General features: G+C 39.5%; 8 protein-coding genes, 3 long non-coding RNA genes and 1 other non-coding gene across 40 annotated transcripts in view; 4 read left to right on the top strand and 8 right to left on the bottom strand.

The window, feature by feature from the left end:
- Positions 1-13853: 13853 nt before the first annotated feature.
- C13H2orf74 (chromosome 13 C2orf74 homolog) lies at positions 13854-17581 on the bottom strand. Its single transcript, XM_004280673.3, is given in 6 exon segments — positions 13854-14252; positions 14476-14561; positions 15377-15539; positions 15944-16057; positions 16290-16297; positions 16300-17581. Coding segments are annotated over 6 exon segments (567 nt in total). The 5' UTR covers positions 16408-17581; the 3' UTR covers positions 13854-14164.
- A 6550-nt stretch (positions 17582-24131) lies between these two features.
- On the bottom strand, positions 24132-30711 carry LOC101271387 (cytochrome c oxidase assembly protein COX14-like). The gene has a single exon (XM_033407296.2). It carries the CDS (start codon positions 25429-25431, stop codon positions 25195-25197), a length of 237 nt encoding a protein of 78 aa, XP_033263187.1. The 5' UTR covers positions 25432-30711; the 3' UTR covers positions 24132-25194.
- A 17624-nt stretch (positions 30712-48335) lies between these two features.
- LOC117196943 (U6 spliceosomal RNA) lies at positions 48336-48440 on the bottom strand. Its single transcript, XR_004477383.1, has one exon. It is a non-coding gene; the product is annotated as a U6 spliceosomal RNA (small nuclear RNA).
- A 9259-nt stretch (positions 48441-57699) lies between these two features.
- Positions 57700-129811, bottom strand: SANBR (SANT and BTB domain regulator of CSR). 7 transcript variants are annotated; one of them, XR_007470807.1, is made up of 23 exons: positions 129677-129811; positions 124810-124968; positions 117560-117746; positions 116645-116738; positions 114154-114392; positions 111145-111203; positions 109540-109700; positions 106376-106462; positions 104954-105064; positions 101664-101787; positions 98685-98837; positions 86922-87067; positions 85949-86045; positions 84947-84979; positions 83578-83677; positions 69508-69599; positions 68718-68735; positions 68233-68261; positions 68081-68154; positions 67507-67595; positions 65500-65591; positions 64406-64607; positions 57700-62213 (listed from the first exon to the last, which is right to left on the bottom strand). XR_007470807.1 is itself a non-coding variant. In XM_049695853.1 (22 exons), exons 2-22 carry the CDS (start codon positions 124957-124959, stop codon positions 64571-64573), a joined length of 2172 nt encoding a protein of 723 aa, XP_049551810.1. In that variant the 5' UTR covers positions 124960-124968; positions 127508-127638; the 3' UTR covers positions 64017-64570. The 7 variants fall into 7 exon arrangements, 3 of the variants coding, with proteins under 3 accessions (XP_049551810.1, XP_049551811.1, XP_033263131.2); XR_007470808.1 differs by having other exon boundaries at positions 57700-62040; positions 64231-64607; XM_049695853.1 differs by lacking the exons at positions 57700-62213; positions 129677-129811 and adding an exon at positions 127508-127638 and having other exon boundaries at positions 64017-64607.
- Positions 129812-142250: 12439 nt separating this feature from the next.
- Positions 142251-181047, bottom strand: PEX13 (peroxisomal biogenesis factor 13). Its single transcript, XM_004280657.3, has 4 exons — positions 180887-181047; positions 163781-164475; positions 150743-150868; positions 142251-148399 (listed from the first exon to the last, which is right to left on the bottom strand). Exons 1-4 carry the CDS (start codon positions 180976-180978, stop codon positions 148101-148103), a joined length of 1212 nt encoding a protein of 403 aa, XP_004280705.1. The 5' UTR covers positions 180979-181047; the 3' UTR covers positions 142251-148100.
- Positions 181048-181385: 338 nt separating this feature from the next.
- PUS10 (pseudouridine synthase 10) lies at positions 181386-247890 on the top strand. Of its 9 annotated transcripts, none has more exons than XR_007470780.1 (19): positions 181479-181582; positions 184403-184543; positions 187057-187320; positions 188067-188153; positions 218995-219029; positions 222269-222380; positions 224569-224630; positions 224927-224972; positions 227017-227081; positions 228600-228685; positions 229742-229867; positions 234877-234933; positions 235806-235882; positions 235976-236031; positions 237073-237190; positions 240686-240828; positions 243576-243675; positions 245783-245885; positions 247606-247890. XR_007470780.1 is itself a non-coding variant. In XM_033407242.2 (19 exons), exons 3-19 carry the CDS (start codon positions 184418-184420, stop codon positions 245819-245821), a joined length of 1599 nt encoding a protein of 532 aa, XP_033263133.1. In that variant the 5' UTR covers positions 181674-181690; positions 183601-183681; positions 184403-184417; the 3' UTR covers positions 245822-247523. The 9 variants fall into 9 exon arrangements, 8 of the variants coding, with proteins under 8 accessions (XP_033263132.1, XP_049551737.1, XP_033263136.1 ...); XM_033407242.2 differs by lacking the exons at positions 181479-181582; positions 247606-247890 and adding exons at positions 181674-181690; positions 183601-183681 and having other exon boundaries at positions 245783-247523; XM_033407241.2 differs by lacking the exon at positions 247606-247890 and having other exon boundaries at positions 181386-181503; positions 245783-247523.
- A 1945-nt stretch (positions 247891-249835) lies between these two features.
- REL (REL proto-oncogene, NF-kB subunit) lies at positions 249836-292766 on the bottom strand. 2 transcript variants are annotated; one of them, XM_049695777.1, is made up of 11 exons: positions 292641-292766; positions 292135-292193; positions 282012-282154; positions 279483-279631; positions 274989-275080; positions 262906-263046; positions 261697-261801; positions 261374-261586; positions 260725-260793; positions 260144-260215; positions 249836-259042 (listed from the first exon to the last, which is right to left on the bottom strand). In XM_049695777.1, exons 2-11 carry the CDS (start codon positions 292142-292144, stop codon positions 258252-258254), a joined length of 1785 nt encoding a protein of 594 aa, XP_049551734.1. In that variant the 5' UTR covers positions 292145-292193; positions 292641-292766; the 3' UTR covers positions 249836-258251. The 2 variants fall into 2 exon arrangements, with proteins under 2 accessions (XP_049551734.1, XP_004280707.1); XM_004280659.4 differs by lacking the exon at positions 292641-292766 and having other exon boundaries at positions 292135-292501.
- LOC125960771 (uncharacterized) lies at positions 292754-374062 on the top strand. 2 transcript variants are annotated; one of them, XR_007470781.1, is made up of 6 exons: positions 292754-293036; positions 294785-295015; positions 312282-317358; positions 333155-333255; positions 333842-333959; positions 370750-374062. It is a non-coding gene; the product is annotated as an uncharacterized LOC125960771 (long non-coding RNA). The 2 variants fall into 2 exon arrangements; XR_007470782.1 differs by having other exon boundaries at positions 294869-295015.
- Positions 341562-346805, top strand: LOC125960775 (uncharacterized). Its single transcript, XR_007470787.1, has 2 exons — positions 341562-343364; positions 343400-346805. It is a non-coding gene; the product is annotated as an uncharacterized LOC125960775 (long non-coding RNA).
- PAPOLG (poly(A) polymerase gamma) lies at positions 364909-397779 on the bottom strand. 3 transcript variants are annotated; one of them, XM_033407251.2, is made up of 23 exons: positions 397521-397777; positions 395381-395542; positions 393820-393886; positions 389102-389183; positions 388765-388874; positions 387506-387559; positions 385268-385379; positions 382460-382549; positions 379179-379317; positions 378483-378555; positions 377575-377695; positions 377147-377231; positions 376679-376732; positions 373467-373586; positions 372927-373036; positions 370837-370958; positions 370412-370587; positions 369909-369997; positions 369607-369827; positions 368360-368425; positions 368119-368175; positions 366224-366318; positions 364909-366052 (listed from the first exon to the last, which is right to left on the bottom strand). In XM_033407251.2, exons 1-23 carry the CDS (start codon positions 397535-397537, stop codon positions 365833-365835), a joined length of 2442 nt encoding a protein of 813 aa, XP_033263142.1. In that variant the 5' UTR covers positions 397538-397777; the 3' UTR covers positions 364909-365832. The 3 variants fall into 3 exon arrangements, with proteins under 3 accessions (XP_033263142.1, XP_033263144.1, XP_049551733.1); XM_033407253.2 differs by lacking the exons at positions 364909-366052; positions 366224-366318; positions 368119-368175; ... (3 more) ...; positions 370412-370587; positions 372927-373036 and having other exon boundaries at positions 370594-370958; positions 397521-397778; XM_049695776.1 differs by lacking the exons at positions 364909-366052; positions 366224-366318; positions 368119-368175; ... (7 more) ...; positions 376679-376732; positions 377575-377695 and adding an exon at positions 377696-377765 and having other exon boundaries at positions 397521-397779.
- A 7582-nt stretch (positions 397780-405361) lies between these two features.
- Positions 405362-428079, bottom strand: LOC125960774 (uncharacterized). Its single transcript, XR_007470786.1, has 3 exons — positions 428023-428079; positions 427002-427126; positions 405362-406999 (listed from the first exon to the last, which is right to left on the bottom strand). It is a non-coding gene; the product is annotated as an uncharacterized LOC125960774 (long non-coding RNA).
- Positions 428080-558687: 130608 nt separating this feature from the next.
- The window catches only part of BCL11A (BCL11 transcription factor A), a 99154-nt gene continuing 81125 nt past the window's right edge, over positions 558688-576716 (top strand). For 2 of the 11 annotated variants that reach the window (XM_049695774.1, XM_049695770.1), the window contains exons 1-2: positions 559699-560331; positions 567281-567610. In XM_049695774.1, coding sequence (XP_049551731.1) covers positions 560277-560331; positions 567281-567610 — 385 coding nt within the window. In that variant the 5' untranslated portion in view covers positions 559699-560276. The other 9 variants (XM_033407255.2, XM_049695768.1, XM_049695766.1 and 6 more) reach the window with 9 other exon arrangements.

The following is a 576716-nucleotide window of genomic DNA, read 5'->3' on the forward strand; positions in this document are numbered from 1 at the left end:
TTTCAGTGAACGACTGGGGCAGAAGCCGGGTCACAGTGGACAGAGGAAGTGAGAAAGTTGAGACCATCCTTTCAAAATGTTTGACAGGGGCTTCCCTGGTGGCGCAGTGGTTGAGAGTCCGCCTGCCTATGCAGGGGACACGGGTTCGTGCCCCAGTCCGGGAAGATCCCACATGCCACGGAGCAGCTGGGCCCGTGAGCCATGGCCGCTGAGCCTGCGCGTCCGGAGCCTGTGCTCCTCAATGGGAGAGGCCACAACGGTGAGAGGCCCGCGTACCGCAAAAAAAAAAAAAATGTTTGACAGGATGGGTAAGAGAAATGGACAGTAGCTGGATACGGATATGGAGTGAAAGGAGATTTTGCCTTTTCCTTTTAAATGTTTTCACATGCTGATGGGGACTAGCTGGTGAAAAGAGGGCCAGGTGGTAAAGCAAACCCCCAGAAGCAATGGGAAAAGATGAGTCCAAAAGCAGGTGGGGCTCATCCTGGGATAGGAAGACCCAAGGAGAAAGGATAAGGATGGATGTTTCTATAGCAAGCTTGGTTTTGATCAGTTTGATTTGGGGAGAGGGAGAAGAGGTGAATGAGGTGGCAAGTTGGACAACTTCAGGTGGCATCTCACCTGCAGCAAAGTGAGGGTGATGACACTGACAGGCTTTGGGGGAAGAAATGCAAAATGCTGTAAGAATGTCTTTTTTCCCATAACCCATCTATACCAGGGTAAGACCAAATCATTGTCACCTTTTCTAAACACGCCTGCACCACACTTTCTCTGTCTAGTGACAGAAGAAAAGATTGTATCCAGGATTGACTTTCGTTAGCAATGCACTAGAATCAGGACTTTGATTCAAGTTTCACACCACAACAGGTCTATAAGAGGCTAAGATTCTGCTTTTATGGAAGTCACCACTCTAATTTATTTCTAAAATTCTGATGCCTATCTCTCAGTTTAGTTTAATTGCATTAATATTTATTCACCAGTATGCACGCCTGCCCCCCACCCCGCCAAAGCTCGAAGTGCGCCTGTGTTGTTCTCGGGCTCTGAGCTGTGTCCAGCACACAGTAGGCACCAGGAAATGTTTGTTTGGATAACTGAATGGAAAAGGGAACGAATATTTCTCAAACCTGTCTTTTCAACCTATTAGTAGGCTGTAAAAACAGTTCAACAGGCATCCACCATCAGCGTTATCTCAATGAAAGAGAATAGTTTAAATACTAGAGTGATTACATGTGGTAAAGGCAAACATTGCTTCTTAAATCATCACATGTGTGGGGTATGTTATGATTATATTGAGTGAGTTTGTTGTTGTTGTTTTGGTTTGGGTTTTTTTTTAGTGTTTGAAAGCCACTGTTGCAGCAAACACAAAGGTAGGTAAGATAGCTTACAACTAACTGTTGATCTGTTTTTGCGCATTGTAGAATCCCCAGTGCCTAGCACACAGCAGATCTCAATAAATGCTGGTTGCATGAATGGGGGCAGGGGTAAGAAGGGGAGAAATTAAAAGGATTTATTTTATCATGGTTCCCATAGATGAGTTTATATAATAACACTAGGGACTATTTAGCACAGGAATTTCCCGTCTTTAGCTTTTCCATATGCTGTAGATTGAACAAGTCTTTTATACTCTCTAACTTCAGTTTGCATGTCTATTATTAGCCTTTTTCAACTAGGGCTCCTCATATGAACTGCAGAACACAAAATGACTTGAGTGACTATTTTCTTGATTCTTCCCAGGATGGTATATAAGTAGTATCATTCTTAATACATAGGGGGAAACAATATTGGTTGAATGAATCATTTCATAGGAGTAAAAGAAGACGTTGGTTGAAGAGATATGACAGGAGAGAACTGGGCTTTGAAGGTAGAAATGGGAGAGGTCGGTCCAGACCAAAGAAGAAAAGCATTAGCAAAGATGTGAAAGTCAGGAAAGTAACTAGGGGGAAGTAGGCTGGACACAAATGGAATGGGCACTAAGACTGAAATGAGGACATTCTGAGGAAGGTGTGAAAGCCAGTGTGAAGAGTCTTTTTACGCCAATGTGAAGGAAATGTGTTCTGAGTTGTATCTCCCATAGCAGTATCAGACCACGCTGGCAGGCTCTGCAGCCCTGTGCTTGGATCCAGGTCTTGACTCTGCCACTTACCAGCTGAGTGACCTTGGGCAAATTCCATAACCTCTTTGTACTTCATCACCTCTTTGTACTTTGTAAAATGGGGATGGTATTACTACCTATCTGTATTACCATTAGATTCAACTGCTAGTAACAAAGTAGCAATAACAGAATAATACAAGATAGCCTTTTCCTTTCATGTAAAAATAGGCAGTCCATGGTGAATATGGAAGATATACAATCATCAGGGACCTGAGCTTACATTAGCAATCCTCACCACATGGCTTCCATATCAGGGTCCAGTTCCAGTCAACACAACCACATTCTAACCAGAAGGAAAAAGAAAAACCAAGAGTACATCCTCAACTTGTAAGACATAGCCCAGCACTTCTGCTTAGATCCTATTGGCCAGAACACGTCACATGGCAACACCTAGCGAAGAAGGCTGGGAAGTATTATCCTTATTCTAGCCAGCCATGTGACCAGCCAACATTTGGAAGTTCTGTTCCCAAAGAAGGGAAGAAGAGATATTGGGGGAAAACTAGCAGTGTTTGCCACCCAACCTCATAGGTAAAGGAATTAATACAACTAAAGCTCTTAGAACAGTTCCAGGCATGAAGGAAGCAGTTAAAAATGTTTTTGTCTTATCCTCACCCTCCCTAGCTGGTCTCCTTTACTCCCAAACACAAGCTACCACCAAACTCCAAACACTCCTCAATTGACACTTCTAGATTTACCAGCCAAGCCAGGAGACTCCTAGAGGCAATATTCCTGTCAAGGGAGTCCTGCATCTTGCAGTAATGGTATCCTTGCCAATTCAGACATTAGTTAGGAGCACCCTGAGGGCAGCCTTGGCACAAATGCAGCAGTGACTCAGAGAACAGCAGCAGGGCTGACCCTCAATTATGCATCCTGCCCAGGAGATCTGAGAGGTACATTTTCCTCTGTCACTTTACACCCCACTTTTACATAGCTTCTCTAATAGGATACAAACCAGGCTTCTGTAGCAAGAGACTCTCCCCACCCCCATCCCCCATCCCCCATCCCCCAAAGTGGCTTAAACCAGTTGGAAGTTTATTTCTTTCTCACTAGTGGTTTAGGACCAGTGGAAGCTGGGTGTGTGGGGCTTTCAAATTGTATGTTGTTGCTCTGCCATTTCTGAGATGCTACCCTCATCTGCTTTGTCAAAGATGGCTCACAACCACTTCCCTATTCTTACTTGCAGGAAGAGGGAAAGACAAAAGGCAGGTGTGCTTCTCTTCTTTCAAGGGCATGACTCAGAAATTGAGACATCACTGCTAGGCTCACCTCAGTGGCCATAACTTAGTCACACACTCCCAGATAAAATATAGAGGAGGGAGTTGTTAATAAAGGAAGACGAGTAGAATGGACATTTGGAGAATAACTTACAAGCCCTGGCTCACTGCCACGTCCCTGAGCCTGCTTCTCCTCTTGTTCCCCTCCTGGCTTCCCTCTGTAGGCCTGTGGGCAACATCACCTATCATCCAAGGGCTGGATGTTCTATTCATCTGTGCTCCACCCTGCCCTTGTCTCCAGAGCTCCACCCCACATAGCTCAAGGGGGCACCGTCCATGGTGCTGTCTACACTTCACAACAAGTTGTACAATAAGGCAACCTTGCTTATCCCTCACAGTTGACAGCCTATCAAGTCTACCTTCAGTGTTTTTCTTGAATCATTTTTTCCTTATTCCATCCCACCCTATTTTGCTCTGGGTCTTCACTTTTTACTGCATGGCTCTTTACAATGTCTTTGCTAATGGTCTCCCTGCCCCCACTAGTTCCTTTCCTCTCCAATCTATGTGACTCCCTGCCTGCATCCTGTGCAGCAGCCACATTCTGGGGCTCTCCAACACATCTGTACCTCTGCACTTTCAAGACCCTCTGCCTTTCCTCTCTCGCCTCCTTCACCAAGACTTTGCTCTAATATTTTCCTCTGCAAAACTTTCTTTGATGTCTCCTTCACCTCTCAGACAGTCACACTTCCCTCTACCAGTACATTATATCATAGCATTATAATCATATCACACATTTTAATAGCTCTGAAATCAGAGGGCATCTTCAATTGGCAGTGCCCTTGACCTCTATTGAAGTCAAGTTCTCCCAGAGAGGACTGCCCAGTCAACCAAGGCAGTACCGACCAGAGACTCTGGTAGACAGCCTCTAGGATGACCATCAACAACCTCTGCTTCTTGGCCTTCATGTCCTTGTGTATCTCCTTCCCTTGAGTGTGGGCTGGACCTAGCGACTTGTCTCCAATGAACAGAGTACAGCCGAAGTCATGGCATGTCCTTTCCAGGATAAGGTTGCCAAAACCCTGCTCATCTTCTTGTTCATTCTGGCTGCCTGTCTCTGAGAACTTGCTAGAGAAAGCCAGCAAGTTTATACATTAGTAAAGTTTTTCAAGTGTATCATAGAGTAAATTCCAGGCAGTGGGATTGCTAGCTCAAAAGGTGCTTAATATTGACAGAAACTGCCCAGTTATCTTCCAGAGAGACTTACCAACTTATACACCTATTTATGCTTTTCCCCATCCCTTTATCAGTGTTATCCATCTTTCTAATATTTGACAGCTTGATAGATTAAAAAATTCACACCTTATTGTTTTGATTTGAATTTAATTATGAAATCAGGATGAGCATTTAAAATTTTGGGCCATTTATTTTTCTGCCTATACATGTTATCTTTGCCTATTTAATTTTATTTTTTTTTGGCCATGCAATGCAGCTTGCAGGATCTTAATTCCCTGACCAGGGATTGAAACTGGGCCCTGGCAGTGAAAGCACCGAGTCCTAACCACTGGAATGCCAGGGAACTCCCCTCTTTGCCCATTTTAAAATTAAGTAATTTATATTTTTCTTATTCCTTTGGGTGAAATAATTCTTATGCCCCTGAGTGCTCTTAATAATTTCTTTATAAATATGGAAATCATCCTTTTGTCATAAGTGTTTTTAAAAATAGGCTTTCCCAGAGAACTAGAACAAAAAATTTAAAAATGTGTATGGAAACACAAAAGACCCCAAATGGCCAAAGCAATTCTGAGAAAGAAAAACAGAGCTGGAGGAATCAGGCTCCCTGACTTCAGACTATACTACGAAGCTACAGTAAACAAAACAGTATGGTACTGGCACAAAAACAAAAATATAGATCAATGCAACAGGATAGAAAGCCCAGAAATAAACCCATGCATCTATGGTCAATTAATCTATAGCAAAGGAGACAACAACATACAATGGAGAAAATGCAGTCTCTTCAATAAGTGGTGCTGGGAAAACTGGACAGCTAGATGTAAAAGAATGAAAGTAGAACACTCTCTAACACCATACACAAAAATAAACTCAAAATGGATTAAAAACCTACATGTAAGATCGGATACTATAAAACTATTAGTGGAAAACAAAGGCAAGACACTCTTTCCCATAAATCACAACAATATCTGTTCAGATCCACCTCCTAGAGTAATGAAAATAAAAACAAAACTAAACAAATGGGACCTAATTAAACTTAAAAGCTTTTGAATAGCAAAGGAAACCATAAGCAAAACAAAAAGACAACCCACAGAATGGGAGAAAATATTAGCAAACGAAGCAACAGGAATTAATCTCTACAATATACCAACAGCCCATACAGCTCAATATCAAAAAAAAAAAATCCAATCAAAAAATGGGCAGAAAAAAAAAAATGGGCAGAAGATCCAAATAGACATTTCTCCAAAGACATACAGATGGCCACAAAGCACATGAAAAGATGCTCAACATCACTAATTATTAGAGAAATGCAAATCAAAACTACAGTAAGGTATCACCTCACATTGGTCAGAATGGCCATCATAAAAAGTCTACAAACAATAAATGCTGGAGAGGGTGTGGAGAAAAGGGAACCCTCCTACACTGCTGGTGGGAATGCAAATTGGTACAACCACTATGCAGGACTGTATGGAGGTTCCTTAAAAAACTAAAACTAGAACTACTATATGATCCAGCAATCCCACTCCTGAACACATATCTGGAAAAAAACATAATTCGAGAAAATACATGCACCCCTATGTTAATTGCAGCACTATTTACAATAGCCAAGACATGGAAGCCACCTAAATGTCCATCAACAGATGAATGGATAAAGAAGATGTGGTACATATATACAATGCAGTATTACTCAGGCTTAAAAAAGAGTGAAATAATGCCATTTGCAGCAACATGGATGAACCTAGAGATTATCATGCTAAGTGAAGTCACACAAACATAAATATCATATGACATCACATATATGGAATCATAAAAGATTATACAGGGACTTCCCTGGTGGTCCAGTGGTTAAGACTCCACACTCCCAACGCAGGGGGCCCGGGTTCGATCCCTGATTGGGGAACTAGATCCCACATGCTGCAACTAAAATATCCTGCATGCCGCAACAAAAGATCCTGCATGCCACAACTAAAGATCCCGCACATGGCAACAAAGATCCCGCGTGCCGCAACTAAGACCTGGCGCCGCCAAATAAATAAATATTAAAAAAAATAAAAAGATGATACAAATGAATTTACTTACAAAACAGAAACAGACTCAAGACTTTGAAAACGAACTTATGGTTACCAAAGGGGAAAGGTGGAGGGGAGGGATAAATTAGGAGTTTGGGATTAACATATACACACCACTATATATAAAATAGATAATCAACAAGAGCCTACTGTATGGCACAGGAAACTCTACTCGATATTCTGTAAAACCTACATGGGAAAAAATCTGAAAAAGAATGGATATATGTATATGTATAGCTGAATCACTTTGTTCTACACCTGAAACTAACACAACATTGTAAATCAACTATACCCCAATATAAAATAAAATTTTTTAAATTTTATTAAAAAATAGGCTTTTCCAGCATAATAATCACCAAAATCAATGGTGCTGGAGCCAAGGATATGTGGCCCTGTGTTTGGTGGAATAGTGACATACAGTGGGATTGATAAAATGCATAAATGAATGGAGCATAATGGGAACCAGGTTTCTCACTACTGGAGAAGGAAATTATGGAGCAGGTGTAGCTAGAGTAGACCTTGCTGGATCGGAATTGGAAGTATTGGTATAAGCTCATGATCTTTCGTAAGGATAAATAGCTATAGATATTGATATTTTGGTGGTTTTAAAGTAGGTCCAGGGCTTCCCTGGTGGCTCAGTGGTTAAGAATCCGCCTGCCAATGGAGGGGGCACAGGTTCAAGCCCTGGTCCAGCAAGAGCTCACATGCTGGGTAGCAACTAAGCCCATGCACCACAACGACTGAGCCTGCACTCTAGAGCCCGCGAGCCACAACTACTGAAGACTGCGCACCTAGAGCCCGTGCTCTGAAACAAGAGAAGCCACCGCAGTGAGAAGCCCGCTCACCTCAACAAAGAGTAGCCCCCGCTCGCTGCAACTAGAGAAAGCCCTTGCACAGCAACAAAGACCCAACACAGTCAAAAATAAATAAATATAAATAAATAAAGTAGGGCCACATTTTGGTGGGTTTTTCTTTTATTCTCTTCCGTTCAAAGGTAGAGTATAATCTCCTTGCCCTTGAATGTGGGCTGAACTTAATGCCTAGGTGACCTCCAATACTAGGTCATGAAAAGGATACAGCATTCACCTTCTCTCTCTCTCTCTCTCTGCTTGACTGTGGAACCCAGTCACCAACTTGTGAGGAAGCCAGGGTCCCATGGACAGGCCATAGATAGGTGTTCCAGTGACAGCTCCTGAGCTGACAGCCAGGAGCAACTGCCACATATGTGAATGAACAACCTTTGGATGATTGCAGCCCCAAGGACCCAAACATCATGGCGCAGAGAAAGTCATTCCCCACTGTACCCACTTTGAATTCCTGGCCTCATAAACCATGAGAGACAATACAGAATTATTAATTACTTAAGTCACTGAGGGTAATTTGTTACATAGCAATAGATAATTAATACATATTATATGTCTGCATATATGTGTACTATGTGTTTGTACATACATATATTTCCTACCTCTGTCCACTGAGAGAGTCTAGAAACAATGATAACTCAGGGGTAATGAGCATAACTAGTGTGCAGATCTTGTTTTCGGAATACCAGTCTCCCCTAAAGAAATAGCGGATTCAGGGTCTGGGGCAGAGAAAGTACAAGATGACCTTGGAACATCCTGTATAGCAAAGTGCTTAAGTATGTCTAAAGGACCAAGAGCCAACTTGAAGGGGTCCCCACTGGCCATATCTGGGAACATATGAGCATCCAAATAAATAATGATTGTAAAGGATTATAACCCACTGAATAAAACAGGAATCTAAAAGTTCATACCGATATATTGAAAGAATGAATGAATGAATAGGAGAGAAGGGAGAGCCTTCCTTTCAGTAGACTTCCAACTAATATTGTTTATTAATAAGTGAAAACTACTTATTAACCTGACAGGGGAGAAATCTGACAAACACCATCTCAACCTTGTGGTAAAAATTAAACTACATCAATACATATGACAGCACATGCCTCCTGATATGATGCACTGAGATCACAGGATCACCTATGGAATATTCCTGCCAAAGATACATGACCTGAACCTAATCATGAAGAAACATCAGGCAGACTTCCCTGGTGGCACAGTGGTTAGGAATCTGCCTGCCAATGCAGAGGACATGGGTTCAAGCCCTGGTCCGGGAAGATCCCACATGCCGCGGAACAACTAAGCCTGTGCTGAGCCTGCGCTCTGAGCCCGCGAGCCACAGCTACTGAGCCCGCATGCCACAACTACTGATGCCCACGCCTAGAGCCCGAGCTCCGCAACAAGAGAAGCCACTGCAACGAGAAGTCCGCGCACCACAACGAAGAGTAGCCCCCACTCGCCGCAACTAGAGAAAGCCTGTGCGCAGCAATGAACCCTACACAGCCAAAAATAAATAAATACATACATACATACATTAAAAAAAAAAAAGAATCCGCCTGCCAATGCAGGGGACATGGGTTCGATCCCTGGTCCGGGAAGATCCCAAATGCCGTGGAGCAACTAAGCCCCTGCGCCACGACTACTGAGCCTGCACTCTAGAGCCCGCGCTGAGCAGCGAGAGAAGCCACTGCAATGAGAAGCCTGCGCACCACACGAAGAGTAACCCCCGCTCACCGCAACTAGAGAAAGCCCACGCACGCAGCAATGAAGACCCAATGCAGCCAAAAACAAATACATTTATTTTAAAAAATAAAGTCTTTATAAAAAAGAAAGAAAGAAAGAAACATCGGGCAAACCCAACAATGAGGGACATGCTACAAAGTAACTGATCTCTAATCTTCAAAAGTGTCAAGGTCAGGGGCTTCCCCGGTGGCGCAGTGGTTGAGAGTCCGCCTGCCGATGCAGGGAACATGGGTTCGTGCCCCGGTCCGGAAGGATCCCACATGCCGCGGAGCGGCTAGGCCCGTGAGCCATGGCCGCTGAGCCTGCGCGTCCGGAGCCTGTGCTCTGCACGGGAGAGGCCACAACAGTGAGAGGCCCGCGTACCGCAAAAAAAAAAAAAAAAAAAGTGTCAAGGTCAGAAAAGTCAAGGAAAGTCTGAGGAACTGGTCCAAATTGAAGAGACTAAAGAGACATGACAGCTAAACAGAAAGCGTTATCCTGAACTGGATCCTTGACCTATAAATAATGTAACTGGGACAACCAGCAAAGTTTGAATGAGGCCTGTCAATTAGATGGCAATAGTGTATCAGCGTTAATTGATGGATGGCCTTGGTTATGTGCACGTCCCAGTTTGTAGGAAATATGTGCTGAAGTGCTAAGGCTGACTGATATAGTGTATTTGCATCTTACTCTCAAATGCTTTAAGCATGAATTTTATGGAGAGAGAGAATGATAAACTGTTAACTGGGGAATCTGAGTGAAAGCATACAGTTCTTTGTACTACTCTTGCAACTTTTCTGTAAATTTGAAATGATTTAAATATAAAACTTTTTTTTAAAATAGGCTTTCCCAGTTTGTTGTTTGTCTTTTTTTTTTTTTTTTTTTTTTGCATTACGCGGGCCTCTCACTGTTGTGGCCTCTCCCATTGAGGAGCACAGGCTCCGGATGCGCAGGCTCAGCGGCCATGGCCCACGGGCCCAGCCGCTCCGCGGCATGCGGGATCCTCCCTGGCCGGGGCACGAACCCGCGTCCCCTGCATCGGCAGGCGGACTCCCAACCACTGCACCACCAGGGAAGCCCTGTTGTTTGTCTTTTGACTTTATTTTTTCCTAAACAGAAGTTTTTGTAAAAATACTCTAATTTACCAAGCTTTTCCCTTTTGGCTTTTGGGTGATATGTCTTGCTTGGGTAATCATTTGAAGAAGGTCCCTGAGTCCACAGCTAATTAAAGAGGAAAGGTGGTGAGTTTGATCCCACTTCTACAAGAGAAACGCCAATGGGCATTGAGAAGGAAAGCTCAGCTTTTAACTGGAGCCATAGCTTAGCAGATGGAAACAGGGAGTCCTACCACTTTGCTGCCCCCTGGGTATCTTCAGTTGAATTTCTGGTGGACACCTCAAATTCGGCAGAGCTATCCCTTCAACTAGTCACCTCTCTGGACATTCCTATCTCTGACAGTCAGATATCCAAACTCAGGAGTCACTTCTGGACATTCCTATCTCTGACAGTCAGATATCCAAACTCAGGAGTCACTTCTGGACATTCCTATCTCTGACAGTCAGATATCCAAACTCAGGAGTCACTTTTGTGTCCTCTCATTTTTCCCATATCTAGCCAGAAATTGACGTTCTTTACTCCTGGTGTTCTGCCACCTCCCTATTCCAGACCCTCATCCTTCAACCCTGAATTGTCACTAGAGTAACATGCATTCATCTCCAAATTGCTACTCATCAATAACCTAATCCTGTAGAAGAGTTCTCAGGGACACCCCCTATCTTAACTTCCTTAAATTGTTTATTATACACAGTGTTACTTTAAACCATGTAGAAACATAAAACTGGACATCAACTCATTCTTAGAGCTCTCATCCAATTCTAAACTCAAAACAAATTTACAAATAAAATACAAACAAAAGTATAAAACTAATAAAATTCAAATTAACATTTAGTTAATTTGATTCACCCCGTAGTTGTGGCACCATGGATTGGCTCTTCTGGAATTCCATGTGCCTGTACTATCACGGGCACTGACGGCCAATTTTCCCACTATTTTCTTCTACTGGAAGTTTTACAAAACCTCAGCTAGTACAGTCAGTCACCAGGAAATTGGCCTTCACTTTGACATAGATGCATCATTTATGGATTCATTCCTTCTCTACTCTTTTCTTGTTAATGACAAAGTAACTTGGTTTTATAAATATGGACTCATATACAGGCAATGAAACCATGACATCATATGGGAATACTCAGCTATAAATGGTCATCTAGCTATGTCTGAAATTTCTTAGAATTTTAAATATTCAGAGCAACATTATTCAAATAGACAAAAGGTGAAGCAATACAAGTGTCCATCAAAAGATAAATGAATAAACAAATGAATAAACAAAATGTGGGATATGCATACACATGGAATATTATTCAGGCAATAAAAGGAAGGAAACTCTGACACATGGATAAACCTTGAGGACATTATGCTGGGTGAAAGAAACTGGTCACAAAAGGACAAATACTGTGATTCCACTTGTATGAGGTGCTTAGTCAAATTCGTAGAGATAGAAAGTACATTGGTGGTTACCAGGGGCTGGGGTGGTGGGGAATGAGGAGTTCATGTTTAATGGGTACAGAGTTAGAGTTCTGCAAAATGAAGAGTTCTGTGGATGGATGTGATAGCTATACAATGTGAGTGTACTTAATATTACTTAACTGTGCACTTAAGATGGTTAAGATGGTAAATTTTCTGTGTATTATGGACAAAGAATTAATCTCCAAAATATATAAACAGCTCATGCAGCTCAATATTGAAAAAACAAACAACCCAATTAAAAAAAGGGCAGAAGACCGAAATAGACATTTCTCCAAAGAAGACATACAGATGGCCAAAAAGCACATGAAAAGCTGCTCAACATCACTAATTATTAGAGAAATGCAAATCAAAACTCCAATGAGGTATCACCTCACACCAGTCAGAACGGGCATCATCAGAAAATCCACAAACAACAAATGCTGGAGAGGGTGTGGAGAAAAGGGAACCCTCTTGCACTGTTGGTGGGAATGTAAATTGATACAGCCACTATGGAGAACAGTATGCAGGTTCCTTAAAAATCTAAAAATAGAATTACCATATGACCCAGCAATCCCACTACTGGGCATATACCCAGAGAAAACCATAACTCAAAAAGATACATGTACCTCAATGTTCATTGCAGCACTATTTACAATAGCCAGGTCATGGAAGCAACCTAAATGCCCATCGACAGATGAATGGATATAGAAGATGTGGCACATATATACAATGGAATATTACTCAGCCATAAAACGGAACAAAATTGGGTCATTTGTAGAGACGAGGATGGATCTAGAAACTGTCATACAGAGTGAAGTCAGAAAGAGAAAAACAAATATCGTATATTAACGCATATATGTGGAACCTAGAAAAATGGTACAGATGAACCGGTTTGCAGGGCAGAAATGGAGACACAGATGTAGAGAACAAACGTATGGACACAAAGTGGGGAAAGCGGGGGGTGGGGGTGGGGGTGGGATGAATTGGGAGGTTGGGATTGACATGTATACACTTGTATAAAATAGATAACTAATAAGAACCTGCTGTATAAAAAATAAATAAAATTCAAAAAAAATTTCTGTGTAGTTTACAATTAAAAATTTAAAAAAATTTAATGTTACCATCAAGTGAAAGATCAATATTTTTAAGTGCCTGTAGACAACTCACAGGCTCTGAATGAATATTTCTGTAGACCCCTCCCAGTGAACACTGCTCTACTCCATTCTCCACCCTACACCTCTAGTCTGGGATCCTCAGGGTTACCTTCCTCTGACCCCTCACTACACTTTGTTGTTACCTTTCAACTCTCCTCAATGCCAGCCTGGCTCCAGCTAACTGGTGCCCACCAAACTCAATACACCTTCTCACCTCTTTGCCTTGGCTTGTGCCTGTCGCCATTGGAAATACACTCTTCCCTCTGCTTGTATGAGACAATCTTTCCATTCCGTTAAGTCCCTTCTCCTCCCCACAGTGGAATGGTCCCAGACCACAGGGACTTCTCCCCATCAAAGGGTGTCAATACTCCCCATTTAGCATTAATCACACATTCTAAATTATTTTATCACTTATTCGCCCAATCACTCAATAAATATTTATTAAGTGTACACAGTATACATGACAATGCGCTAGGCCCCTGAATCAAATGCTATGTTTTCTGCTTTTTACCTCTCTCATAGCCCCTTACGTATCTTACAGATGTTTACTGCAATGGTTTGGATGATGTTGTACTGGTCTGTACTGTCATATTCCACATATGAAAAGGAAATTTTAAACTACTGAAATCAAGAATAGTATCATCTCAGGATTTGCCTAAGTAACAGGATATTCTGTCGGTTGATGGTAGTTGTTTTGGTATCGATCTTAAAAAGCAGTTGTCAGGACAAAAAGGGTTTCAGGACTGAATTCAAAGGGAATTATATAGTAGGAGACGCTACATGAAAGTTTCCATGATGATAGCAGTAATGTTATTTGGTCATAAATGTCTGTGATCAAAGCATCAAGAGCCTGTGCTGTTTCCAAAGTCCCCCTTGAATATTATTTACCTAAAAGACATCTGCACAAACACAAATAACTTTATTCACATGTTAGAATAGTGTTTGAGTAGACAAAGTTTTAAGGACACAATACAATCAATTTCTTGAGCTCAGATTTGAGTTTTTAAAAAAATCTGTATTCAAGCTCTGGGTATTCTACTTATAGAATTTTGCACATACTCCACCTCTTTTGCACAAAAGTGAAATACTATCTGTATTTACTTAATTCCCCATTATTTTGCTGTTTCAACATGATTTTGTACCCCCAGCCATTTCATTGTTAGTCTAAGGTTGCATCTCTTTCACTCTCAGCCTTTTTTGTGCTTCATTTTCTCTCTTTATGTAATCGAGTATAGCTTCGAGCTATAGGATTGTCCTTTCCAAGGTCCACAACAATTACCTCCCTAGAAAATGTCACTCCTTTCTTTTTTTTTTTTTTTTGCGGTACGCGGGCCTCTCACTGTTGTGGCCTCTCCTGCTGCGGACCACAGGCTCCGGACGCGCAGGCTCAGCGGCCATGGCTCACGGGCCCAGCCGCTCCGCGGCATGTGGGATCTTCCCGGACCGGGGCACGAACCCGTGTCCCCTGCATTGGCAGGCAGACTCTCAACCACTGCGCCACCAGGGAAGCCCAATGTCACTCCTTTTAAAGGTCTTTTATGGTTATCAACAACTGAAGGACTTCCAGTGACAGGTATGGGTGGTTTTTGCAAATAGTCATTCTGTAAGAGAATGGAACAAATAGTACAAATGATCAATTTATGAATGCAAGAGCCCTGCTTTTAAAAATATGTTATATGTACCTTGCTAGTGAGAAACAGAAAAAGGATTTCTAAATGATATAGGAAAGCAGTAGTAATCCATCATGATCTAATTTTCATATTTCTATGGTTATAAAAGCACACATTGCTATATTCAAATAGCCGTTGGTGACATGTGTTATTCTCTCTACAAAGCAGTCAAACCCAAGAGCCACCTGGACCATCATTCTGTCTCCAACTGGCCATGGGTCTTATGTTGGGAGGGCACATGAGTTGTTCTTATTAGGGAGCCCCAAACATGGAGCTCAAGAAGGTCCTGGCAATGTTTACAGGCTGTTGTAGAAGGAGCCTGGAAGTAGAACAGGCATTTGGGGTCTGGTCCTGAGCTCAGCCATGGCGGAGGAGTGACTTTGAACAATGCATCTTATTTTCTCATTTGTAACATGAGAGCGTTGGATCCCCAAATGATCTCCAAGGCCTCTTCCAGCTCTAACATCTTAGGATTCTGAGTAAAGCAAAATGAAGGGGAATTATTAAGAAAACCACAAATGTAAGAATGAAGATGGAACAAGTGTCCAGGCATGGCATGTGTAACTCACTTAACAAAATGAAGCAATAAGCTAAGAAGAATGTTTTAGATGACTGTGAACATTGCACTCCTTCCAGATACAAACCTAAGTTACAGACAAGACCATCCTTCATTATACCTAGCCAAGGAATTTACCTCTTCTTCAATCAAACTCTAAATGCCCCGTAAGAGTAGAAAAGCCCATCACCTCTTGACCATTTTCTCCAGCATTCTCAGCCCTTTGCTTCTCTTTTATTTTGTCCTCCTCTTCATCTTTCACATCCTCTCCATTTCCTAAGGGTGTGGCCACCACTGCTTTACTCTGTCTCTGGACAAGAATGCCAGGCCTCGTGGGTACAAGAGTCGTAGAAAATCAATCAGCAAGGTTCTTGTTTTTGTTTTTTTTTAAATTTATTTATTTTTATTTTTGGCTGTGTTGGGTCTTCGTTTCTGTGCGAGGGCTTTCTCTAGCTGTGGCAAGTGGGGGCCACTCTTCATCGCGGTGCGCGGGCCTCTCCCTGTCGTGGCCTCTCCCGTTGCGGAGCACAGGCTCCAGACGCGCAGGCTCAGTAGTTGTGGCTCACGGACCTAGCTGCTCCGCGGCATGTGGGATCTTCCCAGACCAGGGCTCGAACCCATGTCCCCTGCATTAGCAGGCAGATTCTCAACCACTGAGCCACCAGGGAAGCCCGAAGGTTTTTAAAATTCATACATCTTAGCCACCATTATCACACACAAAAATGGCGTTCTACCACAGTCTAAGATGCAGACCTACTTTTCTTTGTCTCCTGAATTGTTCATCTCTGTATTAGCAGCTGTACAATCTTCACCTCCATTAGCATCTATACAAGGACCTTTTTCTGTCTCTTCATCTGTCCTGCTTTGGGAACTGAAATCAAAAATGAAAAAATTTGGAAAAGAAAGAATGGTCTTGATGTTAAGGCTTGGAAAGGAACTTCACTTTTAAACAGGAAATTAGCATTTCTAAAACCCTGAAATAGGAAAAACAGATAGCTACAGCCTTATTATTTGCTGCATTTTAAATTGTTTTATATTATTTCTAGATACATTTACTAGTGTGACTTTAAATCTGATCCCAATTTATCAGCATGGATTTATACCATTTATATTAAAAAAAACCACCAATAAAAAGAAGATGCAACTGAGGCAAATTAGAAGGATGACGAAGAAAGTGAATGCTGTGGTTTCAAAGCTCATAGGGTTAGCTAGAAGACTCATCCACTCTCACAGTCATAGATCATCCAGATATACTTTTCCAGCTCAGTTTGAATGTAGTTCTCTTGTTCTTTAAATTTTCTGGAAACAGAAGAATAAAAGGGTGCTTTCATTGTTGTTCTTTGGATCCGCTTCATCAGATATGCTCTGCTTGCTTTGGTGGCGTGGACTCACACGGGTTAATTTCTCTCCACAAACGTGGTAGGGGCTGAGGTGGCTAGAGGGGAGACTGAGCTGGGGCACGTGGGACTCAGCCCACCTCCCCTCACCCCAAAACTGTCAGAATTCAGACGACAGAGGAATCGGAGCAGCTGGAGCCGAGCCCAGCTCCCCATTCTTCCTTCTGCAGTGACATCATAGAATCATGGAACCGTTGAGTTAGAGGGATCAGAGCACCAGGCCAACCCCACCCATCACCTGAAGTCAGAAGAACCACGAAACTCCCCCCTGGGCGGCAGTCTATCTGTCCTCCCCTCTGAGAAGTCCGGAGTGGCTTTGGATAAGGATTTTCTTCCTACACTTGAAATACCATCTCTCCTCTCTTAACCTGAGTCTATGTTACTGTTTCTTTCACAGACCATGAACAATCAGTCCACTTCCTTCTTATATAATTCCTCTCCACAGCCCTGTGGTCAGTAATTGACTTACTTCACAATGGTGTTCTCTCCAGGCTAACTAGCCCACATCCTTCAGATCCCACATCATCGGACGTAATTCCTGGACATACAAAAAAGGTGGCAGCTCTGGAGGCCAGAGCTGAAGAAGCAGGAGTAGAATAAGATGATCAGAGTAAAGATGACCCCCCGCCTGACCTAACTTCAGGTGAGTAAGTGATGCCCATGACAAGGACGGGGAGAGTAGTGCTAGGATTTTCTGAGAACAGGAGGATATAAGGAGCATGGCAGCTGCTGCCAACCATGTCTGAAAAAGTCCGAAGGTGAGCCCTGGGGGTTTTTGGGCTGCAGTGACACTGGCTCTTCTCTAGAGGGGCAGGGACATTGATTTCTTTATCTTTGAATTCTCCACCAAGTCAGAACCTGCAAATTCCATAAATGTTGAATGAATGCGTGTGTGTGTGTGTGTGTGTGTGTGTGTGTGTGTGTGTGTGTGTAGAGTTTGTTGGAGGGCTCAGGCCAAAGCTGATTTTGCAGAATATGTGAACATATGAATGTGAATTTTTGCAGAATTTTTGGAGGCTTCCTCCAGCTAAAGCTCCCAGATGAAGACTCAGAGCCTGTCTCACCCTCCTTACACTACGCTGCTGCCAGACTGAGATTTTAAGAGCCCAAATCTTCTCATGTCTCATGTATTCTAGTAACGCACAATGGTAATATTTTATATCTACCTACTGGTGGTTACACAGGTCCAGATATACATAAAAACCCATCAAACTGTGTGCTTAAGATTAGTGCACTTCATGTGCACTATGGTGTGGATAGTATACCTGAATAAAAATGTATAGTTTTTCATCCCTGTGCCTACGTTTGAGTGTGTGTGGTGCAAAGAGTCATGAGGGACTAGAGTGCACTCTTGCTGGTTGGCTCTGTCTCCAAGATTGTTTGCTGCACATAACACATATTCTGAGACCAGGGACCTTTGGCAAGAATACAGTAGTAGCAAAAAGTAAGGGCTGGTAAGACTGCATCATTAGGGCTTTCTTTCTCTGAATGCGGCTTGCGCACAGATATCCTAAATTGTTAGTTAACATAATTCTGAATATGTATAGTTAATATAATTAGAGTATAGTTAATACAAATTCTGAAAACTGGAAGGTTATCAAACTTTGGTCTCTAAATCACATTTTAAATGCATTGGACTGTAAACTTTGTGATGCCATGGAATCTTACTCAGAGATAGGTCTGCAGAACCTAACACAGTGTGCCTTACACACAGAAGGCATGTGCTCAAAGGTTATTTGTAGTAGAACATCACTACCAATTCTACAGAAATAAAAAATATTCTAAGAGAGTATTATGAACAATTGTATGCTAACAAACTGAATAACCTAGATGAAATGGAAGACTTCCTAGAAACAAAAAACCTACCAAGGCTGAGTCACGAAGAAATAGAAAATCTGAATAGAACTATAATAAGCAGCCTGAATCAACAAACAAACAACCTCCCAACAAAGAAAAGTCCTGGACCAGATGGTTTCACTGAGGAATACTATCAAACAATTAAAGAAGAACAAACATCAATGTTTCTCAAACTAATCCAAAAAACTTGAAGAAAAAGGAATACTTCCTAACTCATTCTATAAGGCCAGCATTACCTTGATACCAAAGCCAGGCAAAGATACCACCAAAAAAAAAAAAAAAAGCCTAAAGATCAATATCTCTCATGAATATTGAAGCAAAAATCCCCAACAAAGTAATAGCAAACTGAATTTAGCAGCAGAATATTAAAAGGATTATACACCATGACAAGTGGGACTTATTCTTAGAATGCAAAGATAGTTCAACATACAAAAATCAACATAATACACCACATTAATATACTTCATTAATGGAATGAAGGGGAGGAAATGATCATCTCGATGAAGGAAAGGCATTCACCAAAATTTACCATCCTTTCATGATAAAACACTCAACAAAGTAGGAATAGAAGGAAACGACCCCAACATAGTAAAGGCCATATATAGAAACCCCACAGCTAATATCATACCCAGTGGTGAGAAAATATTTGCAAATCATATATTTGATAACAGATTAATATCTAGAATATATACAGAACTCCTATAACTCAACAACAACAATAACAAAATCCAATTCATATATGGGCAAAGAACTTGATTAGATGTTTCTTCAAAGAAGATATACTAATGGTCAACAAGTACATGAAAAGATGCAACATCACTAATCATTAAGGAGCTAATCAAAATCACAATGAGATATCACCTCACACCCCATTAAAAGGCTATTATTAAAAAACAAAGAAAAAACAAAACCAAGTGTTGGTAAGGATGTGGAGAAATTGGAACTCTTGTGCATTGCTGTTGCAAATGTAAAATGGTGCAGTCACCATGGAAAACAGTATGTCAGTTCTTCAAAAAATTAAACACAGAATTCCATATGATCCAGCAATTCTACTTCTGAGTATATACACAAATGAAGTAAAAGCAGGGACTCCAATGGTACACCCATGTTCATAGCAGGATTATTCACTATACCCAAAAGGTAGAAACAACTAAAGTATGCATCGACAGGTAAGTGGATAAACAAAATGTGGCATACACATACAATGGAACGCTGTACAGCCTTAAAAAGGAATGAAATTTTGGTACGCTACACGTGGATGAACAGGTGAAGGCATTATGCTAAGTGAAGTAAGCCAGATACAAAAGGACACATATTGCATGAGTCCACTTATATCACATTCCTAGAATAGTCAAATTCATAGATACAGAAAATACAGTAGTGGTTACCAGGTGCTGGGGCGAGGGGGAAATGGTGAGTTATTGTTTAATGGATACAGAGTTTCAGTTTGGGATGGTGAAAGAGTTCTGGAGATGGATGGTGGTGATGGTTACACAGCAATGTGAATGTACTTAATGCCACTGAACTGTACACTGAAAAATGGTTAAAATGGTAAATTTTGTGTTGCATATATTTTATCACAATTTTTAAAAATTATTTGTGCAAAAAAGGAAGGGTAACTCATCTGTAAAGTGGCCTGGTATAAGGCAGGCACAGGAGAAACAAGACACCCAGCACATAGAGATCTTGTTTCAACCTCCATCCATTTGCTCAGTTTGTTTCCCCACTGTAATTGTCCTCCCCCTACCTCGGCCCTTTACGTGTCCCCACCTCTAAATCCTCCAAGACTTGGTTCTTGGGCCCCTCTTCCACGATGTCATCACCACCCACTGGCCTTCCTTCCTTCTTGCTTTCGCTCAGTGACACACCATGTCACCTGCCTGCATCCCAAACCCTTGTCCCGTTCACCTCCAGCCACAGACATGCCTCCCCCTCCTGCCTTCAGTCTCCTTTGGGGCGGTGGCCAGAGGATATGGACTCCTGGCAACAGGGTCCACAGCAATTTGTGCTCCAGATGGGTCCAGGGTGCATGTAAATCCCCAGCCACCTCCCTAAGGCCTTGATCCATGTGATCTGGTGAGCTCCTCTGACAAAGTATGATCCCTGAATTGCAGGATCAAGATGAGGACATTCAGAGCACCCACAAGTTACAGCTGCCTGAACTTGGAAATCAGGAATGAGCACAGGACTCAGGCCTGGCTGATCAGAACAGTCTACAGTTCAAGGGTCAACATGTGACCTAACCAGCTCGGTTAGTCTCAATGTCAAGACATTTGCAGAAACTATCAGCACAGAAGAGAATAGGGCTGAGAGAGGTGTATGGAGAGAGACAAATTGTACATGACTCTGCTTGATCTAATCATGCTTGAAGCCTTGATTTTCAGTGTGGACTGGAAGTGGGGCTTTCAGTTATATGAGCCAATGCTAATATAACATTTTGGCTTAAGCTGGTTTGAGTGGGGTTTATGTCTCTTGCAATCCAAGATTCATGACCAAAATACAATGTAACCAGCATCATACTGCCTCCCTTTCTGAGCCCTCGATTCCTAACCTGAGATTCCTTGATTCCTCACACAAGAGCAACTGAGCCCATCAACCATGTCCTGACTTTGCTGAACATCAGATATGTTCCCTCTAGCCTCCAAGGACAAGTGGAATAAAATGAGTACCTTTTCTCTTTCATCAGATTAGTGCAGCCTTCTTCCCTACCACAGCTAGTGGGGCTGCTTGGAGGTCTTATTTTAGATTTTGGAAAGCTAAGTGGAAGTTACTGAAACTCATCAACATCGAGCTATGACATTTGACAGGGCACTTGGATTGACACAGTTTTTTCCTTCTACCTTAATGGCCAAAACCTGTCACTTCTTACTAGAGGAAGGAAGAAAAAAATGATATTAAACATCAAGGTAAATGGCTAGTATGTCAGTACATATAATGTCCACACAAGAGAAATGTTCTGTTGAGAAACCTTCATTATTTATGATTCACAGTTAACCTTTTCACACAGAAACTGTTGAAAACTTCAGAAAGTCACTGCAGCTTGATAAGGTTTTTAGGCAATCCATTCATCACCCCGTTGTTTCTCACGGAACAAGTAACACTGAGCTAGACAACAGGAAACGCTGCCCTTGGCAGAGGTGATGACACCAAGACAACACTTCTCTCATTAAGGAGACAGGCACCAATTCCAAAATGCCAGTTAAGCAGAAGAGCCTACAAATTCACTGTAAAGATTTAGCAACACTTTATAGCTAATATCTATCCATCCGGAATTGAAATGTCTTTGAGGGAGAGTATGTCAGAAGCAGTGTACTATTAATATTACATTATAACCACCAACATCGCGTAAATACATTCCCGGCTTCAACCACGATAGCCACAACACCCGTGCATACACCCATCCTAGGCCACATTTTACAAGTCCCTCTGTCTTGCAGGCTTCGTGAGGATGGAAGAATATAGAGTTGAGGATTCAGCCACCACTGAGCCATCATCCCTGTGGGTCCTATTCTACCCTTCTGGTTTGTGAAGGGTATAGCTCGGCTGCAGGCAGAGGAGAATGTTCTTGCCTCATATTTGAGCATCTTCTGCCTTGCCCCGTGCTACACGGTCAGTGAGGATCAAATTCCACCGACTTTGAAAACCAGATCGGTTTTGATTCTACACTCCTGAGATGTCTGAGAAGAGTGTTAAAGCTGACCTGATTCATCAGTTCCTGGGAGCCTTCCTGACCTCAGGAATCCAACCCAGGGAAGAGGCAATACGACATTCTTTCCTACCCCAGGGTTTGGAATAGGCTGCTTTTGCACTTAAATTGTTCTCAGGCCCCTTTCCCATTTCCCATCCCTGCAAAAACCCAGCACCTGTAACAAATAGTGAGAGCCATAACCAAGGGGCACATGGGAGACTTCATTTGGTGTTTTAGTTTGGGACCTCGAGGCTTAGAGGTTGATGGCAGTGGTTTTGTTTTGTTTTCTACTTTTCTATTCATTTTGTTCAATCTGTAAGCTTTTTGCTTTTATTTCCTTCTAAACATAATTTTCTCTAATTCATTTGTACTGTTATGATTTTTTATATCTTATTTTAATGTCTTAGTTTTTAGTTTTGATCAACCCTTTGATCTCAACATTTCTGAAAAGGCTATTAAGGAATTATCTAGGGCAGAGCTTCACTAACTCGCTATGGTGAAGGAGCAGGTTTTTTTGTTTGTTTGTTTGTTTGTTTGTTTGCAGTACGCGGGCCTCTCACTATTGTGGCCTCTCCCGTTGCGGAGCACAGGCTCCGGACGCGCAGGCTCAGTGGCCATGGCTCGCGGGCCTAGCCGCTCCGCGGCAGGTGGGATCCTCCCGGACCGGGGCAAGAATCCACGTCTCCTGCATCGGTAGGCAGACTCTCAACCACTGCGCCACCAGGGAAGCCCCCAGATTTTTATTTTTAATCTCAGTCCACAGAGGACCAATATTTTAGTAAAACAAAACTAAAGCAATGATACACTTGGATATCACAGCAATGTAAAATAGTTATTTAAAGTTTCTAGGTATTCACTCTCAATTTCTGCATTTAGTTGCAGACCAGTGACAATTGGGACCAGCACCAGTTCACAGGTCACATTCAGAGTAGCACTGGTTACCAATTCCCTCGTTTATTTGTTTTAAGTGGCATTTTTCATTGTAGAAAATTTGGAAAATGAAGGAAAAAGAAAACAAAATCTCTCATGATTCCACCACCTAGAGAGAAAAACTGTTGAAATATACTGATATTTTATACTATATATACTGATATATGTACATACGTATGTATGTGTGTGTGTATATATATATATAGACATATATACAGTGGTTGCACAGCCATCATCACAATCTAAATTTAAAGCATTTTTATCACCTCTACAAGAAACCCTCTACCATTAGCAGTCACTCCCTACTCCCCACTCCCTAGTCCCTGGGAACCACTAATCTAATTTCTGCCTCTATAGATGTGCCTTTTCTTGACATTTCGTATAAATGGAATCATACAATATGTGTTTTTTTGTGTTTAGCTACTCTCAACTTAGCATAATGTTTTTTTGTTTTCTTGTTTTTTTTAACATCTTTATTGGAGTATAATTGCTTTACAATGGTGTGTTAGTTTCTGCTTTATAACAAAGTGAATCAGTTATACATATACATATATCCCCATATCTCTTCCCTCTTGCATCTCCCTCCCTCCCACCCTCCCTATCCCACCCCTCTAGGTGGTCACAAAGCACCAAGCTGATCTCTCTGTGTTATGCGGCTGCTTCCCACTAGCTATCTATTTTATATTTGGTAGTGTATATATGTCCATGCCACTCTCTCACTTTCTCCCAGCTTACCCTTCCCCCTCCCTGTATCCTCAAGTCCATGCTCTAGTAGGTCTGTGTCTTTATTCCTGTCTTGCCCCTACGTTCTTCATGACCACTTTTTTTTTTTTTAGATTCCATATATATAGCATAATGTTTTTAAGATTCATCCATGTTGTGGCATGTAACAGTATTTCATTCCTTTTTATTGCTGAATAACATTATATTCTATGAATATATCAAATTTTGTTTATCCATTCATCAGTTGATGGACATTTGCATTGTTTCCACTCTGGCTATTATGAATAATGCTGCTATGAACATTCATGTATAAGTTTTTGCATAGACATATGTTTTCATTTCTCTTGGGTAAATACCTAGGTGTGAAATTGCTGAGTCATATGGTAACTCTGTGTTTAGCATTTTGAGAAAACACATATCTATTTTATAATTTAAAAAATTGGAACCAGTGTATATACACTTTGTTAAACTTAATATCATTTGTATTATGAACATTTTGCAATGCTTTCAATAATCTTCAAAAAGATGACTTTTAATACTTATACATTTTTCCTTTTTATATAAGCATTGCAATTATTTTCTTATTGTTGGACAACCTACTGCTTTTATACATAGCATTGATGGGCATATTTGTACATAAATATGTGAGCACAACTCTGATACTATTAAATTTTTACTTTTATTAAATATTAATCTTTTCATTTATTTTCAAAAGCTTATTGGCTTCTGGCTCTTTTATTTTAAATCTCATCCATTTTGTGTCATTGCTTTTTGGCTCCAAATATCTCACATATTGATTCATTATTTTTAACTTCTATTTATTCCTCCCCCCCCTTTTTTTTTTAACCTTATTTCTACTTTCTTAGATTTAGTCTCCTCTCAACCTTTGTTAAGGCAAAAGTAATATTCTGCTTTAGGTTTAGAAACTGTTAAAAAACACTTTGATTTCATTATAATTTGTCTCATTAACTTATACAAAGGGGGATAACAAAAGGGGATAATAAATCACAATCATCTGAAGAACCCAACACTTATTCTTGCTTTTTTTTTGCTTTGGGGAAGAAAAAAATTAGAAAAAAAAAATGCATTGATGATGTGACTTGAATTTTAAGAAACATATTTCATAAATAAGCACTATTTCCCATAAATGCACTCTTTCTGATTCGAAGCAATTTTCTTTTTTTCTTTTTGGCAAAATATTTAATGTCTGTAAGTGTGCCTTACCCTCCTATTTCTGTTATGATTCGATAGCCTCTCCAAACTGGCTGTACCAGAAAAAACATGGGCACATTTTCCCAGCAGGATTCGAAAACCATTAAAGCCCTGGTCCTCTTGACTCAGAAATGACTACAGGTGAGGTCCTTCCACAGCATGCCTCAGGCGTCTCTGCTCAAGGAAAAAAGCCCCCCATTTCTACAAGACTCCCGAGGTGTTCTGTTCTTCTGCAGCTTGGCACTGGGAGCTGGGCGGCTGGAAATAGTGGTAGGCTCGGGCACTGCAGAGGTAGTCCCCATACACAGTGAGAAGCATCATGGAGGAGGAGAAGGTCTTGTAGCCAATGTTAGCTAGTTTCTTGGCAGTTGGCATGTTGTCCCCCTCTAGGATTCGGCTCCCAATGCGAGCTAGGGCCCCGTGGGCCAGACGTAGCATAACCCCCCGCAGCAAGGCTGGAGCCTGCAGTGGTTGCCCAGAGCAATTTTATTAAGTCTAGAAGTTAGTCTCTCTTGTAGATGTCAAAGTCTTTCTTGATCACGAGCCTTTATTACACTATTTGAATTAAAAGAAACCCCAGATTCACAAATCTGCCATTTGAGCAATTTAGTTTTTTAGAAACTTGCTTAAACTTCATTAATCAAACACTTTCAACTTTTCTGTTACCTTTTCAATCTCAAGGTAAAAATGATCATAGTACATCACTGATTACCTAATACTTCCTCTCTGTATAAGATTTTGGTTACTGCTCGGTAAAAAAGGAGAAAGAAAACAACTTTTAGTCGACTTTATTTTTTAGAACATTTTAAAATTTACAGAAAAATTGAGAAGATAGTACAGAGAGTTCTCATGTACCTCATACCCAGTTTCCCCTATTATTAACATATTACATTAGTGCGGTACATTTGTTATAATTAATGAACCAACATCAACACATTATTAATAACTATAGTCCATAGTTGTTTCATTTCCTTAGTTTTGTCTAATGTCTTTTTCTGGTCCAGGATGCTACATTATAATTAGTTGTCATGTCTCCTTAGACTCCTCTCTGCTATTAAAGTTTCTCAGACCTTCCTTGTTTCTGACGACCTTGACTGTTTTGAGGACAACAGGTCAGATACATTGTAGGATGACCCACTACTCGAATTTGAACATATATTTTTTTAATTCCAAATTTTCTCTGAAGAAGAGAAAATTTTAAATTCTTTTTAATTTTATTTTTGGATGCATTGGGTCTTCGTTGCTGTGCGCAGGCTTTCTCTAGTTGCAGCGAGTGGGGGCTACTCTTCGTTGCGGTGCGCGGGCTTCTCATTGCGGTGGCTTATCTTGTTGCTGGGCATGGGCTCTAGGTGCTCAGGCTTCAGTAGTTGTGGTTCGCAGGCTCTGGAGCACAGGCTCAGTGGTTGTGGCGCACGGGCTTAGTTGCTCCTCAGCATGTGGGATTTTCCTGGACTAGGGATCAAACCCGTGTCCCCTGCATTGGCAGGTGGATTCTTAACTACTGCACCACCAGGGAATCCCAACACATTCCTTTTTTAAAAATTTATTTATTTTATTTATTTACTTTCGGCTGTATTGGGTCTGTTGCTGCGTGCGGGCTTTCTCTAGTTGTGGCGAGCGGGGCCTACTCTTCATTGCGGTGTGTGGGCTTCTCATTGCGGTGGCTTCTCTTGTTGCAGAGCACGGGCTCTAGGCACGTGGGCTTCAGTAGTTGTGGCTCGCGGGCTCTAGAGCGCAGGCTCAGTAGTTGTGGCACACAGGCTTAGTTGCTCCGCAGCATCTGGGATCTTCCCGGGCCAGGGATCAAACCCGTGTCTCCTGCATTGGTAGGTGGATTCTTAACCACTGTGCCACCAGGGAAGCCCCCAAGACACTTATTCTTAATCCAACATCTTCTATCCTTCTATTGTTGATTTACTCAAACATTTTAAATTGTCTTCTTCCTCTTTGTCTACATTTATATTTTTCCTTTATTTACATAGAAGTTTTAAGAAAGTTTTAAGAAAACAGCCCACTCTATGGCAGGGGGTTAGTGGCACCCCCATCCTGCACATCCTAATGCATTCTCTACACCCGATCACTCTACTTCTAGCCTTAGCACCTAATCACCCAAAGGCCTCACTTCCTAATAACCTTGGGGGTTAGAATTTCAACATGAATTCCGGTGGGACACAAACATTCAGACCATAGCATCGGCCAACACCAAGTGGAACAGATCCCAACCACCCAGTTGATCTAAGCCAACCCATGGAATTATAAGAGGTAAAAAAATCCCAAACCCCATTTCCTAACACATCAAAATGACAGGCTTTATTCTACATCTGAGTAGACCTCAAACCCCTTTCAAGATTTGTCTTGGGAGCAAGGGCAGAGGGGTCTCTTGACACTCAGGGAAGATAAAACGTCTGATGTTCAGCAGGGGTGGGGAAGGTGGACCTTATTAAAAGTAATCAAAATTCAAAGAGACTATTTGAAAAGAGGATTCTGATCAAATACATTTGAAAAGAGGTCTAATAAATATTTGAAAAGAAGGGGAGTCATGGCGTTTCTCAAGAAAAACAAAAGGAAAGTGTGCCATTGAAGATCTGTAAAGGGATCATGATGTTTGTTCGAGGGGGTAATACACTAAGACTAATTTTTGTTCAAGCTTTAATTAACTATGTGACAAGAGAAGTTGCTGGGAGTTTTGGTTTTTTTGTTTGTTTTTGGCAAATAGATTAGGCTAATTTCCCCATCTTTATAATTTATCACTTTCACACTGGTTATTTCTACTTGGTGGAACCAACTGTGAAACTATCTTGTACTTTTTTCTCACTCTATCTGGCTCCGTCCTCAGTGTCCCTTTTGCTATGGGCCCCTTCAAGTTCATTGTATCACTGTCAGTAGGGGAGAGGGTTGTTTAGGAGACTGAGACCTGTTTGCTCTCTAGGGCACACATGCTCTGAAGATGTCTACAGTTGGGTATTGGCACTTTGACCAAGACAAGTCCTGTCTTGGGAGGAATCATTTATCACAAAGAATGAAAAGATTTTGTAGTCAGTATTGTTCTACTCCAGCTAATTTTATTTATTATCAAGGACAAATGGGGCAAATTCAATCAGTACTTGCAGGGTATCAAAAGCGAGTGGGTGAGACATATAATATTTCCTATAATTAACATATCTATAACAATTTGACATTTGAATATGCTGCTTTTGTAGAATATTTGAGCTTTCAATGTTTAGGACTTTTAGTAAACATTCAAAGCAAAAATGTCAGTTTTCCCAATAATTGTTCCATATGTCAGATTTCATGATTGTTGGAAAAAGAGCAAAAGGCTGGGAAACAAATAGATGCCTGCATGACAAAAATGAGATGGATCCATTTGGAAACAGGATTCTACTACATAACCAACTTTTAAAAAAATTTTTTTTATAATTATTACTTTTTAAATTATTTATTTATTTATTTGGCTGCACTGGGTCCTAGTTGCGGCACATGGGATCTTCGTTGCCGTGTGCAGGATCTTCCTTGCAGTATGTGGATCCTTAGTTGCGGCACGCAGGATCTTTTAGTTGAGGCGTGCGTGTAGGATCTAGTTCCCTGACCAGGGATCGAACCTGGGGCCCCTGCATTGGGAGCGTGGAGTCTTAGCCACTGGACCACCAGGGAAGTCCCAAGATACCCAACTTTTAGATAATAATATATTCATACAACTCAAAACATTTTAAATATAGAAAGGTTATTTCCCATCATAAGAAAAAAATTTGTAACTATATGTGGTGATGGATGTTAACTAGAATTATTGTGATGATCATTTCTCAATATATACAAATATTGAATCATTATGTTGTACACCTGAACCTAATATAATGTTATGTCAACTATATCAATTTAAAAAAAGAGAGAGGTTACATGGGAAGAAAGTCTCCCACACAGCCCTGACTCATTCTGTCCAGTTTCCACACCAGCATCCATCCCATCCCCACGAAACCACTGTTATTAGTTTCTGGTGTTTTCTTCCAGAATGTCTTTAGGCATATAAGCAATACAGATATATATTCTTATTTTGTCTTAAAAAATCTTTTTGTTGAAGCATAACATTGATACATATAGTAAGTTCTAGTAGCTACAAGAACATTTCCCCAACATCTTCCCCAAAACCCTCACACTCCCTTCTAGACAGTAGCCCCCAAAGATAACCACTATTCTGACCTTTATCACTATAAATTAGTTTTGTCTATTCTTGAGTTCCATATACATGAAATCCTACAGTATATACTTTTCTGTGTATGGCTTCTTTCACTCAACATTACATCTGTGAGGTCCATCCATGTTTCTGTGTATGGCAATCTCTTGTTCTTTTCTTCTTTGGTATGTATTATTCCACTTTCTGATTATACCTCCATTTGTCTACCCATTCTACTGTTGATAAACAGGTTAGTTGTTTCCAGTCTGAGGCTGTTATGAAAAGTGCTGCTATGAACATTTTTATACATATCTTTTGGTGGATATAGCACTCATTTCGGTTGCCTATATAGAATGGTTTAGATGGGTCATATATAGGCCTTAGAAGATACCATAAGACAGATTTCCAAAGTAGTTATAACAATTTATATCCCCCCTAGCAGTGTATAAGCTCTAGTTGCTCCATCCCCACAACAACCCTTTGGTATTGTCAGTCCTTTTAAACAATATGAAACAAAGTATCATTATTCACCTTGGGAGGATGCTAGGGAGCCAACTTATTATTTAAACCAGTAAATAAAGGGGGGGAAAATCAAGCCTTTTTCTGTTTTTCTTATATGATCTCTATTTCAGGATAACCAAATAATGAGAAATTTCTTTTTTTGGATAAGAGTTTCAGATAAGAAACAGAGGAGGACTATATTAGAACTCAGATATTATCATTTTTCAGTCCATCAGGTACCAATGGATATAAGCATTTCTATTAACATCACAAAAAAAGAGACAATCAGACACCAATTAGACTCCTAATGGGATTACACATCAACACCTATAATGTAGTCTTACCACACTTCCTTGAAAAAATTTGAATCTCTATCTGAACAAGCCTCTAGATCTAATTACCAGTTTACAGGAAACATAAGGGCCAGAGGAACATGTCAAACAACATCACAGGGGCAATCATCTAAACGCAGACTACAGGGAAATTGTATAGGAAGATAACCTGGTTTTGTCAACAACAAGAAATAAAGGAGAGTTTTTAAATGATAGAGAGGAAAACCGTAGGTTAAAAGAGATTTAAGATACCTATGAAACAACTACAACACGTAAACTTCATTCAAACCCTGATTCAAACAAATTGTACTAAAAAAGAAATAAGACATTCAGAGAAGTGTGAACACTGATTGGGTAGTTAATAATATCAAGGAAGTGTTAAAATGCTTTTAGGTGTGATAAGGTATTGTGGTTATGTTTTTTAAAACATTCTTCTCTTTTAGAGGAATATACATAAATATTTACAGATTAAATTACATGATGCCTGGGATTGTTTTAAAAATAATCTGGGGGATTCCCTGGTGGCGCAGTGGTTGAGAGTCCGCCTGCCGATGCAGGGGACACAGGTTTGTGCCCCGGTCCGGGAGGACCCCACATGCCGCGGAGCGGCTGGGCCCGTGAGCCATGGCCGCTGAGCCTGCGCGTCTGGAGCCTGTGCTCCGCAACGGGAGAGGCCACAACAGTGAGAGGACCGCGTATCGCAAAAAAAAAAAAAAAAAAAATCTGGGACTTCCCTGGTGGCACAGTGGTTAAGAATCCACCTACCAATGCAGGGTACACGGGTTTGAGCCCTGGTCCGGGAAGATCCCACATGCCATGGAGCAACTAAGCCCGTGCGTCACAACTACTGAGCCTGCACACTAGAGCCTGGTAGCCACGAGCCACAACTACTGAGCCCTCGCACCACAACTACTGAAGCCAGCACGCCTAGAGCCCATGCTCCACAACAAGACAAGTCACCTCAGTGAGAAGACTGCACACCACAATGAAGAGTAGCCCCCACACACCACAACTAGAGAAAGCCTGTGTGCAGCAACGAAGACCCAACGCAGCCAAAATTAAATAAATAAATAAAATTTAAAAAAAAATCTGGATGGGGAAAATGGAGGGTCTGGATGATATATGATTATCCATATGTTGATAGTTGTTGAATCTGGGTGATGGAAACATTGGGTTCATTATATTATTCTCTCTGCTTTTGTATATGTTTGAAACTTTCCATAACAAAGCTTTTAAAAATACTTTTAAAAACTGTCCCTATGGTATTTGCTATAATAGCAAATATTTGGAAACAAACTAGATGTTCACAGTATGAGAACAGCCAAAATAAATGTAGTATATTTGTATAATGAAATAATATATACAGTAGTTCTCAAACTTTTTGGGCTTAGAAACTTTACACAATTAAAAATTATTAAAGACCCCAAAAGTTTTGTTTATGTAGGTTGTAACTATTAATATTTCCTATATTACAAATTAAAACTGACAAATTAAAAAATCTGTATTGATATATTAATCATTTTAAAATACTGATAATAAACCCATAATAATTTATTAAACAGAATATGGGACATGTAACTTTTTACATTTTCAGGATGCTTTCAACTGTAAGTAATAGAAAATGTGACTAGGGAATTCCCTGGCAGTGCAGTGGTTAGGACTCCACGCTTTCACTGCATGGGGCACGGGTTCAATCCCTGGTCTGGGAACTAAGATCCCACAAGCCATGTGGTATGGCCAAAGAAAAAAAGAAAGAAAGGAAAGAAAATGTGACTAAAAATAGCTTAAATAACAAGAGATTTATCATCTCACATGACAAGAAGCCTGAAGGTAACAAGGCTCCAGGGTTGATTAATTTCAGGGTCAGTGACATCATCAAGGGTCAAGATTCTTTCTATCTTTTCCTTTGCCACCTCTGTTTATGAACAGGCTCCCTCGTAGTTATGAGATGACTATCACAGCTCTAGGTACCACACAAATGTCAAAGGCAGAAAAATGGGACCTAGAGAAAGCCTGTGTGCAGCAATGAAGACCCAACGCAGCTTAAAAAAAAAAAAAAAGAAAAAAAAGAACTGGTCTTGTACAGTGCATCCCTAACTCAGCTATTGAAAAGAAAAATGGGACCATCTGGGGTTCAACATAAACATCAAAGACTGGTTCTTGTTCATCTAAAACACCATAACAACGTTGTAAATCAACTATACTCCAATATAAAATAAAAATTAAATTAAAAAAAATAATAAAACACTATAGGCCAAGTTATAGTGTTAACAGTGAGAATGACCTCTCTCCCCTGAGGTTTCCCCTGAGCACACTGGAAAGGATGCCAGCAATCCAACTGGATGTCCCAAGCTAGTAAATATAATCCAAATGCAATATTAGGATAATAAGCAAGAAAAGTCCTCAGATTTAAAGAATAAACTATTTTATTTTATTTACTGCATGCTTTTGCATTTATGCCAACATTTTCATCTATAGCATCTATTTTCTCAAAGGTTATAGTTTAAAGTAACAACTTGGAAAGTCAATCTATCACTTGTCAGGTGTTCTGTATGTATTTGGCTCATTTAATCCTCACAACAACAACCCTGTGAGTTAGGCATTATTATCATCTCCACTTTCCAGATGAAGAAACTAAAGCATCAAGAGATTTTGTGACTTTCCCAACTCACACACCACTCTGTGTGGAGCTAGGATTCAAATCCTAGCAGTCTGGCTCCATTGCTTTCAACTAAATGCTTACCTCTCTATGGTTTTAGAAAAATATGCTCAAGCACATGAGTTGAAAATTTAAGGCTAATTGGTAGAAGCATATAGAGTATAATTTTCAAAACGATGAGAAAATAATCAAATAAAACTTGATCGATTCAGCAGAAGGCCAAAAAAGGTGGGGGAGGGGAATCTTCCTCTCTGGCTGATAATTTACCACCGTCATAAATGGCAGAGCAACTACCTACACCAGGAAGTTGGTGACAAACCTACTGCTTCAAAGGGTCATAGCTGTCCTTCACCCTAGAAAGGCAACAGTACCTAAGACATTAATTCTGCAAAAACACATGTGTGTGCAAAATCACAGATGTCATCTGTGTCTTCAGATTCAGACCCATTTTGTCATGGCTTTGGCATGAACTATTATTTCTAGGATTACACAAAGAAAAATAAACTCATGGCCTATATTGAAAGAGAAAGACCTCAAGAAAACAGCAAAAGGATTACAATAGATGAAGAAAGTCAGGGGGTGGAGAAACCAATGTTGGAGCTAGCAACAAAGAAGGATTAAATGCCTTGATTTGTTTCACTAGAGAATAAACTGTATAAAAACGAAAAGGGGATGGATGGGATGGTAACAAAGAGAAAGGACAGTAAATTTTAAAATGCATCCAACGAGTCCAAAAAAATTGAACTTTGTCTTACCTAACAAACATGTCCTGCCCTTGAGCTCAAAGCTTCACCAGCTTCTCGGTCCCAAGCCAGAAGTTTGGAAGTCAGCGCAGACGCCTTGCTCTTTCTCCATGTGTATCCAATAATGACCAAATCCAGCTGATTGACATCCTACTTATTTTCCAAACCATTCCACCTTTCCATCTGTACCACCTGTGACCCGGGTCAGTCAACATGTCATTAATAAGAGCTGCCTAACTGGTCTCCTTGCTTCTGAATTTGTTCCTCTTCGATTCACCACTTACCAACTCATCAAAGTTATTGTGGTCAAATACAATTCTGGTAACGCCACTCTTGGCCTAAACCCTTCGGCAGCTCCCCATCACCTACCAAATAAGCTTTCGGTTCAAGTCTCCGCCTCTTTTCTCCAGCCTCATTTCCCATTGCGATTCTTAGCATTCTCTAAAACTGTGGTGCTGTGCTCTTGCTGCACACCTGTCCGTACCTTGTCACCCCAGCCTGAACTCCTAATCTTTCCTCATGGTTCATCTCATGTTGTCCAAGAAGCCTTCTCTGCTGCCCAGCCACCCTCAGTGCTCTGCAGTGCTTACTGTGATGCACTGAAATCATTTCTTTTCCTGTCTGCAGTACCCACTAGACTGAGTTCTTTGAGGAAAGGGGTTGAAGCTTATTTATATTTGTATACTCCGAGGCTGGCATCCATTTGAAAAATATTTATTGAGGACCTGCTATGTGGCAGGCACTATTCCATGGGCTGGGGATACGGTGGTGAACAGGGCAGACAAGGCACCTGCATTTCATGGTGCAGTCTGATTCTAAGAGACACAGAAGGCACATCTGTGGAATGAGCTGGATTCTATAGGTGCAAATAGAAAGTATTTTTTCTTTCCCATCTCTCCTAGATAAGCTCCCTTTGCTGAATAACGTTTTCCCTGCCCCCACCTCTTAGATAATAAGTGGATAAATAAATGAATGCTCTCTTTGTTATGACTTTTAAAATCCTAGCCCAGTGAAATGATCAGATCTTCAAACTAATTTAGAGCATCTCCCCTTCTCTAGGAGGGGTCTGACAAAGCCTTGACCAGTGAATCACTGCTGTTTCTTTCCACTCCAGACTTCCTCTCTAACACTCTGGGTGATACTGGGTGGAGTTAGAATGCTCTCAGCCATTCTGAAATCTGGGGAAGTTGAACTGGGGATATATTCAGTTTGGGTTCAATGGGATACATTTATATGATTTCCAGTTACTTCCATGTATAGTGAAATTATTGCTAGCTGTCCTGGTATAGGAATAGCTTCCTGGTAGGGAATACTCCTCCCTACCACTCACAGGGCTCACTGGCCCTGCAACATGAAACAAAGGTGCCAGGCCAGGGCTGGATAACAATATGAAAGTGTCCTACAGGAAATATTTTAACAATGGAGGAGAAACAAGTTTCAAATATAAAGAGCTAGAAGCTAGTGTGTGGAGAGTTGTCTAGTTATTTGACTTGTATCATTGTAAGCAGAGGACTCATTGGAAAGCTCATCGGTCAGAAAGAAGTTCTCTCTTGGGCAGGAATGTACACAGTCAATGTCATATGAAGAGGTGATTGAAGAGCATGCAGCCAAAACACAGAAGAAAAAGTATTATTGAGATGTGTCAGGCAGTTCATTTTAAGAAAATATTATCTTGGGACTTCCCTGGTGATGCAGTGGTTAAGACTCCGCACTCCCAATGCAGGGGGCCTGGGTTCAATCCCTGGTCAGGGAACTAGAATCCCACATGCATGCTGCAACTAAGTGTTCACATGCCACAAATAAGGAGCCCGCCTTCTGCAACTAAGTTCCGGTGTAACCAAATAAAAATAAATAAATATTTTTTAAAAAAATATTATCTTATTTTTCTGGATGTGTGACATCTGTGATATCTGTTTGTGGTATATTTTTAAATTATATAAATTGTTTATTTTCTCTTAAGTAAATATTTACTTTAATATCTCATTTTATTTGTAACTTTATGTTCTTCTTTTTAAAGAAGTCCCAAATGTAGTAGAGCTTCAGCATCCACAGAACTGCATCCAACCCTGAGCAGGGTATGTACGTCAGAAGCCCTCCAAGAAGTCTCTTTCAAAGAGGGGTTAGCCCCTCCCTCCCCACAACCATGGGAAGGGCACACATGCAGAGCATACTGACAATGATCCCTCCTGGGAAATCCTCCCTTGAGATCCCCCAAACGGGTTATGGGTGGGTGATTGCTGTTGTAGGAGGAACCAACTTCTCCATCCCTTACTGTGCGTGGGGCTCTAGGAGTACTTGCTACCTCCTATACCATGCTTGGCCTTTGGAGTCTCTGATAAAATTCTAAGTCAGAGCCCCTTTCTAACATCCTACAACATGAGTAAACAAACATGAATTTCAGATCTTGGGTAATGCTATTAGGAAACTTAAATGATAGAGATTAAGAACGGAGACTACTTTCCATGACCAGAACCTAAATGAGGAAAAGGAGCCACTATGAGAAGATCTGGGAGCAGAGAGAAGAGCAAGTGCAAAGACCCTGAGGAGGAAATCAAGAGTCCAAAAGAAGGCCAGTACATCTAGTGTGTAATAATCAAGGGGATGAGTAGTCTGAGTTGGAGTCAAAGTCTGGCAGGAGCTAGATCATACGGGACTTCGTGAATTCTACAGAAATTTATTTTATTCTAAATAATGGGAAGTCATTGGACAGCTTTAGTAGGGATGTGATGTGCACAGCTTTTTAATTTTATTTTTTATTATCATTATGGTTGCTATGGGAAAGTAGATTGTAGTCAGGAAGGAGAAAAAGCAAGGAGGCTGGAAACTGTTCAGATGAATTGGATTAAGTGATCCAATCGAACCATTGAGGTTAAAAAGAAAAGAAAAGAAAAGAAAAATCACTGTGGTGATACAGAACTAGCCTGGGACATGTGGGTGCCCTAAGCAGGTAAAGAATTCAGCACTCCTTCGGTCAGTCCCCAAACTGGCTGTTTTCAGGGTTGGTGGCAGTCAAGCCTTCAGACAACATTGCAGACCTTGGGATGCCACCCTGATTGCAGCCTTATGGGAGACTGTGAAGCAGAGGACATAGTTGAGCTGTGCCCAGAATGCTGACCTACAGAAACAACACATGTGTGTTGTTTTAAGCTGATAAATATTGGGATAAATTGTTACACAACGGCAGGTAACTAATGCAGCTCTCAAGTGAAGCTGATGCTCTTCATCTGAGGACCACACCCTGAGTAGCCAGGAAGGAGAAGAATGAGTTCACTGAAGAAGGGCTAAAGTAGTCAACAGAAGGCACTGGGTCTGTGGTTTGAGAGTGTCTTGGCTACTGCACATGTTGCTGTTTGTCCCCCTGGCGCAATTACAACCAGCATAAAGAAACCAAATGTTTGCATGCACGTGTTTCTTCACCTGTCCCAGAAGTTGCTAATGATTTGTAGGTTCTCTGAAGAAAGAAAATCATTGGGATAGGGAGTCAATAAAATTGGCAAATTCTCTTGAAAATTTACTTAGAATTAGAAAATTATAATTTTCTTCAAAGTTCATTACTGATGATTTCACTTATCTTCACAGATTTGATTTTAAAAACCAATACCTTCATTTTAGGTATTGATTTTTTTAAAAACTTCTACTGAATTTAAGAACTTGAAAGAAAAAGTCAAGGTCATTGTTTCTCTCTTAGAATGTTGTATTACTAAAAGCCAGCCAATCAGATCTTCCAAGCGTGTGGTGGGATGAAGAGAAATACGTGCATTATATTTTTAAGAATGTACAAAATTGTTCATAACATAGCAGCTCTATTCATGATAGTAAAAAAAAAAACTAGGGGGGAAAAGCAACATCTAACAACTGGAAAATGAAGAAACAAATTGTGGAATATTCATACAATGGAATACTATGCAGCAATAAAAATGCACTACTGATATATAGAGCAACACAAATACATTTTAAAAATATTTTGTTGAGTGAAAGGAGCCAGACACAAGAAGATAAGACACTGTATGATTCCATTTATATGAAGTACAAGAACAGGCAAAATTGTAGTCATATTAGAGACCTCTGAGAAGGGGGTATTGAATGGAAAGGCCACAATGGAACCTTCAGGCATGACAGAAATGTCTCATGTATATATCTGGGTGGTGGCTACATGGATGTATATACATGTAAAATTCATTGAGCTGTATGCTTAAGATTTGTGCACTTTACTGTATGTAAGTTATACCTCAATTTTTTTAATGGAAAAAAAAGGAGGTAATGGGATAGAAGATCTGGTAAGATATCTGAACTAGAAATGTAAATTTGAGATTTTTCTGCACAGAAAATATTTAATGTCATATGTCTGCACGAGATCAATTGGGAAGAGAGTTTAGATAGAGGAGAGACCCCCAGATTAAGCTCTAGGGAACCAGAGGTTGGGAAAAGGAAAATAGGTCAGCAAAATAGAGATCATGAATGAGAGAGAGAAGGAGAAGAATGAGGTCTCAGAGAAAATGAAGAATGGAGTGGTCACCTGCATGAAACACTACTGAGAGCTAGAGATGAAGACCGAGAAGTTTCAGTACAAAAGAGACATCCAGCTGTCAAAATAGGCTCTGTCTAAGGTCATCCAATTACCCTCCACTTCCAACTCTGACTCCACCACCCATGATCTCAACACACAGCCCTTCAGTCCTGAGAGCTTCTGATTTAAAGAACAATCATAGCTCTTAAAAGGTCTGTCTGAAAATCAGCTGTAAAATATTTTAAATTATTTTTAAACTCACCATATCGATAAAGCTCCAAGATATAATCTTACTCTAAAAATGTAAAAAAAAAAAGAAAAGAACATAAAACTAAAGACTTTTTTTCTCTTTAAAGAAGTCTTGAAACTTTTTTTTAAGTTATAAAAAAAGTTCTGCAGAATAGGCAATTTAGATCAATTTTCCTAGAGGACAACTGGAAAAGCCAGATAAAATATTTTAAAATATCTGTTTTAAAGCATATGAGAGCAAATAAGGCCCTGAAGAATTACACGCCAAGATTCAGAAGAAAACAGAAAGATGGAAATCTAGGTAGCTGAGTTCAGTCTTTGGGACTCTGCCAATCTTCCAATTTCAGAAGATGAGCTGAGAAGCTGGACAGAGCTTTGTACAGACTCATGGGGTTGGGGAACATGATTTAGGGCAAATCCTCAGGCTTTGGGTTGGGACGCAAAGGGTCAAACTAGAGGAGTAGGTTGAACAGGCCCTCATAAGCACTAAAGCCCAATTCTGAATTATCTCAATTTTGGAACAGATTAAATTGTTCTGAGATTGATAGTGTTCCTAGCCATCTGTCAGAAGCAAACATGAATTCTCTCTTGAGGGAAAGGGCACTATTTTAGGCTTCGAATTATCTCTATAATTTTTCATAGACAATGACCACATTTCAAAAAAAATAGCCTGGCATACACGGAGACAAGTTGATATATTTGAAAATCAAGCGGGGAAAAAAAAAAGACCCAAAGGGGAACCAGCAAGTGGAATTATCAGATAGATTTTAAAATAGCAATTCTTAATATGTTCAAAGAAAAAAGACAACTTTGGTGCAGAGCACTGAAAACTAAAAGAAATAAATGAAATTATAGAACTAAAACAAACAAAAAACCCCAGAAATTAAGAACTCAGTAAACATGTTTAACAGCAGATTGTTTAAACAGGACCAAAGAAAAAGTACCACCTATCTAAAAAAATTGATAATTGAACCATGTTAAAATTAAAACCTTCTGTTCATCAAAATATATTAAAGTGAAAAGACAAGCCAAAAAATGTTCATGTACAAAGGAAATATATTCAGAATGTATAAAGAACTACTCCAAATAAGAAAAAGACAACCTAATAGAAAATGGGCAAAAGACTTGAATGAGCACTTCACACAACAGGATATCCAAATGACTAACAAACATAAATGGTGCATAAATTTAAACATATAACAGACCAAGAGCTTTTGGTTTTAAAAACTCTTTCCTGCATATTTCTGAAGGATGTAAATAGCATACATCATAATTAAATTTTTAAAAATACTTTTAAGATTAAAGCAAGTAAGATGTTGGAAGAACATACACCTATCTATTAAAAGTAGTTACCTTTAGGGCTTCCCTGGAGGCGCAGTGGTTGAAAGTCCGCCTGCTTATGCAGGGGACACGGGTTTGTGCCCCGGTCTGGGAGGATCCCACATGCTGCGGAGCGGCTGAGCCTGCGCGTCCGGAGCCTGTGCTCCACAACGGGAGAGGCCACAACAGTGAGAGGCCCGTTTACCGCAAAAAAAAAAAAAAAAAAAAAAAAAGTAGTTACCTTTAGAAGGGGAGGATTTTTCATTTTTTTATGTTAGATATTTCTGTACCGCAAAAAAAAAAAAAAAGTTGTTACCTTTAGAAGGGGAGGATTTTTCATTTTTTATGTTAGATATTTCTGCATTAAAAAAAGTTACTATAATTTCATTTTTGTTTCTAATGGATAACATTCACATGGTTCAAAATGCAATACATTATAATGCATACACTGAGAAGTCCCTCACCCTGTCTCTGTCTTCCCCTCCACCCCACAGGAAATCATGATTATTCGTTTCTTATGTATCTTTCCAGAATTTATGTGGAAACAAGAAAGGGTCATAGAATCTTATTCTCCTTTCCTACACAAAAGGCATATCTTACTTACTTGTGAAGTAAAAAGCCCAGATATGTACCTGGGCTTTTTACTTAGCAAGATATCCTAAAGATCTTTCCTTATCAGTATGTAGGGAACTTCCTCATCCTTTCTCACAGCTGCATAATGCTCCACTGTGTACTATCTATTTATTTGTTTATGGCTGCATTGGGTCTTTGCTGCTGCCCGCGGGCTTTCTCTAGTTGTGGCGAGCGGGGGTTACTATTTGTTGAGGTGCACAGGCTTCTAATTGCGGTGGCTTCTCTTGCTGCGGAGCACGGGCTCTAGGATCACAGGCTCAGTAGTTGTGGCGCATGGGCTCAGTTGCTCCGCGGCTTGTGGGATCTTCCCGGACCAAGGTTCGAACCCCTGTCCCCTGCATTGGCAGGCAGATTCTTAACCACTGAGCCACCAGGGAAGTCCTTGTACTACTGTTTTCAAAACCAGTCCTCTGATGGATATTTGAGTAGTTTCCAACCTTTTGCTAATTACAATAAACAACTTCGTATGTCATTTCATATGGAAGCAAGTGTATCTATAGGAACAATTCTCCAAAGTGGGATTGTTGGATCAAAGTGTAAACGCATCTGTGGTTTGATAACCACGAAGGGTTGCGACATTCTGCTCTCCCATCTGCAGTGTGAGGCAGCGCTCGTTTCCCCATATACCCCTACAGAGTACAGTATATCGCCAAACGTTTCAATGTTTGCCAATCCAATGAGTGAAAAATAGTATCTCAGTGTAATTTGCCTTCTCTTATCACAACTGATGCTAAGCATCTTTTTGTATGTTTAAAGCGTATTTGTAATTATTTTTCTTTGAAGTCTTTGTTCTCCAGTCCTTTGCCTATTTTTCTAGTGGGTGGTTGAACATAAATTGTTAGATATTTTACAAGGCGTACTAAGTATATATTTGTACTTGGGAAAAAATGATTTAAGAAGGAAAAAAAGATGTTAAAACTTCAGTCATAAAAACGAATATACCACCAGCCTTTCTGCCACGAGCCTGGAATCCGGCCACGGTAGCGGTGGGGACGGGAATCCGCAAGGAGTCTCTGACCACTGCGACAGGCGCCAGACCCGACGACGCATGCTCGGAAGAGTCTCGCCTGAATCCTTACATCTGTTGCGCATGCTCCCCTGATTCCGCCACAAAATCTGTGTGCGCATGCTCCTAAACCTGCCTTCCTGGGAGATTTCTCACAAAGAACTGAAGGCGTTTGCTGCTACGGATTGCTGGCGCTGAGAGCCTCGCGTGGTCCCCTGCTGTCGGAAAATGTCCCGAAACACCATCCCTGGTTTGAAGAAGGAATTCCACTACAAAACCAGGCTTCTTCCTGTGGCTCTTAAACAAACAAAAACCCCACTGCATTACATCAGCGGGTATTCATCACCGCCCCTCTCTAAACAGTGTCTACAGCGAGTCTTTCAAATTGATGCTTTATATTGAGGAGGAAGTAGATGATAAATGACTTTCAAGCGTGTCACGACTCTAATAGTAAGCCAAATACTTTTAATGTTCCATAGGCTGCGACAGAGAGAGAGAGAGAGAGAGAGAGAGAGAGAGAGAGACTCCTAGACAGAAAAGGCTGGGGGTGGGGGGGGAAGAATCTATTATTCACGGAGAAAAAGATGCTCTGACTTTCCCCGTTTGGTTGACGCGATGGAGAATTAAACCTTATCGAAGGATACCATCGACTCCAAGAAGAATGCTGCACCAGTCACGTTTCTGCATTTTGTGAGGCTTTTTGAAAGCTCTAGAGGTAATGCCCAAGGTTTTTAAACTGAATTCTGGAGAGGCGGTTCTGGATGCCTGAGGACTGTTTTCCCCAATAAGAAGCTGTAATGTTGGCTCCACTCTCCCCTCCCCGCAAAACATCTTGTGTTCAATACCTGGTTATATGTGGCCTAAAGAGAGAAGTTTGTTTAGGGACCAGTGAATTTTTTGTTAGTGAGTCCTGCCAAACATTACCTTAATATTTTAAATTTCCCTTTCTAAATAATAATTTGAAATGTCAGATAGTACCTGCTAAGAAGAGGGTGAGAGAGCGGTGGCTGAAACAAATGTTTCTTCCAAACACGCAGTTTTCCCTACCATTTCAGAAGCTGCCAATGCCTGGTGAGATACTTCATCAAAGCTCTAATGGGCCAGCTTATTTCAGAAAATGGACCAGAGCCATGGCTGCATAAATGCAGCTTTGCACAACTATGGCGCTCCTGCTTGGAGCCAGCTGGATCAGGAGACCTGTCCCTAAACTAATGTATCCCATGCCCTGGTCTTTATTTATAAAGTTAGTTATAAAATAGGTGCACTGTGTAAGACCACTGTGAGAGTAAGTTCTTTAATAGCAACTTTGGGTCAGATTTCTGCATTAGAATTTCTTTTTATCTTTTCCTGAAGCTTATAACTACTTCTTACTCTTGATGTTTATTTGGACTTAGCAATGTGGATATTGTTGATGGCCTTTGTAAAAGTATTTTCAATGGCATTGCAGGGTCAGAGGTGCAATTAGGGTGGATTTTAAGAGACAATGGGAGTCAGTAGAAAAAGCATGTGTATACCAGTGGTCTTTAAACTAGGGCACACAAAGACTTTCCAAGGGACTAATTTTCAGGTCCTCAATTTCATATAAACTCTTTTCTAAAATTGCATTTTCCTAAAAACACTCTTCTTAAGAGCAGGCCTGTGTTGTGGGCACAGGTTCCCCTTTCCCACTTCAGCTTCCACAGTCACTCTTTTCCCTTTTTCCAAAAGAAAGGCATACATCTCCTCCCTGTATAACAATGGCATGTTGCCCCAGGCTGCAAAATGTCCAGGGATGACAAGCAGAGGGACAATTCACAACATTGACATTGAGTTGAGAAAGCAGTAACTCCAATAAATTATTTTGAATGTTGGGTGTTTTCATATTCTTTCAACAAAATTGAAGAAGATGACAGATGATAATGTGATAATAGTACACAGAGTCCTTTGGGGCATTAATTTAGGAGTCCAAAGAAATGACTGCTATTGCTGCAACAGATTTTCTTCTATTTCTGTCTACTTAGTAATGTGAACAAGTTTCTTATCACATAAAAATGAAAAATTGGAATTTAATTGATGCTGAGCCCCATCATTCTGAGCAGTAAGCTATCCTCAAAAATATAAGCCAATCAGGGAATTCTCTGGCAGTCCAGTGTTTAGGACTCCGCGCTTTCGCTTTCACTGCCAAGGGCTTGGGTTTGATCCCTGGTTGGGGAACTAAAATCCTGCAGGCCATGCAACTAAAAAAAAATTTTAAAAAAGAGAGAGAGAGAAATATAAGCCAATCAAAAAAATCTACTCATTTCACTTAAGATAGCATTTCCAATAAAATTTTACTTCAATGTGATTTTGATCCGTTATGTTTTAATAATTACAACAAATCCACAAGACACTTTAACTTTTAGAGACTTCTGGTCACAGGAAAAATGTAAACATTTTAATTTCATATACTTTTTTCCAAAAAAGTATGTTAGGTAATCAATAGAAGACTTTGAAGCATAAGATATGTTACATTAGGATAAAATTCTGTGAAGAAAGTGAATTAGAACTAGGAGTTAAATTTTAAAAAAAGGAATGATGTAAAATTTGTGTGCTAAAGACGAGTTTTTTAAATTGTTTTTGGTTTTTTAGTGAATGATGATATCATATTTAGATTTACTGATATATTTTAAAGACTGATGTGGCAGTGTTAAAACACCAATATTTACAATACTCTGGAAATTACAGCCTTTGCAACTATCTAAACAATGTGAAAAAATTTAAACGTTAAACTAATAACGTGCCAAGTGGGTACATAGCTTTACAAAATTCTTCTAGGGTGCTGTAAGCAAAAAAATTTGAAGACCACTTCTGAGGAAAAATTCTTTCAGGTTCTGCTGTGAGGGAGAATGGAGAAATGGGATGGTGGCTGAAGGGTAAATATTGGGTCAACAGGGATGATATGAAGTATGAGATGAGGCATGTTTTGAAGCTGATGGGAGTGGAGGGGGGGAAAGATTCTTCTCTACCCTCTTAGGGTCTCCAGGTGGGCTTCAGAATTAAGCTAACATTAGGACAGATGAGCAGGAGAAAGGCATACAAGTTTTATTAAATTTTTACATGTACATGGGGCCTTTACAAGAGACTGAAGGCCCGAAGAATTGACTAGATTAGAAAGCTTTTATACCTTTTAGACTAAGACACCATAAACTTGTGAAGAAATAACAAGATAAAGGGGTTTGGGCTGGTGCAGTAAATTAAAGGAAAGTGGCTTTGAGATATATTGGGGCAGGGCAAGACAGATGAGTTATTTTAGTAAGTTTGTTTGTAGAGATGTATTTCAGCATTGATTCCCAGTCTATGTCCTCCCTGGTACAGGGAGGACACCTTTCTCATGTGAAATTTTATGGTGTGTTTTTTAGGTAGAAAAAAGGAGGCCAGAGAGCCCTTCCTGCATCTGCTGTTTCTTAAGTGCCCTTGGCTCAAAATAATCAATATGCCAAAGTGACATATTTTGGGGTGGTATGTCCTGATAGAGCTGATGTAGGAGAGGGGAGTGAAGTTCTAGGCCAGTGAGAGCCAAAGGGATCCAGGGCAGAAGCAGAGTGATTGGTCAGTTTTGATACAGGAGGCAAGGAGAAGGAGGCTGGAAGTATAGGTAAATTGATAGATACGGTGGAAGGAGATGAGATAGTCTCCCTTTTTTTTTTTCAATAAAAAATGGAATGAGATGGGGCATCAGCTGAGAGGGGTGGGTGTTGTGAGAAGTGAGTGTTTAGGAGATGTTGAGAAGTAGGAGACAGACCACATTGTATGTAAGTATAATCTTATCTGAAATCTACATTTACAACCTAGATGTCCAAATGTGTTTGGTAGTCTGTGGAAAAACGTATGCTTTTGCTTTATGGAAGGGAACTTGTGATCTATCACTCAAGGAATTCTTATCAAGAGAGAAAACATTAAAATTAAAAAATTTTTCCTATTATCCAACCCCATATAAATACTATTACAGTTTTCACTCATATTTTCAACATTTTGAAATCCCCTTACAAATCTCAAAAAGTCCTTAACGTTTGATATATATTGTCACCTCTGACTCTGAAGGACTATGCTGGAATACTAGAGGATCGTCACTGCCTTTTTTTGTATATTTTCACACGTTTTATGTCAACTTGAGAAAAAATACGGCAGTCATATAAGTCAAATAATGATAAAAGTCCTTGTTATACCAGAAGTGAATACAGAAGAAATTTTTATTTTAAAACTCTGCTAAAAGTGCTTTGTTCCTAAAATCAAATTTGTTTTGTTTTCTTCATTGAAATCTTAGAATGGTGCTGAATATTTTAAAAATTGTATTGGTTTGTGTAAAGATAATAGATTTTTGTCAAATTGATCACTTGATAGCAAATATATTTCCTTAGTTCTTAACAAGCCTACTATGTAAAACTAAAATACTAAAAAATAGGGCTTCCCTGGCGGCACAGTGGTTAAGAATCCCCCCGCCAATGCAGGGGACATGGGTTTGAGCCCTGGTCTGGGAAGTTCCCACATGCCGCGGAGCAACTAAGCCCGTGTGCCACAGCTACTGAGCCTGTGCTTTAGAGCCCGCAAGCCACAACTACTGAGCCCGCGTGCCTAGAGCCCGTGCTCTGCAGCAAGAGAAGCCACTGAAATGAGAAGCCCAAGCACCACAACAGAGAGTAGCCCCCACTCTCTGCAACTAGAGAAAGCCCAGGCACAGTAATGAAGACCCAATGCAGCCAAAAATAAAATAACTAAAAAAATAAATAAATTTTAAAAAATAAAAAATAAAATACTAAAAAATAGAGCTACTCATATTTAAAACTTTAATTTTGTCATACGTATACATTTAATACCATATGTCTTGGGAGCTCTCTCCTAAATACCAACTTATTAAAATATAAACTTCATATCTCATGATATAGAATTCTTTTCATCTAAAATATTGAACCTATATGGCAAGGAACAGAGCAAAACAAAACTTTCTTTAAAAACAAAACCAAAAAACAAATATACTTCAAATACGCTACTATCTAAATCCTGAGTTTCAGTTCCTGGCTTTAGGTAGGGAAACCAAAGAAATCTTGTTATCCAAATCTATTTGTTCCTGGCTATACTAGCCAATAGCAGGAGTTTAGATAGCCAAGAAATTATCCAGAAGATTACTTGAATCTCAAGTTCCCGAGTTTGGATAGCAAGGGTTGCCTTGGGCATTTTTCTCCACATATATGCACAAAGATGTTATGACTACTCAGATGTATCATCTATCAGAAACAGTTCATCATTCTGTACTTTTCTTTCTCTTCCCTCATCCCTAAAACCCAATCAAGTCCTGAAAACTTGTATCTCCTTACTCAAATCTATTTCCCTCCATAATTCTCACTTACTCCAACAAGTCTCTTAATGGTCACCATGTAAATCATGCCTCTCTTTGGTCCATTGTTTACACTGTAACCGGAGAAAATATTCTAGACATTTTAATCATGCCACTGCCCTGTTTAACACCCTTCAGTGGTTCATCATTGCCCTTAGGATCAAAGCCTATGTCTCCAGAGCTTCATCCCACATCTTTTCCTGCTACCCTGACTCTAGTCCAGGCACATCAAACTATTACACTTGCCTTTTATCCTGAAAGATTCACATCCTCTTATCTCCAGGGCCTTGTTTATGCTGTCTCCACCTTCCTGGAACAATGTCATCCCCTTCATGTGGATAGCCTCTACTTCAGCTCTACGCCTAAAATGTTACTTTCTTTGGAGAGGCACCTCCTGATCTCCTTTCTCCTCATCTGAAGAGTAGATTAGGGGTCTATTCTCTGAATCCCATCAGAACCCATGCTCCCCACTGCATAGCAGTCTATTTTGTGAAGCACCTTATCTATACCCCCTAAACTCTAGGAGTATAGCCAGTATCCCTAGTTCTTAGCACAGTGTAGACACACAGTAAGTGTATGCTCAATAAATATTGCTGCCTGGATGAATTAACATTTCCAATAAAATTAGTATAACCTGCTCTATAAACTCAAATACACATATATTTGCAATGCTTTTATTTTTTCCTAACAATTGCTTAATTACCTAAAAGCCCTTTTAGCAGGAAGCCCATTATGTCCCACTTGTAGAACACTCCCCCATAAATTGCCCAGATACCCCAAGAGATAACTTATTCAGTCTATAGCAGGTTCTGTTCTCTTCTTAATTGGAGTCTGATCAATTGGCTAATGCCATAGTTTCTCATTATCTCACATTGTCACTTTTGGAAACTGGTCCCCCTCGATCCAAAAGGCACTGCTTGTCCACTGCTTGTGGATGACGCCCTTGCCTGTCTATATTCCTGCTATGAGGTCGAACTCTCTGAAGGAAGATAAGTTAAGTTTGCCAAGGATGTTCCACATTTGGCCCCCCAAGGGCCCACTCTTAACAATCAGCCACAGGAGGGCTGGGTCAGGACGACTCAAGGTATCAAGGTTCCAGAACCACATTTCTCCCTTTCCCTCCAGCAAGCACCACTTCCCAAAAAAATGAGGCAGTTTCTTGTTTATTATGTTTATATCAAGACACAGAAAGTCTTGCTATGCCCTTCTCCCAGGACATTCAGAGCTCCCTACTGTTTGTCTATCCTTCTAAGTAAGGCTTCGCTTGTCATTCTCTACCCTAGCCTGTGATCTGAAAGAAAGGAAAAGCACAAATTTGATCTTTTGCAGAGTACTTTTCTGGTCAGGCACCATGGCATGTCAAGAAAGAAGAGACAGGTATGGAAAGATACTGAACTAGTTGAAGTTTGGAAACTTAAGTCTATCCTAATTTTGCAATCAACTGGTTGGCCTAATGACTTTAGCCTCTTTAGAGCTCAGTTTTTATCATCTGAAAAAGCAGAAGACACTTTGATCCTTTCCAGCTCTTTAGAATTCTATAATTTCAATATTTTTCTTAAAAATCAATTTTGTTGAAATATGATTTACATATAATGAAATGCATTTCAAGTATGCAGTTTCAAGTGTTTTGACAAATTTATACTATTATCAAGTTATAAACCATTTCCATCACCCCAAAATGGAATTTCCATTTCCATCATAGTTCCCCCTCATGCCTCTCTGCAATGAATTCCCCTGCCCTAGGCAACCACTGATCTGCTATTTGTTACTATAGATACAGTTTTTCCTATTCTAGAATTTCATGTAAACGGAATGATACAGTATATACTCTTTCTAGTTTACTATTTTTTATCATGGTGACATATGTATAACAAAAAAATATGGAATGCTTCATAAATTTGTGTCATCTTTGTGCAGAGGTCATGCTAATCTTTCCTGTATAGTTCCAGTTTTAGTATACATGGTGCCAAAGTGAACACAGTATGTAAAACACAGTATGTAAAGACCTCTTTCGTACCTGGGTTTGTTTTTTGTTTTTGCATGGCATAATATTTTTGTGATTCACTCCTGTTATTGCACGTTCAAGATATTTTAAATATATTTTTTAAGCAAATAGTGCTTTTAGACTGGATACTTTTTTGAATACCACCATTCAAATATTAAAAAGTTAAAAAGGGACTTCCCTGGTGGCACAGTGGTTAAGAATCCATCTGCCGATGCAGGGAACATGGGTTCAACCCCTGGTCCAGGAAGATCCCACATGCCGCAGAGCAACTGAGCCCGTGGGCCACAACTACTGAGCCTGCACTCTAGAGCGCATGCACCACAACTACTGAGACTGCGCGCCTAGAGCCCGTGCTCCACAACAAGAGACGCCACTGCAATGAGAAGCCCACATACTGCAACGAAGAGTAGCCTCCCGTCGCCGCAACTAGAGAAAGCCCGCGTACAGCAACGAAGACCCAACGCAGCCAAAAATAAATAAAATAAATTTAAAAAGTTAAATAAACTTGAGTAATTTCTTGATTTCACATTGTATTTGTTTATTAGCAAAGAAAAGGATCCTCTGCTATTTATTTTCAGAATTGATTGATTTCACAGGTGAGAATGTAATGGTGGCCCATATAAGGATGATATCAGAGGAGGGCAACAGGGATAACTCTAAGGTAGCAGGTAATGGCAACCCATTGTGAGGAGAGCATTGGAGAGAGTAGCAGCAGCAGGGGCAGGAGATTGGCTCATACAGAGGATTCAACACATAATAAAAAGTATTTCAGGGACTTCCCTGGTGGTCCAGTAGGTAAGACTCCACACTCCCAATGCAGGGGACCCAGGTTCAATCCCTGGTGGGGGACCTAGATCCCGCAGGCATTTTGCAACTAAGAGTCTGCATGCCTCAACTAAGAAGTCCACATGCCGCAACTAAGAAGCCCACGTGCCACAACTAAGAAGCCCACGTGCCACAACTAAGGAGCCCACATGCCACAATTAAGAGTCTGCATGACACAACTAAGAGTCTGCATGCTGCAACTAAGAGTCCGCATGCTGCAACTAAAAGATCCTGCATGCCACAGCGAAGATCTGGCGTGCCACAACTAAGACCCAGCACAGCCAAAATAAGTGAATAAAATAAAATATTTAAAAAAATATATATATTTCAGATAATGGTAGCCAGATTTCTCACTGACTGACAAGGAAGAAACAAAAACAAAAAGGGAGAAAATTAGATGAATCCCGTGTTATTGAACTGGGTTTGGAATTATCAATGTGAAATAATATAGAAGGAAGGTATATACTTATACTTCCTAGGTCTGACCACAGAGTGGGACTGGAAGCAGAAATATCCTAGTAGAGTATATCTAGGACCTAGATGTTGGTTTCTAAATAACATCGTCACTAAAAGGAACCAGTGTTCCTTGAATAAATAGCTGATTCCAGAGAGGAACAGGGAAAATACCAGTTGAGCTTGGAACATCTTATTGTGCTGAGAAGTATGGAAGTGATAAAAAGTAAGTGATGGAGAGATGCCAAGAGGACTCAGGATCTGGCTTGAAGGGGCTCCCACTGGCCAAGTCTGGGATAATTTGAGCATCGAACCAATGATATATATATATTTTTTTAAACCCCATTTCTGGTACATTGTAGCAGAGTCACCACAGGCATTTAATCACCTTGAGCCTCATTATATTTCTTTTTTAAAAAAAATTAATTAATTAATTTTATTTATTTATTTTTGGCTCTGTTGGGTCTTCGTCGCTGCGCACGGGCTTTCTCTAATTGCGGGGAGCGGGGGCTACTCTTCTGTATGGTGCACGGGCTTCTCATTGTGGTGTCTTCTCTTATGGCTGAGCACGGGCTCTAGGCGCATGGGGTCAGTAGTTGTGGCACATGGGCTCAGTAGTGGTGGCTCGCGGGCTCTAGAGCGCAGGCTCAGTAGCTGTGGTGCACGGGCTTAGTTGCTCTGCGGCATGTGGGATCTTCCCAGACCAGGGCATGAACCTGTGTCCCCTGCACTGGCAGGCAGATTCTTAACCACTGCGCCACCAGGGAAGCCAGAAATCACTTTTAAAAAATATATTTACTGGGCTTCCCTGGTGGCGCAGTGGTTGAGAGTCCGCCTGCCGATGCAGGGGACATGGGTTCGTGCCCCGGTCCGGGAGGATCCCACATGCCGCGGAGCGGCTGGGCCCGTGAGCCATGGCCGCTGGGCCTGCGCGTCCAGAGCCTGTGCTCCGCAGCAGGAGAGGCTACAACAGTGAGAGGCCCGCGTACCGCAAAAAAAAAAAAAAGTATATATATATATTTACTATCTTGGCCAGAATTCCTTAGAACTCTTTTTTTTTCCCCCCTAGAATTCTTTAGGCTCTGTTAGGATGCATTTGCTTGCAAGTAACAGGAAATCTAACTCAACTCTCTGAAACAATAAAAAAAAAAAGCATGTTCTCACAAAATGTTCTGAGGTAGTTTAGCCAAAGTGTTAATCGCCAGCCCCAGATTTTCATTAAATTGTTCCCCTCTTTCGTCTCTCAGCATAGCAGCTTTGTCCTCCTCTCTTGGCTCTCCTCATGACTGCAATACGGTTTCAGCAACTCCAAGCTTAATGTTCTGACAATACAACATCCAACGGCCTGAAAGGGAAGAAGAGTACATCCCTTACTCGTGCCTATTTTTAAACATCAGGGAAACTTTCCCAGAAGCGCTACAACAGACTTTCCCTCACCTCCCATTATCCATAATCACATGCTTCTCCTTAAATGAACCACTGGCAAGGGAATTTGAATCACCATTACTAGGCTGGACTAATCAAAATTCATCTTCTGGGGCTAGTAAAGGGTCAGCTTCCTTTACAAGCATTTTACCACTTAATACCTGAACAAAATTGGAATTCTATTAGCAAAGAAAGAATGGAAGGGCTGCTGGGTAAGCAACCAACATTATCTTCCACATAACACTCCTTAATTTGATTGAATAATATTTAAAGATTTCTTTAGATAGCTCTGTTTTCCAGTGTATAGGAAAGTTAAAAGAATATATGTTATATTTAGTGGATTAATGAATTTATTTCACCACATTCAGGGATTTGATTTTTATAAATCCAATTATAACCAGTTCAAACCTCCACTCACAGTCCCCTCACTCCTTTGAATCACATCCATCCCACTGCTGGCTTCCCTGGACACATAATTCACTTATCTAGTCACTGGCTTCCTCTCACCCTCAGCAGTCACTGAGATGGATTCACATCTTCATCTGATCACCGTCTGTGTGGCCCAGTAGAGACCAAGGTATAGCTTGAATGGAGTAGGAAAGAAGGGTGAGAGATGAACAAAGGGATTGTAGGGACGACCCTGCCCCCTTCTCACATATGTTGATTCTAAAAGTGGAAAACCAAAAAACAATGTTTACATTACTATGACTGTGTAAATACCGTTCACTGAAGAGCCAAAGACTTTTCTCTGATTGTACTTTCTTCTCTGGTTCCAGTGCATGACTGAAACAAGGTCCTCTTCATGTCTCTCCTCTGTTGGGTCCCTTGTTTTTTGGGTAACCACACCTTCTTTTCCTTTTGCTGGTGTATTACATACACAAATAACCTCCTGAGAAAGTACGTATGGAAGGTAAACTTCCTGAGTCATTGATTAACTAAAAGTCTCTCCACTCTGCTCTCATACCTGATAGTTTAGGCACAGAATTGAAGATTCAAAGCATTTTCTATTGTCTTCTTTGCCTTGCTCCATTGTCCTCTACCTTCCCATGTTGCTCTTGAGAATACAACGTCATCTCAATTCCCTGTAATTTGACTATGGCTTGTTTTTTCCCTCTGTGGAAGGTTTTAGAGTCTTCTCTTTATCTGTGGCATTGTGAATTTCACTACGCTATAGATACACCTTGTTTTTTCATTCTTGATTTTTTTTTTTGGCATCACTTACTTTTACTTTTTATTGTAAAAAGCACATACAAGAATTTTAAGAAATTATTAATATATGACAAATCAAAACCACGGTTGAGTTATTAAACCCATTTTTGTATACATACACTAAAATTCCAAAAGTAGAATATCATTAAATATGAGAAATATGGTAGCATTATCATATATACACAGCTCACACAGAGATCTGTCTGGGTCATCTCTGAAGCTTTTATGTACATGTCATTGATACAAAAAGCCTGCAATTGAACTTCTACTCTCCAATTGTCCTTTTCCTGATATATATGGTTAAATATTTAAGGAACTTTAGAGATATAAAGAAAATGCATTGAATGCTAAGAGCTCTATGTGCTTTACTCTGAACAATTGTACACTGTACCTTGAGAAAAAACTTTTGTAGTCCATTCTTAGCTAAGGTAGTGGAAGACTCTTCTAGTTCCTTTTTAGTCAGTTTAAGTTTTTCCTAGTCAGTTATTTGAGGGCAAAGTACAAAAATAGCTTGGGAACCAAATCCCATTTTTACATTGTTAAGTTCATTATAAAATGCCACTCAATTTTTTTATTTTTTTTTTTTTGCGGTACGCGGGCCTCTCACTGTTGTGGCCTCTCCCGTTGCAGAGCACAGGTTCCGGACGCGCAGGCTCAGCGGCCATGGCTCACGGGCCTAGCCGCTCCGCGGCATGTGGGATCTTCCCGGACTGAGGCACGAACCTGTGTCCCCTGCATCGGCAGGCGGACTCTGAACCACTGAGCCACCAGGGAAGCCCGCCACTCAATTTTTAAAAGTCACTAAAAGGACACTTTCTGCAGCAAAAAAGGGCTAAGTTCAAGTTTTTGTTGTTTGACAAAGACACAATAATGCAATACATAGGTCATATAATCATTACAGCCTAAAGTGAAGTGTATGCAGTTCAGGGAAAAACAACTTTGCTATTATTTGTTCCTCGTCTCCTTCCCAAACAATGAGGAGAATCTCTTGTCATTTTATATATGTACTTCTTTTTTAAACCTTAGTTTATATGCTGAAAGTTTATTAATCTATTTATATTCAAAATGTATAATGGCACTTTTCTAGACACAGTGGCTTCTCAGTGGTTTAGCTGAGTTCTTCCGTATACAATGAATTGACTTCTAGGTAGTTGACAACTCCTGTGTGGGGCTCTCTCCTAGAATGTTTGTTTCAGTGTGGATGACAAGAAGCTGGGCACAATTCTCCCAGATGCCCCAATCCAAGTCTGCTCTTCTATTTTAATTTCTCATTTCAGCCAGTGGCTCTTCCAAGAAAAAAATCTTGAGATTATCCTCAATTTTCCACCCCTGTCCTACCATTTCATAACTCAATTTCCAAGTTTTGTTGATTTTATTTCCTAAACAGCTCTTGACTCTCATGCTTCCTATTTCATCCCCACTTAATCATTTTATGTGTCAATTTGGCTACATTATAGTACAATTTGGCTGTGTTGGGTCTTCATTGCTGCGTGCGGGCTTTCTCTAGTTGCGGTGAGCGGGGGCTACTCTTCATTGCGGTGCACGGGCTTCTCATTGCAGTGGCTTCTCTTGTTGCAGAGCACGGGCTCTAGGTGCGCGGGCTTCAGTAGTTGTGGCATGTAGGCTCAGTAGTTGTGGCTCGCAGGCTCTAGAGCGCAGGTTCAGTAGTTGTGGTGCACGGGCATACTTGCTCCACGGCATGTGGGATCTTCCCAGACCAGGGCTTGAACCTGTGTCCCCTGCACTGGCAGGCGGATTCCTAACCACTGCGCCAACTGGGAAGTCCCAAAACTTTAAAACTTTTGAAAGTAAATACTGGTGTAAATATCTGAATAAGAAAGGATTTCTTAAATGAGACTCAGAAAGTACTAACCATAAGGGAAAAAACTGTCATATATGCCTACATTAAAGTTAAACTCCACGAACAAAGGCACCTTTAACAAAGTGGAAAGCAAATGCCACAGTCTGGAAGAAGATATTTATAGTGCATAGAATCAATAAAGGATTAGTAGCCAGATTATAAACATATCCTACAAAATTAGATTTTTAAAACCCAATAGAAAAATGGGCAAAGGATATCAACAGGCAATTTTTAAAGGACTAAACACACTTGGGCAATAAACACCTGAATATATGCTCAACCTCAGTAATAATCAGGAGCATATAAATAAAAATAACAAGTCACCATTTCATACTCATTAGACTAATAAAAATTGAAGTCTATCAGTACCTTGGTAACCATTCACAAACATTCAGACCCTAAAGGTAGGAATGGGGATGCTTTGAGGTGATCACGTCTTGTTTTGGCCAATTAAATGTGAGCAGAAGTGATGTCCGTCACTTCTGTGCAGAAACTTTCACAGCCAGAGTGTGAGCCCTTTAGTTCTTTCTCCCTGCCTCTCAGAAGCATGTGTCAGGATGGATCCTCTCAGCCCAGGTCCCTGAGTGACTGTGACAAACGGCCCTTCACTGTTTACCTGCACTGCACTTGCAGCAAGAAACAAACCTTTGAATTAAGTCACTGGTCGTTCTTGGTTATTGTGGCTTAATTTAGTCATCCTGATGATACAACCTTCATTGTTGGTGAGGAAGCTGAACAACAGGGACTCTCACATACTGCTAGCAGGAGGCCAAGCTGGTACAGCAACTCTGGAGAAAAGTTTGGAAACTTTTAGTCAATTTGTGCAACTCATATATGCACAAGGACAATGATGGAAAGTTTTTATTGTAGCATTATTTTAAGAGAAAAACTGAAAATAAACTCAATGCCCACTGACAGGAAACAGATATATACATTTTTGTAGATTCACAGAATAGATGACTATAGAGTAGCTAAAATAAATAAACAGAAGCTATCTGTCTCAAAATGTATAAATCTCAAAACCATAATTTAGAGTATAAAAAATCATATAAGGAGATAAGTTCACTATATAAAGTTTAAATAGTATATTATGTTATGGATACATAGTATATGTAGTAAAAGTATCATAACATGCATGGGCATAATAAACATCAAATTTCAGAGAAGTGTTTACTTCTGGGAAAGGAAAAGCTAGAAGCAGTGTCATCTATATAGGGTGAGGGTATTTGAAATGCTTCATTTCTTAAAAAAAAATATATATATATATCATATTATTATGTTAAAATGCTGGGTGGTAGGTACCTGAATGTTTGTTGTATTATCCTCTGTACTTTTCTGTCTAGTTGAAATATTTAATAATTAAAAAGAAAACATAGGCAAACAACAATGAAAAGAAAGAGCATCTATAATTCTGCCTTACCTGCTCCATCCCTGAAATGACCTCTATTAACATATTGGTGTAAACCTGTCTAATGCTTCTCTGTGTCTTTGTGTCTCTGCCCAGCTGGCTAGGAGGAACAGGGTGGCAAGTCTTCAGATAACTGCAGCGAGGACAGTGCAGAGTTTCGCAGGCTAGATATTTTGGACCTCAACTTACTCATTTAGAAGACATAATTATGCTAAGTTAATATATTTATTAAAAGGAGAAACAGTTCATTATTCTATATTTAAGAATTTGCATTAATTCATTTCCCATCACTTATTTTGATTCTTTAAACATTTTTCCTCTCAATTTTTCAGAACTATTAGAGACTTCTAAATGCATATAAAACCTTTAGAATAAACATACAGAAGCATGTCTATGAGAACAGAAAATTCTGGCATTGAAGAAGGGCGTCATATTTAAGTTTGATCTTTTAAGTGGTGTTTCTCGTTTTGTTTTTCTGCTTTTCTACCTTTTTCTCATTTGCCTTCTAGGATTCCTTATTAGCTAAAATTCCTCTTATCAGCTCTCTCCCCAATATTCTGTTTCCTTCTACAAACAATATACATATGCACACTTGGTAAGGAAGACTAAGCAAGCATGAAGCTTAATGTGATTTAATTTAAACTATGGTTTCCTTGAGCTTTTAGCGCCACCTTGTGGCAGCACTCTGATGTCAGAATCTATGCTTTCCTGATTTCTTTTTATGCTCCTGAACACAACTCTGACTGAGGTTTACAGTATTAGTCATTTAAAGATATCATGTCACATAGCAGTATGGTTCTCAACGTGTCTGCAATAGAGTCACCTGGTGACCTTTAAAAAAATACTAACCTAGGCCCACTCCAGAACCACTGTCAGAGAGACTTACACTGATTTGTTGGACAAAGCTAGATGTCATTTAACAAATATTCAGCTATTGCACATCACTTACTGGGAAAAAGTCATGTTTCTTCCCTGAGTATACAACTACGTAACATTAGAAATGAAAAATGCACTTTAGAAATCCCCCCTCAAGTATTTGTTCTTGATGTAAAATAATTCTGACAGTTGCCTACGTTTCTTGCTGAAGTTTCACTTTTTCTTAATTTTTTTTTAAATTCTCACCGGCATGTGGGATCTTAGTTCCCCGACCAGGAATCAAACCCGTGCCCGCTGCAGTGGAAGCGTGGAGTCTTAAACCACTGGACCGCTAGGGAAGTCTCTGAGAGTCTCATAATTTCAATGGTCAATAGCTTCTGGTTGGCTCAAATTTTTTTTTTTTTTAAGATTTTTTGATGTGGACCATTTTTAAAGTCTTTCTTGAATTTGTTACAATATTGCTTCTGTTTTATGTTTTGGTTTTTGGCCGTGAGGCATGTGGGATCTTACCTCCCTGACCAGAGATCGAACCCTACCCCCTGCATTGGAAGGCGAAGTCTTAACCACTGGACCACCAGGGAAGTCCTCAATTTTTTTCTTTAATTTGGGAAAATATATTAACTACAGACAAGCATAGTCTAAACAACCTACCACTCAAAATTAACAAATGTGAACACTGTTGTTTGTTTTGTATATAATTTTACTAATACAGCATAAGAGTTGGTTGGGGAGTCAAGGTCAATAACAACAACAAAAGCAGTGAGAACATCTGACTGCTAAACTGTGGAAACGTTGTGAATGCAACACGATTCAGAGAAGAGAGAGGTCAGCAGATTCATGGAGAAGGTGAGATTTGAGCAGGGACCTGGAGCAAGGGGAAAACTTCAATAGGTAGCAAAGCAAGAGAGCAATCTAGATGGGAGAACAGCATGAGGCAAGGCCAAAAGTGGGAATGAGCACAACATAGTTACTTCTAAATAATAATGGTCTAATAATATTTTACATTTTTTGAGCACTTACATATGTCAGGCACTGTTCTAATTGCTTTACATGCATGTGTTAACTTGTTTAACATAGCAATACCGTCATCAAGGGCCCACTGCTCAGGTCATTCTTTTCTGTTTCTCTTAGACAAGTTGCCATGTCTGGGACTCAGTTTCTCCATCTGGAAAAAAAAAAAGCAGATAATACTGTTCTGTGCATGGATATGTGCATATAGGTAAACACAAGAAGACACTAAATAGAAAATGATATACCTGTTAGGGTAGACTGGTAGGTAAATGGTAACTCTATGTTTAATTTCTTTTGAGGAACTTCCAGACTGCTTTGCAAAGTGCAAAATAGCTGCTCCATTTTACATTCTCACCAGGAGTTCATGAGGATTCCAATTTTGCCACATTCCTGGCCACATTATTAGGTGGCTTTTTGGTGATAGCTATTCTACTGGGTATGAAGTGGTAACTCATGGTTTTCATTTGCATTTCCCTCATGGCTAATGATGTTGAGCATCTTTTCAAGTGGTTTTGGCCAAATGGCCATCTTCTTTGGAGAAATGTCTATTCAAATCCTTTACCATTTAAAAAACTGGGTTGTCTTTTTTAAATTTTGAGTTGTAAGAGTTCTTTATAAATTCTGGATATAAGTCCCTTATCAGATATGTGATTTGTAAATATTTTCTCCCATTCTATAGGCTGTCTTTTCACTTTCTTGATTGTGCCCACTGAAACACAAATGTTTTTAATCTTGGTAAAGTCCAATTTATCTATCTTTCCTTTTGTTGCTTGTGCTTTTAGTGTCTTATCTAAGTATCCACTGCTAAATCCAAGGTTGTAAAGATTTACCCCTGTGTTTTCCTCGAAGAGTTTTACAGTTTGCTTTTACAATTAGGTCTTAGAACCATTTTGAATCAATTTTTGTGTATATAGTGTGAGATGGGGTCTAACTTCACTCCTTTGCAGGAAGCTATCATTTTCCCAGCACCATTTGTAGAAAAGACTATTCTTTCCCCATTGAATGGTCTTGGCACTATTGTTGAAAATCAGTTGGCCATAAATAGCTGGGTTTGTTTCTGGACTCTCAATTCTGCTTCATTGATCTGTGTGTCTGTCCATATGCTAGTACTACACTGCCTTGATTACTGCACCTTTGTAGGAAGAGTTGAAATCAGAAAGAGTGAACCCTTTGTTCTTTTTCAAAATTGTTTTGGCAGTTCTGGGTCCCTTGAGTTTCCATATGAATTTTAGGATTGGTTTGTCAGTTTCTACAATGAAGCCAGCTGGAAATCTGACAGGAACTGTGGTGAATCTGTAGATCAAGTTGAGGGGTATTACCATCTTAACAATATTAAGTGTTCTGATCCATGAACATGGGATAATCTTCCCATTTATTTAGATCTTCTTTAATTTCTTTCAATGATATCTTGTAGTTTTCAGAGTACACATTTTACACTTCTTTTGTGAAATTTATTCTTAAGTATTTTATTCTTTTTGATGCTATTGTAAAGGGAATTTTAAAAAATTTCATATTCATATTTTTCATTGCTAGTATATAGAAATAAATTGATTTTTGTATATTGATTGTATATCCTGAAATCTTGAACTTAATTATATGTTCTAATAGCTTTTAGTGGATTTCTTGGGATTTTCTATATACAAGATCATGTCGTCTGTGAATAGATATGGTTTTACTTTTTTTTTTTAATTTAATTTATTTATTTATTTTTGGCTGCGTTGGGTCTTCGTTGCTGCGCGCGGCCTTTCTCTAGTTGTGGTGAGTGGGGCTACTCTTTGTTGCAGTGCGTGGGCTTCTCATTGCAGTGGCTTCTCTTGTTGCGGAGCATAGGCTCTAGGTGCACAGGCTTCAGTAGTTGTGGCTCGCGGGCTCTAGAGCGCAGGCTCAGTCGTTGGGACACACAGGCTTAGTTACTCCGCGGCATGTGGGATCTTCCCGGACCAGGGCTTGAACCCGTGTGCCCTGAATTGGCAGGTGGATTCTTAACCACTGTGCCACCAGGGAAGCCCTACTTCTTTTCCTATTTGGATGCATTTTATTTTCTGGCATGGAAGACAAATTGCAAACCAATAGACAAAAAAGAAAGAAAGAAGGGGTTTCCCTGGTGGTCCAGCGGTTAAGACTTTGCCTTCCAGTGCAGGGGGTGCGGGTTCAATCCCTGGTCGGGATCCCACATGCCTAGGGGCCAAAAAACCAAAACATAAAACAGAAGCAATATTGTACCAAATTCAATAAAGACTTAAAGAAAAAAAAGAAAAGAAAAAAATAATGATGTAATAATGTCAGATTTGTGATTTGTACAGAAATAAACTATGATGATGTAATGAGAGTGACTTGGGTAGCTACCTTAGATTGGGGACATGGAAATGCCTCCTGTGAGGAAATGACATCTAACCTAAAACCTGAATTATAATAAGGAGGCTTCTAGACAGTGGGAACAGTAATGTGAAGGAACTAAATGGTGGGAATGAGCTTACTTATTGGAGGAGCAGGTAGGCCACGTGACTGGAATGTAGTAGCAAGAGGGGAAAGGAGACTGAGAGGCAGCCAGGGGCTAGTCTGTGTGGGACTTCGTAAACCCGGGCAATGGAAGTTGGATTTTATTCTAGGTTTGATGAGGTGCTACTGGAGTGTGATGTGATCTGATTCACATTTCAAAAGTACTGTAGTTGCTTTGTGAATCACAGAGGTTAGAGTGGGAGCTGGAATCACTTAGGAGGCTTGGAGATGTTAATAACTTGGAGTGATGGATTATGGCGATGGAGAGAAGCAAATGGATGTAGGTTTTATATCAGACTTGCCGATGAATTGGATGTGGGGAGTGAAGGAAAAAGAGGAATAATGAGGAATTTCTAAACATTCAGCTTGTGCACTTGAGTGGGCAGTAGTGCCATTTACTGAACGAGCAGGGAGTTGGTGGTGGGTTGGGGAGACATAACACAAGTCCTGCTTTTATTATGTTAAGTTGGAGACACCTACTGATACTCCAAATACAAATCTCAAGTAGGCACTTGGATAAACAAGGCTAGAACCACAGGGAGTGAGCTGGGATCACTTGTTTTCAGTTTGAAGGAGCTGCCAGTGAGCCAGGAGGCACTCTAAGAGAAAATGTTTCAGGTAATCCAAGGTAAAATTGTTTCAAGGTGTTGGAATGTGCTGATAGACCTAGACTTCAATCCCAGTGTGCGGATTACTTTAGCTCCCTGAACTTTCTTCTCCACCTATAAAATGGGGATAATACCCGATTTGGGGGTTTATGGTGAGACTGAAGGAGATAAGGCACCTTAAGAGAGCTAGCAGCAGTCTCAGCAGCTACTAATTTAGCAACCACTCTTCTACAGTTTGATAACTACTCTTGTCATAGACAAGTAGTAAAAGCGCAACTAGCTACGTTTTCTCAAGGAAAGATAATCTTGGAAGGAGAGCTGCTATAAAACCATGCTGCAGCCTCACTCTCTCCTTCAGTACCTCTTTGAAGACAGCACAGGTCACTCACCACCACACAGCAGGAAACAGTTTTCCTACCTCTTCCTACAAATCCTGTTTACACTGCTTAAATGAGGCAAGAGGTTTAGTATAACAAAGTAACAAATGATGCCACAGCAACCACTGAATTATTATGTGCCTCTTTTCTTTCTTGCATTAAACAAACACACATCAGTCTTAGCAACTCAAGTTATAGGAAGAGGGATATCAATCTCCCATCTTAAAGACTTTTAAGGGCACTTCCCAAATATTAAAATAACAGCAAATTCCCTGGTGGTCTAGTGGTTAGGACTCCACACTCTCACTGCGAAGGGCCCGGGTTTAATCACTGGTCAGGGAACTAAGATCCCACAGTGCAACAATAATAATAGTTAACATTTCTGGAGGCCTTACGATTAGCCAGAAAATACTGTGCTAACTGTTTTAGATCTCTAAATCATTTACCCCGCCCCTGCAACAGTCCTATAAAAGTGGAAATAATATTATCCCCATATCATCCTCCCCAATAGATCAGCTTTAAATGAGAGAGTTAGCCAATTAGAATTGGACTGGCTAGGGACTTCCCTGGTGGTGCAGTGGTTAAGAATCCACCTGACAATGTACAGGACACAGGTTCGAGCCCTGGTCAGGGAAGATCCCACATGCTGTGGAGCAACTAAGCCCGTGTGCCACAAATACTGAGCCTGCGCTCTAGAGTCCGCACGTCACAACTACTGAGCCTGTGAGCCACAACTACTGAGCCTGCGCGCCTAGAACTTGTGCTCCACAACAAAGAGAAGCCACTGCACCGCAACGAAGAGTAACCCCCACTTGCCACAAATAGAGAAAGCCCGCGTGCAGCAACAAAGACCCAACGCAGCCAAAAATAAATAAATAAATAAAATTTAAAAAAGAACTGGACTGGCTATAGTTCTCAGTGCTATCCCAAGATTTACAGCCCAAAAGACATACTATAATTAGTGCACATGTACCATACCACTACCAGCTGTGTTCCCCTAATTTTTAAGGTCTTAAAAAACTCTTAGCTACTTGAGAGTTTAGACCTCTTCTCTTTCAAATAAATAAAGGATAACAAATACTAGGAGCCTTAACTATGCAAATTTGTAAATACTAATTTTCTACATAGCCTAGCATCACACCAAAGGAAAATTAGATTTAAAAAGTTTCATATTTACAATTAGATTTCATAAGACCTAACTATGTATTTCTCTTAGCACTAAAATTTATGGCTAGGTATCCCCAGTGCCTTTTAACTGAGCCATGTGAAAAGGTGAGGTTCATAATAGTTCTTTAAGGAACAGTTGAGGGTTGAAGAATTAATTCGAGGTACTGGAGATAAAAGGGTTTTTGCTTGTTTGTTTGTTTTTATACTAAGATTTGCCTTTGGCAGATTAGCATGATAGGGCTTCAGCCTCTGCTTCCAAAGCACTTAGCATATCTCACAATACCTGGCTGAGTGTTCTGAAGAAGGACAATAGCAAAATGGTCCAACAGTATGGAATCAGCACTGTTACCAAATTATCTTTTCTGAAGTATTTTACCCTTAAACATTTTGCTGAATCTTTACCAGGATAATCTCATTTAAAACAACCTTAAAATTTACAAAGTTCACCTCTTCCATGAAAATGTGTGATCTAGAGCCCATCCGAACATTTTTGAGAAGATGGAATGATTCAGATCGGGGACTTTGCAAACAACTTTTGTCATTAATGTTTATTTCAATTAAATAAATGTGAATTCAGAATTAATGGAAGATAAAACCTCAAAGTATTTGGCAAAACAAATGCTATTACGAGTTTGATTAAAATGTTTGTGGTACCTGTGCTATGAATTACAGACATCCACAAAATTAAAAGCACATTCTGAAGAAAATCAAATTCTGATAAATACTGTTTGTAAAAATTCAGCGGTACAGTCCCCCCAGGGGAGAAGTAATCTGCCTTGCTACCATCAGTTAAAAATCAAATGAGCATATTTTCCTCTTTTAATTGTGACCGTCACAGCACTGTAGAACATGTACAAACCTAAATCCTTTTGATCAGAGTAAACTAAACAAGACACTGGTATTTAACAGGGCGTACAGATCATGTAGTATAAAACATTTTCTTCTGAAAATAAAAATTTTATAATCTGTTTCAAAAATATCAAACAATTGAAAAATATATCGACTGCAACAAAATTTCCAAAGAGAAGTTCAAAAATCTTGGCAAAGCCATACGTATAACATCAAATAAAATCTAGCTTCATTTACCAACTAAAACACTCATTAAAAATAATGATTTCTGTACGTCTAAACTGAGTGTAACACTTGGACATTTCAACAGAAATTGCTGTTCTGTCATACACTATTAAAGTCTGTTCTCTAATCTGAAGAAATTTCAATTATAAGGCAAAGGAAGACTAAAAATAGAAACAGTGCATCTTAAAGTTTTTCAGAGACCTACATACAAGTAATTTCCAAACGCATAATTTTTTTATGCTTATGGTTTGGAACAAATTTTCCCTGAGCACTCTTTCTGCTTGGTTAGAAAATTAAAACATGATCTATAGAATAGAATTTGATTTTTATTTTTCTTAAATATATGCAATTTTTCATCCATCAAATGTATTTGGGAATCTTTCCTTCTAGACATCTCTAAAGTAATAACTAATTATAACTGTTTTAAGGGGCTATTCGAATGGCTATAGAAATATGGTTGAGTTTTAGTGCCCTGAGAACTGTACAGTGGGTGTCTCATACAACTGAAATGATTTGCTAGCCTTAAAATTATCAATGGTTATTTTAACAAATTCAGAATGGCACTAGCTTCACAGAAGAAAGAGGTAATAATCAGTAATTCTAGCTCAGATGACCAATAAGTACTAAAAACTAAAAAAAAACCAAACCAACAACAAAAAAACACAACTAAAAAAAAAAAAAAGAGTTGGATTAACATTGTGCTTTCTATGGAATAATGCTGAAAAAAATTAAGGCTTCTGCCCAACACAAGAACTACTTCATCTTGAAAATTTATTTAATGCAGTCTTGAGATCTGTAACTCCTTAATAATCATGCAAACTTAAAATTAGCATCACTGGAAATTTCATCACACAAATTGCAGTTCTCAGTGCTATCCCAAGATTTACAGCCCAAAAGACATACTATAATTAGTGCACATGTACCATACCACTACCAGCTGTGTTCCCCTAATTTTTAAGGTCTTAAAAAACTCTTAGCTACTTGAGAGTTTAGACCTCTTCTCTTTCAAATAAATAAAGGATAACAAATACTAGGAGCCTTAACTATGCAAATTTGTAAATACTAATTTTCTACATAAGCCTAGCATCACACCAAAGGAAAATTAGATTTAAAAAGTTTCATATTTACAATTAGATTTCATAAGACCTAACTATATATTTCTCTTAGCACTACGATTTATGTGGCTTGCAAGAATAATTAATAAATAACTTAAAACATTTAGAAGTCATCGTTCTGAAGACCTTCAAGAAGTGATGAGCAATTTCAGATGTCCAGAGGTGAGTCTTCTGTCTTCTTATAGTTTAAGGTGCTTTACGCAAGCCGACCTTGACCAAAACGACTTTTAGACCTAGATTTTTTAAACAGAAAAGAAGGTCAGAGGTGCTTCTAAAACAATAAGTTGCCACTGCTTGAGGTCATGTTTGCTTGACAGTGTCAAAGTTTAATGAAACTTCATGTAGCTCCATGATCCATTTTCAAAAATTCTTGGAGATGTATTTTGGAATTCAGATATTTTTTTAATTTCGGGGAAATAATATGTACATATATTGTATATTATGAATCTGGAGCAGTGCCCCACAACCAAACACATTAATACTTCTTCAGTGAAACAAATGAGCATTTACATTAAGTGGGATAAATAAAAACTATAAATAGTACCACAGTAGCTCAGGTCAGGCTTGAGTTGCCACAAATGTATGCAAAAAGCTTTTGGCTTTCTGAGCTTTCTGGATTTCAGAATTGCAGATAAGGCATTTGGATCTGTAGTATTAATAATCAAATCTCAGTAACTGTTAATCTTTCAAAGAAAATCTGTGCTGTAAAATGACACAGAACATACAAATTAGACTTTATTAAGAGAGAGAGAACAAGAAACAAGAAAGGTTTCAATGATTTATATAAAGTAGTAATATATTATCTACAAATAGTATAAAAATCCTGCTAATTCACACTATAGCTTACATTTTTATCAGCAGTTGGCTCAGAACGGAGCTGACTCAATAAACAGAAAACTTTTAAAAAAGTATACTTTCATTAAATTTTGTGATCATGACCTCTTCAAGTCTTAACTTTTAAGTTAAAATCTGGTTCTAATTAATGTCTGGATGATCAAATCCCCGAAACAAAATAAAACCAAACTCAAATTATGTGCTTCTAGTGTTCATATGATTTTTCCAAAAAAAAAAAAAAAAAATCACTTCGAAGCTAGTGGCATTCTGGATTCATTTATGCGGATTCACCTTGTGTTTTTCTCCGAGCTGCTTTGCCGTGCACTGACTGGCACTGAGGCCTTGATTTGTGCTTCGAGCCTGGAATAAATACCTCCTGCAAACTGCACAGTAAAGGAGAAAAATTAAGTTATTATCTTTAAGGAACCAATAGAAGCTCTGCTTTTATTGAAATGGCATTACTTTTTAACTTAGAAGTAATTTTATTTTGATTTTTTTTTGATTTTTTAAATTCAGGCTCTGAGTTACAATTTTATATAAGTAAAATTCACCCATTTTAGTGTACTGTTCTGAGTTTTGACAAATGCATACAGTTGTGTAACCACTCATAATGGAGACATAAAACAGTTCAAATACCCCAAGAAAATCCCCTTGTGCCCCTTTTAAGTCCAACGATTTGACACTACCAATTCCTGGCAACCACTGACTTGTTTTATGTCCCTATACTTTTGCATTTACCAGAACATTATATAAATAGAATCATACAGTCTGTAGCCTTCTGAATCTGGCTCCTTTTGCTTAGCATAACGTGTAGGATATTCATCTATGTTGCAGCATGTATCAATAGCTCATTCTTTTTATCTATTCTACAGTCTTACTCATTTATCATGTAAAGGACATTTGGGTTGTTTTTAGCTCTTGGCAATTCTAAATAAAGCCACTGTAAAGATATGTGTGAAATGATCTGTATGGTGAGTAAACACTTAATGCTATAAGAAACAGCTAAACTGTTTTCCCAAGTAGGCATTCCCTTTTGCATCCTTACTAGCTATATACGAGAGTTCCAGTTGCTCTATATTCTTGCCAGCATATTTAAAAAACTTTTTTAGCCGCAGAGCAACTAAGCCCGTGTGCCACAACTACTGAGCTTGCCTGTGCTCTAGAGCCCTCAAGCCACAACTACTGAAGCCCGCACACCTACAGCCTGTGCTCCAGACAAGAGAAGCCACTGCAATCAGAAGCCCGCACACCACAACGAAGAAGAGCCCCCGCTCGACACAAATAGAGAAAGCCTGCGCGCAGCAACGAAGACCCAATGCAGCCAAAAAAAAAAAAACAAAAAAAAAAGCCCAAACTTTTTTTTTTTTTTTTTACAACCCCAAACTTTTTTAGACATTCTAGTGGGTGTATAGTGTTATCTTGCTGAGGTGTTAATTTACATTTCCCTAATGACTAATGATGTTGCATCTTTTCCTGTGCTTATTTGCCACCTGTATCCCTTCTTTCTGAAGTGTATGATTAATCTTTTGCCCACTTATTGTCATTGGGTTGTTTATTTTATTATTGAGTTTTGAGAATTCTTTATATATTGTGGATATAAATCCTTTACCAGATAAATATTTTACACATATATTCTCATAGTTTATGGCTTGTCTTTTCATTCTCTTAATAATGCCTTTCAAAAAGAAGTTTTAAATTTTGATGAAGTCCAATGTGCCAATTTTTTTCTTTTATGGATAATGCTTTTGGTGTGGTAGCTAAGAAATATTTGCCTAACCCATGGTGATAAAGATTTTTTTTCCTGTGTTTTGTTCTTGTAGGGAAGTAAATTTTTAAATAAAAGAATTAGGGGCAAGTGTTACTGTGAATACATAATACTGGTACTAATGATGATACATAATGTTATGACTAACATGTAATTCAGTAAGAGTAAGGTATTTCTTGTGATCATTTTCATCAAGATAACATCTTATTTTAAAGATAATGTCTAAGCACTGCATGCAGAGTTGATGAAAATTAGCAACTTCCAGGGGTCACCCTCCGGACAGTTAATCTGCTCTTGGTTGGACATTACACTTTCAGTAACAATGTACTTTACTATGTGTGTTACAGAGAGGACCTATGGACTGTAAGAGGTGGTGAAAAACTTATGTGAACAAACTGGCTAACCGCTACAGAATATAAAAATACATAAAAAATTTACTCTTTTAAAATTATAAAGCATCTTTATACTTATGATGAAAATAAAGTAGGAAGGCATATCCAAGCAAGCACAGTACACGAGTACATAATTCTTACTTCTTTTGCTTCCTTTGACTTGACTCGGTCCAGATCACCCAATCTCATCTTTATTAGGTGCCCTGTAATTTCAGACATCCGCCGTTGATCTGAAGGTAAAAATTAATAAACCTTACTTTTTATGAGGATGTTTTATTACTTTTATTTCTTAAAGAAGATTGCAATCATCAAGAGTTTATGAAAATATCATTGGATATTATTTATAGACACATACACCTATTTACCTTTGAAGGATTTTAGGCTGCAAGTGGCAAAATGGCTCACATACAGATAACTGTGCTGCTTTTAATATTACTGTAAATCAGCCTAAGACATATTCAGCCTTCTTGAGAGTGGAGGTAGTGGGTGAAAGTCAGGCTGAGAGGCCTCAAAATGACAGATACATAAAACAACATATTATCTACTGGGATTGTCTAGTAATGAAAACTCTGGTTGATGCCTAAGGGAATGTGCTAATTCTGGGCCTTATTCCAGTTGGAATCCTTAAAGCTATTCAGCATACTTCATAAAATAAAAGATTCCTATCATTGTTATTTAGACCTAATTTGTACACTACACAAATAATAAAACTTACCATCTTCTCTTTGTGCATCTTGGTTGAATCTCAAGGATCTTGTGGCATCCCACTTATTCTTCTGCATACTCACACTATTGAAAAAATTAAACAAAAATCAGCACTGATGCTTTTACAGTGAACATCTGACTGGATTAAGGAGCAATACTCACATGAAAGGAGACACATCTCTAGAAGTTGACTAAAAAAAAGCAGACAACATTAAGGCCCAATTAGAACATATTTATTGATTAGCGTTATAGGTAATATAAAAAGAGTTTACATTTATTGGATGCAAGATACTGTACCAAGAGCGTTACAAGCATTCTTTCACTGAAGCCTTGCAACTACCATGTGAGATAGGTGCTACTATTACCTCCATAATAAACAGCTTCAGAGAAGTTAAGAGACTTTCCACAGAGAAACAGACCTAGAATTTGAACCCAGTTTTATTTGTCTGACCTGGAAGCCCCCCACCTTTATGCAATCTTTTAGAATTCACTCATTCTGTGCCTGTGGTCCTTAATATGGAGATGAACGTACAACCCATCCAACATATATTGTGTGGAACTTGTTTGAACCCCAGCTTTTCACACATTTTTAGAATCTATAATTTCTCTTTTAGCCAACTGTAGTTATACTGTTCTCTTATTCCTACCTGGCTTTTTACTCCTTCCTTTGAAGGCACGGGGAAATAAGAATAATTTTAAAAGGTCATAAAATATTTATTTTAAAAATTTAAAGGCTACTTATTTTTTGAACAAGTAATACTGGTTCAAAATTCAAGAAGTACAAACAGCACATATATTAAAAAGCCTCTGTCCCCCAGACATTCAGTTCCCTTCCTTAGGGGCGACTACTTTTATCAATTTCTTGTATAGCTTTCCACAGATATTTTATGGATATACAAGAAAATTCATATATATTCCTTCATCTAGTCTACAAAAATGGTAGCATAATATGCCACTATACATACTGCTCTGCACTTTTCCTTTTTTCTTTTTTTCTTTTTATTGAAGTATAGTTACTTTACAATGTTGTATTAGTTTCTGGTATAAAGTGATTCAGTTATATATATGTGTATATATATATATATATATATTCTTTTTCACATTCTTTTCCATTATAGTTTATTATAAGACATTAAATATAGTTCCCTGTGATATACAGTAGGACCTTGTTGTTTATCTATTTTATATATAGTAGTAGTTTGTATATGCTAATCCCAAACCCCTAATTTCTCTCCCCCAAACTCACTTTCCTTTTTTCATGTGTCAATATACCTTAGAGATCTTTAATCTCAGTCTTTATAGTGATTCTTCACTCATGTTTACACTGCTAGCATTCCACTGTGGCATTCATTACTCTTCTTTTTCGAATTTTTCCTGGCTGTACCTGCTTATTTCTCAATATGAACTTTAGAATAGTAATAGATAATTTAGTGTTACCTTCTCCAATGCCTTTTCTTTCTTCTGACCACAGGGTGAAGACATCTGCTTTTTTGGTTGTTTAGTGAATTTCTTTGGCTTCTCCTTTTTCCCTGATAACAGAAGGTCAATGTTATGAGCATAAGTCCCATATACTTTTCCCATGCACTTGTCACATTCAAACAATAAAACCACTGAAAAATAAAACATTGTTTTTAAAAACTAACAAATTACCTTGGGATAAAAAGTAACTATATGGAGAAATCAAACTAAAACTGCTTTACAGAGGTTCATTTTAATTACTTTTCTTCTTTCTACTTGGTGAAAATCTTTGCGGAAAAAAATGAGGGCAATGAATTCCAAGTGCCAGTGAAATTAAATACAGAAAAATGTTGGGGAAATTATTCATATTTCTTTCTCTGAATCTAATTTGCCAGTGGAGTCACACCTCCTAATTCCAAATTTTTTATATAAAAAATAACTATAACCCAGAAAAACACAATTTGAGAATGGGAGGAAAGAAGAGCTCACAAAAAATCTTTAAAATGTCTTTTGTTCATGCAGGAGGTGGGCTATGAAGGTAGAACATAAATGATCTTGTGAAGAACCAGATCTGGGACAAAGTATATTTGAAACTAAGGCATTCCTGCAGTCAGTATTCTGCTTTACTCTGGCTGACAGTTTAGTGCAGAAAGGAGAGAGGCAAAAAGGAGGGGAAAGAAGTATTTCTCTAAAAACAATGTTTAAAGGTTAAGAATAGCACATTAGAACACTGTTTCCCAAATATCAATTATTTGTACACCACCTTCACACTTTTTGCTCTATCTTAAAAGGGAAACTTTATCACTACCATAAATGAAAAACCTGTAAAATGTGCTACATAGAAGTTAATTTTGAAGATAACAGAAAAAGACAAAACAACATCAATAATCTGGATAGATTTATTTGCCTGCTGGCAAGCCCTGAGCCCGACGTGTCTCTTTGTTAAAGTGGGAGATTTAAGCGTTATAAAATTTCTAAAAGCCATGATAGGGTGGGACATATGATAATGGCAGTGTGAAAAGGTTGGATAATTCCTTCCCTAAAAACAGAACAAAAATATTATAAACAACCATCTGCAGGTACTGGGGAATAGTCAAAGGAAGACAGAAAGTTCAGTGTTTATGTTTGAAAGATGCAAGAGCTAAGAGCTGTGAGTTTGTGGCTTTCTTGTCTGAGGGCACTTCCCCACTTCCCCAGTTCAAGGAGGAAAATTACAGCCTTGAGTTCTAGGGAGAAGATGATAAAGTTCGAAGCAACAGAGAAGCTGGAATTTTTTTTTGGCCGTGCCACGTGGCTTGTGGGACCTTAGTTCCCTAACCAGGGATTGAACCCATGCTCCCTACAGTGGAAGCACAGAGTCCTAACCATTGGACTACCGGGGAATCCCCAAGAAGCTGGAAATTTAAAGGGGAAAATACGGAAGCAAGAAAGAGACTTGAGGTCTAAAATGTGAGTATAAACTATGCCCAAATTCCTAGCTGAGTGTTAAACTCTGCAGGTATATGGGAGACCCTAGGAAGCCCCGCTAAAAAGGCAAGCAGAAACTAGGGTGGGGTGTTGATCCTTGCAAGACGGAACAGTTCTTTGCGAGATGTGGGAGTTTCTTGTGCCTTTTGACTGAATGATTTCCCCAAACTGCCTTTAGCTTGAGCTTCTGAGAGTCTTATAGTCTTGAGGTATCAGAGGTCAGACTTGGGAACTGGAAAAACAAGTAGGAATCTAGGAGGGAACCCAAAAAGCAAGGAAACCACTAAGCAGGTAAGCCCCCAAATCTGAATATAAATTCTGTCCAAATCCTTGGCTGACCACTAAACTACACAGGCTGGTGTGGCCCCTGGGGGTGGGGTGGGGGCAGGCTAACGCAGTAGCAGTCAGCAGCCAAAAAACCTATGAAAAACACCATCCACTGCATACCAGCCAGGAGACAGATTTTGCAGTTTGGGTCCGGCAGGTTAATTGCTTACTAGAACAAAAATCCCAACAATCCTCAGAAGAACAAAAGAGATTTCAGAGTTGCACAAAGATAATCTACGATGTCCAGTTTTCACCGAAAAGTTATGAGATAAAGAAAGTGAAAAGAAAAGAAACAGAAAACACCCAGAAAAGAAACAGTCAATAGCAACTGATCCTGAGAGGGCCAGCATGTTGGACTTAGGAGACAATAACTTCAAAGCAACTATTATACATATGTTCAAAAGAAAAATGGTAGTATTGAGTAAGCACATAGAGAATCTCAACAGAGAAACGTAAAGTATAAAAGAACCAGGGGGAAATTCTAGAGCTGAAAGGCACAATAATTGAAATGAAAAAATGTACCAGATGGGTTCAAGAGAAAATGTGAAATGGCAGAAAAATGAATCAGTGAATGTGAAGTTATCAAAAGGTCATAGGTGTACTGGAGCTCCAGAAAACGAGTGAGAGAAAGGGGCAAAAAAATTACTTAAAGAATAAAGATTGTAAGACAACATTAATTTACAGATCCAAGAAGGTCAACAAATCCCAAGTAAGATAAACTCAAAGAAAGTCACATCTAGGCATATCATAGTTAAGCTTCTAAAAGTTAAAGAAAAAAAGAAATCTGGAAAGCAGCATGATTAAAAGTGCACATTACATACAGAGGGGAACAATTTTTTTTTTTTTTTTTTTTTTGCGGTACGCGGGCCTCTCACTGCTGTGGCCTCTCCCGTCGCGGAGCACAGGCTCCGGACGCGCAGGCCCAGCGGCCACGGCCCACGGACCCAGCCGCTCCGCGGCACGCGGGATCTTCCCGGACCGGGGCACGAACCCGCGTGCCCTGCATCGGCAGGCGGACTCTCAACCACTGCGCCACCAGGGAAGCCCCACAGGGGAACAATTTTATCACAATGACTGACTTCTCATCAGAAACAATGGAGGCCAGAAGACACTGAAATGACATATTTATTTATTTATTTTTTAACTCTGGCCAATATTATGTTTAATGGTTAAACACTAAAGGCATTATCATTGAATAAAGAACAAGACAAGAATGAAAACTACCACCACTGGAAATTTTAGCCTCTATAAAAAACAAGGAAAAATATTGAGATATATGAGACCAATTTTATCACAATGACTGACTTCTCATCAGAAACAATCAAGGCCAGAAGACATTGAAACAACATATTTAAAGTGCAAAAAGAAAAAACCGTTATTAACGAAGAATTATATATCAAGAAAACTGTACTTCAAAAACAAAAGCAGGGACTTCCCTGGTGGCGCAGTGGTTAAGAATCTGCCTGCCAGTGCAGGGGACACGGGTTCAAGCCCTGCTCCGAGAAGATCCCACATGCCGCGGAGCAACTAAGCCTGTGTGCCACAACTACTGAGCCTGCACTATAGAGCCCATGAGCCACAACTACTGAGCCCGCGTGCCACAACTACTGAAGCCCGCGTGCCTAGAGCCCGTGCTCTGCAACAAGAGAAGCCACCACAATGAGAAGCCCGCACACCACAATAAAGAGCAGTCCCCACTCGCCACAACTAGAGAAAGCCCGTGTGCAGCAATGAAGACCCAAAGCAGCCAAAAATAAATAAATAAATAAATAAATAAAATTTTTTTAAAAAGCAAGGGGCTTCCCTGGTGGCGCAGTGGTTGAGGATCCACCTGCCAATGCAGGGGACACGTGTTCGAGTCCTGGTCCGGGAAGATCCCACATGCCGTGGAGCAACTAAGCCCATGCGCCACAACTACTGAGCCTGTGCTCTAGAGCCCAGGAGCCACAACTACTGAGCCCACGTGCTGCAACTACTGAAGCCTGCGCGCCTAGAGCCCGTGCTCTGCAACAAGAGAAGCCACCACAAGGAGAAGCCCGTGAACCACAAAGAGTAGCCCCTGCTCACTGCAATTACAGAAAGCCCGTGAGCAGCGACGAAGACCCAACACAGCCAAAAATAAATTAATAAATTTTTTTTAGATGATGATATGGATTTTCTCCTTTATTTTGTTAATATGGTGAAATGTATTTCCAAATGTAAAACCAAACTTGCATACCTGATATAAACATTACTTGGTCAATTACTTGATATATTAACCTTTTTTTTTTTTTACTGGATTTTATTTGTTAATATTTAAAAGTTTTTTATTTTGATGATCATATGTTTTTTATTCTTCAATTGTTAATATGGTGTATCACACTGATTGATTTGCATATATTGAAGAATCCTTGCATCCCTGGGATAAATCCCACTTGATCACGGTGTATGATCCTTTTAATGTGTTGTTCATTTCTGCTTGCTAGTATTTTGTTGAGGATTTTTGCATCTATATTCATCAGTAATATTGGTCTGTAATTTTCTTTTTTTGTAGTATCTTTGTCTGGTTTTGGTATCAGGGTAATGGTGGCCTCGTAGACGAGTTTGGGAGTGTTCCTTCCTCTGCAATTGTTTGGAAGAGTTTGAGAAGGATGGGTGTTAGCTCTTCTCTAAATGTTTGATAGAATTCACCTGTGAAGCCATCTGGTCCTGGACTTTTGTCTGTTGGAAGATTTTTAATCACAGTTTCAATTTCATTACTTGTGATTGGTCTGTTCATATTTTCTATTTCTTCCTGATTCAGTCTTGGAAGGTTATACCTTTCTAAGAATTTGTCCATTTCTTCCAGGTTGTCCATTTTATTGGCATAGAGTTGCTTGTAGTAGTCTCTTAGGATGCTTTGTATTTCTGCGGTGTCTGTTGTAACTTCTCCTTTTACATTTCTAATTTTATTGATTTGAGCCGTCTCCCTCTTCTTTTTTTAATTTTTTATTTAATTATTCATTTATTTAATTTTTGGCTGCTTTGGGTCTTCACTGCATGCGGGTTTTCTCTGGTTGCTGAGAGTAGGGGCTACTCTTCGTTGTGCACAGGCTTCTCATTGCAGTGGCTTCTCTTGTTGCGGAGCACAGGCTCTAGGCGCGTGGGCTTCAGTAGTTGTGGCACACAGGCTTCAGTAGTTGTGGCACACAGGCTTCAGTAGTTGTGGCTCGCGGGCTCTAGAGCGCAGGCTCAGTAGTTTTGGCGCACGGGCTTAGTTGCTCCGAGGCATGTGGGATCTTCCCTGACCAGGGCTCGAACCCGTGTCCCCTGCATTGGCAGGCGGATTCTTAACCACTGCGCCACCAGGGAAGCCCCTCCATCTTTTTCTTGATGAGTTTGGCTAAGGGTTTATCAATTTTGTTTATCTTCTCAAAGAACCAGCTTTGAGAAGTTTTATTGATCTTTGCTATTGTTTTCTTTGTTTCTATTTCATTTATTTCTCCTCTGATCTTTATGATTTCCTTCCTTCTACTAACTTTGGGTTTTGTTTGTTCTTCTTTCTCTAGTTCCTTTAGGTGTAAGGTTAGATTGTTTATTTGAGATTGTTCTTCTTTCTTGAGGTAGGCTTGTATTGCTATAAACTTCTCTCTTAGAACTGCATCCCATAGGTTTTGGATCGTCGTGTTTTCACTGTCATTTGTCACTAGGTATTTTTGATTTCCTCTTGGATTTCTTCAGTGATCTCTTGGTTATTTAGTAACGTATTGTTAAGCCTCCATGTGTTTGTATTTTTTACGTTTCTGTGTAATTGATTTCTGATCTCATAGCGTTGTGGTCAGAAAAGATGCTTGATATAATTACAATTTTCTTAAATTTACTGAGGCTTGATTTGTGACCCAAGATGTGATCTATCCTGGAGAATGTTCCATGTGCACTTGAGAAGAAAGTGTAATCTGCTGTTTTTGGATGGAATGTCCTATAAATATCAATTAAATCTATCTGGCCTATTGTGTCATTTAAAGCTTGTGTTTCCTTAGTAATTTTTTGTTTGGATGATCTGTCCGTTGGTGTAAGTGAGGTGTTAAAGTCCCTAACTATTGTTGTGTTACTGTCGATTTCCTCTTTTATAGCTGTTAGCAGTTGCCTTATGTATTGAGGTGCTCCTATGTTGGGACCATATATATTTATAATTGTTATGTCTTCTTCTTGGATTGATCCCTTGATCATTATGTAGTGTCCTTCCTTGTCTCTTGTAACATTCTTTACTTTAAAGTCTATTTTATCTGATATGAGTATTGCTACTCCAGCTTTTTTGATTTCCATTTGCATGGAATAACTTTTTCCATCCTCTCACTTTCAGTCTGTATGTGTCCCTCGGTCTGAAGTGGGTCTCTTGTAGACAGCATATATACGGGTCTTGTTTTTGTATCCATTCAGTGGGCCTGTATCTTTTGGCTGGAGCATTTAATCCATTCAGGGTTAAGGTAATTATTGATATGTATATTCCTATTACCATTTTCTTAATTGTTTTGGGTCTGTTTTTGTAGGTCTTTTTTTTTCTCTTGTGTTTCCCACTTAGAGAAGTTCCTTTAGCATTTGTTGTAAAGCTGGTTTGGTGGTGCTGAATTCTCTTAGCTTTTGCTTGTCTGTAAAGCTTTTGATTTCTCCATCGAATCTGAGTGAGATCCTTGCTGGGTAGAGTAATCTTGGTTGTAGGTTCTTCCCTTTCATCACTTTAAATATGTCATGCCTCTCCCTTCTGGCTTGTAGAGTTTCTGCTGAGAAATCAGCTGTTAACCTTATGGGAGTTCCCTTGTATGCTATTTGTCGTATTTCCCTTGTTGTTTTCAATAATTTTTCTTTGTCTTTAATTTTTGTCAATTTGATTACTATGTGTCTTGGCGTGTTTCTCCTTGGGTTTATCCTGTATGGTACTCTCTGCACTTCCTGGACTTGGGTGGCTATTTCCTTTCCCATGTTAGGGAAGTTTTCAACCATAATCTCTTCAAATATTTTCTCAGGTCCTTTCTCTCTCTCTTCTCCTTCTGGGACCCCTATAATGAGAATGTTGTTGCGTTTAATGTTGTCCCAGAGGTCTCTTAGGCTGTTTTCATTTCTTTTCATTCTTTTTTCTTTATTCTGTTCCACAGCAGTGAATTCCACCATTCTGTCTTTCAGGTCACTTATCCATTCTTCTGCCTCAGTTATTCTGCTATTGATTCCTTCTAGTGTATTTTTCATTTCAGTTATTGTATTGTTCATCTCTGTTTGTTTGTTCTTTAATTCTTCTAGGTCTTTGTTAAACATTTCTTGCATCTTCTCGATCTTTGCCTCTACTCTTTTTCCAAGGTCCTGGATCATCTTCACTATCATTATTCTGAATTCTTTTTCTGTAAGGTTGCCTATCTCCACTTCATTTAGTTGTTTTTCTGGGGTTTTATCTTGTTCCTTCATCTGGTACATAGGCTTCTGCCTTTTCATCTTGTCTATCTTTCTGTGAATGTGATTTTTGTTCCACAGGCTGCAGGACTGTAGTTCTTCTTGCTTCTGCTGTCTGCCCTCTCTAAATAAATTTATATTAAAAAAAAGGAACAAAAGCAAGGGACCTCCCTGGTGACGCCGTGGTTAACACTCCATGCTCCCAATGCAGAGGGCCCCAGTTCGATCCCTGATCAGGGAACTAGATCCCACATACATGCCTCAACTTAGAGTTCACATGCCACAACTAAGGAGCCCATGTGCTGCAATTAAGGAGCCAGTGAGCTGCAATTAAGGAGCCCTCGAGACGCAACTAAGTAGCCCACCTGCTGCAACTAAGAGCCAGTACAACCAAATAAATGTTAAAAAAAAACACCACAAAAGTAAAATAAAGACATTTTCAGATGAATAAAAATAAGAGAATTCACTAGTATACCTCACTACAGGAAATAATGAAAGAAGTTCTTCAGAATGAAAGAAAATAACATCAGATGGTAACAAAGATACAGAGACAAATGATAAATATAAAAGACTAATTGTATATATTTTCTTTTATTCTTCTCTAAATGACATATAACTGTGTAAAGCAAAAATATACATTTATATACATATAAATGTATGATATGTATATCATATGATATATGATATTTATATACACATATATATATGACAACAATAGCACAAAGAAGGGGAAGAAAATGGAACTATATATTATTTTAAGGTTCTTCTATTTTACCTGGAATAATCCATATTACCTTTAAGTAGATTGTGATAGGTTAAAGAGGCATGTTGTAATCTTTAGAACAAATGCAAAGAATATAACTGAAAAGCAAATTAAATAATTTAAATAATACCCTAAAATTATTTTCTTAGCACAAAAAAAGCAGGAAAGGCAAAACAGAGAAGCAAAACATCAGAGAAAATTAGAAAATGAATAGCAAAATGGCAGACCTGATACAACCATATCAATAAACACATTAAATATAAATAGAATAAATGTTCCAGTCAAAATGCAGAGATTGGGCTTCCCTGGTGGCACAGTGGTTAAGAATCTGCCTGCCAATGCAGGGGACACAGGTTCGAGCCCTGGTCCGGGAAGACCCCACATGCTGCAGAGCAAATAAGCCCATGTTCCACAACTACTGAGCCTGTGCTCTAGAGCCCGCAAGCCACAACTATTGAAGTCCACATACCTAGATCCTGTGCTCCGCAACAAGAGAAGCCACCGCAATGAGAAGCCTGCGCACCACAACAAAGAGTAGCCCCCACTCACTACAACTAGAGAAAGCCCGCACGCAGCAACGAAAACCCAACACAGCCAAAAATTAAAAAAAAAAAAGCAGAGATTGTCAAACTAGATAAACAAGCAATTACCAACAATATGCTATCTACAAGATACACAATTTAAATTAAATTTTATTTATTCATTTATTTTTGGCTGTGTTGGGTCTTTGTTGCTGTGTGCGGGCTTTCTCTAGTTGCGGCGGGCAGGGGCTACTCTTTGTTGTGGTGCGTGGTCTTCTCATGGCAGTGGCTTCTCTTGTTGCGGAGCATGGGCTCTAGGTGCACGGGCTTCAGTAGTTGTGGCACACAGGCTTCAGTAGTTGTGGCATGTGGGCTTCAGTAGTTGTGGCTCGCAGGCTCAGTAGTTGTGGCTCGCGGGCTCTAGAGAGCAGGCTCAGTAGTTGTGGCACATGGGCTTAGTTGCTCTGCAGCATGTGGGATATTCCCAGACCAGGGCTTGAACCTGTGTCCCCTGCATTGGTAGGCAGATTCTTAACCACTGCGCCACCAGGGAAGTCCCCACACTTTAAATTTTAAAACACGAAGAAGTTGAAAATAAAAGGATAGAAAAAAGATATGTCATCCAATTGGTAAACAAAAAAAATCTAGAGTGATTATGTTAATATTAAACAAAACAGACTTTCACACAAGCAGTTTTACTATAGACAAGGAGGGGTAGATCATGAGAAAAGAGTCAATACACTATAAATGTATATGTGCCTAATTACAAAGCTCTAACACATACACAAAGCAAAAACTGACAGACTTGAAAGGAAAAATACATAAATTAACAAGCATAGCTTGAGATTTCAATACTACTCTCTTAGTAATTGATAGAACAAGTAGTCAGAATATGATTAGAGAAGACTTGTACCAGAAAATCAAACCAACTTGACCCTACCTTTAAAGACTACTCCACCTATAACAGCAGAATTCACATTCTTTTCATGCACATCTGGAACACATGTCAATAAAATTTAGAAGATGAAACCACAGAGTACATTTTCTGACCATGATGGAATTAAATTAGAAACCTACAACTGAGAAGTATCCAGAAAAATCTGAAAATATTTGGAAATTAAACACATTACTGAACAACACATGGGTCAAAGACAAAATCATAAGGGAAATTAGAAAATATTTTGTATTGAATATAAATGAAAAAAAGATATATCAAGTCTATGAATACTTAAAAGCAGTGCTTAGAGTGAATCTTATAGCTTTAAATGCTTATACTAGAAAAGAAGTAAAATAACAATGATTTTGGGCTTCCCTGGTGGCGCAGTGGTTGAGAGTCCGCCTGTCGATGCAGGGGACACAGGTTTGTGCCCCGGTCTGGGAAGATCCCACATGCCGCGGAGCGGCTAGGCCCGTGAGCCATGGCCACTGAGCCTGCACGTCTGGAGCCTGTGCTCCGCAATGGGAGAGGCCACAACAGTGAGAGGCCTGTGTACCGCAAAAAAAAACCCAACAAAAACCAATGATTTAAGTTTCCACTTTAAGAACCTAAAAAAAAGAGTAAATTAAGTCCAAAGTAATTACAAGGAAGGAAATAGTAAATATAAGAGGGAAAATCAATGAAATATAAAATAGGCAAACTATAGAGAAAGTCAATGAAATCAAAAGCTGGTTCCTTGAAAAGATCAATAAAACTAATAAACCTCTAGCTAAACTGACCAAGAAAAAAAGAGATAAGACACAAATTATCAATATCAGGAATGAAAGAGGGACATCACTAGAGATCCTTCAGACAAAAAAGGATAATAAGGAAATACCATGAGCAACTTTATGCCAATAAATGTGACAACTTGGATAAAATGGACACATTCCTTGAAAGAAATTATCAAAACATTCAAGAAGAAATAGAAAACCTGAATAGCACTATATTAATTAAAGACCTTAACTGATAATTAAAAAGCTTCCTATAAAGAAAACTCCAGGCCCAAATGACTTTACTACTGAATTTCACCATACTTTTAAGGGACAAAGAATACAAATACTACACAAATTCTTTCAGAAAAGAGAAGTGAACATTTTCCAACTCATTTTATGAGGTATTAACCTGATAACAAACTTGAAGAAGACATCACAAAAAAACTACAGACAAATATCCCTCATGAACACAAACAAAAAATCTTTAACAAAACACAAGCAAGTCCAATACACTAACATATAAAGAGAAAAACACCTCACGACCAAGTGAAGCTTACCTTGGAAGACTGATGTAACACTTGAAAAATCAATGTAATTCATCATATTGATATAATGATGGAGAAAGACTATATTATCATCTCAGTAGATGGAGAAAAAGCATTTGACAAAATTCAACACCCATTCATGTGGCAAACTAGAAATAGAAAGGAACCTCCTCAACCTAAGAAAGGGCGTTTATGAGAAGCCAACAACTAACGTTACATACTTAATGGTTAAAGATAGAGGGGACCTCCCTGGAGTCCCAGTGGTTAAGACTTTGCCTTCCAGTGCAGGGGGTGTGGGTTTGATCCCTGGTCGAGGAGCTAAGATCCCACAAGCCTCGCAGCCAAAAAAACCAAAACATAAAACAGAAGCAATACTGTAACAAATTCAATAAAGACTTTAAAAATGGTCCACATCAAAAAAAAATCTTTAGTAATATAAAGATTGAATGCTTTCCCCCTAAGATAAGGAACAAGGCAAGGATGTCTGTTCTCACCACTTCTATTCAACATCAGGTCCTAACCAACACAAAAAGGCAAGACAAGAGATAAAAGGCATAGATACTGAAAGCAATCTAATAAGCAAAGAAAAATTAAGTCAATTTAGCAAGGTCATAGGATACAAAGTCAATACACAAAGACCAGCTGTATTTCAATATTACCATTAATGAACAATTGGAAAATTTAAAAAACCTACTTCCATTTATAAAAGCATAAGAAAATACTTAGGAACAAATTTAACAAAAGATGTTACAATGTTTGCATAATGAAACTACAAAACATGATTGAGAGACATTAAAGAAGACTTAAATAAATGGAGAGACAGTCCGTGTTCATGGATTGGAAGACTTGCCATTGGGAAAAAAAAGAGCAACATACAGCTTCAACACAATTCCAATACCAAAATAAACTAAGACAAGAGAACAGTTTTGGAGGACTCACACTACTGATTTCAAGAGTCACTAAAAACTACAAAAATTAAGACAGTGTGACATTGATATACTGATGTAAAGACAGAAGAATCAATGGAAGAGAACAAAGTTCAGAAGTAGATCCATATGTAATGGTCAACTGATTCTTTAACAAAGTTGCTAAAGTAATCCAATGGGGAAAGAACAGTCTTTTCAACAAATAGTACTAGCACAACTGGCTATGCCTATGGAAAAAAGAAAGGAATCTTGACTCTTACCTCATACCACACACAAAAATTAACCTGGAAGGTATTGTATACTTAAATATAAGAGCTAAAGTCATAGAACCTCTAAAAGAAAACATAGAAAATCTTTGTGACTTTGGGGTAGCCAAAGATTTCTTAGCTAGTAAAGCTTGAAACATAAAAGGAAAGCTAAAAAATTATAGTTCACAAATTAAAAACTTTTGTTTTCAAAAGACAATGTTAATAAAAGTAAAAGGCAAGTCATAGACTAGGGAAAAATATATGCAAAACATATGGACTTGTATCCACAAATATATAAAGAACTCTTACAATTCAATAAGGCAAACAATTCAATTAAAAAAGATTTAAGGCAAAAGATTTAAACAGACATTTCACAAAAAAGACATATAAATGACCAAGAAGCACATGAAAAGATGCGAAGAATTACACACACACTAGAATGCCTAATATTAAAAAAAACCACAATAATACCAAGTATTGGTACAAATGTGTAGCGACTAGAACTCTCATACATTGCTGGTGGGATGCAAAATGGTACAGTCACTTTGCAAAACAGTTTGGCAGTTCCTTATAAAGTTAAACATACACTGAGCATGTGACCCAGCAATTCCACTTGTAGGTGTCTACCCAAGAGAAATGAAAACATATGTCCACACAAACTTTTACGCAAATGTTCACAGCAGCATTATTCATAACAGCCAAGAACTGAAAAGAACCCAAATGTCCATGAAATGGTGGATGGATGAACAGATTATGGTGTATTTCTACAATGGAACACTACTCTGCAATACAAAGGAACAAACTACTGATACACACAACAAATGGATGAATCTCAAAAACATCATACTAAGTGAAAGAAGCCAGACACAAAAGGCTATTCATGATTCCATTTATATGAGATCTTAGAAAAGGTAAACCACAGTGACAAAAAGCAGATTATTGGTTGCCTGGGATTGGGAGTGGGGAAAGGGAACTGAGTGTAAAGGGTTAGAAGGAAACTTTCTGGAGTGATATTCTAGGTCTTGATTTTGCTGGTGGTTATACAACTGTGCTTAAACTCGTCAGTGTGTACACTTAAAAATGAATGAATTTTATTACATGTAAACTATACCTCAATCAACTGTGAAACACACACAACATAGTAGCATTTTCTCCTTCACTAATTAGTATTGAAAAATAATTGATAAATGACTAGTTTTTTCATTAGGGGAATTCAACATGTAAAGAAAAATTATATAAAACTTAGAAATAAGACAAAGGGAAGACTGTATGTCCTTTAAGTGATATACTGGAGGACTGCTTACTTAATCCTCTAAGAGAACGTCCTTATGTTTGACTTTCCTGTCTACTATTGATTGAAGGCCCAGATACTGTGAATTTTCATGTTACCTTACAAATTTTTCTAACAGAAATGCAAATGATTTCTGTCCAATAGAAAAGATAACCCCAGGACTTCCCCGTTGGTCCAGTGGTTAAGACTCCATGCTTCCACTGCAGGGGGCACGGGTTTGATCCCTGGTTGGGGAACCGAGATCCCGCATGCCGCGTGTCGGGGCCAAAAAAAGGAAAAAAGGAAAACAAAGATAACCCCGGTGGTTATGGGTTTATTGCCTTGTATGACATTAATCAGTGTTGTATCTAATTTGCAGTCTTTTTTTAACATTCTTTTTTCAAATGCCTACAAATACCTGAGCCTTCAAATGCTTAACCCTAACCCTAACTTTCCCTGCTATTTCTCTCACTAATGGGTTGAAAAATTTTGACACAAGTTCATTCTATAGTTGTATAAAGTTACGGTTTTAACTTAAAAAATCATACTTTGATGACTATTATTTAATGCTTCATTTGAGTGTCACTTCAAATCATCTCAGGTACAATGAGATAGTCACACATTTTGAGAAACCCATTAGGTTACACCTGAAATGAAAACTTGGAGGGTTATTTCTTAGTATACAGCACTTTAAAAAAAATAACTTTATGAGTATTCTGTGTTAGTGTCAGGGTTAGGGAATCTTGATGAAGCCTCTATTATTTATTTTTTCCATGTTGTAACCTACCATGTAGACTTATAAAGCCAATTCTTCATCCCTTGCATTAAATCCTTTGGAATATACCCTCCTCATAAAAGTGAGACTTGATTTTTAACTTAGAAATCCATACTTTGTTTCTTGGATACTTCTTCTTCATCTCCAACTTCATCTTCAGTGACCTCGGACCCAGTGGTATATTCTTCTTCTTCTGAAAATAATGACTGCTGTTTCTGAATTGAAAAAACAAATACATTGTATTAAAACTGTATATTATCACATCACCAATGAATTCTTTCAAACACACTCATCTAAATTTATTTTGGATGAATGAGCCAAACAAGAACTGATAAAATGACCACTGTCTAGCACAACTTTCAGGAAATGGATGTAAGAATTTCTACATTTAGGACAAGATAGCATTACATTAAATATTTAAAAAATTTATTTCCTTCACAGATTCTAGCAGAGTGATGGGCACATTATAAGTACTCAGTATTTGTTGAACTGCACTTCTATCACTCAATTGAAAGTATTTTCCTTGATATTAAGATTAAATTAGGGACTTCCCAGGTGGTCCAGTGGTAAAGAATACGCCTTCCAATGCAGGGGATGCGGGTTCGATCCCTGGTCAGGGAACTAAGATCCCACATGCCGTGGGGCAACTAAGCCCGCATGACACAACTACTGAACTCATGTGCCTTAACTAGAGAGCCTGCGTGCCGCAAGCCAGAGACCACACTCTCTGGAACCCACGCGCCACAACTACAGAGCCCACGCACCCTGGAGCCTGCGTGCCACAACTAGAAAAGAGAAAAAAAAAAAAACCCACATGCCACAACTAGAGAAGCGTGAGCAGCACAACGAAAAATCCCCTCATGACTCAACGAAGATCCCTCCGCGTGCTGCAACTAAGACCTGATGCAGCCAAAAATAAATAAATAAACCTAAAAAAAAAGATTAAACTAAAATACAATAATTGCCAATATGAATGTAGTCTTATAAACAAGTAAATGTGCACATTCTCTGGGTGAATGTGGTGCTGGATCATCTGAACGTATCGTCATCAGTTTCCTCCATCTATCTACCCTACTGTCTGTTATCACTGATACAAATTTCTATTCCATTCTTGTGAATACTGGTGGCAGATGGCACAGTAATGGCAAATAGGTAAAAAACAACAAAAAAATCAATCAATCAATCAAACAACCAAATAACTGGAACTTAATTGATATGTTGTTTTGTTCAATGTTCTAAATGTGACTTAAAAGTGACTTTAAAAAAGTCATTTAAGAAAACTTATGGATTATGCAGCTAGATAATGGAGTATGTGTCTGTTTTAAACAATGACTTTTTAATAAGTGCGAAATTACAGAAGCTGAAAAGGATGATATACATTTAACTAAAATCTATAAAATTAGATACTCATGAGATTTTATTAAACTGAACTTTGATTTAGGAAGAAAGAGATTCATGAAAGTGAAATATAGTTGCTCACTTACCAGCTGCAGTGTCCAGTTTTTCAGTGATAAGAACTATAAAAAAGACAAAGGAATAAGAGATTAATATATCTGCATCTACCCAGATTGCAGCTCCTTATTTTCATATGGATATTGTAGAAGAGTTGGAAAAAGTTAAAAAAGTTCATTCCCTTCTAGGTTGAAACATAATTTTAAACTCATCTAAAAATGATATAGTACAATCTTTTGTATTCCCTGCCCAGAAAAAATGTGTATGTCTACAAAAAAGAAAAAAAAAAAATCAACATTTCCTAGGGTCATTTCCAAAGGACAAGTAAATCACATATAGAGATAATATAATTTTATATTGTGAATTATTTCAATCACTTTTTAATGTTTATATTCTATTATAAATTAAGGAACCAGATTATATATGGATATTCAAGAAATCTGATTTGCTATTTTGTATATAATTTATAAATAAATGTTAGTAATTAAACACAGCCATCTAAAGTTTATAATGCATTTTACATGGAATATTTCATTTTCTCAAGTAAATGCTACTTCAACTAACACAGACAGGAAGTTCACAGGCAAACAGAGACTCCCTGGCTGTTAGTAACAGGAATCAAAGGAATCAATGCTTTCCAGTCACCTTGAAAATATCTGTTTTGAAACCCTGGAAAAACTAAATGCATTACTGAATACAATTAACAAAAAGAATTTCATACCAAAAAATGTTTACAGGACTAGGAGGGGATAAAATATCCCATTCATACTGTCTTCATTTCTCAAATCATTATTTGTCCATAATAAACCCTGAAGACTATATTTTCCCCCAAATTTAAGTTGATTAATTATTAATTCTTTGAGTGCAAGGAATGCATCATCCTTATAGTCCTGTTAACTCAGCATAATACCTTGTTATGAGAGTTAATGCATATTAATGGAAAATTTCAGTATTAAACAGATCAAATTTCTGTCAAAAATTAAATATTATCAATTGTTTTTATAAATAAAGAATAAATGAAGCAAGCTACTTACAGCATTGAGCTCCCCACTCTTGGGGCCCCATGGTGTATTTGGCTCCAGTAAAACATCACAGTCTAGACCCTTTTCATCACAGGGACCACCAGAATCACTTGAAAGGAAAAGACATTTTATGGAGAAGTGTTCAATTTAAGATTTTTTTTTTGGCCTTGCTGCACAGCTTGCAGGATCTTAGTTGCCCAACCAGGGATCAAACCTGGGCCCTGCCAGTGAAAGTTGCCGAGTCCTAACCACTGGACCGCCAGGGAATTCCCCAATTTCTTAAGAATTTAAATGTAAACAATATCTTTTCTTATTGCAAATGTTTTATAAATTGCTCTTTAGAAATACAGTTCTTGAGTATAAAGGTATGCCACTTCAACATTTACATTTCTTAATGCATCTAGTGACTCCCCCAGCATAAGTCACTCCATATGGGGGGAGCACCACTATACTCCAAACACTGTACCTGCCAGGTGGTGAAACAGGCTGCTATGGTGGATACTGCTTTGAGGACAGTTTTTATCAGAGAGTCCTCCTACCCCCAACCTGACAGCCTGTTGCAACTGTAAAATGATGGAAGTGACTTCATTAATTACTGAATCAAAGATAACCTCAACCATCAATTTATTTTTCTAGTTCCATCAATTTTTTTTTCTAGTTCCATCAATTAGCTAAGATGGGCTTAAGTAACTTGGAAAACATTTTTTAAATCCTCTAAAATTGGAGTGTGGGCCCCACCCTTTGAATCACCAGGAACTCCTATTATTAGTTTTTCTTCCCCTTGGACTTCCAATATTTAGAGGTTTTTTTCCTACCAAATAAACATCTGCTTGCTCTTATTGTAAGCTAACATATAATTTCAGCTAGGCTTTCTGAAATAACGAAAACGACTGCCATTACTGATTTGGGGAGGTACTGGGGGGTAGAGGATTCCAGGATGCGAACCATTGAATAAAGTCGCAGTACACCATTTCCCCCACCTCACCTGACTGTATCTTTAGCAAAAGGCACAAGAATGACATCTTTGTGTTTATGCAGATCATCCAGTATTCTGGCAGTTGGGCAGGACAGCAAATCTTCACCTTCACCTTGATCACGAAGAACCACCATGTGGTCCTTCACTTTACAACCCTGTCACGTAAAAGACTAAATTTGAGAGGTTCGTTCATTATAGAAACATTCCTTTAAAGACGACTGTATGTTTCTGTTCTTCTTTGCCCCGTCATACCATCCTACTAACACTTTTACACCTTTCTCAGTATCTCAAAAAATAATACTCATACAGAAAAGAGCATGAAACATAAATGTATACCTTAACAAATATCCATGTAACACTATCCACACTAAAAAACAGAATATTGCCAATACTCCAGGATTCCTCTTGGGCCCATTCCCAACCATAATTGCCTCCATCCTTCCCAAAGGATAACCTCTACCTCGACTTTTATGGTTCTCACTTTCTTGCTTATACCTTTTACCACTTAAGGATGTATTCCTAAACACTACAGTTTAGTTTGTCTCATTTGTATTGTTTTTTTTTTGAAATAAATTTATTTATTTATTGGCTGCATTGGGTCTTTGCTGCTGCACACGGGCTTTCTCTAGTTGTGGCGAATGGGGGCTACTCTTCGTTGTGGTGCGCCGGCTTCTCATTGCAGTGGCTTCTCTTGTTGCGGAGCACAGGCTCTATGTGCACGGGCTTCAATAGTTGTGGCACATGGGCTCAGTAGTTGTGGCTCGTGGGCTTTAGTGCTCAGGCTCAGTAGTTGTGGCCCACAGGCTTAGTTGCTCTGCGGCATGTGGGATCTTCCCGGATCAAGGCTCGAACCCATGTCCCCTGAATTGGCAGGCGGATTCTTAACCACTGCGCCACCAGGGAAGTCCCATCTCATTTGTTTTAATACTATGTTTTTGTGATTCAACCATGTTACTACATGTAACTAACATTTGCTTTAATGGACAGTATGCCATTGTATGAATAATCACAATTTGCTTATCTATTCTACAGCTGGTGGATGGGTTATTTCCAGTTTGGAACTAGTCCAAGTAGTAGTATTATGAACATTCCTTAACATGTTTCCTGATGCACAAGTGCTCATGTATACCAAATTAAATTACTATCAGCAGTGTATGAGAGTTCTCATTACTCTATGTTCTTGATAACACTTGGTGAGACATTTTAATTGTAGTCATTCTGGTGAGCATGTAGTGGTATCTGTGGTTTTAATTTGCATTTCCCCAATTACAAATGAGGTTGAGCTCCTTTTCATGTTTACTGAACAACAAGGAACTTTCTGGTGTGAAGTTCCTATTGTCATTTTCTTATTAATTTGTACAAGTCAAAAAAATCTTAATATGAACCTTTTATGGATATGTGTTGCTAATATCTGGTCCCACCTGTGAGTTTGTCTCCTCAGTTTCAGTTTATTTAATGTAGTTAATGTACTTGAATTTAAAATCTCTCCCTTTATGGTATTATCTTTTAATAGCTTTATAAGTTTTTTATTCTTTTCTGGCCACCCTGCACGGCTTGCGGGATCTTAGCTCCCTGACTAGGGATTGAACCCGCTCCCCCGGCAGTGAGAGCACAAAATCCTAACCACTGGACTGCCAGGGAATTCCCAGCTTTATTAGCTTTTGTTTCACACATAGGCTTTTTGGGGGGAATAGTTTGGGCTATTTTTTCCCCATTTTGATATCCCGATGTCCTGGTACCTCTTATTGGAAAGTCTATCCTTTGCCTACTGCTCTGTAACGTCACCTCTGTCACAGTAGCTAAGTAGCTTTGAGTACAAAGTACTCAAAGTATCTAAGTAGCTTTGAGTACAGACATTCCTTGGTGTCTGTGGGGGATCGGTTCTAGGAGTCCCCATACATACCAAAATCCACAGATTCAACTAACCGCAAATTACGTAGTACTGTACATCTTTATTTTTTTAAATTCATGTATAAGTGGACCTACACAGTTCAAACCAGTGTTGTTCAAGGGTTAAATGTACTTCATTCTCTGCTACTGATCCACCTGTTTAATCTTTATCAGTATCACTCTGTCTTAATTACCTAAGACTTAAAATAAATTTTGATACTGAGCAGAGAAAGTACTTCTACCTTTGTGTTCTCTGAGAGTATCTTAGCTATTCTTGGCCCTTTGTATTTCCATAAATATTTCAGGATCAGCTTAGAAAAGTTCCTGATAAAAACCTGTTAGGATTTTTACTGAGATCGCATGGATCTATATAGGTCAGTTTGGTGAACATTTATATCTTTACAATATTGAGTCTGAATCCATGAACATGGTATAAAAATCCATTTTTTAGTTTCATTTTCTCTGAATAATGTTTTATGTTTTCTATATAGAGTTCTTATGTTTTATTTTATTAGATTTATTCCTAGATACTTATTTTTAGGTTACTGTAAGTGGTTTCTTTTTATAAATTTCATTTTCTAATCTCATTGGTTTATAGAAATACAATTGATTTTTGTAAATGATTTTTAATAGATCAATCTTAAATTCTTACTAATTCTAATGATTTGTCTGTAGATTCTTCAGGGTTTTCTACATTCACAATTATCATCTGCAAATTATGAGAGCTCCATTCAATCTCTATAACCTTTTAATATTTCTTTTTCTTGTGTTAATATACTGTTCAGGACCTCCAGATCAATTTGAATAGAAGTATGCTGACAATGAGCATCCTTATCATGCTCCCAATTTCAAAGGAAAATTTTTCTACATTTCACTATCAAGTGTAATATTTGCTGTAAGTCTTATATTATCTATCCTTTATTAGATTACATCATGTCCCTTTTATTTCCATTAGTAAGAATTTTAAATTTTTGTTTCTGCTTTTTTATCATTCCACTCATTCCCTTCACACACATTAATTCAGAAGTTATACACCCTTCTAGGCTTTTAGTGGTTACCCTAGAACTTATTACATGTATCCTCGACTTATCAAAGTCTAATTTGTTAATACACTCCCTAATGCAAGACCTTTTAAACTCCATTTCATCACTCTCCCAACTTATAGGCTATTATTATGGATTTTATTATTATACACTAAAACGTATAGTATATATCAATTATTTTAAAATTGTCTATATGATTAATGTAATTATACATTTATTAAAAACACACACATAAAGCATTACCACTATTGTTTTACCATTATTGCTTCATACAGCCAATGTTCATTTAGATTTACCAATATATTAATTTCTTTCTTTGGTCTTCATTCCTTCCTGTATCTTGAGAACATCCATTAGTATTTCCTTTTTTTAAAAAAAATTTTTATTTATTTATTTTTATTTATTTGGCTGCACCAGGTCTTAGCTGCATCACGTGGGATCTTTGTTGCAGCATGTGGGATATCTTTAGTTGTGACACGTGGGCTCTTAGTTGCGGTATGTGGGATCTAGTTCCCTGACCAAGGATCGAATCCGGGCCCCCTGCATTGGGAGCGTGTAGTCTTAACCACTGGACCTCCAGGGAAGTCCCAGTATTTCCTTTTTAAAGCAGTTTGCTAGCTGCAAATTCTTTCAATTTTTCTTTGCCTAAAAAATCTTTATTTTGCTTTCATTCTCAAAGGATATTTAAGGAAGGCACAGATTTTCTAGATTATTAACTATTTCTTTTGTCATACTGCAGACCTAGTAGAGGGACTTCCCTGGTGGTGCAGTGGTTAAGAATCTGCCTGCCAATGCAGGGGACACGGGTTTGAGTCCTGGTCCGGGAAGATTCCACATGCCATGGAGCAACTATCGAACCTGCACTCTAGAGTCCGCAAGCCACAACTACTGAGCCCACGCGCCTAGAGCCTGTGCTCAGCAACAGGAGAAGCCACCACAATGGGAAGACTGTGCACCACAACAGAGTAGCCCCCGCCCGCCACAACTAGAGGAAGCCCATGCGTAGCAACGAAGACCCAACACAGCCAAAAACAAACGAATAAATAAATTTATAAAAACAAAACAAAACAAACAAAAAAGACCTAGTGGACTATACCTTGGCTTCCATTGCTATTGCTGAGATGTGAACTCTAATTATTGATTTTTTGAAGAGATTCTATACTTCTTCCCTCTGGTTGCTTTAAAAATGCTCTTTTTGTTTTCTGCAGTTTCATTATGATAGGTATGGGTATGATTTTTTTTTCCTGAAAGACATTCTTTTTTTAAACTAAAAAAATTTTTTTCTTCCAGTTTATTGAGATATAATTGACCTACAGCACTGTAGAAGTTTAAGGAATACAGCATAATGATTTGATTTACATACATTATTAAGTTATTATCGCAATAAGCTTAATGAACATCCATCATCTCATATAGGTACAGAATTAAAGAAATAGAAGATTTTTTTCTCTTGGGACAAGAACTCTTAGGATTCACTCTCTTAACATTTATATATAACAGTTACATTTATCATGTTGTATATTACAGGATTTCTTATCTTATTGGGAATCAATGAAATTCTTGAATCTATAAATTAATATCTCTCAATAATTCTGAAATATCTTAGCCATTATCTCTTCAAATTTTGCCTCTGATCCATTCTTTTTCTCTTCTAAGGGGAAACCCCACTAAAAACTTAGACTTTCTCACACAAAAACACAAATACTGTATGATTCCACAATAGAGGTAGTCAAATTCATAGAGACAAAGTAGAGTGGTGGTTGCCAGGAGGCAATGGGAATTGTTCATTAGGTAGAGAGTTTCAGCTTTGCAAGAGGAAAGAGTTCTGGAGATGGGCTGCACAACAGGAATATATTTAACATTACTGAACTGTATGCTTAAAAAATGATGATGGGGACTTCCCTGGTGGTGCAGTGGTTAAGAATCCACCTGCCAGTGCAGGGGACATGGGTTCGAGCCCTGCTCCGGGAAGATCCCACATGCCACGGAGCAACTAAGCGTGTGTGCCACAACTCCTGAGCCTGTGCTCTAGAGCCCGTGAGCCACAACTACTGAGCCCACATGCCACAACTACTGAAGCCTGCGAGCCTAGAGCCCATGCTCTGCAACAAGAGAAGCCACCGCATTGAGAAACCCATGTACCACAACAAAGAGTAGCCCCCACTCACTGCAACTAGAGAAAGCCCGTGCACAGCAACGGAGGCCCAATGCAACCAAAAAAAAAAAAAAAAAAAGATGGCAAATTTATGTTATGCTTACTTTACAGTTAAAAAATATTAGACATGTACTCTCTAGGTCTCTTACTTTCTTTTATATTTCTCATAATTTTGTCTGTCTGTGCTTCATTCTGGATAGTTTCTTCTGACTTTTATCTTTCATTTTACTAATTTTTCAGCTAAGTTGCTGTTAAATTTGCCACTGATCTTAAATTTGTTATTACGTTTTTCAGTAGTAGCATTTCTATTTGTTTTTATTTAAACTCTCTGTCACTTTAAAAATATATATATTTATTTATTTATTTGGCTGCGCTGGGTCTTAGTTGTGGCATGTGGAATCTTTTCAGTTGCTGCATGCGGGATCTTTAGTTGCATGCATGTGAACTCTTAGTTGTGGCATGTGGGATCTAGTTCCCTGACCAGGGATCAAACCCAGGCCCCCTGCATTGGGAGCATGGAGTCTTAGCTACTGGACCACCAGGGAAGTCCCTCTTTGTCACCTTTTATAGTTTATAATTCCCTATCAAAAATTTCTGAACTTGGCTTCTATCAACTTAAACTAGTAATCTTATTATGTGTCAATAATTCCAATATGTGAGTTCTCTGTCATTTATTTTTGTTGTCTAAGTTCTGCTGTTCCCATTCTTGGTAACTTATTTTCATCTATGTCAGGTTATCTTTGTATGCTGAATATTTTGTTTAAAAATTTTTTTGTATAAATAATTTGAGGTATAGAATAATGTTCTCTTTCTTCAAAGAGGATGTTTATTGCTTTTGCCAGATGTCTGGGGACCATGGCAATCCAGGATTACCTTAACCCAAGTTCAGGGCCTGAATTTCTTAGGCTACCCAAATAAATCAAAACCAGGTTGCTATTCAATCAAGGGAAGGTTTGCTTCTCATTTCCTCTTATTTTCTTTGGGATACCAATACAAAGTGTAGGGCTGGGGATGTTATTCATTAATGTCCCCATTCTTGGCATCCTAACTACTGGACCTGATAGGCACCAAAAGCTCAGCCCAGACTCTCAGCTGTCTCTTTCAGTTTGGTCATCACCTCCAGGACAAAAATGGCCCTAAGTGCTGGCTCACTTCTTTGGGTTCCCATCATCTCTTATATCTTAACACTAATTCCCCATTAGCTCTTTGATGTTTTTAATATAATCTTTACAGTTATATTTCATACTTCTTTTTTTAGTTACCTTTTGATGGGAGCATTAGTCTGAATTACTTAGTCTGCCATTACTGGAAATATAACTCACCAAAAGAGCTATTCATATTTCACTTAGTCTAAGAAATCACTTTAATCAATTTCCATGATGTTGCACACCAGACTTAAAATACAATTTAGCTGCTATTTATTCCTGAATCCTCTCACAATGAATGGAATAGCAGTAGTCAATACAACCAGTAAATAGACAACAAAAAGCCAAAGAGATACAACTCTTAGAAATATTGTTCAAAGTGATATAAATGTGACAGTTAAAAGAGAAGCTTGACCATAAAGAAATGCAATGACTAAATCATGTTACTGCAAAAACATAACAATAATCATGAGTTAATGCAATTATCTTGGGCCTATCAAAGCGAACCCCATTTTGCTTAAAGTCTCATGCCCCATTTAAATAGCTTTATGTGAAAAGCATTATCTAAAACTTTAAACATGAACATGAACATTATAAGGGTAACCTATTTATTACTTCACCAATAAAATTTCTGACTAATCAAAACTGCTAATTGGATCGTAAATAAAACAAATTTCTTAATCCAGCTTAAATTTCATGATCCATCATTTTAATAACATCTATGGCTAATACTCCAAATTCCTTGCCCCTAAATTTCATTATACTCATCGGGATGAACTCAAATACCTACTTTCTCTATGCCTGCACTCAAGCAGCTAAGGACTGCTGGAGAGAGTGATATAAAAAGGCATGTTGGATTTCACTGTAAATTCATGATCACCAATCTCCAAAGGGCTTCCAAACTACCTCATAACCTACAAGATTTCTTTGGAAAATTCACTCTCCTGGTTTCCAAAAAGACTATTTCAAACCTTTGGTACTTCTTTCAAACCTTGGACCCTTCTCTCTTCCCCCTCATTCTTTTTTTTTTTTAATAAAGAATTCTTTTATTTTTTTAGATTTATTTATTATTTATTTATTTATTTGTATTTTTTGGCTGCCTTGGGTCTTAGTTGCTGCACTTGGGATCTTCACTGTGGTGCGCAGGCTTCTCTCTAGTTATGGCGTGTGAGTTTTCTCTCTCTAGTTGTGGTGCGCGGGCTCCAGGGCACGTGGGCTCTGTAGGTTGCGGCACGCAGGCTCTAGTTGAGGTGCGTGAGCTCAGTAGTTGTGGCACGTGGGCTTAGCTGCCCTGCAGCATGTGGGTTCTTAGTTCCCTGACCAGGGATCGAACCCGCCTCCCCTGCATTGTAAGGTGGATTCTTTACCACTGGACCACCAGGGAAGTCCCTTCCCCCTCATTCTTAGCAGATGACTTTACCTTCTACTTTACAGAGAACAGAAAAGATAATAGGTTAGAACAACTTATCATCCAAATGACAAAAACACAATTTTACTATTATCTGCAACCATCCTACTCTTCTCTCCTGTTATAATAGAGGGGCTGCCCTTCCTCCTCTCTAAACAAATACTGCCATATGTGCTTAAAATTGCACCTTATCCTGCCTCCTCATAAACCTTGTACTATCAATCTCTCCTCCTCAACTGGATCCTTCTTACTGACTTTTAAAAATGTCTCTCCTACAGTCTCTTCAATAAGTGGTGCTGGGAAAACTGGACAGCTACATGTGAAAGAATGAATTTAGGACATTCTCTAACACCATACACAAAAATACACTCAAAATGGATTAAAAACCTACATGTAAGGCCGGATACTATAAAACTCTTAGAGGAAAACATAAGCAGAACACTCCCTAACATAAATAGCAGCAATATCTTTTTTGATCTACCTCCTAGAGTAATGAAAATAAAAACAAAAATAAACAAATGGGACCTAATTAAACTTAAAAGCTTTTGCACAGCAAAGGAAGCTATAAACAAAACGAAAAGACAACCCACAGAATGGGAGAAAATATTTGCAAATGACGAGACCGACAAGGGACTAATCTCCCAAATATACAAACAGCTCATGCAGCTCAATATCAAAAAAAGCAAACAACCCAACCAAAAAATGGGCAGAAATGTACACACTGCTGTATTTAAAATAGATAACCAACAACAAGGTCCTAATGTATAGCACAGGGAACTATATTCAATATCCTGTGACAAACCATAATGGAAAAGAATATAAAAAAAGTATGTATATATGTGTATAACTGAGTCACTTTGCTGTAGAGCAGAGATTGGTACAACATTGTAAATCAACTATACTTCAATTAAAAAAAAACGAAAGAAAGTAAAAATAAAATAGACAACCAACAAGAACCTACTGTATAGCACAGGGAACTGTGCTCAATATTCTGTAATAACCTAAATGGGAAAATAATTTGAAAAAGAATGGAAAAAATAAAAATATTTTTTAAAAAAAGAAAAAAATGGGTGGAAGATCTAAATAGACCTTTCTCCAAAAAAGACATACAGATGGCCAAAAAGCACATGAAAAGATGCTCAACATCACTAATTATTAGAGAAACACAAATCAAAACTACAGTGAGGTATTACCTCACATGGGTCAGAATGCCCATCCTCAAAAAATCTACACACAATAAATGCTGGAGAGGGTGTGGAGAAAAGAGAACCCTCCTACACTGTTGGTGGCAATGTAAATTGGTACAACCATTATGGAGAGCAGTATGGAGGTTCCTTAAAAAACTAAATATAGAACTACCATATGACCCAGCAATCCCACTTGTGGGCATATACCCAGAGAAAAGCATAATTCGAAAAGATTACATGCACCCCAATGTTCATTGCAGCACTATTTACAATAGCCAAGACATGGAAGCAACCTAAATGTCCATCAAAAGACAAATGGATAAAGAAGATGTGGAATATTACTCAGCCATAAAAAAGAAGATAATGCCATTTGCAGCAACATAGATGGACCTAGAGATTGTCACACTGAGTGAAGTAAGTCAGACAGAGAAAGACAAATATCATATGATATTGCTTATAAGTTGAATCTAAAAAAATGGTATAAATGAACTTATTTACAAAACAGAAATAGAGTCACAGATGTAGAAAACGGATATTGGGACTGACATATACACACTACTATATATAAAATAGATAACTAATAAGGACCTACTGTATAGCACAGGGAACCCTACTCAATACTCTGTAATGGGACTTTCCTGGTGGTCCAGTGGTTAAGATCCTGTGCTCCCAATGCAGGGGGCCTGTGTTCTACCCCTGGTCAGGGAGCTAGACCTCGCATGCTGCAACAAAGATCCTGCATGACACAACTAAAAGATCCCACATGCGGCAACGAAGATCCTGTGTGCTAAGACCCAGCACAGCCAAATAAATAAATATTAAAAAAACAAAACTCTGTAATGACCTACATGAGAAAAGAATCTAAAAAAGAGCAGATACATGTATATGCATAACTGATTCACTTTGCTATACACCTGAAACTAACACAACATTGTAAATCAACTATACTCCAATAAAAAATTTTTTTAAAAGACAGAAACAATAAATATCCATAACCTAATTATTGATCCATCTTCTCCCTTTCTCAAATTTCCCAAAAGAGTTGTTAATCACACTGTTTCCATTTGTTTTTCTTCTACTCACTCCTCAACCCATACTAATCTGGCTTCTGAATCTAGCACTCCATCAAAACAGTTCTTCGCACTTAAGAATTCCAGGTCACCAAAGCCAAAAGACACATTTCTTTCATTATTTTATTTGACCTCTTAGCAATAATTGGCATCGTGGACACTCTCTCCATCTTCAAATACTGCTCCCTTGACTTTCATGACAACATTCTTGGTTTACTCTGTCCCCTCCTGATCATTCTCCTTTGCAGGATCATGCTTCTCTATCCAACCAATAAATGTTGGAGTTTCTCTAGGCTCTGTTGTAGACCCTCTGCTCTTATGCTCACCTATACCTGCTGGCTTCAATTATCACTTATTTGCAAGACTTAGAAATTATTATCTATAGCCTAGCCACTCTCTAAGCACCAAAACCCACGTATCTAACACTCTTTGCCTGGTTATCTCATAAAGTACCTCAAACTCAAAATGTCCAAAACAGAACTCATGAGCTCCTCTCCAGACCTGATTCCTCTGTTGTTTTCCTCCTCAGTGAATAGCACCACCATCTATCCAGTAGCAGAAGCAAGAAACTGAGTCATCCTTGACTCCTCCACTCCCCTCTGTGAAATAATCCAATAGGTCAATTCAGTTTTACTTCCTAAATACTGAATTCATCCATTTCTCTTTGTCTCCACTGCCCTAGTCCAAGTCACCGTCATCTCCCTAAGACTACTCTGATAGTTCTCCTTGTACCTGACTCCACTGACTATTCCCTAAGCCGTTCTCCACACACAATTGATATTTTCAAAATCTGAAATAAAGAAGAAACTAAAGCACAGCCTAGGAGGTCCCGCCCCTGCATGGCTGACACCTGCTGACCTCTCCAGCCCCGTCTTCAGCCATGCATGTTTTTTACAACAGGCACAGTTTCTTTCAGTCTCATTTACCCACTGTGTTCCTTTTGGCCTTGCTGTTCTGACCAAAGGGCTCTTTCCCTTCCTCTTTGCCTCACATACTCCTACCCACCCTTCAGATCTCTGTGCCAACTCCTTACGGAGGGAGGCTTTCCCTGATTTCAAGGTCCAGATCAAACCAGCCTATTACAGAAATTCTTCAAACATTCCTTTGCCTGCTTTTCCCCCCCTTTTGACATTATTGCCTGAACTGTAAGCTCCATGGAGGCAGAAACTACCCAGTTTTACACACTACTCTCTGCCTTGCACAGTCTGTGACACAACTTTGGCACTTCATAAATATTTACTGTATGGATGATTATGATGAAGACCTGAAGGTTCCTTTCGTCCATTCACGAAACTTAATTACATAACATTTCCAAGAATGTGAGTGATCAAGGACTCTAACCTACAGCAATACTCATATATTCCACCAAGATATATGTGCAAGGATGTTCACTGCAACACTGTAATATTATTAATCTGGAAACAACCTAAATGTTCATCAATAGGAGACTGGTTAAATAAATTGTGAAATACGCACAGCTTGGAGTATTACACAGCAGTTAATATTACACAGCAGTTAATATTACACAGAATGATCACCTAATTATATTATTGAGTGAAAAAGGCAAACTAAAGAATAACATGAATAGTCTGATCCTATTTCCAGAATGAAAAACAACATATAGTTTGTGCCTGAAACGTATAAAACAAGATCTGAAAGGAACTGTGAACAGTGGTTACCTCTAAGAAGAGATGTAGAATGAGGGAGTGGTGTGAAGAGAGATTTCTATTTTTTACTATACTTACCTATGCGTTGCTTTAAGTCTCTTCTACATGAATGTATATTTACATTTTAAAACAATAAAAGAGGAAAAGACTTAAATCCAAAGTGTTAGTGAGTGCTGTAATTACAAAAGGGCAACATTCAAAATTTACCTTTGTAAGCTGAGTGGGGTCAAACCGAAGAACCTTTTGGTTACAGCAGGGATAGATTCCAGTGCCAGCAGAACTTAGCGAACTTCCTGCAGTAGGATAAATCACTGTTTCTGAGTGATATTGACAATGTGAAAACTCTATACACAGAAAAGCCTGAATAAAAGAAATACGTAAAATCAAGTATTATTCCCACAATGAAATTATACATCTCAAAAATACTTCACTCAAGACCACATACTGTATGTTCCATCACATAAAATGCACAGAAAAGGCAAATCTCTAGAGACACAAGGCAGATTTGTGGTTGCCTGGTGTTAAAAGTGAGACAGGGTTGGGGAATGGCAGCAAATGGACATGAGGGATCTTTCTGGGGTGATGGAAATGTACTAAAGTTAGATGGTGGTGATGGTTGCACAACTCTGTAGATTTATTAAAAATCAGTAAATTGTACACTTAAAGTGAGTGATTTTTATGGCACATAATTATACCTCAATACAGCTATTAAAAAACAAAATCAAAAACACTAAGTTCAGATGAGTTAAATTGATCTTGATGTACATCTAATTTTATAATTGGCCAATCACATAAGAGGTTTTCCAATGGAAAAAATTAAATAAAAATTTGCCTCACTTATTCTTTGACATATTTTTTTAAGGTAAATACTTAGCATCAGTATTAGTGACAACTATGGAGTAACCTTGAATCACTGGTGAAAATCTTATCGAAGTTTAATTGTAAAATTAATAGTCATGTTTCAGATACATTTATAAGTTGGTAAGATAATTTAAAGAAAATAAAAAGATCCTGAACACAAAAGCAAGAAAGGATAGTCTATAATTCAGAATTCTTAGTTGTTAGTTCCAATTATGATTTTCAAATAATAGATTTTAATTAAAATTTTCTGCATCTGATAAAAGCTATAAGGTGTACACTCATACAAAGTATTTTGCATACAAACTATTTTATGAGTTTATGAACTCTCCATAGTAAAATATTAAATATTATAAATCAAGACTTAATTTCCTATGAAGAAGAGAAAAAAATCCTTCGAATTTTCTGCATTCTGACATGCTAAACAAATCAGGTTTTAGAAGCCTGATATTCTTTTTTTTTTTTTTTTTTTTTTTTTTTTGTGGTACGCGGGCCTCTCACTGCTGGGGCCTCTCCCGTTGCAAAGCACAGGCTCCAGACGCGCAGGCTCAGCGGCCATGGCTCACGGGCCCAGCCGCTCTGCGGCATGTGGGATCTTCCCAGACCGGGGCACGAACCCGTGTCCCCTGCATTGGCAGGCGGACTCGAAGCCTGATATTCTTGATTATAAGCGACACTCCATTGTGGGGAGGACCACTACACAGCTATTAAGTTAAAAAAAAACAACAACACACCAAAAAACCAACCTGACAATATCAAGTGTTAGTGAAGATGTGGGGTAACTGGAACTCCCATACGTAGCTGGAAGGAATGCAAAGTGGTTCAGGGACTTTGGGAAACTGTTAGGCATGGTAAATGTTAAGCTTACATTTACCATCAATCCAGCGATCCTACTTCTAGGTAACTACCCGAGAGAAACATATTCACATAAAAGCCTGTAAGGGAATGTTTATAGATGCTTCTTCATAATGGCCCCAAACTAGAAACACCTACAGTCCTTTGCTGGTAAGTGAATAAACATACTGGGATATATTCATATGATGGACTACTACCTAAGGCTAAAAAGGAACAAATTGATAGATACAAAAATGTGAATAAATTTCAAATCCATTTTCCTAAGTAAAAGAAGCTAGACTCAAAAAGTTAAAACTGGGCTTCCCTGGTGGCGCAGTGGTTGAGAGTCCGCCTGCCGATGCAGGGGACACGGGTTCGTGCCCCGGTCTGGGAAGATCCCACATGCTGCGGAGCGGCTGGGCCCGTGAGCTATGGCCGCTGAGCCTGCGCATCCGGAGCCCGGGCTCCGCAACAGGAGACGCCACAACAGTGAGAGGCCCGCGTACCGCAAAAAAAAAAAAAAAGGCTAAAACTGTATGATTCTATTTATATGACATTCTGGAAAAGTCAAAACTATAGAGACAGTAAACAGAACAGTGGTTGTCAGAGCCTGGGGTGGAAGAAGGAATTGACTAAAAACGGGCACGAGGGAATTTTTTAGACTGACAGAAGTGGTCTATGCTTTGATTGTGATGGTAGTTACATGACTGTATGAGTTTGTCAAACCTCACAAAAGGATAAATTTTACTGTATGTAAATTATACTTTAATAAATCAAGGTTTTAAAAATTGTGGGGACATAGGGAGTCCACTGCTCTTCCTTCCTTCTACTGAAAATAATTACCCAAGTGAGAGAGGAACAGAACTGGGGGCTGGGAGACCTGAGGGATTGAAAAAAATTTTATGTAGAACACTCTGGATTTATACATAAGACTAATTTGGAATGACTGCAACCAATAAAGATCTATTTATTCTAGAAAAGGATTTATTATAGGTATCTTCAAATAGCAAGCTTTCTTGTGCTTTTATGATAGACTTCATTTAGAAGAAAATGAACAAAACCTTTCTGGTAACACAATTATTTTAACAAGAAGGGCATATCTCATTAGTATCCTATCTGCAAGGGTGTTTCTGAATTTCTAAAGAAATTTATGGACTAACAGAGAAACAGTTTGGCTGGAAATAATGAAAGGCAGTGAGAATTCTGTTATCTTTTTTCCATTAAAAAATGGATTTGATCACTTAAAACCTGTTGGTTTTATAAAAATTCATCAAGTCATTGATTGTTTCAGCAATGGAAATAAAATAGAGGAAGAACCATAGTATGAGAAATGAAGTCAGATGCAAGCAATGTTTAATAGCACCATCGTTTTGACACTAGTTTCTTAAAAAGATGTCAGATATTGTACAAACACACCCTAATTAAACAGCATATATCAAAAGAGCCTGCTCTCAATGTTTGCAGAGCAGGATATTAAAAAAAGACAAAACTCACCTGATAACATCTTGAACAAGTTAGCCAGTTGACTGTTCCCCACAAGCGCCAATATACATCTCTCCAAGATTTTAATTCTTCAGAAAGACTATTCAAATACTCATGAACATCCCAAGTCTTATCTCTGGGGAAAAGAGCTTCAGTTGTTATATTATTTTACACACAAGCAATATAAACAATTTAGTTCAAACAAATATTTTAAAATTTGTGACATATTTCCAAGAACGTTTCCCAAAAGATGGCTGTGGAATGGACTACACTGAATGGTAGGTAAAATTTCATTTGGGAGTTTGTTTATTCTTTTTTTTTCCTGTGGACAACAGAAAAAGTTGTGACAGACTGAATGCCAAATTATTTTACTATGTTAGATAAAGCGTTATAAATTAAATATAGTTTGAGCAGGCTAACAGTTGGAACTTAGGCTTATGTTGCTAAATGGAATCTTTTATTCTAATTGTACATACTATAAAATAATTATTAAATATTGGTGATTCTAAACATTCCATTAATGTATTAGTTCTTTATATTATTTTCACAAGGCATTTTCTAGTAGTTGAGTAATAAATTAATGAAAAATCAGGTCTCGGTAATAACACATTTGTAAGTTATGTGATATAAACTTATAAAAAAACAGACAAGGCTTATAACTCCATTTGCTATGGTCATATGTAACAGGTTCCTATTTTTGTTTAAGTCTCCAATCTTTTTGAACTTTTGTTAGTTTTGTCCTTAGTTCAATAAATAACAAAATGCCATCATGTTATTAGAAATTACATCTGTTTTAGGTTAAAGACATTTTTGAAAAATGTCATCCACAACTGATTTGCAGGAAAATACTTTGAATAAAACAACAAAACTGGATGTCGAAGTTAATATCCATTTATTCACATAGTAATATTAATAGTTATTGCTGTCAAAATGGAAGGAATTTTCAAAAGGTAAATCAAGTCTCAAGATAAAAAAGTATAAAATTTGATAAAGGTGGCAAGGATATACAATGGAGAAAAGACAGTCTCTTCAATAAGTGGTGCTGGGAAAACTGGACAGCTACATGTAAAAGAATGAAATTAGAACACTCCCTAACACCATACACAAAAATAAACTCAAAATGGATTAAAGACCTAAATGTAAGACCAGACACTATAAAATTCTTAGAGGAAAGCATAGGAAGAACACTCTTTGACATAAATCACAGCAAGATCTTTTTTGATCCACCTCCTAGAGTAATGGAAATAAAAACAAAAATAAACAAATGGGACCTAATGAAACCTCAAAGCTTTTGCACAGCAAAGGAAACCATAAACAAGACGAAAAGACAACCCTCAGAATGGGAGGAAATATTTGCAAACGAATCAACGGACAAAGGATTAATCTCCAAAATATATAAACAGCTCATGCAGCTCAATATTAAAAAAGCAAACAACCCAATCCAAAAATGGGCAAAGACCTAAATAGACATTTCTCCAAAGGAGACATACAGATTGCCAAAAAGCACATGAAAAGCTGCTCAACATCACTAATTATTAGAGAAATGCAAATCAAAACTACAATGAGGTATCATCTCACACCTGTTAGAATGGGAATCATCAGAAAATCTACAAACAACAAATGCTGGAGAGGGTGTGGAGAAAAGGGAACCCTCTTGCACTGTTGGTGGGAATGTAAATTGATACAGCCACTATGGAGAACAGTATGCAGGTTCCTTTAAAAACTAAAAATAGAATTACCATATGATCCAGCAATCCCACTACTGGGCATATACCCAGAGAAAACCATAATTCAAAAAGATACATGCACCCCAATGTTCATTGCAGCACTACTGACAATAGCCAGGTCATGGAAGCAACCTAAATGCCCATCGACAGACGAATGGATAAAGAAGATGTGGTACATATATACAATGGAATATTACTCAGCCATAAAAAGGAACGAAATTGGGTCATTTGTTGAGACATGGATGGATCTAGAAACTGTCACACAGAGTGAAGTCAGTCAGGAAGAGAAAAACAAATATCGTATATTAACGCATGTATGTGGAACCTAGAAAAATGGTACAGATGAACCGGTTTGCAGGGCAGAAGTTGAGACACAGATGTAGAGAACAAACGTATGCACACCAAGGGGAGAAAGCCGCGGGGAGGGTGGGGATGGTGGTGTGATGAATTGGGCGATTGGGATTAACATGTACACTGATGTGTATAAAACTGATGACGAATAAGAACCTGCTGTATTAAAAGAAAATCCCAAGTGCTTATAGTAACTAATGTATATTCCCTTTATTATATGGAGAGAAAAATGAAATATTTTAATGTTGACTGTGCTATTATTAACACTAGGGTCAAATGTCATGTGTTTCTCTGGGTTTCTGTTTTAATGTTTAAAATATGAAATCTAACATTTGTAGGGTTTTTTCTTTAGTAAAAGTACTGTACATTTTTAATACAGGAAAAAAAGCAAACGAATATCATCCATAATACTATCACTCAAAGGTAAAACCACAGTTAACATTTTAGTGAACATGTTTCTAGTTCTGTTTTATAACCTGTTGTTTTCTTATTTAATTTACCACTAACAATTTTCTGTGAGTATATATTCTTTTACATTCTCAAAGGCTGCACATTAAGGATTAGATGTTTTATATAGATGTACTATTTTACGGATATATCTTAGTTCACTTAATCATTTGAGTGTTTTTTTTACTTTTTCTTATTTATATAGAGCAATAAATGTCCTTATTAAGTACTTTCACAAATCAACATTACCTCTCTGAATAAATTCCTAGCAATAGGATACTGTCAGAGAATATACATATATATTTTAAAGTTTTTGTTATCCTGAGACATTATACCGATTTATAACACTCTCTCCCTACTCCCCAACTCAGGATGAGAACCAGTTTTGAACTTAAAGGGGAATTAAAAAGGATGATGCATTAATGGAATACTGACAAAGTATGAAGAATAAATTACAAAAAATCCAATTTTAAAGACAATTTGCGTCACTCACTAAAATTTATCTGAAAGTAAATTTGGTTGTCTTCTCAAAAACACTTATATAATAGATAACTAAAATCTGTTAGTGAAAAGAAATCATTTTAATGGCACTGATCAGAATATCTTTCAAGATAAAATAAAGCTTTTACAACAATTTTGTTTTGAAAGTAGCATCTTTCTAAATCAAAGTTGGATCATTGCAGAAAAGATATTATCCTATTCCTTATGAGTAGTTTTGCTTTTAATAAATACACTATTAATTCACATTTAAAAAGCTGTATTTTATTTTCACTACACCTTATATGAATGTAGATAATATTTCCATGTTGATCCACATTGATTTTTCCAGGAATGCAAGGAATTCTTCTTTCTGTTTCTTTTGTTAAAAGTTTCTTACACAAACAGCATCTATAACACAAAGATACAATCAAAAAAAACAAACAACCCGATTAAAAAATGGGCAGAGGAACTGAATTGACATTTTTCCAAAGAGGAAATACAGATGGTCAAAAGGCACATGAAAAGATGTTCAACATCTAATCATCAGGGAAATGAAAATCATGACCACGATGAGATATCACCTCACATCCAACAGAATGGATATCATCAAAAAGAACATAAATAACAAATGTTGGCAAGGATGTGGAGAAAAGGGAACCCCTGTACATTGTTAGTGGGAATGTAAATTGGTGCTGCCACTGTGGAAACAGTATGGAGGTTTCTCAAAAAACTAAAAATAGAACTACCATATGACCCAGCAATTCCACTCCTGGGTATATATTAAAAAAAAAAAAAAGCTAATTTAAAAAGATACATGCACCCCCCAATGTTCATAGCAGCATTATTTGTAATAGCCAAGATACGTAAGCAACCTAAGTTCCATCAACAGATGAACGGATAAAGAAGATGTGGTATACACACACACACACACACACACACACACACACACACAATGGAATATTACTCAGCCATAAAAAATGAAATTTTGTCATTTGCAGCAACATACATAGACTTGGAGGGCATCATGCTAAACGAAATAAGTCAGACAGAGAAAGAAAAATGCTATATGTTATCACTCATATGTGGAATCTAAAAAATACAACAAACTAGTGAATATAACAAAAAGGAAGCAGACTCACAGATACAGAGAACAGACTAGTGGTTACCAGTGGGGAAAGGGTAGGGAGGGGCAAAATAGAGGTGGGGGAGTGGGAGATACAAACTATTGGGTATAAGATAGGCTCAAGGATGTATTGTACAACACAAGGAATATAGCCAATATTGTGTAATAACTGTAAATGGAAAGTAAACTTTAAAAATTGTATAAAAAATTTGGGACTTCCCTGGTGGTCCAGTGGGTAAGACTTCACACTCCCAATGCAGGGGGCCCAGGTTCGATCCCTGGTCAGAGAACTAGATCCCACATGCATGCCACAACTAAGAGTTCACATGCCGCAACTGAAGAAGTCTGCATGCCACAACTATAGGATCCCTCATGCTGCAACTAAAGATCCTGTGTGCCACAACTAAGACTGGGTGCAGCCAAAATAAATAAATAAATATTTAAAAAATAAAATAAAAATTGTATTAAAATTTTAAAAATTAAAAAACAACAAAAAAGAAGATACAAAAACATCCAAGAAGAAAATTTCAAATGTAGTAAAATTAAAGAATTTCGCTGCATTATATAGCATACCAAAGAAAAACATATCACTGTACCTGTATAATGTTGCTGCATTATTCTGAGAATCTGGATTCAAGTATTCTGGATCAAACAGTCTCTCAATCTTCTTACAAAAAAGTTTACTATTAAGAACAAATGACCAACAAATTAATTTTTTATATCTACTTTATTAAAGTTACTTGATAGTGATGAAAATAAATACTGACCTATCTGCACATGTAGAAAATAAGACTAATAAATCCTTAGAGAGCCCTTCCTTGGGAATTTATAATAAATATTTAGTGTTCTAAGTAAATAAACCTACTAATGAGAACTGCCTGATCAAGAATCCATTTTCACAAGAAAAATGAGACAGATGGATATCTACCCCTCTTTCAGTCCTTTGTTAAGGAATATTCAAGACCGAGGATTTTGGAAATTTAACAATCCTGGGTCTATCAATACTTTGGTATGTGCTCTTTGGCAACTTAACATCTTTGAACCTTATTTTCTCCCTCTATGAAATGGGGCTAGTAATTTCAAATGCATAAGATTTTATGAGGGTTAAATGAGATAGTCTTTTAAAGAGTGCCAAACAGTATTAAACATTCAATAAATGTTAATACTTTATTACTATGCATAATATAATAATGTTCTGCATGAACTTTAAGTCTTCTAAGTATGTCATTAATTCCAAGTGTACACCCTGACTGTCTCCATTTTCTCTCAAGTAATGACTGCTATTAAAGGCCAATCTGGATTTAGGATCCTGATTCCATTTTCAAGTATTTAGCTCTTGGATAATTCCCCTGTGTCTCATTCCCCTTAAGGACTAAACTCTTAGATAATTCCCTGCACTATCAATTTCTCCCACTATAAGGAATCATCCTGATCAGCATATATAAATATAATCTAGTATCTCCCTTCTTAAAAAAAAATCATTTCTTGAGCCTACCTATCTATAATAGCTACTGCTGAATTTTTCTGCAATCATTCAGAGCAAAATATCTGGAAAAAAGTTGTTTAAATCCAACTGGCCACATTTCTGTTCTCATCTTACCCTACAGGGTAGCAGCATTCCACACATTTGACCACTTAATCACTTCCTCCTTTTTGAAACCCTCTTTCCTTTTGCCTTCCCTTTGACCCCCTAGCTCCTCCTTCTCAGGCTCCTCACTGGCTCCTCCCTTGTTGAACCTCCAAATGTTGGACAGTCTTTATCAATACTCTCTTGCTAACAATTAGAAAATAAAATAAATAAAAATAGCTTTTACAATAGCACCAAAAAATTCAAATGCCTAGGAATAAATTTAGTTAAAAAAGGAAAAGTATCTCTCACTAAAAACTATAAAACATTCCTAAAATAAGTGGAGGGTTATACCGTGTTCATGAACTGAAAGACTCAATATTATTAAGATGTCTCTTTCCAAATCTACAGGTTGAATATTAACCCTCAAATCTGCAGGGTTGTGTGTGTGTATGAGAGGGAAAGAAGAGAAAATGGGCAGGCTGATTATAAAATTCATATGGAAATGCAAAGTATACAAAATGACCAAGACAGGGCTTCTCTGGTGGTGCAGTGGATGAGAGTCCGCCTGCCGATGTGGGGTACACGGGTTCGTGCCCTGGTCTGGGAAGATCCCACATCCCGCGGAGCGGCTAGGCCCCTGAGCCATGGCCGCTGAGCCTGTGCGTCCAGAGCCTGTGCTCCGCAAGGGGAGAGGCCACAACAGTGACAAGCCCGTGTACCGCAAAAAAAAAAAAAAAAAATGACCAAGACATTAATCTTGAAGGAAGGCAAAGCTAGAGAATTCAGATTACTAGATACCAAAAAACATTAGAAACCTATTGTACTTAAGACAGTGTGCTACTGATAAAAAAGTACAGACAAAGAAATGAACAGAACAAAATGGAGAATTCAGAAAGAGACCTCACACGTATAGTCTCCTGATTTACAGTAAAGGCGCCACTGCAATTCAGGGGAGAGTATTGCTAGGAAATCTCATTCACTTCCATGGTTTCAAACCTCACCTACTCTTATATTTCTATTTTAAGCCCTGACCTCTGACCTAAACTTCAGACTTACATATCCAACTATCTCCTTGCCATCCTACTTGTGTGTCCAAGAAGTATATTAAATATATTAAATAATCTTAACAAGACCCAAACCTATCTCCTGATTCCCCTCACCCCAGTCATTGCCCTCTCAATTAATGAAACTAGCACACTTAGTTGCTCAACCTTAAAACCTAGTAATTATCCTAAAATACTTTCTCTCTTCCCACATCATTCCATTTGAAAATCTGTCACATCTTTCTATTAACATATTCTGAATCCATCTACTTCCTTCAAGCTCCCCTGCCTCCACTCTAGTCCAAAGCCTTTCATCTCTCACTAGACTGCTGCACTAGACTTCTAATAGGTCTTGCTTCTTATATTCTTATAGTCTATTCTCCACACAGAATAGACTGAGCTCTTAAAAACAAATCAGATCATGCCGCTCCTCTGCTTCCATTCCACCTAAAGTATACACTCCTTGCTATGACTTAAACAGCCCCTAAGTGCTGCTGACCTCATCTCATATCACTCTTCCCCTTTATACTAAGGCCTGTCTTAATAATTTTTAACATAATTCACCACCACAATCTGCTTATATGTGTCTTATTCAGAGTAACCAATTTAATTACTAATTTTTACCTGAGCCACTGGCTCAGGATATATTTTACTTCATTTAAAATAAAATGGAGGGCTTCCCTGGTGGCGCAGTGGTTGAGAGTCCACCTGCCGATGCAGGGGACGTGGGTTCATGCCCCGGTGCGGGAAGATCCCACATGCCACGGAGCGGCTAGGCCCGTGAGCCATGGCTGCTGAGCCTGCGCGTCCGAAGCCTGTACTCCACAACGGGAGAGGCCACAACAGTGAGAGGCCCGCGTACCGCAAAAAAAATAAAATAAAATAAAATGGAAATAGATTTCTAAATATATTCTAAATATACAATTTTTACTAAAATGAAATAGAAATAATACATTTCTTCTAATAGGAACATTACTTTTAAAATTAAATTTAGGGACTTCCCTGGTGATCCAATGTTAAGACTCTGTGCTTCCATTGCAGGGGGTGCAGGTTCAATCCATGGTCAGGGGACTAAGACCCACATGCCGTGCAGTGCCACCAAAAGTTTTAAAAAAATAAATAAATTAAATTAAAATTTAAAAATTACCTCCTAAACTTATCTTTCTTGTCCTTTAAATCATCAATTTCACTGTGTGTGAATAGATCAGCTATACGTGTAAGAAGATTTGCATTAATACAATTCATGTTGCATGGGGTAGCTACTATGGCATTCATATTTTTGTGGCAATACTGAATACATTGTTCAACCTAAACAAAAAACACAATAGAAAATGAATATTGAAGACAGTAGCATAAAGGATAATGTCATATCAATACTTTTCAAAGATAAGATTCATTAAAAGCCTAATCCATGTATTGCTACACAATAACTTAGTTCTGCCTATTTGGGTTAATCTACACTGTTCCAAAGTGGTCTAGCAGGTCAAATTTGTACAAACATAGCTAGAAAAATAATTTTCACACTTCTTAGAATATTTCAAACGATAATGTAATGAACATCTTTCATGACTGTGGCAGATATAAATTTTAGTCCACAAACTCAAGGGTACAAGATATGTGACCTCCTATAACTAAACTTAGTGATAATTTTAAGCCTCCGTTTCTCTGAGTGGCAGAAACACAGTTTCAGTCACTTCAGGGTTTTCTCAGTTGTGTTGTGCTTGCTCTCTGACTTTCTTCCCCTTTCTTCACTGTGAGGTGTATTTATTTACTTTTTGAGGTAGATTTGGGTTTTGGGGAAAAACAGCAATGGTTAATTATGCATTCTTCTAAATATTTTGCTATGGCATAAAAATCATCCTTTAGGGCTTAGATTTCAAAAATCAAAACTCAGAGACTCTTTTAGTCTCTGCTTTTTTTCTATAACCCTCCCCTGAAGCAATAAATACCAACAACTGAAAGGAGAGGGACTAAGGAGTACAAAGAATACAGGGAACTAATAAAACTTCAAACAAATAAACTTCACATCTGTTAACACAGCAAAGGGGTATTTTGCTCTGCTTAGTTTTACCAGAGGTTAAAAGCAAATATTCATTTAAATGTTAATTTAAACCACAAAAAACACATAAAAAACATTTGAACAATAAAGAAATTTATTAAATAAAAGGTAAAAGAAGAAAAACAAATATACTTAATGTTACAGCTTGATATGTATATGTATATATTATGCTTTTCTGTTTTATCAACTATTCTTAAACAACAGACATGAGCATGTGGTTTACACATACAAAATTACATTTTTTAGTAGTTGGGTATTTGTTCTTAATTCGCTGAACTATAAATGAAAGACACAAATAAGTAAAACATGCTTAAACCAATTACTTTAATAGTAAAACAAATGTATTCCAATTAATTTTCATTTAATTTGGTTTCAGGGCAAAATCCCTTTTGGGGTAAAATTAATTCTGTTTAGTTTCACCTAATGCAACAGCTAACTCCTCCCTTGAGGATAAACTGTTTGTTTTATAGGCATCATATACTAATGATACACAGTAGCCTTAACAATAGCCTTCCCAATAGAACAAAGTACCTCCAAACACCAGCAGTTTATTCTAATGAATCACACTCTTGAATTAACAACTACTTCAGGAAGATGTCTTAGAATTTTCTAGATACTTGAAGGAAACATCAAGTTATATGTTAAATCAAGTATGGGTGAATAGAAGAGCTTGAATCTCTTATTAATACTTACTAATGAATCCATTTTCAAAAATTCTGAAGAAATAAGAATTGAAATGACATTTCCTGGCTCTAAAAAAAAAAAGAGAGAAAAATTAAATTCTCCTTTGGATTTGTACCTCAATCTCCTTAGAACAGGCCCTTCTCACCTTAAAAGAGGATGTTACTTTAATAAGAACAATTTAATAAAACCTTACTATGGCTTATATACATGAAAGAAAGAAAATGCAATGTTAAAACTTACAGTATAGAGAAAATGCATAGTAAATTTGCCTTGGAATTAGACTCATATCAAGTAAAAAGACTTCAGCTAAAGATATGATATATGCAAACTCCTCCTTAACTAAACCAGGGAAAAAGATAATTAAAGTTGTGAATATAACTCATCACACAAAAATGACAGTGAAGCTACTTCAAATGATTTTTATGAACAAATACTTAATTTAAAAGATTCTGAAAGATAATATAAAATTTACTATTGCAGAAATGCAAAATTACTTCCTAAAGGCAGACTTCGGAGGCACAACCAGGGAAAGGGGGATGCTGGCTGATGCTATCTATCTATCATTTTAGTAAAACATCTTCAGTCATCTCCCATGAGGTATATTTTTAAGAAAAAGAAAAAAACTGTGATTTTTACCATTATAGTACTAAGACAATCCTCCTAAATAAAGGACTATGCAGGCAATGATTAAAATAAGTAATCCCAATCTTTCCTTAAGTAACAATTCTAGATTAAAGGTTCTCAAAGAGCAATGGTAAAGGGAGGAAGGAGCTGGTGAAAAAGTTCCTCAGGAAAATATAATATAACCCATTCCAATTAAGACACAAGGTCTGGATTATCAGCAATTTAATTAAGAATTTTGGTAGTTTTCCTAGTTAGAATAAAGATTGCTTTTATAAAAGCTTACATTTGTAGCCACTGATTTAATGTCCAAGATTACAGAGACACTAGTTTTGCACCACTTTTTTAACCTGTACTATGTTCTTAAACATACTAGATCAAACAGTAATTTTTTTCTCTCTACGTATTTTGATTTTTATTTCACACATACATATCTGCATGGTCTGGAATCTCTGGGCTCTGACTGGTTGAAAATTTTGAGTTAGCAATTTTGTAATTTTAAGGACCATTAGAAACCTTTTTTATTAATTTGGTCACAAAAATGTATTAAATTATGAACTTCCTCAGAAGACTTCTTATATACTGTCAGTATAGGTTTATTTACTAACAAGGGTCTAGAAATATTTTGCTACTACTGTAAATTGCAATTCTCGTGCACAGAAAGACTTCATTAAACCACCAGTGTGATTTCCTATACAAGTCAATGCCCCAAAAAGATTACTTAGTAATTAGTCTTCTGATCCTCTAGAACACTGGTTCTCAAAATTTTGCTCTCAAGACTCCTTTAAAAAAATCTTAAAAACTGAAATTCCTGGAGAGCTTTTGTTTATGTGGGTTATATCTATCAGAATTTACCATATTGGAAATTAAAACAGAAATTTAAAAAAAATATTCATTTAAAAATAATGAACTAATTACATATTAACATATTTTATGAAAAATAACTATATTTTCCAATAGAAACAAAAAATAGGTGAAAATAACACTGACATTTTTTTATAAATCTCTTCAATGTATGACTTAAGGGAAGACAGCTAGATTCTCTTGTATCTGTTTCCACATTGAATTTGTGAGTAGTCTTTCTTAAAGGTTAGTTGCAATGGGAATTGAAATCATATCAATGAACTTTTCCTATTCTGCTATCTCAAATCCACTGATTTATCTTGTACTTTGAGTGGACCTTCAACCCATGCATGATTTTTTTTAACATCATGCATTGGTCATTAGGAAGATATTGGTTCACTGAGTTATGCAAATCTTCCAAATGTTGAAACATTTCATCGCACAATACACACACACACACAAAATCTCACCAGTCTCATCAGAAACATCTTTAAATATTGAGGAACTGTCAAGCACATGCAAGCAGATACAAGTTTTCCAATACTCTTAGGTCTCACTTGAAAGCTTGAATTTTATCATTGGCAACAAATATTGTTAGTTGTTTCCCTTTAATTGACTGGCTCATTGAATTCATTTTCAAGAAAATATTTGTCTGGGGAGTTCCCTGGTGGCCTACTGGTTAGGATTCTGGGCTTTCACTGTCATGGCCTGGGTTCAATCCCTGGTCAGGGAACTGAGATCCTGCAAGCTGCATGGTGTGGCCAAAAAAAAAAAAAAAAAAAAAAAAAAAGAGAGAGAGAGAGAGAAAGAAAATATCTGCCAAATGCCTAAGTCTGAATAACAATAACTTGTCAGCCATTCTTCCAAGTAAAAATGGTTTCGTAAAAAAGCAGCTAGTTTGCAACTCAAGCAACTGTACAAATAAATGCTTTTCCTTCAGACAGCCATCATACTTTGGTGTGCAGCAGGAATGCACTTCCTGTGTCATTACACAGAATATCAAAACGATGTATACTCAAGAGTCAAGAGTGAATAAAATTAGTAATTTTTACTGCCTCATCAAGGATATTCTTAAGTGAAAATGTTTTTTTGTTTTCTTTTTTCCTATGAGCACATGGTGTTGAAGAACACAGTGACCACTAAGACAGTGTGACGCTCCTTCCTTGATGTGTGCTAAAGCTCCAACAGTTTTATCCTCCATTACTTCTGCACCATCTGAACAAATGTCAACACAGAGAGAAAGACAAGCAACATACTGGCATTATTAAGCAGATTCTCTTGACCTTGTGGATCCTCTAAAAGGATCTTTAGGACTCCAGTGGTCGGTCACTGTACCATACAGTGAAAATAGCTGATCTAGAGACCTGTCCATTTGCCATAAATTCACTATAATTGGCTTACAAAGGGTGAGGTATCAGTTTCCTAAAAGGTGATTACTAATCTGAGCATAAATACTAATGTTTGAACAATTTTCCACATTTCATGTTTGGCCTGAAGCAACTCCCAGCTGACACAAAAATTGCACTACAAAATAAGCAATAGATTGTCTTTTACCTAAAGTGGGCATCTCACAATCTTTATTCTCCTTAGTGTTCCTTTTAACATATTTTATCAACCAGTTGAAAATGTGAACGTCACAATGAACTGAAATGTCCACCTCTTCCCAGCGCTGGGCGTCCACAGATAAATATTCAGCAAAGTACTTCATTTCTGATATCAAAAGATCTCGTGGGCAAATAAAATCTTCTTTCAAGTTTTTTGCTTCATCACATACATGGATCACCATGTTTGGCCTTCATAAAAAATGTTACACAGAAATGAAATTATTAGAATTTTAGAAGAGGAGCCAATAATATTGACATTTATTGGAAGTATGAGAACAAGATATTTTTCAAGGTTTTAACCACACATCAGTTTTACAGGGTTTGACATTCAGAAGTTTTCATAAGTGTCTTGCTAACCTGATCTGTATCTGAAAATTGACTAATTTTAGTTAAGCTATTGATTTAATAAAACAAAAATATTTTTACCACAGAACTTATAATTTACAGGGTTTTAAATTTATTTTCAAATTATAAGTTAATTATAATGTTTTTAAAAATACCAATTCACAAAGAAAAATTAAATTATACATTCTAATTCTTGTGAGGAACATAAAACAGCACTTTTACATGGTAATGGGTATGGGATGGAAATATAGATTAAATACTAAAATTTTCTTACTATTAATAAATAGGAAAAACAGTTAAAATTATTCATTGAAGTATCAAAAAATTAGCATAGCTACTTTATTATTTTTAACAGCAAGAAAGCTTGTTTCTAGGCATTCAATAAATATAAATTAGTAAATGTGGTTAAAAAATTCTTAAGACTACAACACGCTTATTTACATATTTAAAAAACAATTTAAGAATAAGTTTAGATGATGCATCAGAAAGATTGCTTCAAAAATTCTATACTCCTTGAATTTATATGCCCTTGAAAATTACATCACCACAAAAAGAAACACTAGTGTGATCCATAACTGCCTTCATGTCATTACAAAAGGAAGAGATTAGATAGGAAGTGACAGACTACCCTATAATATGAATTTAATGTGTGTTTAATTGAACTTCAAAAAATTTTAATACAGAGAAATTACATTTGAAACAAAACTGGCTACAGAAAAAGGATTAATAATCAATGCTCTGTCAAAGTCAAAGGAATTTAAGTAACTTTGCAAGTTGTTCTTTCAAAGAAATTGTGGTCAAAATATAAACAGGTAATGGCTGGTATAATGAAGTATGAAATTTCTGTGGCTTTTTGGGGCACAACATGAAATTAGATAATCCTAATTAATTTATCAGATAAATTTTTGTGCCATACCCAAAACCTATCAGTTAAAAATCTATGTGAGGGGGGCTTCCCTGCAGTCCAGTGGTTAAGACTCTGTGCTTCCAATGCAGGGGACGTGGGTTCAATCCCTGGTCAGGGAACTAAGCCACGTGGTACGGCCGAAAAAAAAAATCTATGTGAATAAACTAAAATTCACTAAACTATAAAAAGGTGAATTTTTTTACTGTGGTAAATACACATAACATAAAATTTGCCTTTTTTTTTTTTTTCGGTACGCGGGCCTCCCACCGATACGGCTCCCCTCACCGCGGAGCACAGGCTCCAGACACGCAGGCCCAGCGACCACAGCCCACGGGCCCATCCGCTCCGCGGCATACGGGACCCTCCCGGACCAGGGCACGAACCTGCGTCCCCCGCATGGGCAGGTGGACTCCCAATCACTGTGCCACCAGGGAAGCCCCAAAATTTGCCATTTTTAAATGTACAGTTAACTGGCAGTAAGTGCACTCATATTGATGTGCAATTATCACCACCATCCATCTCCAGAACTTTTCAAAAGGATAAATGTTATGGTATGTGAATTATATATCAATAAAGCTGTTATAAAAAACTATCAGAACAGAAAATATACAAAGGAGCTTTTAGAGATGATGAAAATGTTCTTTATCTTCATTGGTTATATGGCTAAAACTCATCAAAGTGAATACTTAAATATGTGCAGTTTATTGTATGTAAAGTACACAAAACAATACAAAATTATCAAAACTTGCATTATATTGAAAGATGTATTTTAATTTTTAAATATTTCTACAATGAGCAATTATATTCAAATAGTTCTAAAACACACATCCAGTTTCTTTAATAAAGTTGGAGAACTAATGGCAGAGACTTTTCTTTGGGTTTTAAAATTCACTTTTCAAAATTTTATGTTAATAGATGTTATTTCTAATACTTACAAGATGAAAATGAATTTTTAAAGTGGAAAACTGTTGTCCAATTTATAAGTTATATGAATAAGCCATACGTTTACCTATCAGGCAATTGTTTATAGTTCAACACATCAACTACCCTCATTTCAATTATTTCAGCAATTGCATAATGTGAAATTCCTAAATTATGGTAACTGATATATAAAATTAGCAATCATATTTTTATAATTTAAAGTTGATATTCATATTAAAGCTTATCTAGCAAAGAACCAGCCTCCTACCCTTCAGATTCTTCAGTCTTTTCTCCACCATTATGAGTAGTACAATTTTCACTTTCTGAAGAACAATTCCTTGTGGAAGCTATACTATGTCTTCCTTAAATACAGAAACAAACACATACAAAAACAAAGGGGGGAGGTTAGCATTTCTAACTGAGAATGGGTTTTTACTTATTGAATGGTTATACTATAAATTCATGGTTTCCAAGAGTACTTAAAGATGGTACTTTGTCAGGTGCCTTAATATTTCTAAAGGTATATGGAAAAAAACAGTATGAAAAAAGGATCACAAATTGCTAACATTACACTGAAGATTTAAAAAATACTAACATGGTGTGTAGGGATGGGGTCAAATTTTCAAAAGCCTACAATATAGTTTTCTCTTCCTGAAGAAAATTTTTATATCAATACTCTGCTGCTGCTGAAATTAAAATAATTCACTACACTGAAGATTTCTAAAACCAGTTATTATTTCCAATGAAGTTGTGGAAAACATCACTTCTACACTGCTGCTATGTCATCTGAAGCTATTGCTGACTCCAATAGAGGGGAGCTGTAGCAAAGATAACATGAGAGGCAAGCAAGATTCTCCCAGTAAAAAAAAAAAATTAGGTAAAAGGTACAGGTCAAATCCCTTTAAAATTTACAACATAACATAAATAGGCTAATGGACTGGAGTAGTAAATTTTGATAAAGTAAAAAGCTTTTTTTTGGTAATAGTGTTTGACCTGTATGTTAACATCTACACTTTTTTTTTAAATACAGCAAAGACAAATTTCTAAAGCTCAGGAAAATACTAATAGATTTTTCTATTAATGTTTCTATTAGCCTTTAAATAAAGAAAAGTTGATGGGAATGCATAATATTTTGTAGAACTGTCATAAGGACAAGCACTGCATTTTGTTTTTAAAACCTTACCTGTTTTAGAAACTGCATCCTGACCAACTGGAGTCTCCTGAAATTCTCTTTGTGTGCCAAGAAGCGAGGATTTGATATACGTGGCTAAAGTTTCAACAGGACTCTCTCCAGCAGCCATGAGGGGACTACAGTGGTTGTCCACAGGTGAGCTTCCACTGTTCTTCAGTTCATCAAACCTCTTTGCACACTGTAATGACATAAAGGAAGGAAATGCATGTCTGGGGGGTTTTAAATCATTTTTTGTAAGTGAATATTAATCTCTTGGGTAACATCTAGAAAATTAGCGCACATTTCAATACATGAAAGCCTCTGACTTACTTTTTTTTTAAAATTCAGGGTAGTTCTTAAAAAAAATATGCTTTAACTCAAAGGCATAATGTACTTATGCTTTTGTAGAAAAATGAAGAATGCCTTTATCAACCATATTTCCCCACAGTCTACGTCTATCATCAGTTGATAATTTTAATAATTTAGTTAAAAACTTGGCTTTTATTTTCACACTGAATTTCCACCAGGAACAAGACCAAATTCTAACCTTCAAAGAAAAAAAAAAAAGTATCTGATTTGTGACACTAGATCTTCTTTATTAAAATAATGAGTCTTTGTTCTTACTAACAGTGAGGTTCACCATGCACAAAATACTGTAGTAACACTTCACGGCCACATATTTGGGCAGTTTGTTCTAGAACAGTGTTTTCCCTTAACCCATTGTTAGTCACGGAATCAATTTAGAAAAGCCCAGATTAGCAACTAAAAAAAAAGAAATAAAATACAATAGATTAGAAAATATCAAGAGTGCATTAAGCATAATAAGGCTAAGTAGTCCTTCACGAAAATGTCATTTCTAAGTGTGTACTACGTCACAACATAAAATGCCTTCCTTAATGTGGGTCTTGGTCAAACAACACTTCTATAGCATTCATGTTTAAATCTCCATCAGTAGCAACGTGGGTGGCAAATTGCATAGAAGACCAAGTAATCTGGGAGGTGCAAAAGGAGAAAAATATATATCACGTATACACGTATATGTTAAGTGAATAATGCATTGGGTATGTCATCATTCATTTATTACACAAAAATTTATCAAGTACCCACTAGATATTAAGCACCGTTTTCAGAAAAGATTGTTTACTAATAGTACTATAGTACTATTACTACAAAGAAATCCCTATTCAAGGCTTAGTCCTTTAAAAATGCATTTAAAAGACACGTAAGTGTAGGACTTCCCTGGCGGTCCAGTGGTTAAGACTCCATGCTTCCACTGCAGGAGGCATGGGTTTGATCCCTGGTCAGGGAACTAAGATCCCACATGCTCCATGGTGCAGCCAAAAGAATAAACAAAAACAAAACAAAAAGATACATAAGTTTAGACTAAAAGATTATACTCAGTATGTATGCCCACCTCTTTAAGCAAAGTCTTAAAATTAAATAAAAATAATTAATATGATAAATGAGAAACAGAAAATATTTTTTGTATGAGGACTGAAAAAAGCAGTGATGAAGGCCTGGCAAAGAAAAAAAATGCTGTAATGATTAGAAGAATGTACAGGTTCACAGGTACATCTATAGGATAAAGAATATAAGTGATTTAACTGAATCCATTTTTCCTACAAAATGAGTTTATGTTTTGTAACAGTGAAAGTGGTTAGGTAGGCTTTTTTTTTAATATAAATTTATTTTATTTATTTTTTATTTTTGGCTGCATTGGGTCTTTGTTGCTGCCAGCGGGTTTTTCTCTAGTTGAAGCAAGCAGGGGCTACTCTTCATTGCATCACGCAGGTTTCTCATTGTGGTGGCTTCTCTCATTGCGGAGCACAGGCTCTAGGTGTGCAGGCTCAGAAGTTGTGGCGCACGGGCTTAGTTGCTCCGCGGCACGTGGGATCTTCCGAGACCAGGGCTCAAACCCATGTCCCTTGCATTGACAGGCGGATTCTTAACCACTGTGCCACCAGGGAAGCCCTAGGTAGGCTTTTAAACTGTAGATTCTTCTGATATCTTTTAGGTAATGCTTATAGCTATGCTGGAAACTGAATGTAGGTTTATCTTATTTAACAAAGCTTACAACAATTTCTAATACTTATGAAATAATAAAATTATGAAACCTGAATATTTGAAATGAACACGATTGCTTAAACAAAAAGCAAGTGAACTGTGAATAATTTAAAGTACACTGTTAAATCTTCTTTTGTGTTTAAGCAAAAATTACATGATATCTATATGCAAAAGAAAGGTTGGACCCCCTACCTCACACTATATAAGAAAATTAGCTCAAAAGAGATCAAAGACTAAGTATAAGAGCTAAAACTATAAAATTATTAGAAGGCAATATAGGTAAAAATCTTCATGACCTTGATTAGGTGATAGTTTCTTAAACACTAAAAACACAAGCAATGAAGAAAAATTAGATATACTAGGCTTCAATAAAATTTAAAACTTTGTACTTCAAAGGACACCATCAGGGAAATGAAAAGACAGTCCACAAAATAGGAGAAAATATTTGCCAATCACATATCTGACAAGGGACTTGTATCTAGAATACATAAAGAACTCTTACCACTCAATGATAAAAAGACAACGCAATTGAAAAATGGGCAAAGGATATGAATAGACATTTCTCCAAAGAAGCTCTATAAATGGCCTATAAGCACATTAAAAGATGGTCAACATCATTAGCCATTAGGAAAATGCAAATCAAAATCATAATGAGTTAACACTTCACACACACTAGGATGGCCATAATAAAAAAGACATAATAAAAGTGTTGGCAAGGATGTGGAGAAATTGGAACCCTCATACATTGCTGGTGAAAATGTAAAATGGTATAGTCACTTTGGAAAAATTAGATACATTATTTTAGCTAAGGTAAATGCTTATCTAGAAAATTTTAATTCATCCTTTCTCCACTTCCAAAATACCAACAGGTCAACTTCAAAATGAAAAAAAAAAAAAAATCCAGAGATTAAGAGAACATTCAAGAAACTTTAAAAATATATAATTTTTGGGACTTCCCTGGTGGTCCAGTGGTAAAGAATCCGCCTTCCGATGCAGGGGACACGGGTTTGATCCCTGGTCAGGGAACTAAGATCTCACATGCCATGGGGCAACTAAGCTTGCACGTCACAACTACTGAGCTCGCACACCTCAACTAGAGAGCCTGCGTGCCACAAACCACAGAGCCCACGCACCCTGGAGTCTGCATGTCACAACTAGAGAAGGGAAAACCCACACGCCGCAACGAAAAGATCCCATATGCCTCAACAAAGACCACGCGTGCCGCAACTAAGACCTGACACAGCCAAAAATAAATTAAATAAATAATAAATAAACCTTAAAAAAATATATATATAGTTTCTTTTTGTCCACCAGATAGTAAAATAATATTGAAAATAAGTCAGTACGGAACAGTCAATAGGATTAGATAGAGAGATCAATGGATTAGAATGGTAAGTCGAGAAATAGATCTGAAGGTAAAATTTCAAACCAGTAATAAAGAATGGACTATTCAATAAATGTTGAGACAACTAACTAGTCATTAGGAAAAAAGTTAAAACTAAAAAAATTCCAGGGACTTCCCTGGTTCCACAGTGGTTAAGAATCTGTCTGCCAAATGCAGGGGACACAGGTTCGAGCCCTGGTCTGGAAAGATCCCACATGTCGCAGAGCAACTAAGCCCGTGCGCCACAACTACTGAGCCTGCGCGCCACAACTACTGAGCCTGCACTCTAGAGCCCATGTGCCACAACTACTGAAGCCTGCGTGCCTAGAGCCCATGCTCCGCAACAGGAGAGGCCACGGCAATGAGAAGCCCGTGCACCACAACAAAGAGTAGCACCCACTAGCCACAACTAGAGAAAGCCAGCGCACAGCAATGAAGACCCAATGCAGCCAAAAAAATAATTAAAAAAAAAAAATTCCAAGTGGAGTCAACATTTAAATGTAAAATAAAAAGTAGTCAGCAAAATGTAGGTGATTTTATATTATTCACAGTCTTTAGGTTGAGAAGGTTTCTAAACATGACAAAAAAGGAGAACATCAAAGTAAAAGATTCACAGATTTTTAACATAAACTTTTAAACATGTGTATACAAGAGACTATCATTAACAACTTATAGGCTGAAAAAAAACTGAGAAAATAAGCTAGATTAAGGGTTTATATATTCAATACATAGAAAACTGTTACTAAACTAGTAAAACAACAAATTTACAAATAGTAAAAGGATATGGAACAATAAAATATAAAACATTCATCTTTTAGGATTTAAAGAAAGGGAAATGAAAACTGTGATGAGATAACATTAAAATCATATAAATATTTATTTACATATAAATAAGAATTTTGAAAAGACACACAGAGAAATAACACTTGATATATAAAGTGCAAGGATCAGGCACTCAGCTATTTTGACTGGAGTACAACATGGATGACCCTTCCAGTGGACAATATGTATCAAAAGCCTTAAAAATGCACATGCCCTCTAATGAAGCAATTCTGCTTCTGAGATTATCCCCTAAGAAAAGAATAAGATATTTGTTACAGTAGTCAAAAGTTGGAAACAATAGCTTAAATATCCAATAAAAGGTTCAATAAATTATGATTTAGCTCAAATAACAGTATACTGTCATCAAATGTAGAACTCTAGCAACTGACACATAAAGATGTTTACAATATGCTAAGTGAAAAACAAAGCAGCAAAGTAGTACATTTGTTACATGTCCACTTTTAAGAATTCATATATGAATAGAAAAGAATCTGGAAGGATATATACAAGGTTTCAACAGCTTACTTTAGGTAGGGTCATATTTATAATTCTGATTTTTCACTTGTTTCCTTGTGTGTGTGTGTTATGTTTGTGTGTGTATTCTTTGAGGATATGTCTTGTTTAGTAATAAGAAATTAATTAAAAATTAACATTGCTGGGCTTCCCTGGTGGCGCAGCGGTTGAGAGTCCGCCTGCCAATGCAGGGGACACGGGTTCGTGCCCCGGTCCGGGAAGATCCCACATGCCGCGGAGCGGCTAGGCCCGTGAGCCATGGCCACTGAGCCTGTGCGTCTGGAGCCTGTGCTCCGCAACGGGAGAGGCCACAACAGTGAGAGGCCCGCGTACCGCGAAAAAAAAAAATTAACATTACTTAAAAACAGTCTGATTCACATTTAGTTGCATTTTAGTTAAAAAAATAATTTCTTGGGAATTCCCTGGTGGTCCAGTGGTTAGGGGTCCATGCTTCACTACAGGGGGCACGGGTTCGATCCCTGGTCAGGGAACTGCAAGCCGCACAGTGCAGCCAAAAAAACCCAAAGTTCTCAACTGAGTGAATTTGAATATACAGTGGATATTAGATGATAAGATGGAGTTATTGTTAATTTTCTTAGGTTTGATCATGACTGTAGTTATGCAATAATATCCTTATTTTAAGATGTATGCTACAGTCTATGAAGTATCGTGATGTCTGAAACTTACTTCTAAATGTCAAAAAAAAAAAAGTTACATAAAGAGATCAAGCAAACACCTAGAATTGCTGACTCCAAATAAAGGATATAGGGATGCTATACTATTCTGTTAACTTTTCTGTATGTTTGAAAATATTCACAATAAAAAGTTGGAAAAATAGTCAAATTCACAGGTTTGCCTTGTTTTAAAACCTAACACGTAAAATTCCAAAAGATGAAAAAGTATAGATTAGGGAATGATAACATACACTTAATAATAAATTCCCTCATCATTTCACAAAGACCTATAACATAACCGAGGGCAAGTAATCCCTGTGGGTACTGGTTTTCTCAGCTGTAAAAGAAGAGGGTAGAATTTGGTTCATTCACTGATCCTATAGGTATTTATTGAGTGTGTATTATGGGCCAGGCAGTGGTGCATATGCTTAAAACCTACTGGGTAAAATCACTAATGTCCTTTCTACTTCTAGAAATCTGAGATGACTCATCCACTTCAGGGTTCCTTTTAACAGCAAAAAATTCTGAGGTCAGTGTTTCTCCAACTAGGGTGCATAGATGAATTACCAGAAACCTAAGAGTTCCCTAGAAGAGTTTTTAGATTGTGAGTTTTGATTCTGAGGATAACATTAATAAAATCATCCAGGTCATTAGGATGACAGAATATTTCCGTGCCTATTCGCTTTTCTGTTGTAAATTAATTGTAAATTAAGTTGGTACCAAGAAATAGTTTAATTGTCCACGGCTAATTTTATTTTTCTATTATTTATTTATTTATTTATGGCTGCTTTTGGGTCTTTATTGCTGCGTGCGGGCTTTCTCTAGTTGCAGTGAGCAGGGGCTACTTTTCGTTGCGGTGTGCGGGCTTCTCACTGCGGTGGCTTCTCTTGTTGTGGAGCACGGGCTCTAGGTGCGAGGGCTCAGTAGCTGTGGCGCACGGGCTTAGTTGCTCCGCGGCATGTTGGATCTTCCCGGATCAGGGCTCGAACCCGTGTCCCCTGAATCGGCAGGCAGATTCTCAACCACCGCGCTACCAGGGAAGCCCCCACGGCTAATTTTAATAAAGGACAATGTGGAGAAGAAACCTGGTATAGAGAAGAGATAGTGCCAAGGAAAGGCAAGTAATGTCCTGGCACAACACACAGCTTCATGGTAGAGGGTTAACGAGAGAAAAGTGGGGAAAGAGTAAAGGCTTTGAAGGGCACATGGCAGTACAGGCTAAATGCAAAAAAATTTGTGCCACAAGAGGCTACACAAATATTTGCATTATAATCAGCAATTTAATTTCAGCAAAACACTATTACTTATCACATTAAGTAAGCTTATTAGTTTGAATTGTGTTGGTTTGAGTTTTCACTTGTCTATAAAATGTAAATTTGGTTTATGATCATATAGGTGTGTTTATACCCAGTATTGTTAGTGCACATTTAATTTCCACTATAATAATTTAAGTCATCATTGGCAGTTTTCAAGGTTTTTTCCTTTAAAAAGGTCTGCACATTACTCAAGTTTGAAAAGCATAGCATTAGCAATTTAATAAAACTGGATTTACAAAAATGTTACCCATTCAGTTGTAAACATTTAAGATAAGGTTGAATTTAAACATACCAGGTGGATTAATATATCATATAATTTACATAGATTATATTTAGCCAAATTGCATCGTATGTATGCATATTCAGTATTTATATGTGCATATGAATATGTAAAACTCAAATATTTCTTCTTAGTATAACAGTTATTCCTTTAAATTGATCACTTTTTCTGATCTCTTTTCAGTAGATACCTGGAAAACTGTTACTTACCTCTTTGGGTGTTAATCCAGGCACAAGCCTTGCCACTGATTCCCAGTTGATGGTCTGGTGGATTCCAATTAATGGGTAAAGGATCATGTCCAACACCATTTGGTTGTTATTGTTTAGGAAATTGTTGTTTTCTGAATATCCATGACTCATCTTTTGGAACTAGAGACAGAGAAGACAAATAGATTTATTTGCGTCTGAAATCCAAATGTTTTCAGAACATTATAAATCAGTTATAATTCATTCCTAAGAATTATCTCCTAAGAATTATCTACTACTACATAAAGGAAAGATAAAACTGACCTAAAATCAAAACAGAATATATAGCTCAAATCTCTTCAAATATAACAGCATTTGAATATTATGGATGGGTGGATAGATAGATAGAAGGATGGACAGATGGGTAAATATGTGACTAAAAAAGTATGATAAAATGTTAAGGGCAGAATATAAGTGACGGGTATACAAGTGTTCACTATAAAATTCTTTTGATTTTGCTGTATGTTTAAAATTTTTCATAATAATATGTTAAGAGAAAAAGTTGAATACAATATATCTTCCTTAAAAAAAAATCCTTATGTATGCCTGATCTGTATTTTGATTAGCAGTTCATGGATGGTAGAACTAAACTGTGAAAAAAAAAGCTAGTTAAAAAGAATGATAATTTCATTGCAGTCCTAAGCCATATTTCCTTTATTTCTCTGTGAGTGAATGTCCATGCTATAAACAATGGAGGCCGAGTATACTTAATTTTGACTGATGTAATCAAACGAAACTTAGAATTAAGTTAATCTGACATTTTAGGGTAAGCATAATCATTGTTACTACGCATGTGATTATGAGTTATATATGGTGGGGAGAGTATATCAACAAATGTAATTAGCATTGTTTTTATATGTTTGAAACATTTTTTGGAAAGTCCTTATTCCTTATCTTCAGAAGCAATGTGACAACTGGCCTGATAAGGTTTAACCCTTACACACACCCAAACAAACACCCTGACTCTCATATATAAAAAGTCAAGGCACCTCCACACACATACACACATGCACTCACACCTGCAGAATGGAGGCTTCGCCTGCTTCTTCATCTGGCTCCCCACCCTCTCTCCTACCATCACACATCCTCTGGTTCAATCCAGGAGACCTTGAATCAAGTGACTAAGGGTGTGTCCAAAATCTTCAGGCAACAGGATGACCAAGAAAAAAGTCTCTAGAAGGCTTTCCAAATGGATGTCGCTCAATAAACATTTAGTGAGTCCCAACTATAAGCCAAGCATTGGGGATACCATAATAAATATGGCATGGTCCCTGTCCTCAAGGAGTTTACTAGTAGAGAGTTGAGGATACAAACAGGCAAACATCATTTTAATATCACTTGCTGACAGCCAAAGCAGAGGGGAGCCATCAAGGGCAGAGGAGGGACACATAATAGCTGTTGGTATTGTGGAGGAGGGTAAGGCCGCAGTACCAAAGAGAAAAAGAAGCTACCTCCTTCAACCTTAGAGAATTTTAAGAACTTATTTACTGAATATTTACTAGGAGCCTGGAGCTGGGCTAAGCCTTTTATGTAAGTTATTTCAATTCTCACCACAACCCTATAAGATAGATGCTTTCCCCAATTTTACAAGATGAAGAAACACATTCAGAAAAGTTAAATAATTTGTACAAGGCCACAGAACTAGTAAGAGGGAGATCAAAGACTCAAATCCAGGTAAAACTGACTCTCAAATCCATGCTCTTTCCATTATATTCTAGAAGGAGAGTATAGGGAAGACAGCAGTTGGGAATGATGGCTTAGGGTAGAGAGAGAGTCTAAACATTTTGAAGTTAGTTATGATTCAATGAAACAATTTTGAAAGCTGTTTGTGAGGCAAGGGAGGGAGAAGGCTGTGGTATCGAAGAGAAAAAGAAGCTACTCCCTTCAAATTTAGAAAATTTTGAGAATTTATGTCGATTATATCTCAATAAAGCTGAAATTAAAAAAAAAAAGAATTTTAACATTTACTGAGGCCTCACCATGTGCCAGGCATTATATATGAAGTCAGAACATAAATTTACAGATGAAAATAATGACAAAGATTTACAGCTAGTCATATCTATGACTTAACTGATGTTGAATCTGGGTTGGGAATATAATCTCCAAATATAAGCTGTTCCTATGGAAAAATATTATCTATTTTAGGACAAGAAGTATAAAGCAAAGATCCACTGAGAAACCAGCATAGTGGAAAAAGCAATGAACATAGGAGTCTGAAGCTCTGGTTTGAGTTTTAACTCCACACAAGTTAGTCAAGGCAAGTCATTTGAAATTCTGCAATAAAAATTAAGTGCTGGTAATACCTCTACTTGACATCATACAAATAATCAAAGGGATTATTTTTGTGAAGGCACTTTGAAGACAAAAAAGCACCTTACAAATGTGATGCAACATAAAATAACAGTATCTACCTCCTAGGATCCTGCTAAGGATTATGTGAGATGTTTAAATGTTGGAATGGGGAGTTGGAATGCAGAAGCTCTCAGTTAAGTGTTAACTATGATTAGTACTATGTAATTGTTTACATAAAATACTGATGTAGGACATCAGGTGGTAGACATCATAAAGTTATCCTACATGTTTCTGCATGAACATTAAAAAGAAACAAAGAAAAACACTAAGCACTCTAAAAGTCACAGCTTCCTAGCAACCAGAGAGGTACCTTGTTGATGGGCCAGAATCGTGTTGGGTATGGACCCTGGAGCCAGACTACCCAAATTTTTGTCCTGGTTCTACCACTGAAGGTATTATCTGGTTCTGATTACATACCTCTATGCCTCAGTTTCCTCATCTGTAAAACAAAGAAAAATAGTAGCTAGCCCACATACTTTTGAGGACATATGGACAGTACTACCTGGCACTTAGTACTACATAATGTTTGTAGTGGTAACGTTACCATTCCAAAAATCCTCAGATTAAACGGATTCAAAAAGATAAATGTGACAGATGAAAGGAGAGACAGCAACTTTCCAAGAAGTATGCTCTCAACAAAATGAGTAGAAAGTCAGATCTAGATTCTTATCTAGTTTACCATTTCCAGCAGTACAACCTATGATTTCAGTGGTCTCGGCTACAACATAAGGAAAATAATACCTACCTTTGAGGTTATTGTAAGGATTTGATAATATATATAACACACTACCTGGCATACAAAAGGTGTTCAATAAATAATTTATTATTGCTATTATTATTTTCCTATTTTGGCCATTATTGGCATAAAAATTGCCAAAAATTAGTTTAAGAATGTAAAACAATGCCTTGAGACCAGTTGAAAATAGATTTTACAGAACTTCACTGTTCTCTACTTGTGTGCCTAGCACATCATCACTTTTCATACCACGCAATTTGAGAAGTATGTTAGAGCATGGGGTATTTTATTACAATTTGTTTGGGTCTCAATAAAAATTAGTCTGAAACAGAATTCAGGGAAAGGACGTGGGTGTTTTTTTACTTCGCTTCGAAAAAGATTCATTTAAAATTTCTAAAATATTTATTGTGGCCTACAATGTGCAGGCACTTGTTATCTAATCAAATATACTGTTCATATAAAATAATTAAAACTTGTATGTGTATTTCCAATATAATACTACTCATTTATAATATATACGTTTAAGAATAATTTAAATCATCTAAATATGAAAAAAAAATTTTCTGTTAACATTTTCTTTACACAACTGAATCATATCAAGAAAGGGAAAACTACCCAGTATTAATTCCAGTTAAACGAATGTTCAAGAAAGCATCCCTTAAAGTCAGAATGTAAGTATGAAAGGTATAGCATTGATGGATAACCCTTAATAAATTCTCTGAATAGCTGTCACAGTGCCTCCCATTCTGGTAAAGAAGTATAGACTTATTGAAAACTGCCAATAAGAAAAAGTCTGAAGCTCAAACTATACACTATTACTAGATCTACGCCCATTCATGATAAAACATGAAGAAGATGTTAAAGTTTAATGTGAAACGTGTTATTTACCAAAAATAAAAATTCTATTTGTTTAATACTCTACACTTTTAAAGAACACACCTCATTTCGTCTCCCCCATTCCCACAATCGTAGTTTATTTAAATGTATTAATAAAACCAATGTAATTAAGACCAGAGGTCCACGACTGGCATCTGTATTTTCGTTTTCTTTTTTCAAACAGAAAAAGGGTCTTGTAGACAGAGACTTCTTCCCCTGGGCAGAGGAAGGTGGGAAGCGACGGCGGCCAGTAGTGCAGGTCAAAGGCCTCTGGCATAACAGAGGGTGGGGGATAACAGAGTTATTCCGCACTAGGGTAGAAGCCTTGTGCCCAGGCTTTCTGACCACGAATGAGAACGGAAGCAGCTGGCTTTCATCGTGAAGGGGAAAATAAAATCACAGCTGAAACCTAGGAAGAATAGATCAAAGCCCTGCAAACCGTCGGCCCAGAGGCTCGCTGCGCAGCACGTCCTTGGGGCAGCCCAGACCTTCGCGGTCTCCCCGCCTCCCCCGGAGGGGCAGAAGCTCCGAGAGCTGAGCGGGTGAGGGGCGGACAAAGGCGCGGGGCGGACAGCTTAGGCGACGGAGGGGAAGATGCGGGGCAGGGACCCAGGGCGAGGCCGGGAGGCAGACGCCGGGGGTCCCTCAGCTGGTTCGCGGGCTGGACGGGCTTCGGGGACCTGGAGTAGGCACGACTGGCGGGCTGCGGGTTGCGCGTGGGGGCGTTCGGAGGCACTCTGGGCGAGCTGGACCCCGACCGCCAGGGGAGGAGGCCGCAGAGGGAACCCGCTAGCTGCCAGCGGTACCGCCTCTCGCCACACTTCCCGCCCCCAACCGGCACGCGAGCCCCCTCGGCGTCTCGCTCACCTCTACGCCGGGGCGGCCCTCGCTGTGCCTCCGTCACCTGCAGAGGCCGGTACCGCCCGCGCCATGAACCGGCCACGGCGCCCTCACAAGCCACCCCCGCCCGCTAGCAGGAGACTGCAGGGTACCAGCTCCGCGGGGCGGGGAGCGCGGGGATCAAAGCCGCCAGCCAATCGTAGGCCAGCGCCTCTGCGGCGCAGCCAATGAACGACAAGCTCCTGCCGGGAGGGAGGGAGCCGAGGAGCTGCGGCGGCGACTGGCCGCTGCGCCTAGCCTTTGCCTTCCTCCTCCCCGGCCCCACCTCGCATTCACTCTAGTCGCAGTGCAGCGTGCCACCCTACCAGCGTCTTGTCTCTTAGCAACCAGAGGCCCCGAGCCAGAACTTACATGATCAACTCTGAGTCCAGAAGAAAGGGGAACGTAGGGGAGACAGAAGAACTCAGATAAAAATTGGGTGAAATTGTTGGAGTCTTTGGTATACCTGATTAGGTAGAATGGGAAAATTGCATGATCTGAGCGACATCAAAAGAATCTAGGGTGAACCATTGTCTTCATCAGGAGGCAGCTCTTGAAAAATGTAAATAGCTCTGGGTTACAGGTTGAGTTTTCATACATTAATAGGTTCAGCCAAGTGTGTTATTGTGGTGACTACTGCTGGGAACCTAGTCAGATGTACAAAGTTCAGTCTTGTAGGGTAAATGCTACATGTCAGTGTTCCTTTTTTAAAAAAATTTATTTTATTGAAGTATAGCTTATTTACAGTGTTGTGTTTCTGCTGTACAGCAAAGTGATTCAGTTACACACATATTCTTTTTCATTATGGCAGGATATTGAATATAATTCCCTGTGCTATACAGTGGAACCTTATTGTTTATCCATTCTATATATAATAGTTTGCATCTGCTATCCCAAACTCCCAATCCACCCCACTCTCTTTTCCCCTTGGCAACCACAAGTCTGTTCTCTATGTCTCTGAGTCTGTTTCTGTTTCGTGGATAAGTTCATTTATATCATATTTTAGATTCCACACATGAGTAGTACAATATGGTTTTTGTCTTTCTCTTTCTGACTTACTTCACTTAGTATGATAATCTCTAGGCCCATCCATGTTTCTGAAAATAGCATTATTTCATTCTTTTTGATGATTGAGTAGTATTCCATTGTGGAATATATATATATATATATATATATATATATATATATATATACACCACATCTTCTTTATCTGTTCATCTGTCGATGAACATTTAGGGTGTTTCCATGTCCTGGCTATTGTGAATAGTGCTGCTATGAACATAAGAGAAGCCAATTGGGCCTGAACCATTTTGTGATCTAAGCGTGCTGTGATGCTTGCCCTTGAACATGACTCAGTAATTAATGATCTTAAGGGAACAAAAGGACGCAGGAACAAAGAAAGTGCAGTGATAAAGCAGAGTCCTAGTTCCTCCTCAAGGGATATACATAATAATTATACCTTTGAGTTCTGCAGGAACTAAGGCCCCCATCCAGGTGAAGGATGGAATGATGACATTGACCCTCCTGACTTCAATCAAGTAAGACTTGGACTCTGTTGGCCTTTGCTCCAATTTTATGCTGAATCCTCCTCTGCTCAAGCTCCTTCATGAATATGCATGTACCCTTAGCTTAAAACTTCCCCATTTTTGCTGTTCGAGAGACACTGCTTTGGGAGATTCTTAAATTGATATACCACATGCTCAGCCTGCAAGTCCTCCATCTGTGTACGTGTGTATGTATACATACATAGTCCACACATATGTGCTATGTGTGTGGCAGTTCTACGCTCAACATTGTAGAATCTTGACTGCTTACTCCTGAACAATAACTTTTCCCCTTGTCCCTCAGTACCCGTGCTAGTAACAGGTAGAGGTAATTTCCCACTCTTCTAATAGGATGCTACTAGAGAACATCTCTGTTCCAACCGCACTGTTCCACCTGATCCCCTGAGCAGGTCCTTAGTCTTTAAAGACAGCTCCTGATTCAAAACTGCATCTTGATAACATGGTTATTAAGAAGTACTTATCACCTTTAACAAGAGCCCTAATTATATGCTACCTACTTTGCTTAACACAGAGTATCCTTTAGACCTCTCAACAACTCAATAAAGTAGATATTATTTTGAACTTAATAAATATTACCAAGTTTCAGTTTGAAAATGTGTTAACCATTCATATCAAGAAATTAATTTTTGCTGGCTTTAAAAATTTTCTTCTTTCACATACAAATGGAAAAAGAGTAAAGCATTAAATGTTTAATCATTGATACAATGGTTAAGAAGCGGGGTTTTCCAATCAGTTTATTAGTTTAGTTGCCTTATCATATATGGTTGAACATACATGGATGAACAGTTTTCAAAGAATTTCAAAGAATATTGCCATCGACTATAAAAAATACATAAAACTACACTATTATAAATGTATCTGACTTTCCTTTGATGAGCCAGAAGGCACTTAGAAATCTTCCTAAATCTTAAAGCAAAAGTTTCCAAATATCTGTCTTAATTTAAGGACCTGTGAAGATCTGTGGCAAATGAGAAAAATAAGGTGAAATATACATGCTTGCTGGTTTATTAAGTTTACTAATAGAAATTATGCTTTGTTTACTTTCTGGTATTAATATCGTTTCTTCATTCCTGGTTTCTCCTCATGTTCCATTGGGGATATTGAGATTCCCAGTTAATTTCAATGTAAGGATTAGTTTTTATAAAGTAAACATTAGTTTTACAAAAAAATCTCAAAGAAACAAAAACACAGATATATTGGATGTTCCACAATGTAAAATTTGAAATAACTGTTTATGAGAGTCTGGAAATTGGAGGGAACTTCTACTTTTGGCATTGTGATTGGCTACATGTGAGACTCTCCTGATGAACAAGTAAGACTCTGGCTGGGAAACGCACATTAACACACTACTGATCTCATATGAAGTAGGGGGAGAGGCAAAATCCATCAAAACTGGTGGAAACTGCAGGCAGAAGAGAGGGGTATGAGTGTCCCGAGAAGTGGATGCCCATGGCAACTTAGCTGTGAGGATTCTGAGCTTTGGCTCAGAAGTAGAGTGAGGGTGAGAGGAAATTAACTATCCCCTACAGTTACTCAAGACCTTCAAGGAAGGACCGAAATGGTCCCAAAATAATGATGCCTCTATTATACCAGCAGAGGCAAAAGTGAATCCTCTGCAGTCAAGCCTTACCCAGTTTTGGCCTGTGGAATTTACAGATTAACAAGCAGTGAATTCATAAAGGGCACCATAAATGTAAAGAGGCCAGATACTATGTGTGAGAGTCAGCACAAGCAATAAGCATTTTAACTTCCAAGGACTGCAGATATTTGAGTTCTTGTAGACATTAACGTAGCATACTTAAATAAAGGGCATAATAAATGATCAATAATAAATAGGCAGCTTGAAAAAACACTTCCAGATACAATTATTGAAATATAATTAATTATAATTATTTAAATTTAAATATATAATTATGGAAATTTAAAGAAACCTCAGTGAATCAGTTAAATGGTAAATTAGAAATAGCTGAAGAGTGAACATGCAGATGCTGTATACATGAAAAATTAACCAGATTGCAGCACAGGGACAAAGAGATGAAAAATATGAAAGACAAAGATATGGAGGGTAGAATGAGGGCTAAACATATGTCTAATATGAATTCTACAGAGAACAGAAAGGAGATAATTGTAAAATTTCCAGAATTGATTAAAAGATGAATCCAAAGATCCACAGATCCTGAAATCAAATGTATGTTGAATAGAATAAATAAAATGAAGTTGCTGGGGGCAATTACAGTATCAATTCTAATTATGTCATCTAAAAAGTATGCTATCTAAATGACTTGTAGTCTTTTCTCTGGGGCTTAATTTCTAACTGAAGCTTACTAAAGCTGGCTTTAAACTAAAACTTTAAGTATGCTAGGTTATGAACATATTATTGGAGTTGAAAATCAACCAAATTTAAACTACACAAAATGTAAATGATAAAGGGCAAACAGTTTGATATTTCTATGGATTTTAATCTTAACTTATTATTGTCTATTAATAGTATAAGCCAGCAGTCCCCAACCTTTTTGGCACCAGGGACCAGTTTCATAGAAGACAATTTTTCCATGGACCGGGGGTTTGGGGGTAGGGGAGAGAGATGGTTTTGGGATGATTCAAGCGCATTACATTTATTGTGCACTTTATTTTTGTTATTATTACACTGTAATATATGATGAAATAATTATACAACTCACCATAATGCAGAATCAGTGGGAGCCCTGAGCTTGTTTTCCTGCAACTTGATGGTCCCATCTGGGGGTGGTGGGAGACAGTGACACACGAAGTGTGTCGCTTATGTCCAGTCTACTCTGTAATCTCGTTTCGGTTGCTGTCACTGCAGAAAACCCTGCTTCACAAAGACAGGATGTTAGAAATGGAAGCAGGCTTTTCAGTGCTTTTGTGGCAATCTCAGGCTATTCCGCCTTGACTTTAATCCAGAACGTATGGAAATTTGGACTTGTCTCAGACATAATTTTAAGGCCATCGTCAATTGCGATCTCAAGCAGTTGATCCTCTTCTAGCACAGACAAGGTCGATTCACCTGGCTTATTCACAAATGGGTCACAGATCCATTCCTTCCCAGTTTGGGGGTCTTTTGTGGTTGGGAAGTAATGCTCAAACTCTTTTGAAAGCTGAGATAGGTGATCATGCACCAGCTGGGAGAAAGAAGGCCCTGGCACAGTCTTTCAAAATCTCTGCTAATGTTTGAAACATGTGAAAAATCCCAGTGTTCACTCGTTGCCCCCATAAATCCAGTTTGGCTTTGAATGCAGCCACATTATCTGCAGACTTGAATACAGTTGTCGTTCTCCCCTGAAGTGACAGATTGAGTTCATTGAACAGGTTGAATATGTCACACAAGTAAGCAAGTTTTGTGACCCATTCTGTGTCACTGAAATGTGCTGCCAGTGGTGACTGTTTTTCTAAAAGAAATCTCTGGAGCGGCTCTTGTAACTCAAAAACCCTGGCCAGTGATCTATCTTTAGAAAGCCATCTCACTTCTGTGTATGAGAGAAGACGTGTGTGCTCTGGGTGCATCTCCTCACAGAGCTGCACGAACAGACGTGAGTTAAGGGCATGTACTTTAATGTGGTTGATAATTTTAATCACATCCTGCAAAATGTTGTTAAGTTCAGGTGACATTTTTCGGCTAGCCAGCATTTCTCTATGGATGACACAGTGTGTAGACTCACATTCAGAAGCGACCTCTTTGACCTGAGTAGTGAAACCAGAAAGTTGTCTAGTTATGGCAGCTGCTCCATCCGTGCATATACCAACACAAAATGACCAGTTTTCCTGTTACGTAATCATTCAAAGACTTGAATAGTTCTGCAGCTGTGGTGTTGGTTGACAACAAAAGTGCACATAACATATCCTCATGCACATCCTCCTGAAAAATATATCGCACAAAAACAAGCACTGTTGGCTTGTCAACATTGGTAGACTTGTCAACCTGGATTGTGTACCACGGTGACTCACTAGCCCTCTCTAACAATTGTGTCTCAATATCCTCTGCTATTTCATCAATTCATGTAGTTATGGTGCTAGCCAAAAGAGGAACACGTGCCACCTTTTGAACTGCAGCCTCTCCTAAAAGTTCACAACAAATGTCCTTAGCAGCAGGCAGAATCAACTCTTCACCAATGGTAAAGGGCTTCTTAGATTTAGCAAGGTGGTTAGCCACTAAGAATGATGCCCTCGGGACTTCCCTGGTGGCACAGTGGTTAAGAATTCACCTGCCAATGCAGGGAACACGGGTTCAATCCCTGGTCTGGGAAGATCCCTCATGCCGCAGAGCAACTAAGCTCGTGCACCACAACTCTTGAGCCCACGTGCCACAACTACTGAAGCCCGCACGCCTAGAGCCCATGCTCCACAACGAGAAGCCACTGCAATGAGAAGCCCACGCACCACAATGAAGACCCAACGCAGCCAAAAATTTAAAACTTAATTAAAAAAAAAAAAGAATGATGCTCTTAGTGCAGACACATTTGATGAAGTGGTGGCCTTCAATAATTGCTTCTGTTCTTTGTGTTCACTTTTTTTTCTTTTGAAAAACTCCAAAAGCTTGTCTCTTAATGCAGGGTGCTTGGTTTCCACGTGGCGAAGCAGTTCTGAAGGTTTCATGGTTTCGTTGATAGCCAGTTGCCACATATTATACAAAGTGGGCTTGGAGAATGTGAATCACCTGTTGCAATGAACCCGTAATTTAAGTACGACTCTTGGTATTTTCTTTTAAATGCAGATTTCTTTTTGTTGGCAGTCTTAGAGTCTTCTGCTGTCTTCATCACTGGGTCTTTCTCCCTTTTCAAAGAAGCTCTCCAGCGACGTTTGTTTTTTACTCATTTTGGCTAGGGTTAGCTTGTGGGCTTACCAAAACTGACTGAGACAAGTGCACAGCGTGGGAAAGAGGTGTGAATGGAAGTGGTAAATAAAAGAATGGGCAGGGTTCTTCCCTGGTGGCGCAGTGGTTAAGAACCTGCCTGCCAATGCAGGGGACACAGGTTCGATCTCTGGGAAGATTCCACATGCCGTGGAGCAACTAAGCCCATGTGCCACAACTACTGAGCCTGCGTGCTGCAACTACTGAGGCCCACCTGCCTAGAGCCCGTACTCCACAACGAGAAGCCACTGCAATGAGAAGCCCGTGGACATTGTAAAGCAATTATACTCTAATGAAGATGTTTAAAAAAAAAAAGCCCGTGCACTGCAACAAAGAGTAGCCCCTGCTCGCCACAACTAGAGAAAGCCCGTGTGTGCAGCAACAAAGACCCAACGCAGCCAAAAAAAAAAAAAAAAAGAGGCAAAAAACCCCACAAAAGGCAGGCCATGTGCGGACTAAAATTAGTGTCAGATTCTGATTTAAAGCCTGCCACCAGATGCAGCTTGTCACTTGCCACTCACGGATAGGGTTTTGATATGAGTCTGCAAGCAATTGATTGATTATGGTCTCTATGCAGTCAAAACTCTCTGCTAATGATAATCTGCATTTGCAGCTGCTCCCCAGCGCTAGCATCACTGACTGCCTCAGCTCCACCTCAGATCATCAGGCATTATTCTAATAAGGAGCGTGCAGCCTAGATCCCTCATATGCACAGTTCGCAGTAGGGTTTGCGCTCCTATGAGAATCTAATGCCACAGCTGATCTGACAGGAGGCGGAGCTCGGGTGGTAACGTGAGCTATGGGGAGCGGCTGTAAATACAGATGAAGCTTCGCTTGCTTGCTTGCTGCTGCTCACCTCCGGCTGTGCAGCCTAGTTCCTAACCCTTGGTAGAAGCAACAAAACATTGATGAATTATACATATCTAGGGAAATATTGCATACTGTAGCTAGTAGTTATGAATTTAAGCCATTAACTTACCTTGCACTGATTTTGTCATTTACCATTAACATTAGTGTTAATTTCATAACACTCGTATATGCTCTTTTTATAGTGAAACGTTTTGACATTGAGAGTATTAGGAACAGGTAACTACTATGATTTATCCACTCATTCTTTCAATATAAATGAATGCCTAAATTTGCCAGGTACTTTCAAGTATGGGGATGCAGGAGGACACAAAGCAATATATGCTGCAAAGAAAAAAGGCAGAAGGATAAGGGAATGCAGAGGGAGAAGGAAAGGGTTGCAGTTTAAAATAGAGTGACATGGATGGGCTCACTGAGAAGATGACTTTTGGGCAATGACCAGAAAGATGCAGAAGAGGGCCGTGAGGATATCTGGGAGAAAAGGGCTCCAGACACAAGAAAAGCTATGTGCAAAGCTCCTATGGAAGCATGCCTAGAATATTCAAATAACTACAAGGGGGGCAATGTGACTCCTGGGAGGAAAGTAGAAGGCAAAGAGTAGAAAGGGTCAGATAGCTTAACACCGTGTAGACCACTATAAGGACTTTGAGTTTTTACTGAGTCAAATGTGAAGCCACTGGAGAGTTTTTAGCAGAGGAGTGTTGTATTATGACTTAGATTTTTTAAAAAAAGGATCACTCTGTTCCTGTCTTGACAACAGACTATAGGTCTGGTGAGGTAAAGGCAGAAGCAGAGCCACAAGTCGTAAGGCTAGCAATGATGTGGCTTAGACCAGAGAGGGGGCAGTGGAGATGCTAAGTGGCTAAATGCTGAATATATTCTAAAGTTACTACGAACAGGATTCCCTGATACATGTGGGGTATGAATGAAAAAGAGAAAGGATTCCAAAATTTTTGGCCTAAACAAAAGATGGAGTTGCCATTTAGTGACACATGGAAGAGAATGAAGGAGAAACAGGTTTTGAAGGAAACATCAGGATTTTTAAGCATACTAAACCTAAGATGCCTAGTAGATACCAAGTGGAGATAGTGAAATGGCAGGTGGATATGATTTTGGAATTCAAATAAAAGATGAGGCCTGAAGACAAAAATTTTGTAATCAAAACATATGGTATTGTAAGTCACCAGACTGGGTGAGATCATCAGGGAAGTGAGTATACAGTAGTGGTCCAAGGTCTAAACTCTGAGGTCCTCCAACATTTAGAGGTAGGGAGTACGAGGAGAAACCAGCAATGAAGACTGAAAAGAAGGGTTCAGTGATATTGCAGGGAAACCAGGAGAGTATGGTGTCCTGGAAGCCAAGGGAAAAAAGATTTTCAACAGGAGGAAGTAATCAACCGTGCCACCTTATGTCAAGTAGAATGAAGACTGAGAATTGGTCACTGGAAAGCAGTGTAATGGTCACTAGTGACCTCAACAAGAGTTGTTTTGATTGGGGGGTGTGGTGGTAGGAAAAACCTGTTGAATTGAGTTCAACACAGAATAGTGGGAGGTATGGAGGAATGAATGGGCAGCACTATGGATAACTCTCTCGAAGGTATATAACACATGGTTGCAGAAAACCACTTTTCTAGTTAAATACAAGAGATTATTCACCTTGTTCGCCTTTCCCCTCAAAATCTCCCCCAAAATGACAAAAAAAAAAAAAAAAAAAAAGAATGAGAGGTATTAAACAACCAGGACAAAGCATAAAGAGAAGACAACAATGGTTTTTTTTTGTTTTTTGGCCACACTGCGCAGCATGTGGGATCTTAGCTCCTCAACCAGGGATCAAACCTGCACCCCCTACATTGGAACCATGGAGTCTTAACCACTGGACCACCAGGGAAGTCCCAAGAGAAGACAACAATGAGTGAGACTTTCAGAAGCAGTAAGAAAGCAAATAACTGACTTAGCATAAGGGATGAAATTATACCAAAGACTGGGATTCTGACAACTAAGACTGTTTACACTGCAGAACTCCTGAAAGTCTCAGCACTTTGAAAGCATTAGGCACCACTCCTTTTAGCCAGGTACAGTACATAGAAACCAGACAAATAAAAAAGCAAGGCAATGTCAACACCAGGAAAACCAGAGAGTTACATAAGAAATAGAGAAGAAACAATACTTACATGGTCACAATAATGCAAACATTTTCACTGACTTGACTAAAAGTTAAAATAATATTAGGAAGATGGGTAAGAAGAAGTGTGGGATGGTAGTGTAAGGTAGCCAAATCCTCCATGGCAGGGGGTGGGAAGGAGAGGGTAACAGATAACCTCTAAAGTTGGTAAGTCAAAATAGTGAGATGAGGGCTTCCCTGGTGGCACAGTGGTTGAGAGTCCGCCTGCCGATGCTAGGGGACACGGGTTCGTGCCCCGGTCCGGGAAGATCCCACATGCCGCGGAGCGGCTGGGCCCGTGAGCCATGGCCGCTGACCCTGTGCGTCTGGAGCCTGTGCTCTGCAACGGGAGAGGCCACAACAGTAAGAGGCCCGCGTACAGCAAAAAAAAAAAAAAAAAAAAAAAAGTTAGATGACCACATTATTTTGAAATAAGAAGATAAAAACAGATTAGCAAGGAGTTAAATGTGGTTGATTCTGGGATCAGGACTCTGGAGTAAGGCAGGTGACTACTTCATTTCCTTATGTGTTTTTAATCACAATTTGATTTTTTAAAACCATGTGATTATTAGTTTGATGGTTAAACATGTAACTGAATGGATAAAACACATATAGGAAGTAAGGATAAATAGTAACCTCAGACAAGTTATTTGTTCTACTAGGCAAATATTCAAAATAAAAAATTAACTGGAATAAAAAATTCCAAGTGATACCAACAAGTGAAAGAATAAGGGCAGAGAGACAATAGGAAAAGTGTCTGCAGAAAGCAGGGAGGATGATAGTGTGCCAACATTCTTGTGTTATCGTAAGACTCCAACATTGATAACTTTAAACGCTGGTAGAGAAAAATAATCATAATTATGGGTTAGAAGTAACCACAACGAGAATAAAAATAGAATGTACAGCTTCCAAACCTGCAGAAACATCTGATCTATAAAAAAAAGAAACAGAAAGCATGCTAAGTACAAAACTTATAGTAAGGTAGCAAAAATATACAAAGTAACAACTGATAAAACCATGAGAATATATCAACAACTGGAGATTTTTGAATATATTTCTCTTAGAAACAGCAAAGAGACCACCCCAAAAGCAAATATGAAGACAAATCTAAAATATACATTCAGTTTAACATACTGTTCAATCTAACATAATTCTCTACTCCATTTTTTCACATGGAAGTATTTCTCTAGAATAACACTGGTGCCTTTTTCTCCCTCCTTCTCTCCCTATTTTACTAACAGCTTCTTAGGGAAGGAGTGATTTAGCTGATTGGTGAGTTTGGAAGGAGAAACTATACACAAGCTGTTTTCCATTCTCTCTCTACTCTCATTGGAGCTGCCTGCCTACCTACAGTTAAAGTGCTTTCTGTTCTGTTTTCCTGACCATTCTGTAAGTTTGGTGGGTCACTCCACCTGAGACTGGATAGAAAGTTTAATTTAGGGAAATATTAGCAAATCGTATGTCATGCGTTCCAAACTACCTTTAACACAAAGTTCACCGACAACAAGCCCTCCCTATCTGCTCAAAGTCTTCAATCAGCTGTTCAGACTCTTATTCTTAAATATAAGCAGGCAGCCAAAGTTCAGCAGAAACCCAAGGAAAATCTTTATTGTGATAGAGGTAAAACATAAACACACACACACACACACAGTAACATAGGGGAAAGAAAAGACTATGTAGGAAAATGGAAACTTCAAAACAAAGTAATTTAGGGATTTCCCTAGTGATCCAGTGGGTAAGACTCCAAGCTACCAATGCAGGGGGCCCGGGTTCGATCCCTGGTCCGGGAACTAGATCCCGCATGCATGCTGCAAGTAATAAGTCCACATGCCGCAACTAAAAGATCCTGCATGCTGCAACTAAGACTTGGCACAGCCGAAATAAACAAATAAATAAAAAACAAAGTAATTTACAATCATTAATGTCCTCGGATGGATCCTACAAGCTTCTAGAGAGGAAAACAAAAACAAAACAGGGCACATATAAAGGATCAAGAATCAAAACAGCTTCAGCTTTCGCAGTGGCCACAATGGAAGCTAGAGACAACAGAGAAATCCCTTCAGATTTTCAAAGAAAAACAACTGCAAACTTGGAATTCTATATCCATACTATTATTCAAATTGAGATTAGAATTAAAGACATTTTCAGACATTCAAGGACCCACACTTTACCTCCCATGCAGCCTTTCTCAGGAAGCTACTAGATGTGCTTTACCTCTCCAAGAGAGTAAACCAAGAAAGAGGCAAATGTAGGGTACAGAAATAAGAAAGATCATAGGACTCCTCAGGAAAATACAGAACCCAGGGTAATTATGCACCAGGCAAAGAGAGCAGCCAGTTCAGATTTGTGCAGAATGACTCAAGAGACTTCAACTGATGTTTTCTTATGGTATACCTTATTTTTAAGAAATCTGACAGTGTCTGGGTGAGTCTGGCCTAGGTTATTTGCTGTACTTGGCTTGTGAGACCATGTGCTGATGGTTTAGCTCTTTTCTTCTGCTCCCTGGATCTTCTGAGAACACACAAGTGTTCTGCTTTGACCTACTCCTGAGTGCTGAAGGATAGCCATAGGGAACTTAAAAGCGGAAAAGTCTAAGCAGCCCACTCCTCCTGTGTCACAGGAAGTATCCAGCTCTAGAAGCTGGCACACATTTCAAAATACATAAACTGTAGATAACTCTAGGTTTCCCAATATTTGCTCAGGGCCTTGCCCAATTACTTTCTCCAGAAAAGGCTCTTGTAAAATTTCAGAGACAACGAAGCCAGACTATGACCCAGTGCCTCTTTTCAGCTTATCTTCTGGGACACCTCATCAAACAGTGGCAATTCTGCCTTCTGAATATAGTTACATTTCTGCATGATACCCCACTTTTATATTAATCATCTTCCATGCTCATTTATATGTATTTTTGATAAAACAATTTCATTGAAAAAAATAACATCAAGTAGGAATGCAAGAATGGTTCAATACCAGAAGATCAATGTTATACTCTATATTACTATTACGAAAGGTCAAAAATCAAAAGACCATCTAAACAAAGGCACATTTAAATTATCAATAAAAGGGAACTTCTTTCGATAAAGACTAACTAGCATAAAACTCCAGCAAACATCACATTTAATAAAGCAACTTTAGATTCTGAAGTAGAAATAAGATAAAAATGCCAGCTACCACAACTACTGTCAAATACAGACTGGCAACCTGGCTGAAACAATAAAGAGGAAAGAAAGGTATAAGGACTGAAAACGAAGAAATACAACTCATTATTTGCATTTGCATTTAGATAGACAACCAAAGAGAATCAATAACTTTAGAATTAAAAAGCATTCATCAAAGCTGGAAATACAAGATCAACATCAAGTTCAACATGATCAGAAATAACAGGATACCATTTTCAATGGCAACGAAAAGTATGAAGTACCTAGGAATTAGCCAAAAAAACAAATAAAAAACCCATAAACACATGATGTCCAGAATAAATGAAGAAAAAAATTATGTTCACAAATGTGATGATTTGACCTTGTAAAAATGTTAATTCTAAATTAATATGCAAATTCAATTCAATTCCAATAAAAATCTCAGCAGCTTGTTTTGGGGAACTTCATAAACTGATACTAAAATGTATACATAGATACTAAAATGTATACATACATAGAATAAAAATCCACAAACAGCTAAGGTAATTTTAACAAAGTAGGACAAATAGATTCACCTATTAAGACATATTACAAACTTATATTAAAAGTGTTGTACTGGGAAAGGAATTGACATTTATCAATAAACAGAACAGAGAGCCCCAGTTTCATGCTTATGGAAACCTGGTATGTAATGAAATGGGAAAATATGGATTTAACAGATGGTGTTAGAAAAACTTACAACTCTACTCTGCATACCCGGCAGACATTCACACTCACAAGACCCAAAAGGCACCAAGGTCACTTAGCTTGCCAGAAAGGTATAGCACTGTAAACACAGCAATATAGAGGAGAGCATCCACCTTAGGTAAGCCTCACATGCCACAGGAACCACTATGGTGTAAAAATCCCTAAAGGTGGGTTCCACATCTCCCCAAGGAGGAACAAGCTTGGTTATCAGTTGTACCTTACTCAGAGAAATCTCAAAGCCTGTGCTTTTTACAATTAAAAAATGTTGCTGGGTAAACAGCTGGCATTCCTTATTTATCTTAACCCACTGTTTCAAGGAAATAGTGCTAAGGAAAAAGTAAATCCAAGATAATTTTCCTCTAGAGAGAGAGAAGTGGTTTTCTTAATAACACTTTTCCCTTAATGATTAGCTGGAGAAAAAGTTGGATTCATACCTTATACTATATCCAAAAATAAACTCCAATTATATTAAATGTAAATGGTAAAACTATAACACTGATAGAACAAGACCTAAAAAATACAAACAACTGGGGGCAAAATTTTAAATTTCTATTCCATAAAGGACACCAAAGACAAGAATTAATAAATGAAAAGCCTAAGTTATTTCCAACATCTGAACCTGACAAGGAAACATTATTTAGACTATATAAAGAATTTCTTGTACTATAATCAGCAAGAAAGAGAAAAGTCTAATAGAAAAATGGGCAAATTATAAGTATAGGCAATCCATAGACTGGAAAACCAGAATGACTAAAAAGCATATGCTTAGACTTATTAGTAATGAGATAATGCAGATTAAACAAAATACAATTTCATACATTATCAGATTAACAACAATCAGAAAATATCAAGTACTGCTGAAGATGTAGAGAAAATGAAATCATCATGTCTTGCTGGTGTAAGTGCAAATTGGTACAACCATCTCCAAGAACAATCCAGCATTACTAACTGAAATTAAATATGCATATACTCAAAACCCCAGCCATTCTACTCTAGGCCATATATACCAAAGAAACTACAGGGCAGGGTCATAGGAAGAAATGTACAAGTTTGTAGAAGTGGGAACAGCTGGAAATAACCTAAATATCTATGACTAGAGGAAAAGATAATCTATGGTATGTGAATACAATAGAATAATATGCAGCAATCAGAAGTATGCTATATACAGTAACATGAATAGTTCTTAAAAACCTAATATTTTATAAAAGTTAGAAGCAAAATGAAATTTATACCATAATATCATTTATATAAAATTTAAAATTTATACAAAATAAATGTTATTGTATAGTTTTTCAAAGAAATATATCAAAAATTTGGAAGATGGCTTGGAAGGATAAACATTAAAGATAGTAGAGAGTGGGGAGTATGGAATTGCAGGCAGGAGATGAAGAAAAACTATTAAGGTAAAATGAAGCAGAACAAAAGTGTAGGTTTTCTAGACCAATGATACTGCTGTCATTAATAAAGAGTATAATTAATGATTGAGTCAATGCTGAGCACATGAAATCCTTAAAAAAAGAAACGATTTATATGAGGAGAGAAACATAGTTAAGTTAGACTAAAACATTTCTTCATTAAATGTGAAAAACTATCCATAGGGCATAATATAGTAAGTACCCCACAGGATTTGTGAGTTAGCTGTCTTTAAAAGAAACAGTTCATTCTCCCAAATAAGATAAGCTAAATAAAAACAACATACAATATGAAAGGACACTTAAAGGCAATGCTTAAAAAACAAAATTTCTTTGTGTTGAACAAATATTCCACTGCATTTTTCTAGGCTGTTCTGGTATTCAGCAAAATAATTTAAAATTACATTTTGGGCAAAGTTATAAGTACAAGTGAACTAATTTTAATTTTTAATTATGTGTGAATCTGAAATTTTACAGTGATATAAATACCTTGTGACATTTTAACAGGATGTAAGAAGTTTAAATATACATGAAAAAAATTACAAATAAGTAGTTGTCATAATCTCTTACTTTTGACTGTGCTTCATATTTTTAAAAAAGCACTCTCATGTGAGGCAGATGTAGTAGCTATCTCCAATGTTATCAATGAGGAAACTGAAAAATAATCTTACAGTAAGTAAGTAGTGGTGTCCAGACTAGAATCTAGGTCTCCCAAAACCTAGACTTGAGGCCTTATTTTTATTTAACTCACCTTCTAGATAATTTTTATATAAATGTAAATTTAATATTTTCTTCAAATCACAAGGAAATAGAGCAGACACACTGGTTTGCAGTAGTTAATATACACAATGATATGAAGAAAAATACAGAGACTTTTACATTAATTGCAATCCTGAAAAGAGTTGTTTGTCTTCAAAAAACCTCAATCAAGTTTAATATATTTTTATTTGTCCAGTAAAAGCAACTTAACAATCTATTAAAAATAAAATTTTAACTGCATTTAATATCATTCTTTTTTCTATTAAAGAAAGCACAAGATAAAGGACAGCAGTATTCAAGTAAATATATAATTATGACACACTGATAGACTAAATCAAGTACCTAAATGAAATGTTAAAACATGAAAATTTATAGTCCTCCTACCTTTTCCTTTCTACACTGATAAACTACAATCAGAAAAAAATTTTAAATGAAACCTGTTTTCTTGTTGTAACTTGTGATTTATTATTTTATTTAATTGAAAGTGTTTTAGTTTCAGTTAGTAATTTCTGTAAAGTAGCAGTCCTTAAATAAGTTCCTAAAAATAACAATATTGGAGCCTTAAACATTACATTTAGTCATCTAAAAAAGGTTACAAATGTCTCTGCTTATTCTAGTCCTAAATTCCTTTTCTAGATTCTTAATAGAAAAGGAATTTTCAAACACAAATAGTTACCAGTCAGATAATATACATTGCAATTTAGCATTCTTAACCAAAAACAAACAAACAAAACAAAACCAAAAACACCCTAAGAAAAGTCAATTTTTTTCTTTTTTTGGTCATGCCATGCAGGCACGTGGGATCTTAGTTCCCCGACCACCAGGGATGGAAGCCACGCCCGCTGCATTGGAAGCTCGGAGTCTTAACCACTGGACCACCAGGGATGTCCCAAGTCAAATTATTTTTGTCATTCATTCTGTACTATACTCTTCTCCCTATACATCTTTTTTTTTTTTTTTTTGCAGTATGCGGGCCTCTCACTGTTGTGGCCTCTCCCGTTGTGGAACACAGGCTCTGGACGCGCAGGCTCAGCGGCCATGGCTCACAGGCCTAGTTGCTCCGCGGCATGCGGGATCCTCCCAGACTGGGGCACGAACCCGTGTCCCCTGCATTGGCAGGCGGACTCTCAACCACTGTGCCACCAGGGAGGCCCTCCCTATACATCTTTAATAGCAATCACAAGTACTATCTTAAAGACCCACCTTTTCTAATCCAAATAGCGCCGACTCAACATCTCACCTCTACTTCACTTCTAGTATTCAATTTAGATGTCTCAATGCTAAATTTAATAATTTATCAAAAGTTGTTTCAATAACAAAATTTCCATAAATTACTTTCTAACAAACAAAGCAGAACCTCTAATTGTAGAACACAAATGGAAAATAATATATAAGTAACTTAATCCCCTTAACTTGAAGGTTTGAAGAACCAGGTGTTAGAAAAATATGCCTAAGATAAACAGATTTTACTATCTTATTACTTTTTCTGCACGGGGTCAACATTTGTATTTTAAATGATATATTAGTTATTATATTGTCTCAAAAGAGAGATTCCCAAGAAGACTTTAGTAAAATTCTATGTTGATTATACACATACTTGGTTCCTAATGTTTTAGTTTGAACTGTTCTAGAATTACTTACTTGTTGAACATAAAGTCTGTAAGAAGAAAGATAAAAATACTAAATCAAAATCTTTATCAAATAATTCCAAGTTTTCAACAATATATGTAAATGTATTCTTGTACCCTGTATTTCTGATAGTATTATTTTTGTAGTATGATCACAGCAAGTACATGAATTTTCCAGTTTTGTGGGGAAATATTCAGTGTTCTGAAATTTAATTAGATTTAAAATCATTATTAAACAAAAAACAAGTCAAATAGCACTATCATATTCTAAATGGCAATTCAGCATTGTATTTATAGTCTCAGTGGTAAAAACCACACCTAAAAGAAATGTGTACCCAATGTGACACACTCTCAATGTTTAAAGAACAGCCTGAATATGGAATTTTAAAAAGTTAATTATATTAGGTAGAAGCAGAGAATCTATGAAAAGATTTAAAATCGTTGCTGCTGGAACTGAGTTGGAAACTCAAAGGACTTGAGTCTTGGCTGCAGGAAAACAAAGTAAATCTTTCATATATGTATTCTGATTCACCCAGGATGAAAACTAATCATACTGTAAAGGGATATGATCCTCTGAAGAAATGGAAATAATCTGTAAGAAAGATAAATTATAGCCTCTTTATTAGCAGGGAAAACTAAATTAGGGCTATATGTCACCCTGGAACCATTTCCTTCACAATGCTTCTAGTGACTTTTCCAAGATAAATTTTTAAAAAATACAATGAAAGATAAAAGTATCAATTGTCGGTGGGTGAAAACATATTACTACTGCCTAAAAAACCCAATACTGGATGTAATACACATCAGAAAATTTTTATTATTCTGTTTAAAGTTGTAGAAAAATTAGCCTTTTTGCCTGTTCTGATATTTATATGTTGTCACTCAACTTCTGAGGATTCCAAGTCAATTAATCTAGAATTTTAAAATGCATTAGTGATCCCTACTGTAGCAAACTGTGTATTCTATAGTTCATGAATCCTATTCTTTCAATAAACACAGGGTTTTAAATAAGATGGTAATGATAGTCTCCATAATCTTAAAATCTAGGTAAAACAAATATCCTCATGGTCCAATAACAACTCGTAAAATGTAACCAGGTCACTAGACCAACATACTAGTGTACAACTTTAATAATTTCTAGCAACAAAACATCTGGAATAGCCATTAACAAATGTTTTCATTGGATTGAAGATGAATTTCTTTGTAAGAAGAAACTTTTTAAAAGTACTCTGAAGTATAGTTCAGCTGCAGGTAAACATGAAAGTTATCAAAGATCTTGTTTATCGACATTTTTCCCAGTGGAATCAAGTGCAACTGGAACCTTATTAGTTTCAACAAAAACAGATTCAAAGGCAGCTTCCTGTTCATCCAAAGAATCAGCAGCTGTTGCTCCTTTAATTAGTGTTGTGTTGGTAAAAGACTGTTGCTGCTTGGAAATTTTACTGGATTCCACTGTTTTTCTACCTCTTCTTTTACCAAGAATTTTGACATAATTAGCAGGTATAAGTCCTGTTGTTTGACCATCAAGACTGGCCAGAAGCCAACCACGCACTCTGGGTTGCTGTTCTGATGGAAGAAAAGACAGCCTTGTAATTATCACATACTTTGAGGGTCCAACAGAATATTGATAATAAAATGTTAAGTAAAATCTCTGTTACACTTATATAATAAAATACATAAACAAATAGTGTACATGAATATTCAAAAAATCAAGATGAGTAGGTTTAAGTCTAGGATCCCTTCTTACAACTTACACTTTTAATTTTATATTTACTAAATATTTTTTCAGCCTTGAAGAACATGAAGTTTACATCAGTTGGTGCATTCATAGAGTAAAACGATTCAGTTCTATCAAAAGATGAAAATTAACATCAATGTCTTTCATATTTTAAATTGAAATTTAAGGAATGAATATCTCATTACTTCTCAATAGGATAAGTTAGGGGTTAGTATAGAAAATAAATATATACATTTACATAAGGCAGCTTTCTTTATATATTTTTAGCTGAAATATAAAATTCATTCTATATGATTGTGATGTATAATCCTGAAGGACAGTGAATGTTAATTTTAATCCAAGGTGGGCAAAAATTGAAGACCTCAGTTACCTATAGCCACATAAGAAAAAGTTAAAGGCAATACTCTAAGCTTAAAGTAGGAAAGATTATTTAAATATTCAGTTTTGTATTTTGATATTCTCCCACCTATTTTATCCATGTCTTTAAAAACCTGTATAACTGTTAAGTTTTAGTTCAACACTATAATTTAGGCACAATATGACATTTTCATGTTTAATACTACTCTATAATAATAATTTAAAAAAGTTAAATTAACCATGTCTGTGACTGATTTTGTTCTAAATGCCCACACATATTTTAATTGAGCAATGGAGGAAAGCAACAAAGCAAAGCCAAAGTGTTAAAAGGCACTATTAGTTGAAGAATAATCTGATATAAAATTTTTCTGGAATATTATAATTTAGTTGAAAGAAACCACATTTGATCTTTATTCTTTAATTAGATTTATTAAAACTAATTATCTGTATTTTCCTCTAACAATAAATCTTAAAAAGAAATAATTCTTTTGAAATCTAAAATAGTAAGTTACTATTTTCACTAGAAGAGAAACATGAGTATAATACCTAAAAGCCAGGATTTTTGAAAAGTTACATTTTATTTTATTATTTAAAAATTTTTCTTGGAAGCCTAGGTTTTGTGTGTGAAGAGATGAGGCAGAGATTTAGCAAATTTGATCCAAATTTTTCAATTATTTACACATTAAAGTAATGATTTGAACATTGAAGGTATTTTTCCCTTATGTAAAGAGTGACTAACACCAATAAAAGGCTAAAGTTTCCATTAATAGATCACATGGAAATCAGCCAAAGTGGTTAAAAATACAAGTTCTGAAGTTAGATAAACCTAGGTTCATAGTCCAGCTCCAACACACAGGACAATTTACTCATTCTGAATCTCGCTTTCCTCATGTGTAAAACAGGAACAGGATAATAACAGTACTCACTTTACAGCATTATTATAAGGTTTGAACGAAATATGTAAAGTACAGTGTCTAGTACATTTTCTTTTCTTCTTTTTTGGCCGCCCCATGGCTTGCGGGATCTTAATTCCCCAACCAGGGATTGAACCTGGGCCCTTGGCAGTGAGAGCGTGGAGTCCTAACCACTGGACCGCCAGGGAATTCCCCCTAGTACATAATAAGCAGTCTATAAATGACAGCTGTTATTATTGTTATTAGTATCTTTACCAACAAGATGTGACTTTTTGTGGCAAACCTGAATCCCAACAAATACACAAAAAATCTTTTTTTTGTAAATCCACAAAAATTCTGATCATTACTGGGGAAAGGTGGAGGAAAAGGCCATTTTGTCTGGAGCCATTAAAAACTATTAGTGATCTCGTCTGAAAATTAACCTGAATGCCTATAAATTTCTTGCTGAGGTTCTTTAATAAGTCATGACAGTAATTCCTAAATATTCATGTTGAAGTTTCTAAAGTAAACATTATTCAAGTAAAAAAGAAAGCAATACTAGTCCCAGCAATAAAAGACCAATAGGGATGCTTAGATGATGCTAGACAATTACTTTGGTTTATTAGATTTGTTACACTTAGCGCTAACCTCATGTTTTGGGGTGGTGATTAAAAGTGTTTTGAGTTTGGAAGAGATTATATAAACAAAATCTTTCCTTATCTCAGTGAAATATTATTGGAACAACTCTGTTGGGACATTTTTCTCCCACTCCCCCAGATTTAGAAGGTCTACACTGACAAAGAGAAATAACTACTTCTGAGTTAACTAATGGTGACCAAGATCCTTTAATGCAGTTTTTAATATTACATTTACAAATTCTAAAAATGCACAGATAATTCCAATTTATTCATGTTTTGTTACCTTTGAGAGCTAAGTTTAGCATATCACCAGCACGGAAAGAAATTTCTTCTTCGGATACAGCAACAAAATCATATTCTGCTCTAGCAACTACATGGTCATCCTCACCACTTGCCCAGTTGGTATTGTCTATAAACCAAATTAAGAATTAAGGTTAGGTTAGTAAAACTTACAAAAAAAAGAAAAAAGATATTTCAGTGGCTATGTTTTGCAAACTGTATAAACTTATTTGCCAAGAGAAAAGTTCCCCTCAAAGTAAATTCCACAATTAACACTACGTAAAATCAACAATATGTTCATTACGATACCTATTATAAACTTTTTCCTATTCTTTAAGCTCCAAATCCTAGTTCCCTTACTTTAAGCCAGGGGTCAGCAATTTTTTTGTAGAGTAAAAAGATTTTTGATAGTAAATATTTTAGGCTTTGTAGGCCATGAGGCAAAATTGAACATGTTGTGTAGTTTCTTATATAAAGAGAGAAAAAAATTTTCCATAAATTTTATGAAAAATTCAAAATATAACAATTGAATTCTTTTTTTGTAATATAGGTCTACTACAAAGAACGGAATCTTTTTGGGATAGGATAATATTTCACTTAATTTGGGGTTCAAATGTAGTGTTTTCTATCATCAATATCAATTGCAAATATTCATCTGTTAATGCTAATTTGTAATGAGATTTGAGGTATTTCATTTTGAAATGTTTTTTCACATAGATATGTATTGCCAAATTCTGATATCAATACATTGAACATGTGGTTTTAATTGAGCATATTCATCCTAAGAAGATGAATAGAGTAGAATTCTGTTAAATTCCTTCAATGTTAACCTTTTAACATGTCCTTACATTAGATACTAATCACTTCCAAATAAAGACTAAATGGAAACTCCTCAACGGCAGTTAAATGGATTTTGAAATATGGACATTTCCTTTGCACTTGCATGGAGGTCCAAAAACACTTCTGAATTGTAGTTTGAGCTTGAAAGGTCTATCTGCTGCAAATTTATGTGGGAAGGGAAATCTTGTTTCTTTAACTTTTGACAACCTGGGTGGCGGGTGTATAAAGCAGTGTGACATTATTTGTGATTCAAACAATATTAGTTGTTGTCAAAATAACTTCACTCCAATGTAAGTTTCAAAATATAATTGCTATTCTGCCTTACAGTTTTAGGTTGAATTCATTAAGATTACCAAATCTGCAGCAAAAGCTGATTTCCAAAGCCATTAAACGTTTTCTAAGAGTGGCTGATGGTGGTTCTTGTTTTTCAGAAAAATATCAGTCTTGGCCTTGATCCCTCAAAAAGAGTAATAAAACTTAACCACTGACTGCTTAGCCATCTAACTGCTGTGTGGTAGGGCAAGTCAGGATCTTCAGCTTCTACTTCTGACAAAAATTCATAGAACTTACAATAGTTATGTCCACAAGGGTGACTGAAATTCACCTTTGACATTACTAATTCAGTAACACATGACAAATTCAAATATTTTCTGCAATGTACCTGCTGATGAAGAATACAATGAATAACTATAGGCTTTAAAAACCTTATATTTTCAAAACTGTAAATTTTGTCCAACTAAGCATTTTTCTGTTCCACACAAATTTTTACCACCATCAGTCACAACATATCTTTGCAGATTCGTGTTTTTTCCAAATTCTTTGAAGATATTCTTGTCTGTAGTTGTTCCATGCAGACTATTCACAGAGGCTACATCTTCAGCCACTTCAAATTCAACACTGACTCTTCCAATAAACCACTGAGCAGTAACAGTATCTACTGGGTCATCATGAGCCAAGTAAATCCATTTGAATTCATCTGCCTTGTTTTAAAATGACTATTAAAATGATGTTTCAAATACTCTTTAAGAAACTGTTCTCCCTGAAAGGTTAACAGTCTTAAACAAATTTACTTTCTCTGACACATTTCCTTGGCTGTTGCAATAACCACTGGTAAACAGATTTCCTTGCTAATCTGACAAATGAGCCTCTCAGAAACTTATTTTCGTTGCAGGCTTATTTTTTCTTCTTTTGCTTATTTATTTGTTTATGGCTGTGTTGAGTCTTCGTTGCTGCGTGCCTGCTTTCTCTATTTGCAGCGAGCAGGGGCTACTCTTTGTTGCAGTACACAGGCTTCTCATTGCGGTGGCTGCTCTTGTGGAGCACAGGCTCTGGGCGCGCGGGCTTCAGTAGTTGTGGCACACGGGCTCAGTCGTTGTGGCTCGCGGGCTCTAGAGCACAGGCTCAGTAGTTGGGGCACGTGGGCTTAGTTGCTCTGTGGCATGTGGGATCTTCGCGGACCAGGGCTTGAACCCATGTCCCCTGCATTGGCAGGCGGATTCTTAACCACTGTGCCACCAGGGAAGCCCCTTCTTTTGCTCCTTCCCCTGACCCCTTTTGGGTGAGGAAATTCTGCTATGATGAGCTATTCCATTTTAAATTTTCTAATTTTTCTGACTGTTGACTTCCTGTGAGTTGGGAATATTGTGATGAGTGCTCAGTCTGCTAATGTTGATGTACTGGGTTGGCCAAAGAGTTTGTTTTTTTTCTGTAAGATAGCTCTAGTAGTGCTTAGTTGTCTTTAACTTCATTTGAAACAATTTTGTTAGACTGTTTTGTGACAGCTGTTATATTAGCAAAAAAAAAAAAACATCAAATTTGGTGAATTTTTGTGTAGCCATTTTAATATTGAGGATGGAAGGAAAAAAGCAACGTTTTCGGCATATTATGCTTTATTATTTCAAGAAAGGTAAAAACACAACTGAAGTGCAAAAAAAGATTTGTGCAGTGTATGGAGAAGGTGCTGTGACTGATCGAATATATGTCAAAAGTGGTTTGCGAAGTTTCGTGCTGGCGATTTCTCGCTGGATGATGCTCCACGGTCGGGTAGACCAGTTGAAGTTGATACCCATCAAATTGAGACATTAAGTGAGAACAATCAATGTTACACCACGCGGGAGAGAGCTGACATACTCAAAATACCCAAATCAAACGTTGAAAATCATTTGCACCAGCTTGGTTATGTTAATCGCTTTGATGTTTGGGTTCCACGTAAGTTAAGAGAAAAAAACCTTCTTGACCATATTTCCACATGTGATTCTCTACTTAAACGTAATGAAAATGTTCCGTTTTTAAAACAAATTATGATGGGCGATGAAAAGTGGATACTGTACAATAATCTGGAACGGAAGAGATCGTGGGGCATGTGAAATAAACCACCACCAACCACACCAAAGGCCGGTCTTCATCCAAAGAAGGTGATGTTGGGACCTCTCTGGTGGCGCGGTGGTTAAGACTCCACACTCCCAATGCAGGGGGCCTGGGTTTGATCTCTGGTCAGGGAACTAGATCCCACATGCATGCCATAACTAAGAATTCACATGCCACAACTAAGGACCCCATGTGCTGCAACCAAGGGGTGGGTGAGCCGCAACTAAGGAGCCCGTGAGCTGTAACTAAGAGCTGGTGCAACCAAATAAAAATAAATAAATATTAAAAAAAGAAAAAAAAACCAAAGAAAGTGATGTTGTGCATAAGGTGGGATTGGAAGGGAGTCCTCTATTATGAGCTCCTTCCAGAAAACCAAACGATTAATTCCAACAAGTACTGCTCCCAATTAGACCAACTGAAAGCAGCACTCTATGAAAATCGTCTGGAATTAGTCAACAGAAAACACATAATCATCCATCAGGATAACGCAAGACCACATGTTTCTTTGATGGCCAGGCAAAAGCTGTTAGAGCTTGGCTGGGAAGTTCTGATTTATCCATGGTATTCACCAGACATGGCACCTTCATTCAGATTTCCATTTATTTCAGTCTTTACAAAATTCTCTTAATGGAAGAAGTTTCAATTCCCTGGCAGACTGTAAAAGGCACCTGGAACAGTTCTTTGCTCAAAAAGATAAAAAGTTTTGGGAAGATGGAATTATGAAGTTGCCTGAAAAATGGCAGAAGGTAGTGGAACAAAACGGTGAATATGTTGTTCAATAAAGTTCTTGGTGGAAATGAAAAATGTGTCTTTTATTTTTACTTAAAAACCAAAGGAGGACTTCCATGGTGGCGCAATGGTTGAGAATCCGCCTGCCAATGCAGGGGACACAGGCTCAAGCCCTGGTCCGGGAAGATCCCACATGCCGCGGAGCAACTAAGCCCATGTGCCACAACTACTAAGCCTGTGCTCTAGAGCCCACAAGCCACAACTACTGAGCCCATGTGCCACAACTATTGAAGCCCATGTGCCTAGAGCCTGTGCTCCTCAATGAGAAGCTACCGCAGTGAGAAAGACGTGCACCACAACGAAGAGTAGCCTCCGCTCACTGCAACTAGAGAAAGCCTGCATGCAGCAACAAAGACCCAATGCAGCCAAAATAAATAAATAAAATAAAAAAAAAACACAACAAAAACCAAAGGAACTTTTTGGCCAACGCAATATATTGTAATCCTTTAACATAGCTATGTTGTCACTGCATAATAAATGTAATAATGGTTTACCACCTAATTCAGTAACAAAATAATCCAGACTATACTGTGCCTTAAAAGTGTGACTTTCAAAGTCCACTTCACTCTTCTTTTCTTTGTGGCATGTACGTACTCATAACAAAAATATATATTGCAGTATAACAGTACATGTGGCACTCAACACATTGCCAAGTTATGTCACTGAGATCTGCAGTGTGCAGAACAAGTGCAAAGCAATGAGAGTGCCAACATAGATAGGATCTCTATGTTACAAACTACTCAACTCTGGTCTTTCAGTACAAAAGTAGCCATAACAATACATACATGAATGAATGTGGTTGTGTTCTAATAAAACTTTACTAATGGACACAGATACTTGAATTACATATAATTTTAACATGTCACAAACAGTACTCTTTTGGATTTTACTGTAAAAACCATTCTTAGTTTGTGGGCTGTACAAAGACAGGAGCAAGGCAGATCTTGCTGACAGGTTATCGTTTGCTGACCCCTGTCCTAAGCAGCTAAGAAGTCATAGGGCCTAAGCTTCCTCAGTTCCGCTTTTCCTCAAAAATCTCTTAGTATCATTACCCATTGCTCCCTCTTTGGCCTCAGATAAAAAAATTGCCCCTCCTTTTCACCTGCCTTGGATCGTATCTTCTCCCACCTCTTACAGGAGGCTTCATCTTTTGACTCCTGTTTCTCCCTCCTCGACAATCAATCCTTCTCTACAGACTCCTTTCTTTCAGCCTAAAAACATTCCCAGATTTTACTTCATAAAACACAAAGCACAACCAAAAAACGGAAAACTACCACATCAACTTGCTTTTACCCAAGCAGCCTGTTGATTTTTCTTCCTCCATTCATTGTTCATCTTTTCTTTTTTCACACCTTCTGATTTTATATACCCTTTATACTCTTCCATGGTTTCTGTCTCCTCTACTTTACTAAAATTGCTTGCTGGAGCTGATGACCTCCAATTGCCAAATCTGATGACCTTTTTTCAATTCTCGATCTTATCTTACTACAGCATCTGACACCAGGCATCATCCTTCTCCCCCTTCTTGAAATTTCCTCCTTTCCCCTTCACTTCTATAACACAGGATTAACATAGTTCTACTTCTGCTCTTCCTGGTTTCCATCTTAGTTCCTCTTTCTCTCTACCACTGTAATATCATCCACTAACACTATTTCAACTCTCACTTTTATGTGGATGACGCTTAAATATTTCATTTTTCACCTCTTTCCTAAGATCCTTTCCTGCCTTTTAAACTGCTTTCTGAAACTTTCTCAAGTTCCATTTGAATGTCCCACTGGCACAACCAAACTCAATATAGCTCTAATGGAATGAATGATAATCATTCACAAACCAGTTGTTCCATGTGATTTCTCTGTATTTATTTTATTGACTTTACCTTCAAATAAATATCCAGAATGTGACCCACCTCAGAACCTGCATCACTGTGACCCAGAGCCAAGCCACCACCATTTCCCACTTGAATTATTATAACGGCCTCTTGATTCTCCAGACTGGTCTCTTTGGCCCTAGCTCTACCTAAAATTCATTCTCAGGAAAAAGATTTTTTTTTAAACCTAAGTCAAATCATATCACTCCTTTGCTCAAAATTCTGCCATGGCTTCGCATTTCAGAATAAAAGCCAAAGTTCTTTAAAATGTCTACAAGGCTTATACCATCTACACTCTGTACTCTTCCCTACTTCATCTCCTGGTACTCTGACTTTGCTCCATTCGTACTGGCCTCTTGTCATTCATGTGACATGCCAGGCACACTGCCACTTATGCAGTTCTGCTGTTCCCTATGCCTCCAGCAGTTCCCTCATTCAGCTTACCCCCTTTATCTCCTTCAGAGAGGCCTTCCGTGTGTGTAGCTCTGTAACCCCATTTCCTACCACTGGCACTCTGCAACGCTCTTCCCTGCTTTATTTTCTTCCTATGGCACTTATTACCTTGTGACTTACTATATATTTGACTTAGTTGTTTATTGCTGTCTCTACCCACTAGTCACAAGGGCAGGAATTTTTAAAATCTGTTTTACTCACTGCTATATCCCTAGATCCTAGAACTGTGTCTGGTATGTAGTAGGCACTCAACAAATATTTGTTAACAAATAAAACATTATCCCGCTCATAACTCAATTTAAAAGGTCTAGGGCATTTCAATTACTCCCTTCCCTTTACGAACTCCATTTAGCTAGTAACTAAATCTGTTACGTCTATTATATTTTTGCTGCTTTTCACATACCCTAGTTCAGGTCTTCATTATTTCTCATCCATTCAAATGCAAAAGCATCATAAGTGATGTCCCTAAATTAATAAATATTTATTAAGCACCTTGGATATGCTGGTCAGGTTGTTAGCTTTCGGTAATACAATGGTAAGTATAACCCAAAATTGTTTATTAATCTTACCATCCAATTTCAACCTGTGTTAACCTGCACTGACCTATTTTAAACACTTAAGACAGACTGACCTCTTTACAGCACTGTTTATATGTACGTCACAAGCCTGCTTTAAAAAACAAAAACAAAAGCAGACAACCAAAAAACCATCTTTTCCTTACTAAATGAAGATTAAGTATTGTCATGGAAATTAAGATCTTCCATTACTAGGCTCCAATCTAATTTCTCATCCTTACTTCTTAATATCCTTCTATTCAATACTATAGGACAGCTGATGAACAAATCTCATATTTCCTACCTATATACTTTTGTTCAAGCTACTCCATCTGCTTCAGTCTTTTTTTTTTTTCCTATGTAACTGATGGAATGTTACCGTTCTTTCAAAAATCTAACTTAGATGCTACTTCTTTCTGAATACGAAGAGTCAAAAAATGTCAGCTTCACTTCTGAGCTGAGATAATACTCTGTACCAGCTGACAGAGTAGAGGCTTAACAGTCAAATATGCCTGGTTTTGTTTCTGGTCTGGCTTATTAAAGATGTGACCTTGAGCAAGAGACTTCTCTGAACCTCAGTTTTATCACTTGTAAAATGAGGATAATTTCTCTTAGAATTGTTGTAAGAATTAAATGAGTAAAATACACAAAATACTTAGCACAGTGTCTTGCATATAAAAAAGGCTCAATAAGAAGGAAGAAGAACTACAGTCCTGCAGCCTGTGAAACAAAAACCACATTCACAAGATGAAAAGGCAGAGGGCTATATACCAGATGAAGGAACAAGATAAAACCTAGAAAAACAACTAAATGAAGTGGAGATAGGCAACTTTCCAGAAAAGAATTCGGAATAACAATAGTGAAGATGATCCACGACCTCGGAAAAAGAATGGAGGCAAAGATAGAGAAGATGTAAGAAATGTTTAACAAAGACCTAGAAGAATTAAAGAACAAACAAACAGAGATGAACAATACAATAACTGAAATGAAAACTATACTAGAAGGAATCAATAGCAGAATAACTGAGGCAGAAGAACGAATAAGTGATCTGGAAGACAGAATGGTGGAATTCACTGCTGCGGAACAGAATACAGAAAAAAGAATGAAAAGAAATGAAGACAGCTTAAGAGACCTCTGGGACAACATTAAACGCAGTAACATTCCCAGTATAGGGGTCCCAGAAGGAGAAGAGAGAGAGAAAGGACCCAAGAAAATATCTGAAGAGATTATAGTCGAAAACTTCCCTAACATGGGAAAGGAAATAGCCACCCAAGTCCAGGAAGCACAGAGAGTCCCATACAGGATAAACCCAAGGAGAAAAACACGGAGACACATAGTAATCAAACTGGCAAAAATTAAAGACATAGAAAAATTATTGAAAGCAGCAAGGGAAAAACAACAAATAACATACAAGGGAACTCCCATAAGGTTAACACCTGATTTCTCAGCAGAAACTCTACAAGCCAGAAAGGAGTGGCATGATATACTTAAAGTGATGAAAGGGAAGAACCTAAAACCAAGATTACTCTACCCAGCAAGGATCTCATTCAGATTTGATGGAGAAATCAAAAGCTTTACAGACAAGCAAAAGCTAAAAGAATTCAGCACCACCAAACCAGCTACACAACAAATGCTAAAGGAACTTCTCTAAGTGGGAAACACAAGAGAAGAAAAGGACCTACAAAAACAAAAACAAAACAATTAAGAAAATGGTAATAAGAACATACATATCGATAATTACCTTAAACATGAATGGATTAAATGCTCCAACCAAAAGACACAGGCTTGCTGAATGGATACAAAAACAATACCCATATATATATATATATATATATATATATATATATATATATATACTGTCTACAAGAGACCCACTTCAGACCTAGGGACACATACAGACTGAAAGTGAGGGGATGGAAAAAGATATTCCATGCAAATGGAAATCAAAAGAAAGCTGGAGTAGCAACACTCATATCAGATAAAATAGACTTTAAAAAAAAGAATGTTACAAGAGGCAAGGAAGGACACTACATAATGATCAAGGGATCATACAAAAAGAAGATAAAACAATTATAAATATATATGCACCCAATGTAGGAGCACCTCAATATATAAGGCAACTGCTAACAGCTATAAAAGAGGAAATCAACAGTAACACAATAATAGTGGGGGACTTTAACACCTCACTTATACCAATGGACAGATCATCCAAACAGAAAATTAATAAGGAAACCCAAGCTTTAAACGACACAATAGACCAGATATATTTAATTGATATTTATAGGACATTCCATCCAAAAACAGCAGATTACACTTTCTTCTCAAGTGTGCACAGAACATTCTCCAGGATAGATCACATCTTGGGTCACAAATCAAGCCTCAGTAAATTTAAGAAAATTGAAATCATATCAAACATCTTTTCTGACCACAACGCTATGAGATTAGAAATCAATTACAGGGAAAAAAACGTAAAAAGCACAAACACATGGAGGCTAAACAATACGTTACTAAATAACCAAGAGATCACTGAAGAAATCAAAGAGGAAATAAAAAAATACCTAGAGACAAATGACAGTGAAAACACGACGATCCAAAACCTATGGGATGCAGCAAAAGCAGTTCTAAGAGGGAAGTTTATAGCTATACAAGCCTACCTCAAGAAACAAGAAAAATATCAAATAAACAATCTAACATTACACCTAAAGGAACTAGAGAAAAAAGAACAAACAAAACCCAAAGTTAGCAGAAGGGAAGAAATCATAAAGATCAGAGCAGAAGTAAATGAAATAGAAACAAAACAATAGCAAACATCAACAAAACTAAAAGCTGGTTCTTTGAGAAGATAAACAAAATTGATAAACCATTAGCCAGACTCATCAAGAAAAAGAGGGAGAGGACTCAAATCAATAAAATTAGAAATGAAAGAGGAGAAATCACAACTGACACTGCAGAAATACCAAGGATTATAAGAGATTACTACAAGCAACTCTATGCCAATAAAATGGACAACCTGGAAGAAATGGACAAATTCTTAGAAAGGTATAACCTTCCAAGACTGAATCAGGAAGAAATAGAAAATATGAACAGACCAAACACAAGTAATGAAATTGAAACTGTGATTAAAAATCTTCCAACAAACAAAAGTCCAGGACAGATGGCTTCACAGGTGTATTCTATCAAATATTTAGAGAAGAGCTAACACCCATCCTTCTCAAACTCTTCCAAAAAACTGCACAGGAAGGAACACTCCCAAACTCGTTCTATGAGGCCACCATCACCCTGATACCAAAACCAGACAAAGATACTACAAAAAAAGAAAATTATACACCAATAACACTGATGAATATAGATGCAAAAATCCTCAACAAAATAGAATGCAACAATACATTAAAAGGATCATACACCATGATCAAGTGGGATTTATCCCAGGAATGCAAGGATTCTTCAATATATGCAAATCAATCAATGTGATACACCATATTAACAAATTGAAGAAGAAAAACCATATGATCATCTCAATAGATGCAGAAAAAGCTTTTGACAAAATTCAATACCATTTATGATAAAAACTCTCCAGAAAGTGGGCATAGAGGGAACCTACCTCAACATAATAAAGGCCATTTATGACAAACCCACAGCAAACATCATTCTCAATGGTGAAAAACTGAAAGCATTTCCTCTAAGATCAGGAACAAGACAAGGATGTCCACTCTCACTACTAGTAGTCAACATAGTTTTGGAAGTCCTAGCCACGGCAATCAGAGAAGAAAAAGAAAGAAAAGGAATACAAATTGGAAAAGAAGAAGTAAAACTGTCACTGTTTGCAGATGACACGATACTATACATAGAGAATCCTAAAGATGCCACCAGAAAACTACTAGAGATAATCAATGATTCTGGTAAAGTTGCAGGATACAAAATTAATGCACAGAAATCTCTTGCATTCCTATACACTAATGATGAAAAATCTGAAAGAGAAATTAAGGAAACACTCCCATTTACCATTGCAACAAAAAGAATAAAATACCTAGGAATAAACCTACCTAGGGAGACAAAAGACCTGTATGTAGAAAACTATAAGACACTGTTGAAAGAAATTAAAGATGATACCAACAGATGGACAGATATTCAATGTTCTTGGATTGGAAGAATCAATATTGTGAAAATGACTATACTACCCAAAGCAATCTACAGATTCAATGCAATCCCTACCAAATTACCAATGGCATTTTTTACAGAACTAGAACAAAAAATCTTAAAATTTGTGTGGAGACACAAAAGCCCCGAATAGCCAAAGCAGTCTTGAGGGAAAAAAACGGAGCTCGAGGAATCAGACTCCCTGACTTGAGACTATACTACAAAGCTACAGTAATCAAGACAATATGGTACTGGCACAAAAACAGAAATATAGATCAATGGAACACGATAGAGAGCCCAGAGATAAACCCATACACCTATGGTCAACTAATCTATGACAAAGGAGGCAAGGATATACAATGGAGAAAAGACAGTCTCTTCAATAAGTGGTGCTGGGAAAAGTGGACAGCTACATGTAAAAGAATGAAATTAGAATACTACCGAACACCATACACAAAAATAAACTCAAAATGGATTAGAGACCTAAATGTAAGACCAGACACTATAAAACTCTTAGAGGAAAACATAGGAAGAACACTCTTTGACATAAATCATGGCTAGATCTTTTTTAATACACTTCCTAGAGTAATGGAAATAAAAACAAAAATAAACAAATGGGACGTAATGAAACTTAAAAGCTTTTGCAAAGCAAAGGAAACTACAAACAAGACGAAAAGACTACCCTCAGAATGGGAGAAAATATTTGCAAATGAATCAATGGACAAAGGATTAATCTCCAAAATATATAAACAGCTCATGCAACTCAATATTAAAATAAAAACAACCCAATTCAAAAATGGGCAGAAGACCTAAATAGACATTTCTCCAAAGAGGACATACAGATGGCCAAGAGGCACATGAAAAGGTGCTCAATAACACTAATTATTAGAGAAATGCAAATCAAAACTACAATGAGGTATCACCTCACACCAGTTAGAATGGGCATCATCAGAAAATCTACAAACAACAAATGCTGGAGAGGGTGTGGAGAAAAGGGAACCCTCTTGCACTGTTGGTGGGAATGTAAATTGATACAGCCACTATGGAGAACAGTATGGAGGTCCCTTTAAAAAAGTAAAAATAGAATTACCATATGACCCAGCAATCTCACTAATGGGTCTATACCCAGAGAAAACCATAATTCAAAAAGAAATATGTACCCTAATGTTCATTGCTGTGCTATTTACAATAGCCAGGTCATGGAAGCAACCTAAATGCCCATCAACGATAAAGAAGATGTGGTACATATATGCAATGGAATATTACTCAGCCATAAAAAGGAACGAAATTAGGCCATTTGTAGAGACGTGGATGAATCTAGAGACTGTCATTCAGAGTGAAGTATGTCCAAAAGAGAAAAACAAATATCGTATATTAACACATATATGTGGAACCTAGAAAAATGGTACAGATGAACCAGTTTGCAGGACAGAAATTGAGACACAGATGTAGAGAACAGACGTATGGACACCAAGGGGGTAAAGCAGTGGAGGGTGGTGGTGGTGGTGGTGGTATGATGGATTGGGAGATTGGGATTGACATGTATACACTGATGTGTATAAAATGGATGAGTAATAAGAACCTGCTGTATAAAAAATAATTAAAATAAAATTCAAGAAAATAATAATAATAAAAAAAGGCTCAATAAGTCTTATGTTTCTCCCCAACTGTTGTACTACTTACACTCTTTATGCCTCATTACAATTACCTATTTATGTGTCTCACCCACCTCTCTTCCAGTAAGTTTTAGAAAGATAAAGGGAATATGCCCTACGTTATCTTTGTATCTTCCACAGCATCAAGTTCAGTGACTTGTGAACAGTAGTTAAGTAATGTGTGCTGTTAAACTGAAGTAACAAAGAATAAATCAAGAAGCCTGTTTTTGCTACATGTTTCTCTTCCAGTTTTGAAGTTGTTAACTGAAAATATAACTGGATCAAAATATTAAATACAAATGCATAAAGAAAGCTAATTTAACCTATTCTTGAAATTTGAGATTGTTATATGGTTTTTGAACCCATTTTATTACTCTTACCTGTTACTTCGTCACTGTGAGTAGACAGCAGTTTCCAGATGAGGTAAGGACCACCAAGGATAACAGCAAAGAACAAGAATATTGGCCAAGATTTTGCTGAGTTAGTTGCTCTGTCCTCAGCACCAAGGCAAGCCACAGTTCCTTCACTTTCTGCCCACAGGTCCTCATTCTCAGAGTCTCTTCTTAAACCTATCATCCACTGTAACCGTCTGTAAAGATACCTTATAGTCCTAACTAATGCAAAAGCTGAAAATACTTTTGTGAAGTGTATTTTTAATCGGGAAAAGTGGTTTGCTACATCCAATACAGCCCTGAAACTGTTATAGACAGCTGAAAAGGTAGCATCCATCATCATGCTGACAGAGGCAAATGCATGCACAATACTTTCAATGGACTGAAATGCACCTCTGCTGCTTTCTTCAGCTTGCTGAACAAATCTACTAGGTGGAAGATCATCTATACGAAGGCGGTTATAGCCCAACCCATTATACCCATAACTATAAGGGCTATAGCTTCCATAAAATGAATTTCCATAGGCACCATATCCAGAAGAAAATGAACTGTAAGCAGGTCTGAAAGTGTTCACATTACTGCTTCCTGTCTGCTGGGATGGCCTTGGAAGAATAGGCGGTGGCACTCTGGTAAGTGTTGGTTGTCCAGGTCTTGTCAATAAAGTAGGACCCAAATCAGCAGATCTAAAACCAAAAAGGATTCAAAGTTGTAACTTAAGCACACAATAAATTCATTCAAAGTAACTATTAAACACTTTGTATATACCTAGTGTTATGACAGATCCTACTAAAGATGTCTTAAAGTAAGGAATAGTCTCTAATATCCAGATGCTTAGAATCTGTGTTAAGACAAAATGGATAAGATAAAATAGCTGACTGAACTCTATATTCTTGTTTACTTATGCTGCATTATTAGTAGTATCTTCAACCTTTGGTTTCTTTTTAAGACACATGTCCATTTCCTCAGGGTTAGTTATAACTCGTTATCTGTCCATCCTTACACCTAAATGACACTATCTTAATTACTATAGTTTTATAATAGGCCTTAATATCCAATAAGACAAATCTTCCTACACTATTCTTCATCTTCAAGAGTGTCTTGGCTATTTGACCCTTTGAATATCCATATATATTTTAGAATCAGAGTTTGAAGTTCTACACTGTTCTCCCCACAAAAGCCCTATTGAGATTCTGGTTTGGGATTACATTAAATTCGTAGATTAATTTGAGGTAGTCGACATCTCCATTATATTGAGAGTTTCAACTCAATATAACATATCCTTCATTTACTTATGTCTTTTAAAGATTTTTCTTAATAATGTTTTTTTAAAATAACCACTGAGGGACTTCCCTGGTGGTGAAGTGGTTAAGAATCCACCTGCCAATGCAGGGGACAGGGGTTCGTGCCCTGGTTCGGGAAGATCCTGCATGCCACAGAGCAACTAAGCCTGTGAGCCACAACTACTGAGCCTGCGCTCTAGAGGCCGCAAGCCACAACTACTGAGCCCATGCACCACAACTACTGAAGCCCGCGTACCTAGAGTTTATGCTCTGTAATGAGAAGCCACATCAGTGAGAAGCCTGCGTGCACAATGCAACAAAGAATAGCCCCTGCTCACGCAACTAGAGAAAGCCTATGTGCAGCAATCAACCTAACACAGCCAAAAATAAATTAATTAATTAAAAAAATAAAATAATCACTGAGTCTCAATGTTTTACAGTTTACTGTGGGGTCTTTCTTTAGATTTATTTCTATATATTTGATTTTTTTCATGCTATTGTAAACGGTGTCTTTCTAATATTTCACTTTTTTGCTGTTATATAGAAATAATTGATTAAAAAAATATGGTCCTTATATCTAACAACCTTATTTTGGATTCTTCTTTTGTACTTTCTAGAATCTTAAGGATCTGCAGTCATATTGTATGCGAATAACGATAGGTTATTTCTTCCTTTTTTCAATTCTTACAGCTTTGATTATTAAGGTATTGCATCTAGGACCTGCAGTACAATCTTGAATGGAAGGGATGATAGAAGGTATCCTAGTCTCATTTCTAATCTCAAAGGGAAAATTTTCAAGATGTCACCAATAATTATCATGTTTGTTGTAGGTTTGTTGTAGATTTAGTAGTTCCTTTTCTATTTCTTTTCGATAAAATTTTTTTTACCATTCAGAATGAATGCTGAATTTTATCAAACGATTCCTTAGCACCTATCAAGATGATTATATGAATTTTTTCATTTACTGTCTATGATGAATTACATTAATTTTCAAATGTTAAAGCCAACCTGCATTCCTGAAGTAGAATTAAGTAGGCCACAATATATTTCTGAATTTGGTTTGCCAATATTTTATTGAAGATTTTTTTATATCTATGTTCATGAATGAGACTGTCCTAATATGCTTTCATTGTAAATGTCTTTGTCAGGTTTGGACATCAAGGTTGAACTGGCCTCTTAAAAAGAGTTGGGGGAGCCTTTCACTCTTTTCTATATTCTAGAAAAGTTAATTATTTCTTCCTTAAAGGTTTCTAGAGTTTACCAGTGAATCATATGGGCTTGGAATTCTACTGGGAAGAATGAATTTAATTTCTTTAGTATCATGCTACTTAAAATGTGGTCTGTGGACCAGTGCTATTTTATGAACCATTTTATACCAATCTCTAGTAAGTACAGAAAACGAGATTGTGTTTAAGTAATTTGACACTGCTATATTTTTACTGCATTTTATAAAAAGTATTGGCCACCATCACAAATATTTTGAGAAGCACTGCTTCAAGTGTTAAAGGACTATTTATCTTTTCTATCTGTAAAATATACCTTGCTTCATCCTCTAAATCTCTTCCCTTCCTTTCTGTATTTTCCTGTCCTTTTGTCTCTTTGTACTTCCTTCTAGATATTTTCTTCCCAACTATTCTTTTCTTTTTTATTTTAATTTTATTTATTTTTGTCTGCGTTGGGTCTTCATTGCTGCACGCGGCTTTCTCTAGTTGCTGAGAGCGGGGGCTACTCTTCATTGCAGTGCACGGGCTCCTCATTGAGGTGGCTTCTCTTGTTGTGGAGCACAGGCTCTAGGCACGCAGGCTTCAGTAGTTGTGGCACGTGGGTTCAGCAGTTGTGGATCGCGGGCTCTAGAGCGCAGGCTCAGTAGTTGTGGCACACGGGCTGTTGCTCTGTGGCATGTGGGATCTTCCCGGACCAGGGTTCGAACCTGTGTCCCCTGCATTGGCAGGCGGATTCTTAACCACTGTGCCACCAGGGAAGCGCTCCAACTATTCTTTAGGTCACTGCTACTCAAGGGGCCAATCTCCAAGATAAGGAACTTGCACTATAATGTAAATCAACAAATTCTTTCTTCACTGAGAAAGTTTTGCTATCAAGAAAATGCCACTTGAGGGCTTCCCTGGTGGCGCAGTGGTTGAGAGTCTGCCTGCCGATGCAGGGGACATGGGTTCGTGCCCCGGTCCGGGAAGATCCCACATGCCGCGGAGCGGCTAGGCCCGTGAGCCACGGCCACTGAGCCTGCGCGTCCGGAGCCTGTGCTCCGCAACGGGAGAGGCCACAACGGTGAGAGGCCCACGTACCGCAAAAAAAAAAAAACAACAAAAAAAACAAAAAGGAAAATGCCACTTGAGTGGTGGAGAGATAAACTGGAAGATTGGGATTGACATATACACACTACTATATATAAAATAGATAACTAATAAGGACCCTACTGTACAGCACAGGGAACTCTATTCAGTACTCTGTAATAGCCTATATGGGAAAAGAATCTAAAAAAGAGTGGATATATTTATATGTATAACTGATTCACTTTGCTGTACACCTGAAACTAATACAACATTGTAAACAACTATACTCCAATAAAAATTTAAAAGAAAAGAAAAGAAAAGAAAATGCCAGTTGAACTAAATGGTATGCTCAGGGTCAATTTGTTCTACATTCTGACACAAATTTCCTATCTTGTTGTGGACTGTTACTACATAGTTCAAAAAATAGCAGCCAGCCCATAGACTCTCAGCAGCTACAGAACACACTTCGAGCAGTACTGCTCTAAGTCACTAATTCTCTATGTAATGGTGTCTAATCTGTTTCTAAATCCAACGAGCTCTCAATTTTGGTTACTGTATTTTTTGTTCTAGAAATTCCTTTCCTCTTTTAATAGTTTCCAATTCTCTGCCAAAATTCTTCATCTTCTCTTTTATTGCCCTCAACATATTAAAGATAATTTAAAGTTTCTGCTAACTCCAATATCTAGAGTCCCTATGAATTTGTTTATCCAGATGTTAACTTAGCTGCCATTTATGTTACATAATGTCCTCCTGGGTCTGGCTATTTGATTTTGCTGTGCGTCAGCAATTATTATTGTAGCAGTAATTTGAGATTCTGGATGATGTTCTCCTTCTCCAGATGTGTTTCATTCTGGATATTGTTTCTTTTCATTTTTTTAAAAAATTGAAATGTAGTTGATTTACAATGTTGTGTTAGTTGCAGGGGTACAGCATAGTGATTCAGATATATTTATTTATATATATATACACACACACACACACACACACATATAAAAGTGAATATGTATATTCTTTTTCAGATTCTTTTCTATTTTAGGTTATTACAAGATATTGAATATAGTTCCCTGTGCTATACATTAGTTCCCTGTGCTATACAATAGGTCCTTGTTGTTTATCTATTTTATATATAGTAATATGCATCTGGATATTGTTTTCTGAACTATTCTCTAATTTGGTTCAGGCAGGTTGCTAAGGCTACTATCAATTCATGATGTCCCTAATTTCAGGAATTGATGATTTGACGCTGGACTTCTGTTCCTATAAGGGCCTGTCTACTTCTTTTATACCCTTATATCTAGATGTATCTTTTATACCCTTATATCTAGATGTACCTAACATCAGGTATGGGTAATTTATCAGTATCTCGTCTTGGAGGACGTCTGAACTCCAACCATGATTCAAGAGTCTGTCAAGTGTTCTACTCAACTAGCTTCATTATCTAAGCTGCTTCTTCTGAAATCAGCAGAAGCTTCTATGGGAAAAGTGCTTTCAAAGGCAATGCTCACCTTTGTGAATTTTTAACTTTCCTGAATCTGGGCTCCATAAATCTTTATCCTCTTTTTTGCCCTATAATGCCTTCCAGATGTTTTATATTCTGCTTAGCTTTCTACTTGTCCTCAATGGTTTTTTTTTTCCTAAAGTACTTATTCTGCCATCATCAAAAGTCCTTCCTATAATTCTTTGTCCATATTTTGTACAGTATCTTACATTTATTTATACATCTGACTCTTCCTGTAAACGGCAAGCTTCTAAAAGGCACGGGAGCTTTCCTTGTTTCTCCATCACCTAACTATAGTGCTTAGCATATAAATAGGTACTGATACAAACACTATACTGGAGTCTTTCATTAGTAAATATTTAATACACATATATCACACACTATTAATACAGATTTTTCTTTATATATCTTTGTATTATTTCATAAATTGTGATGAATATGTAACTTAAAAAATTATAGGGAATTAAATTTAAACATTTGGTAATAAAAAAATAAAGAGCTTTCCTCTTACTCTTGTGTTTTTTTTTTTTTTTAATTTTGGCCGCCCTGCTCAGCTTGTTGAATTTCAGTTCCCTATCAGGGACCGAACCCAGGCCTTCGGCAGTGAACATGAGGAGTCCTAACCAGTGGACCACCAAGGAATTCACTCTTCTTTGGTTTTAATGCGGTCTGTTTCCGGCATACACAAGTGCATTCAGTGTGCATGTACAGTCTTGCTTTCTGTTACAACAAGCATAATGAGAGCTAAAGAAGCCTATGACTTAGAAGAACAATGATTTATTCTCATTGCTGAGTGTGCAAAATCTCCCCCACCCAATTTTTTATCTTGAAAAGTTTCAAACAGGAAAAAAAAAACTGAAAGAAAAGTACAATGAATATCCACATACCTTATATCTAGATTCAACAACTGTTATCATTTTGCCACATTTGCTTTCTCTTTACCACTCTCTAGTCTTTTAAAACTTCTTGAACTATTTGAAATTAACTTGTAGACCTAATAAATTACTCCTAAATACCTCACAGGCATTTCCTAAGAATAAAGATATTTTATACAAAAACATAATACTGTTTTCCCATCTTTAAAAATTAATAATTCCATATCTATTACCCAATTGATATTCAAAACATATCCATTACTCTCAAATATCTTTGTCTAAACAGCTTTATTGAGTTAAAATTCACATACCATAAAATTCACCCATTTAAAGTGTAAAAAGCAACAGTTTTCCATATAGTCACAGAGCTGTACAACTATCACCATATGCAACTTCAGCACACTTTCATCATCCCAAATAGAAATCCCATATTTATTAGCAGTCACTCCCCATTTCTTACCCTCCTCCAATCCTGGGCAATCACACTAATCTACTGTCTGTCTCTATAGGTTTGCCTACTTTGGACATTTCCTATATAATCGATTCTTGTTATTTGAGATAGTTATGCTCTATAAACCTGCAAACAATGAATCAGCAAATACTGAATCACTGCTCCTGGAGGAAACAAAGAGTTAGGTTCCTTCAAGCCTCTGGTCACAACATTTTCATCTATCTACTGATCAATACATATACTTTTATGTATGTTTCTGTTTAAAGATACTTTATCTAATTACATTGTTGACTCATTAACAATGAATTCATGGCCAAAAGCACCACAACTCATGTCTGAACAAAGTTTATCTAATGCTAATATTTTCTCCATAAGGCCTTCTAGGAACACTTCAGTACTATGCTTAGGGGCCATTTAAAGACAGTGAAATCATCAACAAAAATGTGAAAAACGTGGCTGGCACTTAACTGATTTTGAAAAGGACACCTGTTTACAGTATGAGAGCTGAAACAAGCCAGAATGTTGCTTTTTCTTCACCCTTAAGCTGAGAGATGACTCACATCTTTCACTGCTCTATGTGTGTCTGAAAAGATCATGAAAATGCTTCAAGTACTGATTTTAGGGTTACAAATAAATTTCATCGAGTAGGAGAGTTTGCAAATACTGAATCCGCAAATAATGAGGATCTACAGTAAATGAAACTTACAATATGTAGTATTTTGTGACTGGCTTCTTTCACTTAATGTTTTAAAGGTTCATCTATGTTGTAGCATGTATCAGTACCTCATTCTTTTTTATTACTATATTATATTTATCCATACATCAGCTGATAAACATTTGGGTTGTTTCCACTTTTGGGGTATTATGACTAATGCTTCTATGAACATTTATGTACAAATTTTTGTGTGAACATGTGTTTTCATGTTTCTTGGGGATGATACTGCTGGGTCATATCATAACTCTGTGTTTACCCTTTTGAAGAACTGCCAAATTGTTTTCCAAAGCAACTGTATAATTTTACGTTCCCACCAGCAGTGCATGAGGGTTTCAATTTCTCTACATTTTGTCAACACTTGTTATTATCTGTCTTTTTTACTATAGCCACCCTAGTGGGTGTGAAATGGTACATCACTGTGGGTTTGATTTACATTTCCCTAATGGTTAATGATATTGAGTATCTTTTCATGTGCTTATTGGCCAGTTTTAGATCTTCCTTGGAGAAATGTCTATTCACATACATTGCCCATTTAAAAAATTAGGTTATTTATCTTTTTATCATTGAGTTGTAAAAGTCAAAATGTCTTTTTAGGTTTTTTTGAAACAAAAATTCAATTAAGTCTCACATATTGCATTTGGTTGGTTGTGTCCCTATTCTCATCAAACAGAACAATAATGTCCTGGACTTTTTGAAGAGTCCAGTCAATTTCTTCTAGAGTGTCCCACATTCTGGATTTGTGTTACCCCCAAATGTTGTTTAACTATCCCCTATCCTCTATACTTCCAGTTAAACTGGAAGTATAAACTGGAAGTATGAACTGGAAGTATAAACTCTAAGTATGCATCTAAAGGTTTGATCTAAAGGTTTTGGCAAGCATAAATCATGAGCGAAGTTGTTTACCTCAGATTGTATTACATCATAAAAAAAGGAATAAAACTTTAAAAAGGGTCAGTAGACTACCAAATAGTGTAGTATATTCAGGTTTGGATGAAGCAGCTCTGAGGGTAAGTGCTCCACTCAAATGAAACTAGTTCATTGCTTGAGGCTGGGGACTGGGAAGTGCCACCTTGCCTCATAAAAATTTGCTGACAGTGGTAAAAGAGATTATAAAATTTGCTGACAACACTTTAGGATTTTTAGAAAGTTACAAAACTAAGAATGGGGGAAGACTCTGATAAAGCCTCAAACTCAGAAAATGAAACAAGTTAACAACTGACGCAATGACTTAAACTGTGATATCCTTAATCTAAGCCACTTTATACCAGATTCTTACATGGAGAGTGGATGCTGAGAGGGAGGTACAAGCAACAGGAAGCCTACTAGATAGAAAGAGCTGAATGTAGAAGGAAAAGTGAGACAACAGAACCCCAAAATTCCCGCTCAAAATGGACATATCAAAAATACTACACACAAGAAGAAAAAAAAAACACAAAGAGACCAAAATAACAAAAATTAACAATAAGAATGAAAAGTCATTCAAGGAAAAACTAATTTTATATAATAGCTCATCAAAGATTCTAAATATGTTTAAAATGGTCAAAGAGATAAGCAGAACAAGAATAATATGAGATTGAATGAATGGATTTAAAAAAGTCAAAGAGAGAAATGTAGCAATAACATCTGTGAAATAAAAATAGAAAAAAACCATGTAAATATGAAAAAAATTTCATTAGAAATCTTATACACAATGCCCACAGCCACAAGGCATCTTGTAACTATGAGGCAAAAAGAAAATTAGTTGTTGTACACTAAGGAACAGAGTAGAAATATGGAACTTGTGGAATTCTACTTCAAGTGATGGTATTCTAGGTAATCAGACCAACTCTTTCACAGAAAACAATTAGAAAAGCTAGAAAAAATATAAAATTATCTGTTTAAAGCATGAGAAGACAAGACACTGAGGAATTAGAGTCAAGATCCAGGAGTAGGAGAAAATCTAGAGAGCCCATTTTAGATGTTTCTCAAGGGAAGAGGGCCAATTCCAGAAGCGATGGCTGACAGGATGAGAAGTTGAGTAGAGCTTTTAATAGACTCTCTGGGCTAAGGAGACAAAAACTAGAATTCAGAAGTCCCAAAAGAGGGACAAGATAAATGCCCACACTTCAGACTGGGACTTTAAACAGCCACATGCTAGGAGTAAGGGGAAAAAGGTTAACAAGAAATAGACTAGCCCTGGGAGAAACTGAAAACCACAATTTCAAGTTAGCTCAAATTTGAAATTATTAAAATGATCTTAGATTGCTAGTGGCCCAAGGTGCCTATCAAAAGTAAAACTCTCTGGAGGAAGAGACCATCCTAGGCCTCAAATCGCCTTAAATTATCTATATACAATGCCCAGCTCTCACTGAAAAATAATTGAGCCTCTATGATGACAAAACTACATGTTAAAAAAAAATGAGTGACATTAGCCAATATAAAATGATCCATATGGATCCAGATAATGGAGTTATCAGGTGGAGACTTTAAACAACTATGCTATACATATTCAAGGAAAAAAAGGCAAGATTGAGATTTTCAGCAGAGAATAGAAACTACAAAGCAGGACCAAATGGAAATTCTAAAACTAAAAGAATAAAATACCTGAAACTACGAACTCAATGACTGATTCGTTTACTATCAGATTAGACACACTGAAAGAAAAATACTGGTGAACTAGAAGAGTTCAGAAGAAAATACCCAGAATGAAGCATGAGTAACAAAAGGATACATACAGAAATGAGTGTAAGATGGAGTGTATAGTGAAATATAGAGCATATATGTAATTGGGGTCAGAGAAATGAAAAGAGGATGGGCAGAAGAGATATTTAAAGAAATAATGGTTGAAACTTTTCTGAAATCAATGAAAGACATCAAGTCAGATTCAAGTATCTCTATGAATCCCACCAAAAATAATATAATGAAAAATACATTGAAGCCCAACAAAGTATAACTGCTGGAAAAAAAAAAAAAAAAAAGAGATTCCTTTCGAAGGAGCAAGAGTAAGACAGAGATGACTGAAAATGCCAGAAAGCTGACAGACAAAAAGGAAGCCAAGAAAAATGTAGGTCCCCTGATGACAATGGTGAGTTAGCAGATCTCTAGACTTCTTGTCAACTAAACAATAAATGCCTCTATAGTTGAAAGCACAGAAAGTCAGATATTGTTACTTGGAGCAGAACTATTCCTGATATGTTTAATAGTAGTTCCAGAAGAAGAGATGGGAAAGAATAGTGCTCAAACAATATTTAAAGATAGGATTCGTGAGAGTTTTCCTGAATTAAAGACAGATGTGAATCCTCGGATTCAACACTGTGGGTACTGAGCATGAACATTGTAGCTGCTGAGCAGGAGGAAAATATATACATGTACATATGTAAATCTGAATATTTGAACCTAGACAGAGCCTAATAAAGCTGTAGAGGACCAAGGTAAGGGAAAATCTTAAAGGCTGCTAAGGAGAACATAGTCTGTAAAGGAATAAAAATTAAACTCAACAGAAAAATTTCTGTAGCTACAAAACTCTGATACCAAACCAGATACCAAATCATATGTTCCAATTAGGAACATATATGCAAAGATCTTAAAATATTAGATTTCTACATTGTATTTTTTTAAAAAAATCAAAATTTAGCAGAGTTCATCCAGAAACGCAAGGATGATTCAACATTGGACAATTAATTGATGCAATAAACCACATTTTCATATTAAAATAAAAACACATAATTATCCCAACAGATGCAGAAAAGTTATTCATAAAATTTAATACCCCTTCATAATAAAAATCTGAGCAAGGTAGAGAGATAGAAGTTTGATAGGATATCTATCAAAAACAAAAAGCAAACATCATAATTTATAGTGAGACTTGAGAAGCATTCCAATGAAAGTCTGGAACAATACAAGGATGTTGGCAATTTATGCTGGCTTATTTGTAAATGACAGGATTGTCAACACAGGACTCAAAAGAATTTCAACCAAACCATCAGAACAAATTAAGAGTCTGACATTATGCTGGATATAATATTTATATCTTATAAACGATGGGAAAGGACTTCATGGAAACAATTATAAAACATTACTTAAAGCAAAAAAGAATGTCAAAATCTCACCAATTGCACCTTACACAATATTCATGGATGAAAAGGCTTACTTGATCTTTACATAAAAGTTCCAATAAAATATAAAGTTCTAATAAAAATCCCAATAAGTCTTTTTATAAAGGCTAAGTGCAACAAAGGCAATTATGAAGAACAGCAATGTGTGGAGGATCTTGACATACCAAATATCAAAACTTATTATAAAGACAGTGTGGTGTTAGCATAAGAATAGATAAATACAGCAACAGAACATATTATAAAGTCCCCCAAACAGAACCACACATTTAGGAAAACTTGGTGTGATATAGATGGCATTATAAAGTAGTATGGAATAAACTACTTAATAAATGGTGCTGGGATAATAAGTTATCCACATGGAAAAGAATTGAATTCTCTATTTCACACTGATTTTTGTACAACAAAGTCAGTTCCAGGTGGATTAAAGATATGAATGGGGGGCTTCCTTGGTGGCGCAGTGGTTGAGAGTCCGCCTGCCGATGCAGGGGACAAAGGTTCGTGTCCCGGTCCAGGAAGATCCCACATGCCGTGGAGCGGCTGGGCCCGTGAGCCATGGCCACTGAGCCTGCGCGTCCGGAGCCTGTTGCTCCGCAACGGGAGAGGCCACAACAGTGAGAGGACGGCGTACCGCAAAAAAAAAAAAAGATATGAATGGGAAATGAACAGTTAAAAGAAGATATAGAGAAAAATTTTCCTGATCTGAGGTAGAAAGGGTTTCTTAACCAAGATAGAAAAAGCACAAGTAAAAGATGAAAAATTTGGCTATATTAAAATTAAAATATCTGTACAACAAAAATGAACATGAATGTAAATAAAGCAATAAGACAAGCCAAAGATTGAAAGATAAAAACAAAATAGGATCAGTACAAACAATAAAGTACTCCTACAAATTGATAAGCAAAGATAAAGCCAACATAAAAGTGGGCAAAAGATTACCAACAGAAAAAATTTCAAATCAACATTCAAAAAGATCCTCAATTTTATTACTGATCAGAGAAGTGCAAATTAAATACCATTTCACATCTATTAGATTGGTAAATACAGTACTACAAAATAACAACAAGTGTTGGAAAAAATGTAGAGAAACAGAATACCTTGCTAGTGAAAATGTAAAAATTGGTATACGACCACTTCGAGGAGCACCTTGGTGATAGTCAGTACTTGAAGATAAGCATACCCTTCCAGCAAGCAACTCTCCTCCCAGAAAACCTCTTGGAAATGCGCACAAGGAGAAAGACACATGAATTTTGACTGCAGTAGCTTTAAATATTTAACAACTAATACTCTAATATCTATAACAGAACAAATAGTTTGCTTTTATATAACAGAATATTCTATGGCAGTTAAAACGAACTACAGGCATACCTCATTTTATGATGCTTTGCAGATCGTGTTTTTTACAAATTGAAGGCTTGTTGCAACCCTGGGTCAAGCCCATCTATCTGCACCATTGTTTGAACAGCATTTGCTCACTTCGTGTCTGTGTCGCATTCTGGTAATTCTCACAATATTTCAAACTTTTTCATTACTATTATATTTGTTATGGTGATCAGTGATCTCTTATGTTACTATTCTAGTTGTTTTAGGACACCATGAACTGTGCCCCTATAAGACAGCAAACTCTCAAAATAAATGTGTGTGTTCTGACTGCTCCAGCGACCAGCCTTTCCTCCCATGTCTCTCTCTCTTCTCGAGATTCCCTTATTCCCTAAGACATAAGAATGTTGAAATTAGGCCAGTTAATAACCCTACAACGGCCTCTAAGTGTTCAAGTGAAAGGAAGAGTCACACGCCTCTAAATCAAAAGCTAGAAATGATTAAGCTTAGAGAGGAAGGCATGTCAAAAGTCAGGATAGGCCAAAGGCTAGGCCTCTTGCACCAAACTGTTAGCCAAGCTGTGAATGCAAAGGAAAAGTTCTTGAAGGATATTAAAAGTGCTACTCCAGCGAACACGCTATTGATAAAGTGAAACAGCCTTATTGCTGACATGACGAAAGTTTTAGTGGTCTAGCTAAATCAAAGCAGCCATTAACATTCCCTTAACCAAAACCTAATCCAGAGCAAGGCCCTAACGCTTTTCAATTCTGTGAAGGCTGAGAGATGAGGAAGCTGCAGAAGAAAAGTCTGAAGCTAGCAGAGGTTGTTTCAGGAGGTTTAAGGAAAGAAGCCATCTACATAACATAAGAGTGCAAGGTAAAGCTGCAAGTGCTGGTGTAGAAGCTCCAGCAAGTTATCTAGAAGATCTAGCTAAGATAATTAATGAAGGTGGCTATGCTAAACAACAGATTTCAATGCGGACAAAATAGCCTTCTATGGGAAGAAGAGGCCATCTAGGGCTTTCATGGCTAGAGGGAAGGCAATGCCAGGCTTCAAAGCCTCAAAGGACCAGCTGACTCTCTTGTTAGGGGCTAATGCAGCTGGAACCTGAAGATGAAGCCAATGCTCATTTACCATTCTGAAAATCCTAAGGCCCTTAAGAATTATGCTAAATCTACTCTGCCTGTGCTCTATCAGTGGAACAACAAAGCCTGCATGACAGCACATCTGTTTACAATATGGTTTACTAAATATTTTAAGCCCACTGTTGAGACCTAGTGCTCAGAAGAAAAGATTCCTTTCAAAATATTACTGCTCACTGATAATGCAACTGGTCACCCAAGAGCTGATGGAGGTGTACAATGAGATTAATGTTGTTTTCATGTCTGCTAGCACAATATCCATTCTGTAGCCCATGGATCAAGCAGTCATTTCGACTTTTAAGTCTTATTATCTAAGAAATAAATTTCATAAGGCTATAGCTGCCATAGATGGTGATTTCGCTGATGGACTTGGGCAAAGTAAATTGAAACCCTTTCTAAAAGGATTCACCATTTTAGATGCCATTAAGAACATCTGTGATACATGGGATGAGTTCAATATATCAACTTTAACAGGAGTTTGGAAGAAGTTGATTCCAACCCTCATGGATGACTTTAAAGGGGTTCAAGACTTCCGTGAAGCAAGTAACTACAGATGTGGTGGAAATAGCAAGAGAACTAAAAATAAAAGTGAAGCCTAAAGATGTAACTGAATTGCTGTAATCTCATGATAAGACTTTAACAGATGAGGAGCTGCTTCTTATGGGTAAGCAAAGAAAGTGGTTTCTTGAGATGGCATCCACTCCTGGTGAAGAAGATATGAAGATTGTTGAAATGACAACAAGGGATTTAGACTACTATGTAAATTTAGCTGATAAAGCAGCATCAGGGTTTGAGAAAATTTACTCCAATTTTGAAAGAAGTTCTACTGTGGGTAAAATGCTATCAAACAGTACTGCACGCTACAGAGAAATGTTCGAGAAAGGAAGACTCAACCAATGTGGCAAACTTCATTGTGGTCTTATTTAAAGAAACTGCCACAACCACCCCAGCCTTCAGCAACCACCTCCAATGAGTCAACATCGAGGCAAGACTCTCCACCAACAAAAAGATTAGAACTGGCTGAAGGCTCAGGTGATGGTCAGCATTTTTTTAGCAATGAAGTATCTTTAAGGTTATATACATTGTTTCTTTATACATAATGCTATTGCACACTTAATAGACTACAGTAGAGTATAAACATAACTTTTATATGCACTGGGAAACCAAAAAAACTCATGTGACTCGCTTTATTGCAATATTCATTCGCTTTATTGCGATATTTGATTTACTGCGGTGGTCTGAATCCAACCTGCAATACCTCCCAAGTATGCCTGTACAGTTACAAGAATGAACAAGATAAATCTCAAAATAAATAATACTTACTGGAAAAACACTTTGCAAATGATACATACAGTTCGAATATATTTAAAGTCAAAAATATACTGAATAATAATACATACATATATACATATGTAATGTACATACAAAGCTCAATAATGAAGTATAAAAACATTGTGTACAATAAAAACCAAATAGGGACAGTAGTTACCATAGGAAAGAAGAATGGGAGGGTTTAACTGTTGCTCTAATTTTTATTTTTTTAAAAATCTGAGGCGAATCTGGTAAAATGTTAATATTTCTTAAAGCTGGGAGCTAATACACAAGTATTCATCATCTTACTCTCTACCAGTCTCTAGGTGTTTAAAATACTTCACATTTTCTTAAAAAATGGGAAAATGGTTAATCTTACAAACAGAACTTTAACAGATGCAAAAATAAAACATCTCTCTTCTAAAGAGCAGTCCAAATTTTTAAAGAAGGTCAAACCACTCATAAAAAAAGGTAGCAGATGCTACTTTTATATTAACAAAAAATGCTAATCTGCCTGCTAATGCAGGGGCCACGGGTTTGAGCCCTGGTCTGGGAAGATCCCACATGCTGAGGATCAACTAAGCCCGTGCGCCACAACTACTGAGCCTGTGCTCTAGAGCCCGCGAGCCACAACTACTGAAGCCCATGTGCCTCGAGCCCATGCTCCGCAACAAGAGAAGCCACTGCCATGAGAAGCCCACCCACCGCAACGAAGAGTAACCCCTGCTCGCTGCCAACTAGAGAAAGCCTGTGCGCAGCAACGAAGACCCAACGCAGCCAAAAATAAATAAAACAAATTTATTTTTTAAAAAGTAGCATAAAGTGTCATCCCAACTTAATAGCATAATTAAAGCTTACTACTGATATACCTTCATTATTAAATAAAGTAGCAATTGTGTTCAAACACCTTAAAAAAACATTACAAGATTTTAGAGCATAGCAGAAATACATTCCAGTATGTTGGGGATTTCTATGTAAGTAAACCTACCACAGTAGGCAATGTGACATTCGAGTCTCACCATCTGAATTAAGATGCCCAGATCCACAGACTTAGAGAACAGAACTTATGATTACAAGGGCGGAAGGGATAGATTGGGAGTTTGGGATTGACAATGTACACAGTTATATTTAAAATAGATAACCAACAAGGACCTACTGTATAGTACAGGGAACACTGCTTACTATTCTGTAATAACCTAAATGGGAAAAGAATTTGAAAAAGAATAGATACATGTATGTGTATAACTGAATCACTTTGCTGTACACCTGAAACTAACACATTAACCAACTCTGCTCCAATATAAAAAATTAAAAAATAAGATGTCCAGATCCACCCAACACAAAACACGTTCTTCCTGGCAACAAGAACCCATTCTCTATGTGAAATTCTTCTTTTTTATTCTATTTTAGCCTTTTTTGAGTTGTAGATCCATTTAACACTGATTAAAACCAAACAAAAAACCACAGGCCTTAGAAAAAAATCACACACTATCTAGCACACAAAGGCCACTCGTAGGCCTCAGTTTTTTAACTCCCGCTTGTTGCTTTTCCAAATCTTTATCCGAAACATTGCTGAGTTATGCTGGAAAAGAACGCAAACAGTACAGGCTTGAGTTCCAGTTGTGTAAAAGTGACCTTTTGGGCTTTCACCAACTTGTCGAGAGATGGTTAAAAGCTTTCGAGAGACTTTGCTCCCTGACGAGCCGGGGCCGGGCAAATGCCTCTCTCACCTGCTACGGACCGAAAATCTTAACTCTTTAAGGTAGGGGTGGCGGGGGGAAGAGAGTCGTGCAGTTCAGTCAGGGTGTCCCCCAAACAGAAGGGACAGGTGGTACCTGACCCTTTCTTCCAAGCACCGGCACTCAGGAGCCCAGGACTATCGCTACCCCTCCCGGAAACGTCGCTGCCGAGAGCCGCCGAGTCAGAAGCAGCTGTCTGACACCGAATTCCCCTTGCAGGCGCCCCGAAGGCACTTCGACCTCCCTTACGACTAGGGGTGTGGGTGGGGGCTGGTTGAGAAGGGGAGGGGACACTTCACACCCAACAACGGCCTCAACCGCCTCCTGCCAAGTCCCCGCTATGGCCCACAAAACTCGCGGCCTGAAAAATCGCACACTCACTGGAAAGTGGTGCCGGGTCCTGACCCCGGCCCGGCCCCCGGAATCCGGCGGGTCTCCCACGGTTTCGGCGGAGGCGGCGGCTGGGACGCCATCTCCGCCTCCTCTCAGATCCCGCTCTGAGCTGGGACTCTCCAGGCCCGAGGACACCACCCGCTTGAGCGCCAGGCACAACATGCAGAGTGCAGAGCCCTCCACCCGGCCCTCCCCTGCAGTCAGGATGTGGTTTGTGGTGCTTTGCTGGCTGGTATTACAGCCTAGGAGGATGCCACTAACCTATGGGAAGAAACGCTTTCTTTTTATTTGCCTTGGAAAGAACTTCCATTCTAAACAGCGGGTAAGAGCTCATCGATATTTCTGGTGGCGGCTATAATGTCCTAGACGTCAGAGTCCCAAGGAGGCTTCCCTGGGACAGGTCCTGCACCCGGCCGGAGTAATGCCCCACACACCACTCCTCCACCCGCGGGGCAGGCAAGGTGCGTGGCGGCCGGCCATGTATCTTGACTGGTTTCCCTGCAAACAAGCAGGGGAGAATTCACTCAGTCCTCGCGTGAGGGAGCTGGTACTTTTTGTTCTATAGCTCTCGTTTCCTCGGGGAACAGAATTGCTAGACGCAATAGGTGCGTTGTCTTTAGTCTTCCCCGTTCCCTCTGAGGGCTGGAAGGGGTTAAATCTCTAGCTCCGGCGCCGTGGGAGAAGGTGAGGCAAGGGAGGTCTGAGGAGAGGGGGTGAGGACTGCATGCCGGAGAGGTGTGGATGGAGGGGATCGTTTCCTTCCTGTGGGAGAGGCTTTGTTAGCAAGGAGGGGTGAGTGGGAAGTGTTTGGGGACCCGACTGAAGGTGAGAAGGGCTTCCTTGGTTGGCCAAAGGAAAGACTGGAGGTTAGACCTGGGGTTGAACTTTCCAGAAATCTAGAGTAGATTCCACTGCTGAGTGTATCGGTAGCGCGATGAAGTTACGAGCGCCTTTCTTTAAAAATCCACACCCCACCCCCACCCCACAAGACGAATGACACCCTTCTGTATGAAAATGAGTTTTAAAAGATCCCGGGATGTGAGACTCAGCCTGGTTTTTTTGCCTGCTCCTGGCCTGTTTGTAATAAATAGTTTCTGTAATCGTCCGAGAAGTGAAAAGAAAAACCATCTTCTCTAGTAAACCAGAGACGGGGCTAGTTACCATTGATTTGTGGAGCAGGGACTGGATCGCCGTAGGATCCTGACACCTGGGAAGAGATTCTGTTGCAATGATATGTTCCAGTTCTTTGGGTAAAGTAAACACGTAAACGAAAAACAAACATCTTAAAGGCAACCGACAATGAAAACCTTACAGTACGGGATGCATTTCTCAGGGCTTGGTTTCAAAGATAATAAATCTAATATGGAACAACTGATTTCTGATGTCTTATGAAATCCTGGCATTTCAGCGCTGTACATCAAGATGAAACAACCAAATTTAAGAACGTATTTTTTCCTAATGTTAACGCGCTTGGGAAGTCGCTAGATTGTTGCTAGGTGAAAGTGATCTTGAGAAATTTGTAATGCCATTCGATTACTAACATAATTACGGAAGAGGGTTTTGTTTTGCTCTTTTAAGACCTCTTCAAATTACTCAAGACAGGAGATTTCCTAATTCTGAACGGGTTTGGAAACTTTAGAGCCAAGAGAGTATAATGTGTCATTTATTGACTAGTGTGATACCTTTGTTCTAGTGAACCTAATGGAGAAACAAACATTGTCTTTAAGCCAACTGGGGGAAAAAGCATACATTTTAATACAACTATTTAACTTAAGTCTCCTGGGAAATCTTTGATACAAAGTGCCCATCTTAAGCACTCAGTCCTGGATTTATTTATTGGACAGGAGGGTTTATTGGTTTCTCTTTCTGAGTTAAAGGTTAATTCTCAATTAAATGAAATCCTTGGCTTTAGCTAATGGAAAGGAGGAGAAAAAAAGGACGAAATAGAAACAGTTTCTCTGTGAGGGGAATGCAGTTGGGATACACTTTAAATGATGATAATCAGCTCCTCAAAGAATCCCAACCCCTTATCAGCATCAAACTATTAGATTAAATGAGCTGGGGGAAGGGATTCAGATCGTTTGTAAATAACAATGATCACACAGAGCTTCATTATGCAGAGGTTGTTCTTTACATATTCTGTACTTTCTGGAGCTCAAATTTACTTAGGCAATCCTAATCAGTGTTTCCCAATCTGGGTGTCTGAAAGTTCTCACTGGTGTGTCCAGAGAAGCTTGGTTTTCTTCCCTTCCCCTCCTTGACAACTCACATATTTTGGTACCTTGCATTAGAACCCAGCCACAGGCAATCTGGTTTTTGTAGTCCTGCTTGCTGACCTTATTTTTATGGTGAAGAGTTCCATAGTACTATCTGTTTTCTGTCAAGGATCTATTCTTGATAAGTGGCCACAAACATTTAGAAACTTGAAAGTAAGTAGTGGGTTTTAAAGGGTTAGAAAACACAAACTAATTCTAAGAGTCACATCTTTATAGTAAGCAGTTGGTAAGAGCTTCACCCTCCACAAAAACTAAGTTCATTTGAATTATGAAAATGAACAAATTAAAGGTGCCACAATCTTTTATCTCTATGACCTCAGTACCATAACCATGCAATCACAGTTTTATAAAATATCACTAGTTCCTCATTTTAAAGTAATGTGAGCTGATTCATTAATCAGAAGACCTTTTTTTCCCTCCAAACAGAATGACTACGAGATTTAATTTTCATTACCCCACTCCTTCCTGGCAACAAGAACCCATTCTCTATGTCGTATTTACTTCCAAGTGAGTTTGTTCAAATTGCAAAAAAGTGGCAACTTGTTTTAGATAATAATTACTCAAATATTTTGCACTTTATTTGTTTTTGTTGGAGTTTTTACTTGTGTATGAAAGGAAGATTTTTCTCATTTTGCTAATAGTTGGTTTTTATTTAGTTATTATTTCATCAAAGTAAAATTGATGTTTTTGAATCTGATCAGTTTGCTTTGAATACTTGACTGCTTAACTATCATTAAGGGCAGTCAAGTATTACATAACATAGACTGATCTGATTATTTTTTCTAGCAAACTCATTTCTTATTTCTAACAGGAAAGTTTATTGAATTTACAACTCTGTGTTCTCAAACAATACTGAATGGTACAAAATAAAAAGCAAAATTACACTCTGTATTCTTGTTTTCATTACCCTCCTTAGAGACAGCCATTTTTTATTAGTTTTTATTTCTTTTGATTGATTTAGTTATGTTGATGCACTTTATCATAATCCAGAATGTTAAAGTCCTTGACAATTAGAAACTTTTACCTGATCCATCTAATAAATTGCCTTCAAGTTTTTGTTTCAATGTGGATTTAATGAAAGGGACATTATTGGAGAATACCAAATAGTGATTTTCAAATATAAATGTTTTATCTTTAAAGATTTTTATCCTTAAAGGTGACCATATATTTGTCTGTGAAAGTAAAACACAAAAGGTGCTCAGTAGTTTTACTTTTTCTTTTTTTCTAGTTGTAGCTATTTAATATGTTTCCACTGACTGTGGAAAACAAGCATGTGGCCCAGTTGTTGCTCAGTACTGGTACCTGTCCAAGATGTATCTTCAGATTCTGTGGTGTGGATTTTCATGCACCATACAAACTTCCCTACAAGGTAAGGGTATTTTCTTTCTTTCTTTCTCTCTTTCTCTCTTTCTTTCCCTCTTCCTTCCTTCCTTTTTTTTTTAAGTTAAGAAAGGGTCTTAAATCAATACCTGTGTATTTGAGGGCAAGTATCTGTTGATAACTCTTCATTAAATTTTTTTAAAAACTATAATAGTTACCGATAATGGTAATTTGGGAATTGCCATTACCATATAAAATGTAAGTTCCTTCTTAAGTGATTATATTTAACATTTAATGTAGTGAGATCTTTGTGAAGCAATTCACTGGTGCATTTAATGTTTGCATAGATCTTTCCTAAAGAATATCTAGACAGAATATCACAAAATAGTGCATCTCACCAGATATTAGTAAAATGTAATGGGGGGGTGGAAGCATGGTGGGTTTGGTTGCCTTTTTTCTTTTTCTGTTTTCTGTATTACCACTTGTATTTACAAATAGGTGTTTGCAACTCTCTAGAAGTAAATGCTTATTATCACTTACCACTATTAATAGCAAAAGTAATATACTGAGGTCTTTGACATTTATGGTAATATACAGAGAGCTTTGACATTTAATAGAGTATTTCATATAAAATATATAACATTTTGTGAAATATATTTTATTCTAACAGTGATGTTCTTTTCAGAGGCAGATAGTAATTATATACATATGTGTAAATATGTACTTATAAACAGTACGAATACACCACACACACACACGCACACACACATGCACACACACACACACACATACACACACACATTCAGCTTCCTATAATTAAAAAAAATTGCCCAGGAGTTAGCAATGGCAGTCATTTCTCCTATGTATTAGTTTCTATTATTTTGGAAATAATTATATCCAATATTCATATAGCATTATTATATGTCAAGCTCTCATATAATCCTCACAATAACCTATTAGGTAAGTACATACTATGATTGTCTCTATTTTCAGATGAAGAAACTGAGGCACAGAGAGGTTAAGCAACCTGCCCAAAGTTACACAGCTATTAAGTGAGCAAGCTAGGATATGAACTGTCTGTCTGAATCCAAAGCCTAGAATTTGGAGCTAGAAGACATGGATTTGAATCCCAGTTTCACCACTTTCCAGCTTCAGTTTTCTTCTCTGTAAATGGGCATGATGATAACATCCACCTCACAGGATTTTAAGGGACAATATCTAATAAAGTATGTGAAAACACTTTGAAAACTGGAAATGGTACATATGCTATGATGATTAATATATACATCTATATTTCTTTATATGCATAATGACTATGAAGTGATAAGATTGAGTTTGTGTAACTTGCCTTACAATTTTTTTCAGACACATTTATAATCTATTATTTTATACATATGTTGTAAGTTTTAAAATATATATTATAGAAAGACACTTAGTGTTGCCAACTTTTGTATCATTTTATATAAATATGAAAATATCTGAGGACTTTTCTGGGTAAATATATTTTGATATTTTCTATTCATGTGATATATGTACACATGCATGTATCTGTACGATGTTATATTGACATTATAGGTCTTAGGTAATAATAAACATATTTGTGTGGGCCATAATATGCCTGTATGTGTATATGTGTATGTATTTCTCTGTTAAAGATTTAATAGGAGAGCTCATGTCTTAACAAAATGAATTAAATTTGTTTGAGTGAAAGATTTTTCCCTTTAGAGTCAGTAAATTGTAATATGAGTGAATTTCAAAAGGATATTTATTCAACAACTGAATAATAAAACCTGCCCAATTTAGATAAAACAGAAGAAAAGTCCTCTGAGTATTTAGATGAGTGGAATGTCTGAAATATGATAGTGGTTTGAAAGGAATGCCACTTTTTACATTCCAATACAAAGAGCGACAGAAATTAGGCAAACCAGAATGTAGTAGAGGGCTTTTTTCAATTAATGCCTGTAAATGGTTTGTAATTATGATGCCAAATTTCAGCATTGCCAGCATCTGTTTGCCTTTGTTTAGTAAATTGACTAGAAATTATTTTTACTTAATAGACTTCTAATCTATGTAATTTTTCATATTTCATATTAAATATTGTACATATGAAGTTTTAGTGGTTGTGAGATTATTAAATAACCTAGCATAGATGGAAATTCAGTTTGCATTTCTATTTGCTAATAATTAGAATTGAAGTTGGGTTTTTTTGTTTTTGTTTGTTTGTTTTGCTGAAATTAGCAAGTGAATGACCCTCACAACAGAACTACAGGCCAAATTAATAAATTTGTTAATGGAGCCTTTCCATCTCAGATTTAGGATTTTAGCTTCACTTATGTATGAAACTCTTTTGAAAAAATATTCACACATATATTATAGGAATTAGGTATTCTCTTTTAAATTCTCCTGAAAGCCAGTGCTGGCTAATAAAACTAACTGCTCCAGAACTGATATAAGTCAGCATTGTATAAGTCTGTGATATATCATAATTTTCACACTTCATCTTACCCTTAAGGACATTGTTAAAGGGTCATTACTTTTTTTTTTTTTTAATTAACTTTCCAGGAGTTGCTCAATGAACTGCAAAAATTTCTGGAAACTGAAAAAGATGAATTAATTTCAGAAGTTCCAAACCCACCTCCCAAGAAAATTCGACTACAAGAACTAGAAGATGGGATTGATGGGATGGATAATCTGAGTCAAAATGGAGAGGGAAAGATCTCGATTATTGAAGATGGAAGCATTGCTTCCAAGAACTCAAATTTAAATGTATGCAATGTATGCCTAGGAATTCTTCAAGACTTCTGTGAAAAAGAGTTCATTAAAAAGGTAAACTGTTTTTTTATTAATGTGCGATTCATAAAGATTTTCAGTTCTAAGGCCTAGAATTCTTGTATCCAAAGGAACAATGCCATTCGTTTCAACTTGTTTCACACAAATGAATCATTAGAACGTTTTCTTAATTTTTTTTTAAAAAAGTCTACTATTCTCAAATTACCTTTTTATCAACATGTCTGAAAATTAATGAAATATGTATCCATGTATTTCAGTTATGAGTGCTGTTCAACTGAACAAAAATGTAGCAATTTTCCCTTTGCTGTTTAACATAGCTAAGGAGTTAGAGAAAAGTTCTTCTTTAGTCATACCTTTTAGTGTCTAGAAAAGACTAGTGTTACAGCCTTGAGGAAGGTACATGATTGAAGGTGGGATTGCTTTTTGTTTCCAGGTATCAGGAGTGCCTATTTAGCTTTATTTTGTTTAAGATCTTTTCTGAATTACCAGGTGACTTAATAGAAAAGTATTTTGACATTCAACAGGTTGTTCTGCAGGTGAGTCCTGGCTCTTTTGGCACCTTGTGATATCAGTCCTCAGGGTCATAGTTGGCAAATATTTGATTTCAGGATGTTTGTGAGAGTTTCCTACTCAAAGGTAAAAGTTTAGAAGTTTTGCAGTGTCATCTCCTGGACCAAAAATTCATGTTGTGAAGATTAGTGTAAAAATTTGAGCAATTCCTTGGAATTTATATAATACTTTTTTATGTAATAAAAAATACTTTTTATGTAATACTTTTTTAGGTGTGCCAAAAGGTTGAGGCCTCTGGGTTTGAATTCACCAACTTGGTATTGTCAATCTCCTTCCCACCACAGCTATCTGTAAGAGAGGTAAGGTCATTTACATACGTAAAACTATATGTGAAGTACACAATAGAAATTTCTAAAAAAATAGGAAAGTATAAATATTCCTTCCCATATTATATTTTCACATTTTATGAATTTATTGAATGACTGAAAGCATTACATTATTATAGTTGCTTAATGATGTTGAGTGAATGGATGAGAAAAGGAATTATTGGTTCAAGTTAGTTTATTCATCACAGTACTGCCATCTAATTCAGTAGCAACATTCATTGAGTGGCATGTTGGTCAGAGAAAGATATTTGACCAGGACTTCAGAGATCTTTTGGGGCAGATGTATGTGTTTTATAATGGTCCTAGGATAAGATCATTTTAATTTTGATGAGCCTTCTCTTTTCCAGAGTAAAATATAAAAAGACGGCACCTCTTTTAGTCAATGGAAAAAGGGAGAGAAATAGCCTCATATTTATTTTAACTTTTTTCTTTTGGTAAGTGAAAAAAATAATAGTAGTCATTATTGTAATGTTCCTGTGTGTAGAAACTGATGTGAAAACACAAAACTATCTTTGTTAATACTGTTAAATGTAGTATAGAGAGAATGGCCTCTGTAACCTCAAATTATAATGAGCTGTAAACACATCTATTTATATGTATGAGGTATATTTTCCCTAAGAATCCCAAAGCATCACCTTACATCTTATACCATCATTTTCTTGGGGTGAATATGTTTATTAGTCCCTAAAAGGCTAAAGATTGACTTAAGACTTGTTGAGGCTGGATAAATGATAGAGAAGAGCTGGGAAGTGAAAAAGAGTAGAGTGATTTTAAGTAGTATCTCTGTTGATGACAAGATAATGGAGCAAATGGAAGAGTAAAGGCAGTGATAATGATAATACTGAGGTTTATAAACACTTAAAGTCATTTTCTAGTCAATCATCAGTGCATTTCTCACAGATAGGTCATCTCCAGGGTCCAATTTTGGTGGAGAAAAACAGACTTCCAAAAGCTAAGTGACTCACAAAAGCTTTCAGTGTTTGAGTAACAAAAATAGGAAAAGAAATATATTTTCTAAGTGTGGTTATATATCTTACTACCAATCTTCATCTCAAAGTTTATATTTTTACGTTAAAATTTGTATTGTCCATTTTTACCACATGTGATGATTTTAACAATATTAACTTTTGAATACTTATGAAGTATTTATATTCCATATTAGAAATAGAAGATGCTGTTTTAAAAAATAGAATTATTCTGCATAAACTCTTCTTGTTTTTATTTATTTATTTTTGGCTGCGTTGGGTCTTCATGGCTGCATGAGGGCTTTCTCTAGTTGCGGCGAGCGGGGGCTACTCTTCGTTGCAGTGCGTGGGCTTCTCATTGCGGTGGCTTCTTTTGTTGTGGAGCACGGCTTTAGGCACGCAGGCTTCAGTAGTTGTGGCTCGCAGGCTCTAGAGCGTGGGCTCAGTAGTTGTGGCTCACGGGCTTAGTTGTTCCACGGCATGTGAGATCTTCCTGGACCAGGGCTCAAACCCATGTACCCTGCATTGGCAGGCAGATTCTTAACCACTGCGTCACTAAGGAAGTCCTTAAACCTACGTTCTTATACTTGGGTTTAGAAAAACAACTGCCAAGTAAAGGATGAGGCAGGAGTGGCTTGAGCTATGTTTAATTGGAAGATTGGGATTGACATATACACACTACTATATATAAAATAGATAATTAATAAGGACCTACTGTATAGCATAGGAAACTCTACTCAATACTCTGTAATGGCCTATATGGGAAAAGAATCTAAAAAAGAGTGTATGTATGTATATGTATAACTGATTCACTTTGCTGTACACCTGAAACTAACACAACATTGTAAATTAACTATACTCCAATAAAAAAAAAAAGAGCTGTGTTTATAGCAATGGCTTAGGAGTTTTAGTTAGTAGCCCAATGAGAATTATGGGTGTGATTAGATAAGTTCTCTGGATTTTCATCCAGATATTAGAAGTATAGTATCTGAAAAGATGAAGGTGACAATCCTTTTTTACTCAGTGCTGACCATTCCTAGCGTACCATAGTCAGATGGAATGTTCTACTTTAGGAGGAGCAAATACAAATGGGAAGGCATTTTGTAGTAGTCCCCCAAACTTGTGAATATGTTATTTTGCATTTTTAAAAAAGGGACTTGGTGGAAGTAATTAAGGTTAAGGATGATGAGATACAGAGATTATCCTTAATTATCTAGGTGGGCTCAACCTAATCATGTGAGTCCTTAAAAGTACCCTTCCTGGCTGAGGTGATGGTAAGAGAAAAAGGTGATTGTTTAAGAATGGTCAGAGTGATGCAGTGTTGCTCACTTTGAAGATAGTGGGAGGGAGCCTTGAGCCCAGGAAAATGAGTGGAATCTGAAAGCTAGAAAAAGCAAGGAAACAGGTCCTCCTAGCCTAGAGCCTCCAGAGAAGAATATGGCCCTATTGACCCAGTGAGACCAGTGTCAGGCTTCTGACCTAAAGAACTGTAAGATAATAAATTTGTGTTTTAAACCACTAAATTTGTGGGAATTTTTTATAGCAACAATAGAAACAAACACATTTAGATGAGTGCATTTAGAATGTGGGAGACATCTGAACCCTGGTCACAGGAGCTGCTGCCAAAGGAACTTGGGTTATTTAATTTGGAGAATAGATGATTTAGTGGGACAAATTTGCCCTGCTTAAATATTTGAGGGGTTTTCTCCTGGAGAGATAGAGTAATTTTCAGCTGTAAGGAGGATTATCCAAAACAGGATAGACTGTTTTCAGGAATGGTGAGTTTTCTGTCACCAGAATGTTTAAGCCAAGGCTGGGCAACTACTTGGCAGATGTGTGTATATATATATATATATATATATATATATATATATATATATATATATATATATATATATATATATATATATATATATATGTAAGGAAGTTGTGAACCTATAGTTGGTTAGACTAGAGACTTTGTTCAGCCTTTACAAACTTCAAGATCCTATATAGTTTTAAGAAAAATATTTATTATAGTAATTTTTAAATGTTACCTTATATTCATGATTGATTCCTCTAAACTCCTACACCACATTACATTACTGCCACACTAAAATTACCATAGAGTGAATAACCCAGACTTATGCTAATATTAGGCTAACCTGGTATTGATGGGAAAAGAGCATTCCAAGTAGGTCCTTTTAAAAGTAAGCACTTTAAAGTCCTGTTCTTCTAGGTTTATCTTTACTAGTACAGTTCAGTAGGGGGCAATATTGTACTATCAGTTTGGCCTACTGGCCCCACCTCAGGAGCAGCGTGCGGGAAAGTTGTTTACTACTGGCTTTTTTGGGTTTTGTTTTTAATTTTTATTGGAGTATAGTTGATTTACAATGTTGTGTTAGTTTCTGCTGTGCAGCAAAGTGAATCAGTTATACATATATCCACTCTTTTTTAGATTCTTTTCCCACATAGGTCATTACAGAGTATTGAGCAGGGTTCCCTGTGCTCTACAGTAGGTCCTTAATTACTATTGACTTTGAATGTTAATTATCCCTTAAATGTTACTTTGGTCGTATGAAACACCTACTTCTCTATATGCAACTTGGTATAGTTTGAGTTTTATTTGTCAAATCAAAACCTTTTTTCTCTCATTTGTTAAACTTTGTGATATTTCCATGCTTTGCACTAAGTACTATAAGTTATACACAGCCCTGGAAAAGTAGCCAAAAATAAAAGCAGTACCATTTCTGTGGTAGCAGTTTATATTTACAAAGTTGTTCTTTTCTTAAATTCTGACAAATGGGTATTCAAAAGACTTTGGATTTTTACTTAAATCGGTGCGGTCTTAGCCAGTTTGGGACCATCATCTCATTAAGAATCTAAAGAAAGCAATGACTCCCTTGTCCTAAAAATGCATGTATTCAGAATTTTGCATGTATTTATATAGGCCTCTTAAACTCCCAGCCATTAACCTAGGATCTTTCTTAATTGGACGCTCCAGTAATTTTCCCCCTCTGTAATTGATTGATGTGCTTACTTTTTCTAAAGGGCAATGTTTTTTCTAATTATGATTAGCTCATAGTACAGAATTTGATGAAATCTCTGACTTCAAGTACAGAGAGCTACACTTTCAATTTCATATTGTATGTGTAGGCCTGAGCTGGCTATCTTCATTCATTAACCCAACTCTCTAATTTAGCATGCATATCTTCTACGTTTTATTCATTTTCCGTGACTTCTCAATTTTTATTTTGTATGACAACACCTTGCTTAAATCAGTTTTTGTTCTCTCTTACCCACCATTTAGTACCAACTTAAGGTTCACTTCAATCGATAAACTTTCTGAGCTTACTAAGGAGTTTTCAGACTTTGTAACCCTATTTTTTGGTTAGGTTAGTTAGTTAAGACTTGCTTCAATCTTTATGTGGTGCATTTATCCATGCAAAGCATTTTTACAAGGTTGCTGAATGAGGCACTGAAAAACATGCAAAATTATAGCAATCACTGTCTCGGCCTCTTAGGGATTTTTCAGTAGATTCTTTATGGATGGGTTGGGGAATGTAACCTTGCTAATGTTTTGCATATACAGGCTGCAACATTTTAAGCCATTCAGAGGACATGCAGCAAACCCATCTTCCTTATGAGAGGTGACCCCAATAGCATACCTCTGTGAGCACAACATCAGTATATGGAAGTCTGCATGATCAGAATCACAGAATCATAGATCTGTAGGAGACCTTGGTGACCATCTAGCCTCATTGAAAAATGACATGTATATGGTTGTGATTTGTCAGAGCTCTGGCCATGCCACCATCTCAGGTATAAATCCCTTAAAACCTACTGAGAATCTCTGATGGAGTCCAGGAGTTCCCAACCTTTAAATCTCTGAAAATTTAACGGATCCCCAGTGTCTGTGAATTGGAAAGAAGGTATGTTTGGATGATTTTTTTTCAGCCTCACAGATTGGGATTACTTCACTAATCATCTCACTCATCTCATGTGAAGGGGGGAAGACCAAAGCTTGCCCAATGTGTCACATTTATTGGAATTTGGGTTTGTCTCCCTCATTCACGCTCTTTTTTTTTTTTTTTAAATCCACACCATCTCTCCATCTTTTATACTTAGGCATGTTTTATTTACTTAACTACCTTGGGTCTATGGGCATTGCCTTTTCTTAACTACTGCACTTGGTAAGCCATACACTCGAGAAGGATCAGGGAACAAAAGAATGATAAAATCTAGGCAGAGCTGTTGCATCAGGGGGAACATGGGACTAGACATGGGAACAGGTTCAGGATTCTGTTATTTCATCTACAATTGGGACGTGTGTTCCAAGGAAGAAAGGATGAGTGACCTGTGATTAGTCAAGGTCTTTGTAGAACCCAAGTCCTGGTTAGTTTAGGGTGGGCAGTCAGCAGTCCAGCTGTCAGGGAGTCAGAGCAGGTATTGAATAGGTTTAATAACTCACTATTAGAGGGTACAGTTGCAGGGAGACCAACAAATAAAGCAAGAACCCTTTCCTGAAGTCACTGAGCCTTGTAGCAAGGAAGCACAAATCATATTCCCACGAATGAGATGCCATGGTGAAGTAGGACAAGGAGCAAGGCTAATTCTAAAAACCATCACAATAATGTATACTGGATTCAGGAATGCAGTTGGCGGAGTATTCAGACATATGTTTAAATACTTGAAGGTGCGTATGTTTACTTCCTAGCTTTGCTTTTTTCTTGGCCTGAACCAGCTAAGTATAGGCAGAGGAGGCAGCAAGAAAGAAAAGGTTGCTATGGCTAATCCACCAGTGTGGGTGGTTGAGAGGTAGCAGGGTGTGTTAAGAGCATGAGGCAGCCTTAAAATTTTGAAGTTTATGTTTTAATTTGTATGGTCTTATTCCATGAATTGTCACATTTTGCATCTTTAAAATTTTTAGTGAGAAATGGTTATATAACAGAGTTAATAGAAATACAAGATGAAGCAAATCCTTTTTCTATTTCCCCATCAAATGCAACATATTATCACATTGCTACTTACCAACTGTTGAGTTCCTTACCAAACTTTCCTTTTTTTCATTCAGTTTTAGGACTGCATGGCCTAGTGGACTAAGTTTCAGAAAAAGGGAGCTTCTAAATTAGACTCTATTTCAGATTTCTTTTGTTACATAGAGAAGTCATCTCAATTACCCTTTTTGCTGAGATCACCACCATGTTTTAGACTTACTAATTCTCAACTACTAAGTTATTATTTTTGAAAAATCATTCATAATAATTTATATATACAATATATGTATATAAAGTGATAGTTTATATGTGAAACAGCCACACCACCACAATGTGTGCTTATGTTTTAGGAGCAGTGAGATACAACCCCTTTCTTGGAAAAAACAAGGGGCAGTAGCTGCCACCATTTATTATTTGTAGGACAGTGTGCTGCCTGTGCTGTCTCATTTAATCATAACAACCCCTTGAAGTAGGCAGTGTTATTATTTCTATTTTACAGATGATGAAATTGAAACTCAAGGTTACACTGCTAATAAATAACAGAGCTAGGATTTAAACGCTCATGTATCCAGCTCCAAAGTATATGCTTTTGATTATTGCTGTGCCCTACTTACTACCTACACTGTGATTTGGTCAGATAGATATCAGAAGTGGGTTATTGTGTATCTGTGTTTACAGGAGAGGCTTAGTCTAGGTTTTGACCTTTACACTCAAATGGTATAGTATCTTCAAAGTTAGGGAAAGGATTCTTGGTAAAAGTGTATATATGTGTATATATATATATATATATATATATATATATTAAAAAAATATATATGTAGAACCAGAGCTCTTGTAATATTTTAACAAGAGTAATAATTTAACAAACATGATGATAAACCACCAATTTATTTGGTGATTCTCTAAAATTACAACTTTGAAAGTAAAATTAAAATTACATTTTTTAGCACTTTCCCACCACACTTGAGGTCAAGTTTTGTTACCAGATGATTGGAATAGGTACAGAAGAGGTTTTAAATCAAATATCTTTTTACAGCAGATGTTTTAAAATAGAGGAATTTCCATTCACTTTTGTGAGGAGCTACTTCTGTTTTTCCTTTAATCTTAGAACGATTGATAGGTGTGTGTGATGATGAATTATTATGTTATTCCCTTAATAATTAGAAGTGGGCATGTCAGGATTTCAGCCATGTCCTTTTGTCATGTGTACTTCCAAATATCCAAAAAGAGGGAGCTGGTGCCACCCTGAAGTCAGACAAATCCAACTTCATTATTGACTTCTCAGAAATCTCTTCCTTTAGAAGTAGTACTGCTACTTTCTTACCTTTAAAAGAAAAAGAAGAATTAGTAGTATTGATTAATGGTAGTGCTACAGCTGCTCATGCTTCTTTTTTTAAAAAAAATTAGGTTGTACTGCTTAAAATATTGGATGTTATCTTTACAAATCTTTCCTTTTATTTTTTAAAATATTTATTTATTATTTTGGGTGCACTGGGTCTTAGTTGCAGCACGTGGGATCTTCGTTGCGGCACATGGGCTTCTTAGTTGTGGCATGCGAACTCTTAGTTGCAGCATGCATGCGGGATCTAGTTCCGCGACCAGGGATCGAACGCAGTCCCCCTGCATTGGGAGCACAGAGTCTTACCCACTGGACCATCAAGGAAGTCCCACAAATCTTTCCTTTTAAACGAAACTTTGTTTTTCCTTACCAGTATTAATACAGGATCAGTTTTAGTGGAATCTATTTTCTAGAGTAAATACCTTTCAAGGAAATGGTATCTGAGAATTTTTTTTCCTAAGAAAAACTGGGTATCTTTTTCCTTGCCATTATTTTTATTATGCAGAGTTATCTGATTTTTTTTAATATGATAAATATTTTTCAACCAATTTGGACACTCATCGTTTATAAAACTCTCATGTGAAAGGCCTTAGTTTAGCATTGGATTGTCATTTCACAGTGTTACTTCCTTTTTATTGCTTGTAGCTTTGGGTTTAACAGTTAGTGGGTCGGAGATCAGATGGGTGTATGGCTGTCTCTACAACCTTGACAAGAGTGCTCAGAGCAGGTACTGGCAGAAGGAAGAGGGCAAGCTTTTTATTTAAGGGGTATATAATTATATAAATTTTTATTTAAAAATTTATATGTATGGCAAATTAAAGAGTCATATATTATTTTTATTATCATTTAAAAGCTATTCAGAGAATTCCCTGGTGGTCCAGTGGTTATGACTAGGTGGTTTCACTGCCGTGACCCGGGTTCAATCCCTGGTCAGGAAACTAAGATTCCACAGGCCACGCAGTGCAGCCAGAAAAAAAAAAAGACAAAAAGTTATTCATATAAGTAACTATTGAAGTATTGATGTGATTGAAACTCTTGATTCTTTTCTCTGGTGGAATCTCAGTTTATCTCTGAGGTGGTTGTTAAAATGTTATTGTGAGTATCTGGGCAGGTATAATGTGAGGGGAACTAATTTGTGGGGAAAAATAAAATGGATTTTATTTAGATGCGGTCATGAAGTATAAAAAAGGAAATGAAATAATGAAATAGCTGCGTTGGTATCAACACAGGTAGCCCTTTTATTCTTATATAAAGAATCATTGGCTTCCCTGGTGGCGCAGTGGTTGAGAGTCCGCCTGCCAATGCAGGGGACACGGGTTTGTGCCCCGGTCCGGGAGGATCCCACATGCTGCGGAGCGGCTGAGCCATGGCCACTGAGCCTGCGCGTCCAGAGCCTGTGCTCTGCAACGGGAGAGGCCACAACAGTAAGAGGCCCACGTACCGCAAAAAAAAAAAAAAAAAAAAAAAAAAATCACACCTATTAGAATGGTTATTATAAAAGAGACAAGAAATTGCAGGTGTTGGAGAGAATGTAGAAAAAGGGGAACTCTTGTACACCGTTAGTGAGAATATAAATTGGTGCAGCCACTATTGGAACACAGTATGGGGATTCCTCAAAAAATTAAGACTAGAACTATGATATGATCCAGCTATTCCACTTCTGGGTATTTATCCAAAGAATACAAAATTACTAATTTGAAAAGATATATGTACCCCTATGTTCATTCAGCATTATTTACAGTAGCCAAGATATGGAAACAACCTAGATGTTCATTGAAGGATGAATGGATAAAGAAGATGTGGTATATGTACACAGTGGAATATTACTCAGCCATGAAAATAAGGAAATCTTGCCACTTGCAACACTGTGAATGAAACTTGAGGATATTATGCTAAGTGAAATAAGTCAGAGAAAGACAAAACTGTATGATTTCATTCATATGTGGAACTTAAAAAAACAAATGAACAAATAAAGCAAAACAAAAACAAACTCACAGGGGACTTCCCTCATGGTCCAGCTGTTGAGAATCTGCCTTCAAATGCAGGGGACATGGGTTCGATCCCTGGTCAGGGAACTAAGATCCCACATACTGCGGGGCAACTAAGCCTGCACGCCACAACTAGAGAACCCACGTGCCACAACTACTGAGCCCACGTGCTCTGAAGCCCATGCGTCACAACTAGAGAGAAGCTGGCACACCACAATGAAAGATCCTGTGTGCCACAATGAAAGATCCTGCATGCTGCAACAAAAAGACCCAACACAGCTAAAAATAATAAATAAATATTTTTTAAAAACCCCTCCAAACTCACAGATACAGAGAACAGATTGGTTGTTATCAGAGGGAAAGGGGGTTGCAAGATGGATGAAATGGCTGAGGGGGGTCAATTGTATGGTGAAGGATGGTAACTAGACTATTGGTGCTGATCATTTTGTAGTATATACAGATGTCAAATTATAATGTTGTACACCTGAAACTTATATAATGTTATATACCAATTTTATCTCAATTTAAAAAATCAGGGCTTCCCTGATGACACAGTGGATAAGAATCTGCCTGCCAATGCAGGAGACACAGGTTTGATCCCTGGTCCAGTAAGATCCCACATGCTGTGGAGCAACTAAGCCCACACACCACAACTACTGAGCCTGCGCTCTAGAGCCCGTGAGCCACAACTACTGAAGCCTGTGTGCCTAGAGCCCGTGCTCTGCAACAAAAGAAGCCACCGCAATGAGAAGCCCGTGCACCACAACGAAGAGTAGCCCCCACTCACTGCAGCTAGAGAAAAGCCCGTGTGCAGCAACGAAGACCCAACACAGCCAAAAATAAATAATTAAAATAAAAATAAATTTAAAAAAACTTAACTCATTAAAAAAAATAGAATCATAATATAAAATAGTTTCTATTTAGAATTCAGTTCACATCTAGGATTTAAATTTTTTGTGAAGCTGGGGTGTTATGTGTATTGATAATATTTGTTCATTTGGTATCACTATAAATTCATATTAGAAACTGTGAGAGAATGATTTTAGTGAGACTTTGGATCGTATTTCTGAAAGCATTACCTGGTAGAATCTCTCCTTATGAAGAAAGTGGGCATGTACACTCAAGCCCTATTGAATAAATCAGTAACCAGGAACGAATGCTAAATTGGTATTCCAAAAGATTTTTTTAAATGCAGACATGTATTCAGGGCACTTCTTCTGGATACATTTTTATTCATGATGCAACCTGAGTTATTTTGTAAATAAGATTAAGATGCACCACATGTGTCTTTTGAAGGGCTTTTAATCATACTCACTACAGTTATAGTGTAATGAATCAGAGTGAGTGTTCAGATAAACAATATTCAATTAGCATAGAGACTTTTTTCCTGAGCTTGTGATATAGTACATCTATTGGATAGCTTGTTGGACATCTTAGGTAGTCTTTTTCCAGTTTGTTTTGTCTTTCATGTTTCTTACATTTTAAGTAATTGCCTCATAGGAAACACAGAGATTACATGATGTGAGTCCTTGAAGTTGAAATCTATCCTGGAATAGAAATATTTTCATTTTCTTTTTAGCAATTTATGTTATTATATTCATCAGCATTTAACCCCTTCCTTCTCACAGATAACCATTGTCTTTACTCCGAAAGCTAGAGTTGAAATGGGCCTGATTTTGAACTTCATATAAAATGGAATCATAACATGATAAATCTTTTGTGTCTGGCTTCTATCATTTGATGTTATTTTTAAGAGATTCATTCATATTGCTATGTGGAGCTGTAGGTTGTCATTGCTGTACGGTATTCAGTTGCATGAATATACTGCAGTTTATTCATACTACTATTAACGGATATTGAGGACATTTCTAGTTTTTAGCTACTTTCAGCAGTGAAACCATCAACATTCTTGAAGCTTATCCTAGTGCAAATATGCAGGAGTTTATCTATGGTATATGCCTATGAGTGGAATTGCTGAGTCATAAGGAATACATTTCTTTGAGTTTATCAGATAATGCCAAACTATTTTCAAAGTGGTTGTACTAGTCTACATTCCCACTTTCATTTATTTTGATCTTTAATTTCTTTCAATAATGGTTTACAGTTTTCAGTGTACAGATTTCACACATATTTAAAATAATTTGTCCCTAAGAATTTCATTGTTTTGGGTGCTCTTGTAAGTGGAATTGGAGTTTTATTGCATTTTCCAATTTTTCATTGCTGATCTGTAGAAATGTAGTTGGTTTTTGAAGACTTGTAACCTGCAATCTTGCTAAACTTTTAAAAATAGTTCTAATAGTTTTGTTGTAGATTCCTTAGAATATTTGACCATGTTTTTTTTATTACAAATTCAGATTCTTCAGTTGATAGTGGGTTATTCAAGTTTCCTATTACTTCTTCTGTCAGTTTAGGTAATTTGTATCTTTTGAGGAATTTGTTTCATCTAAGTTGTCAGATTTATTTTCATAAAGTTTTTCATAATGTTCCCCCTTCTTATGGTTTAATGTTTTATTCCATGACAATGGTAATGTGTGTCTTCTCTTCTTTTCCTGTGATCTGTGCAGCTAGAGATTTACCAATGTTATTGATCTTTTCAAAGAACCAGTATTTGGTTTCATTGATTAATTCTGTATATGTTTATTTTATATTTCATTGATTTCTGTTCTTTATTATTTTCTTCCTTCTACTTATTATGGCTTTAATTGTTCTTTTTCTGTCTTCCTAAAGTTGGGAGCTTAGATAGTTTATTTTGGGTTTTTCTTCTTTTGCGCTACAATAGCAGAGTTGATTAGGTGTGCTAGATGCATATGTCCAGCAAAGCCTAAGATATGTACTATCTAGTCTTTAACAGAAAAATGTTGCCAAGCTTTGCTCTAGGGGCTATAATAACCATCTTTATCTTAACTCAATCAGGAATATTATAATCTTACAACATTATATTTCTGTTTTACTGTTCTTAGTGCAATTGTATATCTGTTATGTCTGTATACGTTTTAACCCTACAATACTGTGTTATAATTTTTGCCCTGAAATACATATCTTTTAAAGAAGAGTTGAAAACAATATGCCTACCTATTATATTTACCACAAATTTACCATTTCTAGTGCTCTTCATTTCCTCTAGATCCAAGTTGCCATCTGGTGTCATTTCCCTTCATGTGACTCATGACCCCCACTGAAAAGACCCTCATTTTACCTTCTCCAAAAAAAATAAGTAGTCTTTTAGAGGAGTTAGGGCAGGTCATTCACCTGGCTAAATGAAGTGATGTGGGGGATTTGAAGAGCTACCTCTTTTTTCAAACAGATTTTCAGTCAAACTTCCTTATTTTGCTCCTTCTATCCCCACTTCCAGAATTCCATGGTGGTGTGTTTACTCCTCAGACTTTCATTGATTGTGGCGTATCAGTGCCAGTTTAGGTTTCAGCTTTTTGTGTGTGTCTCTGTCCTTTACGATTCCTCTATCTGCTTTCCAACTTCCAGATTTCTAACTACACTCCCACTGTCCCCATCCTGGTGGATTTTATGCTCTTTTAACAAATCTCGTTATTTGTTGTTTTAGAGGATTAGCAAAAGTACATACCTGAATTTGATATTCTCTCTTTACCCAGAAGTCCAAATACATTTGCTTACTTTTAAAATATAATTTTTGCATTTGTCTCATTTTAATTTTTATTATAGTTACATTATTTTTATTTACTACATTAAACAAATTACCAAAATCAAAGTATACTGTCTAGTTTCTTTCATCTGTGAGGTTAGAAATACTTTTTTATGCTATAAACAACCCTAATGGAAATCTGTCAATTTAGTTTTTATTTTACAAATTAATTATATGGAAAAATATGAGAAAAGATATTCTTGAAGAAATTTTATATTCTTTTTTGGCAGTTAATAGTAGCGTTCATACCCAATAATGACATTTACAATGTTTGCATATTTTAAGGTTATATAATGGAGGAGTGGTAGGTGGAAGAAAGGGTAGAAAAAATTCGTTACCAGTTAGACTCATGAGTATATTTACTAATCATTTTTGACATCTCATGAAGTTAGGCCTTTTTTATTTGTTTAGTTATTTTAACTTCTATTTTTATATCATATTGTACAAATTAGTGGTAGTATATGAATAACTCATCACACTGCCATTTTCTAGAAATGCACTTGAAATATCCCAGCCACCAAAGCCTTGTCATTAGATCTTGCCATTAGATAGTCTTCACCAAATTATTCGTAGGAATCTGTGGTTCCTTCTTCCTTCTTTTTCTCTCACTGTCTCCATCTCTTTCTCCCCCTTTCCCTCTCCCTTACCTTCCTGCCTTCCCTTGCTCCCTCCCTTCCTTCCAAATACTATATCAAGGTGTCCTAATAAAGATATTGGCAGGATTCAAACTGGACAAAATTTAAGGTCCAAGGGCCCCTGCCTTTCTCCTTTCCCCAGCGTCATACTGCATTTTGTTGTTGGGTATATGGTTTGATCTGCCTTGATCATTTGCCTTTATGTTTTGCACACCCGTTAACTAGCATTCATGGCTAGAAACTGGCCCAGTGCAGGTGATGTTCCATTCTCAAATTCACAACAAATCACCTTCCTTAAACTTTTAGACTAAAACTAGAACTGAAAGTTTGGAAGGGGCAAGGCTTGAGGAAATCCCCTTTTTTGTTTAATGTGCATTACTAAACAGAGTTAGGAGACCTGCATTATAAAAAACAATTAACATTTTGGTATAATATCTCATTTAAACTTCCAATTATGCAAGAAACAGCATTCTCCCTGTTTTACAGACGAGGAAACAAACACCAAAAGGGCATTTAATTGCCCCAAATTACTTGCTGCTAAGTAGGAAGAGAACTTGAACCCAGTTCTTTCTATTTCAGACTCCCATGCTTTTTCCAGGATTCTTTTTGACCTTCTTCCCATCCCGCCTCTGACACTACTTAGGCAAGTTCCTGGAAAGAAAAAGTGGTAGGCACACTAAACCTTACCAGATCAGAGGAGTTTGTCATTTATTTGGAAAGATTTTGTTTGAAGTTTTCAGGACATTGTTTTAATAAATTTAGAAAGCCTCCAATATTAATACCTTGACACATAAGCTATTTCTCAAATTATAATAAAATTCATTAACTTGGAGAAAGATTTTTCTCTAAAAATAAGATCGTGTTATATGGGGTGGGGGAGGGTGTTGTGTGTACATTTTATAGTTTACAAAACATTCATTCTGTCATCACAGCACTTCTAAAGATAGCTATTGTATTTATGGGGAATGAGGTTTACATTTAAAATGGGCAACTCTTCTCTTTGAATTGATTAAAATTTTGATAAGTATTTCCAAATTGACCTCCTAAAAGATGTTACCAGTTTACAACAGTGTATTACAACCTTGTACCCTTGCCCAAACTGGGCATATCATACTCTTTCGTATTCTAAACCACGCAAAAATTATCTTGTTTAATTTACACTTGTTTGATTTTCAAGTGAGGTTTCACATCTCTTTTGCATGTTTATTAACCATTGGGGTTCCTTTTTATTTGGTTATTTGGCTCTTTAAAATTGATTTGTAAGAGCTCTTTGGACATATGGTTATTGATCCTTTGTCTATTTTATTTCTTTCAGCCTGTCATTTATCTTTGTTTATGGTCATTCAACAAACTTAAATTTCTAATTTTTGTGGAACTTTTCAACTAGGAACAAATTTCTCTACATTTTTTCAATTCTTTGTTTGGGCTTACAATTATTTTACAGTTTTCATCTCACATTTCATAAATTTATTCGTATGTGGGTTTTTTTAACGTGTTTTCATTTTTTATTTTAATTGTAATCTGAGTAGGTTTTTTTTTTAATAACATTTTCTATTTGGTTACTAGGAAAGTAATGTGTGTATGTTTGTGTGTCTTGATATTTATCTTGTAACTGCCCAACTTTCTAGCCTCTATTATTAATTCTAGTGATATTCCCCTAATAATAATTCTATTATTAATTAATTCTGAATTAATTCTAATTCAGTTGGTTATCTAAATATGCTGTTACCTTATTTGCAAATAATGATCATTATTCTAGTCTTTTTTTCCTACTATTTATGTGTATATTTATTGTATATGTGTGTATGTATGTATGTATGTGTGTGTATTTATCTTATAGACTTGACTAGGACCTCCAAAACATGTTACCTAATGGTAATACAAGTGACTCTTGTCTTAACCCTCAATAATAGGAATGTTTCTAGAGTTTAAATATTAATTATGTTGTTAACTCTTTTCTGATACATACTCTTTATCTATTTAAGGAAGTTTGCTTCCATTCCAAGTATAGGAAGTTTTTTGAATCAGGAACAGATATTTTGCAGACATATTTTTCTCTTTTTAGCTATTATTATAGTCAAGTAAATGAATTGATTTTCTTATGTTGAACTTTTGTTGTTTTCCTGAGATAACATTTTTCAGTCATTTTATTTACATAAAAATTTGACTTATTAATATTTTATATAGGATTTTTACATATATACATAAATATGTATATATATATGTAAATAAGAATAGCCTATTATCTACCATTTTTATGCTACCTTTGGTTTGGGTATTAAATTATGCGATTAGATTACATATTGGATTATGGTTTGAATATTAGATTATGTAAGCTATGTGGATTTAATTATCAGGCTTTCTATCATTTAAAAAAATTTTTAAAATTTATTTATTTTTTATATAGCATGTTCTTACTAGTCATCAATTTTATATACATCAGTGTATACATGTCAATCCCAATCGCCCAATTCATCACACCACCATCCCCACCCCACCCCCCGCGGCTTTCCCCCCTTGGTGTCCATATGTTTGTTCTCTACATCTGTGTCTCAACTTCTGCCCTGCAAACTGGTTCATCTGTAGCATTTTTCTAGGTTCCACATACATGCGTTAATATGCGATATTTGTTTTGCTCTTCCTGACTGACTTCACTCTGTATGACAGTTTCTAGAGCCATCCACGTCTCAACAAATGACCCAATTTCGTTCCTTTTATGGCTGAGTAATATTCCATTGTATATATGTACCACATTTTCTTTATCCATTTGTCTGTCGATGGGCATTTAGGTTGCTTCCATGACCTGGCTATTGTAAATAGTGCTGCAATGAACATTAGGGTGCATGTGTCTTTTTGAATTATGGTTTTCTCTGGGTATGTGCCCAGTAGTGGGATTGCTGGATCATATGGTAATTCTATTTTTAGTTTTTAAAGGAACCTGCATACTGTTCTCCATAGTGGCTGTATCAATTTACATTCCCACCAACAGTGCAAGAGGGTTCCCTTTTCTCCACACCCTCTCCAGCATTTGTTGTTTGTAGATTTTCTGATGATGCCCATTCTAACTGGTCTGAGATGATACCTCATTGTAGTTTTGATTTGCATTTCTCTGATAATAGGTGATGTTGAGAGCTATCATGTGCTTCTTGGCCATCTGTATGTCCTCTTTGGAGAAATGTCTATTTAGGTCTTCTGCCCATTTTTTGGTTGAGTTGTTTGTTTTTTTAATATTGAGTGCATGAGCTGTTTATATATTTTGGAGATTAATCCTTTGTCTGTTGATTCGTTTGCAAATATTTTCTCCCATTCTGAGGGTTGTCTTTTTGTCTTGTTTATGGTTTCCTTTGCTGTGCAAAAGCTTTGAAGTTTCATTAGGTCCCATTTGTTTATTTTTGTTTTTATTTCCATTACTCTAGGAGATGGATCAAAAGAGATCTCGCTGTGATTTATGTCAAAGAGTGTTCTTCCTATGTTTTCCTCTAAGAGTTTTATAGTGTCCGGTCTTACATTTACATTAAACTCCATTTTGAGTTTATTTTTGTGTATGGTGTTAGGGAGTGTTCTAATTTCATTCTTTTACATGTAGCTGTCCAGTTTTCTCAGCACCACTTATTGAAGAGACTGTCTTTTCTCCATTGTATATCCTTGCCTCCTTTGTCATAGATTAGTTGACCATAGGTGCGTGGGTTTATCTCTGGGCTTTCTATCTTGTTCCATTGATCTATATTTCTGTTTTTGTGCCAGTACCATATTGTCTTGATTACTATAGCTTTGTAGTATAGTCTCAAGTCAGGGAGTCTGATTACCCCAGCTCCGTTTTTCTTCCCTCAAGACTGCTTTGGCTATTCGGGGTCTTTTGTGTCTCCATACAAATTTTAAGATTTTTTGTTCTAGTTCTGTAAAAAATACCATTGGTAATTTGGTAGGGATTGCATTGAATCTGTAGGTTGCTTTGGGTAGTATAGTCATTTTCACAGTATTGATTCTTTTAATCCAATAACATGGTATATCTGTCCATCTGTTGGTATCATCTTTAATTTCTTTCATCAGTGTCTTACAGTTTTCTGCATACAGGTCTTTTGTCTCCCTAAGTAGGTTTATTCCTAGGTATTTTATTCTTTTTGTTGCAATGGTAAATGGGAGTGTTTCCTTAATTTCTCTTTCAGATTTTTCATCATTAGTGTATAGGAATGCCAGAGATTTCTGTGCATTAATTTTGTATCCTGCAACGTTACCAGATTCATTGATTATCTCTAGTAGTTTTCTCGTGGCATCTTTAGGATTCTCTATGTATAGTATCAGGTCATCTGCAAACAGTGATGGTTTTACTTCTTCTTTCCCAATTTGTATTCCTTTTCTTTCTTTTTCTTCTCTGATTGCTGTGGCTAGGACTTCCAAAACTATGTTGAATAATAGTGGTGAGAGTGGACATCCTTGTCTTGTTCCTGATCTTAGAGGAAATGCTTTCAGTTTTTCACTATTGAGAATGATGTTTGCTGTGGGTTTGTCATAAATGGCCTTTATTATGTTGAGGTAGGTTCCCTCTATGTCCACTTTCTGGAGAGTTTTTATCATAAATGGGTGTTGAATTTTGTCAAAAGCTTTTTCTGCACCTATTGAGATAATCATATGGTTTTTCTTCTTCAATTTGTTAATATGGTGTATCACATTGATTGATTTGCATATATTGAAGAATCCTTGCATCCCTGGGATAAATCCCACTTGATCATGGTGTATGATCCTTTTAATGTGTTGTTGGATTCTGTTTGCTAGTATTTTGTTGAGGATTTTTGCATCTATATGTATCAGTGTTATTGGTGTATAATTTTCTTTTTTTGTAGTATCTTTGTCTGGTTTTGGTATCAGGGTGATGGTGGCTTCGTAGAATGGGTTTGGGAATGTTCCTTCCTCTGCAATTTTTTGGAAGAGTTTGAGAAGGATGGGTGTTAGCTCTTCTCTAAATGTTTGATAGAATTCACCTGTGAAGCCTTCTGCTCCTGGACTTCTGTTTGTTGGAAGATTTTTAATCACAGTTTCAATTTCATTACTTGTGATTGGTCTGTTCGTATTTTCTATTTCTTCCTGATTCAGTCTTGGAGGGTTATACCTTTGTAAGTATTTGTCCATTTCTTCCAGGTTGTCCATTTTATTGGCATAGAGTTGCTTGTAGTAGTCTCTTAGGATGCTTTGTATTTCTGCAGTGTCTGTTGTAGCTTCTCCTTTTTTCATTTCTAATTTTATTGATTTGAGTCCTCTCCCTCTTTTTCTTGATGAGTCTGGCTAAAGGTTTATCAATTTTGTGTATCTTCTCAAAGAACCAGGTTTTAGTTTTATTGATCTTTGCTATTTTCTTTGTTTCTATTTCATTTATTTCTGCTCTGATCTTTATGATTTCTTTTCTTCTGCTAACTTTGGATTTTGTTTGTTCTTTTTTCTCTAGTTCCTTTAGATGTAAGTTTAGATTGTTTATTTGAGATTGTTCTTGTTTCTTGAGGTAGCCTTGTATAGCTATAAACTTCCCCCTTAGAACTGCTTTTGCTGCATCCCATAGGTTTTGGATCGTCGTGTTTTCACTGTCATTTGTCTCTAGGTATTTTTTGATTTCCTCTTTGATTTCTTCAGTGATCTCTTGGTTATTTAGTAATATATTGTTTAACCTCCATGTGTTTGTGTTTTTTTCATTTTTTTCCCTGTAATTCATTTCTAATCTCATAGTGTTGTGGTCAGAAAAGATGCTTGATATGATTTTAATTTTCTTAAATTTACTGAGGCTTGATTTGTGACCCAAGATGTGATCTATCCTGGAGAATGTTCCGTGTGCACTAGAGAAGAAAGTGTAATCTGATGTTTTTAGATGGAATGTCCTATAAATATCAATTAAATATATCTGGTCTATTGTGTCGTTTAAAGCTTCTGTTTCCTTATTTATATTCATTGTGGATGATCTGTCCATTGGTATAAGTGAGGTGTTAAAGTCCCCACTATTATTGTGTTACTGTTGATTTCCTCTTTTATAGCTGTTAGCAGTTGCCTTATGTACTGAGCTGCTGCTACGTTGGGTGTATATATATTAATTGTTATATCTTCTTATTGGACTGATTCCTTGATCATTATGTAGTGTCCTTCCTTGTCTCTTGTAACATTCTTTATTTTAAGGTCTATTTTATCTGATATGAGTGTTGCTACTCCAGCTTTCTTTTGATTTCCATTTTCATGGAATATCTTTTTCCATCCCCTCACTTTCAGTCTGTATGTGTTCCTAGGTCTGAAGTGGGTCTCTTGTAGACAGCATATAGATGGGTCTTGTTTTTGTATCCATTCCGCAAGCCTGTGTCTTTTGGTTGGAGCATTCAATCCATTCATGTTTAAGGTAATTATCGATATGTATGTTCCTATGACCATTTTCTAAATTGTTTTGGTTTTGTTTTTGTAGGTCCTTTTCTTCTCTTGTGTTTCCCACTTAGAGAAGTTCCTTTAGCATTTGTTGTAGAGCTGGTTTGGTGGTGCTGAATTCTCTTAGCTTTTGCTTGTCTGTAAAGCTTTTGATTTCTCCATCAAATCTGAATGAGATCCTTGCTGGGTAGAGTAATCTTGGTTTTAGGTTCTTCCCTTTCATAACTTTAAGTATATCATGCCACTCCCTTCTGGCTTGTAGAGTTTCTGCTGAGAAATCAGCTGTTAACCTTATGGGAGTTCCCTTGTATGTTGTCATTTTTCCCTTGCTGCTTTCAATAATTTTTCTTTGTCTTTAATTTTTGCCAATTTGATTACTATGTGTCTTGGCATGTTTCTCCTTGTGTTTATCCTGTATGGGACTCTCTCTGCTTCCTGGACTTGGGTGACTATTTCCTTTCCCATGTTAGGGAAGTTTTCGACTATAATCTCTTCAGATATTTTCTCGGGTCCTTTCTCTCTCTCTTCTCCTTCTGGGACCCCTATAATGTGAATGTTGTTGCATTTAATGTTGTCCCAGAGGTCTCTTAAGCTGTCTTCATTTCTTTTCATTCTTTTTTTTTTTTTATTCTGTTCCGCAGCAGTGAATTCCACCATTCTGTCTTTCAGGTCACTTATCCGTTCTTCTGCCTCAGTTATTGTGCTATTGATTCCTTCTAGTATAGTTTTCATTTCAGTTATTGTATTGTTCATCTCTGTTTGTTTGTTCTTTAATTCTTCTAGGTCTTTGTTAAACATTTCTTGCATCTTCTCGATCTTTGCCTCCATTCTTTTTCCGAGGTCCTGGATCATCTTCACTATTGTTATTCTGAATCTTTTTCTGTAAGGTTGCCTATCTCCACTTCATTTAGTTGTTTTTCTAGGTTTTATCTTGTTCCTTCATCTGGTACATAGCCCTCTGCCTTTTCATCTTGTCTACCTTCTGTGAATGTGGATTTTGTTCCACAGGCTGCAGGATTGTAGTTCTTCTGGCTTCTGCTGTCTGCCCTCTGGTGGATGAGGCTATCTAAGAGGCTTGTGCAAATTTAGGCTTTCTATCTTTTGTCTTTGGAAAATTTTAGCAACAAAGGAGTAATCTGTTTCTGTTTCTTGAAGTTCTGGTAGACTACACTTAAGAAAACATTTTAGGGAGTACTAAGGGGAGATCTTTATTACTTTTTCTGTTTATTCTGTTGAAGGTTATTGGTCTATATGGGTTTGTTCATTCATCTTGAGTCAAATTTTAATTATTTGTATGTTTCTTCAAAATTGTTCATTTCAGTCACATCAGTAGTTCTCAGAGTGTTGTGTAGGGACTACTAGGTGTCCTTGCACGAGATTCATAAGGCCAAAAGTATTTTCATAATATATATAATTATTTGCCTTTTTCATTCTCATCCTCTCAAGAGTATACAGTGGAGTTTTCCAGAGGCTACATGATATGTACTATTGCAGCAAATTGAATGTAGAAGCAGATATGAAAAAACAGCTATCTTTTATTAAGATATATACTGAGGAAATTGCAAAAATGTACTGCATTGCCATTCTTCTAAATTATTTTGTTTGAAAAATATAATATTTTAAAAATGTTAGCATGTAGTAGATTTATTACTTTGTTATCAATTTTAGATGAATTAATATTTTTAAATTTTTTAGTTTTAATTACTAATATTATAAATATTGATAGATATAACCAACATAAACAAAAGCTATATTGGGTTCTCAAAAATGTTTAATACTGTAAAAAGTCGTGAAACCAAACTGTTTGAGAACCACTGATCTAGATTTAATAATTTAATTTTTTTGAAAATGCATGTACTTATCAGCTATGTTTCTTGAAATCTTCTTTGAATAGAATATTCTGCCTTCTGCCTTATGGGTATGTTTTTATCTATCTATCTATATATATATATGTATATATACGCACACACACACATACACACACATATATACATACATATATATATCTGCATCTGTACGTACACATACGTATTTGCTGCATCTTTGTTTTTTACATATTTATTGTGTGTCTCTTCATGTGTGCTTGTGAGCAGAACCCCAATGTAGATGGAAGAACTGGCCCACTTGGTATTTTGGATCTTCTTTGTGGCTGATTTTGTCCACAGGCCAAGTTTACAGAAGTGACTTAGGTATGTGAACTGGCAGACTTCTGATGGTCGGCCTGGTTGAAAGGCATGGAGTTCCTGATCTGTAGCAGAAAGAGTGGGAGGCTCTCCCAGGGAAGTTGCTGTCATAGGCCAGCCCTATGCTCTGATGGTTACATTGGATTTCTTTTTTTGTGGTACACGGGCCTCTCACTGCTGCGGCCCCTCCCATTGTGGAGCACAGGCTCTGGATGCGCAGGCCCAGCGGCCATGGCTCACGGGCCCAGCTGCTCCGCAGCATGCAGTATCCCCCCAGACCGCGGCACGAACCCGTGTCCCCTGCATCGGCAGGCGGACTCTCAACCACTGCGCCACCAGGGAAGCCCTACATTGGATTTCTTGAAACCCATATTGTGTCCAAGGTAGGAATCCAGAAAACTCCCTAGACTGAGTCTGCTATATACAGGATCCTGGCCACTATGAATCCCATGGTCAGTACTTTTCTGGGGCCTGCAGTCTATGCATGCCAGCTGTCTGTCCTCAGTGTACCCTCTTCCCCAATCCCATCAAGATGGACTATTTGATCTTCTTATCCATGATGACTATCTAGAAGCCTCTGGCTCTGAAGGCCAGTGCCTGTGGAGATGTACTGCAGGGCACAGATGAGATGCCTGGGCCTGGTACCTCCTGCCTGCTACCTGTGCACTGGGAGCTCCTTCTTGGAAGAGAATAATCCAGCACAGTGAGGCATAGGGTTACAAGCCAAGACCTAGGACAGGGTTTTAGCTGTTAAAGCCTCAACTTATTCTTTCAGCAAAAGGGCTGAGGACTGTTGAACAAGGGTTAGTTTGAAGGCATTGAGATCCAATACTGGAAAAGACCCTAATCCTTCTCCTTGCTGTACCTGTCAAAATCATTTCCTTTATCCAGAGGCAGGTTGAGCAATTGCTTGGATTTTTTCAGTAGCCTCCTAAAAGCTGTCCCTGCTTCCATGCTTGTCCCCTACCACTTTAAAAAGTAAATCAATTCATGTCCTTCCTTTGCTTACCCTCCTGTGTCTCCCCATCTCCCTCAGAGTAAAAGCAAAGTCCTTTAATTGCCTACAAGGTCCTGTACTGGCCCTGCCCTACCACTGCACCTTAGTTCTTTGACTTCATCACTTGATACTTGTTCTCTTTCCTGACTGTTCCAGCCACATTGGACACAACAGGCACACTTCTGCCTCAGGGCCTTTGCATTGCTATTCTCTCTGCCTAAAATATTTCTCCCTCAGATATATGTATGGCTTATTCCCTCACCTCCTTCATATCTTTTTTCCTTCTCAGTGAGGCTTTCCCTTACTACCCTGTTTAAAATTGCAAATTGCTCTTCTTCCATTCCTCTTTCCTGTCTGTTACTTTTCTCCACTGTATTTATCATTTCTCATTGCATTTATCACATAAAACAGCATGTGATTTGTTTACTTATTTTGCTTGTTTTCTGTTTGACTATAAATTTTGTAAGGACAGGGATTTGTGTCTGTTTTGTCTACTAATATATGCCTACCACACATGGACACAATGTTATTTGTCATTGACTATAGTCACTCTGGACCATATCCAGCATGTCTTACCCAGGTTCCCAGCAGCAGCAGCAGTGGCAATTTATATCTATCCAATGATCAGAGTAAGAGGAAGAAAGGGGGAATGGGAGGAAGGAGGTTTTTCCTTCTCCTCTGCTCCCCAGGGACCCTCATACTTTTTTTTTTTTTTTTTTTTTTTTTTTTTTTTTTTTTTTGCTGAAAAACACAAAACCTTTGAGGTTGAGATAATATCCTTAGAGAAAGAGAGAGAAAATTACGTTCCGCAGTAAATAACAGTTCTATACTTTTTAACATGTTATATAAAAAGAACAGAAAATTAGAAAATGTCTGGCTTCATTTTTGTTTTTCTCAACCCTGTGGAGAAAGAAAATGTAGAGGATTGGGGTGGGTTTTTAAATATGGCTAACAGAACATTTATTTATCAAAAGAGACATCCAGACTCAGTGTGTTAGTTTTACATCACAGGTCTGACATCCGAGATTCTGGGGAAAAGAAGAGTGGCAGGGAGGTGACGGTGGTGAGGAGACATGGGGGTAGCTAAGTGGAAGAGTCTAGAGGGGTTCTAGGAGGATATTCTCCCTACCTCTCTTTCTGCTACCATTCCTGACACCAAACCTGACCCAAGGTGAGGAGCGGGCAGATGTTCAAAGTGTTGCAGACTGCAGGGTGGGGAGGAGGAGGAGGAAAGCTCAGGCAGTTTTGCTGGGTGGGAAGAGGGAATAAGAGTTTCTATTGTTACTAACATCATTATTGAGCCTAGTTCCCAACTGGCTATTTGTATGCAAGAAAAATACATAAAAGAGTGTGTGTGTGTGTGTGTGTGTGTGTGTGTGTGTGTGTTGGGAGAAGAAGAAAGAGCAGGGCGTAGTACTTATAGCTGCCCACACAACTATTGTCATTTCCCTGTTGGTGCATGTCTATATTTGCTTTACCCTTGTAATTATAAATGAGTCCAAGAGATGTGTAGGATTCAAAAGACTTGAGAGTTTTAAGGGCATTAGTGGTAATTTAGAAACCCCAACACCACTGTCGATCACCAAGTCCTGCTGGTCTGTGTCTTTATTGTCTCTTACAGCTGCCCCCTCCTCTCCATTCCTACCGCCACTGCCATATGTGTTATTTCTTACTTGAATTACTGCTTTCGTTTACGAAACGTCTTCATTTCCCTTAGTTCCATCTTCTTCCTCTAGTTCCCACTGCAACCAGAGTGAGCATTCCTGATGACAAATGTGACCATGCTACTCCACTGCTTAAAATCCTTCTGTGGCACCATATTGCCTTAAGTGTAAAATCTAAACCTCTTAGCATGGGTACACTAGTTCTATGACCTTAGTCCTGCTTCCTCCTTTGCACTTCGCAGCCACACGTCCTCAGCTCTTTAGGGACCACTAACCTTTAGTTCCCAGAACCTTCCTCATGCTCCGTGACCTTTGCACAACAGTTTCCTCTATTTGGAATGTACTTTCCCCACTCTTCACCCAGTTAATTCTCAATCCCTGATTCTTCAGAGCTCAGATTAGGTGTCACTTCTTGATAACTCTAATGCCAAGGCTGAGCTGAGGATGCCCTAAGTGTCCACTCAGAATATGTCCTTGTCACAGCCCGCACCATTCTGTATTTTTATTGTATTAATATTATTAATCATTATTATGGTTTTATTATCATTTTACTTACCTTTATTCTCTCCTAGTTCACGAGTTCCCTTATGGGCAGAAACTAGTCTTTCAGGTCTGTTTTCTCAGTAAAGATATCACCACATAGGAGGTACCCCCCAAATAATGAAGTGTTGAGCCCCTTTATCTTATAGTTGAGAAACCAAGACTCAGAGAGGTAAGCCACCTTGCAAAGTGCTCACACAATGTTTAGAGTCTAGTGTTTGTTTCCCTCTGTCAGGAATTACAGATTCAGGTGTCTGTAAGGGCCAGATAGGCAACAAATATGAGAGAAGTGGATTGTCTTTTTTACAGTCATTCTGACATTTTTCTGAACATATGCCTGTTTCACACTGTATTTTCCCATGTATAATAAAGAAATATTTTTGTACAAGAAATACTTTATTTTTCTCTTAAGCTACCGCATAAGAAAAACGATAGTGTGAATATGATGGTTATATTGTGACTTGATCAATTATAGAAGATCAAATGTGCTGCCATGGGAATTTGTATACACATAATGTGGCACTTCATGTTATGGTTTCAATCTTTGGATTCATGCCCTAGCTTGGCACTCAAAATCTGCTGACCTTTCCAGTTTCATCTCTAGTCTCTGAACCCCTACTCACATTTATGTACACACATACATACCCCAAGCTCCAACTTTACTGAATTGTAGTTCCCCAACATGCCTTGTTTTCTTTTTATTGAAGTGTAGTTGATTCACAATGCTGTGCCAATCTCTGCTGTGCACCACAGTGACTCAGTTTTATACACATAGACATGATTTTCTATATTCTTTTCCATGATGGTTTATCCCAGGAGATTGGATATAGTTGCCTGTGCTATACAGTAGGACCTTGCTGTTTATCCATTCTAAATGTAATAGTTTGCATCTACCAACCGCAGACTCCCAGTCCATCCCTCTCGGCAACCACAAGTCTGATCTCTATGTCAGTGAGTCTGTTTCTGTTCTGTAGATAGGTTCATTTGTGCCATATTTTAGTTTCCACATGTAAGTGATATCATATGGCATTTGTCTTTCTCTTTCTGACTTCACTTAATGTGATAATACTTGCATCCATGTTGCTGCAAATGGCATTATTTCATTCTTTTTTTACGACTGAGTAGTATTCCATTGTATATATGTACCACAGCTTCTTTATCCATTCATCTGTCAATGGACATTTAGGTTGTTTCCATGTTTTGGCTATTGTGAACAGTGCTGCTAATGAACATAGGGGTGCATGTACCTTTTTGAATTATAGTTTTTTCTGGGTATGTGCCAAGGAGGGGGTTACTGAATCATATGGTAATTCTAATTTTAGTTTTCTGAAGAACCTCCATACTGTTCTCCAGCAGTACAACTTACATTCCCACCAACACTGTAGGAGGGTTCCCTTTTCTCCACACCCTCTACAGCATTTGTTATTTGTAGACTTTTTAAGATGGCCATTCTGACCGGTGTGAGATAGTACCTCATTGTAGTTTTGATTTGCATTTCTCTAATAATTAGTGATGTTGAGCATCTTTTCATGTGCCTATTGGCCATCCATATGTCTTCTTTGGAGAAATGTCTATTAAGGACTTCTGCCCATTTTTCAATTGGGTTGTTTGCTTTTTTGTTGTTGAGTTGTATGAGCTGTTTGCCCTTGTCGGTTGCATCATTTGCAAATAATTTCTCCCATTCTGTAGGTGGTCTTTTCATTCTTTTTATGGTTTCCTTTGCTGTGCAAAAGCTTGTAAGTTTGATTAGGTCCCATTTGTTTATTTTTGTTTTTGTTTCTATTGCCTTGGGAGACTGACCTAAGAAAATATTGGTACGATTAGAGAATGTTTTGCCTATGCTCTCTTCTAGGAGTTCTGTGGTGTCATGTCTTATGTTTAAGTCTTTAAGCCATTTTGAGTTTATTTTTGTGCATGGTGTGAGGGTGTGTTCTAACTTCATTTATTTACATGCAGCTGTCCAACTTTCCCAGTACCACTTGCTGAAGAGACTGTCTTTTTCCCGTTTTATATTCTTGTCTCCTTTGTTGAAGATTAATTGATGATAGGTGTGTGGGTTTATTTCTGGGCTCTCTATTCTGTTCCATTGATCCATATGTGACAACATGCCATTTTTAATTCCTCCCCTTCTCTCTCTGTTCTTCCTTCCTTCTACCTCTGCTTGAATCAGCCTCAATCCCTGGCCTTACTGTAACCCACTCTCATAGTTTGGTGCTGGATGCACCCCCAGCTCAGAACTCTAAGCTTAAAAGCCATTCCCTGGACTTCCCTGGTGGCGCAGTGGTTAAGAATACGCCTGCCAATGCAGGGGTCACAGGTTCGGTCCCTGGTCCAGGAAGATCCCACATGCTGCGGAGCAACTAAGCCCCTGCGCTGCAACTACTGAGCCTGCACTCTAGAGCCCGGAGCCACAACTACTGAGCCCATGCACCACAACTGGTGAAGCCCACATGCTCTAGGGCCCGCGGGCCACAACTACCGAACCTGCTTGCTGCAGTTACTGAAGCCCACACGCCTAGAGCCTATGCTCCGCAACAAGAGAAGCCACCGCAACAAGAAACCCGTGCACTGCAACATAGAGTAGCCCCTGCTCGCCACAACTAGAGAAAGCCCGCACACAGCAACAAAGACCCAACGCAGCCAAAAAATAAAAAGGAAAAAAAAAAAAATTCCCAGGCATAGAGTTTCCATGATGTGTGTATACAGGTATATGCTTATGTGTGTGTGTCTGTATGTCTGTGTATGGCCAGAGTGCACAAGCACTTTTAGCAAGCACATTATTCAACTGCCCCATTTAACAAAGCTGAGCCCAGGATTAAATTCTGTGGTTTCTGAATTTTCAGGAGGTGACATGCTGCCTTTGGTATCAAATTTGATTAAACTTGATAACTTTAATGCCATTTGGTTCTGTTGGGGAGGAAGAATTAAATTGCTTACTCTAGAGAATGAATTTTTTCCACTAAGGAAAAGAACATTTATTAAAATTATCTTGGTGACTGAAAGGGGGAAATGTACTTCTTTTTCCTCAGCAGAAGCAGGTCCAAGGCATTATTAGCACGTGATAAAAATTGAATAATTGAGCAACACTGACTACTTTGGGATTCAGGTTTCCAGCCCCTGCTGTGTGATTAGTTCAGTTCAACCTGCTGGCATGCTTAAGCAGGGAGCCTGCAAAGGATTAGGAAGGAAAAACCCTTTAACAAATCTCAGGTACTGAAGACATTTGATTTAATTTTACATGTTACAAAGGTAATCTGGTTTCCCTTGGCAACCTCCAGTTCTACCCTACTTTATAATCAGAGGATGGCAGGTAGATTACAGACTTGATGGCATCATCTGGAAGTGACCATAGGGAACAGAGTTTGCCTCAAAAGAGGAGAGAAAAAGGTCAACATAAAAGGACAGAAGAGTCTGAGTTCCCTTAAAAAAAGGACAGATAGTTCTCTATAGCTCAGATACCCATGAGGGTTTCATTGATGAGGGAGGTTCCAGAACTACTTATAGCAGAGCAGTTTGGGACATGAGGGAAAGGGATCAAGCCTTTTAAGTCTTTAAAGGGATAATAATTTTATTACTTGTGAAATACAGATAAGGTTTTAATTCAAAAATGACAGTAATAGTTACCATTTATTAAGTACATGCCAGGAATCTTACTTGATTCTTTACATACATAATTTCATTAAATCCTTATAATATCTCTGCAAGGGGAGTATTAATATCCCTTTACAGATGAGGAAACAAGTATTTATTGATCTGTTAAATAAAGTATGGAGGCTGAAGGAAGGTGGGGTAACATTGAATACAAGGTTTCAACTTTAGTCGATTTATTTATTTTTTTATTATTTATTTTTTCTATGATCTCAAAGTCCTATAAGTCTTAATAGCCCCTGTTACAAAACAGTATACTAAGTAATGTCCATTAATGATGACCTTTAGCCATCCAGAAAATTTTAAATTACAATCATCTTAGTCTAACTCTCTTATTTTATACATTAGGAAACAGAGTGCCAGAAATCTGGTAAAGCCTAAAGCCAGGTCTTCTGACAACTCATAATTTGTGTATTACACCATGCCCATGCACTTTCAGAGAGAGCTTGAGTAAATGGAAGGCAAGAAGGAAGGGGTCTTGCAGCGCTATAAATGGTATTAGTTTGAGCTAGCAAAGTAAACAAACTAACAGATCGGAAGGTACTGATGAGACATTTAGGCATTGGGAACAGTTCTAGTTCTTACCTAGCTAGTGATTAATTTATTCTGCTTGGCTCATGTCTGAACAAAGTAATGCACATAATGTTTCCAAATGATCCTAAGTCTTTAGCAGTCTCTGGTGCCCCACCAGCCACTTGAAGTTTAAAAGGACAGGGTTCTACATACGAACAACAAAAGCTGTCTCTCTCTCTCTCTGTCTCTCTGTCTCTTTCTCTTTGTCTTTGTCTCCCTGTCTCTCTCTCTCTGTGTCTTGCTCTCTCTGTCCCTCTCTTTCTCCAGGTCTTGAAGTGGATGTGACTGGCCATTTTTGTGACATGTAGAAGCAGAGACTACTTATGGCATTTTATTGACTTACACACGTATGCTTCTGTCATGTTCACAGAATGCTGTATATACAAGGCAGGCCATGTATTACCTTTCCTTAAGGTGAAAGCTATGGGAGTCTAATGGCAAACTGAGAAATCTTAGTGTCACACACTTACCATGCAAAGCATTTTATATGAATTTCACTTAATCCTCATAACGACCATGATTGTGAATGTTATTGTTTTCATTTTAGCAACTTTTTCAGTTTTTTATTAATCCTTCCCAGAACATTCTCCCTAGCATTTAATTATGAGAATTTTCAAAACTATATTAAAGTTGAAAGAATTGTACAGTGAACACCCATATACCCACCTAGATTCTATACTTGTTGCTATTTTTCTTTATTTGCTTTATTATATACCTATCAATTTATCCAGCCACCCATCTTAGTTTTTGTTGTATTTCAAAGTGAGTTATAGACATTAGCACATTTTACTCCTAAACACTTACATGTGGATATCATTAATTAGAGTTAAAAATGTTAGCTCTATTAAAAAAACAAAAAAAACTGAGTCCTTCTTTGGAGACATAGTATGTACTCCTCAATTACTTTGAACTTTCCCCTATGAAATAGTAAGATATTTAAATATATATATATAAGCTACCCATATTAAAAAACACTTGTAACTCATTAATGAGAAATAGAAATCTGTGGGGAGGAGGGGGATACCACTGTTGAATTCATAGGCCACAGCAAGCCAGCACTACAAAGTGGCATCTTACCTCACTTCTGATTTTAAATGAGATTGAGGTCATTGCTGCATTTCTGAACACTAACTCCTCTCCTGAAAAGGAGAGTTTGATTAGCCAATTACTTAAGCAGTTTACTAATGATATTGGAACCAAATTTCAATGAACATTTTTTCCCTTTTCTTTCTGGGTGTGACTAAATTGCCTACAGCATGCTGCATGGTTGCTGGTAAAACAGGAAATGGGGTAAGTAATTTAGGTAGGGAATTTTTACTACCCTTTAAATATAAGCTACCTGATTCTTAAAGTACTTTTACTACTACTATCTCTTTTTTTAGAGGGAGTTCACTAGCTGCTAGAGAAATTGGCACAAAGAGGAAATTTTTATTGTGTATATTTAAGGTGTTAACCTTGTTTAATTGGTTTATTTGCACAGCATATTAGTAGTCTATTAAAGCAGACTCATTTTTTTTTGGTAGATTTATCATGAATGTAAATGCATGTAGTTTGGCAACTTATTTTAAAGGAACACATTTTATACTGGTTTTAGAAACTAAATTATAAAATTAATTATGCTATAAAAGATACATAGTAAAGTCCTAGTTAAGGCAGAACAACAGTGAGTTTATACATAGATAAGACATAGAAAACATAGGTCCACAATCCTTTATCTGAAACCCTTGGTGCCAAATGTGTTTTGAAATTTAGAATTTTTTAGACTTTAGAAATATAATGCAGTATAAATACCATATATAATATACCCATCTCCTCCAGAGTCTGGGATAGTACTATATAATCAAACATTACTATTTCTGCAGTGAAATATATGAATAGTCACAATAAATTTGATAAACAAAGTCTAAATAAATAGCCTCACATGTTCAAGTCAGAGTTTGGTTGCCAACTGAGTTAAGGAAAAAATCTTTAATTTCCCAGAGCTTTCTGGATTTTGAAATTAAAAATTTTATACCAGTATGAAAAGGACCATGTGACTACTGGAGTTTCCTGTGTACTCTGGAAAGAAAACCACAGAGAGAAGTATAAATTTCTGTATCAGAATCTCATACTTGGTGTTTTATAGAAAATTAGTTGATTTGGCTTTTTTGTGTGTGTTGTATTTCACATCTGCATTTTTAAAAGGGTAATAACCACATATTTATTAAAGGTTTGGGGGTTCTGTTAGGTTATGTTAAATTAGTCTCAAATGCTTGTGATTCTGGCATAATAAAATTTGAACCTATGAGAAATTTGTTAGCATAGTCAAGTCAGAGCATGCTATTTTTTAAATGTTTCCAGTTTGCGTCTATCTTGCTTGCTCTTGTTATTTCTTATTGAAGGATTTTAAACTAAGCTTAGTTCTTCCAAAAGATCCTGATCAATATAGGGATACTAGAACAGAAAAAAATATAGAATAGTAGTCTTTTCTCTCAGTGTCCCTAGTTCATTCTAATATCAAAAGGTTGTGGAGGAATTGCCGTTAAAGAATTGATTCAAGGAATTTAGGAAAAAATGTATTGGATATTTTGGTTCATATTTGCTTTAGAATGGTTATCCTGTTGTATCTATAGCAAAAGTGATCCTAATTAATATCCTCATCATTAGTTATCTAGCAGAGGAAAGAGGGAAATGCAGTTACTAAGTATTAAATTGGTACTGAATTTACCTTAATGACTACTGATTCCCCTAAAGGACCATCAGCCATAAGCTAAGGACCTTTGTGAAAACATTCACCCTAAATTATATTAGAAAAGCTATTAGCCACATTCAACTTGCAGGATTGAAAATATGGAGTTTTAAGTATTACATTTTTGCCTTAAATGTGAGGTTAAGGTTTCCAAAATGTCTCTTAACGCTTTCTTATAGCTCTTTAATCTGGAAGGAAAAAATTACTGTTGAAGTTTTTAAACTGGATTAACGTGCTTTAAATGTTTTTCAGAGACATGAGGGACTTAAAGTATCAGTTTTCTTAAATATATAATGAGTAATGTTTTAATCCATTTTTAGGATTGGCTTTGGCTACAATCCTTTGTACTCTCTAGAGTCTAAACAATTTTTAAACGGTTTTCCATTCTTGTGTTTTCTGTTTCACCTTTTTATTCTTTAAAATGTGTGCTCATACCTTAATTATTTACTTTTCAACTGCGATGCTATTTTATGCAAACATCATTAGTTAAACTGTTGATACAATATCAAGATAGTCTGAAAATTTCTAAAATGTTTCTGATAGAGAACTAGGAACAGTTTATGAAGCTAAAACGCTCAGTGTTTGAATAAGTTCTTAAGTGTAAGGAAGTAACTTAATTTTTTTGTCAGATGTAGGGCTTATCAGTATTTCATTGTTAAACCACAATCCCAAAGCATATGAAAGCACTCTGTTTAACCAGTTATTCTCAGCTGGATAAGAATGGGTAGATCAACTATTTCTTAATTTGCATTTTTTAGAGGGACAGTGGTCTGTGTGTGTGTGTGTGTGTGTGTGTGTGTGTGTGTGTGTGTGTGTGTGTATTTAGATCAATTAAGTTTAGCCATTAGCTAAATTATTTTTTGTTTTCTACCTGTAATTCTTAGTGTCTTTTGGTCTTGAGGAATTAAATTACAATGGATATTGACTATATTGTCCTTTCTAATAGTGAAAATAGGACATTGAAAGAAATGATTCGCAAGTTGGCCTAAACACCTCTCTTGTTAAAAGCAGTCCTGTAAATAGCTATAGGACTGATTTGAAGTTTTAATTATTTGAATGATACAGCCTGTTTAATAGTGATACTGCAGAGTAGGACTGTTTAAATATTACCATACCATGTTTTTCTTTCCTTTTTCTTCAGTTCCTTTCTATCTCATTTTAGGTTACAAACTAAAAGCTAGAACTCATAATTGGGACTTCCCCAAACCTATTTATTGGCTCATGAGTAGATTTTGGGGGAATGTAAAATATTTATTGAGATATTTATATGTTGTTAAATTGATGAGCATTCTAGAACACTGATACTTTAGGATTTGATACTTCTTCTTTACCAGTAAAGAGAAGTACAGCTTTTACATTGATTTCCCAAAAGTAAGCCCCCATTATCAGGAAGAGAGTAGATACAAACATTTTTGGTCTGAGATTATTGTAATACACAGTTTGTAGTTTCTAAGCAATAAATAATCCTCTCTATTCCACCTTTCCATCTTCTGATGTATAAATCCTGGAATCTGGCAATTCTATCTCAGAAAAACCTCATTTGTATGCTTTTGTCTTTGAAGCTTCAAAAACTGTCTTATATGCCATTAAAAAAAAGCAGTTTCTTGATTCTACTAGAATATAGGTCCATGAACTGAGGAATTTTTGTCTGCTTTGGTCTCTGCTTTCTATCTAATGTGTACAATAGTGCCTGGGACATAGTAGGCACTCAATAATATATACTTTTTAATAATCACATAAATTCTTACTTTCATAAAAATGAAGCTTTTCATGTCAGTGAATTAATTTTTATGTTATTCAGAAAGCAGAGTCTGTCGCTGGAAAGAAATGATACAGTTCAGCTAAAAGAAGCCTACAAATGGATAACTCACCCCCTGTTTTCAGAGGAACTGGGTGTTCCCATTGATGGAAAGGTATTGGGTCATCAGCATTTTTAATTTTATTCTGTGGTTTTACTAGTTTTATTTCGTTAAATGGCAGAGTTTTGGTTATCCAAAAGAATCTTCTCTTTCAATAATCCAATGAAGGATTTTTAAGATTTTAAAATGTTAATTTCTAACAGTCTTAAATTGAGGTTAAAGTTTTTCTTTGTTTCTTTTTTTTTTTTTTAAAGATTTCTTTGTGATCCAAGACACTTATAACAGGTGCAGTGTATCCTAATTGACCTTAAAAGGTTAGAAGTGAATCTTTGCCTTTAGTATATTTATAGTTTAATTAGATAGATTTACTGATACAAAGCTAAACATAAATAACTAGGAACAAGTGTGGAGTCAGCTCTAGACTATTTAATTTTGGTTATCTGTGGCTAGTTTTGTTTTCAAATATGCAGACAGACCCTATTCAACTACAGTGAGCATGGGCTCAACCTATCCCACCTTGTTGGTATCTCAGGTCCCTCTGTTTAATTTTAAGCAGACTGCCTTTGAAACCAGAACACTTACCATCTCCCCTATTCCAAGGCAGACCTTGCCTCAGCCTTTGAAATGGATTGAATTTTAGGGAAGAGTTCAATAGGTTTCCAGAGATGGAAACAGGACATATTCCCAGCTCCTCTTAAATTAGACTTTAATAGTATGGCCTCATTGCTTCATCATTTTGCATGAAGGAAATTCCCTGAATATCAGACACACCCCTATTCAAGTAAAGTCACAAAACCATCTTTCAAAGCTAAGTAATTAAAAAATTTTCCTCGTTCTGAATTACATAGCTCTGTTTCCCTCTGTTAGTAAGAGTAAGCTCTGTCCTTTAAACTGACTAACAGAATAGAGAATAAAACCACTTCACCGATAGTATGAAGAGGAAATGAGGTGATGAAAGTACTTTGGAAATTAGAGAAGTCATTGATGCAAAATATTTTAACCTCAAATTTCAGTTTGAAGCACAGATAATTTTACATGTTGAATCAGTGAGAACAGAAAATAAAAAACAAAAGATGCGGTAATGTTCTAATGGATTCAGGATGAATGAAGTTTTCTTGAGTAAAAAGAATGTGTTGCAATTTTAATTTTATTTTGTAGATTAGAGCAAAAATCTAGCTATTCACTATTGTGATTATAGAGTCGCTAATAGGCCTGCTGACGATCCAATGCAATCAGTAAATATAGAACACAATAAAAAAGGAAAAATTGTTATATGGTATGATATTTATATATTTTTCTCAGTGTGGAATTTTGTATAATCTCCATGGAGGTAAATGTGTATAGAGTATGAACTTGTGCTTTTTTGTGTACAAGGATGTTCATTGTGGCATTTTTTAAAAACAGAAAAAACTTAACTACAACTTAAACGTCCAACAGTCCCTAGAGTGGAAAAGATGTTCGTGATGCAATATTAATTGAATTAAGCAATTTTCCAAGTCTGTTTAATATACAAAGAAGTATATACATTTATGTTTATATTCATAAAAATGGCTAGAAGGAAACATGCCAAACTGTTACTGGTTCTACCTCAGTGGAATGGGATTGAAAACCCATCCTGTTTGATTATTTTATAATTTATTATGATCACTTTTTTAATAAAACAAAAAATTAAGATCTTGCTTTTAAAAGTCAAATCCGTTAAGAAGTTTGAGCACTTAAAACAAGCCTCATACAGAGTTTTTAAGCATGTGCATAAAGTGCTATTTGCTTTGCTAATAATTCTAATCATAGTACTGACAGGAGTAATTCTTCATTTCTTTCAGTTATCCCTTTCCAATTCCCTGAATTCTCATTCATCTTCATACCTAATTGTACATATATATATTTTTCTCAGTGTGGAATTTTGTATAATCTTATACAAAATTTATACATGTAGAAAAAATATACTTGTACAAAAATGTATACATGTACAAAAAATCATACAAATTTATTTTAAAATTTGTTTTAAACTTGTTTTTTGTAGGATCACTGATGATTGAGTTTTAGAAGTTAAAAAAAAAAAAAGATGATTTCCTTTACAGCTGCCCTGTGAACAAGCTGATTTGAAAACAGTAGTATTTCCAGTTTTTCTTGTCACTCTTTTTCTGAGCCAGTCTTTGAGAGTTAATTTCTGTTTCCATTCATAAGTTGTTAGATGTTAGTTTCCTTTTGCTCATCTTTAAACTGTCTTTATAATTTTTAGAGCTTGTTTGAAGTGAGTGTGGTCTTTGCTCACCCAGAAACAGTTGAGGATTGCCACTTCCTGTAAGTTACAATGTAAACAACAATGCCAATTGTGCAACATTGTTAATAGTTTTTGATTTTCATGAAAATAGTATTGCTCTTCTTTCTAATGAGCCTGTCAGAACTTGTCATGTCTTAGTAGGTTGTGAGCTGTCTGACATAAGGGTCTAGGCAAACCAATGCAGCTCATAGAGGGATTCATTTTGTCTGCTTCTGATATCCTAAATTTAGCAGCCATGTTGTATAAAATATATTTGAATTTTATCCTCCCCAAAATAAACTCATTAATCTTTTATATTACCTTGAATTTTACTTAGACGTGCGATATGCCCAGATTGTTTCAAGCCAGCCAAAAACAAACAGGTAAGGATTCCTGCTTCTTACTCTTTAGTGAGTTTTGTCTGAGCTGAATATTCAAATTAACAACAAAAAGGATATGCATTAGAAATGTTGGCAATCTATTATACTAAGAATCAGTCTTTAAATATTTCCATTTGCTACATTTATTTCCATTTTTTCAATTCTCAACACCTTTGCCTTTGGCTGGGAAGTCATAACACACAAATGTTCTCATGCTTGTGTCAGTGTCTGGATTGTTTCCCCAAGATTATGTCATCTGGGAAAATACCTGTTCAGTATCATCACCATTCCAAACTTTTGTCTAATATTTATTTTCTAGAAATTGGTATTTTGAAAATATAATAGAAAGTAAATTATTTTATTTAGAACAGTCCTGAATTAATAGAGCCTATTTCAGGCTACATTTGCCAAAAGGTATTTTATTTAAACTCTCCTTTACTGTCTGATGTGAGCTGGTCTTCATGTTAATGAGAAAAATTAGTTAGCATGTACTTTTAGTTTCTATTATGCCAGGATAGAATAGCATGGCACGATATTGGCAAGCTTTCACACCCCCATTACTTAGCTGGTTTTGTGTAGACTCAGGCATTCCTAGTTTTACCGACGTCCATTTTGCTGTTGTGGTTGTTAAAAAGAATATAAGTTTATTGCCAAAGATACATCTTTTGGTCTTTCCTCTTGCCTGGGGTGGGAGGGGAGGGTTGGGGAGTTTGTAACATTTGCCAAATACCCTGTGTGGAAATAATCAGAAATGCAGGAAGCCTAAAACATTTCTTGCCTCCCTTTCTCACATCGTGGTATACCTAGAACATTACCATGTTTGGCCAGCACCCTGAGGTTAACAGATGAAGTTGCTCTAAGTTGTAAGCAATAGGCCTGGGGGTTCTCATTGTTCCAGGCCCTGCCCCTCAGCCCTTGTGAACTAGAGGGATCTGGGCACAACTGTAGCCCAGTGGTATGCTTTGCCATACCAATTGGGAAGCTCTGCCCAAATGAGCTGTAAGCCATATTTATATTAAAGATCTAGTTTTATTTTTTGTTATCTTTGAGGAAGTATATAAGTACCAGCATCAAATAATAGAGTAAGGAAGTTTTTGTCAAACGATCATGGACACCACGCCATTTGGCCAGTAGGTGTTGTATAGTCTTAAATGTAGTTTTCCTGCCTTATGGCTGGGAATAATTTGAATGACCTTTTGAGATTCTTTCAGGCCTAAGATTTCATATCTTAACAAACAGGCACTTAATTTTTAATTCTAACCCTAGGACACCTTAGGGTTCCCCAGAATATGGTTTAGAAAATCAGTTTTTTGATGATAAACTATTTAGATACCTACATTATTCTTCTTTTCAGTCAAGTATAATTTCTCATAACAGAAGAAATAATTGTGATTTATCATAGTGACCACAAATATATGCACTAATTAGTTCTAGTATGTCTACCGTGAGGTTTGGCTTTTCTTATTTTAAAAAACCCAGAGTGGGACATTTGTAGATGCCCTTTTATTCAGTATAGTGGATTAATTTACTTTCTCAGAGGTTGGTGAGTGATATTGAATTGCTAGATGCCAAGTCAGGCTGGTTGGCTCTGTTTTACCCCTTACCCTGGCAGCCAACTCCTAAACTATATACCGTGGCCCCTGAAGGGATGTAGGGAAGAAAAGATAGATGGGTCAGTCTAAATTTCTTTTGAGGTCTAGGAAAAAATATTCAAAGCACATTTCCTGCAATGTCATCATTTTTGTATTTGAAGAATACCACATTTTGAGGGGAATGGGAGAGTGCAGTGAAGAAGACATTCTGCTAGATCCACCTGGTATTATAGACATAGACTAGATTGAAGAGAAGGGTTATAGGGTCTACCAATCACAGAACTGACAGTATGAACACTTGTGCTTCATTTATTTTCTTGAAGTTATTAAGTATTTCTCTCTTTTAAGTATGGTTTAAAATGATATAATTTCTCCAACCATGTTCTTTGTTTCAACTCTGATGTTTTCTTATATGGGTGATAAAATGTCTTTTCTTTTCATTTTACCCTATATAGTCAGTATTCACTAGAATGGCAGTTATGAAAGCTTTGAATAAGATTAAAGAAGAGGATTTCCACAAGTAAGTAGAATTATAGAAACAAGAAATAATCATGGAATTTTAGAATAAAGGGAATGTTAGAAATAATCTAGATTATCTCTAAAACAAGACTGGATATATTTTAGGGAACAGGATTATTGTGTCTTAATCTTTATTATATCCCCAATCCCTGGCTCAGTATCTGGCATGTAGTGGTGTTCAGTAAATGTCAAATTAATATTTGAATTTATGAATCATGTCCAACTTCTTTATCTTTTAGAGGAGGATATTGAGGTCCAAAGAGGGAGTTGACTTGCCTAAGATTTCAACTGGGCAATAGAGAGTGGACATAGAGCCAGGTTTCCTGATTCTCCAGCCTACTACTGGCCCCATTACATCCCTTGTCCTGGATTTCCTGTTATTGTACATCTCCAGAAGAGGGAGAAAAGGGCTCCTGAGTTTCCTTTCTTGTTAAAATATACTGAACTACAGTAAATCTTAGATTTAATTCTCAGTGTGTTCATTTTATTTAATAAAATATTATCATAGTTATCCTTCCAGAAGAAGTTATGACGAAGGTTTCATTTATTTTTCTGACTAAACATGAGTCTCAGAATGGAAATATTTTTATTAAAAAAAAAATTTTTTTTTTGGCCACGCTGCATGGCTTGTGGGATCTTAGTTCCCCGAACAGGGATTGAACCTGTGCCCCTTGCAGTTGAAGCACAGAGTCCTAACCACTGGACTGCCAGGGAATTCCCTATTAAACTTTAGGAAGTAAAGACAGTTACTCTCTACAAGCAATAGTTCCTGAGTTTCTAAGTGCTTTCTTTGTTAAGACATCTTGGGAAACGGAATGAAAACTTTAAGACAAGCATTTTGGATTAAGTCCACACCTAGTCATTTACAGGTAGATTCCATTCCATGGCTTTGGAATTTCTCAGATGTTGGACAGAGAATAAAGCCATACATTGCTCTTTCTGGTCTGTCCTCAGCTGGATTGAAGTTTCTTAGCTAAAGGACAGAGTCTGCCATATTCCACTTTTTCTGGCTCTGTGGTCTGATTCCCAAGGTCATAGTTGAAATGAAGAGGAAAAAGAGAGAAAAATGTTGGAGTACCCTCACCATAGGTGGGACATGCTCATGTGGCCAGTCTGACTGCACACCAGCTTTACCCAAATGACTGAGGACCTTGTCAGCCAGCAGCAAGTGTTCATGGATAGCAAAATGAACCTGGAGAGGTTGCCACTACATATAGATGCATTTTTTTCCCCCAAATCTCCAGGTTGATTTTGGAAACTGTCATTTGGGAACATGAGGCCTCCTGAGCATGAATGTTATTAGCGAGCCCTTATTTACTTAGTGCCACTCTCATGTATTAAAAGTGGTACTCCAGAGGCCTAAGAGACCCTTATGGTTCCAAAACTTAAAATTAGGGAGAGGCTTAGTCCTTGAGAGACTCAGGCTCTGTGTAACTCAGACAGTGCTGATTCATCTTAGTTATGTGTTTCAATATCATGTCTGGAAAATAGTAGCTGTAAAATTTATTTTGTTTTGCAGGCAGTTTCCTTGTCCTCCAAACTCACCAAAGGCTGTATGCAGTGTTGTTGAAATTGAATGTGCTCATGGTGCTGTTTTTGTGGCTGGTAAAATATTCAGTCCAGGATATACTTACATTGTCAATTTTCTCTGCTTTCTGAAAAACTCAACTAACTCCTCCTCTGTTTCCTTCTTACTGTTGTTATTAATTTCTGATTAGTTAACTCTTTTGAGAACTAGAGCTGATAACCAAGTTTATTGTAGGTTCTGTAGGCATTCTTAAGGGTCACTCAGGAGATTTGTTATTTAAAATGCCATGTTGAAGGGAAATGATACTTCCCAGGTTTAATGGTTTTCATCAGAGATGGCCAGGTAAAAATATGGGTACATGTACAGACCTCAAACTGGTCAGGAGAAGGGAGAGGATGTTTTATAACATGAAATCAATCCTGAAAAAAGTTATTTTATTATCTGCAAAATGACTAAACATTTGGCTTCTGCCTGGAAAAAGAAATTGTTGCATTGACTTTCCCAAGAGGTAAATCGGGTAGACAGTTTTTGTTTTGAAAGCTACAGCTGTTTCATAGTAATAGCTGAAATGAAATTGCTCTTTAGTCTTGAGTATAATACCCTGCCCTGGCGTAATAAAAGCTACCTGCCTTGGAGTAGCTTTTTTCATAAAACAGTGAGTCATATTCTGTTAGGGTTTTTTTTTTTTGCTTACAAAAACTTCAAAATTTCCTGTATTTGAATTCTTTGGAATACATTATCACCAATGACTATTACACTGAGAGTGTTATTAACCAGGCATAAAAACAGTAGTTGCTCTTTTTTTAAGTGATTCATAGTGTGTTCCATAATATTGTAACTTGTTCAGTCAGCCAAAAAGATTAGTAAGTATATTGAGCATTCCTTTAGAACTCATTTGATGATTCATACCGTGTCTTTAGCCATCTCTTCTATTGCTACCTTAAATTTTTTCATTTAATTATGTGTATGTGTTGACTCTCCAAATTAGATTGTAAGTTAGTTGAAGGCTAAACCTTGTTTTATATCATAGCACCTAGGATACTGGCACTCAATAAATAGCTGTTGCTTTCCTTTTTATCCTATTGTGTTAAGCACACCATTCCATCCAGGTGACCTTTATATTTCTTTGGCAGGGAGATATAATAAATACTCCAGGAATCTACCACAAACTCCTTGGATAATTGACGGAGAAAGGAAGCTGGACTCTTCAGTGGAAGAATTAATTTCAGACCACCTTTTGACAGTGTTCAAAGCAGAGAGTAAGTGTTATAATATCCATATTTTAGTTACATTGTCATTCATGAATAGACTTCTTGGAGGTGGCAGGAAAGATTTCTATATTTTGTAAGCCACCATCAAGTCTGGGCCCCTTGGCTGGCAGCTTCCTGTGAACAGGGACCGCTGTGTCCTGAGCTCCTCTGCCCTGGGCTGGATTTGAGCCAAGGTGCCCTAGGATTTCTCTCCTCTCTCAAGATTACGCTTTTTCCTGGGCAAATTCAAAACAATTGAAACTACTTTAAATGAATGCACTTAAGCTCTGACCTTGGGACACCTTGAGCCTCTGCCTCTTTTTGGGAATATGAGGTAATTAAAATACAGCTTCCACATCAAGTGCTGTTCAAGAATAATCACTGGCAAATGCCCAGCTTCCATCTTAACGGCTAAAGTGGCCTAGAATAAAGTTCAGGCCTAGAGAAAATAGATCAATAGCTACCATTTTACAGAGACTTAATAGTAGTTGTGTTGTTTTAATTTCCTAAGTATTAAGGAGCCCAGGTTTGTGGGGTGAGTCAGATCCTGTCAGGCATATGCTTTCTTTGCTCAATAGGGCTATCAGGTCAAAGGAGTAAAAAACCTTGTGATTTCACCTAGGATTAGACTAGAGGAAAGGGACTAAGATTTCAATCACAAGAAACCATGTTGTACATCAGGAGAAACTGTAGACAATGAGTAAGTATATCATACTCTTTGGAGTGGGTCTCCTAGCATAATTAGAACACCTTTTAAAAAAATATTTATTTATTTGGTTATGCCAGGTCTTAGTTGCGGCAGGCAGGCTCCTTAGTTGCGGCATGTGGGCTCCTTAGTTGCGTCAGGCAGTCTCCTTAGTTGTGGCATGTGAACTATTAGTTGCGGCAGGCATGTGGGATCTAATTCCCTGACCAGGTATTGAACCCGAGGCCCTGCATTGGGAGCATGGAGTCTTAACCACTGCTCCACCAGGGAAGTCCCAGAACACCTTTTTTGAAGGATCAGATAGACCAAGACATCCATCTTTTTCTCTCACAAACCTTAAGACAAGCCTGCTTTAGGAATGGCGAGCAGGTGACCAAAATGAGACATGGCTATCCCTTCCAGCTCTCTGCTTGTTAAGAGGAAAGAGAAGCACTTCAAAAACCATATCCCTCTTATAATTTGTTGCCTATTAGGTAGGTGGGCCCTTTTAAAAAGGGCCTTTAAGAATTGTTTACTGAATGGAGAAGAAAGTAACCTAGCAACGTAATATTTTTCAAAATCTTAGCTGTAAAGGGCTATTGCCACGAGCTTTTACCTACTTGATTTAATATTTACACGCTGATTATCTCCTAAGACTTACCCAAGTTACGAAGAAGTGAAAATAAAGCGTTAGCATGAAAAGTGTCCTTCAAACTCTTTTGGGGGGGCTACCTTATTCCCTTTCTGTAAGAAAATTCAAGATTTTGTTCTGATTATTTGGGTCCCAAGGAAGCCTCCATTACCAAGAGGGCTGTTGGGGGGGCTCTAAAATAGCTATATGTTTCCCCCTTGAAATCTTTCACGAAGGTGATTTGTTGTCATTTTCTATTTGAGGAGGGAAAAAAAATTTCTCCAAACTGAAAATAAAGCAAACTGTGTGTTTAGCATCTGTAATTGTGTGCTGAGGAAATTTATTAAGAGCCGCTTGAGAAAAAGCAGACCTCTGGGCCTCTGTGCTAACTGGCTCCTTGTCGTGAAATAAAACCTTGTTGTTTGAAATGCCTGATTAATAGCATCGATTTGCTAAACTTGTGCTTCTCAGATACATTACTCGTTACCTCTGTGATTCACATCTGACAACTCTGGGAAAATGGTTCTGACTGTTGTACCTCTGTGCTTTACAGCTCTATGAAAATAAACCAGTATTGCATGAAGCAGCCTAGCTACTTCTATAAAGCAGAAGTAACTAGTACTCCTTCCCCTCAGTGGGAGATACAAACTTGTTTCTCAGCCACTTCAGACTGACACATCATATTCTCTACTTGCCAGTTCTCTAGTTAATAAGTAAAACTTTGACACACTCTCAAAATCAATATGTCTAAGAAATGTTTCCCTAATACATTTATTACTTCACTTATGGAATAAATATTTGTCATGTCAGTTCCCTGCTGAAAACTGGTCAGTGACTAGCTACAGGGTAAAGTCCAAACTATATAACTTGATATTCTGAGACCGTCATCATCTGGCCTCTGCCCATCCTTCAGTCCCATTGTCTATCTGCCCCCAGGTATGAGAGCCACTACAGACTATTGAACCCCTTACAGTTCCTGATCATTCTTGCCCTTGGTTTTGTCCTTGTTGTTTGTTTGTTTGTATGTTTATCTGTTCCATTGAGCAGAAGTCTGTAGAACTCACAGGATTAGGGGGATAAGGCAAGGCGTAATGTGAGTTTAGAAAAATCAACTAAATTTTTTTTTTTTTTTTTTGCGGTACGTGGTCCTCTCAGTGTTGTGGCCTCTCCCGTTGCGGAGCACAGGCTCCAGACGCGCAGGCTCAGCGGCCATGGCCCACGGGCCCAGCCGCTCCGCGGCATGCGGGATCCTCCCGGATCGGGGCACGAACCCATGTGCCCCGCATCGGCAGGCGGACTCTCAACCACTGCGCCACCAGGGAAGCCCCAACTAAATTTTAAGCATATATTTCCTCATACTTAAGGCAGTGACTCCTTTTCCTTTTTTTGTCATTTATTATTCATGATTGCAAATTATTTTTTAAAGTTTGCCCCCTGAAGTATTTCTCAATGTAGGGTCCAAATTTGCAACATTTTTCTAAAAGATATAATAAATACCCCTTCTCCCTTAATCTGGATTTAATGTTTCTTTGGACTTCTCAAGAGCCTAGTTTTCTGTACTTTTTTCTTATTGATGGGCTAGAATTTGTGGGAAGTTTTATGGGCTAATTTATGAATTTGAGATTTCTGGTCTGATTGAGTAGTCACTAGTAGATCTACCTCTTTGTGTCCTGTTCATTCCCTCCACCCCTATCAGTCACAGGTTATGGCTTAGTCACTGTAGGGCCCTGGTTCCCCAGTATTATGCCTGGATTAGAGATGGAGGTGGGCAGGTATAAGACAAACTAGAGCCCCCCACCCCCACCCCAGGGAGTATCTTTCAGCTTTCCAGATGCCATTTTGAACTCTCCATGTAGCTATCCATCCCTAGTTAGCACTACTCTTGAGTCTGTTGACTCTGACTAGAAGCTGCTGATGTTGCTATAGGTTTATTAGCTGCTTGACAATGGAGTATAGACATGGAATGGAGGGTTCTTTGGGACTTAATGGTTCACAGAATCCTACTAACTGCCTGGTGTAGATTCTCCCCCTGGAGAAGAGCCTGACATTGTGCCCCTCATGGCTGCCCTCTTGGCTAGTCCCCAGGTGTTAACACTGCACAAGTTACCCAGACCTCTGAGCAGCTTGAATTCTAGGCCGACCTTAGATACCTAGGCCTTACCTAACCAGTCCTGGCTTGGTCCTCTCTGGGAGACCCACAGGTTTGGGCCATGTGGGGCAGAGAAGAGCCCACTTCACCTTGGCAGTGGGTGACAGGCAACAGCTTGGAGCCCATGTTTCCAACAAGCGTTGGCCTTGACTTGCTAAAGGGATGTCTTAAAGGTGAAGGAAGGGTGAAACCTTACTTTCTTCACAGCTAAACATCCTAGAAAGGAGAGCTAATCTTCAGTGTAGTTTTTATAGCACTTTTCAAGCCTTTTAGCCTTCCTTTTTCTAAAATCTACATGGGACCTTTGCATATTGAACCTTTCCTAGGAGAAAAATGTCTGTCAAAATGGTACAGACCCTCCTTCCCTTCTACCTTTCCTGTCTGTCCTTCCCAGCAATCTTGTCCTTCCTCATCTTGTGCTCTCCAAAGTGGCTGAACTATGGATTGACCAGGGTTTCCAAAACATCCTAGTCTTTCCCAGTCCCTGGTACAAGAGGACTGATTGGTCTTGCTTGTCCCAGTTGGCACGAGTCTGAGCTCTTCCAGCTGTCTTTGTGGTGGTGCAGTGTAGACAGTGATTAAGAGACTCTGGAGCCAGACTGCCAGGCTGGTTCAAATCCTGACCCTACCAATTACCAGTGATGTGATCCTAGGCACGTTACTTATGCTGTCTCTGTCTCACCTTCCTTATAAGTAAAATGGGGATAATGATAGTATCTACCTCATAGTGTTAACATATATGAAGTACTTAGAATAATGCCTGCTCATGGTAATCTTTCCTGTGGTGAAATCATCAGTTATTTCTGTATCTAAGAAAGTTGTCATGGAACCACTTCCCCTGCCCACCCACACTGTATTGACCACTTTCCCATTCCAATATTTGCAGCTTTTAGTCTGTGATGATCCATCTATCTTAAAATGTATACTAGTTATATTGTGGTTCCAGCTTACATAATGAATTTCCTTTTAGAATCAAACCTTTTTTTCCCCCCTCCTCTTCCTTTCATAGAGTTTAATTCTCAAATAATGTTTTTATTTTGTTTTCTTTTGTTTTAAGGAAAAGACGAAAGATAGATTTTTCACCATAAGTTTGTAGCCAGGGTGGTAGTGGGGCCTTCCTCCAAACAGTGCTCTGCCTTTGGCTTTCCCATGGGATGGTGGGCTGGGATGATAAGTAAGGTCTGGCTTTGACATCAGAAACATCTACCTCTGCCATTTAATCATGTTCCCTTGGGAAAAGTACTTAACCTTTTAGAAGCTTGGTGTTCTTTTATTTAATACCTACCTCATAAGGTTATAATAAGGATTGAATGAAATAATGTATGCAGAATTTTAGCTCAGTACCTGGTATGTAATAAGTGCTCAATAAGTGGTATTTATTATTATCATTGCTATTTTTAGTAGAGATTGGGATTAGAGGTGTGATGATGACTATTCCTTGGGATTCTCTTGTAGATTGTTTAAGACAAATTGGGTTTCTACCAAAGGATGGGAATGAAAGTCTTAGCACTGTTATGTCTCTGATTTTTTTTTTCTTTATCTGCTTTCCAAAGGCTTTAATTTTTCATCCTCTGGGAGAGAAGATGTAGATGTGAGAACATTAGGAAATGGTAAGATTGTGACAATATCACTTGACTGGAACTAACTTTCAGATTATCACCCTTTTCAGACAGCAGCTTTTTTGTAGTCACTTAGTCATAATCAAAGTTGGCAGAGTCCAGAGCTTCTCCATGTGAGGAAGCCTTGTGGATTATGGAGCTACCCTTGTAAATTATATGACTATGTTTTAACAGGGATCATTTCTTCAGAGGCCATCTTTATTGAATACCTGTAGGTTATAAGGGACTTCTATGTGCATTAACAAAGAGGTGCCTGATTTTTTCCAAAACTTTGATAATTAATTGTTCCTTTTAATAACATTTCAGTACCAGTACAATTTTCAAAATGCACCTCATTTAAATTGCAAAATGTCTTCATTTAAAAAGTGCTTCTGCTCTCTTAGCCTTCATTTCTCTCATTTTACATTGTTGCATTACAAGAAGGATGATGAGAGTAATCCTGAGGTATTCGAGATTTATAGTCCCTTCTTCTCATGGAATCTCAGCTTTTCATTTCACTAGGCTAGGAGAATGTATTTCAATTTGGTATACCTGGGCATTGCTGCATGTGACAACATTACGTTAGTGTAACCAGGTCAATTAGTGGCTGTTTGGATTTGATTTTGTAATTAACACAGGCTTGTTCATGGACTTTTGGGAAAGCAGTCGTTTTTACATATTGCCTGTCCTGGGGTTTAGCAGCCCCCAAACAGCCCCTTGATTCTTTTCACACATTCTTCTCTCCCCCAGATGTAGTCATGTCACTAAACTTTCAGTCCTCTAGAGCTCAACTCGTTTTTTCACACCTCCTAACCCTCTTGCATTAGCCCAAATGTTAACTCCATCAACACGTTTCTGTTTCATGACGGGGTGTGTGCTGCCAGGAAGGCCCTTTGCAATTGAGCTGGTGAATCCTCATAGAGTACATTTCACTTCACAAGAAATTAAGGAACTTCAGCAGGTAAACCACTTCATGACATGGAAATTGTCATGTTTCTGCAACTCTGTAACTGAACTAGAGTTGCTAATTGTTTTTCTTTCTCTAATACTACAGAAAATTAATAACTCATCTAACAAAATCCAAGTCCGTGACTTGCAGCTTGTCACAAGGTAAGGGTAGGATCACTGGAGATGTTTTCAAGAGGGGAGTTTTGGTTGTAGATCATTTATCTGATAAGGGATTTGTATCCAGAATATGTAAAGAACTCCTACAACTCAATAATAAGAAAATAACTCAATTAAAAATGGAGAGATGATTAAGTGAACATTTCTCCAAAAAGGATACACAAAATAACCAGTGAATACATGAAAAAATGCTCAACATCATTAGTCATTAGAGAAATGCAAATCAAAACCACAGTGAGATCCCACTTCACAAAAAGACAGAAAATAACAAGTGTTGGCAAGGATATGGAGAATTGGATCCCTCATACATTGCTGTGGGATTATAAGTGGTGCCACTTTGCAAAACAGTTTAGCAGTTTCTCAAAAAGTTAAATATAGAGTAACCATATGGCCCAGCAGTTCTACTTCTAGATATATACCCACGAGAAATGGAAATGTACATCCACACAGAGACTTCTGCATGAATGTTTATAGTAGCATTACTCATAATAGCAAAAAAGTAGAAACAACCCAAATATCTATGGATGAACAAAATGTGAATGTGGTATATCCATACAGTGGAATATCATTTAGTAATAAAAAGGGATGAAGTACAGATACATGCTACAACATGGATGAACCTTGAAAACATTATAAGGTGAAAGAAGCCAGACATCAAATACCACTTATTGTGTATTTTACAATATTCACATTTTAATATATGAAATGTTCAGAGTAGGAAAATCTATAGAGACAGAAAGTCAACAAGTGGTTGCCAAGGGCTGGGGGAAATGAGGAATGAGAAGTGATTGCAAATAGGTGCGGAGTTTCTCTTCTGGGGTGATGAAAGTGTTCTAAAGTTAGATTGTGGTAATAGCTGCACAACTCTGTAAACGTACTAAAAATCACTGAATCATTCAGTTACACAGGGGAATTGTATGTAAATTATATCTCAATAAATCTATTTTTAAAGAAAGGGAAGTTTGGGGCAAGTCTTGTCTGTATTTTATATATTCAGACAAACTTTCTTTTATTGTTTTTGTTTAGAGAGGCAATAGGTCATATGAAAGAAGGTGAAGAAGAAAAGACCAAGACCTATAGTGCCTTAATATGGACAAATAAAGCAATACAGAGGAAGGACATTGAATTCCTAGATGACATAAAGGTAGCTCAGTGCTCTAATTCTTTTATTTTTCTACTGCCTATAAAAGAGTCCTTTGTCTTCTCGTTTATTACCAACAAGTCATAGCGCATAGGCTTTGGGGACTGTGAGACCTGGTTCCAAATCTTGCCTTTGCCATTTACTAGCTAAATGACTGGGCAATTCATCTAACCTGTGTGAGAAGCAGTGTTGCTAGTGATTAAGAGTCTGACTCCAAGGACAGATTGTCTGGGTGCAAATCCTGCATTTCTTAGTTGTGTGACTTTGGACAAGTTGCTTAGCCTCTTTATGCTTCAGTTTTCTTCATCTGTAAAATTAGTTAGAAGAATTAAACGGGGTTAGCCATATAAACCTCTTAGAATAGAATCTGACACATAGAAAACACTCAGCAATGCTATTATTATATTTGGCCATTTGCAAAAAGGAAATAGAAAATAGAACTTATCTAATAGAATTGATGCTCAGATTAAGTGCATAAATAAAACATGTTGTAAATAGGGCTTCCCTGGTGGCACAGTGGTTGAGAGTCCGCCTGCCGATGCAGGGGACACTGGTTCGTGCCCTGGTCTGGGAAGATCCCACATGCCACGGAGCAGCTGGGCCCGTGAGCCATGGCTGCGAGCCTGTGCGTCCGGAGCCTGTGCTCCGCAACGGGAGAGGCCACAACAGTGAGAGGCCCGTGTACCGCAAAAAAAAAAAAAAAAAAAAAAGAGCAACTCCAAATGGCCAAGAATCATTTGAAAAGATGTTCCACCTCCAGATTGAAGTAACAATAAGACATCACTTTATTCTTCTGAGACTAAGAATACCTGTTGGTTGGAGGGAGGAGAAGGCTAGTTATATACATTTTCAGTAGAAATGTAAGTGTTTCAGCCTTTTTGGAAAACAATGTGGCAGTGACTGTAAAAATAAAAAATAGACTGGTCTTCTACCCAGTACTTCCACTACTGGCAGGACAAGAAATAAAACTCCAGTGCATAAGGATATGTGCACAAGGATGTTTGTTGACTTTGTTCAGAGTGACAAAATCAACAACAAAACTGGAAACAAAAGTGAATTTCCTTCAATAAGGAAATGGTAGAACACGTTGGAATATTATACAGCTGTTTAAAAAAACTAAAACTGCATGTGATCCCATTTAATTTACGTTATTGTGTGTATATATGCCTAAAACTGTTGGAAGAAAAGATAGAGGTAGGTCTACATCTAGGACTTGTAGGAACACCCATGATGTTACCGGAAAAAAGCAAGGTGCAAAATAACGTTTATAGTATGAGTGTTTTGGTGAAAACATACATGTCATTAACCTGCTTAGAGAAGTTTACCTATAAAATGAGGGGTGGACTAGATGATCCCCAGTGGGATCATCACTTCTCAGGTTCTGTGATTCCAAATCTAAGGCCTTCTGGCCTTTGGCCCTATTATCTAGGGTCTTTAGGATGATAGTTATGCTATAGACAGATATCCTTAAGATTGTAAAACAAATTTGTAAACCTCTATTCTGTCACATGTGTACATGTATACAGCTCATTTAGAATGCTGTGGGGAAAATAAAAACTCATTTTAAAAATAGATTTACAGTTTGGGAGTAGCCATAGAGCTGATTCAGAAATGATGCTGAAAGATGATTGTTATAGGTACACACTAAGTAGTGAAAGGGTCTGATTTAATGGCCCACTGCCCAATTGGACTGATGAGACTAGGTGACGTCTAATAATTTTTTTAAAGTGTTAGGGTTAAAACATTTTTCAGATACTCCTATTGGCATCAAAAATAAAAAAACTGAGTTACTGCCCCATTCTGAGAAAAGGTCACTTCAAATTTACCACTTGCCTCCTTTTTTTTAAGGGCAACCTACTTCTAAGGAAAAAAGTCACCTACGTGTGTTTCTGAAAATTCAGTATGGGGACATGAAAGCGGTTTCCTTTCATTTGCTAGACACAAGCAACCAAAAACGACACGCAAGTGTGTTGATCTGAGTGTTATGTTGGAAGCAGTGGTGCATCTACTAGCTCAGTTGTACCTCCATTGACTGCTCCTGGGTCAGAGTCCAGGGAGTGACTCTAGGTAAAGGAAACAGAGGGGAAGGGAACACCTTAGCGAGTCACTCCGTTAAAGGCCAGCTGGTTCCGTGCTCTTAAGTGGAGGCCATATCTTTATCGATTCTATAATAATTCAGCCTTGTCCTTTTTTTGGTCTTTTTGGCCAGAGTAATGTTAAACGTTGTGGAAACAACTTATCTCATCAGAACAAAGTGCTTCTAAAAATCAAAGAATTATAGAATCATAAGGAGGAGTCACTGACTCACTGCTCTGATAAAAGCAGTCATACCATTTCAAGTGTAGTCTTTGTCAGAACCTGTTCTTCTTTCTTGGTACAGAATTTGGTAGGGGGAGACCAGACAGAAATTTTTCTTTTCTCAGCATGGCTTTAGGCACTCACTAATCATGTAAATCAGGCAGGAGTTGTTCCTACAAGAAAGTTCAGAGGATTCAAAGTTCTTATGAACCTGAGTTGCTGGTTATGCCCAATATCTTTTTTTTTTTTTTCCCGATACGTGGGCCTCTCACTGTTGCGGCCTCTCCCGTTGCAGAGCACAGGCTCTGGACACTCAGGCTCAGCGGCCATGGCTCACGGGCCCAGCCGCTCCGCGGCATGTGGGATCTTCCTGGACTGGGGCACGAACCCGCGTCGGCCGCATAGGCAGGCGGACTCCCAACCACTGCGCCACCAGGGAAGCCCAACCTCTATTTCTTAATTTATATCTTGTGACATAAAAGGACATCTCTAATTGTGAGAAAAACAAGTCTTTGTCCCTAAAAACCTGAGTTGTAAAGAAACATGCAGTATTATTCTCAAGTAACCTGAACTGGGCTAACAAATATTGAGAGGTCCTGGCTTATTGTACACACTTATTTGTAATTATTATTTGGAAATACCACCCTAGACAGAGATGCAGCTGTTAATTTTCCAGATAAATCCTTTTGTATAACCAAAAAAAAAAAAATCCTGTGAGTAGGTATATGGCTCTCGCTAAAACATGGACACTGCCCAGGCACACAGGTGATGCTCATGTCCCACCTTCTACACCATTTCTCACCTCAGTCTGAAATCCCCACTATTAGGTCACTCTGTTGGGTTAGGGAAAAAAAGGTAAGAACATTATCTTTTAGAAGAGCTCTATTTAAAGGGCAGGATAAGACTCCAGGGTCCAATCAATTTGTTAATATTAGAGCAAAAGAGACCTTGGGTATCATTTACTTCAAAGCCTTTTTTTAATGGCATACTGGGGCCCAGAAAATGAGTAATTGTGGCCTAGGTTATAGGAAGTCTCACAGAGTCTGAACCTTAGAGGATACAATTTATGATAGTATTAGTTTCTATCCTGACACTGATAGATGGGGGTGCCTGTAGTGAGCCATGGATGAACAAAGGAGATGCTAAAATGGGCTTCACTGGGCGGCAAAGCTGACGCATGGTTATCATATCCTCCTCTAGGACTTAAAGATTGACCAGAAAACACCTTTACGGGTCCTTCACCGGAGGCCCCTGGCTGTGAGAACTCGCATCATTCACTCCATGGAGACACACTATGTGGATGAGCACCATTTCCGCCTCTACCTGAAGACTCAGGCAGGAACGTATCCTTTCACTGTCTGTGTAGCACTAATCTAACCAGAATCCTATTGGGAAAGTTCATGCTGCCCTAGAAAAGAGGTTCAACCTTATCTCGGAACAGTTCGGGAAAGGATTGGGCTGGAGAAGAATCCTTTTTTTGTTTGTCGTTTTTTTTTTTTTTGGTCTGGAGTGTTTTTACCCATTAAATTTGTGTTTTTCAAGATGACATATTAAACCATGAGGCAGCAGCGAATTCAATGTGAACCTTAAAATTTTTAGTGTCTCACATCATTCTGAGGTGCTGAGGGCATAGTAAGTGCTCAGGGAACACTTTTAATTGATTCATTCATCGATTCATGTCTTTACACATTTTGCAAGTCACATATGCATGACCACATTTGAGTCCTTTCAGCATTTCGAGCATTTGCCCCAAATGATTAAACAGGGATGGTAGATGGGAATGGCCCTACTTTACATGTAGACCATCACATTATTTGGCCACTGGCCCAGAACAAGAGAATAGTCCCAGTTTGATCACTTGTTCATAACTTACCCTGCTTTGTGTGGTTTTGTATCATATCTTAGTTGCTGGTTAAAATATATCAGGGAGCTGCCATAGTCTTAGCTTTAGTTTAGTTTTCAAAGGTGCTCCTAGTTTTTGTTTGTTTCTTGGCTTTATATTATTTTGTGATCCAATAGCATGAAGCATGAAACCTTCTAATTAGTATAAAACTAATGACATACTTATTGGATACAATAGAGGGAAAAATGTCATTTTAATCACCAAATAGCATTCTCACTATATTGCTATAATTAATCTGCCTCTCCTTTCCCATCAACCTTCTCTCCCCTCTTCTTTCCCTACTCCACCCCAGGACTGACTAAGCTGAAACAGGTACAGGTTATTTACTCCTAAAATCTTCTAAATTTTTGCAGTTTGGATCTATTTAGACCAGTGGGCATGGAGCACATTTGCCTATTGTAGATGGAATGTGGATGGAATTTCAAAGAAATCACAGATTTTAAAAACATATTTTTACCTAATTTCAGCTTTGGTTTTGGTGTGCTAGGAAGAAATGCGATGGTCTTATGGAGAAGCTAATGTCTTTTCAATCTCATTAACATATTTTTAGAACCAGCCATGTACATGTACTTAAGGCATTAGCCAAGAAAGGCTATTTGATAAAACTTTATTTTTTTATAAATTTATTTATTTTATTTATTTATTTTTGGCTGCGTTGGGTCTTCGTTGCTGCACGCGGGCTTTCTCTAGTCGCGGCTAGTGGGGGCTACTCTTTGTTGTGGTATGCGGGCTTCTCATTGCGGTGGCTTCTCTTGTTGCAGAGCACGGGCTCTAGGCACGCAGACTCAGTAGTTGTGGCTCACGGGCTCTAGAGCGCAAACTCAGTAGTTGCGGTACATGGGCTTAGTTGCTCCATGGCATGTGGGATCTTCCCGGACCGTGGCTCAAACCCATTTCCCCTGCATTGGCAGGCAGATTCTTAACCACTGCACCACCAGGGAAGCCCCTATTTGGTAAAACTTTAGATACCACGTGGTTATACACAGAAGTATGTGAATTTTTTTCGTATATTGCTCAGTATAATGAAGTAGTTCATTTGACTTATACCTCATAAAAAACATTCTGGACCTTTTAACTGGTTATTCTGGGGCTTTTTGGTCATCTCCCCTCATCATTGCTACTTAGAAGTAGCACTCTCTAAAGAAGTGAGAGAAAAAGGACAATTGTTGAGTAATTATGAGTTTAGCAAAGAAGACAGTTAATAGATAATTATATGCCTTATGCTTGAGTCAAAACATTTGGTGAAAGTATAGTAAACAAACTATCAGAAAGTGAGGAGGACATAATGTCAGCATATTATGGTGTTAACTTTTTATTTATCATCTGAGAATAAACTTTTTTATATTCAAATTATATTAATTTTTATACTAAGTGCTGCTTTATAGACACAACAATGCTAAATGAGTGTTTACTGAATGCTGGCAAAAACACATCTTTCAGATAAAATACTGTTAAGATTATAGTAGAGTTCTGTGTAAGGAGTGTTAAGGTAATCTGAATAATTCTAGGATCAGTCACTGACTTTGAAATTTTGAAGATCTATGAGGAAAACACACACAAAAAGAATTAGGTCTATTGCTAACCATGCAAGAATTGCAAACAACTAAAATTTACGTCCTTTGATGATCCTTCTGAAGGGCCTTCATCAAGTCTAAATTAATAAGTTCATTTTCTCTCCCATCCTGTTGCTGTTGTCACTGGGTCATGTTATAAGGAAAGCCATCATTGAGGTCGCTCTATGAGTGACCCTGTGAAAACCTACCATTTGGCAGCCGCCTACTGTCATTATCGAAAAATGATGAGACCAAAAAGATGACCCAATAGAATCTGTGGCAAAAAAGAAAATAGCTGAGGTTTTTTTTACTATAGTTAATTTAAAAAATCCATATTCAAACCTTGGCACTTGGAGATGAGCCGAAAGAAAAGTCATGACTCTTGGGAAGTTTGACATGGGCCCTAGGTCCCAGTGTTAGCTGCCAGGCTGGTAGGAACCAGTTTGCCATCCTTAGTTTATTTATTGCCATAGCTGTAATTTCTAAGACATACATCCCAAGTCATGGCTCAGAAATAAACTCCCTTTTATAACCTTTCTGCTTTTGTTTTGTCATTTCCCCTTCAACCTGTCAAATCTCATCAAACAGTTGGTGTTGCATGGTTATCTTCATTTTTTCCTTAAACAAAACCCAGCTACATTAAAGAGTTTGTACATGGAGACTTTGGAAGAACGAAGCCGAACATTTGCTCTCTGATGGATGTGACTGCAGACATTCTTGAGCTGGATGTTGAGGTAAACCATTTTATTGTGGAAATGCCTGTTTGCACACTGAATCAGCCAAGGTTATGCTTTTTTAGCATTAAACCAAATAGTACTATTCACTTTAATAGGTATTTGAAAACAGTCTAAATCTCACAGTAGCATTGAATTGCAGGGAGGGACTATCTTCAGAATTTTTATTTTTTAAAAAACACAAGGTCTCATTTATAATCCTTGCAAATATATAGCTAATTTACTAACTGTGCTTTACGTATGACATGAGATCTAAACCCTTAAACCAAGCAAGGAAATGAAGTTGTAAGTGCCCTTCATATATCCTTTGGACTCTCTTATAAAGAATTTAAGGCAGCCTCCTCAGAAACATATATTCAGGACAGGGATAGAAAATGGGATGAGCTAATTGTTATAAATAAAAGCAGTTCTATAAGGGTTCTGTGATGTGGTATAAGAGAAATTCTCTGCTCTTATAGTCTGAATTGAAATCAGATTACATTCTTAAGTAATTAGAAGAATGGAATGAATGGATCTTTCAGACAATTCTCCATAAACATTTTTCTCATTTGAGCATCAATAGGTATTGAGTCACGAGTTGTGCACTTTGGTAAATATCTGGTTAAGAACAGCAGCTTCCCCACACCCCACACAAAAAAAGGAATTTTTGCACTTGGGAATAATCTCAGTATAAATAAAAAGAAGTGGGTATAATTGCCTAGTATGAAAACAGCCATGGTAATCAAATGATCACTGGAATGTCATTGCTTTACCAGCACTTCTCTTGAGTGCGTTCAGATTAGATTTTATACACCTGTGGTACAACCAGTGCTAGCATCTTCAAGGTTGCAGGGAGTCTTCTTCGTAAGACTATCATTTTGAGGAAGACAACCTTCTCTTAAAGAAAATCCCAAATGCATTCATCTTCTTTGACCTTAATTCTTAGGACAGCTTAGGAGTGTCAAAGAGCCAAAGGCCGGGGTTTCTCAGCCCTGATTGTCCATTGCAATCACCTGTAGAATTTTTAAAACCCTACAAACATGCCTACCTTCCCCTGACCTCAACACATACAAGATTGTGATCAGTAATGTTTGGTTTTCAGGCTTGAGAAACCACCCACTAATTTATATATGGGTGTTTGTTTTATGGCTATATTCTGAAACAAAACCAAAGTATTTCTTGGCATCTGTAAAAGATACACACACACACACACACACACACACACACACACACTTATTTGGGCTTTTCTAATAAAAATTTCCAAATCTGGTAGTGACTCAGATTAATTTTAAAAATAATTTGTAGTAAATTATTTCAGGTTTTACACTTTAATTCTCGAAAAACTACATGGGTATGGTAGTTATTTTGTTTTTCTTTGTTCGTTTTTTGTATTTTTTGGTTTTAACTTCTAAATTAGGCCCTCTAGGGTAGTTAAGGCAAAGTGCAATTTCATACTTCTAATGCCTGGGACATGATTATTTATGTGGAGGCAAATAGTCTGCTACTGTAATTCCATTATGACTTAAAGATCAAGGTTTCGTTCTAGAAGTGCCAAACCAGGATGAGTAGAGATAGATAAATTCAATTTTAAGAGAAACAAAAATTCTGCTGAAGTGACATGCAAAGATCTCTAATCCTTTTCTAGTTACAGGTGATCTTTCATAACCATTTATTTCACATTTAGTTGCTAAGTTACAAACAAGATTATAAGTATATAGACTACTTGAGTACTGTTAAATGCAAGATGGGAAAATGAAAACAGTCAGAAGACTAAAAGTTCCTGAGACTTCTGAGGGAAAGTTGGTGTTGGCCCTGCATTATTTGCTACTTTTCCCATAAATAACATTTGAAAAATTTAAACATACTCTAGTCTTGTATTGACCAAAAGGTACAATTAATAACTGGCTGAGTAACCAAATACTCAGTGAATTCAGGAACAGACCTCAGGCCCAAGAATCCCAGGTCCTAGAATGGATTTTAGAGTGTGAAATCGTGGTGTTCAATGGCTCTTTTCTTCCAATGCAGTTTCTTCTGTTGCATTATATTAAAACTACTAGATTTATACAGCATTACCGGCAAATGCTTACTAGAACAATAATGCTTTAATGACTTGTTTTCTTCTTTCTAGTCTGTAGATGTCGATTGGCCCCCTGCTCTGGATGACTAGCTTTCAATGGGAAACAAAGAGTAGGGTTTTCCAGCAAAATGTGGACGTCCATTCAGCATACACTGTAAGATGGCTGTTTTTACCCACCATAACGGTGTCTTGGAAACCATTTGGATCATGTTGATCTATTTTTAAATTTGTTGTAACATCTCAGGATCTATGTACATGTATATTTTGTGTTGAATTGTCCTAAGGATGTCTTATGATTTTTCTCGTTCCTTCTCCAACCCCCCACAAGCCAAACTATGAATAATGAAATCATTCATTCAGAGAGGTACACAAACAGGATACATTCTCTGAAAATCTGAGAAGCTGTAATTTCTTTCAGCAAAATTGCCCTCCACAGGATAGATACCACTTTTTTTTGTTTTATTTTTGCGGTACGCGGGCCTCTCACTGTTGTGGCCTCTCCCGTTGCGGAGCACAGGCTCTGGACGCACAGGCTCAGCAGCCATGGCTCACGGGCCCAGCCACTCCGCAGCATGTGGGATCTTCCCGGACCGGGGCACAAACCCGCGTCCCCAGCATCGGCAGGCGGACTCTCAACCACTGCGCCACCAGGGAAGCCCAGATACCACTTTTTAAATCAGGTTTAAAATTTTTTAAATGATCTTGATAAAAGTTACATCTAGATTTATGCAGCACAGTATCCTTGTAATATTCTAAGATACCAAATGCAAATCTGACATCATTAATATTTTTCCCAGTAAGCTTCAAGCAAGCTATTACCAATAGAAGTGTGTTTTGGTACAATTTGTCACAAACTTTAATGACTCCAAGCTACTCTTTTGACAATCTAAAATTGTCAGTACATTTCCTGGGGGAGAGAATGTGAGACCTTAGGAATTGAGGCATACCATAAGAGACTTTCATAAATCTTTTAAATAAGGAGTCACAAGTGCCTTCAATGACTTCAATCCCAGGGATAAGATTTTGAAAAATTGACATTGCTAAACAAAGGTAAGCTGATATTATTCCAGAGTGCTTCAATGTATTATCCAATTTCAAACATCTTCATCAGGTAGATAGGGTATTATCTCCACTTTATAAATATGAAAACCAAAGAATAGAAGTGAACTGACTTATCTAAAATTGTTAGTTACTTCCATATCTAGGACTAGGACTGAAGTTTCCCGGTCTCTAGGGTCTTTTCTAATAAATCTTATTATTGAGCATCTGCTACATGAAAGGAGGCAACCAAGAATGTCATTTTAATGGACATAACCATGAGAATTGACTTTTGGAATTTAGATACCAAATCAAGCTTACAAAAAAATTGCCCAAGTAAATTTCACGTGAGCTCATATGATTACCATTTGTTAATTAATCATTAGTTGGTACTACGAAGAGGAAAAACATTAAAGAAGCAAAGAAAATGGATAGATCATTAAGAGAAAAGTTTCAGAAAAGAGTCTCATTCAAATTTCAGATTTAAGTGCAGTTTCCATCACCCTGATTCAACTTTCTGAGCTTATTTTGGAACACATGACTTGGATAGTATTGGATTATTCAACTTCCCATCTCTACATTAAACATGATTCAGAGATACTAAGTTGTATCATTCACCTTAAGAATCAGGAAAACAGTTTAACTGACATGAAGAAATTTCATATGTGAATAATAGCAAATAACTTTTTCATTATTTTCAATGCCGGTAAATGAGAAAGGGATAATAGAAATAAACTTGATAAAAAGGTAAGAACGTTTGTGTGAATGTTTCTCAGTTTGGGGGGAAACTTTGCTACAAAAGAGATTTAAATAATTTGGGAAATCGTCTTTTGCAGGTTTCTTTTTGGCTCAGCTTTGAATTTAGTGGATCTGCAAATGGAAGAATTAAGAATCTCCTTAGCAAACTTAAATTAGAAGACTTGTTTCTTAAATTTCTATTCCTGGGATTATACAAAATTTCAAGAGTAAGCATTAACTGCAAATACTTATTCCAAATATCCATATGAGACATAGGTTGTTAAAAATTAATGTAGGTCTTTATTTAAGCAGAACAGAAGACATTAAGTCATGAGAGTACTACACAGTTTAACTTTTGCCTATATAAAAATATTTTTAAATTACTTTTGTGATCTTCTATAGCTTATTTAAAAAAAAACCAAAAAACAAAAAACACTTAAGAGAAAGGGCCCTTTGTACTTTTAGTATCTCTTTGTCCCAAATATAGTCCGTGGTTTAGTTTAGGAAAAACACCGAGTACCTGGAAAAATGGGGAAAAAATTTTTTGGTAAAATGAAAAATTTCCCAAGTAAGGTAACTGATTTCATTTACAAGTTATATGAAATCAATTTAGAAGTTAAATTTCTATTTCCAAAGAGAAAAAGGCATCTTACTTAGATAGATCTTTTGGGGCTTTATTCTTTGATTTTTAAGGCCATATGAGAATGAACTTTGATGTAAGCTTTCCTGAGTTGATGTTTTTAAATGCTGCCCTTTATTATTATAGGGAAAATAAATTTTTCAATTCAATTTTTTCATTTTGAAATAATTTCAGACTTGCAAGAAAAGTACAAAGAATGTTTTTCCCAGAAATGTATCACCCTGAATGCATTAGTAATTCCTACAAACAAGGACAAATTCCGACAAACAAGGACATTCTTCTACTTCCTCACAATGTAACTATCAAAATCAGATTAACACTAACATTACTATTATGTAATCCACAGGACCCCCCCCCCCACCCCTACCCTGCTCAAATTTCACCAGTTGTCAAAAAATGTCCTTCATAGCCAAGGGATGATACTTTGTATTTAATTATGTCTCTTTAATCTTCACCAATCTGAAACAGTTTGTCTTTCCTTGACTTTCGTTACTTCAACATTTTTTGAGGATTTCAGGCCAGTTATTTTGCAGACTGTTCCTCATTTGGGCTTGCCTGATGTTTCCTTATAATTCGGTTCAGTTTGTACCTTTCTAGCAAGAATACCACAGAAGGGAGATTATCTTCTTGCATCTTCTCAGATGTCACAATTTTGATCACTGCAGTTACTGATGACTCGGCTTTGATCAGTTAACGAAGGTGGTGTGTGCCAATCTCCTTCACTTTTATAGTTACCCTTTTTTCCCTTTAATAAGTATCTTGTAGGGAGACCCTCAAACTTTCATTCACTAGTTTTAGCATTTATTGAAGATTTTCACCTGAATCTATTACCACAATGATTATCAAATGATCTTCTAATTCCACCATTCCTTTTGGCATTACACTGAAAGGTAGAGCTTTCCCTTCTTGTGGATTCATGGCATCCTATTTTATTTGATGGTTTATAATCTGTTACTGACATTTATTTTGATTTCTAAGTGTTGATGTGGCCAGTGGGTGCCCCTTCAAGATGGCTTTGTCCTTGTGGCATGTCCCCATCATTCCTAGAGCATGTTCTTACTTTCTAATACAAAGACATTCCAGGCTCATCTTGTATTTCATCTGCACCAGCCCTGGAATGGGCTATTTCTCTAAGAAAAACTGGTTCCTTTTCATGAGAAATGATAGAAAAAAGATCTGGGCACTAGGTGTGCTCACTGCTGTTGTGGCATTGCTGCTACCAAGCCCTCTCATGGCATGCATGCATGCACACACCCCTATATACTTATCTACATATATTGAAAATTATGAGTTTATACCAGTACTTCCGATTCCAACCTTCTTCTAGTTTTCCCCCTTTCCGCATTTGTAAGTCCTTTCTGACAGTGAGAAATCTAGGTCCATTAGCCTTAACATTTTCCTTAATAGATCATTCCCCCTCATAAGTAACCAATCTCCTGTTGCTGCATCCTTATTTCAGATCACTGAGACTCCCCTCCCTACTACCCTCAAATGTTCCCAGGCTCCACACTGTAATCCCACAACGGGCCACCATCTTTGCCCCCTGTGGCAATAGGTAACTGTACCTTGCTCAGAATAAGCAAATGACTTTTGTCCTGAATTGTTCAGGAAGGGAGAGAGACAGGCAGGAAATAAGTCAGGAAGGCAGAAAATGAAAATCTCTTTAAAAGGCATTTCAGTACTCTACAAAAATTTATTTTATTTATTTGATTTTTTGTGGTACGCGGGCCTCTCACTGTTGTGGCCTCTCCTGTTGCGGAGCACAGGCTCCGGACGCGCAGGCTCAGCGGCCATGGCTCACGGGCCCAGCCACTCCGCGGCATGTGGGATCTACCCGGACTGGGGCACGAACCCGCATCCCCTGCATCGGCAGGTGGACTCTCAACCACTGCGCCACCAGGGAAGCCCAAAAATTATCACTTTAAAGGACAGTTACATATGTAAGTATATTCAGATACAGCATTCCATAAAAATGTCTAATGTTTCTAAGCAACCAAAACTGCCTTTCTCTTTAAGGAGGATGCTATAAATACAAGAAAATCTTGATAATTTTAAAGTCAAACAGCAACAAATTTTTGTAAGGGTTTTAGAATTTTTTCCATTTATTATATTATCAAGAAAAAAATCACTGTATACAAGATATTACAAAAGTAATAAAATATTCTGTACAAAAGACATTTTGACATTTAAAAAATGATTTCAACTTTTAAGTATCACACTTAACATTAAATAATTGAACACTGAGAACTTTTAAAAATCATTTTTTTCAGTGCTTCCAAATTCATTACAGTCATTAAGAAGCATATACAAATAGAACAGTTAAAAAATAAAAATAGCAGTGCCATTCTTCAGGGATCTGGATTCATCATAGTCAACAGTATTTTTAAGTACATTCTTTTAAAATGGAAGTCATCTCCAAAAGTGTTCATCTGGTCTGAACCATGCATTTAAGAATGCCCATTACCCAAAAACTTTGTGTTTTCCTTTCCATCTCATCTTAAAGCTATCTGAACTGTGCGCCAGCAACCAATATTTTTAGCTGATTACCCAATAAAATCAAGTGTGTCACTAACGAAGTCTCCTGAGACTGAATTCCACAAATGGGGTCCCCAAACACTCCAACTTATTTTTCACTACATTTTATGCAGAGCTGTAATGTTCTGATTAAGGTTTAATTAGAAAAATAAGCAAGATGAATGATACCTTTAACAAAGTTTGTATTTTACTTATCTGCTGATATTCCTGAAAACTTGATTTACTGAAGCACCAACATTTTGTACTAATTACTGTGTATTACTGTTCACACATAGGTATTTAATAAATTTTTGGTGATTCTTTAAATTTTTGAAGTCCAATAGTAAACTGAAATTGTAGAAATAAGAGATTAAGAAAAAAGAGTATGATAAATGCTACTCCCTTTAAGTAGATAATTACTAGCAGGTACTTTTTTCTAAAGCCACAGACATTTAGAATAGAAAAAATATTTAGAAGAAATAATTCTTTAAAAATTGTATCTGTGTTTTATTAGTGAAAGTAGTGGTGACATGATTACTTTTGAGACTTTACTGATGTTAAGTTTGTACTTTAAACTCTGCTGAGATGTATTAGTTAAGATATTAATTTGACCAAGTCTTAGACAAACAAAGGCATAAAACTGGGTACAGACAACTCATACATTTATCTCTGATTCGCTACCCACTCCTGGGCTTATAATGTTAAATAGCATGAAATTTTGTATTATTTGTGATGCAAAAAGCACCCTAATTTTCCCCCTCTCAATCTCCAGAAACAAAACAGATCAGAAATCTTCACGTGGCCACTTCATTAGCTATGATGAGACTCCTTCTTAGGAAGATAGTCATAAAACTCCCAATTCATAGTCAATTTTGGCAAAGAAATTAAGAGTCATAGAATTTCAGAACCCGAAGTCATTAATTGACCTTGTCTTCACTATACCATAGGAAATGTTCTGGAAAGAATATGGCCAAATGAAAGTCCTCCATATTTGGGCAATAGCTAGCCACTCTAAAGAGGAAGTCATTCCAGGGTTCTTACTAAAGAATCTAATCCATAGTGATCTGTCACTCTGTGAACTGGAAGGAGTGTTTGGATTAGAGATTATCAGGGCCATAGGATATATGCATATGTTGATTTACTAACAATATTTGATTTGCATTATACAATTTACAGTGTTTCTTCTTATGCATTATTTTATTTAATACAACACACCTTGTGAGTTAAGTATGCTGGGAATTATCTGCATTTTATATCTGAAGAGACAGGCCCATAGAAAGTGTGATCTACTAAATATTAAATGACTTCTAAGTGGCAGAGCTGAAGATTCAAACCCAGATGTTCTGACTAAAAATTACTCTTTCCATTTCTCCATGCTATTTAACATCATACAGTAAGTTTTTAAATCCCTCAATAAATCAATTAATGATAGAAGAAATTATTTGGAGCTACTAGGCAGACTGGACCACCAATTCTAAGTCTCTCTTAACATGGACAGTATAATTAGTTTTTCTGAAGCATTAGGTTAGAAATTGACAACCCAGCTGTTTTTGTTCACTAAGGTTTTGAGTAGGGAAGCCCAGTTACCAATGTAAAAGGCCATTAAGATAGTAGGTTCTGATGACAGAAATCAGAATAGTGGTTTTGAGGAGTAGGTAGATTGGCAAGGGGCATGAAGGAAACTTCTGGGGAGCTGGAAATGATTATTTACATAAGTAAAAATTCATCAAGCTGCAAATTTAAAATTAGTCCACTTTATGCACTTTACTATATGTTATCCCTCCAAAGAAAAAGACTGACATCTTTGAGAGCAAGACTTTGTCTCATTCACCTCTGTGTCATTTCTAGCTCCTAACATGGTGCTTTGCACATTAGACATTCAAAAATGTGACTGATCACATGAATACTGGAGTTTCTGTGCAAGGGTAAGGTGCTGAGGGAATGCACCAGAGGGGAACTGAGATTAAACCTGCCACACAGAGAGAGGAGGAGTAAGGTCAGAGATATGAAACAGTCCTAGTAACTGTAAAATTTCTACGCAATACAGTTGACACTACAGGAGGCACAGGGTAAAGTACGTCACAAGCCTGGTAATCTTGGCATCGCGGCTTTTCCTGCCAGGTTAAATACCTTTCCCTTTAAAAACCATATCCTTGTCCACATTTTTTATAATCACACCTATGTCAATTTCACCCTTCCCTCTCTATCAGCACTACCATTTATTCAGCACCAACTGTGCCAGGCATTGCGCTAAGTGATGGAGTTCCAAAGGTGAACGAGAGAAATTTCATATAACTGTATAGTTCAGTGAGGAGTTCTGCAGTAGGGTGGGTATGTGTAAAGCTGTGCCTCAGCTAGGACCAAACTTCACAGAGAAGCCCCATCGTGAAGGCTGCTTGCTGTGGAGGTCAAGAGCAGAGGCAAAGTGGACAACATGCGAAAGGCATGGAGGCCTAGTGGCCTGAGAGAGTCTTCAAGGAATGCTAACTATGCAATACAGTGTACGGAAGAAGGGGTATTATTTTTAACTGGGGCAATACGGAAAAGAGTCTTGTTAGGGAAAAAGAATGAAGGCCTAAACTAAGAAAGCAGCAGGAATGAAGAAAGGACAAATACAAGAGATTTTCAGGAGGCAGACCCAAAAGGACTTGATAACTCTTTGAGTGTGAGGACGAAAGAGAATAAAATACCATTTTGAGGCTCCTATTAAATATCTTGGATGGTAGGGTAAATGGTAATGCCATTAATGAAAGTAGAGAATGCAACAGGAGCAGCCAGTTTATAAAGACATTCAGGTATCGTAAGAGAAAGCTGAAGCTTTCTTCTGAGCACTGATGAGGTAACCCAGGGGAAAAAAGTAGCACCAACTGAGCGCTGGGGATGAGACTCTGGAAAGAAAGTCAACCTCAGAGAGAGTATCTGAAGAGGGAGTGGTCGAGAGGATAGGTTATGGATAGGTCAAGCAGAGTGAGGACTGATAAAAAGACACTAGATTTGACAAGGGTGGGTGTCTCTGGTCACTTTTCCCAGAAAATCATAAGAAAATAGTAGGAGATAAAAGAGATAGGCTAAAGAATGACTGGGAAGTGAGGAAATGGAGGCTGAAAGCATTTTGTAAGTCTGGATGTGAAGGGAAGGAGCACGATAGTGGTAGGAAAGGTGTTTATCCTTTCTCTTTTAGGCTAGAGAAAACAGTTACCGTGTTTATACGAGAAAAGCACTAAATGGTAATATGAGGATACAGAAACAAGATGGGAGAGAAGGAAGAGGGATCCAGTATACAAGTAGAGTTTAGGAAGCAAGAGGTAATCTCCTCAAAACTAAAAGTAGGGTGATAAAAGAACAGATGAAAGTATAAATACATTTAGAGAAAAAGAAGCAGGTTACCAATTTTTTAAAATTATAAAATAAAATCTGTGATCAGTAAATAGCACCTGAAAAATGAAAAATCCTTTGGAAATACTCTGAACACAAACGTAGCCGGACCTTGATTCAACTTACATAGAAAAATAACCCCGCAAAAACAAGTCAGTTGTTTAATTTAAAGTATCCATTTAGATAGCCTAACAGTCAGTGTTTAAGCTAAGTGCTAGTTACTACAAAATTATACGATTCTGTATTAAAAAAAAAAAAAAGTTCACCATCTATAAGCTACTATCTGGAGATATCTTGGGTACATTTTTTTTTTTTTTGCTATGAATTTTTTTTTTTTTTACATCTTTATTGGGGTATAATTGCTTTACAATGGTGTGTTAGTTTCTGCTTTATAACAAAGTGAATCAGTTATACATATACATATGTTCCCATATCTCTTCCCTCTTGCATCTCCCTCCCTCCCACCCTCCCTATCCCACCCCTCCAGGCGGTCACAAAGCACCAAGCTCATATCCCTGTGCCATGCGGCTGCTTCCCACTAGCTATCTACCTTACGTTTGTTAGTGTGTATATGTCCATGACTCTCTCTCGCCCTGTCACAGCTCACCCTTCCCCCTCCCCATATCCTCAAGTCTGTTCTCCAGTAGGTCTGTGTCTTTATTCCTGTCTTACCCCTAGGTTCTTCATGACATTTTTTTTTTCTTCTTAAATTCCATATATATGTGTTAGCATACGGTATTTGTCTTTTTCTTTCTGACTTACTTCACTCTGTATGACCGACTCTAGGTCTATCCACCTCATTACAAATAGCTCAATTTCGTTTCTTTTTATGGCTGAGTATTGGGTACATATTTTGAACAGGGAAGAAATGCCTTCATGTTTTTTCTCCCTGGTAAGTTCTACTAAAGTATGTTATATGCTTATGATTTTTAAAGTTATACAACAGAAGTATTTCTTTTTGAAATCATAATTTCTAAGAACTATTAATGATAGTTAGGTGTCTTTAATCTTTTTCTTTCCAGACTATTCTGACCCCAAGTCTTATCATGCTCTCCTTCTCATTTCCCAGAATCATTCAACTCAGAATTTTAATTTTTATGACATTCACACATTCCCCATTTTGACAAAATTGACTAGCTTTAATCGTTCCAGTAAATTTATGGTTTGGTTGGATACTACACATAAGTGAAAAGACACATTGTTTCTAGCTAGAAATATGCTCAACATTTACGTACATTCTAGCTGTAAAATAAACTAGGTCTTTATCTTTAGCAAGTTACTTAGCATCATGATGATTCCATCACAATTAAGATTACTGTCCAAATTCTACAGTCATTTTGCCACTGGGATTACTTTGCTTTCAAACAATTTGGGTCACCATTATTAGTCATCAACCTGAATGTACATGATTCTGATATAATAAACTCAATGTCACATGAAGCAGAACTATAAAAATCATAAACATCTAATAATTAAAGCTATTCTTTCTTTCAAAAACCGAAGTTCTATTAGTAGTACTTTGAATGTTCAGTAAATATTTACTGAGTGCGTAACAGGAAGCAGACACTGTTCTACAAATGTGGGATTCAACAAAAACACAAAACTTTGCCCTCACGGAGCTTATATTCCAGTATGGGAAAACAAATATAAACAAACAAACAGTAAAGTCAGATCATGATAAGTGCTATGGACAAATGTAAAGGAGGGGAGACATGGAGTGTCAATGTATATATAGTTATGGAAGGCCTTGATCAAATAACAGTTGAGTGAGACTGAAGGATGTAAGGCATGAGGTAAACATACAACTGAGTTTATTTTACAACTAGTTCCCTTGTTGTGGAGCACGGGCTCTAGGCATGCAGGCTTAGTAGTTGTGGCTCACGGGGTTATCTGCTCTGTGGCATGTGGGATCTTCCCGGACCAGGGCTCAAACCCATGTCCCCTGCATTGGCAGGCAGATTCCTAACCACTGCACCACCAGGGAGGTACAAAGGGTCTGAGGCAGGAGTGTCCTCGGTGTTTTTGAAGAGGAGCATTGAGGCTAGAGTGCCTGGAGCTGAATGAGAAGGGGAAAATGGTAGTGAATGAGGGTAAGAGAGGGAGTGTGGGCCCGCTAATTTTAAGGATTTTGGTCTTTAAGTGACATGGCGAGCCACTGGATGGTTTTGAGCAAGTGAATATGATTTTATTTCTTTTAAAAATAATCACTGTGGCTACTTCAGGGAGAACAGACGGCAGGAGCACAAGTATGAAGAGAGTTTTTGGAGGCTATAATTCAATCTATGCAAGAGATGATGGTGGTCTGGAATAGGATGTTAATATCAGAGGTCAAAAGAGGTGGGCAGCTTAAGATATATTTTGAAGGTAGGGCCTACCAGATTTGCTGATGGATTGGATATGAGAGATAAAAGAAAAAAAAGAAGCAAAGATGACTCCATTGTTTGGGACCTGAGCAACTGGAAACATGGCATTGCCATTTATTGAGTTGAGGAAGACTGAAGGATAAGCAAGTTTGGGAGGGAAGATCAAGAACTCAGCTCTGGATGTGTTGAGTTTGAGCTTTAATTACATCTCTATGTAGAGATGTCAAATAAGCAGTTTTACACACACACATAAGCTCCAAGACTGGAGTTCAAGGGGTGGGTCTAAGCTAGGGGTAACATTTGGGAGTTGACAGCATGAAATTGGATGAGATCACAGTGATTTCGGACACATAACAAAGAGGACAGGTCCAAGAAAACTTCTTCCTCTTAAAAACATGGATGTAAAGTTAAAATCATAAGCAATTTTACAGGTATGGATCTAAATACTTCAAAATGTAGGGAACTCCCATACCTTGAAAGCTTACTTCAACTGCCTGCTGCCCAACTTAACATTTTAAAGAAATTTTGATTTACATGTAAATCTAAGAAACTCCAGAAAGCCTCAGAGAACCCCTTAGGGGTCACCTTGGCCCATTGGCCTCAAAAATAATAAGGAATTAATTTTTCCAATGACATAGCCATTACAGGTTTTACCTTAAATTTGCTTAAAAGCAAATATCAGTTAATTCATTTAACTAAGAATACATTAATACATTATAAAAGAAGTATAAAACGATGTAGCTGGAAAAACTGAAGGCTTGCTCTATTGTTCTCCTCAGTCTGTCCTGGGAAAATGTGGCAGGATTCTCATGCTAGAATTCCCACCACACACAGTATCAGATCACATGTTTCAAAAGAAGAAACAGTAAAGCTCTTTTAAATTTCTATTTTGGAATTTTCCTTTTATGACTTTCCAACTTTGTATTCTACATACCCAAAGTTGGATTTTTTTAATGGAAAAATTGATTTTATTCAGTATTTAACATGTCACAGATTCATCATACACTGGTTTACATAAATTTTCTTTGTATGTAGGATTCCACAATGCATCATAGCCTAGGAGTTCAGTCTGTGTGGATTAATCTACTTTTGAAGCAAAAGTCTTCTGTAAATGCTGGACTTTTTCTAACTCTTCCTGAAGTTGGGAAACGAGTTCATCCTTCTCTTTTAGCTGCAGCTTCAAGCACTGAGCATTCATCTTTTATATCCCAACAAATTCTCTGCCAGCAAAACAAGAAGCTCCCAAGACAAGACTGCCTGTTAGAGGAATCCCCTACATACCTGAAGTTATACTTACAGTTGACCCTTGAACAACACGGGGGTTGGGGTGCAGACGCTCCGTGCAGTGAAAACTCTGTGTTTAAAACTGTACACTCGGGCTTCCCTGGTGGCGCAGTGGTTGAGAGTCTGCCTGCCGATGCAGGGGACACGGGTTCGTGCCCCGGTCCGGGAAGATCCCACATGCCGCGGAGCGGCTGGGCCCATGAGCCACGGCCGCTGACCCTGCGCGTCCGGAGCCTGTGCTCCGCAACGGGAGAGGCCACAAGAGTGAGAGGCCCGCGTACCACCAAAAAAAAAAAAAAAAACCGTACAGTCGGCCCTCTGTCTCCATGGATGTCTTCTGCATCCATGAATTCAACCAACCTCAAATCGTGTAGTACTGCACTACATATTTAGTGAAGAAAATGTGAGTATTAACTGGACCTGCCCGCACAGTTCAAACCCGTGTTGTTCAAGGGTCCACGATATACTGTAGTATAGTCTTAGAGAAATATATAATGTTGTATTTATAAAGGTAATATCAAAAGGGTTACCTTTAAAGGGATTTAATTCTTCAATCACCATTTATATCTTACAAGTTAACCTGAAAAAATTCGAATGCAAATGAGTCACTCAATTGTTCATTCTGCATACTGCCAATACCTGAATACTGACTATTTTGAACAAAACTATGACTGTTTGGATTAGTACCGTTTGATGGTCCTGACTCATTTATCATACTGTTATCTGCACAATTAAAGTCAGATCCCTCAAATGCCTCTGACTGTGAAACAAAAGCAGTAGTACTAGAACTGGCGACTGCTGACATCCTGGAAGAGGACATCTGATGGAGCTGTCTTAAGTCTCTTGGGTCTAACACTGAAGTACAGGCAGGATTTTCAAGATTCATGCTCACAAGTCTTGGATTATCAGTCTCCCTCATGCTGTCATTACTGGGCGTTATCATGTTCACAGGGCAATTAGGCAGCATGCTGGCATCAGAAATACCATATAAGTCAGCTGGTGACACGGATGATGCTTCCATTCTGCCTATGTCATTAGTATTGTTATAAATGCAAGCATTAGACACATTCAAATCACTCACAACAGACATTTCCAGGAATGGTGGGATAACTTGTGAATTAGAGGAAAGCGTCCCTGTCGAAAAACTACTCAGTGAATTTGTATTGACTGAACGTGAGGTGGCGTGGGCCACTGATGACCAGCTTGAAGAAGGCTGAGGTACCATTGTGGGTATGGCCGAAGCATGATGTGGCAATGCACTGGAGATGGGCGCAGATGAGGAATAGTAGGATTCTGCTTGACTTGAAACTGGCCCGGACGTTTCTGTCAAAACTGCACCATGCGAAAACAAGACTGGTTCTGTGGGGGAGGAAATGTATTTGTACAAAACGGAAATGAACAAAATTATAAAAAGCATTACTTCTAAATTAAAATTACATAAACACATAAAAAATTTTAAAGGAAACCAATGTAACACTTCAAATAGAAATGTTAAATAGCACTAAAAATTATTACGAGTCCAAAATTGAATTCTTTAATACTAATTGTTTTACAAATACCTATAAAATAATTTTGGTAAGTTACTTTGGCATTGAAAATTTCACTCCAGTTAAATGTGGAAATCTAGCTTCTGAGGCCCTATAAAGGTATTTTTGAAATGTGAAAGATAAATATCAGAATTTCAGTTAATGGGCCTCTAAATATTCAAAATCATTTCATATTCTCCTCTTTAGGAGAATATGGAGGGATGGAGGAAACATTCATTAGGGATGACTTAAAAATCTACATAAATTTCCAAGCTATATTAAGATACTACTCACTCCAAGGTACTACAAAATTCCCAGTCAGAAAAAAAATGAACGAGTCTGTATTTATTTACATGTTATATGACTGCTGTACATATTAAACCAAGAAAAAGCTCTGATTTAAGAATGTAAAAAGAAAAAAAGACTTCTAATTAACCCTGGTTGAATGATCTAAACCAGAATTTGGCAACTTTTTTTTCCATAAAGGGCCAGAGAGTAAATATTTTAGACTTTGTGGGCCATATAACCTCTGTTGGAACTACTCAACTCTGCTGCTATAGTACAAGAAAAGCAGTCATAGACAATATGCAATCAAATGAGCTGTGTTCCAGTAAAACTTTACAAATAAATAAATAAAGATAGGCAACTGGCCAGATCGAAATCATTTCTTCCACGACACACTGTAATTAGTAAAATTACCACCATATGAATGAAATGTAATTTCTCAAACAATAAATCCCCAAAACATAATCATAGTTGCCAACAGGTCTTTCGGAAGCTGAGATCAATTCATTCAATATTCATAGCATAAAAAATATGTAGGAGTGGAATAAATCAAAGAGGCAGTTTTCATTCCTAAGAATGCAATTCCAATATACTGTGCAAAGCACTGGTCTCTCTAATCACAAGGAATACTCTATAGGGAATAAAATACCTTTTTTGATGAATCTTCCTTCTCCAGTTGATCCTAGGGGACTAGGTCTAGGTCTTTCAGGAAAATTAACTCCTATGATAAATTTTTTCCATTATTAAATGTAATTTGAAAAACAACAGTATATCAGTTAAAATTTGAAAAACTGAATAAAGCAAAACAAAACAAAACAAAACAAATTTACTTAAATACAAATCAATCCAAAATGTTCAGGGACCTCCCTAGTGGAGCGGTGGTGAAGAATCCACCTGCCAAGGCAGGGGACACAGGTTCAAGCCCTGGTCTGGGAAGATCCCACATGCCGTGGAGGAAATAAGCCCATGCACCACGACTACGGAGCCTGCGCTCTAGAGCCCACGAGCCACAACTACTGAGCCTGCGTGCCACAACTACTGAAGCCCGTGCACCTAGAGGCTGTGCTCTGCAACAAGAGAAGCCATTGCAATGAGAAGCCCGCGCATTGCAACGAAGAGTAGCCCCCACTCACCGCAACTAGAGAAAGCCTGCGGGCAGCAACGAAGACAAATGCAGCCAAAAATAAATAAATAAATTTATTAAAAACAACAATGACAAAATATTCTTACCACAATCCTGCCACAGTTTCTGGAAAAGGAGAGTTGTTTTTTGTTTCTTTGCTTTATTGCCATATGTATCTGGTTAGAAAGAAACCGAGAAAACGTGATTCATCATGGGATTATGCTTCCTCTCCTTTAATAAATATACAGATGTTTTACTCCTACATAGAAAATGCTTTAAATAAATGTACATAAGATGGATTTATAAGTGTCACAAACTACATCCCAAGTCAGTAATAAAGGATATTTTTCTTAGTAAAAAATAGTTTATAATATTCATCTTGTTTTCTTATAACACCCGCAAGTCACCAATGTCAATTAATGCAATAATGGCAGATAAGGACCAAAATGGAGACCACTTTCTGAGTGGCAAGTATGCCATCTATCAAGAGGGCACAATAAGGACCAAAATAGAATCTCAAATGTAAAACAAATTTTGATAAACAGTTTAGAATACTTTGAAATTATTCCAGATACCTTTCCTAAGGAAGAGATTCAAAGATCACAAAGATCAGTCAAAAATCAACCAAAAACTTTCAGGAAAAGAAACATAAATTATGAATAAACACAACTGTATTCAAGTGTATCTTACAAGAAAATGTTCTTAGCAGGACTAACTTCAAGAAATATATAAAACATTACCATGAAAAAGTCATACCTTTTTCGTCTGGCAGATATCTAAAATCCATAGATTCACTAACTTCCTGGTCAGAAGGTCTTCGCAACTGCATTTTTACTGTTACCGGTTCCGTTATAGCTTTGCAATATGGTGGAGTCTTGAAAACAATGGCTACTTGACGGTGTACATCAGCTTGTGAAAAGATACCTTTTGCTTCCCAATCGTTCAACACAAACCGAACTTCTATGTCATCTAGTGAATACGAAAGCAAGTAACAATGGGAAAAGAAAGTAAAATGTATCTATCAATCTAAAATATATTCTGAATTCAATGAAACAAACAAAACAACAACAACAAAATACCTTTCTGAACTTTGTCACAGAGTAGAAATATTTCATCTCCTCCTCTGACACTTCCACAGTTCTTGTTTACACGACAGATCCTTAGTTCTGCAGTATTAGGAGCACCTAAATATAAAGGATATTTTTAATGGGTTGCTACCTTAGTAATATGTCTTATTCCTTTCTGATGGAGAATTTTAGGAAAACAACTTACAGGATAGATAAAAGCTTTAGAGTATAAATAAATTAAGGGCACTCAATACCTTAATTATCCACATCTGTCCCCTGGTTTAGAGTGTTATGACTTCATTTCTAGGCAATGACATGTCCTCTAATTAAATCTCCTTGCTTCTAAATTCTGATTCGTCCTATCCATCCTATACACTGTCATCAGATTAGTCTTTTTAAATCATGACCATAACCCTGTGGCAATGCAGTTTTCATGCTTCCTATTATCTGGCCAACATTATTCCAATAATTCCCTGGCATTCAAAGCTCTCCATGATGAGGATATTCTGATTTACCTTTATAGTTCTATGTCCCACTATCCTTCTACATGTAAAACTGGTATAGTCATACACCACTGGTGGGTGCATATATAAGAGCATACAAACACACATATATTTGAGGGCAATTTCATAATCTTTTAACACTATAAATATCCATATCCTTTGATCTAGCATTTGCCAACATTTCTACAAATTTATGCTAGAGACATTTGCACAAGATATGCACATGTGGGATATTTACTGCAAAACAATTTGCTAAAGCAAAAAGAAAAGAACTGAGAAGGAAACAAACCAAATGTCTTGTAATAGGGTAATGATTTAGTAAAATTATGATATACGGAAATATGCAGCTACCGAAAAGAATAAGGTACCTGAAAGGTAAAGAGGTTCAAGATATGTTGCTAAGAGGAGAAAAAAAAAAGTTAAAAAAAAAAATCAATGACGATTTTTCAAAAAGTTGCCAAAAATATATTGTGTGAATGATGGTGATGATGATGAAACGAGGTATTTGTATATATATGAAGAAGAAGCCGGTGAAATATCTTTGGAGGATGAGATGTATAGGAGGTTTACTCTCCTCATTATCTACTTCAGATAAATAACGTCTACCCCGTAATGTTTGAATTTTTCCTATAATGAACACTTTTTCTAATTACAAAAAAACTTTAAAAAATCATTTTAAAGAGCTAAGCCTACAAATACAAGAAAATAAATTACTTACGGTTGTCATAAATTGGGTTAGAGACAATAGGACGTAGAGCAGTTGTCAAATTACCACGTTCGTCAGGGAGGAAAACTTGAAAACATAATCTCACGACATTGAGGTCACAGTCTTCAATATCAAGCAGCTCTTGCTCAGAGACTGAAAAGTATATATATTTTTAAGAATACAGAATAGTCACATAGAACTAAAATCCTGCTAAGGCCTCCTCCCTGCCCAATATAGCCTATAACCTTTAGTAGCATCCAAATCTGTCCTAACAAAAATAGAATGGTACATAATCTCAAGACTGCTTTTTAACCTTTTCATCATATAGTCACTATCCAACATAATTTGTTAAGTTATGACCATGGTCAGGAAGTAACTACCCCAGTCATGTGAAATTTAGAGCAGAATCCAAACTTGACATAAATCAAATTTTTACAAAAATGGTTGCAGGTTATACACAATAGAGAATAGGCATTCATTCATTAATTCAACAAATATGTATTTAGTCCAGTCATGTATTAAGGACTCTGTAAATTATCTCCAAAATCTATATAAGAATTACTCCATTTTACAGATGAGGAACTGATTTTAAAGAAATGAAATTGGGACTTCCCAGGTGGCGCAGTGGTTAAGAATCTGCCTGCCAATGCAAGAAACACAGGTTCGATCCCTGGTCTGGGGAGATCCCACATGCTGCGGAGCAACTAAGCCCATGAGCCAAACTACTGAGCCTGCGCTCTAGAGCCTGCGAGCCACTACTACTGAAGCCCGTGAGCCTAGAGCCTGTGCTCCACAACAAGAGAAGCCATTGCAATGAGAAGCCCGTGCACCACAACGAAGAGTAGCCCCCGCTCGCCGCAACTAGAGAAAGCCCTCATGCAGCAACGCAGCCAAAATAAATCAATTTACTAAAAAAAAAAAAAATTAAATTAAATTACTTGTCCAACATTTCACAGCTAAGAAGTGGCACAGAAGAATTCAAACTCAGGCCACTGAATCCAGAGCCTATGCTCTTAAAAACTGAACTCTATTAGAAAATTTTACATATGTTTTGCATAAAAATGACATACACAGGAATATCTACAAAAACTCAGATCAATATTTTAGGGATTAAATACCAAGAGGATACTAGAGGAGGTAAGTCAGCTAGTTTCCATAAGAAATTTTATGTGCAAACTAGGTTTGCTTAAAAAAAAAACAAAAAAACTCTACAGCAGGAAAATTTTACAGTTCTGAAAAAAAAGTTTTTAAACATTCTTTATTACAGAATATAATGACAGTTTGTTAAATTGCTATTTAAAAGAAATCCAGTTCCAAAGGAGAATATTACTGCCTTTTCAAAGATACTATAAGGTGCAGCAATCAACCATAACTAACATAGCCGTATTTTTAAAAAGCATGAAATACACATATTAAATTATATGAACATTTTTAGTTTTCAGAAAGTATTGAAATTCGAAACACTAAGTTTGAAAACAGTTAAAACCCCAATTCTTTTTTTTTTAATATTAATTAATTTATTTATTTTTGGCTGTGTTGGGTTTTCATTGCTGCACACAGGCTTTCTCTAGTTGCGGCGAGTGGGGGCCACTCTTCGTTGCGGTGTGCGGGCTTCTCATTTCAGTGGCTTCTCGTTGTGGAGCATGGGCTCTAGGCACGCGGGCTTCAGTAGTTGTGGCACGCGGGCTCAGTAGTGGTTCGTGGGCTCTAGAGCACAGGCTCAGTAGTTGTGGCACACAGGCTTAGCTGCTCTGCGGCATGTGGGATCTTCCCAGACCAGGGCTCGAACCCGTGTCCCCTGCATGGGCAGGCGGATTCTTAACCACTGTGCCAACACGGAAGGCCAAAACCCCAATTCTTTACAATTAGCAATAACTAATAAAAATGACAATGTACCTTTTTTTTTTTAAATCTAGTCTGATAATATTGATCTTTTACTTGCAGTATTTAGTCCTATTACATACATACATACATACATACATACATACATTTATTTATCTTCTTTTAACATCTTTTTTTATATCTTTATTGGAGTATAATTGCTTTACAATGGTGTGTTAGTTTCTGCTTTATAACAAAGTGAATCAGTTACACATACACATATGTTCCCATATCTCCTCCCTCTCGCGTCTCCCTCGTTCCCACCCTCCCTTATCCCACCCCTCTAGGCGGTCACAAAGCACCAAGCCGATCTCCCTGTGCTATGCGGCTGCTTCCCACTACCTATCCATTTTACATTTGGTAGTGTATATATGTCCATGCCTCTCTCTCGCTTTGTCACAGCTCACCCTTCCCCCTCCCCATATCCTCAAGTCCGTTCTCCAGTAGGTCTGTGTCTTTATTCCTGTCTTACCCCTAGGTTCTTCATGACATTTTTTTTCTTAAATTCCATATATATGTGTTAGCATACAGTATTTGTCTTTATCTTTCTGACTTACTTCACTCTGTATGACAGACTCTAGGTCCATCCACCTCACTACAAATAACTCAGCTTCGTTTCTTTTTATGGCTGAGTAATATTCCATTGTATATATGTGCCACATCTTTATCCATTCATCCGATGATGGACACTTAGGTTGTTTCCATCTCCTGGCTATTGTAAATAGAGCTGCAATGAACATTTTGGTACATGACTATTTTTGAATTATGGTTTTCTCAGGGTATATGCCCAGTAGTGGGATTGCTGGGTCATATGGTAGTTCTATTTGTAGTTTTTTAAGGAACCTCCATACTGTTCTCCTTACTGGCTGTACCAATTGACATTTCCACCAGCAGTGCAAGAGTGTTTCCTTTTCTCCACACCCTCTCCAGCATTTATTGTTTCTAGATTTTTTGATGATGGCCATTCTGACTGGTGTGAGATGATATCTCATTGTAGTTTTGATTTGCATTTCTCTAATGATTAATGATGTTGAGCATTCTTTCATGTGTTTGTTGGCAATCTGTATATCTTCTTTGGAGAAATGTCTATTTAGGTCTTCTGCCCATTTTTGGATTGGGTTGTTTGGTTTTTTGTTATTGAGCTGCATGAGCTGCTTGTAAATTTTGGGGATTAATCCTTTGTCAGTTGCTTCATTTGCAAATATTTTCTCCCATTCTGAGGGTTGTCTTTTGGTCTTGTTTATGGTTTCCTTTCTGTGCAAAAGCTTTGAAGTTTCATTAGGTCCCATTTTTCTATTTTTTTAAAATTTTTTTGTGGTACGTGGGCCTCTCACTACCACGGCCCCTCCCGCTGCAGAGCACAGGCTCCGGATGCGCAGGCCCAGTGGCCATGGCCCACAGACCCAGCCACTCCGCGGCACGTGGGATCCTCCCGGACCGGGGCACGAACCTGCGTCCTCTGCATCAGCAGGCGGACTCTCAACCACTGCGCCACCAGGGAAGCCCCCATTTGTTTATTTTTGTTTTTATTTCCATTTCTCTAGGAAGCGGGTCAAAAAGGATCTTGCTGTGATTTATGTCATACAGTGTCCTGCCTATGTTTTCCTCTAAGAGTTTGATAGTTTCTGGCCTTACATTTAGGTCTTTAATCCATTTTGAGCTTATTTTTGTGTATGGTGTTAGGGAGTGTTCTAATCTCATACTTTTACATGTACCTGTCCAGTTTTCCCAGCACCACTTATTGAAGAGTCTGTCCTTTCTCTGCTGTACATTCCTGCCTCCTTTATCAAAGATTAGGTGACCATATGTGTGTGGGTTTATCTCTGGGCTTTCTACTCTGTTCCATTGATCTATATTTCTGTTTTTGTGCCAGTACCATACTGTCTTGATTACTGTAGCTTTGTAGTATAGTCTGAAGTCAGGAAGCCTGATTCCTCCAGCTCCGTTTTTCGTTCTCAAGATTGCTTTGGCTATTCGGGGTCTTTTGTGTTTCCATACTTAACATTTTGGTACATGACTCGTTTTGAATTATGGTTTTCTCAGGGTATATGCCCAGCAGTGGGATTGCTGGGTCATATGGTAGTTCTATTTTTAGTTTTTTAAGGAACCTCCATATGTACTTTTGACTGTTTTTTTTTTAAACTACACTCAGTAGCTATCACAACATTAAAAATTATTCCATTGTCAGCAATCTTAAGCCTAGCATTTCAAAGAGCCTACAAAAACATATTTGTACAACTAAAAGGTCAAATGTTATGATACAAACACCTGTACCACAGCAGCATACTCTCCTGGCACAATTAGGTATGCAATGAGAGATCTACCTCTTCAAAATAATTTTTTATAGCATTATAAATTTAGAGGTGAAGACATTAGTGTTTCCCAATTCCAAAGATGAGTAATCAATAAACACAAAAATAAACTGACAAGTTTGAAAACAAACCTATGTGAATGGATAAACTGTGACAGCTATACAATAAAAAAGAACTATGGATATATATGCAAAAATGTACGCATCTCGAAAACATTATGTGAGCAAAAGGAACTAGATGTAAAATATATACCACATGATCCATTTATATGAAAATTCTAGAAAAGATTAATTGATGGCAACAGAAAGCAAATTAATAGCTGACTGGAGCCAGAGATGGGAGAGGGAATTGACCGGGAAGTGGACAACGAAATTTTGTAGTTAATAGTGGCAGTAGTAGAAATATTCCTTATCTTGATTGTGGTGGTGTTACATATATCTGGGTGGATCCTACTGTATGTAAATGAGACCTCAAGAAAAGTTTATTTAAAATCTTTTAAAATAGCACATAAAAGAAAAATAAACTCGTTAATAAACCAGGAATGGGAATGAAGATATATTTATTATAAATCACAATATCACAGAAACCCAGAGAGGTAAGTTCAGAATAAGAGGACTCTTTTTTCCAGATATAGCTTGCCAATTTTGTAAGAGGTAGCTAAGACGATGAGAAACCAAGTTGAACTCTCAATAGACTACAGGCAAAAAATAAAGGAGTTCAGGGTCTGCTAAGGATGGAGAATCTGATAAATGCCCAGTGCTTTGGTTGGGGCTCTGGAGGAGCTATACCCTAGGAGTAAGGGTGAACTGGATGCAGAGATACCAGACCTCACCTAAATCATTCACTAATTTTAGATGATCTGGGACTGCTAGTGTGACAAGCCACCCACCACAAGAAAGTCTTCTGAAGGGAGAAAACACCCTGGACCTAAACAACTTTGCATATAGGATGACTGGTATTCTATTTTAAATAAGCAGGCATAAGAAGAGACAAAGTAATTTTGTTTTAAAGAAAAGAAAAACAACAGACTATAGAAACAGACCACAAAGGTTCCAAATAATGAAGTTTTCAGATACATGATTTAAAATAACTACACTTAATAAATGTAAGGAGTTAAAGACAATATTGAGAGTTTAGTAGAGTACTTGAAACTATTGGAAAAGGAACCAAACAAAATTCTAGAACTGAAAAATACAGTAAACTGAAATTTTAAACGTCATCAAATTTATCAACTGTTTTATAGAAAACACTTTGTGTCTTGTCTTTCTATATAAGCCAAGGACTAAAATCTATTTACCAATATTTTATACTAAGAGTTTTCTAAGTGTTGATTTACATTAAAGTCTTTAATCCATTTGAAAGCTGATTTTTATATATGGCGAGAGGTGGGAATCCAACTTAATCATTTTTTCCAGCTTTGCTTATCAAATATTTCCTCCCTTTCTCTTGATCTGACATGCCACCACTGTCATTTACTAAAGTTTCATATTTTCTTAAGTCTGTTTCTGGGCTCTCAATTTTACTCCACTGGTCAATTTGCCTATTGTTACCCCAATATTACTTAATTAGTACTTATTCATAATAAACCCTAATATCTCATAAGTATTTCTTCAGAATAAACCCTAATATCTGATAAGGTCAGTTTTTCATCACTATTCCTCCTCTATAAATTATCCTCCTTTTCCTGTTCAGAATCATCTTATCACTTTAGTGAAAAATCTTGTTGGGAGTTGTTTGGAATTTCACTGAACCATATATCAATTTGGGAAAAAATGCAATGTTTATAATATTGATATTAAAGAATATGATATACCTCTCCATCTATTTAGGTGTTCTCTATTATCTCATAATAAAATTTTATAATTTTCTCTAAAGAAATCTTGATCATCATTTCTTAGAGTTGTTGCTAGGTATTTTATATTTTCTGACAATATTTTCTTTAATTATTTGCTGCTGATGTATAGAAATGTAACTGAATTTTGTATGTTAATTGTACAATGCATTCACCCTTTTAAACATTATATTAATAATCTGTATATCCTTTCGAGTTTTCACTGTAAATAATAGCTTCCAATAATTACAGTTTTATTTCTTCATTTTTGATCAGCTCTGTGCACTGGTTACAATCTCCAGTACAATGTGGAATAGAAGTGGCAAGAGTGCACATCCTTTTCTCATTCCTAACTTTAAAGTGAATGCTCTGGATGTTTCCTCCACTTAGATAATGCTTGCAGTAGGCTTTTAAATATATAGCATGATACAGAATGTCTTATTTTAAAAATTCTGCAATGTGAAAAATGATAGTTGAAAAATCTAGCAAAAGAAAGCATGAGACCAATCAAATTCTCTTAAATTTCTCTTAAACTAGTTTAAAATTTCCCTTTATATGTGATCAGAAAGATACATACAAGGTAACAATTATTCTCCTTAATCTATCTTTAGCAATAAATGTCACTCCTTAGTCCTAAGAGCAGTGTATATGCAATAAGAATTTCATTTTTATCAAAAAGATATGATCATGATTTATTTGTTTTCAAAGTAGGGATTAAATTTTTTAAATCAATTATAACACCTACTAGCTCTAGAGATGTGACTTTTCTAAAATTTTAATTATTGCTAAATATTACTAAAATTTAAAAAGTAATTAACAGAGCAAAAATGTACAGTATATAGATTAACAATTTTAAGAGCTATGTCTTATTTAAGGGGAAAAAACCAAAGTTTAGTTATAATTCTTTTAATTTCTGTTACTTAAAATGTATAGTTATAATAAAAGCTAACATTTAAGCGCTTGTGTGCCAGGCAAAAGGTAAATGGTCATAGCAGTCTATCATTAATTACTCATTCTTTCAATGTATTTATTGGGCTTCTATTATGTGCTAAAACAAATGCTAGACAGAGATATGAAAAGACAGCCTGCCCTTAGTGAGATTAGTGTCTGGATGAGAAACAGATGCATAAACTAAAATTACATAATGTAACGTGAAAAGTGTTATAATGGGAGTATGTTCAAGGAGTACTGAAGGCATAAAAGTGCCCCAAGTTCTGCACAGCGTAATAAAGAAGGCTTTCTAAAATGACTGCAATGAAGGATAATGAAGTACACAAGAGCTTTTTTTTCTTCTTGCTGTTTAGGCTTTAAGTTTTAAGTGGTGAGGAAAGGCTCTTATTTTCTTGTATTAAACCAGACTTTTAGAGACAAGAATCTGTTAAGAGACTACCTGTCTTTTTAAACTGTATTCTCTTTCAGACTACCAAAATAAAATAATCCCCCCAAACCCAACTGCAAAACAGCCTTTGTGCTCTCACAACAACTCAATGTCCTCTGTACATGGAAAAAAAGTAAAGTGACTAATAAAACAGAATTGCAAATACTTTATTGTAAAAATCTTATGGATTTTAATCACTGAATATTAGAATTCCTTATATGTCATTAAATACATAGTTAGAAAGTGACAATTAAAAATTTTTTCCCTGCTTTTGCAGTAAGAGTCCCCTATGAAGTCTAACTGACATTTTTTTGGTGCCAGCTAAATGGACACTGTTAAAATTTGATAATGGAGCCCTTAAATAAATTCCTCACACAATTTAGACTTCAGCACGTTATTAGATAATTTGAACAGGTATTTTACATGAAGCCTCAAGTTTAATACTACTTGACTGTTATATGTCCCTATCTGCAAGAGACAGTTCCTGTTTTAAAGAACTAATGGCAAGAAAGATAAGGACTCGCCTTAAAACATCCTAGATACATGCAAAGTAAAAATAATTTTTAATAGTCTTTGCATTTTCACATATTTGATCTTTAGGGAACAGACTGTCATAATGAGATAGTCTATAGACCAGAATTTGTAGACCCTATTCTGCTAAACATTTCCAATTCCATTGTTTCTATATATCATAAAGATATAACACAAAGTCGGCTAGTATCTTGTTATCTTTACCAGTATAATTTTCCTGTGTTAAGTGATACATCTATAAAAAAGTGTCAGTTCAGCTCTGACAAATTCCTACATAAGTGGTAGAATTTACCAGTATATCCTGAAAATAGCATAGAATAAACAACCAAGAAAGGTCTATAGCTGAGTTCAGATTATTTTAATTAGTTTTTAGGGTTTTGAGTTTTTTCAGGGGATTAACCATATTAGAATATGTACAGCACTTTGGGAAAACAGAATACTTTGCTCTGAGAAGGTCACAGATAGCTTGAAAGAAGTGTCCCTTAAACTTGAGGGATGAGCAGAAAGAATTCACCATGTAGATTAAGGTATTTCATGCTAGGAACTGCACGTATAAGAACACAGTAGCAAGAAAAAATATGGCTCTTCCAACATGACAAGTAATTCAGAATGGCCAAAAGTTCAGATGGCATGTGTACACTCAGTGCTAGGGGAAGGACGGACAGGAAGTTGAGGCAGAGGATGACAGCTAGAAATGACGCTGGAATGGAAAACAAGGATCAGATTAGGAAGGGCTTTAAATGCCATGCTTGAGAAACTGAATCTAGCAAGTATATCAGGGTTTCTCAAAGTGTGGTCCATGGATCACTTGCATTAGAATCATCTAGGGCAGAGATTTTCAAATTGTAGTTTGAGACCCAATGGTCATAAAATTAATTTAGTGGCTTCATTAAGCATTGTCTTAAAAAAAAAGAAAAAGAAATGGAATTGAATAGAATAGAAAGCATACTGCATGTACTAAGAGTTTAGGACCCATTGGTCATAAAATTAATTTACTGGGTTGGACATGCATTTACTTTAAAAAAAAAATCAAATGGAAAGGAATGGATTAGAGAGTATACTGCATGTAGTAAGAATATTGTTTTTTATCTATGTGTGTACGTGTGCATGTGTATGTATTGAGTAGACAAATAAAATCTATTTCCTACTGTGAGCTGCAGTTAAGAAACACGGATCTAGAGGCTTCTTAAAATGCAGAGCCCAAGGCCCCACATCAGACCTATCAAATTAGGGGAAATGTGGCCTGGATTCTACATTTTTAGCAAGTACTAAGGGATTCCTATGCACATTCAAATTGAGAGTCACTGGTGAAGATGATGTGGAGTCACTGAAGGATAATAAGCAGAGTTCTGAACTGATTCATATTGGTTTCAGAAGAATCTTTTTGGATGTAGAGTGTATAAACTGCTTGGAGGGTGATCTAGAATAGAGGCAGGAACACAAGTTTAGAGGCTATCAATAACAGTCCAGGCTAAAAACTGATGTAAGCTTACATTCCTACAATGGTAGTGAGAAGACTGAGAGATGGTCAGGGTAGATGAACAAAACAGTTTTTCTGGAATAGAGAATGGTTCATGAAGAGGAGCAGTGGACAAGAAGGTAGGAAAGATATGTTGGAGCTACATGTGGAAGATTTCCAATTTAGGGCCATTTCGTTTTTAAACTATTTAAGGAGCCATTGCAACTTTTTAATCACAATAATATAGTGATTATATTAATATAATCAATAATAATATAATATAATAATCAATAATAATATATAATCACAATAATAAAGCACTGTTCTAAGATTATTCTAATGGGTGGGGGCGGGGAGTTAATACAACAGTTAATACAACAAGCATAGTTGAGATAAAGCAATGTGCCTGAGAGCCAGGCTACCTGTTTTCAAATCCTAGCTCCACCAGGTATTATTTCCTTAGGATAATTTTCAAAAGTGGAAAATTTCTGGGTCAAGAGTATGCTCATTTAAAATTTTGATTTATTGCTAAAGTAAAAGGCCAACTTTTAAATTAAAGTGGCCATCAAGTCTAGGCATAGTATGAAACAGGGATAATGCAGTATAAAACAAGGAGATTATAAATAATAGCTACCATTTATTAAGTATTATTTGTATGTCAAGGAGTAAATGTTAAGTACTTTATGTACACTATTTTATTTAATCTCTGCTTTACAGAAGAGAAAACCAAAGCTTTGGTTACTTAACTTTCCCAAGTCACGTAGCATGTACAAGTGGCAATGCTGGAATTCAAATCCAGATCTCCTGACTCCAGTGGAAAGGGCATTAAAACGGAAAATGCAGGAGTCAAAAGGCAGATGGGCCATCTGTGGAAGTTTGGGGGGTTTTCTGATTTTTGTTTTTACCAATCCAGAACAAGGCATGATATTAATAACATATACTCATATAGCACTTAGAATAGTTCCTAGTACATAATTAGTGTTTTACATATTTTAGTTCATTTAATTCTTATAACAACATATGAAGTAGGTACTATTATTATCTCTACTTTATAAATAAGGAAATGAAGGCATAGAAAATATTTAAGAAAAAAAAAAATCACACAAGTGGGACTTCCCTGGTGGCCCAGTGGTTAAGAATCCGCCTGCCAATGCAGGGGACACAGGTTTGAGCCCTGGTCCGGGAAGATCCCACATGCCACAGAGCAACTAAGTAACTAAGACCATGCACCACAACTACTGAGCCTGCATGCCACTACTACTGAAGCCCACGCGCCTAGAGCCCATGCTCTACAACGAGAGAAGCCACCACAATGAGAAGCCCACACACCACAACGAAGAGTAGCCCCTGCTCACTGCAACTAGAGAAAGCCCGTGCGCAGCAACGAAGACCCAACACAGCCAAAAATAAATAAATAAATAAATTTATTTTTTTTAAAAAAATCACACAAGAGTTCAAAGTCTATATTCAATGGAGTTTTTTTAGTAAATTGAAAATAACTTAAATGTTTATTAATAGATGACTAGATAAACAAATTAAAGCCTACCCAAACCACAGAATACTGTTAAAAAGTAAACTAGATTTATAAGTACTAATATGGAAAGATGTTTAAGATATATTCCTGAGTGAAAAGTACGAAGTAGTAGATTAGGAAGTGTAACATGACTCCATTTGTATAAAAAATACATGTGTGTGTATATATATACATGACACATGTAAAAAGAAAATTCTAGAAAACTTTACATCAAATTTAACAGTAGTCTCTTACAGTGAGTAATACTGAAGAGAAAGAAGGGAACTTTTGCGTTATACTAAATAGTATGAAAAATAAAGACCTAGAGAAAAGAGATGCAGACCTTATAATTCATAAAAACACTACTTGTCTATGAGGATATTCTTTAAATTATCATCATATCCCTGAAATTATTTTTAAACTACCACAAAAAACACAAACTAACAATATAAGGATATCTTAAATATGACAAAGAAATCTATTCTTTGAAAATTTTATAGTTGTTCAATACCTGAATCATGCAGATTTAAGTGGCTGCAGATGACTTTACAATGGAGACCACTGTAGTGTAGGGTGTCAGCTTGGTAGTCATTTTTCTATTCAAGAAATATAGCCCTCACCTATTCTGTAGCAATTGTGGCATCATTACCAGGTGCTACACCAGACAGTGCCATCCCCAACAAAATCCACTGAACAGTAAATATCTAGCCGTACACACAAATATACTATGAAAATATTTTGTATAGCCTCTACTATTTCTATACTACTTCCACATTGGGATTAGTTTAAGTTTCACTGTTGAATATGCCCTTGAGTTAAATGCACTCCAATACCTTATAACCACAGTGCCTATTCAATATTCAGAGGGGGGAGTATATATTGTCTGCTGGAGTGGCAAAAGGAAGGCCACATTCCAAAAGAATCAGAATATTTTTGAGAGGGTTTTCTTATAGAAAACAATGAAACTCTTCACTGATAGTAGAAAGCCTTGTGTGAATAAGATTTTTTTTTTCAATACTGAAGCATTTTAAATATACTTTAATCCTCATTTACAGGTATAAGACAAGTATATAAGTTAACACAGAACTTAAGACAGCTTTTAAAGCACAGGTTGAAGATACAAATAGAAATCATTTATCACAATAAGTCAATATCCAAATAATAGAATTAATTAAATCAAACATACTTACCATTGAAAGGATTGATTCCTGCCCTTATTCTTGAAATAATAGCTTCTTTTACTTCTTTTTTTTTTACACATCGAATACCCAAATTTTGAAAACTAGAAGGAAAACACAGAACTTTCAAATTTCCTTATAGCTGAATACAAGGACACATAAATGAGGTTTTATTAAAGGGTACTGCAAAAATCAAGCATATAAGCAGCACTGAAAGGTCATCATAATGTCAGATGGAGATATTAAAAACATGAAGTACATTTCCAATTGCTATGATAAAGATGTGAGGATAAAAAAATGGGGCTATATTTCTAAAAGAACTGTTAAAAGAAAAGCAGTGTATACTTTATCACTTTTACATACAGTATTTTATGGTTAGATCTTACTAATATTCCTGCATCAAATATACCAAAGTGGACAAAGATTAAGAGGAAAGCAACACCAAAAAGCTAAAATTCACCTCCCAAACGAATTCATAATCAAATCAATAAAATCTGTACATTTGATAATGTAAAGCAAAAGTTGTAAAAAGATGCCCACAGGCTGACACCTACAGGTATAGTTTTGCTGAGCTCATAAAAGTGTTGACTACATTTTTAAAAAATGTGCGTAGACTACCAACATTTAAAAACCAGGTAACTGCATATAAACATTCTGGATTTCTGGCTTCTCTTGAACATTTTAAAGGTCTGGCAACAGCAGATTGGCACAGAAACACCTGGCTGGAGCTAAGCACCTGCAGCCCCATTTATACAGGGCTCTGCAGTTCGCTACAGTGCCTGCTAATCCTCTTACACCTCAACCTCTCCACTCCATGGACATCTGGTTTTTGACTTCAAATGACTTCACGGCCAGCAGCAGTGGAATATGTTTTGTGCCTTATCATATGAAGTTATAATAATCATTCATCATAAGAAAGCATCAAACTACATATTTTTTTCATTAGAAAGATATTTAATACCAACAATAATATTTAACAAAAGTTTCAAAATGTCATTTATGGAAAATTTCTCAACTGCTACAAATATTACTAATTTGCATATGTGTAGTACAGATGATGGTGGGGGGAACTCCCCTACCACCACCAGTCATACTTGTTCCCACATGGAAAAACCATGACATCATTAAAGTTGGGTGGGTGTGAATAAGGAAGCAAAACTTGGTTATACTAACATTACTATTTGTTCAAACTTGACATGGCCCTTTGCACCAGGAGGTCGCTTGCCTTGTTTGCCCCCTCCATGCACTGTTGTCTTATTGTTCATGCTCTTCACATTCACCACACCTGTGATTTTGTTAGCACCTAAAATATCTTTAACATTTCCTTCTTCTGCCTCCAATAATTAAAAAGTCAATCTTGAACTTGTAATCCTTTCTCGAAACCCTGAAATCATGATTGTCTTCCTCAAAAGTATTCCACTTCTTTGAAAGATTCTTAGGTTGGTTCTCACTTTTTCTTTGACAAAAGATTTTAAAGAACTCTTTGTTTTTATATATTTATACACTACTTGACAGTTTCATCTGAATAATCATATTTGACTCCTATTCACACACTGAAATTCTGACATGAGGAAACCAAGGATCACAGAGATTATCTGAATCAATTACTCATTCATTCATAGTCATTCAACAAGTTCTGGGGTTCCTACTACGTACCAAAAACTCTGGTAAGTAATGGGAGTATACAATCCCTCCTCTCGTGGAGCTTACAGTCTAGAGCAGGGGTTGGCAAACTATAGCCCATGGACTAAATCTGGCCCACCACCTACCTGTTCTTGTAAATAAAGTTTTACTCGAACAAACTTATTTGTTGGCATATTATCTACAGGTACTTTCATGCCACAACAGCAGAGTTGAGCAGGTACAGTAGAGACCACAGGGCCTGCAAAGCCTAAAATATTTACTGTCTGGTCCTTTACAGAAAAAGTTTGCTGAAACTTTTTTTCTAGTGAAACAGACATGAAGTAATCACACACCAAGATGCTAAACTGAAATCATGACAAGTTTTATAAAGGAGATACACATTATGTCACAGGAACCTATGATGGGAGAGAGTTGATCAATTAGTATGTTGGTGATGGAGTCATGGAGAGAAGTGGATAGATTCAAGACCTATTTAGGAGGTACCTGTTAGTGAATTCAACGTGTGCACCTCTGTGAGGAGGTGTCAATGATGACACCTATGTTTGGGGCTTTTACAGCAACTAGTAAAACAAGGTACACTGGAAGACCAATTTTGAGAGGAAAGAGGTATATATGATCAGGGTAAGATCATAGTTTGGGGCATATTCTATTTGAGGTGCTTTTGAGCTATTTAAGAGAATATGTCAAAAAGGCAATCACCCTTATTACCATTCCCTACTGAAAGAAACCAGGGATCCTTAGAAACAACTGAAGATTTCAAGGCTTGGGCAAGAAAAGTACGAGTAATTCTTGAACACTTCGCTGTGTCAGAAAGTAAAGAAGTGCTCGAAGAAAGATGGGGACATGTCAAAAGGACACAGGAAACAGTTTGAAGGGGCTTGCCTTGGTCAAGTTTGGGTCAATTTGAAAACCAAAATAATAATACTAGTAATGGACTAGCATTCAATTATAATACACTGAATAAAAGAATCCATGAGTCTATAGTGTTATTTTTTTCAACTGAGGTAGGGGAAGATGGAAAAGTTCTTTACAATAGAATGCCAATTAATATCACCAATGGGAAAAAACTAATATAGCGTCTCCTAAAACATTATTTTGAGAATAATACAGCATCACCTCTGTAGATTTCTCATCCAAAATATTTCATGTTAACATGAAATTATTATTCATGGTAACATGGACATAATCATGAGCAACCATTCAGACTAATCCACATTGAACAACATTCTTCAAAACAACCTAAACTCTTCAAAAATGTTAATGTCATGAAAGACCAACAAAGGCCAAGAAACTGTTCTAAATCAAAGGAGACTAAATAAGCATGACACCTAAAAATAATGTATGATCCTTAACAGGATCTTGGATTGAGGGGAAGGGTAGGACAGCCCTAACAGGCATTATTGGGCATCACTGGACATAATTAAGGTAGTCCAAAAATTTAACTGCCTGTAACTAGGATTGAGAAAGAACAGCCAGAGAAGTAAGAAGTAAAACAGGAAAGTTTGTTCTCACTAAATCAGAAATCAAGGAATAATAATGTTCCAATAAAGGAGTAATCTACAATGTAAAATGCTATTGGGAGGTCAAATAATATAAGCAGGAAATACTTCTTGCCAAGTTTGTATAACTAGATAGTTTATGTTTTGTGTTGTTACTGAAAGAGGAATATTTTTAAAGTATACTTTCTAAATGGTTACTGCTAGTATTTAAGGAGGCTACTAATCTTTTCCTGTTGCAATTGGTTTCATTTTTCCTCAAAGGCAACACATGTTCGTTACAAAAAATGAATTATAAAATAAACACCAGTTAAAAGAACATAAAACCCCACAATTCTTCCCACCCGGAGACAACTACTATCAATACCTTAGTGTTTATACTACTATGTGTATGTACACATTTACTTTTGAAAAAATTATTTATCACGTACACCTGAAACTAAAACAACATTGTTAATCAACGATGCTCCAATATAAAATGAAAATTAAAAAAATTATTTATCACACATTGTTTTAAAGCCCTATTTTATTTATCTAAGTATTGGGAATATCATTCTATACAAAGACATATTTGCAAGGTTATTTTTAAGGCTACATAGGAGTACACTGCATGGATATACCAGTTTATTTAACTAATCCCCCTTTGTTTATTATCTGGATTGCTTCTAACTTTTTGCCATCACAAACAAAGCTTCAATGAACATCGTTATAGCTAAATTTCTGAACATGCTTAATTAGAAATTATTTCCTCAGGATAAATTCCTAGAAATAGAATTGCTAGTTCAAGAGACATTCATATTTTTCAGGCTTTTGCTATGTAGTTGTTAAAATGCCTACCAGAAAGATTATATTTATTTACACTCTCACCAATAGGATGAATGGATCCATCCAGCAGCCTCAAACACAAAGTATTACATACTTTTTTAAAATCTTAGAACTATTGCTGTATGTTAATTTTATAACTGCCCTTTTCAAATAATAATTCCAGTTTTCCAGTTGATTTTCTCACATCTGGCAATTTTTAAGTTAACTATCAATGAAAAGAGAGTAAAAATTTATGAAAGAAAATATTTCATAAGTTGTTAAAACTAAGAAAAAAAATCGCAGCATAAAATAAGTTTGTTTACTTTTAGTTACAATAAAGAAGTATTCCTGCTACCATCATGGACTGTGTCTACTAATAAAGAATGAAAGGGTAGTTCCAATGCAAATGATAAGAAAATGTAAATGTATACTATAGTAAGTAGAAGTACAGTGAGGAATTAGTTTATTCTGCTAAAAAATAACAGATGTACATGGATAGGAATCAAGAGCATTCATTCTATGCTTATCCTATTCCTAAAAATGTCTGTGACTGTGTACTTACAACAAAGGTCTGCGTTCTTGTCCAAATTCTGCTTCATAGTAGCCATCTCTGCAGTCTTTTCCTACTAAATCATGAGGATGAGGTTTATGTGGGATATTCTTTGTTACTAATGTAATTCTCACTTTTCCTTTTCCATAGTAGTTCATAATCTGAAAAGGGGGGAAATTAAATATATGATCCATAAATACATCTCATTAAGAACTGATCTACAAAATGAGAGTTCAATTTATATAATACAGTTAGCACTGGATAAATAAAGTCCAATTGACTGGCAACTGCAGTTTGGATGAAACTTTACAGAGAATACCAGTAGAGGAGAATTTTACCTCTCAGTTCCTTGGCATATTATTTTGTGCCCTAATTCAATTGGTCATATCATCTGATTTCTGCTTATTTTCCTTTGAAAACAAGTAAAATTACACCAAAATATTATCACAGAGCATGAGGAAATTCTAAGATGTTGCGTCACTGAATGCCATGCTCTTATATTCATTGTCATACCATAAACATCCCTTCAAAGTATATATTTAGGGCTTCCCTGGTGGCACAGTGGCTAAGAATCCACCTGCCAATGCAGGGGACACAGGTTGGAGCCCTGGTCTGGGAAGATCCCACATGCCACGGAGCAACTAAGCCCGTGCACCACAACTACTGAGGCTATGCTCTAGAGCCCGCAAGATACAACTACTGAGCCCGCGTGCTGCAACTACTGAAGCCGGTGCGCCTAGAGCCTGTGCTCCACAAGAGAAGCCACGGCAATAAGACGCCCACGCACCGCAACGAAGAGTAGCCCTCACTCGCCACAACTAGAGAAAGCCCACACGCAGCAATGAAGACCCAATGCAGCCAAAAAACAAAAAAGTATATATTTAAGCCATAATGGAAATGATAACACACAAATATGATCATTTTACTTAATACATTACATTCCATTTAAAAAAATATTTGTTAATCAGTAAGCATACTGCAAGTGTTCACTGTATAACAGGCAATAAATCTAGTTGAGTTTTGCAAAATTAAGTTTTCACACAGAACACTGAGAAAGAAGAGAAGAGTTAAACATGGGAGAGGACGGAAGCATGTGGGGATGAGCTAATGTTTAGGTTGGAAGCTGGCAAATTTGCAAGCACAAATGACAAGGCAGTTAAGTAAGAATAGGTGGTTTCACAGGTAAAAGGGCATTAAAATTCATAATTTTGAATTTAAACTTAATTTGAACAGTAACCAGAAAGTATTTATTGCTTTTCTGAATAAAAGAGAAGGTAACAACTTAAATGTGTAAGGCTGGGAATTCCCTGGCGGTCCAGTGGTTAGGATTCTGTGCTTCCATTGCAGGGGCACAGGTTCGATCCCTGGTTGGGGAACTAAGATCCTGTAAGTCGTGTGGTACAGCCAAAAAAAAAAGAAAAAAGAAAAAAGCATAAGGTAGGCTAATGTAGAACTCAAGCTGCAAAGTTGTTTAGGACATACTGGAATGGTAAGGATATAGACCTTAGAAATATTAAAGAGAATGTATAGAATAAGCTGAATTATGGAGAAGAGCTAAAATTCGCTCTTAAAGGAATAGAAGATTACTGTTTTCTTATTTACCTTTTATTAGCACCTCTCCCATTTTAACATTATATAAAAAGACTTAGATCTAACTCAAATCCATATTGCTAACAAAAAAGTGTGATAGAAGATTGGAATTTGTAATTCAATATGTAATTTTGCCATTGGCTTGTTATGTAACTTAGCATTTCCTTTAAGTTCAATAGAGTAAACTCTGTAAATAATCTAGTTATAAAATAGTGAATTCAGATCTGCTGATGAAACATTGAATAAAACTTTTCAAAAATCCACTCTGCCATTAAGGTTTTAAATTGGCATTTAAAGAATAAAAAAAATCATTAAAAACTGAAGGAAATGTATATAAATATAAAATACAAATATGGTATAGTTTATAATTATAGTATATTACCAAAGTCAAACTGCTTTCGAAATTTATGCTAATATGAAAAAACTATATTTAAAAGGTGACAATATTTCAAATCAGTCAAGGCAACCCAGAGTATCAGGGATAGGCAATAAAGGTAAGGGGGAAAAAAGACAAAAAATGTTCTCTTTTTACATAGACCCTAGATTAACCAAGTGACTGCAGGAAGAATTCTAATTGAATTCCCAAATCCATGTTTTCAATCTACAGAACAATTCTGATCACCTCTGCAAGGAGAGAATGCTTTTTCCTCATTTGCTTTTTGTTCCGTGAAAGGGATCATCATCCAAAAGCTGCCAATGTATACTAAGCACTGGGAATCACTCTACTTAGATTAACACACAATGTATAACTATCCACAGGGATGAAGAATCCATGCTGTACTTAATAAATGTCCCTAGAATTCTATGCAGTATATAGATCAATTAAAAAGAAAAAAAAGGAAGAAAAGCTGCTGGAGATCACTGTGAAGAAGCTGGGTCTTTAACATAGTTGCTGTAGCTAAAATATGAAGCAACTAAGAGACAGACACACACAGGAGAATGGTCTGTTACCTGGATAGATGGGTATGTTCGGTTGTTGTCTGTGCTGTGCTCCCCTGGAATGCTGCCTGCTGATCGCCCTTCACATTTGTATCTAAAACGCATTCCCCTCTGCCTGGGTTGTTCAATTATCTCTATACGTGGTTCATTACCACCTGAAAATTTTAAAAGGGGGGAGGGTGAGATTAAAATAGGAATGATAATGGATATTGACCATTTTGTTTTTTATAAAACAGTAGACTAAAAAATTTTCCCTCTCAATATTAAATAACAAGGTTGAAATGTAATTATCAAAGATTGGGTGGCAAAGACACTCTTCTCTCTCATTCAAATTGAGCTCCCGTACAGTGTAAACACAAGTCATTCAAATCATATTTACTGGTTAGCACTTTATTGTTTAATATCTATAACTAATGCCAGAGTGAAGTTCTGTGATAACCACTTCAGAGATACCCACTTGCATGAGACCAAGTAGAAGGGTTTTTCCCCAAAATTCTCCCAAATGGGTCAAGAAGATAGTCTTCAGAAGTACAATATTATATTCCAAAAGTGACTTTGCTTGATTTTACATTAGACTTAACAGTGGACTAAAAGACTGTTCATTGAAAATGAAAATGTATTTAAATCCTCGCAGAAGGAAATGTTAAGTTTTTTATATCTCCATTGGAATCTGAAAGGACTTATACATAGTACAGCAAAACAAGTTCCAGAAGGGACTTTACGCTCAAAAGAATTTTCAGTCAGTCCCACCTAAAGTATAAGACACAACAGAGGAAAAGAAAATAACTATTTACTTTCTATAGCAAATGTAATTCAAAATATATACCTTTAGAATGATACGGATACACAGAACAACATGGATGAATCTCAAAATAAATACGCTGAGTGAAAGAAGCCAGATCAAAAGTGCACATACTGTTATGATTCCATTTATATAAAACTCTAGAATATGTAAACTAATCTATAATGATAGAAAGCAGATCACTGGTTGCCTAAGCATAGGGGTGTGGAGTGGATGGGGAACTTTGGGGAATGACAGACATGTTAATTACTTGATTGTGGTGATGATCTCAAAATTGTATAAATACGTCAAAAGTTATAAAATTGCATACTTTAAACATGTGTAATTTATTGTGCATTAGTTATATGTCAATAAAGCTGTCTAAAACATATGCACTTTTGCCCCCTCTTATTATCCAAATCATGGAAATGATCCAAATCGTGGAAATGACAGTTTAATAAAGACACTCAAGTGTGCTTACAAGTAGGGTACTTAGCAATGTATCTTTATTTCAGGGGTATAAAGATGCCTTCCACTAAAAAAAAACCCCAAATCAAAACCCAAAACCCCCCAAAAAACCCTCCCTCAATCAGTTTAGTGATTTCTAAATTCCCACAATTAAGATATCCATTTATCTGACTAAAGGCTTATCCTCTGTTATGATGCAAGCAAATCTTCAGAAAGGGTAACACAGTGGGTATTATCAGTGCAGTATGGGGAAGAGGACTTTTGAGTACTCCTCAGCCACATCTTAACATTGAAGACCCTGGAAATATCATATCTCTTAAGTTTCCTACTCTATAAAATGGAGATAATAACAATAGCACCTACCACATAGGGTTGTTGTGAGTATTAGAGATAACATGTGTTAGGTTCTTACCAAGTATCAGACATATAACAAATATTCAGTAAATGGTCTATTATTATTTTGAATGCTTTCTTGAAAACAATGATTTATAGTGATACCATGACAGTATATACACAACTGCTTCTTTCAAGGATCTTACAGAATAGTGAGGCAAACAACACAAATTATTAGACTATAGAGGAAGGAACAAAATTTTGTTTATGCTAACAAAATTCTGCATAAAATTGTAATAAGAACAAAAGAGTCAGGAAAGCCTATGTCAAAGGAAAAAAAGAGGTACTGAAGCAAAAGGGTGGGGAGGGGGAAGGGAGAAACGCAGGCATTCTAGAGAAAGGGAAGAGCGTGTCCAAAGGTGGAGGCACAGTAAAAAAGAGCCAAAGAATCACAATACAGCCCCAATGGAAATGAAGTACACTTCCACCCTTAGAAAGAGAACCAAAGCCAGAGTACATTTGGAGATTTGGATTTCATTCTATGAGCGACAGAGAATCAATGTAAGGTTTTATGCAGGGGAATCACATGATCTGATTGACATTTTAGAGTAAGAATTCTGGTGGCAGTGAACAGATTAAAAGGAAAAGAGAAAGTAAGGTGATCAATTTAGAGGCTGTTACAGTAATGTGGGCAATGATGAGAGTATTTCTGAAATTTGGTAGTGATAATAGGAATGAAGGATTATTTAAAAGATAAAATTGACAGTACTTGGTGACTGAACGAACATTAGGGTTAAGAGAAAGTAAAGAATCATTGATGGCTCCATATTTTCTACTTTGTGTTACTAAGTAAAGTATTACTGGTATCTTTAATTTGATTCTGTTTGGTTTAGACTCCTTGTGCTTGAATTTACTACCTATTTGTTTATTCAAAAGGCAAAGAGCCAGGGAAAACTGACTTTAACCTAATCAAGTTAATAATATTTATTTCAATTTTACTGAAAAATGTAACGCACGCAGATGAGTATTTCAATTTTGCATCCTTGGGAAGGATAAACTGGGAGATTGGGATTGACATATACACACTACTATATATGAAATAGATAACAAATAAGAACCTACTCTATAGGACTTCTCTGGTGGTCCAGTGGTTAAGAATCCGCCTGCCAATGCAGGGGACACAGGTTCGATCCCTGGTCTGGGAAGATCCCACATGCTGCGGGGCAACTACTGAGCCTGTGCTCTAGAGCCTGTGCGCTGCAACTACTGAGCCCATGCGCCACAACTACTGAAGCCCATGCCCTCTGGGGCCCATGTGTCGCAACTACTGAGCCTGCATGCTGCAACTACTGAAGCCCTCACGCCTACAGCCCATGCTCTGCAACAAGAGAAGCCACTGCAATGAGAAGCCCGTGCACTGCAAGAAGAGTAGCCCCTGCTCGCCGCAACTAGAGAAAGCCCGTGCACAGCAACAAAGACCCAGCGCAGCCACAAAAATAGAACCTACTGTATAGCACAGGGAACTCTACTCAATACTGTGTAATGACTTATATGAGAAAAGAATCTAAAAAAGAGTGGATATATATTTGTATATATATGTGTGTGTATATATATATATATATGATTCACTTTGCTGTACAAGAGAAACTAACACAACATTGTAAGTGAACTATACTCTAATAAAAAAAGACAAAAAATTTCACAACCTTATATATCCTTGTAGGAGTATTTAAAAGAAAGTACATTTTCCTCTGAAAACGAAGTTCAAAATACTCAACAGTATTTTTTAAGTAATATCTTAAATCATCTTTGTGGTTGAACTAAAGGTCAAATAAATCCCTGCCCACTGCTTATTTAAAGGTGTCTTAGTGGGAAGTTGATATAGAATGACATCACTAATGGTAAGTGGCTAACTTTTGAGGGAGGAGTGTGAATAAAAGTGCTAGGCTTAAAGTGAGCACTCAAATATTTCATTGGTTATACAACACTTCCTTAAACTAGAAAGTGTGTTTAAGAAAAAAGCCTGTAGACAAGAGAACAGAAAAGCAGTTGCTGAAAGATTAAATAAAACATTTTCTAAAGATTTTTAAATTCTAAAAATGACAAATATTAGTTATCATATAACATCAAGTACTTAAAAAAACCCTTGAACTCTATTCTTTCTATTGTAGAAGCTCTTTATTGGTAAAAAGTCTAACAACCAGAGTTTACTGTAATATTCTCCATTCCCCCCAGCTGGAAATAATCTTCCCCTCCTCTAAACTATCACAGCGTTTTGTTTATGGCAATTATTGCAAATAACTGAAGTTAGGGAAGACTCACTGTTTTATTTCTTCTTGAAAAAAAGCTACTTGTTTTATTTCTTCAAACAACTTGTTTTATTTCTTCAAGCTACCTAAAGACAGGAATTGTGTCCTACTCATCAGTGCCTTGCACAGATATTCAGTAAATATCTGTGGAATGAATGACTGAAAATCTAAAGATCTTTTTGTCTACATTATGCAAACATTGAAAGACTATATTAATAATTATTCACATTTTCCTTATTAGGTTGTACTACTAAGGAAAAAAACAGTGCTTTGTAAGTACTAAAATCACTACACCTTCATACTCCTCATACCTATTCATATTCTAATTTCTTTACCTCTATTTATAATTTTAAAAAAATTCCCAGCTATAAATCGTTTATAATATCATGCATCAGTACAGTGTATCAGTTACTTCCTTCCTCAGTACACTGTTCTGAAGTGCCATCCTTCCTGAAAATAAAAAGTGGTGAAATGCAATCATCTATGGAGTGGAAGTTGGTAAAACATAAATCAGGGAACTGTAGAGAAAATGAGTACTCTTAACTAAGATTATCTCAAATCACTACAGTTTTGAAAATCATAGAAACGTCTTCAAAAGTTGGTTCTAAACAAGCTGATTACTGTACTTTTCGTTAACCAATATTATGCACAGCTGGGATTGACCCCTAAATTTTTAACAGTATTGTAAAATGCTCATACAGACCAGAATAACATTTGAAATATAGCCAAAATGTCTGCAAGATATATTTATGTTTTTATTTGCACTTAGGCAAGAAAGAGTGCTATTTGAGTTTTTAAGATTAAAAAAAGAAAGTACATTGGAAAAAAAAGAAAAAAAAAGAACGTACATTGAAATAAAAGATAAAAGTGGATGATCAACTGTCAGACAGCTAGCACTGGGAACCAGCATTAATTGCACAGTGAAAAGATGTTAATTATAGTAATTAAAACACTGTTTTAAGGCACTTTAATATACATTTCTCATTCGATCCTTTTAACTTTAGTCTCATAAAAACAGGACAGGAATTATTATCCCATTTTACAGTTGCTAAAACTAAAGTTCAAAATTATATAAAGTTATAAGAAAAAGAAATTATGAATGACATTAGCAAATATGACAGCTGGGATCCCAGGGGGGTCAAATTCAGAGAACAAGCAGCATAAAAGCAGCTGTGGATAAAGTCACAATAACTGATATAGCAAATAAGCTAAAATAAATGCAAATTAGTTTAAGAAGATAATGCATCTTGGCACAGGCAAGTAAGTATTTAGATGCAATGAAATTCCTGGAACAAAGTTCATATTGGGGCTATATATCAGAATCACCTAGGTAGCTTTTTCAAAAAACATACATGTCCTGACCCCACCTGAGATCTGCTGAATAGAGATAGAAATCCATCTAAAGCCCAGACTTGTTTCTGAAAAAAACTTCCCAAGCAATTTGAACACACTCCTGATTAAGAACCATTGCCCTAAAACACAAAGAAGTGGAAACAACAACGCACATATCTGGAGAAGCAACCCCAAAATTCATGTACAAGGATGAGCCGGGTGATGGACAGACTAGGTGGAGGAATTCTGACTACTTGTAACTCTCTCCCACTCTAAAAAGCTTACCCAAATGCAAGCAAGAGAAAAAAAGCACTATTACAGAGATAGCCTTCAACTGCACTGATATTTAAAATAAATCTTTTACAAAATTAATATTTTAACTATCATCAGTAACACTTCTTACAAGACAGCATGCCAATGTGTGAACACCACAGTTTTGAATAACTGACTAGAGACTGAATCTCATTCACTGAAGTACAGGATAACAGATTGCCTGAGACCCAAAGGAGCAAATGGAGTTACCAATATATTCTTTTCTAAATATCACCTCTACTCACTTTGGAGAAAAAGAAAAGACCTGTTCTTCTTTCCTCAAACCCAACTGAATTATGTTGATGACCTTCTTTACCTTAAGACACAGGTGAGTTTTTCCATTTCTTCCCAATTATGATAAAAATTTAGAGTTACCACTTCCTACACAGAATTGTATCCAATTAACAAAAGGGCAAGGAAAACTCAAGCCTATTCCCATAAAGACAGAAAAAGACTAACACAGAAGGTGCAAAAGAAATCAAAGGAAGGATAAGTTATATCAATCAAATTAGCAAAAGGACACGTGGTTTATTTACTAAGCAATTTTTTATTTACTTTCTTCTTCAGAATGCTTACTATCATTTAAGTGGACAAAGGAGACTGCCTCCAAACATCACTGTCAACTTCTACTCCCCTAGTTTAAATATACACAAAACTACTTCAAATTATTTAAAAGTAAATGGGCATGCTTACATATTCTTGAAAGATATATTTTCTATCTAGCATCTGGTCTAGTCTATTTTTATGAAACCTTAAGGTTTCGTAAAATTCTAGAATCATCAGGATACTTAAACAGTATTAAGTGCCAAGTGTTTCTAGGAGCTCCTGTTTCCTAGAGGTCTGAGTCCCAAAAGAGCTCCAGTACAGAAGAAAACTAACATTTATGGGCATGCATTACCTCATTTGCTCCTATTAAGACTCTGCAGTTGTTATACCCATTTTCAAATCATAGAGTGGCAGAACTGGAATAAAAACCAACCCAGGTCCATCATGGACTAAAATCCAGGTTTACTCTAATGTATCAGGCTGACTCTCTCATCTGGGCTTTAAGAATCCAAGTAAGGGAATTTGCAGATGAGTATTTGACTGATGTATGCACCACAAGGTAAATAAAATATGTAAAAAATTTTGGCAAAGAGATTTTACTGCTAGAGATTCCACTGCCATTGGGGTGTGGGGTGGAAGAATAAGTCCTGAAAAAAAATTTTAACTTCCAGGGTGAAAAAAGTAGAGAAACGAAATTAAAAACAGATGGCAGGGCCAAATCATCTGTCTGGATTAAGACCGTCAGATTTAAAAATAAAAATTATAGGATGCCCATTTAAATATGAATTAAACAAATAATTTTTTACTGTAAGTATATCCCATGCAATTATTTGGGTCATGTGCCTACAAACACAATCATTTGCAGAAAACACAGATGAAAGAAAGATGGAACAAAAGGAAATTCTGAGTCCCTCAAATTATATTTGAGAAAGATACTACACACACCCCAATGTTCCCAATTATGAGTCATCATGATTCCTCCCTAGTCATTTCACTTGCTCATTCCCTTCACTCTATGTCTATCATATATCATCTTAATTCTTTTATACTACTGTTATCTCTACATTTTCATGTGTTGCACTTCTGAAGCAGCCTTCATGTTTATGTGTTCAGTCTTCTACTAAAAACAATAAATCACTGTCTTTACCTATCAATTCCAGCTCGTTTTTCATTAAAGATTAAATTGTGTCGTACTACACTGAGTTTTTCCCCTTTACTCAAGACAAACAGTTCTCTTGCAATTTACACTACAAAGTTGGTAAGTAGTGCAAAGTTGGTAAGTAGTACACGATATCTTCATGTACTTCCTATTATGTGACGTAGCAGAACTATACTAAAGAAAACTGTGAATATGCTATACATAAAATAGATAAGCAACAAGGATTTACTGTATAGCACAGGGAATTATACCCAATATTTTGTAATAACCCATAATGGAATATACCCGAATATGCAAAAAAAACCCAAATCACTATGCTGTACATGTGAAACTAAACAATACTGTAAATCAATTATACTCCAATTTAAAAAATAATAATTTTTAAAACTGTAAATAAAAATAAATTACCTAAATTTTAAAACATATTTTACCAAATACAGTACTATTTATTAGTAAACAGAGCTATGCGCACACAGGAACATTTGCACTTTCTACTGGAACAATGAGAAGCTTTAAATTTAGACAAAAAAAGAGCTAATTTTATTTATACTAAACAGGATAGAATCATAAATATACAAGAGTAATGACTGTCTATGCATACCTTGGATAGGACTGAGAACATTTTTCTTAATGCCTGTCCTCATTAATTGTGTCAAAAGACTGGAACCAAGGTGTAATTTTTTTTAAAAAAGCAATAAAGACAGCTTAATAGAACTTGAGCTGTGAAATCCTAAATAACATAATTTAATTGAACAAAATTCAGAATCATACATAAAGTCCCAGTTATTCATGGTACTTATATAATTTTATTTATGAAATAATGATCTGTTACTTTCACGTTATACAGATCATATATTCAACTACAGACACCTATTTACATATTACATCCGGTAAGAAATGGTCTTAAATGCTTGGTAATCAATAAAAAATACTTTTTGAGGTTTTATACAACTTTACTACAAACAGACTCTAAACTAGACAATGGTAAACTAATTAAGCAAAAGTTTTTTTGTCGTTGTTGTTACTCTTTCGGTTAAATTACTGTTTCAAAACAGGATGGGAGTTTATAATTTTGTGAATGTTTTTGTCTAAGGTCTTTACTGAGTGATTAAGGACACCCAGACTTTTCCTCAGCAGTTTTCAGACAACTGAATTACAACTTAAATAACTTGTTATATTTTAAACAGTCCCATTTTAATGCAACTCCAGAAAACAGGAAAAACAAGAAAAGAAAATTACCCTACAACTTTCCACTCCTTTAAATTTTTTCCCCTTCAATTTAGGAAATCAGTCCTCACAACAGAACAAAATATAGTGTCATTAAACAAGTTTAAATTGTATCACATTTTTAAATGATGTGGGTCTTAGGATACTCTATATAAATGGCTAATTATTTTCTTTCTCTTTTGAAAGAATTAGGAGTATTACATTCATGCCATATATCAACAAAGTTTGGTTAAATTACCAGAAGGCTGATTTTTTTTTTCTTATAATGCTGGCTCTTCTTTAACTTTCATACAAAATCTTTCTGATAATCAATAAATTTACCAAGTGTTTCAAGTCACTTTGCACTTTTAATTTATACACGGTTTGAATTTATGAATTTACAAGATTATCTGAAAGTTCAGGGTCACTTAGGTGGCTAAAGAGAAAGTTGAAATATGTTAAACTACATTTGTATTCTCACATGAAAACCACAGACAAACTGAAATCAAATGTCATGTGAACCACCCCAATTTCCTTCTCAGCCTACAGCACTAGCTATGGATTTGTTCTGCTCAACCCTTTAAAAAAAAAAGTCCTTTATGCTTTCTACTTCCTCTTCTCCGCTAGTCATCAGCCTTCTACTGAGGGTCACTGAACCAGGGAGTTGGGAGGATGCGGGTCAAGCATAAACAAGCCTCCCTCTGTAGCCTCCTAGCACAGGGTTAATCCACACTTTTAGGCCCCCCAGACTCTGCTCACGCTGCTCCCTCTGCCGGAAAAGTGCCCCCATAAACCTTGCCAGACTTCTGTAAAGATCCCACTCGAATGCAGTCTACCTGATTTACTTCCCTTAGATTACAGGCAGACCTAAACCATGGCTGGATGTGAGGCTCCCTCCTTCACCCTTTAAGCAGTTTCTTGGTAAACTGGTTTCCCCCAAAGCAAGAGATCCACGCATTTATTGACTAAAAGTAAGTATTCACATAAGTGATAGAAAGTTGTTTTCATTCTTACTCATATTTTAAAGCACGGGGATTCTAAAAATCCTCTTTTCCCCTTCTTTCCAACAAAGGAAAACAAAACAAAACTCGACTTCTGTTCCATAAATTAGAAAGTACGCACTTTACAGTAAAAATGATTCACTTTGTTGAAGCAACATTTCCACGTAAGACCTGTTAAAATACCACTGGTGATTTTTAAAGCCGCACCGCATTTTGTCCAACTGTCAGCACGACAGCGATCACCTCTTGGCAACTGATGAAATTAAACTAAAAAAGATAGACCTCTCCTGAGGTCGGAAGGCTCCTCGTTCCTGTTCTAAAACGTAAAACCACCGTTTCAATTTAAATCAATTTTTAAATACGGGAAATCTTCGTTCTCCTTTATTTAGATTCTTATTACTTCCCTAATCCAAAAACCAAGTCTTTGGGAAACTCTAAGGCTCCGGCTATTATAATGGCATCAAATTACAGAGCGTGACTTTGATTTCGCACGCAAACCCTGAACCAGCTTACTTTTTAAAAGGCTGACAGTTTGCCAGAGGCGATTTTAAAGACAGAATGAGTCACAACCAAAATTGAGCGCCCGAAACCCTGAGCGGCAAGACCCTCGGACGCTCTCCTCCTCCGCCCCCGCCGTCGGGGCCAGGCTCGCGCCCGGCCCTCGGTAGCCCGCGCCGAGAACACTCACCTGAGGCCATGGCTCAGCTCACCGCGCCGCCCCGCTCCGAGCGTCCGGACCCGAAGCCGCTGCAGTCAATCAGCCCGTTAGTCAGGCGGCCAAGGGACCTCTGCCGGCGGGATCCCCAGTCCCCCTGACCACCCCCGGGTCCTCCTCTTCCTCCTTCCCGCCCTCCTCTGGGTTTGCGGCTCACACCTTCCCACCCGCTTAATTCTCGCGCTCCGGTCACCCGGCGTTGCCCGTCCCGGCTGCAGGAGCCAGGAGGCGGAGCGCTGCTACAGCTGAGGGCAGGTCGGCCCGAGAGGCGAACAGCCCGGCGGGGGGGGACTTCCCGCGGCTGACGTAAACTCCTCACCGCCGCTTCCCCCGGGCTGGGGCGGGGGCGGAGCGTCTTGCGACCGGCGCGCGTGCTTCCGCCCTCAGCGGCCCGCGCCCCGCCCCGCCCGTGCCCGTGCCCCGCCCGTGCCCCGCCCCCGCCCCCGCCCGCTCTCCCGGAGCCCCGGTGGGCTTGGGACCTCGTCGCGGAAGCGCGAGCGCGGGACCTTCGGGAGCGCAGGGAACGCTGGGAGCCGGGAGGTGACGGCCCCGAGCGTGCGAAAGCCGCCGGCTCCTGAGAAATCCCCCTCCTCCAGGGTGTTCTTGGACGCGTGGCTTAAAGTTCAGGAGCGGGTGGGAGGGTGCGGTGACGTCTAGAGGGCCGGCCGCCCGCGAGCACTTGGGGGCGGGCCGGGCGGCGAAGTGGGGCCCGTCCTCCCAGCCTGGGGTAAGGACAGCTGGGGTTTTCGTTGGGTGGTTCCCCCTCTTCCTGATTTCGCACATGCAAATCCCCGCCCCCGCGCTGGCGGGCGTCCCGGAGCGCACTCGAGGGGAAGTGAGGAAGCTGCAGCGGCCTCTGCGCGCCTGTAATTAAGGTATTTGCATACGGGGACCCCAGCAGTCTGATCTTATCCCTTTGCATCATCTCAATTGTTCTGTTAACGTACTTTACAAACTAAAACTTTTTAAACTCTTGAGGTCCGCAGTGTGAGTTCGTTGCCTCATCACTCAGTGTGCTCGAGATTAATGACGTGGACACTGCCTTGGGGTTTGACAGAGTTACCCACGTGGAAAGGAGGACGAAAGTTTAGTATGCTAAAGGAATCTAAGTTAACTTTGTTTCTTTCATGTGTAAATAACCTTCTATGTGTCAGTTTAGTTACCTTATAATGTATTATCCTCATTTTATAGATGAGGCAGTCAGGGTTCAGAGAAGTTAAGTAACTTGTCCATACCTCAGAATGCTACTAAAAAAAAAAAGAACAGTTTAAACTCAGGGTTTTCTGACTCCAAAAGCTCCATGCTCTTTCCACTATCCTTTACTGCCTAAAGTAAGTATGGAGGGGCAATGGGAAATATCAGCCATACTAGTGCCAAAACTGGAGGACCCAGTTGGGGAAATAATTAAAAATAAACTCTCCTGCCACGCCCAAAACATCCTCTCCACAAAATATAGAAAAGTAGAAAAGAATGAAATAGTTTTATTATAGAATAAGCATTAAACCATACTGTGATGCACTAAAGAGATTGCAAAGAGAAGAAATCTCACTCGTTTATATAATCAGACAGATGCAATCAATTACATACCTGTTGTCCTTCTCCCAAGGAAAAAAAATAGGAAGTTACATCTTGGAGCCAAAAGCCAAGGTTTAAACTCCCACAGAGACAGAGAGATGGGGCACCATCCTCCTTGATATTCACATTTCAAAGAGATAGCTCAAAGGCCCCCAAGAAAGATCTTAAGGGGGTACAAAACTGGCAAGAAACTTGTTTAGCTTTTTAAAAGGTGTACATACATCTCAGAGAAATCATTTATAGCTTCCGTTTTTCTAAAAGAATTGCTAAATGAAAAGTAAGGGGGTAATGTTCTTTGTTCTTTTTGGCACCAGGCAGATTTTTAAATTTAATTATTTTAGACTTATATTCACCCTTACAACCCCAAATGTGAGAACTATATGAATGAACTAAGCATAAATGTTTAAGAATCCAACAGGAGGATGAGAGACGAATAGGAATGGAAAATAGTTTGCGTGTATTTGTTTATATTTCACCTCCAGAAATTGATTGGTTTTAGGTGCTTCTTTTTTTTAAGATGTTGGGGGTAGGAGTTTATTAATTTATTTATTTATTTTTGCTGTGTTGGGTCTTAGTTTCTGTGCGAGGGCTATCTCCAGTTGTGGCAAGCGGGGGCCACTCTAAATCGCGGTGCGCGGGCCTCTCACTAGCGCGGCCTCTCTTGTTGAGTAGCACAGGCTCCAGACGCGCAGGCTCAGTAGTTGTGGCTCACGGGCATGTGGGATCCTCCCAGACCAGGGCTCAAACCCGTGTCCCCTGCATTACCAGGCAGATTCTCAACCACTGCGCCACCAGGGAAGCCCATAGGTGCTTCTTAATAGGACACAATAATGTTTGCTTACTGAAGAGTTCTGGGCCAAACAGAATCTGTCCCAGTTTCAGGACCCCAAACTAGTCCTAAAACCACTCCGACTATGAAATCACAAGCTGGATCTTATGAGATTTAGTAACACTACAGAATTTTGAATTTATTTTATTTTTATTTTTCAAAGACTCACTTATTTAAACCTCCTCACTAATAGGATGGCATGTTTGTATTTATTTCCAGGGCTATTTGTCACATGAAGAAGCTATAGATTTATATTATCTCACCTTTTTAAAGGCTTTTTTGAAAATCCTTTCACTATTTTAGAAACTTGCTGAACCCTTTTTTCAAAGATCCAGTCCACATCTGAAAAGTGAAAATGTTTCACTTGTGCAGGATAAACTTAATTAGAAAAAAAAGGAAGATTACAAGACAAGGTGATGGATGGACTAAAAACAACAAATGTGAGTAGTGGTTTTTATTTTTTTTCAGACTTATGTGGGGGGAAAATAGTTTATTACTGTAAAGATGATTGGCAGCTAATTGGTGGGGATTATAATGTAACACATGGTATTATTCCTCAAGGGCTTACAGTTTTTGATACTATTTATTCAGTCCAACAAATATATATTCTGTGCCAGTTGCTCTTTAGATTGTGGCACGAACACTAATAACAAGATAATCAACTACTCCTCAATTAAAAAAAAAAGACAAAATCTCTGCCTTCATGCAGCTCTGTCTCGCATGAAAGACATCAAGCGTGTTAGCAAGTAAGATCATCTACAATACTATTATTAAACCATTTTGTTTCTTTATTGCTGTCAAGAAAATGAGGTAATGGGATAGAAAGTGACTGAGGGAGAGGGATACTCTGAGGAGGTGACATTTGAGTGGAGTCCTGAGGAATAAGAAAGAGACATCCACAGAAAGATTCAGGGAAAGAGCATTCCAGTGCGAGGAACACCAAGTACGAAGTCCTTGAGACAGGAAAGAGCTTACGTGAGGGGCTGAAATACCACTGGGACCAAACCAAACTGAATGAGGTTGAAGAGATAAGCAGGGGCCAGATCATGTAGGGCTTTGTAGGCCATGGTAATGAGGATGGATTTTATTCCAGGTGCACACAGGAACCTACTGGAAAGTTTTAAGCATGTGATTGATTTATGATTACATTTCCAGATGTTTACTTTGGCTGATGTGTTAAACTGCTAGGGGCACTGTATGCTAACCAGGGGCAGGAGTGAAGGCAGAGTGGCAGAGAGGCTGTTGCAGTCGTCTAAGGGAGAAGTAAAAGTCGTTTGGACTTATGTTTTAGCAGAGGAGATGGTGAAAAAGGGTCATATTCAGTAAGATTCAGGTGTCAGAGCCTGAAGGACTTGCTGATGGATTGGATGCAGATGGAAGGGGAAAAAAAGGAATCAGGGATAACTCACATTTTTGGTCCGAGCAACAAGGTAAAAAGGAAGGCTGGTGAGAGAAAGGTTTGAGAGGGAAAACCAGGAGTTGTTTTAGACTTGTTAAGTTACAGGTGCCTATTAGATATCTGAGTAGGTAGTTGAATATATAGAACTAAGCTAAGGGGAGAGGTCAAAGGTAGAAATAAAGATGTGTGAGTCAGCAGCATTTCATTTAAAAAAAAAGGAGCACAGAGGAAAAAAATTAAAAAGAACCCAAGAAGGCTGGTAGAAAAGAAGGAGCTGCCAGTGAAAGAAGAGGAAAACCAAGAGACTGTTTCAAAAAGAATGGAAGTGGTCAGCTGTGTTAAATGATGCTGAGAGACTGCAAAAGATGAGAATAAAGAAATGACCTTGGATTCAGCAAGATGAAGGTCATCAGTAACCTTGATGAGAGCCATGTCAGTGGAATGGTGGGAATGAAAGCTGAATTGGAGGAGGTTGAGAAGAGAATGATGGAAAGGATGAGTATACACAACTCTTTGAAGACTGTTGAAGGAAACAAATGGGGCAATAGCTGGAGGGGGATGTGGGGTTGTCTTAGGCTAAGGGCTGTGCTACAACCTCCATCTCACCAGGTTAACACAAAGGTTATTTATCACTTGCGTCACAGTCCAATGTGAGTTGAGTGGCTTTCTTCCAGAAGTTATCCAGGAACCTAGATGCCTTCTATCTTGTAGCACCAACATGTGGATTTTAAAGTCATCTTGGAAAAGGAAAGAGGGTAGAGAATCACGAATGGGAGATTTTTATGTGCCAGACCTGAAAGTGGAATACATTCCTCTGGTAACAGTCTGTTTTCCATATGGTCTCCACAAGGGGGCTGAGAAATATAATTTGAGAAATGGAATTTAAATATGTGCCGTGGAAGTAGAGAAGAAATTGGATATGAGTAATCACTAGCAGTCTCTGGTACTGCAGTTTTGTTTTGTTTATAGAGGGTCAGATTAAGGCATGTTTGTAAAAGATAAGACTGACTCACTAGTGAAGGAGAAATTGGTGATGATTGAGAGGAAGGGAGTAATGAGTAAGGGAGAAAGAATGAAATCTAAAGCACAGGTTATAGGATTGGCCATAGATTGGAATGGGGACACTTCCTCTGTGGTAACAAGAAGGAAAGTAGAACCTAGTAGACCTGATGGTATAGAGATGAAGTAGTCAGTCAAATTGCATTTTTTTTTTTTTAGTGAAGTATGAGGTATGAGGTTATGTTCAGCTGAGAGTGGAGGGCAACAAGCAAGAGGAGAAGCTGAAAATGCAGTCTGTGAGAGTGGAACATTAGATGTGTCTGGCTGTACTGAATAATCATTTGAAATTTGTGGTCATAAATATAATGTCAGACCAGTACACAGTATTTCTTGTATGGTTTTTAACCCAGGGGATATCAGTGGGTTTATTTTTGAAGAAGAAGACAAAGAACTAGGAAAATTTAAGTCTAAATGGGAATATGAGGGAGGGATGTTAAGTACTTCTCAGCTCACACACACTCCCTGGGTGATGTCACCCATTCCCATTATTTTACCTATAGTCCCAGGACCATATATCCAGCCTGGATCTTTGCATGGGTTTCAGACCTGTATATCCAGTTGTCTATTAGGAGACTCATAGACATCCCAGACTCAATCAACACAGCATCTCCTCTTCCAGGTTTACTCTTATTCCCATATTCCTTGTACCACCATCTACCCAGACACAAGTTAGAAAGTTGGGAGCCATCTTTGACTCTCTCTCTAATCATCCTCTAAACCCACAATGTCTAATCATCAAGTCCTGCTGATTTTACCAGTCCAGTGTGAATCCATTGCTTCTCCATCTTAACTGCCATTGTCCTTGTTCAAATCTTCATCATATCTCACCTGAACTACTGGAATGGACTTCTAACTATTATGCCTGTCTATACTTTTGTCCCATTTGAAAGCCACTCAATCATATTCAAACCCATTGCCGCTTGAATCCTCTGGACAAATTCACATCAGACCTACCACTCTTGTGCTTTAAGGCCACCCGTTAGCCTTAGATCCAAACTTGGACATGGCTGACAAGTTCCCCCATAATCTGGCCTCTGTCCATTTCTTTAGCCTCATCCTCTGCACTCCACACCTTGCACTTCACACCTCACTGAACTGCTTCATAGCTTCTCATATTCCATGAGCCATGCCGTTTCTTGTCTTTCTGCCCTGTTCATGCTTTCCTTTCTGCCTAGAATGCTCCTTCCCACAGACATGCCATGTTTGTGGTTTGAAAGACTCAATATTGTTTAAATGTCAGTTCTCTCCAATTTATAGATTTAATGGACTCCAATCAAAAACCCAGCATATGTGGTGTTATGAGTTCTGATTTCTGCAATTAAAATCCTTCTGTGGAAGGTGTGATCATTTAAAAATACAAATGTATCTTGTCATTCTGTAGCGTTTCCTATTACCCAACATTTAGTGAACATAGTAAACAGCCAAGCATTCTATTTATTAGAGGCTAGTGATAAGGGCAGGTGATACAAAGATGAATCACATAATCTCTCAAGGAGTTTCTAGTCTAAAAGAATTGTATTATTAGACAGTTTGAAGCATGTAATCCCAGGCAATCAGATTGAGGCACGGTGCCATCGCTTCAGGAGTTAATAGGCTCCATATCTGTCTTCTCTTTTTGGTCTAACAAAGTCTTTTTCTGGTGTATGTGGTGATCCTTAGTCTCTTAAAATCATTAAGTTGCTTGACAAGATTCTTGGATCTGGAGAGACTGAGTATAGGGCCATATAAGATAAATGCATTCATTTGATATATTTAGGGGTGTAAGGTCAGGTAGGAATTTTTATTTAGAAAAAAATGTAAGGCAGATTCCTAATTTGTCATAAAATGGATCCCTTCTTCGCCTAGAGTTTTGGAAAGCTGTGATTTTAGGCAGCATGGACCAATAGGATTTTCTTGCTCCTTTGAGCACAAGTTTTGTAGCTTTTGTTATTTTGTCAGAACATTCTTTGGCCTGTGTGTAGTAGAGAAGTTCCCAAATTTTGGTGAGAACAAATCTTCCTGATAAAATTGAGATCTGTACCTTTAAGAAGAAATTTGATTATTTATGCTTGGTTCTGTGTCTCTCCCCTTTTCTGTCACTCTTCATTCCATCCATTGATAAAGCTAAATATACAGAAACAAATGTTGACAGCCACACAAATACTTAGGTTAAGTGCTTTTAAACCAATGGTACAGTATGAAAGAAACTTCTTGGCAATTTTCTGTTGTACAGAATTAATTAGAACTGACCTGTGGGGGATTTATATCCAACCACCTTTCAGAATCCCTTTTCCTCCTCTTGCCCACACTCCTAGCACAAAGTGCGGAACACAGTAGATTCTTAATAAATGTTTGTTGAATGTTGCATTCTGCATCTTCCTGAAATAACAGAACTGTCAATAGTTATTTAACAGTAAAATGTTTTAAAAACTTATTTGGAAATTAAGAAGTAAGAGATTAATGCACCAAAAGCAAATCTCATCTCTTAATTGCTTAAAATTGATTTTTTTTAAATATTTATTTATTTATTTATGGCTGTGTTGGCTCTTCGTTTCTGTGCGAGGCTTTCTCCAGTTGCGGCAAGTGGGGGCCACTCCTCATCGCGGTGCGCAGGCCTCTCACTATCGCGGCCTCTCTTGTTGCAGAGCACAGGCTCCAGACACGCAGGCTCAGTAATTATGGCTCACAGGGCTAGTTGCTCCACGGTATGTGGGATCTTCCCAGACCAGGGCTCGAACCCGTGTCCCCTGCATTGGCAGGCAGATTCTCAACCACTGCGCCACCAGGGAAGCCCAAAATTGATTATTTTAAATCTTCTTTAATTGAAACTCTTCTGAAGGCTGGAATTTTTAAATTATACCCTTTGTTCACACCAGCCTCTGAACAAATTAAGGCAATTAAGATAGCATTAAATTTTTGACGAAAAGTTGGCATTTTCTATATATTAAGATTAGATATTAGCTACTGAAGTTTCTGTGGGTAAAACTTAACTAAAGCTTCCAACATTAATAATACAAAACTGTTATGAATTTGCAATAAAATTTTCTTGGACATTTTTTTCATTGAGGTAAAAAAGTCCATGTAGCCATGCCTCAAAGCCAGTTTACTCACCTAGTACTTCCTTAATAGTCCATTGGTAGTTAGCTGTGAAGCAGTTTAACATTTAAGTTTAATTTTTTTTTTACTGGTTTTCTGATTTATAAATACTGATTTCTTGGAAAATTTGAAAATTTTCAAAAAGTAAAAAATTCAGTATCTTGTTTTCCCACTATACAGAGGTAACTACAGTTAAATGTTTGTGCATTTTCTTCCAGTCTTTTTTTTCAATGTATAAATATTAAAATTATTTCATAGTTGAGCTCATGCTGCATATATGGTACTGTATCTTGCTTTTTCCATTTTAACGTCGTGAGCATTTTCCCCATGGCATTAAAACTGTCTTTGAAAAATTGGAAAAAGAAACAGCATATTTTTTGTTGGAATTGACAAAGTAATTTTTAAATATATCTAGGAATACCAAAGTCCTAGAATAGCCAAGCCAATATTGAAAAATAAAGATGGAAAATGTACCTTACCAGATAGACAAATTTATTATAAAACTACAGAAATTAAGATAGAGTGATATTGGCATAATTTTAGACAAATAGAACAATGGGCTGGATTAGAAAATCCAGAAATAGACCCATACATATACAGTCACTTGTTACAACAGTCTCCACTGCAGTTCTGTGGGGGAAAAGGAGGTCTTTTCATTAACTGGTGCTGGGACAAATTTGTCATCTATATGGAAAATAATGAAACCTGACCCCAAACTTATACCATACCTAAAATATTATTTTAAATGGATCATAGACCTCCATGTGAAAAGTAAAATAATTAACCTTCTAGAAGAAAACATAGAATACCTTCATAACCTTGGAATAAGCAAAGACTTGTTGAACATTACACAAAAAGTGCTAACTAGCAAAGAAAAGATAGATAACTTGGACTTAATTAAAATTAACTAAAAAATGCCACTAAGGGGCTTCCCTGATGGCACAGTGGTTGAGAGTCCGCCTGCCGATGCAGGGGACACGGGTTCGTGCCCCGGTCCGGGAAGATCCCACATGCCGCGGAGCGGCTGGACCCGTGAGCCATGGCCACTGAGCCTGCGCTTCACAACGGGAGAGGGCACAACAGTGAGAGGCCCGCGTACTGCAAAAAAAAAAAAAAGCCACTAAGATAATGAAAAGGCAAGCCACATACTGGGAGAAGATACTTGCAATACATACATCTGATAAAGAACTCTATGGCATCCATGAAGATACTCTGCTCAGATCTCCCTTCTCAAGAGGGTCTACCTCAGCTTTCAAGCCAAGGCCGTGTGTTTCATTGGAAGCACGTAGCCAGTTATAAGCACAGTGGTGGTACAAAGGCTTGCTGTCTCTGGCCAGCACAGGACTTCTCTGTGGGCAATCTTTGTGTTAGAGCTCCCCATGGGGCTGGCTGAGACTTTATCATAGATGCACCCCAATCTAATTCTATTCCTGTCCACTTCCTCCTTCCTTCCCCCTTTCTTTTCACAAGTGTCAGACCTGCATCTGAACTTTCCCTATCTACTCCTTCTTTCTCTCCCCTTTGTCTTTCGTAGGTGTTACCCCAATAAATCTCTTGCATTGCTCATTACATATTGGCATCTGCTTCCCAGAGTACCCAACTGGTACACTCATATCCACTTTACAAATCAATAAAAAAAAAAGATAGCTCAATTTTTTTAAGTGGGCAAAAGACTCAAATAGGCACTTTACAAAGGAGGATAGCCAAATGACTAATAAGCATATAAAAAGATGCTCAGAATCACTAGTCAGCAGGAAAATATGTATTAAAAAAACAATAAAATAATGCTACACCTCATCAGAATGACTAAAAATAAAAGGATAATACCAAGTGTTGGTGGGGATATGGAATTCTCTTAAAATTTTTTGTGGGAATATAAATTGGTAAAACAACCTTGGAAAATTGGCAGTGTCTACTAAACCTAAACTATAAATACCCAATGATCCAGCAGCACTATTATTGGGTATATTCCAAACAGAAATAAGTGCTTGTATCTACCAAAAGACAGATAAGAATATTTAAGGGAACCTTTATTTGTATTATCCAGCAATAGGAAAGCAACTCAAATGTTCATCAGCAGCAGAATGGATAAATAAACTGCACTATATTCGTAACATAGATTTCTCCCCAGTTATGAAAAAGAATGTACTATTGCCACATAACAATGTGGGTGGGTCTTATAAGTTGAAAAGTCATATACAATAGAGTATATACTATATGAATCCATCAATATCAAGTTCAAAAACAGATAAAACTAATTATTGTGATGGACAGCAAAATATTAGGTATCTTTAAGGATGGAAATTGACAAGAAGTGGCCCTGAGGGAGCCTTCTGAGTTGCTAGAAATTTTCCATATCTTGATCTGGGTGGTGAGTGAGAAAGGCTCTCTCCTTGACCAAACTCTTGGCAGGCTCCTCTGAGCCCGCTTCTCAACTAAGCCTCAACCTTGGCCTATAACAACTGAAGACTCTCAGCACAAATGATTTTGCCAATCCTCTCTTGCTAAGAGACTTGAATAACACCAGCAAATTTTCTAATAGCTCAAGGCCACATCCCTAAGATGACAAGTTCAGCCCCCATAGTTTCCTGCTTGAGAAAACTCAAGGTTGCCAAAAGAATTTACTGTTTATTCCAACCAACACCTAAAGTCAGGGCCTCTATCTCCCAGTCTCTGTGGGAGAGTGGGAGCCTCACTTCCATAAGTGCCAGTTAACAAACCTGCATGGCCTAATATACTGACCAGCTCCCCTTCCCACTTTTTTATAAATTTCCACTTCCCTCATGCTGCTCATTTCCTTCCCTATTCCCTCATTCTCCCTTGAAAATGCCCAGTTACCTCTGCACAAATGAAAGTTGAAGTCAGTTTACACTGGGCTGTCTTCCCTACTGAACTGAATAGAATCTGTCTTTATCACTGTAACTAGTGTCTGGCTTTGTTTACCTTTGCCATGGGTTACGTATATTTACAAGTTAATTGAGCTATACTGGTGTATAAAGACTTGTTTATTTTATGTACGTTATATCTCAATTTTTTAAAATACTTGAAAAGATTTTTGAATACCTTTCCCCACCAGGGCCACACAACCAGCAGAGCCCTACCTTGAGACCTTCCTCACCACCTTCCTCCTCTCCGTGTCCTAACACACACTTCTTTTTTTTTTTGTACTCTTTTTTCATTTTATTTTTTTCACAATGTAATACATTAAAAAAAATTTTATACAATTTTGAAAGGTTACTTTCCATTTACATTTATTACAAAATACTGGCTATATTCCCCGTGTTGTACAATATATCCTTGAGCCTATCTTACACCTAATAGTTTGTACCTCCCTCTCCCCAACCCCTGTATTGCCCCCCCCACACACTTCTTCACTTGGTTCATTCCTCCTCATCCTTTAAGACTCAGTTTACAGGAAGCCTTTACAGATTCCCCTGGCCAGATAGGCTATTTCTTCTCTGGACAACATAATAGCCAGCATATTATCTATCAGCTGGTTTACCACACTGAATTACAGTTATCTGGTCATGTGCCTGGCTCCCTTACTAAACTATAAAATCCTTGAAAGCAGGAAAACTTATTCCAGGTGGCTGGCACATAGCCGATGTTCAATATCTGTTGAATGAATTATCCTGTCTAGAGATCAGCACCTTTGTTTCTCAAGCCTGGTTGGGTTATTGAACATCCTACCAGGTCTGGTCTTTAGTGTGTTATATATCATACACCTTGCATTTGGATAGCTCTTCTGAGCCTACAATTGATCTAATTCTAAAACTTTGTTATAACTACATCTATTCAGTTCGATGCCAAGTGTCTTTTTCATTCTTCCAACAAGATTTAAAATGTTTAAGGCATGTTCTTTAGTATCAAGAGCAGTGGTTCTCTGCCTTACCAGATCAGTGTCCACTGTTTTATAACAGATATTTGTAACATCCCCTTTACTCCCCTGAAGTGAAAATCATATGTATAATCTACCTTCCATGTATGTTTTCAAACAAAAATAATGCCATAATAGCAATATCGAGGTGAAATAAAGAAGTCATTTATAAAAAATAATATTGACTTTGATATGTGAATGCTTGGGCATGACTACATTGAAAGACATAATGGGGCTTCCCTGGTGGCACAATGGTTAAGAATCCGCCTGCCAGTATAGGGGACACGGGTTTGAGCCTTGGTCGGGAAGATCCCACATGCCGCGGAGCAACTAAGCCCATGAGCCACAACTACTGAGCCTGTGCTCTAGAGCCCGTGAGCCACAACTACTGAGCTCGCATGCCATAACTACTGGAGCCCATGTGCCTAGAGCCCGTGCTCTGCAACAAGAGAAGCCACCGCAATGAGAAGCCCATATACCACAAGGAAGAGTAGCCCCTGCTCGCCACACTAGAGAAAGCCCGTGCGCAGCAATGAAGACCCAGTGCAGTGAAAAATTAATTAATTAAAAAAAAAGACATAATGAAGTTTTCAAATGTTTGCACCTATACGTAGAATCACAGCCTCCAAATGCAGCCTGACACTGATATGTTGTACTGGTAAGCTGTCACAGTTAACAATTTCTCAACTTCTAAACAGTTTTCTAATAAAACGGTCTACTCTTGATTTACTCAGTACGGTCATCCATGGGTCTACATCTACAGGTTCAACCAACCACAGATTGAAAATGTTTGGGGAAGAAAATTCCAGAAAGTTCCAAAAAGCAAAACGAATTTGCTGTGCACTAGCAACTATTTACATAGCATTTACATTGCATTAGGTATTATAAGTAATTTAGAGATGATTTAAAGTATATAGGGAGGATGTGTTGTAGTTTATATGCAAATACAATGCCGTTTTATGTAAGAGACTTGAGCATCCAAGGATTTTTGGCATCTGTGGGGGTCCTAGAACCAATCCCTTTTGGATACTGAGGGATGACTGTAGTTGTATTACTGGGAAATTCAGTTTCTTTTAAAACCATGCAAAACATATTTTGTGTTTATATGTAAAATGGAGTGGTGATCTAGGCTTGTATTATTATAATAGACTTTTCATCTACATGAACGTGAATTTCTGGTGAAACGTAGGTAAGTCATGAGGATGGTGAACAGTCCTTAGCCATGCTGCACTGTCCTTTGCAGGGCATCTAGCATTCCTGACCACTCCTACAGTAAATGCCAGTGGTGTGGACTGTTTGGTCATAGAGTTCCAAAATATCCCCAGTGGTTTGGAACAGTGGTTCTTGAATTTTGGTTGTCAGAAGAATCACATGGGGAGCTTGTTGGGAATACAGATTCTTTGTCCCCGCTCCCAGAAATTCTGATTCAGTGGATAGGAGAAGGGCCCGGGAATCTGTATTTGGTATTGACTACCCCAAGAGCGAGAGAGTCTTGAATAATATTTAATGGAGGCTGTGAAAAAAGTCTGTTGAATTATCCCTATTCCATACATAACTAAGGGCCCTGGCTTTGCAAACAACACAGACCTTGGATTGTAGACAGTGGTACACTTCTCTCTCAATACTTTAACGTGCCTAAGCAGTTATTTTTATACTTCTCTGATAACCAGAATGATCCTGTTCATCAGATTCGTTGTGTCTCTTAGAGAATTTTAGATGAATATGACCACATTGCTTCTCTTTGATACCACTTTTATCCATAGTTTATGCAGATATTTTATATCAATTTAGGCCACAAGGATACTTGACAAGAAATTAAGCCTTATCAAGACTACACACTAGTCCCAGTTCGAATACTACCAGTCAGGACATACAGTTGTAATGGCCGGACTCAGCTGTTAGAAGTGGATTTTACCAGAACTCTTCACTGCTACTCTCCTGCTACTCTCCTGTTTACTTACTTCCTATGTGGGCATTGTTTGAGACCTCCAAAATCCGCTTCCGTGGATTAAGAGGTTGTAAAAGACAAAATTAAAGTGAAAAACACGTCATAAAAAAATGAGGACTTTTGAACAGTTTTGAACAGTCCTGGAACCATTTCCACTTTCTTCAGCATACTGAAGCATTCTTTGAAAATGGCTGCAATACTGGCAAGAGGAGGTAATGCTTAAGTAGGGTGGATGTCATTTGGCTAAGTGAAGAGAAGGGAAGGAGAGAAAGAAAGAAAAACTGCATGTTGGAGAGACCAGGACAATTGAAGCAGAGGGTGTGCAGCAGACAGTGCTAGCTGACTTTTCTTCTTTTTCTGTATTAATTGTAGCTTGATATATGGTTGACCAACTACACTCTATCTCCCAGCTTCCCTTGGGTAGAAATATATGCCCACCCATTCATAGGCAGAGCCTTTCAGATGTTTAGCCTGCTTCTTTTTCTTTTGCCTTCCCTCAGGCTAATGAGAAGATGTCCTGTCATCCAGATTCAGTTCTAATATTGAGGACATTGTCCTAGAGGTTAGGCTCGAGAAACAAGATGGAAGGAACCTGTGTGATTGCATGGAGCATCCCGGAACTCAGACATTAAATTGAGAAATGAATTTCTCTCTTTTCTCATCCATTGCATTTGGATCTCTTTGTTATAGCAGCTAGCATTACAATAACTAATATGAGTACGTGTTAGGAAACAGAGGGAAATAAGGTTAAAACCTGGTAATGGAGGGGTTAGAGGAGTAGTTTAGTTTTGTCTCATAGGCATTAGAGAAATATTCCAAGTTCTTAAACTAGAGAGTGCTGTGATGGGAGCAGTGTTTCAGGAAAATCACACTGGTAGCATATAAAGCCTCCATTAGGGCTTCCCTAGTGGCGTAGTGGTTAAGAATCCGCCTGTCAATGCAGGGGACACGGGTTCAAGCGCTGGACCAGGAAGATCCCACATGCCGCGGAGCAACTAAGCCTGTGCGCCACAACTACTGAACCTGCTCCATAGAGCCCGCAAGCCACGACTGCTGAAGCCCACGTGCCTAGAGCCCGTGCTATGCAACAAGAGAAGCCACTGCAATGAGAAGCCCACGCACCACAAGGAAGAGTAGCCCCCACTCACCGCAACTAGAGAAAGCCCGCTTGCAGCAACGAAGACCCAATGCAGCCAAAAATTAAATAAATAAGTAAATTTATTTTTTAAAAAAAGGCTCCATTAAGCGGTTATTGCAGTGAAACAAATATGAGTCTGAAACAGACCAGGATGGTGAATGTGGAAATGAAGTAAAAAAAGAAGAGGAAGGAAAATAAGAGGTATTACAAAGAAAAGTAATAAGCCTTGGTGACCAACTGGATATAGGGAATTGAGAAGAACCAGAAGTCAAAGAAAAGTCCCAGATTTCTAATCTGGAAAACTGCAGATACAGCAGGAATTGCTGTCAGGAAAATGGAAATATGTAGATTAACTTCAAAAATGCATAAATCGTTTGGAGTGTGGCAGCAAACCCAGATCCTGCCATCATCAGTGTTGCCTGTTCTCCCTAACACCAGTCCCTAAAGTAAGAACCTATAGCTCTGAGGAAACCCTCCCCACTCACCTATTTTCATTTAAGGAACTGAAACGTGAGATTTGTGAACACCCAGAGAAATGAAATCTTAGTATGTGAAAACTCTAAAAAGCAGTCATAAAACATTCATTTATAAAATACCTCTCTCTTTTTAATCTTTACATTGTGAAGGCCCTATAGCTCTATATATGCTAGTTTTATGTGTATAGCACTGCTTGGAAGTATGACATAGTATACTAACTTGGTTTCTGTAATGGTAGTAATAATAGCTGGTGTTTCACAAGCATGTGATCCAATAATTACTTGCACAGATTTAGAATTAGCATTTTTCAGAACTGGTAATAAAGTCATCATCACCTTAAAGTCATATGATGTTTCTGATATGTCTCAACAGAGGACAGTTAAATTTTAAGGTTAGAAGGAACCCATTTTACACATGGAAAAACTGAGGGACAGAAAATTTTAGTACTATGCCCACATCATACAGCTAGTTAGTTGCTGAGTTGGAACTTGAAACTAGACCTCCAAACTAATAGTTTGGATCTTTGTCCTGTATGTCACATTGCATTTCCAAATCTGATCTAAGATATAAAGCAATATAAAAAAAAATTTTAGCAGCCATAATCTTACTAATAAAAATGTTAACATATGGAGTTCTTAGCATTCACAGGCTCTGTATCTTTTAAGACTCTCATTATGTAATATTGTACATCAACTATACCTCAATTTAAAAAAAAAAGAAGACCCTCATGCTGTTTTCCCAAAAGTCCTCAATTGAACTCCATGGGAAAAGTAAAAATCATATTCATCGTTTATTCCCTACAGTGGTCAGTACAGTGCCCTGAGTATTGAGATGCTCAGTAAATATCTAATGAAATATAAATTGTTATACATTGCATCAGTCCAGTATTGATATGAGTAACAATTTATTACCACTGGGCATGAGATACTATTAAAAAAGAAAGAGAAAGAGACACACACACAAGGCTTCAACTCTCCCTCCCTGAAGAGGTAAGTAACCATGCCCGCAGAGAGGCATAATAGTGATTATATTAAGACAAATACCAAAATCACGGATTAATATCATAGAAGCAAGTTGAGCCAACCAGTTAAATTATTCAATAATATGCAAAGTTCTTAAATTTTTGCTAAAATTTTTATTTTAAAATTCCATCAAAATTATACATATAGGGGACTTCCCTGGCAGTCCAGTGGTTAAGACTCTGCGCTTCCACTGTAGCGGGCGTGGGTTTGATCCCTGGTCGAGGAACTAAGATCCTGCATGCTGCACAGTGCAGCCAAAACAAAAATTATATATATATATATATATATATAAAACATTAAAGAAAGTTATAGAAAAGAAGGAAAATGGCCTATAATTCTATCTTACTAATACAGATATCACCTATGTGCATGTGTGAGTGTGTGTATGTGTTTCCTTCCAGGACTTTTTCATATGCAAACTTTGATTTCTTCTGCTATTACTTGATTATGGTAAAAAATTAAAGCAGAGAAAATGCGAATCAGTTAAAATGACTTTACCTCCAACCCTGGGAAAACATTATCCAAGAGTAATGATTTGGAGTATATCCTCAGATAACTTTTATTACATAATTTATATAGCTACAGCGATGAATACTATGCATACATAAAATTTGGTAGCCTTTTTTTTCCCCACTTGATATTTATACCATCCACTTTGTCTTGTGTTGCTACATAGTTTTTATACTAAGTTCTTTCAGGAAGGAAGCTGGCTGGAAAATGGATGTCCTAGCAAACCGAGAATAATTCCAAGGTTTGTAGGTCTTACTGAGGTTAAAAAACAGATTTTGTGTGACCATGGAGTGGGAAAGTTGGAAAAATAGGAAATTATGAGCAGAAATGTGGGCTTTTTAAATTATTGCATAAGAAAGACTTGTATTTTGTTATCTAACAACTGAAATTGAAGAAAGCATAATTTTCATCTAATAATAATTGTTAATATTTCATCTAATATTTACAGCAAGCTATCAAAATCTCTAATGAGGTTCAAACTATATTAAACCTAATTTTGGATATTCCAGAAGGAACTTTTTCCTTTTCATAGTAAACATATACACATTTATTTTTATTTAGTACTTATTCAATGTTATAGATCAATATTAAAAATCATAAAGTTTTCTTTCATATTACTGGGTATATTTTGAGTATTTTTTTGCCTTAGACTTTTTAAATTTTATTTATTTTTATTGATGAATAGTTGATTTACAATGTTGTGTTAATTTTTGATTACAGCAAAATGACTCAGTTATACACTATATACATTCTTTTCTATATTCTTTTCCATTACGGTTTATCCCAGGATATTGAATATAGTTCCCTGTGCTATACAGTAGGACCTTGTTATCCATCCATTCTATATATAATAGTTTGCATATACTAACTCCTAACTCCCGGTCCATCCCTCCTCCACCCCCCATCCACCTTGGTAACCACAAGTATGTTCTCTATGTCTGTGAGTCTGTTTCTGTTTCACAGATAGGCTCATTTGTGCCATATTTATATTCCACATATAAGTGATATCATATGGTATTTGTCTTTCTCCTTCTGACTTACTTCACTTGGTATGGTAATCTCTAGGTCCATCCATGTTGCCTTAGACTTTTGATATGATCTTGGTATATCACTGAAATAGGAGGGACAGAGTACAATAGATCATGAAATATTCTTTCCTGCTTTGCTGAGCTCAGAAGACCTTCCCTTCTGTCCAACACTGTATCACAGTCACCTGGGACTCACAAAAGACTGCTTGTGCCTAAAGTCTCACAGAATCTACTATGAATACAGTATCTTTATCTTTCGGCTCTAACCCCTTCTGTGACTCCATACCATCATTAGGCTGATGATAGCAACGAATGCCATCCCATCTCCTCTGTTGCTTCCCCACCTGTCTCTTGAACACCCTTGCACCAGAACTGTTTCATACATCTGCAGCCACAAAATACATTTCACCAACTCGTGTGGAGGAAGTGGACGGTGAAAGTCACTCCATTTTTAGCATTTGTGCTCCACTGAGAATACCCTGATAATCCATGAAAGAAAGCTCAGCCTCTCAACAATGTGGAAGATGGATTAAGGGAAGTGGAAGACTAGAGGCAGGTGACCAGTAAGGAAAATAATTGTAACAATGGAGGGGAGAGAATATACGTGCTTGAATTAAGACAGTGGCTTTGGGGAATAGATAATTGGGAGACATAGGTAAAGAGAACTGCCAGCTTTCTGGTTTGAGCAACTGTATTAATTGTGGTCCCATTCAATGATCTAGGAACTCCATGGGAGGGGAATTTCTCCCTTTGTATTACATTAAATCCAAATATTAGAAAGCTCCCCATCTGTCATTCTTTCTTCTCTTCCTCCTTTTTAGCAGAATCTTGATTTTGTTTGGGTAATTCACTGTGCTACAAATGCCAAGTGCATCTTTAAGCCAATCATGGTAATCCCATTCTTGAGCCACAGACTGGTTTAGGAATGGGCAAATGATACATTTCTGAGCAATGTAACAAGATGGGAAATTTGCTAGGGAGATTCTGGAATAATTTTTTTTCATTCATAATAAAAAGAGACATCTAGGAATTTACTGGACTTTGCTGTGTCTGCGAGTGACAAGTGAACTATAGAAGCCATTTTAAGACCGTGAGTTAAAAATAAAGCCGACATACTGAAGATGTTACAGCAGAAAGATTTAGAGGGAATCTGAGTTTTTGATGACATGGTTAGCTGCTTAAACAATTCTCTTATGGTTTAAGCCAGTTGAGTTGAGGTTCCCGTTGTTTGCAGCCCAAAACAATTTAAGAGCTATAGAACTGTCTCTAAAAGAAAGAATTCTAGCTAGCCTTGTAATCCCTTGGAAATAAGATCTTTGGGGCTGGATCGTCGATGGTCCAACCAATGGCTCAAAGCGGTTCACCCCTGAGAAGGTGAGCTGACTCTTTGAGGTCTGATCTCCTGGAAAATGGTCTCCACTAAAATATGTATTTCCTTAAAGTGGGTATTTAATTCTATCTATATTAAGACATAGTATTTTAATTTTCACTTCTGGTATTATACTTGCAGTTACTGTATGCATACTATTGCTCAAGACCACTGGCAGATTCAGAAATAGAACACAGTGCCTAGGCCAAAATGGAAGTTTACAGTTTTGACAAAGCGCTTGACAAAGAGTACAGGAAATAAAAGTCAACCAAACAGGAAGTAGGCAGAGTAGAACAGAACAGCCAGAAATATTTGGGTCTGGCTCAAGAATTAGTCTATCTGCAGAACACAGAAGTACCAAGCAAAGTATGTGGAGCTGAAATCTTTAAATTGGAAACATTTTAAGGGGATTGTGAAAGAAGGAAAAAAAACACAAGGAAGTAAAAGGAAGAGAGAAATAATGTCTCTCACTGGAGTAATTATTGCATAAGCCAAAAAATGTCTTCTGCATAGACAGTGACAGCTTTAAGAACTTTCTGCAAATCCTTTGCCCTCCCATAAAGAGGTGAATTCTGTGGCCCCTCTCTGAATCTGGGCTAAACCTTAGTGACTGGTTGACCAGTAAACTGTGGCAAAAACTGATATTATGTGACTTCGCAGGGTAGGTCATAAAAGGTGGTACAGAGTCTACCTGGTTTGCTGGGCCCTGCATTAGAAACATGAACTACTGTGTAAGAAGCAGTACCACCCTGAGACCACCGTGCTATGAGGAAGCATAAGCTAACCCATGCTTGTGCTTGCAGACAGACCATAGGGAGAGACCTTCTGAAATGGAGAGAGATGCTCAGCCAGCCCAAGCTCTCCCAGTGCTCACTCTTCCAGCTCCTGGCACTGAATGACTTCAACTGCAGAACCTAAGGCAGAACCACCCAGTGGAGCTCTTCCTGAATTCTTGACCCACAGAAACCACGAGAGATAATAAAATGATTGTTGTCATTTTAAGCCAGTGAGCTTTGGGGTGGTTTGTTATGCAGCAATAGATAGCCGGAACAATAGATGAGATGATTTAAATGCTATGGCTCTTTAATAAGTAAGGAAAAAACTCTAGGACCATTAGAAGTCATTATAGCTAATTACTATAACGAGCTAGATGAACTGGTGGTTTCCAGTGAGAGGATCTGTTACCGATAATTAAAGCAAATAATTAATTGGTGAGGCCAAGTAATATTTTTAAAAAATCTTGACTCTGAAAGAACTTCACTTTATGTAAACATGAAATGTTTAAAGATTATGTTGTATTTCTCAAAGGCAATTTGTGTAAGTAATTTTTTTTTTTTACCAATTTTTCTTCCTATTTCAGAGATTCATATTATCAACAAACTATGACAGATATTTGGGGTGATTCCTGACTTGTCACAATTCAGCAGCTCAAGTCCATAGAGTTGGGAGGTTTAGGGAGGTTTAGGAACTCTATGGACTGAGTTCCAGTTTCCTGACCTCAGGACATTCAATCATGTAACGTTTCTGTAGGGTAAAGTCCAGGACATTTTTAGTCTACATGGGACATGCAGCCAGTGGGACCATATGTGTGAGCTAAATATCAGGATGGGAAAGATGGATGTTAGAGAAGTAAAAGCTTTTTATGGCTCACACCTCTGGTCTTAATTCTTCTTGTTCTTGGTTTAAAGGATTGAAAGAAAATGAATAAAAATTAAGATCAACCAAAGAAAATGTAGAAAAGTAACATGGAAAATGTGTATGAAATGTCCAAATCCATAGACACAGAAAGTAGATTAATGCTTGTCTAGGGCTGGAGAGTGTGGGGCTAGTGGGACATGGGGGCTAATTGCTAATGGGTACAATGAGTACGAAATTTCTTTATGGGGTGCTGAAAATGCTCCAAAATTGATTGCGGTGATGATTGCAAAACAGTGAATATACTAAAAACCATCGAACTGTACACTTTAATAAAGTGGGTGAATTGTATGTTGTGTGAATTATATCTCAATAAAGCTGTTATAAAAAAAGTAACAAGGGAAAAAAGTTTATGTCAAATGAAAACAGATAAAAATCATAATTAAATGTTTTTGGGACTTCCCTGGTGGTCCAGTGCTTAAGAATCTGCCTTCCAATGCCGGGGATGCGGGTTTGATCCCTGGTTGGGGAACTAAGATCCCACATGCTGCAGGGCAACTAAGCCCATGCACTCTGGAGCCCACTTGCCTCAACTAGAGATAAGCCCATGTACCGCCACTAAGACCCAACGCAGCCAGCCAAATATATATATATATATTTTTTTTTTTTGTTCGTTTGTTTGTTTTTGTTTTTTTTGTGTGTGCGGTACGCGGGCCTCTCACCGCTGTGACCTCTCCCGTTGCGGAGCACAGGCTCCGGACGCGCAGGCTCAGCGGCCACGGCTCACGGGCCCAGCCGCTCCGTGGCATGTGGGATCTTCCCGGACCGGGGCACGAACCCGTGTCCCCTGCACCGGCAGGCGGACTCTCAACCACTGCGCCACCAGGGAAGCCCCTAAATAAATATTTTAAAAAAATGTTTTCACTGATGCTTAGAAATTTCCTTGGCTAAATGAGAAGACGTTGCTGAGATTCCTCTAGGGCAGAGTTTAGCAAACATTTTCTGTAAAAGGCCAGATAGAAAATATTTTAGGCTTTGCAGGCCAGGAGGCAAAACCATAAATACTATGTAGGAATTCATATAATAAGAGAGAAAACAAATTTCTGCACATTTCAAAATGATATTAAAAATATAATAATAATTGAGTATATATATTTTTTGTAATACAGGTCTGCTAATGAGAAAAACGGAATTCTTTTTTAGGAGACAACATTTCACTTAATTGAGGTTCAAAGTTAATGTTTCCTATCCTCAAATTGATTGCAAATTGTACCTCTGAAAAAAAAAAGTTCTTAGCTCATGGGCCAAATAAAAAGTCAGTGAGCCAGTTTGCCAACCCCTGCTCTAGAGGACTAAGTTCCTAAAGGCTGGCGTATTAGTTTCCTAGGGCTTCTGTAACAAGGTACCACAAACTGGGTGGCTTAAAACAGCGGAACTTTATCTCACAGTTCTAGAGGCCAGAAATCTGAAATCAACCTGTTGTAGAGCCTTGCTCCCTCCAAAGCCTCTGAGGGAAGATACTTCATTGCCTGCTCTAGCTTCTGGTAGCCCTACGTGTTCCTTGGCTTGGGGCAGCATAACTCCAAACCCTGACTTTATCTTCATATGGCTCTCTTCCCTCTGTATCTGTGTTTGTGTTTCTTCTCTTCTTATAAGGACACCAGTCATACCCTAATTCAGTATGATCTCATCTTAACTAAATATATTTGCATCGACCCTATTTCTGAGTAAGATCACACTCATTTGTACTATGGGTTAGGACTTGAATATATCTTTTGGAGGTACACAATTCAACCCACAACAGCAATGGATTTGGGCAGAGAGCCCTGGAGGATCTTTGGGTCAAAGATGTCCTCCTTATCATGTATTTCTTAGAACAGTGATGCTACTGATGAACACCAGATTTGGCTCAGGTCTCATCCTAGGGAGCACTTGCAAACATCGAGCAAATAGAGAGCACCACCCTTCACGGTTCCCGCAGCTCCAAACCCTGGGACACTTATTTTTTTATTGTTTTAAGGCCCTTAGATATTAGTTAGTCACTTTCATTTAAAAATATGTCACTTACTATTAGAAAAAAGGACTAGAATTCATTCTGTATTAGAATGAATGTTTCTTAGCTATTATTTTGGACTTCCTGGAAGCTTCATGATACATCTGAAATTTTATGGACAAATTTTTGTCTCTTTAGTTTGTCTCCCCCTTAAAACTTTAAGAAAAGCTATTACTAAGGTCTGGGCAAGAGTTACCGGTGGCTTGTACCAAGGTTGTAGCAGTGTTGATGGAGAGCGTTGGATGGATTAATGATTTGTTCATAGACAGGATCTGCAGTATTTGAAAATTCGTATATATAAGGTTGAGAAGAAGGTGTCAAGAATGACTTTCAGAATGAAATTAGAACACTCCCTAACACCATACACAAAAATAAACTCAAAATGGATTAAAGACCTAAATGTAAGGCCAGACACTATCAAACTCTAAGAGGAAAACATAGGCAGAACACTCTGTGACATAAATCACAGCAAGATCCTTTTTGACCCACCTCCTAGAGAAATGGAAATAAAAACAAAAATAAACAAATGGGACCTAATCAAACTTAAAAGCTATTGCACAGCAAGGAAACCATAAACAAGACAAAAAGCCCTCAGAATGGGAGAAAATATTTGCCAACGAAGCAACTGACAAAGGATTAATCTCCAAAATATATAAGCAGCTCATGCAGCTCAATGTCAAAAAAACAAACAACCCAATCCAAAAATGGGCAGAAGACCTAAATAGACATTTCTCCAAAGAGGATATACAGATTGCCAACAAACACATGAAAGGAGGCTCAACATCACTAATCATTAGAGAAATGCACATCAGAACTACCATGAGGATCACCTCACACTGGTCAGAATGGCCATCATCAAAAAATCTACAAACAATAAATGCTGGAGAGGGTGTGGAGAAAAGGGAACCCTCTTCCACTGTTGGTGGGAATGTAAATTGATACAGCCACTATGGAGAACAGTATGGAGGTTCCTTCAAAAACTAAAAACAGAACTACCATATGATCCATCAATCCCACTACTGGGCATATACCCTGAGAAGACCATAATTCAAAAAGAGTCATGTACCACAATGTTCATGGCAGCTCCATTTACAATAGCCAGGACATGGAAGCAACCTAAGTTCCATCTACAGATGAGTGGATAAAGAAGATGTGGCACATATATACAATGGAATATTACTCAGCCATAAAGAGAAATGAAATTGAGTTATTTGTAGTGAGGTGGATGGACCTAGAGTCTGTCATACAGAGTGAAGTAAGTCAGAAAGAGAAAAATACTGTATGCTAACACATATATATGGAATCTAAAAAAAAAAAATTGTTCTGATGAACCTAAGGGCAGGACAGGAATAAGACGCAGATGTAGAGAATGGACTTGAGGACACGGGAAGGGGGAAGGGTAAGCTGGGATGAAGTGAGAGAGTGGCATGGACATGTATACACTACCAAATGTAAAATAGATAGCTAGTGGGAAGCAGCTGCACAGCACAGGGAGATCAACTTGGTGCTTTGTGACCACCTAGAGGGGTGGGATAGGGAGGGTGGAGGGAGACGTAAGAGGGAGGGGATATGGGGATACATGTATACATATAGCTGATTCACTTTGTTATACAGCAGCAACTAACACAACAATGTAAAGCAATTATACTGCAATTAAGATGTTAAAAAATAAAATAAACCTGGAAGAGGGCCCTCAGAAAACAAATAAAAAAGAATGACTTTCAGCATGAGCACTTGGGTGGAGAGTGGTTAGATGGAATGAAATAGGGAACTTGGAACAGGTTGGGGTAGAAAGAGGAAGAGCAAAATGACAGGACAGCTGTCTATATGGGTCTGAAACTGGAGATATACATTTGAGAGTGGTTGTTGGGATTTAAGGGGACCAATGAATAATGCCCCCTAACTTCTGAGTTCAGAAGCAACTTGAGAAATAGACCTTAGGGAACAAAACCTTAACTTTTGTTAATTGATTAAGCTAGATTATAGAGTATAGTTTTGATCTGTAGACAAACCTGGACTTTTTAATATCTTCCCCGAGGACTTAACCTATTGCCCTGCACTGCTTATCTCCCTATTTCAGAAATAGAGCCTGCCCCAGTAAGATTGTATCATGTAGGAGAGAGGACTTGGGTGCCTGCTGCAGGGGGCACGGATCCAGAGAGAGAGAGAGAGAGGAGAGGAGAAAGAAGCACCCAAGCTGTCGGTGAGTCACTCCCCCTGGGGGAAGGACTGAGTGTTTCAGCAGGAAATAAATGGTATACTTAAAGAGGTAATTTAAGGGAATGTAGCAAAGGGATTATTTGCAGAGGTGTGGGCAAGGTTAAGGGTACAAAAAAGTGATGTGGAAGCATCCAGGATTTACATGGAAGTTCTAGTTCTAGGGACAAGAGGAGGGAGCTCGTACAGAACTCAGGAGAGTTGTAGCTGAGGCAGAGGCGCTGCCCAACAGGAATGTGGCAGAGGGAAGGAGTCAGTGCCCACAGTGTGCCCTTGACTGCCAGCGGTAGGGATGGGCTGGGGGCGGTGAGGGGGGAAATATCCAGCCTACTCATTCTTCCCACCATCTAAACTCCCTCCCACTGACGAAACGCACAGGAAACCAGAGCACTATAATGACAAGGGAATGTAGTCTGTTAAGCAGTCAGCCTGCCCAGGTACAAAGTAGGGCAGAAAAGGGTGGGAATGGGCAATCAGAAAATAACCAACACAGGGACTTCCCTGGCGGTCCAGTGGTTAAGACTGTGCGCTTCCACTGCAGGGGGTCCAGCCCGATCCCTGGTCGGGGGACTAAGATCCTGCATGCTGGGCGACAGGGCCAAGAAGTTTAAAAAAAAAAAAGGAAAAGAAAAAAGAAAAGAACCAGCACATGGTTCTGTCCTCACCTTTATGAGACTAACTTCCACACCCTGCCCCCTACCATCCACTGCTCCTTGGAGTCCCTCCTTCAACCACTGTTAGGTCATTTAGCTTTTGTTCCAAGAAGGCTCTGAAATGGGAGCAGAACAGTTATTTAATAAAGTTTTCAATGCCCACTGCACCCTAGGGTGAAAACTCATCACTGTCCTCTTTCCTATCCCATATTTGCTCAGCTGTATTGTCCAACTGGTTTACCAGAAGATATGCAATGGGATCAAATGACAGTATAAACTTATGATAATATGATGTTTGACAATGATACAATGCCAATAAAATTGAAATGTCTCAAATAACGTTCTTCCATTACAGAATCTCATTGATTCTAGGATGTGAATTTTTTCCCACATTTTAACCTCTCTAAAATTGGGAGTCATATTACAGTCTCCTCAGCCAGGCAGCTGTTATGTTGGAGGTGTCATTGCCTGCCATGTGCATCAAAACTGGCAGAATGGGTGTCAGCAGCTTGGAAGAAAACCCAGCAGACAGAGCAGAGTGTTGTTATAAAATGCTCCCTCACGAGGTGCTCTTGATGACACAGATGGTGATACCATCTGAGATCATTCAGGCCACTCTGAGTTAAAAAGTGGTTCAGTCATAGAGACAGAAGGTAGATCGGTGGTTGCAGGGGCTGGGAGAGTGGGAGGAATGGATTGGGGAGTGACTGCTAATGGATACAGGGTTTCTCTGGGGAATGATGGAAATGTTCTGAAATAGGTGGTGGTGATGGTTGCACAGCATTGTGCATGTGCTAAAAACCATTGAATTGTACACTTTTAAAGGGTGAATTTTATGGTATATGAATGGTATCTCATTTTTAAAAAGTGATCCAGAACATCGAGAGAAGCTGGGTAATGGATATATGGGAACACTTTTTACTATTTTTGCAAGTTATTGTGAGTCCAAAATTATTTCAAAGTAAAAAGCTTTAAAAAGTACCTTTTGGAATACCATCCAATATGGAGGTCTTATATTTTTAAAAATCTGTATTCAGTTCAATAATATTAAATTTTATCAAAAGCTTTTCACAACAAAGGAAACCATAGGCAAAATGAAAAGACAACCTACAGACTGGGAGAAAATATGTGCAAACAGTGCAACCAACAAGGAATTAATTTCCAAAATGTACAAACAGCCCATACAGCTCAGTATCAAAACAAAACAAAACAAGCAACCCAATCAAAGAATGGGCAGAAGACCTAAATAGACATTTCTCTAAAGAAAACATACAGATGGCCAACAGGCACATGAAAAGATGCTCAATATTGCTAATTATTAGAGAAATGCAAATCAAAACCACAATGAGGTACCACCTCACACTGGTCAGAATGGCCATCATTAAAATGTCTACAAATAACAAATGCTGGAGAGGGTGTGGAGAAAAGGGAACCCTCCTACACTGTTGGTGGGAACGTAAATTGGTGTAGCCACTATGTAGAACAGTATGGAAGTTCCTTAAAAAGCTAAAAATAGAGTTAGCATATGATCCAGCAATCTCACTCCTGGGCATATATCTAGAGAAAACCATACTTCAGAAAGATACATGCACCCCAGTGTTCATAGCAGCACTATTTACAGTAGCCAATACATGGAAGCAACATAAGTGTCCATTGACAGATGAATGGATAAAGAAGATGTGGGGTGTGTGTGTGTATTCATATATATATATATGAATATTACTCAGCCATAAAAAAGAATGAAATGATGCCATTTGCAGCAACATGGATGGACCTGGAGATTATCATATTAAGTGAAGTAAGTCAGACAGAGAAAGACAAATATCATATGATGTCACTTATATGTGGAATCTAAAAAAATGATACAAATGAACTTACTTACAAAACAAATAGACTCACAGATACAGAAAACAAACTTATGGTTACCAAAGGGGATAGTGGGGGGGGGGAGGGGAGATAAATTAGGAGTTTGGGATTAACAGATACACACTACTATATATAAAATAGATAACCAACAAGGACCTACTGTATAGCACAGGGAACTATATTCAATATCTTGTAATAACCTATAATGGAAAAGAATATGAAAAAGAAAAAATATCTGTATTCAGAGTCTGCTTATAGACATGTGAACTATCTTTTAGGGGAAAAAAGTAAAAGGATATTCAACAAAAGCTCTTTTCCAACTTTGAAAATAAGCATGATTCAGAATATTTGAATTCTGAATATAAAGAGCTTCTAAGAATACTTTAAGTTTTTTTGCTCATATTCTTTTTAATATATGCATGAGAACAATGTACGATAAAGATCTATGTCTAAGTCTAAAAGAGCTTATTAAGAAAGTATAAGATAAACGTTTTAAGTGACAAGTGTTGTGCAAACTTTAGTGGGCATTTTCTCCCCCTCTCTTGGTAGTGTGTTAGATGTTATGAAACATAGTATTACATCCCCATAGAGGACTAAAAGCTCCCAAATCAAATCTCCTTGCTCTGGTAAGGTAAAGACCACAGACATTCAGGTCCACAGTTATCTTCTACACAAACTCTCATCCTGTTCAGCCTCAGCCCAGGGGCATCATTCAGTGCCTCGAAAGAGCAGAGTTCCCTCAGCGGTTGCAGGCAAAGTCTCTTATATGCTCTACTTTTAGAGTCCAAAGGGTTAACAGGACATAGATTTCCCAGCACCAGTCCCACACCCAAGAAACTTAGAAAACAGGGTCAAATCTGCTGGCCCTACCTGGCATTTAGACCAGTTGTATCAGTCTTGATTCTAGGTTTTAAGCTGCAGAAATCAACTCTGCCTGATTTAAGCAGAGAAGGAATGTATTAGTAGTTCTTTGGGCAGTTGGCGGAATCACAGGGAAGACTGGAAAACCTGGTGTTACCTATGAACTGGTCCTGAGAAGACCCTGTAGTCAGCAGCTGAGCCCTGGACCCACAGACTTGGGGAATTCTCTGCTGGGGCTGGGTCTGTGTGTCACTGACTCCTGATTCAAAGTCCAAGGTGGGTGGGTCTCACAGAATAAGCCTTGGTCATATGGCCGCACTCTTGTCATATGGCTTCAAGGAAGCTGGAAATGTGAGTAAGTAGCATTTTCTGCTTCTATAAAAGGAGATAGACTCTGCCTCTAACCAAGACTCTTAAGGAGTGGGAAGAGGTGTAGATGATGGGCACCTAAAAATCAAGATGAATGTCTACTTCAGTCAAAATAAAGTTCTTGAAATCCCAGAACACACACATAGTACTGGCACCAACTGAAGACCCAGGCAGAGGTCCAGCAGAATCTGAGGGGAGGAGGGAACGCTGAAAAAACATGAAAGAAAAAAACCTTATTGATATTAGCCTTGTCTGAATGCCTCTCCGTCTATATATCACTTTTCTATAGTTCTTGACCTGTGAACTTTAAAAAAAATTTTTTAATTAATTTATTTTTGGCTGCACTGGGTCTTCGTTGCTGTGCGCGGGCTTTCTCTAATTGTGGCAGGCAGGGGCTACTCTTTGTTTTGGTGCACGGGCTTCTCATCAGGGAGGCTTCTCTTGTGGCACACGGGCTCTAGGCTTCAGTAGCTGTGGCACGTGAGCTCAGTCGTTGTGGCTCGCTGGCTCTAGAGCACATGCTCAGCAGTTGTGGCACATGGGCTTAGTTGCTCTGTGGCATGTGGGATCTTCCCTGACCAGGGCTCGAACCTGTGTCCCCTGCATTGGCAGGCGGATTCTTAACCACTGTGCCACCAGGGAAGTCCCTTGACCTGTTAACTTTACATGGTGTTGGCAGAAGTCTTTCATCAAGATGTTAATTATGGCCTAGATTTACCATATCATATCTGGAAATTGAAACCTTCCCAGCCTCTTGCAAAATTTAGAAATTTTTAATGATTCTCCAGGATTTATTGGAGGCTTATTTCTTCCCCACTTAAAAACCCCTTAATTTCTATTTCCCCTGTGTCCCTGTCAAACTAAGGACACAGCCACATTTCCTCTTGTGAGCAGTCATTGCAATGGTGTGCTGGTAAACCAGCTCTGTGTAAGAAAAAAAAGCCCTGATTGATAGCACTTGCCAATTTCCTTGGTGTAAATACTCCCACTGTGGAAGGTTTCAAGCTACCAAAGTTGCAGGTACATCCCTGAATATTTTATTTTATTTTTATTTATTTATTTATTTTGCGGTACGCGTGCCTTTCACTGCTGTGGCCTCTCCCGTTGCGGAGCACAGGCTCCGGACGCGCAGGCTCAGCAGCCATGGCTCACAGGCCCAGCCGCTCCGCGGCATGTGGGATCTTCCCGGGCCGGGGCACGAACCCGTGTCCCCTGCATCGGCAGGCGGACTCTCAACCACTGTGCCACCAGGGAAGCCCCCTGAACATTTTAGTGTCAGCTTTTACGAGCCCTTACCAGCCACACAGCCTCTTGCCTGGAATTTCTCAGGCCTCCTAAAGAAGTTGTGTCACTTGCTTAGTCTGGAGAATCTCTCATAGTGGATTCCTCAACTAAAGCTGCTATTGAATATGTGTTCCGTGATGGCAGAGGTCTTTGTTCACTGCTGTACTCCTAGGGCCTAAAACAGTCCCTGGCACACAGAAGGTTCTCAGCACATACTTGTTTGTGGTGGTGGTTCTGAGGCTCTTCCCTGGGGCTGGTGAGGACAACCACCTCTGCCGTGTGCTAGTCCACAAAGCACTGCCTTTCTCTTGGGTCAAAGGCAGCAGAGACTTTCCCTATGTCCTCTTTCTCTGTGAAGTGGCTCATGTCTCTGATCATCTGTTTGCCTCTGTTGTTCCACTTCTCTTTTCAGGAAGACTCAGCCACATTTTTAACACTTTAACTTGCTTCTTGAGTTGATCATTTCCTTCTTTATCACATCAGCCAGCACCATTTGCTGTACTGATTAATGTTTTCCTCTTTATTTCCCTATGCTTTTGAGTCCAGACATTTGCTTTTCTGATATACTCCTTGGATTCTGTCTTGTGGGGTCCACCTCAGTGAGCCATCTGTAGTTAGGAAGTCTTGAGTCTGCCAGAAACGTGGCTGTTGACACAGATCTTGTCCTTTATCCGTCTTCCTGGGTGGGTGACCCCTCATGGATGCTGTTGTCCTACTGGACCAATATCTAAGGCCTGGACTCTATCTGCCACTGTCCTACCTAGTTCTCCTGCAGCTCATCTCACCTTCCTGCGCCTTCCCTGAACGTCCCCTTTCAAAAGTTTCCTGGGTTACATTCCCTCAAGGCACACGCCATGCCTGCATTCTCTTCTATTACGATAATTGAGCCACCTCGAAACTCACTGGTAATGCTAGCAGCATGCTATGCTCCTCTTTCCAGATCTCCCAGCTCAAACCTGGCCACAGTTGCGTGACCAGGTGTAACTGTTGCAGTCTTTAAAGGGTGATGCCCCAATTAAACTTACTGTTGACTCCTTATCTGACCTTTAAAGATGGTACTTCTCAAGAGCTTCCTGGAACTGCACTCCTGGTTTTGGCTGGCAGGTGCAGATTATTCCAGTCTGTTCTCTGAAATTTCACCTCCCTCCATTAGAGTTCTTTGGATCCCAGTCACCTTTTCTGGTCTAGTAATAACCAAAACAAACAAACAGAATGGTTTCTAATACCTTCCTTGAGAACATAGGTCCAAGTGTATCTCCTTTCGTCTTTTATGTTGGACTAGGCTGGCCCCCACCATCAAAACCTGTCTCTTAAGGAAATCCTTCTCCCTACATGGCAGTGGTGGTAAGACGCAGTGCTGGCCAGTCAGAATGGACATGGGCTGCAAACATCCAATGTGTGTCTCTGGCTGACACAGCCTGGCTCCTTTATTTATCTTTCTCTCTCCAACTGTTCTCATTCTGATTTCAAGATCAAAGTTTTGTTAGAGAAAAAGTTACTCATGACTCTTACTAAAGGACGGTAAGGCAGACTTTATTCAGCACCACTGTGGTAGTTGTAGGAACCAGTGGGGTTTTGCAGTAGGGGAGAGATATTGGGCTCAACTTTGAATTGGGCTCAACAACAAGGAAAAGTGAGAATTTATAGCCGAGGAGCAGGGAAGGGGGGTCAGTGGATGGAAATTTACTGAAATATCAGGGGTAAGTGGGGGCGGGGATTTTCGGCTAAACCATCCTAACCTTCTTGCTGAAGGCAGGCAAGGGTGATCAGACGTCACCTGGGGGATGGTGGAGGATGAGGGACCTAATCAGATATCGAGGGAGATCAGAAATTGAGGATGGAGTTAAACTGACTTAGCGGGGTTCTTGCTAACGATGGACAAAGTAGAGATGAACACGGAAGCCTAAAAGTCAGGGCCTAGTTGAAAAGAGAGTTCAGGGCTTCTCTGGTGGTGCAGTGGTTGAGAGTCCACCTCCCGATGCAGGGGACACGGATTCATGCCCCAGTCCGGGAAGATCCCACGTGCCGCGGAGCAGCTAGGTCCGTGAGCCATGGCCGCTGAGACTGCGTGTCCGGAGCCTGTGCTCTGCAATGGGAGAGGCCACAACAGTGAGAGGACCGCGTACCGCAAAAAAAAAAAAAAAAAAAAAGAGAGAGAGTTCAGAAGAGCCAGACTGGAGTTTGGTCAAGGAGAGAATCTTTGTTAGTTTCTAAACCAATCCAGCTCCTCCTTGATTCCTAGAGACAGTATGTCCCTGGCATTAGGCCTCTTACTACTCCTTCCTAGTCTTTGGTTTACTAATATTTTTATTAATGTCCAAAAAGATGTCCTGCCACCTATAAAATAAGGGCCTCTTTTCCTTTATCTGTTCAGGGATGAAAAGCCACCACCCTCTGTGGCTGACTCTCCAGATCTGAGCCTTTAACCAAAGCCAGAGCCAGGCTTAAGCAATAAAGCTAGAGAGGACTTTGATCTGCGGTGGGGTTTGAGGGTGATTCCAGGAGTCTGTAGATCAGTCATTAAGGAATCAGGAGGTTAATTCCACCACAGTTTACTCCTTGGCTCTAAAACTGGACTCAGTTCAACATAACATAAGGAGGAAGAGAATTGGAGGCAGATGACTTAATGCACAACTAGTATAGCCTAACCCTGTCCTCAGGTGGTCCTCAGACCAGCAGCATCCCCTGGGAATTTGTTAGAAAATACAAACTCATAGGCCTTACCCAAGACCTACTAAATCGGGTGGTGGGAGCCCAGGAAGCTATTTGAACGAGTTCGCTAGGTGATTCTTATGAATGTTAGCATTTGAGAACCACAGCTCTCACCCAGGTGGAGCTTAGTTCCATTTACAGAAAGTTTCATGTGAAACTTAGCTTCTTTTGGGCTGTTCCTGCCTGAGAGATATGGTAGGAGCAGCAAGAAATTTTCCCAACCACTAATACCTAAATAACTTGTTCACTGAAACTCTGCATGTTTTAAGTGACAGAAAGACCCATCTAATCCCCATGTTGGGCATACCTGCTTAGATCTATAAGTTGCAAAAACCTGCAAAGCCTGTGTACACGGAGGTGGCAAAGGCTTGGGCCTGCCGAGGTCCTGTGACACCAGGCTCATTAAACTGCTGTGTCGTAAAGCAGTTGAGGACCTGGAAGCCCTGTGCTGACTAAAGTATTGACACCCCCATCCCTGTCACCCCTGAATCATCGCCCTCTCTGGATATATCTTAAATCTCCAAAGCCCTATCATTGTGCCTGTTCCTTAAGCTTTCCTGGTTTGTAGGCCATGGTTTGGGGGTGGGGAGGAAACAAATCAAATCCCCCTCCTCTGAGTTCAGAACCAACTGAGAAGTAAGATCAGGACTCTGCCAGGGATCAGTATGTCAACTTTATTGCTGATAAAGTTGGATTGGAAAATGCAGCTGGGAATCTGCAGCTACCGCTGGGTTTCCTCACGCCTCCCCCCTGAACTAGACCTCCCAACCCCAGCTGCCTGCCTCCTGGCTTGCTGGGGAGGTTGCCAGACCCAGAAGTGTGGTCCCTAGATCTAGTGCAGCGTTTCCCCAACCCTCCCGATCAATTCCTATACTCGCTCTTTGGAGGAGCATGGTAAGGGGTGGAGAGACAGGCAGGAGAGGGGCTCCAGTACCATTCCTTCTTGGGGAGGATGTGAGGATTCAGGAACAGGTCTTCCCTGCCTGTGGGAATAGTATTTGAGGTCACTGGCATCAAAGAGAGTCTAGAACGGGAAGAGGGGAAGGTCAGGACTGAGGCTCACATTTAAGCATGGTTTCAAAGAGGAAACCCCAGCCAAAGAAACTGAGAGGAGAGGTCAGAGAGAGGGGCAGAGAGACTAAGAGCATGGGTGCCACAGAGGCCGGGGAAAGAGCATCTTAAGGAGAGAGCGATCAGCACAGTCCACATTCCAGAGGAACCTAGTGAAATGAGGAACAAAAACTGTCCCTCAGATTTAGGCACTTGGAATCTCCTGGTGACCTTACTGAAAGGTGGGAAGGAGAAACAAGCTTTGTGGTAGTCACTGAAGGGTGTCCAGGAGGAGAGTTTCTTAAGGGGGGACAAAGCTTGTTTGAAAACTGATGGAGAAGGACAGTCACCTGCGCTTGTGACGTTGTGGCGGAGGTAAGTAGCCTGTGCCCCACCCTCCAGGCCAGGTGTCTTGGGTGCAGGCTCTGGCTGTCTCTCTGGAGCACATTTTCCTAATTTGGACAAAGTGCAGCGTGAGCTAATAGCAACCCTGGATGGGAGGATGCTGGTACCCAAGATGGGGGAATAAAGGATAGTAGGTCACTTAGTTACCTGCAAAGCAGGGACTAGAAGCTGAAGGCTTCTGTCTCCAAATTCAGAGATAGCTCCAAACACCCTTTAGGGCAGAAACAACAAAGGCTCTTCTTCCCTTCGAGAGCTTGCCTTATTTTTGTCAGTCCCTAATTATTTTAGCACTAAGTATTTAAATCCTGATCTGGTAAGATGACCAGGATTCCATGGTCCTAATCCTCCCTTAGTGACAACCTTTAATTCCCTGGGGACTCACACTTTCGATTAATGGAGGTCTAAAAAGGTAACAGACCACCCTCTGATTCTCGGGATGGGAGAGTGTCTTGCTGGACCAATTGGTGGTCTCTCCCTACTGTCTATCACTAGCATCAGAGACCATATTCTCTGAGAGCTGGTCTTTAGACAGTTTGTCTTAACCCTTGTCATTGACTTAACCCTTACTTATAATATCTTACTTTTTTCAATTAAATCATTTCCAATTCTGATACCATAGAAATACTACCATCAGAGACTTCTTAATGATAAGCTTCTCCCAGCTAGTCCCATACTCTTCCTATTTCCGAAATCATTTGTCATATGCCCACATATCTGGAAAACCAAAAATAAGTGGACTTGAAAGAGAGTGGTTGGCCATTTTGCTAAGGATCTCATAGGTCTCTTGGTGTTTGTTTTCCTTTTTAATGTGTTTGTTTTCCTGTAACAATCAAATTCCAGAAATAAAAACATATTACTAAGGTACATTTAATTTATATTAAGATTTAAATCTGCTATTGAAGGAGAAAAATTAGGATTGATGATAAAAGTTTATTTTAAATTGGCTCTAGATAATTTAGATATGTAAGTTACTTTTTAAACACACACACACATACACACACACACACCCCAATTCTATTAAACAGCCAGATCTTAAAAGTCTAAACTTTGGATACTATAATTAGGAGTCATTTAATCAACAATTTCAAGTTAATGAAAATCTACCCATGTTTTTGGTGTTAAAAGGTAAATGAAATGACAATATAAAGACTTATTAGGAAATGATTAGATAGAGGAGATAATTGGCCTATACAAGACAAAGTATGATGATCAAAAGTGCTATACAGGGCTTCCCTGGTGGTGCAGTGGTTGAGAGTCCGCCTGCCAATGCAGGGGACACGGATTTGTGCCCTGGTCCGGGAAGATCCCACGTGCCGCGGAGCGACTGGGCCCGTGAGCGATGGCCGCTGAGCCTGCGCGTCCGGAGCCTGTGCTCCGCAACGGGAGAGGCCACAACAGAGAGAGGCCCGCGTACCAAAAAAAACAAAAGTGCTATACATGTGGTCACCAGAAACTTGGAACAGACTTTCCTGAGAATAAATTAGTACAGAAACATTACCCATAACATTTATGCCAAACTCTTTTAGCAGATAAAATATTACACTGGGATGTAATAGGCTTTAAAACAACATGATACAAAACAAAACACAGCAGGGACTTATGAAAATAACTTCTAATAAGGTTTTGGCCTTTTCTTTGTGTGGGATCCAAGGTGCAGTGATCTTTGCAAAAGCCCATTCTAGGGTTAACAGTTTGTTGGCTTGACTTACAACTTTTAAATATTTAAACACATATTTCGTAGGCCTCCCTTTGCACTCTTGCCCTGGCAAGTGTAATCCACACTGTGTTGGATTGGACTCTGTCTTCTGCAGCACATCTGGGGCTTTGATCGGCGAGCCCTAGAGACACAACACCCTAACCCAGGGAAGGGCCGGCCTAACCAGAACAGGGCATATGCTGCGGCAGGTGAGGGGCACAACAGTCTTTGGTGAGCCTCAAATCCTGCCTGGGGAGTGGCTGCTTCATCTGCCTGTGCCAGCTGGTCCTGCTGGAGAACTGTGGTTGGCCATTCTGTTGTAACTCAGGTGTGCACTTAAGGAAAGCAAACCAAACAGTCCCTGTCAGGCAGTGGGACAGTGAGCATCCTTTCTACCCTCACTTCCTCTAATGGGAGAAATGGTATTTACGCAGGCTGTAAATGGCTCTTTATTCTTTCCTAACACATACCATTCTATGATGGAAATTTTAAATGGAGGGGCTGTGATACAACCTAAAAGAAACTCCATTAGTGATGCAAGCGGCCAGAAGGATTCTTTGTTTAGGGGAAGTGATGAACATAGGAGGGACCAGAGAGCTGAGACGCAGCCAGGAGACTGGCTTCAGGGCCCTGTTGAGGCAGAAAACACTCAGGGCAAGTCCAGTTCCTGTGGGTCATGCGTTCCTCGGAACCCTCTACCCTTCATTTGCCTTCCGCTCCTCTCCTCCCCCTTTCCTTGCCCGTCCCCCAGGCTCCCACACTCCTTTCTTTTCTGTGTTCTCATGAAGGCATATTAAAAATTAGAGAGGGATTACAGGGGCAGGCATGGCTAGTCTTTGTTAAATAGAACTCAGAAATAAAGGGGAAAACCAAAACTATTTCCCCCTTCAAATGAGTTGTATTTCTCTCGGGCCAAAGAACTCTTGGGGATTTCCCCCAGGATCTCTTTTACCAAGGCTGTTTGTGAGTAGGGACTATTTCATTCACTGAATCAATATTTACTGAGCTTGAATTATAAGCAAGCAGTGCTCCAGGGGCTGGAGAAATTGGAGTAAACTAAAATGACAGAAATCCTGCCCTCATTCCCTGTACATTCTTTTTTTTTTCTTTTTTTTTCATAAATTTATTTTACTTATTTATTTATTGGCTGTGTCAGGTCTTCGTTGCTGCACGTGGGCTTTATCGCGGTGTACAGGCTTCTCATTGCGGTGGCTTCTCTTGTTGCAGAGCATGGGCTCTAGGCGCGTGGGCTTCAGTAGTTGTGGTGCACGGGCTCAGTAGTTGTGGCACGCGGGCTCTAGAGCGCAGGCTCAGTAGCTGTGGCGCACGGGCTTAGCTGCTCTGCGGCTTGTGGGATCTTCCCTCACCAGGGCTTGAACCCATGTCCCCTGCATTGGCAGGCGGATTCTTAACCACTGAGCCACCAGGGAAGCTCTCCCTGTACATTCTATGGGGAGAACACGCAATAAACAAGACAATGACAACAATAATGTGTGTGCGTGTTGTGTTTGGTGGTGAGAAGTGCTAGGGAGAAAATAAAGACGAGTACGGTATAATGCAGGGTGGTCAGGGAAGGCCTCACTGAGGAGGTGGAATTTAAAGAAAGACCTGGAGGAGGTGGAAAGAGGCACGAGGATATCTGAGGCAGAAGCATTCTCAGCATAGACGAGAGCAAATGCAAAGGCCAGAGGCAGGAGCACGCCTGGCAAGTTTAGGGATCAACAGGCAGGCCAGTGTGACTGACTCAAAAACAGGATGAGCACAGAAGAGACTAGAAGATGAGGTCAGAAAGGTGTGGGTGTGTGGGTGGGGGATGGTGGAGGGCCTTTTTAAGCCTCTGATGTACTCTGAGCAAGATGAGAAGCCACCGTTTGGTTTAGCCTAGGAGTGACATGGTCTGATTTGCATTTTAAAAGGATCACTTGCTGCTGTGTTAAGAATAAGCCGTGAAGGACAAGGGTGAAACCAATTAGGAGGCTATTGAAATAATCCCAGGAAGAGAAGAAAGTATCAATATCTTACACCAGGGTAGTAGTAATAGAGATGGTGAGGAGTGGGGAGATTCTGGATATATTTTGAAAATACAGTCAAAAAGATTTGCTAATGGGTTGGTTGTGGGTGTGAGGAAGAGAAAGGAGTCAAACAGAATGTCAAGGTTTTTGACTTGAGCAACTAGAAAAAGGGTTTTGCGATGAATTGAGACAGAAGACTTCACGGGTGCAGGTTGGGAAGAAGATCAGGAATTCAGTTGCAGGAACTTACACCCTAGATCCGTGTTAGACAAGTGAAGGGCCCAAGTAGGCAGGCAGATAGATATATGAGTTTGGAATTCAAGGGTGGGGTTGGGGCAGGAGATTAACTTTGGGGGCCATCAATGAAGAGATGTGATTTAAAGCCAAGAGATGAAGTTTTTGAGGGAATGACAGCAGATGGAGAAGTCCAAGATGTGGGTCCTGGAACGGTCTAGTGTTTATGACTGGGAAGAAGAAGAAAAACAAGCTGAAAGACAGAAGGGCCAGCCAAGAGCTAGAAGGAGAGTAGGAAAAACATGGTGTCTGTCCTGGAAGCCAAGTGAAGAAGACCCATCAAGGAAGAGGGAGCGTTGACTGTTGCTGACAGAGTGAGTAAGATGATGACTGGGAATCCTCCAAAGACAGAGTCACTGGTGACCTTGAGAAGAGTCCTGTCAGTGGAGTCGGGGGTGTGAAAGTCTTGATGGAAAGGTTCAAGAACAAATGAAGAGGAGGGATTGTGGCCAGTGAGTACAAACGATACTTCAAAGGCCATTAGTTGTAAATGGAAGAGAGAATTGGGGCTCAAGCTAGAGGAGGACGTAGGGTTGAGAGAGGTTTTTAAATACAGAAGAAATAACCACATTTGTACATTGATGGAGAAGATCCAGTAGAGAGGGAAAAATGGAAGATTCAGGGCTAAGGGGCTCTACCTTGTAATATTAAGAACATCTACATTGTATTGACTGCTAATATGTGTTAGGTTTTTATATATGCTATTCATTCCTTAAAACATGAGATGTATGTTAAGGTTCCCATCTTATTAACGAGGAAATTGAGACTCAAGAGACATTGAGTTTCTTGTCCAAGGTCACACAGCGAGGACAGAGAAGGGCTAGGTCAGAGCCCAGTCTGTCTGAGGGAAGTTCAGGCCATCTTGCTCCTAGTCTCACCAGCTACCCTTCTGGTTGTGGAGTTTCCCGGGCACTGAAGGGGCATATTTACTGTCTTAAATCCCTGAGTAAAGGAAGAATCTGTGTACTTCTCACAACCATGACCAGAGACTTCAGTCATGAGGAAAGTCTGAGTCATTCTGCTTTCCCTTCTTTCCTAAACCCTGGGACAGTAGACAACAGAGAAGGTGCCTTGGCGTTTGGTTTGCCCCAAACCTCTATACATTAGACATCTAATGAATAACGTTATGCTGTATGTTGGAATATACAAAGGGATGGAAATCAAGAGTCCTGAGTTTTAGTCATGACTGTTACTATATGGTTATCTTACTTCCGTCAAGTCAATGAACTTTGAGTTCAGTGTCCTCATTAGCAAAAGGGGAATAAAAGTGTCTGTCCTGTCTGCTTCTTGGGTGGTTGTGAAAACATCACACTCTATTCCCTCTACCTCCAGTACTCCCACCATATGTGAGATCATATGCCATTTCCAAAGTGTATCACGTACGATGGCACCAGTGGCTCTCAACACTCGATGCACAGCAGAGCCCGGCAAGCTTATACAAATACTGCTGTCCTGATAGGATGTGGGGCAACTAGAATTCACAAGCATTACTCACGGAGTGTAAGTCGGTACACCCACCTTGGAAAGCAGTTTGGCAGCATCTGTTGAAGTTGAACCAATACCTCCCTGTGATCCAGCATTTCCAGTCCTAGGTTTATACCCAAGAGAAATGAGTACCCAGGTGCATCAAGAGACATGTACAAGGATGTTTGCAGCAGTATTATTTGCAATCGCTCAAACTGCAAACAACTCAAATGCCCATCAACAGTAGAATAGACTAATTGTGGTATATCATATATAATGGAATACAGACCAGTATTGAAAGTTTGCAAAATACAGCTGCAATCACATGGGTGAATCTCACAAATATAATGTTCAATAAAAGGAACCTGACATGAAAGATTTTCCTCAAAACATGAGATATCATACAATTAGGAAAATCAGGAAAATCTTAAATCTCAGTGGTGTTAGAAGCCAGGACAGCAGTTACCTTCGGAGAAGAGGGAATGAGTAGATTTTACAGGGAGGGCACATGAAGGGCTTCTGAGTTGCTGGTGATGTGTGTGTGTGTGTGTGTGTGTGTGTGTGTGTGTGTGTGTGTTCCTCAATGATGCTTATACAAATTAAAAATACATACATGTAGGCCTTCCCTGGTGGCGCAGTGGTTGAGAGTCCGCCTGCCGATGCAGGGGACACGGGTTTGTGCCCCGGTCCGGGAAGATCCCACATACCGCGGAGCGGCTGGGCCCGTGAGCCATGGCCGCTGAGCCTGCGCGTCCGGAGCCTGTGCTCCGCAACGGGAGAGGAGGCCACAACAGTGAGAGGCCTGCATACCGCAAAAAAAAAAAAAAAAAGTTTGGATAATTTGCTGAGCTGCACACTTAAGTTTTGTGCACTTTTTTGTCTATTTGTGCACTTTTTTGTTTTTATGTCTATTTTACTTCAACTAAAAAAACTGCTGCCTAGTTCCCATCCTGGGCCAATTAAATAAGAATTCCTGGGGGTGAAGCCCTGGCCTGGGCATTTTCCAGAGTGCACCCTGTTGAGAACACTGCCTCCTGCCTTTGTTGGTGGTGTTCCTTCTAGCGGGGAAGACCCCCAACTCTGTGTCTGGGTGCTGACTGTGTCTCTGTGCCTCAGGGTGGTGGAGAGGACAGGGCTGTCTGGTGGAGAGAAGGCTGGAGGACCTGGTGTGCTGATGGCTGACAGCAAGAGTGGCCTTCGAGGACCTGCCTCTGAGGGTGAGAGAGAGCAACCAAGTTTCTGGAACCTGCAGAATCAGCCTCATGTGGGAATGTGTTAGAAATGCACCCTAGATTTGCTGGATTAGAAACTCTGGGGGTAGGCCCAGTAATCTGCTTTAACAAACCCTCCAGGTGATTCTGATGCGTCCTGAAATTGGAGAACTGCTGCTCCAAAGAGTAGCAAGAAGCCAATTTGGCCAATTTGGCAAAACCCTCAAGAGATCCATTCTTGAGGGAATAGGTGTTTTGCTGGAAAGTTTGTTTTTTTGCCCTCCCCCTCCCGCATTGGTCTTGCCCCAAATCAAACCTATACCATTAGTTCTCAATTCTGGCTGAGGAGCTTTAAAAAAGGTTTCTCCCCTGCTGGGTCTCAGGCATCCAGATGCTTCTGATGTGTGCCAGGGCTGATAAACTCTTTTCTATATTCAGGTACTTTTGCGGTTGAGACAGATGATTGTTAACACCTGCCCCCAAATTCTTTTGGTTGTTTCTGCAAGGCCTGTGAAGCAGAAATCAGGCCTTCAGCAGCTGCTTGTCCAGATATAAAGGTGTTTCCTGAGGGCCAGTTTGGCTTTGCTTGCAGGTACCTCTGCGGACCACAACGCTGAGCTGAGACACCACCTCCCGACACGCACATGGGGCCGGCTCCTCAGCTACACATCAAACACCAAGTCTGCTGCCCATGCTGGTTGCCGAGTGAGGTAATGTGAGTTAAACCCCTTAGTTTGGTGCACAGAGAAAATGTCAACAAATGCTAGCTGTCCTTATCTTCATTATCTAAAGTGTGTGGATCCCTTTTCATTTAAGCTCTGTAAGATACCTGCTTGGAAAGGCCAATCTTGGTTGTTTCATCTTGAATTCTCTATCCCCCCAACTTTCCTGCAAAGCCCAGGAGGGACCATTCACATTCATGAGGGTTGTTCTAAGCCAGTAGTTCTTAAAATGTGGTGGTGATGGTGGTTTGGCTTGTGGGGGGCGGGGGGTGGTAGTCAGTAGCATGAGTATCACCTGGGGAATTTGTTAGGCCTGCAAACTCCCATCACCAAAACAGATTAATAATAATAAAGAAAGAAGGCAGGAGGAAACTTCTGGAGATAATGGATATGTTTATGGCATAGATTGTGGTGGTGGTTCTACGGATGTATATTTATTTCCAAATGCATCAGATATATGTTAAATATCTACAGCTTTTTGTATGTCAGTCATTCTCCATAAAGCGGTTTTAAAAAAAAAAAAAGAAGACATGCAAACTGTTGGGCCCCACCCCAGAACTTCTATATCAGAAACTCAGGAGCTGCGGCCCAGCCATCCATGTGTGGTTCTGATGCTCACATTTGAAAACTACTGTTCTGAGCCCTTGCCTCTCAAAGACTGTCAGAAATGCAGAATCTCACGCCCCAAGACAGCTGACTGAATTAGAAACCCCAGGTCACTGGGATGCACATTAGAGTTTGAAAAGCACTGCTCTAAGCTCCCTCCCTGGATCCGGTTAGACTTAGAACACCAGAGGGGTGCGTTCTTGGATTGCGGCTTCTCACAGAAATGCCATCCCACGACGCTAATTTAAGGGTAAGAAATAAATGCCTGAAAGACCTTTCCGTATCTGTGAAAAACAACTTCTACTACCTTTTATCCCCCTCAGATAAAGATTCATCCTGTTGATTTTCTTAGAGGTTAGAGCAAGCATGTCTATCTGTTTTTGAGAAAGAAGTTGAAGTTATGAAACCCGTTACACCTAAGTTGCCAAGACACTTAGATTTTACCTCAGTTCTAAGCAGTAGTCCTAGTAGATACGGGTTCTCTCGTACAGCTCTCCCTTCTCCTCCATAATGTGATTTTAGTGTTTTAATTCTCGTTTTAACAATTCTATTGTGGCTGCCTTTTTTTATTATGATAAGTAGGCTCAGGTATTGTGTGAGATGATAAGAAATAAGTGTCTGTCTGATACTTTGGAGCGTCTCTGCCTGTATAAAACAGTGATTTCAAGAGTTCAGTTAAAATCCCTTTTGTTCCATGAAGCTTTCCTGGCGCTCTCCACCACAGCTGTCATTCATATGGCCTCAGATAACATTATATATATCACATGTGTGCCCAATATTTTGTGAGTTAATGTTTGTAAAGTGCTTGAACAGTGTAGGAACATAGTAGATACTCAAATTATAATGATTACCATTACCACTGTTATTGTCATTGTTTATATATACTTACCTGTCATTCCTACCAGACCATGAGCCTCTTCGGGGTGAGGAGAGGGCCTTATTTATTGTTGGATTCCCAAATAAGCCTGGTTTATGTTGCACTCACAAGAGCTTCTTACACATAACATTAATGAGAGTAAATATGAGAGTGCTTTGAAAAGGAAAACATGATTTATTGCCATTGTTGGAGCATTGGGTCTCGGAGTATCCTATCCAAAGAGAAAAGCTATTGTGCCAACAAGAGCAGCACATCCCTTAGCCTCAGTCCCAGAGGGCATCAGAAAAAAAAAAAAAAAAAGGGAAGTGAGGGATAAATGTCACCAAAGTTGTCAGTGAAACTCAGTTCAGAAGAAACTGACCAAAACCAAAATGAAATCAACTGAAAATATTAATGGTCATTTTTAGTAAGTCACAAGAATTTGAAGAAAGGCTATTTTAACAAGTAGAATGGGGCTTCCCTGGTGGCACAGTGGTTAAGAATCCGCCTGCCAATGCAGGGGACATGGGTTCAATCCCTGGTCTGGGAAGATCCCACATGCCTCGGAGCAACTAAGCCCGTGCGCCCCAACTACTGAGCCTGCGCTCTAGAGCCCGTGAGCAACAACTACTGAGCCTGTGTGCAGCAGCTACTGAAGCCCACGGGCCTAGAGCCTGTGGTCCGCAGCAAGAGAAGCCACTGCAATGAGAAGCCCGAACGCAGCAACGAAGAGAAAGCCCCCACGCAGCAACGAAGACCCAACGCAGCCAAAAAAAAAAAAGAAAAGAGACTCCACGCTTCTGCAGGGGGCACGGGTTCAATCCTTGGTCGGGGAACTAAGATCCCGCATGCTGTGTGGCATGGCCAAAAACAAAAACAAAACAAACAAAAATAAGTAGAATGATTTCATTTTCCATATAGCCTAGGAAATTAAGATCTAGATAGTTTCTTTTACTTAGTCTCAGGTCTACTTTGCACCTCTTTTGCAGAAAGCAGTATGGTTTCACCTTCAATAACTTGTCAAAAAAAGAAGCAAAATAGATAGTGTCTTACGTATTTGTTTACAAGAGAAAAACACATGTCATTTGTGGGGTTATTCAACATAGTATAGTATTCTAGGGGAAAAAAAAAGTTCAGGCAAGAGAAGAAAATTGAGTAAAGAATCAGGTTTGCATGATGTGCAGAAGCAGGTTCGTGATGAAACTAACAAAACCTGAGGTATGGCCCCTCGCTTAGCTCCAGCCTCTTCCAAAGCCCCGAGAGGGACGCTCACAATTTTGTGTTTTTAATTTGGCATTAGTGTTCATAAAATGGGCTTCCCAAGTTGTATAGGTTTCAGGCTCTATAAAACTGGGACCGCTCCTGAGGAAATGCCTCTCTATTTCTGTAGCTCTTGCTTTTCAGATTTACTTACGATCTTTTAGCTCTGCTTTGCCAGATAGGTGATGCAAAAACGGGGTTTGATAATGAGGAAGAAGGTCCTTGGAGACATGCTGGGAGGAGAGATAGATACAGCTGAGAGCCAAGTGATGAAACGTAGATTCTAGAGTGTTTTCCTTCAAGGATTATCACCGTCCTATGGTAGAGATTTGCAACCGTGGCTAAGTTTCCCCCCAAGAGACATTTGGCAATGTCTGGAGCCATTTTTGGTTGTCATAAAAAGGGCTGGTGTGGGTAGGCTGCTACTGGCATCTAGTCGGCAGAGGCCAGGGGCTCTGCTAAACATCCTACAATCCACTGGACAGCCCCCCGCAGCAAAGAACTGTCTGGTCCCAAATATCAATAGTGCTGATGTTGAGAAATCTTGTTCTAGAGCACTTGTTGCACTGCAGGTCACTGACAACTCAGGTTGTCAAAATGAAGTGCTCAGGACTGCCCTGGCGGTCCAGTGGTTAAGAATCCACGCTTCCACTGTAGGGGGCACGGGTTCAATCCCTGGCTGGGGAACTAAGATCTCACATGCTGTCCACGGTGCGGCCAAAAATAATAAAATAAAAATGAAATGCTCAGCAAACAGCATGAGGTACCTTCTCAAAGGCATTTTGCAGTTTGGTCTCTCCCATAAGCCATTGTTCTGCTCTTCCTTGAGCCACATACTTGGCTCTTCTTTAGTACCTTCCATTCCACCGCCAACGCACAGGCAAAGGCTGTGGGGACAGTAGCTCTAACTAAAACAATGGTGAAAACCTGGTTCCAGCTCTGCTGTGGGAGAAACAGGGAGTCCCTCCTACAGTGGCTTCAACGCTACAGAAGAACCACAGGCCCTGAAGTGGTGCTTTGTCGTGCAAATCCTGATCAAAAGACCAGCTTCCCTAAAACTAAAACAACCAGCTGTTTCCCTCAACACGACAACGTGAATGTCAAGGCAATGCCGTGGAAATGTCCACACCCTGAAAATGTTGATCCCACTCCCAGGCTGCTGAGCCCTACTAGTTCAAATCCCAGCGTTGCCAGTGGACTGCCCCAAATTCCTGCCCTCTGACCTCAGCAAGTCCTCACTGCCTTTTGGCCTGCCTTCTAATCACCTTCTAATTGTGTGTCTTATTCTCATGGCAACTCACTTCCCCCAAGGCCCCAAACTTTTCTCTCCCTGTTTCCCTTCTGCAGATGTCCTTGCCTCATGCTTTCCTGAGATGAGTAACAAAATAATCATAGCTGCTCTCATTTATGCAGCAGCCACAAACACTAGGCTGGTGCAGTATGTACGCTTCATCTGCAAAGTATCGATAACCCTGTTTTGCAGATGATGAAACCAGAGCTTAAAGACTTCTTCCAGCCTCTAACTGCTTCCAGGTCACAGTGCAGGCATTTGATCCCAGGACTGCCCATCTCCAGGATGAACTTCTTGGACTTCTCTCTTCTCCCCTAAAAATATGTCTCTGTCTTGATCCTTGGGTCTTGGAGGAAGAAAAGTTCTTTCAACCCAAAGTTTCCTCCTCCATCTTGATCTTCATTTCCTCCTGTCTCTCACTGAACTTCACTGCTTTGGCTCTCCCCCTTCCCTCTCTCTCTCTTTAGCTCAGCCCCTCCTCCCTACAAATGCGTTCGGTCTGCCCTGCTTCTCGGACACACTCCTGCTTCATCTGCCTCCTTTGCTTCACTGTTAACTTGTCAATATGGCCACCTCTTCTGCTCCCTCGTGCACTCCTTGGCCTGTCCAGTCGCCTATTCCATGAGCAACACCTAGCTCCCTTTCTGGCTCTGTGGCTCTTTCTGGCTCTGTCCTTGGCTCCCCTCTGCTCCATGCTGGATGGGCACCATGTCCATCTCCTACCCTTTTGCTTCTCAGTACCCTCAAGATGGTGCCCTGAATAGAGAGGGTGATGATGATGACCTCACCTTCAGAACTGGGCAAAAATCAGACAAACACTTCCCAGGGGCCAGGGAGATGGCTGAAGCAGGGCTCCCAGGGAAATTCCTTTGGGCTGGAGTTCTGTTCAGCAGAATGGCCACACACTCTTACCATTTTTAGAGCAGTGATTACCAAATGGAAATACCCTATTTCACCAGAGACTGAGACCCGAAGTCACTAGCTTCATATCTAAATGTCATTCACCTCTTCACTGTAACTGAGGCTCTGAGAAACAGAGACACATGACTACATGCTAGGGGATTCAATTCCTGTTTTTCCTTCCTGTTTGTCCTCTGCTAAAATCAAAAAAGAAATACCTAAAAGAAACTTCTTGGTTTTGTTATCCTGATAACATATTATTACTACATCTGTGGAGGTAAAGTTAAATGAAATAATAAATGGTTTTTGAGCTGTTGGCATCAAATGCCATCAGTTTTTAAAAGACAAGTAAATAACATCTAGGCACTAAATCTATTTGATGGCAAAGATCCCTTCTCTGGGTAATTCCATTCTCATACCCTCTCCACTGAAATGTCTATAGGAATTTCCATACGTTGGTATTAGTAAACTTTTGTCTAGCATTCATCCATCTATTGATGGGTTCATTCCTTATCAAAACTGTGTGCTCAGTCCTTGGATAAAATAGACACAGTGCCTGTCCTTGGGGAGTGTAGTCTCATCTGGCACTTATAATTCCATGTGATAGGTGCTGAATAGGAGAAATGTGGGGTGTGGTTGGAATATTTTCACAGATCCTCACCCTAGACTTGGGCGTAGCTGATCAGGGCCATATCAGTAATATCTAAGGTAAAACCTGAGTGTGTTAGGTGAAGGTGGAGGGGTGAAGTTGTGGGGAGGGGTTGTCCCAAGAAGAGAGACTAGCATTCTAGGAGGCTCATGTCAAGGGAGAGAAGGTTTTAGGGAACTGAAAAGAAGTCATTTTCAGTAGATCAGAGAAGAGAAGAAGAATGGAGAAAGATTATCATCCTCCTCCTCCTCCTCATAGTTAATACTTTAGATATATAAATTGGGTACCATTATTATCCCCATTTTGCAGATGTGGAAACCGAGGCACTGAGAGGTTACAGTAGTTTTCCCAGGGTCACCCAGCCAGTATGTAGCAGAACCAAACACAACCCAGGATCTGTGCACTTAACTGGCAAAATATTGCCTGCCATCCTACCTTTGAGATAGTCTCCAAACTTCCTCCCAGCAATGATTTGGGGACCCAAGGAGAAAAAAGTAGATTGAGGCAGTGATTTTATATTTAGTAGGAAGTCTGAGTGGAAATCTTAACCAAAGAAAGCCTGCTCTCCTCTGTCTGCTCCCCTCTGTAAATCAGATTACGGTAGGGAATTCCCTGGCAGTCCTGTGTTTAGGACTCCACGCTTTCACTGCCAAGGGTGTGGGTTCCATCCTTCACTGGGAACTAAGATCCCACAAGCCTCGCAGCCAAAAAAAAAAAAAACAAAAACCAAAAACCAACACAGATTAAGGTAAAGACAATGCTCTCCTGAGGGGAATTTTCATTTAAATGGAGGAGGGACCAAAAAGTTTTGAACACCCTAACAAGTAGGGTGGATAGAGGGAGACGATTTGGGGTGGAGGCCCAGCTCCCCAGGGGCTCAAGCAGGTAGTACATAAGGGACTACCTAGTCATATAATCGGAAGCATCTTTTTGGCCTAGAAGAGTTGCTATGAATCACTAAACTCTTAATTTTCTAGTAGGGAATGACTTAGGCTCTTAAAAGTTACACATTAGAAGTTTTTTCCCTCACTCCAGTTACTAATGACATAAGTGAAAATTACTCAGGGTGACTCAAGGAGTAGGCTTATTCAGAGGTAGCTGAGTTTTGTTTAATTCCGTGACTGATCTAGAACGTACAACAGCTTCATATCCCTTAAGGTGGAAACCAAAAACAGTTTAATGCCATAAACTTTGTGAGCAAAGACTTCAAAGTGGTGAAGTATGTGAACAGTACACCCAAGCTTGGAGCATGGTGATACGACTTCTCAAGGCCAGACAATCTCTTGTGGACAATTACCCACTAGTTCGATTAAACCTTGAGCCTATAAGAAATCTAGCATTTGTTCCTGACTAATTTTTCCTAGAATAAAACCATTTCAGTATGAAATTTACTGTATATCACCTTTCCTGTATAAAATGCTCACTTCTCCTGTTTCATCCCAGTTGCTTCATTCCTTCTCAAGAGAGTAGACAAGGATAGGTGATATTTTAGCTGCTGAGACTGGCTTGAGTCAAAATACCCATCTCCAAGACCTCCTGTGGTGAAAACGTTGAGGACTGAGCACTATTTTCCATGTTTATTTCCCAAACTGGGAAAGTTGATGGTTTGCATGTGTATAATAGGTTGGATTAGAAAAGGAGCTTTGGAGAAGCTTATGGCCCGTGATGGGGCACAGTTACTTGGTTTAGTTAGCCGCCTGAGTAGGGAGGATGTGTGTGTTTCATATCCTTGTTTATACCAGTACCTAGGGAACTCAAAGTCACGTGGAAATAGGATATGGTTTATCAGTTAGTCCTTTCTACTCAAACCATTCCCCACCCCTCATCAAAAAATGAACAATAGTTTTATTGGCCCTTTCCCTACTACTTAAAATTCCTTCTGCCACTTGGCCAGATCTGATTTTGCTGTTTATCTCAGGTACATGGATAGAGAGCTTGGTTAAGAAATTCTGCTTCACAGGGAGATCAGCTCAGTGCTTTGTGACCCCCTAGAGGGGTGGGATAGGGAGGGTGGGAGGCAGACGTAAGAGGGAGGAGATATGGGGATATATGTATATGTATAGCTGAGTCACTTTGTTATAAAGCAGAAACTAACACACCATTGTAAAGCAATTATACTCCAAGAAAGATGTTTAAAAAAAAAAAAAAGAGTTCGCCTGCCAATGCAGGAGACATGGGTTTGGTCCCTGGTCCAGGAGGATCCCACGTGCTGTGGAGCAACTAAGCCCGTGCACCACAACTACTGAGCCTGCACTCTAGAGCCTGCGAGCCGCAACTACTGAAGCCCGCGCGCTGAGAGCCCGTGCTCCGCAACAAGAGAAGCCACCACAATGAGAAGCCCATGCACCACAACGAAGAGTAGCCCCCGCTCGCCGCAACTAGGGAAAGCCCGCGTGTGGCAATGAAGACCCAACACAGCCCAAAAAAAAAAAAAAAAAAAAAAGATGGCTCAACAGCTCAATCACAGAAAGGGTAGGGCATCAGATGTGAGGGAACCAGGGAAAACATCCCTCCCTCATCCTGCCTCCTCCTCCCACAGTCCTTCTCTCTGGCTAACTCTCTACAAGGATGCTTTCTTCTCTCTCCCTGCAGATAGGGGTTGTCCCCAACAGGGTGGTGCCGCAGCCTCACATTTCCCATCTTCTATCTCTCTCATTCTCTGTCTTCTTGACTGGCTTAGCCTCCTACCTGGCCATCAAATGTTGGAGTTCCTCGAGGCTCTATCCTAGGTCCTCTTACTTCCTCCCTCAGAGATCCTCACAGTTTTAATCACCATCTCTACTTAGAGGGTTCCCATATTTATTCTCCAACACAGACCTTTCTCCACGCTCTAGGCCTATGTAGCCAATTGCCTACCTGGTGTCTACTCTTGGGTATCTCAAAGGCATCTGAAATTTTCCCCTTCTTTCCTGGTAACAAAATCCCCATGTTGTTGGAGGCAACGTACCTGGCTGAAAAGATCACATTTTCCCCCTTCCCTTTGCAGTCACGGGTGGACAACAAGATGTATGCAGAAGTAATTAAGTTGAGCTTCTAGGGGAAGTCCTTTATAAAAGGCTGACTCAGCTGGAAGTTTTGCCATTTTTGCCCTTATGCCTTCCTCCTCCTTCTGCCTGGAATGTGGATGTGATAGCTAGTGCTCGAGCAGTCATCTTGAGAGTATGAGGAGAACTTGAAGATGGAAATGAGCACTAAAAATGGCAGCGAGGGCTTCCCTGGTGGTGCAGTGGTTGAGAGTCCGCCTGCCGATGCAGGGGACACGGGTTTGTGCCCTGGTCCGGGAAGATCCCATATGCCGCAGAGCGGCTGGGCCCGTGAGCCATGGCCGCTGAGCCTGCACGTCCGGAGCCTGTGCTCCATAACGGGAGAGGCCACAACAGTGAGAGGCCCGCGTAACGCAAAAAAAAAAAAAAAAAAAAAAAGGCAGAGAAAATGGTAGAAGGAGCTTGGGATAAAGATGCTTACTTTCTATCTACAGACAACTTTTAGGTGAGAAATGGTAAATGTCTATCTTATTGAAGCCACTCCTATTACAGGTCTCTATAACTAGAACAAAACACAATTCCTAACACATAATGGTCTCTTCCTACACCTCTATCCTCATCTGGCATCAGACAGCACTCCATCCTTCTCCCTCTTCTCAAGTCATGCCGTCCTCTCTGCCTATACTCACCATGCTCTCTCCTGCCACTTAGTCTTCTCACGTGCCATTCCCAATGCCTAGATCCCAGCTCAGTCATCACTTCCTCTGAGAAGCCAGCCATGGCCAACTTCACCCATCACAGGTCTCAGAGTACCACCAGGCTCTTCTATGTAGTAACTGTCCCCTTTGTAATTTCACAATCTAGTGGGAGGGACTAGTCTAGTCCCTCCCACTAGACTATAACCTCCATGGAGGCAGGACTGTGTCCTTTCCTGTTATTACCATTGTATCGTTTATACCCAAGCCTAGTTTTGTAATAAGTACTCACCTCCAAAAAAAGAAAATAAGTGCAACAGAAAGGAGTTACTCAGGTCTCTCTGGTCCATATTTTTAAAATCCTAGGGAAGAATTCAGCTGGTTTAGTTAAGGCCAAATTTCCACCTCAGGCCAAGAGCCAGGTCTGTAAGAATATGGCAGCCCTCATTCAAATCACATGTTTGGTTTAGGAAAAGAAACAATTCCAAAAGAGGGGAAAGGGGATAGGTACATGTAACAATAAATGTCCACCCCTTTAAGGCCATCTTCCGTGCTTATTGCAACCTGCTTTTACCTGGAGGGGAAGGTGGAGGAAGGAGGGTTCACAATATAATTTGGCTCAGGTCTTGCATGACCTGGGAGGGGACCTGGTCCCCAAACTATTGTGTATAATAAGGGGGCCACTTTGGTACATTCCCTCAGGGTCTATTCCCATTGTAGTCCATAGGTCATGAGAATAAGAGTGAAAATTCTTGTTTTATCCAATTTTATGTCTTCCATTCAATTCAACAACGCTTGAAATATAAGCTCTTCACGAGTCAAATTCCTTCCCCTCTGGCCCCTGCTGCCCTCTCTGACTTCCTCCTATTTCTCAATGTCTGAGCTCAGCCCTGCCTCGGGGACTTTGCACTGCTGTTTGCTCTGCCCTCAACTCTCTGTCCCTAGATCTTGGTGAGGCTGGCTCCTGGGGAGGCCAAGCCAACAGGGCTGCTGTGCCTACTTCTGCAGTTCATACGATGCACAAAGGTGGTGGACTAAGGGCTGAAACTCAGTCCCAGTGCTGCCCACCAAGCTGTGTGCTCTGAGGAAGAGGAGCGTTTTTCTTCACCAAAGAGCATCGTGTAGCAAATCAAGGGTCCTTGGGGCTGCATCTGGCCAGACAGGAGATCTTTGTCTCATGTGTACACAAGCCATGTAAGCCTAGTGGTAGCCCATGGCTAGAGGGCCTTCTCATCAGAGCTGGACAGTTTTTTCCTCTACTGGATGAGGATGACCCTGGGGCTAAATTGACACTGAAGCTGAAAACCTTGCGACTGACGGAAGGTGGAGAGAGCGCTGTGGGGCGATCCTGAAAGGAAGTTCTGCCTCTGCCCCGTGTCGGTGCTCTTGGTTTAGACTCTTCGTCACATCCTCTACTTCATTGTCCCACAAGTGTATTCTGAGCTCCCATCATGTGCTGGGGGAGGGATCAATGGTGACCAGGCTCTGCCTTTTGGGAATTTAATCTAGACGGGGAAAGATACAAATCAAATAATCACACCAACAACATTTAACATTAAACTGTGATGAGCCCAGCAAGGAGACGTGGGTGGGGCCTTGAGAGCTCATGGTAGGAGGAGCTAAGTGGAGGCTGGAGTGTTGGGAAGGTTTCCTGGAGGAAGTGACTTAAGCTGAAAATGGAAGGATGGATGGGTAGGAGGAGACTGTGCAGAAAAATGATGGGACTTGATATGGAAGGTAGCCTGATCTAGAGAAGAATAGAACCATGAGCCCAGCTCGGAGAGCAGGTCACTCTAGTGCCCGAAGGTGTTTCAGACAATGCTTTTGGCTTTTAAGAATATGCCGTTATTCATCACTGAGGTTACATTTACAAATCATTCTGGTGAGTCATCTTTCAGGGACTGCCAAGAGCATGACTCAGGGGTGTGCTGGAGCAGACTCCTTTCCACTGGCCAGAGCTGATCGTACACATCTCTTCCCGACTCCACACTCAGTGGCGTAGCTTTGGTAGCCTGAAATTGGTCATGGTGGGAGTATTTACACCAGAGGAATTGGTGAACAAGTCAGGGCTTTTTTTCCCTGCAGAGCCGATGTTAAACAGTTACTACTATGCCGCTGAGCATGAACCACTTCTCACAGCCCTGGAGAGGTTGCTCAATTTCACAGAGAGCATAAGTTTTCTTGAAAAGGTAGAATTTATGACAAAGTGACATGGTGGCCTTTGGATTCTGCCTGAGATACCTGGGAAAAGATACTGCCGACATACCAGAGGTATGAGGTGGAGTGTGGTTTCTGCCACTCATGAGTGTTTCCTGGCAATTGACTTCCAAGAAGCAGAACCTCATAAATGCTGTAACTTGAGGGTGATAGAGGTAGTAGGACTGGGCCAGTCAGCATGCTTGCCGACTCCCTCCATGGTCAGAGACTTTTACCAGGTCCAGGGGCCAAATAGTAAGAGCACCCAAGACTGCAGCCCTCCCCTCTGGGGACTAGCAGTTGGTTCACAGCGTAGGTCAGATACAAATTATGTGTGTAATTCGATCCCCTGCTGTCTTTTACCGTAGGGGTTTAGGGAGGGCTTGATTCAGATGAAAGTTTCCTGAGAGCATGGACTGACTTAGCCTCACGTTCCGCACAGCATCCAACCCAGCGCCTGGCACACAGCAATCTCTCCCTAGATGCTGGCTTTCATATCAGTGCACCCCATGAAAGAGAACCCAGAAAGTTTACACAGCTAGATGGCCTGTTTACCCCAGGCCTTTGTTTGTCCTTATGCCAGCCTTTCTGGCAACTTCCCTTTATCTTGCTAAACTCAGCTTGGGGGAACTTGAGACACCGTCCCTGGTCCCCGAGACTGGGGTGGGGCTGCTGCCTGCACTGTGCAGCGTATCCCCAGTTCCTGTCCTCCCAGGTCGTTCTGCCCACCTCATCTGCTGTGCGTGTCTACATCTCATCCATCCTTCCAGCCCTGGCCCCTCAGTATTTGGAACAAAATAGGTGCCCAGTAAATATTTGATGTGTGAATGAGGAGCTGAAGCTAGTGCAAACAACTTACATTTCAGGAAAGCCACACTTAAGAAGCTCCTTCTGCATGCCAAGCATATGACTGGTAGCAGACTATGCCTCCCCCAAATATGCCACTCTGGTATAAAAATGATTCTGAACTGCCAGCAATTGAGAAGAAGCAGATGTAAGAAAAGCTCTCTGTCCTCTCCCCATTTGCCTAAAAGCAGGACAGAAGTTTATAAAGGTGTCCCTTTCCCCTCTCTACCAGAAAGGACAGAAGTTCATCACTGGAAATACCTCTAGACCCTTATCAGCTCAGAGGTGGCACCGGAGGAATCTATATAACAAACTTTACTAACAAGACTTTGTCTTTCATTCGTTCCCCCATGTATTTGTCTTCCCACAACTTGCTGCCCTAGAAATTCAAAGTCCTTTTCCTTTTCTTATCACTTCTCAAAGTGTGTTGTTCTTTTGTTAAGATGCCACCTAGCCCGAGTTGTAACCACCCCTCTGAGTTACACATCACTGGGTACTCCCATAGGTATGTGCAATGCACATGTTAATAAACTTCTGTTTGTTTCTCTCTTGTTAATGTGTCTTTTGTCAGTCTAACTTACAGGGCCCAGGTACAGAACCTAACAGGGTAGAGGGAAAAAAACTTTTTTCCTTCCCTACATATGGTAAAATGTCCTTATATTCTTTCTCTCTTTTAATCCTTACAACAACCCCATGAAGTAAATTCTGTTATTCCCATTTTAGAGAGAAGGAACTGAAGATCAGAGCTGTTAAGGAACCCAAAGTCACACAGCTCAACGGGAGGAGCTAGTACTCAGGTCCAGATAAGATTCTCTGCCTCCCACACACAGTGTTCTAGGGTGGGATGCAACCAGAGTACTCAAGTGCAGCAATTCAAAACTGTTTAGTCTAAAGGGTCCCTTTCTCTGCCTTTTTTCCTTGCTTCCAACATCATAGCGTTCATTCCTAGGGGGCAGTTTGCCTTCACATTGATTCAGTTTAAGCTTATAGGACATAGGGGTCTATTTTTGTTGCATTTCTCACAGCTTTTCAGGGAACATTTTGCTACATTTGTTCCATTCACTCCAAGTTCTTCAGGTTTATGGAATGGGAACATGTACCAAGATGCCACTGAAGCCAGTAAATACCTTCTGCTAAAACTCTTGACCTGGGCACTTCCCTGGCGGTCCAGGGGTTAAGACACTGCCCTTCCAATGCAGGGGGCACTGGTTTGATCCCTGGTCGGGGAACTAAGATCCCACATGCCTTGGTGCTGTTGACCAGTGTGTCTTAGAGGGTAATGCCAGGACAACCTTCATCAGAATAACCGGGGGCGTTGGATAAGGGTCAGTTTCTCAGCCCTGCCCCATAGAGTAGGTCTCTGAATGGGACCCTGAAATCTGCATCTTAACCAGGCACCTCTGGCTGATTTGTTTTTTAGGCGCTTTCAAGGACCTGTTTAAAATTTTAAGGTGTAATTTATAGAGATAAGTGCACAAATCTTAAGTGTATAGCCAGACTTTTTATTTTTATATAAGTACACACATTTTAACCTGAGTACACCTATGTAACAATCAGTCAGATCAAGATAGAGGAGGAAATTTCCCTCTAAGTTGTCCCAGAGGTAACTATCAATACTATTCCGAATATCACCATGGACTAATTTTGCCTGTTCTTGAACTTCATAGATATGGAATCATACCATATATGCTCTTTCGTGTCTGTTTTCTTTCAGTTACATTGTTTTTGCTATTTATCCATGTTGTTATGTGTAGCAGTCGTTTGTTCCTTTTTGTTGCTGGTAATATTCCATTGTATGAATATATCCTACTTTGTCTATTCTCTTATTGGAGGTCACTTAGGTTGTTTCCAGTTTTGGGCTGTTACAATTAAAGCTGCTATGAACATTTTTGTACTGGTCTTCTGGTGGACACAGTCATTCATTTCTCTTGGGTAATTACCTACGAGTGAAATTACTTCAGGCTTAAGGTTTGACTGGAGAGGTAGATGGGAGTTTATTTACAACCAGGAGCAAGAAATGCAGCACTGGGGCAGGATGTCAGCCATCACCACTGAAAGGAAGAAAGTGCCAGGCTGGAAACTCCGTTGCTGATTCCAGCTCATATATTCTTAGCAGGCGATATTGACCCCAAGGAGTTTCTTAGGTGAAGTGGGGCGGGGGGAGAGGGCAGAGGTATGTGAAAAAAATCTTAGATATTACAATGGTTCGTGGCCCTGAGATATGCTGGTAGACAGTAATGTCATGGGAAGAAGGGCGATTAGGAAAAGCATACCTGACAAGGCTCTTTAGGGGGTAATAATGAAAACAGCTTGGGAAACACTGGTCTAGCTAAACCTAGACATTCTTAAAATCTGGAACCTAAGGGGATCATCACTCTTTTTGGTCCAGGAGGGTAACTTGGGAATAAACAACACTACCCAGAGACGCCCAAGGAAAAACGCAGCCAAGTTCTTGTGTGTGTGTGTTGGGAGGGGCTGGGGCTTATAGGTACAAGGAAAATAATACTCGGAAAGGATGAGTAAAGAACCAGAGTCCATAAAGATCTTGCTGTAATCAACACAGCGGCCAAGTGGCCAGTGAGAGGAGAAGTTTATTTTATTAGCACCTTTTGTTGAGGGAGGAAGTGATGAATGTCTGCATCAGCCCTGCTGTGTGTCTTGTCAGATCAGATCTTGCCTGGAGGAAGTTCTGGAACCGCAGTACAGCCACCACACTCGAGGCTTCCTCGGCCGCCAGCACCCATTGTTCTCCTTTCACTCAAGCATGATGTTTCCGCCCCAGCAGGCCTTCCCTTGTGAGCAAACGGAAAGAAAGTAAAAAAATCTGGAAAGAATGAATGCATCAAAGAGAAAGCAGGCGCCGTGAATCTAGGCATGGGGAGATGTTCACAGCCCATACCCTAGGCAGGAAGAAGGGGCGCTTGGAGGGAAGCCCCTGCACTTCTCCTTAACCCATGTTTTCTTTAACCCAGGGGGCCGCTCACCCCTACTTGCCCCTGAGGGGTGTGCGGTTAGCTGTGAGAAGGGCCTCCAGGGCAGTGTACCCCACCAAACCCAAGCACTGCCTTCGGCCCTGAATTATACACACCGGTAGTGTGGTAGGTCCAGTGGCCAAACTCTCTTGTAACCTGTGTGGCCTTAGTAAGTTTCCTACCCTTTCTTAAGCTTTCTGTGCCTTAGTCTCACGTGCAAAATGAGGGTGATAAGATTGGCACCTACCTGAAAGCGTTGTTAAGAGGGTGAAACTAGTTGAATACATGTCAAGTGCCCAGAACAGAGCTTGGCCCAGTCTCTATATGAGAAGCGGCCTTAGGATGACTCATGGTCTTATGAATGGCTGTACTATTACTTATGATAACTGATGCCTGCCCTCAAGCTGCTCCCACACTAGAGAGGAGACCACCTTCTAATTTCTTATTCAACTGAAAGGCTGACAGGCAAGTATGATTTTAATAATTTTGCCTGTTCCTCTCTAGACTTCAGGCAGGGATACTGCTGCCCCCTTGGGGTTGTCATTTCTTGATGACTCCTTTTCCCCTCCCCTCTTCTCTCCCACTCAGCAGCCAGGCTCCAGAAGGGGGAGGTGAAGATAACCACTGTCCTTTGGGGCAGGGTACGTAGCTAATAGGAAATTATGATCGAGCCCGATGACTCATGAGTTGCTGCAGATTTGGCTCAGCAGGGTGAGGTCATGGCACAGACAGGGACCCAAGCTGAGGTCTGCTTGGCTAAGAAATGAAGTTGCTTTCACGTGAGGCATACTCCCGAGCTGTGGCAGTGGTCGTGGGCCACGCACGCCACATTCTCTTCCTTTCCATGTTATTCTGTTAAAAGGGATGTGATGAGCCTGGCTCATCTGGTTGTTGGCATAGCTTTCAGAGGCCCAGCTTATTTGTTCTGTGTCCAGTTTCCCAAAGATCTTTTGACCTTTCTGGAAAGTCATTGGAGGATTTATTCTGAGCATCACAGGTTGAGCTCCCCAGAAAGTAGGCTCTGCAACAGAGATTTGCCTGCACAAAGTTTATTGGGGAGTGAACTCAAGATCAATGCCTGTGGGAGGAGGAAAGGCAGCAGGATTGTTGGAGGGAAAAGTTGAACTTTGATGCTGTCCCAACAAAGTCTTCACCAAATGTCACAAGGAGCTCCGGAGCTAGGATGGCCCTTTACAGTTGGAGCTCGGGGCAGGCTTTATACCCCACATTGACCATTGGATACAGGCTGCTTTGGAAAGGGGCAGAGTGGCCTTGAGGGAGGCGGCTCTCTTTAGGCCAGGGCCAGCCCTGAGGATGCAGCTGTGAGCTGCTGGCTGCCAACGCTCCCCGCAGCTGGGGTAAAGAACACCCCATCCTGAGGGGAGACCTGGGCAACGTACCTCAGCATCCACCACCCTGAGCATGGGCGTTAGACCTTCCTACCTCTTGCCACTGTCCAAATCCTTCCCATTTTCTAAGATCTGCAGAGTACAGTGACTGAAGCTATAGGTTTTGGAGTCCAGTAGACTGATGTTCAAGTCCTGTTTCTGCTGTTCATTTGGCGATATTTATAGAGTATATTTCAGGTGCTGTTCAAGGCACTAAGGGTACAAAAGTGGTAACCCCTTCCCTCTGAAGCTTATATTCCATGGGTGGCAGGGAGACACAGGCAATTAAAAAAGGAAAAAAAAATTCATGCTTGATATCATACATAATTTTATATATATATTGTATAAATTACATATATTATATATCATGATTAGTGACGCAGAGAAAGTAAGTAAGGTGCGGGGTAAGCGAATGATGGGAGTGCTGTTTTGTATGGCGGTCAGGGAAGGCTTCCTTCCCTGAGAAGGTGGCATTTGAGTGGAGACATGAGGTGTGGCCGTGATCTGGGGACCATGGGGTTCAGGTGGAGAGAACCGAAGTGCAAAGGCCCTGAGAAGGGAGTGTTCAGGGAGAATCAGGAGGCCAAGGTGTTGGGTGGGGTAGGAGAGGAGGAGGGAGAAGGTGGGCAGAAGGGGCTTTCAGGAGGCAGAGAGAAACTCAGAGAGATTTCAAGGCAATATCCACAAATGGGAAATCTGTGGAGACAGAAAGCCGGGTGCCTGGGACTGGGAGAGAAGGGAAGATGGGGGAGTGATGGCTAGGGGATTCAGTTTCTTTTTGAAATGATGAAAGCGTTGTAACGTTCATTGAGATGGTGGCTGCACAGCTCTGGGAATGTGCTAAAAGCCACACCGTTGTGCACTGTAAGTAGGCAAGCTGTATGTCATGTGAATTATATCTGGAAAAGCTATTTTAAAAAATCAGAGCAGTGATTGACAGGAGACCGGATCAGGCAGGGCCTGGTAGGCCATCTGAGGATCTGAGATGGGGCGCTAGCGGAAGGTTTTAAACGGGAGAGCGGAAAGATGGGGTTTACATTTGAAAAGAACCTCTCTGCTGCTGTGCCAAGAATTGGCTGAAGGTGGCAGGCGGGAAGCCGGCAGGTGGTAAGGAGTGGCTTGCAATAATCCAGGTGGCAGGTGCTGGAAGCAGGGGAGTGGGTGGTTGAATGTAGACACCCGCGGGTGGTGGAGCTGACAGGAAGTGCCAGTCGGACCACTGACGGAGGTTGTGTGAAAGAGAGGAGTCGATATTTTTTAGACCTACCTTGTAGAGCGGAGTCACCGTTTACTAGGATGAAGACAGCTGTGGGAGCAATACATTTTGCGGCGGAATCAGGAGTCTGTGACCATGTGCGTTTGAGAGGCCTGTTAGAGATGTGGCAGAGGCAGTGGGAGTTGTGTCTAGAGTCCATCCCGGGAACACTCTGGGCTGGAGAGGAATTCTGGGAGTTATCAGCATATTGATGGATTTTAGTCTGGAGACTGGATGAGACCCTAGGGAGGAGTAAAGAGACAAGTGATGGCCAAGTCTGAACCTTTGAGCCTTAGTCTTCCAAACTTGGAAGAGCTCCCTGGCACAGCTGTCGTGAGATGCACAGTGAACGGAAGCGCTCTCTCCCGCTGCCCTTACTGTACTTACTGTATGCTCAGTGCCTTCAGCCTTACTATTTTACTACTTTATGCAGTTCAGTACTGAGCACTGATTGCAAATCAGACACTCTTCTGGGAACACCAGCTACCTAAAGGTCCTGGCTCGCACTGTCTACCCGCCAAGGATGTACCTTCCGATGGAGAAAACAGAAAACCCCATCAACCTAATGATAATGTATGGCAAACTCAAGGCTGTAATAGGTGCAAAACTGGGCTGGGGGTGGGGAGGCATTAATTCAGATAGTAGACATTTGTGAGGAGCTCACTTAGGATGCAGAACATGAGCTGGAGCTTGAGGGTTGAAAAGGAATCTGTTGGGGAAAGACGGGGTTGGAAGGGAGGGCAACCCAGGCCGACATGAGAACAGAACCACAGGAGTCCTTTGTGGCTGAAGCATGGCGTTCATGGTGATGGGATGAAGGGAGCTCAGGTTGGCTTGAATCAGACTGGAGGAGTTGGCAGAAGGCACTTGTTTAAGAAACCTGCACCCGTGGGCACAGCCTGAGTCATCTGGTCACCCAGAACTGCTCCTCTCTGAGCACAGGCCTAGGGCCTTTTGATTCCTCTCACTCTTAAGCCCATTAAGCAGCTCCCAAGCTTCACTGAGGCTACCTACCATTTTCTGTCCATCCAGTTGTGACGTTCTCACCACCTCTTGTTCCTCTCCTGTGGTTCCATCACTGTAGCCCGTCTCTTGCTAGCATCTCCAACTGATTTGCTTCTTTGGCTTTCTACTTCATCATCTTATAAACTCCCAATCCGGGTCATTTCAACAACCTCTTTCTCTTCTATTGCAGGGTGTCAAGGTAGCTGGACAACAAGTCCTTAACTGCTTATTGCAGTAGCTTCAACTTTTTTTTAAATCACCCATCTCAGCTGGGCTCTTACGAGTACTGGCCCATTCTTTCATGCACCCTTAGCCAGCTGAATTTCTCATCTTCCTATGTAGCCATGCCAAACCTTTGTTCTCTTTTTCAACTTGCTCTCAGCACAGAAAGTGGAAGGCTTTCAGGCACATGCTCCCTCAAATGTTTGCCTTCCCTGCATGCAAACATATCTACTTCTTCATAGTTATCTATCGCTGCATTCAAAACTTAGTGGCTGAAAAGAACGAACATTTATTATCTTATAGTTTGTGGATTCTGGCTGTGCTTTAGTTGGGTGCCTCTCCTTCAAGGTCTCTCATAGAGTGCAATCAAGCTATTGGCTGGTGCTGAAGGATCCTCTTCTAGGGTCACTGATATGGGCCTGTACATAGGGCTGCCTTACACATGGCAGCTGATTTCCCCTCAGGGGGGAGTGACTCAAGGGAGAGCAAGACAAGAGTGCCCAAGAGGGAAGGCATAGTCTTTTTATAATGTAATATCAGAAGTGGCTTAGGACTTCCCTGGTGGCACAGTGGTTAAGACTGCGCTCCCAATGCAGGGGGCCCAGGTTTGATCCCTGGTCAAGGAACTAGATCCCACATGCATGCTGCAACTAAGAGTTCGCATGCTGCAACTAAGGAACCCTCAAGCCACAAATAAGGAGACAGCGAGGCGCAACTAAGGAGCCCACCTGCCACAACTAAGACCCAGTGCAACCTAAATAAATAAATTTTTTTTTTAAAAAAAAGTGGCAGCTTACCATCACTTCTACCTTCTGCCTTCCTTTCCATATTCCTATTCCCTGCTTGGGCTCGTTCCTCAACATGTGCAAATGTTCCTCTCCTCTGGATCCAGTGCTATGAAGTATCCGCAATTGTTCCATTGGCTTCTTCTCCTCAAACTTAAGGCACCTTCAGAAATCTCTTAAGTCCAAAATAAACCTTCCCTCCGCTTCGATCTATGACCCCTGATTCTCCCTTCTTCCCCTGCTGCTCTTCTTGAGAATGTGACCTTTATTCCTTGCATTCGAGTCCACCTCCACAGCACTGCTCTGCTAAGGTCATCCTAAGGTCAGCCAGATCACATGGCTACACTTCAATCCTAGTCTTAGTGGACTCATGCAGTATTTAATGCTATTAACTCTTCTCTTTAGCATCTCTTGCCTTGCTGATTTTGCTTTTTCAGCCCCTTATTTCTTCACTTACCCCTAAATCTGAGATTGTCCAGGCTTTTGCCCACACTCCCTGGCTTCACTCTCTCTGAGCCCCGCATTCAGTACTCCCAGCACCCCTGTGTTCTGATAACTACGGTCAGAGCTGTGAATCCTAGTCTTCCAACTCTGAAGTGAAGGAAATACACTTCTTGACTTTGTTTAAATCAACTTCAGTCTGGCAATGAGCCCCGATTCTACTGTGCTGGCAGGAAATTAATCTCGGTAAACGTCCCCCCCTTCCACCCAGGGGTGTGCCAAGTCGGCTCCTCCTGGGAGGCCCCTCCAGGCAAAGCCATTGGTCTTTGGTCTGGCTGATAATTGCTGAGATGTTCCCTGGTCTGGGCCCATGGTTCCTCAGGGCCAGTGGCCTTACTGCTTGGAGCAAAGGAATCCTTGGTAAAGTGAGAGCTCCTGGGCCTGGGGTCCAGCCTTCCCAACTGCACTGCTCAGCTGCCCTCATTGAGGACTTGTCACCTCCCTGGCGAGTTGACACAGAGCAGCATCCAGACCCCAGTCCTCCTCGGGGACCTGCTGGTATTTTCCCTCTTCCCAGTTCAGGGTCGAATCTCTTCTGTCTCCTCTTGCAGCCCTCAAAGCCCTGGCCCCAGGAACACCATGCACAGGCTACCAGTGATTGCTTTCTCACCCTGCAAAAACATCTTAGGAAAGATATTTCCACTAACAGGCCTGACCACCTGCTTGGAATGCAGAGGAGAGAAAAGTACAGCAAACAAAACGTACACTAGTAGTGTTGGGAGTTTGGCAGTGGTTTCAATAAACAACACCTTCTCCCTCATGAGTTTGTAGAAGACAGATGGCGATCAAAACGTTCGCTTTATTACTGAAAATGCTGATTGGAGACCATAGCTTTGGGTCTGCTTCAAGTGGCTCACTCTCTACAGACCACCCACTGCAGTCCCAGGGAACCACTCAGCACACAGCAGGATAGATCCAGAGTGGGTAAGCCCCCAGGGCCTGGCTGCACTTGCTTAGTTCCTTCCCCAAGATGACCAATCAGATAAGCTGTCCCCTCTGTTTCTCCAGTAGGAGAACCCCTCTCATAAGGCTAGTTCCCCACTAACAAGTATCTGTAAAGCCAACCCTGCCAAACTGTGAAACCTGAACCTCCAGCCAAGACCTCTCTCCTGGACTCCAGACCAGTACAGGCACACCTCGGAGGTATTGCGGGTTCAGTTCCAGACCACTGCAATAAAGTGAGTCACACAAATTTTTTTTGGTTTCCCAGTGCATATAAAAGGTATGTTTATACTCTAGTTTGTTAAGTGTACAATAGTATTATGTCTAGAAAGCACATACCTTAATTTTTAAAACACTTTTTGCTAAAACACGCTAACCATCATCTGAGCCTTCAGCGAGTTGTAATCTTTTTGCTGGTGGAGGGTTTGAAATATTGTGAGAATTACTAAAATGTGAGACAGAGACAGGAAGTGAGAAAATGTTGGAGAAATGGTGCTGATAGACTTGCTCAATGCAGGGTTGCCACAAACCTTCAATTTGTAAAAATTACAGTATCTGCAAAGTGCAATAAAATGAGGTATGTCTGTGTTTCCCACTCTCTACTGCACATCTTCATAAGGGTGAGCTTGAGGCAGCTCAAATTTGACGCTAACAAATCTGAATTCATGACCCTCTTACCCCAACACTGCCCCTGTATTCTCGGAATTAACGACAGAAAAGTATCTTCCAACCCAAGGACGTGGGAACTACCCTCTACTCTTTCCCTAATCCAGTTTGTCCGCGGATCCCATCCATTCTACCCCCAGAAACCTCTTGAAATATGTCCCCTCTCTGCTGCTGTGGTTTCTGCTCTCCCCATTTCTTAGCTAGACCATAGCAGGAAACTCACCGTCTCCCTGCCTCTTTCTCTCCCTCTCCCATGCACAGGTATTGGGACTCTGCCGACATTTCTAGCCTCTTCTTACACCTTCTCCCTAAATGCATCCAGTACTCCTTTCACACAGCCCTACTACACCATCTAATTTCCAGACCCTCCATCCTTTGCACATGTGGTTTCCTCTGCATTGCTTTTCACCCTCCCACCTCCCCCAACTGTTTGTCTGCCTGGAAATCTCCTAATTGTTCTACAACTTTCAACCCTAAGGTCGTTCTTCCCTAGCACCATCCCTGACCAAAGCAGAAGTAAGGGGTCCCTCTGCTGTGCTCCCATGGTGTGGCAGAACCAAGATGTCAGTCAGCTTCCTACCAGTCTTAGGGGGTCCTTCAGAGCAGGGACAAGTTTCATTCTTGTCTGTGTCCTGGGTGGCTAAGTCAATGCCTGGTGAATGTTGGGGGCTCCATAAACATTTGTGGAATGAATGGCTTCATGGCTCTTGTCTCCCACTGACCCCATCAACTTAGCCTGTCAAACTGATCTCATCCTTTCTTCCCTCCTTCCCCAACCCCTTCACCTGGTGACCTTGGTGCAGTTAGTGGGCCCCGAGCTCACAGGGAATTTAATGGTGCTTTCCCTCTGGTGTGCTCAGCTTGGGGCAGGAAAAGCAGGTGTCTCTGCAGACGGTGAGTGGGCTTTGCTAGAGGAGTGGCTGCTTTGTACACCCTCAGGGCCTCCTGCAAATCAGGCTCAATTGCCTTCACTTCCTGTGCTCAGGGAGATTAGATACTGCCTAATCAACGCCGATTTGTTTTTCTTTTCTTAATATTTGAAACTACCAAGGACCAGTTGCCATCCTAGTGGGTGGCTTTCAGAAATCCCCTCTTTTCTGATGTTTGACTTCTTGTGAGTTTCAAGAAACCAATCTATTTGGAAAGAACCTGCACTTAGATGTTCTTTGAATTGCCCTGAAGCCCTGGCAGGAAGTGACTTGGAGCTGGGTTAGTCTTGTCTCCCAGGAGAGGCGGGAGTCAAGAGGTATAGGTACGTCTGGGGACAGGTGTGGCTTTGGATCATTCCTGTGGCCATCTCTCCATGCGTGGGCAGGTTTCACAGGTGTAGGCTCACCTGAAATCAGAGGATGCTTGTTTAAGCCAGAGAGCGTCTACTGCACGTTGGTGATGCAGCTGCCCCGCTAGGCGCTCCGTGAGTCCTGGCTGGCACAAACGGCCTTGATAGCCACTCTCATCTCAGCCTAACCCGTTGTAACATTTAAGCAGACCAAAGAACAAGCCAGTGAAACTCTGTAAGAATTAAATGAGTCTTACATACTTTCTCCAAATAAAACAACTCTTCCAGGAAGTACATGTAGGGAGGGGCTTGGTGGCCCGGCAGGGACCACTTATCTTCACATCATTGCATGGAAGGTAGAGATCTAGTACTTCAGTCTGGTTGGGGAGACCAGCGCCGGCTTCTTCCCTGATTCTTTGGGTGTGTGTTTAGAAGTGGATGCCCGTTCAGGGTCAAGCACCATGCCTAGTGCACGATGCACTGTTTCGTGTAACCCTCTAATGCCTCAGTTATTCATTGAACTTCACTATGTGCCAGGAGCTTCTGGATCTCTCTTTCAATCCATTTAGCAACTCTGGGGTAGGTTCTGTGATCGTAACCACCATTTTCAGAAGAGAAAACCAAGGCACAGAGAAATTAAGGAATTTTCACAACTTCTGTCAGTCAGTCGGAGCTGGAGTCTGAGCCTAGGCAGTCTGGCTGCAGAGCTTCTAAACCACTTCTCGATGCTTCACTGGCCAAACAGGTATTGATAGTCTCACTTTTCAGATTAGGAACCTGGAACCCAAGGTCTCACAAGCAGTACGGGTTGGAGCCAAGATCTATCTGTTCCAAAGTCTACAACATTCTCTGACTGCATACTGGTTAGAGATAGTGGATATACTAGTTTAAAAGGCAAAAAGTTCTACAACTCTTCTTAAAAAACAACAAAAAGTTGTCTTCTCCCTTCCTCTTCCTCAGTCCTGATTTCTGCTCCCTAGAGCCATTTATTTTCAAGTCTTTAAGACTTTTCTCCTATTATTTATTCCTAGTTACTATTTATTTTTCTATTATTTCTAAATAACATGCTTACACTATTCTACACTTTTTGGTTTTAGATATTTTCTACTTACTACCACTGAAGGTGAGGATTTCACTCTCTTACACCCTATTCTCCCCCCGACCCTCTGCCACCCCTTCTCAGTATAGGTATAATTTGGGGCTAGTTCAATATTCTCTACTTATATTATTATGACTATATGAATGTTTATAGCTGAGCCATGTGATATACTGTGGATTTATTTCCTCTTTATATAGCTTTATATATAAAAAATATATATAATATAAAGCATATATTTCCTTTTATATAGTTTCACTGAAACTAAGATGTGTCATTTAAAAAATTATTTGGTTGTTCTCAAACTCTGACAGAAGTGTTAATATCCTCTCACTATGATCAAGCATATCAAGTAAAACTTCATTTTTACTTTTCTTTTCTTGGCGATATTCCTCCTGGATCCCTTTTCTTCCTGCTCTTAGACTGATGGCTAAGGAATGCTACACAGCTGTTATTCTGGGAGAGTAACAGTCTGTTTGTCCATCCTGTTTGTAGAACCTGCCAATCTTTTGGAATATTTTCATGTCACAGCTTTCCCATGAGGTTTGAAGGGCAAGTGTTTCAGGTGGGAGAAAGCAAAGCACAGGAGGGTTGAGTGTCTGTTGAAGGTACACAGATGTAAGTGGCAGAGCCTGGGCAGAACTGGGCTTTCCTGAGTCTTAGCCCTGGGCTCCCTGCAGGAGGCCACAGTGCCCCCTGCAGCCTGGCACAAATGACTGTTGCTGCTGCTGGTCAGCCTTCCCTCAAAAGTTCCAGACTCCACAGAAGAATGCAAGGTGGCAGGAATCTGATCCACACCTCCATGTAAGTTCTTTCATAAATGGGAGATATGATTGAGCGCTATACTTTGAATCATAATACTTCCCGAGTCTGCCAGTTAATATTTAGAAGTTTGGAGCTGGTCACATAAACTCTTTGTCTCAATTTCCTCATTTGTAAAATAAGGACAACAGTGCTACCTTATTAGGATCATTGTAAAGATTAAGTGCTATAATGTTTAAAAAGGCACATGCTAACTGCTTAGGAAATGTTAAACATTTATAATTATGGTCTAGAATTCCACAGGAGATAGTAATAATTTTACTATTGGACCCCAATTCTCTGGTACCCTTGAGTTCCTCGACCATGTTGGGATATTATATGAGAGCTGTGTGTGTACAATAGAATTTTCTAAATGAGAAATTTATACATTTCACTCTAGTGACTTTGGTTAATAAGTTAAGCCTGTCATTCTTCAGTCCATCCCCAGTGCACCCTCCAGGGATTGATGACACCCCTTGGTCAGCTGAGGTCAACTAACCAATACTAAAATAAATACCATCCAAACGTCCCAATTCTTGCCGTTTGCTGATTTTTTGGCTTTCATGATTTTTTTTTCTTTATTGTCAGTTGATGCAAAGATGTTAAGTCTTTTGGGTAACATTTTTCCTTGGGAGAAAGGAGTAGCTAGCCTCATCTACTTCTCCACCATGCTTCACCCTACTAGCCTTTCAGTACTATTTGCTGTAACAGTTTGCATTCTAAAACAGGCTGAATAAAGAAAGATGATCCAAGTTTGAGATGAACTTTTGGGAAGAGAACTTCTAGTGTATTTCAAATTGTAGGTGACAACTCAGGAGAGGCTGTGAAATCACCTTAGTGAGATCACAGCTGGCTCTTAAAATATCAACCTGCATCTCGCATAGTAGGAGAGCATTTTGTGAAACTTGTTTTAATTACCTATGTGTGTATATACATATATAAATTATATATACACACACATATTCATGTATGTGCTGGCTTGCAATATAAAATGTTTTTTTTTTAATTTATTTTATTTTTGGCTGTGTTGGGTCTTCGTTGCTGCGAGCAGGCTTTCTCTAGTTGCGGTGAGCGGGGGCTACTCTTCGTTGCGGTGCGCGGGCTTCTCATTGCACTGGCTTCTCGTGTTGCGGAGCACGGGCTCTAGGTGCATGTGCTTCAGTAGCTGAGGTGCATGGGCTCAGTAGTTGTGGCTCACAGGTTTTAGAGTGCAGGCTCAGTAGTTGTGGCGCACCGGCTCAGTTGCTCTGCAGCATGTGGGATCTTCCCAGACCAGGGCTCGAACCCATGTCCCCTGCATTGGCAGGCGGATTCTTAACCACTGCACCACCAGGGAAGCCCTAAAATGTTTTTAACTAAGTGTTACAGTTGAAAAAGTTTGAAAAATGCATCTTAATGATCTTCACAGTGAAAAAGAAACGTGCCTTAATGATTTTCACTAAGTTTTGTTTGCTTCTGTTAGTTCCTTCATCAGGTCTCTCTTCTAGATAACCCTCTTCAGACTAAAAAGAAAAAAATCAAAACCAACCAACGAAACAGAACTCATGCATTTAAAAAAATTTATTTTTGGCCACACTGCACAGCATGTGGGATCTTAGTTCCCTGATCAGGGATGGAACCCATGCCCCCTGCAGTGGAAGCGCAGAGTCTTAACCATTGGACTGCCAGGGAAGTCCCTCACACATTTTCTTCTTCAGGATTTTCTGGGTACCCACTACATATTCTTGGATATAGCTTCCTACTCTCAACTTACAACCTCTCAGGGGAAAGCAAGTATGTAAACGGAACATTATGCAAGTTAGAGTAACTAAAACGTTGAAAAGTCACAAGTAACGTGTTGGGAAGGTAGGATGATTGATTCTGACCAGATTATCATGGAAGGCTTTATGTGGCCATTAGGCTCAAAATGTCAGTAATCAGAGGTTGGCAAGGAAGGGTTTAGAAGTGTGTGTTTTTAAGGACTAGTAATAGTTTGGCTGGATATGGTGTGAAAGATAGTTTTTGGAACATGCGCTTTAAAAGCATCAAATTCTATCTTGCCCTTAATAGCTTAATGCATTCAGAGCCACAAAGAACCTGTTATGATGTTAATTTAACACATTCAGCATAGTGTGATAATTGTGTTAAAGTTACATCCTAGGAGCAGTGAGTTGCCCTAATCAGAAATTCACACTCCAGGGATGGTCAGCTGGCACTCCAATCAGTGTACTTCACAAGTGACTATTAGAAGCCCTTCTGTTATCCACAGCTCACTCAATACAGGAGGCTTTGCTAATTAGCTTAATAAATGTCAAGTGTGTTTCCACTGGTGCCATGAGTGGCTTGCTAATAATCTTGATGTAGACAGCAGGTTCTTATTTGTGAATTCAGTACCTGATTTAAGATAGGTGGATAGGCTAAAAACAAGTCATTAACAAGAATGTAACAAGCTCTGTAGCTTGTACTTCTGTGGACAGTACCCAAGATCTGATTGCTAAATGCACCTCTGTCCAGCCATTAGGAGAGTATTCTGGTTGCCTGATGTTGACCACAGGGTGATAGAATTTTGCCCTCAACACTTGAGGCAGATGCTACTGCTTGCTAAGGTTTAATCAGATATTCCGTGTAAGGCAAACAGTATGAACTTTGCTTTTATGTTAAGCAGGTTGTGGATACCACTACCTGCCAAAGACTCTGAGTGGTGAAGGACCGAATTGGCTGTCAGTTTGATAAATAAGTTAAAGACGTCTGGTACTGTTAAGTTACTCCCGAATAATATCAGTCAATCATCAACACCTATTTATCAAAGCAAGTTTATTTGATTACTTATTCCAGACAGATAATGAGGCTCGTGTGTACAACTAAGAAATTAAGACAATCCAGGTAAAAGGCAGGAAAAATTAATATGAACTACACAAACAGCTAGCTAAAAAGGAACAGGAGCTGCATTCATCTTACATAATACTGTGACGTGATGTAGCACCATTGACCTCAAAGATATCCTAAGCACTTTTTAAGGTAATTACGTGGGTCCTTGCTAAAAATGTAGCAATACATTAAAAATTATAGCAAGCCTGATGATAATCTTATGTTCAACTACTTCAAATATAAAATTATTCCAGAAAAAATGGGAAATTTGGGAAGAGTCTGACCTTGTACAATTCTTTTAAAAAATCCTAAGGAAATAGTCACCATTATTGAGACCAGTTTTCTTCCACCACTTGCACTATATTCATCACTATTATCATGACCTAAATTCTAAGCTTTGGAATTTTTAATAGTTATTTATTTAAATACACACACAATTTTATTTATTAGAAAAAATTTTTTTACACTAAAGTTCTGTTTATTGGTCTGTTCAGTCTGTTCTGATCTGAACCACAAACATGGAGAAATAAGAAACTTAAGCCTACCAAAATCAAAGGATTAGGATCTTTAATGATAAATCCTATTTTTTTACCATTTCTAATCATTATTCTAAGCTATTCTACTCTGATCATTCTTAGGCTGAACTTTGTTGAACTTAAGTTTGACCCTGTTAATGAATCTAAGTTAAGTGAAGACACAAACCTAATCATACACCTTTTTCTAAATACTGATGAAGTTTCATCTGAGATATATAAAGAAACTTGGAGAGAAATTCAGTGTTCCAGAGTCCTTCATTAGCCCACTTTACTAGTTAAGAGCCACAGTACATTTTCAGAAATACACCACAGAAAAATCTTAAGAAGAAAACTGCAAAGAGTTTGGGATTATTCAATCCTGAAAAGCTGTGGTTCCTAACTTTTTTTTAAGGGTCGTGACCACTTTGAGAAGCTGATGAAATTATGAACTTTCCCTCAGAAAAATGTATATGAACAAAAACTTCTTATATACATTTGCAAGGGATTCCCTACAGTCCATGATCCGCAGGTTAGGAATTTCTATTTCAAAGCTGTGGGACACAGTGGAAAATAAGTTCAGCCCATTTCGACGTTGCCCATCTTCACTTCACTTCACTTCACTTCACTGCAACTATATAGGACAGTAAGCATTTTAATGATGTTACTAAATTGCTGCCTTAAGACAAAAACTCTTATTGTAAGCATAGTCTTATAAGATCCTCTTGCCCCAATTTTACAAGGCTTTAAGCCATTTATCCTGTCTCTCAAATTAGTTAAGTCCCTAAGGTTTAAACTAGCAGATAATTGTTTCATTGATATATTATTCTTTAGAGCCAGTCACTGAAAAATGAGATTAAAGTACCCTTGTGAAAATGAACATGTGTCTACATACTGAAGAACAGGTTATTTGACTTTGTAAAATATATTTCTAGTTATATTTCTAGGTATAGTCTCTACACTTGAAATCAAATGCATCTACCTAGTGCCTGTGAACACAGCACATAACTGCAGACCATTCCCTCTTACTTACTTGGAACCCTTACAATGGAGGTCTCCTACCATGGTAACAAAATGTACAGTTGACCCTTGAACAATGCAGGAGTTAGGGGCACCAACCCACTCACCCCAGTTGAAAACACCTGTACTGCTATCTCTGCTTCAAAAACAAAGGAATTGATACATGACTCACCCAAGGGCAGGAAGCTGAAACAGTCTGGATCGAATCAGGACTCAAACCCTAGTTCTTTCGATTCCACATATTGTGATCTCAATCAAACCTTCCCCTATAATTAATTAATTAGTTTAAAGTTCTGTGAAATGAAAATACAAGTACTATATTTATTGAAAAAAATCCACATATAACTGGACCCATGTAGTTCAAATCTGTGTTGTTCAAGGGTCAACTGTACTCAATGTTCTACCTACTGTTCAGGATAGAAAACACTTCATTTCTGACCAAACCCGCTATCTCAAAAGCACCTCATCAACTCCCCAGTTACCAAACAGGTTGAAGAATGCTATCTTTGAGAAGTCTAACATTAAACTCTTGGCTATGTCTTAACCCCATGTCAAATGGACCATTAAAACAAGAGGAATGACTATACTACAGTACAAAGGTTAGGCCTGTTGCTTTCTTATTAAAGATGAACTCTGCTAGTTACTCCAAGGAATCGGTTTATATAATAGGGTAAACATGGATGTACGTATGGGGAATTCTTAAAGCCCTTATTAAAGAAGTTTTCAATCAATCAATGTTTTAAGTCAGGTGACAGTTATTCAGTCCTTGCATAATCATTCTCTTTTGCTCAAATAGAGTATTTATAGAACAAATCTCAAAATACTTGAATAAAGAAAAAGGGTCAACTAAGAGAACAGCTTTGCCAAGGAAGCTACAACTTGGTTATGGGATTTCATTCTCATATTTTGCTATATAAAAAGTGAATAATGGAACAACCATTGTTTTCCCCTTGCTCTTCTTTACTTTTAAGAAGTCTTCCTTTGTAAAAGTTAAACACTAGAATTTCCATTTCAGAGACGTAGGGGTCAGGAACAGGAGTGGGAAAAGAAGGATCCTGCTCTCTGACAATCAGAATTCAAGTATTTCAACTCAATGGTAAAGGGCTTGCAAGAGAAAATGGACTATTACTCCACTGGCTAAATGGCATCCCATGAGTCCTATAAACTACATAACCAAGGATTTTCCCTGCACTATTCAAATGTACCATTTTGTGTTTTTCCTACTGGACCTACTAAATGGTGAGTGAAAGCTGAAGAAGGTAATATATACCAACATTCCTGGCTGTGTAATCTATACATTTTCGTTTAAAGAGTAATTCAAGCATAATCCATATTTAAAAAATTAGACTAAAGAGAGACAGTAAAGGTTTTAAAGTTTTCTCTTTGAAAAGATGGTATCTTACAGTACATACAAAAATACTCTGAAAATACATACGACTTCATTTACAAAACACTGAATCAACATATTACAAGAATTACATGGTTATGGATTTTAATAAATGGAGCATGCGTTCATGAAACTTAAAAAATATTAAGAAATGCACTGAAAAAAGCAGTGTAAAAAAAGACAACTCATATATTTAAATAAAAATTACAAAGGTCCTGAGCCAATTAATGGTTGGTAACAATGTCATTCAAAAATGCCTTTAGGTTTCAATAAAATCCACTGCTCATTTCTGCATGCCTAGTCCACGAAGGAACTGTTTGAAGTTGTGGCGATAAGTAATGGTCAGGAAGTATCATGCCAAGTTAATCGTACACTTCAAAAATACAAGTTTGCCATACTTAAAGGCATCTTACTGTTGATGCCGGAATGAGTTGCTCCTCAGTAAAAAATACCAGTCAACTAACAAGAAATGGCATGAGATAGGATATGTAACAATTTCACCGTTCATATACTGACTTTCAGTATCCTGGTCATATTTTGATTCTTAATAAAGATGCATTTCAAAGGCCTCCATGGGAGGCAAAATATAGAGAATTTATGGTGCCCAACTCTTATGTAATCACTGGACTAATCCTCCCTGGTAACTATGCAACATTTGGATAGAAAGGCACAATAAAAAGTTAAATATTCCGTGTGCCAATCCAAGAAAAAATAACTTAAATCAACAGAACAGACATAAGTACATCTACACAAATGAGGAAAGCAGAGAAGATACCTCACATTCATTTATCTCAGGTGTCACAAAGTGGCTTCAATGATAAAGTAAATGTGTTAACATTTGGAAAATTACATTTTTTGTTTTGTTTTTTTGTTTTCAACTTTTTTAGTTCTATACAATGATTACAACATAAGACTTAAAAAAAAGAGGGGGGCGGTGTTCAGGACTTGTTTTATCAGTGTCCAGAGAGCCAAGAACTGGTTCCCACAACAGAGAAACAAGCATCGAAAGTTAAGGCAGTAAAACCTCCAACGCAAAGCCATAATATTGTAGATGATAATTTGATAGCAGGTCATCCTCAGAGAACTGTATGTAGCAATCAATGAGAGAATGCTACAGCATCTGCAGGTCAAAGTGTGAGAGTTCAAAAAACCACTTCAAGGTTGTTAGGCCGATGACTGTAACTTTCACCTTATTTTATGTATGACAGCCACCTCTATCTTAAAAAGAGTGGCTGCATCTATGCCACTAAATGATTGCATATTCACTTAAGTAAGGAGGCACTGCTTTTACCGATTTAGGGTCAGTCGAATGGAATTTTTGATGACACGGATGTTATTTGCTGGAACTGGAGATGATGAATCTGGTAGTTCTTTACTGGGCAGTCTCTGTTAGAAAGAAATACAAAGTAGGAAAAACAAATACACATTATAAAGGTCCAACGAGTAAATCAGTCACAAAACTCTGAGTTTTTTTCCAAATGCTTTAAGTTCCTAAACACTCAAGTATGTGTTGAATATTTTTTCCCTATGTTCAAGTCCCCTTGTTTTGGGGACTTATTATTATTTTTTTAAACAGGTGAAAAGCAGAGGGATAGGGAAAGGGTAGAAGTGGGAGGACTGTATGAATAGGAAAGAGGACTTTGTTTAATCAATTGCCACTTCTAGACTGAGAAATGCATAAAGAAAAAAGTCCTCCTCAGACTCGGGCAATGTTAAAGAGAAATAGGTGAAGAGCATGGTTACTAAACAGGAAATTCTTGGGGTGCAAGGTGAAAAAATGAGTGTGTGATACAGAGGAAAACTTGATATCCAGTTATAGCCTTCAATTAGTTTCTGTAATACATTCATGCAGAAGAATAACCCAACTTGTGAGATAATTAAGTTTTTAGGAAAACCAACTTTGTAGTCAGGGTAGGTAACTTCAGTGATGGTAAAAGTCAGGGACATCTATATGAGGGCTTTTGAAGACACTAAAGATTATTATATAATGAAGGCAAAGTCTAAGACAGAAACAAAGACAGAAGCCTAAAATACAGATAGTTGTCTGACAGAAACAGCGTATCAGCTTCTTGTCAAGAGATGACTGCAAGAATTAATTCTCCTCGCATGTTACCTAGGCTAAACAAATTATATCATACACACATCCATTCAAAAAAAAAGACATGAAAAATTTCAGATGTGCATAGAAGTAGAGAATAGGAAGGACAATGAAGACTTAAATGCCACAAATGAAGACTTAGATGCCACAAAGAAGACTCAGACATTATTAAAATTTTGCCACATTTGTTTGGTTTATGCCCCTTACCCTTTATACTTGAAATCTTTTAAAGCAAAACCCAGACATGTCATTTCACACTTCAATATCATCTCAATTTTTTTTCCATTACCATACATAATTATACACCTCTACTTTTTGTAACCCACTCTTACGTTAAAAGAAATTTTACAAATTCTACAACTAATAGAAAGTATGAGGACATTTTCTATTTTGCTTTAGAATTGCCAATACATCCTGGGGAACCTGGCAGGGTGACAGCTGACTGTGATGAGAAACACTTTATTTAATGGGGGGTGAAAAATAAGCCATTTTGTTTGCTGTAACCTCTCAAAGAAGGGCTTCTTCTGATTTACACAAGGCCGATTTTTTTGAGCACCTATAATATTATTAGCTTAAATGGTAATCCTTTGAAAATAAATTTTTAAATTGAGATTTAGGGGCTCTTTAGCTCATGTTTTAAAGGTACTTACTCTGTATACCAGTATATTTGGTTCCTCCAAAATATTAGTAACTATGGTCCCCAACTATCAAACCTAAATTTTGTCAGTAAGCAGTGGTGTACAACAAAAGACTATCAAGTGTTGGTAAGAAATTATTGTGCTGAGCACTAAACTGCTTCTTTAAAAATAAATGAAAACAAAGGTTGAACATAACCTGCATAAATCGTAAAGTCTTAAACGACTCCCTCTTTTCTAGACTTTTGAGGTACATACATTTAGGATCATACACTTTGTTTGCTATTTCCAACCCAACTTCCAACTATACTGCTGGTCTTTGAGGACAGGGACAAAATCTTACTACTCTTTTCCTCACCCCATGCTAGGCTCTTCTTAGTAAGCTTTTTGTACCTGCAGATTACCTATGAATTTTTAACTGCGTATTTTATTACAAATAAGACTATCTATTACCTTTTTGCGTGATGTATCAATAGTTGGAATAGGCATACATTCTCCTCCAATGGCATCCTAAAAACAGAATTACATACAAGTGAAAACTTTCTTTCCTATACGCAAATGCTTATTTCTACATGAAATGAAACATAACCAAGAGTTGACAGATATAATCTGATCTACGTTTGAATATAGTACTTTTCCTGATACATGGCTCTTTAAAAGTAAATATTTTGAAGCACACTATTGATATACTTACCACTGATTTTCTTTTTCTGTCCTCAGCAGCACGTGATTCCTTAAACGTTGATTCAAGTCGAATAAACTAAAATATAAACATTAAAATGAGTTGCTATTACCTATAAAAAACACATAAATCTATATAAACTGAGAAACTAATTAGTGACCACGCTAACATCAAAACTATTACGTGGGCTTCCCTGGTGGTGCAGTGGCTGGGAGTCTGCCTGCCAATGCAGGGGACATGGGTTCAAGCCCTGGTCCGGGAAGATCCCACATGCCGCGGAGCAACTGGGCCCGTGAGCCACAACTACTGAGCCTGCGCATCTGGAGCCTGTGCTCCACAGCAAGAGAGGCCGCGACAGTGAGAGGCCCGCGCACCACGATGAAGAGTGGCCCCCGCTCGCCGCAACTAGAGAAAGCCCTCGAACAAAGACCCAACACAGCCAAAAAACAAACAAACAAACAAACAAAAAAACCTATTATGAACATGGTTTGATGAGGGAAGAGAATTTAAATTAGACAATTCCATTGCCACCCTTAATTTCTAAAGTTTTATCTTTTTGTTTAATCTATCCAGATAATGAATAAAACAGTTTTACCACCACCTACTGGAAGCAGAGGAGATCAACATTATAACACAATAAACATGATTATTTAGTTACCAATAATGCCTTTATGTAAGTCAAAGAGAAACGAAGATCATTCAAATTTTTAGACACATTAGTAATTTGAATTTTTAAATAATTAATTTTTATTTTTGGCTGCATTGGGTCTTCATTGCTGCACGCGGGCTTTTCTCTACTTGCGGCGAGTGGGGGCTACTCTTCTTTGTGGTGGGCAGGCTTATTGCTGTGGCTTCTCTTGTTGCACAGCACGTGCTCTACGTGCACGGGCTTCAGTAGTTGTGGCACACGGGCTCAGTAGTTGTGGCTCACAGACTCTGGAGTGCAGGCTTAGTAGTTGTGGCCCATGGGTTTAGATGCTCCGCGGCATGTGGGACCTTCCCGGACCAGGGCTCAAACCCGTGTCCCCTGCATTGGCAGGTGGATTCTTAACCACTGCACCACCAGGGAAGCCCAGTAATTTGAATTTAAGATGAACAATTAGTATTATCCTATTAGGGTTTAGGTAAATACTCTTTTTAAACAGTCAAATCCTAATGGAACACTAAGATAACTGAAGAATTTGAGTTTCTTCAGCACTATTTTAAGTTTACTTTGAAAAAAATCAACTACTGAATCACCACTGAAGTTGTAATTTTACCTTTTCTATGTCTTTCAACCTCTTAGAAGACCCATCTATGGATGGGGAGTGGGATCTTTTGGGGGTAACATTCTTAGTTATATTTGACATTCCATTTAGATGTGGCTGCCCCTGGGCAGGGCTGTGGGGTGTTGTGATTCTAGGAATGACATTTCGTCCTACTACAGTAGGAATGGTACACACAGCTGGAGGTGATACAGCTTTTACTGCAGAGTCAACTTCTGAAAAGGAAAAAAGAAAGATTTCAGTAATTAAATACAAATGTAGTAGTATCGTTACTAAAAAAAAGCGTAGATACCTACTTGCACCAATGACGGGAATAGACAGTCCTTGGGCTGGCGGGACAGTCAGTGGCTTTTCCACAACTACAGCAGCAGGCTCAGCATTATTCCTGTTAAAAGTGTTAAAATATCATCATTAAATGATTTAAATAGTATGCATTTAAAACACTCTTATTTTAACATTAAAGATAATTTCTTTCAAGTACTCCTAACTTTAACATTTCACTGAAGGAAGAGAAAAGGGTAGGGAAAGGAAGAGGACCCAGGGAGAGAATTAACAGAAAAAATTAAAGGAAAACCTGCACATTTCTATGTACTTATCTACTCCCACATACTCATAAACCTATACCATGCCCCAGAGGATTACCACAAATTGTCAAATAATTCTAAATAAGAAACTGACTACTAACTGGCAAAATAAAATCTTTTTACAGTTAAAAAAAAAGTATTTAGCAAAGGTATAGAAAAGTTTACATTATCCTCAAATAAGCTGAAGACTGAGAGGAAAATTTTGAAATACAGACCTTTCTGTCTCTGCTGAAGGAGGACTATCAGGCTTGGAAGGCTTGTTTGTAGACACCGGGGAATTAAAAGGTGTTCCATTATCAGTGTCTCTGGAGCTATCCAAACAATTGCTATCCAGAGATGATCTTTTGGATTGAGGTCCACTTGAACTTCGACTGACATCAGAAAGACTTTGCTGAAAGAGGGGAAAGCTTTTAGGATTTCAAAAAGTAAATGAGAAAAATGACTGATTTCAATTCTGAAGTACATATAAAACAAATTATATTTGGTGATTAATGAAGGTAAGATTTTAGTCCTAGATTGAATTGTCTGTACCTTCCCTCTTTCTTCTCAATAGGTTTGGGCGTTATAAAAATGCAAATTTGGTCCCAGGATCATTCGTCTGAGTTCCACTCAGATTGGAGAGTTACGAGTACAAACTCACCTTTTTCTTCTTCTGAAGAATCTCTGCGGGAAGGTAGTGATGAAGTTGTTTTTTTTTAACATGAGTTGCTTCAATTTTCATTCCCTCCTTTAGCATGTTTATATTGTTTGCCTGTCTGTACACTGTAACAGAGTCAGTATGTTAAAATGGGGAACTTCCTTCTGAACCAAGGGCTGTTTTCTTTTTCTGAAATACATACCTTTAATATCTCCACATCACTACACAAACACACATTCCTCTTACAGAACAAATACTTCCAAAACATTTTCACAATGTCACAACCCTATTCAAGTACTGACTAGTTTTCTCATGTCCAACTTCTAAGACTTCCCCATAATCAAATCTAACAAAATAAATGTATGGAAAAAAGGCTTTTTCCAAATCTTGTTTTCTGCTATTTTCCCCAAAGGCAATGTCTTCTCATAATTATTTGCCCAAGTCTGAGCTAATCCTAATACCAAATATCCAAGATGCCAATTCAAGCTCTCCTCCTCCATGAAGCTTCTTTTTCTACACCAACCACAGAATGTTAGACATGAGAAACCATCTAAAAGTACATCCTTATTATACAGGTGGGTAAATGAGGCTCAACAGCCTTGAATGCCTTGCCAAAATTGGAATACACGTAGGCCTAGGTCCCCAGTCTAGTGCTTTTCACTCCTTATAAGAAAATAATTTTTATTAACTACCATATAAATTATTTAATGTACGTTAATTGTGAATGCCAAATTAGATTATAAGCTTACTCAAGACAGGGATGGGAGGTTTCTTTTGCACAGTAAGTACTGTGAAATGTAAATTATTTAATCTCTTGGGGCCTCAGTATCTCTATCTGAAGAAGAACATTTTATAAATCTATAATAAACAGAGCTTCCCAACCCCCTCATTTTGGAAAAATGAGTCCAAATTAGAATGGAAAAATTTATATCTATGTTTTCATTCCAGATTGCTTATAAAAGAATCACCAGGAGTGCTTGTTCAGTGTGCAGACTCCTGGCTCCACTCCCAGAGCATGTGATTCAGTGGTTCTAGGTGATGCACAGGAACCTGGATTTTCATGATAAATGTGAGTGCTAATTCAAAAGAATTTAGAAAACTCAGATGAGCTAACCAAGAATATTAATAGTATGAATGTACACTATTCCAGATTATTAAGACAACTCCAAATTTATAACAGATATATTAAGATATTCCAGGGAGATATTCTTAGGGAGCTAGATGTGAAAGACCCTTTTCACTGATTCTGAGACATATTCAGCAAGCCTGTACTGAATGATATTTATTTCATGTAAAAAAAGTAAAAAGCAAGTCGTCTTTATGACTGTGATTACGAACACTGGCTGTGCACACTAAGAATCACCTATAGACTTTCTTTAGTCTTCTTTTTGTTTTAAAACAGTTAATACATTTACATGGTACAAAACTCAAAGGGGGGATTTCCCTGGTGGTTGAGCAGTTAAGACTCCACACTCCCAATGCAGGGGGCCTAGGTTCGATCCCTGGTCAGGGAACTAGATCCCACATGCATGCTGCAACTAAGATCCCGCATGCCACAACTAAAGATCCCGCACGCGGCAACAAAGATCCCACATGCTGCAACTAAGACCTGGTGCAGCCAAATAAATTAAATAAGTATTTAAAACAACAATGACAACAACAACAAAATCTCAAAAGGGTTCAAGAGTATACAGTGAAGTTGCCTCACTCCTGTCCACTAGACACACCTGGTTCCTTGACCCAAAAGCAACCAGTTCTGCCAGTTTCTTTTTTAAAAAAACTATATATCCCTCCAGAGATAGTCTATGTATTTTTTTTTTTTTTAGTCTATATATTTTTAAGCAAACATACATATATTCTTTCTTTACACTGGTCTGCAACCCCCCACCCCCCCGCCCACAAACAGGTCTTGGAAGTCGCTTCATCATGCCTTTACTTTTTTAATAGCAGAATTAATTTTCATGATATAGCTGTTCCATCTTCATTTAACCAATTGCAGAACTTTAAAAAATATAGCCAGCCAGATCCTAGGCAGGTGATACTGCGTTACTGCCAAGGTTGAGCACCACAGCTCCATGATGACAAAGTCTTACCTGTATCAGTAAATGACTGTATGTCATATGTCAAGTCTATATTAACACTTTCTGCATTTTCTACTCTCCGAAAAATTATTCCAAGGAACCACATTGATACGTAATTGTTGCTATAAAATAAAAAATTTAAGAATTTCCATTAATTTTTACAATTTTACAGATGCTATTTGGTAATTAAAACTTGGTCTATGGAAGCATAAATACAAATGTCAATGGTTTGGCCAAATTCTTAAAACTGACACCAAGAACACTGTTAAGTTATCCTGTGTTATTATACAAGAGGATTAAATGCTTCGAAAATGACTTACTAAATATATATTTAAAGATGCTCCAAATATTGTGATGGAGTTTTTTGTTGGGGTTTGTGGGCTACCAACAAAGCATGTACTTAGTTTTAATGCATGACAACTCGTGATCAAGTATACAATGTATTATCCTCCATCAATGCCTGTTAAATAGCATCTCACAACTGATCTTAAACCATGCATATTTCGGATACCATTATTTTAAAAATATGATATTAAAAAATAATTAACTTACTCTTTATGATGTTCCTTATTTCCTGGGAATGACTGGGGATTTACATGGGCAAGAGTAATAAATTCATTCCGTTCCAAATTTCCAACAAGTACACGTATTTTAGATTCTACTAATCCAACCCTAAAATAAAATGACAAGATTTTTCCATATTAAATGTGGAAGCTACATCCAAGTAAACCAAACAGCATATTAGCTATGATGCTTTACAGGGTTCATTAAAAAAATTCAGTCCAATATTTTAGGGACTCTGTTTAAAATACCATTCAGGTAAGTAAGAAGTTACTTAGTGAATTTCTGTTTCCTTCCCTTTCTTTTTCAAGAAGAACTGATCTATTTAATGCATTCCTGATCTAAAATACCCTGCCTTTTAAGACCATAAAATAGTCATGATTGGAGCATGAACAAAAACTGTTCGTTAACCTGGTTCTAAATCTTTTTCTACTTTCAAATCTTATGCCTAAACCCTAAGGCTAACATATATTTAAATAATGTTAACAAAAAGAGCTAATAACTAGCACTTAATTCATGAAATAAACATGCTCTAATCTTTACAAAATTGATACTAGATATTAAATTTTAAAAAGAATTCACTAAAATCAGATCAGATACTACTAAAATATAGAAAGTTTCATCAGGGACTTCCCTGGTGGCACAGTGGTTAAGAACATGCCTGCCAATGCAGGGGACATGGGTTCGATCCCTGGTCCGGGAAGATCCCACATGCCGTGGAGCAACTAAGCCCTCACACCACAACTACTGAGCCTGTGCTCCAGAGCCCGCGAGCCACAACTACTGAGCCCGCGTGCTGCAACTACTGAAGCAAGTGCGCCTAGAACCTGTACTCTGCAACAAAAGAAGCCACCACAATGAGAAGCCTGCGCACCGCAACGAAGAGTAGCCCCCACTCGCCGCAACTAGAGAAAGCCCATGCACAGCAATGAAGACCCAACGCAGCCAAAAATAAATAAAAAATAAATTTATTAAAAAAAAAAACTTCATCAGATACCTGCAACTTTACTTTCTACCTCACTTAAATGTGACTACTGTCACTTATTTTATTAACTTATTAATGATTTTATGAATTACAAAGAATAACTACAAGAACATTTTCACATTTTCAAACGCTTGAAAAAGCTTACACATTATAATTATATGTTCTTCAACAGCGGATATACAAAACACTTAGTTACTCCTCTGTGTTATCTAAATGAGATGTTGGCAAACTTTTTCAGTAAAGGGCCAGAGTAAATATTTTAGGCTTTGTGGGCCATATGTTTCTGTCACAACTATTCAACTCTGCCATGCAGCAGGAAAGCAGCCATAGACAATACATAAATGAATGAGTGTGACTGTGTTCCAATAAAACTTTATTTATAAAAATAAGTAGCAGACTGGATTTGCACTATACCATAGTTTTCTGACCCCTAATCTAGACAAATAAAATGTTTTAGTGAAAGGATTCTTTTCAGGGTCTCTTTAAATTTTTTTTTTCTTGTTTGTTTTTTCATTCATTCATTTTGGCCAACCAGGGATTTGAACCTGTGCCCTTGGCAGTGAAAGCATGAAGTCCTAACCACTGGATCACCAGGGAATTCCCAAGGTCTCTTTAATTGTCAATGAAATAAGCATTAAACCCTTGAAGCAAAAACAGGACAGTAATATGTTTTCCCTTCCCAAAAAGCAGACCTGAGGAAAGCACAACCATCTTTGGTGGTCTAACAGTTTCTGCCTGATGGAGCTAGTGAAGTCAATACACTAGAGGCAGAAGGAATCAGTTCAGATGCGCTAAAAAGAATGTACTAGTCCTTGACCAAAAATATCTCCTATCCGTTGACAGAAGCTTAAGATTCTGAAGCCTTTCATGCCACCATCTCCTAAATTAAAAGAATATATGGGCTCATACAACTCAATATCAAAAAAAACAAACAATAATCAAAAAATGGGCAGAAGACCTGAAAAGACGTTTTTCAAAAGAAGACATACAGATGGCTAACAGGCATATGAAAAGATGCTTAAAGTCACTAATCATCAGGGAAATGCAAATCAAAACAACGAGATGTCACCTCATACCTACCAGAATGGCTGTCATCAAAAAGTACACAAATAACAAATGTCGGGGAAGATGTGGAAAAAAGGGAACCCTTGTGCACTGTTGGGGGGAATGTAAATGGGCACAGCCACTATGGAAAATAGTATGGAGGTTCCTTAAAAAACTAAAAACAGAACCATATGATCCAGTAATTCCACCCCTGGGTATATATCCGGAAAAAATGAAAACACTAATTCAAAAAGACATGCGCACCCCAATGTTCATAGCAGCACTGTTTATAATAGCCAAGACATGGAAGCAACTGAAGTGCCCATCAACAGGTGAATGTATAAAGTTGTGGTGTATGTGCAAAATGGAATACTACTTAGCCGTAAAAAGAATGAAATTCTGACATTTGCAGCAATGTGGATGGACCTGGAGAATACTATGCTTAGTGAAATAAGTCAGACAGAGAAAGACAAATACTGTATTATATCACTTATATGTGGAATCTGAAAAATAATACAAATGAATGTATATGCAAAACAGAAACAAACCCACAGATAACAGAAAACAAACAAGTGGTTACCAAAGGGGAGAGGGAAAAGAGGAGGGACAAATTAGTAGTATGGGATTAACAGATTTAACTATGTATAAAATAGATAAGCAACAAGGATATGTTGTGCAGCACAGGGAATTAAAGCCATTATCTTGTAATAACTTTTAATGGGGTACAATTTGCAAAAATAATGAATCATTATGGTATACACTTGAAATTAATATAATACTGTAAATCAACTATACTTCAAAATACATATATGTGTATATATAGTCTGGGGGGTGTGTGTGTGTGTGTGTGTGTGTGTGTGTGTGTGTGTATATATATATATGGTAATAGGCTAGGTATCAGAATCATTCAAACTGCCTCAAAATTTTGCTTAAATCTGACTCTGAGAAGTGACAAAAGGCAAAAATCTGTACATATATTCTTATCTCATGTCACTTCCAATTCTGAAACATTAATTTGATGGCATTTCTTAAACACTGATGCTTCATGGTCAAGTACAACAGTCATCAATAAGATTTAATAATTTTGAAAATAGAGAAAGTGTTTTAGAAATGATAAAGTACCATATAAATATGTTATCATCACACAGTAGATAGAGAACTTGAAATGTCTTACCACTCTAGATGATTTTCTTCTGTTGATGCACTGGCAGTCAATACTATATAATGTCTGTGAAGAATTTTCAGCAATAATCAGGGGGAAAAAAGCCAGAGAAACATTGTTAGGGTCTGACTTTCCATTATTACTTTTTCTTTTTTACTCTTTCTTTATTACTCCTTCTTCCTCCCAATGAACAAAACAGCTAATACAGGCACACATTTATGAAAATTAAAACATGCTCTGATTTTCACAAAATTAATTCTAGACCTTCTAATTAAAAACAATTCACTAAACCCCAAAACCCACAAATACTGGGTTAGACACTACTAGAATACAGAGACTTTCTCATCACCTAGGGTTTCTGCTAACCTATCCTTTACCTCACTTAAAATATAAGTGACGTCACCTATTGTGTATTAACTTTGTAAGTTTAACATTCTTCTTCCTTAAACACACACACACAAAATGCAAAATTTCAAATACCTATACTTTTGGAAAAAATTTGGTGGCTCAAGGAGTTTGGACCAATCTGATTTCCCTTGAAGAATTTCATCTGTGACTGCGAGACCTAAAGAAAGAGAGACAGACAGTGATTTTGAAAACTGACCATCGTATTATCAGCTCCTGTGTGACCCTACGCCCAAAGTTCTAACCCCACCAAATCCCTGAGTAAAAAAAAGTGTAGATTTATTATGCTCTTTCTTAGAACATAAAAGTCAATTTCAACCAGACCGGGGTGGCTCTATTTTTGGCCTTCATATTATCATATATTTTGCAAAACCAAGTACTTAAAAAATACACATTTGAAAGAACTTTTAGAAATAATAGGCATAACTGCAATAGAGAATAACACTGTTGTCAATCAAAAACTCGCGGGAACATGTAAAGGGTAATAGGGCTGACAGGTTTACCTTGTTTAAATTCTTCTACCATTACTGTTCGAGTTGATGTGGACACATTATACGTAGAATTCTGTTGTGGGTAGGCAGGGGTGATTATGGGCATGAGATGATACCTATCTGATGGATTTACCTGTGAAATTAGAAGCAGAATAATTGATCTATTCTCCTATTTCAGTTGTCCTCACTTCATCCCCAAAAGTCTGAAGAATATGAAATATAAATTTAATACTACATCTCCTCAGTTCTAAGAAGTACATTTCCCCTCCCCAACTTCAGTTATTTCTGAAGTCAGATGTGTCTGATAGTCAAAGTTAAAGAAAACTCTGCAGAAGTTTATTTCTCCCCCAAAAAGCTGTTAAATGGATGGTGCAGCTTATAAACAGTGGTCTTTTAGAACCAAGGAAATACAATATCATAAGTGCAAAAAGCATTATCTGGTCCAGTGGTTCTCCATCCTCTTTCTGCACCTATTCAACAGATGACTTCCCCTTGGTTACTCAGAGGAATGAGTATCACTTTAGAAGCACATTAAAATGCAAGGTGAGTGAGAGTTATGCTATCTTGGAACCATGAATCTGCTTTAAACTGTACTGCAAAGTACATCCTTTATATACTTCAGTACTTTATTATTAGTAACTAATTACTTGTAAGACAGTTTTTAACAATAGATTATAACATCTTGGTTGATATACCCACTCAAGTCTTATATGGGTGATTTTTAATGACATAACATTTGGATTGGATTGGAGATACAAATCATCTGCACCGAAAAAACACAGTAGAGGGAGGGAAAGGACTATAGTTACACAGAAGGAAGATGAACAGGAACAAGAGGAATTATCCTTAACTAGACTGCACTTTACAGAATCATCCTATTCCTAAAAGGTTTTAATGAAATGCCGTAATAAGTCACATACCCGAGGATCCCAAACTGGCAAATTCAAATTGCTTTCTTCCGGTTGCTTTAGCAGCACAGGATTTGGCCATTCCCTAACATGAAATAAGCAAATAAACTCACATAAGACCTCATTTCAGGAACTATATGAAATGTTAAAATCATTAGATGCTGCTCCAACTTTCACACAGCAAATGTTTTGGGTATTTGGTATTGAAAAAAAAAAAGAAACTGACGAAGGGAGTATACAAAGGAAAAAGCTGCTTATTTTAAAGCAGTGTTCTCTGAAAGGGCAAATACTACTTTGCCCATTAGCTGCAACTAATTTAAACTTGAATTTTTTCTTTCCTTCTCATTTGCTTTCATGGACTTAACTCTGATAATTTAATAACAGCAACAGCTAACACTTACTGAGAATACTCCTAATAAATTGTGTGAAGCAGCTATAGTTATCATCTTTAGTTTACATATGAGGAGATCTTAACCTCTATATAGCTAGTAATTAGCAAAGACTACTCTCATAAGCTAAAGGCCCACATTCACAGTCCCCCTAGAAGAACATCTGGGGTCCCATCATTGCCTCAATTTTGATGTTTTTAAATTTAACTTAAAGGAATGTAAGACGACAAAAGGTGTAAGCAAAACTCTTAAATTTGCAAACAAATTTACATATAGGCAGAGGTTAGTAAGTAGTGAAAATATGCATATGAATACTTACCACTTGGAAAAAACTAAGAAGAACTTATGAACTAAAGTAGAAGCTGCTGCATTTGGATATAATTGGCAAGTTCTTGCAACTAGCATTGCCCAGGAGACACCACCAAGGAATCCCAACATGTTGGAATAAATACCACGTCCTAGAAAATTAATACAGTTGTTAATTATTGTTAGGACCTACTATCCATGACATTCAAGTGTAAGGAACAGTACAACTTCCCTCCTAAGATTTGCTTAGAACTTTTCTCCCTTATAGAAACATTAAAATCAACAAACAGACCTTCATGTTAGGCTCACATTCTTATCAGTAAACCCTAAGCTGCTCATCTTACCCCCTACTTTGCCCTCCAATACAGACATCTCAGTTCCCTGCCTCAGTTCTGACTGTCCAACTGGGCTCTACTGATATGACATTGGAATTTCCCACCTTTCAATATCTGTGGTTGAGAGAGAAATGAAAGGGAGGAGGAAAGATATTCAGAGGGTCCACAAGTAGGGAAGAAAAACTTTTCAACAGTACACTAGTTCCCCCTTATCTGTGGAGGAAACGTTCCAAGACCTCCAGTGGATGCCTGAAACATGGGATGGTACTGATATTTATGATAAAGTTTAATTTATAAATTAGGCACAGTAAGAAATTAACAACAATTATAAAAATAGAACAATTATAACAATGTACTATAATAAAAGTTATGTGAATATGGCCTCTTTTTGTCTCAAAATATCTTATTGTATACATTTAATGCCCTTTCCATCTTAACTGAGTACTTATCACTGTGGTTATAACGTTTTAAAAATTAATTAATTAATTTATTTATTTTTGGCCGTGTTGGGTCTTTGGGGCTTTCTCTAGTTGCAGTGAGTGGGGGCTACTCTTTGTTGCGGTGCATGCTTCTCATCGCGGTGGCTTCTCTTGTTGCAGAGCATGGGCTCTAGGCGCGCGGGCTTCAGTAGTTGTGGCACGCAGGCTCAGTAGTTGTGGCGCATGGGCTTAGTTGCTCTGTGGCATGTGGGATCTTCCTGGATCAGGGCTTGAACCCGTGTCCCCTGCACTGGCAGGCGGATTCTTGACCACTGCGCCACCAGGGAAGTCCCGTGGCCATAACTTTCACAGTTTCACAGAGGTGAGACAGCAAAACTAGCACGTATTTCTTTTTCTTCCTTTACAATTTCATGATAGGAGATTCGTTCTTATGTAGATCTTAGCAACCTCGACCTACGGTTGTTTTCCTTCCTTAAGTTGATAACTTTCACCTTTTCACTTAAAGGAATCACTTTACAGGCTTCTCTTTGGCAAATCCAAGTTGCCAGCCTCACTACTCTTGCACTTTGGGCCCATTAATAAGTTAAATAAGGGTTACTTGAACACAAGTACTGCAATACCATCTCTGTCCCAGGCAGGACAGTGAGAGATTTCATCACACTACTCAGAACAGCATGCAATTTAAAATTTATGAATTGTTTATTTCTGAAATTTTCCATTTAATATTTTCAGACTGCAGTTAACTGCAAGTAATTGAAACTGCAGAAAGCAAAATGGCAGATAAGGGGGGACTACCCTAATCATGTTCTTGGGCATTTAAAAATTCAACTGTAAAGTTGGGGACTGACTTCAGTATTGTGCAAAAATTTGTATATCTCTCCATAAAGTACAATACACCATTGATATTACTCACTTTCTTGAATGATTGTTTCTTTTTTTGAATGACTGTTTCTTACAGCAATCTATAAAGAAGCATTACCATATTTCATCAAAACTAAGATGTCCTCAGTTATTATATAATATAGATGATTTTATGTCCCATTAAGAGAAGAAAATACAAAATATCATTTCAGTTATGTTAAATGTGAAAAACATGCATCTAATAATTGACAAAACATGGTATTTAATCTATAAGGAAAAACAAATTGTTCATGATACCCCGTTACTGCAGATTACTTTACCCTGACTACACAATATAATTGAGCCCAAGGACAAATTCTACTTGCTTAAGGTCTTTTTAGATGTGTACTGTCCTATATGGTAGCCACAAGTTACATGTGCCTATATATAGTATTTTTTTGGTAACTTTATTGAGCTATCATTCACATACCATAAGATTCATCAATTAAGTATAAAATTCAATGGTTTTTATTCTATTCACAGAGTTGTGCAATCATTACTTTAATCAACTCTGGAACATTTTCATCACCCCAAAAAGAAAACTTTAACAGTCACACACCTCTTATTTCCCCCAAGTCTTCCCAGACCTAGGCAACCACTAAATCCACTTTCTACCTCTATAGATATGCCTACTCTGAACATTTCACATAAATGGAATTATACAATATGCAGACTGGCTTCTTTCACTTAACATAATGGTTTCAATGTTCATCTATGTTGTAACATGTATCAGTATTTCACTCCTTTTAACTGCCATATAATATTCCACATTATGAATATACCACATTTTGTGGTCGTCTCCACTTTGACATTATTAATAATGCTATGAACATCTGTGTAAAAGTTTTTGTGAGGACCTATGTTTTCACTTTAGATATTTTTTAATTTTAAATTTAATTAAAATTAAATAAAATTTAAGTTCAGTTCCTCAGGTGCACATTTCAAGTGCTCAACGGCCATATGGTTACTGTATTGGACAGCACAGATATGAAATACTTCCATCATCACAGAAGGTTTGATTGGAAAGCACTGTTTTAGATTGTAAAACCTGGTGCCAGAAGTGCAGCACAGCTTAAATGTAGTTACAAATAATACAAACTGTGCTGTGCCAGCTCAGGGCTGGGTCTTTTATGAACCACATCCTATATATATATAAACTAGTACAGTTCAAGGCTTTATTAGAAGAGTGTTGGAAGGTAAAAACAAAAGGTTAAAACTATCACAGTAGGTTCTTCACTTAATACATTTACTGAACACCTGCTATACACCAGCCTCTCTGCTGGAATGGGGAGACAGAGATGATGAGATGGTCCTGTCCATAGACAGCTCGAACACAAGTAAGGGTTTTACTCTTCAAGTTCTAACTCATTCTGACTCCCTGGCTGCAATCCAAGATGTAAAGTCAGGGGCTTTTAGTTTTCACCCATGGGAGAAGAAGGTAAAGTCACACATCAGAGCACTGGTAAGCATCACTGGTAAGTAGCTTCTCCAAAGCTTACTGCACCTCAATCCCCCAAGGTATCAACAGGTTCAGGAATTCCCATATGTGCTTCTACCATGAGCAACTGAAAATTATAATTTTATAATGCAAACGTAAATAAAAGACTTGGGATACTTACGTTTTGCCCATAGTTTGACTGCTCTTAGGGTGAGTCTGAAAGTTTCTTTATTTGGCACTAAATGCAAAATTTCATCAGTAACTCTACACCCTGAAAAACATAAAGCATTCATTTTTCATTATGCAACAAATTCCAGTTAATTCAAATGTCCTTCTAACTTTGACTCTCAAATGCTAAAAATATCAAAGATACTAAAATATGAGGCTTAATTTCTTTATGTACTTTAAATGTAGCTCTTATATAAGAGAAATCAGTTTGCTTACAAAGAATTAAAAAGCACATGGGTTATACAATCCAATATTAAAATAAGAGATGAGTCTGAATATCTTTTTAGCTTTTTTCCACCTTTGGCTTTACTGTTAATCAAATGCCTCCAACTTATAAAACTGTTATTGCTTTAATGCAAACCTTATCCACAAATACTGTGATTTACTGTTGCACTCTGGAAATACAGCAAAATGCAATGATTAAGTTAAACAAAATATTGGGTTGGCCAAAAAATTCATTTGGGTTTTTCCATAGCAGCTTATGGAAAAACCTGAATGAACTTTTTGGCCAATCCAATATAAACCAGTGGTTCTCAAAGTGTGGTCAGTGGACTGCTGGGAATCTATTAGGTCAAATCTATTTCTATAATATTAATGCTTTCTTTGCCTGTTTCACTGTGTTAACATTTGCACTCATGGTGCCAAACCAGTGGTGGGTAAAACTGCTGGTATCTTAGCAGTGAATCAAAGCCATGGCAACAAACTGAAATAGTAGACAATATTATCTTCACCACAAATTTGCAGTTAGAAAACAGGAAAGGAACGTGCGTGATGTTTGAACATTTTCAAGGTAAGCTGAACTATCTGTTTTTTTTCAAGGAACACCAGTTTTACTTGAAAGAATGATTGACAAGACAACTACAGTTATTCATACTTGGGTATTTAGCAGACAGTTCCTAAAAAAAGAACAAAGTGAGCTCCTCACTTCTAGGAAAACAAATGACAAAATTTGTTACCAATAATAAAACTTGAAGTTTCAAGTAAAAATTAGAATTTTGGACAACTGGTATCTGCTAGTGTGAGCTTGACAGCTTTCCAAGACTTAGACTTTTCTAATGAGATTGGTGGTGACATTAATGAATGTGATTTTTTAAAAAATTATTTTATAATGAAATGTGTGTTAACATTTAGACGATCCAAATAACTTTGTGAGCCAGTATTTTCTAAATGACTAAGGCATGATAGGACAAAATCATGCATGGGTAAAAGATCCATTCAAAGAATAAGACAGACCAACAGATTTTAATGCAACAGAGTACAAAAAGTTAACTGATACAGTTTTAGGTCTGATATTCTAATTAACACTTTAAAAAGATCACTTTTATTCAGCAAAAAAGGGAACAAACTATTGATATATGCTACAAACATGGATAAACCTCACAAACATTATGCTAAGTGAAAGAAGCCAGACACAAAAGACCACATATTACGTGACCCCATTTGTATGAAATGGCAAATCTATAGAGATAGAAAGTAGATTAGTGGTTGCCTGGGATTGGAGGTTAGAAAAAGGAATGATTGCAAATGGGTATGAGGGATCGTTTGAGAATGACGAAAATGTTCTAAAATCGGATTGTGGTGCACAACTCTGTGAATATACTAAGACTACTGAATTGTACACCTAAAAAGGATGGATTTTATGGTATGCAATTACTCCTCAATAAAGCTGTTGAAAAGAAAAAGGAAATTGGGCCTCCCTGGTGGTCCAGTGGTTAAGAATCCACCTGCCAACGCAGGGGACATGGGTTTGAGCCCTGGTCCAGGAAGATCCCACATGCCGCAGAGCAACTAAGCCTGTGCGCCACAGCTACTGAGCCTGTGCTCTAGAGCCCGTGAGCCACAACTACTGAACCCACGTGCCACAACTACTGAAGCCCATGCGCCTAGAGCCCATGCTCTGCAACAAGAGAAGCCACCACAATAAGAAGCCCGTGCACCACAATGAAGAGTAGCCCCCGCTCGCCGCAACCAGAGAAAAGCCTGCGCGCAGCAATGTAGACCCAACACAGCAAAAAATAAATAAAATTTTAAAAGAAAAATAAATAAATAAATAAAAAGAGGCTTCCACCAGAAAGAAGATTATTTAAAAAAAAAAAAAAAGGAAATTGTCATCAGTCAAGTTTTGGTGTAGTATTAAAGAATATCCACAATTATCAGAAAAGGCTATGAAAATACTTCCTTTTCCAATTACATATCTTTAAGAGGCCAGATTTCTTCCTATACTTCAATCAAAACAAAATTTTACAAGAGATTGACTGCAAAAGCAGATATGAGAATCTAGCTGTGTTCTATTAAGTCAAATATTAAACAGTTGCAAAAATGCAAAAAAATAAAAAAGCCATTCTCACACAAAAATATATTTATATTCACTTATAATGGGTTTACTATTGTTATTTTAAAATGAACTAATAATTAAACACCTTAAAAATTTCTCAGTTTTTATTTCTAATATGATAAATTGATAAATATAACTCACATAAACAGAAGATCTTGGGGGGGGTGGTCCTCAAAAAATGTTTAGAGTATAAAAGGGTCCTGAGACCAGTAAGTTTGAGGACCACTGCTATAAACATAAACATTTCAAGTAAATTTGTGTTTTAAGATGCTTAAATGTGATCAGATTACTTGTATAAAGAAAATTACATCATTTTTAACTGAGTTTGTCTAATTCTTAAAACGTCTATTAATAGTTTTGCAAAAAGATCTCTATTCATCTAATTGTTTTCAAGTAGGTATCTGAGATTTCTCTTTAGAAGCTTACCATTTAGGCTGCGAATACACCTTATATCAAGGCTTCTCAGTCGAGAGTCGTCTCTTAGATCTAAATTATCTGATATGGTTTGTATTGACAGTCTTGCAAAGACTAGATCAATCTTTGGAAAGATGGAAAAAAAAAGAGAGAGAGAGAGAGAGAAATATTACTTTTTCTCCTTTTAGTCCATTCTCCCCCCTTCCCACCTCAAAAATGTAAAAAGTTCTAATTATTAGTTTGGGAAGTTCTACCAAAACTTCCAAAGGCCTATGCACGTAATATCACATTGGAAAATCACTGCAAAGTTTTGGGAGAATAATTTTCAAATTAAGAGTAAGCATTTTAATTTTGCCAATCATTAAAAAAAATCAAAACCTTGTAAGTGAATTTCTAGATAAGATGACAGATCCAACACATTTACATTCACTCCCTCTTGAAACCCCACTAAAATACCAGCAAAATTTTGTTTTGTTTTTTTGTTTTAGTTTTATTTTGTTTTTAAAGGCATAACCCACTAAGTCAAAGAGAACAGAAGGAGACAACGGTAAAAACCATGAAATCTGGAAAGCAGATGGACAAATGGTAACTGACTCAGCAGATCTAAGGAAGCAGAGATAAAACATATTATATCTGGGAAATAAGGACAGGAGGCTGTAAATAAGTTCTTAAATAAAAAGGAACATTTAGAGAATAAAAAAGTATTCTTAGAAATTAAAAATATGATGGCAGGGCTTCCCTGGTGGCGCAGTGGTTGAGAGTCCACCTGCCGATGCAGGGGACATGGGTTCGTGCCCCGGTCCGGGAAGATCCCACATGCCATGGAGCGGCTGGGCCCGTGAGCCATGGCCACTGAGTCTGCGCGTCCGGAGCCTGTGCTCCGCAACGGGAGAGGCCACAACAGTGAGAGGCCCGCGTACCACAAAGATAAATAAATAAATTTAAAAAAATTAATTAAAAAAAATATGATGGCAGAAATGGAAAACAAGAGAACATTTAGAAGATGAGAAAACCCCCAAAAAGCAGAACAAAAATATGAAGATGTAGTTATAAGTGGGAAGGAAGAAGTAAAAAAAAAAAAACACAAAACCAAAAAAACACAGCAGTCCTGGGGGTCCAACATACAAATGTTAGGAGTTCCAGAAAGAGACAGAAAACAAAGGCGGGCAACACAACTGAATTCAATACAATTTCCAAGAACTGAAGGACAGGTATTTCCAAACTGAAAGAACTACTTGAGTGCCTTAGCACATTTGGTTGAAAAGACACATACCAAAACAAAGTGTATTACCATAAATTTTACAACTATGAAGACCAGGGAAAAAAGAAGAAAAGAAAATCACACAAGTGGCCAAAAAGGCAAAATAGGTCACATAAAAACCATGAGTAACCAAATTGGCCTCACACTCCTCAACAGAGTGTGGAAGCTAGAAGACAATGAAGCAAGGCCTTCAAAATTCTGAGAAACATTATTTCCCACCTAGAAGTCTATGCTTAGCCAAACTATCAATTTGGTGTGAGAACAAAATAAAGATATTTGTAAACATTCAAGATCTCAAAAATATGTGCTCTTTTTCAGGAAGCTGGTGGATGAGTGCCACTAAAATGAAAGTAAGTCAAGAAAGAAGAAAACTCAAGAGAGAAGCAAAAGGAAATCCCAGGATGAGAGAAGAAAGATGTCAGAATGACAGCTGTATTATCAGTCATGGAGAACAATCAGTGTGGATTAGAAGAAGTGAGAAGAATCAGTGAGATATTTTTTCAAGACGATAATGACAGGACACCTGAGAAATCCAAATCTATTTAGCGGAGATTTAGACAACTAGGAGAGACTGAATTTGAATTAGTCAAAGTATAAACATCAAGCAAATAAAACACAAAACATTAACTCCCAAGAAAACAAAAGACACACAGCAAAGAATGGTAACCTAGTACGTTTTGTGCTCAGTTTTGAACATTATTTATAAGACCATAATAATATAAACACTGAATACTGCTCCAACTAAAACTATAATAATATAATTATTTTAGGAGATTATGGGAATGAGAAGGATGTGTATAAACATCTTGGGGGTAGGGATGGAGGCTGGTTCCTTTTCCATGGTGAGGAAGGACTCACCATGACTAGAGTATTTGATTCCTTAAAATTTGTGCCTATATAAGTCTGATTTTTAAACTATAAAACAAACAAACAAACCCATATAGGTTAAATAATTCAATTATAAAGTCAGAAAAATATTTAACACTTACTTCAATTCCATCAAATTCAAATTTTATAACAGGCACAAAGGCATCTTCTACAGCCTACAATAAAAGAAAACAATTATAACAAATAAGGTGTAATCCTTTATCCTTCCCAAATGCCAGTAACATGAATACTTTTTCTCCCAATTTTTATTTTAACTCAGTAGGAAAACTGAAAATTTTCTTAGTTTCTCATTCTACCTAAGCAAGCACTTCTACTTTGTGACTGTGTTGTTTAAGATACGCAAAATGTCCATGACAGTAGTTACCTAACATATTATCCTTCTAAAAATATTCATCAGAAACTGGCAGGCAGAACTGCTATCATCTGGGTATTTACTATTTGTTGAACTTAGCTGAAAACTGATTATTTACAAAAAGCACTAGTGTTAGATATTAAAATATCAGATCCCATGACTAATCTATCAAAAAAAATCTATATCATTTGGATTTAGTAGAAACGTTTCTCTGAGCCTTCTTTAATCCCCCAACCTAACAATTTTTTTTTCTTTTTTGTAAATTTTTTGGCCCCACTGCCATGTGTGGATCTTAGTTCTCCGACCAGGGATGAAACCCTCGCCCCCTGCACTGGTAGCTTGGCGTCCTAATCACTGGACCACCAGGGAATTCCCCAACCTAACAAATTCTTAACCTCCTTCTCCATTCCCAGACACCCAAATAACACAAATCCTCTGAGCTTCGCCTTATCCAAGCACTTGAGATTGCATTAAAACTACCTGTTTGCTTAGTACCCCCAGTCCCTCCCTCACATAAACTATCTTGTTCGCTCTTGTATTTGTGGGACTAAGGCCAGTATCTGATGAATCATTGGTGCTGAAATTTTATTTGCTGAATGAATGGCTAGATATACACACATAAAGAGTTACTAGTTGAACCTTATACATAATGAGCTATTTGCTGTGCACCAACCATTTATCAGATATTATAGTAAATGATTTATGTAAATTATCTCATCAATCCTCCAAAAAACTTTATAAGAATGTTATCACTAGATCTTCATTTGATAGCTAAGGAAACTGAGACTCAGAGAGAATAGGTAACTTGACCAAAATCCACAAGCTAATATGTGGTAGATTCTAGATTCAACACAGGTGTGTATAACTAAAAAGCCCATGTTTTTAGTCATTACTGTTATTTTAACAAGATACAGCAACTTCTTAAGAAATACATCAACCATCATAAGCCCTAGCTTTTGCAGTTATCTGTTAACAAATTCAAAATATTAAATACGAGAGGATACTTACTCTTAAGTTTCTAATGCCATCTTGATGTTTCAATTTTTCAAAAAAAGACTGAAAAAAATCAGATCTCTCCACATGTCTTGGAGCAACACAAAGTGCATCAATGTCAGCTCCTGCAAATCAAAGTATTTATTATCAAGAACAGTATATTGAATATGTATTACATTTTTGTATACACAAACATATGTACAGAAGAAACTACGTAAGATGAGTATAGGAAATAATATAGTACTCTAGTAGTGAGATAATGGGAATTTTTTCCTCTGTATTTTCTGATTATGAACAACAAATAAGTTTGTTATTGCAAGTTCTTACCAGTAAAACATAGAAAAGCAATTACCTTTGGTGTGTACTCCAAGCCTATAGGAGCCAAAGGTGAAAATTTTTCCACCAACAGTAGCCACAACAGAAGGTGGGAGATTCTAAAATAAAATAAAAAAATTTTTAAGGCATTCAATTGTTCAAATTATTTAGCATTAAAATTGTCTAAATGCTCTAATACATGTTGACAAGGATGTGAAGAAAAGGGAACCTTTGTAGACTATTGATGGGAATGTATATTGGTGCAACCACTGTAGAAAACAGTAGTAAGGTTCCTAAAAAAACACTAAAAACAGAACTACCAGGGACTTCCCTGGTGGTGCAGTGGTTAAGACTCCACATTCCCAATGCAGGGGGCCTGGGTTTGATCCCTGGTCAGGGAACTAGATTCCACATGCATGCCGCAACTAAGAGTTTGCATGACGCAACTAAGGAGCCCATGTGTCGCAACTAAGGAGCCAGCAAGCCACAATTAAGGAGCCTTTGAGCCGCAGCTAAGGAGCCCACCTGCCGCAACTAAGACCCGGCACAACCAAATAATAAATAATTAAAAAAAAAAAGAACTACCACATGATCCAGCAATTACACTCCTGGGTATATATCCAAAGAAAATGAAAACATTAATTTGAAAAGAGATATGCACCCTAATGTTCATAGCAGCATTATTTACAATAGCCAAGACACGGAAGCAAACTAAGTGTCCATCAACAGATGAATGGATAAAGATGCAGTATATATACAGAATGGAATATTAGCCATAAAAAAGAATAAAATTTTGCCGTTTGCAACAACGTGGATGGACTTCGAGGGTATTATGCTTAGTGAAATAAGTCAGACAGAGAAAGACAAACACTGTATGATCTCACTGACATGTAGAATCTAAAAAATAAAACAAACTAGTGAATATAACAAAAAAGAAACAGACTCACAAATACAGAGAACTAACTAGTGGTCACTAGTGGGGAGAGGGAAAGGGAGAGGGACATGATAGGGGTAGGGAATTAAGAGGTACAAACTACTATGTATAAAATAAATAAGCTACACGGATACACTGTATAGCACAGGGAATATAGCCAATATTTTATAATAACTATAAGTGGAGTATATAACCTTTAAAAATTGAGAATCACTATGTTGTACACCTGAAATTTATATAATATTGTAAATAAACTATACCTCAATTTTAAAAAATTGCCTAAATGCTACTGATATGTACTACATTTGTCAAGTTTGGTGACCTGACATTTGTAAAAGTACTTCAGAGCTTTTTTGATTGCAGCTGAAGTAATGAAGGTATTTCCAGAGGAAAGACAAGACAAATTTGTGTCCAGTATACATGCACACATCTCTATCTTAAGAAAAACATTTTTTATCACTTGACCCTACCTGTCCCCCCAAATTACCTGATTTGGCTCCATCACTTAAAAGTCACCAAGGAACTTGGAACTACCAAATTAATGCACTTTCAGCTCTCTACAGTTATCATACTCTTGACTAATACTATCTCCCCTTTAGTTTTTGTGACAGATATGCTTAACTTATTGATTCTAGCTCTGTAATATTTCTGCCAGAAAGTGGGGTAATTCTTGACATGATCTCCTTATGAGACCTAATCTAACAACTTTAATTAACATATTTTTGGTTGTACCAGAATTACAATGCTACTTTTCACCTCTCTCTAGAGCCAATTCTAACTGCCCATCAGATATTTTCACTCAGACTTTCTGATCCACTTCAGTATACATGCCTGAAACCTAGCAAAAAATTCTTCCTATGATAAACCAGGTATACCTCCTGATTTCTCTATTTTTGTTCCTTATTTTCCTTACTGCCCATATCTATAAGTCATTATTATTCTTCCTGGCTTACCAATTCTTAGGTTATATCCCTCACATGTCACTTCCTCCCCACCCACTCCCATTCTGTGCTATTTGACAGTATCATAAGTTACCCTCTTGCCATTAGTCTTTATTTCTTACTCCATTTTGTTAAAAATTCACTGGCTGGTGTTCTTAAATTAACTCTATTACATAACTCTTCTGCTCAAAACTTGCCAATGCATTCTTCTACGGATTCTGATCCTTGGATCCCAAGGACATCCACAGTATGCTCTTAAGGATCTTTCTTGCCTTGTCTCCTAATATTCCCTTCTGAAGCTCCAACTGCCAACACGTTACATAACCTAGTCTCCTTTCCATTGCATTTGCCATTTTCCTTCTCTCAAATGCTTGCCATCCTCTCTGGGTATCTCAATACCATCTATTTTTCAAAGATCACTTCAAGTTCCACCTCCCTCATGAAGCTTTCTTTGATTATCCATCTTGTAACAAGCTCCTTTTTCCCCCTGTGCTCCTCTACTGTTATTATCTTTAACCACTTTTATACTACATTTATTGACTTTTTTTATTCTGTGTATGTTAGTTCCATCTCTTCAACTATATTTGAATTCCTTGAAGGTGAGAACTCTGTCTACTACTTCTATTTCCCCAAAATGCCCAGTCCAAGTTCCAGAGAGTAATATCTGCTAATGAACTTGACTAAAAGTATCTGCATAACAGGACATTATGTTTGTTATTTTCTGTTTAACGGACATGTTTCAAGAGTACCACAAATAATAGCTAGAAAGAGTTAATAAAATTATTGATGACTAACATGAATCAAAAGGATAGAGAAGCCCCTTTTAGTTTACCTTCCTACTTTGAAAAGCACGATTTCTTCTTGATTTATGAGAAAGTGATAAACTGAATCACAGAGTAAAGTATTTTCCCCACAAACCACAGTATTTAACTAAAATGATTTGACTTGGAGTTCTGGACTGTTTAAACTTTAAATATTCCAACTGTGTGTAGAATACTAAAATGATCTTTGATCTAACTCAGATCCTTCAGATATTTTTCAAACTAAAATATGCATAAATGAAAGGGAATTATAATGATATAAAAAAGACCAATCACCTTATCTATGCAAATAAAGATGTTAAAACCAATTAAAATTTTTAAAATGATTACATATTTTATTTTCTTTGCTTAAAAAATGCCAAACAGTGGCAAAGCCTCAAATTTTTAACAATGGTTTTATGCCTAGAAATTAAATGGAAACCAGCTACTGGTCTTTGCAGATTAAAGCACTGATGTGAATGAAATGAGGGAAAAAGCAATTTAAATAATTAAAAACAAAAAAACCTTTTGACCTTGGAACAGATTCTACTGGATTTTTCTTTTAGGTGCAAAAAACCACACAGTAAGAAAATTAGTTAGGTGTATCTCTCAATAAAGTAATCTAGCCTCTTTTGTGAATAGTTTAACACTTGACTTCCCTTGATGTATCCTAGAATATGGATGGGAGCAAAGACCTCAGCACAACCACATCAGCTGACATAAAGACCACACAAGAAGTCATAAAGCTTGATACTCTGATTTTAAAAGAATTCTAGCAAGTTGTGTATCTGGTTTGCATACCCATAGCAATTATGGGCTGACATTTATTCAATCCCTGAGCTCTGTCCTGAGGTTGCACAGGTGAATAAGGTTTATTTCTTAAGGGGTTGATCAGCTAGTAGCAGAGAAACAAGCATGATTTTTTTTTTTTTTTATTACTCATGACTAGCATTTCACCTGCTCAGAATTCAACCTAACTGAAAACCTCTACTATTGATAACCCTGCTGTGAGCTCAGAAATGAGCCAGATAGTCATTTGGCAGCAAAAGTAAACAGCGTAAAGACCATTTATTTAAACTCAATGATTGTAGATTAGCACAGTCCCTCATAACCTTATTCAGAGCCCATTTTTTAAAAGAACCAATTTTATATATGTATCATAAGTACAGAAGGAAATAATAAAAGTTGTAAAAGAAAGAATTCTAACAGGTGTTTATCTAATTTCTAAACTGATGCAGATTAGTGGGCAGAAAGGGATTTGACAGAGAGAGACACTACTGCTGTGAGCCATTAACTTTCAGCTGAATGCTGTTAAGAGATGGGAAAACTGTAAAAAAAAAAAAAACCCTAAAATTTAAAATACAACAGTTTGAGCCACTTCGTGAAGGGGCAAATAGTATTACCCAGTTGAACATGCCCTACACCTCATTTTACTACAGCCAGTAAAATAATATTCATAGTGATGATTCCCTGACAAATGAGAATTCAATTATACTCAAAATACTCTAAGAAAGCAAGAAAAATGTAATCGATTTTAGAAGAAAAATAGTTAAGCTACCAGAGGGGGGAAAAAGTTGTGTAAGTATAAATTAGGGTTTGCAAACTCCTATGTCTCATGGGCCAGGCAGGAATGCAAATGACGAAAGTATACACATAAGAAACACAGAAACTGATAACTGACAGTTGCTGTGTCAGAGAGAGCAGGGAGTGATGGGGACCATGAAGCACTGAAGGGGAGGAGCCCAATTCCACTCAAGCCTCTTCCTGCCTCGCACAAAGGAAGGCCCAGTGCTGCCAGACCTGGTATTTCACAAGAAGTCTGAAATCTGGCTTTTAAAGTAAAATCTCAGTAGTTAAATTTTGATCTACTACATGTGAGTCAAGCAAGACATTTATGTGAACTCCAGTCAGACACTGGCTACCTCTGGGGTAAATCCTCACTTATTTAGGACTCAATATCTACACCAATTCGTTTCCAAGTATACTAAAAAGTTTTAATGTATTTCTGATTATTCTCAACTCTGCATCTTACTACCAGGACATAATGAAACTATGAATTCAATTTAGTTTAGAGTCTTACCTTACTCTCACTGACCTCAGAAATCCATTCTTTTACTAAATTGTTCAGTTTACCAAGAACAACCAGCCTATAATAAAAAATAACATGCTTTAGATGAAAACAAACACACACCAAAAACAAACTATTTTAAAAAGTAATTAAACATATAGGCAGTACCTTTGTGTTGGTGCTAGAGTAAAAGCATATTATACACGTGCTAATGCTATCACATCTGTTGACACATGGCACATCTCTTTGGCATTCTTAGGTTCCTAAGAGTTCCAAAGAGACGATAAATGTGATTGATAGTATTTTGGTCTTTGAGCTATTTTCAAAATTCAAAAAGCCTAATAAAAAAATCAAAATTACCTTCAATAAAGCTGCAGAGGCCAACTGAACTGTCAACTTTCTTGGCCTTACTATGGAATAAAATCAATTCAGTGTGGTGATAATAGAGGTTAGCATTCTCTCACTGACAGTTATGAGTTTTTGGATAATAAAAACAGGTAAATAATTTATTGGCTAATTTTTATAAAATTTACTTAATAAAAGCAATTTGATATTAAAACAAACTTGCAACCAATGGCATATCCAAATCCAGATTTAAAAAAAAAAAGAAGAAAGATAGAAGAGTTTAGGCATCTCAAAGATAACACATGAAAAACTGAATTCCTGATCTGTCCGAACCTGCTTCTCCTTCAGCCTTCCCCAGGTAATGGAATCCCATCCTTCGAGATGCTGAGACCAAAAATCTTGGCATCGTCCTTGACCCCTCCCCTCCCACCCCCTCACATTCCACAGTCATTAAACCACCCTACTTTTAAAATACATCCAGAATTCTACTACTTCTTATCACTTCCATTGCCATCCCTAGTTCTGGCCACCATCATGTTTTTCCTTGGGTTATTATAATAGCCTCCTAACTAGTTTCCCTGCTTCTGCCTTTGACCCCCCTTCAGACTATGCTCGGTAAAGCAGCCGGAGTGACTATGTTAAACATGAGTAAATCATGTCAATCTTTTGCTCAAAACCCTAACAGCTTCCCATCTCACTCAGAGTAAAAGCCAAAACCGTTATAAATGGCTTTCAAGGTCCTAAGTGACCTTTCCTTCCAAGCTCCTTCCCACCTCATTTACTTTAAGCCCACATTTCCCTTCTTATTCACTCTGCTTCACATACCTAGGCTACCCTGCTGTCTATTTCTTAAATATACCAGGTACACTCCCACCTCAAGCCTTCTGCCTAGAATGCTCTTCCCTCATACCCACATAGCTCCTCTCTCACCTTTAAAATTTCCCTCAAATGTCAATGAGGCCTTCCCTGACAACCTCCTCTCCCAGCTTCATTCTTCTCAGCAGCACTTGTCAAGTGTAACACTGTATTTATTTTACTTACTTGGCTAATTGTTAGTTTCCTCCTCTAACCTTCAACTAAAATATAAACTCCAGGAGGGCCAAGTTTTCTCTTCATTTTGTCATTTTTATATCCCTAGGCAGGGACATAATTGGTACTTGATATATGTTCACAGAATTAATGATTAAAGAATGTACTATAAAATATTTTGCATTGTTAAGTGACATACCTGTGGTTCAATTCTTCCTCATCTTCAAATACTCCAAATGGTTTCATGGCATCAATTAATTTCTGTGTGTAAATATGATCAATTTCTTTTGGACATGCCAAGCTAATTGGAGAGGTGATTCCATAATGCTTTTGTTGACGCTGGCTGTCCAGCACGGTGTTTCTGTTCAAGAAAAATGAAACAGCAGAAAAAATTTAAAGTACCATATACTGATACATTAAATCTCTCAATCCACTCATTACTTTAGCTACCTTAAAAGTTTAGTAAGTACTAATGGTTGGAGCCCCGCTTTTTTTTTTTTAACGAAAAAAGGATATTTTGTGCTTATGTTGATGAAGGACTATTCATACTGCCTCAAGCTTTCATGGTTAGGATGTCTTTTCAAGCCAAAAGCAGCCTGTGTTGGCATCAGGACAGCTGTACCAAAACCACTCAGCTCAAATGCAAAGAGCCTGAATGGGAGCTGGGCCAGGGCCACCTCCACTACACACCCTGCAGACTTAAGTCAAGTACCATCTACAGTCAATCTTTGAAAAGCAGTCAGCCACTTGAAAGAAAGCTCTAAGTAAAAACAATGCCCCCCCCCCAAGAAACAAAAACATCCCATTAGCAGGTCCTAGTGAAATAGTCTAGCTTTTAAAAAGCAATCACAACTAGATTTGTTCCCAAAACATACATTAACATTCCTTGCTTGCATCAGTTTATAGTCCTAACATTCTGTCACTCTAGTTAATTGTTTTCTTCATTGTCTAAGTGAAGTCTATGACACCAGCTACCTTGGGCCCCACTTTCTTATCTATATGCTGAAAAAGTTGACTATCAAGGTCCCTACTAGCACTGAAATTCCAAATCCATTATTCTGAACCTCCCTCATCTAGACAGGAAAACAAGGCAAGCAACAGAATTCCACATTCCCTTCCACTCATCAATTCCACTTATAAGTAAACACCCTTGGAGCAAGTCTAGTACAAGTGTACAAGGAGACATGTACAAAAATGTTCACTGCCACACTGTAACATTAAAAAAAAAAAACTTAGAAATGACCTAAAATAATCACTAACAGGAAAAGGACTAAATTAGGGTGTATCCCTACAATGGAATACAATACAGTAGTACTAATTAATTAGAGCTGAAAATACTATCATGGACAAATCTCAAAGATATTATGTTGTACTAAAGAAGTTGTTGAATGACAAGTGTGATACTAGTTATATAAAGCTTAAAAACAAGTAAAACAATGCCGATTATGGACACATACATGTATAGTAATAGCATAAAAAACATGCAGCAATAAGCATCAAATTTAGAACTGTGGGGAACTCTGGAGAGGGAGGTGGATGGACCACTGAAGAAGGTAACAGAATCCTTCAGATGTATTCGGTATGCTTGTTTTCTTTTAAATAAAGATATGTGTGTACACACACACACACACACACACACACGGAAAGTTATGCTTTGGGAGAGATGGATGGTGGCTACACAAATGATGCTTATGTTATTCTCTGCATTTTTCTTTATGTTTAAATTATTTCCTAATAAACTAAAATGTAAGAAGCTACAACAAAATCTTGCCAAGCACGGACACTGTTTCTGACTTATCAAAGTATGAGCAGGAGGTATAGACCGGCAGATGTACTGTGGATAGGTGGGGAGACCAGGGAGACCATAGTCATTACGAAAGAGAAACCCATGGGCTGGGATAGGTCATTCACTCCAGGAGACGTGGAAACAGCCGGTCAGGAAGGGAGGAGGGGGAGGGAGGGGGATGGTATTTGCGCCAATGCAGACAGGAGCAGAGACCGGCTCAGACAGCGCTGGGGGCAGGAGAGTAACCGACAATTTCTCCCCACGGACACACGCGCCTCTCTTCCGCCGCAACCTTGTCTGGGGGCGTCCTCAGAGGTAGGGCAGCCAGGGGCAGATGGGGACTCCTGCAGTCCCCGAGTCTGTGCAGCGGTGACCAGGTGAGCCGCCGAGTGTAGGGGAGGTGCCCTTGCCAAACGGCCGGGAGAGGGGAAGGAGACCATTGAGAGAGCTCAGGGCACGGCGCGAGGGGCAGGGAACAGAAACGGGTGCCAGGCCGGCCACCCCAGCCCACCCCGTTATGCCTCGCCCCCAACCGCCGGCCCCCACCACTTACGCAGACATCTCTTTCATCGCTTCCTGCGCCTCCCTCACCGGCGAGTCTTTCGCTCTGGAGTCCTGTTCTTGCTCTTCCCTTCTCCTCCTGTCCACTTTCCTCCGCTCGCTTGTAGCTCGCTTGCTCGCTCACTGTCTCACTTACTACGGCCGAGGCATCCAACCGAGTAGTGAAAACACCAGAAAACCGGCTCTATTTATGACAATACAGCGCGGCTGACGCCAATATGGCGCCTCTTCCCAGCCTGCCCCTCGCCCGCTGAGGACCCGCCCCTGAAGGCCTGGACCCGCCTTGACCCCGCCCCCTCTCCCTTTGGGTCCCTGGAGGCTCCGGTGGCCCCGCCCACAGAGGCGCCGGCTGCGGCTGCCGACACCGGTGCGAAGGAGCGTTTGGTCCCCTCCTTTGTCAGTGGGACTGTCAATCCAGACTAACTGCTTGGAAGGTAATTTGGAACATGTTTTCCTTGTTTCTCTTATTCTCTTATGAAAGCCTATATCATATATTTTTAAAAACTCCACAACCTTGCCCAGCGAATACTATTTTAACTCTTCCATTATACCACACTTTTAATTTAATCGGTTATAGTCATGCATAATCTAATTAACTCACTCGTGGAGGAGATTATGTCGTGAAAAGGTCACACCCAGGAACGTGTGACTTTGCAGTTACCCCGGAGAGAAGCAAGCTTGTAAATTGGAAGCTAACTGTTCACCTCTAAGTACCGCCCCTGGTTCATGGCATTCTAGCAGTTAGGTAACGGAGGTTGATAGGAAGGCTGGCAGTTTGCAATAGGAGGATAAATACAAGGCTGAATCAAAATCGCACACTTTCAAATAGTGGAGATCATGTGCCATGTGAGTGTGAGGATGAAAACGGGAAAATGATGACAAATTTTAAAACGTTAAAGGGCAGAAACAATTTAAAACACTAAGTCGTTACAAGGAAAAGAATGTCAAGAAGATGCTTTTTCTTGGAACGTGACACAGTAGATAGAGAAGATAGAATCATAGAGAAGACAGAATTAATCATTCAAAAATATTTATTGATAATCTAATCTGTCCCAAGCACTGTGTGAGGCTCCAGTGATTTAATTGTGCATAAAACCAGATGTATATTCTTTAATTTTATGGAGTTTAGAGTTTAGTGAGGAAACAGTCAAATATAAGTGATATTCTTCTGTTGTAGAACTAAATCGCCTACTATGTGTCAGGCACAGGAGATACTTAATTCCCGCTCTTGAGAATTCACAGTCTAGTGAAGGAGAACAAGCATATACAAAGATTAAAATATGGTATGGTCCGTGATAAGATGGCGTCAGGGCATTTAGGGAGGCCTAAAGCAGGCTGCCTAAACTTGAGGGCTGGGATGGTCAATAGTGGCTTCCTGGAATAGGGTATTCGCTGATGGAGGAGTTAGGGCAAATTGCGTACATCTGGCCCTGGGCCCTGGTAAAAGCACCTTCCTGTTCTCTTGGCACATGGGCCTCGAGGGTCCCTGCTGCCTCTAGGTTTTGTCTAGGGCTCATTGGAAGGGCTTGTGGTCTCAGCCCAGAAGCATCACAGGGCTAATTCTTCTCCCACCTCTCCCCATCTCCCCAACAGTTTAGGGAATCTTGCCAGACTGGGAGACAGAAAGTCTCCTTTCCTCAAGGTTTCTAACCAAGACATTTGTTACTAGTTGCATAGAGTTCTCTTCACGGCTTAGCCTCGTTTCAAACCCCAAAGCCAGAAAGAGTTGCAGGTTGATTCTGTTACCTGCACAGGGCAGAGTCCTTAGCTCAGCGCCAGGAACATAGGATTCAATAAATCTAACTCTTATTTACATTGATTACCATAACTCTTATCTCCTAATTTTTCTCTTTGTTTATGTATTTAATTTTGAAATATTTCTTTTCCTTCTTGCCTTTCTTTCTTTTCTCTTATAGAATGCTTTTGTTTTGCTTTTTTCTCTGTATAGAATGCTTTGTTTGCTCTTACCTGCTGCAGTAATTTGGAAGAAAGGTAAACTCTGCTTTCAATTCTACTAGTTCAAGGAAATCCTAAAGTGTTTCAAAGACAGCTTTAAGCCTTTATTTATGTAATTATCAAAGTCAACATCAGAACAATACTTTTTAATTCTGTTTTACGTTGTTATTTGTAGTTTGCCTCATTTTTATTTGTTTCTTCCCATTTTCCCCATCTTTGTTAATCTACCTGGGATTGAATGCCAGTCCCCAACCCCCATTTCAATAAGGACACTTTCTTTCAAGGAAGAATATGTTTTCCTTTGTGTGTGGGGGGGGGCGGTGGTCTACATTGTAGCTGTACTTTTTAAGCTAAAATTTTCCAATTACAAATGTAACCCATGGGACTTCCCTGGCGGTCCAGTGGTTAAGACTTGCCTTCCAATGCAGGGGGTGTGGGCTCAATCCCTGGTCAGTCGATCCCTGATCCCAATGCAGGAGGTGCTAAGATCCCATATGCCTCTTGGTCAAAAAAACCAAAACATAAAACAGAAGCAATATTGTAACAAGTTCAATAAAGACTTTAAAAATGGTCCACATCAAAAAAAACAAAACAAAACAAAAACACAAATGTAACCCATGTTTGTAAAAAAAAAAAAAAAAAAAAAGAAAAAGAAAAGAAAGAGTGGAAATCTCTCCCTCCTTCCATTCCTAACTCCATTTTTACTCCCCAGGGAACCATTATTAACAGCTGGGTATCTATCCTTCCAGAATGTTTTCGATATAACCCAAACCGCATATAAACATGTACTAGAGGTTTTGATTTTATTGTTTTTTAATTTTGAAAAATAAATAAAGGGGTCATACTGCACATGTTGTCCTGCTCCTTTTTTTTTTTTAACCAAAAAAATCATGAGCATCTTTCTATGTTAGTAAATGTTATGGACTGAATTGTGTCCCCAAAATTTCATATGTTGAAGTTCTATTTTCCAGCACCCAAGAATGTGACTATATTTGGAGAGTTTAAATAAGGTCATTAGTGTGGCCCCTACTCTAGTACGACTGATGTCCTTATAAGAAGAGGAAATTTGGACACAGATGGCACAGAGGAAAGGCCATGTGAAAGCACTGGAGAAGACTGCCATTTACAAGCCAAGGAGAGAGGCCTCAGAAGAAACCAACCCTGCTGACATGTTGTCTCAGATTTCTAGCCTCCAGAACTGTGAGAAAAGAAATCTTTGTTGTTTAAGCCTCCTACCTAGTCTGTGTTACTTTCTTATGGAAGCACTAGCAAACCAATATAGGAAGTATACACCTACTTTTTCACAGTAATATGGTATTCTTTGTCATAAATAATATGTAATATTTGTCAAAATATATTTAACCATTTCACTGGTTCATTTGTCTCAGATTTGTTTATATTATAAATAATGCTATAGTAAACATCCTTATATATATATCCTCTACACTTGTATCACTAGTCATTAATAGATTCTTAATGATGGGATTACTATGTCAAAGGGTATGTATATTTAAAAATAAAATTTATCAGACAGAGAAAGACAAATATGATATCGAAAACATATCACAGAATCTAAAACAATGATACAAATGGGACTTTCCTGGTGGTCCAGTGGCTAAGACTCTGCACTCTCAATACAGGGGGCCGGGGTTCGATCCCTGGTTAGGGAACTAGATCCCCACCTGCCGCAACTAAAAGTTCACATGCCACAACTAAAGATCCCGCGTGCTGTAAGTAAGACTTGGCGCAGCCAAATAAATAAATAAATATTTTTAAAATAATAAAAAATGATAAAAATGAACTTACAAAACAGAAATAGACTCACAAACATAGAAAACAAACTTATGGTTACCAAAGGGGAAAGGGGGGAGGGGTAAATTAGGAGTTTGGGATTAGCAGATACAAATTACTATATATAAAATAGATTAAACAGCAAGGACCTACTGTACAACACAGGGAACTATACTCAATTTAGAAATTTTCTAAATTTATATTTAGAAAATAATCTAAAAAAAGAATCTAATTTATACATATATGTATAACTGAATCACTTTGCTGTACACATGAAACTAACACAACATTGTAAATCAACTATATTTCAATAATAAATAAATAAATAAAATAAAATTTATATATTCCAAATTGTCCCCTAAGAAGGTTATACCAATTTACACTCTAACCAACAATGTGTATGACATGGTCTATTTCCTTAAACCTTCACAAATGCTAGATATTAAAAATGCTTTCTATCCTTATTATGAAAATTATAAATGTGCAGAAAAGTAGAGAGAGTAGTAGAATAAAGCCATATACCTATCACTTAGATTTAATAATTACTTTAACATTTTGTCATATGTTTCACTTCTTTTAAATTGAAGTTTTTTTAAATATAGACATTGTGATTCCTAAATATTTCACTCCTAATATTTTTTTCCTCCAGTTTTGTTGAGATATAATTGACAAATAGCACTCTGTAAGTTTAAGGTGTAGAGCATAATGATTTGATTTATTGGGTTGGCCAAAAATTTCGTCTTCTGTAACGTCTTATGGAAAAACTTGATCTTTTTGGCCAACCCAACACATACATCATGAAGTGATTATCACAGTAGGTTTAGTGACCATCTATCATCTCATATAGATACAAATTTAAAGAAATAGCAAAAATTTTTTTCTTTTGGTGAGAACTCAGTATTTGCTTTCTTATCTTTCATATATAACATACAGCAATGTTAATTGTATTTATCATGTTGTACATTACATCCCTAGTACTTAGTTGTCCTGTAACTGGAAGTTTGTACCTTTTGACTGTCCAATTCCCCCACCCCCACCTCACTCCTAAATGTTCTGATATGCATATCTAAATAAGAACACTTCCCTACAGAACCACAATAATATCAACACACCCAAGTTTCCCCCACTTGTCCCCAAAATGTCTTTGCAGCAAGTTTGTTCATATTAGAATCCAATCAAGAACTATGATTGCATTTGGTTGTTGGGTCTCTGAAGTGTACTTTAATCTAGAACAGACACTCCTTTTCCTATCCCTCCTTATCTCCCTCTTAAACCCTCCAGCTTTTTATTTTTCCTATGACACTGACTTGGAAAGACCAGGATAGTTGTTCCCCTAGAATGTCCTAATTTCTGGATTTTTCTGATTGTCATTTAACAATAACCCCCATATTTTTTATTATTGGAAGTTGACACTGATGTCTTAGTTAGATTCAGGTTAAACACTGCATCACATAATGGTGTAACTAGGAGTCACATAATGAAGCTCTGGTTATTCCATTGTTGGCGATATTAATATTGACCACTGGGTTTATGTGGTGACAATCATCTTGGAACTAGCTAGTGATCTGTGAGGTGATACTTTTGGCACCCAGGTGAATATCCAGCTCTCTATCAAACTTTTACCTAGTAGTTTTAGCATTCACTGATAATTCTTGACTTAATTATGTCCTTAGGGGTTGCAAATTGTGATTTTCAAATTTTGTCTACATTCATAGCTGGCATTTTTCTTGAAAGAAGTGCTTTTCCTCATCAACTAGGACTATTATGTCACCCTGTGATACAATTACTATTGCAAATGAAAAATATTCCTGTCCCTTTCAGAGTAAGAACTTGGTGTAATGGTCACCTACAAAGAAGTTTTTATTTATTTTCTTTGCTTGCCTGATTGTTTTATTATTCTTACTTTTTTTTTTCTTTGAGTATCTTATGGACTCATGGTTTCTTGTATAGTCAGTGTTTTTCAATCAATTACAGTCATTGTCCTTTTGATGCTAAAATTGTCCCAAATTTGGCCAATAGGTTCCTCTGTCAAGCTGATTCCTCTGTTAGTATTCAAAAAGAATTCTTTTAAATTAATATAATAGGTTGGAAAGTGGTATTTCTTTGTGATTTTAACTTGCATATTTCTGATCAGTGGTGAAAGTGATCATCTTTCATATTTTACCAGCCATTTGTATTGTATTTCTTTCTGTGAGGCTTGCCTATTCATATTTTTTTGTCTTTTTTGGGGGGGTTATAAGTGTATTTACACCAATTATCAAGTCTCATCCCTACAAATGAAATGTTTTCAGTACTATTGCCAGTCTCTTCCAGCTGCAACTTCCCTATGCTTGAATTTTTTCTTTTGATCATCTCTTGCTCTAGAATGTGTCTTGAAATAGCTTATTCATAAAGGGGGTATGTGTTCTTAGTTCTGGCATATTTGAAAATGCCCTTCTATTTGATAATAACATTTCCTTGAAAGCTTGGTAAATGTTGCTTTATTGTTACCTGAAGGGTCTTGGACACTTGTAAGATTCTTATTTTTGAACATTAAAAATTCTCCCTAAATAGGCCTTTGTATGACAGTCTTTTCCTAAAATATGTCTGGAATAAAATAAACATTCAAAAACTTTTCTGAATCTTTTTTAAAGATTAGGTAAAATTTATTTCTACTTTAAAATTTATTATTGCTTCTGTTTATCAATCAGCTTTTTTTTTTTTTTGGTTCATTCAGGTAAATAGAGTTTCACCTTGAGAGAGTTTTAAAATGTTAGTACAAGTAATTCAGGAAAAACTCTTTAAAAATTAATATTTTAGCTTTTTAAGATATACTGGGCTGTTTACTTGTCTGTAGGACAAGTAGGGGCCATATCTGTCTTGCTCACCTGCTCATCCTCAGAACTTAGCACAGGTGTTCAATAAATATTTGTCAAATTAATTTATTTCAAGTATTATTCTCTCTTATATCTTTCTTCATCTCATCGTATCTTCATCTTTTTGCCCCAGTTGATAGGCTATCTCCATTTTGCCTTCTCCCTGTAACTTAATATTCTGATGTGTCTGAATGTAATACAAGTACTCAATAAAAGTTTTCCATCTTTGAACAATCTTCCATTAAATCTAAGTACTTCCTTTACCTAGCAGATTGTTGTAGCACGGTACTGTTTACACTGGCCATTAGCAGGTTATTACTAACACTCTTTGAAAAATGAATAGAAGAGTATGATCATCCCAAAATGACCTTGGGAGCTAGTACTGAGGTTGCCCACATATCATGCCAGAAAGGACTAGGGTCTCCCCTTCTGCCAGCAGGATGGGCTATGCCCAAACTTAGCTTCCTAGGATAGATTTCTACCCCTAACAGAAGGGGCTACAACTTCTCTCTTTTTTTTTTAAACCTTAACTATTTTATTTATTTGGCTGTGTTGGGTCTTCACTGCTGCACGTGGGCTTTCTCTAGTTGCAGCGAGCGGGGGCTACTCTTCGTTGTGGTGCGTGGGCTTCTCATTGTGGTGGCTTCTCTTGTTGTGGAGCATGTCCTCTAGGCATGTGGGCTTCAGTAGTTGTGGCATGCGGGCTCAGTAGTTGTGGCTCTTGGGCTCTAGAGCACAGGTTCAGTAGTTGTGGCACTCGGGCTTAGTGGCCCCATGGCATGTGGGCTCTTCCTGGACCAGGGCTCAAACCCATGTCTCCTGCATTGGCAGTCAGATTCTTAACCACTGCGCCACCAGGGAAGTCCCAGGCTGCAACTTCTTAAGGGCCCCTGAGATCCCCAGGTATTGGGCAGCTGGCACCTAAACTCAGTCACGCTGGCTCTAGTCTGTTTCCACATTCTGACAAGGTTGCCCTTTCACAATTTTACTCTAAGAAAGTATCATCTCAAGGGACATGTCCCTCTCCTGGAATACACACAGCACCTAGCCATAGCATCCCTCTCTCTAGGATAATGGGAAGACCTGAGACCATGCCATCTTCTCTTCCTGACCCTTGGCTTGTAAGTTTCCCCATTAAAGAGTGTTCCTTAACTCAAGCTGAATGACCATGTGGAATTCACCTCAAGCTTTGTTGCATGATAGGTGGCAACCATGCACGGACTCCCTCCCTACTTTGAACAACAAAAATAAAATATATGGTTGAATTTGTTCTCCACGGATTCATGTCCAATATTGCTCAGTTGACTTTGAACAAATAGGAGTTGGATACTGTCAGAAATTGATATAGGTTCTGATTGTTTGTGCCCCTCACTCTCCAATTCAAAGGTTAGAACTAGGGTGGAGTCCTCATGATGGGATTAGTACCCTTAGAAAAAGAAACAGGAAGAAGCTTGCCTTCTCTCTTTGCTTTCTGCTTTATGAGGATACAATGAGAAGATTGACATCTGCAAGCTAGTAAGAGTGCCCTCACCAGACACCAAATCTGCTGGTACCCCGATCCTGAACTTCCCAGCCCCCAGGACAGTGAGAAAAAAATTTCTGCGGTTTAAGACACCAAACCTATGGTATCTTGTTATAACAGCCTGAACTAAGACAGGTCCCCAAGCAAAATTTTAATAGTAGGACATCAGATCCAGATGAAATAAAAAGGAAAAGAAGCGGGCAACAATGACATTTCAGATACGTAGTAATATTTTGTTATCGAATTGAATTGTGGGGGAGGACAGAGTGGAATGGGGGAGGTAGTCATAGTGAAGCCACGTTTTTATCAATGTGTGTAGTGTCTCTGGGAAAAGGACCTTACTCTTTAAGGTTTTATGCTTGGATGACTAGTTTGTGCCTCACTGGGGCCTCAGCCTGTCACCAAGGATGTCAACGAGGGAGGGGCACCCAAGTGTTACAATTCCTAACAGGCCTCTCAACCTGCTTTTCTTCAGTTCTCTGTGACAGGGTGGTCTCTACCACTCCATGTTAGGGGTGTCAGAGGACGCCGTCTAGCATCTTTTGCTTACATCCATAATTTGTTGTCTCCTCAAAGAAAAAGGATTGCTTTCTGTTTTATTTTGCTACCCAGTTCATTCAGCACTGAATTTTAGTGCAAGCCCTCAGTGTTTCTACTGTGAAATTTCTATTGCTGATGCAGATATTTTGTTTGTACAATTAATTGCCTAAAAATATGAATTTGGTGCAAAGGAGGGACAAGGCAGGTGCCTATTCATTTTTCTTTATCTAGAATAATATGTAAAGTCCTGGACATGATTTAAGCAATTCAAGAGCCCATTGATTAGATGAGTTTGCCCCTGAGAGCAACTCCAATTCCAAGTATCTGAATTTCCTGGTTTGTGTTTGTGGGCCCCTGCATCTTCAAGTATTTTCTTGCATTAAAATCCTGCTAGCTTCATTGGAAGAGCCGTTGCTCTGGGCGCTTTGATGAGTCACACCAAGCAAGGCAGCAATCAACAGCTTTCCTGGGAGGCATCTTAACTGCCTGAAGTTAGGGATCTCAGCAACCCTTCCCAGCTCTTTCTTCTCTACACATTCGGAAGGGCAGAAAAAGCCTTTACACCAATTTAAAAACTTTTCCCCAGAGCTCGGGGGATTAACATATAAACTTAGTGGACAGGGCAGGTAGGTTCCCTGTTCCCCTCCAAACTGAAGCCAAGATTAATTACGGTATTCACCTGTTCCCGAAACAGGCTGGGTAATGAATCCCGGCTGTGCGCTCCCCGAAGCAGCACTAATCCGGCAGTTCTCCGTGGACTCGCTGGCTTTGATCAGCTCATTCCCTCTCAGCAGGCCAGCACGGTAGCTGCAGGACACAAGTGTTTAGTTTACAATCATGTTAATTTTACTTTTTGTTTGTCTTTAGCAGTTGGAGATTAATGAGTAAAAGGGTGCTTAAATTTTCAACCAGCCTTCTTCTAATAGCTTGGTCGCATTGTTGCTGGCAGTTTTATTACTTTGATTTCCTGAATCAATCAGGTATACGGTTTCCTTGTCCAATCTCGGTTATGGTACAGGAAAAGACAGTCCTACCAGGAATTGTTGCTGCCGCTTTGGATTCCACAAAAGGCGATTATGAAAATAGCACCTTTTGTAATGACTTTTCATAGGATTCCATTGCTGAATGCATCCCTGGCATTTTTAACAAACCCAAGTATTTTACAAAGTATGTTACTATACTCATTTTTTTCATAGCTAAGGGATCAAATGAGCCTTTATCTGATGGGATGGTGAAAATTAACTCTGAACTGAATTTGGAGTAAATTCTTTAGAAGAGGAGGTTGGGGAGTTCCCTGGTGGCCTACTGGTTAGGATTCCAGGCTTGCACTGCTGTGGCCTGGGTTCAGTCCCCGCTTGGGGAACTGAGATCCCGCAAGACACGCAGCGCAGGAAAAAAAAAAAAAAAAATTGAAGAGGAGGTCGTTGCTACTATAGCTCTGAATTCTGTCTTTTGAACTGAGGAAAACAAACTCCATTCCATTGGAGGTTTTCTTCAATGTGTGCTTCCTGGCGTGTATATAAACAAGCAAGGTCTGGATGATTCTCTCTCAAAGAAGCTTCATATCAAAGAAATCTCCCTCGGGTCTAATACATTGTAATGGAGATTTTGTACACACAGTGCCACTGAGTATTGTTCTTGGCAGTAAGGAACAAGGATAACTTTGCTTTAACATAGCGATGATTTTTCTTCTTTTTTTTTCCTATATTCTTTTATTTGAAATTGAAAAATAATGCATTTATGAATTGTCTGTAACAAAAATTAGAAATATTTAAAAATATATACAAAAGAAACTAAGGAAAAAAATCAAACCTATTGATTTTGTTATTAAAATTATTTCTGATCTGGGCTTCCCTGGTGGCGCAGTGGTTGGGAGTCCGCCTGCCGATGCAGGGGACACGGGTTCGTGCCCCGGTCCGGGAAGATCCCACGTGCCGCGGAGCGGCTGGGCCCGTGAGCCATGGCCGCTGAGCCTGCGCATCCGGAGCCTGTGCTCCGCAACGGGAGAGGCCACAACAGTGAGGCCCACGTACTGCAAAAAAAAAAAAAAAAAAATTATTTCTGATCTTATATTTTTTTACTTAATATGACCATTTATGAAAAAGGTGCTTTAAAGTCTAATACAATGTATTTCTAATGTACTTGCTTTAAATAATTTAATGATATTTTGTTTGGATATATGTTTATAACATATTCTCTTGGTATATTACATGCCTAGTGCTTAAAATGGTGTCTGGTATATATTAGGTGTCTATATATTTTTACTGAATATATGAATAAATGGGTGAGATATCCAGAAATTATCTATTTCTAAATCTTAAAATACATTGGGTTTCTTTTGTATTCTCTTTTTTTTTTTTGCGGTACGCGGGCCTCTCTCTGTTGTGGCCTCTCCCGCTGCGGAGCACAGGCTCTGGACGCACAGGCTGTGGACGCACAGGCTCAGCGGCCATGGCTCACGGGCCCAGCCGCTCCGCGGCATGTGGGATCTTCCTGGACCGGGACACGAACCCGCGTCCCCTGCATCGGCAGGCAGACTCTCAACCACTGCGCCACCAGGGAAGCCCTGTAGTCTCTTCTATTTGGAGATTTGTTTAGAAGATTTTGACCTGAGGGAAAAATATGGGGCTAGGTATTCTGAAGGGCGCGTGGGTTCAACTCTTCCACAGTCCCTTAGTTAAAAACTTTGCCAACTCAAAACTTTGTAGGCTAATCTTACTCCTACTTCTTACTGCCACTGATCTTGGCATCTTGGTCTGCTCAGAACACTCATATTTGTTTGTCTTCAGCTTTTCCATCAGTCTTGTTTCATCTGCTTTATATTTTCCAAAAAGTTCCCGATATTCTTGACTGTTGGTGGCATCCTTCTTGAGTGAAATCCACCAATCAGCTTGAATCAGAAATTCTACTGAATCCTTATGATCTGTGCATTTACGTTTTCCTTCACATTAGGTGATGTTTTCTTCTATTATCTTTGAAAAGTTTATTCTATATGTTCTATTCAAGAAGAAAACGAGCTGCATATTTCAACTCCTCTATTTTCCATATAGATTATTTATTCTCACTTTAATCTCTTCCTTTTTTCTGCATTTTGACTTTTTCTCAAGTCTTTGGCACCGAATCTGACACCCATTCACTTTTCTCTTGTATTTTTTCTGCTATTTTCTGAAGGTTTAAAATGTTGCTCTTGCATTACTTATTCACATAGCGATGATTTTTCTAAAGTGCAAACCTGCTCATGATACTTCTTGGCCTAACATCCTTTAATGTCCCCTAGGTCCTCTGGATCACGTCTGACACGTCTACAGACACATCTCTCCACCCTACCAGCTCCTAACACAATCCTGGTCGGGAGGAGGCCCTTACTGAGGAGATGTTTGAGGCACTGAGGAAAGAATTTCATCTTGGGATATTGAAATGAAGAGGCATTCAGGGGTCTGTCCAGTTGTCCCAAGGGCATAATGGCATTTCTCAGGACCTCTAGCCTGGGTGATGCGTGATACCCATTTTGTAAGCCCACTAGGGCCCTTCCTCACCCTCCAAAACTCTAGGGAGTGTATTTGAGAGATGGGCCTTAAGAGCGAGCTTGTGAGACTTCACCATGCGGCTGTGAGTGAAGAACAATGAAGAGAAGATGGGCACTATGCTATTGGGGGTAGAGATAAGATCCCACAAGCTGTGGGATGTGGCTCTGGCAGGTTACATTTTCTAAAGCTGGCCTCACCAATATATATCACATGTTCTCCTTACAATGTGACTTGCCACTCCTCCACTGAGAGATGGGGCCTATGTTCCCAACCCTTGAAACTGAGTGGGCTTTTGTAAACAGTAGTTTGGTGGAATGATGCTGTGTGACTTCTAAGGCTAGATCATAAAAGGCAAAGCAGCTTCCCTCTGCCTGCCTCTTGGGACATATGCCTTAGGAACCCTGAGCTGCTATATATGAAGTCCTACCACACCAAAGCTGCTGTGCTGGAGATATGCTCTAACCACACAGAGTTAGAGGGGATGGTTGAGGAGCCCCAAGTGTTCCAAAATCCAGTTGTTGGAGTCTCCCCAGCCTAGGCACCAGGGATTTGAGTGAAGAAGCTTTTGAGGTAACTCCAATCCCAACCAATCAGACTTAAACCTCATAAGAGACCTTGAGCAGAACTGAGTCTGCTGAGTTGCTCTGAAATTCTTGACACAGACACTATGAGAGATAAAAATGGTTATTACTGTTCTAAGCTGTTAAGTTTTGGTGATTTGTTACATGACCATAGCACATGGGAAAGGGAGCCTAAAACATTTACCAAAATTGACCATAACCTGGGCATAAATTAAACCAAATAATATTTGGGATTTTTTTTTTTTAGCCATTTGGGGGTAACTGCAATTTAGTCTTAAAATAAGAACCTAGCAAATACCTTAACAATTGCGTATAACTAGGTTGAGTTTATTCCAGCAGTGCAAGGTTGGTTAACATTAAAACGTTAATCAGTGTAATTAACTATGTTTACAGAATAAAGGCAAAGTATTGTTAACTTAATAGAGAAAAAAGGGCATTTGGTAAAATTCTACATATATTCATGACTGAAAAAAAAGGTCTAGTGCCAATGGATAGAAAGAATCTTCCCTAATATGTTAAGTGATTCTCCAAATATCTATTGCAAATATTGTATTAAAGAGTAAAATATCAAAACCTTTCCCCCTGAAATTGGGAACAAGAGAAGGATATACACTATCACCATTTCTATTTAATATTGTCCTAGACAGTACAAAAGGCAAGAAACAAAGTAAAAGGTATAAGGCTTTGTAACAGGAGGAAAAAACTGTCATTATATATAACTGACATACTTGTATATGTAGAAAATTCATAAATAATCTACCAATAAATTATTAGAATGAAAACAATTTAAAAAGTTAAAACATTGCAAATTATAGAGAAGTGAGAGTCTAGAGAGGTTGATGGATACAAGTTTAATCTACTATAATCAATTGAATTTCTATATACCATCAACAATCAGAAAATGATAGTTTTAAAATAGCATTAAAATAGCATCAAAAAACTCAAAACACGTGAAGTAGGGAAAATAGGTAACCTTACAGTTGAGAACACTGGCAGATACTACCTCAACCAAGTGGGCAAAATTAACATGACCAGCAAAGGGAAAAATGGACATTATGTACCTCTTGATATGGTGCACAAAGAGAGAGACAAAGTTACTTTCATTGTTTTTTCTTCCCCAAATGCATAACCTGCAGCCAACCATGAGGGAATATCAGACAAAACCAAATCAGGGATGTTGTACAAAAAATAACTGTCCTGTATTCTTAAACATTTCCAAACAAAGAAAGACTCAGGAAATGTTCCAGATTAAGGAAGACTAAAGAGACATAACAAATAAATGTAATATGTGATTCTGGATTGGATGTTGGACCAGAAAAACCAAAACCCAAAAACCAAACACACCACATCACTTATTTTCTCTTTTGCTACAGGGGATGTTATTGAAGGCATTAATGAAATTTAAATAATGCATGCAGATTAGAGAATAGTATTATATCAATGTTCATTTCCTGATTTTGATATGTGTATTGTGGTTATGTAAGAGAATATCATTGCTTTTACAAAATACAGATTGAAATATTTAGAGGTAAAATGAAATCATGGCTACAGTTTACTCTCAAATGTATAAATGGAGGAAAACAACACATTCATGGACTAGAATATAATTCTCCTTAAATTGATCTAAATATTCATGCAGCCTCAATAAAAATCTTAGCAAGCTTTCTGTTTGCTTGTTTTGGTGGGTTTTGACAAGCCAAGTTTGAAATTTATATGGAAATGCAAAGAGCCAAAAATAGTTAAGACAATTTTTAAAAAGAAGAATAAAGTAGAAGGACTTGCTACTGAGTAAAACTTATTACAAGTCTACAGTTATTAAGACAGCTTAGTATTGTGCAAGGACAGATACTAAGGTCTGTAGACCAATTGGACAGAATAGTGTGACCAGCAATAGACACACACAGAAACATTTGATTTATGGCAAAAGTGACACTTCAGAGCAGCGGGGAAAGATGATCTTTTCAATAAATAGTACTGGTACAATTGGATATCCAAACGGAAAAAAAAAATGAAACCTGACCTCTACATCACATCATATAGAAAATTAAACTCCAGGAAATTGCAGATTTGAATGTATGAAGCTTCTAAAAGCAATAGAGGAAATAATCTTCATAATCATGATGAAAAGAATTTCTTAAACAGGACACAAAGTTGCATTAACCATGAAGGAAAAGATTGATAAATTGGACCAAACCAACATTAATAACATCTGTTCATCAAAAGACACCGTTAAGAAAGTGAAAAGGCAAGCCGTAAGATATATATCCAGAATATATAAAGAACTCTTTCAAATCAATAAGACAAACACAGACAAGCTATTTAAAAAATGGGCAAAAGATTGGAACAGATTTCACAAAATGACTACTAATATATGAAAAAGTATTCAAAATCAATGAAATTAAAATGAAAACAACAATACAGTGTACTGTACCCTCCTGCCAGAATGACTAAGATTACAAAGACTGACACATAGCAATTATTGGTTAGGATGTGGAGCTAGTGGGAATCCTTATACATTGATGGTAGAGAGGTAAATTGGAATGACCATGTTGTAAAACTGCCAGTATATCCAGCTGAATATACACATACCCTAAGATCCAGCAATTTCACTTCTAAATATATGCCCTGCAGAAATGTGCACATACATATACCAAAAGACATGTACAGAAATATTATTCATATTAGCCTCAAATTGGATACAGTCAAAAGTAGAATGGATAAATAAACTATGGCATACTCATACAATTTAACACTGCTGGCAATAAGAATGAATGAACTGCAACATATTCAACTACATGGATGAATTTCCCAAACATACTGTTGAGCAAGATACAAAAGAACACATGTGGTACAGTTCCATTTACATGCAGTTCAAAACCAATCCTTAAATTTTTTTATTGAATTATAACTTAAGGAGAGAAAATGTACAGGATAATTTTTACATATGTAAACAGTTATGATAACCATCACCCAGATTGAGATATAGAACATTTTCAAGTTCCAGCGGTGTGTCCCCCTCCCAGATGACAGCTCCCAACATTAACCACTATTCTGACTATTTAGTTTTTTCATAGATTACCATTTCTTGACCAGATTGTTGGTTACATAGATGTGGTCACTTTTTATTATTTATCGATTTGTACATTTAGGATTTGTGCACTTTTCTGTATGTACCTTATACTTCAATAATAATTTTTTTTTGAAATTAATGATTCTGTGACCTATGGCCCCTCAAATCCCTACAGGGACTGTAGAATCTTATTCTGGCGTGTTCTAAGCACTTGTTTCTTCTATTTCTGCTACTGTAGGCATATTTCATGAATTTATGACTATTATCATTTTATGAGTGTATTCAAACTAAAAACTCACATTAAAATAGGAAGGAGGAATAACATTTTAAAAATTACTGTGCTATAAAAATCATTGTTTCTCTGTGAGGAGAGATGATGAATATGTGCACTATTTTTTCTCCCTCAGCTTTCCTGGTCTTCTCAAGAACAACCTGAAAGACACTCTGATGAGGTGAAGGAGGGGGCTTGACAATATGCAAACAAAAGCTTCTTGTTGGGACCCAGTGTCTACCTGAACACTCTATAGCTCCGTCAGTCCCATTGAGATTAAGGTATGGCTCCAAATCTGGCCTTCAGCATTAAAGTCTGACACTAATACCCCAAGGTAGAATCTCTCATTATGTCTACCAGTATTCTTTGTATTGAGTTCATTAGTTTCATGGCTGGGACTATATATAATTCTGTCTGCTGCTTTCTGAGAAAACTTATAGGAGGAGTGGATACCAATAATTATGGAAACATGGAGTTCTTTGTAGAAATTGACTTTTTGCTGTTTTTATCTCTTCCCCCACCTTCCTCGTGTTGCACAATCTTCCTATTAATATAATGTCCAACTGTTATGGCTAGTGTTAAAGGATATTATTTTTATATGAATTAGTTCTAATTTAATCTCCATGGCATAAAATTACCTCAAATTGAATTGATGGTTTAAAAAATAATCACTTTTAGGAAACAGTTTGGGACATTGTGTTTTGAATACTATTAGGTGAACATCAAGTAGAATTTTATGTTTGAAAAATTACAAGCAGTTAATTGCACTCAAATTATGACTCTCTCCTGAGGAAAGTACTTTGCAGACTAGAGTTATTAGTCTCACTTTGTAAATGAAAAAGCAAGCATTGAAGAAATTAAGTGTTCTGTGTTAATTTAGAGCCAGGAATGAGACTCAGGATTTCTGGTACCAAATCATCTGACCACAGGCAACTTTTAGAATTTAGCTGAAAGTACAAGAATTTGTCAAAATAACCTTGATAAATTAAAATGCAATATTAAAAGGGAATCTCTACCTTATATTCTTATTACTGTACCTTATATTCTTGGTCTCACCTGGTAACCCTTACAACCTAAGCTAGAAACTTGGGAGTCATTCTTGACTCCTGCCTCTCTCGTGTACAATTAGACTTTAAGCTCTGCCAGTTACTCTTTTTCTCTTTGAAATAATTTCAGGCTTTCAAGAATACTGCAAAGAATAGTTTTTCTTTGAACCACTTGAGCATAAATTGCTGACATGGTGCTGTAACACCCCACAAAAATCCCTGGAGATGCATCCAAGTTGTGTGTCAATAGTTTATTATCCTTCTTATCCCTTATCAGCTGGTAATCCCTATTCACCTAAGATAGAAACTTGAGAGTCATTCTTTTTTTCTTTTTTAATGAATGAATTAATTTATTTTTTGCTGCGTTGGGTCTTCGTTGCTGCGCGTGGGATTTCTCTAGTTGCAGCAATCAGGGGTTACTCCTAGTTGTGGTGCATGGGCTTCTCATTTTGGTGGCTTCTCTTGTTGCGGAGTGCTGGCTCTAGGTGCATGGGCTCAGTAGTTGTGGCACGCAGGCTCGTAGTTGTGGCACACAGGCTTTAGAGTGCAGGCTCAGTAGTTGTGGTGCACGGGCTTAGCTGCTCCTCGGCATGCGGGACCTTCCCAGACCAGGGCTCCATCCCGGAGCCCACCCAGACTTGTCTCATTAGAACAAAAGACATTCCTATCACCCAGAAAATTATCAATACAAATGTCTTAGGAGCTCTGGGTCAGGAATAGGAATGAAAGACTGACTGTTAGAGCAAACGATTTTCCTAGCACCTTTATTTACAAGGATTTTAGGAGCTCTGTGTCAGGAACCAGGAACCAGGAGCAGAGACCAATATATATTTCTTATTATTTCACAAGGACTACTTACCAAGGTGTCGACTCTGTGTAGGTACCAAGCGTGTTTAATAGCAAGCTTTGTTTCCACTCCTAGACCTGCAGGGGCCATGGGAGGGAGTAGGGGAGTCGCAGGAACCCAGAGACAGAGCTGTATGGACATGGTAGTGTTCAGCTGTATGGACATGGTCACCTGAGAGGAGCAGAGACACCCCAACCTTGCTCTCCTGCCCCTCCATCTCTGCTGGTGTCCCCCACCCCTACCCCCAACCTTTGCCTGAACTCAACTGGAAGCCAGAGGGCAACACAACCTGGTGATGCAGTCCTGGGCACAGAGCACGGTGGGGAAGGTGGAGAGAGGACCAGTAGGGCAAACAGAAGACATCTGCACAGCAGATAACACAAAGTACCCTTGAAAATCCTTTAAATCCACCCTCAGCCCCTCCGCCACTTAGTGTTAAGGTTTTACATGAGAAACTTTAAATAAGTGACTTATCTAAAGTGATGGCAAATGCTAAAATCTTTCCTTTATTCCCTTGCCTCTGAGAGGACTGCTCTGTCTCAGCCGTTCAACCATGGCTGTTTGGCCTAAGTGGTGGGGAATTCTATAATGTAGATTAGCAAAACGTCAGACATCACAAACTCAAATGCCTTAGGGGGCCAGGCAGCTGAAGAAAATCAGACCAAATAAGACATCAATGGATGCAGTTGCAGGCAGCCAGTGAGTGATCTCGGGCTTCGTTTCTTAATGCTATCTCCTTTCATCAGCCTTCAGTTAATGGTGATGAGCAACTACAGTGTTGACTACTCACGTCTGGATACAGAATGAGATTCATAGAAAGCAGTTTCCCCGGTGCCCTTCCAAAAGACCGACTCCCCAATAATGGTGGGCAGAAGGCTAGGAGCACTTCTCCTCAGGAGGCCTACCAGAGGCAAGCACTGTTCTAAATGCTTCACCTGAATTACCTCCTTTAACCCCTTCCACATCCCTACCAGATAAGAATTATTATGATCACGACTGTACAGGTGAGGAAACTGAGGCACAGAAATTTTAAGGAAGGACCAGGTGACCTGCTACATCTCTTCAGCTGTGCATTCTAGGCAGGACTGCCTAGCTGGTAAGAACCAAGGGGATTATATATTAATTTTTGAATCTTATTTGAATCTAACTTGGTTTAAAAAGTGATTTGAGGGGCTTCCCTGGTGGCGCAGTGGTTGAGAATCTGCCTGCTAAGGCAGGGGACACGGGTTCGAGCCCTGGTCTGGGAGGATCCCACATGCCGCGGAACAACTAGGCCCGTGAGCCACAACTACTGAGCCTGTGCGTCTGGAGCCTGTGCTCCGCAACAAGAGAGGCCGTGATAGTGAGAAGCTTGCGTACCGCGATGAAGAGTGGCCCCCGCTCGCCGCAACTAGAGAAAGCTCTCGCACAGAAACAAAGACCCAACACAGCCAAAAATAAATAAATTAATTAATAAACTCCTACCCCCAACATCTTCTTAAAAAAAAATGATTTGAGGTGTCTAGAATATTTCACCTTTCAAATACATTACGAATCATATCATTAAGGAAATAGTAAACCTAGAAAATAATAAAGTTTACTTTGAGAGGGGCCAGATATTTGTGTGGCCACAATCCTGGCTGCAATAACCTCCTGGGGTGGGAAGTCATAGTAGCCTCTCTTCACTTGTTTGGACACCTGCCTGGGCCTCTTGGGACCTGTGGGTTTCCAGGTGTTACATGTACACTTTGCATTCCAGACATGTTCCTTTGGAACAGACAAACGGCGGGGAGAGGTGGGCTTTCCTTGGCCACTTTAACCCACCACCTGCAGCTCCTCTGTATTGGACAACTTATGAGTGTTTGATCTCAACAATAAGTGTTTAATCACTTCCAAGATACATCAACATAAGACAAACCTTTATTTGCAAACATCTAGCACTACGCTGAATATGAGAGGTGGGAAGGGACCTTGTTCCTGATCTTAGGGGGAAAGCACTCATTCCTTTACCATGAACAATAATGTTAGCTCTGGGTTTTTTGCAGATGCTCTTACAAAGTTGAGGCATTTCCCCTCTATTCCTATTTTTATCATAAATGGGTACTGAATTTTGTCAAATGGATTTTTTCTGCATCAATTAATCTGACCATGTAATTTTTTATTCTTTAGCTTGTTGACAGGTGGTTTACATTGATTGTTTTTAAAATGTTGAACTAGTCTTGAATACCTGGAATAAATTCCACTTGGTCATGGTATTTAATTCTTTTTTATATATTGTTGGGTTGGATTTGTTAATATTTTGTTGAGGATTTTTGCATCTAAGGTCATGAGAGACATTGGTCTGTAGTTTCTTTTTTGCACTATCTTTGCCTGGTTTTGGTATCAGGGTAATATTAGGTCCATAAAATGAATTAGGAAATGTCCTCTTCCATTTTCTGGAAGAGATTCTGTAGAGTTGGTGTTAACTCTTACGTAATTGTTTGGGAGAATTCTCCAGTGAAGCCATCTAGGCCTGGAGATTTCTTTTTTGGGAGTTATAGAATTTTGAATTCAATCTCCCTAATAGTTATAGGGCTATTCAAATGAACTAGTTGATATTGGCTAAGTTATGGTAGTTTGTGTTCCTCAAGGAATTAGTTCTTCATCTAAGTTGTCATATTTAGGTGTTCAGAGTTTTTTGTTTTGTTTGTTTTTAGTATTCCCTCATTATCCTTTTGATGTCTTCAGGGTCTGTAGTGATATCACTTGTTTCATTCTGTTATGTTTTTTTAATTAACAGCTTTATTGAGGAGTAATTGATATACAAAAAACTGCACAACTTTAATGTATGTAATTTGGTAAGTTTGGACCTACGCATACACCCATGAAACCATCATCACGATCAAGGTAATAAACATAGCCATCACCTCCAAAAGTTTCCTTGTGCTCCCTGTCTTTTTTGTGGTAAGAACACAATATGAGATCTACACTTTCAACACGTTTTTAAAGTGCACAATACAGTACTGTTAACTGTAGGCACTGTGTTATACAGCAGATCTCTAGAACTTAGGACTCGTCTTTCATAACTGAAACTTTATGCCCATTGAACAACAACTCCCCCCCATTCCCCGCCCTCTGCCCCACTCCACCCTAGCCTCTGGCAACCACTATTCTACTATCTGCTTCTTTGAGTTTGACTATTTTAGATACCTCACAGAAGCAGAATCATGCAGTATTTGTACTTCTGTGACTAGCTCATTTCACTTAAAGCAATGTCCTCCAAGTTCATCCATGTTGTCACATATGTCAAGATTTCCTTCCTTTTTTAAGGTTGAATTATATTCCTTTGTATGGATGTACCATATTTTCTCTACTCATTCATCTGTCAATGGACATTTAGGTTATTTCCATATCTTGGCTATTGTGAATAATGCTGCAATGAACATGGGGGTGCAAACAGCTCTTCAAGATCCTGATTTCCAAAAAATATATTTATCCAAAAGAATTAAAATGAGAAAGAATTGAAATATTTTGTCATTTCACTGACTCTTTGCTCTGTTCTCTCCATTCTGCTATTTGTTTTATTGGTTAATATCTTTAAAATATATTTTTCTTGGGCTTCCCTGGTGGCGCAGTGGTTAGGAATCCGCCTGCCCGTGCAGGGCACACGGGTTTGAGCCCTGGTCCGGGAAGATCCCACAGGCCGTGGGGTAACTAGGCCTGTGCGCCACAACTGCTGAGCCTGTGCTCTAGATCCCGTGAGCCACAGCTACTGAGCCCGCGTGCCTAGAGCCTGTGCTCCACAACAAGAAAGGCCACCGCAATGAGAAGCCCACGTACCGCAACAAAGAGTGGACCCCGCTCTCTGCAACTGGAGAAAGCCACGTACAGCAACGAAGAACCAAAGTAGCCAAAAATAAATAAATAAATTTGAAAAAATATATTTTTTTCTTAAACTGTATTTTTTCCCTTTTATTAAAATTGAAATTTAGTTGATGAACAATTTATGTTAGTTTCAGGTATATTACATAGTGATTTGTCCTTTGCATACATTATGAAATGATGACCACGGTAAGTCTCATAACCATCTGTCTCCATACAAAGTTATTACAATATTATTGACCACATTCCCAATGCTGTATATTACATCCTTGTGGTTTATTTATTCTATAACTGGAGGTTTGTACCTCTTAATCCCCATCACCTATTTCCTCACCCACCCCAACCTCCTCCCTGCTGGCAACCACCTATTTGTTCTCTGTACCTGAGTCTGTTTTCATTTGTTTTGTTTGTGTTTTTGTTATTTAGATTTCACATATAAGTGATATCATACAGTATTTGTCTTTCTTTGACTTATTTCACTTAGCATAATAACCTCTAGATCCATCCATATTGTTCCAAATGGCAAGAGGCAAGGTTTCACTTTTTTATGGCCGAGTAATATTCCAGTGTGTGTGTGTGTGTGTGTGTGTGTGTGTGTGTGTGTGTGTGTGTATACATACATCTTCTTAATCCATTCATCTTTTGATGGACACTAGGTTGCTTCCATATCTTGGCTATTGTAAATAACACTGCAATGAACACTGGGGTGCATATATCTTTTCTAATCAGTGATTTTGTTTAGGTAAATACCCAGAAGTGAAATTGCTGGATCATATGGTAGTTCTATTTTTTAATTGTGATAGGAATCGCCACACTGTTTTCCACAGTGGCTGCACCAATTTACAATCCCACCAACAGAGCATGAGTGTTCCCTTTTTGGAAGTTTGTATCTTTGCAAAGAATCAACTTTTGGGTTTATTGATCCTTCCTATCATTTCTTTCTTCCTTCTATTTCTTTAATTTTTTCTCTTAACCTTATCAGCATCTTCTTTCTAAGTTTTTTGGGCCCATTCTGTTGCTACTTTCAACTTAAGTATTTAGATGATTAATTTTTAGTCTTTCTTCTTTTCTAACATAAGCATTTAAGACTACAAATTTTCCTTAAGTATCACTTTTGCTGCATCTCACAAGTTTTGTCATGTTGTATTTTTGTCATCATTCAGTTCTAAGCATGTTTTTAAAAAAATTCTGTTATGACTTCTCCTTTGACCCATCGATTGTTTAAAAAAATGTTCTGAAATTTCCAAATGTAAGGGGACTTTTTTTTTTGGTAATTGAGTCTTATTTAATTGCATTGTGGGCAGAGTTTGTTCTGTATGATTGATACCTATTCTTTCTATTTGTTGAGACTGCTTTATACTATCAGCAATTCTCAAGTATAGTCTGCAGATCCCTGGGGATTCCCAAGACCGTTTTGGGAGAACTACGAAGTCAAAACTATTTTCATAACAATACTGGGACATTATTTGTTTTTTTTCACTGTGCTGCTATTTGCACATGGTGAGTACAACTGCTGGTGCCCTAGCATGAACCCAGGCGGTGGCATCAAACTGTACTAGCAGTCATTTTATTCTTCACCACCATAAAGCTGGTTTCACTTAAGAATGTCCTTGACGAAGCATTAAAAAATTATACTTTTAGTAAGTCTTGAACCTTGAGAACACATCTTTTTTTTTATTATTCTGTTTGACACAATGGAAAGTACACATAAAGCATTTTTGCTGTATTCCAAAATACGATGGTTTTCCCATGGAAAAGCACTTGTGCAAATACGTTGAAAGCAGAATCAGCTTTTTTTTTTTTTTTATAAAACTGGAGAGAACAACTGACAAACTTTGGTTCTTCAGACTTGGGTATATGGCAGATATTTTCTTGCAAATGGTCATAGTAAGTCTGCCACTTTGAGGAAAAATGATTATAGTCGGTGATAACATTTGAGCTTCAAGGGAAAATTCAAATTTAGGAATTTGAATTTACAGTGGTATCCACCACTGTAAAGTTGACAGCTTCCTCATACATAAGAACTTTTCTAATGAGATTGGTGGTGATATCAAGTGTGATTTTTAACAATACACATTGTATAGTGAAATGTGTCAACCTTTGGAAGGTACCTATACCTCAGTGAACCTTTTTTTTTCTAAATGATCAATGAATGATGTCCACAATTATGCATGAATGAAAGATTGACTCAAAGTGCAAAATAGACTGATGGATTTTCATGTAGCAGGGTGTGTAAAGTTCACTGATAGGGTTTCAGATTCCACAGTCAAGTAACCTTTAAGAAATCATCATTTGTTGAATTCGGGTGTAGTATCAGAGAAGAACATTCACAATGATTTGAAAAGGCTGTTAAAATACTCCTCCCTTTTCTAGCTACATGTCCATGTGTCAATGCCTTCCAGCCAAACACCGCCAAGAACAGAGCAGTAATTGAACAAGGTGGGTTTATTCTTCATTGCAGGGAAGGAGAATATACACCAGCAGGGATTGTCTACCGTCTTGGTAAGACTAGTTTTAGAAAAAACATAGGATTTGGGTTTGGTTAGGTGATGTGGGGGGAGGGTTTAGGAAAGCAGAGCTTTGTTCTGTATTGTATACTGTCAGGATGTGGTGGTAATTCTATGATTAGGGTCCTTAATAAATCTTATCTATAGGAAGGTATAATGGATTGAATGGTGACCCCTCAAAAGATATGTTCACATCCTTACCCCATAACATGTGAATGTTAGTTATCTGGAAAAAAAAAAAAAAAGTCTTTGCAGACAATTGTGATTAAGTTGAAGATCTACAGATGAGATCATCCTGGATTTACCCGGGCGGGTGCTAACTCCATGAGTTAGTGTACTCCATGTAAGTACGCTTACAGAGAAAGGCAGAGGAACATTTGAGGCGGACACAAAGAAAAGGTCATGGGAGAGCAGAAGCAGACACTGGAGTGATGTGACCACAGGCCAAGGAACTCCTGGAGCCCTCCAGAAGCTGGAAGAGATGAGGAAGGATTCTCCCCTAGAGCCTTTAGATGAAGTGTGGCCCTGCCGACACCTTGCCTTCTCACTCTGACTCCAGAACTGGGAGAGAATAAAGTTCTGTTGTTTCAAGTCACCAGGTTTGTGGTATTTCTTTCAGTAGCCACAGGAAACTAACACAGAAGGGTCGACTGGAGCAATGCTGTAGTTGGTAAAGAAGAAGTGGTTACCCAGCCAGAATAGGGAGATGTTTGGCTACTTGCGTGGCTTAGACAAGTTCATGGTCTTGTTTACGTTTTGGTTCATCATGGTCACAGAGTGGCTCTGTCTGAGGGGATGTTCTGTGACCTTGACCACCAAGGCCAGCTGTGACTGCCAGACCAGCTCCCAGCAACACCAACTCCTGCTGGATCTCAGGGGCTGCTTTTCTCATTCTTATGGGTGAGACTGGACTTCATAGACTTCAACCAAAACAACCTATCACAACAGATGCTCCTGGGAAAATCCAGCTGTTTTCTTTTCTTTTTTTTTTTTTTTGCGGTACGCGGGCCTCTCACTGCTGTGGCCTCTCCCATTGTGGAGCACAGGCTCTGGACGCGCAGGCTCAGCGGCCATGGCTCACGGGCCTAGCCGCTCCGTGGCATGTGGGATCCTCCCGGACCGGGGCACGAACCCGTGTCCCCTGCATCGGCAGGCGGACTCTCAACCACTGCGCCACCAGGGAAGCCCCAGCTGTTTTCTATTAAGCCAGGCATTAAAGAAATTTGCCAAAATGAAACAATGCCATTTTTCTCACTAATGAACAAAGCAATTTTTCATAAAAATGTTATTTATGTTAACATACAATGTTATTATTATTGTTAATTTAAATAAATATTTGTATTTATTAAGTTAATAAACACATAAATCATCTTTCAGTTTTAATTTCTAATGTAGTAAATATCAGTAAATATAACTTCCATGAACTAAAGGTTTTTGGAGTCTTCAGTAATTTTTAATAGTATAAAGAGGTCCTGAGACCAAAAATGTTGAGAATCACTGGCCTAGTACATTGGCGATTTTGGTAAATATACCATATATACTGTCTAACTGTTGGGATCAGGGTTTCATGCATGCCCACTAAATCAAACTTGCTAAGTGTTCTCAGCATGTATTTCTTTACTAAGTTTTGGAATGCCTAACTTATCAATAATTTGGAGAGGTAAATTGAAATTTCCCACTTTGATGATTAATTTGTCAATTTCTCCCTGTAGTTCTATCAATTTTTACTTTACATACTTTAAAGACATCTGATTAAGGCAGACTATCTGGCTTACTAGCTGTGTGATCTAGGGCAATTTACTTATTTCTTCTGGGCTTTATTTCTCACTTTTGTAATATGCAGATAATAATGGTACTGCCTCATACAGTTGTTGTCAATAAATACTTGCTAATGATATCTTCACTAGCAGTGATTAGTGTAGGAACAGAAAAGGACAACAGATGGATTTATTCCGTTGTGATTTTGGCTGGGGGAAAAGTTGGGGAAGAAATATAAGTGGATAAGTATAGTAAGGTGGAAAATAATAGTGGGCGTGTAGGCTGGATAGGAAGTGACAAGCCTGAGCTATAGGGAGAAAATGCAGTGGACATCTTAATGAGAATGAAGGATGCATATGGTGAGAAGGGGTACTGAGTGAGCTGGGGAGACAATTACTAGTGTAAATTTGAGGTCCAGGGGAAGGTCCCAGGTGTGGGTGGTATAAAGAGGCTAGTATGATGGACTGGTTATTTACATGGTTGCTGAAGCCACGCAAAATGGGTGGCGCTGGATGGAAATGAGACCCCAAAGTCTTCCATACAGCCTTGACCAGTAGATGAACAGGTGACAGTGGAACAACAGGATGTCACAGATCTCAAAGCAGAAGTGATGCTTTGAGAGTGGCACTGACAGCTGAGTGAATGCCAGCCCTGCCTGTGGTCCTGGGGACTTCAGAAAACCAGACCTTCGCTAGAGGCAGGTGCAGGGTAACCAGTCCTCCGGGAGAGCCAGCTTTCATGGCAAGGGGATGGAGGCACTTCCTGGGATAAGGGGGAGTTGACAATGTTGGGGAGTGCGTTTCCTGTGGAACAGGGTATAGTATAAAGCTTGGTGGAGAAAGCAGTGGGCCAGGGGTCAAACGAGAGAAAACACAAGAACTTTCCATCTTGAGCCATGACCGAGGATGAGAAATGTGTGAGGCATCGTGGGATTGGCCAGGTACAGGTTCCAAAGATTATCTTAGACAATGAGTCCAAGGATAGGGCCCAAGACAGTGTCAGTTTCTTAATGATCTAGACAAGGAGGTGGGCAAGGAGGGGTAGTTATGGACAGATCAGTAAGAAAGAGGACTTTCTTTTTTAAAATTTTTTTAAAATAAATTTATTTATTTATTTTTGGCTGTGTTGGGTTTCTGCTGCTGCTGCGTGGGCTTTTCTCTAGTTGTGGCGAGCGGGGGCTACTCTTCTTCGCGGTGCTCAGGCTTCTCATTGTGGTGGCTTCTCTTGTTGCAGAGCATGGGCTCTAGGTGCACGGGCTTCAGTAGTTGTGGCACGTGGGCTCAGTAGTTGTGGCTCACGGGCTCTAGAGTGCAGGCTCAGTAGTTGTGATGCATGGGCTTAGTTGCTCCGTGGCATGTGGGATCTTCCCAGACCAGGGCTCGAACCCGTGTCTCCTGCATTGGCAGGCAGATTCTTAACCACTGTGCCACCAGGGAAGCCCGTCTTTTTAAAAATTTTTTTATTGGAGTATAGTTGCTTTACCATATTGTGTTAGTTTATACTGTACAGCAAAGTGAATCAGCTATATGTATACATATATCCCCACTTTTTTGGATTTCCTTCTCATTTAGGTCATCACAGAGCATCGAGTAGAGTTCCCTGTACATTCTCATTAGTTATCTATTTTATACATAATACCAATAGTGTATATATGTCAATCCCAATCTCCCAGTTCATCCCACCCCCCGCTTTCCCCCTTGGTATCCATACGTTTGTTCTCTATGTCTGTGTCTCTATTTCTGCTTTGTAAATAAGATCATCTATACCAATTTTTTCAGATTCCACATATATGCATTAATGTACGATATTTGTTTTTCTCAGAAAGAGGACTTTCTAAATGAGTTGGTGCTTAGCTGTAGTGTAGTCTGTCCCACGGGGTAGTGAATTCCTCATTATAACTTTTTTGGGTTGTTTTAAAAGAAGTTGGGTGGATGGACATCTTTCAGGGAAGCTGAAAGGAGGGTTGGGCTGCAGGACTTCCAAAATTCTATGGGAAAAAAAAAACCCTTAGGGCTTCCCTGGTGGCGCAGTGGTTGAGAGTCCGCCTGCCGATGCAGGGGACACGGGTTCGTGCCCCGGTCCGGGAAGATCCCACATGCCGCGGAGCGGCTGGACCCATGAGCCGGAGCCTGTGCTCCGCAAGGGGAGAGGCCACAGCAGTGAGAGGCCCGCGTACCGCAAAAAAAAAAAAAAACCACCTTAGAACTTGAGTGTAGTATTTGGCTATGTCTCCCTCTAGTGGCCATTCTTTAGAATTAACAAAAATGAACTCTAAAAATCTCAAACTGAAAGTTTAGCACTTGTGGCTTTCAGAATACCCTAAATTCCATTTTATGTCAATTCTGCATGAAATCCAGATAGTCATCTGTGCACTTATTGTTTGAATAACAATCGTTATTTTTCTAAATCAAGAAGATGTCATAGGCTAGTAGATTTCTGTGCCAGGCACATAAGATCTAGGGATGGAGCATAAGACAAACTAGATCCCCTGCCTTCATGGGGCTTACATTCTAGTGTGGGTAAACGACCATCAGTAACAAGTAAATAAAAAAGTTGCAGCCTCTGATTAGTGCTGTGCAGGAAGTCAACAGAGTGCTATGAATGGGACTAAGGAGGATGACTTACTTTGGATAGAGTGGTTAGGGAAGACCTCATCATTAAGATGAGAAGAGGGAGAAGCATGTTCTGGGCAGGTAAAAAAAAATAAGCACAAAAGCCCAGAGATGGAAAAGAGTTTGGCATTTCTAGCTGCTAACAGAAGATTGGCACAACTAGAACAAAATTGACAGGTGGCATAAGGCATCGGTTGTGGTTGGAGATGATGGTAGGGACCACATCATGCCAGCCCTTGTCGGCCTGGCATGGGAAACCTCAAAAGCCATGGAAAGTTTGCTAACAACAACTTTCATCCTATCTTAACAGGCTGCACCTATTTAAAAATTAATTTTCTTGAAATTATCTAGATCTATACTTAGCTTCTAAACCAATGGAAGAACTATATATTTTTTTGGCCACGCCACACAGCTTATGGGATTTTAGTTCCCTGACCAGGGATTGAACCCGGGGCCCCAGCAGTGAGAGTGCTGAGTCCTAACCACTGGACTGCTGGGGAATTCCCTGGAAGAACTATTATAAAATGTGAATTTGCTTTCATGTTGACTGATTTGTGCATGAGAGCAAATCTATGGCTCATGAGACCATAGATTTCCTTGGCACTAAACCTTCTTTCTGTGTGGGCATTTGGTAGTGAATTGAAACAGAATGTTGAATTGGAAACAGCAGGTTCTGTGTTGAAAAATATTTCCACTTACATTGGCTACTGGACTATTGAAGGAAGTGAACATCACGTTCAAGGCACTTACCTCCTCCTGAGCAGGAATTGGAGACAGCTTTCTCTTTTCATGAAGATGACTTCTGTATTTGAATTACCTCATTCAAAAAGAAGACTTACTGGAATTAGCCAAGCCCCAAACTGATTGTTCTTCTTCTGCAATGTGAAAAACTTAATGTCATTTATACTTTGTCAAGGAATTTCAGGAGAGAGTTAAAAATCTAAAACTCAATGTAGAATAGTCAGCCTTTTTTGATCTAACTATTTCTTGCTTTAGAGGTGCTGTGAGAAATGAGAATGGTAAATGCTAGATAAAGGCAACACTGTTAAGTGTATAAAAAGGAAAACATTCAGTGTGACGCCATGGTTGGCTGATGGTAAGCACACAGCTAGCGGACACCCTGCACTGTGCTATGTGTAGACAGCTGCGTGGTTGTGCTGAGAAGCTTGCCTTACCTACCTGTGTATCAGCACCCTGAGCTAGAGAGGTGACAGTCTCACAAGAAGATGAGGGGCAAGCTCACTGCATCAGATAATGCAAGAGACGTGAATATGTTAGTTTTCCCATCAAAAGTACAACGTTAGATTGGTTCAAAACAGGCAGCTGCAAGAATGGTACTTGGCCAGAAGGAGGAAGGGAAGACGGAGAGAAGAGACATATGACTGTATCATCAAAGGTGATGTGACACAAACAAAAGAATATCAGGGTTATCTATCTCCACCACCACCCAAAATACCACCCAGAATTTAGGGAGTGGGAGCAATGGGGATATTCAGATTCCAACCAGGATTAAATTTTTTCTTGTTGTTGTAAATTAAATCACATTCTAAATACTATTACTCTAAGCATAGTTTGGAAGATTTGAATCATGTATATGACACCTTTGAAAGTGAATATGGCCACATGCTTTTAATGCCCAAGTTTGTACTTTTATATATAATCAAGATGGTGCTAAGCGATGACATTTAACTGTTTTGTTTATATTTATAGGATTATTTTATTGTTTTCCATAAAGCACATGATTAACTTAAATTTGCATTTTGTTACTTACTCCAACTAAAACCATGCAGTCTGTTGCTCAGTCAGCTCTTGGCCACATTTATTCCTGGGATACAAGATGGCTCAACTGACCTACTGGAAGTAAAGCTTCTGTATGTCAGAGACAGTACACTTACTCAATAAGACCAAGACCCGGTCAGCAACACAGAAGTTGTGTACATCATATTGTCTACACCCCAAACTTAAGTAATAAGTGCATGGTTACAGCACCAAAAGCCACGAGATTTAGTCAACATGCTGAGTTAGCATCAGCTATGCTTATGTGATAGGTCAAGTTGAAAATAAATGCTGCTTAAGGAGCAGACAGAGTTTTGGGGGGAGAAAATCAGGTCCCAAAGCTGTTTTTTTCTGCCTAGAATGTTCTACACCTGCCACTTCATGTGGTTTCTAGTTTCTCAACTTAAATGTCACTTTTTCAAAAGGATAAATAAGGACTAATATCCATAAAAGAATCAAAAGAAGCAGAAATAAAAACAGTTCTTGAAAGCTGGGACAACTCTAGATCAGAAAATATTAGAGAACTAGTAAATTGAAAAAGTGTGCTGAGGAATTCACCCAGCATCCAATATAAAGAAAAATATGAACAAGCAGTTAAAGATGTGAAGGAAATATTTTGGAGGTTTCAGGCATATCTAATAGGAGTTCTAAAAGAAAAGAATGGAGGGAATTATGGAGAAGCAATATTTGATGAGATAATAATAATTTAAAATTTTCTAGAATTGAAGGAAGATGTATATTCTCAAACAAAAGTGCATTCCAAATACCTAGCAGTATATATAGAAATAAATTCACACAGAAGGCACATTGTGGTGACACTGCATCACAGATAAAGAGAAAATTTTTAAAGCAGCCAGAGAAAAAAGACTTATTATCCACAAAGGAACGGTAATTAAATGGACAGTTGTTTTCTAATCAATAATGATAGATGTCAGAAGACAAAGGAGCAAAATTATGAAAGTGTTGAGGAAGAATAACCATCAACGTAGAATTTTATACCCAGTTAAACTATTCCTCAAAAAAAAAGGAGAATAAAATTTGCCATAGATTCTCATTGAAGAGACTATTAAGGATATTTTCCATCCAGAAGAAAACCAAACCCAGAGGAAAAGCATGGCATTCAAAAACAACCAACCAACCAAAAAGCAGTGAGAACAGGAACAGATAAAATATATCTGGAAGTGTGTTTATGTGACCAAAAAATCCCCCACAAAACAAGTTTGTGCATGTTTTTATAAAAAAGATAAAAACTCTCCTTAATAATAAGACTATCTGTGTGTGTGTGTGTGTGTGTGTGTGTGTGTGTGTGTGTGTGTGCGCGCGCGCATGCGCTTAATGGGTAGTTACGTATCTGAGGGCCTTTAAAACAGTTTATCCATCACCCAGCTTTAGCAGCAACCAATACTTTGCCAATTTTGTTTCATATATTGCTAAAGTCCTTAACAGCATACAAATATGGAATAATTTTAGTGTATTAAAAATTTATAGTTAAGTATATATGCTAAATATTTAAAACAGCCTAAACAAATAGATAGATATATAATCTATAGATTCTAAAATTGTAGTGGGTCTCTGAAAATTTATCAATCCACTGAACACAAGAAAGGAGGGGGCAAAAACTGATAAAGAGGATTACAAGCAATGAATAAAAAATAAGATGGTAAAAATAAGTCTATCACTGAAAACAACAAATATAAATAAATTCACATATAGAAAGACAAGAAGCTATCAGATTTGATTATGCTTCTTACAAGGTACACCTATACAAGAATGATATGGAAAGGTTTAAATGAAAGGAAAGTAATAAACTTAAGAAAAGCATAACCAAAAAGGAAAGGGTAAACAAAGTAAATTTATTACAATTAAGAACTTGTTCTCATCTTGTCAGCACAAAGAGAACAAAAAGAGAAGCCATGGTAAAGGGGATTAAGAGGTGCAGATTTCCAGTTATAAAATAATTACGCCACAGGGATGTAATATACAGAATAAGGAATGTGGTCAATATTATTGTAATAACTTTGTATGGGGACAGATTGTTACTAGACTTAATCATGGTCATCATTTCGTAATATATGCAAATGTCAAGTCACTATGTAGCACACCTGAAACTACCATAATATTAAAGGTCAACTATATTTCAATTTTTAAAAAAAGAGTGAGAAGCCACAAACTGGGAGAAACTACTTGCCACATGTATCCAGACTATATAAAGAGAACCTAAGAATTAATAGGAAAGAGACAACCCAATGTAAAGAGGGGCAAAAGCCATGTACAGGTGTTTTAGAGAAGAGGAACCAAAAAAGAACGAAGAGACATATGAAAGGGTGTTCAACTTCATTAGTTACCAGGGAAATGCAAAATAAAAAGCACAGAGATTCTTCTTCACACTTACCATATTGGGAAAAATTTAAAAGTCTGATTATTTCAAGTGGAGCAACAAGGACACGTATATTCTGATGATAGAATAAACATTGGTACAACCTCTATGGTAAACAATTTGGCATAACTGAGAAAAGATTTCTCATATGAAAAATGGGATTAATTATGTTATCCACCTCATAGAGTTGTTCTGAGAATCAAATGACCTAGCATCTTTTGAGGAAGGTATTATTCTCATTTTTTCCTATAAGGAAACTGAGACATCCAAATGCTTAATTAATCTGCCTGTGGACTGGGAGAAGCTATCTGCAATGCATATAAATGACAAAGCATGAATATTCAGAATGTGGAAATATATCTTATTGATAAGAAAAAGCATATTCACATAAGAAACTTAAATAGCCAATAAACACATGAAAAGATACTCAACCTTTTTAATAGTCAGGGAAAGACAAAACGAACAAAAAAATACAGTGCCAATGAAAAATCAAAATGATGTTGAAGTACTATATCAAACCAACTGCTGTGGGATTATAAACTGATTCAACTGCTTTAGAAGCAGTTTGTCAATATCTGGTGAAGCTGAAAATGTGCACAGCTTGGGACTCAGTAATTCCTCTCTTAGTATTGGGTTGGCCAAAAGTTTCATTCGGTTTTTTCCATAAGATGGCTCTAGTAGCACTTAGCTGTCTTTAACTTCATTTGAAACAATTTTGTTAGATTGTATGTGACAGCTGTCATATCAGCGTGCATTTAAAAAAAGACATCAAAATTGGTGAATTTTTGTATAGCCATTTAAATATTGAAGACGGAAGAAAAAAGCAACGCTTTTGGCATATTATGCTTTATTATTTCAAGAAAGGTAAAAACGCAACTAAAACACACAAAAAAAGATTTGTGCAGTGCATGGAGAAGGTGCTGTGACTGATTGAATGTGTCAAAAGTGGTTTGCCAAATTTTGTGCTGGAGATTTCTCGCTGGGTGATGCTCCATGGTCAGGTAGACCAGCTGAAGTTGACTGTGATCAAATTGAGACATTAATTGAGAACAATCAACATTATACCACGTGGGAGACAGCAGACATACTCAAAATATCCAAATCAAGCACTGAAAATCATTTGCCCCAGCTTGGTTATGTTAATCGCTTTGATATTTGGGTTCCACATAAGTGAAGAAAACCTTCTTGACAGTATTTCCACATGCGATTCTCTACTTAAACGTAATGAAAATGTTCCGTTTTTAAAACAAATTGTGACGGGCAATGAAAAGTGGATACTGTACAATAATATGGAACGGAAGAGATCGTGGGGCATGTGAAATGAACCACCACCAACCACACCAAAGGCCGGTCTTCATCCAAAGAAGGTGATGTTGTGTATATGGCGGGATTGGAAGGGAGTCCTCTATTGTGAGCTCCTTCCAGAAAACCAAACAATTAATTCCAACAAGTACTACTCCCAATTAGACCAACTGAAAGCACCATTCTACGAAAAGCGTCCAGAATTAATCAACAGAAAACACATAATCATCCATCAGGATAACGCAAGACCACATGTTTCTTTGATGGCCAGGCAAAAACTGTTAGAGCTTGGCTGGGAAGTTCTGATTCATCCATGGTATTCACCAGACATGGCACCTTCATTCAGATTTCCATTTATTTCAATCTTTACAAAATTCTCTTAATGGAAAAAGTTTCAATTCCCTGGCAGACTGTAAAAGGCACCTGGAACAGTTCTTTGCTCAGAAAGATAAAAAGTTTTGGGAAGATGGAATTATGAAGCTGCCTGAAAAATGGCAGAAGGTAGTGGAACAAAACAGTGAATATGTTCAATAAAATTCTTGGTGAAAATGAAAAATGTGTCTTTTATTTTTACTTAGAAACCGAAGGCACATTTTGATCAACCCAATATATGCCCCAGAGCAATGGTCTTCAAACTGGGGTATGCATATCCTTGTGGTTATATGAAGATTTTGCCAGGGTACTGGGGTACTGATAGTTAAGAGAACCTTCAACTCCCATGTATACTACCCCACCCCCACCCCACACACACACTGCCTGGAAACTCTCTGGCAACTTTCCCACCCTCTCTTTCATAATTGCCCTTCTTCCACTATTCAAAAGGATAAAAAGGCATACTCCTTCTTTACATTTCAATGGCCAGGATCAGTGTCATCCACCTAAACTGCTTTGGTTGCTCAAAGATGCTTTTCTTTTCTATTAAATACAGAGTTGCCTAATAATGTATATGGAATTATTTTGAATTTTATACAAAATTTAAAAATTATTTTCCAAAAGCCAAGCACTAGAGTACAATACATGTACATATTTACTGAAAGAAAATCATGTCATTTACACTATTTCTTGCTTTCAAAACTCATATTTTAACTACATCTTTTAATGCAATAACTGCATTATTATAAACTAAGCATGAGAAACAGCATATAGATTTACTCATGTTTTAAATAATTTATTATAAAATAGACTAATTTTATTAGATATACAAAATTTTGATCTTGATGACTTTCATTAATTTATTGTGAAGATATGTTCAATAATTAATTTTTTATAAGAAGTAATTTATTTTCTGATATTCCTTGAAATATGTATTAATACATTTATTTTATTACCTTTAAAAATTTTTTATTGGAGAATAGTTGATTTACAATGTTGTGTTGGTTTCAGGTATACAGCAAAGTGGATCAGATATACATACACATACATGCACTCTTTTTTTTTTAGATTATTTTCCCATATAGGCCATTACAGAGTATTGAGCAGAGTTCCCTGTGCTATACAGCAGGTTCTTATCAGTTATCTATTTTATATATACTAGTGTGTATATGTCAATCCCAATCTCCCAATTTATCCCTCCCCTCCAGCACATTTACTTTAAATAAAACACTTAAATTCCTTTTAGCTCCTTCTCCCGACTCTTGTGCTGCTGTTGTCATGTATTTGAATTCTCTATATTTTTAATTTTTAAAACTTTAAAAAAATTTTTTAAAATAAATTTATTTATTTAATTTATTTATTTTTGGCTGCGTTGGGTCTTTGTTGCGGTGCGCGGGCTTCTCATGGCAGTGGCTTCTCTGGTTGCGGAGCACGGGATCTAGGGCACGTGGGCTTCAGTAGTTGTGGCTCGTGGGCTCTAGAGTGCAGGCTCAATAGTAGTGGCACATGGGCTTAGTTGCGTCACAGCATGTGGGATCTTCCCTGACCGGGGTTTGAACCCGTGTCCCCTGCATTGGCAGGCGGATTCTTATTTTTTTTTTTTAACATCTTTATTGGAGTATAATTGCTTTACAATGGTGTGTTAGTTTCTGCTTTATAACATAGTGAATCAGCTATACATTTACATATGTCCCCATATCTCTTCCCTCTTGCGTCTCCCTCCCACCCTCCCTATCCCACCCCTCTAGGTGGTCACATAGCACCAAGCTGATCTCCCTGTGCTATGTGGCTGCTTCCCACTAGCTATCTATTTTACGTTTGGTAGTGTATATAAGTCCATGCCACTCTCTCACTTCGTTCCAGCCTACCCTTCCCCCTCCCCATGTCCTCAAGTCCATTCTCTACATCTGCGTCTTTATTCCTGTCCTGGCAGGCAGATTCTTAACCACTGTGCCACCAGGGAAGCCCTCTCTCTATATTTTGAACCACATAAGATATTGCTTGATGCAGATAATATTCATATGTACTTACTCTTTCTAGTGCAGTTCATTCTTTCCTGCATCTTTGTACACCCATCAGGAATTATTTTCCTTTTTTAAAGGCAGGTGTGCTGGTGACAAATCTCTCCCTTCCTGGTTTTCTGGAAAATGGCTTTATTTTGCTTTCACTTTTCAAGAATATTTTCCTGGATATGGATTTCTAGGTTGGCAGGTAATTGTTTTTCAGCACTTATAGAGATATCTTTCTATTGTCATCTGGTTTCTAACATTTCTGTTGAGAAGTCAACTGTCCGTATTGCAGCTTTGAAGGTAATGTTTCTTTTCTCTCTGGTGGCTTTGAGTTAGAAATGATTCTTTTTCACAATATTATCTGATGTGTCTAAGTGTATGCTTTAATATTTGCTGAGTTATATTTATTCTATTCGGACTTTATAATAGTTCTTAAACCTGTAAACTGATGCTTCCATTAGTTTTGAAAAATTCAGGGAGGTGGGCACCCAGGTATTCAGTATGTTATTTTATGTGCTTTACTGTTTGTTATGAAGGTTTCAAAAATATTTTAAGAGCAAAAAGACAGGTCCTGCCTCAGGTGCTCACCTAGGACCCTACTGTCGCTTATTTGCTTAGAGGTTGCTCTTTGCTCTTGAGTTCCTGGCTTGTCATTTTGATTCCTTAGTTTACTTCTTTAAGAATAAGATTTTCAAGTGTTCTGCTCATGAACGTGTATAATCATGTCACCCAAGATGGCTGTTCTCTTGCTCTCTGTACATCCCCTGCTTGACCAGTCCCCTGCCTCACCTACAGCCTACTCGCCTGACTGACCTTCCCTCTTAATCATAGAGCCTAGTCAGTAACTGCCTACATGCTTGCCCCTTGCCCCAGCTAGTGATTATTCTAATCCTTAGGCCAGAATGGCTCCACCTACTAGTTTATCAAAGGGAAACAACTGCCCCATGAAAGTCTAACCTGAGGGGCTATGAGGGGCATGCCCCTCAGCTGGTTTCCCTGGTAACTGATGAGCCAACCTGACATCAATTTTCCCTGTAATCGATAACCTCCCCCCCCATACCGCTTACCCAGGGAAGACTGCTGCTGTGTCCTGCCTGCTGTCTGCTGTACACAGTGGGGTGTCACCCCAGGACCTGGCTTTGAACGTGTAAGCTCCCCCATCCAATAAACCACTGATGTCCCTGTCACCGTCTCAGGCTCTTTCTTCAGTCTTGAGGCTGGGCAATTACAAGGCTTGTAGGCCTGCAGGGTGCCGCCCAAAAGAACAAATCTGAGAATTACCGTCTGAAGTTCAGAAGCTTTCCTAGTGGTTAAGAATCCGCCTGCCAATGCAGGGGACAAGGGTTCGAGCCCTGGTCCGGGAAGATCCCATATGCTGCGAAGCAACTAAGCCTGTGCGCCACAGCTGCTGAAGCCCGTGTGCCACAACTACTGAAGCCTGCACGCCTGGAGCCTGTGCTCCGCAACAAGAGAAGCCACTGCAGTGAGAAGCCCTTGGCAACTAGAGAAAGCCCGTGCACATCCACGGAAGACCCAATGCAGCCAATAAATAAATAAATAAAATAAATCTATTAAAAAAAATAAATAAAGTTCAGAAACTTGAAATACATCTTAAAAGCTAACATGAATGTAGAAGTAGCATGAAGAGGGACACTTGAAAGAAAGCAAGCCTTGCCAAGGATGATAAGGTCTACACGTAGGGAGAAGGGGAGAAGGCACTGTTACAAGGATTGAGTCTATAGAAGCAGCTAGAGGAGCAGGGAACTGTCACAGTAATCAGACTCAAGGAAATTGCAGAAGTCTGAGAAATTCTGTGCTGACCTTAAGGCCTATTGAGATGCCCAAGAAACAGACAACATATGTCTAGGATCCTTCCCAAAAAAAGAAGAAAAGGAGTTATCCAGGATTATGACAGCTAACAGACTATGCCTCTAGTTAGTCACAGTCAGAAGAATTCACTAATTCTCTGCAAGGAATACGCGGTCAAACAAGAATGCATTCATGTATACAGACCACAATCAGCTAGGGTTAAGTAAACCAGAGCGTGGCATATGGAGTCAAATGTTCTTATTTTGATTTCTGCTTTGTCCTATCTATGTGGCCTTGGCAAATCACATGCCCTCTGGGCTCAGTTTTTGAGAAGGATGTTAGAAAGAGCAAGAGACAAAGGACACATGAGAACCAATATAGCAGATTTGCTCTCTTTTGCCTAGGGCTGATTCTAGAGTGAGAAACCATAGAAGTTCCCCTTTCCCCATACTTTAAGTCCCTTGTGACATGCAAAACTTTATAAATATAGAAAGCAAATCTGAACCTATTTAAAGAGATAGAAAGGAAGGGTAAATATTTCTGTGTCCCCACATGCAAATATGAGAAAGATAATTTAAGGAATTTTTAAACATTTCAAATGCTTATTTTTAAAAGTACAAACTGGAAGTTGTTAACCCTGCTTTTTTCTTAGCTTACAGAGGGAACATACATTGGAATAATAGAGAACAATGTCTTATAAATATCTGATTTAATGTAATTATACATCTTTAGAACAATCTTGAATTGTATTAGCATGAAAGACAAAGCATAGATACTGGAAACAAATTTCTCTCCTAAACTACCTCTGGATTGTCATTAATAGCAAAATACTAAATATATATACATCCTAAGTGTTCTGTGCAGATCAAATTTATCTAACACAAGTTTGAGTCAGTATCACAAATCTGTTACTTTTGGAGATGGCTGGATTCTACCATGTTTCTTTTTCCCTTTTCTAAGTTTTTTCATTCTTAGAAAAGGATTAACACTTTACATGGAAAGTAATTGATATGTTTTTTTAAATTACAGGATGTTCTTAGGTGTGGCTAGCATGGTATTAATTGTCCATTTTATAAGTCCATTTTATGGCTTTTAGGTATTTTATTTTTCCTAGTTGAGGGTTATTCGATTTAGTAGGAATTTTTCAATATCTCAGATTTCATTCTCTGAAGTACCATCTTTTCCTGGAGGAACTCTGATCTGTTCCATGGGAATGGGACTATTTCCCATGGGAATGGGAAAGCTCCTTTCAAAAGTGTGTAGCCAGTCCCCATGGCTGGTGTTTATGGTGGCGTTACATTTGCTAAAGATACTCAGGGCACACTATTAATGAATCTGGGTGAAGTTGATATTAATCATGTCTTCTGGTAAGTCTAGGGGATGTTTAATATAACAAGTCATCAGAGATAAGTGCATGTGAGTGGAAGGCACACATTAATACTTAGCTATCATACATACCTATTTGTTTTGCCTGTGAAATCAAAATTCCCTTTTTACTGTGGTTAAGGAGAGTTCTCATCCTAACAGTGCACTAACTCTTGTTAGAAGAGTCAAGAATTGTGAAGGGTTTATGATTTTAACTTACTTTCAAGCTATCGGGTTAGTCCTCCAGTTTCCTGGATGTTGACAGAAGACACGAACTTCCTGGGTCAAAAACAAAGGACTTCATTACTCATGGCATAGTGGGCAGCGTGATCTTCATGTTCTCATCCATTCCCCTTGCCCCCCATGTCCCACAGGGGCAGTGTAGAGGCAGGCCCAAGGGAATGCTGTGTATACAGTGGGTTTCTGTCATAGCTGAGGGACCATGAGCTTAAGAAACTACCAACCTTACAAGGGAGTTGCTTGCAAACCTGTCCAAACTTTGCTCTGGACAGAAATATTTTTATTATCCTGCACAGCAAACAAATCTTCCCTATCTTCTGCAGGGAGACACTATACCTATCTTCTAAGACTGTTCATTTGAACATATATTCCAGAATAAAAGCTGTTACAAGATGAACAGAAACACAAAGTACCCATGGAGAATTGTCTGCCCACAAGAAGTAGGAACATTTCCTCGACCCATTATCAGGTCTGGATTCCTATTTTTTTTCTTTGGCATTATGTTTTCTATAACCAAGACACAGTTCTCTGTCCTAAGTATCATCTTCTGCTAGTAGGTAACTTCCTTATACGTAAAGGATTGGTTGAGAAAGATACTGGATTATGAACACAGGATATGGAGAACTCTAACAATTCTCTGCCTATGTCTCAGGTCAAATTATCCGAATAAAATGAGGGTGAGAGCCCTAAATGCCCGACTTGGTCTCTTGGAAAATCTTCAAATGCCCCTAAGTCTTCTTAGATGTTAAGTTACATCCAAGTAGGTGAGGCAAGGACTCCATGGCACCAAATAGGGCCATAAAGACAGATGTTTCAATGAACTTGAGAAATTGTGGGTTTGGTTACAAGTGATACTTTTTGTTATTCGGTGAGGAGCTTAAAATCTCAAAGATGTTCAGGCAGTTGAAAAGCCCTTGCAGAGAAAAAGTGATTTCCAGGGACAGAAGTATGTTGTCCATAAGAAAACACATCACATACACCAACCCCCTGAAATGGCTAACCTTTGCTTAAGGATGCAAAGCAGACTTTCTTGGAATTCTCAGTAAATCACTGAGGTGATAGGGAACACTGAACGCAGTGAATATTTAAAGAAAGGATCTCTTCGGAGCTTCTGCTAATAAAATATTCTCTAAGTCAAAGGGTACCTTCACCTAGCCACTTCTTAATAATGAAAGTGCTGGTCAGGGTAGCAGGCTTCAGGCATCCTCAGTGTTAGGAAAAGACTGACCAGTGCGTGTATATCCTCTAGGAAAGTGTTCTTTTCTCCCTTTAAAAAATTAACTTCCCTCTGTCCTTATCAGGGAACTGTAATTTTTTTAAAATCCTACATTTTACTTTACAACTACTCACTCTGCTAAAACAGACAGAAATGGTAACAATTTTTCACTGGAGAATGGAAGGCTTGTTACAGTTGTATTATGGTAAGGAAAGAATTTTCTTCATTTTTGGCAATAAATTATTCAAAAATTATTGATAATATGATGTAAAAATATTAGAGGAAATCCTGAAAAGGGGAAATAACTCACCCATAATCATATTGCCTGAACATAACACTCTTCTCACTTTTTTGAATGTTGCCTCTTGGTCCTTATTTAAATACATGCATATTTTTGGCATAGTTGCAAGAGATGTTTATAGCAGGTACCAACTCAATTTATGGATATATCATGCAGGTTCTTTTTTTTTTTTACATCTTTATTGGAGTATAATTGCTTTACAATGGTATGTTAGTTTCAGCTTTATAACAAAGTGAATCAGTTATACATATACGTATGTTCCCATATCTCTTCCCTCTTGCATCTCCCTCCCTCCCACCCTCCCTATCCCACCACTCCAGGCGGTCACAAAGCACCGAGCTGATCTCCCTGTGCTATGCGGCTGCTTCCCACTAGCTATCTACCTTACGTCTGGTAGTGTATATATGTCCATGCCTCTCTCTCGCTTTGTCACAGCTTACCCTTCCCCCTCCCCATATCCTCAAGTCCATTCTCTAGTAGGTCTGTGTCTTTATTCCTGTCTTACCCCTAGGTTCTTCATGACATTTTTTTTCTTAAATTCCATATATATGTGTTAGCATACGGTATTTGTCTTTATCTTTCTGACTTACTTCACTCTGTATGACAGACTCTAGGTCTATCCACCTCATTACAAATAGCTCAATTTCGTTTCTTTTTATGGCTGAGTAATATTCCATTGTATATATGTGCCACATCTTCTTTATCCATTCATTCGATGATGGACACTTAGGTTGTTTCCGTCTCCGGGCTATTGTAAATAGAGCTGCAATGAATATTTTGGTACATGACTCTTTTTGAATTATGGGTTTCTCAGGGTATATGCCCAGTAGTGGGATTGCTGGGTCATATGGTAGTTCTATTTGTAGTTTTTTGAGGAACCTCCATATTGTTCTTCACAGTGGTTGTATCAATTTACATTCCCACCAGCAGTGCAAGAGGGTTCCCTTTTCTCCACACCCTCTCCAGCATTTATTGTTTCTAGATTTTTTGATGATGGCCATTCTGACTGGTGTGAGATGATGACTCATTGTAGTTTTGATTTGCATTTCTCTAATGATTAATGATGTTGAGCATTCTTTCATGTGTTTGTTGGCAGTCTGTATATCTTCTTTGGAGAAATGTCTATTTAGGTCTTCTGCCCATTTTTGGATTGGGTTGTTTGGTTTTTTTTTTTTTTTTTTTTAACATCTTTATTGGGGTATAATTGCTTTACAATGGTGTGTTAGTTTCTGCTTTATAACAAAGTGAATCAGTCATACATAAACATATGTTCCCATATGTCTTCCCTGTTGCGTCTCCCTCCCTCCCACCCTCCCTATCCCACCCCTCCAGGCTGTCACAAAGCACCGAGCCAATATCCCTGTGCCATGTGGCTGCTTCCCACTAGCTATCTACCTTACTGCCTTTGTTAGTGTGTATATGCCCATGACTCTCTCTCGCCCTGTCACAGCTCACCCTTCCCCCTCCCCATAACCTCAAGTCCGTTCTCTAAGAGGTCTGCGTCTTTATTCCTGCTTTACCCCTAGGTTCTTCATGACTTTTTTTCTTAAATTCCATATATATGTGTTAGCATACGGTATTTGTCTTTTTCTTTCTGACTTACTTCACTCTGTATGACAGACTCTAGGTCTATCCACCTCATCACAAATAGCTCAATTTCGTTTCTTTTTATGGCTGAGTAATATTCCATTGTATATATGTGCCACATCTTCTTTATCCATTCATCCGATGACGGGCACTTAGGTTGTTTCCATCTCCGGGCTATTGTAAATAGAGCTGCAATGAACATTTTGGTACATGACTCTTTTTGAATTTTGGTTTTCTCAGGGTATATGCCCAGTAGTGGGATTGCTGGGTCATATGGTAGTTCTATTTGTAGTTTTTTAAGGAACCTCCATACTGTTCTCCATAGTGGCTGAACCAATTCACATTCCCACCAGCAGTGCAAGAGTGTTCCCTTTTCTCCACACCCTCTCCAGCATTTATTGTTTCTAGATTTTTTGATGATGGCCATTCTGACTGGTGTGAGATGATATCTCATTGTAGTTTTGATTTGCATTTCTCTAATGATTAATGATGTTGAGCATTCTTTCATGTGTTTGTTGGCAGTCTGTATATCTTCTTTGGAGAAATGTCTATTTAGGTCTTCTGCCCATTTTTGGATTGGGTTGTTTGTTTTCTTGTTATTGAGCTGCATGAGCTGCTTGTAAATTTTGGAGATTAATCCTTTGTCGGTTGCTTCATTTGCAAATATTTTCTCCCATTCTGAGGGTTGTCTTTTGGTCTTGTTTATGGTTTCCTTTGCTGTGCAAAAGCTTTGAAGTTTCATTAGGTCCCATTTGTTTATTTTTGTTTTTATTTCCATTTCTCTAGGAGGTGGGTCAAAAAGGATCTTGCTGTGATTTATGTCATAGAGTGTTTTCCTCTAAGAGTTTCATAGTTTCTGGCCTTGCATTTAGGTCTTTAATCCACTTTGAGCTTATTTTTGTGTATGGTGTTAGGGAGTGATCTAATCTCATACTTTTACATGTACCTGTCCAGTTTTCCCAGGATCACTTATTGAAGAGGCTGTCCTTTCTCCACTGTACATTCCTGCCTCCTTTATCAAAGATAAGGTGACCATATGTGCGTGGGTTTATCTCTGGGCTTTCTATCCTGTTCCATTGATCTATCTTTCTGTTTTTGTGCCAGTACCATACTGTCTTGATTACTGTAGCTTTGTAGTATAGTCTGAAGTCAGGGAGCCTGATTCCTCCAGCTCCGTTTTTCATTCTCAAGATCGCTTTGGCTATTCGGGGTCTTTTGTGTTTCCATACAAATTGTGAAAGTTTTTGTTTTTGTTCTATGAAAAATGCCAGTGGTAGTTTGATAGGGATTGCATTGAATCTGTAGATTGCTTTGGGTAGTACAGTCATTTTCACAATGTTGATTCTTCCAATCCAAGAACATGGTATATCTCTCCATCTATTTGTATCATCTTTAATTTCTTTCATCAGTGTCTTATAATTTTCTACATACAGGTCTTTTGTCTCCTTAGGTAGGTTTATTCCTAGATATTTTATTCTTTTTGTTGCAGTGGTAAATGGGAGTGTTTTCTTGATTTCACTTTCAGATTTTTCATCCTTAGTGTATAGGAATGCCAGAGATTTCTGTGCATTAATTTTGTATCCTGCTACTTTACCAAATTCATTGATTAGCTCTAGTAGTTTTCTGGTAGCATCTTTAGGATTCTCTATGTATAGTATCATGTCATCTGCAAACAGTGACAGCTTTACGTCTTCTTTTCCGATTTGGATTCCTTTTATTTCCTTTTCTTCTCTGATTACTGTGGCTAAAACTTCCAAAACTATGTTGAATAAGAGTGGTGAGAGTGGGCAACCTTGTCTTGTTCCTGATCTTAGCGGAAATGCTTTCAGTTTCTCACCATTGAGGACGATGTTGGCTGTGGGTTTGTCATATATGGCCTTTATTATGTTGAGGAAAGTTCCCTCTCTGCCTACTTTCTGCAGGGTTTTTATCATAAATGGGTGTTGAATTTTGTCGAAAGCTTTCTCTGCATCTATTGAGATGATCATATGGTTTTTCTCCTTCAATTTGTTAATATGGTGTATCACGTTGATTGATTTGCATATATTGAAGAATCCTTGCATTCCTGGAATAAACCCCACTTGATCATGGTGTATGATCCGTTTAATGTGCTGTTGGATTCTGTTTGCTAGTATTTTGTTGAGGATTTTTGCATCTATGTTCATCAGTGATATTCGCCTGTAGTTTTCTTTCTTTGTGACATCCTTGTCTGGCTTTGGTATCAGGGTGATGGTGGCCTCGTAGAATGAGTTTGGGAGTGTTCCTCCCTCTGCTATATTTTGGAAGAGTTTGAGAAGGATAGGTGTTAGCTCTCCTCTAAATGTTTGATAGAATTCGCCTGTGAAGCCATCTGGTCCTGGGCTTTTGTTTGTTGGAAGATTTTTAATCACAGTTTCAATTTCAGTGCTTATGATTGGTCTGTTCACATTTTCTATTTCTTCCTGATTCAGTCTTGGCAGGTTGTGCATTTCTAAGAATTTGTCCATTTCTTCCAGGTTGTCCATCTTATTGGCATAGAGTTGCTTGTAGTAATCTCTCATGATCTTTTGTATTTCTGCAGTGTCAGTTGTTACTTCTCCTTTTTCATTTCTAATTCTATTGATTTGAGTCTTCTCCCTTTTTTTCTTGATGAGTCTGGCTAATGGTTTATCAATTTGGTTTATCTTCTCAAAGAACCAGCTTTTAGTTTTATTGATCTTTGCTATCGTTTCCTTCATTTCTTTTTCATTTACTTCTGATCTGATCTTTATGATTTCTTTCCTTCTGCTAACTTTGGGGTTTTTTTTGTTCTTCTTTCTCTAATTGCTTTAGGTGCAAGGTTAGGTTGTTTATTCGAGACGTTTCCTGTTTCTTAAGGTAGGATTGTATTGCTATAAACTTCCCTCTTAGGACTGCTTTTGCTGCATCCCATAGATTTTGGGTCGTTGTGTCTCCATTGTCATTTGTTTCTAGGTATTTTTTTGATTTCCTCTTTGATTTCTTCAGTGATCACTTCGTTATTAAGTAGTGTATTGTTTAGCCTCCATGTGTTTGTATTTTTTACAGATCTTTTCCTGTAATTGATATCTAGTCTCATAGCGTTGTGGTCAGAAAAGATACTTGATACAATTTCAATTTTCTTAAATTTACCAAGGCTTGATTTGTGACCGAAGATATGATCTATCCTGGAGAATGTTCCATGAGCACTTGAGAAAAATGTGTATTCTGTTGTTTTTGGATGGAATGTCCTACAAATATCAATTAAATCCATCTTGTTTAATGTATAATTTAAAGCTTGTGTCTCCTTATTTATTTTCATTTTGGATGATCTGTCCATTGGTGAAAGTGGGGTGTTAAAGTCCCCTACTATGAATGTGTTACTGTTGAGTTCCCCTTTTATGGCTGTTAGTATTTGCCTTATGTATTGAGGCGCTCCTATGTTGGGTGCATAAATATTTACAATTGTTATATCTTCTTCTTGGATCGATCCCTTGATCATTATGTAGTGTCCTTCTTTGTCTCTTGTAATAGTCTTTATTTTAAAGTCTATTTAACCAGTGGCTTAGGTTGGTTCAGTTGGTTGTGTAGGTTTCCTGGTGGAGGGGACTAGTGCCTGTGTTCTGATGGGTGAGGCTGGATCTTGTCTTTCTGGTGGGCAGGTCCACGTCTGGTGGTGTGTTTTGGGGTGTCTGTGGACTTATTATGATTTTAGGCAGCCTCTCTGCTAATGGGTGGGGTTGTGTTCCTGTCTTGCTAGTTGTTTGGCATAGGATGTCCAGCACTGTAGCTTGCTGGTCGTTGAGTGAAGCTGGGTGCTGGTGTTGAGATGGAGATCTCTGGGAGATTTTCGCTGTTTGATATTATGTGGAGCTGGGAGGTCTCTTGTGGACCAGTGTCCTGAAGTTGGCTCTCCCTCCTCAGAGGCACAACACTGACTCCTGGCTGCTGCACCAAGAGCCTTTCATCCACACGGCTCAGAATAAAAGGGAGAAAAAGTAGAAAGAAAGAATTAGTAGAAGTAGAAAGAGAGATAGAAAGAAAGAAAGAAAGAAAGAAAGAAGGAAAGGAGGGAGGGAGGGAGGAAGGAAGGAAGGAGGGAAGGAAGGAAAAAAAGAAGAGATAAAGTAAAATAAAATAAAGTAAGATAAAATATAATAAAGTTATTAAAATAAAAAAATAATTATTAAGAGAAAAAAATTTAAAAAACAAAAACAAAATGGACAGATAGAACCCTAGGACAAATGGTGGAAGCAAAGCTATACAGACAAAATCTCACACAGAAGCATACACATACACACTCACAAAAAGAGGAAAAGGGGAAAAAATAATAAATCTTGCTCTCAAAGTCCACCTCCTTAATTTGGGATGATTGGTTGTCTATTCATGTATTCCACAGATGCAGGGTCTATGAAGTTGATTGTGGAGCTTTAATCCGCTGCTTCTGAGGCTGCTGGGAGAGATTTCCCTTTCTCTTCTTTGTTCTCACAGCTCCCAGGGGCTCAGTTTTGGATTTGGCCCCGCCTGTGCGTGTAGGTCACCGGAGGGCGTCTGTTCTTCGCTTAGGACAGGGTTAAAGGAGCCGTTGATTCGGGGGCTCTGGCTCACTCAGGCCGGGGAGAGGGAGGGGCACGGAGTGCGGGGCGGGCCTGCGGCGGCAGAGGCCGGTGTGACGTTGCAGCAGCCTGAGGCGCGCCGTGCGTTCTCCCGGGGGAGTTGTCCCTGGATCCCGGGACCCTGGCAGTGGCGGGCTGCACAGGCTCCCCGGAAGGGGGTGTGGACAGTGACCTGTGCTCGCACACAGGCTTCTTGGTGGCGGCAGCAGCAGCTTCAGCGTCTCATGCTGCCATGTTAGCCGCGGCTCGTGCCCGTCTCTGGAGCTCCTTTAAGCAGCGCCCCTAATCCCCTCTCCTCGCGCACCAGGAAACAAAGAGGTAAGAAAAAGTCTCTTGCCTCTTCGGCAGGTCCAGACTTTTCCCCGGACTCCCTCCCGGCTAGCCGTGGCGCACTAACCCCCTGCAGGCTGTGTTCACGCCGCCAACCCCAGTCCTCTCCCTGCGCTGCGACCGAAGCCCGAGCCTCAGCTCCCAGCCCCGCCCGCCCCGGCGGGTGAGCAGACAAGCCTCTCGGGCTGGTGAGTGCCGGTCGGCCCTGATCCTCTGTGCGGGAATCTCTCCGCTTTGCCCTCCGCACCCCTGTTGCTGCACTCTCCTCCATGGCTCCGAAGCTTTCCCCCTCCGCCACCCGCGGTCTCTGCCTGCGAAGGGCCTTCCTAGTGTGGGGAAACCGTTCTTACTTCACAGCTCCCTCACACTGGTGCAGGCCCCGTCCCTATCCTTTTGTCTCTGTTTATTCTTTTTTCTTTTGCCCTACCCAGGTACGTGGGGAGTTTCTTGCCTTTTGGGAGGTCTGAGGTCTTCTGCCAGCGTTCAGTAGGTGTTCTGTAGGAGTTGTTCCACGTGTAGATGTATTTCTGGTGTATCTGTGGGGAGGAAGGTGATTTCCGCGTCTTACTCTTCCGCCATCTTCCCGGAAGCTTCCTATCATGCAGGTTCTTAAGGAATGGGATTTTTCTTTAAAAATCATCAGATGTTAATGTGTTTTAAAAGCCATGTCTTAATTTATCTTACAGCTTAACTGTTATTTTACTAGAGGGAATAAATATATTTTCTTCTGACTATAGACACTCAGACCAATTGCTTTTTTTTTTTAATTTTCATTGGCGTATAGTTGATTTACAATGTTGTGTTAGTTTCAGGTGTACAGCCAAGTGAACCGGTTATACATCTACATATATCCACTCTTTTTCAGATTCTTTTCCCATACAGGCCATTACAGAGTACTGAGTAGAGTTCCCTGTGCTATACAGTAGGTCCTTATTAGTTATCTATTTAATATATAGTAGTGTGTATACGTCAATCCCAATCTCCCAGTTTACCCTTCCCCCCCTTCCCCCCAGTAACCATAAGTTTTCTACATCTGTGACTCTATTTCCATTTTGTAGATAAGTTCATTTGTATTATTTATTTATTATTTTTTGGCCACAGTGTGTGGCATGTGGGATCCTAGTTCCCTGACCAGGGATCAAACCCATGTCCCCTGTGTTGGGAGTGTGGCATCTTAACCACTGGACTGCCAGGGAAGTCCCTGTACCCTTTTTTTAGATTCCACATACAAGCAATATCATATGATATTTGTCAGACCGATTGCTTTTTGGGCTCATTCCTAGTTTTGATAGAGACTCCATTACCATTCCCTTTTAATCTGCTCTGACATGTAAACATGCATCCAGTTAATCTAAACGTTGTATCAGACTCTTAAAGAATAAATTAAACAGGAAAGGGGCTAAAATCATAGCCCCATTTCCTGCTGCTTGAGATTGTAATCTTCTGTAGGAAGGTAATGTTTGCCCACAATAATATTAAAATACAAGCTTCACAAAAGTGTTGATAGCTGGGAAATCCATGTTTGATTATATTATCAAACCTTAGCTGGTACCTCTCTATAGGAGCAATCAGTGACAGTTTCAAACTGTCCTACATTACTTGTGTTTTTTCAATCTATAAGGTTAAAAAAGGCACAGGGGTAGGTAATAATAGAGGTAATCCAAAGGAGTATTGGGGAAAATCTTCATTTGGTGGTGCTTCATCCTATTTATGACACTTTGCAATTACTCAAATCTCTGGCTCAGGAGAACTGTGAAAACATTGACAATGTAAATGCATTATTGAGTGGGAAGGCTGTTATGGCAGAGACTGTCACGTGCTCACCCAAAACTCATTTTCTCATTTCCCAGGCATACTGGTTGACATTTCCAGCCTCCTTTGCAGTCAGGTGTGGCCATGTGACTAAGTTGTAGCCAATGGTGTGTGAGCCCGTGTACTGTGTGACACTTCCAGGCCTGGCCCATAATAACCTCTAATGGATGAGCCTCCATGCCCTTTCTCTTTCCTGCTTGATCCAGAAGAGCATCCTTGGAAGCCATGAGTTTCCAAGATGGTGGAGCCATAATACGGAAGCCTGTTTGTGATCCTCATCATCTGACGAGGACCAGCTATTTTGCACTTTACTTTAGTAAGAATTAGACTTCAATTGGGTCAAATGAGACTTTGGGGTTGTATCCATAACAGCTGCTAATGTTACCCTAATTAATATAATTACAAAATAGAAAGTGATTTGTCTTGTATAATCACACATGCAGAGACACATTATTTTAGTTCCTCTGTAAACAAGCCATGATGATGGCAGAGAAGGTAATAGCTAAAAATAGTTTGAAGTTAAGCACAGCTGGGGACTGAGATACTACTCAGAGGAAACAATTATCTATAGGATCTAAGAAGTAGCATAAAGTAGTGGTTAAGTATGAGGGGTCTGGGGCCAGACTGGTTGGGTTCCAGTCCTGCCTCTGCTATTTGTTATCCGTGTGACCTTGAACAGATTATCCAAACTTTTCTTACCCCAATTTCCTCAACTGTAAAGTGGAAATAATAATAATGATAATAGTATGTATGTACTTCACAGGCATCTTGTCAAATTTAAATGAAATAATATATATAAAATGCTTCCAGCAGTGCCAGACAAAGTAAGCACTGGGCAAATGTTATATTACTATTATTAGCAAGTAAGAACCATGTGTCGGGCAAGGACCCAGAATCCAGAGATGAGGAGAGAGTGTTTGGGTGTAGAGACTCAGGTCACGATGGTCGCTCTATCTTCTGGCTAACACCACCCATCACTGACACGCTTCCCATCTGAGTAGATAAAATGATAGAGGAGTACCTCAAATTACTGCAAAGAATGTCCCTCCTTCCTGCTCATCTGCCATGGGCGTGTCTTGCCTTGTATAAGGACTCCTTCCTTTGTCAGCACCAAGTAGCAGGTTATATACACATCTGTCTTCCCTTTTCCTCTCAAATCCCTTCTGTCCTCCATGTCTTCAAGGTGGAGAAGCAAAAGAGCTATTTAGCCGCAAACCTCTGCCATTGTTTATTATTGGTTCTATCTCTGGCTAGCCCTGGGGTAAAAATGAACTACCTTAAGGACAACTTGAGTGATGAAATAGAATTCTATTTAAGGTCACTAGCATATTGAATCTTTAAGCGAACTATAGAATTGAGAGATCCAGGCTAGCAATTTGCTAAGTAAAAAATAGGCATAGAGATTTTTAACTCATATTTTAAAACTGTGGTAAAATATACATAACATAAATTTAACACTCTAAATATTTTTAAGTGCACAATTCAGTGGCATTAAGTACATTCACAATGTTGTATAATTATTACCAGTATCCATCTCTAGAATTCATTCATCATCACCTATGTAAACTCTGTACCCATTAAATAATTCCCATTCCTCCTTCCCCTACCCCTAGCAATCCCTCTTCTACTTTTTGTCTCAATAAATTTGCCTATTCTAGGTACCTCATATAAGTGGAGTAATACAATATTTATCCTTTTGTGTCTGGCTTAGTTTGCTTAGCACAATGTTTCTAAGGTTCATCCCTGTTGAAGCATGTATCAGAATTTCCTTCCTTTTTGTGGTTGAATAATATTCCGTTGTGTGTATATATACCACATTTTGTTGACCTATTCATCTGTTGATGGATACATGGACTGTTTCCATCTTTTGGCTGTTGTGAAGAATGCTGCTATGAACATGAATGTACAAGTATGTGTTTGAGTCCCTGTTTTCAGTTCTTTTGGATGTATGCATAAGAGTGGAAATACTGGTAATTCATGTTTTTAAATAGGAGATTTCTACATGTGTCTCATTAACCAGAACTGTGTCACATGATGTCTCCTTACTGCAAGGGGATGAGGTGGGATTGAGAACATGAGGTTTTAATTTTTCTCCCAGCCTCTGTAGTAGAGATAGGCAAGAAAATGTGGACTGGAAAAAAATGATGAGTGAATCCGCCTATGGTATCCACCACAATGTACATCCTAGGAGATGAATCTAGAACTGAGATTTTGTACTCCCACAGCAGGCAATATGGATAAGAATTGGTTTCCTATGGTAACTATAATGTTGTTGGTATTCTATAAATTCAAATGCAATGCTGTCCCTTTCTCCTGGATCCCATTTTGAATGATTTTATGACTTACAGGAACTGCCTCATCTAGTTTCAGTGGGACTTTAGATAAATCTGCTTTTGATAGGTAATTACCCATGGTTTGGTTTATATAAAATAGGCTTTCCAACAGAAGGGGGGCACTCAACTGTAGATAAAGATAATTAAATAATAATTAAAATTGGGTTGTTTAGCAATAACAATACAAATGGGGAAGGGGCAAGATGGCATCTTGGAAAGGAAGTCATTCTATTAGAATACTCAACTAGAAAATACAACTAGTTCTGTTTAAAGATTACTATTCAAAGATTATTGTTCAATTACTCCAACATTAGCTGTTTGATTTACCCAAGGACGCTCATTTATCACTGGAAGTTTGGGAATAGGATCTAGCCATAGCATTTGTAGACACTAGACGTTCAGAAAGATGATTTATCCTTATCTTAGATATAAATTTTAAATTTCCATTATTAAGGAGGAAATCACCAAGGTGACAATCTTATCAATGATGGATTCAAGAATGATATGAAGGATGGGAAGATCAAAGCGTGAGTTAGGCATTTTGAACTTGTCTGACACATACATAGCTAAAGAAAGAGGAGGAGTATGGTGTTAGGATACAATTTCAGATGCCTGTAATAGAGCCCCCAAATAACCATGGGTTGAACAAGAGACAAGTTTGTTTCTCACTTGTGAAGATGATCCACGGCAGGTATAGTGGCTCTTCTCCAAGGATTATCTAGGGTCCTTGGCTCCTTCTCTCCTGTTTCTTTGCCATTCCAAGCAGCAGAATGGAAGCAGAGGAAAGAGTGAAGGGATGACACATCCCTTACCTTTTAGAGTGTGACCAGAAGTCAATCCTCACTGTGCCCAGGATTTAGACATATAGTCATACCTCACTGCAAAGCATTCTGGGAAATACAGTTTTTATTCTGATGGCCATATGTCCGGCTAAAAATCAGGGGTACTATTATTTTTAAAGGAGAGAGTGGATTTTGAAATACAATGAATAATCTTGCTACCATAAAAGTGTTTCTATTATAGAAAATAGAACAGTTACTTTAAACGAATTTGAAAATTTTGGAGTCAGAGGAGATCTTGGGTTTGTGCAGAAGCGAATCCTTCCCATCCTCTTGACAGATTAGTAATCTGTTCTTCTTTATGAGTTTTGGGGCTTTAAAGTGCATGGCCAGAGGCAGCTATTGCCCTGCATTAGCCATTATCCTGAGCAAGACAGGCTCCCAAATAATTATACTACTATAGGAGACACAGAACATGCTCTCGTTCTGACTGCACGTACCACTGCAGACTGGATTAATTCTCTGTTACCGCCAATTATTTTCTGTGTAGAGGATGGCAGACACGTCCTTCCTCTGTAAACTTTACCTGTACCTACTCACCATTCTAATGTGATGCACAGAAAAGTAGTCAACAGAAAAACTAGTACACAACCATGGCACAGGAGGTGCTGTAGGGAAAGGAATCAGTGGGTCGTTTGGAGAGAAAAGTTTTCTATGGAGCCTTGGCATGGCCGTGAAGAGAGAGAGGGCTATAAGGGAGGAAGGTAAGCAAGAGAGGGGAAGACAACTGATCATGAGCAGAAGGAAGTGTTTCCCTCTCCCTAGAGGAAGTGAAGAATGACTCTCACACATCAGAGGAATTGAGACAGGCATACCTCCGAGGGGGCAGAGACAACTAACCTAACTTAAAGGAAACCTAACAGTGGAGCAACGCTAGGGAATTACAGCAGGAACAGGGGTAACGAATGTGCTGCAGCGCGCAGGAATTCTAAATGGAAACCTCCGCACAGTCAGTCTTTATAACATCCAGCATTCTTCAACCCCTCTGAGACATCTGGTCCACCAGCCTCAGCTCCCTTCCCCACTTCCCCAAAGCCCTCCTTGTGCCCCTACTTCCCACCTTGCTCAGTTTGGATTCCATGGTTCAATCCCTGAAATCACACCCTTACATAGTATTCAATCTACCTGCCCCTCTCTCCATATTTCCCTGGCAAAACCTCAACTCTGATGAAGCCTAACAGACGCACCCAACTCCCTGCCTGCCCCCGAGGAGCTGGATGTGGCTGAGGGAAGCCCACAATGGAGCCCACTCTGCTGAAGCTCCAGGGCCTGCAGCCTCGCCCAGCTGTCCTGTACATCACCAGGGTCAGCTTAGTCTCTTTTTCTGAAAGAGAGTAACTGAAATTAACCAGAAAGTTATGAGCTCTGCTCAGTATTTCATTAAGTATGGGAAAATGAAATTCAACTGGAAAATGATTGAAAGCAATGATTAAAAAACTTAAAACTGCTGTTTGTGTTTCACTGAGTCTAGACATCTTAGTAAGTCAGTTGTGTCTATACTTCTCTCCTTTTTCATATCTTGTTCTCTTTCTCTTTATTTTTTTAAACAAGTTAAATGTATTTTTATCAAAGTGATACATATAAGTAGTTTTAAAAAGTCGTATAACTAATTCTAAACATTTAAAAAAATTTTAACAATCAGTTTTACAAGGCTTATAATAAAGAAATTATCCAATTTCTTTCTGAGGGGATATATATATATTTTAGAAAAGATGGAGATAAAGAAAGCCTAAAACAACAGTAAAAAAAACCCCAAAAAACAGTTGCCTCTGATGGGAGGAAATTTGGTAATTTATTTGTTTTAAGCCTTGTGAACTGTTTGATTTTTAAAAACATATATATATATATATATATATATTTCTTGATTTTCCAGTTTTATATATTATTCGTTGACTTCTTATTGTAAAGATGAAGAATTACTTTTTTAAACCTGTTTCTCTTCCTACCATCCTCTCAATATATATCTATTACAATTTTAGTTCAATCAATATTCATTGTTATTGTGACTAGTAAATAGTCATAATTGAGCCTTTTACTGTACCATGAGTGTGTTTCCTTTCTTGTACAATCTGTTTTTCTGAGTCATTTCCTCATTTTTTCCTTTGCTTGGTTTTCTCTGTACTTAATAACAATTTATCCCCAAACTCTGCTAGAAGTATAAGGCAGCTAATATGTGTTTCATTTCTTTTTCTTGGAAACATCCTTCTTGGAGTTCTCCACTCTCGTACTCCAATCTGAGCTTGTTGCTCTCTAGGCCTGCTGCATGGATGTCATTCTGGGATGTCCCTTTGTTCTCCTCCAGGGAATTTCTTCTAGACTTCCTGTGTTGGGTTCCTTGACTCTTGGGTCCCTCTTTCTTGGTTTAGCTTCTTGTTTTGATGGAGTACATCCCCCAGTACCTTTCTAACAAGGTATGCATAGGTGGTAAATTGAGACTTTGTTCATTGGAAATACTCTTTATTTTACTCTCATGTTTGATTTGGTTCTCCCAGTGCAGAGTTCCTGTGGTTCATCCTCTCTAGGCTAATAGTCTTTTTTTTTTTTTTAGGCTAATAGTCTTTTGATTTGATGGTGGAGGGCCAGTCACCAGCTCTGTGGGGGCAGAGGAGGGAGTCTAGGAGACGTTTTCTTCTTCAGGAGACTTTCACTCATTCCTGCTTTTAGCTCCTTCTAGCACCGTCATAAGTACCTGGTACCTTCAATTCCTGAGCCTTTCTGAGCCTTCCTCATTTGGCATGAATGAGACCACTTTTTTGTTCCTCCAGACTATAGTTACCTAGCTTTCCATTTTCTTCATGTTGCTAGGTTAGTTACCACTCATCTCTCTGCTTTCCAGGTTTTAAAATTTTGTTGACATCTCTCATATGCTCTCATCACCTCTCCTAGTCTCTCTGTTCCATAGTTTTATGTAATTAAAACCCTTTATTGTCATTTTAATGGGAATTCAAAAGGGAACAGAAGTGCAGGTATTCAGTCCTCCATTCAGCCTGGAATTCTCGATCCTCTCAACCCACTCCAAATTTTATCCTCGTCATTTTGCTGAAACTGTTCTTATCAAGAGTAAAACCTTGCCTAATCCAGTGGTCGATTCTCAGTCTTTATCTTACTTGAACTCTCAATAGAATTTGGTACAATTAATTGCCTCTTCTTTTTGCATCACACCCTCCTGTCCTTCTTGCTACCTCTTGGTCTCCATTTCTGCTTCTCTTTCTCACCTCTAGGTCTGTAGGCTCCATCCTCTACCCCTCCTCTCCTCTTCTCTATTTATAGTCTCTTGGGTGACATGCAGTCCTGTTGGTTTAAATACCATCTACATGCCAATATTTTCCAAATATATATCTTCAGTTCCAATCTCTGCAACACCCTGGATCTCCACACTTACATAAGTCTATCTGACATTTGTCTATCTGACATTTCCAGTTGGGGGTCCAATAGGCATCTCAAATTGGACCTCTTCAGTGTAGAACTTGAGTTTATCCTCCAAGCCTGCTCCTGCCTCCATCTTCTCCATCTCAGTGTATTCACCCAGATTTTGCTCAGATTGAACACTCAAGAATCATTGTTGATTATTCTATTTCCCTTATACCCATGTCAATCTAACCACAAGTTATAGCAATTCCATCTTCAAAATATATCCTGGTCAGAGAACCTCTCATCACTTCCCCTTGCTGATCCAAGTCATCCCCCATCTCTCATTTGGATCCCTAAAATAGCCTCCTGTCTTCTGGCCTTTCTGCCATCATTCTTGCTTTCCACCTACACCTACAGTCTATTTTCTGCATAGCAGCAAGAATGTTCTATATAAAAAGCAAGTCAGCAATGTCACCCCTACTCACAACCATCCAATGGTGTCCATCACACTTCGAACAAAGCCCCCTCCTTACCAAGGTTGACACGAGGTTGACACGAACTGGCTTCCACCTCCCTCTTCATCTCACTCTCACTCTGCTCCGGCCACACCGGCTTCCCTGGTTATCCCATCTAAGATAAACCTCATCAGTCTCCATCCCCTTAGAAAGCCACCTGCTTCCCAAAGTTCCCATGCCTCTGGAAACAGATCTTCTCAGTGGTGACCCCTGGGGGGGGGGCTTGCCATGGGGGTGGGAGTGGCCATAATATTTGGCCCTGCATATCCCACCAAACAGGAGGGAGAGTGGCTAGAAAATGTTGTAGTATGATAAATATTGATAGATATAATCCACATAACTCACATAAACAAAAGCTATTTGGGGTTCTCAATAATTTTTAAGAGTGTTAAGGAGTCCTGAGACCAAACAGTTTGAGAATCACTGTGATAGACAGAACCTGGGGTGGTGGAGGAATTTATGTATTGTGGGATCTGTGCAAAAAAAATCGGTGCTATTCAGCTGGGTGTGCCATGGGCACGGGTGCAAGCTGGCTCTCTGGGCAGAGTCATGACATGACTCCAGGGAGGCATGAGACCTGAGCCTGAGAAGAACCTCAGGGACTTTGGGAATCTGGCCGCCGGCCATCTCCCTTGTAATGGGGCCAGGAGCTGATGCCTTGCCCTCAGGGGGCAGTGTTGGCCAGTGCCACTCACTGGTAGGAGGCTTCTTTCTATTCTTTGAACCCCAGAAAGACTCGTCTGGGGGTTCCTCCTCTCACTCCCACTCTTACAAACAGAAGACTCCCATTAGGAGACTGGGCAGTTAGAGTTGTCTGCAACAGCAGCTACGAGAAGCAGAAAACCCTAAGCCCTAGTGTCCACCCCAATCTCCTCATGCCAGTGTCTAGGGCACTGCATGGTTATGGCTTGGTTTATCCTGACAGAATCTTGGGAGACATGGGGCCAGGAGCCCAGGAAGCTGGATCACTCCCCAGCTGAGCTGCTGAGGCTCCGTGTGACGTGATGGCATCTGCCGGACCACACCGCAGATTGTTCCCTGGGTGTAGCTGCCTCACCTCGACAGTCTGTCAGCCGCATTTACCGGGAACCCGCCAGCAATGTGAATCGGTAGGCGATCCAGGCATTGAAGTAGCAGTTCCCAGGAGGTAAGGGCCAAGTTACCTATCTATCAAATCTTGTCTCTCTGCTGACATCTGGAAAAACTAGGTGACACCCACACACCTGAGGCCTGGGCAGCAGCCCAGTTAAAGGTTGCAGTTTTTCTTTAGTTACTTTCTGACCTTGGAGTTGGAGAGTGTCCATATTAGGCTTTGCTTCTGATCAAACCGCAGGAATGTTCCAAGGTCTAAGCGTTTGGAAGTGAACGTAGGTGAGTGCGCATACACATGTATTACACGTTTTGTTGGGTCGCTTACAGTGCGACCTAAGGTGGAACCCTGGGCAATGACTGATCACTGAGCACTCACTTAATTCCACAGGCAGAAGCAGCCTGTCCAGAAAGAACCCCGAACATGCCACTGGATAAAGGTTTAAATGGGCTTTCTGCCTGTGAATTGCATTCGATAGTTGCGTGGGTGCAGCCCATGGCAGGAATCCACACAGCTCACAGGAGATCTGTGCGGCCCTGGGGTGTTGCAATGTCACTGTCTGGGTAAGTGGCAGCCAGGACGTGGGGCTTGGTGATTATTTTTGGTTCGGTTTGTTTCTAGCTCAGAAGAAAGACTATATATAACATTGAGAGAGGCATAACTTCTAGATTGTCAAGGTTGGTACTAATAGTGAATGATATACTAATATACGTTACATGGAACCACAAGCTTGCAAGAGCAATGCTCACGCACTAGATGAAAGGATAAATCTTCTGTTGTGTAATGGGAAAAGAAAGCTGGCAATGTAAATGCAGTCTTAATATTTTTTTTCCAGCACTGCATGTGTAATTAGGCATTCAGTTACTTCCTCATCTAAGGAAATTTGACTTTAATGGGAGCTTATGTGGCTAACAATGGATGGAGTCTTTTGAAAATGCAGGGGTGAGGATGGGAAGGTATTAACTCTTAAAATAGATTATTGCCTTGGCCTTGAAACAAACAAAACAAAACAAACAACCCCCCCCCGCCCCCCTGCCCCGCCACACACATGCAGTACCCATCTGCCAGAAATATACGCTATGTGGATAGATGCTAGACTCATTTTCTGAGCCTTAGAAATTAAGCCAGGAACAGAATGGTCAGATAATTTTTGTCTCCTAATGTTTTGGTCATTTAAGGTTCCCCTCCAAAAGGGCTTCTGCTTAATAAATGCAGTTGCATTGGTGTCTGAAAATTGCACAGTTTATGATGCAGTCTCATGATGTCTTGAGAAATTAAGGCATAACCTTGGGTAAATCCAAAGTCACCATTAGGAAGAGAAAGTTTCAAGCACATAGTTTAAGTACAGCTGATATAATAGAAGCAGTCGGGAATTCCCTGGCGGTCCAGTGGTTAGGGCTGCACACTTCCACTGCAGGGGTACGGGTTCTATCCCTGGTCAGGGAACTAAGGTCCCACAAGCAGCACGGTGCATTAAAAAAAAAAAAAAAAAAAGCTAAAGGAAAAATAGTAGAAGCACTCCCCATCCACTTTCCCTGCTCCCAAACTCCCAGAGAATCATTGGGAACAGCTAGGAGCATTAACAGCCTGACCAGGGTGAGTGCCAGATGTGACAACACTAAAAATGTTTGCTGGTGCCATGGTGGAAAGGGTTAAGAAATAAAGGCAGAAACCGAGTTTAAAGATTGTAGGCCACGGACAGTCCTCAAAGGCAGCCACTCACTTCCGAAGCCCCAGCTCCCCCTGCATGGTTCATCCCGGGGGGTAATCTTTCAGAGGACATAGTCTTAGAAAGCCAAACTGAGTCACCCCCATAATATCTTTAGCTTAAACGGCCAGGATCCCTACAGGATTCCAATTCATGGGGCTTAACAGCCTATTAGGGAAAGGAATTCTTTCTCACCGATAGTAATTTAAAAAATTTTTTTGGAATAAATTATACTTACTGTTCTTCTCCTGGCATTTTACAGAAAATATGTTGAGCTGTCAAAAGGGGGCATCCTTGCTTTTCCAGACAAATGAACAGTTTGAGTTTGCTTTTTAGAGAAGCCTCTGTAGGAGTGGTAGGCGGCAGCAGAGCTTGTAGTGATTCTTAATGCAACAGGTGTGCTACTCAGGACACACCTGGGGGCACGGACCCTGGTATCTACAACCTGGCTCCTCCAAACGTGGCCATGGGCCAGCAGCATCAGTATCACCCGGGATGTAGGATCTCAGCGCAGCCCAGACCTTCTGGATCAGAATCTGCATGTAACAAGGCCCTGGGCGGTCAGTGGGCACCTTCAGCTTTGAGAAGCTCTGCTCCACAGCCATATTTCTCAAACTTCCCTGGAACAAGAATCACCTGGTGGGGTTGGGGGGCAGGGTGAGGGTGGGAGGAGTCTTGTTAAAACAGTTTCCTGAGCTTCCAACTTTCACTTACTAACCCAGAATTTTCAGCAGAGAGATCTAGTAATCGGCATGTTTAACAAACGTCCCAGGTGATACTAGGCCTGAGTGATATGTGAGGAACACTACAAGATACTTTTATATTTTGAAGGAAATACATAATGATCTAAAAAGGAAACTGCTTTCTCCAGAATACATCTTTCTTTTTACAAGGTGCAGTCTCCCTTTTCCTTCCCACTGCTACTCTTTTTTTAAAATATATAAATTTCTTTATTTGTTTTTGGCTGCGTTGGGTCTCTGCTGCTGCATGCGGGCTTTCTCTAGTTGCGGCAAGCAGGGGGCTACTCTTCGTTGTGGTGCGCAGGCTTCTCACTGAGGTGGCTTCTCTTGTCTGCGGAGCACGGGCTCTAGGCACACGGGCTCAGTAGCTGTGGCTCGCGGGCTCTAGAGTGCAGGCTCAGTAGTTGTGGCGCACAGGCTTAGTTGCTCCGCGGCATGTGGGATCTTCCCAGACCAAGGATCGAACCCGTCCCCTGCATTGGCAGGCGGATTCTTAACCACTGTGCCACCAGGGAAGCCCCCCACTGCTACCGTTGAAAATACAATGCTAAGGGTGGGGAAGTTGGAAGTGTGGAGGGGTAGCGTCAGAACCGCGTGTAGCAGGAGAGGCTGGGGGAAGAGGCTCTGGTGCCCTGTGACGCTGCGGGCACCGGGATTGCCAGCAGAGGGCAGCAAAGCATGCCCTGCTGCAGGGACGAGTGGCATGAGTGTGGACCGACCAGAAAGACTTACTTTTGGGACTTTCTGGAGCTGTTGGTGGACCTCAGGTCTGGCTGGACTGACACTATGTTGGTCAAGTCAATGGGTTGTCAGTAGACACCAGCTGGGTCTGAATGGGAGCCAGGTGAGGACTGAATCCGTGTTGTCCAATAGAAATAGAATGTGAACCACACTGATGATTTTAACTTTTCTGGAAGGTGCATTAAAAACAAAATAAAACAAAGCAAAACAAACAAACAAAATGGGTGACATTAATTTTGATAACATATTTGACCCAATATATCTAAAATATGATCATTCGACATGTAATCAGTATAAAATGATTAATGAGATAGTTTACATTTTTTCCCCCTGTATTAACTCTTTGAAATCCAGTGTGTATTTTACACTTGAAGCACATGTCAGTTTGGACCAGCCACATTGCAAGTGCTCAGTATCTACACGTGGCTAGTGGCTACGGTGCTGGACAGCCCAGGTTTGAGTTGTTGAAGAGCTGAGGGAAAATGATAAGGCTGGGGGTGAAGGAGAGATTAGAACCAGAAACAGGGAATCTGGCCTAGGGACAGATTCTTGTTTCATCCATGATCAAATATTCACTGAGGGGCTACATTTCAGTTCTTTATTGAGGACCTACTATATGCCAGGAGTTGGGCTGGAGCCTGGAGATACATAAACCCTTGAACACAGTCTCTGATGCTGAGGACCCGGGTCCAGACTAGTGAGGAGGTAGCCTGTTTCCAGAATCTTTCAGATCCCCGTGGCACACACTGCAGCAAATTTCTGAGCAGGCACTGGGTGGACCCCGAGACAAATTGTTTGACCCACCCTGGGGGCGAAGCTCTGAATGACAACTAAGTCAAATTGGTTTTGTTTTGTTTTTTTCCTTCTTATAATCATTTCCAGGTTTACTCAGAAGTTGTTTGAAACACACATGTGTTTGGTCTGGAGAAAGAAAATCTGGCTGAGGTGAAAATCCCTGAGCTGGCTCTAAGATTCCCTGAAAGGAAAAGCCAATGCATCATCAGCTAACACAACACAGGAATCCCATCTCGGGCATCCCCTGACCTTTTACCAGGGGTGTGCCCACAACATTCAAGGTCTCTTATTCCCCCAGCAGCGCTGTTCTAGGTTAATGCTATTTTGGGAATGTGGTTCTTCATTTCAGTGTGAATTTCCTCATCTTTCTGCACAAATTGAGTGAAATCCTTAGTGCATTTTTTTTTCTTAGATGGATGGAAGCTAAAAGAGAATGGAAGGCCTCCAGCTGTTTGAGGCTCTGTCCTCAACGACAATCAAAATTCTCCATCTTTTCTTGTTCTTGGCACTTTCTGATTGAAATAAGATTCCAGCATTTATCTGCACCTGCAATTTTGACAAGAAAGGAAAATTTAAAAGACAAGTGAAAGAATTCTCTGAGGGAAGTCAATGAGTCGACAGTAGTCAGATGCCTGCAAATCTCTTTTTGCATTCCTCCGTCAATTAAGCTACAGTCACATATTGGAGAGCAGAACTTAAGTCTGTGAGTGGAAATGCAAAAATGTGCGTCGATCAGTAGCAGGAACCTTCCTTTGGAGCGAATATTACTTGGAGAGCAGCTGATGATCCATTTGGCATTGAAATGGGGAGGATTTTGAGTCAAAGAGGCCACTTTAAATTATAGATCTGAGTTTAGTTGAAGGTCAGACTTACCTTGCATGAATAAAATCTTCAGAGATTTTGGAATATACTCAGAAAATGCAAACTATCTTGAGCACATAAGCATTTCCTTCAGGGGATAAAAGCAGTTTAATTTTATTGCCCTCTGCATAATTATTGACCATATTAGCATAGGAGATACCGACAAGGAAGGCAGAACAGCGATCTGATGACCTCTTTGATTCTCAGCAGCTAAAACCATGAGCTTTGGCAGAAAGTTACTTGGAGACCAGGGAAGATTGGTAAGGGAATTTGGTAGTAGCCAGTAATTTTACTGGGACTCAACAGATGGCAAAATTACCCACTGAGAGGTGAAAGATTATTTACCCAATCTCATATGACATAAATAGTCTCTCAGCTCCAGGAATTTGGGGACCATCTATAGCATCATATTGATGATTTGGTTATCTGGATTCCTCTGTAATCTGACTCAAAGCTTCCTGGCAGCCAAGATGAAGAGGGAAATGTAGTGAGTTACAAACTTGTCATTTGGGAAGAAGAAATGTAGCTCAGCTCTCAGAGGAAACTCAAAAGGGACATTCATAAGGAAGTACTCTAAACATTAAAACTATTTGATTCATGGCTGTAATATTCTTTCCAAAAGCTACTGGCTCACCTTGCAGATTTATGATTAGTATTTAGGAAAGTGTAAATGCACTTCAAAGGTTTGCAAACCTGTTAATATGAATTAACTTCTTTTCTCAACTCCTCCCCCGATGCTAATCTAAAGCCTACTTTTTTTTCCCCATGGCTTGCTGTGTTAATTGGATTACAGAGATAATCCCCCTCCCATAAAAAGTAATCTCTGCAGGTTTTGGAATCTACATTCTGCTGCATTTTGTAGGATTATCTCTCAAAGGCAACAGATTAGAAGCACTGGTTGGTGCAAATACGCTGAAGTCTGTGCTGTAATCCCTTCCAGTGAAGATGGGGCCTGGGGAGGCTCACAGGTTATAAATGAATGAAAGAATGCCAGATTAGCAGTCTGAACACCTGAGTCCTAATCTCAGTATTGCCACTAATTAGTAGCGTAATTTATGGCAAGTCACTTTACTTCTCTGAGACTCAATTTTCTGTGCAAAATGAGGAGATAGTACTAGATCAACATTTCACAAAATTTGGTCCAAGGAAAACTGGTGCTTCAAAATGTTAATAGATATCCCATGAATGAAGAATTGGAGATCAAGTAAATTTGGGGAAATCTGCATACCATCATCATCTCTCTTTAGAGTAGCGGTCCTCAACCTTTTTGGCACCAGGGGCCGGTTTCATGGAAGACAATTTTCCCACGGACGGGGTGGGGGTGGGAGGGGAATGGTTCAGGCGGTAATGCGAGCAATGGGGAGCGATGGGGAGCGGCAGATGAAGCTTCAGTCGTCCGCCACTCACCTCCTGCTGTGCGGCCCAGGGTTTGGGGTCCCCTGCTTTAGAGCACCATGATGCCCATTAGCATATAACATGATTCTTAAGAGTTGTGCAGTGAAGAAATGCTCTTATATATTTATGTGTGTGTGTATGAGTGTGTGTATATATATATGATGTATTTTACATATATTATATATACAAGTATTTTTTAATGTGGGAGTTTTCAAACTTATTTTGGCCATAGAGCCCTTTTTTCTTTTTCTGAAGAAAACTTATTAAGTTCTAGAATATGGATGGTAAATGTTGAACTAGATCAGAGGCTCAAACTTTCTGTTTTCAGGACTCTAAAAAATTATTGAAGACTCCAAGGAGCTTGTATTTATGTGAGTTATTCTACTGTTACTTATATTATACATTAAAAAGGCTACATTAAAATATTTACTTATTAATTCAGTAAATATAACAATAATAAACATATTGCCTATTATTATAAATAACATTTTTTTAAAAAGTAACTATATTTGGGAATTCCCTGGTGGTCCAGTGGTTAGGATTCTGCACTTCCACTGCAGGGGGCCAGTGTTTGATCCTTGTTTGGGGAACTAAGATCCCACAAACCGTGTCGTGTGGCAAAAAAAAAAAAAAGTGACTATATTTGCAAAACCAAAAATTATTGAGAAGAGTAGCATTGTTTTACATGTTTGCAAATATCTTTAATGTCTGGTTTGACATTAGGCATCTGAATTCTTACATCTGCTTCTGCGTTTAATCTGTTGTGATATGTTGTTTTGCTGAAGCATATGAAGAAAATCCAGCTTTATGGGATTGGAAAGGGGAGAATTCTAATATATGTGGAAATGATATCAATGAACTTTTCAGACTTTTCCCACTAAAATCCATCCATCTATCTTATACTAGAAATGAATTGTTTACTCACACATGATTTTTTATTTTTAAAATAAATTTATTTATTTTTGGCTGCATTGGGTCTTCGTTGCTGCACATGGACTTTCTCAAGTTGTGGCGAGTGGGGGCTGCTCTTCGTTGTGGTGCGCGGGCTTCTCATTGCGGTGGCTTCTCTTGTTGCGGAGCACAGGCTCTAGGCATGCAGGCTTCATCAGTTCTGGCACACGGGCTTAGTTGCTCTCAGGCGTGCGGGATCTTCCCTGACCAGGGCTCGAACCCGTGACCCCTGCATTGGCAGGCAGATTTTTAACCACTGTACCACCAGGGAAGTCCCTCGCACATGACTTTATAATGTCATGTGTTCATGATTTGGAAAATATTGGTTCACTGATTTATGCAGATCTTCCAATTGATGACACATTCCATCACACAATACCAAATATAAAATATCAAAAAAATCACATTTGTTACTATCACCACAAAGCTATCAGAAAGGTTTTTAGGTATCGGGAAGCTGTCAAGCTCACCATGGCAGGTACAGGTTTTTCAAACTTCAAAATTTTAGTTGAAAGCTCGAGTTTTATCATTGGCAACAAATACTGTCAATTGTTTTCCTTGAAGTAGCAGTCTCAATTATTTTTGAGATGTCTGCCTCACACCCAAGTCTGTAGAACCACAGTTTGTCAGTTGTTCTTTCAAATAAAAATGACGTTGCATGATAAAATCGGCCGGTTCAGCTCGCAACTCAACAATTGCACAAGTGCTTTTGCTCAGGATCCTCGTGCTGGGAACACAGCTGGTGTGCTTTATGTACTTGCCATCTTATCTCATAGCATGTTAACTCAAGGGTCAAGATTCAATAAAATTAATAATTTTTACTGTTTCATTAAGGACATTCTTAAGGGACACTGGCTCTTTTCTTTTTAACTGCTACAGTGTAATGGTGACAAATACAATGACACAGTGGTGCCACTCCTTTGATTCATGCTAAGGCACCAGCAGTTTTATCTGCTGTTGCTTTTGTGTCATTAGTGCAAATTCATCACAGTGAAAAAGACATACAGAGTCTTAGTAATATTATGAAATAAACGTTGACCTCTCAGGTGCCCCTAAAAAGGTCTTGGGGACCCCCGGGGGTCTGTGGGCTTCAGTTTGAGAGCCACTGTTCTAGATCATCTTGAAGGTCCTGCTCAGCTTTAAGAATCTAAGATGAGGACAAATTTAGATTCATTTACATTTCCCTCCTAGTTCCTCTTCGTGTGCGTCTTTATACAGTTGTCTGAAACTTGGGGTTTAGTTTGTGAGCCTGGAATAAAGTAAAACAAAGCCCAGTGGTTAACAGCATAGACTCTGGAGCCAAAATATTTCAGTTTGAATCCTGAATCCATCACTTCCTAGCTGTGTGACCTTGGGCAGAGTTGCTTAACCTCTCAATGCCTTGTTTTTCTCATTTCTAAAATGGGCATAATAAAAGTCTCTACTTCATAGATTGTCACGAGGATGAAATGAGCTATTTACCCATAAAGTGATTAGAACAGTGTCTGACACGTAGCCAGCCCTCAATAAACATGACCTATTATTCTGATTACTGCTCATGGAAGGCCCTATATCCCTGGCTTCATAAGGGCACGAGACAGAGACTAGTCACCCCTGCCTGAGGACTGCCGAGGCTCCACGAGCGCTGGCAGCCAGTTGTTTCAGCAGCACCTCTGTATGGGTACTACCACCCCACTGTTTTGTATCCAAGCCAGCTTTGGGGTGGGAGTTTCTATTCCTAACACCCAGAAGAGCCTTAACAAAAATGAGAGCCCATCTTGGGTTATAAAAATGGCTCTTTACTGTGGCTTGACAGATCTGTCATTTTAGTTTACAAGAAACCCCCTCTATCCTCTTCCAGTGCAGAAGAGGTTGTTGAAACACAGCCCAGAGCCTCTAGCTTCTTGTTAACACCTTGTGGTTTGATTTCTGGTCAATTAAGACTGCAGGAGCCCCTGATCTCTCTGGTGAACACTTGGTAGTTGGGGACCTAATTAGTGGCTTCCTTGTGCCTGTCAAAGAAAATCGTTTAGATTTTTTTTCTATATTAAGAAATATTTACAAAAATATTTCCCACACCCCACTTCTAGCAGTCCCTAGTCCGTGGTGATTGTCTCTCCCAGTTTTTATTCTTTCGATCAGTTCTCCCCTCTACAAAACCATAACTACCTAGGGATGACCCTGAGATGCCCTTTAACAGGTCATCATCGATTATAAGACTCACATAGCTTTAATTCCAGCTTTGAGGTATGGAGAGAAAAGAAATACATACATACACGTTACAAAATTATTTCAATGACGGAAATATTAAAGTAGAAAAAAATCTTGAGTTCTGGAAATACAGTGCAAGGGGAATGAGACTGAATGCCTTAATATTTTAGTCAGTACCAATAACATGTAGAAAGAAAGAATGTGTATCTAATAAGTGCATTGTATCTAGTTGTAAGAACTCTTATAACTCAATAATAAAAATAACCCAATTAAAACATGGTTTGAGTAGACATCTCCAAATAAGATATACAAATGGCCAATAAGTGCATGAAAAGATGCTCAGTGTTAGGGAAATGCAAATCAAAATCATGAGGTATCACTTCATGCTCAGCAGGATGGCTATCATCACAAAATCTGATAATAGCAAGTGTTGACAAGGATATGGAAAAATTGGAACTCTCGCACACTATCAGGGGGAATGTAAATTAGTGCAGCTACCTTGGAAAACAGACTGGCTCTTCCTTGAGAAGTTAAACATAAAGTTATCATTTGACTCAGCTCTGCTTCTGTCTCACCAAGCAACCTTCAGATTATTAATTCAGCATGACATAGGGAAAGGGTAGACCTTGGGTTGGGGGAGTGGAAGTTTCTGGCTTCTGGAAAGAGATAACCCATGTAAAAGGAAGAAACTTGTATTCTGATTTATAGTTCAGTCTCTTGTGAGCTTAGTTAGCTGAAGTTTACCACTGAAAGTCTGCCTGTCTCTGAATTTGTTGACCAAGTCCATTTTCACATACTTAAGGTTAAGAGTCTTATGCTGGTCAGTGAGATATTCATCAAGACCATCCAAGCCGTGAGGTTTCTTGAAAGCCCAGGAGCTGACTTTCCCTGGATGACACCCATGACTTTCCTGTTCACACATCTTTCTAACTATAACCGATGTGGCATCATGATACATGTGCTGACATTGATCTTCAGTAGCCTGAGCAAGAATCCTGCCAGTACTGTGGACCAACCAGCCAGTTTTTAAGTGAGACCCTTAATTGCTATTGACTGATCTGACATCAGGAGTGTGGACCTGTGGTCATTTGTTTGGCTGCTTTGACTTGGGAGGGTGAAAAGTGCACTCAGAAAATGGAATAGTGTTTGACCCTGCTGGGAGACTCAGTGGCCTAGAACTTGTTACTAAGGCAGTTGGTGCATGTCTCTTCTGCTCTCTGCCCTGCTTTTTTGGCTGGTGAGAGTGTGGAGCTGCAGGCACAAGAAGGCACGTTCTCCAGGTCAGTGATGGAGAGGGAGATGGGTCCAGGAAGTGGGCTGACGCGTAAAGTGAGCAAGGACCATAAAAGGCACATTTTGAGGCTGTACTATCTCCTTGGGGGTGTTCATTTCTACGACAAATACTTACTTAGTTCCAGTACTAGAGAGCAAAGAAGACAAACTAGCCACTTCCCCCAAGAAGTTTATAGTCTGAAATATGAGTAAGGTGACTATATTAACTAATCTGCTGATGGGGACGCCTAATTGGTTGCATTGTTGAACACATGGTCATTGATGCTAAGTATTTAAGCCAGGGTGCTGCCAGAAGGTTCAGAAGGTATGGGTCTGGGGATGGTGGAAAGGACACAGATAATGATAAAGTTTGTGAGCTTCAACACTGAGGATGAGCGCCCAAGGCAAGTTCGAGCAGCAGAATCTGGGGGGTGAGATTTGCACATTGGCCTGCATATGCGGTCAAAGTGCATATACGTTGGACTATACCTTTTTGCTTCTTTCTCTTAACACCCATCTCAAGGTACCCCCAAGGGCCATGTCTTGGGAACCCTGTGGTAATCACCTGCCTTGCTAGAGTGCATAACAGGTGTCTCACTGAGAAGAAGACAAACTTGATTTTGGAGCAAAGACAGGACCTGGGGGCAGTGACTTTAGGCCTGTCAGAGGCTAAAAGAAAAGAATTAGAGGGGAAGTAAATTAGCAGAAAATTTGGAGACAGATGGTAAAGAAGGAAAGAAGCCCAGAGAGAGGAGAAGCTGGTCAGAGGTTGGGCAAAAAGGGGCTGAGGGGGCCTGGCCGGGCTCTTTGCCAGCAGAGGGCCCTGCTACATGGTGGATGCACTCTTCTATTTCCATTTCACCAGATTCTGTTGTTGTTTACACTTTAAAATATTATGAGGTACAGCAGAGAGAGAGGAATGGTATGAAATGCAGCAGAAGTTTGACAGTAACAAATATAACTAGGTGGCAAAATGAAAACAAGAAGATAAGAATAGATTAGGGCATTAAGAAAAACAAGGTATTTCTTTAGAAAAATAAAAGAGGAAGAGAAACTGAAGTCAAAAGAGGAATTTAAAGAAGATGAATTTTACTAAAGGGCTGGGAATTGGATGCTGGCACAAGAAAACAATTACTGGTCACAGGGGGCAGATCTAGGTTTGCGGGGGCCAGCAGCTTAAAGAGTTTGGGGAGGGGACTTTCTAAGAGAAAGATTACAAAATTGTGCATACAGAACTGTGCATGCAGAATTGTGCGTGCAAAATTAGAAACAGGCCTTGGAAGAGGCATCTGCCAAGGGTGGGCCCTGAAACTTAAACCAATAGCTTCACAGTAAATCATCTTGCCAGTTTGTGGTGGGGCTCACTGATCTCCCTGGCACTGCTCCGCCCCTCCGATGCCCTTTCCAGATGGCCTCCAGCACAGTCTGTGGGCAGGCCCTGCTCACCATCCTTCCCGAGCAGCGCTTGGCTCCTAGGTACAGGTGAAGCCCCTTAGTGCGCACACCAGGCCCTCCATGGGCCAGCCCAACCCCTCCCCTTCCACTTTGCACGTTACAGGTGATCAGCTCCACACTACTTGTCACTCCCTTAATACTCCAACACCAAATACTCATCTATTGCCTCTGCTTGGAATGTCCCCTCCCTCACTCTCCACCTCCTCTTTCTGCTCATCCTTTAAGGACCCCTAACTCCCCTCATCCTGGGCTGGGTTATCTCGTGGCACTGGCATACTTCTATCACGGGGTTGTCCTAGGGTAAAGCGGATTGCTGTCTGCTACCTACGCTCCCCCCCTCCCGACCCCCGTCCTCACACCGTGTACTCCAGTAGTTAGGGGTATGGGCTCTGGAGCAGACAGCTCAGCTCTAAATTCTGCTTGTGCAACCTTGAGCAAGTAGCTTAACCTCTCTGATACTTCCTCACTTATAAAAGGGGAATACCCACAGTGCTTACCTCATAGAGTTGTGTTGTGAGGGGTAAAGGCAGTGATGCACATAAAGTCTTAGCCTGGGACGTGGACAGTGATCAGTGGTGCTGAGCCCTGCAGCTTAGAGAATGGACACCACTGAATCCATTCTTGGACCTCCTGTGCCTGGCGCGGTGCCAGGTGTTTAGGAGGATCACTGAATTGAATCAAAACGTACACTTTGGATTAACCTGGGGATGGTCAGTTTAAATGACTGAGAAATGAACATTATAAAATGCTTCCCTGCCCAAATTAAAATAGCTGTATTCTTGATGATAGAAAGAAAGGTATGCCAAAATGCAAAAATACAAGGATAAAGTAAAACTATTTGGGTGATCATATAATTTATCACATAAACAAACACTTTTGAGAGTGAATGGGCATGCTCTTACAATAGATCTTCCTAGGCAAACCAGGAAGTACGGTCACTCCACCTATAAGCTTCACTCCCCAAAGATGACCATGGTTAGCATTTTTGTTATATTGCCTTCTAGTCAGTCTTTTCTTTCTTTTTTCCTTACACTTAGGTTGTAAATACTATTTTCTAACCTGCTTTTCTTTTTTTTTTAAGATTTATTTATTTATTTTATTAATTTTTGGCTGAGTTAGGTCTTAGTTGCAGCACATGGGCTTCTCTCTAGGTGTGGCGTGCGGGTTTTCCCCTCTCTAGTTGTGGTACGTAGACTCCAGGGCGCTTGGGCTCTGAAGTTGTGGTGCATGGGCTCCAGAGTGTGTGGGCTCCGTAGTTTGTGGCACACGGGCTCTCTAGTTGAGGTGCGCGAGCTTAGTAGTTGCCATGCACGGGCTTAGTTGCCCCACGGCATGTGGGATCTTAGTTCCCTGACCAGGGATCGAACCTGCGTCCCCTGCATTGGAAGGCGGATTCTTTACCACTGGACCACCAGGGGAGTCCCTGCTTTTCTTTTACTTAACAGTATGTCATGAAATCCTTTCATCAATAAGTATAGATTTGTACCACTATTTTTAATGACTGCATATTACTCCATTTGGATGTACCATAATTTAACTCGTCCTGTATTGATGGATATTCAGATTGTTTCCGACTTTTGAGAATTATAAAATATTTATAAAGAAATTTCAAGTTGCTTGCTATTACTCTGTAGATTGGAGTTTTGCAGGGACAATATCCAGGTGACCAGTTATTTTCTCTAAGGTGCTTTGCCCTCCACGGTCACCTCCAGAGTCTTATTTCTATCTTGTGGGCTGGCTAATGCAGAGAGAAGTTAGCATATCCCCCCACCGCCTGGTTAAATGGGATTAAAATAGAGCCTTTTTATTTAAAAAACTAAGCATAAATGCTAACTAATATTACTGACAATTGTATTTGAGTGGGTGATGCACAATTTAGTCAAGAGGCAAAGAACCATGAATGCGTGTCTTTAATTAGATACCTTACTTACTGGCCTTAATTCTATTGCTGCTTGAGTAAAACGTTTTGTTCACTCATTCATATGTTCATTCATTTACAAACTACTAATCACACTCTTGTACTAGTCATAGAGAAGCTTTCTGCAATCTAAATCAAATACAGTAAAACCGCATTTATGTGGATGCCTCTGGTTCATTAGCGGACTCTCAATGTGTTCTTCAAACACTCAGACACCTCACTTTAATTGAGAATACCAGCTACTACGTCTGCCAATTATATCCTGTCAGAACTCCAAGGCACAGGAGCCCCTGGAGATCCTCAAGGGATATAGCCAAGAGAACTTTGCAATCTCCAAATCTGGGAACTCCATAGTAGCACTTCTTGGGGAGTGTTGTGGAGATGAAGACAGGTAGAGAAAAACAAAGCTGTGCTGAGGTGCAAATGCTGATGCTGGGCCATCAAACAGAGAACCTGGCAGGTCACAGAGGCATGGGATGCTGAAGAGCTCTGGATGGACTGAGTACTTAACAATAGTTTCAAAGAAGAATAATGAACCAAGACCTGTGAGCCTATTGGTAAAAAGACAAAGAGAGTTCTAAGCCAAAAATGAAGAGATGTGTGAGAAGTATTTGGGGGAAAAAGGCTAAGGATGGCCAAGCTAACCAGGAACAGGCTTACATTAGGCCCTACCTTAAAACTGATGTGATACGAAGAAGCCCCAGGTGAGTATTTTAGTTTTTTATTCCTATGTAATAAATTTCTCCCAACTTTATGGCTTGAAACAATGCCCACTTACTATCTCATAGGTTCTGTAGGTTAGAAGTCTGGGTGCAGAATAGCTGGGTTCTCTGCTCAGCGTCTCTTGCAAAGCTGAAATCAAGGTGCTGGCAGGGTTGTGTTCTCATCTGGGGCTCAGGGTTCTCTTCTGCAGTCATTCAGGTTGTTGGCAGAATTCAGCTCCTTGTGGTTGTAGGACTGAGCCATGTTTTCTTCCTGGCTATTGGCAGTGGTTGCTCTCTGTTCCTAAGGCTGCTCTCAGGTCCACGCTACATGGCTCACTCCATCGGCAGTTCATGACTTAGCTGTTTGCTTTCTACCAGGCCAACAGGAGAGTATCTGTGGCTGCATCTCGTCTCTTTCCAGGGCTCAGCTGATTAGGTCAGGCTTAGCCAATATAATCTCCCCTTTGATTAACTCAAAGTCAAGGGCAACTGATTAGGGACCTTAATTACATCTGCAAAATCCCTTGTGCCATATAATGTAGCATATTCACAGGAATGAGAGGCCATCATATTCGTAGGTCCTGCCTATACTCAAGGGGAGGGTGTTACACAGGACATGTACACCAGTGGGGCAGAAATCTTGGGGGACATCTTAGAATTCTGTCTACCATAACAAGATAAAGCATAACAACTAGAAAAAGCATTTTTATCGTGGGACTTAAGGTCACTTCAGTTTTTCAACAGGAGTGCAGGAAACACAACGCACGTGGATGCAAATGTTCTGGTGATAACAATTATGAACCTTTGAACAGCAGAACGAAAATCTCCAGGAACCATATCATTGGATCATCCCCTTGGTTAAAATAAAGCCTTAGGTTAGGGGGCAGTAGAGCAGGGGCAGTGTGGCAGTGTTCAAGTGGGGACAACATTCCAGTTCTTTCTGCTGGGGCCCAGGGAGCTCATTATCTAAGACTACCAGTTAAGTCTTGAGGAACCATTCTGACTGAAGAACACACTCAATGCCTAGGGTCCTAAGAGGAGGTCTTCAGGGAGTGGGCTCTTAGCAGAGGATGATGAGAATGGTGTGTGGTTTCTGGAGCCATGCAGGTGTGTGGGAGTGGGGCGATGGGGAGATGTGAAATGTCAATTTAACCTTCAATACCCAAGATAGGGGTGCCCACTTTTAACCTCCACACTCACTCTTAAGGGACAGACGTGCAAGATGTTTCATGTGAAAAGGCAACTGACAGAGGAGCCAGCTCCATCCCAGACCTGTTCCCCTCTTGCCCACCAGAGGTTCTTGTGGGTGGACCAATGAAGTACCCTTGTGGAAGCTTCTGGAGTATCAATCCCCATCTTACACAGGACTACCTTTTGTTTGTTTGTTTGGGGTGAAGTAGAAAAGAATAGCCTTATTGTTTTGCCAGGCAAAGGGGGGCACAGAGGGCTAATGCTCTCAAAATTGTGTGTCCCCTACACAGGACTACATTTTATCTCAGGCTACTAAGTGCTCCATCATCACAAACTTCCACATTCCTTTAGGGGTCAAAATCAAGGGAGAAGGGAAGCAGGGGTTTGTCAGGGCCCTTCCTGTTCTGAAGAGATGCCCTACTCAGCCAGACTCCAGCAGGGGAGGGCAGCAGGCATCTTCATAATCATGGGAACCAATTAGATAAATCCAGAGACAGAGACTTAGGCTTCAAGTTAAGGACATTTGAGACCCCAGCCTCTGAAACGACTGAGCCTGGTGGCCACTGTCCTGTGTTGTGGGTTGAACCAGTTAAACTCATGTTGTCAAAGCTGATGGACAAACGTCCATTTGCAACTACTGAATGCTATCAGCATTGGGAAGCGGTCTTGGTGGAACCAAAAAGCAACAAAATTCTGAAACACCGGAGTCTGCAGGAACTTAAACCACCCACACCGGGGGTAACTGCAAAGCAGTGCAGTGGTGGAGATGCCGCTGGGTTTTGTGGCCACCCTAATGCTGCGCAGGTGGCTAGGCCTGTTCGTTAGTGACATGAAACACCTTCCTTGCAATGCTCAGGACTTAAATAAATGCTTCAGTAGAGCGGCAGTTTGCCCAGTTCATGGCCTTCAGAGTCACTCAGGAAGAGTGTTACTCAGCACTCTCAGGAGGTTATAGGTAAGCCTTTGAGGGTCAACTGTTTTCTCTGCATGGAGGCCTGGGTGGAAAAATTAGAAGGAAGAGGGCCCCAGCTCTATACTTGTCCTCTAAGTCCTACTATCTGCCAGGAACTATTTTAAGTGATGTATGTTGGTTGCCCCTTTTCTACAGATAGGGAAGCCAAGGAAGGCTTAGAGAAGTCAACTGTTTGAAGCTGTATGAATAAATAAGTGACAGAACTGGGATTCGAACCAGGTCAGCACAGGGTCAGCATCCTCGCACATGGGGCCAGGCTGTTCTGGCCTCCTGCCACGCTGTGCTGCCTATACAACCCAGAGAGAGCACTCACAGAATGTGGCACTGTTTTTCAAGGCAGGTAATACTCACAAATTAGATAAAAATGTCGAGTGCATAGAGGGCAGTAAAGCAGAGCGTGGGGTGCCTGGGTGGTGATGATGGGTCTAGGGAGGTGTCCTTTTCTCTCTCCACTGCACACTGACTGCAGGATTCCTGATGGAGGTATTACAGAAATGCCACTCTCCACTTCAGGGCTATTGGTACTCGCAGCACTAGATGGCTGTCCTCAGGGTTCACTGCAGCTGAACGTAAATATAAACCCCGCCACTTCTAAGGGGGGGCCCGATGATGCCCAGGTGTGTGGTTCTGGAGCAGCTTTGCCTCAAGTAAATCAGTAGGTCCATATTAGAAGACACGTGTTAATTTATTGCAGTGAGATTTTATGTCTTAGTCAGTCATTAGCAAAATTTTGTACCAGAAATTCTTTCCTCTTTAATCTTGGTGGGATTGGTATTACACATAACTCGACTATTAAGACAAGAATATCTCGCAGATAGGGAGGTCGTTAATCTAAAGGGTTTTTGCAGTGTGAAATGCAAATGTTCAGTGACAGGTATGCCAGGATCCCCCAAACCCTGCTTAATCTGCCATAAAGGGATCTAAGGAAAGGTTTGATTGTTTTGTTCACACAAATAAGAAGCCCTTCCGCAGCTCTGCTCTCTTGGCAGCTCCAATTCTTTTACCATTTGTTCAGATAGAGTTTCCAGCCCCTCGAGGGCTGGTTCATCAACACCTTCTTTCCCTCTGTGTTCCCAAAAACAGACCTGGAATTTGGGGTCTGCATTCACAGAAGGTGAGGGTAAAGCAAACACGTTCTCTCTCCGCTGTCTCCTCTGCGGGCCCCTGTGACCAGCTCTTCCTCGTGTATTCCTCCCTCTGGGACAGCACACCTGGATGTTTCCATACCCGGCTTCTGGGTTGATGGTGCCCTTGGTTAATTCTGGGAGACAGTGATGTCCACGCAGGAGTCATCCTTGCAGAAAGCCAGGAGTTAGGGGGCTCTGATTCTAACCCAACTCTGTCACAAAGTAGTTGTGGGACCTTGACCAAGTAATCCCTATTGCCTCAGGTTCCCAGACTGGGACCAGTGATTGCTAAAGTCCTTCCGGCTTTAACCATGATCCTGTAACGTCTGCTCTGCCCTGTGCAGAGGCCCTCAGTAAAGAACCTCATAATTAGCTCACTTTATTCAGGATGATATGCTTCCTAACATTTGGTACAGTGGCCCAGGGCTCTGCTGTTGGACGGCTTCGTTCAAATCCTGGCTCTGAGTGACCCTGGGCAAACTTTATAACCTGTCTATGCCTTAGTTCTCTCATCTGATCATAGTACCAGCGTCATAGAGAACTTGTAAGATTTAAATAAGCTAATATGCATAAACTACTTAACACAATCCTTGGTATACACTAAGTGCTAAACGTTCGCTGTTTTATTAATTTTATTATTCTCTAGAACTTGGAAAAACTGTGGGCTTAAATTTCTATTAAAGTATAACCAGCAAGCCACTGCCTCTTCCAGAAAAAAAAATTTAGTCTTTATTTGGAGACTTGTGTAGAAAGGAGTCGAACCCCTTCTCCCCCCACCCCAAGTTCTTACTAGAGTGTTGCCTTCACTTGGGAGTACGAAGAGGGGGACAGGAACTTCTCTGGGCTCTGAAGCAAGCCTTCCTGAGGCTGGCCCACGATCTGCTCCCATCCTGCCTTTCTGGAGTCCATAGACTCTGTCCCCTGCCCCCCAAGTGCCCGACTATGGAGGGGAGCTTTCTGGCTCACCTACTCTCAGAACCCGTGGAACACTTGCAGAGTCTTCAGTGGTCTTGTGGCAACAAGGGATCTCTGTGTCTTTCTCCCCCCACGCCTCATTATTTTCTCCCTTTCCTCCTTGGCTCCACCCTCTCCCATTTTCCTCCCTGGGGAGCCCCTTCTGGTCCTTCTCTCTATCTTCTTCTCACCCCCAAAGAGTCCTCCAAGGACTCATCCACAATGGTCTCAGCTTAGTGCCTCGCAAAAAAAAAAATCTGTCCCTCTGCACCTTTCAGGAAAACCAACAGCCCAAAAAGTTTTGGAAAATAATTCATTATCTTTAATGGGATTTTGTTACCAGGCCCAGCCAGGGGGGACCTGAGTTCCCAGGAAATCTAAATTAATAAATGCCCTACCAAGGGGTGGGGCTGGGGGCGGGGAGATAGAAACTGAGATACGATTTCTTTTTGAGCTTTGCAATGAAGCATGAGAGTCTTACACAGAAAACCTAAAATGCCATCCAGCCAGGAAAAAGGATTTAAAGCATCCCCGAGAACCCCAGGACTCTTTGGAATCCATTTTGAGCAAAGTGGAAATATTTGGATGAGTGAAACGGCTGTTCTCTTGTAATTGGCATCTGGTTGATCAGGGACTGCTATCTAAGACTATGAGAGGGTTGTCAGGAAAATCAGTATATAGAACATTTCACTGACAAATTCCTAATTTCATCTGTGCCAGCCACAAAACTTATTGTACTCATTTTGGCTCTCGAATGAAAGAGCAATTGGCGGGTACCTTTGGGGTCTTGGAAGAAGACTTAGAGAGGTTTGTTAGGCTATTAGAAAACAGAGGGAGCGGTTCTTCCCTTCAGCTGTAAACTCTAGAGAAGTCTATTAGAAACTCTCCATGTAGAGCTCGAATCACCTTCTCCCTTGATTCAATCACCCCGAGTCATTAGGCTGGTTGAACACCACTTTAGACTGTGCACTATAAATAATTAAAATGTCAAATCATGTGTGGTCACCTGATGCAGCCCCAGGAGGAAGTGGTAATGCAGAGGATGTCTGACTTTGTGCCGAGCTTCTTGCTGATTGCCAAGATTTTCAAACTGCATCTCTAGCCCCAGCCTAGTTCTCTAAGCACCAGCCCCATATTTCAAACCGGCACCATCCTGGCATTTGCCGCACCCAACAAACTCCACGGAGCAAATCCTGAAACTAGAACCTACCCCTCTTGGCCAGTTCTTCCTCCTGATGTTATGTTTCAAGACTATACTCCCGTCTTCAAGCCACAGAGCATAGCAGGTGGCATTCTCTAAAAAGGCCATGTATTCATTTCCTAGGGCTGCTGTAACAAATGATCACAAACGTGGTGTCTTCAAGCTACAGAAATGTATTCGTTCACTGTTTTGGAGGCCAGAAGTCCAAAATCAAGGTGTCGCCAGGGCTGTGCTCCCTCTGAAGGCTCTAGGGAGGATCTCTCCTTGCTTCTTCCAGCTTCTGGTGGCTCCTGGCATTCCTTGGCTTGTGTGGGCATAACTCCAATCTCTGCCTCTGTCTTCATATGGCCATCTTCTCTGTGTGTCTCCTCTGTGTCTGTGTGTCATTCTTCTTTTTGTAAAGACATCAGTCATTGGATTTAGGACCTCCCCGAATCCAGTATGAACTCATCTTAATTACATCTGCAAAGACCCTATTTCTAAGTTAGGTCACATTCCCAGGTATGGGTCGACATGAATTTTGGAAGGACACTATTTAACCCAATACAGGCTACACAATATTTCCTATCCCACGTGCACCTCTAGAACCTTGCCACTCTCCCATTAAGAGGTGAAGTCTTGCCCTGTTCCCTTGAACAGATTGAGCCTCTGAGCTGACTTCTATTAACACAGAACAGCAGAAGTGATGCTGTGTGACTTCCAAGTCTGGGCCATAAAAGACATACAGCTTCTGCCTACCTCTCTCTCTTATGACGCTTGCCCTTGGAATAAACCACCATGCTGTGAGGAAACCCAGGCACAAGGAGGGGACCGCATGGAGAGAATCTGAGGGCTCTCACCCCTCAGTTCCAGCTGAGCTCCCAGAGACTGCCAGCACCAAGGTGCCAGTTGTGTGAGCGAGCCATTTGGGAAGAGGGTCCCCTAGCCCTCAGTCAGCTGCCCTGACTGATGCTACATGGAGCATAAATGAGCCATCCCCACTGAGCCCTGCCCAAATTGCTTACGTCTAAGCAAAATAAATGATTGCTGTTTTAAGCCATTATGTTTCAGGATTAAAACTTTTGTTTTTTATGCAACGTTGGATATCTGGAACACAGAGCCTAAAACCTCTGGAGCATTGTAACCCTTCTGTCCTTAGAGCCCTCTAACCAGTGAATCCACAAGTCTCTTCTCTTCCTTCTGCCCCCACCTGGCCCCCACCTAATTATTTCACAATGGATTGCATCCTTAGCATCTTTTTTTTAATATATACATTTATTTATTTTTAAAATTTTGGGCTGCATTGGGTCTTTGTTGCTGCGTGCAACAACACGGGCTTTCTCTGGTTGTGGCAAGTGGGGCTACTCTTCGTTGCAGTGCGCGGGCTTCTTATTGCGGTGGCTTCTCTTGTTGCAGAGCACCGGCTCTAGGCGCACCGGCATCAGTAATCGTGGCACATGGGCTCAGTAGTTGTGGCTCGTGGGCTCTAGAGCGCGGGCTCAGTAGTTGTGGTGCATGGGCTTAGTTTCTCCATGGCATGTGGGATCTTCCTGGACCAGGGCTCGAACCCGTGTCCTCTGCATTGGCAGGCGGATTCTTAACCACTGCGCCACCAGGGAAGTCCTGTATCCTCAGCATCTTAACTGGCCTGTGGACTTGGGTCCCACTTTCCTCCATCCTACCAAATGATCTCTAGCACAGTTTGGTTTTGCAACTATCTTGCTCAGAATTCATTGATGGATCTCCATTGCTTAGAGCCTTTCCTCTCATTCCTTAACTGAGAGATAAGACTTCTTTAATCTGACCTCAGTTTATTTTTCCTGCCTTATCTCCTATGTCTTCCCTGTAAGGATTCTATACTTCCAGCAAATCAGACAACTCACCATTCCAAACATGTCTTGAGCTCGCTCTTCTGCCTGGATAACTTGGTTTACTTTTTCAACATTTAATAATGCTTTCTGAGCACTATTCATGCCAGGCAATGTGCAAGAAACTAAGGAATACTGAAACATTGCCCTCCCCCCATCTTCTCTCTTCATCTAACTGAAATTCTACCCGTTTTCCAAGTCTCTGCTCCAAACCTCACTTCTTCCATGAAGTCTCCCCAGATCTCTTACCCAAAAATGATCTTTCTGGTACTTCCCTGGTGGTCCAGTTAAGACTTCACCTTCTAAAGCAGGGGGTGCAGGTTCGATCCCTGGTCGGGGAGCTAAGATTCCATGTGCCTCCTGGCCAAAAAACCAAAACATAAAACAGAAGAAATATTGTAACAAATTCAATAAAGACTTAAAAATAAAATGGTCCACGTCAAAAAAAACCCAAAAAAAACAAAACACTTTGCTTTCCTCTGAACTCTTCTTACATCTTCTTCTCCAAACAAGCCAAGCCTGTGACCGCACGGTTTCCCAAGCCTCTTGGCCCTTGCGTGTGCTGCATGTTTTTCCTTCACCCCTTTCCAACTGGCTAACACCCACTAACCTTCATACCTCAACTCAGATATCAATTTCCTTTGAGAAATTTTCTGTGATCCACTTGCTCTGTCTTACATTTCCCCATGTGTGATTACCTGAGGTGCAGGATAGATCCCACGCCTAACTCTGGCCCTGGGAGGGCATTGACTAGGGCTTTTACTCCTGTAGCCCGTGTACCCAACCCATGGAGAGGGCTCCATACATGTTTGTTGAGTGACTGAATACATGAGGAACTCACTAGAAATATCTCAAAAACCTTTCGACATGGCTGGATATAGGAAACTTATTTGGAAATGAGGTTTTGCTTAGCCTTAAAGGTTCGTGGCTGTATTTCACGTTCCTAGAGGTTATTTTTGAGCTAGGCTCCAGGTAAAGGAACTCTATGTATTTCTTTTTGCTGGCTCCCAAACATATTTTGGTAATGAAGAAACATTTCAACCAGAAGACAACCATTTTAGCATTTTGCTGATTGTTCTTTGTCGTCTGTGTAAAAGTCTCATTTCTTCAACAAAATTATAAATTTTTCAAGCATGGGGATTGCATATTCTCTCTCTTTTGATTTTCTCACAGTCCCTATTTTGTACTGGGAACATATAAGCCCCTCAATATTTATTCAGCAGATCTTTGTGGGGAGATATGACTAACCACCCCCACCCAACAGATTTCTGTCAGTATCCTTTGAAAAAAATTGCTCTTGTGTGTAGCAATCTAAAAAGCTGCTTCCCAGCACTCGACAGAAATTGTCCGGAATCGGTCAACTTTAGAAAACGCATAATCTTCCATCAGGATAACGCAAGACCGCTTGTTTCTTTGATGACCAGGCAAAAACTGTTACAGGTTGGCTGCAAAGTTTGGTGTCATCCGCCGTATTCACCAGACATTGCACCTGTGGATTTCCATTTATTTCAGTCTTTACAAAATTCTTGTAATGGAAGTGGAAATTCAATGGAAAAAATTTAAATTCCCTGGAAGACTGTAAAAGGCACCTGGAACAGTTCTTTGCTCAAAAAGATAAAAAATTTTGGGAAGATGGAATTATGAAGTTGCCTGAAAAATGGCAGAAGGTAGTGGAACAAAAGGGTGAATATGTTGTTCAATAAAGTTCTTGGTGAAAATGAACAAATATATATATATATATATATATATATATATATAAATAAAAGCGGTTTCCTTTGCTTGAATGGATGGAGAATGTAGCTGTTAGTTGTGGACCATTGTAAGAAGTGAATTCTAAAGAGAACTGCATTGTGGGAGGAATTCCCTATCTCACACTCTTTAACTTGTCTTTCCTTTTGGGGATAGAAGGGTGAACCCTGAGTTTCCTGGGATGTCATTATACATCCTGGGATTTAATCATCCAAGACTTGCCCCCCCTCTCCATGTATCCCCAAGGACTGTGAAGACATTACTGTGGGAGAGAGGTAAGCTCTTTAAAAAAATCTAAGTTTCAAGCTAGAGTTAGATGACCTCTCTTAGGCTCTAATGTTAAATTTGAGACTCTTGAGAGCATTTGCTGAGGGAATCCATCGTCCTTTTATCTTGTATTTCCTGGGTCTTACTCGATATGATGACTCTAGGGGAAAAAATACCACGACTAGTACTTGAACTGCTGGCTCCTATAGTATCTTGAATTAATGTTACTTGCCGCTTTATCCAGGAACAGTTCTGCCATGAAATACTCAGCTCTAAAAGAAATGAGACTACTGAGAAGGATTCTTTTGAGTGTCTCTGGCATGCAGAGAGGCGATGGGGATCTGTGTGTGTACGTGTGGGAAAGTGAGGGGGTGATAAATTGTGTGCTACTTTTCCTTTAAGAGCACGTCCTTTTATTCCTGACACTTAAAAAGACACTGTCAAAAAGATGTTTTACTGATCTGACTTTCTGTGCAGGAGAACGTGCAACAGTTACCTAGTAAGTGGTTTTATAGGAGTTTCACCCACACGTTATAATAAACTGAGCCCAAAGATAACGTATCTTTTGTGCTTTTACAGTGCTTGGATGATAACTGTGAAAAATTATCTAGTGGAGGTTAGCAAACTGTACCTGTGGTCTTTTTCTCATGACCTCTGTATGATAAAGTTTACTTTCTTGGAGCATGATGCATTGTCAAATAATAGGTTTGCTTGTCTGGCCAACAAGAAGTAATTGAGGAGTGTTATAGTTTTACAATCCGTGTTTCAATGACTCTGCTGCTTTTGAGTTGTTAGACCTGAACAAAATGGGTCAATGTTGAAAGAATAAAGTTTTTTTCTCCCTCTCCCCCTCCTGCATCTCCCACCTTCTTTATGGAGGTGTTTTGACAGGGAGGGATGGGATGTGGGCCTTGACTATGATGATTCTCTGCCCAGGCATCCCAGCTTTCAGTTGGGGCTTGAGGTGGGAGATCTTGGTCCTAGTTCAATGACTGAGAGCAAATTTGGATTCGGCTTACCAAAAAATATCTACTGAGCACCCTTGTCTTTCTTCTATCCTTGGAGAGAAAAATAGGCTAACAAGCTTACTTTGGTATAAAGATTCTTTGGACCTCAGATCTATGTCTTTAAGGAACAATTTTCCCTGCACATTCTTAAGACTTGTTAGAAGCAGGTTAAATTTGAGTGACCTGGATGATCTAGGACAGGAAGTTTTTGATTAAAGAGCTTTTGATTTTTGCTACATTCCGTTTTCTCTGGGGTTAGGTCTTGCCCACGATTTTACAAAGTGTGTTCCATATAACACTAGTTCCATGAGATGCTTTGTGGTGAAGTGAGTTTGGGAAACAGTGCACCTAATCTAAAACCTTATTTTAGGATCACCTAATGGTTAACATTAGCATATTAAAGGCTTGAAGAAGTCCAACAGCAGAGAAGCACCTTAATTTTGGCATTTCCCAAAGATGATCACAGAATCCCACCCCGCCCCCCAACGTCTTGCGGAGCTAGTATGTTGCATAATGTATTTGGGGGAATTCTGAAAATCCGAGGTTTCGGTGATTCATAAAAATAGCCATCATATTTTCCAGAAAGAAACCATTGACAGGTCAGTCACTGCTTCCTTCCACCAACACATACACATAGGCACTTGTCTTAGAAATGTTATTTTTTAATAGCCTATTAAGATTAAAAATTGAGAGCTTCTCCATGCGTAGGAAGGGTTATTTTACTGTTCTGGGGGCCAAGGAGATTTTAAGAAAATAACTTATATAAGATAAATGACTAGGATTCACATTTGTGTAGGAATATTTGATGGACTTATTTGTGTTTGCTGATGGTGGTGGTCACTAGAATGCAAGGAGAGTATAAAGGACTGGTATCCAAAATATACAAAGAATTCTTGAAACTCAACAATAAGAAAACGAAACAACTCAATTAAAAAGTGTAAAGCCGAAGCCAAAGACACCTCATGTCTGTTACATATATATATATATATATATATATATATATATCAGACAAGATATAAGGTTGGCAAATAAGCATATGTATGAAAAGATGCTCCACATCATATGTCATTCGGGAAATGCAAATTAAAGCAACAGTGAGGTACTGCTACACACCTATAAGAATGGCCAAAATTTAGAACACTGACAACACCAAATGCTGGTGGGGATGTGAAGCAGCAGTCACTCTCATTCATTGCTGGTGAGGATGCAAAATAGTAGAGCCACTTTGGAAGACAGTTTGGCAGTTTCTTACAAACTATCCACACTCTTACCACACGGCCCAGCAATTGTGCTCCTTGGTATTTACCCAAAGGAGTTGAAAAATTTAAAAAAACCTGCACACAGATGTTTATAGCAGCTTTATTCATAATTGCCCAAACCTGGAAGCAGCCATGATGTCCTTCTGTAGGTGAATGGATAAACTATGGTATATCCAGAAAATGGAATGTTATTTAGCATTAAAATGAAATGAGCTTTCAAGCCCTGAAAAGACATGGAGGAATCTTAAATCCATTACTAAGTGAAAGAAGCCAATCTGAAAAGGCTACACACTGTATGATTCCAACTATGTGACACTCTGGAAAAGGCAAAACTATGGAGACAGTAAAAAGATCAGTGGTTGCCAGGAGTTGGGGATGGAGGAAGGATAAATAGGAGATGTACAGAGGATTTTTAGGGCATTGAAAATACTCTGTATGATGCTATAATGATGGATACATGTCATTATACATTTGTCCAAACCCATGGACTACACAACTCCCAAGAGTGAACCCTACTATAAACTATGAACTTTGGGTGATCATGATGTGTCAGTGTAGGTTCATCAGTTGTGACAAATATACCACTCTGGTGAGGAATGTTAATGGGGGGAATATGCATGTGTGGAGCAAGGGGTACGTGGGAAATCTCTCTACCTTCCCCTCAGTTTTGCTGTGAACCTAAAACTGCTCTAAATAAATAAAGTCTTAGAAAAAAATGCAGGGAGGGGCCTGCTGGGGGAGAATTTACTCTAACAAACAAGTGTTAGGCATGATTAGCCAAATCAGAAATAGGGCTCTGGGGGTCAAAAGGGGGCAGTGGTCTTTCTCTGGTGTGCTGGCTGCTGCCCTGCATGTGTCACCCTCGTGGTGGCATCCTCCCTGCAGAAGGCTGTGTGTGTCAAGTTCAAGGAGCCCGAAAACTGCTTTGAGACATCTCTAAAAGATACTAACAGAGGGAAGGACAGCTGTTAGATAGAGTGCCAATGACAGGGCTCAGGGAGTGTGACTCTGTAGCCAAGAAGTGGAAAGTGATGGCAGCTTCAGCAGTGGTCTGGGGAAGCATGAAGATGGGCTTTGGAGATGAGCAGTGACAGCTATATGGCATGTGAGAAGAAGATAGGATTAAACCAGCAGTTCTGGGGGCACTCCCCACTCCCAGGGGCTGGGAATCTTGAAAGCAGGCCTTGGGACTAGTAGAAGCTAGTTCCACTATATTAATAGGACTTAATTTTACCCATAGGGTAAAGCCCATGGACATCCTTCCAATTACTGAAGTAATTACACTCCTGGCTAATCCAGCCCAACTGTTTCAGACAGAAGAGACAAGTGCCTCAGGGAGTACAGCTGGAATATCATACAAGAACACTTAGGATGGTTGTATTAGTTAGCTATTGCTGTGTAACAAATCACCCCAAACCTTAATGGCTTAAGACAACAATAAACATTTATTATCTCACATAGTAGTTCAGGAATTCGGGAGCAGCTTAACTGGGTGATTCGGTCTCAGAGACTTGCATGTGGTCCAAGTCAAGAAGTTGGCTGAGGCTGCGGTCATCTGAAGGCTTGACGGGAGGATCCACTTCCAAGATGGCTTCCTCACAAGGCTGTGGGCAAAATCCTCAGTTCCTGGCTGGCTGTTGGCAAGAGACCTGAGTTCCTCACCATGTGGATCTCTCCATAGATCTGCCTGAATGTCTTCATTATGTGGCAGCTGGTTTTCCCCAGAATGAGTAATCCAAGAAAAAACAGAGAAGAGGCCACAGTGCCTTTTATAACCCAGGCTTGTAAGTCACACACTGCCACTTTGCTATATTCTCTTTGTTAGAAGCATGTCACTAAGTCCAACCCACGCTCAAGGGGAGGGGTATTAGGCTCCACCTTTTGAGGAGAGAAGTGTCAAAGAAATTGTGGACATATTTAAAAACCACCACAATGGGGTTCACTTGTATTTAATCCCTTCAAGAGGTTAAAAGGTTAATAATCATGTCAGGAAACATATGAGAGAAGGACTTTATTTGGAGAAAGGTGTGGATAAATTTGCTGGCCTGCCCAGAGGTGAAATCTATTGTGAGTCATAGAAATTCTTTTTTATTTATTTTGAAATCAAAAGGTGGGCTCCACACATGACTGCTTGTTAAACTGGATGAAATTTAAAATAGCTTAAACATTTGGGAAAGAGGGGAGTTGATTAGTTCTCAGGATATATTAAATGTCCTCGCATAAGAAGGGAGTCAGCTATTGGGAAGGGCTGCTTTGGAAAACATATGCTGTGTCAAACTCCACCAACAGATGCAGAATCTGCTGCTAAAGTTAGCTCACTGAGAACAGAGCTGGATGGGCTGCCATCACAGATGTCTCTGGAACCAGCACCCAAGACAAATATAATTCTTACCACTGGAAAGCAAGGCCCCACACAAGAGCCTTCTCACCCTGGTGGAGGGGTTGAAGGGAAGTGTGAAGGCAGATTTATGACCCCAAATGCTGACTCTTCTGTGATTCTGGAGGATAACAGATGATTTTTAAGCCACGAGGTGTCCTGGTATTTTGCATTTCTAAATTTGAGAATCCCTCATAAGGTGAATTCTTCGTTACTTTAGGCGGAACCCATGCTGTGTAAAATCCAAGGCCGGATTGGAAAGGTTTTAAAACATGTTTTTTTTGAGATTTATAGTCTGAAATGTTGGAAGCAGAGGAGACAATTGTTCCAAATGCCTAAAACACTAAAAGAGGGGTTAGAAAAATGACAATAATGAGAAATGATTTAAATTATTTCATTAGCACAGGAACCAAATGCTTTTCCCAAATAAGAAGGGGACGCCGTTTCATGGCAGATGACAGATGATGTCATGTGCTGAGCTTCCAATACATTATAGGGCAGGATTTCCCCAAAGTGGGTTTCACAGAGTTTAGTCCACAGGGATACCTCACAAAAGAAGGATTCTCTGATAAATAAAGCTGGGGAATGATGAAAACACGGTTCCCCTCTTGGAGAATCATGGGCACATCAGCATTTTAATGGCTCTAAGAAGCCCTTAAATGAAGAAATTTGTTTAATTTTGTTTAGCTCCTTAGTTCTCAAACATATAATCCTGGATTTTCCCCCCTCTAAATTCTATTAATTTCCAGCTCTTATTTCTATCCCTTTAGAATGTACACTTCACAAGGACAGGTCAGTTTTATTCACGATTCTATGCCCAGGATTGTGCCTGGAACTGTTCACAAAGGCACCATAAAGTAAGGGGGCTTAAGCTTCAGGATTGCCCTTTTGTGTCCCTGTATCTAGTTTTGTATTCAGTTTTGTGTTCTTTCCCTCAAAAAGGACCTCCACAATTGTTATAAGCTTCAGGTCCTGTAAAACCTGGATCTGCCCCCGCCTGGAACACACAAGGTGCTCAACAAATATTTATTGAATAAATGAATGAATAGATACTAGGAAACCAGTGTTCCTTGGAATACACATTGGAAAACACCATTGTTGAGACAGGAGACTCCAAACAGGAGGGCCCGGTGGTTAATGTTCACATTAGATAGAGGAGGTAGGAGAGAGGAATAAAATCTCACCTGGGAAAGAAAATAACTGCAAAATATTGGAGTTGGAAATAAAGTCCATCTGATTTGTGACTGACGAAGAGGGCTCACCAGTGTCTTATTTTTAAAAAAATAAATTTGTTTATTTTATTTGTTTATTTTTGGGGGCTGTGTTGGGTCTTCGTTGCTGCACGCGGGCTTTCTCTAGTTGCGGCGAGCAGAGGTTACTCTTCGTTGAGGTGCTCAGGCGTCTCATTGCAGTGGCTTCTCTTGTTGCGGAGCATGGGCTCTAGGCATGTGGGCTTCAGTAGTTGTGGCACGTGGGCTTCAGCAGTTGTGGCTCGTGGGCTCAGTAGTTGTGGCTTGCAGGCTCTAGAGCACAGGCTCAGTAGTTGTGGTGCACGGGCTTAGTTGCTCCGTGGCATGTGGGATCTTCCCGGACCAGGGCTCGAACCCATGTCCCCTGCATTGGCAGGCGGATTCTTAACCACTGCGCTACCAGGGAGCCCTCACCTGTGTTTTGTGTGCTCGTCTGTTAGGAGTTATCTGACGTAATGTTGGAGAATTTCATTATGAGGGTTCAGAGAGCAGACGAAGATCACAACGCAATTTTTAGTCATCTCACTCAGCCACAGAACTTCCTGAGGGTCCTGGTGCTCCTGGACAGAGACCCTCAGCGGCTCCTAGTGCTGGCAAGTGCTCTGCCAGCCTGGAGTCGGGTCCTTCTTAAATGTGGCAAATTGGATGCTGACAGTGTTGGAGCATGAACAGAGTTCCATAAAACCCAGGGGCTGTCCTGGTCTGACTCTTCCCATCAGTTTTCCCCCTTTCAATTCTAAATTCGGGTTTGACCCTTAAGTAATGAGGCAGTTTTTTTAATAGTCCCATCAGACTTCACACGTCCAGATGAACATTGCCTTTTAAAGATGGTACTTTGGGGAGCAGTACACAGGCTCCAATACAGGTGTTACTAATAAAAGTGTTTGTGGCCCTCTTTTGGAATTGCCTTTTGTGTCAATTATGAGGTGCACGAGACAAATCCATCCCCTTGGCCATATGTTGTTTTTGACCAAAAATGGTCTTACCCAGCTTATCCTGAAAAATGGTCCAGCATAGTCAGCTGGCTTGATTTTAGAATCACTTCAGGATTTTTATTCAAACTCACTCAAATTCACTGTCAAAAGACAAAACATTGCCAATATTGAGATTGTTCCAAAATATATGCCATATGATCTGAAAGCAACTCCCCAAGAGGAGATAAAACCATTTTGAGCCTGGACAGCATCTCCACAGAGCTTGGAGGCTTCTGAGAGGGCTGCCTTCAAGGGGATAGTCTTTGCTGTCATTTATCATTCGTCAAGTTCTAATAGAGTTTTCATTTGTCTGAATCCTGGCTGTTCATCAGAATCACCTGGGGAGCTTTGTAAACCTTCCATGTGCAGACCTGCTCCCCAGAGGTTCAGGTTCAACCGGTTTGGGGTGGGGCCCAGACACTGATTTTGTATTTGCGTGTGTGTGTGCGTGCATGTGTGCGTGATTTGAACGTTCAGCCAGGATTAACCTCCATGTTAAAGAACCGATCTTATTAACTTTGGTCACAATTGTTCCTATTTAGTTTTTCTGTTGGGATAAAAATGCTTAACCCATTTTTTTGTGTTACATAGAGCCCATTAAGCAGTCTGGTGAAGCCTATGAACTCCTTTTTTGATTAATTGGTTTAATGTATATAAATCCCTAAAATTACAAAGAGAGCAAATTGTATTAAAATGTGTTTGTCAAAACATTAAAATGTGATACAGTAAAAAAAAAAAAAAAAAAAAAAAATGCGTTGTGACTAGGGCCAAGAAGCACCACTGAAGGTTAATCAAACACAGATGGGGGGAAAGTTTTGTGGGCTGAAGTGTCATTAGCAAAACTGGCACTGTGTACCGTGACCACTAGGGGGCAGACTCGAATACATTAATAAGTGCAAAGAATGTGTTTAATAGCTTTCAAGAATAAAACGGCCCTGGGCTTCCCTGGTGGCGCAGTGGTTGAGAGTGCGCCTACTGATGCAAGAGACACAGGTTCGTACCCAGGTCGGGGAAGATTCCTACATGCGGCAGAGCGGCTGGGCCCTGAGTCACGGCCGCTGAGCCTGCGCGTCCAGAGCCTGTGCTCTGCAACAGCAAAGGCCACAACAGTGAGAGGCTTGTATACTGCAAAAAAAAGAACAAAACAATCCTGGGAAATAAAAGGAAAAGTGGTCATAAGTTTTGTTTGTGATTAGATCACCTGCCTCAGGTGCCTCATTTTACTCATTTTACTAAGTCCCCTAAATGCTATGATTTCTTCAAAGGTACCAGCCATGCAACTGTCAGTGCTAACGATAGAAGAGAGAGTGGTAGAGAAAGAAAAGTTGCTGATGTATTTTGAGCACTGTGTGGAGTGCACTGCACCCATTATCTCATTTAATACTGTATAACTCTATGAAACAGCATTGTCACCGCCTTTTCATAGATGAGGAAATTTTGTATACATAATGAGGCCCAGAGGGGTGAAGTCACTTACACAGTGTTACACAGCCAGTAAGTATTAAGAGTAGATCAGGAAAAAAAAAAGATCAGAGTTTAAAATTCAGGTCTTTCTGATTCCTAAGTCCATGCTCTTTCTTTATGCACACAATCTTTCTGGGGAAGGATGATGCTTTAGTGTGTAAATTTTCGTTTTTGTTCTTGTCATCACAGCTCAGATTAAAGAGAGTAGTTTGGTGCTATTCTTGTCAGTCTTGTGAGAATGATTGTAAGTGATGTGTATCTAAACTGTAGATGTACAGTCTTTCGTAGATGAGGAGAGTCAGATTCTTTGTCCAAATACCAGCTGTGAGGTTTAAGGAAAAAAGCTCTGAGCTATAAACCTATGTGAAAATGGTTCATACTGCCTATATCCCCTGAGAGAATAAAAGCTCTGTGAGGGCAGGGCTCTGTCTATCTCACTTATCTGGTGCTTGGTACATGATAGTTATGCAAAAATATTTGTCAAATACCCAAGCTGAAGAATGAATGCATGCATGACTGCATGAAAGTCTTGAGATCAAAGTTACATTCTTGACTATACTGCAAAGCTACGGTCATCAAAACAATATGGTACTAGCACAAAGACAGACATATAGATCAATGGAACAGCATAGAAAGCCCAGAAATAAACGCACGCACATATGATCAATTAATCTCTGACAAAGGAGGCAAGAATGTGCAGTGGAGAAGACAGTCTCTTCAGTAAGTGGTGCTGGGAAAACTGGACAGCTACATGTAAAAGAATGAAATTAGAACATTCTCCAACACCATATACAAAAATAAACTCAAAATGGATTAAAGACCTAAAGGTAAGACCGGATACTATAAAACTCCTAGAGGAAAATATAGGCAGAACACTCTTTGACATAAATTGCAGCAATAGTTTTTTGGATCTGTCTCCTAGAGTAATGGAAATAAGAACAAAGGCAAACAAATGGGACCTAATTAAACTTAAAACCTTTTGCAAAACAAAGGAAACCATAAACAAAACGAAAAGACAACGGACAGAATGGGAGAAAATATTTGCCAACGATGCAACTGACGAGATTAATTTCCAAAATATACAGACAGCTCATACAGCTCAATACCAAAAAAAAAAACCCAACAAATAATCCAATCAAAAAATGGACAGAAGATCTAAATTGACATTTCTCCAAAGAAGACATACAAATGGCCAACAAGTACATGAAAAGATACTCAACATTACTAATTATTAGAGAAATGCAAATCAAAACTACAAAGAGGTACCATCTCACACCGGCCAGGATGGCCATCGTCCAAAACTCTACAAATAATAAGTGCTGGAGAGGGTGTGGTGAAAAAAGAACACTTCTACACTGTTGGTGGGAATGTAAATTGGTGCAGCCACTGTGGAGAGCAGTATGGAGGTTCCTTAAAAAAACTAAAAATAGAGTTACTGTATGTTCCAGCAATCCCACTCCTGGGCATATGTCCAGAGAAACCTATAATTCAAAAAGATACATACACCCCACAGCAGCACCATTTACAATAGCCAAGACATAGAAGCAACCTAAATGTCCATCAACAGATGAATGGATAAAGAAGATGTGGTATATATACACAATGGAATATTACTCAGACATAAAAAAGAATGAAATACTGCCATTTGCAGCAACATGGATGGGCCTAGAGATTATCATACTAAGTGAAGTAAGTCAGACAGAGAAAGACAAATATCATATGATATTGCTTATATGTGGAATCTTTAAAAATGATGCAAATGAACTTATTTACAGACGAGAAATAGACTCACAGATACAGAAAACAAGCTTATGGTTACCAAAGGGGAAAGGGTGGGGAGGGATACATTTAGAAGTTTGGGATTAAAATATACACATATATTTTATTACCATGTATAAAACAGATATATATTACCATATATAAAATAGATAACCAACAAGGACCTACTGTATAGCACAGGGAACTATACTCAATATCTTATTAATAACCTATAATGGAAAAGAATCTAAAAAAGAATATATATATAAAACTATATATATATATAAAAGAATATATATATCTGAATCACTTTGCTCTATACTGGAAACTAATAAAACATTGTAAATCAACTATATTTCAATAATTTTTTTAAAAAACAATAAAAATTACATTATTGGATCTGAAACATTGGCTGTATAATCTTGTCTAAGTCCTGTCTCCTGTTTGGATCACAGCTTCCTTATCAGTAAGTTGAAATGATGGTTCTAGATGATACATAAGATTCCTTCCAGATCTAACACTTCTAGGACTCAGCTTTCACCCTCTCACTGGATAGATGAATGTGAAGAGGGATTCTGGGGTTCAGCTCTGGTGTCAGAAATTTACAGACAGAGGGAAATGGTGGGAGAGACCCTCAGAAAATGATATGGTCATTAAAGAGCCCAAGGCAGAGAAACATTACTGCTGATGGTGAGGAGGCCTGAATGTGGGAACAGGAAATAACAAGGGAGGAACTGGGGAAACATACTCACAACTTTAAATAAATCTATGTTGCTTTATCTTTTAAAGTAAAAAAGAGATGGTGTATCACACTAAGTGAAGTAAGTCATACACATAAAGACAAATATATGATATTGCTTAAATGTGGAATCTAAAAAATGATACAAATGAGCTTACTTACAAAACAGAAACAGACTCACCAGCAGGTCAGAGGGCCAGAGGAGAGGGCTTTGGTACTGGCCCCCCCGTTGTGTCTCTCTGTGAGGACAGTTCCTGCCAGGTGGCCCCTCCTCATGGGGGGGCTCCAGCTCTCACTGGCTTCCAGCAATACGACTCCTCCCAGGCCCCTCAAGCTGAGAGATGGAAACTGCTGCCCTCTCTTGCTGCTCCTGGGACCTCCACACCCCTCAGGGTTCATTTCATCCTGACAACCCCTCTGTAAAGAGCCCCTTCATTAAACTCTTCAGTCAAACCCTACTGAGTGGGTTCTGATTCCAGCCAGGCCTTGCCTGATACCCCGGTCCTTGCCCCTTCTACCGCAGCTGTCTCCCCTGCAGGTCTAAAGCCTCATCAGCTGAAGCTGCTCCCAGTTGCTGGTCCACTCTGGGGAACTCCCACACTCTTCTTCTGGGACCTCTCTCCTCTGCCCTGCCACACACTTCAATCTATCTCTTCTTCTCCCAACTGACTCTATTCTAGGCCATCACCTCCTTTACTGGCCTTCTGCTCTGAAATGTCTGTCCTGGTTTCTGACTCTGTTAAAACTCCTTACAATGGAGCAAAGATGTCTTTTAGGCTCCTGCTATATGCCTGGGATTATATTAAATGCATTCATACATGTTATCTCCATTAATTCTCATAATTATCTGATGAGATTAGTATTATACTAAGAGATGAAAAAACGAGCTTCTGTTGCTTCTGCCTGACAAGCATAATTCCCTCCTTTTCTGCTAATAGCATGCCAAGTTTCCTTTGAGACACTACTCTTTTCCCACTCTCAGCCCTTGTGATTCAATTGAGGCTAATTCCACCCAGCTCCCGACTTGTAGAGACACCGTGATTGGCTCAGAGATGTACAAATCACCTACATTGGGCCAATGAGAGTTAACTCTGGGTCTTTGATGGGACTATCAGAAGTGGGGCTGTCCTTCTGGAGTTGCTAAGCAGGGAGACTGTAAAGTCTGCTGGTGGACAGCTACGTGGTTGCATGAAGTCCTTCTTGAAGTTGGTCAATATTTTAAACTTCTGGGTTGAGGTAGAGGGCCGCAAGTCGCCTTTGTAGTTTAAGCTAATTTGAGTTGGATTTCCATCACTTGCAACCAGAAGAGTGCTGAATGATATAGAGATTAAATAACCTGCTGAATGTCACATATCTGGTAACTGGTAGAGCTGGGCTTGGAAGTCAGGTTTGCCAAGGAGCCTGAGCTAGTCCCTCAAGGGCCCTGAGGATACTAATGGCTGTGAGAGCTGCACATGTTCAACATTCCTCCCTGGTGTTTTTCATTAGAGCTTGAAGTAGGGTACATCAAATGAACTGTTTCTTGTCTGGGTGTGATCTTGCTTCCAAGTTGCAGTGTAATCATTATCATGCCCATTTTTAGTGACCCACTGGACTCTCCACAGTCTTCCTCAAAGGAACTTGAGTTCTGTGGCTAGTTTCTTAATATGTATCTTCCCTTCTTCCTTAGTAATAAAATACTTCATGTTTAGCTGTTTACATGGTTATCTAGAATACGGACCATATTTCTTGGTGGAGCCATATTCCTTCATGTGACTAAGTTACAACCAATGGGATGCAAGCATAAGAGGTGTGTGAAACACCCAGGCAGTAACCTTAAAGAGAAAAGCATGTATATCCTACAGCAATTTCTCCTTTATGTTGGCTGGCATACAGATGATGGTTGGACTCAAGCATCCATCTTGGACCATGAGGTAGAACCATGTGTTAAGGATGGTGGAGCAACAAGACAGAAGGAGCTTGGGGCTCTGATGATCATTAGGTTTCCATGTAAACCCCAAGTTGCCTACATTTGTATTGGGAGAAATACCTCTTTCATGTATGCCACTGTTTTGGTGTTGCTATTATTGTTGTCATCACTAGCAGCTGAACCTCATCCTAACTAATACAGGTCCTTTCTATAAATCAGGCCCAGGGCAAAGGCAGGAGCCTTTCACAGCTTTGGAGACCAATCAGCAGATGGGTCCTGAATAGAGTCTGAGGGATTATGAATATCAGAGTGACTGAGCCCAGAGACGGCTTTATGTGCTGCTGAAGATTTGTAGGGACATATCCCAGGGGACCTGAAGGGATTATTTTTGTATTTGTATTCTTTTTCTTCGGTGTTACAAACTTCAGGCTCTACAAAACCTGGATCCAGTGATGGCATGGACTGCTGTTTTTGTCTTGACTTGCAAGGGAATGACTCAGGGACACCTCAGGACATCGCAGGAAGGAGGGTCTGACCTTGTGCCTAAAGACATGCTGTTTCCTCTGTCTTATCCCCATCCACCCTGTAGCATCTCCCCCAAATCTTGTCTCCTTCAGGAAGCCTTCCCTGAATGTCAGAAACCAGCTTGTGTCTTTTTCTCCCCAACTAGTGGTCCCCAGGACTCACCTTATTTCCTTGCCTGTTCTCAGCTGGGTGTTGTAGAAAGTGCATTGGCCTTGGAATCAGAAGACCTGGACTTGAGGCCTGACTTGACTTCTAACGAGACATGGAGACATAACACCTTGACCAAGTAACTTAGGCTCTCTGAGCTTCAGGGTTTATTTATTTTTTAATATTTATTTATTTATTTGGCTGGGCCATGCCTTTTTATTTTTTAGAATTTTTTTAACATCTTTATTGGAGTATAATTGCTTTACAATGGTGTGTTAGTTTCTGCTTTATAATAACGTGAATCAGCTATACATATACATATATCCCCATATCTCCTCCCTCTTGCGTCTCCCTCCCACCCTCCCTATCCCACCTCTCTAGGTGGTCACAAAGCACCGAACTGATCTCCCTGTGCTATGCAGCTGCTTCCTACTAGCTCTCTGTTTTACATTTGGTAGTGTATATATGTCCATGCCACTCTCTCACTTCGTCCCAGCTTACCCTTCCCCCTCCCCGTGTCCTCAAGTCCATTCTCTACATCTGCGTCTTTATTCCTGTCCTGCCCTTAAGTTCGTCAGAACAATTTTTTTTTTTTTTTTTAGATTCCATATATATGTGTTAGCATACAGTATTTGTTTTTCTCTTTCTGACTTCCTTCACTCTGTATGACAGACTCTAGGTCCATCCACCTCACTACAAATAACTCAGTTTTGTTTCTTTTTTTTTTTTTTTTTTCCTGTACGCGGGCCTCTCATTGTTGTGGCCTCTCCCATTGTGGAGCACAGGCTCCGGACACGCAGCCTCAGCGGCCATGGCTCACGGGCCCAGCCACTCCGCGGCATGTGGGATCTTCCTGGACCGGGGCACAAACCCGTGTCCCCTGCATCAGCAGGCAGACTCTCAACCACTGCACCACCAGGGTAGCCCTCGTTTCTTTTTATGGCTGAGTAATATTCCATTGTATATATGTGCCACATCTTCTTTGTTCATTCATTCATCTGTCTATGGACATGGGCCAGGTCTTAGTTGCGGCATGCGGGATCTCCATTGTGACATGCGGACTCTTAGTTGCAGCATGCATGCGGGATCTAGTTCCCCCACCAGGGATCGAACCTGGCTCCCTGCATTGGGAGCGAGGAGTCTTACCCACTGGTCCACCAGGGAAGTCCCTGGGCTTCAGCTTTTTTAATCTGTAATGAGAGGATGATAGCATTTGCTTTAACTAGTTAGCCAGAAGATGAAATTAGATAAAATATGTGTAATTGCTTGATTGATGATGCAATGTGATAAAATTAAGCATATTATGATTACTGGTATCACAGCCCTAATCCCAAGGGTTGTGCTTCTCTTAGCTTTAATGCCATCTGATGAGCTCCACAGATACTCAGTCACCTGCTATTGTATATTGTTCTCTAATGATTTTGTGTCTCAAATTTTATTTTTCCAAGTAGATTGGCAGGTCCTAGAAGGCAAAGACCATGTTTTATAATCTCTGAGAACCTAGAACAGGGCTGGGCATACAGTAAGCATTTTAGATACAAAAGGAGGCATAGATGGAGTCAGAGTTGCTATCCAACAAAAAATAATTTGTTGGTAAATGTCCTGTTGCCTTGCGTCTAGCTCTTTGCTATATTATTTTCAGGAGCTGATTGGACTTGTGGAGGCAAACTCACATCAACCAAGCTCACAGGAGACTGATGTATAGCAGCCCAAATGTCAACTTATTAGAGTGGGGAGGTGCCTTCTGATCACTGAAATGCTCATGCTTCCTGCCAGCCCTTTCCTGGTACCTGTATTCCAGGAATTTATATTAAGAAGGTTGCTTGGTCAACCTGGAATCATGGTGTGGAGAAGTAGACTGTTTTGAGGAGTATTCAATCTTGCCTACTCTTTGGTTTCATAAGTCATCTCTGAGCCACTTCCCCTGGGAATAGAAAGTTCACATCCCCTGGACTTAGGGCCTCTCCCTTGAACACCAGTGAATAAACAGGGTCAAAAATAAAATAAAAAAAAACAACATAAATGGTCAATTTCCCACTCCAGACTTCCCTTTCCATGTTCCAGGCTTTCTCTTAACTGGGTACAATAGAATTGATTTTGTGTCTGCTTATTAAATTACAATCATATTCAGTTGTGCTTCCCCAGTGTCTTAGCTTGGGCTGCTACAACAAAACACCATAGATGGGTATTTATCCAAAGAACATGAGAAGACTAATTTAAAAATATTATGTACCCCTATATTCATTACAGCATTATTTATAATAGTCAAGATATGGAAATAATTTGTGTCTATTAATGGATGAGTGGATAAAAATGTGGTATATATTCTTAGTGGAATACTACTCAGCTATAAAAAAAGAATGAAATCCTGCCACTTGTGATGACATGGATGGACCTTGAAGATATTATTCTAAGTGAAATAAGTGATAAAGAGAAAGACAAATACCTTATGATTTCACTCATACATGGAATCTAAAAAAACAAAACAAAAGCAAACTCATAGATACAGAGATCAGATTAGTGGTTACTAGAGGGGAAGGGGGTTGGGGGAGTGGGTGAAACAGGTGAAGAGAGTCAACTGTGTGGTGATGGATGGTAACTAGACTTTGTAGTGTATAGGGATGTCAAATTATAATGCTGTACACTGGAAACTTACATAATTTTAAAATGCCATAGACTGGGTGGCTTAACTGATATTTATTTCTCATAGTTCTAGAAACTGGGGAGTCCAAGATCAAGGTGCCAGTACGGCTCCTGGGGGGAGCCCCCTTCCAGGCTTGCAGACAGCCTTCCTGCTGTATCTTCACATAGTGGAGACAGAGATGGAGAGAAAGAGAGCTCTGGGGTCTTTCTCTTCTTATAAGGACACTAATCTTATCATGGGGGCTCCGCCCTCAGGACCTCATCTAAACCTAATTTCCTCCCAAGGGTCCTAATATCATCCCACCCACCTCCTAATACCATCACACTGGGAAGTTGGGGCTACCGTATGTGAATTTGGGTGGGGGGACAAAAACATTCAGTCCATAGCACTGAGATTATAGTCTGCTTCATCATCTCAATCAGTGCTTGCTTATCTATCTATCTATCCATCCATAGTAATCTGAAATTCCTAGTGTTCTTTGTCTCCTAGTTATGCTGCAGGCATGGCTTATGTGCACTTTATTTGCTCTCCTTGTGGATCTCTGTGGCTTTGGGGGATGCGAGGGAGGATCCTGATATAGTCGCTGCCATTATCAATTGGGGTTTGAGACTGCCAAATTTCTTGATCTCTTGGCTTTCTCCCACAGATGAGTAACCACATCCAATGTGTGCAAGTTAAAACAAAATGTTTAACTGGTTTAATTCTTGCAGAGAAACTCGATTTTAAGTTCTTGAGGACACCTCACTGCTATCCGTTCCATAATCAGGGATTCTGGGACTATCTCTACGTCGAATAACGTTTGTAGTGTTGATTCCTGGACACTGTCCTATGTCTTCCAGCCTTACTGGCAGGGACTGACTTGTTGATTTTTATTGCCACCTGTTTTCAACTCACCTGAAATGGATCACCTGAAAATTCACCCAGCCCTGAGCCATAATCCAGTGCAGTTAAAAGGCACTTTCTTCCTGCTGAGAAATTAACACCTTCTCCTTTGTCCCAACTTTCTGGGATCATTTCCAATATGTCCTGGCTGGGAGTTAATTAAATCTGTGTTGACACATACTCAATTTCAAGTGGCTTTGCACATACAGGAAACCTGTTGAGATTTTCCCTTTTGGGTTCAAAACCACTGATCCATCCCTTTATTCCAGTTTTCAGGGTACGTTTTCCATTTGCCAGGAAAGGATGGAATTTAAAGTGGGAAATTTATGAGATTCCCCACCCTGAGAAAACCACAGTCTCCCACTTTCCTATAAAGTTTTCTAGATTTCAAGACCTACCTCCTGTATGAAACTTCATATTTTCTATTAAACCAACTGGATTTATGATTACAGGAAGCTCTCAGAGGCAGGGCAGAAGCAAATAAGTAAGGTTAGAATCCTCAACTCCACACCACCACAGCAGCTGTTTCAAGAACACAGTACTCAAAACCAGAGTCACAAGATCTAAATGTAGGTCAAGTAATTTAAAATTCTGATTGGATATTGCCTATGTACAGCCAGGAGCTTTCCCCACCCTCCACCCCCCCCCCCCACACCCCCATCAAGAGTTAGAGATTTGGGTGGGTTACTGGAAAAGTTATTAGCAGCAACATCTAGAATCTTTGGTTCACTCCAAGAGGCATATGTCAGCCTTATCTGATGTTATGCGCTTATTTTAGTGTCTGGAAAGCCATTGGTGAACGGGGCGAGCACCCCTCCATACTGAGCCGTGGCCGAGGTGCTAAAATTCTTACATGGGCTGGTCCTCACTTAGCTGGGTCTGTCAATGCCGCTGTGTTACCCTGGGGCTGAGGTTCGAGCTTGCAAACTGGCACTGCAGGCTATATTTGAAACGCAGGTGTGTCTTGTTTAGCCTGCCCAATATTCTCTCTCTCTTTTAAAATGAGCTAACTTAAAAAAAATTAGAACAGGATTTTGTGTTCTTCTTGAAAACTCAGGTGTTCTGTTAACACTGGCATTCCTGCTTGGTAACGACAGGCTGTTTCTGAGTGGTGCTGCCCCCTTTAGGATGGGACGCGTATGTCCAGTTTACCAGCTCCCACACAGCTTACGTCATTCATTTACATTTCCCGCTGTTTAAGAATCTGCCACTCTGCCATCCAGCGATGTCCTACACAAATGGGCTGATACTCCTCAACAGCATAAGATTAGATGCTCACAGACTCTGTTGGATGGGAAAAGACTCAAGTTATTCCGTTATTTACATGTAAGTCCAGAAGAAGTGTGTCAGAATGGGTGGCCTTGAGAAAATGAGCCGCGATCTATGGAGCTGGTTTTTTCGTGAGGTGATGGGGAAGGAAGATCAAGGTCTGGAGTGAGGGTGGGAAAGACAAGGGGTGGCTCTGAGACCAGGGAAGGTGGTACCAGAAGGAGGCTGACTCCTTTGCAAAGTAGACTCTGAAAAAGTCTTGGGTTGTCTGGGAAAATGCCAAGGGAGAGGTGATGGTCATGTGACACTGTGTATATTTGAACCAGTCCCTTCACCCCAGGAGACTGTGTGCTCCATCAGGTACAGAGCCGTGGGCAGGGACTCTGTTTCATTCTTCTCTGTGTTATGGTGTCCATGCTAGGGGCTCAGTAAGTGGCCTTAAAATGTGTGCCCGTGTATGTGCACGCGTATGCATGTTGTGGGTCTGTGTACATCCCTGAGTGCAGACAGGGCAGGAGTGGGGAATGGATGAAGGGTGGACATTAACAGAGAGACAGAAGAGGAAAAGCATCTTGGGGTATATAACATATACCAAGAAATACAGGGCTTTGTCATCAGATGACAATGGTTCATTTGGAAATACTTCCCTCCCCTCCCAAGGACAAGGAGTAGGGATGGTTAGTGGATTGCATTCTTGCCCCCAAAGCCCAGGAATCTGCAGTGACAGCTCTGAGTAATGAAGGCTGGGGTGAGCAGCCTCATTTAGTAAATCACTGGATACTCACCAACCCTCCTCTGACATCCATTTGCTTTAAATCTGTCCCTGTTTCTAACTCAGAATATTCTCAGCATGTCATTTGGCATGGATGAGGATGTGAAAGGTGATGTGACAGAGTCGACCTGAAGTCAAACAGACCTGAGCTCGTCTGCACTACACTCCCCTCCCCCCACTTAGCTGTGTGACCTTAGGCAAGCTCTTTAGTCTCTCTGAACCTTGCCTTCTCTGCTGAAAGTGAAGATAATCAAAATGCCCCATAAATTCCCTATTATTATTCCAAAGTTCAAGGCTGAACAAATTTCTCGATCTGTAACTTTCCTTTAAGATGGTTTTTAACATTGTGTTCTGTACAACCAGACCATTGGCTTAGACATTTCAGATGAAGTGCAGTACTCAGTTCTCCAATATTGCAATTATTTTCCATATTTTGGGGTGTGGCCATGCAGTGGTGACCCATGGGGATACTACAGAACAGACTTCTATTTGTGTGCTGTGACACTCTTTATTTTGGAGTGAGGAGCTAGCTCTGGTCTCTGCTGTGTCACACCAACTCTCAGATCACTTACCATTGTTAAAAAATGCCATCTGCCTCAGTCCTCTTTGCAGAAAGCCTCCCTGACTCCCGTCAGGGTGTCCCAGGGAGTTTCCTGACCACGCTGCTCAAACCTAACCGTGCCGGCTGCCCACATCACAGCAGGAGGGGTTGGCTCAAAACCTCACACCAATTTTCCCCTCCTCCTCCCTCAGAAACTTGGAACTTATCCCAAATGTAGACAGAGACCCATTTTGGACCTGAACTAGAGAAAATTCCTCATAGCCCCACACTTGAAATTGAAGGCTCTTTCTTACTTCTCCCATCTCCTCCCCTCTCCCTCCCCTTCCAATCATAGAAAGGGAAGATGAAGTGCAGCATTAGCCCTTGTTCCTACAGCCCAGATCCTCAGATGAGCATGTCAGGCTGGATACTGTAGCTAAACATAAATGAACGGTTATTAATGATGGTCATAATGTTTTCTAGCAGTTAGTTGGCTGTGATTCTAGGATTTTTTTTCCACTGTGTTTTGAAGGGTTAGGTTATTTAAACTTACCATCAAATGGAATCAAATCAAAGTGAGCTAATTTTTCTTAAACACTAATCATTTTAAGGCTATTGAACTAAATATAGAGGCAGTTCATTAAATCATTAAAACAGCCTGCAATAATGCTCACAAAGTCATTATGGAGCTATTCCCTAGCCAGAGAGGTAGTATTGCCTTAAGCACAGTTTAATCAAATTAGATGGTGGGCTATGTCATGGGGTTTCTCCTATTGATATTCATTAAAAATACATGATTTATCACTAATCTCTGTGAGGTAGATCCCACTCTTCCAAATGAATTTTGTAAATGTCAAGGGGAAGAAAACAGAATGGCATATTGTTATAATAATTTAAGAGTGGTGTGATCACATTTACATTTTATATACTGTGCAATTTAGGAACAGATAATAGCTTTAACAAGGCTAAACTTTTTTCCTTAGTTAAAGTTAGAAGAGAAAGGCTGAACCCTGAGGATTAGCCATTATATTTTATCACAGAATGGGCCCCAACATTTGAATTATCTTTTAGTAGAATGGTAGCTTGGTCCATTGTTCACCTAATGCTTGTCTCAGATTCTTTGGTGGAGGGATTTCTACATAAATTAATGGTGCCCTGTTCAGTTGGAATAAGATTCCTTTTTTCAGATCCTGTCATGATTCGGCAGTTGGGAAAGGTGGGTTGTTTTCTGGCCCTGGGAACCCTCCTTCTGTGCTCACACTTCATCTTCCATTGCTCTTTGGCCTCAAGATCTCCCCCTCTCAACCCTATTGAAATCTGCCTGGCTTCTTCCTTCTCAGTGGACTGTAAAGGGCTGATAACAGTTTAAAAGGGTTACCCCACCCAGAGGTATTTACATTTTAACTGGGATCAAAGCTGAAACTAAAGGGATTAAGTCCTAATAGTAGAATTTTAAGCATCAACCAGTGGGTGGAAGAGGATTTTTCTGCTGTCAGAGGGACTTTCCCTCGAGGCTTGATGGGAGAGGAGGACGGTCCCTGGTGGGCAAGGTCAGACCAGAGGAGGGTGGAGGGAGATTTGGTAGCAAGGAGACCAATACTGCTTTTCTCTTTTCCACGTTGTGCTTCTTTTTTTTTTTTTAACTCTGAAATGAGCTTTCTCTGTTTTAAGAACTTCCTTCCTGAACAGATATCTTTCTAGGGGATACACCTTGAAATATTGATATTCTGACTTGTCCTCTAAATACTTTTTTCCCTCCAAAAAACTGGGGACTAACATTTGAAACTCAAACTTACATTTTGGTTTAAAACTCTCAATCTTGCCTTTAAAATACCCCTGAAGGAAGAAAGACACTTAAAGAAGGAGCAGTACCCTTCTTTTTTGGTATAAAAATGTGCCCATTCTTAGCAAGACACATGAGATGTCTCCCTACACTTAAGACGCTTATCAAAAGCTTTTCAGAATATGACTTGCAGCCAGAATCAGCAGACAGAGGCACTTGATTTGTACAAGATAGGAGGCTTTTAGCATCGTGGCCATTTAACCTAATCTAAAAGAGAAACACAGCTTAAATGAAATCCTACTTATTTTACTCTGCTATATTGCAGAATAATGGAATACCCACCCTTTTCTGCACAGGAGATCTCTAACTTGACTCTTGGCTCAGTGGGAAGCTCTCAGAACCATTTCCAATGCCAAACTCAAGATACAATAGGGTCTGGCCATTGGCCATGGAATCTCCTGCTCATGAAAGAATGGAGATGTGAACAGGATGGTACTGAATTATTAGCAGGAACTGACTTAACTTCTGGAAATAATAAACGAGGGTCTTAGCAAAGCCTCTTGTTAAGTGGCTAAATGTCTAATTCACCTGGGATATTGTTTCAAAATTCATTTCATCTTTGGTAATTTGATGAAAGGAAACGCTGTACTGGCGGTTTCTCTTGTGCAAGGCAGCACGCACCTAAGGGCAGGGCGATTTTATTTTGATGATTAATACCTGCAAGTTTCATGGCTTAATGGGAAAATGCTAGATATATTTGAGATGATACTACCTTCGCCCCCCTCTTCATTCATCAGGTAAACACCTCGATTACTTGCCTTCCATGCTTGTGCTCAGTAGAACTTATGTTTTCTGCTGACATCCTGGGAACGTTATTCTTGTGTATTTGTGGTGGGAGAAGCCCGGCAGTCGTGCACTGACTGGTTTCAAGTGGGCAGTGCTGAGTGTGCATTGTTTAACCCACAGCTCTTTTTAAAGACGGATAACGGGAGGCTGGGAGAACCACCAGAACGAAATGGACTATTTTCCCCTCTGCTCCCATGGCACCCCTAAAATTCCACCAAGAACTGCAGGGACAGCTTTGTTGCTGTTTACTTAAAGGATATGGCATTTATTTTCATAGGTTTATTAACTCTCTGTTAGATATGAGAGGACTGAAATTAGAAGTCACGGAATGAAGAGGGTTGAAGAGGACTAGGGTGGACAGCTCATCCTGGTTTTCCGGGGTCTGTCCCCATTTTAGCACTGAAAGTCCTGCATCCCAGGAAACCCCTGGGCATGGATGATGACCCTAAGAGCTTTCCTGCCTTTATCGTCCTTAAACCCTATTTAAATGATCTGGGAGAGCTAAGAGGCACTTGCATTTTAGATATATATATAGATATAGATATAGATCTCCAGACTGCAAACATCTCCTTTTAAAGCATTCTACTCTCACCCTTAGTAAGTTGAAACATTTAAATAGATATCTAACCTATTAATAAAAATGATTTTTTACATCTATAATCCTTTCAATAATTAATTTTTTTTCACAGTTATTGTCCCATGTTGTCCTCAAAATTAGGGCAATAACTCCATTTTAGAGAAAATAAAACTGAGGCTGAAAACAATAGTTAGTTTCCTGGTTCCATTTTCGTCCTGCCTGTGGGGTGATGGAGCACCGCCTTGCCCACCTTTCCTAGCTTTGAAGTCTTCACTTAGCAAGTCATCACAGAGCACACACTCCACACCCAGGACGTGGCAAGGAGGACACAGTTTTCAAATCCGCCCCACTTAACTCTTGTGCCAAGCCTTCCCCAGGTCCGATACAGAAATTATTACATTGCCTTAAAATCCCACCCTAAGAGAATTCTAAACTCTCTCCATGCTAAGCTTCAGCATTTTGGTATCTTCAAATGGGTTTCACCCAACAACCAAAAGAATAATTAAGTTCTCCTAATTTTAACTGATGCCATGGTCATTTGAGAACCCAAAGACAGTGGAGTGAGTCTCCTTGGCAGAGTGCTTGGGGTGTACACAGGTGTGTGGATGTGTGCACGTGTGTGTCTTCTAATAACAAACCTCATTTTCACTGCCCTGTCTCAGTACACCGGAGGAGCGGTTATAGTAGATTATGTCATTGTTAAAAAGAAGTCTATCTCTTTATTGACACAATATAGAATCTTTCAATATATAATAGTGCCATTAACCTCCATGTGGTCACCAGCCAGCCCCTCTCCACAATGTCTTTAAGAGTGCAAGCTCCCCCCGATATAATTAACCTTAGACTAGTATCTGCCTCTTTTTTTCACACACTTGAAGTCTCATCCAAGGCCCTGATCCCACACTCACCATGGGCCTTGGAGCTGCAGTTTCATGTTAAGTTTGGTGTGTGCTAAGGTCCTGTAGGGAGAAGAGACACACACATGTTATTAGCAAAAGCATCTAGCACAGGGCTATGTACAGGTGGCAGCTTAATAAGTACTCTTGGGTGACAGAATTGAGTTGTCAGGCCCTCTGTTCTCTTGGCTATTAATCCTTTTCTGTCATGGTTTAAAAGACAGGATGAAACAGCCAGAAAAATAAAAAACCAAAAGCTCTTTAAAGCCTGGACTTCAACTGATCAGAATAGAAAGGAATATTTCAAAATGATGAGTGAGGTTAGAGTCTTTTGTATGGAATGGTTGGCCACTGGACCCTCAGACTCTCTGGGCATGGTCTCCAAAGGCTAGTTTTTAAATCGAAAGACAGTGAAGGGTTTCTTTTCCAAAATTTACCTTTTCTTTTTTCTTACATGTAATAACCAGCTTTCATGGTCAATAGCCCATATCCATCTAGGATAGCAAGGCTCTATCTGTCTTTTCAGTGCTTATTCTCAGTGCTAAACATAGTGCATAGTAGAGGCTCAATATATATTTGTTGAATAGATGAATATTGTAAGCCCTGGCAAAAGGAAGGGAGTAAAAGTAATATTTATTGTTTAATTACAGACTACTGTATACCATCGTAGGTAATAGAAGCTGCATCTGTATGAAGCGTGCTTAATGAAATCTTGACTGTTCACACTTCAAGGTTCTAATTAAGCCGTGAAATTTCTTCCTCTACTGAACAATACTAAAAAAGTCTGTAGAGTGGCATATGCATCATGTTTAGCATTTGACCTATAAAAGAAATATTTAATGATGGAAACTACATGGTACATGTTCCTAAAATGCTGAGGAACAGGAGAAGACAGGTTGGTGAGTAATCCTAGGACCAGGCTTGATGAGGCAAGCAAGAAATCCTCGGTCAGGTGAGTGCCAGCTTCCTGGGATGAGGCACAAATCCAAGCTTTCCACATACGCCTATCAAAAACAAGGACTGTTTTGCTTAATTTGGGCTATCTATATCACCTCTTGTGCTGCTTTGACTTCTAGACCAGAATCCATGTATCACAAAGGGGCCCTGGCCAGAGGCAGCTGTACTTGTTCCATTGGGAAGGGCATGGGAGAGTCCCCAGGGATAACAGCTTTCCAACATCAAGTATTAAGTGATGTCTTGTTTCTACTATGCTGGTCTGAGTCCTTTCAGAACACAACCTCTCGTGGTCCCTGTTTTCCTTAGATGGAGGCATAAAACGCAGTGAAGAGGAGGTACAACGTTGAATATTCAAGGGAAATAGTAGTTGTAAAAAGAAGATGGAAGGAGAAATTAAATCTAACTTAAATAATAGAGGGAAGGAGAAACCAACCCAGAGGGGTTTATAACTTCTATAAAACTAAAGACACAGAAAATACAGTTGACCCAACACAGACAAGGCCAACTTGGAGCTGTCTTCAGCTACAATGTGTGTGAATGACATTCTGAATTGGATCCTTTCTTATCACCAACATCTCTGTGCTGGTTACAAAGTCTACCACCAGGTTTGAGACTGGGCAAGATCTGCCTGCAAAAAAAGTGTTGCATTTTTCTTCCAAAGAGACAGTAATGTCAAGCATGTGAAAATGAATTCCTTTACCCAAAGGCACAGAAGTAAAAGAGGATCACAGCACCCCTAAGAGGGCATCAGATTGAGGCTGTTTTCAGTCCCCCTCCTCCAAAGAGAAGCCAAAGTACAATGGCGGAACTGAACTCAAACTCTTCTAGAAAGTCTCAAAAGTTTCTCTCTTATCCCTTCCAAAATAAATGCAAGAGAACAGAGAGCTGACGTGCTCCTCAGTCAGATCTCTTTCAAGGCTGAACAATGTTTCTTGATCGTCACAAATGAGGAGCAGGTGAGCCAGTGAATTTTCATGTCATTTGGAGAAAAGTTTTATACCAGGTGTGCTTCTTGTCATTCATAAAACAAAGAATTTTAGCCATTATTTGAAAATCTGAGCTATGTATTTTTACTCAGTGAAAGCTCATGCCCTGATGAGAACAAATTTCTTTATATCCTTAATCCAAAAGGTTGGAAACAATTTATCAGTGTGATGGAACCCTTTTATGGCATGTAGAAAAGATCTGTCTTAAGAAGCAAACAGATACAGTTTTTGCAATCATTAAACATCTTCTTAGTTCATAAATCGTTTTTCCTCCTGACCCCAAACTGAATGAGAATAAATGTAATAAGATTCCTGATTCTTGGAACTTTGACATTAAAAACAAATGCATACACTATAGCCTTTCCATATTAAATTTCCTTTCTTCTTTTCTAAGAAGGTGGGAGCAAAATGTGTCATACATTGAAAGAGACTCTTGTTTGCTTTACAAAATTGGTCATTGAGAGTAATTAAAATATACTAATTTAGAAAAGTCGACACATAAGAACTATTTTTCATTAATGTGTCTAAAATATAAATTTTGTATTTCTACATAGGAAGAAAAAACAGGTGTCAGAACAATTCGAATAGTATGATTCCAATTTTGTAAATTGAAACAATTACATGTGGTTTAGAACGACAGGAATGATCTACACCAAAAATAGGTGTTGATGGTGGTTGTCTGGGTGCATGAGCTCATGAGTGCTTTCCCATTTCTCCCTTTTTCTTCTCTTTCTCTAATGAACATGAATTGTTCTTGTAATAAAAACAAAATAAGGAATTTAAAAAATAATACTAAAATAAAACTCATAAAAATAATGCAATACTCATAAAAATACATCATGGATTTGATGTGTATGTATTTTCTTAGCTTACCTCCTGAGTTCTTTGAGTATCACCAGCCATTCCCTGTGTCTCATTTTCCGGTTATAGTTGACTCCAAGGCCCAAATGCTTCTTGGGAAGATGAGGAAGAAAGTCCTCAAAGATGGGAAGCAGAAGCTGGCCTGGGACCTGGGACAGCAGAGTTTACTTGGTCCCTTCCTTTTGGTGGTAGTAATACAAAAAGATAAAACTAAATCCTGTCTTCCTTTCAAAGCTTAACTTACACCAGACCCCTTTTTCTTTCCTGCTTATCTTTCTCCCTCTTTCCTCCCTTCCTTTATTTTTCTCTTAGTAAATTTGAAGCTTCTTAGAAGAGGGGCCTTCCCTTAGCTTGCTATCATGGTGTTAGTCCAAGGTAGGTGCTCAATAAGTATTTGCTGAATAAAGGCCCAGAGATGCTAAGCAGTTTACCCAAGGTCATACAGTTGCTTAACAGCAAGGTCAGGAGTAGAATTCAGGCTAACTCAGAAATCCCACTGGCTATGGAAAGCATACGGTGCCAAATCAAAAGGAATGTTGGTGTCTCAGGCAGAGGGCGAAGTTAGTAAACTGACAAGGACATGGGTGATATACAGCATGTGCCACCAGGCTAGGGATGGAGACAAAGGGAGTGAAGGCAGGAATCAAGCTGATATACTTTGGTACATGTTTATAAGGCTCTGTTTATTATACAGTTGCTCCTTCCTGGAATAATTACTTTTAACCATTGTTTTCAACTTCTCATCGGTAAGAAGGTATATAGCTTTGTGAAAAGCGCAGGCACAACCAGCATTATATTTTTGTGGAGACCCTTTGTGATAAATTTCCTCAGCAGAGGAAAAAAATAAATCCATATACACTGAAATCACAATGAACTTGCTTCCATGAAAAGTCCCTGAGAGACAAAGCGCCAAGTGTGAAAGCAGCAAGAGTGCAGATGAGAGCTTTCTCCCCGCTGAACTGCCTCTTCCATGAGGCAGCCAGTGCAGCCTCCAGGCCCAGGAGGTGAGGAAGAAAATCATTTTGTTGGGTAAAAGTACTCTGAGTAACTGCTTCCCTTGGAAATGGAAGAATTTCACTTTTCCATTTGACACATGGAGAAGACCCTGTGTTCAGTGAAGACACTGGAGTTAATCGTCCCAGGATAATGGCTACCTTTGACCAAAGACACAGCCCCAGGAGCTGTGGCTTCATTCTCTTCAAGTGTTGATCAAGTCTCAATCTTTGGGATGGTTGTGACATATTCTATTTCTGTAACTCCCTTTGAGAAAAGCATCCTATATAATTTTTATCCACGTCTTGTAGTTGCTGCTGATGGTGATTCGTATCTCCACTAGAACCATACTGGGTGGAATTGACCCTTGGCAAGCATCCCTTCATGACATGATGAATAGGAAAATATAGCGGTGGAAAAAGGAGAAAGCAAGCAGGCAAAGGGGGAGCTAAGGGACAGCACTGGGATGATGGAGCCATGAGCAATCAGGATCCCTCGGCAATCTGACCCTCACATGCCTTTGCACCTGCATCCAACTTATTTTATGAAAGCCATGTTGTTTTGAAAACCTCTTAGTACCTGGGTTAGAGACATGAAAGCACCCCACGCATGCCAGTAATTTGACCTCCCTTCAAAACAATTTTTTTTTTTTTTTTTTTTTGCGGTACGTGGGCCTCTCACTGTTGTGGCCTCTCCCGTTGCGGAGCACAGGCTCCGGACGCGCAGGCTCAGCGGCCATGGCTCATGGGCCCAACCGCTCCGCGGCATGTGGGATCTTCCCAGACCGGGCACGAACCCACATCCCCTGCATTGGCCGGCGGACTCTCAACCACTGCGCCACCAGGGAAGCCCCAAAACAATATTTTTAAAGAACTGCTTACCTTATATTTAACAGGATAAGGAAAACACTGATTTTCTGGAAATAAAAGTTGTAGTCACGGGCCAATTTCCTTACTCATTCACTTCCACTGACTAACATAGGATCAATGTGCTGAAAAGAAATCCAGCATAAAGTGTCCTACCTTTCTGTTCTTGTCCTCTTTTCCGTTTCCTTTTGTAGTGATTTTTTTGAAACTGACCTCTTTCTGGAGGAGTGTTAGTGTTTAAAATTTAGATAAATACAGCACTTGTTCCTGAGAGTAGCACTGTGTTAGTGAGGATGTGGATAAATTGGAACCCTTGTGCCTTGCTGGTAAGAACTGTAAAATGGTGCAGCCTCTGTGGAAAGCAGGTTGGCGGATCCTCAAAAAGTTAAACATAGAACTACCATATGGCCCAGTGGAACATACCTGTGTTCCACTCCTAGGTATGTATCCAAAATAATTAAAAGCTGGGACTTGAAGAGATACTTGCACAACAATGTTACTAGCACCGTCATTCTTTTATATATATATATATAAGTTTATTTATTTATTTTTGGCTGCGTTGGGTCTTTGTTGCTGTGCGAGGGCTTTCTCTAGTTGCGGTGAGCGGGGGCTACTCGTCGTTGCGGTGGATGGGCTTCTCATTGCCATGGCTTCTGTTGCAGAGCATGGGCTCTAGGTGTGTGGGCTTCAGTAGCTGTGGCACGCAGGCTCAGTAGTTGCAGCTCGCGGGCTCTAGAGCGCAGGCTCAGTAGTTGTGGCTCATGGACTTAGTTGCTCTGTGGCATGTGGGATCTTCCCGGACCAGGGATTGAACCCATGTCCCCTGCATTGGCAGGCGGATTCTTAACCACTGCACCACCAGGGAAGTCCCAATAGCACCATCATTCTTTTTTTTTTTCTGCGTTGGGTCTTCGCTGCTGCGTGTGGGCTTTCTTTAGTTGAGGCGAGCGGGAGCTACTCTTCATTGCGGTGCACGGGTTTCTCATTGCAGTGGCTTCTCTTGTTGTGGAGCTCTAGGTGCATGGGCCCCAGTAATTGTGGCACGTGGGCTCAGCAGTTGTGGCTCACGGGCTCTAGAGCGCAGGCTCAGTAGTTACAGCACACGGGCTTCGTCGCTCTGTGGCATGTGGAGTCCTCCAGCACTAGGGATTTAATCCATGTCCCCTGCATTGGCAGGTGGATTCCCAACCACTGTGCCACCAGGGAAGTCCCAATAGCACCATAATTCTTAATAGCCAAAAGGTGGAAAATATTAACAGATGAATGAGTATACAAAATGTGGCATATACACACAATGGAATACTCTTCAGCCACAAAAAGAAATGAAATTTTGATGTACACTACAACATAGATGGTCCTTGTAAACATTATGCTTAGTGAAATAGGCTAGATACAAAGGGACGTATATTGTATGATTCCACTTGTATGAGGTATCTAGAACAGGCAAACTCATAGAGACAGAAAGTAGAATAGAAGTTCCAGGAGCTGGAGGGAGAGGGAAGGGGAAGTTATAGTTTAGGGGCTACAGGGATTGTACCCATGGAGACGGGTTTGTACAGGGAGATGGGTTTGATGAAAGCAGTTTGGATAGAGATAGTGGTGATAGGTACATGGCATAGTGAATATATTTAATGGCATTGAATTGTACACTAACAAATGGTTAAAATGATAAACTTTATGTTCTGTACAACTTGCCACAAAAATGTAGCATATGCATAAAAAAGCCACTCTTTTGAGGGAATACAGTTCATAAGCTCATCAGTTATTGCCATATTGGTTATTGAATAGTCTTCTTGAAGTTCTATTAGACATGGCTTCCCTTCCTAAATTCAAAGTCATTAATGTATTATAACTCAATGTAACAAATCCTTGTTGAGTACCTACTCTGTACAAGGCAGTGTCTCTGCTCCCAATTAATTCATTAAAGGACTTGTGGAGGGGAAATAAGAATATTAACAAAGAACCATGGAAAGGGAAGGCTATATCCAGTTCTGGGATAGAACTGGTTCAAGGAATCATATACGTTTTGACAAGAGATTGGTCTTGAATGGTAGATAAGACTTCACTATGCAGAGGTGAGTGAGTGGGGAGAGCATTCCAGTCTAGAGAGAGCAAACGACGTGAGTGGAGATTCCAAGGCAGGGAAACGCAAGCATACCTGGGGAACAGGAAGTACTCAGCGTGATATAGGTTAGGATATGCTGAGGGAGAACGAGGCGGCAAGGCTGTAAAGGTGGCCTGTTGTAGAGAACTTGCAAGGCTGGGCTGGGGGCAACATACATCATTTGGAAGCCAACTGTGAAGAGATACGATTGGAGCTGCATTTCTGCAGGATTCGTCTGGTTTCAGCGTGGGAGTTCAGGCAAGGAGCTCAAATAAGGTGATGGCAGCAGACACAGTCCAGCCCAGAGCAAGATGAGGGATGTTCCTCAGAGGAGAACCTCTTTGGGTGGGGGGTGGAGAAAAGGAAATAGGCAAGTATGGAGAGGAAGGCATTTGAGGAGAGAGGTCAGAGAATTCAATTTCCCACGCTGGTTTGCAAGAGGCCTCACATAGTGAAAGCACCACAGATTCATACTTGTGAATCCTAGCAAGGCCTTCCCCACCCGGCTCTCTCTCATTCTCTGCAGGAGATATTTCAAGCCTTCTCCACCTTCCTCAGATTTCCTCCTGTCCCGCCATCTTCCTCCTCATTCTCAGCTTCCGACTTTGCCAAGAATCACTGACATCATCAAATCAGAATCCTGTCAGCTTCTTGCTATCCTAGCAGCAAACTGACTTGCCTCTGAACCTGCTCTCTCCTCCTTTCCTCCTCCTGCTCTATGCACTGAGCTCTGCCCACCTCCTTTGGAACTTGGAATGATCAGTGATCCCCTCTCCTATAATGCCAACCTTCACCTCTCCATTGGATCCTTCCCATAGAGACTTTTTTTTTTTTTAACATCTTTGTTGGAGTATAATTGCTTTACAATGGTGTGTTAGTTTCTGCTTTATAACAAAGTGAATCAGTTATACATATACATATGTCCCCATATCTCTTCCCTCTCGCGTCTCCCTCCCTCCCACCCTCCCTATCCCACCCCTCTAGGTGGTCACAAAGCACCGAGCTGATCTCCCTGTGCTATGCGGCTGCTTCCCACTAGCTATCTACCTTACGTCTGGTAGTGTATATATGTCCATGCCACTCTCTCGCTTTGTCACAGCTTACCCTTCCCCCTCCCCATATCCTCAAGTCCATTCTCTAGTATGTCTGTATTCCTGTCTTATCCCTAGGTTCTTCATGACCTTTTTTTTTTTCCTTAGATTCCATACATATGTGTTAGCATACGGTATTTGTTTTTCTCTTTCTGACCCATAGACTTTTAAGTGCTCAAATCTCTCTTCTTAAAAGCAAATCTCTCTCTTCTTGAAAAATGAAGGCATTGGCACTTGTCCTTTCCAGATACTGCTGCTTCTTGCTTCCTCACTCCAGCCAATCTTGTTGAAAAAATGGTTGGCGCTGTACACTCATGGTGAGGTAATCTCACTCTCCTTTCTCACTTCCAGCTCACTCCTCACTCATCACCTGGCTTCCACCTCCATCCCTCCACTCAAACTGCTGCTACAAACGTCACTAACAACCTCTTAGTAACTGTCAAAAGAACATTGATCAGTTCTATTCTTACTTGACTAATCTTGGTTTTTTTTTTAAGATTTATTGAGATATAATCTACACAACACATAATATACCCATTTAAAAAGGTACAATTAGTATACTCACATGTTAGCATGTTCACAGAGTTGTGTAACTATCACCACAATCAATTTTTTTCAGTTATCACCTATGTATTTTTTTCTTATTGTGGTAAAATACACAAAACATAACATTTACCATCTTAGCCTCTTTTTTTTTTGGCTGCATTGGGTCTTCATTGCTGTGCGCAGGCTTTTCTCTAGTTGCGGCGAGCAGGGGCTGCTCTTCATTGCAGTGCATGGGCTTCTCACTGAGGTGGCTTCTCTCGTTGCAGAGCATGGGCTCTAGGCGTGCGGGCTTCAGTAGTTGTGACACGTGGGCTCAGTAGTTGTGGCTCGCGGGCTCTAGAGCGCAGGCTCAGTCGTTGTGGTACAACGGGCTTCATTGCACCACGGCATTTGGGATCTTCCCAGACCAGGGACCGAACCCGTGTTCCCTGCACTGGCAGGTGGATTCTTAATCACTGCACCACCAGGAAAGTCTCTTCTTAGCCATTTTTAAGTATACAGTTTAGTATGTTAAGTACATTCACATTGTTATGCAACCATCATCACCATCTATCTTCAGAACTCTTTTCATCTTGCAAAACTGAAACTCTATACCCATGAATAAATAGCTCCCTACTTCTTCTCAACCTCTGGCAACTACCATTCTGCTTTCTGTTCCGATGAATTTGACTACTCTAGGTGACTCATGTAAGTGGAATCATACAGTATTTGTCCTTTTGTGATTGGCTTATTGCACAGCATAATGTCCTCAAGCTTCATATATGTTGTAGCATCTGTCAGAATTGCCTTCCTTGTTAAGGCTGAATAATATTCCATTGCATATATATATCACATTTTGTTCATCCATTTATCCATCTATGGACTCTTGGGTTGTTTCCACCTTTTTTTTTTTTTTTTTTGCGGTACACGGACCTCTCACTGATGTGCCCTCTCCCGTTGCGGAGCACAGGCTCCGGACGCACAGGCTCAGCGGCCATGGCTCACGGGCCCAGCCGCTCTGCGGCATGCGGGATCCTCCTGGACCGGGGCACGAACCTGCGTCCCCTGCATCGGCAGGCAGACTCTCAACCACTGCGCCACCAGGGAAGCCCTGTTTCCACCTTTTGACTATTGTGACTCCTTGCTGCTATTAACACTGGTGTACAGGTATCTCTTTGAGTCCTGGCTTTCAATTCTTTGGGGTATACATGGAGAAGTGGAATTACTGGATCATAGGTAATTATATTTTTAATATTTTGAGGAATTGCCATAGTGTTTTCCATAGCAGCTGTACCATTTTACCTTCTTTTTTTTTTTTTTTTTTTTTTTCGGTACGCGGGCCTCTCACTGTTGTGGCCTCTCCTGCCGGGGAGCACAGGCTCTGGACACGCAGGCCCAGCGGCCATGGCTCACGGGCCCAGCCGCTCCGCGGCATGTGGGATCTTCCCGGACCAGGGCATGAACCCGTGTCCCCTGCCTTGGCAGGCGGACCCCCAACCACTGCGCCACCAGGGAAGCCCCCATTTTATATTCTATTCAGCAGTGCGAAAGGGTTCAATTTCTCCACATCCTCACCAACACTTTTTTTTTTATAGTAGTCATCCTAATAGGTGGAAGCTTGTATCTCATTGTGGTTTTGATTTGTATTTCCCTAATGGCGAATGAAATATCTTTTCATGTGCTTATTGGTCATTTGTATATCCTCTTTGGAGAAATGTCTGTTCAAGTCCTTTGCCCATGTTTGAATTGTGTTGTCTGAGGTATTTCTGTTGTTGAGTTGTAGGAGTTCTTTATATATTCTGGATATTAATCACCATAATCAGTTTTATAACATTTTCATCACCTCAAAAGGAAACCTCACACCCTTTAGCTGTCACCCTAAATCCCCCCATCCCCTACTCTTGGGTTTTTGACAGCAGTGTTACTCTTTTCTTGCAGAACTCTCTTGCCTTGGCTTCTAGAAAATTACCCTTTTCTGGTTTCTTCCTACTTCTCCAGTTGTACATTTGCTCCATTTCCCCTGCCATCAGTTAAACTTTGACATGCTTCAGAATTCCATCCTTGACCCCTTCTCATCTCACTCTACACTCTCCCTGGGTGGTCTCATTTATTTCCATGATTTCTATGGTGATTCTCGAATTTCTACTTCCGTCCTGCTTAAGACTGCTTAAGAGCACATCCAATCCGTCTCCGCTTCCTGCTGCCTCTAACTCTTTCACAACTCTAAATCCATTGGCTTCTCATCATCTGCACTGCCACTCTCCGATTTCCAACCACCACCATCCATCATCTCTTGCCTGAATTACCTCAAAGCCTCCTAACTGGTCTCCCTACCTCCAAACTTGCCTCTCTCAAATACACATAGTTTTCCCGAGAGATTTTCTACAGTGTGAATCTGATCATGGTGTCCCACACTTAACAACTGGTTTTCCAGTCACTTCAACGTGACTTCTCTTGCCCCAGGGTCACCATGCATGCTGCTCCTTCTGTTTGAATGTTCCTCTAAAGCCCCCTCCACACACCTGGTTGACTTGCCCCTCCTGTGTCAGCTTAGACATCACTTCTTCCAGTGGGCTTTGCTCTGCTTCCCTAAGCAGGGTGGGTAGCCCATGCAGCTGTTCCCAAGTGCCTTGTGGCTCTGCTCACACCTTAATTACCCATTCACCTTTCTGTGTCTCCCACCAGCATGCAAGCTCCCTGTGTGTTTGCTTGGCACACAGTAGACCATCAATATACATTTGCTATATGAATTTGTGATAACTGTTTTCTAGCAGAGAATTGGGGACTATCACTCTGGAACCTGATGGAGAAGACAAGGTTGGAGATTTAAATGGAAACTTGTTGAGAGAGTAACATTGACATATATACACTACCAAATGTAAAATAGATAGCTAGTGGGAAGCAGCTGCATAGCACAGGGAGATAAGCTCTGTGCTTTGGGACCACCTAGAGGGGTGGGATAGGGAGTGGGGGGAGATGCAAGAGGGAGGGGATATGGGGATATACGTATATGTATAGCTGAACACTTTGTTACACAGCAGAAACTAACACAACATTGTAAAGCAATTATATTCCAAAAAGATGTTAAAATAAATAAATAAATAAAGCATTAAAAACATCAAAAAAATGGAAACGAGAATTAATTGCATGCAGGAGACAGTTGAAGCATTGAACTATATTTGATGTTTATTGAACGTGAATATATATCTTATTAAAAATAAGTATAGGGCTTCCCTGGTGGCGCAGTGGTTGAGAGTCTGCCTGCCAATGCAGGGTACACGGGTTCGTACCCCGGTCCGGGAATATCCCACATGCCGCGGAGCGGCTGGGCCCGTGAGCCATGGCCGCTGAGCCTGCGTGTCCAGAGCCTGTGCTCCCCGGCAGGAGAGGCCACAACAGTGAGAGGCCCGCGTACTGCAAAAAAAAAAAAAAAAAAGTATATACATATACTATTAGTATATATATTATTAGTATATAATGCATATACTATGCTTCAGTATAGTATAAGTATATACTATAAGTATATAGGTATTAAAATAAGTATATATATGTCCTTATCACAAATCTGAATATATACTTACTATATTCAGATTTTAAAGGCAATTTCAAAGAATTCTCATCTCTCTGCCTTCAAAATTTCAATATTTGTGTTTTTAAGACCAGAGTCTATAACAACTATTTGGGCGGCTCCAGATGATCTCATTTTTGAGTTGAACTGCACAGACTTGGTCAGTGCTGCAGCTTGAGTCCCTTCGAGTCTGCTGCATGCTCTGCTAAATCACCTCTACCTGTTGTCTTCTCCCTCTCTCCTAAGGCACCTCTGGCTTTTGGAGGGAATGGAGCAATTTTCAAGTTGAATACTACCTGATTTCTTTGGATCACATGATCAGGAAACAGTTGAAGTTTTGGTTTCCAATTATTTCAAACTTACCCAAGGGTGGGCTTCTTAAACACAATCAGGGACCTGATGAATAGAATTGGGACATAGTAATGACTGAGTATAATTTCCATAAAAGAATGTCTCCTTAAACATCTAGCCCCAAGAAGTATGATGATGGTGTTGTTAAGCACTCATTATGTATATTTAGTCTCCATGACTCATTTAGGCTTCACAACAACCCAAAGAGGTAGATCTCATGATGTCCATTTTACAGATGCAGCTACTGACAGAGGTTATGTGGTTGCCCAAGGTTAGTCAGCTTATGTAGTGAAGCCAGTATTCAACCCCAGGCTGGCCAGACTCAACGGCCAGGCTCATAAGACTTACATTCAGCTTTGTTCCTGAAGCAAAGCCAGGTGCTTGGTGTCTGAAGTCGGCACAGATAAAACCGTACAATGGCAAACACATGGAAAATATAACACGCTCCTAATTCACGATAGCTTTCTACTTCCGTCACTGCTTTTCATCTTTCTAAGAACCCCAGGTGTGCGAGGACAGGGCCATTATCCCCATTTCAGAGATGAAGGGATTGAGGCACAGGCAGGTTAAGCGACTTGCCCATTGTCTCACAGCAAGGCAGCGGCTCAGCTGATATTAGAACCCAGGTCTCCCGGCTTTTAGTTAAAAAGCTTTTTTCCATTACAGCACAACCTCGTGGCCTTCAGCTTTCAGACTCCGATTGAACAGCAGCATGTGAATTAACTGAGGTTACTATATTATCTCCTAAAACGATGGCTTCCCATTAAAAAAAAAAATGAACAGCAAAAAATTCACCAATGGAACATGTGCAAAATACATTTTCCAAGGTTATTCTTACCCAGAGCTGTCTTAAAAAAATTATTATTCTCCATTTGGGCTTTTGGTCCATGATGCCAGGGTGTGGGTAGTTAAATGGTAATTTAAACAAACAATTTTCAGAATTGATTTCTGGTTAATAGGCCTGATTTGGGAAGTTGGTGGATTTGGAAGATGCATGTTAAAAGGAACTGAGAAATTGGTTGACCAGCACAGTTAGGGAATTTAAAGATGTTGATTTGGATATGAACAACCCAAAGAGTTCTAGCAGCAATTGGGTTTGGTGGCCCGACAGGACAGCATGATCAGCTATGTGTTGGTAATGTGGCTTTCAAGGTACGTGCATGCACGATGGATTGTAATGGGGTTAACAACCGTTATTTGGTTATAAAGTACTACATATGCACACTTAGCACACTTGTTGGGATTTGTGTTGGCTTTACCTGTAAAATATTTTTGTTTGTGGAAAATATGTCTTTAAAACACCTACAGATATATGTATTAGGTTGTAATTCAACAGCTATTGATCGGGGCCCTACTCTGTTCGAAATGAGGTGCCTGCGAGGTCCTGAATCAGGATTTTTGATGCTACCTGAGTCTGTGAGCCTCAAGGATGCAGGAGTGGTCCTGTGGCTGCCTGTGTCCCATCCTGCCCTCTGCTCTTCGGGGGAGCCCAAGTCCTCATTTCATCCATTCAGGTGCTTGGGGGATTCCCAGTTTCTGAGCTCCCAGCAATCCAAGAAGCAGATGTTGTGAGGAGGAAGCCCCACCTACCTTTCAGCTTTGTTCCCAGGCCAACTAAAACCAGAGAAGTCTTTCTATTTTGAGAAAAGCAATTTATTCTGGACTCATGTTTTCTCCCACACTTGGGCAGGTGAGATAATCTGAATACAGTTTTATCAGCCTTAACTCTTGAATTCTTGGCTGCTATACTTAAAAAAAAACCTCAAAGAGGCATAAACCTTCCATTTCCATACCAAAGAGCACTAGGCTCTTCTTGGAAAACTTTATCTCTTTAGTGGCAGTGCTTGTCTCATATTCTGTCACAGGATGGTGAGAAAATCAGCTATAAGAAGGGGAAATACTGCGCTGGCAGAAACTTAAAACTAACTCGCTGATAACAATGAAGCAGTAAGCATATGTTCTTTTCTCCCCTCTTTCTTAAGCAAATATGTTGAGAAGAAAAAATATCTTAACATAAAACAATCTTTCACATCTCCACACAAGAAGACTCAAAAATGTATAGCCTTGACTTCACAATTTATAGATTCAGAGCTGCTTTTGTTTTCAAGCTTTTGCTTAAGTTCTTAAGGAATGCCTCTCAAGACGGATTAAAATACAAAAACAAGAAAAATTAAAAGGTGCATATGAGAAAGTAGAACACAAACCGGGGTTCATCTGCAACCAGAAATACACGGGTTTTTGTGTGTGGTGGAAGTTTTATGGATGCTCCGAAGGTCATCCATAAACACAGATGTTGAGGGAACAATTACAATTTCACATCTGTGCTTATGTGCTCTATGATAAATCACATTTATCTCTCCAAACATTTCAGCCACTTGTTATCATTTTTCAATTATTTTTACTCTGTTCTAGGGGGCTTTCTCAGGGATAATTTGTCTCTTAAATCTCCTGTTTTTTATTTGCCCCCAGTGAGAGAAGCAGGAAGTACACAGCAGATCTTGGAAAGGAAGAAGTTGGCTGTTCCCCACAAAACTCTGAGTTGCTCTTAACCCCTCTCCCCGCAAGAGATTTTTTTTTAATTTAATGAAAGAATGGCCAAAAATTGAATGAATCAAAGGACAGGAATATAAGTTTAAAAACCAGGGAACCTTCCTGAAGAAAATAGTTTATACTTAGGGAAGAATCCAATATGCCCCCCCAACCCCAAAATACAATAAAACAAAAATCACATAAGAGCTTATTTAAAATTTATATTTATGATTTTCTATAGATTCACAAGATTTCATTTCTATTTTAAAATATTTAAACAAAACTCTTTCCTTTCCCTTTGATTTGTGAATATCAATATTGTCACACTTAATATGTAGCAGATTAGCCAACTTTATTGAAAGTGGTAAAGTAAGGATAAAAATAGGACCTCCACAGGGCTGTTGTGAGGCTTAAAATATGTAAAGTGTTCATAACAGGGGAGCACAGAGTAAAATGTTTAATATTTGTTTATTATTATCATTATTATTATTACTTATAAGTATATCTCTATATTTATTTTCCACACAATTGTGATCAAGTTATACATACTCTTTTGTCACCTATTATTTTTTAAAGATAATAGCTTTCAGACACCTTTCCTTGTTAGTAACCATAAATTCATATTTTTTAAAAAAGAAAGAACAAAGAAGAAATCGGACTATATTGGATATTTTTGGACTCAATCCGTCTTGAAAATAAATGCCACAAACCAGGTCCTTCTCCTGTAGATTCCCATCACACAATTCAGTATTGTTAAAGAGAGCAAGGTAAATAACATCCAGGTCTGTGAGCTGACTTGGCAGCCAGACCCCAAGCAAGCAGAGGGCAGTTGGTCTCCAAGAGCGTCCAGGGGGCTCATATGCATTAGGGCGGGTTCAAACGCCCCCTGGAAGTCTAGTCATGTCCTAGGGTGACAACATGGTAGAATTACTTCTTAAGCAGAATCAATGCTTTATTATTGTTTGGGGACTTGAATGCCCAGCTGAAGTTTCATCTCCAGTTATAAGCTGATTCTGAGTTGTGGAACCAACATAGTCTGAAAGTCGGCTGGCCCTGCTGCCTGTCTAGCCCTTGACACGGTTTTGATCTGAAAGGGCTTCTGGAGGGAGCCCACGGTGAGGAGAAAGGGCACAGACTTCATGCTTGGTGGTAGCCACCTTCTGCAGTGGGTCGAATGGTGTCCCCCCAAAGTTAGTTCATGTCCACCTGGAACCCATGAATGTGACCTTTTTAGGAAATAGAGTCTTTGCACATATAATCAAGTGGGTTGAATGGTGTCTGCAGTGGGTTGAATGGTGTCCCCCCAAAGTTAGTTCATGTCCACCTGGAACCCATGAATGTGACCTTTTTAGGCAGTAGAGTCTTTGCAGATATAATCAAGTTAAAACGAGGTCATACCAGATTAGGTTGGGCCCTGAATCCAGAAGAGGGGAATTTGGACACAAGGAGAATACCATGTGAGAATGGAGGCAGAGGTTGGAGTTATGTTGCCACAAACCAAGGAATGCCAGGAATTACTGGCAACCACCTGAAGCTAGGAGAGAGGCAGTGAACAGATTCTCCCTCTGAGCCAGGAAGGAACCAACCATGCTACACCTTGATTTAGGATATCTGGCCTTCAGAACTGCAAGAGAATGAATTTTCGTTGTTTTAAGTCACCAAATTTCTGGTAATTTGTTATAGCAGCCCTCTGAAACTAATACACATTCTCACGAATATATGCAGACCAAAATGGAAATATGAAAAGTATACACCCGGAATAGATAGACAAATAAGAAAGGAAGGAAGGAAAGGAAAAAAGAAGGAAAGGTAGAGAAAGAACAAGTGTCTGGCTGGCCAATACTGTTTAATCAGAGGATGTCAGCTGTCGCTTTGTTAAGGTGCTAAGTCTCATTGGCTCATCTAAGAATCTGGCCCTGAATCCACAGCTGATAGAACATACACACGGATGGAAACACTAGCCAGTGATAGTCAACATATCTGTATCTGTAAGCAGCGTGCTACTTAGATGCCATGTGGACGTCACTGTTACATTATTCACCCATGGTCCCCTCTCTTGAAGACCCAGGCCCAAGTCTAGTGGGCAGGAGGAGGATTTGAGTGTCCCGCAAGGTGCTGATTCTAAAATTACACGAAGCTATTCTCTTTTACGCAAACCTCCGTGACCTGACTGTTGGCGAGTGTGTTCTGGGGGACCTCAGCCGTCTTCGATGTGAGCCCTGCTGCTGATGCACGGAACCTGGGTGCGTGTTACTCATCCTTGCATAAGAACAGTTTAACCCCTGTTTATTCCCTGCAGTCCTAGGATTTAAATGCATTTGAATGAACCCCAGCCAGGGTCAAATGATCACACTGAAAGAGAAAGAAAGAGTTTTTGCTAAATGAATTTTGGAGTGTCTTTGCTTTACAATGAGGGTCACTGACTATATTATCTTGCTAGTGCTACCATGACAAAATACCACAAACTGGGAGGCTTCAACAACAGAAATGTACTGTCTCACAGTTCTGGAGGCCAGAGTCTGAAATGAAGGTGTTGACAGGGTTGGTTCCTTCTGAGGGCTGTGAGGAAGAATCTGTTCCAGGCCTCTCTCCTTGGCTTATCGATGGCCATCTTCTCCCTGTGTCTCTTCATATAATCTTCCCTCTGTGCATGTCTGTCTCTGTGTCCAAATTTCCCCTTAAGACCCTATCTCCCGGGCTTCCCTAGTGGCGCAGTGGTTAAGAAACCACCTGCCAATGCATGGGACACGGGTTTGAGCCCTTGTCCGGGAAGATCCCACATGCTGCAGAGCAACTAAGCCTGTGGCCACAACTGCTGAGCCTGCACTCTAGGGCCCGTGAGCCACAACTACTGAAGCCCGCACTCCTAGAGCCCGTGCTCCGCAACAAGAGAAGCGACCGCCATGAGAAGCCTGCATACTGCAACGAAGAGTAGCCCCTGCTCGCCGTAACTAGAGAAAGCCTGCACGCAGCAACAAAGACCCAAGGCAGCCAAAAATAAATAAATAAATAAATTTATTAAAAAAAAAGAAGACCCTATCTCCAGTTAAAGACTCATTCTGAGATCCTGAGGGGTGGGCTCCAACATATCTGTTTTTTTGGGGGGTTGGATTTCAATTCAACCCGTAACACTAACCAAGCCAAGCTAAGAGCCTGGACTCTGAGCCTCACTGCCCAAGTTCACATCCTGACCCTGCTCTTTCCTCTGCACCTTGAGGCAAGTCATTTCACTGGGTCTCAGTTTCCTCACTGTAAATGGGAATGGTAGTAACAGAACCTCCCTCTTAGGGTGGCTGTGAAACTGTACACATGACTGTGCTTGTCACATGCTTAGCGCAGCGCTGGTAGCTAGTAGACACCCAATAAATAGATAGCATTAGAGGCAGACCTTGTCTCATGGCGCTTCATTGTGTTCTGCACATATTGGAGCTTTTTACAAGTTGAAGGTCTGTGGCAACCTGCATTGTCAGATGATGGTTAGGACTTTTAGCAATAAAGTATTTTAAAATTAAGGTATGTACATTTTTTTATTTTTTTAGACACAATGCTATTGCAACCTTATAGACCACAGTGTAATAGAAACACAACTTTTATCTGCACTGGGAAACCAAGAAATTCACGGAACTTGCTTTATTGTGATATTTGCTTGATCACAGTGGTCTGGAGCCAAACCCGCAATATCTCAGATCTGCCTGTACTATTATAAGGCAGGTGACGGACTGGTCTGAGGAGCAAGACATCAGGATGATGGTACTGGGCCAGCCTGATGCAAGCCGACCTACTGTGTGATTGGCGATCTCCTAAGAGGATGGACCTGCAGTGTCATCGTATCCTGGGGCTCTCATGGCCCCAAGCCCTCCTCCCCTCCACCACCACCCCGCCCCCCATGCTCTCTGTGTTTCTGGAAGAATCCAGCAAACATTCATACTCATGTCTCTGAAGGTTTGACTGGAGTCCATGTCTAGGCTTTGGGCTGCCATTGGCTGCCTCAAAGAACTAAAATCCCCATCAAAGTCAACAGGTTCTTTGGAGAAATAGTTATGTGTGTGCGTTTGTTCCTCTTCCTTCTCCAGAAAATGGCAGGTGCCCTGCATGGAAGTTAGAAGAGCCTTTTCTACATTGCAGCCCCACAAGGCACTCACTCCACTTGCCACTCCTCCATTTCTTTAACAATATATATAAACAGACAACACTTTAGTTGCCAGGAAATGATGTGACCTAGAAAGTGAGATGACAGATAAAATGAGGGAAGGATCTCCAGGAACACAATCTTGTCGAGGTGGATCTTGTCAGAGCAGATTTTCTGTGACCATAATAAAGGCTTTTAACATGAGCTGGGTTGCCTCATTTCCGAGGAGTAGGAGCTAGAGAGATTCTTTTTTTTTTTTTTTTTTTTTTTTTTTTGCAGTACGCGGGCCTCTCACTGTTGTGGCCTCTCCTGTTGCGGAACACAGGCTCCGGACGCGCAGGCTCAGCAGCCATTGCTCACGGGCCCAGCGGCTCCGCGGCATGTGGGATCCTCCCGGACCGGGGCACGAACCCGTGTCTCCTACATCAGCAGGCGGACTCTCAACCACTGCGCCACCAGGGAGGCCCTAGAGAGATTCTTAAAAAGGAAAAATAAATATTGCTCTAATTGGAGCCAGAGGTGAGGCAGGGTGGGACAATGAGTGAGCAAAGACTATTTATGTTGGAAAAAGGGAAGCATTACAAACGATTTAGCTGAGAAATTCAGGAAGATTAAGGGCTTGGTTCAAAACCAAAGCAGACCCTCTTGTTTGAGAAGAAAGGACAGAGTCTAGGAATGAAGAGGAAGATTCAAATTATAGGGCAGTGAATATAAGCTAAATGAAAAGAGAAACCACTGTTTCCTGCAGGTATTAAAGCCGGGAAATTCAGTGTTAGGACAGGTATGCTGGCTGTATCTCAAAAGACTTGGGAAAATTTCTTGCTAATGAAAAATGTTCATGGTTGGTCAAGATTAGGTAACAGTGACTTGAGCAGAGACTGGGGGATATTTACAAAGATCATTATAGACAACAGTGTCCCCAAACTGACACTAGAAATTTCTAGAAAGTTGATCCAATGTCCTATATTTTCCTTTTGTATTTCTCCATTAGTGCGTGGCTCATTGGTCATGGTTACCCTTTTTTTTTTTTTTTGAGCAGATAGTTTACATATTTCTTATACTTTACATGTTTATACATAAACATTTACATTTATTTATACATACATACTTATACTTTATATATAAAAAGGTTACCCATGACCCCCTTTTACAGTTGAGGAGACTGAGGCTCACAGACCCAAAATGAGTTACTCAAGGTCATTGGAAGGCAGAACTGAGATTCACACCCAGGTCTGCCTTAAGTATGAATGAGCACAATTTCTCAGTACATTTCATGGGACTCAGAGAACTTGAGACATGAAGTGGAAATTAAAAACCATACAATCTGACCACCTTTTCTCTTACGCTTACAAATGAAGATACTAGGTCCAAAGGTGGGGAGGGATTTGTCCAAGGTCCCATAGGAGATGGCAGAGTAGAGAGTCATTTGCTAGAAATTAATTCATGAATCTATGGGATTTCTGTAGCATTAGAAGAAAGATATTGGTGCACCTCACAACTCCAAGTTCCCTCAAAATATCTAGGTATTTTTACACATTACTGTATATAAATAGATAAACAACAAGGACCTACTGTATAGCACAGGGAACTATATTCAATATCTTGTAATAACCTGTAATGGAAAAGAATATATATGTGTGTGTGTGTGTGTGTGTGTGTGTATATATATATATATATATATATATATATAACTGAATTACTTTGCTGTATACCTGAAACATTGTAAACCAACTGTACTTCAATAAAAAAAAATCTGGGTATTTTTACACTTCACATGTCTTGAACAATCCACATCTGGGCAAACAAAGTATATGCTCCTTTTTTTTTTTTTTTTTGTGGTACGCGGGCCTCTCACTGTTGTGGCCTCTCCCGTTGCGGAGCACAGGCTCCGGACGCGCAGGCTCAGCGGCCATGGCTCACGGGCCCAGCCGCTCCGCGGCATGTGGGATCTTCCCGGACCGGGGCACGAACCTGTGTCCCCTGCATCGGCAGGCGGACTCTCAACCACTGCGCCGCCAGGGAAGCCCACTCCTATTTTTAACAAATCTCAAATAATAGCATTGGAGGAAGTAAAATTTTTCTTATTAACCTTTCTGCTTCTGCTTAGTCTCAGTTTACCAGGGTTGAACTTATATCAAGATTACTCTTGGGAGTAGAACCAGATTAATAATGGCATCTTTAGTCAAACAAAAGTGTGAATGATAGAAATTTTGAAAATGTTCAACAGTTAGAATCTCACTCAACCAACACTTGGTTACCAACGACTCTGTGTGTCCTGCTAGGTGGTGGGGATACTAAGTGGAATAGAAGAAGATTTCAGTCTTCAAAGATCTTATAGCTTAATGGAGAGACAGACATACAAAGATATGTCATCACACAGTCTGAAAAGTGTTATAAAAGAAACAGAATATACACAGATAAGAATTTAACTTGGTAGAGGTCCTCAGGGAATCTGTCAGATTAATAATAAATATAATTCATAATTAGTAAATCCGTGTTACAAATTAGTGTTCCAGAAGTTCTTCAACTGTATTTGAAAATTTGTGACCCACTCTACTCCAGTATGACCTCAGCTTAACTAGTTACATCTGCAATGACCCTGTTTCCAAATAAGGTCATAGTCTGAAGTTCTGGGGATTAGGACTTCTCATGAATTTGTGGGGCGGCGGGGGAACACAATTCAACCCATAGCACCCCAGTGTAGATTCAGATTTTCTCCTGAGTTTCTTCTTGCACCAACCATATCGCAGGACACTACTCTTTGGGCAGCCCATTCCCTTTGACTTCAGATAAATTTCAAAGGAAGTGATGAGGAAATGGGAATTTTGCACGTGATGGGTCACCCTCACCAGGCTTATCTCCTGTCCTTGGGCTACTGTAAATACACATCACGGAATTAACAATATGAATTAATCTGCATAGTTACGGTAATCATGTTAGTTTGGAATTACTCAATGACACTTTTCCTTCCCTGCACAAAGAAAGAGTGCAGCCACCACTCTGCCCAGCCTGTCCAAAGAGACGCTGTTTCCAGAGTAGAATGCTGAGCAGCTTGGTTGAGGCACCAATATTCAGCTGCTTGTTCGCTTATCTCTCCTCTCTGCTTAGTCTGCTAGGGACTGACCCAAAGAGGTACTGATAAAACACCTTGGGGGATATGGGGAGGGGGAAGGGTAAGCTGTGACAAAGCGAGAGAGTGGCATGGACATGTATACACTACCAAACGTAAGGTAGATTGCTAGTGGGAAGCAGCCACATAGCACAGGGGATCAGCTCGGTGCTTTGTGACCACCTAGAGGGGTGGGATAGGGAGGGTGGGAAGGAGATGCAAGAGGGAGGAGATATGGGGATATATGTATATGTATAGCTGATTCACTTTGTTATAAAGCAGAAACTAACACGCCATTGTAAGGCAATTATACTCCAATAAAGATGTTAAAAAAAAAAAAAACACCAAAAACCCACCTTGTGGGGCCTGATAGCCTTTATGCCTTGCAAGAGCCTCAGGCAGACTGCAGGTAGCTGTTGTGGAAGGAGGCACAGCATGGCCAAATCATGAGGCCTTTTCAAGCGGCCCTTCAATGTGGTAGGGCTCCAGCAGCTCCTGCTCAGATGTCAAAGGCATGAGGACATCAGGTCCACGACGGTGTCTCAGAGAACGGGTTCTCTGTGAACACAGGAGCTCCCAAAACAGAGTAGCAGCTCTTCTCCCCACTCCTGATCAGCTCTGCTTGCTGCCTCTATTCGGCAAACAGTGTTTTGAAGGACTTTATGATGATCTCATAGCCATGTGTTGAAGTCTGTAAGACAGAATACTTCTGCTGGTACATTGTATGCAGTTGGGCAATGATTTGAGTAGTGTAAGCCAGAAATCTTCGCTTTCAATCACGATGCTTTTGCCCTGAGTCGTCTGGAGAGTGCCCAAGTCCTTAGCTCTCCACCCTCTGTTTCTGTTTTATAAACCAGAACACAAGTGGCATTACAGGGGACTAGAGAAGCAGGTTCCAAAAGGGTGGCCCACACATCAGGTGCTGGCACTGTCCATGAGAGTAGGCATTGACTGAGGGTTCCAGCAGTTCTTGTGAATGTGAGGGAGGAAGTGGGACTTGCAGAATCTACTAAGAAACAGCAAAAGGACCCTGTCCAGTCTAGGCAGAAGGAAAGGAGGAAATAAAAGTCTGCATGGATACAAGAGATTGTATAAAAGAAGTCGGGCACACCGGCAGTCTCTGGAGTCCTGTGGTGCTCTCCACTCCTTGCTGATTTATCCCAGGCCTCTTCTTACATCTACGTGTTCCAGATGGCCCGTACTCATTTTAGAGTCACAGGAACTGAGGTCCACAAAACGCCAGTGGTCCAGAGTTACACAGCTAGTTAGCAACCACATCAAACACCTCTGAAAACTCAAGCAGGATGAAGACCATGTCAATATGATTCTCCAAAGGTATCATCCAAGTGCTACCGAGGATGTCATCTGCCATGGTCTGTCTGTGTCCCCTCCAAACTCCTATGCTGAAATCCTAACCCCCAAAGATGATGGCATTAAAAGGTGGGACTTTAGGAGGTGTTTAAGTCGTGAGGTGGAGCCCTCATGAATGGAATTAATGTCTTATAAAAGAGGCTCCAGAGAGCTCCCTAGCCCCCTTCCACGTGAGGACTCAGGGAGGAGATGCCAGCTAGGAACCAGGAACCTTCACTAGTACTCGACCTTGCTGGCATCTTATCTTGGAGTCCTCGGCCTCCAGAACTGTGAGAGTAGATTGCTGTGGTACCCAGTCTGTGGTATTTTGTTGCAGCAGCCCAAATGGACTGTACAAATCCAGTACTGAATAAAGGGACCAGGAGAAGGATCGGTCCACATTGATCCTGGAGTGATTGGGGAAGACCTCAGAAACCAGCTGCTGTTTAAGAAGGGCTCTGAATGTCAGGTGGAATCGAGCATCTGTGATGAATGGGATCTGCAGGGGCTTGTTCATCTCTAAACATTTTTCAAGAGCCACTTAAAAGTCACAAATCCCTAACCATTTCCCAACAACCCACACAGAGACCTCTCAGCCTCCTATGCACATCTAAGAATAGCCCACTTGGCTGCAGTTGGCCTGAAATTCTTGCTTTTTGCGTCAAAACACTTGGCCACTATTTTCGGGCTGACGCTCCCTTCTACAAATGAGAAGAGGTGCCACTGCTCATTGGAAGAGTTCTCACTTATTTGCTGCTGGCAAAGGAACGTGTCAGAACCTGGACAGTAAGTCAAAGAGTTTGCTGAGAGGAATCGCTTTGGTTCTCTGCCTGTGGGAGACTCTTGATTTCAGTGGCTCAAAACAGGCGGAAGCAGGATTAAAGGATTAAAAAAAAAACTTTTAGTTTATTTAGCTTCCAAGTAATCCAGAAATCTCCAAGGGGGCTTCTCCAACAAAAGGAATCCTCACTTATAAATGTGGAAACACCATTAATTTTGGGGAAAGCCCATTTCTGTACAACAGAAGACAGTATGAAAAAAGAATGAGGCATACCCGGCCTCTCTTATTATAAATAAGTCACTTGGATGTATTCCGACAAATAAATTTAGCTCAGTTTTAAATTCTATTTAAAAAGATTGGTTTTTGAAGGATTTACAATAAGCAGCCAAAATGGTGGTTTCAAGATTGGTGGTCAAATGGATTGTTTAGTTCTGCATCAGATCTGTGCTTTCTTATCCTTCCAGAACTGCTAAAAGAGAGGGCTCTTCACCATCATTGCTACTTGAAGCAGGGTCGAGTCGTGGCTTTCGTGAGCCCTCGGCACTTTTGCCTTCGTGGGGCTCTTCCTCCATAAAAAAAATTCTATTTCACCACTGCATTGGTATAAAGATGGCTATATTAAGTGTATATGTTAAGACATTTTCTTTAACCTAAAAATTCATATTTTTTCCTTCTGAAAAGAAATTAAAACATTTTTGTGTGCCCCCTGTTAGCTTCCTATGGCTGCCGTAACAAATTACCATAGAATTAGCAGCTTCAAATACCACAAATTTATCATCTTACGGTTCTGGAGGTCAGAAGCCCAAAATCTGTCTCACTGGGCTGAAATCAAGGTGTTGGCAGGTCTGGCTCCTCCTGGAGGCTCTAGGGGAGAATCACTTTCAGCCTTGTTGAGCTTCCAGAGGCTGCCCCCATTCCTTTGCTTGTGGTTCCTTCTTCTGTCCTCAAAGCCAGCAGATTCACATCTTCAGACCTCTCTCTGGCTTTCTGAACTCTGTTGCCCTCATCTCATCTCCTTCTCTGACCCTTTTCCTCCTGCTTCCCTCTGATAAGGACCCTTGTGATTATTTTGGGCCCACCGAGGTGATCCAGGATAAATTCCCCATCTCAAGATCCTTAGTGTAATTACATCTGCAAAGTCCCTTTTGCCATGTAATGTCCAGGGGTTCTGGGAATTAGGATGTGGACATCTTGGGGGAGGACATTATTCAGCCCACCACAGTCCCTAAGTGTTGCGGGGCTGAGGCACCATGCCTCCCATGACTAGTGGATAAGTCGGTCCCGACTCAAAGTGCCACTCCAGGAAGTGTTTGCACCAGAATGTAAAATGCACTGCTTCCTTCATTGAGAAAGTCTTGTTCTGAAAGAACTGTGCTTCGCGACACAGTCTATTTCCCTTTCAGTGCAAGCTCTCTTAGCAGACCAGTAACGGACAGTTAGGGGACCGGCAGAACTGCAGTAAGTTGATGAGGTCTGTGTAAAATGGCTACAAGAATCTTTCCATTATTTCACTTGTTCTCTTTTTTGATGTTGGTTCGGGCTATTCTTGGGTGCTCCTATGAGCACGCTCTGTCTTCCCCAAAGCAGATTGTGTTGGTGATAACCCAGAAGGTTGAGGAGCCGGCCTGGTCTCTGGTCAGTGCTGGACACTCAGTGGGGCTTCCACGGAGGCTTGTTGAGTCGATGAATGGATGAGTGAATTAATTCAAATTTAATTGACTTCAAATATTGAGTGACTCTGGGCCCACCAAATAAGTGGTCTGTTTATAAGTTGGTCAACAGTGGTCTTTAAAGAGAGTAAACAAATGAAAAGCTCTGAGCAAACGCCTTAGGAGCCCCGTGTGGTGGGAGAGGGCGATCTTGGTGATCTCCTGGTTCAGAATCCTCCGTGGGGTGGTGCCAATGTCCCTGCAGCTCCATTGTCTCCTGGGTTCTTTGTCCACATGCCCGGCAAGGGGCTCCCCAGATTCCCGAGGCGAGTGGTGGCGGCCTGGGAGGTGGTGGAGAGCAGGAAGCAGACGGCTCCACGGCGGTGGCGGTAACAAACGCGTAATTTTCTTCTCACTTCACTCATCCCTCTCCATCTGACGTGGCAGGTGTGCTGAGAAGGAACGGTGTGTGAATCGATTTGGAGAGGTTCAGTGACACAACAGCGAGCCGGGGCCGCGCCCCGGGCCATTGATCGCCTCCAAATCAATTTGCACACCGCTCCCACGTAGGTCACCTGCCATTTCAGACAGGGAAGGGAACAGTGAAGTGAGAAGGAAATTACGCCGGGAAGTCTGGGGACCCTCTCTCAAGAACGTGGGGGTCAGCCTTCAGCTGCCCTCGCATCTGCAGGCTTTGGAGGGGATGCCGCTCCCAGCCCAGCGCAGGCCCCTCTCCGACTGGCTCACCTTCAGGGAGGGGAGGCGGGAAGGCTGTAGCAAAACAGGGCCACTCTGAAAATCTATCAGCCTTGAGCTCACCTCTGGGGTTTGGGCTGCCACAGTCATAATCCTAAGAGCTATTTCAGAAAACCCAAATTGCCAACAGTAATAATCTCTCCGCCGCAGGACTGGTTTTCATTTGTGCCTCTCAATGCACTTTACAATTAATTCTCACCAACCTCTGCGTCCCACGAGCCAGGAGCCCAAGGGGAGCCCAAAGCAAGGCTTGGAAGCTTCATGGCTCCCCCATGGAGAGGGCAAAGGGCTTCCCCACTGGGAAGACAGGCACCGAGGCCCAAGTCTTCCTCAAGGAACCAACGGCAACAGTCTTCCTTTCTGAGAGGAGAGACGGGAAGGCCATATACGGTGGTTAAGGAGCCAGCTGGAGAACGTCTCTGACTCCTGACATGTTCCATCAGCTTCAGCTGAGGCAAGAGGCATCTTAACCACTTATCAAGGCTGAAGACCTGACGAGTGAACGATTTCCAAGGATGCTGTCCATCCCAACACTGATCGTGCTGTGGAACTGCTGTCTTCTTTGGAGCTGTGGAGAGAGTGGGGTTCACTGCCACCCTTGTTAGGTCAGAGGGATCCCAACAAAACGAGATGGAAGCTCACACCTGCTGGCAAGTGCCCAGCACAGTGCAGGGCCCTGAGCGGGTGCTCGAGAAATGAACCTCACTCTGAACCCACTGCGGGTGGACTTGGCCCCTTTCCCAAGTGGAGGGTTTCAATTGTAAGTGCATCCCAGTTGGCTGGGCAGATTTTCCAGGCAGTGGGCTCCTTACTGTCACGAATTTATTTTGTCTCCCCCACCAGAAGCAGGACCAAGGAAAGTCCAAGAGATACCTGGCGGCTGGAGCACAGGAAAGATGCTCCCATCCTGAGTTCTAAAGAGACAACAGAAAAACCAACGTGCTCACCTCCTGCCTCATGCCCTTCTCAGACTCAGCCACAGTGCCTTCCCTCACCGCGAAGGAAACGCTGACCAAGTTCTCACTGTCCTGCCAAGCCCCCCTCCCTTACTCCTACCTGTGCTTAGGAGATTCATCAGAGCTCCAGGAGAGGGCCAGGGGTTAGATTTTGCAATTTTTGGAACTTGTATCTGGGGAATGGAAACAAAGCCATAGAGACAATGACTCGAGAAGCTCTCACTCACCTGCTCCTCAAATCAGCCCATCTGCTCCAAGCAGGTGGGCAAAGCGGGGCTCCTGAATGCTCACTGCCTAGACCCAAGCACACACGCACGCCCATGCCCACACATACACATGCACACACACACCTGTACACACATATTCCCCTCTACCCAGCCCAGCTAGATTCCCTCCCAGGTGAGGCCTTCCTGGCTCTGCTCTCCCTGCTCTCAGGTCTCCAGCCGATCCCATTGAGCATGCAGTTTAAGTCTTCTTTATGATCAGGAGAGACTCGGTCAGGCCCTACAGCCAGCCCTGCTGCCCACACTCCTTCCACCCCAACTGCAGGGATGCCAATCTGGCTGTCCCATCGCTTTGTGTGACCCCACAGAGCACTTCCAGGGTAAATGAAGAATCAACTTAGAGTTCAGTTCAGCAAAGTTGAAGGATGATGACATGGTCTCTGCTTGGAGGAGCCCCAGGCCTGGTGCACATGCCTTGGCTCCTTGGCTAGATTTAATGCTCTCAGGGGCCAGGAGTGACTGGGTTCATCTCACAAGACCCAATTCTGCAAATATGTCACAGAGTCAAGGCTATGGGGAGTAGAAGTAGCTTAAGCGTAACCAGTTCTACCTTGGCAAGTGGCCTCATAGGTTAACTTTGTTGGAATCCATACTGGAAGATAGGGTTAGATGGTTAGGAGAGAAGACTGGGTTGGAGGGAGATAGAGTATCATTTCTGAGAGCTTCAACTCTACTCCTGCCTTCTAAAATAAGCCAGAGGGTAACTATTCCTTTTCTGCTAAATCTTCCCCATTTTCTGAGACAAAAGCCATGTAAGATGAGTTTAGTCAACAAAGTAAGGGACAACAGACACACTTTGTATCCTCACTAAGACTGCAAGAGCCTCACGTGCTGAACAGGGTCTTTCAAGCTGGGAAAACCTGTACTTGATCACCCATCATTGAAAATGATGGTTAATTCCATTTCTGGGACTTGCTGGGTTTTCCCTGTAGACCCAGGGTCCCCAGAGGGCCGGGACATGAAATGTTTAATGACTGTATGTATTTACTTCTCTTTGGCTCCACCAACATTTGCACATGATACATACCACAGACACAGTCTATCAAACATATCTTTATATTATTAAATGCTTTGGTTTTGAACAGGAAATATGTGCGCACAGTACAAAAGTCCAAAGAATCAGAAGCCACCCTCTCACACTCATCCCCTAGACACACCGGCCCCTTAGGTCAGCAGGGCAAGTACTGTAACCAGTTTCTTTTGTGACATTCCAGAGATAGTCCACACGTATGCAAGCAGCTATATTAATAAATCTTTTTGATCATAGCTACTGGGTATTTTTGTTATACATAGACAAGTGTGTCCACTTCCCTCTACTTTTTCTGCTGGCAGTGGCTCAGCTGCCTTTATCAGGAGTGGTAATGTGTTTCCCTAACACACAGCATATCTAATAGTACGCACCGTAGCAATTCAGGCAGTCGCCTCCGCTGTGACACCGCGGTCCCCGCGAGGATTCCGTCCAAGCTCGGTGGTTCTGGCCGCGCTAGGGTCGCGCCGCGCCTCCCGGGGCTCAGTGCCCGGCTCCGGCCGCACGATGGCGCCCGCTTCCTGCGGACCCGTCCCTCGGCGGCGGCGCAGACAAAGGCGGGCGCTTGGCCTCCCTCGCGGGGCCGCGGAGGCGGTGGGCGCCCGGGGTGGCCGCGGCCGCCCCTGCGCGCCGAACCTGGCAGCTGACGCCTGCTAGAGCCTTTGTCCTGCTCTGCCCGCCCTTGTGCTAAAGGACAAGACGAGAGGATGCCGGGCGCAGGCGGCGCCAGCCGGGCATCCACCGGAGTCCCGACTCGGCCCCGACACCCCGCAGCTCGACCCCATGTGAGCTTGGGTCATGGTCAAGAAGCTGGAAGCGCCCGAGTGCGAACGGCCTCCAAACGCCTGCCCAGGAAGCTTCCTTTCCCTTCCACCCGTAGCAAAGAATTTGCCCCAGAATTCCGCACTGTGGAGGTTTTTCACCACTGCCCTGACCCGCCTCCCGGGTTGAAATGCTATAGGACCTGGGTGTCACGTCTGCAGAGGAGACACTGGCATTTAGATTTGAGTGGAAATCAGGAGTGACTGGGCCTAGGTCGCCCAACCTCGTCTCTGCAGGGTCCGGGAAAACTTCTTTCCACTCCTGTCATCACACCCTTTAGTCCTGCAGCCCAGTAGAACTTTCTGTGATATTGGAAATGTTCCGCATCTTCCCTGTCCAGTATTTGGTAGCCATTAGTCACATGTAACGACTGCGTGCCTGAAGTGTGGCTGAAGAACTTAATTTTTAATTATATTTAATTTTAACGAACTTAAATCTATGTAGCCACCTGTGCTCACATGTGTGTAGGTCTATGGCTACCCTCTTCGATCTCAAGGTGATCTGGGCAGTTGAATATGCAGTTATGTTGTTAGCAGCAAAACTTTATAAAAATACAGATAAAGCATGGAGTGTATGCATGCCTGTTGCACCTGAAAAGATGCCCCATAGTAGCTGGTGGGGAGAAAGAGACAGTGGTGTGAGCTGAGTTTATTTTGGCTTTTTGGGGAAATGCTTTTACAGGGCGAACTGTCTGTGGTAAGGTGACATGGCAAAGAAGGTGAAGAGGAAATGGATCCTTATAATGTCTTTCTGGTCTTGCAAATGGGACTCTCAGCTTTGAGCTATGTTTAGAGAAAATTGGGGGGGGCATAATCACCAGCATGTATTAAGTGGCTAAATATAGACATCCCACATGCTGGGCTTCCTGGGACCAGATGGTCAGACCCAGAAACAACCTTGACAGAACTTGGGTTCTTCTGTGGTCCTGGGTGCTTGCGATGAGTGCAGAGGAGGGCCTGGGTCTGCATCACCACTGGCCAGTGATGACAGTGCCTTGTGGGTCAGGAGGATGTGTATCTGTAGGATGCAAGACAATCCCGGATGGGAAACCAGAGGATTAGAAGGGCTTCTTCATGAGCAGAATGTCTTAGGTCACAAGCCATCTTCTTACTCATCATCAGAGCACAGTTAAATGTAAAACTTAGAAGTTACCTGCAGCAGCAGTCAGCAGGGTTCTGGTACCTCAAGACTGACTAATCACCTGTCTCTTCCAAGACTGTTAACCAATCAACAACTTCATTTATTTTTTATTGAAAATAAACATGTACACCTGTGTAGGTTCCCTGGTCTAGCTGATTGAATGTTTCCAATAAGCAATCCAATGATGTGACTGTTCTAAAATCTGAGGTGGGTGCTCCCTTTGATCATCTAAGTAACATTTTTGTGTGCGTGTGTATGTCTGTGTGTATGTGGGAGTGGGGTGGAGGCAAATGGAGGGAAGGGGGCAAAAATCGACCAAAGAAGCTTGTATTATCTTTGGGGATCAGTGTGCCTTTTAACCTATTCTAAAGTATCCAGAAATAGGCCTGCGAACACTGATGGTTCGTTTGAACTAAAGCTGACGGAGGTGTCCTGGCAGAGCTCCTTACCCACAGTAGGCATTCAATAAATATTTGGTGAATTTTTAGCGAGAAGGGAAAACGGGCCATGATTCTATATCCAAATGATCTTTGCGGGTTGTCCATCCCTTTTTGTTTTGTTTTGATTTTTTTCTCCTGGAGATGTTCCTGACCACAAATAAAGGACAAGGGGGAAAGTAGTTAAGCACACCTAGAGCTGCGTCCAAACAAAAGAGGAAAGAGACTAAACAAACCCAAGGTTTTCTATTTCTCCCTGAGCCAAGTAATCCCTTTGATTACATCTAATACCTGCCAAAACCCAGATGGTGTGCCCACCCATCTCCCGTGTGATAATGCCACATTGTGAAATCTACCCATTAATATTAATTGTCAGCTAGAGAATCTGTCTGAACTACTAAAGCTTGAGATTGCCTTGAGAAAGCAGGCCCTGCTTTAACAGGGATTTTAAGATAATTCTCATTCTTTCATTCTGTATCTCACATATGTAGAATGTTAAATAATAGCCCGAGAATGCTTTTCTAATTTCAGCACATGTCTGCCTCTCACAATCCAGGTCTTAAGCCACTCCACTGTTCATTTGGGGTCTACACCTGTTGACCAAAATATTACCTTAAACTGCTGTCGGCTTGCCAGCAACATGTAGGAACCCACTGTTCACCCTACAGAGAGAATTGCAACTCCCCGGGAGCTGTTTGAATTGAATGTGCCCTAGCATGCGACGCTCAACTATTTCCCTTTTATTTTTCTCCCTCTCGGTAATTGACTTGGTAATCCTTGAAAAGTCTTACAAAATCTCAGTTTTTTTCAATTATTGTGCAGGCCTTGCTGAGGAAGGAAGGCAGGGGCAGAAGAGAAGGCCTGGGAAGAGAACTGGAGGTCCAGGCATGTTTGGGGTGCCGCTCCTGCCTGATGATCCCATTGGCAGCATTTGATTTGAACTCTGATCGTGAACATACACCCAGGTAGGCTCCACAGTCCGATCTGTGCTTCCAGGTCTCCATGCTGAACTGTCTCAGCATTGCAGTTTCTGCTGTGTTCACCGAACTTTTTTTCTTAAGCCACAAAATTTTAGAATCCATTTACGCCTGAAATAGATATGAAAATTTAGTAGGTGTGAGATTGAGTTTTTCCTCGGGGGTCGCCCCTCTTATCCTCATGGGTTATGGTACAATCGCCTTTGACAGTCATTCTTAAAGCCAACACCTTAAACTTTATGAGTACATGCAGAATCCAGCCCACACACTGTCTTTGTTTTTGCCGGGAGCATACAAGGCTGGTAAAACGAATGAATTCAATATTCTATGTCCCACGTTTCAGGAGGCAGCTCTCTGTCACCCTGAGCTTGATGTCCAGCTCTGGCCAGAGCTGCAGCCACTCAGAGTTGCTGACTGACTGGGGCAGAAGGACACCACACAAATGAAAACTGGAAACAGTCTGTTCTTCTGGGTCCATAAATGAATGTTTACTTCAAAGTCATGACAGTTCTTTTATTAGCAAATAGTAATTTCAACTGAAAGAAAACCAGAAGACCTTCCTGGAGCAGCATGTCTAAATAGATATTGAGATAATTTTAAAAACACCTATTGGTATGTAAAGCAAACTTCCTCATGAAAAGAAGTAACTGCACAAGTGGCAGAAGCCAGTTTACACAGCTAAATATTTTGATTATTTAATTTATTGCCATTATTTTACAAAATGGAAAAAAAGCAATTGAATTGCAATTTTGTTCCCATTCCTGGCCAACTCTGCAATTCTATTTTATATGAATGCTGCTTTTGGAAAGAGATGAGGAATGAGACAGAAAATGGCTTTTTATAGAGCAAGGTGAGTCCCCTCACCTACTTAGCCCTCAGTGTGTACAGGGCTGGTGATGGTGCGTACAGGCCTCAGTGTGTGAGGAGGCCGGCCTTGCTGGGTGTTCCCTCAGAAGGAATTGTTAAACAGGGCTGCACCTCCCCTTCTGTCCCGCCTGCAGGGATTTTGCAGATCATTCTTCTGGGCCTCCTTCTTGGAAAACGTGCAAGCAGGGTGAGGGGGATGGCTCCCTTTATCCCCTCCGCCCCTCTCACTGGAAAGTTGCTTTCTGATGCCAAAGATTGGGACAAGTCGTTATAAAGGCACCCAGTAGGCAGAAATTAGCATTTTTAAACTGAAGGTGAACCACAAGGCCTACTTCTGCTGCAAGTGCTTCTGTTCAACCATTTAAAAAGACCAAAATTAACTTTTTTTTTAAACATCTTTATTGGAGTATAATTGCTTTACAATGGTGTGTTAGTCTCTGCTTCATAACAAAGTGAATCAGCTATATGTATACATATATCCCCATATCTCCTCCCTCTTGCATCTCCCTCCCCCCAAAATTAACTTTTAAACACATCCATTCTTTACACAAATAAAAATGGGAAGTCCACCCAGTCACTTTGTAAAACCCAAACGCTCTCTCGGAGAGTTTGTTTTACATGTATATGTTTTTAAATGGCCAAAATTCAGGTTCTTATGGTGTTTAGAAGAATTCGCTCATAGGATCAGACCTGAACATTCCACGCTTAGCACTGAGCAGATTTTTATGACCTGCTTAGAGACCTTTGAAAAATACACTTAATTATCACAAGGCAGCATTATGCAAACATATCTGGGTGATGTTTACACTACCCCATTCTTGTCAGTTAGAAGAAATACAACAAAAATATTAAAGAGCAAATAAACCAAAATCAATGAGAAGAGAGATGAAAGTATGCCTAATTGAAAAAGAGAATGTATGCGAAAATACTGTAAAAATTGTGAAGTGTCACCACACATAAGGTAATAGCCTATCAGCAGAACTATCTCTAAGTCTTCAGAGGCGGTGCAGCCTTCCCAGCGTGCTGGGCTGTCTGATGGTCTGTATATTTATATATTTAAGTTGCGGTACGGTGAGCCATTTACACCTCTTTGTAAACCAGTTTGTACTTTCCTTTTATGCTGTGCCCCCTCAAAGGAATTTCTAGAAACCTTAGAACATTTCAGATGTTCCTCATGAGAACGCTGGATGGTAAACTCAAAATGGAAGCATAAGCAGTTCCAACTAAACCCTCCAGCAGATCTTGAGATGAGAAGGTCAGTTTGAAATCTGAGTCTATGGATGTCATTTAAAACCCCCTCATCACCCCCAGATCAGTTTGATTTCCTTTCTAGTGGTTATCTACCAAGGGGCTATGCTAACCTCTGCCCTCATCCACTCACTGTCCAGAAGCCAGAGCTGAAGGGGCACAATTCAAATGTCCTTGAGGCCTTGGGTCTTTAAAATGTATGCTTGCAGTTGCAGTCCCTCCTGTGGTTGGAACAGAACCCACCGAGGGCTTCTGAGCTGACACCCTAGGACTTCCAGGGGCTCCCCCTCTCCAGCACGGAGCTGCTGATATGTTCTTATAAACACAAATGAAATCTCTTTGGTGGCTAATCTGTAGTATCTAAAACCCAGTTTCCTTTTGCATGAATAAATCGAGGGATAAAAACTTTGAAAATAACCTACGCCCTCCCCAAACAGAAAAAACAGACGTGAAATAGGTGTCGATATCTCATCGCCCAGGACCTTGAAATTTTTAACTGGCTAGCAGAAAGTCATTTAAAAATAATGGGCAGGGCAAAATAAATAGGTAATTTGATAGTCCGTTAGCAACTCCTTTTACTTACCGCTTGCAGAACATTTTCTCATTTTCTCTTTGATTGTAAATAGAAATCTAGTTTATTAAGCAGAAACATAGATTATTAATAAATAAACCACTTGATGCCCATAGAGCACTTTGAGGGCGAAAAGCCTCTACTAAGTGGCACATGTTATTATTTTTATTGCAAGCTAAAGGGAGGAAAGTAAGCTAATGAATGCTTCCAGAGCTCCAAGTAGTTGTCATACCCAAATTGCCACATACTGTAAACTATTCAACTTGTTTCTTAGATGGAGATGCGTTTAGACTTTAAGTTGATGCTTTCTGATTTTTGCCAGCAATGAAAGGCAATGCTTATGGGTCTGTAATTTAAATAAGAATAACTCAAGGGATTAATCAGTTTTTACATTTAAATAGAAGTTGCCTAAAATATATAACACTTTTGAAAGTGCAGCTAGCAAAAAAGAAAGAGACAAGGCCAAGACTAATTTTCTGAGTTAAATCGTTGCCAAGGGATATAGCTTTTTATAAGTATCACTTCTTTTGAATATTATCATAGCCATATACTGATCTACATTAAAATCATACCCTAAACAGATAGAGTGAAACCTGATGTTTTAGGGTTCAGGATGAATGCTTTCTTATGCTGTACTCTTTTGCCTTGACACTGTGGTATATATGATATGTAAGATGAATGAAGTCTTTTACTATCTGATATTTGAAGTAGGGAAACATATAAAAATAATACCAAGCCACAATGGCATAGTTAAGAATGGAATTATGGTGGTAAGTCTGATTTTTGCAAGAATTTTTCTGAAGTCAGATCATAAGTGCTCACTTTTGATATTAAAGTGAACGCACTGTATACTTCTATATATTCTGTTAAATTTGCTGATACACATATGAATATGTGTTTACATACCTAGGGTCCGCACTTTTCGCTCATTCTTATTGAGAGTAGATTTAATTTAAACCAAAACAAATAATTTAACAGAGAAACAGATAATAATTGTAAATGTTACAATAGAAGCTACTTTGTTTAAATCTCCTACAAATATATATTTTGGCTAAATACTGTAGGAGAAATCCATGTGGGTTACTTGAGATTTTCCTCACTAAAAATGTCAAAGCAGTCTTCATTCTCAAGAGAATTAGGTTCTGCTCTAGGATCACAGCTAAGGTGTGCCGAAAGGAAAGCATTTAAAGACAATTTTCTTGTACTCTCCCCCCACCTCCACATACACACACTCCAGGCCTTTTAAAATGACACCATTATGCTCCATGTCCAAGACTGGAAAAAAAAAGTCTCCTCCTGTTTGACAAGATTCAGCCTGCGGTGATTTTAGCAGCCAAAGTACGGGATTTTTAAATTAGGGCCTTCAGAATGGAATATTAGCAGACCCATATTAAAACAATGCTGTCAGCCCTTACGATCATACAGGGTAATTTTCTAATTAGCAGAAGGCTATTTGAAATGCAGCATGGTGTCCCATTTTTCATACTGTTATTTTCTACTGGGTAGAACTAGAGAAGTAAAACAAAAGCCATGAAACCTCATAGTCAAATTTCTATAAATTGGTCTCTCCAGCCCCGTAAAGATCGAATCTAATTTTAAAGGGTTTTTAATTTACAGAACTTAGCTTTGCTGCACTAGGAGAGTTGTGCTAAAAACCAGATCACCATCCAACCAGTTAACAGAGCACACTTGCTACTCTTCAGTTATTTGATTTTAGGTTATTTTAAAAAATTTATAAAAGCATGTATTATTCATCCTTGTTTTCTTAATATCTGTGTTTGGGTTCATTTTTCTGGAAGAAGATTCAGCAAAGGGATGTGCATATAGTAGATGCTGGATAATAAGAGGCTTAAATATCTTCAAACGTTTATTCTTAAGAGGTAGAAAAGAGGGGTTTCTTTCATGAGTTTGGGTCTTACCTTTTGGCATATTGGGTCAGGAGAAGAGGTAAGGGTTGGAGGTAAAAATGTTTGGGACGCATCCAGGGGAAGACAAATTAGATTCTTAGAGATTTCAAATATAGAAGCATTCAATGAACAGATTTTTATACGTGAAGATTCCGAAAGTCAGTCATCCTGTGCATACAAATAGAGATCCCTGTCGAGAGCATCTTCTTCAGTTATGGAGGAGGAAGCAATGAATATTCCATCCCTAGTAAGGTTCAAGTCACGTCATTGTCATGCTGACCGCTTCTTCTACAGATTGGTGGACAGAAAAATAGGTTGATTGGCAGAGGACAACTTGCTTCAAGCCATCCTCTAAATTGCCTCCAGTTTTCATTTTTCCAAAGAGTGTGCCGTGTCACATGACTACTACTACTCAGAAACATCAAGTGGTTTTCCACGGCTTGCAGAATTTGGTCAAGACTCTGAAGCCTGACTTTGGCACCCTTCCCAAACTTGCCCAGACTCTTTCCAGACAACGTTCTGCCACTCTGCTCTATGCTTTAGCTGCACCAGGAGACTTGTGGGCCCCCAAACTCACCAGGCCCGTTCGTGTGACTGGTCAGGTTGTTCCTTCCACCCTGAATGTTCCTCCCACATCTTCCCACCTAGCAAAGCCCGACTCATCCTTCTCCAGCAGTTGAGGAATCTCCTGCTTTGTGCTGGCTTCTTGATCTCCTCTTTATTTCCTAGCCCCAGTCTGATTGGTTTCATAGCCAGGTGTGTATAAGCTCCCCCCTAGAATGTGAACCACTTGAGAAGATGGGGACATGGAACTTTTTTTTTTTTTTTTTTTTTTAGTTTAAGTCCCTTCCACACCTGGTAGAGGTCCCTGGGTGCGGTAGACACTCAAAAGCACCTGGCATTTCATTGACTCTAAATAAGAGGTCTGCCCATTTCACATTATGCACGGTATTCAGTATTCTCTAAATTAGAGAGATCGGCTGTGAATTAAAAGCAAAACAAAAAAACAACAGCTGCCACGTTCAAGGAATTACACTTTGAGTAGAAAGAGTGAAAGCAGCGGATGTCTAGGGTCAGCTGGAGGCATTTTTCAGCCATTTCTTCATTCCCTTCTACCCCATCCCAACATGATGAAAGCAACTTCCACATCCTTCCCAGGACCTGGGGAGTCACACCCTAACTTTTACCTGCACTGAAACTGGACAGGGATAGTGGTGGGCATGGCATGAGAGCATGACATGATTTGGCCCACTCTTCCGTCTCCTTGGCATACATGATCTGTGAAGTTTCAGCTTTTTGATCATGTTGCAAATGTTTCTCTACCAAAAAAAAAAAAAAAGGAACACCATTCCCCCCAAAACAGTTAAGCTTTTAAAAAAGAAAACACAAAAAAGAAAGAAAAAAATGCATCGTATTATTCTATGATTAACTGAATAGAATGGGATTTTTTTATTCTCAGGATGATTAAAAAGCAACATACTTATCTCTCCTGTCTAAGCCTAGGTTATGGTTTAAAAAGCAGTCTGTTTAACTTTGTATTGGATCTCTTGTTAGACTCCTTGCACTGATGACTCCTGGCTTCTTCCCTTCCTTGCTTGAATGCCAACAAGTTGGTACATCCTAGATGATTTTTCACTGTTTCTGCTGGTGGAATAGTAAATTCCACTGGGTCCTGTTTGCCAGGCCATCAGTAACTGTTCTTTTTGTTTTTTGTTTTTTTTTTTGCGGTACGCGGGCCTCTCACTGCTGTGGCCTCTCACTGCTGTGGCCTCTCCCATTGCGGAGCACAGGCTCCGGACGCGCAGGCTCAGCGGTCATGGCTCAGGGGCCCAGCCGCTCCGCGGCATGTGGGATCTTCCCGGACCGGGGCACGAACCTGCGTCCCCTGCATCGGCAGGCGGACTCTCAACCACTGCGCCACCAGGGAAGCCCAGTAACTGTTTTTAATAACCATGGATGGAAGAGCTACCTACCCACTTTCTTTTTTTTTTTCCCCCCACTTTCTTTCCCACACATGGTAAGCTAACTTGTTTATCATACTTCTTTGTATCTAGGTATCTATTTGATGGGCTGTGCCTTTTCCTCCAAATCTGGGTTCATAGAAATTAAAAAATTTTCTCCCCACCTCCAGAGAGTACTCTGAGTGTTCTCTCTGGTCTCTGACATAGCTGGCACCTATGACCAAGTCGGGGTTACTGCACATTGCAGTCTACTTTATCATATCAATCCAGGGGCTTATAGTCTAGTAGATAGAACTAAACAGATTTGCACAATACACAGGAAAAGCACTAGAACCTGCATCTTCTGATAGAGCATATGTAAGTAATTAAGAAAAAAATAATTGCACGTTTGAGAAGGTGGACTCATCAAGCAGTTGTTGAACTATAAAAATGCGTTAAGTGCAGTCAGTTTCTTTTTTTAATTATTCAGGAATGTTGTTTATGTTATCATGAAAAAAAGAGGTGAGAAAATATATTCGGCAATTTTTGGTTTTCCCCCATTTGAGCAGATGGCGATTTGTCGTTCAAAATTTGTAACTCAAATTATTTCACATTTTTATTAATCAGTACAATATGTTTTTAAAACAACAAACTGCACTTAGAAATATCAGTGTAGGTCCCCCAATTTGCCTAGTTCCATCAGAGAGCAGTTTAAGAATTAGAAATTTTATTAGCAATATTGGGAAACATAGCTTTCTAGTTCAGCATTTCAATTGTCATTATTTTTATTCAAAGTATCTCATATGAGGGAGGGGCAGTTGAAAATAGTACAGAAAATTGCAGTGGGGAGCTGCAAAAAACTGGGAGAATCTGTTTCAAGAGGTTTGCTTTTTTGGTAGAACAAAAAGTGCATTTTGTTAGAGACAAATATTTTTGTGATAAAAAACATTTTATGTGAAATGTAGATTGGACTTTTAATATAAAAAAGAAATGTTAAGCCATTCTATTTTAAGAAGGTTTGGCGTCTTAGAATGAAAGCTGTTAGAACTGCATATATTGGAATGTTCTCACAACTGTTGTCATCCTATGTTCCTCTGCAAACCTGTTAAATTACATGAGTGTAGAAATAAGGGAGCTTTTTTATTATTATTAATTGACACTCATTTTTAGCTGGCATGTGCTGGCAGGTCTTTCCAGACAAACCTCAGACCGTACAAGGCAGAGCTTCAATCTGAAAGTTTGGGGAGTATTCTAAAGCTCTGTAATATGGAAGCTAGGAAGTGTAATATTAAAGTGATAAACATCTTATATTCAGTGTAATTCACAGTTTCTTTCATTCTTTTTACTATCTATAGATCTAAATCAAAACAAATTCCATAAAAGAGGGGGTTATTTTCAAGCACATTTTCCTTCAGAGAGCTCTTGAATATTTTATCATATCTATTTCTATACATATGCTATACATTTCTAGATCCCTCTTGAACAAAATCCAAGGTGATGATTAAAAAAAAAAAACTATGACATTAGAATTCCTAGGAGATGTAAAGTTAGCCCTTGTAAATAAAATAAACTTTGTTTTTGGCAATTAAAGAATATACAGGGATATTAAGTCAAAGAACAATATGTCTGAACTATTAAACTGTTTTTTCCAGGAGGTTATTAAAAATGTATTTCAAATTACCAGAGTGGCAGGAAAAAAATAAAAAATAATAACTTAAAAACAGTTACATTTTCCTGTGCTCTTGAGAAGGAACATTGGATTTCACACGATGTGATTTCCACGTAGAATTTTGCAAGCACCAAATATCCACTTTAGGACACGTGAGAGGTTCATCCTCCGTTCCCATAGTAAGACCTTTTGAGCTGTCACTGAAACAAACTGCGAATGGGTGGGCACTTCGATTGTCATCTGGTAATAGGAATCTATGGATTTTCTGGGTGTCCTTCGAATTGTGCTGAACCCCGGGATTTAGACAAGCTCTTCACGAGGTCAAACAAAAAACCAGACCCGGATCACGGTGCCGCCCAGGATCAAAAGGGGCAGGAAGTATGTATAAGCTTATGATGTGAGGTGGGAATCTCTGGTGTGTGAACAGCGTCTGCGTCCTCAAATGGTTAATTCCCCCAGGCTGTCATATTGCATAAACAGATCCTCCTTTAATAAAATTAATTAGGTTCTGAGCTATATAAGGTGATGCCCACTGACCCTTTACATGCCTATTGTTCCCAGATCCAAGCGAAAGAAAAAAAGAGAGGCTGCCCAGTCGACACAAGAGAGAACCAAGTTGAAAGATTAGAAATCTCAAGTAGGAGCAGGGAGAGGGGATGGAGGAAGCTAGGTAATGTTTGCTTCTGCACGGAACTTAAAAGCAAAAACAAAAATCAAAACCCCGCAGCGCGGTGATGGGGTTTTGTTAATTTCGCTTTTTGCACTCGCCACGAAATCCAGGCTCCGTGGAGCTCCTGAGAAACATCCAGAGTATTTGCAGATTTCAGGGACTCGCCGCTTTAGTTTAAAAAAAAAACAAAAAAAGCCGAGGCACAGGGGCAGGGTTAGGTGGAGGGCACCAGAGGATCTGCAAAAGAAAAACAGCATCCCCGTAAACCCATTCAGATTCCCACTACGTTCCTCCCTTTTCCCTGGCTGTCCACCCAGCGCTATCCCGGGCATTTCATAACACGAGTTGCTTCTGATATTCTTTTAAGTTTGCTAAGGGAACTCCTCGAGGGTGGCAGCGGGAGCTGGGATGGGGAAAGGTGAAATGAGGACCGCGGTCTTTTTCTTTTTTCTACATCACAAGGGGCTTGAGTTCCCCTGTCTTAGGGATTAAGTGAGCGCATCCCGGGCGCCTCTGGTCGGAGGAAATCTGATGCACGCCAGCAAATGCTGCCCGATTTTGTAAGAAAAAAATTTTAAAGGGAAAGAAAAGAAAAGAATCGTTCTCGACCGGATGTTTCCAATTACAGGGTAGCCAGAGAACAGAAAGGGGGGGGGCGTTTGGCGAGGCTGGGGCCAGATTCGGAGAGGGTGGGGGTCGGAGGTGGGAAGAGACACAGCACGGAAAAGGCAAGAAATGAGGCTTCTGTGAGGAGAAGAGGAAAATAGGAAAATGAAGCAGAACTAGAAAAATGACAGTGTTGAGTGCTGATTTATTGCAGAAGCCTCTGGTCATTTCCATATATTGAAATGCGCCCAAGCGGCCAGTCAGTCAATTTCTTTTGAGCTGCTGCCGCCGCTGCCCATGGGCTGCCCACGTGACTCCCCCTCAGTCAGCCTCTTTACCACCCAGCCCCAGAAACAGATAGAAGAGGAAAGAAAGAGTGTGAGGCAGAGGAGGCATGTGTGTACTGTAGTGGGTGATTTGGAGAAGGAGACATTTGTGTGGGTCTTTGGGAAAGAAGGAATGTGGCCTGGGGAGGGGAGAGGTAGGTTTTCAAGCTCCATTCAAGTGTTACATCCAGTTACCTCTCTCTGGCATCTTTCCATCTCCTTCTCTCTCTTCTTCCCTCCCTCTCCTCTCTTCCTCTTTATCTCTCCCTCTCTAGCCTGTTAAGAAAAGGGGACAGAATACAGAGAGAGAAAAATCTATCTATGGATATATAATGGGGATGGTGTGGAGATGTAGGAGATTCAAGTCAGATTTTATTTTGGTGTCTTTGGTACTATCCGTTGCTTTGGTAGATTTTTCTTAAAGAAAGGCACACACACACACACACACACACACACACAGAGATCCTAGATAAAAGCCAGTGAGTTGTTAAAAATGAATTTGCAGCATTAGAGCTGTTAGCATCATTCAGCAAGCAGCAAGCTTGATAATTTCCAGGTGTTGGGGAAAGCCGTTGTCCGGGAGCTCTTACAGAGCTTATAAATCCCTGTTGGGAGGGAGGAAAAAAATCTTTGGAGGTGAATGAAATATCAAATCACAAGACTCCTATGTAGATTTATGATTGCATAAGAAGCTTGATCATTTCCATATACTGAAATGTGCTGTCCTCCTGAGCCTGCCCAGCCCTTCCAGGAGACGAGGCGCTCCGTTCTGCCTTGATCAATGTTGACTATGAAGCAAGAAAGGAGGGGGGGGGGGTGGAAAGCAGGCTGGCACCAGATGGAGCGGGGTCTCGGGAAAGGTCAAGGTTAGCCCAGGCTGCTATTGAGTCGGTAGCAGCCTCACAGATAGATCTCTGCCTCGAAGGCACCCACTGGGGCTTCTCAAAATCAAATCTAATAGAAAAGGCAGTCACAGAATGAAATCGCTTCATCTGAATGCTAAAATTGTTATTAGGCTACATTAGAGAGATATCAGGCACGTGGTTACCAAAAAAGGGAGCATGCCTAGCAGTTTGTGTCTGAAAGAAAAGCTATGAATATGTTGATAACATCAGTAATGGGCAAGTAGAAGAGATGGATATCTTTTTTTTTTTTTTGTCTGAAGAGCAGATTAACATATTAAATGAACATGTTTTTCTCTTTTTAGCAGGTCTACCTTATATTTTGAATTGCTTGGAATTATTCTTTGGTGGGGGGAGTGAAAAAAATCACTCAATCCAGAAATAGGTGATCTTTATTGATCGAGAAGTTTGACTCACTTAAGGAATTTTGTTAGCATCTTTCACCAGGTATGTGCCTCTGGAAATTCATCCCTCAGGCATTACATTGGGGGTTGACACTGCCTTGGAAATCAGTCTTTCTGGCTCTGGACCCCTGGAAATCTGTCAGAGGCCTTGCTCTTTTCCCTCTTCTCCCCCCTCCTCTTTTTCCTTTTGCATTCCTTTTAGAGACAGAACTGTTTCTGGAATAAATTTCATCCCACAGGCAAATGCCAACCTAGGAGAGTGCCTGGGACCAGACACATACGTACATCGCCTGTTAGGGTAGTCACACTAGCATTTTTCAGACAGTGTCCCCCCAGTTATCATAATGAAACTCACATTAGCTCTTTTTAACCTACAGCACAGCCATATCTTAAAGAAGGATTTAATCTTGTAAAATAAATGCGGGCTACACCAGATTAAACATGATGACTGCACTCCAAGGGTTAATAAATTTAGAATTAACAGATCATCTCAGCTTGATACAGCTACTATAGATGATTTAATATGCAGCCTAAGCAGGTTGACAGTCAGCTCACAGATGCAGATAAGATCAAACAGTCTCTTGATTCAATAGATTGAATGGTTGTACTGAGTGTCTAGAAGGTGAGTGACAGAACATATATGGCAGGGGTTCTGGTAAAACGGGGCTTCAATTCCCAACTGCTGTTTTGTGCACCCGTTTTCTTTTTCTAACAGTTCACCTTCTGTGGCAATAAAATCCAGAGTGCTGGGGGGGGTGTTAAAAATTCTCATCATATAGAGTAATGGGGGACTTGTTTAACTTTGGAGTAAGGAAAAGATGGATACCTTTAATATCATGGTCTATTTCTAATTAGTTCTGCCTGGTAACTAGTATCTACCAGTCCCCTTGCCTCTCTCTCCTCACAGGCTCTCAGGTCAAGGCTCCACACACAGGATGCAAGATTCCTGGATGATGCAGATAAAGACAGGCTCATTGCTGAAATTATATAGGTAATTTCCTCAGTCCTCTAACTTTGCTCTAGCTGCGAAGATCTGAGTATGGAAATGAAGTGTGAAGCTAAGTTGAAATTCAAACTCTAGTACGTAGCCACTGTGAGATATTTACACTAGGAGAGAGCATACATTTCTGAAACTGATGTTAAAAAATGGCAAAACTGGGCAACTTGGGGCATTGGGTGAGATTGGGGAGGGTCCAACAGAAAAAGTTAGGAGTAGCTGTGCCGTCAGGCCTTGCTTTGGCGACCCTATGTAGAGTTTCTAATACCTAACTGAGCTTTTTAAAAAAAGGTTTAATTTCCTTTATCTATTCAGACTCTAGTAGTATTTAAACAAGAAGACAAAAACAATTTTAATAGAAGTGTATGTGATCTGATGTGATAGACAAGTTTATAAGTTTTTATGATTTGATCAAGAACAAGGGCTCCTCCTAAACCCATTAGATTCTGTCATGTGAATATATATTCAGGCAATTTAAAAATGCATATTATGCATTCAGTAGACCGGCACAGGTTTGAATTGTATCCTGTTATTCTATTCTATCGCCACCACTGCCCCCCTCCGCCCAAGTCTGAATATGGAAATCTGTAATGGAGTGACTTTAGAGCTACAGCAATCAGTTTTCCAATGTTCGTAACTTGGTGGTTTCACGTATTTATTTTATTTCATTTTCTTTTTTAATATCAAAATGTCCAGTCCACCCCATGAGCTAATGGGCCACAAAATTTTTCTTTAATAAATAAAGCCATTTAAAACTGAATAGTAGCTCTACACGCTGTTAACACTTTAACTTTTCCCTTCCTGCTCTAATGTCCTAGTGGGTAGCTGGATATGCTTCTAACTCAACATTTATTATAGTTAGGTAACCTCTAAAAAATTCTTAGAATATTCCACTCTTTTAAAGTGCTGTTTTGGGTCTTGATGTGCTGTGTTTTGTTTTGTTTTTTGAGAAATAAAATCTATCTCTATGTAACCTGCATATTTAAAGATTTTGAGCTAAAAGCAGATCTTCCCAATTTTAGGCTGAGCAAAGTGTTTAAAGTGAATTTGTGATGGGCAGGAGGAACTCTGAACTGGGTATGGCTGTTCCTGGAGCAGAGGTAGCGGGCATTTACTTCACATATTAACCAGATCTAAATGCTTCCGAATTTTATTCTCCCTTTCTTGGACAACCTGTGATTGCAGCAGGGGGCACTACCAACATATGAATTACTTGGAAGTAGGAAGCTCAGGTTCTCCTGTTTCCCTGACTACTTGGAGGCATAACCACTGAAAACAGTTATCTCTCAGAAATTTGCATATTTATGGTGCCTCCTGCAGGTTCCTGTGATTGCTTTACAGTCAAGAAAGGTAACAGAAAAATATATATCCTCCTTTAACACTTGAAGAAGGATCATATAGGAACCGTGACTCTAATAGGAGACTAATCCTTGCAAAGCCGGTAGCATGAAATTTGTTTCTGGAACATTTTTGTTTTGGTTTTGTTTTAGAATTTGAAGGGAATACTTTGGAAGTTACAGGACTAAGTCTCTGATTCCTTGAAAATAGATCTAGGAAAATACTTAACGTTTTGAGAGAAAAAAAAATTAGCATAGATTTACTTATTCATTGAGTGAATGCCTCTAAAGAACAGAAAATTCCTTACAGACACGGGAAAGCCACCCAGTGGATCACTTAAAAGCCTAGTTCCGTGGCACATATATTTTTTTAGTCCTAGTCATAAGCAATGAACAAATGTGCAGTGTAGCTTTGGATATAAAAGGTAATTAGGTCTCAGAAGAGAATAGTTTCATTTTTATTGGCTCTGCGTTCCAGGGATACCTTTGATACACCTTTCCTCTCAGCCCCTTTTGACCTTCTTTGTGGAAACCGTACAGGGGCCAGATACTAGGGCTTGTTTGGTTGTGGATGCCAGATTTTTGTTACTCTGCTCACTGTCTTGAAAAGCATTCCACCAAAGTAAGCATCATAATTGAAATTACACCCAGAAAAATCTAGTCTTATCTCCACCTTAGGACCAAGGTGCAGTTAAACTCCAGTTTATCAGGGGTTTTAGTTCAGGGAGAGAGTTCACCCACTCTGCAGCTGGCAACACCTGAATGCAGGAATATGGGGGCTGAAGCTTTAATTCTAAGTGGTCCAGTTCCCTTGTGTCTTCATCAGAACCTCATCCTTATTTGATCACAAGTCTATTGTACTTAATTTCCTTCCCTCCTAAAAGGCCAGTGTACAGTGCTTATAGAACTGTTACCAGCAATCATCAGCAAACATCCTGAGTGATGGTGGAACTCCACAATACACAGCCTTCTCTGTATTCCATCCTTTCTTTGGAAATGCCTATCAAAATCAAGGGGATGAAAATAATTTTTCCTGCAATTAGACGTTACATAATAAAGACACAGGGTAGTAAAAATAACGTAGCTATCAATAATACGTGGTGACATAAATGCCCAAATTGTGAGCAGAGGATTCTCTTATCACACATTAGTCACCACAGCAGTATGTGTACTTATGCACTACCTTTCAGTGTAACATTAGGCAATATATCTGTTTGTTATTCTGGCTAGGGAGATTCTCATTAAAATGATTACTGCCATCATCTTATTATTTCAGTGCAATGTTTAGGCCTTTGGTATCATGTTGGAAAAAATATATAATTCAGGATTAATGTTTGTTTATTTCCTTGCTGCTGGTCAATCCCTTGCTCCTAATAAAATGAAGATACCACCTGAAATCAGGGGCTCTTTTGCCCCCTTCATCTCCCATAATGAAAAGCTTCTTCCTTCTAGAATATTTAAAAATTGGAAGTAATGAATCACAACTTTTTAGTATTGTCAGAAATGTATTAATTTTGAACGCTTCTACAAACCAGATATCATGTCAATCTTACTGAGGGTAAAATATCTGAAAACACAGGCCTGGGCTCAGCATTTAACATTTTCTCTTTGTCACATTAATTTTAAGAGATTGAAACCCTTAAATATGAAGATCAGTGGAAATACAACAATCCAGCTTGGAATTCTAAAGATGTTACTATAGCTAAAGTCTTATCAATTAAAAAAAAAAAAACAGTTCCTTTTTAGTTTGAGGTTGCTTTTCAGTTTGATTTATTTATGCTAAAATAAAAGAAAAAAAATGAGAGTTGCAAGTTCCCATTAAGGAGAGCTTACTTCCTGTAAAACATATGTTTTAAAATGAACATATTTTTAATTTTCTAGAATCTTTAAATCAACGAACGCAAAAGATCTACAGTCTTTAGCAAAACCCCTTTATGTGCTTAATATTCGAATAATTAACATATTTGCCTTTTCCCCCCTCATATGTTTACTTTCATAAACTGAGTTTATTTTGAAAATCCACTAATCTTGAATTTTCTCCTACTAATTAAGCTCAGAGTTCAAGATTCAGTCTTTTGAGAAGAGAGGGTCGGGATTCCCTTTCCATCATATTTGAAGAGCACATACTGATATTTCCCTTGTTCCCTGAGCAAGACCACAGAAATCACTGTTTGGGGATGGGTGGGAGAGCAGTTGCCATTATGAGGCTCTGTGAGCCTTGCCTCTTTCAAATGAGAACCAGCTAGAACAGGCCTTGATATTTAAAGAAGGTAGTATCTGGAGAATCAGGCTTCAGAAGTAATCTCTCAGAGTTACTCTGTGTTGTAATGTACTTGGATTTTGGCTGTTTGAATATTTTATTGCATTTCAAAATCTGAGAATTGAGAACAATAAAAAAAATTTTATCTATGGTAGAAAGGATTTTGAAGTTCCCAGGAATCTAAGTGGTCTACTTCATAAGTCTTTATTCATGTACCAGACATTTCCTAAGGTCCTACTCTGTGCTGAGGGGTAAAAAGATGAAAAGGATGGAGGCTCTGCCCTATAAGAACTGACAACCCAGGACTTGTCAGGTGATAGCTTTTATGACATAAGTTACTATATGAAATATACACAGAGAAACATGCAATTGTTTCCACCTGACGCAAATGGGTTTGCGGTTTATAATGTATAGTTAGATAGCTGTGCAAATGGCCCATACTTCTTAACTATTTAAAAAGTGAAATAATGTAATTTTCCACTATATGCACATTTAATTTCTTAGTGAGCAGACACAAATACCTGTGTCTTTGTCACCTGCAGCAGCAACAGAAAATGCATTTGTAGAATTCATTCCTTGATTTAACAGTGTTAAATGCCTACTATGTGTTAGGGAAGTGAAATGATACATTCACAATTGCATGTTAGAAATAGTCTCTAAAATTGCCTACAAAACAAATGTGATACGGAAAGCTCATTTCTCGAGTAGTTAAGATATTTAATGTCATAAAAACTGAAAACAATAGAATTATCACAGATATACCCATGACCAAACCTTATTATTTACCATTTTCATTTCTGAGAAACCAAGTTCTTTCTCCAACTGGTGTCAGAAGTAACTAGAGCTGTGTCCCCTCAAACTGGTCCTTGCTAAAGGCGTAGAACAGTTCAAATCAGCAATGTGAAGCCAGGGCTACCCAAAGCAAGGATAATAGTGTGCATCAGTATGGCTTTGGCATGTGTGACTTGTGAACTTTATACGATGGGCTTGTGCCTGTGTATGTGTATCTTAGTGCCTTAAAAATGAAAGCCATCCAAGAGCAGAAGCCATGTGTCATGTCTGTTCAGTGCAGTGCTCCATAAAGAAAGAAAGAATAACAGTTCTTAGGACTAGATTCTTCATTTTATAGGAATCTGGAGGCTTGGGTAACTGACCTTGTGCAAAGGATTTTTTTTTTTTTTAAGAGAAAAAGAAAACAGGCAAATTGTATACAACCAGGAATGGGAGACCAGAGAGATTTGTTTATCTTCTACCAAGCTGCCAAAGAAGATGAAATAGAGACAGGCTTTTTCTACCAGAAAAGTTTCCTTTGCTGGTTTTGGCAGGAAAAAAAATACTGATGATTAACTATCAGGGAAAAAAAGGTGTCTTAAATTCTGGAAAAGGGACCGGAATAGCCGCAGCTCTTCAGTAATCTCTGGGAATGATTGGCGCACATCTGGAATGGTTGTGGGCCTAGGCATTTGTGGGGTTTATGAGAAACTGGCAGAAAAGGAACTTGAGCCTGGTGATGTGTTTTGATGACTGCTTCTCTTTTGTCACCTAGCTAATTCGAGAGGATACCAACCAAAGCTATTGTGAAGTGAGAATGATCAAGGCCCTATGGTCCTTGATGGCCTGATTTGGTGGTGGTCTGATTTCAGACAGAGAGAACAGAGAAAAGGGACTGTTCTTCTGAAAGTGAGGTTTCTAAATGCAGATATGGTTGCTGCACAGTTCTTGGTGGGTCTTTTTCTGTATGAAGTCAGTGGCCTTAGGGCCTGCCAGAAACACCCACCCAGGGCCACGTCTTGCTGGGCAGGGGAGGGACATAGAGCAGTGTGCATTTGAAAACTTCGTTTTAACTCATCGAGCACCTCATCTTTACGGAATGGCTTTTCTGAAGGGTCAAGAGGTGGAGAAGCAAAGGTTTGAGCTTTTTAGCTTCATCTTTCATCCTATTTCTACTGCACTCTTATGGACGTGTTAACTAGGGAAACCACCCCCCCCCATCTCCAACCCCTACCATCACTACCATCTCCACCACTGTCACCTCCATTAACACTACTACCATCACCATGATCACCACCACCATCTTTGTTTTCCTTATGATAGAATCAGTATCAGCCATATCCTCGCTAACAAACATACATTATGGTGATGGTATATCAGGTTAATAGAACATATTTCAAAATTCTGGTCCATTAGATAATCCAAGATAAATTCTTCATCAAACTGTCAACATTCAAAGTCCAGCAGAGACATACATGGTGTTTGTGTAGAGTCCTTGGATAGTCTAGTGCTGACTGCACAGTTCTAGCTGTTGCTTTTCTGAACAAACCAAATGATAACAGGAAAGCTACAAATTTTTGAAATAAGACGGTAATACTTCTCTTGTTTTTACTACACAGTGGATAGACAAGATACAGAAGATTTCAGGCGCTTTATTTCTCCTCTTCAGTAAATTTATACTTTTTCATCAGAATGTATACCTCTGCGTATGTGTATGAGGTTGCATTCCTTGACATACAGTCTTGATTTTTTTTTTGGTTTGTGTGTGTGTGTTGCCTGTATGTATTCCAGGATAATAACATAGTAAAAAATTATAATAATGGCAAAGAGTACTTGTCCAAATAAAGGACTAGCTGCCTATAAATTTTCCTTTTAGACAGTGAGTGAATTCATAGCTGGAAGTTGGCAATAAGACCATCTGAAACCAGTAAAAATCATTTCTGTGATGTGTAAGGAGGGGAGGGAGGAAGGGAAGGTGGGGGGAGGAGGGAGAGAGAGAGAAAGGGAGAGAGAGAGGAAATATCTCCAAAAGCTCTTCCTCTACTGAGTTATTCTTTTATAAAACAACTTCACATCTGGACTGATAACTTGAATTCCACCCAGTGCCGTTTAAATAGCCCAAGTTATAAACCTCTTAAACTTGGGGTTTATAATAGAAACACTGACAGACCCCTAACTATAGTGCCTTTGCAGTAATGAAAGCACAACTATTTCATTATAGCAGTGTCTGGCAGGGCTGCTATAATTAAGAGTCTGTCAGTGTTTCCATTATAAACCCAAATTTTAAGAGGTTTTTAACTCACATTGTTTTAAATCACATTGGGCTGAAACTTGCTGTACAAAATGTCAGACCAGATGTGTGTGTGTGTGTTGCTTTTCCTCTTATTTACCCCCTCCCCACAAAAAAAGGGAAATAGGTAAAGCTTGTTTTTAAGACTGGGTGTGAAAAACATGTATTAAAAAAAATTATTCCCTTGTTAAAAGCAAAAGATTTATTGGGGGAGGGTGCACAGAAAATGAAGTTTGAGATATTTTTCATTTTTGTTTTTTCTGATTGTATTTTTTCCTTTAGAAGGGCTCTCATTTGTGATTCTCTCATAAGTGAATCTTATGATACCCGGTTCTTGACACTGGTTTATTTGGAAGATAATTGATTATGTAGGCTGCTGGAGGTGATGAAAATATCTTGCATTGTATTCTTAAGTGTTCAGCCGTTTTGATCTTTGGGGTAATCTTTTGGAGCTCACCATCCTTGGTGGGAATCACTTTTAGGCTAAAATGTACTCTTGTAACAGAGTTGCCTGATGAAAGCCTTATTGGCTCTGGGGGAAACTAATAGAATTTGTATGGTTATGTTGGTTTCATTTATGTGGTGATAGGATTTATTCACTTATTCACTCAAAAACCATTTATTGAGAATCTACTGTGTGCTAAGCATTGCATTTGGACGTTTCTAATGCGGTCCATTGGACTGGTTTCACTGCCCAGCACGTATGTGTCTTTGATGTCAGTGTTAGGGAGCTAAATTTCAGTGTTCTAACCAGAACTCCTTGCTGTCTTCAAAGGAGCCTCTTACTTAAGTGGTGAGACTGCTGCCCACGCCCCCCTCCACACACACGTTGTTGACTCAGCACACAGCAGCCCAGTCTAGAGGTAAGTATAGACTTATTTAGAGCAGATTCAGCTTTTGACTTCCTACTTTCCCTCCCTTCCTCCCTCCCTTCCTTCTTTCCTTCCTTCCCTTCTTTCCTCCCTTCTTTATTTTTTTGAGGGGCTCCATCCAGGTATGTGAAGTAGCCTGCCAGTCAGCTAAAGGCCCAGGGAGCCTCTGGAGAAATGCCATACTAACTGTTCCCCCGGAACCCCACTGGAGGAAGTCTGCCTTTTCAGGTGTAGACACTGCCCTCCAGGGGCCTCCTTAGGTCCCAGGCTCTGGATCACACTGTGAGCAGAGGAGGAAGAAATGTTATAGGGGGGGTCAGGGCTGAGGAAGGCTGGGGAGAAGAGGGGACTGTGGCCCTCATGCTCACCTTTCAATTTGGGGCCCCCACACAAAGCCCACCCCCTTCCTCAAGCACAACCTCCCTTCCTTTTTAAAATTAATTTTCCTTTGTCTTAACAACACCCTAGCACTCCCACCCTTAAGAACCCCAAAACCTTTGCCAAGTGATGAACCCAAACCTAAGTTTTATTTTTATCAAGATGACTGCCCATTCTTTATTTTCTGAAATTACATTAGGAAGAAAAAAAAGAAGAATGAAGTAAAAGCAAGGTGGGAGCGATTGTATTAACCATTCATTCAGTCATTCATTTATTTATCTTTAAGGCTATAAAGATGTTTCCTGCTAAAGGCAGACAGTGAATATTTTATTTGACTCTTGTAGTTTCCATCAGACCTTTTAACCCTTCATTCTCCAGCTCAGCCCGAGTCCCCCGTGCCAGGCGATCCTCCACACGAGGGCTGGGACTGTATTAAGTCTCCCTCTTGGAGCTGTTTGTTGACCACATTCACGTTCAGAGCCCTGGAGCTAAAAGCACTTTACACCATAAAATAAAAGCACTGTCTTTTTTTCTAAAAGGTTACGTCTGGAGGCCACGCGGCTCATACTTCATACCGAAAACTACTGAAAGGACTATGAAATCCTCTATGATTTACAGTCTCTCACTGCATTAGGGTATAGATCTACTCGACTCTAAAAATACGGTGGGTTTCTAACCGACGTGAATATATGTGCATTATTTCAGAAAGTCTGTTAGAAAACTTGTCAACACATTATAAAGCATAAAACAGGACTTGGCTATTAAGTACGAGATCAGAGGCAGAATATATACTGCAGGAAGTCCTGGGGAGTCTCCTCCGCGGGCAAGATAGAAAGGGGGAGGAGGGGAGGGGAGGGGTCGTCTGTTGGCCTGGAGTTTACACGCAGTGTCGTCACCAAAGGTTTGGGAAAGAGCCCACAGAGCGTATTAGCTCCTCAGTGGAATCAGCAAAGGTTCTACAGCTCCAAATGAAATTAACCGAACGGCCATAAAATAAGTTTAACGTTGTCATAATTTATTATTTTCTGAAAGCTACTTTTGGAAAGTAAATATACTTATTGTGTATCCAAGTGTGCGCGTTTAAAGTGACCTTTCACCCCTCTACAAACCCACCTGCATCATTAATCAATACTTACGTAATATTTTCAAAGCTCTTAAAACAACACATTTTTATTTCTTTAAACACACATACAAACGTTCCCCCTCCCCCAGTTTTGGGCGCTTTATCGAGCATCCAGTAGCAATGAGGGAGGGGGCGTCACTCGTAGGGGCGAGCAGGAGGGACCGCGAGTGGGGGTCCGCGACGAGGAGGGAATCAAATGCCGATACACAGCCCTGGTTTTCTGGACTGGGTGAAATCAGGCTGGGGGAGGGGCGGGAGTGGAGGGCAGTTCCTATTTCACTCTGGGCATTTTATGATGGTGAAATTAAATATATGTTAATGGTGGAAACGTCGCTACTTACCTCTCCATGGGTACCCAGGGAAAGCAGCTGCAAAACTGGGTTTTAAATGTTATGTTTTAACATGTGGTTTCGGAAGGAACCCCCTGGAATCTGAAACAAGTGCAGGAACATAGCAGACCTACTTGTAACTAAGTGCCTAATTTGCTATGATTTTTTTAAAAAAGAAAATCAATAAAATGTTGCCAGTTATTTATTGGAAATAACCACAGATAGCGGCCCTGATAGGGTGCCGGTTTTAGAGAGCACACAATTGTGTAATGAATTGTAATTCAGAAGACTGTTAAATGTGAACCACAGAACCTTTCAGAGGTAATAAAGTCATTACTTTTTACACTACAGCCAACCCTGAAAAGCTTTATACACACCATTATATATAAATCATACATATATATTTCCAGAACACACATTCACCCATTTATATACCTTTTCTATATATGGACTTTTATGGAGGGATGGGAAAAATATTTAAATTTGAAAAGCTCGGTTCCGAAAGAATCTGACTGACTCACTATTGTTACCTGAAGGGGCTTTTATTTTATTTATTTTTCAAAGGCCTCCAGTTGTACTTTTTTTCTCCCTCTCCTCACCTTCCCTCCAACCATTCTCCTCCACGTCCCGCTCCCCCCACCCCTGCCCTGCAATAACATTCTTTTGGTCGCTCCAAGGCTAGTGGAACAAGACAAAAAAATAGACAGTAGTGGAAAAGAGATGCTGACCTGCTCTGAAGAACTCGTGAAAAAGGGGAAATGGTGTAACGCACACGCTACCGTGCTTTACTGCAAGTGAATCTTCCTGCTTCTTAAACAGGGTTTTAGTTTCTCCCCCCTTAAACTGGAGGAAAACAATAACAACAAACCATATTTACACAAACCCAGTCCAGCCCACATCTCTCCTAATGTTGAGCATCAAAACCTACTTTTCTTCCTTAGAGGGGCCCGAAGCTTCGCCGAGCTAGGCAAATCAGTTATTTTCTAATGGGTTTGAAACTTTATGAAGGCAACATATGAATAAACAGCCGCTGGCCGGCGCGGCTCGGAGATGGGTGCGCGCATGCAAGCCCGGGGCCCTAGCTTAAAACAATAAAGCCCCGCGCCGGGTAGGTGAATTTACGAAAACGACGTCCCTTAGCCTGAGGAGGGGGAAGAGAAGACACAAGGGGTTGTGGAGCCGCTTGGAGGAGAGCGAAGGAAGGCTCCTCGCTCTGCAGACACACACTCACACACGTCCACCTGCAGCTCGGAGTGTCGTGGGCCGCGGCTCTCCGCCTCCACCCTGCACCCTCCGCGCCTCCCTTGGACCTGAGTCCATTTTCCTCTCCCCCAGTGCCCTTCCGGATCTGGAATCGCAGCGCGGTCTCGGCGTCGGCGTCGGCTGAGGCTACAGGGTGGCGCAGGCAGGCGGGGAGGCTGGGAGGCGGGGGACGCCGGGGGACTTTGCGGGCACGTTTCTGAATAAACTTTCCAATCGCAGGGGGTGCTGTTGCTGTACATTTTACGTAAAACTGAAAGTATCCCACGCCAGAGTGAAGCCCGCTTTTTGACAGCAGTAGCGCGCGCGCGCGCGCATTAAAGAGACAGGGGTTTATTTCCAACAGGTCTTCCCTAATTTCCTGGGAACGTCTGCAGAAAGGCCAGAAGGGGGGCTGTGGGCTCCGGGGTGTGCGGCTCCGCCCGGGGCGTCCGGGGAGCGTGGCGCTGACCCGGGGCTGTCACCCCATCACTGTGGCTTCCCCGCTGCTCCCGCGAGCCAGTCGCTCTTTCTTCATTCCCCATTTTCTTTCCCCGGGTAACAGCACTGGACTAGTTGTGCTCTGCCTGTAAGAAACACTTTCTTGCCATTCCTCGGTGCTTTTGCAGTAGCTCTGGAGTGGGAGGGGGTGTGTCTTTCCTTGGGACCTGGCTTGGGGACCTCCCGCGGCCCCGGGAGCAAGTTCCCAGGGACTGGCACTCCCGGGACTGCCCGGGCTTTGTCCTCTGGCCGGCAGCAGCTCCGTTGAGGTGGACGCCTCGGCGCCTCCCTCGCCCTGGGTCCGGGCACTCCACTCCCGGGGCGGGAACCTGCCCCGAGTCCGGCTCCCTGTTTTTTATTCCTCGGCCTTTCTCTCCCTTTCCGCGACCGTTGAGAGCCTCGACTCCCTGCTCCCAGTTGCATTCAGACCCTATCGTTTGTCGGGACGTTCAGATCCCCGGCCCCCCTGCTTGGCCTGGGGGGCGCCCTCCCGGCCCTTCGGCCCTGGTCTGCACCGCTTCCCTCGCCCTTGCCCCCTCTCTCCAGGCCGCTCGGGCTCCCGGAGGCCCCGGCGCTGCCCTTCCGGACCCGCAACCCTCCAAACTTGAGCTGGACTCTGCTTCGCCGCGCGCTCCTTCCCGCCTCCCCTTGCCTGCCGCGTAGCTGTAAGTTGGAGGCTCAGCTCTCAACTTCGGGTGATTTTTCTTTGCCATTCTCTCCTCGGGCAAAGTTTCCCGAGCGCAGCCGCGGCCTCAAGGCTTTTGCTTCGGCCCCTGGCGTCCGCACGCGGGGTGCGAGCGCGGCGGCGGCAGAGAGGGGAAGTGGGTGTGCGCACGCAGGAGGGTGTCCGGGAGCAACTCTACCTGGCTTCCCTCCGCCCGCGCTTCCCCGGCCCCTGCAGCCTCCCCGTACACTCTGTTTTTGTTTGTTTGTTTGTTTTGTTTTTTAAATTTTAAATAATCTTTCATTTTAGGGTCCGCATGCGGGGGTGGGGAGCAGGGCGCACGTCTTGCTCCCCACCCCCTCCGCCCCCGCCACCCCTTTCTTTTCTCCCGGCCACGCCGCTGCCTCGGCGCTTGCTGCGGCCACTGGTGAGCCCGCGGCCCCAGCGCCCCCTCCCCTCGGCCCGCCCCTCCCACGGGGGCCGCGTCTGGCGTCTGCGGAGCCCCCCGCCCCGCACCTCCCCCGCCCCGCACTGGCCATTGGCTTGTCCTGGTCTCTTTTTCATGTCCAGCCCCTGATGTGTGTCCATTGGTGTGAGCTTCCCCTTCCCTCCTCCCCTTCTCTCCTGCTCGCCCTGCCCATGTTTTGTGTGTCTCTGTCCATCCAGACTCCTGACGTTCAAGTTCGCAGGGACGTCACGTCCGCACTTGAACTTGCAGCTCAGGGGGGCTTTTGCCATTTTTTTCATCTCTCTCTCTTTCTCTCTCTCTCCCCCTCTATCTCTCCTCTCTCTCTCTCTCTCTTTTTTTTTTTTTTTTGCTTAAAAAAAAAAAGCCATGACGGCTCTCCCACAATTCATCTTCCCTGCGCCATCTTTGTATTATTTCTAATTTATTTTGGATGTCAAAAGGCACTGATGAAGATATTTTCTCTGGAGTCTCCTTCTTTCTAACCCGGCTCTCCCGATGTGAACCGAGCCGTCGTCCGCCCGCCGCCGCCGCCGCCGCCGCCGCCGCCCGCCCCGCAGTCCACCATGTCTCGCCGCAAGCAAGGCAAACCCCAGCACTTAAGCAAACGGGAATTCTCGCGTAAGTAACCCAATAATAGTAATAATAATTATTAATAATCACAAGAGCGCGCAGGACGAGAAGCAAGAGAGAGGGGGAGAGAGGGGTGTGTGCATGCATTTAAAATTTTTTTTCACGAGAAAAAACCTCCGAGCGTCGGGATAAAAGAGATTAAAGGGAGAGGGGGAAAAAAAAACCCAGTCTCATCCCATCCCGAACCATAGCCTTATGTACACTTTTGGGATAGCACGAACCTTTTAATTTTATTTAATTTTACAACAATTTGACTGCTCCTCTTTCCTGCTTTCCTCTGCTTTATTTCGCTTTTCGAAAAGGAATGCAATGATTTCCCCTCCAGTTTTGCAAAATAATGGACAATGCTGTGGATGCTAACAACTCTCGTGCAAACCTAGGGGAGGGAACTGAAGGGGAAAGGGGGGTTGCTTCCACTCGCCGTAGGAAGAAAAACGGGGGGGTGGGGAGCCCAAGTCTAAAAAAAACAATTCCCAGGGAGAAAAGAGGTGAGACTGGCCCTCGGACATCAGCGCGCTCACGGTCAAGTGTGCACCGGGAGGAAAGTAGTCATCTCCACAATAGTGAGAAAGTGGGATTCTGGGAGGGGGCCCCCGGCGTTCTGGAGTCTCCCGAGTCTGGAGAGGGGCCGCGGCGGCAGGGAGAGCTTGGGCAACCGGGAAGGATGGGAGCAGCGGCCGGCGCTGCCGCCTTTTGTTCCGGCCCGAGGTGGGTGTTTGTCCCGCTGCCTTTTGTGCCGGCTCCTCGCGCTTGCCCTCCCGCGCCGCCGCCGCCGCCGCCGCCGCCGCCGAAGGGCAGGAGCAAGGGACGGGGGCGAGCGGGAGAGGGAGGGAGGGCGCTCTGGCCGCTGCCGCCCGGGTTGCCGCTGCCCGCCCCTCCCGGCCGAACCTCAGTGGCGGCGAGAAAACGTGAAAAATAAATAAAATAAAACAGGGCAAAATTTCTTGCCCCACAACAGAAGCCTAACGCTCCGCCGGCCGTTTTCTGCCACGCTCTCCTCTTTGGCTCCCCCATCGCCCCCCTCCCCGCAAAAATCTCACAGTCTCTAATAGAGGGGATAAAATACAATTATCCCCTTCACCAAAACCTCTTTAGTTGCAAACTTAGAGCGCCGGCGGCACAGAGAGGGAGCGAGGAACTCCCTCCTCTTACTATTTTTTGGAAGATTTTCAAAAAAAGTGGAAGTGGATTTTGATTGGGAAAAATCTCGTGTCTGAATGTTTACAAGCACCGCGTGTGCGGGAGCCTCCTGCCAACAAACAGACAGAGGACCGAGCGCGGCGCGGCAGCCCGGGAGCGGGCGGCGGCTGCGGCCGGGCCTCGCCGGGGCCTCGCCGGGCCTCGCCGCGCCCCCGCCCCGCCCGGGATCGCCCACCCGGCGCCCGCCGCCCGCCCGCTGGCACAGCGGCAGGCCGTGCAGCGACTCAGCGCCAGCCGGGTCGAGGGTCCTCTCTGACCCCCCAGCATAATGCCCAGACCTCCTCCCTGCCAACCCTACTGCGAAATCGGCTGGGGAGAAACTCGGCTTTGCAAAGCATTTTTATTTTGCAGAGCAGCCGTAAAAGCGAGTTCTGTCCGCCCCCTACCCCCGACGCCTCTAGCCCCCAGCTCGGGGAGGCGGAGAGGTCACCACGTGCTTTCCTTGCCCCCCTCCCACCGGGACAGGCCACCAGCCCCCAGCTCCTGAGCGCGGCCAAGCCAGGTGGGGGTGGGTGGTAGGTGGTACGGGAGTAGTATGTTCGAGTATGCTTTTGGGGAGTGTTCGACCCTGAGACTCCACGCACCCCTCCCTTGAGTTCTTGTCCTCTACCACGGGCCTGTGTCGATCAGGGGACCCTTGTGAGTCTATATTGGGGGTGGGGGTGGGTGGGTAAGTGGGTTGCTGTCTCCTGGCTAACAGAATGCGCCTGGAAAGGCAGGCGGTGGGCACTTAGGAAAGTTTGGCTGCAAGGGAAAGAAAGGAATGAGAGGGCCCACCTCCTTCCCCCTCCTCATTCATGACCCTTATTTTAATTTTTGCTGCAATTTTAAAGGACCACCCTATACCCAGTTCTGTATTTTTTTAAAGGGGTGTGTGTGTTTGAGGGGGGTGCGCAGAGGGAATTGAATTTTTCACTGGGCCCTGGAACTTGTCACACACTTCGAAAGCTCCCCCGCCCGGGCACGTTGCGGGGCCCTCCCTCTCCCCACCCCCGCGCATCCCTCCCTCGCCGCTCTCCCCCGCCCCCAACTCCCCCGGCCGCGCCGGATGCGGAGCAGACGCGGCGCGCGGCGGTGTGAAGTTACAGCCCGGCCAGGTACCGGCGGGAAGGAAGGGCAGTGTTCGCAGCACTCGGGAAAGCTGGGCCCTTCTTCGGAAGGATGCACTGGGGGCTCAAAGGACGGACTAAGGCGTGCAGTCCGGTCTGCTCCCCCGTCCCCCACCCACCCTGGGCCCATCCGGAGGTATCCCAGGCTGGGTGGGTTATCCCCCTCTCGCCGTGTCTCAGGGCTGGCTTTGCGTTGAGGAACCAGTTTGAAGGGCGTGCGGTCGTCTGTCCTTTCTAATTTTCTGGGTGCGCAGGGGGGAGCGGGAGCCATTCCGGTCTTCAGGACCCCCTTCCCCTCCCCGCCCCCATCCTCCGCTTCTTGGGCTGGCTGAGCCATTCGGTCGCTAGGAGGCAGAACAAGATCAAGAAAGCTCAGCGAACTTGAACCTGTACCAGAGCCTCCCCCACCCCCGCTCTGCATTTCTCGGCCGGGAGGGAAGAGCTTTGCGAGGGTGGGGGTGGGGGAAACGGACGGTTAGGCAGAATTCCCTTTCTCCCCCCTCCCTCCCATCACCCCTTATGTCTTTGTTCTTCATTTTGACTTTAAAAATGCTTCTTGCCAGGGCTGCAGAGAAGCGCGCGGCCGACACCCCCGGGCTCCGGGAGTGGAGCGGGGTGCAGTTTTCGTTCTCTTTCGGGCGGGCATTTTTGGTAGGGAGGAAAGGGGAGTGCGCGCTCTCCAGCTTCGGGGCAAGGCCAAAGGGCGGGATCCGGCAAGTTTGCACTTAGTCTTCAGGTTCACTTCTTCCACCCCCTCACCCCCATGCAAAGCACGGACCGAGGCGGCCACTGCGGGCTTGCAGGGCTGCTCTGCAGCCCGACCCCCCCCCCCCACCGGCTCCTCCGCCTCCTGCAGCTCTCGCCTTGAAGCCCGAAATCACAACAATAGTAATAGTTATCATCATAATGATGCGGGCAAGCGGCGTCATTAATAATGAATAACCGCAGCAGCCGCCGCCGCGCTGCGCACACCGGTGCCGGGAATTGCGGGAGAAAGGCATTTGTAGAGATCCCTCAAAGTAAAAAGTGTGAGCCTCTGGACACAGAATGAATTTCAGGACCCGCGCTTTTGGTGTGTGCGTTGATACCGAGACAGCACCAGGTTAACCTGCCGAGTTTTCCAAGCCTCACTTCCCAGTTCTCCAACTGGTGGTCCTGGGGAACCGTCGTCACCCCGCGGCCACGCAGGACCGCCGTGGAGGCAGCAATCGGGTCCCCAGGCTGCCCGCCGCCTCCCGCCCCGGGTTCCCGGCCCCACGGCCCCGCGGCCCCGCGGCAGCCGCTGCACGTGTTCCCAGCGAGCGCGGCCGGAGCCTGCGGCCAGCACGCTGCTCGCTTTGTGCCTCAGAGTCCCGGCGCCCAACTTCACTTTCCGCACTGCCCACCCCCGCCGGCCCCCCTGCCCCCGGCCTGTCGCCCCTGCCTTCGCTTTTGTTTCTTTGCTTTTTTCTCTCTGCATTTCAGCCTCGGTTTGCTTCCTTACCCTGTTAAGACAATCAAAGGGAAGGACTTGGAAAGCAAACTTGAAGGCAGAGCTCTCTTTCCCCCTCCCCCTCCCCCTCCCCAGCAGCCCTCGTTTCGCTAGCTCCTTCCTCCTTCCCTACATTTCTTCTAAGGCTTTTTTTTTTTTTTTTTAAATTTATTCCTTTGCAACTGCAGAGAGAGGAAGGAGATCTCAGTCAGCCGCTGGGGCATTGAGACGTTTCAGTCAGTCTTGCTGTTTGAACGCAGAAGCATTTTATTTTCAATTTCTTTTCCCCCTTGTAGAGAATTCGCGGCTAATTATTATGATTATTTGCCCACTCCTTTCCACTTCAATCCTGGACTCCCCGCTTTGTAGCCAGAGCTTAGGCCGGAGCTTAGAAACGGTGGTTGTGTGGGAGTGAAGGAGGATGGAATTGAATTGAGGGAGGGGGTAAAATGGCTGAGGTTAGGAATGTTTTTAGGGAAAGGGGAATTTGCATTAAAATACAGAGAAATTATCAGAGCCCAGAAAGGAAATGTTGATTGCCACTGAGAAAAGATGTCAATGCAAATCAGTAGACTACAGCAAGAGAATTGTATTTTCATATTTTCTTTGTGCCCCACTTCGTCTGATTTTTAATAATATAGTAGCAATGATAAAACATTTTGGTATTTCTCTGAACATCACTAGCCAAATGTTTAGCAGGGAGCCTGATGTTAACCGTATTTCATACATTAGGATATAATTCTTGTTAATTAGCAATAATTTATGTTAAGAGCATAGAAAATGTTGAGGTTATAGGTTTTATATCTGTACATTTGATCATCTTGTTATTTTCAAGAACTTTGCCTCCTATAAAATTAATTAGGTGAAATGTGGAGGTGTAATCAGCAACCTCTGAATTACCACTTCCATTTCCTGGTTTTGATTGTAAATCAGTTCAGTCACTACATTTAGAAGACTTTAACCAAGTCTGTTTTGTACCACATTACCTTTAACTGTTTGATAACTAGGGGAATATCTCCTTTTGCTCCCATAATATTTCCATTTTCAGAAATGTGTCAGGGCTTGGGAATAAAAAACAAATCTTAACGGTGGAGTTTAAAAACATGTTTTTGTGCAAAGGTTCTATGTACTAGTAACTTTAATAAAATGAAGTATTTTTCCGGAGTCTTTCTTCAATCTGTAAACCTCAGAACTTGTAGTTAATGCTGAACAACAACAACAAAAAGCCACATTTGTTAATGTGTACTTAAAATTCTTAATTCACATAGGAGGGATCTTGGAGAATGACTTCCTTATTCAGTTCCTCACTTGGTCACAATGAAAGCAAATAGGAGAAAAATGATATAGAAGCACAATGCAAAAGCTTTCTGTTTGTCTCCTTTTATCTGAAAAGTATGCATGTGTATTTATCTTTTGGTCAGTATGTTGGGCACAGAAATATAAGTGCTTACTTTGCTGTCTTTATTAGTAGGAATATAACCTTCATATTCCTGTGGTGACCTTATGTTAAATTAGGAGGAGTACCAGAGGCTAGAAATTATGACATGTCCTACTTGAGCACAGGTGCAGCTAGGCAGGGCTCTCTCGATATTATTTCACCCAGCACATCTGGGAGTTACTCCAGATCTTCCCCCTCAATATTCAGCCTGGATAGGGTTGGAATAAATTTAACCTGAGTTCACTGGATTTTTGCACTTTATCAAAATCCGTTCCAATATTCTACACTCAAATTAAAATCTATTTTTTGATTCTCTGTGGCTTTAAGTTCATTAAATGTGAAATTGGCAGCTTGCTAAAGAAGGTCAGACTGATTAACTGTTTAAGACTTGTACATGATCTGCTTCAGTTTTATTAACTGGCAGCATCCTGGATATGTTTCATATTTTGTAATTTTGCGTGTGTGTGATAGAGTAAGCATAAGGTTTCAGGAGCAGAGACTTACCAACTCTCTTTTCCCCTTTGGAAGTTTAAAAAAATGGTAGAAGCTGTTCAAATAGATGCTGGAGTATTTTGGTGCACGGTTAAAAAAAAAAAAAAAAAAGAAACAGGAATGAAAGACATATCTACCTTGTTATACCATCCGCTGGTGATTATGTGTGCAGAAATAGTCCCATAATGAAGCGTTCTGGAGCTCATTCAGAAAATTAGACAACTTTGACAACATTAGGCAAAGTATTTCAAGTCTAAAGAAAGGACTTCTCAGCCTTGATCTGAAATGTGGCGTTTGCTTGACCATTCTGATTTTTACGTGATGGGGGCCACCAACTGCAAACATGTTTAGCATATTTTAGACATTCCTTTCTTCAGAATGAAAAAATGACTAATTGGCTTATTTTCTTAAGTACTCAAAAGTATCCCATTTAGCTAATGTGTCTGAGAAGAATTGCCAGTGAATTTGGTATTTCTTTGATTTTGTGGCACTGCTGAGAGTGAGATCAGAAAGGTTTTTGGCACTGTGAATTACGCTGCGTTATGATTATTATTTAGATCTGTTTCACAGGTGAATGCAGTCTTTTTCTTATTACGGCAGTGTAAATGTGGCACATTTTCTGTGTGATGTAGTAGCTTTCTAATTTATGAAGCCATGTCTCTGTATATTTAGAGTATATATGTTCACACACAAAGGGTGTGTGTGTGTGTGTGTGTGTGTGTTTATTCACCTCTCCTTTTATTCTTGGGCACAATAGACAACTTACTCTATATGAAAAAGAAACAAATTTGGTTTCAATCCATGTTTTTACCAGGTTTTTTTGGGGGTAGTTATTATTTAAGCTTACTTTATGTTGCCGCATTAACTATTTATTTAACAGTCACATTCTTTCTAAACTTACAAACCAGAAACATTTGGGGTGTGTGTGTGTGTGTGTGTGTGTGTGTGTGTGTATGTGTATGTGTGTGTGTTTTCTCTGGAAGTATGCAAGTCAGGCAGTTTTCTTTAAATATATGATGATTTGCCTCATTGATAAATTTGCTTTCTTGTTGACAGTTTCCACAACCGTGTACATTTTATACGCTCACATTTTTCTGGGCATTAAATGGAGGAGGCTAGAAACCCTTTACATAATGTGCTGGGATGGAATGGGGTTGAGAATGTATTTCCCCGTATTCTTTCCTTTCTGGCACTCTAATAATTGTGCTTTTGTTTCTTCAACCACAGCCGAACCTCTTGAAGCCATTCTTACAGATGATGAACCAGACCACGGCCCTTTGGGAGCTCCAGAAGGGGACCATGACCTCCTCACGTGTGGGCAGTGCCAGATGAACTTCCCATTGGGGGACATTCTTATTTTTATCGAGCACAAACGGAAACAATGCAATGGCAGCCTCTGCTTAGAAAAAGCTGTGGATAAGCCACCTTCCCCTTCACCAATCGAGATGAAAAAAGCATCCAATCCCGTGGAGGTTGGCATCCAGGTCACGCCAGAGGATGACGATTGTTTATCAACGTCATCTAGAGGAATTTGCCCCAAACAGGAACACATAGCAGGTAAATGAGAAGCAAGGAGAAAAGCTGTTTGCATGTTTTCTTTTCATTTTCAGAGGCGCTGTAGCCAAGCACTAAGGAGTGGTGAAGTGCTTTCTGTATTTCTCCATGTGACTGTCCATGACAGCCCTGTAATGTTAAAATAAGCATTCTTATTGCTTATGTCCAGAACACATAAAAATAAATATTTTCCACTTCACCGAATCAAATGTAGGCAGAATAGGTTACACACACCTGATACCCTCTCTCTGGATCTGCTGATTCTGAATTTCTTTCCTTTTCTCTCCCCTTCTCATTTTTAAGTGTTGAACCTTACTACACCTAGCCCAGTTTCCAAGGTCCATTTCCAGCCTTGGTGACAAGTCAGAGGCAAAGTGGCTGTATAGGCATTTGTAGTTCAGCCAGTGACCTGTTTGAGTCAGAATACTTGATCAGACGTCCCTAGGGGTGCAGTTTGTTCTCGATGTTTCCATGAAGTTGGGTGGGCTGGAAGGGCATTTTGGAGGGGCTGGAAAGAGTTAACTGAGTTTCAGGGCTAGCCTTGGATCCATATTGGCTGTCAGCCCGTATGGGGCTGTAATTAAACACAGCCCCGTGGTGGGATGACACCGTGACCTTGACTTTAAGATGCCATTTTCGACTGGCCAGGCCAGAGTAGAGAGGGCAGTTGCTGAAGCGCACAGACATGCTTACTCGAAAAGTTTAAGGGCATGTTGGAAATTTCAAAAGGTTGGTTTGACAGGAACGGCTGCTCCCTGCAGCCTGCCTCCTCAGCTAAATGATAAATGCTTCTCTGTGCTCTCTCTTGTCTCTGATGTGGTTTTGACAGATGTATCTTGATTTTGTTTGTGGTTTACACAACCACATGTCACCCTTACAAATGTCCAGTGCAGACTTCCACTGTTTCTGCTATAACATAATGTAAAAATTCTCTTGGAAAAATATATACACACGTTGAACAGCTCTGCTTCCTTTGGTTAATTTTAGCAGAAAGGTAGCTAGGGGTGTGGGTTTCTCAACAGCTCAAGGGAAAAGGAATTAATGGCTAACAGAGGGACTTAAATCCCCACTCTAAGTGATAAACAGCAACACTATACAGCGACCCTTAAAACATTTTTAAAAATGAAACAACGGTGATGTAATGTCCAAGATGAAGTGAATGCAGATTCTGTGGTAACAAAACCGGCATGCCTGTCGGTTGGTCACTCCCCTCTATTTCCCCTGCTGCTGCCCCCAAAAGGCAGAGGGTTTGTTCAGTTTTAGGAAGGGTAGTGCATAGAATCAATTGATTCATTGGAACTTGTCCCTTCAACCTAGTTTGACCACAGAGTTGAACTGTAGTGGGTCAGTAGTCCAGAGGGGATTAAATGTCGTATTATTTCTCCTCCCCCCCTCTGGAATTTGATCATTAAAATCAAACGTGGCATTTTTTCTTTCTCTTTTTTTTTTTTTTTTTTAATGCTGCCTGCAACAACACTCAGATACTTTTCCTTTAGTGAAATGAGAAATCTGCTGCCAGGGAAGGTACATTCACAAAATATTTTTCTCGAATCCACCACATGTAGCTTATATGACATGCAGGTTAAGATTTTATCCACCCCTCCCTGCCCCCCAGCAGGATATGGCAATGACCATTTCCATGTGCTGTCTTGTGACTGGAAGGAAAATGAACAGAAGTGTAAGGCATGATTAATGAAGCAAGAGCAAGCGGAAGGGGATTTGTCGTCTTAGGAGATCCAAAGCCTTTCTAAATCACCAAATATGGAGTAACACTTGCGTGATGTAACATCGTATTTACATATCGAGCTGCTCGTTTAAAAGACAAAACACAGTGTCTGTCAAGCAAGAATTAAAACCACACTCCTTACTGAGGTCCCAAGTAGGTTACTCAGTCTCAGATTAACCAGCTTGAAAATTCTGTGCCTCTGTACTTAGAGGAGAAATCTAAAAGCTGGGGGGAAGGCTCTCTAGTGAAGGCTTTTCGCTGTCCCAGTTGTAAATCTACGTAGGGAAGAAGAAGAGATATTTTCCTTAACTCTCGGGTTGTCATAAAGGTTCTTTTTTTTTAAGGACTAGTGCAGTAAGAGAGCTCAAAGAAGCCCCCCAAAAAGCACATTTAAAATATGTTTTATAGGGCTAATGCTAAGTAATTACACTGAGATGAAGAGCTACTTAAGCTATCTGAGATATTCAGTGGGTGCACCAGTGCTGCGACCCAGGTGAGGTAAACCTTTCATTCACGAATAATTACAAAGTCTTGATTCCTTTCATTGTGTGTAATCACCTGTTCCCACCCTGGAATTGGCTGAACGTAAATAGCGTGGTCGCATCGCAAAGCGAGATGTCAGTAACTAGAGTCACGACTTTTCATAATTCACGGTAATGAATTAAGGAGTTTCTTATGGTGAAATTAACGTTCTGCCATCGCACGTAAATTAAGATGCCCTGGCCCTTAGGTGCCTCTGAAGCGAAGTTCTGGAAGACGGCTGTGTATTCCCAGCCCATTTCTCTAGAGCACGTCTTCACAACTCCCAAGTCTGCTTTTCTTTTTACGGTGAGGAGGGAAACAATAAGAGTAATCATTCAGTAGATATTTGAATTGTGTCACAAGAAGAAAGGAGGAGCAATGCTCTGTATTAGGAAAGAGGTATATTGATGAATCTCTAGAAGAATATGTTTGGCAGCCATATAAGAGGGAGGTAGTTAAATACGCTGTGTAGGAAAGGCCTTATTAAAGTGCTGTAAGTTGGATGTGAGCTTACTGTGTGCTCTGTGCAGTTTTATAGGCAGGAAGCTGGAATCAAACAGTGACAGATCTTCTTCCTGAGATAAATAAAGCTTAGAATTTGGGGCTTTCACACAGGAGATTGAGTGTCCTTTAAAACTTCAGTAAGATGGTGTGGGTTTTGGCTGTACATAGGCCTCTCAAAGCCGAGTATTTTTTAGAAAGGATGATTTTTACCTGATTGAATACACACGTATATGTTGATCAGGTTTTTTTTTTTTTTTTCATTTCATTCAAAATATTGTGTGACTGTGATCCACTGAGACCACTGAAGTTGTACTAATTTAACTGGAAATGGGCAGGTTATATTGTGCAGGGCCCAGTTCATCAATGTTATGTGTCAGATATCCACCATCAGATATCAGCAGCCTTTGACTGGCAGTCAGGGCTTTTGATTAGGGTTTTGTTTTGTTTTCTAGACTCCTGTTTTATGAGGGGGAAATATTCATTGAAATTAGTGACTGTGGAGCTGCTGTTCACTTACAGAAAAGGCCAAAAAATATTATCCCACAGTGTCAGCTTTGAGGTTTTGGCTGTTGCAAGTAGAAGTCTTTAAATTAGGGTTGGGCTGTCATAAAGTTAGCTTTTTGAGAGAATGGGAGAAAATATGATTAGTCCTGTAAAGTGTAGTGAAGTCTCTTGCTATTGATATGTAACATTTTTTCTCCTTAAAACCATGAACATAGACATTGATGTCAGGGCATTGAAAAATTATTTGCCTAGGCAATAACACCTCATACCCAGATAATAATATGTAAGCCAGAAGCTCTGTGAGAGGAGAAATACTAATTCAATCCAGAAATATATAAGCATGTTACTTAAAGGTAAATCAAGTATAACATACTCATGCTTTTTAGAATTTAGAAACTCAACTTGCCTTTCTTTTTGTACCCATTTGAATTCTTTCTTATCTCAGACTGAACTGGAAGATGTACTTTATGGTATAATTGTAAATGAGACTATAAATTATAGTATCCTATTATAACCTCTTATTTTTCATTTCTCTTTATTTGTGTGATTCTGAATAAAAACCACTGACTTCTGAAGTGAATTTTTAGCATGGCAGCTAAAACAAACAAACAAACAAACAAAACCCCAGTTTACTGGTGAACATTTTATTTAACCTTCACATCCGGAGACTAAAGAATATTGTTTCCTAATAAATACCTAGGATTTTCATTGGGAGCCTGTGTTTGTGGGACCATTACCCAAAGGCTCATGTTCATGAGACTGGGAGTCCTATATACAAGATGTATTTGTAAATAAGACAGAGAAAGGTTGTGAACTGGCAGCTTGGATGTTTTGTCAAAGTACAATGTGAGAGAAACTCTTTCTAAGACAAATTGTAAATAGAACTGTCACAGCGATTGCATGATTGAGCCGCAGAAGTGTCTTACAATTGTTGGCATTGTCAGAGGACTTTTGAAAGCTTAATTAAACACAGTGGCCCGCATGGCTGCTAAATTTACTTCGGCAAGCCAAAAAGAAAAAAAAATCTACAATGTGGAAGATCCCAAAGATCCCAAAGTTCTTCCGACGTTACGCTTTCCGTGACACAGAAAAGATGCATTGTGCATTTTCCTAGTTGTCTTTTATAAATAGTTTTGAGAATAGGGCCACGTGATATGAAGATCATCCTGTGTGTGATGTGGAGATTGTGTTAGTTTTTCTGTCTCCTGCTGTTACAGACAGTTAATGTAAAAATGGCCTTCTATTGGAAACACAAATATGTATTCACTTCAAGAACAGGAGCAGAGGGGGAAAGTTTCCCTCCCATTCTCTGTGTTTATTCTAGGAAAGCTTAAAAAACAGTGCTGTAATTTCTCAAATCACCCAGTTCCTCGTTGTATTGCAAGTTGTGCCTTTTACTTTTAAAGGATCTGAAATCTGTTTTGCACACCTTTCTCCTGGTGAATGTGGCATTTAATTGTGGAGCTGCCCATGGGCTGGAAAATGCAAGTGAGTATAGACACGTGCAGGCAGCGTCAGGACAGCAAACTTCAAGCTCAGGGAAGAGGTGAATTGGATGCATATTAATGGCACATTTTAGAATCCTGGAAAATCATTGTTGTCACACTGCAGCCTTAGTGCAGTTTGGCTAATGTGTGTGTGTGGGGGTACTAAATTGAAGTATGTAACAAACGTGCAAATCCTAGGGAAGCATTTTTCAGAATTTTGTGATTTCTTAGTGAAAGTATTTCAAAAAGGAGAATAGGTGAATGGTGGCCTTGTACACTAGTCAGTGAAAAAAAGAAGATAGTTCGGCTTTCGTTTGGGGGGAAAATATGAAATTTTAACTGAAGTAGCACAGCTAGGGAGATGCACCGAGATTGCGTCACTTGATGTTAATTTAATCTACTCCGGTTGCTCTGTTCACACCCTTATTGCACAAAGAAATCATTTGACAAAATTTACCCGAAGCCCAAATCTGTTTTTACATACAGTAGTACCAGCTTTGTGCAATAAAAGTCACTTAGCATCAAACTGGACCCAGCCTGGCACCTTGCCACTTTTTTAGCAAGAGATTTAATCACCAAGGATCTTTAGTACCTTTCTGCTTGTTCAGATTTCATTTGGGTCATGGTTATGTCAGCAGTGTTGTTATTACAAGGATTAAAAAAAAAAAGATTTAAACGTAGGGCCCATTTTTAACACTATCTCAAATCGAACAGGTTTTAATTTTATGTGTCAATTTGGAGGATATTAATAAAGTTCATAAAATATATTCAGACTATAATTTAATGGATAATGACTAGTATTTTTATTTGTAATACCAATAGAAAATTGGCATCGTATCCCTCCCTCCTCTGTTCTGTCCTCCTACCCAGGTAAATAAGCATCCTTAAACTGCTTCTCCCCTTTACTCCCAGGGGTTAGAGCTCTGGCCAATATCAGTAAATTTACCATTGTAATTTGCCATGTAGTTTTTACAACAATGACCTAATTAATTTGAGCACGGACCATATTATTGCTAGTAGAGTCATTTTCTGTCACAAACTTAATTTCTAGGAAATGTAACCTGATGAATAAGAATGCTTGAGCTCTCCACATGTGCTCCTAAAGACCAAAGGCAGATTTAAAATAATAATTAAAAAAATGCCAGCATTATTAAAGCTAGTATGCTTGATGCCAAACTCAATTTGAAGCCAGTAAACATCAGACTGTATTTCTAATCAGTTTTAGAATGTAACGTATTCCATATTGGGTTCGCTGGAATTTGTCTCTCTGCTTTTTACTGGCCAGCTGCACTCCCTATGCATTTTTAAAACATTTCAGCAAAGGCTTTTGCTGTTCTTAGCAGGGTTAGTAACTTAGGGTCTATTTCTGAGCTCATTCGTCATTCTGCGATGGCATTGAGTTAGGTTGGCAAGGGAAGGATTGGAGGCATGGGGGGGTGGTGAGGTCACTTGTGACCCCAGCAGGGAATAGGTGAGCTTCATTTGCCTTTACAATAGGCGCACAGCTACTGCACCTTGGAAGATCTCTCAGGTGCCGCTCAGATGGGCGCATGTAAATGCCCTGTCAGATGCGGAGCTGGAATATTAATGCTTCTTCCACCAGCGCACCATAATAAAGCTGTACACAGCCAGCTTACTATGCAGCTAGTCTGGGGAATTGTGTAAACTTAGATAGCCCAGTGTGAAAGACAGCAATGTAAAAATGCTGGATATGCCACAGTTTCCATTCTTGTTCTCCTTTGATCTATAGCAAAATGAAAACATCATCCTTTCCTCCTCTTGGAGTTGTCTCCCCGACTCTGCCACCTCCCAATCCCCCACCCGAATTTTTTTGCATGTTCTGGTATGGAGAAATGCGACATAATTTGTTTCATATGGTTAATTACAGGCATTTGAATATTTAAAATTTTAAATAGCCACAGTTCCAGGTTTTCCTGTTAAAAGTATGTGATTTGAACAAAGGGAGTACAGTGTAAATATTTGTGGTGATTTGCAACACCCCTCTTTCCCCATTAAACACACACACGCACACGCGCACACACAGACATTCAGTTTAAATCTAGCGCTGACTTAAAGGACCTCTGTACCTTCATTTGTACTTTTTTTTTTTTTTAACCAACTCTCAACTGGAACTCCATTAAAATATTTTACCATTATTTTTGAGTCCACTGTTGCTTGAGGTTTTAAAGAGGATTTTTATAATGTGTTCATTTAAGAGTATCAACAGCTGTCAGAACCAGTTGTGGTAAATCCACAAAACATACAAAGAAAAATACACACGTTTCCTGAAACAAAACACTCTGGAAAAATAAGCCGCCAAGAACTGGCGAATGAGAAGTTTGCAGACAGGGCACCGGAGCGTTTCACCTCTCGGTTCACCCTGGAGACTGATGTGATCGGATCTGATGCAATGCCGCTGGAAGTCTTACCTGCACAGGTTGCTGCTCTGAGCTAGCACCCTGCACAGGGGCTAGGCCAGGCCACAGCTTGCTCCCACTCTGCCCTCCTTTTTTCTTTTTGATCTCTTTAGATAGATAAAATACCAAGTTCTTGGTGTGTTAAACAGCAAATTATACCCACTGAAGGTGAGATGATTAGGTTTAAACTTCCTCTAAAAGAGGCGAGAAGACGCCGTGCACACCCTTTTCCAGATAGGGTTGTCAGCCTGTTATTCAGAATTTAATCGGCCCCGCCAGGGAATTCCCAGTGGGGACCTGGAGCAGGCATGTTGGTGAAGGGGATACCTGGGGACCTGTGGTCACTCACAATGAGTTTCTGTGTGTATCTTTGCTGTTGTTAGCATTGGCAATGAACAATTACACCTACCATTTGATTTTAGTTTTAGATAGAGGTGAGTCCACTGATTAAAAACTACCATTAAAATGAAGAATGGAATTATTGTGAAACCTGCAAAGGTGCTTTCAAAAAGAACACAGGTGCTGTGGTGTCCCCCCTTTCTCCACTTTCTATTTTATTTTGGAACTTTCTAAAAAACACAGGGAAGCCTTTTGCTGAGCATGGGGGCATTTACATTTATATTCATCAGTTCATCTTCTTGATATGTAATGATGCATAAAAAGCTGCAGAAAAAAAAATCACATCTGTCAATTTTTAGGGAAATAAGGTGTAGCTTGGATTCTTACCCTAACTGGAGCACAGGGTACTACATGCCACGTCTGCTTTTTAGGTTTTAAATATGGAGTTTCTCTTTGGGTCAAAAAAAAAAAAAATATCTGAAGCATTTCCTTTCACCGACTCAGGGGATACCACGATTTCGTGATTTATTTACATTTCGGGGCCGCTTACAATGAGCCATTTACTGCTCATTTCAGCCCCCTCTCCCAAGTCTTTGAGTTCATCGTTAAAACAATGCATTAACCAATGTTAAATTTTAAATTTCATGAGTGTCTCTCTCCTACTCCATCCCATTCTAAGATTTAGAAAAATTATTCTTTTACATTTAAAAGTGAACCCTGGCTACTGAAGAACGATTTAAAGGCTGAGAAAAATTTTAATAATAAATCGTAACCTTCTCACGTTATGTTTTTGTTATGTTGAGGGGAAAAAATCAATAAGGAAAAATTTAATTCTGATAAAGATACTCTTGGATCTTGGAAAACAACTGCTGTCCTTTTAACTAAAACATTTGAGCAGCTTCAAAGACTATGTATTTCTTCTGATCTTAGAGCTGTGTGACTGGTAGCAAGAAAGAAAAAAAAAATCTTATTCTACATACAAGTGGATTGCTTAACAAGTCTGCACAGACACGTACTTGTTTGTACAATAGAGATAAAAATTCCTGTATAAAAATAATTCAGCTGCTGACAGCAGGCATTGTTGTTGGACCTGTCTTTTGTGCTTGTCCCAGCTCCGGGCCCCCTCCTCCACTATCTGCTTGGGGCAACTTGCTGCCTGCAGACTCCTGACCAGAAGTTAATTGCTATATATTAAATATATGGGTATTGTATCTAAAGAGGAACGTCTCAAGCCTTCCTATATGCATTCCACTCTACTTTCTGCTGTGACTGCGGCACTGCCAGCAGAGGGGTGGCAGGCAAACACTCTAATAGGGAAAATGACTTGAAGGCAGTTAGGGGAAATTTGGCCTTCAAGTCCCATTTGCTCTGCAGTGTAGCATCGGTTTCTAAACTTTTGTTTTTAATCTAATTCTGATTTACTCTGTCACATCCCATATCAACCCTCATTGAACTCTACTCATGTAGAGTAACATTAGTGTCAGATGGAATTGGTCAGGACTGCAGACCTGTGGTTCATACAGATGGTCGTGAATGTGGGTTCTGTGCAGCTTTGCATCCTGTTCTTTCTAACAAACGTTAAAATGTGGCACATTTCTGAGCAGGTCCCA

The sequence above is a fragment of the Orcinus orca genome, chromosome 13, assembly GCF_937001465.1.
Source record: "Orcinus orca chromosome 13, mOrcOrc1.1, whole genome shotgun sequence".
Lineage (NCBI taxonomy): Eukaryota > Metazoa > Chordata > Mammalia > Artiodactyla > Delphinidae > Orcinus > Orcinus orca.

Bases quoted from the DNA above. Each gene is read 5' to 3' on its own strand.
- PAPOLG (XM_033407251.2), bottom strand. The intron at 373,037-373,466 runs GTAAGTTAATTA...TTTATTTTATAG, and splicing joins AATAAGGAACATCATAAAGA to CAACAATTACGTATCAATGT. The intron at 368,176-368,359 runs GTAAGTATATCA...TTCTGTTTTTAG, and splicing joins ACAGAAAAAGAAAATCAGTG to GATGCCATTGGAGGAGAATG.
- SANBR (XM_049695853.1), bottom strand. From the start codon at position 124,959: ATGAGTCATGGATATTCAGAAAACAACAATTTCCTAAACAATAACAAC. The intron at 87,068-98,684 runs GTAAATTTTGAA...TTTACGTGACAG, and splicing joins ACCCCACTCAGCTTACAAAG to GGTTGTAAAGTGAAGGACCA. The intron at 84,980-85,948 runs GTAAGTAGCTTG...TCTTTTTTATAG, and splicing joins AGAGTGGGGAGCTCAATGCT to TTCTTATCACTGAAAAACTG.
- REL (XM_049695777.1), bottom strand. The intron at 263,047-274,988 runs GTAAGTATGTTT...TATACTTTTCAG, and splicing joins AGGAATCAATCCTTTCAATG to TCTCTGAGCAAGAGCTGCTT. The intron at 261,802-262,905 runs GTAAGTAATTTA...CTTTATATTTAG, and splicing joins TAACCCAATTTATGACAACC to GTGCTCCTAATACTGCAGAA.
- PEX13 (XM_004280657.3), bottom strand. From the start codon at position 180,978: ATGGCGTCCCAGCCGCCGCCTCCGCCGAAACCGTGGGAGACCCGCCGG. The intron at 150,869-163,780 runs GTAAGAGTAATA...TTTGGTTTATAG, and splicing joins TCACAGTGACGAAGTAACAG to ACAATACCAACTGGGCAAGT. The intron at 148,400-150,742 runs GTAACAAAACAT...TTCTTCCATCAG, and splicing joins GCTAAACTTAGCTCTCAAAG to AACAGCAACCCAGAGTGCGT.
- PUS10 (XM_033407241.2), top strand. From the start codon at position 184,418: ATGTTTCCACTGACTGTGGAAAACAAGCATGTGGCCCAGTTGTTGCTC. The intron at 234,934-235,805 runs GTAAGATTGTGA...GTGTGCTGCCAG, and splicing joins TGTGAGAACATTAGGAAATG to GAAGGCCCTTTGCAATTGAG. The intron at 237,191-240,685 runs GTAGCTCAGTGC...ATCCTCCTCTAG, and splicing joins AATTCCTAGATGACATAAAG to GACTTAAAGATTGACCAGAA.
- LOC101271387 (XM_033407296.2), bottom strand. From the start codon at position 25,431: ATGCTACGTCTGGCCCACGGGGCCCTAGCTCGCATTGGGAGCCGAATC.